General features: G+C 38.0%; 8 protein-coding genes across 20 annotated transcripts; 1 reads left to right on the top strand and 7 right to left on the bottom strand.

Annotated features, from left to right (window-relative positions):
* Nucleotides 1-144,896: 144,896 nt before the first annotated feature.
* Nucleotides 144,897-179,737, bottom strand: SLC39A12 (solute carrier family 39 member 12). Of its 3 annotated transcripts, none has more exons than XM_059476450.1 (13): nt 179,695-179,737; nt 178,245-178,597; nt 174,628-174,909; nt 170,909-171,116; nt 168,809-169,011; nt 164,063-164,234; nt 160,641-160,813; nt 158,756-158,908; nt 157,451-157,561; nt 155,156-155,219; nt 151,365-151,523; nt 149,844-150,031; nt 144,897-145,537 (listed from the first exon to the last, which is right to left on the bottom strand). In XM_059476450.1, exons 2-13 carry the CDS (start codon nt 178,512-178,514, stop codon nt 145,409-145,411), a joined length of 2,112 nt encoding a protein of 703 aa, XP_059332433.1. In that variant the 5' UTR covers nt 178,515-178,597; nt 179,695-179,737; the 3' UTR covers nt 144,897-145,408. The 3 variants fall into 3 exon arrangements, with proteins under 3 accessions (XP_059332433.1, XP_059332450.1, XP_059332442.1); XM_059476467.1 differs by having other exon boundaries at nt 178,479-178,597; nt 179,695-179,723; XM_059476459.1 differs by lacking the exon at nt 157,451-157,561.
* A 24,806-nt stretch (nt 179,738-204,543) lies between these two features.
* LOC132084716 (macrophage mannose receptor 1-like) lies at nt 204,544-236,275 on the bottom strand. 7 transcript variants are annotated; one of them, XM_059490012.1, is made up of 31 exons: nt 236,117-236,182; nt 233,743-233,857; nt 233,462-233,639; nt 232,116-232,289; nt 230,973-231,131; nt 230,042-230,155; nt 228,757-228,903; nt 227,625-227,807; nt 226,917-227,074; nt 226,393-226,503; nt 225,188-225,303; nt 224,584-224,732; nt 223,522-223,721; nt 223,089-223,216; nt 222,390-222,477; nt 221,649-221,790; nt 219,496-219,534; nt 219,236-219,399; nt 218,117-218,184; nt 217,606-217,706; nt 216,728-216,870; nt 215,508-215,613; nt 214,535-214,731; nt 212,837-212,939; nt 211,946-212,178; nt 210,638-210,803; nt 209,135-209,287; nt 207,576-207,692; nt 207,148-207,315; nt 206,028-206,063; nt 204,544-205,646 (listed from the first exon to the last, which is right to left on the bottom strand). In XM_059490012.1, exons 3-31 carry the CDS (start codon nt 233,490-233,492, stop codon nt 205,447-205,449), a joined length of 3,894 nt encoding a protein of 1,297 aa, XP_059345995.1. In that variant the 5' UTR covers nt 233,493-233,639; nt 233,743-233,857; nt 236,117-236,182; the 3' UTR covers nt 204,544-205,446. The 7 variants fall into 7 exon arrangements, with proteins under 7 accessions (XP_059345995.1, XP_059345981.1, XP_059345967.1 ...); XM_059489998.1 differs by lacking the exon at nt 236,117-236,182 and adding exons at nt 234,403-234,436; nt 235,482-235,615 and having other exon boundaries at nt 233,462-233,857; XM_059489984.1 differs by having other exon boundaries at nt 227,625-227,798; nt 233,462-233,857; nt 236,117-236,275.
* Nucleotides 236,276-238,055: 1,780 nt separating this feature from the next.
* LOC132084780 (macrophage mannose receptor 1-like) lies at nt 238,056-270,239 on the bottom strand. 2 transcript variants are annotated; one of them, XM_059490037.1, is made up of 29 exons: nt 270,082-270,239; nt 268,717-268,890; nt 267,405-267,566; nt 266,358-266,471; nt 265,108-265,254; nt 263,776-263,958; nt 262,750-262,904; nt 261,469-261,582; nt 260,477-260,592; nt 259,405-259,553; nt 258,326-258,525; nt 256,929-257,056; nt 256,381-256,468; nt 255,732-255,876; nt 253,402-253,437; nt 253,145-253,308; nt 252,632-252,699; nt 251,749-251,849; nt 251,294-251,433; nt 250,020-250,134; nt 249,186-249,367; nt 248,442-248,544; nt 246,980-247,209; nt 244,865-245,030; nt 243,358-243,504; nt 242,169-242,285; nt 241,180-241,347; nt 239,339-239,368; nt 238,056-238,901 (listed from the first exon to the last, which is right to left on the bottom strand). In XM_059490037.1, exons 1-29 carry the CDS (start codon nt 270,140-270,142, stop codon nt 238,657-238,659), a joined length of 3,948 nt encoding a protein of 1,315 aa, XP_059346020.1. In that variant the 5' UTR covers nt 270,143-270,239; the 3' UTR covers nt 238,056-238,656. The 2 variants fall into 2 exon arrangements, with proteins under 2 accessions (XP_059346020.1, XP_059346028.1); XM_059490045.1 differs by lacking the exon at nt 261,469-261,582.
* A 2,192-nt stretch (nt 270,240-272,431) lies between these two features.
* On the bottom strand, nt 272,432-305,167 carry LOC132084763 (macrophage mannose receptor 1-like). Of its 2 annotated transcripts, XM_059490019.1 has the most exons (30): nt 305,001-305,167; nt 302,819-303,220; nt 301,517-301,690; nt 299,887-300,045; nt 298,845-298,958; nt 298,241-298,375; nt 297,068-297,250; nt 296,352-296,509; nt 295,580-295,693; nt 295,131-295,246; nt 294,681-294,829; nt 291,632-291,831; nt 290,018-290,145; nt 289,312-289,399; nt 288,182-288,326; nt 287,061-287,096; nt 286,767-286,942; nt 286,182-286,249; nt 284,116-284,216; nt 283,015-283,151; nt 281,862-281,976; nt 281,162-281,358; nt 279,868-279,958; nt 278,301-278,533; nt 277,318-277,483; nt 276,088-276,240; nt 275,537-275,653; nt 275,159-275,320; nt 273,973-274,005; nt 272,432-273,338 (listed from the first exon to the last, which is right to left on the bottom strand). In XM_059490019.1, exons 1-30 carry the CDS (start codon nt 305,056-305,058, stop codon nt 273,169-273,171), a joined length of 4,278 nt encoding a protein of 1,425 aa, XP_059346002.1. In that variant the 5' UTR covers nt 305,059-305,167; the 3' UTR covers nt 272,432-273,168. The 2 variants fall into 2 exon arrangements, with proteins under 2 accessions (XP_059346002.1, XP_059346009.1); XM_059490026.1 differs by lacking the exon at nt 297,068-297,250.
* An 11,851-nt stretch (nt 305,168-317,018) lies between these two features.
* On the bottom strand, nt 317,019-348,222 carry LOC132084709 (macrophage mannose receptor 1-like). The gene is made up of 30 exons (XM_059489957.1): nt 348,047-348,222; nt 345,897-346,295; nt 344,494-344,667; nt 343,044-343,208; nt 342,594-342,710; nt 342,213-342,356; nt 340,659-340,841; nt 340,310-340,464; nt 339,402-339,515; nt 338,598-338,713; nt 337,623-337,771; nt 336,995-337,197; nt 336,502-336,623; nt 335,661-335,748; nt 334,810-334,954; nt 334,318-334,353; nt 334,060-334,229; nt 333,137-333,204; nt 331,423-331,523; nt 330,028-330,170; nt 328,981-329,095; nt 327,563-327,711; nt 325,960-326,062; nt 324,924-325,156; nt 323,325-323,490; nt 322,196-322,348; nt 321,835-321,951; nt 320,955-321,122; nt 318,993-319,034; nt 317,019-318,593 (listed from the first exon to the last, which is right to left on the bottom strand). The coding sequence occupies exons 1-30, from the start codon at nt 348,105-348,107 to the stop codon at nt 318,352-318,354; spliced, it is 4,341 nt and encodes a 1,446-aa protein (XP_059345940.1). The 5' UTR covers nt 348,108-348,222; the 3' UTR covers nt 317,019-318,351.
* Nucleotides 348,223-352,108: 3,886 nt separating this feature from the next.
* On the bottom strand, nt 352,109-404,355 carry LOC132076938 (macrophage mannose receptor 1-like). The gene is made up of 30 exons (XM_059478738.1): nt 404,346-404,355; nt 400,693-401,094; nt 399,026-399,199; nt 395,076-395,237; nt 391,922-392,035; nt 389,401-389,547; nt 384,813-384,995; nt 381,605-381,762; nt 378,573-378,686; nt 377,136-377,251; nt 375,659-375,807; nt 374,071-374,270; nt 373,363-373,487; nt 372,163-372,250; nt 371,089-371,233; nt 369,862-369,903; nt 369,581-369,744; nt 368,606-368,673; nt 367,542-367,642; nt 366,889-367,031; nt 366,071-366,185; nt 364,012-364,181; nt 361,890-361,992; nt 360,752-360,981; nt 359,797-359,962; nt 359,278-359,430; nt 358,317-358,433; nt 356,691-356,858; nt 354,068-354,127; nt 352,109-353,681 (listed from the first exon to the last, which is right to left on the bottom strand). Exons 1-30 carry the CDS (start codon nt 404,353-404,355, stop codon nt 353,431-353,433), a joined length of 4,338 nt encoding a protein of 1,445 aa, XP_059334721.1. The 3' UTR covers nt 352,109-353,430.
* Nucleotides 404,356-421,853: 17,498 nt separating this feature from the next.
* On the bottom strand, nt 421,854-454,678 carry STAM (signal transducing adaptor molecule). Of its 2 annotated transcripts, none has more exons than XM_059466235.1 (14): nt 454,518-454,678; nt 444,121-444,205; nt 437,553-437,628; nt 437,372-437,467; nt 436,696-436,842; nt 436,334-436,424; nt 435,124-435,316; nt 434,705-434,799; nt 433,405-433,493; nt 431,709-431,796; nt 429,130-429,184; nt 428,636-428,789; nt 427,948-428,123; nt 421,854-426,776 (listed from the first exon to the last, which is right to left on the bottom strand). In XM_059466235.1, the coding sequence occupies exons 1-14, from the start codon at nt 454,555-454,557 to the stop codon at nt 426,527-426,529; spliced, it is 1,635 nt and encodes a 544-aa protein (XP_059322218.1). In that variant the 5' UTR covers nt 454,558-454,678; the 3' UTR covers nt 421,854-426,526. The 2 variants fall into 2 exon arrangements, with proteins under 2 accessions (XP_059322218.1, XP_059322225.1); XM_059466242.1 differs by lacking the exon at nt 454,518-454,678 and adding an exon at nt 454,149-454,201.
* Nucleotides 454,679-464,532: 9,854 nt separating this feature from the next.
* On the top strand, nt 464,533-479,853 carry HACD1 (3-hydroxyacyl-CoA dehydratase 1). Of its 2 annotated transcripts, none has more exons than XM_059476010.1 (7): nt 464,533-464,729; nt 468,863-468,980; nt 470,195-470,213; nt 470,295-470,383; nt 473,123-473,244; nt 475,741-475,919; nt 477,404-479,853. In XM_059476010.1, exons 1-7 carry the CDS (start codon nt 464,599-464,601, stop codon nt 477,484-477,486), a joined length of 741 nt encoding a protein of 246 aa, XP_059331993.1. In that variant the 5' UTR covers nt 464,533-464,598; the 3' UTR covers nt 477,487-479,853. The 2 variants fall into 2 exon arrangements, with proteins under 2 accessions (XP_059331993.1, XP_059332002.1); XM_059476019.1 differs by having other exon boundaries at nt 470,301-470,383.
* Nucleotides 479,854-493,851: the final 13,998 nt, after the last annotated feature.

A 493,851-nucleotide genomic window follows, 5' to 3' on the forward strand; every position in this document is an offset into this window, starting at 1 on the left:
TGTGGGGGCTGAGCTTTAGGATCACTCACTGATCACTTTCCAGTACACTCTGCCCAGTGTGAGCAAGGGACACTAACAGGGCCTCCTGCCTCTAAGGAAAAGTTTGTTCAGTACTGGATTTAAAGTCAACCTCTTGTTTGTCTTTCTGTGAAAAATAGTCACAGAATAAAGAAGAAAATTCTGTTACTCCTAAATATTGTAAAATAGGTTTTAAGGTTTGAAATGGGTGAATACACAAGCTAGCAGAGTTGCTGATTATAACAGACAGGGAAGAGTTTGATGAGCATTTTTTTAATAAGGGTAATCTGACTTGGTTAGATACCTACTGGAACAAAAATGTTCACAGCTGTATTTTATGGCTGAAAAGCACAAGAGTGCCTGGCTTACAAAGAACTACCTTGATTTTCCTCACTTTTGACCAGCTAACTTGAAGAAACTTTTGCAAATTATTGCTCCCGAGACCATCAGCTCCACCTGAGAGTGGGTTATTGCATCTTCATGGCTGTTGATCTTCCTGAGTTCAAGAACACACTGCTTTGCAAAAATAAGTTTAGAAAATGAGAGATTCAAGCAGTCTAAATACACTCCTGTTTTTTCATGACACTTACTGCAAATTCACCAAATATGATCAGTGCACAGCAGCACTTCACAGGTAAGTGTTGGTTAGGCAAACCAGATTCACAGAGTATCTACAATTTGATTTTAGTTTCTGCAGAGAAGGAGCTTCAGCACTAGACGAAATTTTAAGATGGCACTGGGAGATGTGTTAGGAAATTTACAGGAATCCGAGTGCAGCACATAAAACACAAACATCACATAAACCAGCTAAACTAAAGGTTTAGACGAATTCACACTACTGCTACGAGCAGAGCTCTTGTTCCTGGCCTGCCCCCATCCCTGGCATCCCCAGCTGGCGCTTCCCCAGCTGCCTTCCCCTCTACCATCCCAGCACTTGTCAGACCCTTCCACGACAGTGACATACCTGGCTTAGTCAGAAACTATTTGTTTGTTTTGTGGAGGCTTTTTCTGGTCATTCAGATGAAATGGATGAAGGAAAAAAAAGTGGGGGAAAGGATGCTGGTAGTGGTGGGGCAATTCCATCACTGCAAAGCCTTAGAAAAAAACCACCAAGGGTGTAAATCCATTTGCGAGTTTAATTTCTATTTTGCAATGCCTGGCATAAGCTATGCAATGAAAGCTTTATCAGTTTTAAACTACTACTTGAAAAGCATCTCACATTAAAAATATTAATAATTAACCACTCCCACACAAATACTTAAGCAAACAGAAAAAATGACAGCTTTTAAGATAAATATAGTTGGGCTTAACATTTAAACAAAGGGGGAGGTTTTGTTACAGATAATTCATGTCACATTTTTCCCTTCGAAATACAAATTTATCTCCATCCACAGTAAATAAGGCACACCCCTTTCATTTGTATATTTTGATTTTAGACTTATAATAGCTACAGACAATGTTAGCTTACTGCAATCTCCTTCAATGTTAATTCTTCTGAAAATATTCTTATTGGCGTGATCTGAAGCCCACAAGGCTCTCTTTGGTTGGCTTTAGATTAGGCTCTTACGTAACTGCAACATCTGGGCCCCATTTCAACTATGCAAATTCCAGCAGACACAATGTCTGTGAGTATAAATTAGTTTTTGTTTAACAGACACCTGTAATTTGGAACAGCTAGTACAATATTCTCCAATAAAATAATGAAATAAATACTGCAATTTTGTATGACATTCACCTCCAATGTATTCTGGTGTGGTGTTTTTTTTTAACATCGGTGCTTTGGAAATTAATATCCATATCTGCACAGGGGATAAAAAGCACAGCAGGCCAGTATTGCCACAGCTGCAAGGTAGAAGAACCAGGGTCAGCACTCTTTTCCTATATTATTTTTATGCAAAGTATAAAAGTATTACATATACCATGTAAATTCCAGATTCATCTGCGATTTTACTCAGAAGCCAGGAAAGCAATTTAATATTAAAAGCACAAAAGACACACTGCACCATTGCAGAGCTTACATGAAGCAATTGTTAATATGTGAGTGAATGCATATTTGTCTATGTGCAACTCGTCAGTGAAGTTTGGAAGGGATTGCTATCAAACAGCAATCCCCACACAACAGCCCATTAAGCTATAGGTAATGCAGAAGTGTGATGAAATGGTGTAATCTACTTTCTCCCAAAGCATAATTCTCCTACAGATACAATTACCAAGACCAATTACAAATTCTTGTTAAGTTGCTTCTTTTTTACTGACAATAAAAAACATCACACAAGGATATCTATATCCCTCCTTGTAAATGCACAAACAATACAATGTTAACAGGATTATCACTAAATCCTTGCAAAGAATTCATTTTTATTACTATAGAAAAAACCTTGCTGAAATGAATGGATAAATTGTAACTACTACCAGAGTAAGGTGCACTGATTTACAGGGAATCAGAGAACAGTCTTCAGATTAAAGTCTCTAAGATTATACAAAAAATAGGTCAGAACAACAGTGCATTATAAGGACTAAAAATATGCATTTTAAAAATTATTTTGCCAACTCCTCTCAATGCAATAGGAGTAGATTATTCGCACTCTCTATTTATTTAATATCCTCCACTGGAGAATCATTTATCACAGAATACTGCAGCCTACAAATATCTGAGATTATCTATCTGTACCAATAGAAACAGTTTATTAGGTTGATAATGCAGCATTTTCAGTGATCTTTGCAAACAGCAGTCTCCACCCACGAATCTTAAATGCACTGGAATTTGCAATTCACAGTTCAACACTACTTATCTGGATTAGGAAAGCAATTATTTGCCAATTAAGACATGCAAATAAGCTCAAGAAAATAATGTAACAATCAAAAAGAATGCTAACTTACTCTTTTTAATAATAGGAAACACTGTACTTTGGATTTTTTGGTTTTAAGCCAGGAAAAAATGATAAAAACCACAGTCATACCAAGCTTAAACTACAATATATTACACACATAACCTACTTTGAGAGAAGACTAGACTGCAAAATAAAGCAATTAAGCATTTAGTCAACGTTAATTGAATTCCCTTGTCCTCACCTACATAATCATATTCTCATTTCCAGGGAGCTCCTACATTTTCCAGCACTCAGACACATGAATGTTTACTGATCTACTATGTTGTAGATATTTTTTCTTCTCTTTGTATCCCTGAGTATTTGGGCCCCAGGCCTCCTGGATGTTCTGAAACCCATGTTGTTACCTTTGGGGTTTTTTTGTTTCTTTTTTTTTAATTTTATGAGAAGCTCATCATGAGCTTCTATCTATAGCTTCAAAAAATTATCTTCACAATAAGAAGCACAGTAAAATGAAGGGAAACTTCCCACTTTTCAGATAAGACTTTAAGCAGGCAGAATACAGGCAAAATGGGACCTAATACCACCTCAGTATTTGAAATTGGAGAATGCAATCATCTTGTTGCCTGTAGCACCAAAGGTTGCTGTGAAAAACCAAGCCCCCTGCTCCCAGTACCAGTGTCTCACCTCCAAGCAGCTCACAAGAAGAAAACCTCTTGTAAGGAATCTTAGGAAGACGTGAAGAAAAATTATCATTCACTCACATGACAATAAAAAGGAAGAAAGCTTTTCTAAAGTAGAAGAAAAGTGCTAATTAATGGGTAGAACAAAACTGGAATGCAGACAAACCCCTTAAGGCAGGAGCATTCCCTCCTCTTGCATTTTGATCTAAAGATCAGTTGTCAAGAAAAAACTTAAGCCATCACAGCCATCTGCCATGTGAATTCAGAAACCATATTGCTGTTGAGTAAGTAACACCCAAGCAAATGACAGAACTGGACCCAAAAAGTGAGTGGACACATCACATTCTTGGAATACAAATCCACTGAAAGCCAGTAAACACACATTAAATAAAGCTCAGGAATAGGAATAGAAACCACAGCTGCAGTTTTGTGCCGGTACTCATGGACAATAAACTGTTATGTGGAAGGATATCACTGCACTGTTGCTTTGTGCTTATATTTTTCTCTATTTCTGCTACTGGCTAATATTGCAAGCAACTAAATCAATCTTTGATCTAATTTGGTACAGCATATTTTATGTCAAGTGCTAAATTAACAGATGAGGGGAAGGGAAGAAAAGGAGATACACATCAAGTTCTTCAACTTTCAAAGTTAGCTTAAAGGCTGATAAAAAACATAACTCCCAGGAAACATGGTGCTAAGCTGCCCCTAAGCCCCCCTCAGGGCTTGAGGTACCTCTGCAAAATCTTCCAGGGAAGGAGGTTGCTGTTAAATATACTTAAAGTTTCCTTTTTGTTCCTTTTATGTTTTTCTTTTTTAACAACTCTGGTTCTGTTCTTGTGATCACAGACTTAGCTTTCCCTCTGGTAAAATAAAACGCAAACTCTTGTTGGGTTAGAGCACAGATTTCCCAGACACATCAAACCCAAATATGGGGTACTAAGTGCAACCAGTCCCTTTATATTACTGTACACAGGAGAAAAAAATGCACAAGGAACTGCTGTGCAACTTCACTAAACTACTTAGGGTTGTACAGATATTTGTACTGTCAAGTACTGGGTTCTGGGAAGAAGTTTTCCCAACAGCATTAAATAGTACTTTTTACCATAAACTAAGCAGCTGAGGGACAGCGCAAGACAGCAGGAACTGCCCAGGAAGTTACATTATCTCTGCAAGCTGAGAGTGTTATTTTATTTTCCTAATATAATTCAGTCCATTTTTCCCATTATTATTTCATTAATATTCTCCATGATTCAAGGACATGATACGCTCCACATTTAAATCTCATTCTGCCCATAACAGGAAGCTGCAGCAGACACTGCACTTCATTTATATTTGCTATATAGCTAGTGCCAGTATTTTGTTTTTAAAAGTTTCATTTTCAACACAGAACTTTTGACAAAACTATTTTCAAAAGTGGAATATGGAGACCAAAGAGTCTTAATATTTTTACAGTGCAATACCACTGGCTGAATTTCAGATCAGCTGCTCAGCTAAAAAAGAAAATTATTTTTCAAAGCTTTTATCTCTATATGAGTTATCAAACACAAAATGGTTTACAAATGATTGCTAAAATGTAGTCTTGGCAATGCAAATGCCATCTCTGACAAAAGAGCAGAAATGGAAATGGTTCTAAATAAACACAGAGGTACCTTGAAGGGCTGGAGAAAGATCACAACTTTTCCTCCTGGCTCACTGGGCTCCTGGTCCACTCCTTGCAGTTAGCAGGGCAATCACTGCAGGGCCCAGAAGATAAACTGGTGGCTGCTCTCATGGGACAGTGCTCCTGGCTCCTCTCAGTGGCGTTTAATGCATTGACATGCCTGGACAATTGTCCTGAACCACAGCCAACTGCCTCAGAGCTGCCAAGCCCACGGGATTAAACAAACTCTCTTCCCCTTCAGAATCACCTGGCTGAATCCAGCCCCAAATGCACACCAGGGACTGCTCTGGCAGCTCTGCAGAGCTGTGCTCCTTTGCCAGGAAACCTCTGGTGCTCCTCAGCTCAGACTTACAGAAACAGCCCTAGGGCTAGACAGCTTCAGTAACCCCTCTAGGCAAAGCCACACCCCATTTATGGCCACAAATGGATTTTAAAATGCCTTCAGGTGATTGTTTCACCATAGTTTCTAAGCCAAATCAATTACTTCTATTTTATATCCTCACCTGCTCATCTAGAGTTTTCTTTTAGAAGCCAGACTCTCGTTCCCCCAGCAGGCAGGGCCAGGCCATCAGCTGCCCACAGAGAATTTTAAAGGATTTGAGAATTTTTGTCAAATTTGAGCACAGCGAATATCAGCTTATCTCTGTTCTGAATCCTCTTACTTTTTCATTTCTCAGTTAATTATTTCCATAAAGATTTGGTAAAGTATATGAAAGGAAATTGATAAAACAAAAAAAAATTGTGTTGGATGCAGCACTGTCATTTAAATGTCTGATTAGTATAATGCAGCTGATATTTAAGACCTGAGTTATAGACATATCTTGACATTTTATGTACAGATTTTACCACATTTCCAGGCATTTTACACACAGGTTTAGGTTTGCTGATAACATCCATTAAGAAAAACACATATTTATCTTTCTGCAACTGGGTTTATTTCTGTAGACTTTTTTAAGACAAATTTTCCCTGATACAGACCCACCCCTACCAACACTTCCCTTCCCATTGCCTTTCCACACAAAATTTAACTAATTTTTAGACACAGGAATATTCAGATCAGTATAACATAATACAGATTAAAGCACATGCCCATTTTGGATCATCTGCAGACAATTTAAAACTTTATGGCTCCCCAAGATTGTGCCCTCTCCTGTACAGCTGCAGAGAAGAGGTTTGGCTGTGGGGTTTTTTTTTTGTTTTTAATTCTTGGCCGATAAAAGATTTCAGTTGCACAGCAAATGAAATGTATAAAGTCTGTGTGCTTCAGCTCCAGACACTGGTCAGAATCAGAAAGTAATCAGAGACAGGAATTAAGGGAATGATTTTATGTCCCAGATCCAGGGAATACACAGGATTGCTGGGCAGCATTTAAACAAGAGGCTGCAGAAAGAAGCTTCTAGAAAAGAGAATAAAAAACCGTAACATCAAGCTAAAACAGAACACAAAACTCCTATTTGCTGTTTCTGGTACATAACAGATATTTTGGGATTAGCTCATGATGTAGAGAGGTGAATACGTTGTAGAAAAGAAATAATGTGAATTCTAAAAAAATTAGGCTTCTTATGTAACAAAAATAGAAGAGAAGGGGATTAAGGAAGAAAAAAGAATGAATCGAATGCTATAATTTTCTAAAAGAGCATATTTTACTACAGGAGGGATTTTAAATCTGATGCCTGACTGCAGCTTGCTCAGTGCTGCTCTGCCCACCCAACACCCTCTGCCCACACCACTGAGACACTGAGAGGGAGGAGGAACACCCCTTTTCCAGCTCCTGGATGATGAAGGAACATGGAATTAATCTTTTTCACCTCTTCCTCAAAATATGAGAAACTAGAATACATTTGTAGACTGAATTGCTAATTGTTACAAATTTGTTTCATTAAGAGCACACGGAAGTCAGAGAGGAAGCACTCTTCATCAGGCTGTGCTGGCTTCCATGTTCTGTGCAAATGTTGTTGGCAACAGAGAGAAACAGAAGAGTTTTGTGATGTCTGAACAATGAATCCTGAGTTAAAGATATTAAACCAATATTTTCAATAACCATTTCAGTACATCTCGAAATATTAAAGGCCAACTACAGTACCTTAATGGAATATCTATAAATCAGACAAATTTTTAAGAATTGTTCTGACTTCTTCTATTTCAAACAATACTTCTGCATCACTTTTTTTATCCACCTTTTTATGCAGCCAGCTTTTACTGAAGCTGACTTTAAAAGCTCACCTTCAATTCAGGATTAATTTTTTCTGTATTATCATTCCCTTCTACCTCTATTTTGTTTGTTGCTGTCACCGTATTTTGACTTTTTTTCTAAGCAGTATGATTTTTCCTTCCTTCTTTTAAGCCATTCTATCTCAACTTATTCTACTGTTTCCTTTATTGGTGCTCCTAGAAAAAGCAAACAAAACACATACAAGTAAACTCCTGCTCTAAATCTTATTTTCTTAAAACACCCACAAAATATTAATTTAATCAAACAGTAAAATAGCTTGCTTAAAGACCTGAAGCTTACCTGACAACTGTCAGGAAATACAGTTTCCTCAAAAAAAAGGTCTAATTTCTTTTTTTCCTTATGAAATCCAGCAGAGCTAAATAAAGATCCATTACTTGCAAAATTATTTCTGTTGTAAATCTATTAGCTCAGCCCTGACAAAAATGAATTTGTAATGAAGAATATAAAAAATTCAGATACATGAAAAAGTCAGGTCATTTGGAAGGTGCTACATCTCTGGTATTTTTGGTTTAAAGCTGCTTTACAGGACATTTTGTGACAGATACCTTTTGATGAGGTTCAGAGGCCTCTCTGTCCTTTGCCACATATTTCTCATCTCCTGATACTCTTTCTCATCAGTCTGTGTGAGAAACAGTGCACGAGAGAAAGGAAAGACTCTGCTAACAGTTTGCCACCACTGAGCCCAGCAGAGTCATGAAACAGGTCATGTAAAAGGCTGCAAAACTACCCGTTTTATTTTGGTTTAAACTGAGATGGAAAGGCATTCTTGCTACTGAGCAGAATCATTGCATTTTCCCCCCTTCTTTGCAGGGTGGGGTTATTTAAAGGAAGCAGAATGCTGCAACTGTGTTCATCAAAAGTCCCCAAACCAACAATACGGGCGATTGGGGGGGGGAAATTCCCACGTAGAGCAAAAAACTCAACTTTCCCTTACATTTGTCATTTTTAGAATTTGCTCCTTAACTTGCTGTGAGAGGAAACTCAAGCGCAGTCACATTTCAAGCAATCATTTTGAGACAGAGCTCAGTCCCTTGCCCAGCCCATCAGGGCAGGCTCAGGGGGCACCCAGGGAGGGAGAGTCTGGCTGCAGCTGCCCAGGGCAGGCCAGGGAACAGGCAGGGTCTGTCCTGACACCCAGGGCAGGGCAGGGACAGGCAGGGTCTGTCCTGACACTGCTGTGCCCAGGGAGGAGCAGGGACAGGCAGGGTCTGTCCTGACACTGCTGTGCCCAGGGAGGAGCAGGGACAGGCAGGGTCTGTCCTGACACCCAGGGAGGAGCAGGGACAGGCAGGGTCTGTCCTGACACTGCTGTGCCCAGGGAGGAGCAGGGACAGGCAGGGTCTGTCCTGACACCCAGGGAGGAGCAGGGACAGGCAGGGTCTGTCCTGACAATGCTGTGCCCAGGGAGGAGCGCTGCCCGCCCGCCCTGCCCGCCTCTCCCTGATTGCTTCTTCCTAAGGAGATTTAGGCAGTTTGCGTCAATCAAGGATTTAACACAAGGCATAAATGCCATCCCCTCTTAGCACAAACAAACAGCTGCCAGCACCTTTCCTGATGAGCCAAGGGTGCATGGATGGCTGGCAAAATGCTAGTGATTTCTTGTGAATTCTCCTCTTTTATTGTCTAACCTTATCACAGGACTAATTTTAAAGGTTCATTTCTCTACGGTAGCAAAAAAAGGAATTAAAAAGCTATAAAGGCACATATAAATACAAGGGGAATCCTTATGAAAAACAACATGAATTACATACAGAGCATGAAAATCATTAACAGGGCAAACATAGGCAGTCATTAAACATTTTTCCAGTGCCAATTGTCTAAATAAGGAAACAGACAGAACCCAAATAATGAGTTACTGTATAAGGCTTAAGCCTTGGTCCATGAAGGAAAGTACACCTATATCAAAACTGCAGAAAAAATAGCATTCAATAATTATAGGGCTTCAAGCCTTGTCAGATTTTTTTTCCCGTGGATTGAATATTAAATATTAGTCAATTAGAATCCAGTTAATATTCTTGCCATTCCATATATTATATTACTAAAATATCATTAATAATAATTATATAAAAGATTTAATTAAAAATCTTGAATGTCACTGTTTCAAATTGCAAAACCAACACAAAAACCTCCTTGATTTTAGAAGTAATTGCTTTGGTTTTTTAAATCTGGCCATGTTCAACCACATACTAACAAACCAAACAATTATATAATGAAATTATGAAGTCTTTAAAAACTAGCTTAATCATTGCACAATGATCCTCAGGAAATTGTCATGAAATTAGCAGTTTGCCAGATGCCCAGTAGAAGGCAGACATCCCTTCCCCCTAAATGAGCTGTCATCCAGCAGCCAGGTACATTTTTCCTCCTCACTCCTCACCACAGGCACATCGGCATTTTTCTCCCAAGTTAAAATGAAGGGGCCTAAATACAGTTCACATATTGTTTTATTTCCTCATAAAATAATTTAAATACAAGTACCTCTTCTTTTCCCTAGATTCTCCTTTCAGTAAGCTGTTTGGTAGCTCCCACTGAACACTGTTAATCAGTCACAGTCATCCCTGTAGCCACAGTTCCAAAAGTTCCCTTCACTATGTCAGAAGCTTATTACAATTATATCACCTCTTAACACTTGAACTTTTGATCTGATTTTCTTAAAAATAGCACAGAGTCCCAGTTAAAAGAACATTATTGAAAATAACAGTATTAATGCTATTTAATCAGCTCCATTTTCTTCTGGTCTCTTGAAGCAGAAGACAGTGGGCTGTGTATTCTATTCTGGACTCAGACTGACTCAAAGTTCAAAGCTGTGCTATTAAGTAATATCATTCTGACACTGTTAAATAGCAACTCAGGAAGCATGCAAAGCATCATGCTAAGATTTTCAGGTAAAGCTTGTCCATCTTTTCTTCCCATGTTCTTCTGCTGACACATTTTGGGAGACAAATGCAAAACTTTCCACCCTCAACTTCTTTCTCTCTTTCCAAGCCCCTGCAGAAGCAGGGAAGGTTGTAGTATTGAGTGAACTGCCTCGCAGTCTCAGCACCTCCTTCTCACTTTGTGGCTTCCTTAGGACCCTCCCTGCCTTTCTGGAAAACCCCATGTAAACAGCATTCAGTTATGTTCTAAGGATGTTTTCACAAACCTTCAAAACTCTAGGTCCTGCTCAAGGGGTAATATTGCCCAGTCTCTTAGACAAAATTAAAATCTATGTATTTCTGTTGAAAACAGGGTCCCAAACTTCCTATCCTAAATTCCTAAAAAAATTTTAGGGTCCTAAATTTCACAAAAACAACCGAGCAAATTCTGGGACTTTGTAGAATGGTTTTGTCAACTCACTATCTGATTATCTTTCATTTTCTTTTTATAAGTCCAAGGGGTATGAGCCTGCTTCTACCTGGAAATAAATAATGTAACATGGAAATGGAAAAAAATTTACCACAGAAGTTTAAAAAGTAAAATGGCAATCACTGGGACAGCTCTTACCCTCACTTATGCTCACTCAATCCTAATTAACACTGGCAGAATTTGGCCCCTGTACAAGACCCATCTAATCCCCCACTGTAGTCTGCCACGCCAGAAGGTTATTCCTTGAAACACTCCCCAGTAAGCCGGATAATTCTAGAAATGACATTTCAATGCCACAGAATCAGTTTGCCCAGTGCTACAATTTAATTTCTAAGCCTTTTCCACTTGACTGTACTTGTATTACAACATAGAAATGGTGACAATGAAATCTTTTTTAGAAAGAAATCAGAACCAACTATGACTATTTTTGCCTGTAGATTGGGACACTCATTTGGAAATTACTAAGTATGTATAAAAGGTCCCTCACAAAATATAAAATACAAGCAGAACAGTTAGAAAGAGAGTAAAAGAGAGCCATAGAATCATCTAACCAGTAAGATAAAAATAACAAACCCATTTGCTTCATGTCTTAGGACTGCGTTTAAACAGACACCAGAACAGCACGAGCAGAGCAGATGTTTTTACAATATTTAGCTCCTGGCTCTCAGAAAAAGGGCCTGTGAGGGCAGGGCAACATAGGGAGAAGTGAGGGCCTGACTATCCCAGAGGCTGCTGGAGCAGAGCTGGGGAGGGTTTAGGTTTGATGGCAACATTTGTCCCAAGGCTGACAGCTCCAGAGGCCATTTTGCACTTCCTTGTCTGAGCTGCACTTACCGCCCACTACCTATAACCCTGGAGTGAGGGTTTAGCATAGAAAACAATGATGTAAATAAAACCAGATCATGCAAACAAATTGCTCTTCTCTACTAAAGAGAAATAGTTTTTCTAAATATTTACAGGTTCAGGTCCTTGCTGTGCTGACTATAATCTATGTGGAATAAAGGGCAATAAAGGGCAATAAAGGTGCTATTTCTGGGGAGAAGTACTCTGTTTTCCCCTTTATGCTATGTAGGGATTAAACAGGCCCAGGAAAAAACCAAGTCCAGGGTTTTGTGCTCTTTGGCAGCCTGGCTTTATCAGTTTCATGTCCAGCTGCCTATGCAGGTGAGGAAGAGCTCACCCAGTGGCACTTGCTGTTTCTGCACAGCTCTGAGACACGGGCAGCTCAGCAAGGCTGGCAGAAGACACTGGTTTGCCTGATGCTGAAGCCAGGAACTCCCTATTATGCAGAAAAATACACCTACACTTTTCAGGATATTCATGTCTTCATCACATAAGGTACATGAATGACACAGCTTTTCATTTTCACCGGTGCCCCTCCTCAGAGCATTGGGGTAACATTTAAAGACTACAAATTTTTTTACAGCTTACATTTCACACAGTTTCTTCCCCTGTTTTCCACTGCCTTGTTTAAAAACCCTCAAATTTAATACGCTTGGTTGTGCTGGTTTCAGCTGGGGTAGAGTTAATTTTCCCCACAGTAAGTTGTACAGGGCTGTGGTTTGGATTTGTGCTGAACACAGGGTTGATAATATAGAGATGTTTTTGTTGTTGCTGAGCAGAGCTCACACAGAGCCAAAGCTTTTCTGCTTTTTGTACTGCCACAAAGGCAGTGGAGCTGGGAGTGCATGGGAGGAGACAGAGATGGGTGTTCCAGAGCATGTCACATCCTGCCCAGGATATAAAGTCTGAGGAAAAAGAAGGAAAGGGGGGATGTTTGGAGTGATGCTGTTTGTCTTCCCAAATCACCATTACACATGCGGGGGCCGTGCTTTGCTGGGGATGACTGAACACTTGCTGCCCATGGGAAGCCGTGAAAGAATTCCTTGTTTTGCTTTGATGTGTGTGTGGCTTTTGCTCTTCCTTTTCCTATTAAACCAGTTTTATCTCAACCTGTGAGTTCTCTGCATTTTTACCCTTCCAATTATTTCCCCTATCTCTCCACTGGGGGAGTAAGAGGGATGTGGCTCCTGGCTGGGGTTAAACCATGACATTGGTAAAACAAATTTTTACCTCTGCCAGTCATGAGACTGCTGGGGGTTTTCTCTTTCTTTTTTCTCTTTCTCTTTTTTTTTCCTTTTTTTTTTGCAGAGCAGAAACATAAAAACTTTTTAAAAAAACACAGTGTAGCAGAATAAGGAAATTCATATCTACTCCCCAGTGCTCCATACTTCACTACACTTCCTTAAGGATAATCTGTAGTAAGAAAACAAAAACAATCAAGTCAGCCAAATATTTAAATATGAAGTTTTCTTCAATTCTGACAGATATCTTAACAGATATTAAAAAGAAATACTTAGGCATATGTGCAACAAAACAGATTCTGATGGGTATTTGATTACTTACTCATCATACACAACTTTTTTAAAGTTTTCTCAGTAAACAGATTGCATTTAATAGCAAAAGAATTTTATAAGTTCTGCTAGAATACAATTTTATAAACCATGAACCACAAAAGAAGACTAAATCTCAAATCTAACATAGAAATGTTAAAAAACTCTTGGCATGCCCCTCACCAATCATATATCAGATCACCTCTCTGTAAAAGACTTGGGGACTTGGGCTTATTCCCATACCATCAAATGCAAACTGATAATGCTATACCATAAAACACTGCAGCCAGCTATAAATATTTCTGAAGCTCACCAAAATCCTTAGAAAGGGGGCAAGTAAGCAAAAGTTGTCTGCAAAAGAATACAAAAATTCTTCAGAGCAGAGAAGAAAATGGACTCCAAGAAGGTAATTTTGCTGGCACTGGCAAGGTTACTTTGCAGAGGAACTCAGGATGACATTTCATCCTTGAATTTTAATACTACTTCTTTAATATATTTTTCTTGTGTGTACAATTCAGACTAATCTATTCAGATGTACTAAGGAAAATTTAAAAGACTTACTCTCTCACTTACTCTCTACTAAAATCTCCTGAGATTCATCCTGAAACTGGGACAGTACAAAACTTGGAAGGATGAAAACATGACGTGCTGACAGCAGCGTAAACTCACTGTGTGGCAGGATTTTGTAGAAGGTACAAGAGAAGGGAAGAGCAGCTCAAGGAGCTGATTCTGCACCTCCCAGCACAGACCACTGAGAGGCCCTCTGGGCAGCCTCACTGCAGGCAGGAAGGATTGCTTAGGTTTTTCAAGCATATATAAAAATGCAATTGAAACATCTCCGTCTCTCTGGAAATTCAGGGCCTGAAAAATATGACCTTAGACTTTCCAAAACAGTTTCAGCTCAGTGCTCTGCAGCCCATTGCCACATCAATGTGGACACTCAATTTCAGCATGCTTTTTTTCTCTGAAATTCAGTGATTTAATCTTTTCTCATGTCAAAATATACAGAAGAGAAAATAGGATGCTCAATACAAAATAGGTATTAAATGGCATCCAAACTATAGTTTTTGAAAGGGCTGCAGTCTTCCTGGCACAATATGAAAAGACACTATGGAATGTTTTAAGGTTAATAAAATAATATAAAAATAATTAAAAAATATAAAAATAATAATAAAAATCCTCATACTTACTATACAGCATTTTTAGATCAAATTATCCCAATGCTGAAGAAAGGATAATTCCTGGCCAAGGCCAGAGAACAGACCTGCACAATATGCCACCAGGCAGGCAGCGTGGATTGCGTTTGGGCACACTCAGAGCTGGGCACTCAGAGTAATGTGCCCTGTGCATGGAAAGGGAACCCAGCACTGCCCTTGGCCACATTTCCAGCTCCCCTGACTGCACTGGGGAGGTACTGGCACCTCAGGCATTCTGATCAGATCCACATCCAGCCTGCCAAACAGGTAAGGCAGGCCATGCCAAAGTGCAAAGTGCCCCATGCTCGTGAAGGATGGAGCAGCAGATCCGGGAAAGGATCTGGCGAGGGTGGACGTCAAACCCAGCATTTGGACCCTGGAAGCTCCCTCCTGCTACACTGCAGAACTTCTTCTGGGAAAGCAGTGTCTACCCCTGAGACAAAAAGAGCTCAGCTCCTGCTGAGGTCACAGAATATCTCTGCACTCTTCCCTTACCAAACTTCACCTGCCAGCTTGGGAGAGTGCACAAACAGGAGCAGCCGACTGCAACAAAACATGAGACCCAAAAAAAATAATAGGACACAAATAACGAAATTGCAGCTATATGAAGAGTAGGGAAAATCAGCCAATTTCAAGCACCTTGTCTGGTGCTGAAGGAAAGAAGTGCTGAAGGTAACGTTCCATAATTTTTATTTAGAGCTTCCTGAAACATTCCTTTTTGGGCGCCGGAGCCAAATAATTGTTGTGGAACATTACTTAATGTCTTGTAGAACACTAGGAATACACCTTTTTTTTCTATTTACTTTTGCTGAAATACAGATACAAAATTAATAATTTTGAATTTCAAAAATTAGTGTTATAAGAATTGATGTCTAATTCAGGACTTGATTTTTAGAAACGTCCAAATTCAGAGTGTATGTTTGTAGAACAAGTACAACCCCCTCTTCAGCACCTTACAGATCTTTGGGTCTGGGTAATGAAAAGTGTCATGAATTCATTGATGATTCCCTTTGCATCTCACTAACAGTTAAACATATCTCACATCTGCCAGATTCCTGAGTTTTCAGTTCCAGTTTCCACACTAAATACTCATCACAGCTAATATTAATTGGTAATCAAACAGAAAAGCACCTGAAGCAAAGGAACAGGGCAGAAATAACCTTTGTATTCCCACCAGGCAAGAACTCAGACATAGCATTAGGGTAATGTGTTTACCATTTATGTTTATCCTGTACATAATAAAAGACTTGTCCAACCAGAGTGAACAGTCATTTTTTCATCAGCATTTTTGTTTTTCAAATGGAAGGCTTTTATCATATGCAAAATTGCATTAAGCATGTATAATGACTCATTCAATGATTTGCATAAACATCTTCCATGGCGTGCACAGAACTAGACAGCTGTGATTTGCTTTACCCATGCATAAATAACAACAAAATTGGCCCAAAGACTTTTACTTCACATTTTAAATGTGAAGCCTAACAGGGCTAAGAGAAAGGTTATCACTTTCAGAAACACTGGAAAATCACTTAGCCTAGACCTAGCAAGTACACACTAGAAAAGAAAACACATAAAAAAATTTGTAAGAAAAGAATTTAAAATTCTCAAATCACAGGAGATTTATACTCAATATATTAACCTCAGGGCTGAATGGGACATAAATACAGTCACAAGGGATAAATCAATAGATGTTTCTTTTACGCAGGAAAGGATATTTTAAGTGTTTTGAGAACTCAATATTTTAAATAGCCACCATTTTTACAATTGGAAAATATACAACTGTTTCAAAATTTTAAAATTAAATTAAAATACTTTCAAAATACTTTTAGGATTTTACAGTAATTTGAAGTACCTTAAAATACTTTGGTTAATATATTCTCTAGTTAAATTTAAGATATTTTTGAAGTCTACAAGGGGTATTCACTGGCTGGAATTTACTGAAAGTTTATTATTTACTTCTTTCTATGACAATATCTAGCTATTTAGAATATGTCCAAAAAGTAAATTTGGCTTTAATCTAGGTTACTAGACTGTGCCAATGGAAAGGCAGGTTTGCAGTCTGAGGAGATGACTTTCTTTGGCTTTAACCAGCATTAGAAGGTGGGAGGGTATGGAAGAACATGACTTGCATGACCTTTGCCTTCTTGCACTCTCAGGTCTGGACCATTTAAATACTTTAATCAAAGTATCCTCTTTAAACAATACAGGCTTTATTTAGACAATAAGCTGATCAAGCAGACAGGTCAATTATTTGCCTTCAGCAGGATACACACACTGGTCACTGCTGAAAATCAAAACTACTTTTGCCGTAAGTTCTAGAAAACAATACTTTAATGCGAATATAAAAGTCAAAATTGAACCATTTCAATGGTTCAGTGAAAATCACAGACTAATAACTCTTAAATATTTAGAACTAGAAGGAAATTAATTAATTTTAATTTTAAAAATTCAAATAATAATCTTAGCAGAAATATAATCAGTAAAATATATTTTTTTATTAACTTGTGAAATTAAAATCCAGGGCAGCTTTTGGACAGCAATATCTTGAGCTGCTAATTATTTACTTATTTAGCTTCTTAGCAGGAAGGTAGCAGAAATTATGTTCCCATCCTTATGCTAAAAAAGTTTCACAGCATCTGAGTTGGGAGCAGTGTGGCCCTGACAGTAGTTTGCAGCACCGGAAGGCAGATAGCATAGCACAGGAAAAGAGCCTAGAGGCATTAGTGTAATCCATCGAGGTTAAAGTAGGAAAGCTAAAATTATTTAATACTTTTTAAGCCCACAGTACAGTAAATGGTCTGTTGCTAGGAAGCAATCCTGGCTAAAAATACAGCTGTTTTTAATATGCTGACTTTATGTCTTAAGAATGCCAGAAATAGGTCTCACTGAAGGTATTTCTCATGCCCCTCTTCTCACTCCATAGAGCCCCCAGTTCACACTCACAAACGTATGAACCTCAAGCGCTCCTCAGCCTGGAGGTTATGCTTGACCAAGGAAAAGACAAGCTCAACAGATGGGTGATCTTCACTAACATCTGGTCAAGACAGCCCACATCAGGGGACCCATGGTAATAAGTAAAAACTCTTTAAAATTGTAAGGTTTAAAGTTCTGATCCTCCAGTCTGACCATAGATTTGCCATCATGAAGGAAGAATTTTCTCCCAGGTGCCTGAGAACCCTGGAAAAGGATGACTGCCTAGGGACATCCTCTGGAGGAAATTGAGGGATGCTGTAAATGGTCCCAAACCCCTCCTCGCATACCCTGATAAATTCCCATAAATGAAAACATTTGGCTGTCCTAATTTACAGCTGTAAACAGATGAAGCAATCCTTAGACATGCAAATTAAAAATTAAAAACCTCAGAAACAGCAAGCAGAATTTGGCAGGAACAGTGCTGAGGAGCTGCATCCGTCCAGCTCTCAGAGAACTGACCAGCCCTACAGTAACACTGGACCAGTAAGTTCAGCACTGTTAAGAAATACAACATACCAAAACATGATTTGCAAGGGATGAAAGTGCCACTAATAACTTAAAAAATGTGACTCCAGGCCTTTCAGGACATTTTGTGCAACAGATGGACAGTGACACTTCAGAGGATAAACAATGCATTAATGATAGAATAAGATATATAACCCTAAGCACAGACTTGCAAAGGTGTCATGAATTACTGTAAGCAAGTTGAAGACTTTGAGCACATAATATTACTGGTCTGTCTATTCTACAGTGTTTAGTGAATGCATTCTTTAAGGAAATTGTGACAAACCTTTGTTTCTCAGTAGCTTCACATTGTCTCTGAAAATGAATATGCAAGTAGAAATTGATGATAGCTTTAAAATGAACAGTAAATAATGTATAATGTTTTTCTTTAATTACTAGATAAATTTCCTGCCAACAATTTCTGTTATGTTTGAATTATTTTGAAGTTCAACTTTATTTTTTATGGTTTTACCCAGCAATTCTTTCTCCTTTCTAAGCAGTTTTCTGATGGAAAGGAATATAAGTTTTCACAGCTAGTTCCACCTTCAGATTTTCAAAAGTTCTTTTTTTTTTTTCTGAAATCTTTTCTGCTGTCTTAAGTAGAAAACAGTCTAGCCACCCTTTCAATTGATAACCTAGTTTGTCACCATCCACTAGGCAGGTAATTGTCTCTCTTATGTTCATCAACATTACATTTGGAATCCTGCACTTACCAGTCAGCAAACAGTCCTCAGCATCAGTGAGGTATAAAACTCTACCTCTTATCATTCTTTAACACATTGACTAGTTGGCATCTTTAGGGAGGAATTTTCCTCTCTTAGCATTTTATGTTCTCTGTCAATTTGCACATTACAGCCACACAAGAAGTGGACACCTAACTTGGCTACTTTTTGTAGCTTGAGGCAAGCTACCATGGCTGGTATCAGAAACAACAGGTAACATTCACTTTGGAAGCACAATGGTTTTGAATAGCTTTCTTCAACCTCCTCCTTTTTACTGAAGCACATTCATACAAGAAAAATCCTATCAGAATTTGCATTTAATATGCATTAAACAGTTAATTATGGACTTGAGGAATTATCTACATATTTTTACAAACTACAATCTGGTAATTCTTGAAAAATTTCAAACTAAACTACAGTTTTAACAGTTCCATTAAATCTTGTGTTAATGATAAATGCACCTGGGTCAGGGCAATTGCAAGCAAAGGTAGAGGCTGGGCAGAAAACGGACTGAGAGCTGCCCTGAAGAGAAGGACTTGGGGTTGGTGGATGAGAAGCTCAAGACAAGACGACACAGCACACAGCACAGAGAGCCAATTGGGGCTGCATGAAAAGTAGTGTGGCCAGCAGGGTGAGGGAGGATTTGCCCCCCTGCTCTGCTCTGCTCTGCTCTGGTGAGACCCCACCTGGATGCTGCACCCAGCACAAGGACATGGAGCTGTCAGACTAAGTGCAGAGGAGGCCACAAGGATGATCAGAGGGCTGGGGCACCAACCTTTTGAAAACAAAGAGACTTGGGGCTGCTCAGCCTGGAGAAGAGAAGGCTCCAAGGAGACCTCAGGTTAACCTTCCAGTATCCAAAGGGACCTGACAAGGAAGCTGGAGAGGAGTTTTGTACAAAAACATGCACTGATAGGACAAGCAGAATGGTTTTAAACCGAAGGAGGGGAGGTTTACATCAGCCATGATGTAGAAATTCTTCACTGTGAAATTGATGAGGCACTGGAACAAGTTTCCCAGAGAAGCCATGAATGCCCCAAACTTAAATTCAAAGACTATCACGCAACATTATAATTAACTAATCTGAAATGCCTGAGTTACTGCTAAAGAGCTTTTAAATTCCTGTTCCTTAAAAATGCTATTTACAACAGAGAATTTACACCATCACAAGGAGAACATAATTTCCCAGATCCAATGGATTCATTACTTCTGATGTAATGTGCAGCATGAGGAGCTCCTTTTCCTTGAAAACTGCACAGTACAAAAATACAGTAGGTTTCCATTAGAGTGGGAGCATGCCACATTTCTCATAGGATTCAGAGTATTTCCCCAGCAACAATAAACTCACAGAAGAGATACAAGGGAGTAGTTAAAAGCATTGGCTGTAAGTGAAAATAAGTCCTTAATTTATGATCATGAGCTAGTCCGGTGACATTCCAATCATAAATATGCAGATATTACTCCAATGATTTAGACCGACTGAGGTTTAGATTTCCACTTAAATGTTTTTTTTTCCTAAAGAAGGCAATGTGCACATTTTTAAGATTTTAGTTATAAACACATTTCAAAGGAGATACTTTGAAAAATAAACCAAAAACTTTTTCCCTTGGAAGAGGTCGCTTACAAAGCATCTCTTAAAATAATCTCTTTCCAATTTACCAAGAAAATAAGGGAAATCTACAGGAAAGGCTGCAATTCAAAAGCCATTTCTTCATGAGTGCTTAAATCACCAAAAAAAAAGAGTTTAAATTAAAACATGCATCCTCACTGGGATCTGATGCCTTAGCACGTTGTGGTCCCAGCAGCAGTTCAGGTTTAGAGAGGTGCCAGTGCCTCATTTACCCACCAGCACATGAATCCTTTTCCTCCATCTCCCACCAAACCTGCTCATGTGTGCACACAGTGTGCAGGTAACCCTGTAGGTAAGGTGATGTAAGGCCCTATCACCTGGGCAACACTCTCAGACATACCAAAATTGGCACAAACTGGGAAAAAGGTGATTAGGGGACAGCTGTTTTTATGGATGAGAATCAGGGAGGGAAAGGGGAAGAACTTAGGAGGAAAGATGGGATAATAAGAAATGGCTGATTGATGCAGTGATTAATGGTGTTTGGGGGTACTTACCAAGTGACCCCAAATCTGGGTCCTTCCACTAGCAGCTTAGAAATCAGGGTGCTGGTTTGAGCAGTGCTAGGCTACTAACAGAGACTGGCTTGGCTTTGGGTAGAGAAGTACAGTCCCTCCTCACAGCCACCCCAGTGCAGCCATGCACACTCTGAACACTCTTCAGGATCCCTCAAAACCCCACAGAGCAGCAGTGCCTGGTCACAGCACCCAGTCTGCAGGGCCAGGGACTGCAGCCTTGGGGGCTGCTGCTGGTCACTGACTTGCTGACATAAAATAAACCTCCCACCAGTTCTGGAAAGGTGAGACATCAGCTTTATTTAAAAGACTTCCAACCCAACAGTGTACAGAGGTGATTGACTGATGACTTGAGATTTTCTGATAGAGGAGAACAGGCCAATAACATATGCATTACGTGCAGCCCACATAACCTGCCGTGCAGCCCACACTCCCTGTCATCCCTAATGCAGGTGAAAAGACTGAAATGTCTGATCTGGTGACACTGGAGAAAGATGTTGTGTGATTGATGCTATTTTACTCATCACAAATATAGTATAACTATACTCCCCATTGTCTTCCAGTTACACAGCACACAGAGGTTACATCAGAACAGATTTACTGACTTCAAACAAGCATTCAGAGATAATTACTTAACCTCACAGGACAATAGTAAGCACTTGACAGAGCTGACGACATTTCAGATGATACTTGAGAGTACAGTTTGTTCAGAACAAAGTTGGAAAGTCATTTAATAGATTTTGCCCTACCACTGTGTCATTCTGCCAGGAACTGAAGAGCACATCCCCATTCTGCCCTGTCCTCTCTCCTGCTGCTTTGTTGGCCAAAGCACTGGGAACACTTCAAAATATCTGGCAATCCAATACTTTTTTACTTACTCTTCATATCCAAGCTCATAGGAGAACTCCATTAACTTTATGAGCTTTTGTAAGTGACCTTGCAAGGGCCCAATTGTCAATGCTGAAATAGCTGGCACACAGATTGTTTAATTTCTGTTTACAATGGGAAAAAATTCCTAACACAAGTTTCTATGATATTGAGAAGCATTTTACAATTATAATAAACCAATATAAATTTGTCAAAACTCTTAAAAAATTAGAGCCACTTAAGTGAAAATATTATAGACCCTATTATTACATTAATAATATATTAATACTACATTAAAAATTTTAACAGTTCAAAATAGCATTTTGTTTGTTTTCCATGAAAGAATACAATTTATCAGTTGCTGAATTAAAAATCTCCAGCTACAGCTGGCAATATGAGATGATGCTTCTTCTTCCTACAAAAAAATCTTCTCCTAAAAATATGTTAAGAGGAAATTAATATCTATTCTATAGTTATATTTTGCCTCATTAGCTTTATTCTCTATTGATTGTTAATGTCTGAAAGAATATCACAACATATTAATGTCCTCCAAGCACAGTATTCCATGCATGTATACACATCAAGTTCTTACAAATTCCTGTTTTGCCAGTGTTTGGAAAGAGATCAAGACATTAAATACAATCTCAATTTCTGTACAATAGAAACTATGATAAAAATTACAAGAAAGTGCTGCACTCTTTTCTAAGTGATAAATAAAACAGAATCAAGGAATTATTTGTGTGCTCTGTCAGAAACATGGTACAGAATATGAGAAACTTAAAAGTCTGAAAATCAAAGTTTTTGTAAGGAGAAGAAAAAAGAAGTTTTTGAATTTGAATGCTGTACTGTGATATTTCTGCTTCATTTGCATCTGTCTGAATCACAGCAGACCACATTAACTGCTGTTCTAATTTCTGACAACTAATAAATGCTGAGGCATTCCAGCAATATCCCATTTCACCAACAGGCAAGAACAGCTCTAGGACCAGATTGAGATTATGGTTTACAAAGAACAGCTTCTCAGAAGATGTCCTATGTGACATCTTCCAATATGAAATGCCTTCCAATATGAAATAAATAAATAAGTAACTATCAGCATCTGGGATAGCAGTACTTTATATTTTCTGTTCCCTTTGTGCTTTTGGAATTTCATTCTATTTTTTCTGATGTCATTAGACATTCTCACATCTTCAGGGAGGAACTCTGAACTTCAAGGACATCTGAATGGCCCTTTTCAGACAAAGAAAGAGTAAGAACTTTTGGTACTTGGGAGTTTAACAACATTCACATTCAGAAGCGCAGCTATGAACAAATCTCTAAAATAATCTCTTGCATATTAGTGCACTCAAATGACACAACACATTTATATGCCAGTTTGTTTTTATTTTATGAGAGCTGCCTCTGAGGCTTAAGGAGAGTATGTTCTTTGAATGTATCTATCTCAAACTGTTTACCAGTCTTTTTTAGTAAGTGGCATTTACTGCTACTTAACAAAAATATTATTCTTATTCACAGAAGGAGCGCCTCTTACACTGGGCAGTGTTTTATGTCTCCATAGAAGCACATGGGTCAGGTTGGAAGGGATCACAGTGGGTCATCTGCTCCCACCTCCCTGCTTGAGAAGGGCTATCCCAGAGCACATAGCACAGGATTGTGTCCAGATGGTTCTTGAATATCTCCAGGGAAGGAGACTCCACTCTATCTCTGGGCAACCTGTTCCAATGCTCAGTCACTCTCATGGTAAAGAAGTTCTTCCTCACATTCAGGCGGCACTTCCTGTGCATCAGTTTCTGCCCATTGCCTCCTGTCCTATTGCTGGCAACACCAAGAAGAGCCTGGTCCATCCTCAGTACCCTTTCAGATACTGAGAGAGATAAGGTCTCCTCTCAGTGGTCTCTTCTTGAGGCTGAGCACGCCCAGCTCCCTTCTTTATTCAACATGGGGTAGACACAGAGGAAAATCAGACAATGAAACCTCAAAATCACTGAAAGTCTCAATAGAGCCTATTACAGAAAATATCAAAATGCCTGCTGAAGTTTATCAAATTTAATATACTTAATAAATTGACTATAAACATTGTGCATTCAAGAAACAGGTTCTGTAACATGGGAGAAATATCAGAGTGAGATTTTTCTGGAAGAAAAGCCAACGACATGTTGAAATGAGGAAACAGCATTCAGCCTAGAAACAGGGTGAGAATTCAATATACTGTATCTATTATAGTACCTCAATAGTTATTTACCAAAGACAACATAAATTGAAGGAAATTAGGAAGCAGGGTGAGAAGTCAGATATAAAAGCCAGCTCTTAAGCCTCTGCAGAGCAGGCCAAACTGACAGGCTCTAGGTACAGGTCCAGATTTTTAAATTCTTGAATTCTAGAGCTTTTATAGATCTATTTACTTCTTTCCTGCTTTTCAAGCCGAATTATCTTCACTCCCTCATGTCCTTTGAATTTCTTCTCTTATTTCTGCAATTTTTCCACTCATGACCAAAAGCATTTCTTATGCTTTCTCTAATAGAGAAAAAATTTTCACTGACAATGTCTACCTTGACACTGTAGCATACATTTCCACATTAGTAACTTTTTATTTGTACTTTTTTCGCCCCATATGTGGCACACCTTTGCATATCTGTCCAGATTTATCTAGTCTAGTAATCAACTGTAATATTTTGCGTTAACAGGTGTGGATGCTATTTTTATTTTAAAGAAGACAGTTTAATGACACAGCTTACTGACAATTGATGATCATCCAGAGAAACTATGCTAAATCTGCTGCTGGGTTTTTTTTATTGTAGTAATTTTTATCACAGCTTTTTCTACCATGGTAGATAACAAAAATGCATGGCTTACTTGTTTAAGTTTTCTGCAGTGTTACATTCAAATTGTTTCTAATACTCAAAAACAATTTCCACGAGGGAAATCCTGGCCATAGTTTCCTTCAAGAACAGCTGCCTTGAAAAAACAGAACTTAAGAAGACTTCCAAAGTAATCCATATCCCATATGAATTCAGTATAAAATAATTAATGATTAGATAAAAATATTCTCCTAAGAATGAGTATACATAGCAAGAAATAAAAGATACAGAATACTTTGAGCATATATTGACTAAATTTCCATTAAATTCTGATCAATCTATCAATAAATTCATTACTAAAATATGGGCACATTTCTTGAACATTTCTCATGAGCCTTTTTCATTCTATGCATAATTCTCATTCAGCATCACACACTACTTGAAGAACAGCATAACTCCACGGGATAAAATAACATAGGACATTACAAGATCTATACAAAAGCAGAACCCCAGTTGAGATGTAGCAACTGCACTGAGGATAATTATTTTTGAAAGGGAGCAAGATGAATTCAAACAGAAAATTATACAGCCTTAATATACAGCACTGAAAAAAGTCAAGTAAATAAATAAATAAATAATCCCAATCAGCTGTAACATTGAGCAAATCCAAAAGATTAAAACTTCTCGCTCTTCCTCAGTTTTTGCAGAGTATTCCTAGGTTGCAGTAGTCCTGAATACCACTATTCACTCCTTTGATTACCCTTCTGTTTACCTTGGCTACCATAATTTTAAGAATAATGTTCCTATTAGTGCACTAATGTTTTGAGAGAAGAATTCATAAATGCTTATGCTGTTACATGTTTAAATCTGTCATGCATCGCTGCAAAAATAAACCATTTACACTTTATTCACTCTGGGCCCATGTATGCCTCTAGAAATGCGAGATGTATCTGAGAATTTGGCATAAATTGCAACCCCAGTCAGTTTTAGTCTTTGCAATTCAAATATAGGAAAATTACATTATAAATTTATATTGCAAGCACCTCCAATTTTAGTAGGGGCAAAATCCTTAGGAAACTAAACATTAAATGACAAGAAAAATAACTAAACCACTGGAGCACACAGCTGGCATCTCTGCATCCAAAGTTTTATGTCCAAGGCCATGTGCTGAGAGAAACAGGCACAATTTCCTTTTGTCCACAGATGCATCTGTAATTTCACTTTCTATTTTATCTCAGACAACATCACTTTCAAACTAAGGTTTGTATTTTTTCCCAACACTCTCCTCTGTCCCAGAAAAACTGAAAGTTTCTAAAAATTTCAAGACACTTCAAGGCAGCTCAAATCGGTTGCGACTGGGTCGACAGTTTACTACTTCTTTTATATTAACTCTTGATAGGTGGAAAAAACCCCACCCTAACTTTTACATCTTAAAAAGTGGAAAGTGTATTCCTCTTGCCCTCCTCATTATATCTGTGCAGTTACAAAAGCCCACAGCTATTAGAAATCTGTGGTAAATGCTTGTGCCTGCTGTTACACTTATAAAGAAGAAAGTACTCTGGGAAAATTAGTATTTCCTTACTATATGAAGTCAGTCAACAACAACTTTCTACCTTTAACACAAATCACCGTCAAGGCTCTTCAAAATTGCTGCCTGGTAGTCACGATCTTAGCACACTGTACAGAACTGCTAAAGTTAATGATAGATTCCAATTTGGAATGCACCAGTAATTCATTTTTCAGACTTGACTGCTTGATGTCAGAGACCATGCAGGCCGAGTCAGGCAGCGTTAAGGATGGGCTGCATGCCCCGTGCAGCCCAGGCTGGCAGTGCCAGCAGAGTGAGAGCAGTGCCAGCCCCGATGTCCCCCAGAACCCGGTCCCTGTGCGGCTCCGCTCGCTGGCACAGCTCAGCTCTCCGGGACGCGGCAGAACTCAAGGGAAAACACCCAGAAACGTCAAGGGAAGCAAGTCCTCCAGCTTACAGCAGACTGCTTCAAATTCTGCATGTCCTGATGACCTTTCTGCTAATCAGATTATGAATGTAGCTCCAACCAAAATCAGTGGGAATTACACTGATAAATATGTACAAGAAAAACAGAGGAAGGGATAATATGTAGCTAAGCTTTTTGCCTTTTCTTTCCCAGTGCTCTGAATCCCCTGAACTTCTGCAGGACACCACTAGAGCCCCGTGCAACCAAAGGAAGTCAAAAATCCAGCAGCCACAGGAGCTTTCACAAAAGGTTTGACTCTGAAGGATGGAGACAACCCAGACCTGCCTCTATTAATAGAAAAAAAACCTGCCAGAAGAGAGAGCCAAACGTGTCATAAGAAGTTTGCTGAGGAAGCTTGCTCTGTTACTCAGGAATGCTAAAAGCTGTCTCCAGTAGAAAATAAGGACTTGAAAACAACCAGAAATAAAACAAATTACAATGTCATTTCAGTCAATGATTATTTGACAGAGTGAGTATTGTATCACATTGGCATACCCTAGACCAGGACAAGACAGAACCAAAACAGCAACCCACCAATTACTGAAAAGAAACAGAACTTCATAAGCAATGTAACACACACGATTTTTTTTCTGTTTTTCACCAGCAGTAGTGCATTTCAGATAAAAAATATCTACAGCTGTTTCAGCTGTGTCAATTTAAATGCCAAGAGCCATGATTTATCAAAGGATAAAAGTCCTCCATGCAAACCAGAGCTGAGTAATCAATTAATTGTCTTACATGCCACATAATCGTACAATTATTGTGTAGATAAACCTTTTAAGTCAAGGGAGATACTGTTGCAGTCAGGAGCTCTCTCCATAGCCCTTCCATCAACCCTAGCTTACTCTCCGTCAGTAACATTTTAAAGAGGGCTATGAAATGAGCAATAGTTTTACTGCTGTTTCACAGACAGGTGAGGTGTGCACCTCCGGTATTTCCTGCACTTTCCTGCACAACTTTCAAGCACTTTTGCAGTCTCTTCACAAGATCAATACTAACCCACAGCAAAGCAGTAGCACTAGCATGCCTGTAAATACCTGGTGCTCCAAGTTTTCCTCTCACCCATGTGCCTCAAGGACCTCAACTGAAGAGAACTCATCCGTGGGAACCTTTTGCCCTCTGTTATCGGCACATCAAATTTCATTCATATTACCATTATCTTTCATGTTCTAGGGTAAACATTGCTAGGGTAAACTCATCCCCAGATAACTTTCCTATTATTTCCAAGCTTTTTCCACTGTCTTTTTCCTTCAAACTACTTGTTTCATTTCCTATTTTCAAGCTGACCTCAAGTACACAAAAATAGAGGTCTTAATGTAGCTGCATCCTCCTCTTTGTGTTTCTGTATTTGTTTAATCCTTCCTCTCTAATAATATCGGATATCTTAAGAGTCAAAGCTCTATTTTCTTTCGTAAGTCCTTTTCTTTTTCTCTCTTTCATCCCTTAGAATTTTATCCCCTGCTCTCCCGTTTTATTTGACTACATAACACAAATTTTTTTCACATTACATGATATTTCAAGCATATTTCACTATTTACATTCTAGTCTGCTTCTTTTCTCATTCACTTTCTGTACCTTTGCAACACTGCATGTATCACCATGTTACACTGTAAGTAATAACATGAGATAGAAATATCATATCCTCTTATTAGCTGAGGGAATTCAGCAGGAATTATTATTTCATTAATTACATAAAAGTCAGTCTTCCTCCTCTGTAAACTCCACTCCCTCAAACCTGAGCAATACAAGGCATGCAACAGAGCATTATTACGAAGACAGAGATAAAAGATACTGTGCCATTGAGATTTATCTCTTTAATACCAACACTGACAACTCAATTTAAATACTAATATAAACAGAAACATAATATGTGTGCACTCACAAGCATCCTACTTAAAGTAACACCAATGCAGCAAATTTCCTACCCACCCCACCCTGTGTTTCAGGGAAGAAGAGTTACCCTGCTCTTCAAAGCCACACAGACTTTGCTCTTTTTTTGCAGTGGGTACCACAATCTATAACTACTGTCAGCAGAGCACGGCAGGCAGCTCCACAGCTTTCAGCTAAAGAGCTGGAATTTATTTTGGGTATTTGTGGCTCAATGACCTTTCTGCTCAGTAGGTTGCCTTGGCACAGAGTCAAGGCTTGCAGCCCTCCAGCAGAGCTCGTGTGGTTCCTATCCAAGCATCCAGAGGATGCTTGGATAGGTAAAAATGGCTGTAGTTAGAACCCTGAAATGGTGCTACCTTTGAAAAGTACATCAGGTCACTATTAAATGTCTTTTACAGAATACTGGAAGCTGCTTACTCCTCTAAAATACTGATATAACAGACTAGCCAAGTAGTTTACAGAAACCATAGGGCAGGCATCTTCCATTAACATGCATAGAACCGTACTTTGAAGATGCTACAGTATTTCAAATTTCAAAGTTCCTTTGTTTTCAACTCTCACAACCATCTGCTGCTTACATAAAAAACGTAGTTTAAAGAAATACACCATGCCCCACAGCCACATTTATTGTATTCTATTGCCTTTTCCACAGGTACAGGTCCTACCTACAGTTGTCACAGAGCTCAAAGGTAGCTTTGGTACATAAAGTAACAAACAATCAAATTGCTTATATTAGACAATGAAAATTAAATTTGTGTCAATAGGAGTCAATTTAACAAAATTATTCCATTAGGGATAATTAAATGAATTCATTTTGCAAATCAAATAAAAAACCCTCAAGGCACTAGATGACAAACAGATTTTACAGTCATATTGTCTAGGTCAGCCTCAGTTCTTCCCAGTGATTTTCAAAAATATTCACATGTGGCAGCACCAACAGCCATTAGAGAGAGAGAAGTAAAAACTTTCTCTACATAATTTAAAACTAAAGTCTCCACAGCTCCTAGAAGAGCATTTAGTGCCTTTAAAAAGCCAGACCCCATATGTCTTGGTTTTAGCACAACCAAGGCTTATACTCACAGAACCTGTATCAAAGACATGGAGATCTATCAAATGGTATCTGAAGCACTTCTGGGAAAGAAACAACAACCCACTAAAAAGTTTAGGGCTCTTTAGCTTTTGAAAGACATTAGATATGAACTTCTAAGCCTTGCAATTTCCCATGTGAGGGTGCTTGAAGCAGTCAGGGACTGTCAGACACACTGGTGCCAAATTTTAGCAAGGGTTGCAGAAGCTGCCTAGTTTTTAAAGGCTGTAGAAAGTTAGGGTTTTGTTTTTCACAGGGGAAGGAACTCAGATAGCCAGCTGGAAGCCTTGAAGAATAAATTATGCAGGCCACAGGCTTTTTGTAAAAAGATACACCAGCATAACGCGATTTCTATCCTTAAATCATTATATGCTGAAGACACAAGGATCAAATGCCAACTTCAATTACAGAACAGCAAAGATTTAGCAAACACTGATTCAGAGAAGTAGTTGCCTAAAAGTGGCCAAAATCTCAAATTTTAAGCAGGTGAAAATTACACTGAAATTTCAGCAGATGTTGAAGCATCTTGCTAGATTACAGACAAAATATTTATCATGCACTTTTAACTTTGTGGTTCAGTCTGGGACCTTTGTATTTTCATTGCATTTGCACAAAGGTCAAGATCAAATCTCCAGACAGGTAAAACTTCCAGAGTCAAAATCCAGATTTTCGAGGAGTTGAAGTTAATCTCCACTTGTTGGGATTTAACCCAAGTGATATTCTGAGCAGGCATCTGATTCTCTAAGGTGCTCTTGTACTTCACTTTAGGGTATGTCAGATTTTCAAAATATTAAAGCATTAAAATAAAACCCCACTATTCTTCTTCTTACTTGTTTTAAGCATCCTAAAAGCAAGAGGTATTCTTTTTCTCAAGTAAAGTATTGGTTACAAAAGATACTTACTAAGGAAGTGACACCTTCCATCACTTAGTAGTAAATAACTTTTACATTATATTGCAAAAGACAGATTAAGTGATTAAACACACACCCCCCAAGAAAATCAAAGGGAAAGAGATGAATGCAAGACTTAGATAAAACTATCCCATCCTTTTATAACTACTAATTTCTTTGTTTTGCTCCAACAGCTATCCTGTTACAACCGTAAACTACTAACAGAATACGCTTAGTTAAAAATGAAGTCAGAAATCTTACAGATAATTTTTGCAGGTTTATTTAGGGTTCTCATTTAAAGGAAAAAATGGTACATGAAGTAGAAGTAATCCCACATGCTGCAGTGATTTGGATACTGCATCTATTTCTTTATATAGCACACAGTTGCAATCATGTAATTTGTCATTTTTGCACTGGAATTTTCAAATCAGTTTATGGTTTATACATTTCACATGCGCAATTCTGGGTTTAGTGAAACAATTAAACGTCATTAATGTCTGCAATGTAGGGCTATGCTATGATAGATAAAGTCTGCATCAATCACCCAGTTGAATGATTACCAAAATTTACCATTTTCATGACAACATAGATCTATTTCCCTTTTTTATGCAAACTGGTAATGAAAGGATGTAGAGCAAGAAAGGACTTCTTTATTTTATCCTTGGTGACAACTGCACAGAAGAAAACTATGGGTAAGAGAAAGTATTTCAGCCTTCTCCAACATAATCACCAGAAAAAGGGTATTTGAATACCTAAATATATCTTATATTTAAATAGCCAAACCTGGAGCCCATCACAGCTGCAGACTTATGAGTCTGCATCCAAGAAGAGACACTCTGTATGTGGGCAGTTTAAATAAATAAGTACATAAATTATGGACTCAGTACATAAATTGGGGGATACAAACATCTCTCAACCAGGCTCATATGCAACCATAGCCTGCTTCATGGACACATTTTAATTTCTAAGTAATCTGAACCTTAATGCATTTTCAGAGCAGGGAAGGGAAGGTACCTGAACCTCAGAGCTGGTACAGACACCCTTTACTCCTGAACAATCCCAGCACTTTAGACAAGGCAGTGCCGTTATGGGGAACACTTGGGGCAACATTTGGGACTCAGGTCACTGAAGAAGCCCTAGAGCTCTCTACTGAGCAGCTGCCAGCCTTTCCAGGACTCTGTGTGGAACTGGGACTTGATGATATTGTGTTTATTGGGTATTGCAGTGCTAGTGTTGTATAATCATACATGATGGGGGTGAGCAAAGGGCACTCTTAACTCAGGAATCGTATTTGATGGCTTACTTTATTCCCCAACAGGAATCCCAGTTTCTGAAACAGAAATAATTGATAAGGAAAAAATAATAATGTATTTTCTTAGTAAAAAGGAAGAAAGTCAACAGAAAAGACACAGAACGTGGACTCCCTCATCCCACTGTGTATTATAACTTATTACAACGTTCCATAACAACTCCTGGGACTTTTTAAATAGTGTTTAAAGATGTGAACCATACTATATAGGAAAACACCTACACCATCAAACCAACGAAATATAAAAAAATAGAGATTCAACTACAGTTATTCATTAATCCCCTCAAAATCTTATAAATCTTATTTTTAAAGTCTTAAGTCAGCATTCTGAAAGTCACAATTTTTTTTAATTTATTTAACAGTACATAGCACAAACCCTTTACTAGCATAGTTGGAAAGTACATATAATAAACAAGTAAGTTCAAAGTCTGTCATTATATTTCCTGGTACAGTTCTTTCAAAATACCAGTGTTCAAAATAATGTGCTTTTTCTTAATCTTAGAAATATTTCAAGTAATTCTGATCTTTAATGACTTACAATCTCTTCATCTACCTTACACTCAGTCTAAGTTTATACTTCCATATATAGAGAGCCATATATATACTTGAAAAATCCATATTTACAGAAACTTTGTTCATGCTTCTGTACTTACCCAGGACACATTTTTAGCCTTGGGTGTTTTTAGCATGGCAACATGCAAGGCTGAAACGACCAACAGCAGCCCCACCAGCATGGAAAGTCAGATGGAGGGATAGTCCAGGTGCCTTGGTTACCCCAGGATGTAGAGTTCCTTGGCCTGGCTGACACAGGCACACTGAGCATGTGGTCAGGTAACAATAAAAAAAGTCATTTTTCCTCCCGGTGTACAATCCAATCAGACTGAGACATATCTGTCTTCAGCAGCAGCTGGCTGTATGTCTGTATATCCATGAAATCCAGAGTTTGCTCTTCTCTTTGAAAAGTTAAAACCAAAAGTCAAAGGGACTTATTCTCACAGCCACTTCACCTGCCCAGTGAGGAAATGCAGAGTCCAGTTATCCTCCAAGCTTCCAGACAAGCCTTGATCTCGCAGGAGAAAGAACCCAGCACTGGAGCCACTTGCCTCCCGAGGATGTCACAGACACACACAGCTGCTGGCTGCACTGTTTAACTGCTGCTGTGCCTGAGTGTTTCACGACCCCGGGATCTTCAGAGCAGAGAAGGGAATGAGGATCTGGCTGTCAGTAAATACTGCATGCCAACAGCTCGAGCAGGTACCTGTTGCAGCGTGTGTGCCACTGCAGCCCCGCAGAGGGCACCTGTGCCCAGCACCTCGCGCAGCGCGGCACGGACACGCGTCCCAGAGCGGCTAGCAAAGGCTGAAAATCACTGTTTCTGCTCGTTTCTCTTTGTTCCTCTGCCCTTCTGTCCTTTTACTTTTACCTCCTGTCAATCTAGATTACCAGTGCAGATCCAGGCTAAATTTTGCAACTATCAGTAGTGATTAGAGTGAGTTGATTGAAATCGGATTATACAGGAAGACCTCTGCTTCCTCACTCAGCACACGGGCCAGTACCATTTGCAAAATACTTATGCTTCACTGCACAGTATGAGAGCATTTGGAGCAGTCCATTAGAAGAGAAACAGTGCAGTGGAAGCAAGCCAGACAGCACTGTCTTGATAAATGAGAGAAAAGGGATCTTGTTTTCAGTAGTTGCATGAATTTTACAGGGGAGTGTTTCAGTGTTTCAGAGGGAAGAGTTTGTTGGAGTCTCACAGATTCACCACAAAGCATCAAAGAGTGGCACTAGGTACCTAAAGTGCTCTGTGTACCTCCTTGCTACTTCCCAGATATGGATCCAGTCCAAGTGCACCTCTGTGGCATCTGAGCACTGATCTTCTGAGAAGCATCATCCTTCCCTGGGATAACATCTGCAAATCCTACTGACAGTATCTACACAACTCACCACTCAGCCTTTAATTCAAATGTGCTTTTCCCACAGCATATCATTAAATGTACAAGGAGGAGACCTACCTGAACCATATTCAAATATATATATATATTAATTTAAATATGAATATGAGCTATGAGGTAAAAAGGTACAGTACCATCCTAAAATAGTGATATGTTATCTTGAAAAGAAGAAAACAAAACACAAAATAGAAAATGAGGTGACAAGGGAGCAATCTGATAAAAAACACTAAAAAAGTGTACAAAATTAAGTCCAGCTGACAGACACTGTGAATGTGACAGACAGATGCAGTCTGCATGACAACATACCATTTTTCTAGGACTTCCTAAATAATAACTTAATATTATTATCTACTCATGATACAGACCTAGATTATGCTTCAAGCATCATCTGTCACTTTGCAGTGATTATTTAATGTATTTGCATAAATGCAATGGGTTTATGATTGCAAGAATTCAATTTGTGGATTGTTTGTGATTTGTTTGTGGGTATTTAAATAATATTAAGATCTTTACCAAGGTGGCAACATAAACTCCTTATTTTGTTAAAAGAAACTATAGAAACTGCTAATGTGATTGGGACAGAGATAAAATGTGTGTACTTCCCACTGGAAATAACTATATGCTTTTTAAATAATTACAGTCCTCTGCTTATTTCTAGTCCACACTGTAGGTAATCAGAAGCTAAGTCTGGTACACTCTGCACTGCATATACTAGAAAGAAGGTTTATATGCACACAGTTTTTAATTAGATCCCCCTCTTTTTCATAAGACTACTCAGTCTCATGGAGCTGAAGCACAATCTGTAGCTTTAAATGACTGGGACTCAAGTAAAAGAGTGGATAATTGCCTTCAATAAGTTCACTGAGATTCAAACTCTAATAGTTGGACAGGTGGAATACAAAGGTATATGACTGGATATAAATCCAGCAGAGTGGAAACTTTATGCAGCGAAAAATTCCCAATGAGATGTTAAGCAGTTATTAGAAACAGTTCTGTTTCAAATACACTCTGTCTAGACATAGTAAAGAAAATATTTCATGGAGAAATTACTTTATTCCATTCTGAAAGTTAAAAAATATAAGTCTAGAGTCTGTTAAATTAGCATCTAACACAAAGGTATCCTATGGTACTGTCACTGGTGCAGAATGGATTAGATCAGATCTGTCCCTATACACTGTGACAATAAATGTACACTTGGTCCTATACATACAAGCTGAAAAACAGCTGGCATTTGAGCTTTCTCCTTCTTAATATTAACTCAGTTCACAGAATTTTAGAGCAGCAGCTGCTAATGGCTTGCCAGATGTGCTCAAATAAAATGAACTAAATTTATTCCCTCACACAGAAGGATTTTGAAATACTGAATTTTACTTTAAGCAACTAAGTTAGTGCCAATGGCGTACGTTAAAAAAAACCTACTGCTAAAATATAATGAAATAAAAGATAATAAACATAGAAAACTTAGGTTCTAACAAGACTAGAAAGTCAAGAAATCAACCCTGTTATAAGTAGGACCTATGGCACAATCTTCAATTCCAGAGGACACAAATCTCATTGTAGAAAACAGAAGGTACTCATTAAGAGGAAAAATGCTAAACAATAAACCTGAAATGACAGAAATATTCTGCACCGTGCATCCTCTCCTTTCTGATGGGGCACTTTTTTTACAGTCACTGCAACATCCGATAGTTTTTCTGTCTTTAATGAGGATGTTTTCAGAACATGCTTGTGAGGGAAGCTGCTGCTGTTATTCTCATTTGGTAGCTGGAATATATATTCCAGATGAGTCCATTAGTTAATGAGGAATCTGGTCTGAGAGGATTCTGGTCTGATCCTTTCAAGAATTTAACATTCTATAATGCTTTCTGTATTTAGAGCACACTTGTGGACTTTCTCTGCATTGCAGACTCAGCAGTTCTGCAAATAAATCTTCATCACTTCCATTTTGAGATCACAGACCTGTTTTAAGCTGGGTATTCCCAAATGGTGGTACAAAAGACACTTAGACTATTAACAGAATTTCTGATTTAAGAAAAATGTTCAGAATTGCCAAAGGCCAAGTAAGCACCAAATCTATTTCCATTTTACTCAGAAAACTATCCTCTCTCTTCCTGCCCTACATTGGTTAGCTCTGCATTCAGAAAGAAAGTGATGTCTCACATCAAGAAAATTGATTTTTTTTTCCCCACGAGTATGAGCCATCCAGTGATGAAAACAGCCATAATCTAAGAAAAAGAGAATTTGGTTCTTGGTTTTTAAATACAAATTGCAGCACATACACAGAATTCCAGGATGTTTTACCTTTCAAATAACTGACTTCTAATCTCAATGTTTTCTTATGCCAGGTTTTCCTTTTTTTACAGATTTTAATAGAAGTTCCAGCACCATCACCATCAGAACAAAAACCATATGAATGTATGCATTGATTTTGACTGCAACAAGCTTCACAGGCACTGCCCTCAGTTCAGAGCTGTGGCTGAAACAGATGCACATTACCCAAATCATTCATTTTGTCTCTTCAGAATAAGCAGGTGCTGGAATTATTGTGTCTTCTCTCTAGATATAAAACAGCAATAAGACTGTGACCTTGCAAAAAAATGCTGCCAATTTTCTCATTAAAGTTTGTGAAGCAATTAGAATGTTACAGGACTGCACTGCCTAATGAAGATAATTAAATAAAAGTATTTGCATACACAACAAACCGTGACATGGGCTGCCAAACCACAATTGCTCTTCTTTACACAGACAAATAAATGGCCAGGCTGCAGAAAGGATGAGACACTTGGTCAATCTTCTGCTTAGCGATAGTGCAAAGATAACTGCAGCTTTGCCGCTGTGCCCTCCACTGCTGTGCCCAGCAGCTCTGCACCCCGCAGGTATGTCCTCCCCAGCACAAGGGACTCCTGATGCACAGCCCACTTGCTGAGGTTCCCCCCACGTCCTCTGAGTGCCAGCCTCCCACCCTGCCCTGAGCCCCAGCCAGCAGTGCCACCACCACCACCGAGCCTGGCCAGCCAAACCAAGGACACCAGAAAACCAACTGCTTGCTCCAGGCAGATCCCCACAGCCAAATCATATTTGTAACTGGTGGTTTTGAAGGATCAGCTTATTTCTTCTGATCTCATTCAAAATAAAAATCTTCTGGAATATAGGCCATGGCTGTAGAAAACCTCCAAGCTGCACAGTTCAGAGTTAATGTGCCTGGGGTGAATGGAGGAGTCAGGCAGCAAGGCAGGAAGGCTGCTGCCCAGCTGCTACAGCCCAGCAGAGAGGGAAGAAAGTGGGATGGATTTACAAAGAGCCCCCACCTGCAAAGCTGCAAAACCAACCAAAATTCAGATAACTCAAAGCTTGATTCAAAAATAATTCTTCGGCATTTGTCATAGTTTATAATCATCATTCATATTTTCAAAGTATATTATCTGAGATGCTGCAGCTGACTCAGAGATGATGTTTCTCAGGAAGAAATTCAATGGATATTAATAACACACAGTAGCTGTTCCTATAGTTAGTTTCTAAGGTTGGTAGGACAAAAACTTCTTTCCATATCTGTCCTATTCAGCAGTACAAAGAAACCCAAAAGTTTCCTAATAATGCAGGAAAGTGTAAAAAAGTGGTTCACCACAAGAATGGGAAAACAAAAAAATCTGATTTTTACTGGCTTCTGCATCATGGTTTAGAGGTAAATGAAAAATTCACATTAGACATTTATAAGCAGAAAATTAATTACATGCTCACAGCAAAGGAAAGCTGAAAGAGTATGTAAATGCAGTATTTCAGTGGTATTTCTGTTCTTTGTATATAAATAATAATGGCAGCACAAAAAATACTCAGAGAACTGAAATTTAAGAGTTGTTGAGTGTCACATATTAAATTATATTCAAAATCACTAAGAATAATAAACAAAGGAAGCTATCAGTGATCAGTGGCAAGGCAAATCAAACCTTTTTGTAAAAAGATGTACTACATGTTAAGAAAGGTATCAATTCCTGAAGTAGTATATAAATTCTAATAATGCTTCTATGAAACAAAATTCCTCAACCTTCCTTGGCAAGCAAAAGGAATTTTCACCTCTCTCATTTAAAAATGTATTAAATTTTTTCTATACCTTAAAAGTTTTGTACAATATAAGAAAATTAGACACTGTGGAACCTACTACCCCAACCCACTTCTGTTCATCTCTCCTCCAAAAATACAGATGTTAAACAAATGCTTTTTAATGCAATTATTTGAAAAACTGTGTAATATTCTTTACTATGAGTTACTGACATGACTTGAATATTTTCTTTTATTTCTCTGTTCTTTGTCTTATGACCACTCAAACAGTTCCTTCAGAATACACAAATACACACAGAGAAAAAAAAAAGAGCTGACTCATTTGTAGCATTTTATACAACAAAACAACAAAAACATTGCACACATACAAGCAAAGCCATGAAAAATATAGCAGTGCTTGGGGAAACAAAAATTTGTTTTAACTTTTTATTTACTTCTAACCCTAATTAAATACACTATCAGATGATCCTGTTTTCCTGTGGCTTTCAGTTGAAAAATATCATGGACTGAAAAGCCAAATACCCTAGACTGTAGCAATAACAGAGTTTATTAAAAGTTGCTTTTGGACATCATCAAGCATTTCAAGCTCAAATTGCTAAAAACAATGGAGGTTTGGAGGTTAGAAGAGGATACTCAAAATCACTACTAGAGCTGTGAAAACCTTTAAGAGAAACAGTTTCATTTTAACCTCACACAAGGTTGTCTTTTAATCAATGAAATCATCAGTGAAAAGCCACTTCAAATCAGAAGTGCCCTACTATGTCTCATCATTCCTCAGGGATAAGCAGCATGCTGCAAAGCACTGATTTCAAAACAAAAATGCTCTCAAAAATTCCATTAAAAGAAAAGATGGCAATGTTTGAAGACCATGTATCGAGAAATATTCTGGCTTACATAGCCTTTTTTTAATCTCTCTTTTCTCATGCCTATTTGCATTTGCTATAGGCAAAATGATATGATGGATCTGCACCTCTGCTTCTCATATTATAGCACCTACATACAGGGAAGACAGCAGGAGTGGTGAGAGCAGCCAGTCCAGGACAGATCAAGGGAAAACATTTGGCTCTGGCTTAGAACACCCTTGTAGTTAAAGTCAAAGAGACATTCTGGAGAGAAAAGGCAGAAGAGGGGACAAAGAAAAGGTAATTAAATAAAGTTCAGCTTGGCCAGGTAATATTTATGTATTATATACAGAGATTATCCTCCTGGGCTGCCCAACACAATCCAATATAATCGAGAGTAGTGTACTGGAAAAAGGCCACAAATTACATCATCCTTCACGCACCAAATTAAATGTTCCAGCAGCAGAGCAAGCTCAGGAGCACATCTCAGGCACTGAGGGATGAAAGAGATCAGCACATGACACAAAGATGGGCAGCAATTTCTGGTTAACAGGAGTGTCCTGTTGTCAGTAGTGCCAGAGCGTGGTCTCCTGAGCTCACAAGAGCCAGTGGGACAGACCTCTCTGCAAACTCAAAGGAGTTTATGTGTAGGAAAAATGGGAGAGATTTTTAAAAAGTTCATAACCTGCCAGAAACATCCTTATCTCAACATGATTCACAATATGTAACACCGAGGCTGCAATCTTCAATTTAAGCTGGTGAAGAGGCAGCATTGCTCCAGCCTCTTCCTTCTCCTCCTCAGGAGTAGGCAGGAGGAAGAAGAGGCAGGAAGGCTGGATGTAGGAAAAAGCAGGAAGATACAGGAGGAGGGAGCTGCAGCAGCACAGCAGCAATGGCTTCTCCTGGGTCTCTACTTTGTCCTCCTTCACAGCAAATTGCAGCTACCAGCAAAGCCTTGAAACTTCATTTTCCCAAAATGTGGGAAGACAGATATTCCCACTGATCTCTGAAACCTGAGAGCATTTGGAGAACAGGTTTACCTAGCACAGCAGCAGCCCACCTGTACCCATATATTCTTCTTGGCGCTGGGCTGGCACAGACATCCTGCCTCGACAAGCTGAAACCAAAACCAGAAAACCAGCCTTGGTGGCTGAAAATAGTCCTGATCAAACCTTCTCCAGCTTCCTGGAGTTTGCATCTGGTTTTGGAAAGACTCCATTACAATTCCATCAAATACACCTTAAATTCATCCAATTTACTTGCCCTGGGCAATAGACTTTACCCTACTGAGTTATGAGTAACTGACACATATTTTCTCACCCACTTCTTATTGGGAAATGTAAACAATTCCCCAGTCCAGAAAAAAGGAATTTCTTATGATCAATTTTTCCTTAGCCCTAATGGTCACTGTTGCTGGCCAGCCCTTCAGCTTGGACAAACTGGTCTGTAATGCCATTATAACAATATCACACTGCACCACTCAGTTTGGGAAATCCACTGAGCTCTGAAATTCAAACTGAAAAAGTTAACCTATGAAATCACAGCAAGACTTTTGCATTTATCTTAATAATTTAGTCACATTAATTGAATCATAGAATTTTTTGCTATGAAAGGACTTCAAAGATTTTTCAATTCCAATCCCCCTGCCATGGGCAGTATTGCACTTCAATAGACCAGGTTGCTCAGAGCTCTATCCAACCTGGCCTTGAACACTTCCAGGGATGGGGCATTCACAAATTCTCCAGGCAAAATAAATTTTTATAGTAAGAACTATTAATGTAATTTGCTGTATTAAATCAAGGAATGGGATTACAATCATTTATTAGGAATAAAATTTTAAAAAATAATTTTCCACCTTCTAGGGCAGAAATCCATGTTATATGACAGCTAAGTGACAGAGAAGTTACCTTCAGTTGTGATTCATACACCTTCACCCCAGAGACTTGTCCCACACCAAAAAAAAAAAAGAATACAAGCTCTAAAGAAACTGTTGACACTACAAGTTTTATTTTATGGTCTAATTTGTCCCTTTTTAGTACGCTTTAAATTTACAGCATGAAAGTACAGAAACTAAACAGAACCCACAGGCACATGCACATGTGATCATCATTCAATCAGCAAATTGCTTTGGGTCTCACTGACTTTGGCAGTTTTACAAATTTTTTATTTCCAGCTGGTTGAACTGTTCTTGAACAACTTTTTTATTTACTGCAGTAGTCATAAACCCTTTTCTGTCCCATCTTCCACCCATGTACTCTGAATACATTTACTTTTTCTAGAATATACATGACTTCCTTAATGCCAAACAGCTACACTCTTCCTTTTGTATTTTTACAGTATCTAAGAAAAAGAATTTTTCCTGCCTATAATCATGCCATTTCTCTAAGAGTACAGAAAGTCTTTCTGTTCAGTGCTCCTGAGACAGCCTCACAATAACAACTGGTACTGTGAGCAAGCTTTGCACAAGAAGACAGAGATTTTTTTCCTTTGAATCCAGCCAGAGCTCTGCCATAAGTGACTGCAGGGAGTTCACTGAAAAAAATCCCACCTCTGTGATCTCAGCCTGTACCACAGGTAAATTTCACTATTTCTGGAAAGAGTTTTTATCCTCTCTGCTCTGCCTCCTTTTTATTTCTCTCTTTGAAGTAAAAATTACTACAGTCTACAGTATTTTGGCATTTTTCTTCAAAATTTACAAGGATCACTTTATCCAGCTTAGAAACATAACTAAGACTGGGGTCAACTCTTGAACTGTAAGTAATAGTACTAGCATGAAAACGTGATAACAGCATGTCGTATCTCTTTGAATCCAAAGCAATCTCAAAAATAAGTATAAAATCAAAGGAAAATATTTGGCATAAATACCACATTTTCAAATGCACACCTGGAGGAAGGGTCCCCTGCAGCAAGTCTTGCATCTGCAGCTGGCTGGAGCTTGGCAAAGGCAAGGCTGAACCAGGTCACTGCATTTCAGAGCAGGAGAGATTTGCTGTGCAATTCTCCAGCTTTGTGTATGTGTGTGTGTGTGTGTGTGATGGGGTGGATTTGTTGGGGTTTTTTGGTTGTTGTTTATTAAACCTTTTTAATTTTTCAGAAATCCTACTCCATATGGATGAGAAGATGTATCATCATAGACCACAACAAAGGAAACAGTTTTTAAATGTTTTCTTGGCAAGCTCAGTGGTGACCCATTTAAAAACTGCTGTCTCAGTTCCCCCACCAGTGACTGGGACACAGAGACTCATGTGACCCTAGGACACCCTTTTCCAGGGCAAACCTTGTCACCATTGGTCACCCTGGACACAGGCTGGACAAACAGAATATTTCTTAAAAGATAGAGTGAATGAATTTTTTGATTCACAAGATGCTTGGATGAGGAGCTTTACCCAGGATCTTTCCAACCCCTGACACAAGCCCATTTAAGATTAAAAGAAAAAGATAAATATTTCCTTAAACCTTCCAAAACAGTCAGTAGTTAATTTTTTTATGAAGACAAAAGTAAGGAAGTCGAATCTTTCCTTTTCACAGACATTCCATTTTCCATCTTTCTGCATATCTTTACCCTCAGGGTGCAACTCCTCCTGTTTTTGGTGAAGCACTTAGCATTTTATAATTAACCTGATTATTGAATTCTCTCCCTCAACATTTGTCACTGAGACAAACTTATTAATTTATTTTCTTACGATGTACAGAACTCTGTGGTTAGTCTACCTCTCAAAACAAATTCTGCTTTGTTTCCTCAGAGATGCAAATATTTCCTTCTTAGACAAGGTACCATTTTAAGGGTTTGCCTTGTTGCTCTTTTGCCTCAGTCAGGGTAAGATTTCTTTCATTTCTCCTGCCCTTTGGGGACTTGTTGCACCTGATGTCCTCTCCTAAGGTATGTGTTGTAATTCATATGCAACCTACACAAATATCCTTGTAGAGAAAGGCTATTACTAAAATACAAATAGATTAATAAATAATGGCACAGTGACAATTCAAAAGACAAACACTGGCAATACTTTAACAATTACCAGCAATCATTAGACAATATAGTTTAACTAACATTTGCAAAAATTCTGCTGCTCATTTTACTTGAATTTTGGTACTGTGGTTTCAGACACATGCAAACATGTGTCTCTAATGAAATTAAACATATATCTTTAATGAAATGTGTGCAGTAGTTTATAACAACATTAACCATTTCCTCCACAAAAAAAGGTATCATAAGTGTGACTCCTCTCCACCTGCTTTTTCTATACCCACGGCAAACCTCCTCCAGGTCTGCTGACTTCTCTTTGACATCCCCTCTAAATTTCTCTTTATCATGACTCTAATTCTTTCAGTTCAAGTAGCTTATTATTATTCCATACAAACATGATCTGAATTAATCTGATTTCTAAGCTCTCAATTAGATTTTTGCTGGTAAGTTCTTAAAGACTTGCATGACTAAGACTTTCTTTCCATAGCTACTGGGGAGCAAGAACCAGCATCTTATATTTACTTACTGATGCTGGTGCTGTATAGGGTCAGGCTTTTTTAGCACACTTTCTGTACTCAGTGAGAAAATGAAGACTAAAAAAATCATTAAATTAATTGTATTAAAACATCTTTTTTCTTCTCCCTTGGACAACCTTTCACTGTGTTTGATTCTGATTAGGCAGATAATTAATCCAACTAGTCTATCTTCTGAATCTTTTGCATGGCCTGCAGTGAGACAAGCCTTAGAAAGAGTGCTGCTCTTAGAAATAGTAAACTATCCAGTGTAAGTAAAATCTGTGCCTCACAATTCTATGAAAACAATATAAAGAGGATATTATGTAATACATGCAGCTCACATTAACAACTGGAAAAACCAGAGGTAAACAGAATATTTTTAAGTCTGGTAAAAGCAGAGAAACCTAAGAAAACCTTAGCTGTTAGTATTCACAACTTATTAAAAAAACTCATGATCAGAAAATATGGGAAAAGTGTTAGTAAGAAAGACATTTTTACTAGGGCAGTTTCTGGAAGTAACAAATGGAAACAGAGAAGTAATAAATGAAGCAAGATGTTTCTACTGAAAATAGAGGTATAAATGTCTGCTATAGTCACCCAGGTTGTGTGCACAAACCCATGAGTAGAAAGGATTATAAAATGTGAAGATTGGAAGTGTTATTGCTAGCAGTCCGACTATAAGCTATGAAATAGACTTTACAGAGATGATGGACAAGATGAGGTATTTCACCAGCTGTAGAATAAATAGGTCATTATTCCCATAGAGTAATAATTTTCATTACTCTGTAACAGATCAGAGAGTGCAAACACTGCCTTCCAGTTATTTATTTGCTGAAGCAACACAAACCCCAGGAGCATTCCTTCTCGGGCATCATGCTCTAATGCCACATAGATTGCTCCAAGCCACACATGCACATGTGAACACAGATGCATGACTGCAAATACACACTGCAACAGAGTCTTCAGCTGTTAAACAAACAGTATTTCGTGAAAGTGAAGCAGCTGAGTGGTTCCATCTAGAGGAAGAGCGTGTAAAAACTACTCATCCCTGATGACTAGCTATTCTTAAATAAAGACTAAGCATAAACCATTACTACAGGACATTCAGGGTAAAGGCCCTGCTACCAGAGCTCCATGAGTACTGGGTTTCTTACACAAGCGAGTGCTGCTTGCTTGGTTAACTGGACAGGAATTATAATGTTGTAAGCATCAGAATTATTTACATCTATAATCTGGACAATCTGCTTCTATTGATGATGCAACTCAGGATTTCTGGTCTGTGAGTGCACATTGCAGGGTCATGTGGAGCTTCTCATCTACCAATACCTTCTCCTCAGGCCCAAGTCCCTCAGGACTTGGTCCCTCTCCTTCAGGGATGTTCTCCACGGGGATTTCTCCTCAGGACACCACGTCCCTCTCCTCAGGGATGCTCTCATTCTACTTAGAATAATCTCTGTCTAGCCTTTATCTGTTCTTGGGATTGTCCTGATCCAGGTGCAGGACCTGGTACTTGGTGTTATTGAAATTCATTAGGCTGGAACAGGCCTACCTGCCAGGTGGAACAAGATGCCTGTGGATGTCATCCCTTTCCTCCAGGGTGTGGAGTGCACCACACAGCTTGTTGATGTCAGCCAATTTGCTGAGGGAGACCTTCATCCCACTAGCCATGTTGCTGACAAAGATGTTCAACAGCACCAGTCCCAAACCCAACCCCTTGGGAATTTCACTTGTCATTGATCTCCACTTGGACACTGACCCACTGACCACAATTTTTGAGTGCAATCATCCAGCCAATTCCATATGTGCTGAGTTATCCATGTGTCAGAACCATGTCTACCCAGCTTGGAGATCAAGATGCTTGCTGGACATTGTCAAATGCTTTGCACAAGTCCAGGTGGATTCACAGAATATTCTGCATTGGAAGGGACCCACAAGAATCACTGAGTGCAGCTCTGGGTGAACCCACAACCTCAGTGTTATTAGCACCATGTTCTGACCAACTTGCCTCATCCACCAGTGCTGTAGTTGTAGAATACATCAAATCTGTAAGGCATGATTTGACCTTAGTAAAGCCATGTTAGCTGTCACCAACCACATCTTTATTTTCCTTATTCCGTAACACATAGAGTTATGTTTTCCCTTTCCCAGTCCAGTGGGAACTTCACTGGGCTGCCATGACTTCTCACATATGACTGACAGTGGCTTGGCTACTTCACCTGGAAGTTCCCTCAGGATCCACAGATGGATTTCCTCAGGTCCCATGGACTTGCCCACCATCAGGTACCTTAGATGGTCTCAAACCTCCATTTTCCCAGTCTCTGCCTTTGCCTTCTGTGACTTAGCTGGTGTGGATGGAGCATTTTTCAATGAAGACTGAGGCAAAAAAGCCAGTGAGTATCTCAGTGTTCATGTGCCAAGTACACAGGTCTCCTATTTCTGTCTGGAGAGGTCTCACGATTTCCTTTGTTTTTCTTTTATCATCAATACACCTATAGAAGTTTTTCTTGTTGCCTTTGACATCTTTGAGCTGATTTCATTCTACCAGAGCTTTGTTCAGATAATTTTTCTGCATTTCTTCAACATTCCTGATGGAAGGAAATGTTTAATCACAACAGAACAATTACAAGACTTTTTCCAGAAGTGTTTCTAGTCAGTGAAGCACTCTTGCTATGTTCAGCACTTAATGAATCTATCTTTTCTATTCAAACCTGAAAGTGTTCTTTTATTTTCCTCTCATTTCCCTAATACTAAGTTACTAATTTTGCCACTTTGGTTTAGTATAAATATAGTAGGAAAGACATTCGGCATGGCATTCTTCCATAGAGAATTCTGGGGACTCAATTAGTATTGTAAGACAGCCAGTTAATTTTTCATGACTTCACACTCATAAAACTGTTATGGAATGCCAACTCATCAGAAAATTTATTAGAATTGCCAAGACTACTTAAACTTTTCCTCCACACTGAAGTCAGTACGTATTGTACTCAAAGACACTGTACTCAAGAAGAGCAGAAAGAAAAAATAACTGCTGAAAGGAAAAAAAAATACACTCAGGAAAGAACAAAAGAACCAAACCAATACAACAATACAAACAAAGGAGAAAAACATTTTACCAAATGACGATGGCAAAGTTCACTCTGTATGAAGTGGGAGAAAAGGCAAAGTAAAAAAAGCTGAAAAGAAATGAAGCATGAAAACTACATGTAATATTTTACATGTAACAATCTCTTAAGCTAGAGTTAAGTGTTTATTTTTAGCAAATACTCTTTTTTTCAGGTTTGGTAAAAAATATTCTATGTTTGCACACATATTTCTGCAGCAGGATTCTCCTCAAGTTTTATGGAAAGGAAGTGCCCAGGCCTGTATCCATGTGACTTTTTCCCAGCCACAGGATGAATCACTGGTGGGTTTGGAGACAGAGGTTACAGATCCCAACTCCCACTCATTAACACCAACAGACCAATCATAGACCATCCAGCGACTGAAGTGTACAGCTTCATGAAAATATGCAAACTTATTTTCAGTAATACATCACAGGTTTCAGAAAACACAAAGCCTTTTTTAAAACACCTCATCAAAACACAGCTTCAGAAAACTAACATTAAAATACATAACATTCAAGTCAAGTGTGCTACTGATGGAGGAAGAGGAGTTTACAAGGGAAGCAGTTGGTTTCACACATCTGAGCTTTTCTTGCGAAAAACAATGCAAATAATGTCACTACTTTGATATACCCAAATTAGCAAGGAATAACAAAATAATGCTTCATTTAAGCAACAGCGAAATAGTGATAGAATTATCAAAGTAAATATGAACTCAGACTTAAGAGATGAGGCTAGTGAAAAATAATTAAAATGGGGTTCTCTAATTCTTTACTTCACTATAAAATTAAAATTTGGATGCTGCTGCCTTGAAATTTTACATATTTTAAATCTATTACTCAAGCAGTTACATTATACACAGACTGAAAAAGGAACGGCAGTGGGCACTTATTGCAGACATTGCCACAGTATTTTATCCACCAGCCATATTGTTATATAATTTTACTTCAGAATGCACAAGGAGCTGCAAATGTTCCATTTAATTCTCATAAGTGTAAGATTCTTTTTCAAAAGAAGCCCTTTTCACTAGTTAATAAAATTCTAAGGTTCCACCTAGGAAATCCATCAAGAAGAATTTTAAATAAGGCAGACAAGAAAACAGAGGATTTGTAGTCCAAAATCTATGCTATAAAATCTTCTAAATGGAGTAAAAAAAAAAAAAACAAAAAAACTATGGCCTCTTAATGATGTTAAAGGAAAAACAATTGGAACACAAGTGTGACATTTCACTTGAAAGGACTGGAACTGCAATCAAAAGAGTTTAGTATCAATACTTCTCCCTAGCATAATGAAGACAGGTTTTTAGACAGAAGTAGGAGAGTAAATGCGGATAAAGTGAATTTAGTACTTTTAATTTTGGCAGGGCAATGTTTGGCACTCCTGGTTTGGCTAATATACAATGACAAGGGAGTTTTGGTTCAAATCACTTTCCCCTTAAATATTGCCACATTGGTTTATTCCACTTTATTCACTGACTCTCTTCTCCCCATGTTAACAAAAACAATTAGAAAATTAGGATATAAAAAAAATTGCAAAAGGACTTCCTGGAGAAAACTTAAATATAGAAAATATCCCCCCCAAATCCATAGATTATGAGTTTCTTCCTAACAGTACTGAGGCACCCGCACTGAGGGCAGTGCAACTACTTAAGCAAGTTAAAGGACTTTTCCCTTTTCCAGCCAGTTCCCTTAAGCTGTAAATATAACTATTTTGTGCTAAAAAAATTCCTTTAAATGTCTTCATCAGTAAACCACAACTTGTTTATACTTTCTTTCCTCCTCCTCAGCATGTACTTTTCTGCCAACAATACACAAAGAAGAGAAGCATGGATGGAAATTCTGCTAAAAACAGTTCATCCACAGCTGCCTTAGCTTGCAACTTCTCCTTGTGTCCTTATGAACAGCTCAAACTTCCACTAAAGCTGACAAAAGCAGCAATGAAGAAAAGAGGGGCAGACACAAGACTAGAACTGATGGCACAGGAGTATTAGGGGGGTTCACAGCCATGGCAGGTGCCATCCTGGGCTGAGACCCATGTCAACGGAAGCAAAAGAAGTTCTCAAATATGAAGCAAGAATTTTGCAGGTAAAAACAAGAAGCATGGTGGAGAAGAGTAAAAAAGTAGCTCTATGTAGAAAAAAAAGTATAAACCAGCAATGAAGAACAGAAAGGGAGGTGGCAAGCAAAAGGAACAAAGAAAAGGACAGCATCTGCTGTGATAAAGAATGATCTGGTGAGAAACATTATTAAATGATAGATAGAAAAGATTATGGTCTCAAAAGGAACAGGAAAAAAAAAAAAAACCAGCACAAATGTAACAACACCAAAAAGAGAACGTTCAATGTTCCCTCAGGAGGTCTGAAATATCCTCCAGACACAGGCACAAAAAGCCTGACGTCTGGAGCCCACTCACTGCTGCAGGCAGAAAGCTCTCCAATTACAGTCCCCACCATTAGAAAAGAAGCATCTTGAAACAAAACCATACCAAGGTCCTTTAATTACATTAGACTAAAACACACAGTACAAGCCATACCATAAATTTCACTACTAATGTTCAAATAAAGTTTATATTGTTTTGGAATGCATTTTTAAAGTTTCTTTTTTCTTTTTTCTTTTTTATATCAAATTATAATAGTCCTTTGTTAAGATTAGAGCCAGAGTAATGAATATTTGCCTTCCAGACATCATCTCTATGGTTTATCAAATTAGTTATATATCTGAGAAAAATATTTAAAACATCAGCACAGACTTATTCTGAATAGTGCTTCCACATAAACAAAAGTCTAATTCAACAATTCTAAAAAAGCACCAAAAAAAAAAAAGCCCACAAAAATACAGAAAGTCAACCACATGAGTTTTCAAACAAACCAGTATTAAGTTCAGTGTTTGGAAATCCAGACAGCTAAAGATTTTAAGCTTTTATTTAAAGTAAAATGGATTCTAACCCACGGCTTGCCTATTCAGATTATCACGTGTTGATCCTCCCTGACCACACCCACCTACTCCTTGTTAAAACAGCTGTAAAAATAGCAACAAACACATACTCTGCAAACACACCTGCATCCTGAGAAACCAGGAGGCCCTGCAGTACACTGGGATGCTCAAGGGGTTTGAAATTACCTGTCTGCATGCTCCAGCAGATGCCTTCCAGATATGGATTTGGATCCTTCCAGGCACAGTGACCTGAACAGTCAGCCTTTCAAGAAACTATATAAACCCTTCTGCTTGATCTCACTTGCCATGGATTTAAAAGTTCAGTCAATCTTATTATGTTGCCATAAAACCAACTATTCTAATTCTGTTGGCAAGCTGAACCACAGCAAATGAAACAACTCTCAGCAGTAAGAGAAGGCAGCATACACACAGTTAGGCAAAGTGGCTGACAGAATTGCTCTGCACAAAAATATCCAGACTCTGGAATTATCTTGGACTCTGTGTTCAAACAGCCTTTATTTCCAGATTCTTCCTGGAAGAACAGGGAGCACTACAAGATTTCTGAGCGACTCCCATCAGATTGCAAGTTCTCCTAAAGGCTGGACCAACAATGGACAGACTGAACTAAAGTTTGAAGAAATAAACTGCTCCTTCTTCAGGCTCCAGTGCTTTTAGATGTTCCATACCATGTAGGCAGTTAAGAACTGTGAAAACATTTCTGGGCAATATATAATTAGTACTAATGTTTTAAACTTCACTTCCAGAAAGATATGAGATTATTCACTGGAAGGACTTCAGTCAGCTGCTCCTCCATGCTTCTCTAAATAGATCCTATTTGACAAATGGCATCTCACAGACATGACTGATGGAATAAGATGAAGATATTACTTGCAACTATCTTCAGCTTTTTCCATGAAAATGTTAAGTATGAGGGTCATCATTTCTGGAATTGAGTATTAGAATGCAGTCACAATGTCTACGTGACACTTCCTACCATTAGAAGCTGCAGATTATTCCAACCATGTTAAAAAAATTGCATTAAATGATACCTCATGTCCCCATCACCCTGCTTACCCATCCAAAGAAACCACAGAAGAGGAAGAGTGGAAATTTTGTGAATTCAAGCATTACTTGATTCCAGGATGAAGGAAGAGTCAATGATCAGGCAAGCCAAGCAAGAATGCCTGAGCCAGATTTAATTTTGTTAACATGGGGTGGTCTGCACACCACTCATTAGCTGCAAAACCAGGAGAGAAGGATACAAACCATCCAGGCCTTCAGTTTTATTCCAGCACACAGATGCAGGACTAATCTCTGTGCATGACAGTCCAACATGCAGGAGATCACAGAAAGGAGCAATAGACAAATACAAATATCTTCTCTACCAACAATGCTGCTCCTCCAAAGAAACAGTGGGAGCCTGTGTACTAAGGGTAGTGATTCCAGACCCAAAACATCATCAAAGGGATTGACTATGCCTAAGATTTGCACAAATTTTAGGATCCAGAACAGAATGACCTGTATTGCTGGCACACAACAGTCAGTTAGGTTTGTTCATATGTTTCAGTTACACACAGTACCTTAAACTCCCCCCCCCCAAAAAAAAAAAAAAAAAAAAAAAAAAAAAAAAAAAAAATTTACAACTACAATCCATAGGCAACTTCAGAACTGTAAACTAATAACCCAGAATAAAAGTCTTGTGTTTTTCCCCAGTGAGTCATACGTTAACAAAAAGGGTCATATCTTGGCTCACTTTAATTTCTGAATTAAAAAGAATCACACCATACAACCTCAATTAGTCCAATGCCATAGGAAGTGCCAAAAAAAATTAATAATAACAGGTTTGGATAATCAAGGATTCAAACAACAGAGAGAATTTTCATTGTAATTAAGTTATTAAGAACACAGTCATCTTTCATGCAATAGCATTCAGACCAAAAGGATCAAGGGCAAACTTCATTTCACTTGTCCTAACTAAGACTGGACTTACTCTCCTTTGTAAGCAGTTAGTGAGATATTCAGAATACCATGAGGTCCATCAGCTTGGCACAGTACCCTTTACACAAAAGAGGTACAAACTTTAGTACTTTATGAAACATTCACTAAGTACCTTTCTCTCTATTACCCACAAACATCAACATGGGATTCTGTTTAGATAATATCGTTCAGAGTGGCTGGTGCTACTTTTAAGTAACAGTAACAAGGAGAAATGGAAGGGTGAGTGATGCATCTCAAGAGGTCATTATTATCATATGCCCTAAACTCCACTGGCATGCAAGAGCTATCAAGAAGTGTTTTCAATGTATTTGCATTTCAACTCGTGTACAATTATGGGAATATTATCAAGTAACTATCTGCATAAGTGATATCCAAGTTTTGATTTTATACTGAATTGATGGTTAAAAGTAACTATACATTGGTTTTTTGCACAGTTTATACAAAATTCAGTACTGTTTATTTCCTTTATCTCATCTGATACTCCATACTTCTGCCTGCTTCTTGGAGTATCAACTGTGGCAACAGTGAGAAAAAAAACCCACCCAAAGCCATATTATCTTTGTGCAAAACAACTATGATAACACTCACATTTCCAGTTGTTTACATCTCTGTAATTTGTTCTGAAGGAGAGATTTAGAGTTTTTTAATAATTCAATTCTCTCCATCAATCCCCATCACAAACTTTGACTTAGATTGCATCTATTTATGACCTTGCTTGCTCTGTGATCAATTTTTATGCATTTCTAAAAGACCTTTCTATGACACAGAGAAAAGCACAGTAATTCTGACAACAGAACTGTATGTCCTGATACCTTTGCTCTTTTCTTGTGCAACAAGCTACAAGCTGCTTGTTGCTAATACTCAGCAATCTCAATTTGCAGCTTATCCTGATCATTGTGACCTCCTGTTTCTTATCCTGTCTGACAACTGAACAGAATAATAGAAGAGGAATGTTAAAACATAAATTAATTACTTGAGGGTTATCATGTCAGCTGAGCACAATTCAGACATATTTCAGCCAGTATTTCACCTTTTTCATTACTAATACTTAAGCTTTGGTGCTGGCCCTCCTTGTGGAATTTATTGGAGACAGCCATTTTGCAAGACAGAGCAGTCATATCATACCTGAGTATTGAAACACCCTGTTCTGGAAAGCAAATACACCATGCTAAACATCAGACTATACTTCTGCCACTGTACTACTGCTCTTTTTCAAAAGAAATACCTCACAGGATTATTTATATATTTCCTCAGGGGCTTTCAAAAAATTTTTGTTCCCAGTCCATAATTGCTTGTAACTTTAATTGATTTTCAGTTATCATATATGCATAAGTAGAGATGTCCTTTTCTAATAACTCCATTTACACAGAGCAAGAATAAATACACAATTTAAAAAAAAGAAGCCAGAATGGTCAGACTTCCAGTCTTTTAATATTGTAGGTCATTAAAAAATAAACCACACATCCTTGAGAATATGAACAAGTTACAAGAAAATAGATGACAAGACTCATACCTGTTAAAAAGATCCTTGTGTCTTTGGGCTGTAAAAACTTACTTTGCAGGTACTTAGCACTCTGGTCATTCAGCTATGCATTAAAATACCTGCCTCAGTCATACCCCATCATCTAACATACTAGGAGTGGAACACACAAGTCAGCATCATTCTAACACAAATGCAAACTTACATAGGAAACCCGTACTCGCCGTCGGTGCACCAGCCCACAGCACTGCATGAAGAGGACAGCAGACAACAATCAGTGGCTGCTTTCACCGAGCTTCGGTCATTCCTGTCTCCTCCGAGACACTGTCCATTTCTCTTCACTTTTCAGTCCCAGGTGCAAGGGAACGGGTAGCAAAATGGTCACACTTCAGCTCCGAAACCACCCCTTTAAATTATTGTGAGGACAGATGAAACTTAGTTTCTCTGAGCAAATCAATCTCTTCTGTTTCCGATGATTTAAAAAGAAAGGCAGGGAAAAAACCCAACAACAAAAACCCAGAGGCACGTCTTTATTTCCTCAGCATCCAGTTATTACAAAGCAAATTCCATATTCCTGTACATCCTTTACTACACGTGGTTTAAGGTTTGTAGGAACCATTCTGAACTTAGGAGAGACAGAGACGTAACAGGATCTTTGTATCTCCGGCTACTGCAACCCCGGCTCTCTGAAGGTCTCTTGCTGCTGCTGCTGCCGCTGCTGGTGTTGTTATTGCTGCTGCTGCTGCTGCTGCTGCTATTACAGCTTTCTTCCCAATGCACAAACCAGCAACAGCATCCTTGCTTCAGCATTACCTCTGCTCTATCTTAGGCATATCTGATTTGTTACTGAGCCTTTCCCAACAGCCTGGAAAAATGACAGAGTCTAGACTTGAATTCACTCTGGATCTGCAAGACTACAGAACCACTCTCCAAACAGGCAGATTCTTTGTCTGCCGAGACGTGTTTCACATGAATTGTAGGCAGGACCGCTGAGTGGCCTTGCTACCTGACTTGCATCAGAGGCACAGTCTCCTCTGCTGACACTGTTTACAAAAAGAACTCAAGAGAAGGTGAAAACTCTGAATACGCACTTAGAGAACTAATTAAATACCTGGATAATTGCGACTTACAGATAATGATTTTTAAAAGATAAATATAATGAAAAATTATTTTCCTTAAAGCAATAAGGGGACACTTCTGAAATCAGGTCAGATTAAATTAACCTGTTTATGATCACAGTTCATGACTTTTCTTATGGGAGAGACAGAGTATTCCAGCACAGAAAAGGCTTAATAGCTACATTATATCTTAAAACTCCATCCTTCACTACTTTATGACAGTGATCTAAGAGTCTCAAACGTCTCCAGTACTGTATATCTCCTGTCAGATGAATACATGAGGCACTTTTTTTAACACTGAGGTATACTTAACTCTTTCAGCACTGGCATTTTGCTAAAAACTAGGATAAGCAATGGGATTAAAATACTATTAATAAAATGATAATTATAATTACTAAAATAATAGTTAATAAAATAATACTTGCAATATTAACTACAATTATTATTATACAATAATATTATTTAAAGTTGCAATGAGAAAATTAGATCTTATACAAGCTATCTCTATCCTGTCTCTATGTAGGCTCTGATATGATGACTAATGAAAAGGGTTAAATCTTCCCAAAAAGGTAAAGAAAAGGAAGCTGGTACTCCTCAGAGATTGGTTTGGATTCCAGCTTGAAAGAAGGCACTCCAAAGAAGGCAAGGTATCGGTGTGTGGGCAAAATATTATCAGATACTCAAGCCAGCTGAACGGTGAGTGGTTTATTCCAGTGTAAGGTAAGGAGTCTGCCCATTGAATAGGAAGCCCTGCGACAGTGTGATGAAATCATGTAACAAAGTGAGTTAACATCTACACGCCCAAAGTCTGGCAAGTAAAATTCACCTCCTGCCAATTTCAAGTACACTTCATTTTCACGTGCAACATCCTTCTTATAACAATATAAATTGTGGTGCAAAGCATGTCTGGTCTTTGGGGACAGAAATGACTGTTTTAGCCATTCAAATACCACCAGCTTGACTGGTTTGGTTGGGAGTTTTTTGGTAGATTTTTTTCCAATCCAACTAACAACCATCCATTCCTATGGACATCAATGGTCTGACTGGTCTTTTTAAGTCAAATGTACTTTTGGTGCAAAGCCACAGCTGTTAGTGAAGATATATTGCTGATAACTCATCTCAGCTGGACCTGCAGATGCTCTCAGCATCTTAAAAAAAATATAATAAGACTAATACAATTAAAACCAGGAAATTCTGGATGTAAGGACCTTATACACCTAAATCTAAGTTATCTTTATTTTACCTCCTACCACACAGTCTGATATATATTGATTTACCTTTAGCAGAAGAACAGAAGTTGGTGCTTCCCAGTGACCCATAAGGAAGTGTCCTTGTAGCAATTTCACAGTTCAAAAGCAGAATACCAGATCAATAAGCAATGCAGATCATTAATCTCTTCTGATCAGGACTACTTAGAGTTATTCTAATAAAACCATTAATAATAGCAATAATGATAACTAGCAGGAAGAACAAAGCATTTTGAAGTAGGACATACTGAACATTACCATAAAAAAGTATGGTAATGTATTTCAAAATAGCTAATGAAATAAAGCTAGACAGAATAATGCAGCAGTTGTTTATAATACGGATGTAAAAATGAGTTCTCTAAATTTTCTCCTTGTAATGACTATGTTTTACTCTTGGGGAAGATCTGGATATAAAATAACACAAATATAAAAGCCATGCATCAGCTATATGTTACACATTCAACTTGTTTTAAAGATTTGCGAAACTTATTTGGAAACGATCAATAATATTGGCTTCACATAAGTGTTTCTTGCACTGGTAAGGAAACAATACAAAAAGTGGCAATCAATTTTAGAAGTTCAAATTGTTGCTGAGGAACACAAAGCCATCTATGTTTTTAACCCTTTCTGAAATTCACCAAGAAGATACAAACCACAAGTATCTCTTACAAAACCAGTATCAAAACTCCTACTTAAATTAGTCTGCAACTACTCTCACAACCAAAGACTTCGTGATTTAACCAGTAAATCTCCCCTTTCAACACAGGCAGGAAAATTGTTTGATTGTCTCTCTCACTTCCTACTTCAAATTACTAAAATACTTTGTCACGACTCTACGTCAAACAATTACCAAAGACAATTTTTTAAATGTGAGTCTGTGTTGCTTTTTATGGAGACGTAAGGGAAGGATGACTATATGGGGATAGAAGGGACAAAAGTCAAACTCTTCTAATTGAAATCTGGTAAATTTTAATGTTCAGCAAATATGACTTTGCCACAGTCCCCATAGGACAATGCAGTGAATACACAATCAGACCACTTAAATTTTCTGTTAAACAAAAAGACCTCCATGTTACCTTAAATTGAAAGTATAACAAGGCACCTAACAAAAAAATAATTTTAAAACCCTGAAAATCTCACTAAAAAGACAGAAAACTACCAATCCAGTAAAAGGTATTTTTTCCCTGTTCTAACATGGAAAAAAAAAATTATGAATCTTGTTTTCCTCGTGATGTGTTTTTGAAATGACCTTTTAGCTAGCCATTATCATTAAGACAACACCAAGGTTAATGTACTCAGGGATTGATTTTGTTTTTGCATACAGGGCACCGTCAAAAAGGGAGCTTATCAGACACATACAAAGCATTTAAAAGACTTACAAAGACACTTGGTGAGCAGGAAAAGACAGTGAAATGTATACTAACAGGTAGAATAAACAAGGAGAAAATTTAGAAGTGTTCTGAAGTAATCAGTGAGACTAATTTTTCAATTCTTAGATGCAGCTTCTCCAATGCTGAAAGAGCATGGAAGAAAGGACAAAACTTCTTATCTCAAATTAAATGAACAGGCTGGCATGTAAAGTGAAATAGGAATGAACCTTTAGAAGGTAAATGAGTGATACAGCTATTTGTATTCTCCTCAAGTGCTTCATTTCACAGGTTATATAAACTGAAGAGTGAGGAAAGAAAAAGAGGCTGCCACAGAAGTGTTATCATTTACTTGGATTGGTTTCTTCAGCTAACCAGCACTGTCTGGGTGAAGCCTCTGCCAGCTCACAGTCAACTGAAGCTCACAGCCAGATCTTCCATAATGTGATCAAGTGACTGTCCAGAGATAATGAGATGGATCTGAAGTGTTCAGTGCCAGCAAGCTCAAGGAACTGCTTCCCTAGCTACCTCAAATGGCATTGCATCCACTCCAAAGGACAGCAATGACAAAATAAAACTATGATCCTTCTTCTGGATGAAAAAAAACCCCAAAACACAAGACACAACCTCACCCTCCAAACCTTCTATAAAAGTCACAGAAAAAATTACTGTCCACCCTATGGTGGATTCTTCAGGACTCTTTGCAAGTAAATTATTATTTCAATTTATCCATTAAAGGATAAATTGAGGTAGGAAGGCACTGCTGGACATCATTGAGTCCAACCCTGTGGTCAGAGCAGACTCAGCTGCAGCAGGTGTCTCAGGGCCATATCCGAATTTCAAGTTATCTCCAAGGATGAAGGCTCTGTAAGTTCTCAGGGCACCCTGTTAAAGGCTTTATCCTACGTGTAACTACAATTGCCTGTATTGTCTGGCTCTTGGATTGACTCACTCTAGAATGTCCATGTCCCTCCTGTCCTGGGGAACCCAGAACTAGATGAAGCACTCCAGTGCTGAGCAGAGAGAGATCATCTCCCACCTACTGGCAGATCTTTTCCTAACACAGCCTAGAAGGCTGGTGGTCTTTGCTGCAAGGACACATTGGTGGCTCATACTCTCGTGTACTCCACCAGGATTCCAGGGCCTTTTCTACAAAGCTGCTTTGTAGGTGGTCAGCATCAGTCAATACTGGTGCAAGGGGATCATTTTTATGGGTGGACAACATTGCCTTTCCCTTTGTTGAAGTTCATGAAGTTCTTGTCAGACCATTTCTCCAGCCTGCTGAGGTCCCTGTGGATGGCAGGACAACCCTCTGATGTATCACACACTCCTCCCAGTTCTGTAGCATCAGCAAACTTGCTGAGGGTATGCTCTGCATAAATCACCCAGACTATCAAATAAAAAGGTTAAACCGTACTGGCTCTAGGACCAGCCTAGGGGCACAAAACTAGCAACTGGACTCCAGTCTGGGCTGGATTTCATGCTGCTGAACAGAGTTTAGTCTGGCAGTTCTGACAAGTTTCAGTCCACTTCACCATCCACTTACTCATTCCATCATTTTGTCTATGAGGGTGTTCTGGGAAACAGCTTGTAAAACCTCACCAGAGGCAGGATAACCAGCATCCACTCTTCTACCCTTATCTTCTAAGCCATTCATCTCATCATAAATGGCTGTCCAGGTGGTCAAGCCTGATTTGCCCTGTGTAAATGTATGCTGACTATTCCCAGTCACCTTATCCTTCATATGTTTAATCATGGTTTCCAAGAGGATTTGCTCCAGCACTTCCACAGGAACCAAAGGAAAGATGAGCAGCCTGTAGCTCCTCAGATCCTCCTTCGTCTTCTCACCCTTCTCATCTGGGTTATATTTGCTTTCTTCCAGTCTCTACAAACCTTTCCTAATCAGCATGACTCTTTAAAGATTATTGAGATCCAATTTGCTGGAATGGAAGCTTTGTGGAATGGACACTCAGTGTAAATCACTGTTCCACAGAAAGGCCTCTCCCCCTAAAACTTTACACACACATTAAGGTCTGATTTTACCAGTTGCATCATAACTTCATTCTAAGTATGTGAATAAATTCCTAAATTTACATCAAAATGTTTAATTTCCTTCTAATTTTAATCCTTTTAAAGCTTTTCAGACTCACTCCTTAGCAGTTTATCTGAGTCAGTGTTTGTGAAATATTGTATTATTTTTAGCTAAATGTTTTTGGCGTATTGGTCATTCTTTAAATAGATTAATTTACTTATTTCCATTTAACATGAAGAACTTCCGAGAAACTGATTTGAGATATTTTAAGCCACTCAGTTGCCTACAAAAAAAGCATTTTAAGTATTTAGCATCCATGCTAAACTGGAAGGGTCTATGGTGACAGACAAATCATAACAAAAACATCTCAGACTTTTTGGCAGAATAAGCTGTTTCTGAATCCTTGGATTTCTGAACTGTAGAAAAAGTGATGCAGTCCTTCCCCCTTAAAAATCAAAACCAAATCAAAAAACTTATTTTGCTAACAAAGTTACCAGCAAAAAACCTGTATGAGATTCTCAAAAACAGTCTAAATTCTACAAAGCATTTCCTATGTATTATGCAATAAATCACATACAGGAAGAAAGAAAAAAAAGAAAAACTGGTTCTCAGAAACTGCTGGAAATAACTTAAGAAAATAACTTCTCTCAAGCAGTGTCAGCTTTCTCACATGACATTTTACTGACCACGTGCTATACTCAATTCCTCCCAAGGCTTTAGAAGAACCTGCTTTTGTTGATGTCTAACTCTTCCGCTGCTCAAAAGACCAAAAACAATGTTCCTCAGTCAGCTGCTTTTTTAATGGTATTCGAAATTGATAACTATAATGTGTCATCCATATATGATCTCCATTGTACAGAAAAAAAATACTAAATTTAATATAAAAAAATACTCAACACTAGCTCAAGAACTCTGCATTCAGATAACATTTTTAAATAACAGTTTGCTGATTTAATCACTGACAATAAGCTTTTGCAAAGTATGGCTCCCACCTTCCTGTCTTCCATCAAAAAATAATGTTGTTGACTTTCTATTAATGTTATAAATCCCTTCTTCTCTTCCAGCCTTTCTCTGGAAAAGAATATCTGTGCTAAGGAGTCTCCATGTTCATTAGGAGAGCTTCATGCTGGCTGCCTCTACCTCAGAGCTGTATTGCTCAATTTTTAATTTTATTTTCTTATAAATTCTGAAGTTGCATGCAACTATTTCTAAAAAGACTGGAAAAGAGCAAAACCCTTTCAATATGAAGTATTTTGATTTAGTTATCTACCACTGTGCTATTTTTGCTGGTTTACATGTATTAATTAGCAATATTTAGATCTTGCTTACAACATTTATGCACATGTAATTACTGAGCAAAACTAACTTAAATAATTTTAAATAATTTTATCCTTTAATAAATCAGTCCCTCAGAGTTGATCCTGAAAAGAAGCAATGTATGCAAAACCTACTGTAACTGTAACTGTTAATCTAGAGAGGTAATGCAATATTTTCAAGCTCATTTTTCAATGTAAAAAGCTCTCCAAAGACAGATAATAAACAATTTCCTTTAGATGACTGCTAACCTAGGTTTATATGAATCTGTCAAGCTATCATCCAAGCTGTGGCTGTTCTCATACAGATTTACGTCAAAGAATTGCAATCAGCAAGTTAGTTTAAACTTTGTCTTGTTTGAAACTAATTTCCTATAAAGTCAAACAAATAAAATAAAATATTTCTTACAATATCAGGCATAAAATTCTGGAATTTTCTGCCACTGGCAGTACCACAGACATTACTGGAGAAGAGGGGAAAAATTCAAGGACAGCAGTCACATAAACTGATACAAATGCAAGCAGTCAAGGATATAGCCTCCAAAAAACCAAGGAAAACAAGGGCCCTCAAAAAGGTTCTCTCAGACACTCCCTATCCAGCACAAATTTAACTACAGTTAAACTACTGCGCTGAAGGACCATGGCTTTCATGCAGGAGGAGATTTTATGTGATCTGGTATCCACATCATCTAGCCTTTTTTAAAGGGATTTCTGCTTACAGACAAATGTTGTCTGCATGTCAGCTGAGTTTCTTTATGCCTCATTGTTCCCTTTGCCTGCAATTCATTCTGTCTCTTTTTATCCAGAAACATCAACTGCATTTCAGCTTCTTTTCTTGTGATTCTGTACTTGGATCCATCACTCTCTGTAGCGGCAGCCAGCTTTTCAGGTTTCCTTGTCAGAAAAGTATTTGAACACACCATGTTTCTCTGTGGCATCCTCTTTCTTTGCTCCAATTTGTCTCCAGTCCTACTGTTTCCACCTGAGAATTCTAATGTTCAGATATGTTCTGCCCCCAGTTCAGGTCATATCATGCACAGGCAGATGTTATCAGAAATCTCATTAGCAATGCACATTTGGCAGCTTCCACACCCAGTCATCCTTGTTTTCTCCTTCATGTGAAGGTCATCTCTCATGCCATCTCACACACTATCAGCACCTCTCCCTTGTCCCCAGCTCAAAAGTCAAGGACTTGTTTCTTTCTCATTAAAGACAATCTGCACCACTCCCTCCCTTTTTTTTTCTGGTCCTATGTTTACTTGTTCCTGTACTTTAGGAATTAGGGGATTTATTAAACAAGTTCCAAAAGCTAAATAATTTGCTGCACTGCATCTGATACTATGAATGCTATGAAATATTAAGAAGATGTCCATGCTACATCTTATTAGTTTCAGTTCCTTATTGTAGTTTCTCATTGCATGCAGAATGCTCTCTTGGCTCTATTTTGATCAAGATGCAAGATAGCCTTTCCCATAGCATTTTACATAAGGTTTCTTAGGGAACAAAGCTTTATGTAATTCTCTGATTCTTCCTTTCATGCAGCAGATCCTCCTCCCTTTCACCACCTCATCAGATTCTCCACCTGTCAGTCTATATAATTCAAATACTGTAAATTTCAAGGACCTTTGGTTTCTACAGCCTTGCCAACTACTAGATGCATAAAGTAAGAGACATACACACCCTCAATAATTATAAAGTCATATTAAATTATTTTTAAAAATCCCATGCTTTGCGACAATACTGTATCATGATTATATGATATATTTTCCAAAATTAAATATCACTGTTAATTTCAAATGTCCATGTTATGGATAAAAATGTGCTTTTTTTTTTTCTGTTGAAAGAATTAATTTTCCCTCAACACCTGTCTTTAAGCCAGTTTTTACTAAGTGTACACAAGGTCAGCTCAAAGTGTGTGAGGAAGAAAAAGACAAAAGGTAGCATTTCTGGTATAAAAAAAAGGGCCGGGGGGAGAAGGAGGAGGAGGATCACATACAAACTGGGGAATTGCCTTGTCTGTGGCTCTGTGTAGCCCAGAGAGATGTCAGATGCACCACTGCCCAGAGGTGTCAGGGCTCATCACTGCACCCACCACACATTTCTTGCCCACTGCAGCTGTTCACAGCACCCGTGCCCCCCCATGGCAGGAGGACTGAGGAAACAGCTGTTACAGAATCCCTATTTTAACAGAATTTCACAGAAATACAGGCGCTACAACATACAAAATTACAATTTCCTGCCAGATCAATTTCTACTTCTTTTGGACCTGGTTCTGTATCAGAACTAGGAGCAAGTGGAAGAGGAGCAAACAATACTTATGCAGTCTTTATTACTCCTACTGTGGACTCAGCCTGCCTATAAAGCATAACAGAAGCACAAGCAGTGTAGGTGCAGGTTTCTCTTTCTACATTGTAGGGATAACAGCTAAAGAAGGATAATTTATTTTATATAGGGATAATTTATTTTATACAGGGATATTAAAGGAAAAACAATTCACATTAGATATAAACAGAGACATAAAGTGACCTTTTTTTCGTAAGAGACTATAGCAAAGATGTTTTTTTCTTTTGATCCCATTATGAACAGACTACTTTAAAATAAAAAAAGGAAAAAGAGAGTATTGAACTCTCCTGCACTTCCATACTAAGCTTTTAAACATTAGAAAAGAGAACTTATTTTCTTAACATATTATGAGGCTTCAGTTACATCTGAATATTTTGCTAATTCAAAAATCCTCGAATAATTCAATGCAAAGAAAAAAAGCCAGCAGTACTGTGCTACATTACCTTTCTTGAAAATACAGAAAACGAGTTGTTCTATTTAATTACGGCCGCTAGATGGCAAAGTTGGCCAAAGAACCAAATATTTGAAACTGCTATATCTGTCTATTTGACTACAAGGGACTCATTTTAAAAAATGACACAGAAAATTAAAGAAGTGTAAATAAAAAATTAAATTCAGTAATCATAAACCTATTTTATGAAATTATCTGTAAGGAATTTAAACTGCTTCATCCATCTATTCAAATCCTTAGACGGTAAAATAATTTTAGTGAACGTTCTTGAAATCAAATGAAGTAATTACTGCACTGGGCAATAATAAAAATACTGAACAAAAATACAGATTTTAAGTTTAGAAGAGAATACCTACTAACACATACGGTATCTTCTGACTTGACAGCAGGTACAGTCATGCTAACTTACAGAAGACACAGTACTCCTTATGTTTCTTGATATAAATGCTGCTTTTCTGCCTTTCAAAGCAGCACAGTCACTCTCCATCTGGTTGAATTTCAGCAAATACTTTACAAAGAGAGACAGTCTTCTACTCTTTTCTTTTAGTACTTTCTTCTCCTTAACCTTTTCTGGCTCGCTCTTACTTTTTCTCTTTATTTCAGCACATCTCCTTGTTGATTCATGCTTCAAGTTAAACTCCATGCTATCTGCACTTACACATCCCACTGCACTGGAATCAGTGGTACCTCCAGTACAGCTAAAAGTGACATGAAATTAACATTAGTTGATACACAAACTCTGCAAATATACTGCAAAGCAAACCCCACCTGACTCATCTGGAACTCAAGAGTTTGGAAGAAGAGCTCTCATGTCTCATGGCTCCCAAAGAAATACTGAGTAACCACTTAGTGAAAATCTACTCACAATATTAGCATCTCCCTCTAAAAAAAAAAAAAAAACAAAACATGAACCAGGAGCATGAAGTGTTCAGAGTGAATAAAAGCAGAATGATCCTGGCTTTTTTTTTTTCCCTGTTTTATGGGACAGATCTGCTCAGCTCCAATACAGAAGTGTTGTGAGCTCCAAGTAAAGGATTTTTGACTAAGCTAAACTACTTCACCAGCCAGAAAATTATAAACATACTGTACTGATTGTGTGTTCTAATGGCAAGCTCTTGTCAAATCAAGCTCTTTACAAGCCACTGGGGCTCCAGCACTGCAAGGCAGGGAGACTGGAGAGAAGGAGGAGTCTGAGACAACCACTGCAGATAGTAAATGCTGAACAGTTCTGATGGCATTCTGTATAGTATAGGGGGAAGATCTCATGCTGAGTATCATCCCTATTTAGTGTACATTTTCTTTTAAATGACAGTCATTAAGAAGCATCCCTCTCAGAATAAGGAGGAAAGAAAACAACAAAGCAGACTGAGGACCAGTCATTCCAAAGCAGTGAGCACTGCCCCCTTGGAGTGTTACCAGCTACACGCAGTAGATGTGGAATGTATTTTTGCTCAGCAGCATCCACTCCCATTCCTAGATGTGTGTCATCTAACATGTCAGTGAACCACTGATCACAGTGACTCAGCTGTAAAATCTATGAGCTTCTGTGTCACAGGAGAGGCTCAAAGAAGCAGCCAGAAGCGCTCCGAGTTTTTAACCTAAACTGCGGCATGTCTCTCATCCAAATCACAATGTGAGGAAGGAGGAGGGGATGACAAAGGAGGAACAAAAGAACAAGGCCCCAGCTAAGCACATTTGAGCAGTCCAGTTTCTGGAGCACGAGAGACAGAGCAAGGTACTTCCACAGCTGGCTACCTTTGTTTTTCAGCCCCCAAAAAAGCAGGAGTTTGCTGACAGATCACTTGGAAGCAGCCTACAATAATGTCCACAGTAAGTTCCTCTGCCTCAGGAGGGCTGCAAATCACTCACTCGCAGCACTTTGATGAGGTGCCAAGTTCATCACATACTTCAAACAGGGCATGATCTTGCAAACCTTCCTTCCTTCAGAAAATCTTCTTGTCCAGAGAAACACAGCTCATCAAGACGTACAGGGACATACCAGAGTGAGTCCAGCCAAGGGCCATGAAGATGAGGAAAGGCTTGGATCACCTTACATGAAAGATACAGAAAGCTGGTAATGCTCAGCCTAGAGGAGAGACTTTATCCATATGTTTATGTACCCAAAGGGACATCATAAAAAGCACCAGCAACTCAGTGATGCCCCACGACAGGACAAAAGCCAAAGGGCACAAACTGAAACACAGACAATTCCAATTAGTTATTAGAAAGCTACTTTACAGCGAGGGTGGTCAAGCACTTTTAGTAGGTTTCCCAGTGAAACTGTGCAGTCTTCATCTTTGGCTATACTCAAAACCCTCCTGGACATGGCCCTGAGCAAACAGCTCTGCCTGAATCTGCTCTGAGCAAGGTGTTGGACTCCAGGATCTCCAGTTATGCTTTCCTACTTCCATCATTCTCTGACGCTGCATTAAGTACACAAAATGCCACTGAATTTAGCCTAAGCTTAACTTGCAGTAGTCTTTTTGCTTAAAGAAAGAGCTTATAATCTCCATTTCTTATACTATTTAATGTTCAGCTTCTAGAAAACAATAGGAAAGTAATGCTAAGCTACTTCTCTATTGTGAGCAAGGACACAGCCAGTGTAAATTTTATTGAAAAGAAGTCTGTTTTTCTAAATTTGTCCTTATTATTAACCAAAGAATACATGTATTCAAAATATGATGACTTGATGGTTTAAAATTGTTTTGTGAAGCTTTTACAGATATTAAGATGCTGCAAAGTTTTAAGAATGCACTGCTATGAAAAAGCAAACATAAAATAATTTTTAAAAAAGCACAACAAAACTTTCCTCTTACAACAGTCTCATTAACTTCCAAAGCCTTCTTCAAATATTCACTTCATAATTACCAAACTTGTTGGACTCTTAGAAAACAGCTGTCTAATATATTAATACTGAATTGTGTTACTGATTTACAAACCGTAATGTAATGTATGGAGAAGTCCAAATGCAACAAAAACTACATTTTTAAGAAGATCAGAGTACCCCGTGATAATTGTTTCTTACAAAACCAAGCAAACAAAAACACAAACCTCCTTTTAAAAATATAGATCACAGCTTATTTAAAACATTTTTTTTTCTAGGAAAATAAATCTAGTACAATAAAAGCAGCTGGTGCGATATGAGTGGATTTTCTGCAAATCGTGGACAATATTTCACTACTTCCAACCAAACAGGATGAAAAATAATCTTTCAGAGTAGTTTCCTAATAAAACTTTTGTCTCCTTCTTTGTAGGGGGCTCATTTGTCGGTTTTGATAGTGTTTGACCTCACTAAGCAGTAATTTTCTACAGCTTTGCTTAAATGAGTAGCCAAGTAAAAAGAAACTGTAGGTTCTATAGGAAACACTGAGGTATAAACATGGCAACCATTACACAAAGGGCCTCAATTTTGGACAAAATGCCTTAGTAACTAAGGCCAAATATATTTGAATAGATTTTGAAATAGCAAAATAAATTCTACTTCATTATTAAAATTTCAGCACACTTCATTAAAGTAATTCAAAACATTCTTCCTTCTCCAAGCTGACCCAAGACCCAAAAAGAATGTCTGCATTACGCAATGGCAAGTGGAAATAACACGCTTTATTACCAGTTTTGTGGCACTCTGAGCTTTGCCAGTCTCTGTGGGGATGTGGCTTCCCCAGCCCCTGTCTCTATGGGCAGCTTCCAGACCATGAAAGCCCAGAAATCCTTGAGCTCCAAGGCTGGGCTCATGGGGTAACAGGCAGAGAGAGACAGCAAACCACAAGGTACACCTCTGCCACCCTTTGGGCTCTGCCAAATCAGAGACTTACCCCAAATCAGCATTTTGCAAGCAAAACCCAACTGAACCAGGAGACCTCAAGCTTCATCCTAGCAAACATACCCCACGACAAACAGGACAACTACAAGGATGAGAACATCACAATGGTTGTGCTGAGTATTCTTGTCTGGAGGTGGCTATGTTCCCAAAGTTCCCTTGGACCACACTGAACACTGGGGGGGGGCGGGTAAAGGCTGAGGGGCAGAAAAAAAAGAGAGGGAGAGAGAAGGATATGCTTCTGAAGGTGACTTCTTGGGAATTTTAAAGGATAAATAGATGAAAAGTAGAAGAAAAAGAGTCAGTGCTTAGAGCATAGCAGTAAGCAGCAGGAAAGCTTGGGTAACCTGGGCAACTCTGATGGAAACAGATTTTATTATTATTTATTTATTTTTAATAGAGACTTTCAAATATTTCTCTCCATTTTATTTTAGGCACTTCCAAAGCAACTCACATAAAGCACCTTGGATCTCTTCAGTATCCAAAAAAGGATGCAACATGTGAATGAACAAGAATTTCCAGATGTCACATCTTGTGAACTCAAAAAAGACATCCCTGGGGTATTAACTAATGAAATCTCTACTTCCTCCAGCTACTTGTTGCTTGGAAGAATTCAGATGGCACCAAAGCATTTCATTGGAAATGTAAACACTTTAAACTTCGCAGTCCTACTTTGCCTGAAACCTGATGCGGTGTCAGGAAGCCCCTGTCTCCTGAGACAGACTCCATACATGATAACTTAAGCCTGACTAATCTTGGCTTCTCTGTTTGGATGGCATGCTGTTTTGATAACAGAGTGATCAGAAGTTCAAACAGACTGGAATGAGGAAAGAGTTGCAGAAGAGGGAGTACAGGCTTTATAGCCATGCAATGTGTAAATCATAAAGAACACAGCCCACCATTGTGAAAAGCAGCAGGTCACTCTAACTTTTTTTCTTCTAGAGGCATAATCAGTTCAAAATTGTTACCAGTTGCAAACAAAAGTATAATATGGAAATTGAACTGTAGTACCCTGTTTTGCTAATACTTTTACATCTCCTTGTAGGTGCCACTTTGAATCCTGAAATGAGTATATTAATTTACATGAAATGGTGACTAAACTAACGAAAAAATAGAAACTCCATTCTGAAAAGCAATGTGATCAAATAACTAAAAATGTGTCAGGACTCAAACCAGGTCCTTTATAAAATAATTTTGAACTGCTACAGATTAAGAAAGTAAATTTGTTTCCAATAAAAGGAAAAATCAAACTTTTTTACACAGACTAAACAGTTGACAAAATAATGCATCCGGAACCTCAAAATTTTTTGTTTGATCTGTAACAAAATGTTCAGTTTCTGTATTCTTAAATTACTAAATTAAAACAAAATGTAATAAAATAAAATGTAATAAAATGTAATGAAATGTAATGAAATGTAATTAAAATAAAATAAAATAAAATAAAATAAAATAAAATAAAATAAAATAAAATAAAATAAAATAAAATAAAATAAAATAATAAAAATATGGTGTTCCTTGAAAGCAAAACCTTTGTTTCAAAGCCAGAACTTAAACTTCCCTGTGCTAACTTTATTAATTTACTATGTAGCTGAATATCCAGTAGGGCTCTGCTGTCAGCCAGCCAAATGCATGGCAACTGCCCACCAGGCCCTCCCCAGGGAAGGACTGGGAATTGGCACTGGTATCCAGATGAACAAACAGAGGCCCCTTCCCACACCTGGCAGCAGGCTGGCCTGGATGGGAAGTGGCTGCTGGGGTGGCAGGAGAGCTGGGGACAGGACACGTCTGCCCTGAGCTCACCGTGCGCTGCCCAGCACAGGCCCTGGCACTGCTGCACCCCTGCTAAAATCCACAGGAGCCCCACAACTGGGACCTGCTTCTGGAGCAGCTGGTCCAGTTTACCCCACTTTAAATTATCCCTGCAAGAAGGCTTGGGGTAGCCCAAGAATATCCAATTTCAATCTGTTCAACACAACCACTGAGGCCGGTCATGAACGGTTTAAAAAGGCCAAGAGAGGCCAGCATACCTTTTCACACTTCTGTGCTATACAACAGCACTGGTATTTCAATCTCTGCCTCATGAAAGTCAAAACAGAACAAATCTTTATGCAAAAAGATGTTCTGCTATCCCCTTCAGTCTCTCACCTACTCTTCACAGTGCATAAAAACCTTAACTTCTGCTAATTCAGGAGTGTCTATCCTTACTTGAGGACAATCTCCTCCATAAACGTATGCTATAGCTCTTTTAAAAAGCAGTACAGTACTTCTGCTCTTCTCACCACAGCTTTACCAGGTCACTACAAGCAGTTACATAAATCTTGCTTTCTGCCATCACTTGACATCATTCACTCTTTTCAGAACTTTTCCTCATACAAAAAAGATGATTGTCATAGGCTTGACAGAATTTTTTTCACATATTGCAGAGGGCAAAAGTAAGGTGTCACCTAATTGCATGCAATAATTAATACGTTTTGGAAGCAGAACCAAAAGGCAAAAGTAACCTTCCACAACCAATCTCATACCCACACTGTTTTTCCAAGGAGGATTAGTAGTGCAGTTTACTTCATTTACAAAATGGCTGATTTAGTGACAGCATATTGCTTTGGTAACAATAGAGCACATAAATTATATTAGCAAAGAGTGCAGCTGGATTCAGATCAATTGTGGATGTGTTCCTGCATAGCATGAGGTGAGTTGTGACACTTGGTAACAGGCTAAACACCACTATCATGTGGCACACACCAAATGCCTGCTCCTGGACAATTACCAGCTTGGTTTCATTCACAGATGAAATGAGTCAGAAAGATGTGTCCCAAATTCTATTTGTCCAGAATCACGGACACAGGAAAGCTTGTACCCCTTATGCTTAGCCATGCTCTCCAGCTTGTCTGTAATGTGACACCAATAATCAAGGCAGTAAGTTTGTAAGCTGATTTTTGAAAAAGAACCCACAGTATTCAGAAGGGTAATGAAAATATTTTAGAGTTTTACTTTTTTTTTTTATACCAGGGATTGAAACCAGTTCTGAATTTACAGCTCTTTCTCCTTTGAAACACAAGTCAACTGTAGTTCCTAAAGGAAGCACTAATAATCAATTTGAAAAGTGATGTTTTGCATATCTACCAATTCTTACAACTATTTTATAGGTAGAAAATGCTAAAAAGCTTAAAGAAAAACAGAGGGTAAAATCTATACATTAGTCTATTCCCTGATTTTCATCTTCAGGAAAGTAAGGAGAGTAAACAGGAGCTAGGAAGAAAGAGTCCAACACGTCTTTCACACTATGAGCAGCTTGAGACTTTTGCAGGGTAGGTGAAAGAGGATGTGCCTCGAACAGGCTCAGCTGTCCCTCAGCAAATTAAATACTGAAGTGACAGTGCTGATACAGTGGCAAACGGGTCCACACTGTGGAGAAAGAGGCATCTCACGAAAAACGTTTCTCAACACACCCCTAAGTCTGAGAACAAGCAAGAGCACTGCTGGCCAGCAGTGACTCATGGAGATGAGTGTCTGCTCACAGATGTCACACTGCTGGCACTGCACCCACCACAAGGACAGCGACCTTCCCCTCACTGGCAGGCTTAGGTTCTCAGAGCCAAACTACCTGGACAAAGACTGGAGAAAACAAACCCACAACTACAATTCCAATCCTGAATTACTTCTTTTTCCTTTTCTCCTTTTCCCTTCAGACGGCTTGGGGGTTTTCACCCACCAAGCGAAACGATGGCTGCAGCAATTAACTGCATTCACAGTATAGGAAATGGTTTCATACAGCTGCTGCCACACACACAATAGGCAAGAATGGTCCTGGCATCAAACAAAGGACAAGGCGGTTTTCTCTTGAATGAAGTAATTAGTTGTCAAGCACGTTTATAGACTTCCTGTTTGAATTTGTATTATGCTCCAGCAAATTGCGTAGATTTAATTGCCACTAGGAATCTGCACGGTATATGAACCATTTTTGTTAAAATGTAGCAAAGCAAGTTTTGTTTCCAGCAAGTTTGATTTGGAATTTAGTTCTGTTTGCTGTATCTTACACAAGCATTGTAACAGCTGAGCAATGGTAGGAATGCTAAAATTAACCCAAAACAGCTCCAGAATTCTGGAAGAAAACAAATAAAGATATTTTTCCTTTCCTTTTTTTTTTTTTTGTTAAAAATATATAATCTGTTATTTTTCTTAAACAAAACAAACAACCAAAACAAACAAAAATCACACCCAAAAACTTTCCACCAAAACATACAAAAAAACCCAACACATCACCTTAGTTTAACCTTTTCATTTTCAATCTACTTTTGACCATCTAGAATATTACTTGAGAGATTATTTGTAATACTTGACAATTTTCATTGCTTCCAACTGTGCACAGTACTTCAAGGAACTCAAACAGAACAAAGCATGTGTTCCAAAGGGATTGCAAAGTAATTTTTAGAAGTAGTACAAAGAGGGAAAAAAAAGCACAAAGACAGAAGAAAGCCATTAGTAAAATCAACCAGAACTCTATTACTAAGAATAAATAAAACATTCTAATCAACAAACTGATAAAAAAGGCTTTTCAGTTAATATTCACAGCATGTTGAGCCACTAAAGTTAATTTCACACTCAGAAGCAAATGATTCAGACCTACAATCATTTTCAGCAATAATTTCGTGAGCAGCTTCATTCCACTTTGACTCAACTCTTCAACAGAGAAACCTTCACTTTCAGAAATACATGTACACCTAAGACCGTAGAATACATCGTGTATTCTACGGTGACAAATTTAAGATAAAGCTACCTTTAAAGTTAATTATAAAGCACTGCTACCTCAAGTATCTCTTAAAAATAAAATCCCTTCACTACTGGTAATATTTTGCCTGCAGTAAACACTAAACCTCACCTAAACCCCACAAATCACATGGACATAATTTTGTGGGTTTGCTCTTAGGGTGTTATTTTGTCTAACCTTTAAGACAAAAAAAATAAAATACAGAGGTTATTTCCATGCTAATTTGCAACCAGACACTAGATGTCTCTTCCTGAAGAGGCACCAAAAAGCTCTTGCTCCTCTTCTGACCCTACAAAGACACCCTGCAGTCCTACTCCAACTTTAGGGCAATATTCTCTGGGTTTTCAAAAGCCATAGAGCTCAGCACAATCAAAGAAGCAAGAGATGTCTCATTTTTGCTGAAGGGGGATAAAGACAACCAGAAAGACAGAAATGCAACAGTCTTCCTCAAGATATAAAGGAAATCTCTGTAGGAAGTAGTCTTGTACATAAACTACAAAGACTTTTAAAAGGGTCTCAGAGTCTTTTAAGGGTCCTTAAAAAACCCCTCAATGTTTTTGGTTTTGTTTTTGTTTTTTTAATGGCTTTCAGGTGTTTTAAAAAGTCACTTAAGAACTAAAATAGTACAAACGGCTCAAGGTATAAGAAATAAATGAAAAATACTTCATCTGTAAAGACTATGTCAATTACCACATCAGTAGCTACATAACTACAGAAAGCAAAACTATACTCAAAATTATCAAGACATGCCTGAAATAATATAGTTTAATTTAATCCAGTCAATAACTGAAAATTATTTCTGCCAGCATGGTGCAAGTAACACCTCCTGCTCAAGAACACATTATGTGTGACTCAGTAATGAACTGTGACTTCTACGGTTACTATGACTTTTCTGTTTTCCCTAGATAACAGTGATACAAAGAAGCAACTTAATCATGACTTGTAAAAAAATAAAACACCTCAGTTTTTTAGGAACAATCTCTAGGCTACATGTTACCAGATAACCAATGAGCATCTATCTGCATACCTCCATTCAATACTATCCACACGGACATATATTTTAAGACAAAGATTGATTCTGAAAACAGTCCAAACCATAAACACAGCACAGCAGTCTTAGTAGCGTCCTTAAAACCATAACCACTTAAAATAACATTAATATACCCTGATGTTTCCAGATGTCAGACTCTCAATACATCTTAGATGACTAAGCTCAATTATCTAGATTAGAGGTCTTTCATTTTCATTAGCTCACATACAACAATGACAAAAAACAATGAATGAGGTAGAACAAAACCATATGTTGCCCTCCATTTCAATTTTGACTCCTACAGAAACAGTTTCAGACAGCTTTTCTCAGTGCTGTAGTGCCTTGGGTGATTTAATTTTTAATTAGGCAGACTAGTTAAACAAGATTTTTTTTAGTATGAAAAATTATGCTGAAATGTTCATTTACTTTACTATTAGAGGGTCTGCAATATAGTATTGGCTCATAATGGAATATATCCTCTCTTTTGTAAATATTAACAAAGTATTACAATTGTGAAAATCCATATTATTAGAATTGAGCAGAGCACACCCATCCATGGTCCTTGAAGACTGTGACAGTTCCTGTTCATTCAGCAAAGCACCCATGAGAAGTACAAACCCTGCGAGTGCCATTTGCAATGTGTGTTGGAAAGGGTGCAATTTAGAAGCCAGCTTAACATGGTAGACAGATCCCTCTCTCACAGAATAAAGAACTGTGCTGTGCACTCATAGCTCTGTGATTTAATGTATCGCCAAGATGAAAAAATTAGTATTTTTTTCTAAACAAAGGCATGAGACCTAAACCAGAAGCTTCAATTATTAAAGTTGAGGCTCAATTAGAAGAATAAAGTAGGCTCATTTACAAAAACAGAAAAGTAAGTGATTACAAAAACACAAAAAACAGTAAAAAGTGCAAGTGCCATGACTACATGATTCAGCTGCTCCAATGGCAGGTAATGGGTATTATCTGGGCTATCCAACGCCAGCACTGTAAATCACATTAAGAAAAAATTAAATTCACCCCATTTACCTTCATATATTTATTGCCTTGAAATGAAACCAAGGTGAAGGTTTTTTGGGAGACTTAAACTAGCTGGAACTCTGCTGGAAACTCAGTACAGTGGAGAGGAGAAAGTATATGAAGTTCCTAGAGTGTGTGGAACATAAATTCCTGACACAGCTGGCGGGCAAGCCTTCCAGGGATGGTGCCCCGCTAGAACTGCTGTTTACAAACAGAGATGTGGGACATGTGGTGCTCAGAGCTCATCCCGGGCACAGCAGACACAAAATTATAAAGAGTTTTTGATCCTGGGTGAAATAAAAAAATGGGTCAAGAAAACCTCTGCCTTGGACTTCTGGAGGGTGGACTTTGGGATGATAATGCTTATCTTGTTGCTTCCAAAGAGCACACACCTCTTCTCCAGAATTCCTCTTAACAGAAAAAAAAGTTTTCTTTATTCTTCTTTCCTGGAGGTTAAAAATCTTAAAGAACATTTCACATCTGAAAAGGAGATCCTGATGTTTACAAAAGGATATTTCATTGCACTCCGAGAGAGCACATATCACTTCCCAAGAACTCATCTTAGAGGAACAAGTTTGTTTTTTTTTTTAAAATTCTGCTTTACTGGAGGCTAAATAATATTAAAGATTTCACATCTGAAAAGGGATTTTCATTAAGATCATTAAGATTTTCTGTTTCAAAATGGGTTTTGTTTCATGACCCAGAGTCTCTCCCTTGAAACAAGTTTACCAAAGCCACACACAGATGCACCCTAGTGGTACCACTTTCCCACCTGAGGAGCAGGGGGTTGATGAATCCTCAGGATGTAGCTAGCGTCACCTAAACACTCCTTGCTGTTGATTACTGAAAGTGTGCAGGGAAAGTGGAAGGAGGATTTTGGAGCCTCTTTGGGATGATAGTACTTGGGAACAAATAAAATCCCCATGGAACTCTCTTCATTTGCAGAGTGCTCCAGGGGAACACGGCGGTGCTGCAGGCTGAGGGGCTGTGCCCCCCAAAGGCTGCAAACTGACTGATGATCCCTCAGGACAGCCCCTGCAGGGCTGCTCGGCCCAGAGGGGAGGCAGAGAGCCACCATGGCCCTAACCTGGGGACTCCTCCATGTTGTGGTGTCATAGCCTGTCTCAGCTATCCTGGTTTCTTCCCCAGGTGTGCCAATCACCACGTCTTTCCCCTCCCTTGCCCCCTGCTGAGTGCTGTTTGTCAATCTTGGCATTCCAGAAGGGCATCCTGTGATTGGCAAAGTTCAAAAGATGCCTCTCAGTCCTGGGGGACACTGGGCCATCCAGGTGTCACTTGTCTCCTAAGACTTCCCCTCCTTACCTGGTTGGTGGGATCCCTACCCCTTCCCTTCCCCTCTCCCCAGGGTTAAAAGACACAGCAACCACACGGTTTGAGAGTTCTGTTAGAGCTGTTGCTGGATTCAGAGGCCTGTGGGCCAGGAATAAAGCTCTGGATCGAAACCCTCCATCAGAACAGACTCCTTTTCCTTCACCTCGCCTTAAAGCTACTCCGCCAAGGTCAACCTGAGCTCCTGCCAGCCTGGACTTGTCTCTAGCACCCAGCTGCAGCATCCAGCCAGCCAAAGGTGTCTCGGAGGTGAAACCACCACAGCTGCCGCCCTTGGTCAAGCAGCAAGGGCCAGACGAGCCCAGGCACCTTTCATCCAGCTATACTGGGATTTAATTCCAATACCTCCTGACACTTTGGACCCAGGGCAAACTCTGTTACTTTTATGCTGCATTGGCAATCGGGGTTTGAGCAAAATAAATTAAGTAGGAGCTACTGCTAACCAAGTCTGGCAACAGGCAACGGATCATTGAACATTTTTCCATATGTATTAGATATCCTCACTAACCTGCTTCACATAAGGCTTTTGCTCTGGATACAACTATCCTGCATGAAAAATAATTTCATCTTCACCTTGGGATAATGACAGGATCATCAACTTCACTGAGGACTCATTCATGCCACCCTTGTAGCATTTCCTGAAAATTTAGTTCTTGAAGTCTTACAGAAGTTGGGGGGGTTTAATTTTATTTTTAGTTGCCAAAGCCAATTATGAAGCCTGCAACACAGAAGTGTTACAAGTCTTCCAGCCCACCCCACACGGGTTTTATTTCAGGCTGGCAGAAGGATGAAGGTTGGAGGCCGGGACAGCTGCGCCCCAGCTCATTCACACTCAGCGGTACCGACTGCTGCCGCCTTGGGAACTGCCGGCAGGCTCCAGCTGTCACTGGCACCTGCAGGCTGCAGAACCAGCTCCTCTGGTTGCTGTGGCCTCCCTGCAGACCTCAGGCTTCTGCCTTCAGAGGCTCTGGGTGCCTTCTGTACACTCGTTCTCAGTTAGGGAGCGTGCTACAGCAGGAAAAACAATTCCGCCTAACAGTGAGTTATTTTCTTCTAATATTACAGTATTTAAAGAAAGCCTTATCTGCCATTAAATTAACTTTGCAACTAATTTCTGCTAAACTGTTGAATCCAACAGTTGGTGGTAGAAAGCATTAATTAGCATGTCACATTACTCTGTCTGCTGTTAAAGAATATTGACTGCAAGTTAACTATTACATGGGGTATCACAAAAAAATCTAAATGACACTTTACACATAGCAGCTCTCTGCACACCATAGCAACAGAGAGAGATTGAAGTAAAATGGTCTGGTTTCTATAGCAACTATCACACAGGCCATCTGTAATCAAAAGAAAACCTAGCAGAGGAAACAAAATGGGGGATTTTGCACTGTGGAAGACTATTCATGTACTTAAAATATATCACTCCTTAATGTTCATTCTGTTCTAATCCCAAAATATTATCTGAGTGCAAGAAATCTATGAAAGTTTCTGAAAAAAAACTTTTACTTAATGAAATACTAATTAAAGCTCACCAGCACTATCTCCATCACTACAAAAGACACCCTTCCTAAATAGTAAATGTTTTTCAGACACCAGACATATGACCCCCAAGATCCAGAATCCATGAGCTCATCAAGTATTTGGTTACTATTTTATTCTGAAACTCAAATACCCTAAGAGTGATACCAGTACTATACCTCTCCCTATCTACTATACAGAACTGCTTTGAGCAAGATAGCATTTCAGACAGAAACATTTAACCACACTTTTTCTAAAATATACATATAAAGACTTATCTAACTTTTGGGGGGAAAAAAACTCAAAGAAATACAGATGAAAGAAAACAACAACGAATAAAGAAATTAGACCCCCTGTAACCAGAGAGGCATTTTTGTCATGCAGTTCATGTCCTGAACACAACAATATTATATTAACACACCACACGTGAGTGGAAGGTAAATTCAGTATTAATGATGCAAGTCACTCTCTTCTTTCAGTATTTCAAATTCAGAGAATATAAAAGGTACTCTCACTTCTAGATAGGGAACTATTTTAATACTGAATGTAGTCTTTGGTAGAAATGAACTGATATACACAGGCTTTTGATAAATTATAGAACTAACAATCGGTGAATAAAACTTTTTCTTTACATTGGTCCATTTCTTTCACTTGGGAAAATGCTAATTTGCAGAACCCCTATCATCCACACTCTGAAGGTGGGTATTTCAGCCTCCTGGGCTCATGCAAAGTAGAGAGGGGCAATCTAGAGTAACAAAATTCAGTTCTTTCTTCAGTATGGAGAAGGGGCGCGAGGTGATCCGATCCTGTCAGGTTTATTCTTCACGAGAGTTTCCCTGACAACTGTTTTAACCCACTTCCCCAACACTAGGATGGACTAAACCAGAGATGCTCAGCCCATTACCTGCAAGGTCTGCATGTCCCCTGGCACCTCCCTGGGACAAGGCAGAAGGATGACTACATGGCAGCACTGGTGACTGCTCCACCACACACTGTCCTTCCCTGCTCTGCTCTGCCTGAGGCACCAAGACTGGGAGAAACAGAAATCTCTAGTCAAGGTGGTGACTGAAAGAAAACAATTATGGCTAAATATTCATCAAGGTTGCAAACTTACTCCCTGCCTGTATCCAAACAGTGCTGGAAAAAGCACACAGGCTAATGACTTGCTGTGGCAATGGCTGCACATTCCCTGTCATCCTCCTTTCCACCCTTCAGACGTGGAAGAAAACAGCCTATCCAGGGCTGCTCCTTCTGGTGACACAGAAGCTGCCACACTAAACACCAGTATCTGATCTTCTCACACCAAATGAAAAAGAATCACAGCCTAACCCAGACAGCAAAATATGACAGGAAAAAAACAACCCAACAATCAGATTTTCATCACTAGGTGGTTTTATTTCTATAAGAAACATATGCTTGCATTGGCACTCAAATCTTTAAGTTACTTGACTGAGTACAGAATGACAAGATAGCTCAGAATGAGCCTTGTAAGAAGAGTTCCATCCAATGCTAAAGACCATCCTTCATGTTACAGACCTTCTTCACCCCTTTTGCAAAGACATCTATATTTATTTAGATGTATAAGTAATTTTAACACCCAAGCAGTCTTAGCCTGGATCTATAATTGTCCTGAAAAATAACAACCAACTGTAGTCAGTGTAGGTTCTTTCACAGATACAGGGAAAATTGAATAGATCTAAAGCATTGTTTTCATAATTTTGTTCACAAACACATTTCATGATTTTCTCACGTTCTTAACATCAATGAACATAGAAGCAAATGTTAAGATGCTGCATATCACTCCTGGTAACACTTGTGGGGGCAGCTTCCAAAAGCATAAAAACATATCCTCTGACTGCATAAGCACCTTGTACTACTAACAATCCTTACTCTTTTTTTTTCCCAAAGGACAAGAAAAAATCATATCTTCTAATAGATTTGAACAATGTGCGAGAAATGGTAGACTAACTGAAGAAAAACTACACCTTTATCTCCGATAGTAACAAGTTTTATAAAATGTACTAGCACTTAGGGAAGGAAGAAGTGGGGAGACTGTGGAATGCTAAGGAGGAAGCCTTCAAATGGGTTATCTAAGGAAGTCACTAACACCCAAAGGAGATTACAGTCTTGGCTACTTCTCCATTAGCAATCATGCAGCACCACAGAAATTACTCAGCAGACCAAAAAATTCAGTGCCACTGCCCCTGTAGGCCTCCATTGTACACAAAAAGATTTTTATTTCAGACAAGATTTAATCTTGAACAAAATGTTTACAGTCACATATGACTCAACCACTGGTTTGGATCCCACTAGGACCATAAAGGATTGCAGAACATTTGGGGCACACCTTGAGCTTCTGCTTTTACACTGCTGCCACTTTAGTTTCCTATAATGCTTATCAAACTATTCTATAATGAGATTTACTTCCTTTTTAAATTTTAGAGTATTGTCAATATATAAAGAAAGAAGACCCTGAAATCTTGCAGTAAACCAGAGCTGACTTGTGTCTCTTCAGCAATATAATGTAAATTTTCAGTATAAAGGAAACCTATGAGTTTTGTTCAGTTTTGATCTTCCAAACCTCAAAAGTGGAAACACGAGAGCAAATAGACCATCTGTGGAGAAAATGAAAATTTAGAAAAAACACCACCAAACCTGCTTAAACAAAATAAAAGTGTTTAATAAATGTTTACTAAAAAACACTGTTTGATCCAATTTGCTTTGTATATTCAAAATACACGTATTACTAAGATAATGAACCTTAATAATTAATACACTTGCAGATGTTCATAGTAACACAGAACTTCTTCCCTGCAATTGTACAACTACTCTACAATGATATCTATATCTGGGAATTCTATGCTGATTCATTCATTATGTCCTAATATTTTTGATGCTATATATATTATGAATGTATGTGCACTACCAGACAAATTAAAATCCATGAAAATTTTTAAAATGTCATGCATGAATCTTAAACACAAAATAATCCCGTTGGAACAGAGATTTACTTCCAGTATATGATGGTGAAGTTTAAGATGTAACAAAAACTATTTTTATTAGAATGTTTGTCTACATGTCTGATATCTGTAACACTGCAGCATGAGATATATTCAATTTTAAATGACACTGCAAAAGGTCAGAACTATTCCCCTAAGCTTGTCAAGGCTGGCAAGATTGATAATTGTTTTAGGTAAACTTAGCATCCATGTCATGTGTATTGGACTAAATATAAAATTCAGAGAGCAGAGGGAACAAACATATATTTAGAAATTAAAAATGGAATTTCATTTTCCAGACCAACAGTTCTGTATCCAAAAATACAATTCTGTAAAAATTAACCATTTCACTGCCATCTGGTTTTTCTTACAATTTATGTGTAACTTGTACACAATTGCATGGAAAGTGAAAGCATCATTAAACTTCTTACTGGTCTACCCTTTATAGCAGAATTTCTTTAGAACTGTGAGGTTTTTTCCTGTAGCTCTTTGAAATCCAAAGTGATTTCAGCAAGTATGCAGAAAAATTACTAATTGTGCATCATCTTCTTCCTAAATATGCTAAATAACGTTTCAACACTGCCCTCAGCTTATTAAATCTTCCTTTTAATTCAATGAGATGATAACATAAATTCAATATTCATTAACAGAGTTTCTTTTTTCTTAACTTATTTAACTGCAGAATTTAGAAGATGCAAAACACATTTGCACTGTAGTCAAAGCCAGTTTTTTTCTCATCAGAGCCAAAGTCAACACAACTGACAAATGATTCTCTATAAGCATCCTTGAATAAGTGATTTAGTACTCCATATGTACTCGCTGCAGCTTAATTCAGATGGAACCAACTAATGGCCATGCTTTTGTTTATTCATTGTACTGAGAAACTGCATGAGACATTAAAGAGTGAAGGACAAAACCAGAATTATGGAAGCACACATTTTTCATGTATTTGTGTCCTTAAGCTTAGATACCTCTTGGCTGACACAAGAATACAAAAATAAAAACAAATCTGTGACATTTAGGGTCACTCAGAGAATATGTTCTGGATATTAAAATCATATGCAGCGAAAAAGACTTATCCTTGGAGAATTTTTGAAAAGACAAGAAGAGGAGTCCATTATGCACACACACACATGCTGGCCAGTCCATGCAGCAGAATACATATTAGGAAAAAATACGCACATCATGGCAGGGCATGGCAACTTCAGCACAACCACATCTATCTCTGTGCTAGTCTAATGCCAAAATGACAAGAGATAAACATTCATATTCAAAGGGATCTAACTCTGACTGCTGAGCAGAAAAAATAGACAAACTTATTTCACAAAGTATCTATGCAATTAAAAATTTTTAAATGCTTTGGCTTTACTTAAATGAATAAAAACATTCTCCTATAGTAATTATGGACACAGTACCTCAGCCATTAAAAGATTCTTATGTATTATGCTTCTCTAACAAAAACTGATATTTTAGAAACTACACCTAGACATATTTTCTGTTTCCCTGAATACATGTTGATAGATATCGCAAAAACAGATTTCCCAAATATGGCACACTTTTGTCATCAGAAAAACATTATCATTTATTCCTAAAGAAAGCTATTGTACTTCCACCATGAATATTATTACATTCTGAACTTTTTTTTTTTTTAACTTATAATGTATTGTAGGAAATTCTAATGTTACTTTACTCTGTAAACAGCTGGCAATTCCTGGGCAGTAATGATTGTGAGGAACTATCCCTTCTGCAGTAAACACCAGGACACAGAGCTGTGTTTCAGCAGTGATCATGAAGAGAGAAAGAATTACAGAAACCAGCTATAGCAGCTTCTCTAAAATATGTCCCAAATGCACAGGCATTTGTGTTTTGCATTTACAGTACGCTTTGCTCAATTATAACTGAAGCAGAGATGATTTCTTAGCCTCTCTCGTCTGATTCTTCAATCACCATCTCTGATTAATACAGTTAACCTAGCTGGAGACTTCTGTAGTTGCAAGAATAAAAATAATTCAAACAAACCAGAGAGAACAAAAGACACTTTAAAAACTCAAACAATAACATTGATGCTAATTGCCTTCCTCTTTTTTTTTTTTTTTTCCTATGATAATTTATCCTGTGTATTCTTTAATGGTCAAAAAGAAAAAAATAACTCAAAAATCCCCTAATTTTACATTCAACAGATGACTCCATCATGTTCACATATCTGGAATAATGCTTCCCTGTAATATCTTTCTGCTTTCTTGCCAACTTTCAATAACACCTTTGAGTACTTTTTATCACTTTCAGCAGGATTTCCAGAAGATGCCAACTGCAGCATGAAGCTCAGCTTCATGGAGATTACAACTGAAGGAACAGTATTTGTCAAAAAATTAAATGTGAGTTCAGGTGAATTCATTTTCATGCACAGAACAGTGTGCATTAAATTTCACTGTCCATTTTTAAATGTGTCTTTTTTAGTGTTGGCTTTATATATGACTAGATCATTTACTGAAGTAGGCCAAGAGTAGATCGCTGGACACTGATGTTTACAATCTGATTACCTGAACTGCTGGAAGCCACTTTGTAGGAAACTGAAGTGTCATGTTTAGATGACCAGTGAGGCAATTTAATAATAACACAATATTTATTAATTCTTGCAATCTAGCTCTAGTGCCATCAAATGCCAGCTATGAAAACTCTGTAAGGTCTGACAGCTTTTAATTCAATTTCCTTGCATGGTGAAGAGATACCTCTCTGAACCACAAGAACAAGAAATATTCCATTAAATTCTCCAGGGTTCTTGTGGCTATATTTTGAAGGATCAGTACCAAAAAAATTTTCTGTTTGAACAAAATATACAAATATAAGCTGAATCTTAAAAAAAATTATTGCTAATAGCATACATAATAAAAATGCATAAAATTTCATGCAATACTGTACCAAATATCAAAGTTTGACTTGCTAGACACTATAAAGACAGAAATTATACAATTCTGGCCCTAAAGTTAAAATTATTCCTGGTATTTCTTCAGAAAAATACATGAAATTAAAGGTTATGTAACAATTAAAACTATTTGGACATTAGTGGAGAACAGAATGTTGGGGGTTACATGTAACCCAGTTTCCATGCCATTAGGAAAAGCAGTCTCCACAAACAATAAAATATTCCAACTATCTGCTTTTATAGCAGTTTCCTTTATGTTCATGTTAAGTCAAACCTACAACACTGGTTTTGTATACTCTCTTACTGAACATTTGAGCTTCACAGTCAAAAGCTCCATGCCCCAGTGTCTAATCTTAAGTTCCACCTTCATATAACCATAACAAATTTCCTGTTATGTCAGACTTCAGAGACATTATTAGAAAGTTTACTTGAACACTGCTTGGACACCAGCAAAATATTTATAACAAATAACTTTGGGAGAGCAAATTCAATGAGCAAATCATTTAAAGGGAGCAAACATTAGTTAATGTCCGTAATTATATAATAATGCATTATTATTTAGATGATGTTCTTTAAAAAAAACAACAGAAAGTGTCACAGAAAAAGCCAAGCCTAGTAACTTTTTAAAAATTTCCTCTAAAATATGCAGCTGAAGGCTATCTAGAATTTTTATCTGTTTCTTCTTTATATACATGTTTAGAAACATTTCTGCAAGAGTGTTTTTAAGAAATAAAATAATCGTTTGATTAAAATATCAAATACAGGAACACACAGTCATTAAATGGCATTATTCAAAACTGAACCACTGTTATAAAAAAATTCCATAAAAATTATTATCTTCTCATTGCCTTTCCCATTTTGCATTTTACAGTCTGGTGGCTTTCTGCAGAGCTGAGGATGGGCTCTAAACTGGTGAGCAAGAGCACGATGCCAGCCTGATCATGTTTCCCCATGGCAAGCAACAGCAAGAACGACTCCACACTACTGCTCTGGCCAGCCATATGGAACTATCTGCAGAAATCTATAGCTCTCCCTAGTATCACATGAATAATGCATTAGCTGTTTAACTGTGTGGGATTTATCTTTGAAAATATAGGCTTAGCTCTTAAACAGCACTCTAACCAGTTTTGTCATATGCTACTCAAAGCAGCACAACACTAGGTTTCTTCTGCTGTTCTAAAATATTTGCTTGGTGCTTCTAGCTATGGCTATCTCCTGTTAGAACTTTTCATAGGGAAAAAATAGGATGTTACAATTATTTTTTTAACTTAAACAATTTTTTTTTCAGATTTGTGTGTTTAGTACACTGACAAAAAAGATTTTGACAAAAAAAGCAAAATGCAAATTATTACATTTTACTTTAAATATGTAGCCCAGAACCATGACACATTTAATATGTAAATGCAAGGATGGTAAATGGGCTCAGAGCAATTCAGTGGAGCTAATGGCAGCCTAAACCAGGAAATCCTACACTGGTCTGTCTTAAGGCCCTGGGTATTTCCATATCCCAATCATTGCATTAGCCAATGTCCCAGCTTCTTCCTGCACCAGATTCCTATTCTGGGCAGCACCACAGTGCTCCCTGCCTACACCAGTGTCCTCTCCTACCTCTACCTCAACTTCAGGTGACAGCAGGTGTCTTGAGCCTACATGGGCTCATTGCCCCATGACAAGCTTCACATCCACTGAATGGATGTCACCACAGCCACGAAAAGAGGGCAAAGGGCAGATTTCACCCATCTGCACTGTGGAACCATCCCCTTCTGTCTGCTTCCCAGAACCTCCTCAGTTTTTCACAAATTCAGCATAAAATTAATATTTTGAAGATCTCCACTGCACTGCCAAATAGACAATGGTTTAGCAGAAAAGTGGTCACTTCACTGGTAGGTTAATCTGAAAAACCTAGGACACAACAAAAATTGGAGATGACGCAATTACGTGGAAACTTGGCCTGACTAAATTAATTCAAGCCAAGCACACAGATCTATTTAAAGGGGGAACTAGGTAATACTTGAATACTTTGGAAAGGAGCAAACTAGAAAGGATCATGAACAAAATGGGTTTCACAGAAAGACTTTTTCTAAGCAGGTCTGTAGCTTAGAAGGTGAACATGATTTTGAACCCACACAGAAATGTAAAGAGAGAGCAAGTAGGCGGTGTTACGGTTATTAGCAAGATTAAGTGATAATGCATGCAGGACAAACATCCACGCATCTTTTAGGCTGCTGATGAAAACTGTAAAATTTTAGAGGAGTGCCAGAAAAATTACTTCAGGCATGTTAAGGCAGTTGAGTCTGTTTATTGCAGTAAGAAAGTTAAAGAGGTGACTTGAACAAGGATTACACGTAAACTGGAGCAGGAAGGGTTTATAACAGTAAACAGGTCTTTAATCTAGCAGAAAATGTCAAAACAAAAGCAAAGGATTAGAAACTGAATCTAGACAAATTAGGTGAGACTAACAGCCTTTTGGGCAATCATTAAGAACAAATTTAGATGGCATACCTTTAAAAAATGAGGGGAGGGCACCAAAGTGGGTTAAAGGGTTTTTTTACCATTAAAATTAGAAGAAATTTGTGATGATCATCATTAACCACATAAGTACCGGAGTGTAATAAAACACTTTCAATGGGCTTAAGTAATTCAGATAATGTAAGGTGTAAATAAAGTAACTGGAGACACAAACAATAAACCTGATTCACAATGCTCTGATTTCAGAAAAAGCCTTTTGTAAACTAATCTCAACCTCATGGTTTCTTCTCCTCTTAAAATCTTGGTGTTGATTTATGAAACCTTCTCATTTTCATCTAACATCTGAAATCCTGCATATAACTTGAGTTTGTGTTTTGGATCATTTGGCATTTAATGTGCCATTTTCCACTCCTTGGTTTGCTAAAGGGAGGTTGCTGGGCCCCTCTGAAACTAATCTGCTGCTCTCTGTTTCACAATTCAGTGTCCCCTGAGTCACCACTTATATTTGCCTGAATTATGGCTACTCATTATGAGCAATGATTCATAATTCTCCAGCTGCTCACACAGGCTTCACATTGGCCTAGGAAGACGGTGACTGTGGAGGGCTTCAGCACTGTAAGGTAAGTCCTGAAGCACATTTGCTTCACCTCTTTTCACACCACCTTTTACTGACCATGGCAGGGACAGCTTGTAAGAAGCAGCTGTTTCCTGATGGAACATCCACCTTCAAAACTAACGGCTTACCTCAAGTTCAGACACACAAAGGAATAAACTGCAGGGCAGCTTGAGGAGCCAAATCATTTCCTGTTACTGGTTTGAGATTCAGGATGATACAATTATAAAGCAGGACTCACCAAGGCACCAATCACAATGAAATCATAGAATGGCCTGGGCTGGAAGGGGCCTTAGAGATCATCCAGTTCTCACTCCCCTGCTATAACCAGGGACACCTTCCACTAGACCAAGCTGCTCAGAGCCCCATCCAACATGGCCTTGAACACTTACAGGGATGGGGCAACCACAGATTCTCTGGGCAACCTGTGCCAGGGCATCACCACCCTCACAGTAAAGAATTATAGAGAATTATACAGAATTACCTCCCTCGAATTACTGCTCACATCTCTTTTGGTGCAGCCCAGGACACATTTGGCTTTCTGGGTGTGAATGGACACAGCTGGGCCACATCCCACCTTTCACAACACCAACACTCCAAGTCCTTCTGAGCAGGGCTGCTCTTAATCTCTTCATCCTCAGCCTGTGTTGATACTGGAGGTTGCCCCAACTCAGGTAAAGCACATTGTACTTGATCTTGTTAAAACTCATAAGATTTCTATGGGCCACTTCTCAAGCTTGACCAGGTCCCTCTGGATGGCATCCCGTCCTTCAGATGTGTCAGCTGCACCACTCAGCTTGGTGTCACTGGCAAATTTTCTGAGGATTCACTCAATCCCTTCATCTGTCACTGATGAACACAGTAAATAACACTGGCCCCATGTCCAAGTGACCCCTGTTACAACCAGCTGGAGTAGCAATCCTTACTCCAGACTAGAAAAAACTGTCACGATTTTTGGCTCATTTCAACTACAATTAAAGCAATTCATAGAAAGCTCACAAACCATTAGGCAGTCTGACCTGTAAATAAATTCACACATGATTCAAAGTTTGTACACAAATCCCCCTAAGGGAATCACAAATTTTGACAAGATGCTACTGAGAAGAGCAAACACAAATCAGATGCATGATATCCACCACTACTAATTCCTCCAAGTTTATTATCAACCTAAATTGCTCCTGATCACAAACAGAAACAAGCGCTGCACATTCTTTGGGAAATAGCAACATCCATTCATAATGTATTCTGAATATATGTGAATATGACACACAGCTGCACTCCCTGAAGAAGGCATGATATAACAAATGTTGGGAATGAGCCAATGTTGCAGATTCCAGCTCCTTTTAGGGATTCTTTCTGATTGCATCCAAAGAAAGCACCAACAGCAGAAACTGTTAGATTATGCCAAGGAGCCCATCTGAATCAAACATAGTTTCTTTAGGTGAGATCTATTAGAGTAACCTGGAGCAATCAATGAAGTTATTTTCATGGAGAAAAGGAGCAGAGCAAACAGTGCAGAATGGGAAATCACAAGAGGCTATGCAGAAGAACACCTTGACAGCAATAAACCCCAAATACTTGGCTGAGCATTTGCCTTGTTCTTATTTAAGCACACTTTACAGGAAACCCGATTGGAAACAATCTTCTCCTGTGCCCATTCAGGCTGGGCTCCCCTAAATGAATATAATTCTGCTATTATTAGAGGCAGTCACTTGCCACTAAAGATTCCCCATTCATAGGCTAAAACTGGTAAGAAATGGTGGCTTTTTCATCTCTGTGATGATGTTGGCTGGCCACTGCCTAGCCTGGATTGTTTCTAGTGAAAAGGAACCAGAATTTCCTAGTCCATTACACTGGCATTTCTTGCAAGCACTACTGGCACTTTAAAGAGAGAATAGTGGAATATCTGAGTCATATGAAATGATGCCAGAAATGAAAAGGACAGAGAGAGACAAAGAAACAGAAAGAAAAAGACACTCAAGATCCATAAATCTACCAGAAGTCCCTCAATATAAAGGCTGGGGAATGATTAGCATTCATACTGCTTTGTTAGAAAACAAACTGTATTTAGTCTAGGCATCTAATGAAGCTGCAAGTTCTAACTTCTGTTTACTTTCTGTCACCAGGCAGAATCTGCTGTGCCTCAAGTTGAAAAGTTCATAAACTAAACATTATTTTAAAAGTTCAAGAACTACACACACATCATTATATAATGCAAGTGCTTAGTATCCAGAATACACTGAAAGTTAGCCTCTTGACAGTCCTAAAAAGGCAGAAATATTTTTAAAAGCATTGATTTATCATCTTGTATGCTTACTAACAATAGCTTTCTTTATTTCTTCATAAATGGTTTATTGCTTTCATTTACCTTACATCAAAACACTAATGGAAATCATTCTAAATTTATTTATATCTAGTTCAAAGCATTAAGATGAAGAAACTTCCAAACAGAGAACATATTTTCTAATGAATTCCATCTTTTTTTAGCTAAATTAAATGTTCAGAGACCTTAAAGAATATTGGGATGTACTTTAGCTGAGTTTCAAAAACAATAAAAAGACCTTCTGAATATAAGCAAAGAACTCCTGTACATGTGCCAAGAATTTTTCAGCTCTATCAACATGATTAATTGTTTCATTTTGAAAGGGGCCATGTACACATACAACCCTGAAACACATGAGGTTCTGCACATGAAGTCAGCAACAGCAAAAAGAACTCAGGAAACATTACAGAACTAAACAGCAAGAACTGTTCCCAGCTATTAAACAAAGAAAAGGGGAGGGCTGTGCCAAAGTGGAGCCTGCACAGAGCTGTATGTCTATACTCTGAAAATGTATGTTCAGAAGCATCAGAGAAAGGCAATAAACTATGCCAAGATTAAATCTCAAAGTTACGAAAATAACCCTTGGCCTTTTCGTGACTCCATATTTGAAGATGCCCTGTGGGACTGATTTCCTCTTAATGTGGCATTAAAAATCAGCCTCAAGAATACAGGACACATTATTACAACTGCCCATTAATCAACCATATCTTACATTCAGCGACACTGAATGTTACCTGGATAAAGAGATATAAAAGATGCACTGCTAAAGTGCAACTTCAGAATTCCCTCACACTTAACTTTTTTCATTTCATAAATAAAGAAGTTATTTGACCAATAGGAAAATCAGTTATTAAAGGCTAAGATTAAGAGTCTGTTCATACCAAGAAATCATTTTTAGACGTGGAAAGAAAGCCCTGTTTCAGAAGCATTTGTTCTCCAAATTCCGAGTATTTGCATATCTGCTGGTTTCAGCTGGGGTAGAGCTGATTTTCTTCACAGTGGCTGCTATGGGCTGTGTTTTGGATTTGTGCTGAACACAGGGTTGATAATATAGAGATGTTTTTGTTGATGAGCAGAGCTTACCCAGAGCCAAGGCCTTTTCTGCTTTTTATACTGTCACAGTGGCAAGGGAGATGAGAGCGCATGGGAGGTTCAAGGGAACACAGCTGGGACAGGTGACCCAAAGAGACCACAAGGATATTCCAGAGCCTATTAAATCATGCTCAGTGTATAAAGTTTGGGGGAGAAGGGGGAAGTGAGGGGGGGCATTTGGAGTGATGGTGTTTGCTTTCCCAAGTCCCCATCCCTGAGTAATGGGGACCTGCTCTCCTGGAGATGGCTGAACACCTGCCTGCTCATGGGAATCAGTGAATTCACTCCTTGTTTTGCTTCGCTTGTGCATGTGGCTTTGGCTTTTCCTTTTCCTATTACACTGTTTATACCTCACCTCACAAGTTTTCAACCTTTTCCCTTCTGATTCCTTCTCCAATCCCACTGCTGGGGGAGCCAGGAGCAGCTGCATGGAACTGCATTGCTGCCAACTGTGACAGCATGTCACACTGGTTAAGGTGACAACATCTCACCCTGACCCTTTGCCCTAAGACTCAAATCTTCAACAAGAAAGAAGAAAACCCTCAACATCAGAAGCTCATATTTTGCAGCAGAGTCAGGCACTCTGTAAAAAATGTTTTCAGATTCGTCAATTGTTGTGAGACACTTGATAATTTTCTTGTTGTATTATTAACTGTTCTTTCATCCAGAAACAAGAGTCATCTTTTCAATCTGACAAGGAATTCTTCCTAACATTTCTTGATTTAAGAGTTTTTCAGAAGAACAATACTGCAGATAAAAGCAGTCAATCTGTTAGCTAGACTTTTAGCAACAATATGATATTTTTAACAAAAGTTTCTTTGGGACAGACTTCTCAAATTCAATATAGGACTGCTAGTTAAAATTTCAGATTAAAGAAACTCAAAGCATTTATCACAAAACAAATATTTAGGAAACAGAAAGACACCCATTCAGGATGTAGACAGCAGGCTGAGATCCAGCTTCTGGTAGATCTGGACTAGTGATTTGGAGGAAAATACTTGCTGGGTGGGACACTCACCTGGCACTTAGGAGATGTTTCAATGCCTGCTGCACTGAGAGCTGCACAGTTCATATAAATGTAGAAATTTTATAGAGAAATATTAAGATGAAAAAATTTCTGGGCAAGAACCCAGTCCAAAATTTTGAACATCTGCTTCTTGCAGCACAGAAAAGCAAAGATTTGCGTTGCAGTGAAAGGTCAGATCACCAGGACCCGTCATCAAAGCCTGTCTCCTGTTCCTGAGATCTTTTCTTCACTTGTTTGGAGCAACACTGAAAAATAATTTAAGTTTGTTCCAATGAAGAAAACCCATTTTACACCTGCTCTACTTGAAGCCCTCAATATTCATGTTTCTCCATGAACTGTGATATCAAATAGAATACAATTTTCTGCAGAGGAACCAACACTAAAAATACCACAGATAGGAACAATCATATTTCTAGCCTCACTCTCAACTGAGGTCAGTAATTTCAACTGCACACAAAAGTTCTTCTCTTGTTAGGATAGCTTCAATTTATCCATTATAGATAGTGCTCAGCATTACACCTGTAAGTTGGCTATGTAGGTCAGCTTGCAACAGATACTCTCATTCCACTCAACCCCCCTGAAGATGACAGTGGCATACAGAAACTTTTGCCTGGTTAAAGAAAAAGGGTTCCCATGATCTGCACCACCTTTCTGGGGCTTGACAGTCACAACCTTTAGAAATAACAGGCTAAATCCATAAAACCCAAGCAATTCTTCTCAAGTATAACTGGAAAACAGTATGCTTATAATTGCTAACAAATACATTACTGCAACTGTAAAAATGCCCCAGACCTTAATGTACAGTTATTCCTTTGTTGTACCTGTCCACTCCCAGGTTTAGGGTCCTGAGTTGCTTCAGAAGGTGCAGATTCCTGCGAATCCTCAGGTTTAAGGTCTTGAATTTCTTCCACAGGAATTGTTTCCAGCTCATCCTTGGGTCTAAGATTTAGAGTGTCCTCTACATCTGAAGTATTTGATTCCTGCAGCTTGTCCAGCGTTGAGCCCTCTGTCTCACCTCCAAGGGCAGATTCCATTGCCCACCCTGGTGTGGAGCATGACAGAGCACTCCTTGCACAGGGAGCCTGGTGATGATAACATCAGCCCTGCCAGGGAATGGTTACAGACACCTGAACCTGCTCCCAGCCAGGGAATGAAACAGGAAACACATCTGCTTAAAAACAGTCCTTTTGTAAAATCACCACTCTGAGCAGTCTTTTACTCCGCTCATGAGCTGCATCTATTAAAGAATAGATTTCATTTTACTTGAAAGAATTATCTTAGCAGTGACTTATGGGCAAAAGATAGCACAGAGGGTCCTCTGAGAAGAGAGCTCTAGGAATTGCAGGGGTGAGACAGAGACAAAACTGATACAAATTACTCAGGATTACTGAGCTTTAGTTCACTGATAATAGTGTGGTCCAAGGAGTCTTTCTGAGGCTTCCAGTAATCATCCCTAAAGTTCAAAGTAACTTCAAAATGGGGACAGGAACAGGCCTGGAAAGAAATTTCTACCACTGTGCAAGCATTCTCAAGAGCACAGAGAGGAGATGGGAAGGGAACTACATCTCAGACTACATAAGATCTAGACTAGATGCAAGGAATACACTTTCATGATGAGGGCAGTGGGACACTGGAAGAAGTTGCCCAGAGAGGAGGCAGATGCCCCATACCAGGAAACATTCAAAGCCAGGCTGGACATGGCTCTCAGCAACCTGATCCGTTGGAAGATGTCCCTGCTTATTGGGATAGCACTAGATGACTTTGAAATGTCTCTTCCAACCCAAACAATCATATGATCTATGACCTTCAAACTCTGACCAGTGTGGTGGGACTCAGAATACTGCTGGAGCTCTCAGGCTCAAAGCTCAAGTAACATGAAGAAGGAGAGTTACACAGTGTGAATTCCATTTAGTGGCACACCAAACACAACACACTGTGGTAGGAATTCACTAACTAGATTATTCCAGTTTAAGTAGAAGATGATGCAAGCTTCTGATAAGAAGATTACCTATTGAATGCATGTAACCAAATATGTAGTATTAGAAAAGTTGAATGGAAAGCATAAATGGAAAAGCAAAGAGCAAACCTGTCTACAGCTTCAATCACTTTAATGCGTTTAATTATCATTTTTCTGAATTAACACAATTGCAATAAAAATGTATTTGTTTACCTCCTTTTTAGAAAAAAGAAAATTTCTTTCTTGCCACATCTCTTAAAGAAAAAGTGTATCTATAAAAACTTAAGTTACATAAATGAGGCCATTATGAAAGTATAATGGCAACTTGATAACTCGTGCAATCATTTGTAATCAATCAGTAATTAAAATCATATTAGTAATATTGCTAATACTGCTCAACTACTTTCCTGCAGAATTATTCAGAAGAGGCTGTACCTGGTAGATATTAAACAATGCATGCAGACTAACAGTAAAACATTTTTTTTAAATTGCTTAGCATGCAAATGAAACAACAAGCTAATGGGAGTTAATTTTAGTCAGTCCATGATTATTTTTTCAGGATAACATATACATGCCTCAGTGCCTTTCACAAATTGTCTGGATATATATATATATCTCAGCATCTGTATCTAAAATATTTAGGACAGTAAGATAATTCTTTTAGATTACTCAGAAAAAAATACATGGAAAATGAAAAGAAAAAATGCCACTTGGTCTCATAATAACAGTGGTATCAAAACAGACTTTTGGTGATGGCTTCCATATCTAAAAACAGACAACTAGCATGTTAACTTTTGACATTACTGAGAAAACTTAAAAATTCTCATCCTTTCATTATTTTATACCATTACAGTTCATGTTCCATTTTGCTTAGGTTCAGAAATAAACACATATGATTTAGAAAACAATGCACAGATTTCTGCATAATATATTATATGTAATGTATCTTGATCCCAGAGAAGAGAACATTTTATTTTCTTATAGAGTTTGGCTTCCTTTCTTGTCAAGCAAAAACAAAGCCATAAATTTAAAAGCATCATGACTAGAACCAGTCTGTGTATCTAAAACTCCCACAAAAGCAAGAATAAAAATGAAATATGTTTAACTTTCACAAGCCTTTAGTAGTTTAGCATGGCAGCCAGCATCTTTAGATCAGGTAGGAAAGTCCAGGTTATTCCACAGGTAAAATAATTAAAGAACTAGCATAAGCTCTGTGCAAGGAACAGAAAAAAGCATGCCCCCTGATTTAAAGATACACTAAGAACACTACTCAATGGCACCAATTTGATCAATGTTCTGTGAATAGCTGTATGTTATCAGCTAAAGAAACAGATGGATGACATAATGTGGTGTGAAGGCAGCAAGACAAAGACCTGGAGCACAGCAACTGTGGAGCAACACAGTTAGAGGTTAGAGCAACACAATAAAGGTTAGAGGTAGACCTGCTGGAGAGCACTAGTAGGGCTAACAGAATTTGTTTTCACCATGTTTTGAATAAATATATACGTAAAAATTACTATAAAAATCTTCAGTAAATGATGGACACTTCTTTTATTACTGTTCTTAACACAGTAGCTAGATTTTAACTCACAGGATAAAAAAATCAAAGACCAATGGCCTGAAGTACTATGAAACAAAGCAGGACTCAAAAAGATTAAGAGTAGGATGTACTAGTTTACAAACCAATGCCTCTACATCCCCTCAGTGTACCAGGACAGCTGCTCACAGCCCATGCAGACCTGGTCACTGCAGGCATCAGCTGCCTCTGCATCAAGGGGGCAAGAGCCTTTCCTCCAAGATACAGCCACTTTCACTTGTGACTATTAAGTCTGCATTTCTTCAGGATCAGGGAAATCACAGTTACAAATAACAAAGCTTGCAGTCTATGCAATACTCTCCCACAATTACAGCTAATTATGTTCATACAATTTACCTGTTCCTCACTCATTTATATTTCTCTGTCTTGAACCCAAACATGTTAAAACACCACCTACTAGACTGAATTGCATGTAGGTATACTCTCCAACCTAAACTGGAGGTCAAAATCTCAAATTATAGGAAGTTAAATATTTCTTAAATTGGAGTTTCTGTGCATGGTTTGTACTTGCAGTAAACAGAAAGTCCCTGGAACGCACACAATGTTGAACAGAGCAGATGTCATTTACATGAGCTGAAAAAAAAGTAATCACTGTAAGTCATGGACCACTGCCCTTCAGAAAATGTAGGTTAAATTCACACATCAGGTGCCCACCAGTCTGCCCACAACTTCAGGGCAAGAAAACTACTTTTATATCCTCCAGACAAAAAGGAAATAAAGCAAGCACACACATACACACCATATGGATAAAAAAAAAAAAAGCAAAGCTCAGCTTCACTTGCATGTGCAATTCATCATGCTGCCTTCTTACAGCATTAAAAAAATTACAGCCAGGGAGTGTGGCTTAAGTTAAGAACTGTCCATACATTTTACCACATTCAGAATTTTCATTCTTAGTATATTACCATAGCAACTTTACTACACCAAAAATATTACTCCCAGAAGATACAAAAAGGCTGAAAACTCTGGCACTTATCCTGAAGGATGTTACAGCAAACACCAAGCTTTTGCTCCAGACAGGATCCCTCCAAGCTCATGTGGAGCTGGGCAGCCCAGATCCCAAAAATCAGGCCCAAAACTGACCTAGTGTTACTGTCTTTGAAGTGAGAGGCTGAAGACTGACTCTGATCAAGTGTTTTCCAGTGCTCTCTCCACTGCTTTTGTTTCCTACTTTCTTGCTTGTCATTCCTACAATGCACACATTCTATCACAATTAATACTGGGAACGATTGTTTGCCACATCAAACATTATTTTCAGTTTCTCCTCACCTTTGAAACTTCTTATACGCAAAAATGGATTGTAGGGACCTTTCATTAGCTCTTTTGGGGCTGGGCTTTTTGGGAGGGGGAGGGAAGCAGGGAAGACATGAGACACTGTATTCCAAGGCAACATAAAATAAATAGTAAAACAAGAAGATAATGAATTTAGTTCTAAAAATTTTAGAACTAGCTCACTTAACTATGTTCTGCATTAAAAATTTTGTCTAAATGAGAATCATAAAACTAAAGGGGAGCAAAGATGTATAAGGTTTTCCTTTTTTTATTTTTTTATTCTGTCCCTTTATGGACTACCACTACATAAAACAAGAGCTTTAAAATAGTTTTAAAACCAATCTCTTGGTCAATCAGGTGGTTGTCATCAATCTACTAGATTTATATAGAAAAAGAAAGAAAAATGTCACTGTTCAGAAAAGCTTCAAGGTTGATATTAATAACAATGAATCATATGACTAACAGAATGAAATTGAAGCCTCTTAAAACTCTTGATCCAATTCTCCCTGAGGTCTGAGTTCCAAGGCATCATTTTTTTGGTTTCTGTAAAGTCCTTGTGTTCTATTTTTATTTGCAAGAAAATTACACCTAGCAGTATTATTCCATAGAGTAAAAGTTACCATGCACCATCTGAACAATGGGCTTTTCAGTGTAATATTTCTTAGGAATTACAGTATTAGATTAATGTGATGTGCAAAATTTTTATCAACTCAGTCTCCAAAGCAATGAGTCATGCCTAAACGCAGAACAGCAATACAATTAAAAACAGCTTATGTGCTGCTGTGTTCTACACCCCACAGGTATCAGAACATATGATTAGAACAGATACAAAAGGTTTCCATTGAAATAAGATGTACAGACACAGAAAAGACTATAGCAATGTGTGCTGAATCTGTGCTCAATAGCTAAATGGGTGCTATTAATGCTAAACAGCTCCAGAAACATCAGCCAAGAAAGCCTGAGTGTCAGACACAGGTATGAGCAAGAGAGACTATTCACAGCAACCAACCACAGGCAGATAAAGGAGAAAGCCAGTTCCTTGATGCTCCCCCTGCACTCAGTGGGACTACAGTTCCTTCTTCTGGAGAGTTCCAGAGCACAAGACCAATTTAGAAAATATAAATCAACTTCTGGAAGAGATGGTCTGTCTCCATAGCCATCAAGCACACACAAGAATGCTGCTAGCTCGGATGAGCTCAAAAAGTACTCTTCTCCCTGCTAAATGCCAACAGCATCCACTGGAGGCAAGCAAAATTAGCTAAGCAGCACAGACTATGTACCAGGTTCTCCATTTCTCCTAAGAAATCCAGGATAAAAGCAAGGAATAAAAAAGATTCTAAAATAGAATAGTTCAAATTGTACCCTATCTTCTCATGAAAAAAACAGACAAGTTTGCATAAGTGGATAGTAATTAATAGATACTCTCCTAAATGGCAGTGATATACCATATAAGGAGCAAACAACATTTAGCCAAATGCCTCAGTCACCCTCATTTATGGTGCCTAGAGACCTAACAAACAACAGACTGCTAGCAATCTGATAAATTGGTTCTATTCTGAAATCCCCAGAATATCCTATACAGCAAATGGGCCCTGTAAAATGTTTGTAGCCACAGTGGGAAAATTTCCCATTGTTTACCCTGTTATTATGGGTTTTCTGATTACAAAGGCTGGGAATTCTTTTCTGTGCTGACACATTACCTTCATTTCCATTTCTGTCTGCTTCCTGACCTATCTCATACTTAACACCTGCTGACATCACGATTTCCAATACATTTTTCATTAAAACATTCTTTTGAAATGGGATTTGAAGTCTCCTGTTAGCAGCTGGGGGCACCCATGCCAACAAGACACATGTCAGTGTGGGAGAAATGTCCTGCAGTCACAGGGAGAAAATGGTCCAGCCATTGCCCAAACTCAGAAACTTCTGGAACACACAGCAGGTTAAACCTCCTTGCGAACTGCTTCCCTTCCAGGGAAACTGCAGGGTGAGGGAAAAGGCAATGGTGTTTACATGCATCTCTATTTGCCATGTTGCACACAGGGTGTGCTCCCAACCCAGGGGCTTCCCACAGTGTGGGCAACACCAGAGGAACTATGGCATCCACATTTGATGGCTTTTGGCATGATTCAATCACACTCTTCAGCCAGGGGCTGTCCTGTGAACAGGAAAAACCCCCAGGACCATTCCTACAGTCCTCTGAAGCACCGGGCAGCACTTGACCCAAAGCAGCACTGAAGCAACACCACGTGGAGCTGGAGAGGACACTGCTGGGACACAGCATCCAGACCCCCTCTGCACCAGCTGAGCAGCCTGTGCAGCCCCACTGGCCAGCAAAGCAGCACAAGCACAGTCTGGAAGCTGCAGCACTGAAAAATGGCTCTCCAGCAGCTCACCCTCTTGTCTCAGGGTGCCTCCTTGGCCCCATGGCTGACAATATTCCGGCCAAACAAGTGCAAAACAATGAAAAGCACTTTCCCAAGTTGGCAGAGATGAGGTTTATACACATTTCAGATTTTCAGTGTTCTGTTTTGGGGATAACTTGTGTAATAAAACTGATGATGCATTTTCAGGCAGATCCTGTCTTCCTGGAAATACAAGGGAAACTGGATTTCCAAGTCTTGAATGACCACTAAAATACCACTTTCACAGAAAAATTTAGTTATGCATACACAGTTAAACAGACTTGAAAGGGAAGTCCATTGGTACAAATAAGAACAAGTTAAGGTCCAGTTCCACAGATGGCAGTACCACATTGGTAAGACCTTTCAAAAACCCTTATAAAGAGCTAGCAGAGAAAAATCCCTGAGTGGTACTCAGAGCAAGCAGAGGTAAATGTTTGCCAGATTGACTGTTAGGTGCATTTGCTTGACTTCAAGCATGTGTTCTGAAAAAACATGAATAATGTTTTTATAAATACAGTGAACTTTCCTAACATGAAAAATAAAATCTTATGTATGCTGCCAAGTCTGCCTAGAAACTTTCTGTTTAAATTTTTAAAACCTAGAGGTAGGATTTTCCCCAAGTCCATCTACCAAATATTCAAGCCGTAAGAGGAGGTCATTTGATGTCTAAATCAAGGACTCTTCTTTTTGGATGCACAAATTGATCCAGTATTTTAAGACGACTACAGATTTTCCAATGGGGGAAAATTAAAACTGTCATGGAAACAGCAGAGATAACAATTTAATCCAGCCAAGGTCTGTCTTTACTTGCAAACAGCCTGCAGAACCAACAGCACTGGCAAGTCTAAACAGGTTAGCACTTTACAGCACAAAAATTAGAAAAACAAAAGATCAATGTTACCCTCTGACCAACATGCTGCAGTCTTTAGTCAGAAGCACAGTACAAGGAGATTCATTTCAGAGCAACCCCAAGGGAACCATCAGCAAAGACTCCCTTCAGAACTGGGGCTGGGGCTTTTGTTTTACAGCGTTGATAAAAGGACAAATGATGCACACAACTCCCAAAATTGTAACATCCTATGCTTGTTCCCATGGATGAACTTTCTCTCTTTTATTTAATGAAGCAAACACTGGAACAGTGGTTTTCATTACTATTTCATCTCTTCATTTCCCCTGGCTATTAGTAACTCCATGCTAAATGCAAGCAACCCGCAAGTGCTTTGCCACATCAACAATCAAACAACCACAGCTACAGTTACAAGCAGGATATGTAGTATCAAAAATACACATTTTCCAGTGGTTTTGGGCTCCATTTACCCTTCCAAAAATTTAAGAACTAATAGGACATACTCCAAATGATATACACTTGATGCATGCTGGAAATAGCCTAGGTTTAGCTGCCCCTGCTTTAAGGGAAAATAGAGGGTGTAGGTTAACAAGGAGAGTGACATCACGTGTCACAGGAGACCAAAGGATTTTCTGAGTGTAAGGCCTGAGCTCTGGGCTGGAGTAATGAACTTTGCCACAGCAGAGAGCAGATTTCTCATAGAAGGAATACCAGATTAAATCCCAAATACTGTGCTAAACAGGATCATATCACATTGACTTTCAGGCATATTACAGGAGCGAATTAAGTTTGTTGTCAGTTGAACTCTGAGTAGGAAAAAGTTGCAAGAAAGAAAAACTTGATATTCCTATGTGCTTCAAACAGCAAGGAATCTTTCTAAAATAAATAAATATCAAATGGAGGCTGAAAACTTTGCAAAAATTGCAAGTATCATTCTAAGTAGCTCTTGTTTATCAGCAGTTAATCAGTAAGATTAGAAAAAATCTTCAACCTTCCAGAGTTAAGTTATTTCCATAAAAAAACCACACATGGCACGCTGCCAAATCTTCCAGACTATCTCCAATGAATCACTGCTTCTTGGGCCTCAAAATGATGCTGTCTCTCTTTCACTTGGCTCTGTCATCTAATTCCAAGGCTTTATCTCAACACCATAATTTATCATCACACTTATTTATTGTGCAAACTGTTGATTAATTTTCTAAATTCAGATTTCAAAGTATAGTAACAACACAATTGTTTAAATCTATTGATGTGCTTTCATTTCTTTGCAATGTCTGTAATAGCATTTTAATACTGTTCACTTTTCTCAGATGATAACAGGAACATGAAGATTTTACACATTTTAACCTTTAATATCTTCAAACTGTTTATGGAGTTTGAGCAAACATCACTTCTCCTAAGGATGGGAAATTTTACTTTAACATATTATTTCAGGATTTTATTTAACAATACAAGCAGCTTAGGAAAGCATCCTTTTCCCATTTCAGTTTAAATGGCAGATGATGGATAAATTGTAGCTAATCTTGGAAAGAGGTGTTTAAAACCAACCAAATCCTGATTAAACTCTATTACTAACTCTGGCAATTTTCTCAGCAATTATTTCAAGGACAAGGCTGAAATAGTCTTTAATCTTTCCTTATTATAAACAAACATTTCCTTGACACATTACTGTTTTCAAAAGGTTTCCTAAAAAATAAATAAGGTCAAAGAAGTTGGACAAAGTGATTGATTTTTCAGAGAACTGCACATGCAATAACACGTTTTTAGAAAAGTAGCAAGGGGAGATTACTGAACATATGCTGTGCTTTCCTCCATTTGTAGGGAAAATAAACCCAACTAGCTGAGCTTCACTGTTTCCACAGAAGCAATGATGCCTGCCTTCAGCTCAGTCCATTCAAAAGCAGGATCTAATGACTATTTTGAGAGCCATCTGATCAACCATGGCTTAAAGCGATATTTCTAACATAAAAGACATAGGAATTAAAGGTAATTTGGCATAAAAGAGAAGGTTATATTTCATCCTGCAATAGACTCCCCAGGTTCAATCTGCAAAGCAACTGAACACTTGGAAACACCAGTGGAGACAACAGGAGGAAGAATATCAAAAGCATGTATAATTATATTTCTCCTTTTTCACTTCATCTTTCTCATGCCTTTTTCACTTCATCCATCCTTCCCTCTTTCAGCTCCCAGCCTGCTTGCAGGAATTACTTCTCTTTCCTATCCAACACCTGATTAACCTATTAGTAAACCATCTGATTAAAACCATTTAACACACAGTGCAATACAGGTTTATATGGTGCTTAGAATTAATACTAACACTTGAATTTATAATCTCAAGAGTACTATTAATTACTCATTTCCTTTGGCAGAGGAAAAAGAATTCATATATTCTACAATATCATATTTTAAAGAAGTGTTTTTATATACTTAGATTTGCTTAAGGTCCTACTGTTTTTCAGGCCAGTCATATTTGGGCACTAAAATATTATGTGACCATCAGTGGAAACGACACTCACTAAACTGTGCTCACATGGATGTCGTGTTACAATTTGATTAACAAAAAAAAAAAAAAAAAAAAAAGAAAAATCCTGAGAAGATTTACAATTAATTTTAAAAATACTGGAGCATAAATCTTTTTAATGAACCTAGTATTCCAGCAAAGTCTGAGTGAGACCACACAAAAAAAGCAACATTCAAGTATACAGGAACATATAATCAGCACTGGAAATACTGTCTAAACACATAGCCCAAGAGGAGACAGCTCTCTGCTGCAACTGTCCATAAAACTGGCAATTTTGTGACTAACTAAACAGAAATGGCATGTACATTTTGCAGTGTATCTATTAGTGAGGGACAAAAGTAAGCACTCCTAAGTTGAAGCAGGAATGTACTGGTGGAATATTGTGAAAAACAAAATTTTCAGTAAATCTCCCTGTCTAATTGCAAGGGATCTTTCTTTACTCCCCGAGCCCTGTCAGCAACTAGGAGCAGCTCATCTTCACGACTGTGAGAAACTGAAGCAGCTTGCTGCACATTTGCCAAACAGCAGTTATTTTCCGAGGAATCTGCCTGCATTTTGGAGCAGAAGATGACATTTGCTTTACAGAGGATCAAACTGTTCCCTTGTGTTAGGTGTTTTGTTCCCAATCAAAACACACAGCGCAAATGCAAGCCCTGAAAATCAATGCAATATTGAAAATTACAGAAAAAACTTCAGGAACTAAACAATTGTTTATCGTGCACTTAAATGTAATTATAAAATGAATTTTGCAAGTGAATTAAAACATGTTATTTCTAAAAAGAACCCCCATATTTTAGGGCCTTGTTAAAAAATTTCCAAATAGATAGGCCCATAAGTAAAAGTTGTAAAAATACTGCATTTATCTTCATAGAACATTTTTACAGTCTCTGCATTCACTATAATTAAATATATACATCAGAAACCTTCTTCCATTGCAGATATTTTGTAAGTCTGTACTTACTTTAAGACTCTATGATAGCATACAATAAACCTTGCATCTCACCACAAATTTATAGACAATGCAGCACACAAGAACTAGAAACCACACTGAATTTTCTGGGAGAAGCAGGGGACAAAATAAAACAAAACACTTGATTCTCATTCAATCCTATTCCTAATTTTGATCTTAACTTGTTTACAACTGCGTAGTTTTTCCATGGAAAAAGGAAAAAACTGCTATATCCCACACAAGGAAGCAGCAAATACAGGCAAGGAGGTTCCCAGCACAGCTCTAAGGCTTTTCAGAGGTTCAGCTCTTGCAAAGCCCGCTCTGATTAGAACAAAGCTGAAATGTGGACACATAGAGAGAAATCAGCAGCTGTAAAGGTATTTGGTCAAAGATGAAGGTTAAGCCTAACCCAGTCCAGGCTTTCTGCTCATTCCACATGCCATCCACTATGATAGAAGAGTCTCTAAAAATCCTTCATCAGTTTCACTAAATGCTTAAAACCCCTCATACCTCTGCCTGCCCTAACAACTGAGCCCCTGCCTCCTCCTCCTCGCCCTCCGTGCATGGAGGCAGCTCTGCCACCTGCAGAACCCCCCTGCTCAGCCATGCCCAAGTCCTCTCACACCTTTTGAAGGCCCTGCTATAAAATGATGGATCTGATGCTGCCAAAGGTGACTGAGTGATGGTTGTGGCAGACACTGAGCAACTGGAGAGCCCCATTCCCCCTCTCCCTGACAGAACCAGAGAAGCACACAGCCAGCAGCAATGGGAATGCCAAAGGAGGTTCAACAGCTGCCCCCCACCCCGGGGATGTCACCCACCCCCCTTCAGAGCTTGCATCTCCCTTGTTCTCTCACAGCAAGCCACGTCTGACCTCTCAGACACCTCTCACCACGCACACATCATCTTAGCAAGCTCCAAAGCAATCCTGGCAATCATCTCAGCAGACATCAGGTACGAGCCCCACCTTCAAAACTTCCACTGATCCTTGGAAAAGGACGTGTTGACTTCAGCTGCATGCAGAGTAACATCAAACATGTACACCCATTCGAGGCTATAGAGAGCTCCTACCCTTCTGTTTTATAAAGAATTACAATTAGTTGCTCCCCACCCCCCAGTAATTTTCTCTTACCCGGCTACAAGAAGCATAAACGGACATGTCAGGAGAGCATTAAGATGTTTTGCCTGTTTGTTTTGGTTAGAGGGTGTGTGGGGCTTTTTTTAAACACATGGCAACATTTTGACTTCTATTCTTAGAAACCATTTGAGGCAAAAAAGGGCCCATGAAAGAGCTGAATCCACAAATGAACTTCCTTTCTGACAGCTTTTTCTCAGCCATCTCCCCTCCAGTCATGCCTGCCAAAATCCCATGCTTTATAGGGGCATCTGTTCTATTCTCTCCAGGCCAAAAAAGGAGACTTTTCAAACTCTTACTACAGCTCAGGAAATCTGTAGCTCAATGAGCCTAACATGATTTTTTCCCCCATGTCTGCAGCTCCACAAGTGTCATCAGAAGGGAAAGTCCTTTTCTCCCACCTCCCTTTCTCCAGCCCCATGCTCCTAACCCAGGCCTCTTTTAAAAGCTGTCCTTCCTCCCCCCACTCCCCTTTGAACTGATTTTTACCATGACTGAGGAACTGAGACCAATTTACTTATTCATTTATGAGCCATAAATGAAACTCTACATCAACAGCTGAACTGACATATTCTTATGAATACCTGCACTGCTGCAAGTTCCTCCCCCTGCTGTGAACTTGGTATACTTCACACAAGAAGTACATAAAAAACAGCTGCTTTCCCATGCCAGTACTACTCCTGGAGTAGCACCAAAAACAGGCAGTCTCAGTGGATTTGACTCAGAGCTGATTCACTTTGCTCAGCACAAACAGCAGGACACCCTCAAACTACAGTGCCTGCCCAGGATTTGAAGTCTCACAGTGGCCTGCAGAGGGAAGTTTGGTTGCTCCCACAATCACCAGAAGAACAGAGAAGTACAGACACCATGCTCCCTTTGCCAAACTCACTGTAAGTTGGCTTTATCCAATTGCTATGCATTTCTTCTAATAACTTACAATTTCTGGTGAAAAATATAAGGCACCACAATAATAACAGTTTTAAGGTGTTTGAAAGAAGCAGACTTTCTAGAGATTATCACTTGTCTAAGGCTTCAATGCAACCACAATAGCAAGCACAGGCCACAAGAATCACTGATGTGGCTTTCAGAGAAATCTGCAGAAAGAGACCAGAAAAAAATCTAACAGAACAACTCCAGACATTTGCAACAGAAATAGGAGATGAGAAAATTGAGCTGAGCAGCAGGTACATATTTTTATGCATTATAATCAGTATTTGCACAATACCTCTAAAAGTGCCTCACATACCTCATTTTTTATGGGTAAATGCTAATGGCAAGTGTGCAAAGCTCCTTTTCCTCTCTACAAACAAAACACGTCTCATAATTTGAAGCCCACAAAGGATGTAAGAATATATTAATAGGCAAATGAGCCCTATTTGTAATTATTTATTTAGATCTTCTGGCTAGCCACAATCTGGTTTACATATAGTCTTCTAGAAGCAGGAATAGTCCTAGCAGGTTATATACAGGCAGGTTTTCAGTCTAAGATTGTGAGTACTGGGCATGAAGACCAAAGCGAATTATCTGTGCCCACTCTACACCAGTTCTTTGTGGCTCAGCCTGCAAATGCATAGCCTCCCTGGCAGGCTGCATCTATGAGCTGAATACATAAGCTCTTCCCCTCATGAAGAGGGAAAAAAATTAAAAATGAAAGCTAAACTCTACATCTGGAAGACAAAAAGCAATTAAAACAAGAGGAAAACATTTCTGACAAGGCCCAGTTCTCTAGTGAAATCAAGATTAAGAGGCATGTTTATGAGCAAAACTAAGTCAATATTTTCAAATTGGTTTTTAGAGCAAATCTTAGTTTTACCATTCATAAAATTCAATAGGTAATTACACAGCTAAGCAAATGTCCTTAGAGGAAAGCAGAAGAATAATGAATTCCCTACATAATTATTTATAGCTGTGTTTTTGAGTGAACACAGTACAACAGGCATCAAGCCAATATTTAAAGGAAAAAAACCAGATTTGTAAAACCTTAAATATTTCTGTAAGCCAGTCCATAGACAACAGCCTATTTCACAATCTAATCTGCCTTTGCAATACATAAAAATCCCAACAACTTAGCCTGCCTCTCTGATTAATCATTACGATTTAAAATAAAACCTTGACAAAGACGGGTCCAGAAGCACAACCACAAAATATGTAATGCTATCAGAACATGCAATTTGCTTAAAATTATGGTCCTGGGAAGTGCCATAGTGTTGTGTGCAAAACATGTTGTCTGATCTGTATTTTGAAGAAATCCTTGGGAAAAAAATCATTACCAAGCATCAGTCAAAATGGCAACAACTAGAGCTCAAATCCAATTCAGTCTTTCATAACTAACCCTAAGAACAAGCTGCTTATCACTCCAAAGCTCAAAAAAGATGATGAAAACTATATAACACAATGTCCTTTGGCTCCCTAAAGACATTATTACATTCAGTCAGGAGCTGATTGCTGTGCAATGATGCTTCTGCTTTCCAAATACACAGCTTAATTGCCAATACAACTTCACAAGAAAACAGAGAGGAAAAAATTTCCCTCTCCTGCTATTGAAAAGACAAGCAGTAGTTGCTAGCAAATAAAAAGAAGGCCAAATTGTTGTTATTTTTTTAAGCTCAAATATCATCAATAACATGCTGGTGACAAAACTAAACAAACATTTTTTTTGTAACAAACAAATAGAACATGATCCAAACATTCCCCTAAAATCTCATACATATTATAGTGTAACAAGTGAAAATTATAATAAAAATCTCTATCAATACATAAAATTCACAGCACAAAGGAGCTCTAACTGGACTGAAAATAATGGGGGTTTAATTTGTATATTATATACAGATGTTTTTGCTCCAGTTTAAGTCTTCTTTTATACACATCAGAAACAATACTGGATAGATTGCTCTGCTCTATTTCAGCACTCCACAATACAGATTTAAATGGAAAAGATCATTGCACTCAGGGCTGTGCAGACCACATTTCATTCTTCTTATACAACAGCAGGAGTTTTCAAGCAATTTGAATGCTACTTAGTTTCATCTGAAGGAGAGAGTACAAAGTTGGCATTATTTTTATTACTGTAGCATGTGGTATGCATAGCAGGAAAGTTACTGGGTATATATATTGGAGCAAGAGGGGCATATGTCCTTAAGGAAATACCAAAACCCAGACAATAAAGTTTATCAATGTTAGCAATAAACATGAAGTCCCTCCCCCTGCAGTAGCTTTAACTTAAATGCCCAGCAGCTCTGTGGATTCAAAAGACTGAATCCTATATCCTTGCTCTTGCCAAATACCTCAACTGCCTTCCATGTGCATTTCCTTAGGCCTAGATGTGTTTGTCTTCTTTTATCCAGTCACAATTTATTTCTGTGTTAGGAACTGCCACTTTCCATTGACGCTGATGACAAGAACGTGCACACCTCTAACAGCTCCCCCAGCTCAGGGATAGGCTAGCTAAATATCACACAAAAGCACCTTGCAAACATTCTTTCTTCTTTAAGAAAGACAGATCCTGGTGAAAAATGTTCAGGACAACCCCAGGATTCCTTCCTCAGTGCAGAGGGAAGTACTTGTAGAGATGCACATAAAAGGGGCAGGAGAAGTTAAGAAATAAATGGGAGAGGAAACAGGAACTGAGGGAGGGAAAGGAGACTGGAGAAACAAAAGGCAGCTATAGGCATCATAAGCATTGCTGAAACAAACAGGTTGTGTGTATCCTATGTCTCGATCAAAACCCCCATTAAACAACTCCACAAATTCATTTTTAAGCAAAAACTTTTTTCTTGGTTTTAATACAGCAATAAAATAAAACAACAGGGTTGAAATTCGTCTGCCCTGCTTTTCTGCAATTTTCACCATCTTAGAAAAACAAAATTAATGGATTTATATTTTTTCTGCAAATAAATGGCTATTGCAAAACAACTATGTTCATTTATAGCATGTAAAATATATTGCAAGATAGCTGGTGATAATATGTATAGCAAGAGAGTTTCTGGGAAGAGCACAGCAGCTGAGCCAGCAGAAAACTCTGCCCCCATTCTGTTTAATATCTGGAATACTGGGCACCATGGTCATGTTGGTGGCAATTCTCCCTTAGTGCAAGAGGAACCAAGCTGTCCCAGGAGAAGGATGAGAGCAGGAAAGCCTGCTGAAGATGGAATGCAAGCTCTGACATAAATGTCTCAGCAGCCACTGTGAAGAGGCATTTATTTCTCTCATACATCTGCTACAACTTGAATGCCTCTGCCTGTACATTACTCGGTAGGAATGTTTTGTGGGAAATTTTTTAAACTTTAATCTGGACAATTTCACGTAACATTTATTCATTAATTATTTATTAATTTATTATTTATTAATTATTTATCCATTAACATCCCTTCATTATCTTCAGTGACAATACCATTTCAAAGCCGAGTTTGCTTCAGCAATCTATTAAATCTCTGATTTTTCACAGAAGCCTATTCACCTTTCAATCATTTGTATTACATCACTCAAGTAATTACTAAATTTTATTTCATAAAATAAAATCTCTTCTATAACAATCTGCACTTAATGTCACACTCCCTTTAAGGCCCTCAGAAAGATACAGACACATCCAGTGCACAGCTCACCAACCCTGCTTCCTACGGTAGCTCTGGAGATCTGATAAACCTCACACTCAGTAGAGACAACCAGGAGCCCACCTCACCATCACTGCTTGGTTTGCTGATCCCCCTCCTTGTGGATCCTCTCTCTTTGGATCCTTTTTGCCCTGCATCCTCTTTACCATGGCCAAAGGAGCAAGAGGAGATACTTGAGACCAACTTCAGATTTCATTTAGGTAAACAAGAAAGGCAAAGAAGCATGTGCAGCTGGTGTAAAATAAACACTCATACTCTGCTAAAAATGTTCCAGGCTGAATCGAACATCCACAAGGAGCTAAGGAAAACAGCAACACAGAATTCCTTACAAAGATTCCTTGGAACTGGGAGATCCTGTTGCTACTCTCCAACACTACTTAGACTCACAGTATTTTAAGACAGGACAAAATGTCCTAAACAAGTAATTTACTTAATTCAGGGTTTCCACCTTGATATATAGTATACTGCCACTGAAAAACCCCGTGATCAATTCATATTTCATGTCTAGGTCCAACAGATAGTGAAATGTAATAAGGGCTTGACTTTATCAAATCCTCAGCCTACCACAAACCCTACCAACACAATCACAGCAGGACAAAGTCAAAGAATTTTGTAAACAGGAGATGTGTACTGATACAATCAATGCAACATCAATGGAGTCATTAAATAATTTGGGATGAAGGGACATGCAGAACAAGCCAGTAGAGAAGGAGGTGTGATGCCTGCTTATGGTAAAAAAGCCCCCAAAACTTTGCTATGAAAGTTCCCAAATTTCAGAACCTCTCTGAAAGAGATGGCAAAGTGTGCAGTGAAGATGCCATGGTTCGAATCAGCTGGGCATGAAGAACTGTGTTTTCAGCCTGCACAGGCTCAGCCACTCTGGTGCTCTGGGTACCATTTCTGCTCTCCAAGCTGTCAACCACATGTCCATTGACACACACCCTCCCACCTCAGAAGCACAGTGTCAGTAGCACCAGAGCCACTCTGGGCTCTGGATACACTTCCAGCCACCCTCTGTTGGCCAGAAGGAGCTGGAGCTGTCCTACAAGCACCCACACTGGTCTGGGATCCCCATGGGTTCCACCAGGATCTCTCCCTCTGAAGCAGACACACAGACACCGGGGCAGGGAAGCCCACACCACTGCCCCTCTTCTACAGGCTCCTTCCAGCATCAGTGCAATGGGGACAAATGCTGCCAAGGATTTCCCCTCCAACCCATGCCTTAAAATAACACTGGGATGTGGGAGGAAAGCATCTAGGTTAACACTGCCTCATGCAGCACTATTTTGAGCAGGAAAACCCTGAAGATTGGTAGGGTTTTGATTCTTTATTCCAAATGTTGCCACTTTAGGCACTTCCATCAGACTCTGCCTCCTCCTCCAGCTTTAATCACCTGATAGCATTAGAGTAACAAAAATAAGGGTAACTACTATACATGGAAAGGAATGAGGAATGAAAAAGTATTTTTATGCCAAGATCAAAACAATAGCAACCAAATATTTTTCATTGTGCCAGAAGAGACTTCTGCTATTTCTCAGACTATAGCATCACTCTGAGTTGACAACTTGCAAAAAATAAATTAAAAATTATATTTTGAACATTTACACCAGTAAGCCATCCACTCTTGCAGAAGCTGAAAGCCCATACCTGGCGTACAAAGCTGTTGGAGGTAGTGTCAGAAGATGTACTCCCATCGGAGCCTTTAAATCGGTTCTTTCTTCTTGCCCCTTTACCATAGGACTGTTAAAAAAAGTAAACAAAAACCCACAGATTAGAGAAACAGCATTATAGCATTAGTTTGTGTTGCACAGAAAGCTTCCAGTGTCTCCCAAGCTAGCAGGGATTCAGATGATCAGCTTTGTGTCAGTCAATAAGCACATATTCAGTAAGTAACTGATGGGATTTATGTGCAACTGCTCACCGGGCTTGGTCAATTGAGCCCTAAACGTTTTGCTGTTGTTGGGCTTTTTTTCACATTTGGGTTCAGAAACATATTTATAGACTCACATAGATGTAGCACTATTTACCTAAGTCACAGTGATTAAAAAGTACAGTTTTTGTGCATCAAGTTTAAATAAACAAGGCAGGAAAGGAGGTACTGGAGCAGCACCCAGTACATCACAGCTATGAGCCAAGTCAGCTGAGGGAACATTAAACAGCAAGAAGTGACAAACAACTTGTTGATACAATCTTACAACTCAGAGAGATTTTACAATAATAATTTTTTTACAATAAATTCAAGAAAGTAAAAGCAGTATAACAATAAAAAAGGACTATATGTGTAACTGGGAAAGGGGTAATATGCTAGTAAAAAGCAAGGCATCTTTTATCTACTTTTATCTACCAGGAATTTAAAGAGACATGAGGAGAAAGCTATGGCTGGCTAAAACAAAACTTTAAAACTATGGTTTAGAAATACAGAAAAACATGGCATAGAAACAAAGCAAATGCATCCATGTGGCCACAAAAAGTCATTTGTTTTGTGCATTAAACATGGGTCATCAATAAATATTTTTTCATTAAATTACATGGGAAAAAAAAGAAATAGTTCAAAACTATGTTATTTGCAACCACTTATTTCTGTTTAAGTGAATGCAAACTGTGTAGACTGTAAACTCTGCCATGACACCACCTCTGGACTGTGCAACCTTCAGAGATGTGGGCCTGAGCTTACTGGTTCTCCTGGTGGGGAAGGGAGGGCTCCAGTGCAGGCTGAAACACTTAAAATCTCATACTGGCAGATTTTTAATATCGTATTTTCAAAATGTGAGTGCTGCTCTTAGCAGTAACACATGTGGTAAGTGTGATTAAATATTCTGCAGTTTAAGACTATCTGAGGAGGGCTACAGACAGCCACTACTAACTTCACATCATTTGACAAATCCAGGTAACTTGCCTCCACCAGATGCAAGAGAACAATCCCAAACTGTAACTGTGTTGATTCTGGGTGAGTTTGGAGCACTGGATGAAATCGAATGCACCAATCTTTTAGGAAGGATGACTCAAGGAACAGCAGTTCTGCCAGCCAGACACTCACTCTCAGCAAAAACAGTATCTGTTATCTCACTAACCTAATAGTGACCTACAACAAAAGCAACGTTGCATCCCCCAAAAAACAGATTCGTGGGAAAGACATTTTGCCAAGCTCATATGATTTTTTCAAAACTGAAAACAGCCATGTAAGAAATTCCTGAAAGGTACCCAAATTGATTCTACGCATGCTGGTTAGGGTAGAACTATAGAAAAAACAGCACGTTGAAGATTATGGGGGTGAAAATAGGACTTTCTGATGAGTCTATAACTGCAACCCAGCAGGTCTCAAAATATAAAATTAAATTCCAATCAGGAATAGTTTTACATGGTTGCACTTCTAAAAGGAATCTTTTATAACTGAAGAACTTACTAGTAATGAAAAGGTCTTTCTAGATCAAAAAGAGTAATTAGTAGATTGGAACCACTGTTACAAGCAAATTATTAAAAATGTTTTCCAGTTATAAAAGCTCTACCAGAACCATTTTTTTTCCACCTAGTATAACACAATTAATATAATATTCCACCTAATATAATATCAAAGTACCTAAAATACATAAAAAGTATCTCTGACAGCAGTATTCTTCAAATATAACAACATCTTTAAATAAAATGTACCTGTTCTGAATGGTTCCCATTGAGTTAATTACACACAAATATTCTGAATTCCTTTCCTACAATTTTTGTGGAAGAATACAGAATTACACTTACAAAAAAATAAACAATTTCTAACATTCACAAAGGAGCTCAAGAATATAAAGCACCTATGTGAAGACCACACTATCTAGGCAATTTCATTTATAGTGTACAGTACAATATTGTGTAATTCCCAAGGAGATAATTAAAAACATGTACAAATATTCTTTCTCATAGTCACACATTTTGAATTTGTTTCCAGTTTCTACAATATTCATTTTATTTAAAGTATCATAGTGCTCAGTTTGCTAACACAAAAAATTATGAGAGGCAAAAGAGGGACTGATTCTAGAGTGATAAAGATAAATCAAGTAAGAGCAGAAAAAGAATATGTTACAAGCACAGATAGAGAAGCCTGCCTTATATCTGTGTAGCAATGACTAAAAGCATTTATTTCTGGCAACATCACAGCAAATGTAGCTCAGGCTAAAACTCACCTTGATTTTTCAGTTTGAGGAGTTTTTTCTTGTGCACAGCAACATGCATATTTTTGTTCTGCTGTTCTATACGTGAAAACTCTTCAGAAGCACAAGCTACATACTAACTTTAAACACAAAAAACCTGTTGGCATGATGGCAGGCTGTGGCTGCAGATTGTAGTCAGTTTTACACCTTCTTCTCTGCACAGAGCAGGTTTCACTCTGAGGAATGGGGACAACTTTTGTAAGTGGGAAAACTGGGATTTGATGACTCTTTTCATTATTTTCAAGGACGCTAACTGGGGACTACATTTGTTTTCCACACCATTCAAGCTTATTTCCACAGTAAGAAATGCCTGAAACTTTCTTCTGAAGATGAGGTTAGCCTTCCACAATCAAAACAATATTATATATTATTAAAAATTATTAATTGTCTCTGCCATGGGGAGAAGCTTGAATACTCATCCTGTCATGATCATTATGTTCTGCTTCCTCATGTGTATTTTTTTTCCAAAAGATGTTAATGTGAGAATGAGGCCTTAGTAAATAAATAAATGAATAAATAAAATACGTAATGATCTCAGTTACTTTCAATTCTCAGGGAAAAAAAGAAAAAAAAGAGACTATTTTTGCCCAATACATTACTGTGATTTTCATGTTAAAATACATTCCCTTATCTGTGTTCTGTGCAGCATTTGGCTGCAATTAGGCAGCTAAAAATAAAGGGCTGAATCACGACACGAGGACATTGGCCAGCAAAAGCAGCAGCACAGGGCAGTCATTGCTAACCTGAGCGGCAGCTGTACCTACAGAACAACCGCTGAGCCCAAACACCTCAGCAGCCCAGCAAGCAGGGCCCGGGGGGGGCAGCCTCAAAGCCAGCAGGGCAGGGCTGGCACCGCATCCTCTGTCCCAGCTGAGCCGCTCGCAGCCGACTGCAGCCCTGGGAACAAGCCTGTCCATAAAATGTTTGCTGGCAGTAACATTCTGACTGGGTTTTAGCAGAGCATCTTACTCAAACATAAAGTTATGTATACATGTGTTTACAAGTTCAAAAGTGTAGCTTCATTTATTAGTCAGAGGTGTGAAATTCCTTTAAAATTGGCTGAGTTTTCAAAGAGGAGAAATAAAACACACACATTTATGTTCTAAAGCTTCATAAAATATCCGAAAAACAATGTGAAAGCTTACCAAAAACCTAAAATCAAACCAAAGTAGTTTTGTAAAAACCATTTCATCAATCAAGACTTAACAAAGCAAAGAAAGACTCTGCTTTCCAACTCTGATTGTGCAACCATTATTCAACCCGTGTCATCAAGTGAAATATGGGAATCATATGAGGTATTAAAGGCATACACTGCAGTTTCCTGTTATTAACAGTTTTATGTACAATTACTTGTTATTGTAAGCAGATGAGATCAGTGCTGCTCAGTGAAAACCTTTAATTTTAATGAGGTTCTGTCTCAACACATAAAATACATAACATTTAATCCTGTAGCACACATGACAAGCAGAAGGCATCGTTTATGCCTGTAGGCAAAATACTCTCATCTGCAAGAGGAAATGTAAAACATTTAAAATTACCAACTATCTACAACCAGGGAACTGGTCTCCAGTGGGAGCCTTAAAATGCCCTTCACCAGTAACCACTCTAATGGCATTTCATAGCAAAGCAGTGGTGAGGACTATACAAAGGATCAGTCTGAACCCGAACTATTTATCATAGGTGAAACAGCACCAGCCATTGAGACTGATGGCAGCTGGCAGAGGTAAACCCTTAAAAACTGGTCTCATGAAGGAAGAGTACAGATGATTTAGGCAGTAGAGTCACTGACACCAAGTCAGGTGCTTAAACAAAGATGGAAGAAATAAACTGGAGAAAACAAAACCAGAAAACAAAATTTCAGAGCTACACTGAATCTTACATCATCTCAGATAAACAAGGGACCAACTACAAAAATCAAAAGAACACCTAAAAAGGTTAAAAAGTGACCCCCTGAAAGATTAGGGAATTTCTGGAAGGTCAGAAATGAAAATATGCACCAAGTATTTTTCCTTCCCATGCAAAAGCTTAAAAAATATTTAAAGATGCACATGTCCCATACACAGCACATCAGGCCAGCAGAATACATGAATCCAGCTCCATCCTTTCCTTATAAGAACAGGCACTGCCTCTTTAAGCAATTCCTTACAACAAGGAAACAAATGCTCCTGTAGGTCAGACCCCCTGGGCCCTTCCTGGCCCCTAGCCAGGCTCACCACCACTCAGAAATTAAACCTTCCAGCATCAGCTGCATAGCTGCAACCCCCACACTCTCACTCAACAGAAAAAGACATAAATATTTCTGATTTTGTCACCACAAATCATACTAATCTCATAAAGGAGTGGAGGTCAGCTTCCTGACCACACAGCCAAGGGCTGGAAGATGTACACAGACCTTGGTGATGTGTTCCCACAGCTCCCTTCCATGACAGGAACGAGGGCAAGGTAGGGTACAGCAATATATCCCTGTGACATATCTTCAGCCTGAGCAGCACACACTCAGGTCCCCACAGCACAAAAGAATCCCCAGCTTAGGTCTCAAAAAACCTGGATTTCTCCAAACAAACAACTTTTGCAAAGGGACAAAACCCAGCAAAGACAGGACTTGCCCTCAGGAATCCTATCAAATTGAGGATCTCCAATACAGTCATCAAGTTCATGCACGCTGCAGGGATAGTCTGCAAAGTCCATTTCACAGGCATTTTATAAAATCCTACATCTACACCAAAAGAAAAATCCTTCCAAACAAACAAACAAAACCCCCAAACCTCCACAAATTATTCACTTCTCAAAATTTGCAAATATAATACATAAATAAATATTTGACAGATGCTTCTTTTTCAGCATTAAAAGAAAACTAATTTCTGCTGAGCAATCTGCAATGGTTAAATCTTAGATTCTCTTTTCTGCTGGCCTGTGACAAAGCCTTGCCAACACTGCATCTAGAAACAGCCCTATTCTTGCCAGTTCCTACACTTGAGAGCCATCTCCCAGGGCTCTCAGAGCCATCTCCCCTGGCCTCAGACCAGGTCATCTGGCAGTTTCCACCTGCCAGACAAGAAGCTGGGAACTTGGCTGGCTCTCCTGGCCCCCAGCAGCTTGGAAACCCACCTCAGTGCAAACCTGCTGCACATCCACTCGTAATGCCAGCAATGAAGATGTCAGCTCCCACCTCAGCAAAACAGGAGCTCACAGCAGCAGAAGGTGCTGATGCCCAAACCCCACTGGGCCTCCTGCAGCCTTTTAAAACTGGCAACTACCGCTGGAGGCCACGTGCCTGTGCCTCCCCACCTGCTCTCCACGGGTTTCTGCACTTCCCTTGCACAAGCAAACAGAAAGAGATCTGACTCTGTGACACAAGGACGCCTGCAGGGACCAACAGCCAACTATGACACGGGTTCCCTCTGCTAAGGGTTTGCTACCCTGAGTACAGAGACCAAGGCAACCCCTTGGAGGGTGGGGAAGGTAATTTTGGTTCCTTGATTTTTAAACTCTTCTATCGCAGCACAGTAAAGACCTGAGAAAAAATAGCAGAAGAAAAGTAACTGAGACTCCGGAGAAGCCAGGAGCCTTGTAATAGCACAGGAACTTTCCATCCGTAGAGGCAAAACAAGACAAAACCAGAGATTGCCTCTAGAAGAGAAGTAAGTTAGAACTGAAACTGCTGAACTGTTTCAGAGTGAATTTACACTCTAGGATAATGTAAAGAACAACTATTACATCCCATTTATGCTGATACTGTGCAATACCCAAATGGAAAATATCTCTGGAAGAGATGAGCAGGCAAAATCACCTTTTATTGCTTGAGTACAGGATAAAACAAAAAAATCCCAAAGAGCAGAGAATTATCAGAAAAGTAACAGCTGAAACCTGAAGGGCTTTCTGCAGTGAAGGACTATTAAAATTTATTTTTGTCAGTAAGGAATACAACACTGAAAGGAGATTGCCACTTTGGGACAGAAAACACTACCTCTTGCTGAGGGCCGTGAGGAAGTCCAGGGAATGGAATTGGATTTTATCTCTTCTTCCTTCATTTGTATATCCTCTACTGAATTGCTGCCACATTGGATCTGGCTTCCAGGGACACTGCCAGAAGAGAGTAAAACCTTCCATGCCTCTACAATGCATGGGTATTATTATTATTTAGGCAAGCAAAGGGATATCAATTTTGTTTGTTTATGGCTTACAGAGTATTCTTGCAAGTCAGTACTGGGAAATGCAGGGCTGCAAAATGTTTGTTTGAAGAACAGGTAAACACAGTATGAACTGGGATAAATCAACTCAGCTGAAAGCAGCAGAGGGCAGTGTGATTAATCTGCTGAGAAAAAATCTCTGGATATTGTTCCATTCCTCATTACCACAAGACAGGCAGTGAAGGGACGGTGCTACACAACTGAGAAGGTAGCTGGAGATTCAGGAAGGACAGCAGGCAGTGTAAGGGCCTGTAACTAAGCTGATTTTCTGGCGTCACCACATGCACATCACTATAAAATTCACCTTAACACCAATCACAGTTGATACAGAAGGAAAACTGAACAAGCCTGTCCCCTGGACTCATGCATTCAGTTTACCTTTTGCAATGCCACCTGAAAAACAAGCCAAGCACTCCAGGGATGATGAAACCTTTAGACTTGGAAGGCAGAACCATTTAGCAGTACCACGTACTGGAGGAAATCTAAATGCAGGTGAAAGAGCTGAAAAAACAATCGAGAAGAGAATTGTTTTCACATAAAATGTGTCAGGTTGTTAGGACGTGCACTGACAGATGATGCATAAGCAGGCAAAAAAAAGAACAGGAGGAAAATAACAATGAGGAATAGGGAAGAATTCATCCAGTGTAAGATTCATCCCTCCACAAGGTAGTCTGTAGTTGCTTGATAGAAGGTTTCATTATGTTTTCTTTGAAATGTCTTTGTGTAATTTACTCATCTGATTTGCTATGACTGTCCCTAATGCACAGCACAGGAAGCTTTGTGATGAGAAAACAGCAACAGAAATTGAATCTAATGATTTTTGAGGACTGAAAGACCTTGAAGAAGAATTATAAGAAAATTACATGGGAGCAAGTGGAAAATAGAAGGGAGACTAAGAGTTACCATGAAAGGCATTAATGTGCTATGTTAATTATAAAAAAAAAATCATAAGAACACCTGGGTTAATTAAAATTATTAAAAGGAATATTCTTCTAATTCAGATTCCTAAAAAAAGGGGAGGTTCTTTAAATAAAGAAGTAAAGAGAAGACTGGGTTTGATTTAAAAAAAATACACCAAAAAAATTGATCACCAAACATGGATACATTTGAACAGTTTGCTTCTTTTCTTTCAGAAAACCTCATGCTGATTTCATTACAAAAGGGCCACACCTAAAACCACTACTTTGCACTGACATATACCTGGACATTGTAAGTGCACAATGTATCTGTCAGCATGCAAACTTGTCTGGATAAAACTGGACATCTGAAACTCTACTGCAACTCCATTGAAGACCAAGATCCATCTGAGACTAAGATCACATTGAACTATATGTAGAACTGTATTTTTACAGTCATATGGACCTAAAAGCCATAGAATTTTAGGCAACACAGAAAAAAACACCAATATCTTGTCCCAGTTGCAAAGAATTTCCCTGGAAAAATACAGTATAACTGTCATGATCAAAACCCAGAGATTTTTTTTTTGTTTGCAGATCTTATTAGGAAAATGCATTATGAAAATAAGAAATAGATATTACACAGATGTTATCTAGGAATATCTCACATATTTAACTGCCTTTTAAGTGAACTATTTCTAGAGCATTAACTGCATTTCACTCCTCTGCCCCATGGTGATAAGTTTGGCCAAAATGCATGGACAGGCACTATCCAAAATATTGACCATGATGTTAAAATAGGTTAAAAGAAATCTCAGCTTTGCAAAAGTAAAATTCTTGGATAAGAGATTGTTTGTGACTTGGTACAACTCTAGGAAGGCTCTTCAGGATTATTTTCTTAAATCATAATTCCCAGAAGAAGCACTTCAGAGTGAACACTTTAAGGAGTGACATCACACCATAAGCTCACTTGTTGGTTTGGGGTTTTTTTTCCCTGACAGATTATTTGGCAGAAATGTTTCCAGTATTGATATTCAACTACTTTAGAGAAAAAGACAGTGGTACCAATAACTGAAATTATCTGTTATTGCCTATAACCTGCAGGCAATCTTCTTGATGATTCCCATGTCCTCATTAAGCCTGTCCTTCTCACTGTGAGTGTATTCTAAAGCAGCAAGATTTTACAATATTGGGGTTTTTTAAATGTTTATGGAACAAAATTCAAATCAAAATAATTGTCTCTAAATGCAGTACTTGCTACAGAATTAACCTGAAGTATTATTCAGACAAAGAGCTCTTTTGTTTCCATAACCTTATTTCCCTCTACCAAAGGTTTACATATGACTAAAACAAGTTTATAGAGAAGATTATTCTTGTTCTGCCTAATGACTTTGATTCCAAAAACTGAAAAACATCCCTGAACCAAAAAGGTGCATTATCACTGTCTTAAAAAGTGAATCTTTTTGGCTGTGAATGTTCAGAAACTTGTTTTATAAAACAGAACATAAATGCATTATCTGAAACATAAATAATGTGGGTGTTAGCAAACTATTCTTCCTCTCTAAACAGAGGCTCTTTAACGCTAGTAAAAAGGAAGGTTGAGAAATCAATTTTATGATCAGTATTTGACATTTGTCCCCAGAAGAGAGGTACCATATGATTTGACAGTTGCTGAATCTGTGCTTAGGGCTGAAAAGATGTAAAAAGGGAGGGATGTGTAGGTCAGAAATTAGCTCCATTGCCACTGTTTCTGGAGAAGCTGGCAAAGCATATGGCCCTACTGAAATGTCTGTTCTGTGCTTGGAGGCTACTGACATCCAAAGAGACACTTTCTCTTTTTTAGTTTAACCTAGTCTGTGCTTCAGTGCCTGGATTTTGCTCTGCTGTCACCGGGCCTGAGTTAGTGAAGATCAATCACCAAGACTGCTGACAGACTGACAGCATTTTTCTCTGTCACTCAAGAGAAATCACTTCTGGGATGGAGCTGGTCCACCTTCTCAAACAAAGCATCAGAGACAGCTTTGGCAGCAACAGTAAAAACTGCACCCCAAAAGGAAAGAACCTCTGTCCTAACAAGAACATGCATGTTTGTAATCTGAAATGCACACAATCAGATTTTACCACTCTTTTACTGGGTTCAAAACCAGCACTCTGAAGTCTTTGCAGCCAACTATTGCAAACTTCAAGATACTAAGCAACATTCATACATCAAACAGAAACAACCTTTCAAAATACGAAGTCTTTTCTAAGCATGCCTTACCCTGCCTCCTTCTCATCACCCATCCACCCGAACACTGCACATGAACTGAGTTCTTTAAATTTCTGAGACGACTGTACAACCACCTTCTGCATGAAAATCGAGCAGCTTAAATCTGCAGCATGTTCAACACCTTCAGCCTCCCTTCAGCCTCCCCCAAATGCCTGCTGAACAACTGGCGTGAATCGCCTTGCCTCACCTACAGACTGTCACCAGCCCCTGAACAGCCGAGGGAGGCTTCAGCCGTGCGTGGGAAGCATCAGGTACGATACAACAGGTTACTGGAGCAGGGAAAAATAGCCGTAACCTGCGAGTAATACATGTGCGGTACATCAGCTTAATAGCAACGCATTCGTACATATTCATCCTACAAATAATCGCAAGGTTCTTTTGACTTACGATGCTTCTGCGGCACAGAGCATCCCATGTATGTTAATTAAACGGCATTTGAGTGTGGGGGCGAAGACAAGGGGGGTTTCGGGCGTCTTCGGGGAGCTGTCAAACTTTCCTGCCGGCGGTGGCCAAAGTTGAAGGACGGGCAGCTCCGGGGCCCCGCCGCGCTGCCCCGCGCCCCCGCCCCGCCGCCGCCGCCCCGGCCGAGCCCGCGGTACCTGCGCTGCCGCCGCCGCCGCGGGCAGGGGATTGTCCAGCAGCTCCATCTGCACCTCCTGCGCCGGGCTGGGAGGCGATTTGGACATGTCGCTCTGGACCATTGGCGAGGAGAGCGGGTGGCTGGGCGCCGAGCCTCTCGGCGGGACAGAGCCGTGCTGAGCCGAGCCGAGCCGAGCCGAGCCGAGCCGGGGCGGCGGGCGCCGCTCAGCGCCCGGCCATGCCGAGGAGCGGGCGGGCGGCCCTGCCCTACCCAGCCCGGCTCCGCTCTGCTCTGTTCTGCTCCGCTGCGCTCCGCCCTGCCCTGCCTGCTGCCGGCGGGGAGCGCTCGGCGCCGGGGACGGGGCAGCGCCGGCGGCGGGCGCGGGGGAGGGCAGGGGGCGGTGCGTGGGGAAGAGGGAAAGTGACAGCGAGCATCTCCCTCCGGCAGCGCCGGGCGGGGGCGGCACCGGCAGCGGCACCGGGATCCGCGCCGGGATCCGCGCCCAGCGCCATCCGGCCCAGCCCGAACGCGGCCGAGCAGCAAAGTTGGGGCTGTGGGCCGGGGCGCAGGGTGCGGTCAGGCCCTGAGGGCCGGGGTGCGGTCAGGCCCCGCTTTTCCCTTCAGCCCTGCAGGGTGTCTCGGCCCGCACGGCACCACCTGCCTCAGCACGCACCGGCTGAGACCTGCGGTTTTAGCGAGGCACTTCGACTGAGAAAGTTCCATAGGTCTGTGGTGTTGATAGGGTTTTTGCCTGTGCTTGGAGGTTCCTGTGCACAGATCAACAAGGGATGAGTAAGGTGAAGCCCGCTGTCGAATTTCTATAACCTGTGTTTGCACAATCTCAATCGTGCTATCAGGCACCCCACAGGAGGCGCTTGAAACACCTGTTTGAAACCTGATCCGGCAAAATCACCTTCCAACCCTAAGATGATCTTTCACTTCTTGTGAATGACAGATCATTTTGGACCTGATAGAGACCAAACTCTCTGACCCTGAGAAGCCCAAGGTACCTTTCTTTCACTGGATGGGACCTAGCTGTGCCTCATGCAGCGAGGGGAAAACCTATGTTTTCAGAATCACTTTGTGATGGTTTGTGAAATCTCTTATCAGCTGATTATAAACAGTGAAAACTAAGTCTAGAAACTGACTGGACTAATGTCATACGCTTAAAATCCCAACCATTACTAAAAGTAATAAAAGTCACTTTCAGGAAGAGAAGCCAGCAAACCAAAGCCAGCACAAAAGCCAGGTCAATTTCAAGAAGTACTTTCAAGCTTGGTCCAGATTGCACGGTTGATTTATTTCATTTTTCATAATAACTAATAAGGTTCCTTTCAGAATTAGCTTACTCCTATGGATTTTCTTATATGAATAGTGAAAATCTTACAGGAACTGCCCATTATATTTTTGTGAAGGAATTAGCTTTCTCTGCAAGAGGAAGAGCTCTGAGGTTTGAAGAACTTTCACTTGTCCAAAAATTTCATATTTATTTTTGAAGGCAACATTTCAAAATTATTTTCTCGAATTTTAAGGTGTTGTCCATGACAAAACACAACCTTAATTTAAAGTGAAAAGTGTGGGGTTTATTGCTTGACTTTCTTTCAAGTAACTCAATAGGAATGTTCAACAATCTTGAAATTATAAAGATACTGGAGCCTGGATTGCTTCCAGATGTTCTTCAGGTGTTTATAACCAAAAATATATTTTCTTTTTAGACATTTGGTGTGAAAAATGCATACTTCACCATCTAGTAGAGGGTTTGAAGTAGTTATTTCTTTGACACATATTAGATTATTTAAATGGAATTACTTTTTGTGACCATCATCGTTATTAAGGAATTTACTGAAAAACCTAAATATAGCATTCATGTTAATGATTGCTGGATGGAATATTATTATTGAAAGATGTTGTCTTTGAATTTCTAACACCTTTATGGCTTTGGAGCAATTTATCCTTCTGTTTGGAGGCACGCTCTAGGACAGGCGCTTGGCGATCCCCCACGTTCAGTACATCTACTTGGGAGATTTTCAGGCATCTGTCAGGGATTGCCTGTTCTCTCTCGCACAGAGAAGGGAGTGGAAGTCACTTACTCATGTAACAGTGGCCCTTCATATTGCCTTCTGGATTTTCACTTTGTAAAGAGTGTATAAATAAGAGCATTTTTTCAAATATACCATCCTTCTGTAAGAGTAGTAGTGATCATTTTTGAAACATTACAGTTTCTAAAACCATAAATTGTGAATCTGGATTGAAAGAGTATTTCTACTCTCTTATAAATTAGAGCTTGAGTATGTCAATTGAAGTTCATTTTTTGTGTGCTCAGTCATGTCTTTTATGATTAGTTTGTCCTTTTTTTTCACTATAAAAATATAATGGTAATTATTTTTCTTGTTTATGTACGTCCATATAGGGTCTATAGAAAGCAAAAACTCAGGAAAGAAGTTTCCCCACATACGCACAAATAACATCTGAATTTTTAGTAAGTTTATTTGGGTTTTCTTTCTGAGGAAAAATATTCTACATAACTGTTCTTTAGCAGCAATTATCATTCATTGCCTTGATGTAATGAGTGGCTGAAAGATTAGCATAAAAAAAAAATGTATTTTATTCTGTTTCACCCCTTTTGTTCAGCAGTTAATCCAAGTTCTCTAACCTTGAAATGTGCAAATCCTTCAGCTGAGCACATATGCATGCAGTCATCCCTCTGCATGCTGTTTTTGGCCACCTCTGCTCCAGGAGAAGGGTCAATGTGTAAAAACAATGTGCAGTGATTCTAAATTGCTTGCCCTTTCTCAAGGGGAAAAGCAACCTGGTATGCCTAACCCCTTCTCAGCAGAAAACCACACTGCTGCATTTATTTACACTTTTATCTGCAAGGAAGAGGTGTTGTGCATGCTTATTTGGATTTTTATAAACATGTAAATGTTAGAAAACACAAGCTGTTTTGTTCATAGGTTGTTTTTTTTCTTTAAAAAAACAATCCCAAAAGCTTAGGCTGACAAACAAGATAACCTGATTTGGGTGCCAAAAATAGCTGGGGTTTTTGCATGAGAGTTTAGATGTTCTTTTAAAGCAAGGAGGGATGTATTACTTTGCATATTTAATTGATCTTTACCACCAGTATAACAATGTGGTGTCAGCACCTTTGTACCCACATATGGCAAGTATATATTTGGTTTAGCCTGTAACTATCACTAAATGGGCAAAAAATAGGCCAAGGATGGTGGGCTGATATTTGTGCAATTGCAACTAAAATCTAATATCTTAGACCCAAGGGACTTCATTAAAAACTTGCACAAATACAGACCAGTGAGCTTACAATTATTCTTATAAAACTATATAAAATGCTTCTAACTGAGAATATGTTTAAAGCCCTGATATAGAGAATTTCTTTAGGACTTTCAGTTAAAAAGAAATGCTGGCCATCTATTAGTTTGTGCCACCTCCTGTCTAAAATGAATTGCAGCCAGAAATTCAATATTGTGGGGAAAAAACCAACACTTGATTACCTGGTTTTAATATCTCAAAACAGACATAGTTCATATTTTTTCAGTGATAAAGTGGAAGCTGCCTGTCACAAGTGCAAATTAAAGGGATTCCTCTTATTTTAGTACTTTATCCTTCACACAAGTCTGAACAAAACCACTCCAGACAGGCTCACTTTTGAATCTGTTATCAGTCTGTATCAGAGCCCAACCCCACCAGGCTGGATTTAATGAACTGACCCATTCTCCCAGCTCCTGTTTATTATGCTAAATTCTTGGATATGGGTGCCACGCTCCTAAGAAAGCCTTGATTGATACCATTACAGTGTATTCAGGAGAAGACAGGAATGGAAGGAGGAAGGTTTCCACATGAATGGAAGATAGGAACAATATATAAATACTGGCAAAAATGCTTTTAATGCACAGAAAGGCTCACAATACTTGAAAAAGCCACAACACCTACTAAGCACATATTTTCAGCCCTTTGCAAAACGTGACCAAAAAAGGCACTCTCCCGCTCGCAAGCTGTTCACTTTGCGAGAGCAAATTTGCTGTCGATGGGTTGTATACAAAGTTCATATTTGATTAAGCACTTCTGCACAAGTTGCTGGTTTCAGTTGATATTTTCTTTGCTTTTTCTTTGCTCTCCTGTCATAACTGAGACTGCATATCTCCTTTTGTATCCCCAGTCCTTACCAACTATGGTGTTCCTATTTATAGTATCATTTTTCTCTTATTAAATACTTGAATCGCAAGAGCACAAAAAGGCTTTATAGCATTCTCACCCACAAATATGCTCAGCCCATGTGAGTTACTGACATGAGAGACAGATTTTAATAGATCGTGTGTGGCCTGTGTCCAAGGACAGCATCCAAACTCTCCACAGCTCCTTAAGGATGGCCTTTCCTCCACCCTTCATTGAGCCCTGAGCTCAGTTTGGGCTTCTCTGCTTTTGGGTAGTTTGTTCGTGGTTTTTTTTTTCAACCCAACAATCATTTATTTGTGGCACTGAGGCAAAACTTCATTCAGAATAAATTGTGTAAGAAAAGACAGTGACAACCTCTAGTCAGTGCAAGGATTGCAAAGCCACCAACGTGGTTGACAGTTAACTCATGGTTACCAAGGCTGCTGGCAGAGTTAATACGTCTGAGAGTATTGAAATTCTTTGCCAATTTATACATGTACAGATTTGAAGTGCAAATCGATGATGGCACCACTCCATGTTGTCATCTAGTCAGTTTTAAAAGTGAGCATTTGCCAGATGTCATTTCCCTCCCTCCTTGCCTTGGCTGCGCTAATCTGATCCTCCATGGCACACTGCTTGGCTCTTGGAGCACGAGGGACTCCACTCAAGAACTAAAGGTAAAATGTAGCAGAAAATTAATTACCTTTCCATGGGGTAAATCTGCTGCTTTATCTCCCTGAGCCATCCTACCATGAAGACTGAGTAGTGCAACTGCCAGGGTGAAAGGGGAAGGAGAGACAGCAGGGATACACGACTCGGAGCAGGGCTGAAAAATTCCTTCCTGGCAGCACACCAGCCCTTAAGGCAGCCTGGCTGTAAACATCAAACTGCAAAGGCTCAATTTTGAGAACATTACTGCAGAATAATGCTGATTTGATTTCAGAAAAATAATGTTTGGTAAGTACTTTGAGTTTATGCAACAAAAGGATGCAAGGGAAGACAAGCCTTCAAGCTTTTGTCTGTTCCTCCTTTTTCTCACATATTCCTAAGCCTCTTTTACTCAAATTTCACCCAATCTTTACCAAAACTGAAGTTCTCATTTTGTAAGAAAATTATTTTTAATGAAGCACCCTTCAAGTTTTATAAGAAAAATGATTCTAAGAAATAAAAATTTTAATGGAAACCTTTGTGCCCCTAAAACATGAAATGGTAATGGTGCATAAGGCTCCACCATCTTCTGTGACTTGATGCTGCCCTGAAATTTATTAAGATAACTATCCTTGAAGTGTCCTTCAAAAACCTAAAACCCAAGTTAGTACAGACATAATAATTTTCTATTGTAACATTGCCATCCCATCTGACTTCTCTAGGAAAAAAATGCCAAAAGCTTAAAGTAACATTCTGATCCCAGTCATGTGCAAAGAAGAAAACAGTGACAAGTATCAATCAAATGTATCATTTTGAAAGTAAACATATACTTTTATTTTATTTTAAAACCATGTATTTTAAAATACACCCTCAAATACTTCCTGTAACATGTTTCTCAAATCTTTATGGTTTCCTTATATCATCGCATGCTAAGAAAATAAATTTCCCTTCAAATTTGCTCTGGTCTATTTTGTAGGAGGAATAGCTTGAAATAGACATATATATAATTTTTTTTTTCATGATGGAATTACACTTATAAAAATAATAGGAAAGGATCAACTTCTAAAATCACATATCTATTAAAAGCAAAAGCTAATGTACTGGTGTCCAAGCCTGTGCCACCCAGGACTTTAATAATCAAACCACTCCGCACTACTCCAGTGGGGATTGCAGGAGCTGCTGCTGAAAGCCATGGTGAAAATCATGATGAAATATATCCCTTTTCACTCTTGGGTTAGTTGCTTGGATGCCTGTTTCTGAAAAAAGCAGCAAAGAATGAAAAGGAGGAAGCTTTGCTCTTTCAAGGAGGGCATTTCAGGCCATCAGTGACCTCTTAAGGCGTCCATAAAAACCAAAATCTTTAGTATTACTTAAAACAATCACTTAATAGGAAATCTGATCAGAACTCCTTTTCCTTATGGCACCTGTGAAACTCTGTGGTCACTGAAGACACGTGCTAGTGGCAGCCTGCATCAGCTCTGGTGTGCCGTCTGAAGTCTGTCCAGGTGAATTCAATAGGCAGAGGCAGCGCCATGGCAACAAATACTGAAGAAGCATCCTGTTAGCCAGAGACCTAATTCTGCAAAGATACATGGAGCGTATTCTAGCACAACAGGAAGAAAAATGCATTTCAAAGAGTGATAATGAGCAAAGCCTTAAAAAATTTCCTCCTCAAGAAACGAGGCAGATCATGGTCTTTGGTAATTAGCCATAAAGGATTGTTCCTGAGAACAAAATATATTCCAGATGAGATTTTACAGCCTTTGTTTGGACAATATTCAAATAAATTTCGTGCTGTTGCTTTGTTTCCTTTTTTTTTTTTCCTGGTATAATCAGTGTGCATCTGTTTATTCACTCAAAGCTCTGGAAGTCCTGCCAGTTTTCACATCCACCTGAAGACAGAAGCATCAAAAAAGAAAACCATTCCTCTTCAGCTATTACTTAAGCCCCAGTTTTCCAAGATTTGTGAATGAGCTGTACATCAAGGTACCAAAAGAAGTCCTGAAAATCATTCATGAACGTAGCTTCATTGGTTTCATAGAACCCTTCATGAGTTACAAAGTGCTCTACACTAGTTTTTGCCTGGATGCCAGAATCCCAAACATGATTTCTCCTGCACTGGACACATTTCAGTATGGCTTATAAACACTAACACAATTCTTACTTCATGCAAGTTTTTTTCTAGCACTTTATAAACAGTAATTCAATATTTACTGTAGCTAATGTGCTTTTATCTTCTGAATGCTCACCTACTCTTCAATACATAGCAAAACCCCATGATTTCATTTCTACAGGCTGACACAAAACATTTAGAATAGATCAAACACATGAAAAAAAGAAAACACTGTGTATTATAAGGTAAGTCTCACAACAACAGAATAACATATAGGTGAATGGCTCCTTGCATAAGTAGTAGGGCAAATGTCATTAATATTTCTTACCACTGTGAATCTCTGGGCTCTTCATGTTCGGTCGCTGTGAGGTTGTTTCTTGGAGAAAAATCTCTGTTGCATGCTTTTACAAAAAACAAACTAATTTATTTAGTTTTGCTCTATATGTCACCCAGCATAAAGAAAACAATGACAGTTGACATAGTGATATTGTCAGAACCAAAACTTTAGCTGTTTGTAGCCAAACTATTGTTTAGAATCAACTCATGAACTCCTGTTTCAAATCCAGTATACCAGTTTAAAACAAGACTAATTTTTGATTCTCACTTGTATGTTCAGAGTAATAGGTCTCTAAACAGTAGCCATTGCTGCAGCAGCAATGTTCTAAAGCAGCAAAGAGGCCAGCTAAATGTGGTCACCCACTCAGCAATTCCAACTTCATTTGCCATGTAGCCCCTTCTGGAAGAAACATCAGTTTGTTTTCAGTGTTTGTTCAGCCATTAGCATTAAACTAAAAGGGCTTTTACTAGGAACTTATGCCAGAGTAAGTATTTCTTTTTTTCTTTTGTGGTTTTTTTTCCCCTAAATAAACAAGCTTAAAGTTACAATGAAGGCTTTTACATGTCTTTTTTATCAATTAGCAATGAAAAAAGAGTAGCTACCAAAGTATCTACATGAAGATCATGCAGAAGAAAGAAAGCTGTTATATCCTCCTTGCTCTGAGAGCTCATAAACAGATTAGGTGCTGCTCATAAGTGCTCCTTCACACTGCACTTGAGATCTCTGTGTAGCTGGGTGTCTGCTCTGTTTTTCTTGGATTGCACATATGCTGTTGTGCAACAAGCCTGTAAACTCTTTTTAATTAGCATTCATGTTGCTGTTGCCACTGCAATGAAAGTTCATTTACCACAGTCTACTATAGTGTCTATATATAATCTCCATGTACATAGTTACATTCTACATGTTGTAAGAAAATTCATCACTGTTTTGCATTTGCTCCCATGCTTCAATTAGAAAGGGGAAAAAACAACTTCAACATAGGTGTGTTTCTTGCCCAAATATGTGTTCCAGTACATTTAATACTTTCATTATTCCGAATATCTTGCAGAATTAGTAATTTTGCCAAATGGCTTGCACTGTATAATTTGAATGCTATTTTTTTTAACATTTTAAAACATAATGTTGATTAGAAATAATAGTATAATTAGCCAGTGAAATTATAACTTGCAAGTCAGGAAAAAGAAGTACAGAACAGTTCAGTGTTTAATCTTGTGAAAGGTGAGACTGTACTGGCTTTTAACCAAAATAGGCATTGGATAAATTAAGATTTTATTCCTTTAAGAGCAGGAATAAAATCTCAGGATATTTAATACTTCTTGGAATATTCGACCATCTGACTAAAAATTAATATTAATTCCTTGTCCTATCAAAATGTGTGTTCAGAATAGAGACCATTTGTGATCATAGAATCATGGAATTACTGACCAGTTTGAGTTGGAAGGGTCATTTAAAGCTCATCTGGTCCACTCCCCTGCAATGAGCAGAGATGTCCTCAGCTACATCAGGCTGCTCAGGGCCCTGTCCAATCTGACCTTGAATATTTTCTGGGATGCTGCATCCTCTGCCTGGGATGGTTACAGGAACTTCCTGACAGATATATATTGTAGATATAAGCATCCTTATAGGAGTTTCTTAGGGGAAAATGTTACCTACTCTTTGGTCCCAGGTGCAACTTGAAAGAGAAACACAAATCCACCCAGTTAAGTGCCTTTAAGATCACTTGGCACCCCGGGAGGGTTTTTCAGGTTTGCTCTTTACTACCTCTGAACCTCAATTCAGATCCCATTTTATGAGAGTAATTCTATTTTTAGATCAGCCCTTACATTTTAGAGGTAGCTAAAATTTCAGAGATACTACATAACATCTTTTAGAGAATCAAACAAAACAAATAGAAAAACATGACAAAAAGTATTGAAAACACAACTGGTAAACCTGATCTGAGGCATCTTAAAGATGATCTTTTTTTGGCTTTTGGATAATTAAACAGATATCAGATTACAAACCAAAATATCCTTAAAACAGAAACAAACGTCTCAGTGTAGTTACTGTTTGCTCAGTAGGTCTGTGCATACACCTTTTTTAATGATAAGCAACATAAATATTAAAAAGGTAGAGTGGCTGTAAATGTAACACTCATAAATGTAAAGTGTTTTAAAAATAATTCCTTTAAAAGAAAAAAATCTGTAAAAAAATGTCCAAGAAGTAAAATATTATATTGCAACCCAGCAGTGAAATGGATCATTCGACATTCACTAACACTTCCACATCTTCCTTGCTAAACATTTACTTCAGTGGGGAAAGCACTGAAAAGTAAACTTAGGTATAATATCAAAATTTAGTTTGATTATATTTTCAGAGCTCAGAGAGTTAGAAGTAGCATTGTATTACACTCAAAGTTAATGATCAGATTGGGAGCCATTTGCAATAAGTGTATAGAATCAGTTTAGTACAAACCCAAACATCCTCCTACTCCAAACCAAAATGAACGCTTTCAAGGCTTAGTATCTTACAATTTTTTGTTGCTATCACTTTTATCTCCCAGATAAGTTGAATCAAACTTGTTTGGAATAATTAATTGCAGTTATTTATAAGTGTGTTTAGCATCTGTACAAAGAAGGAGGACTAGATTTGACTGGGCAACTTCATTGGCAAAGGTATGTAGTAAACCCTGCTTGTAACCCATAGCACAGGTTCCTCTCTCTGGAATCCAAGGCCAAGTTTGAAAAAAAAAAAAAAAGGAAAAGGAAGAAAGACAAAAGAAAGAAAGACACTAATTAAAATTCCTGGTAAAATAAAAATATTAGAAACCTGAAAATTTTGAAAAGTGAAAATACAGACAGAAAGGTATTCGAAAAACAATTGTTTTCCATAGAATATAAAATATTTTTCAAGCAGTTTTGATCTTTACTTAGCCATTCAGACTAGCAAAAGGAAAATCGTGTTTTTAACATAGACATGCTGTGGACTCTGCCATAAATTGTCTCATTTCACTGGTATCAGAGCAGTACTGTAAGGTCTCAGGTGTGAAGCGCTCAGGCTGTACAGTACAGGAAAAATCTACCTGCTGCAGAAGTAAAATCAGCACCCTTCACTGTTTGTTAGATGACAAAGGCCACGTGATCCTTGAATATTATCTTTGTCAGTAGGAAATTACAGTTCTCTGCAGGATCTTAGATTAACAAGAACCTGCCTCGTCAAGAGACATTTTTATAATCTCTATTTCAACTTCCCTGGCTCTCTGGAAAAATACCTCAAGATGTTAATACTGTGAACAAAGACATCTGCAGATAGATTACATCTTTGCATTTCTAGCACAAAACATATGTATTGTTAAATATTTGTCAGTCAGTGGCTTTGCTGAAAGCAAATCACTGCAGATTGGAAATCCAAATTATTTCATCACCTCTCCCCTGCTTCAAAGTTTTTTGGAAAAACTACTGCTGGTCCATAGAGATTTCTGAAGCCAAGGATAGATGAAAGCTTGGTGTGGAACAACAGTGGCTCTGTGACTCCATGGTTTAGCAAAGAGTGTAAAGCTGTGTCCCAGCACATCCCTGGCAGTCCGAAGTCTGTACTGAGAAAGGCTGGAGGCAGCTGGCAGGGAAAACAGGAGAGTGTTGGGATCCAGCCAGGGCTGCACATTCCACCTGCGCAAGCTGGTAGTGCTCAGGTGGCTGGCACTCACTGCACTCTGTGCTGCTGGAAGCGTGCTGCCTCTGTGCTGGCCAGCTGTTGTAAAACTGCCTTCGATTTATGGCTCCAGCCTGCGTGATCCTTGGCTACAGTGGGACATGTGCTGAACCTCACAGGCCAGCTAAATGTGGGGCTGTCAGAGTCTCTAACCCTTCTGCAGGTCATTTTCCTTATTGTCTTAGAGGGAAGGTAATTTAACTGAAGATTTCTCCATGTGGATATGACTTCACACATGGAAACTGTGAGATCAAAGTGCCCTAAGACAAACACAGCAGAATGTCATGAATGGGAAGTGATGCTTGGCTGTGCTCTGGATACTGTGACTAAGTCACACACAGAACTTCTGTTAACACTAATTCCCATGCATTTGGAGCACAGACAGGTTAGACTCCTGTGCTGGCACTTCTCAGATTGCACCATAATCAAGAGAAACCAGCCTGAAAGTGTGTGCAGTAAAGCCAGTTCACACAAAGAGCCATATAACTGCAGCATTTTAAGCCCTACAGGAAATAATATACAGTGTCAGAAAGGCAAAAACCACATATACCATGGAGCAAGGACATCAGGACTGATTGCACTAATGATAAAGTTTCTTGAACATCTGGTAATTAGTCTTAGTTTGGAAGGACTGTAAAATGTTGGCTTATATAACCTATTCCATTTCACTCTAGTATGTGTATGCCAAGAGATGTTTCTATGGCTCCTCAGTTGCTTTTAATGAAGTTCAAGAGAAAAACCTAGGTAGAGCTGTACATCTCACTTAGAAAAAAGTTAAAATGTCAAAAAGCTACATTATGCTGAGAGATACCACAGAAAAAGTTTTAGCTTTAAGCAGGGCAGAATCAAAAGATAAGTTCATTGATAGAGATGAAATATGATTCTGCATTTCAGAGTTTGGAATTTATCTGATGACTGCTTATGCATTCCTACCAGGCTGGTATACTAAGTGCCAATCAACCAAATATCTGTGGTGTTGAAACACTGTTTGATTCAATAGCAGTTGAAGCCACCATATAGAAATCATTGGTTGCCTAATAAATCTTGTCACTTTCTTGGGGCTGAAAGTGCAAAATCTGCTCTCTAGTGTCTCCTTCCCTTTTCATCAAAGTATTAGTACCGCTATTGCTTAAAGTTGTTCCATATTAGTCCATGTAATTCCATTCCAAATACTTTGGTATATATTCTGATTGTAATGTGAGTTATCAATGTATTTCTACCTGGTGACTTTATTATTAGAATTTTACAGCAGCTCTTGTATCAGGGTTATTTTAGGCATATATTGGTTGTAGCACTCATTGAAGCTTCTCAGATTATCAATAGAGATGTGAACACACACCTAAGAGCACCAGCCTCATGCACAAGAATGCTGCTAGTAAAAGCAGTAAAAATGGTAGCATTTCCAAAAATAGTGTTTCACCAGTGTTACCTCTGAGCAACAAAACCCCCCTGAGAGACTTGTAAAATCATACTCACATTAGTAGTTGTGTCATGTGCAATCAGATCACAATGTGCCAGGTCTAGGCAAAACTTTTGAAAAAGTCAGTATTTTATTTCAGCTTCATAATTATAAATCCAGTCCAGTAAAGGATATCTTAGCAAGCAGGCCAGTATAAAAGTAATGATAATTTTTTAAAATCCTTTTCTGTGACATCAGATGTTCTAAAATTACTAAGCTGAGTAACAGCCAATTGGGATAACTTAGCTGTTATTTTGATTGATAAACTTCTATAGCAGAGCTCTGAATTGAGGCAGAGACCAGCTCTAGTTATTTTAATAATAATTTAAAACAATTATTCTTAACAAAACTCTTCTTATGTATTTTATAAGGATGAATTCTTTTGGAATTATTATCATAAATTTTTCAGAGACAAGGAAAATATTAACACTATCAATATGCACTCTTACTTACAAACAGTCATCTCATTTTCTCATTTACTGATTTGTAAGGAGTATTTCAAGCTATTATAGAAGCATGCTTTAAATCACAATTGTTTTTAAATTGATGAGTCATTTGAGTTTCAGCTAAGGCAGCTCAGTTTGTACAGCTGCCAGCTGGGGTATATGTGGTGGAATACACACACAAGCCGCCCTTTCCCCAGAAGAATTTTTTCAGGAATAGTTTCTAAGTGATCTCATCACATCTCACATTAGCACAGGTGCAAGAAGAGTAGCTCAAATTAGGTCAGGTTCTCTGAGAATTGCCAGATAAGTCACTCCAGAGAGGAGATCAGATTTTTCTGGTTTGATTATTGCAGTACTCTGGGCTCCTATCAAGTATTAACACTGCCATAAGATGAAGTTGGTTTATTGCAGTTCACTAAATTTGCTAACATTATTGTTCTTCAGAGGATTTACAGCACTGAGAGCTATTGCATAGCCCTTTTTGCACAGCAGCCTGAAAACCAGGTTGGAATACTGAGTGTACATCTCTTCCCAGTATGGATGTAACTCCCCTGAGCTGCTGTAGCCGGTGGAAGTTTGAAATCTGTGGAAGTGAAGTGGCAGTGCCCCGAGCTGGGCACTCCAGGCAAGGCCACTGCCCTTGTCCTGAGACTCTTGCTCTTCAAGATGTTGCACCAGCCACTGTTTTAAAGAATCAAACCTTTAAAATGAGATCTGTTCAGGTAGCCAATATTATTTCCTTACAAAAGATAAGAGACCTGAAACACCTTAAGCATCTGAACCTCTGCAAGATCTTGGGTAGAAAACAAGTTCACAGGTTAGTAACCCTGGTAACCTGTTTTCCACAGCAACTTCCAAATTTTCTCTTCTCTTATGATAAAATCTGATCTTGCTAGGAATTCCCAAATGAGAAGTAAAAATGCATTTAAAAGACAGAAATGCTATAAAAGGAGAAGAGGTAGATATTACTTCAACAGTTTTGGAAGGTTTCAAGCCTTTTGGTCCTGGCACAGTGCAAAAAACCACAACCAAATGTAAATATTTACTGCAAAGCCTGTTTTTTTATATCCAAAAATTTGAAGGATGACAGCCAAATGTCTTGTCAATCCACCATGAGAGCCTAAAAGGGAACAGACCTTCTTTGTTGTAATATCCAGTGCATAATAATGGAGTAAATTTTCCTGCCAGAAAAATACCTGTTAATTTTCATTTCTGCTATCTTGGATCTGGCCCACACCATAAATAAGGAATTAGTATGAAGTATACAGTATTCATAAGAATGCATTTACTATCACTTTCATTACCTCTAGACTTTCTTCTGACCATAAATGTATCCTCAGGGCAAACATGAAATATACAGGTAGTAACACCACTAAAAGTGTTGGTATTTTCAAATTATTTATGATATGAAATGTTATTTTCTGTGACTTTATGAGCAACATATATCTGAAAAAATGATAACATTTAGAAAATAAATACTAGTTTCCCTAGAGCAGCCATATCATCAACTTCTGTTTTATTGTTTAAAACTAAAAGATGTCAAGAAACAATATCTCAAAAATACCATGGTTTGCAAACCAATGAGCTTATTTTATTTTAAACCCACTAACTTTTGTCATGAGAAAGATAGGAATTGCACTTCTTAAGGAAATGCGTTTTAAGGGCTTCACATTAAACATTTACATGGGATTAAATGCTATTGAAAAATAACGTTTCTTGGGTGAATAGAAGTAATTCACAATTCCATAGCTGTTTACAGCACAAAAGATTGCCTTTCATTGTACCACAGCAAAGTATGAGTCTGAAGGCAAATAAAAGCTTTCCCTGGAGGAACAAAATTTTGAACATTTTGGAAAAAAGTCAATAGGAACAAATGCTGCTGCAATAAGCCTGCTGAATTCCCTCTGTTCTATCTTGTAGCACCTTTGTGAATGCCAGCTAGTTGTAATTGCCTGAAAAAAACATTTGAGAAAGTGTGTGATCAAAGTAGCAAAAGTAAGTGAAACAGCATGGAAGAATATATTTGTGAACTTCCAAAAATTTAATTTTCATTTTCTACAGAGGAAGTATTGTGCAAGTTTCTACATTTGCAACTCTAAATACTGATAATTTTTTGATAGCATGAAATAAACAATTGAGATTCAGGGTGAAATGCTTCCTACAGTGATTCTTTAAGGGGCTATGAAAACTGTTTTAATTATTTGTGATTTATTTTATTTTTAATTTTTTTTTAATTTAAATAAATGCACTGAGATCACCTTTGAAATATGTTCAGGTTTTTTATTGTAGTTCACTCACATTTACCTTTCATTTCTTCCTCTGAAGAAACTAATCTCTGAAGTGTAAGGAGCTATTGCTTCAACTGAGGACACATTCACTCAGATAAAGAGACATCTTACAAACTTGGCATTTTAAAGCCTGTGTTCCAGACTTATGAACAGCTTTGTATAGACAAGAAGTTCTATCCAAACAGAAAACTTTATCTGATGGGCACATTTTGGCATTAAGAAAAGCATGGAAAGTACAGTCAGATCTGTGCAGTGCAGGAAGCTGAAGGAATTTATTGATAGCAAGTAAACTGTTAACATATGAATATAAAACATCATTATTTGAATTTCAGATTTTCAAACGAGCTTATTAATGAGACAATGTTTGGGTACTTCACATGTTGATATAGCTTTGGCAGAAGTGAAGATGGTAGTAAGTAGAGTTTCAACTTTTTATTTTTATTTTTCAAAAATGCTTAATTGTTTAAACTTTTAACATATAAATCTGTAGCTCTAGTGGGTCTTGTGCAGCATAAGTTGTACTAATTTGCAGGGATGTGGACTGGCTGGGAGTATTAGAATAAAATGAAATAACTGTGCAATATTTGTCTCATCTCATTCTTTTCTCATCTCTAGCAGTAGCAGTAGTTTGACAGAGAATACTGTGCACTCCTGGCACTCTATAAGGCTGGATGGAAAGGACAAAGTCAGGGTTAAGTTGCTATATATGAATAATTTTTAGAGTTACATAAACTTGTTAAATAACTCCATTTGGTTCATAACCTCCCCAAATTCAGCTTCTGTTACAGTATGAGCAATTTAGAATGTTATCTCTCAAGGATTCAAGACTTAGAAATTAAGAATTTTCTAGGGGCCAGCCAAGACATGCTTCAAAATTGCCTAATTTGTGAACTATCCTCTGACCAAAAGTAAGATCACTGCCTTTCCAGAGATGGTTGAGGGAAAAACACAGATCCCTATTCTTAGGCAATATATGTAATGTGTGAAGAACGCTGCTGGGGATATTGCCTTGTTGCTTTTATCAGGAGCTTGAGATCCCTGTTTCCTACTCCCCAAAGGACTGTGCTTACATCACACTTACTGGCAGCTCTGAGGCATGACACTCATCAGAACTCCATGGGAATTAATTTAAGGTGGTAGGTTGGAGAAGAAGGAAAGAAGGAGTGAGATCTGCAGGTGGTAAAGAACTGGGGATTGTGCTGTCCTTGAGAGGGATCTGGATGGGCTGGAGAAATTGGCAAACAGGAATCTCATCAAGTTCAAAACAGTCGAAGTGCCAAGTCCTGTCCCCGGGGAGGAATAACCCCATGCACCAGTACAGGCTGGGATCAAGCTGGAAATCATCTTTGCAAAGGAGAATTTTGCCCTTTTGTGCTGTAAGGACACATCGCTGGCTCATGTCCAGCTTGTCCATCAGCATTGCCTGCATTGCCTCTCTGCTCAGCCCTGATGAGACACCTCTGGAGTGCTGGGCCCAGTGCTGAACTTCCCAGGACTAGAAACATGGAAATACAAGGCCAGAAAAGTTTTACAAAGATGCTTAAGGGCCTGTAGCATTTGCTGCATGAGGAGAAGCTGAGAGGGCTGGAACTGCTCACTCTCAGGAAGAGAAGGCCTGAGGGCATCCTGTCCATGAGCATGGATACTTGCAGTTAAGCTGTTGTGCAGAAGATGGAGGCAGATTCTTCTCAGTGGCGTTGAGTGACAGGACAAGAGGTGAAGTGCACACATTGAAACAGGGTGGATGGGCTCTGGCACAGGTTCCCAGAGAGGCTGTGCAGTCTCCATCCTTGGAGATTCTCAACACTCAGCTGGACATGACTGTGGGGAACCTTGCCTAGCTGAGCCTGCTCTGAGCTTGGTTGGTTGGACTAGAGAATCTCCAGAGGTGTTTGCCCACCTCAGCTCTTCTTTGGCTTGTTCTCTTCAGCCTGGTTACCAATTTATCACTTGGGGATTCTAGTTTTTGCTCCAAGGAACAGTAGGCCTTGGAGAAAATGCACAAGAAATGGACAAACTAGTTTTGGATTAGTTTTTGAGTATTCTGATCTGCAATTACATTTTATAAAACCTGGCAGAATAGCCTCCTTCAACCAATCTCTAACAGAGGAGTGTTCAGATGCAGATCTTTGACAGAAAATGTGTGCACTGTCTGGAGAGGATTACATCCAATTCTTTGGAACCAGACTGGATTGTCCCTGCAATCTCAAAGGCCTCTAAACTCTAGAGAAAAAGGTAGGATTAATATATTTTGCTACCTTTTGCATTAGCCTTACCTAGAAACAGGTGGTTTCTGTGCAGATATCAGGGGCCTTTCACTGAGAATTCTTTTCTGTCGACTGTCCTTGTGCTCCCTTCCAAAGCCGTGTGCAAAGATAAGGCCACAGATCTAATGAAGTTTCTTTTGCTGTATCTAACTATAAATTGACAAACTTACCAAGCCTTAGGGGTTATTTGAAGCACCCAAAGATGCTGCTTAAAACTGGCTGGAAATCTCCATGTTTTGAGCTTTCTGTTGAACTCTAGTAGAAATTCTTACAATTTCCTGGCCATTCTGCAGAATTCAGCTGATGAGACAATGTGAGAGACAAGACACGGAAAAAACCTCATTTGTGAAGGAACTGTCTTCTTAGTTTGATTTTCTCTGAGAGAGCTCAATTGATTATTTTCTCATTTAAGTAGGCAATATGAATAAAATGAAAATAGGTGTAGCCAACAGGCAGAGTTAAAGACAGCAGACTAGTGCCAAAACTGTTACATTACTATTGATGATTATTATCTGGCATCACAGACATATCAAACACTGCTCCTTCCCTATAACTACATGGGAATTTGTTTTGTCTTATTTGTCTTACATTCATAGACCTCAAAACCCCAACGACCCACTCACACTGTAAGGTGCAGTACCAAGTAATTTAGAAGTTTACTTTCAACCCTTTTGTCTTTTTTTTTTTTACCCTTGGAGCAGATTAATTATGGTAGAAGTATTTGTAGCAGCCTATCTGTCACCAGAAAATAATAACACAAGGCAGTTAGAACTGTGCTGGAGACTTACTGGAAGGGTATTACATGATCTGGTTAAACTTAACAAATTGAATTCGTTTTTATTTTGTTAAAAATCAGTTTCACAATGGATTAGCTAATGAAGTGTCCTTGTGGTGACTGAAGGATGTAAACCAGATATAGGGGTTTTGAGTTGGTCTGTAGTAGAGATGTTTATATCTCACATTTTAAATAGACATAGGGGATAAATGAACATGCAATGTGTTTTTCATCAAATGTACTGCCTAGGAACTTTCAGTACTTGAGAAACAGTGCTGGTTGCCAGCTGCATTTCAGATGATCTCCTTATCATGTAGATCTCAGTAACAGAGGAACTGTGCAGACTTAGGAGTTTTGTTCTAAAGAATCCAAAAGCCTGTGTCATCTTTTGTTTAAAAGATAATGAAGCAGAAATTACTGCATTTAGTAAAATTTTGCCAATAGAAATAAAAAAACCTGAGAATTCAGAAGTGGTTTATTCTTTTCATGCTGCAAAGTCTCACTGATTTTAAGAGCATTAGAGAGCAAAGTCTTGAGTCTGACATCTGATGCTGTTTTGCAACCATGAATATATTGAATACAAATGTCTCTTCTGCCAAAACTTTGTGTCTTACCATGTGAAGGACCAATTTCCCTGAGGAACAAGCTTGGCAATTCTTTGTAAAAGGTGGCTATTTCTGAAATAAGTAGCAAAAGACAAAAGTGCAGAAGACAGGAAAGAGCCTTTTTGCTATTCAAATAGCCATTCTGAACGCACAAAAATATAATTCATGAGAAAGCCAGGGATCTGAAGGTTTTTTCTTAATGTCTGAGATACTCTTTGCGTTTGGAAGGGAAAAGTATGGAATATTTCTTACTTGAAATCAATACAAGATACTCAAAAGCAACTCTCGTTATTGCTGTAGTTTACACTCATACCTGAATTATAAACTGCAAGTGTATTGCAAGTACATATCTTTTTCAAGTCACCAGAAATTTTCAGTTTTTTATTGCCTAAATCCAACATTTATCCATTATTAGAAACTGTTTTTCTGTGTCTTCATCTGTAATACTAGTAGGCTGTAGAAATGAAAGTGGTTAGCAGTTGTTTTCCTTAGAATTTTCAAAACATTAGGCACATGCCCAGGGTCAGTTAATATGTCTCAGCTGGGAAGCAATAGCTTTAAAAGAGTGATTGCAGATGTGCAGAAGACCTGATCACTTGCAGTCTAATGTAAACTGGTGAATACCAACATTGGTATTTACACCTTGACATTTAACTTTTTAATTGGGGTTTTAGTTTTTTCTTTTTTCTTTTAAAGCTGAAGTACACTTTCTAATAACAAAATATAACAAACAAGTTAAAACACCTCAAACAACAAGCCAACCAACCAAAAAAAAAAAAAAAGTAGGAACCTCTTTCTCTATTTATGCTTCCTCAAAATTCAAACCATTCTGTCTGAAGTCTCTCTTGCCCATGATCCAATACACACTATAGTAAAGAAATGTCTCTGAAAAAAAATCAGATTTTCTCCACCAAAACTGAAACTTAATATATATCAGGAATTATATTAGTGGGAGAAAATAAGTGAAAGAAAGGGAAGGAAACAGAAAAAGCCAGTTCACTCAAGTGAAATACATTTTAATTACTTCTAGAAAACACAGTTCCATGAGCAGGAATCACAGTCAAGAATGAGGGTTAATTGTGTGCACTCCAACCTAAGAATTTTGATGGTGTATTAAAATATTACATGCTAGAAAGGAATTTGCAAATAGTCATGTGCTTTCTTAGTCTACTCTAATAATGCCAGAAACATCAGGTATTCAGCTACTCTGTTGTCTAGACAAATAGCATATTCTTGCTAATTGCAAGTACAAAAAGCCTATTTGAAACTAGGTTTTATGGTAGTAGGAAATGATAGAAAATGGACTATGCTCTTGTAAGCTTTTTTCCCTCTCATTACTTGAGATGGAATTTACATCCTGTGCACAAAATTACACTGATTTGATCAACTGTGAATATATGATTTCCAACCTACATGCCTATGAACATATAGATCATATTTTCAATGCCTGTCTCAAGTTCAAGGGTTATTGAAAGTCATCTGTTTTGTAATATGTGAACTATTTCCAGTGCTAAAACTTACCTTCTTAGCCACAATATTTTCCGGCAATATTTGAGAAAATCGTATGGGATTTGTGTTTGTCAATGAGAAGGTACTGCAATGAGGAGAGAGTAATTTTTTATGTATTTGTTGTCTGTTTTGCCATTTACACCTGTACACCCTACACATCTATAAGAACTTTCTTCTGGAGAGTTCCTTGTTCTGGTTTTCCTGTTCTGTATCAGTTTTGACCTGTTTGTCTCAAAGTGAAAAAGGAGATGCTTTGCATGTGTGTAACATGAGGAATCACTGTGCAATTTATAGTGCATTGCCACTTGTGTTGAGTTTTTTTTCCATATTACAGAAGAGACCTTTTTATCCATTTTTTCTTTTTCTGTGGAACTTTGTGCAAAAATATCAGCAGTGATGTTCTGGAGTGTAACAGAATGATTTTAGCATGTGTGGGACTTCTCATGTGGATAATATCTGGGAAAAGAACTGCATTCATGGCTATAGCACAGCGTGGATGTTTTCTGAATGCTGCTGTGCTGTCCTGGACATACTGAACCACCAGATGTATATTGCCCATTTACACCTTTCTAAACTTGCTGATAATCATAGCTACCTGCTCCTGAGTCACTGAACCATGTATATAGCTGGCATTAGGTTGCATGCTTAAATTCAATAGCCATCCTCTTCTGGATTGGGATCACAGTCAAAAAAGTAGGTGTACTCTTGCTCCAGAGCTCATACTATGCCTTTGCACGGGAATGTGTAGATGGCCTTTGAAGTCCTGAAACTGGGGCACTCTACCAGTTGTTGGTGATAAAATCACCCAAGAGTACCAAGATAACACCAACGCACTTCAGCGTGGAATCAAAAGATGACTTTCTTGTGTTTGTGCTCAGCACTCACAGCAGTGTCTCTCCAAAAATGAGATGCATTACTGGTACCACTGTGTACCAGCACCTCCTTCTGTGTGATTTTCAGGTAATTCTCCAACATTATGTTTCCCTTTCTGAAGAAATAAAAAACCTGTCCAAAACTATCCCCATGGGTGGGCGACAAGAACAGATAACAGCCTGTATCATATGGGCTATGGTATTTTCATAGCAGGTGGAAAGAACAAACAGTAGAAAGCCCTTGCCAGAAAAGCTAAAGAGTGTTCCTCAGGTGGTGTGCTGGTGGATGCACCAGCAATACAGGGACACCTGGGATGCTCTGAAACATTTGCCAGGCCTGAGCTATGCTGTTCACCTGCCCTGTGCCCTGAGGAGAACAGCCTGGGCAGCCACCCAACAGAGCAGTGCAGGCGTTGTCTGCAGCATGAGAGTGTATGGAAGACAATTTGGTGTGATCTAAAATCAAGACTGGAATATGCCATAATAATTGATCGGTCTATTTCCCTATGCATATCTCATTTCATCTCTCTTGGATGGGTCAAATTAGGTCCTCCTGGCCCCTGGGAAGAGGAGGAGGGTTCCCCAGCCAGCTGCAGTGGAACAAAACGATGTCACATACAGACACATCTATAGCACTGCGTTAGAGCCGGTCGGCACTATCTTGGGCCAATATGTAAATGGTTGCTGGGCGGATTTGGGTTGCCAGGTAATGCTTGATGCTCTCTGGCAATGGCAGAGCTGAGACCCTGGCAGAGGGAGGCTGCCACGCCGCGCTCCGTTTGGGTGCCCTGCAGCTGTAGGGTGGAGATGGATCTCCCTGGGGGTCCCTGGGATCACGCTGACTGCGGGATCCTGCGGATGGATCGGATGGATCACTGCCCTGCGGAGCCGCGCTCACGGCGGATCGGCCCGACAGCTTCCGCGAGAGTTTTCACTCCCAAAGCAGGCAGCGTGAACCACCGTGCCCCAGACTGAGACAGGTTAAACCCCTGGATCCTCCCGCTGCCAGGGCCCAGGTGCCACCCGCGGGTGCCCCTCGGGAGTGCCCGGCTGCTCCGGGCCCGTCCCGTGCCGGGAGCGGCTCCAGCCCTGCCCCGGGCCCTGCTCCGAGCCGGGAGCGGCTCCAGCCCTGCCCCGGGCCCTGCTCCGGGCCCGTCCCGTGCCGGGAGCGGCTCCAGCCCTGCCCCGGGCCCTGCTCCGAGCCGGGAGCGGCTCCAGCCCTGCCCCGGGCCCTGCTCCGAGCCGGGAGCGGCTCCAGCCCTGCCCCGGGCCCTGCTCTGAGCCGGGAGCGGCTCCAGCCCTGCCCCGGGCCCTGCTCCGAGCCGGGAGCGGCTCCAGCCCTGCCCCGGGCCCTGCTCCGAGCCGGGAGCGGCTCCAGCCCTGCCCCGGGCCCTGCTCCGCCGACCGCAGCCTGGCAGGGACTCCGATGCCTCCAGGCGTCGGTGCTGGTCCTGTTATCAGGGACATAAAAGGAAAGAGACACTTCTTACATTCCCCTACGTGACCCAGAGCAACAGCTCCATGTGTGGATTTTTTTGTTCTTTTGGGGAGAAGGGAATGTAGGTGGGTCTGGTGAAATAAATCGCAGGACTTTTTGTTTTGATTAAAGCCATTGTGCAACTACTGCTTGTATTTTCTGTAGTCGCATTCCTACAGCTACACTCACAATAGAAGGCAGCTTATTTTTAAAATGAGAGGAAAGCTTGACAAAAGGTTACTGTAAAGAAAGAAAAGCTAGGAACATTGATAGGGTATCAGCTCTAATCCATACATCAGGCAGATATAAACCTGTTCAAAACTGTTACAATGATAATTTGCTTTCTCAAGTGCAATGGCAGGGTGATAGAAAAACAATTCAAGGGTTAATGCCAAAACTAACAGTGTTTTCTTATAAGAAAAACTGTCTCTGCAGAAAAGGCCACATTCGTGTTTAAAGCATAAAATACAGTAAAGGAATAGATGGCAGTATTTAAAACATGCAGATGAGCTCCAGAAACTTGAGGGCATTACTATAACTGACTGCAAAGGAGGAACTATTTATCTTAGGAGTCACTGGATAATGTGTAACATATACAGAAAAGAGAGGTACAAGGTCAGCTCTCAGGAGCGCTGGTAGTTTGGAATTGGAAGTATTCTTTATGAGGCCCTCTGCCATCTAACTTCCAAGAAAAAATACCGTAGCAAACAAATTCTTTCAACCCTTCCTTTTCTTTCTAGTTTTCTGTGTAGGAAAGCAAGACCTTCATCTTAAGAGTGCCTGAAAACTAAGAATAGATGAAAGGGAGAAACACTAAACAGCTGCTTCCAGAAAAATTCCTTTATCTATAGATTCATGTATTTAAAGTTTCAAAGGAACATTATGATTATCTAGTTAGGACTGCCTGACTGGCTGTAAAACCTCACCAAGTAATCTCTCCATCAAGCACATAACATCTGTTTGAGTAATTGCACACCTCTTACAGAGAAATCTAGTCCTGGTTTATGGGCTGCAAGTGATGAAGTTCTGCAGGCCTTATTCAGGATTTGACTCAATGAAAACATTGGCATATTATGTTCTCTGTCTGCTAGGTTTGAAGCAATAGAAAGATGTACCTGGCTTTAAAAACAGATGTTTCAAATCTCTATGAACAAACTACAGATTTAAAACAAACTAAAAGAGAATGCATCATAAGAACACTTGTTCTGAGTCTTCTCTTCTGTAAGGACACAAAAACATATTCTATTATTTTTCTTGGAATTTTTAGAGAACATTGACCAAAACAGTTAAGTCGACAGGTGAATCTCTTTGGAGAAGAGGTAATAAGAAACTCTTTAGTTTTCTGTTTTAATGATCCATAGGAGCAGTTTCCAGCCCTCTGTAAGGCTAGAGGTCCTGATTTACATATGGTAATACTCCACCTTCAGTATCTTTTAAAAGACACTAATGTAAAGAGATTTACAGCAGAGGCACTAACCTTAAGTAGTGAGATAAATTCTCTCTAATTGCCACAGGAATTCAAACTTTCAAATGCTGATGACACTTCAGGTGTTCAGGTTTCGTACCAGGGTAAAATGATCATAGAACTACTCACTTATTGACAAACACCACAAAAGCCAAAGAGCTCTGTCACAGAAATAAAGATTAACTGGCTTTCCGGACAATGTATCTGTGCCTGTGGTGGAAGCTGTACAAATACATTTGGTTGAATGTGATCAAGATGCCTCATAAGCATATATAGCCAAAAGATGGCATTTTCTCAATAGATGTAGATACAATATGTTCACAGAACGTATCTGGATGGGAACCTCTGCTCATATGCAACTTTAAAATACACACTGTCAGAAATTACTCGTTCTCTTTCAGACACATTAACAAATAGTGGACAAGTGTTTCAGAATACAATAACATTACCAAAACAGGATCATATTGGTAATCTTGCTTTCCGTGGAAGCAAACATTAGGCATACATAAGCATTCAAACTTGGTAACTCTTCTTTTTGAAATAATGAATGTTTCCAATATTCATTTGCACCATCTGATACAAGAATAGATTTTGCTTACATCCAGTGATGCCCTGCTATTGCTTGAATTGACTGTCACAGCTGAAGGTCATGAAGTGGCTCAGTGCCAATACAAACAGATGAAGTACTGAGAAACCAATTTTTAAAAATATTAACTTAATAAAATCAAGTAAAATCTCCAGGAAAAAAACAAAAAACTTTTAAAACAGAAGCATTTGACATGGCTTCTCAACTCACCTTTCAAAGTTACATCAACATAAAAAGCAATTGTAATATTTGCACACCTAAATAAAAGAAGCTAGGATTGTACTTCAGAGCTTAAAAAGAGCTCAGTTGACTCCCTTGTCAGATAGAGACTTTCTGTGTTACCCTGGATAAATTGTTTGGAACGAGGTTTCTGAAAGAATGTACAGGACTAAATTTGTCTAGATTTGCATTGGGGCATTTGCTACAGCTTCTTGTAACTAACAGGTACTGAAAATGAATCCATATCTACTTTTAAAATTTTCTCTAAGTTTGGTTTTCTTTCCTTGAGGGTTAGTCAGTGGTTGACTAAGAGTTCACAAGCCCATGAGTGTGGGCTATCATAAACAGTGCCATTCAGTATTGTTTTTCACTTTGTATTTTGATAAGTTAGTATGGTGCCCATGAAGCTTTTGAGAACTAACAGGTGTGACAGTCTGCTGTAGGACAGTAGACTCTGATCCCCTCTGTAATATGAGAATTGTACCTTCACTAGGAGCTATCAAATAAACACAGGACACGTTGTGACACAGTCGTGTTGTGTCATAATGTAGAGATATTTCAGGACAGAGTTTAGACAAAGAAAAGAAAACTTCAGTTGCTTCATAAAGAATAAATGTCTGTTCTGTAACTTGCTCTCCCTATTTCCACAGCCCATCAGAGGAGAAAGAAAGAACATAATTTAGTTCTCATACAAAAGTATAAATAAGGTAGCGAAGAAGTCCTTGCACCAGAAATTAAGATCATGTAAAGAGCTGAAATCACACAGCTGAGTGTTATTCAATACCTCCTGGAATCTGCTCAGCTTTGTATATTTGTTTCAGACCTGGTTCTGCAAAACTAAATTAAATTAATCATCTCAACTTCTGCAGAATTAACTTGAAATCGAGAGGACAAATTACACAAAAATCACTCAGGATGGGAGGAGTTGCAGTGAGGCTACATGATCTCTAGACAATTGAAAAAGCTCTTTCCACAATGCACCTCACATAACTATGATTAAGCTAATTGCTGACAGGAAGGCAAGTGTTTATTGAATGTGATGTCTCAGAAGCAATAAGAAATCCCTTCATTTGAGGAGCTTGGAAGGCATATCAGGGTAATGCAATTTAAACATATTTTTTGTAATTCTTCATAAGGAGTTGATATAAGCAACCACCAGAGGTGAGACAATGCAAAAGGTGGTTAGTCCAGTGCTTGACTGTCACAGGTTCCATCACACATATGAGAAATTGCATTATAGTCCAAAAAAGAGTATTCCCAAATTTCTGCATCATAAACTTCAACATTTACACTTGTCATTTTTTCCTGCCACAGTGGTCCAGTAGGATGTAACTGATGAGAATCTTTACGTTGACAAAGTATAAAGTGCAAACTTTATGAGATTGCTTTATGCCATTTAGCAGTTCAGCTTTGCTATGCTTTTTAGATTTAAAGAAATAATTCTTAATACTAAAAGGCAAAAAACCATTCCATATTCAAATTATTCAACTATGGTTAGTCCATTTTAATTATTGCATATAAAAGTGTTTTATTCTTTTCCTCAATCAGACTGGCAGAGATCACTTAGAACATTCAACTAGAACAGTCTCAATAAAAACTAATCAAAAGCTCCTGTGAGTTTGAGCATGGGATCTGGTAAATTCAGTAACAAATATAACAGAATTCTAAACATTCATGTTTACAAAAAAATAATTACAAAAATCTGAACAATAAGTTAATAAAGTAAAATAGTTATCTACTGTTCAGATATAAAATCCCAGCAACTTAATTTACATATTACTATGGCAGACATAACAAAATTTTGAATAATGCTATCCACTGTCATAAGTGGTACTTTGAGATTTCCAACAGAAAACTTATATTTTAATTTTCTGTTCAAATACAGCCAAAAGTAAGAGGCAAAGCCAGCCTAATAGTAATCCAAGGTTCTGTAGGAGAAACATCAACCAGGGTCGCCGTGTCTGAATATGAGTCATTTCAGGAAGCTAAAAATAGAATAAGACAGCAGAATGAGAGCCAGATACATTCATCTGTGGGAAAAAAAGTTATGGGAAAACAAGACAAACTTCATTAAAAAAAAAGTAATTTTCAAAATGCTGAGCTTCTGACTATAGTTATAAATGTGTAGCATTTTCTGTACATTTTGACAAAGTTGATCCTGACAGCGAAATATTTAAATTAATCAAATTCTACCCACTTTGATTCTTTTACTAGCACTGACAAGAATGATAAACAAGATTCCAAAATTCGTTAACATCTCAATACTTTGTAGTAATTTTATACAGCTGTCTGCAAGGAAATGCTTATTTAGTAAAATTAGTGATTTCCTTTTGTGGGAATAAACTAGTTGGAGTATTTTTTGCCTCAGTACTATATATAGGGTCAATCATGCTTTTTCTGAAATAACTGACAACACTCCTATTTACTTGGACTTTAGGAAATGTGCAAGTAGAAAACAGGACTTTTATAATATGCTTGAAAAAAACATGTTTAGTATCTTTCTCTGTGAGTTTTAAATCATGTAATGGAGCAACACTTGTTTATAATAATAATAAAAGCTACTTGCATTGACCTTTCACTCTACAGTGTGTTTTATCAAAGGCTTAAACTAAATATGTGTCTAAACACAGCTTGCAGAAATGGTGCCTCCGGTTCAAATTCTCTTAATATTTCTGCTTTATTCAGGGGAAACACTGATGTCTGCTAATAGTGTCACATCAACTCTGGAAAAAAATACAGAGCAATAGTCTGGTGCTGACCTCTGGTTTTGGTTGTGTGTTTTTTTTCTGCTTGAATAAAACTACTGAGTTCCTGTGCACTTTGGAGGCTCTTCACAGGAGCTGTAACAGCAGCAGCCACTGGGAGACAGTGGAGTGGTGCTGACCAAGGAGGTAAACAGGAGTGTTTGCTATGCTTGTCTTCCCTCTGTCAGAGGGGGGTCTCTGGGGCTGCTGCTTCTGTGTTCTTCTTTCTCTCAAAGTTGGCCTGGGCTCAAAACAAAACTGGGCTGAAAAATCTGCCTCCACTTTAAAGCTTTGCCTGAAAAAAAACAGGGAAACCCAAATGCCCTGGATTTTTATTACAACAAAGCAGTGGTTTAAATTACAGTACAGAAGCTTATGTAGTCATATTTGATCAGTGTTTAAAGATAATCATAAACTTTTCATCTAAAGCAAGTGTAAACACCTCAAAGTTCTTATGTAAATCAAACTCTGAACTGATGGTTTTAAGTGCTCAGAGCACACAGAGTTTTTTGTGTATATAAGCAAAAACTGTTAATTAAGACCAAGCCTGAATCCAGGGTCCCAGTCTAGATGTTTAGTCTTTCTTATTTATCCTTATAATCAGTCTATTTTTTCCTCTTCCCCAGTGCTTGAGTGAAAAGTTCTCCAAACAGGAAAATTTTCTCCTCCCACTGCAAAATTTAATTTTCATTGTTGTCAGTGACTATTTATTACTGTCAATGACAATTTAGGAGCTGCACACATGCACAGTAGGCTCCTAAGAGAGTTTTCAAAAGGAATTCTTAGAAAGTAGTACCCTCTCCATGTCCCATGCTGATGTCTGCTCCCTCCATCTAACCTACGTGCATGTAACCAACACACCAACCATTTCTACAGCCATACCTAGTGTGACATCCCTGCTTACCTGTTAAAATAAAATGGCTGCTGTCACAATATCAGCCATGGTCACCCAGTTCTCTCTGGGCAAAAAACCTTGTGGTACAGCAGAGAGAATGTTGTTAAAAAGCATAAACCTATTTAACCGGCAGATGCAAACCGTGAGTTAAGGGAACGTAGCACTACATCCAAGCTGCTGGGAGCTATCACACTTGCTAATGCTTCAAGTCTGTCAGAGGCAAAAGAGGTACTGCTAATCAAGGGACTGCTCTGTTCTACTCCAGCTCATGTTATCATGAGTGCACAAAAGATAAGAAGAAATAGGAAGCAGCATGCTGCAAGAAGGCATGAGAGGCTCTCAGGCATGTACTGGCTAGGCACATGTGGCATGGCTGCTGCACTGCAACAGTCCAGCAAATCATTTTAAAAACTACCCTCTTATCTTCAAAATTGAAAACATTTTTAAAATTAATCAGAGTGAACTCCAGTTTTGTATGATGTCTTGGTGAAAAATGATGGATATAAGTGATTTTATCTTTTGTTCCTTATTCAGTTTCTGAAATTATTAGTCTACCCCGCTTGCTAATGGAGTTACAATGCCATTTGTAGGAATGAAAAACCTTTAATTAACCACAGAAGTAGATTTGAGCTACTTTGTCTGTGGTGGCAGTCTTGCAGTGCTGTTCTGTCAACAAACCTCCACTCACACGCCTCAGTGTTCCTCAGTGCAGAAAGCAGTGAGGCTGTTCAGTTTTATTTAAATGCTATTCTGACAAGCACATGAATATGTGAAAGTCCATAAATCAAGTACTGAAAATTACAGTCAAACTCTGTGTACTACTGAGTGCTTGTACACCACTGGCAGGAGCACTGATGACTGTTGTTTGTAGATGAGAGTACAGCACAGTATAGAACCTATTTCTGTGCAGAAAGTAGAAAAATACAAAAAGACGGGCTCATTTTCTCTTGAGATGTACTATATGAACACAAAACTTTTCAGACCTATAGATGCCTGCAGCGCTACATAAATATATTTAAATAAAATAATCCCTGTGATATTTGACACTGACAAACAGGTGAGCCACCCAATGACAGTTCTTTTCACAAAATGCAGAGAAAGGCTGGTAAGAGTCATCTTAATAAAAGAAATTGAGAGAAATATTATCCTCCCCTCTCTCTCCATTTTTTCTTCCCTTCTCATCAAGACTAAGATTATGATGACAAGCTAAGAACCAGGCAAAGCATGTCCCTGTCTCTGCCTGGAACTATATTTTCTCTTGGTATTTACAGCTGGCACATTGCTTTGAAGACTGAGGGAAAAACATGGTATTGTTCTAGGAGCTTGTGGATCCTTGATGAATGCTGATCCTACACTGAAGGAAAAATGCGTGTACACTGTTCCTAGCCCCATCAGTAAAACCATGCCTAGACAGTTGGTAGGCAGCCTCACTTCCAAATTTCTCTGTCAGAACAAGCTGCATCTTGGTACACAGTGTTCTTGTCTGTTATTTACTACCTCAGTCAGGACTGTTGACACATCCACAATCCTTTGGCCATTCTCTCTTAAGCTCTTAGGTGAACTTTATGTTCATTTTGCTCTAGTTACAATAGCAAAAATAGACTAAAATGCTACCAAGGTCTAAGATCAATTACTGTAAGTAGAATTTTAAATAGGTCATAATACTGGAATGGCATATCAGATTTAAAGTATGATGCCTGAACCTGGTAAAGAGCATCTTAGGCACAAAGTGGTAATGAACACAAGGGAGAGACAGACAGCCTTGGGAAAAAAACAAAGTAATAATTTATGAAGACACTTCTTTTTTTCTCCCTCTTGATCTCCTCACTCAAAACATTCCATCTTTGTGGAGGAGCTTGCAAGGGACTTCACATCAACACATGATGGTTAAAGATCCGTGTGACAAAGCTGGGCAGGCATTTAAGGCCTGCATAGCTACAAGTGTAACTGTTATCCATCTTTCAATAAATTATGTGGTCTGAGGTGTCTACTATGACCTATGATTGCTCCACATTTTTGCTCAGACCTTCCTCCTACCCTGTATCTTCACACTTTATTTTTTTTTTATACAATCATTGCTATTGAACAGGGTGTATGAAAAATATTGGGCAACTATAAAAAGTTACAGTAATCTGAAAGCTTTTTTGTTACTTAAGGTCTAATTGAAGCATCCCTAGGACAAAAAGGAAGGATTCAGGATAAGCATCTTACATTTAAATTCTGAAACTGCAAGTTTGTATTGAAACAAAGGGTGAAAAATATATAAGAAAAGGGCAGAAAAAGAAAAAAAATTTCAAGATCTTGAAACCCCTGAAAGTTCAAATATATATTTTACTAAATAACTAAAAATACATTGTTTGAAAGTCTTTAAAAGATTTTTTTTAAATACTCTAAAATTTCATTATATCATTTTCTTATTTAATCTCTTAATGATCTTTATTTCCCCTGTTCATTATAATGGCACCTAGCATGAGAGTGACACAGAAAAATAACAGATTACTTTTTTAAGCACTGTACACACACAGGGCAGACAACATGCTCTTCCTAACAAGCTCTTTTTGTCTCCAAGTTCATCCTCCTGCATTTGTCTGACACTCATCTATGATGTGGCTATGCTATAAAGAAAATATAGAAATAGACTGAAGTTCTCACCATTTCTGCTAAAGATAAATACAAGAACATTCCAGCTGTAATAGTAAAGATCCAGTTTTGAATGGATGGGTCAGTTGATAGAGAAAGGCCAATATAAAGTCCTAAGAATGCTGTTAGTGCACTTATAAAATTCATCAAAATTGCAATCTTCGTTGGGAGCCCTGTACTTAGCAGCACAGCAAAATCTCCTGCATAGAAAAGAAGAACATTTATTATTTAGCTGATAAATGTATTTTTAAGACTCTTGGTAATAAAACATGAAGGAAAACCATAAAGATATGCACAAAGATAGTGAATGATGGATACCTGCCTTTAGAATTCTGTAGAATTAGTTATAAACTTGTCCTGTATGAAATAAAAATCCCAAAACAACAAAGAATTGACTTGTACTTGTTTAGCTGTTCCTAAAGATAGCATACAGTATTGAGGAGTGGCTTTCTGTTAGTTCTCTGTGTTCCGTGACATTTCCAGCTTGGATACATGCAAAAGTGAAGTCACATGGTTTCCCAGAGTTTCTAAATCTTTCTCCACTGGGAACTTGCCAGTTCAAATCATGTGGGTATATTTGCAGCATAGTTTTTAAGTGTTTTACAGGTGCTGCAAGTCAGAGTAATCTATACCAGTCTGATCCCAGTTTGAGTTTAATCCCACTGATTCCACCCCTAATCACTGGCAGTAAGCTGTACATCAGAACCCCATCACACATTTTTCTTCTAAAATGAAAGATTTCATAGCAGGCCAAAACTAGAAGATTTGAAAAATTTTGCTCCATGACTGTAAAAATGTCACTTTGACACTGGGGCACTATTGCCCCAGAATTCAGAAGGTGTCTTTGGAGGTAACTGTCAAGTATTTCAATTTGCTTTGCTATGCAAACTAGAGTTACCAGATTTACAGCAATCCTCCATCCCCCCTTTTTGTCTGGAGGAGTTTTCTACATAGTACATGAAATCTTCAGTCATTTAATGATAGAAATGAGAACCTGCAGTTCTCAAATCAAACTTCCCAATCATAAACATTCATCAACACAATATCAGGAGCAGCTTCAGTCATGCTGAAAGTTTTACCAGAAAAAGTCAATCAAGGGCAGTAATACAACAGAACAATCCTCCTGTCCTGTCCAAAGTAAAATTAGCAGCAGGAATGAGGGTAGCAAGAGGAATACTTGCTAAGTAGCTCTGCTGCATATTGAAATTCTTGGATAACCTGTTGTGTCAGGCATGGCCTAGGTCTTGCTTACAGTTTATTATTTTTTGTGTCTGTACACATAAGAACAACAGGTCACTCTTGCCCTGAGGTCATTTGCATCTGGAGAAGGTCAAATGGGAGGAAATCCAGTAATGAGTGCAGCAGCCTCCTCTGGTTTTGGTGAAGGGCAAAGAAAGTATCAGTCTCACATTGTAACACTGTAATTCATGATGCTGTAAGCAAGAATTCCCAAAAATGTCATACAGGAAAGAAATTTTTGGAAACCTGGAAATACAAAGTCAATCAGGAAAAATACATACATATATTTCTTACCCATTTCGTGAGGAATTTCATGGCATAAAATAGCAACAGTCGTTGTCACACCTGTTTCTGTTGAGGATGAAAATGCTGCTCCTATTGCCAAGCCATCAGCAAAATTGTGAAGACTGTCTCCCACCAGAACCATTATTGCTAACAAGCTGATTTTTTTACCTCAAAAAAGAAAAACAAACAAATAGATGAAAAGCCCAATATTAACCCACACAGATATTGCAAGTTTTGTTATGTTACAAAAGATTTGGGGTTTCTGGTGACTTTTCATATAACATTACAAAAAGTCATAATAATCAGAGGGAAATATTGTTTAACTGACTTTTCCTTGTTATTGCACTTCCTTCAATACATTTGAAACAAAAAAAAGTAGGTTCCAGAACAAATCAAAATGAGATGCAAATACCAAGAAATAACTTTCTTATTCTTACTAGGTTAACTATTAAACAAAAAATTCAGTTTGTGTCCTGTCTAATGAAGCATCCTAAGGCTCTTTATAAATCTTTCTTTATTTGATGAAATTCTCACAAGTCTTCTAGTTGTTATTTGGGGTTCTTCCTCCATTGTTCACAGAATTGCAGAGCTATAGGGAAGATGAATATTTGGTCTCACACAGCTGATAGTTTTAATCCTGTAAAGCTTGCTGCTACTGAGTAGTATTTGCAGGATCTGTTTTTTTTATGCAATTGCATTACAGTGAAAAATAGAAATAAAATACAGCAAGCCTCGGAGTATTACTTATAGAACAGGGTTACAGCATGCTTATATCCAACATTTGTTCCAATCAATTAATGGCTGTTATGCTCACAGTACTCCTATCTGGAGCACTGCTCGTGGTCTGGATGGCTGTTTGTCTTTCCCATGCTGCCCTGTGACCTTCAGTGTGGAACAGTGTACTGGGTGTTCATGGCACCAGGTCACCTGACATGAGTGGAAAGGTGCTACTAGCGATGCAAGTACTGGAATCAGGCTAGGGAATTAGGGATGGTCTCTCTGCCCAGCCTGCAACAGAGACAGCTGGGTGGAATGCTGAACAGATTCCCAGGGAGGCAGTTTATCTCTTCAAGAAGCAGCAAGGCTCCATACAGGTTCAACGTCTAAACTTAGCAACACACAATTGGCTGCCCCATCCTGTATTTTTTCATTCATTTAATCCACAGTCTTACAGTCAGGGCTGCCTAACGTCTGCCAAGAAACTCATCCAGCTTCCCTCTGCACAGAATGGGCAGAACACTTTGAAAAGGGTTTGTTTCGTGCCTGAAGGAGCAGAGTCATGATTTGGGCCCTAAATATGTATTTTTCTGACTTCTGGTGACCCCCCCATAGACATAATATGACAGACTAAGGAGCAAACGTCAAGCTGCAGCGATCTGTCTGAATACAGTTATTACCAGGTCCCACTCCAGTAATGTTCCTCTGAGATGACCATTTTATAGTGATGGGGGAGATATTTTTCTCACAGAAACTGGCTAGAACTGAAGTCTTCAGACTATTATAAAAAAAAACACAGAGCACATAAAAGCCTAACAACCGTATTCAGAAAATCCTCCCTGGTTGTCTGGGAGCTCTGTGGGTTCAGAAAAATTGGCAGGCTTGTTAGATTTTGCTGCCAGCTTACAGAGCAGGACGTGGATGTCCCCAGTTTGCACAGTACTCTCTAAACACCATGGGCAGTTTATGATCAATAGTGCAGAGCATGAATTACACAGCAATAATAGATTGCTGCCTTGCAATAAGTTTGTGATTTGTAATAAGCACTGGCCAAGATGAATTCATGGCCTGCTCTGAGGTCTTATTAGTCTGTTTTGTTCAAGTATCTGATTGCTGGAGAAGATATACCATGATTACTGGAACTCATTCCAGGATGTTTTAATATAACACAGGGATCAGGTTAACATTGTGGAGCAATTACAGCTATAAGCTTTCTGAACTTACTTGACAGAAAGTTAAGAAGATGCATGTATAAACAAATCTGAATGTTTATCTTACTTTACTTTCAACCTATTTTAAAGCAACTTTGTTACTGGCAATTATCTCACTGCATTATATTCCAACACAAAGTATTAACTATTAACTTAGTACCTTAACTTTTTCTACAAAGCCTCTTCTTCTCCATCCAACAATCTTACTTTTTTTCTTTGCTTAAATAGGAGACCAGAACTCATAGCAAATTCTTTTCTATAATTTTCATAAAACTAATGGGTACAGGACCTCAACCATACACTTCTTAGGTTTAGAATAAGAGTTTAAAGCAAAAAGTTATCCATAAATAGATATTTTCCAATGTTTCCATGACTAACACAGAAAAAATATTTCTAGTCAAGTAAAGTGTCATAAAGTACAACAAGTATAAAATGCTACTGTTTGGTCTTCTCTGATATTGGTAGAACAAGTATGGATATATGCAGAGAGGGCCAGTCAGATGTCTTTTTATTTAGAAATTTTTTTGCTTTCTAAGTTACTCCCTGACTATCTATGTGATTGGCCCTTTTTGCAGTCCTATTTGACAGGCATTTACAGTGAAACTTTGCAGTTCTGGCTTCTCTCTTAGACCCACAGATTCCATTAAGTTTTGGGGAAGAAGGACCTCACTCAGTATCAAGGTACCCAGGTATGTTTATGCTCTTAGCTGTTTAAAAGAAACATAACAAAACACACTTTTGTAATTATGAATTCCCCCACCCCCTACAAAAAAACAAACCTCAACAAATTACTTCCCCCCCTTCCCTACTAAGGTTTAATTTATGGAAGTAAGACTGAGGTATGAGAAAAAAATTAAACTAAACAAAATTACTGAGACACTATCCCAAATTTAGTAACTTGGAACAAATAACATTGAGATCACTAGAAATTTGTTGTTGCTTAGCAGGTTATGATGACTGAACCAAACAGAAACATCTAGAGATGAACCATCTCTAGTCATGTTTAAACTGGCATTGGACTGTGTATACTGGAGAGGTGAAAGAGAAGAAATGAAAATCCAGATTTCTAATGCTTCAGAAATAGAAATGAAATCCGCAAGAACAGAAGAGAACATTAAGAACCTAGAAGAAGATAATGACACAATTAAATAAATCAAACTGATGACCTGAGATCACAAAATAAAGGGGAGTTAATTATAGTAAAGAAACTGATTTCAATTAAAATATTATTCTGTCAGTTGAATGACTGCAACTCTACTGAATTCACCAAGGTCACAAGGTACAGTTTAAGGCAAAGTTTGGTTTATACTCTATTTTCGTAATTTTACTAAGCAGCAAAAAACCACAGAAGACAGAAGTTATCAAAATTCTCAGAAGCAAACAGATTACTCTAAAACTGAGAGCCATCATGAGGCTGTAATTCCATGCCTGTGATAAATCATTACTGCTTTAAAGAGTCTATTGCTTTACTGTGTAAGAGAAAAAGGATGCAGAATTATATTAGCGCAGCAAGCCTACAAAAAATGTTTCACCATTTTCAGAAATAAAAGCCTGAGCTAAGTTTAAAATTAAAAAATATGTCTTGTATTAATTTTTGACTATTTCCCTTTAAGCAAAGACTTTAGGAAAATAGATTACAACAGTGAGACAGCAAATACTAAAGCAAGGACAGTGTGAGATTAATGAACTTCACAATTACAGGGTTGGCAGCTGAGAAGGTCTTTAAGCAGAGATTAAATTATGTAGCCAGGCGCCATCAGATGTGATGATGTGTCACACAGCAAACACAGAGCTAAGCCAGCTGCACACTTTCAATTCCATCTTAGGTCTGAAGGATTTTCCTGTCTTGTCTAGTTTTTTATTGATACTAACTTTTTTTGCTGATCACCTTGCTGTCTGGAGGAACTTCAGCAGGTTCCGAATCTTCCGGGCTTCTCTAGTTAAAAGCAAAGATAATGGGTCAGTGTTAAGAGTGTCTTCCAGCTGCTGCCATAAATACAGGAAAATATCAACAAAGTTCAAGCTATTTGAATTAAAGATAGTCAATGGTTATTTGCACAGATGTCATTAGAAAAATTTACTGGCCACTGGCAGTGTGATTGGTACTGCAGAAACACATAAAAAAGAAATCTACCTCTCCCGGAGAGGGTTAAGTCTAATTCAGGTAGGAAGAAATACATGCATAGGCATTGTTGTAACCCAAGGAAGCCACACTTCTGCTTGAATGCACAAAAATCTGAGCCAAAGACTAGAAGGGACATTATAATTAAAATTGCATGTTTTGATTTTGTCATGCCTGGATAACTGTATTTTCCTGGAGAATGTGTCCATAGGATTTCCAGGGAAAAAGAGGTAGAGACTTTTAGCTACTCATGTTCTTCACAGTTTTTATGTGAAAACACAAGACTTAAAAATATGATCATCAGTAGGTTTCATCCCCTTTCAAAATATAGGGGTTTTTCTTCAGGGGGTGGTGCAGCCTCCAGTGCCTTGTGTCTTGGCTTTCAGCAAGGGCCTAATCTCAGGACCAGGCAGCACTGGCTGGGCATAGCACTTGAGTGCACTCCATGGTGAAATTTACTCTTACTTCACGTGAGGAAAGAGAAAATGACTTCCTCCTTATCCTAGAGAGATAAATTGAGGCACCAGCCCTAACATTTAATTAATAGATATTGCAACTGTTGGGAGATAAGGGAGAACATGAATAATCTCTCACCGTCACTACCTCCTTGGGGCTTTGCTTTCTGATGGAAGAAATTAGAAATTCATGGGAGGGAGAGAGAAGCCAAAAAACTTGTTTGCTTGAAACTAGAAAGACTGAGTTTTAATTTCTGAGGGCTTTTTTCCCGAAAAGTATGTTAAAACTATTATAGTAGGCAGTGGAGTCAAGAATAGCACAAGAGCTCTGTTAGGGACAGCAGCCACCACTCCAAAAACTGTACCAGAGATGTGCAAACAAAATAGGATATGTTTATTGGTTGTGATGAAGGATATGTTCTGTAGAAGCATGAGGAGAAAAGGAAAAAGAATTGTTTCTCATATTCTACATTTTAAAGGGAACATAAATGTCTCTAGTTCCCATGATTGCAGCCAGTCATATGAATTCCAGTAATTGTTCCACTTCTCCTATATTTATTCACATGCCACTTCCTTGAACTGTGAGTCAAATCTGCAAGACTAATTACTGATCTGAAGGATTTATAAGTTCTTCTCAGTCAACCAGTGTTTGTCTTAGTATTACTCACATGATTCTGAAAAATTGGATGCTCTTGTGTAAACCAGCTCAGCCAGGCTAATTCCATATAGATATTGTGATCTGTATAGAACTATGGGGGGGGGATCTTGCATCTGAGGGGAACAACATGTTCATTCATTATCATCAACAGGAAGCTTTGACATGTCTCACAAAATAGTAACCATGCTTCACTCCTCTGTTTGATCTGGTTTTTATTGAGAGTTTTCCAACTGTGTTTTAGAGATTAGTGGTGACTCACGAGGCTGTTGCCCATCACAACTACATTAGTAAAATGGAGTTCACCTATGCATCAAGATACTGGATATAAACTGAAGACATTTGTTGAAAGAAAGAGAAAACAGGGTAAAACTTATGACTCAATTTAATTTGCAAAGATTTATCTGTCTGGATACTAAATCTAAAAGTATGTAACTTCTTATAGGTAAGCACCATTCCCAGCTATCTAAAGCATTTACATTGCTCTTCAAATCTGTGGAAAAATGCCCAAGAACAGTCCAGGATTTAATCTGTTCATTAATTATGCACTTAACTCTCATTGCAGGAAGTTCCAGAGTTTTTCCTAAGGGAGAGTCTGCCTTTACATATGATCAATGTATAAAAGGAAAGGAGAAGGAAAAGATTCAAGAATTTTATCAACAAAATGTATAACAATACAGGAAGCATATTGTTATATCAATCTGATACACACTTAAGAAAAGTTACTGTAAAATATCTGTTCTTGATATATCTGTGAAAGCTCATTATAAACTTCAAAATCGAGAGATTCTTGACAATCATGTCAAGTAATAAACAACAAATCAATAAAGACTGAAAAATAATACTGATTTATTACATTAATTTTGTTAATTTCTTTAGAGGAACAGAGAAAGAAGAATTTAAATTTAGGGAATTATGTCATATTGGTAACCTACCAACTGTATGGTTGAAGTAGATTTGCCTCTGCCTGAAAGCTCATTTAATTCAGACTCCACTGGAAGATCATGGGAATGTCCCCAGTGCCCATTAACTAAAGAAAGGCCCTGCTGAATGAAGATGCTTTGAAATTAGTTCTGAAATCCAACGAACACAGGTGCAGCATCTCTCAGTCTTTTGTGAAAATTTAGCATTTTTAATTATTAAAAAAAAAATCTGCTGAAAAAGATCAACATTTCCTTAAATGTTAAAAAACAACTGAAAAATCTCTGAAAAGTGAATCAGATATATCAGTGACAATCACAAAGGTTTGATAAAACTTAATGTATTTTAAAAATCAAATTCAAATTTTAAGCTGAGATAGATATAAAAATTAACTCTGAGGATTCATCTAGTTCTCAGTACAAAAGGTTTAAAAATTGGTGGGATGGTGATAAAACCCTTCTCTCAAACAAGGAACAAAAAGGACTCCTTTTTACCAGGAAAATAAAATATCACCATCATCAAAATACTCTCATCCCAATAATCTCACATTATATTCTTATGGATGACTCAAAGGTAGTGGGGATAGGGAGTCATTGAGGCCTAAACCAGGCCAGTCTTCACACTCTCTGTAAACAGAACAAGCAAAGGTTTCTCCTTCTTAAGTGACATCAGGATTGTCTCATGCTGAGAAACTTAATGAGCCATCACTTTTTGTGCTGCATTCTATCCTTGTGCATATTCATATTTTCAGGCTCCAGCCATACTGAAATAAAGTAATACAATTACTGTAAGCATGGCTGTAGCAAGGAGATCCTATTAATAAAAATTGGGTCCTACTGACTGTAACATACATATTAGATTTTCACATCACTGGGATAGGGATCAAAAACAATTTGGAAATTTTAAGATATCAGTCTTGAAAATATCTTGAAAATATTTATCTTTCCATTGCATCTTTCTCCTCTTCAAACAGAGCCTAGAGCAAACAACAGTCACTGCTATTTCATATGGATACACACTTTAACCTGCTCCAGTGTGACTCATGAATGCAGACTCATGGAACATGTTTGATTATCTGTTCCCTTTCTGGAATTATAAATACATGAAACACACTCATGAAGCAAGCACAATCCACAGAGCAAAGCAAAATAGAAGCTGAAGGTCAATCTGGTAGGACCACTTTGGCAAGCAATTATCTATGCTTCATTTAACCTACAGAAATGATAATTAATTTCCACAATCATTTTAACATTCTGTGCATTGCAGAATCTCAAAATACAAAATTTTTTTTTTAAAGGGTGAATTGTACAAAGCTTTACCTGGTCACGAGGTGTTACCAAAAGAAAGAAACACTTTTCTATCAGAAAAAATCCATGAATTCCTCCAATTATTCCCAAAAGTTTCCAAATATATTCTTTTCCCTCATAGAAATGTTCTACCTCTTGTGCTTCATGTTTATGCAAACCAAGAGTCTAAAATAAAAGAAATAAAGTTAAAAAAAAATTAAATGCCAATGTTTTAATTTTTCCTACAGCAAGCCATAATGCATTAATTCATTTTATTCTCAGAATTTTATTTTCCCAGTTCTCAGTTCTGCCAAAGTTAAATTGTGTTTTTAAATAATCAGCTGAATAATAGAGGATGAAATTAATCACGAGGAGCACAGCTACACTTCTTCATCTCTCAGTGGTGAAAGTAACATTATTTTTAGGGACAATTTTATGAAATCACCATTTATATATACGAGATATATTTTGTTTGCAATATATTGATGGTAAAACTCTATAAAAATTACTTGCATTATCTTAACATGCAAACTTCATATCAAAAATAGATAAGGAGATACCGGAGAGGGTCCAGCAGAGGACACAAAGATGTTTAGGGGACTGGAGCATCTCTCTTATGAGGAGAGGCTGCTGGAACTGGGCCTGTTCAGTCTAGAGAAGAGAAGTCTGAGAGGGGATCTCATTAATGCATACAAATATCTCGAAGGTGGGTGCCAAGAGGGTGGAGCCAGACTCTTTTCAATGGTTCCCAATGACAGAGTGAGGAGCAATGGCCATAAACTAAAACACAAAAAGTTCCAACTCAACATGAAGTAGAGCTTCTTTCCATTGAGGGCGGCAGAGCACTGGCATGGGCTGCACAGGGTGGTGGTGGATTCTCCCTCTCTGGAGACATGAAAAACACCTCAATATATTCCTTAGGAACCTGCTCTAACTTATCCTGGCTTGGCAGTGGGTTGGACTAGATGATCTGCAGGCATCCCTTCCAACTCTAACTGTTCTGTAGTTCTGTAATTCTGTGATTCTGTGAAAATGAACCATAAATTAATTAATGCACTATTAATGCAAACATGCATTTCTGTTGGTGGGTATGCTTCCTTCTTTTCCCCAGTGTCACAGCACAGCAGCCCTCCTTTGCTCTGAAAGGGAGGGCTCTAAAGGCTACTGGATACATCACTTAAAACTGGCAAAGGAGAATACTTTCACACTTAAAAGGTGTTGCTGAAAGAAATGCATTTGTCTCACATTCAGTGAGAATTGCCTTCCTTAAACCACTCTCCCAGTTTTGCCTTCAAAGATGATGTATTGAGCATAAAGAGAATTTTAACCAGAATCTGAAGCTGCAAAGATCTCATTCTGTGACCACTGGAAGTCTACTCATAACATCTGTATCATATCAGAGGAGACTGTTAAAAATAAATGAATACGCAATGGAAAATTTGGTTCTGTTTTGCATTTTATCCTGTTTTTAAAATTTAGATTATGAATTTTATTACAGTTCTAGGCATCAGGATTAATTAGGTTTATAGTGCCTGGTTCTCTGGAACAATCTGTGGAGGGGACTGTGAATGTCTCACACAACCTTAGAACAATTTTTGTTAAAATGTGTTACAGAATCTGCCTCATGAAATAAATTAATACGCATCTAGAACATGCCTTGCACAGGACTTGTGGAGTTACTGAATTTTTTTTTGAAAAATAGGAACCTTTCTTTCTTTGAATTCATCAATCATGGATTTTTACTTATTATTATTTTTAATCTCTCTCTGAGCTACAGAGTGCAAATGTAAATGAGGTGCTGGGGGAATTTCATGGAACACTTTATTTATGACCTGATGAGCATTTTCCAGGTATAAATGAAACCTTTCTGTTCATATATTTCAACATTTTAAAAAGCACAGAAGTGTCTATTACTTACCTGAGGAATAAGATGTAGCAATGCATCTCCAGAAAGGGTTCCAACAGCCAAACCGACAAACAGCTGTAAAATGAGTGTATAGATTTCTTGACAGGAGTTAAATAAAATGAGAGTTGTACCAAACATAGATCCAATAGTAATAAGTAAAACAGCAACAGTGCTGTAACCATATTCTGTAGGGGAAAACAAATGAAACAAAACAAGGGCACCTTTATTAATCCAATATTTGTATTTGTATTTGAGTATTTTTTAATATTTGTAATTGTTGTTTTGAGGATATGTTTTCATACCTCTGTACAAGCACTCAGGAGAAGTGATTCATTGTGACACTATGTGATTTCAGCTGGGATTGAGTTAATTTTCCTAGTACCTGGTACAGTGCAGTTTTTGGATGCAGGATGAGAATATTGTTGGTAACACAATGATGTTTTGGTTGTTGCTGAGTAGTGCTTGCACTGAGCCAAGGACTTTTCAGTGTCTCATGCTCTGAACGTGAGGAGATGCACAAGAATCTGGGGAAGGGGAGGGGAACACCTCTGGGACAGCTCACCAAACTGGCCACAGGGATATTCCACATCACAAAACATCCATACCCAGTGCAGAAACTGGGAGGAGTTGGCCAGGAGGGGCTGATTGCTGCCCAGGGGTGAGCTGGGCATCAGCCAGCAGGGGGTAAGCAATTGTGTTGCACATCACTTGTTTATCTTGGGGTTTATTTCCCTCTCTCTTTTATTGTTTCCTTTGTAATCCTCTTTTCCATTTCTAATTGCACTAGTAGGAGGAGTAGCATGAATTGTATATTTTACTTTTTCTCAATTATTATACTGATGATAGCTCAACTGATGGGTTTTACCTTTTTCCAGTTCTCCTCCCCAATCCCTGTGGAGGGAGGCAGTGAAGGGTGGGTGAGTGGCTGCTTCATATTTAGCTTCTGTCTGGGGTTAAGCCACAACAGCCATATAGATTTTTCTAGTCATGTGTGAACAGATGATAGAATTAGAAACCCAGAAAACATTCATTTTTTGAGGCTTTGCATGTAATAGTCTGGTATTTCCAAATTTCAGACCCTAAGAGAAAAACAGACTGTGTCTATGCAAATCAGAGTCACTCAGAGCAGCACAGTGCACCCTGCTCTGTATTTGCTTCCTCTATTAAAAGATTTATGCTTGAGATTCTATGTTCTCACACGCCACACCTGTGTATTTTTACAGTCAACACCAGTTTTTTAACCAAATCATTTTCTGCAAACAAACAAAGGCCTAAAATCTCAAATAAATGTAGTGATCTAATTTAGGTTCTAAGCACAAACATTTTGGTCCAAATTATATTTAAAAATCTGGTGTGGAACTACATCCCTTCAGTTAATACACCAGGACCACCAGCCTATTTTTCCCAGATTGCTGGGATGTTTTTGAATATTAGTTTTATAATCTCAGAGTTACATGTTGCTCACATTTCCAGCCTTTTGCAGAACATGAATCCCAATTAATTTCTATGGAAGTCTTATAATGGGAGGTAAAACACTGATGAGAAACACACATAAAGGAATTAATGCCAAAATATTTTAAACTGTCACTTAATGTTTCAAACTTCAATAGCATTGCGAGTGCTTAGCACCTCATAAAATCAGACAGCTAATTTCACAGACTGCACATCCAAATACAAGAGTATAGTAGAAATATATGGAATGTCAGGCCCTTGGTGACTTAGCCAAAACAGCGCAGCCCATCAGTAAAATAAGAGTACACAGTAAGACTAATGAGCCTATGCTCAGATCACTGGCTCACACATAGGTCAAACATGGAGTTCTTTATCTGGAATAAGACGGCAGAAGTGTCCCTGTGGTCATGGAAACCTTCCTTTGTCAAAAAGCACAGGGAAAGGGCTGTAGAAAGGGCTCTTATTAATTCCATTCTGCACTTGAATAGTTCAATTTTTCTCATCTCTCACCTTTATGAGATCAGTAAAATGTCATTGATTGGGCTGATGGCTTTAGACTTGGAAGAATACCACTTAACAGTGAATTTTTTATGAACCTTGTATGTGACCTGGGTAAGTTCCTTTCTTTTCTTTCTTTGTCCCTTGATTCCCGATCTAAAAAATGGTCATATCTGTGTAGCACAGAAAAGATCAAAGCAGTAAAGACTGCAATGTGTTCAAGTAATGAGCAGAGATATAAGAAAGGACTGCTGCCTATTGAAGACCCATAATGATTCTTCCTATTCTGTATGTCTCTACCATAACAATTCTTGGAATATCCATGAGGATTCTCCCATGCTTTTTACTTCTGGGATATTCACGTGTCCTTTCATGCTTTTTAATTCATGTGCTGATCCATAAGGATCATTGGGCAGCAGGATGTGGGGAAAACTTACTAGCTCCAAAAAGATCCAGTCATCTAAAGCTGACCATGTAGATATTAGGATAAAGGTATTGAAGACATTGATTTGTAGCCTAAAAAGTGCTCCTGTAGATGCAGGCAATTATGGTTAGATGTCTGTTCCTTTTTGGTCATTCCCGACTCCCAAATTCCCCAGCAAAATTAATGTCTCTGTTATTACACCAGTACACCTTGATTTGTAACCCAGATATTATTGGCTTAAAGTGAAAAAAAAAACCCAGAAAACACATTAGGAAGCCCTGTTTCTGATTCAGCTGACCCTGTATCTGAGTCACCTCACATTCAGATTTTTCTTTTATAAGGTGGATTAAGGACTGATTACAGGAGAAGTGAAATCCATGGAACAGATGGGGCAGAAAACCCTGGAAGCAGAGGCATGTGAGGGCTACAACTGCAACAAGAAACAACCTAATTAGACCCTCAGTCAGTTCTTGCTCCAGCTCTATCACACAGTCCTGCTGCCCTGTTACTGTTTTTCTGGATGTTTTTCTTACCCCAACAGTATCCTCAAAGCTCCTCTGCTATAAAATATCACAAGCTGAAACACCAGTAGCATTCCTGCTCAACTTATCTATATCAAGCATTTGCCACATCATGGTATAAAATGCCAGTTAATGTAGCTTTGAAGTTTTATGTAAGAGCAATGCAATGTTTACAACAGAAACCTGGCGCAAATTTCACAATATAAGCCCTTACTGCCCAGCAATCCATAGATGAGGACCTGTTATTGCCTACCTGCTGGCAATATCAAGCAGTCCTCTAACAAATGAAGAAAATAAAGCTTAAAACCTTACATGTGGAAATAGAATTCCAAATAGTATAAAATTTAGACCATTGACTCTCCTCACTTCTCAATATAATACTATTATCTGACATGTATGCTATGAAATGATAGAATGCATAAATTACAGATGGCATAGATCCTATGTTTTGGATTATTAATGAGTGAAAAGTCTCCAGAAGTCCTTGCACCCCTTTATCTGAATTTAAATAAAAAATTATTAATAAGAACATAACTTACTTTCCATAGTTGTTGGTGGAAGCTTTGTCTGTTTGAAATCAGGAAGCTGACATGAACAACTTAAAAGCTGTTGAATGATAGCTGGACTGATTTGCTTGAAGTGGTCCTTAGAAATGGAGGAAGAACTGTTTTTCAAAAATATCTTCACAAGTTCATTGGCAGAGAAACAAACCTTTGGAGGAAAGTATACACAGTTACTAAACATGTTGCATATACCTGCATTTAATTTTGAGGTTAAATACAGAATCTTAGAAGAACACAGAGCACTCCAGCCCTAGAAGAAACCTGCTATATATCTATACTCTTTCTTGCTTAAATTAGTTTAATTACTTCAATTACTTCACTTTTTTTCTGTGTAAAATCGATACTAGTATATTTCAGAAAGATCAGAATCTTTAGGATAAACCTGCTCAATTTTTATTGAAGCCACTTAATGTCATTAAGATCTTACAAAATAATATCTAATAATATCTCTCAATATTTTATTGTTATATGTGCTAAGAAAAAAGTTTCAATGCTAATACAAACCATATTCTTAGCTATTCTTGTGAAACTACATTATTTGCAGTAATAGTGCTACTAATATAAGATACTGCCCGCATTAAAGCAATACTGAAATTCGTCCTTGTACTGGATCTTCAGTAAGATATGGAAATAAATTAGCTTTTTAAATTCAATAAATGAGGGCATGTCAGCAAACTAGATGTTACATAGTCTAATATTGGTCTAAAGATTGCTTAATAATCGTATTATTACAGGTACTTCTGAATTCCAACTACTTTTTGTTCTTGCTTGGAGCATGTCTTTGTCAAAAGAAGCAATTTTTCATGGAAACATTTATATTTCAAAAATTGTCATGAAGACATTTTGTGTGTTCTGCTCCAGGATGAAACTTCCAGTAAAAACACGAGCAGTTAACACAAGAAAAGTTCTAGTGGAAATTTCTGTAAACACTTTTAAACAGAAGAACTCCAGATCAAATATGTTATCTTACTTAACAAATATATTGTTTTATTAATAATCTTAATTTCTTAATCTCATCTGATGAGCTGTGATTCAATATTTAAAACCAAAAAATTTTCTTTCATTTAAATTAGTCTGCATCTGAGACTCAAGGTTTTCCTAAATATTCTTTATCTCATTACTGAAGCCTAACCTTCTTTTGAAGTTAAGTATAATTACCTTTCAATAACCCAGATAAAATCCAACACATTCCTGCTATTGCTCATCCATTAGTAAAGTAAAATATGCTTTATGGTTCACTAAGAAACTGAATTAATTGAGCACTGATATAGTTTTTTCTGAAAACCACATCCAAGTCTTCAGGATAATGGGTGATCTTGTCACCTGGACTGAGCGTGTTCTGCCTTCAGACCAAAGGAGAGCATGAAGACAATTCAGGAGCTACCATATCAGAAGAGGCCTTAATTTTGCCTGTTCTAGGTAGAGATATTGACTCCAGAACTAGGGAGCACTTACATCTGGTATCAAGTTGGAACACTAGGATTTTGGCTGGTCATGAGCAGCACTGCTGACCAGTCAGAGCAGGGATTATATTATTTATCATTTAACACCTTCACCAACAACCTGAGTGATGGAACAGAGTGCACCAGATGGCATTCACAGGTGAAACTCAACTGGGACCACTAGTCAGAATGCTGATGGGTGTGGCTGCTATGTAGAGGGACCTGACAGGACAAAAAATGGGCTGACCAGCCCTTAGTGAAGATCAGCCAAGACAAACTTATTTGGCTTCACACAGAATAACTCCATGCATCAATGGAGGCTAGGGAAACTGGCCAGAAGGAAGGCAGGTTTCCAGAAAAAGCCCTTGGGGTGGCTCCTGACAGGAAACTTGAACATGAGCCACCAGTGTGCCCTTGTGGCAGCGACCACTAACTGCACACTGGCTGCACCAGCAAGAGCAGAGCCAGCAGGTACTGGAGAAAGAATATTGCCCACCACTCAGGACATGGGAGCCCACATCTGGACTATGTCCAGCCAATAACCAGCAGTGCAAGACACTGGCAAATTGAGGGAAATCCATGGAGGGCCCCCAAGACGCCTAGGAACTGCAGCACATGATGTGCCAGGAGAGGCTGAGGGACCTGGGTTTGCTCACTTTGGGAACAGGAGGGTTGGTGGGCATCTTAAGTCTTCAACAGTCTAAGGTGATTGGAGGGAAGACATAACCAGAATGTTTTCAGAGGCATACAGCAAAAGAATGAGAGGTGAAAGGTATTAGTTGCAGCAATTAAAAACTCCAATATGCTATAATAAATAAGGCCATCAAGATGAAGGCAATAAAGGACTGGTACAGATTTCTCAAAGACTATAAACTCTGTTTTTGGAGACATTCAGAATTCAACTCTACATGGCTCTGTGAAATCTGATCTGACTTTGAAATTGGCTCTTTTTTGACAAGTACAATAGACAAGATGAGGTCCAGGATTACTGCAAACCTAAATTTTAATGTGAATTTATTGTCTAGAATTTTCGATGAGAATTTATTACCATGAATTTTCAATGAGAATCAAAATATCAATCGTAAAAATAAATTGTCCACCCCTACATAAAAATAGTGTTAATGTCTATTTAGTAAAATGTTCTTGTAAGATGTGGGGCATGAGGACCTGCATCTTTTCTAGTTGCAAGTCCCAGCCTTTGAAGCTTTCTAAAACAAGGAGGCAGAGAACTGTCTCCAATAGAAAAGCAACGATGCGTGTATCATCCTGGAGGATGATAACAAAGAAATAAGCACATTGATTTTGCATATTTTCATGTGAAAAGCTGGATGGATGGATGGATGGATGGATGGATGGATGGATGGATGGATGGATGGATGGATGGATGGATGATTTGGGTTTCCAAAATCCATGTTTGTTTAATGAGGGAAAATAAATGAATACATAGATGTGACATAGTTTAACGGAATGTAAGATTATTTATCATATTAGATTACTTACCATTTACTATTTTTATAGACATTTGTAATTGTAGAGACAATAATGACTTCAAAAGAAAGCAGTGACCCTTTTTTGTGGTAATGTTTCAAATAATTATTCCTATATAAAAATTAAATTACAGATCTTAAAGCAGTTAGTGAACACAAGCCATAGACAAGTCAATGTCCTGTACGTAGCAGAATCAGCTACTAATGAAGCACAATGGCTATCATAGCTGCAGAAAAACTATCAGGAGAAAAAATTAGCAACACTGCAGTGAAACATGAAGTGTTTCCATATGTTAGCTATGCCCATTTTCCTTTACATATTCCACTTTACATGTGGAATATGTAAAGGAAAATAGGCATAGCTAAAAAGAACATAAATGGAAAAAAACCTCCTTAGAAACTAGGAATTAATACAGAAGAGAAATTATGTTCTGTCCAGATGTTTCTTTGTGATTTTTTTATGTATACAGAACAGTTGACTCCTAAGACTCAGATAATGCCCCTGCACATTTATCCTTTGAGTTACAGTCAGTCTTAGAAGTTCAAGAACTCAAAAAACTGAGCTTTAAAAATACTTCAGTTGCTGGAGAATTTTACTTCTCTTACAGATAGGATCACTACTGATTTCTGTCCTTCATAATTTAAAATTCATATGAAACACATTTAAAATGACCTTAGTTCAGGATTATTTTGAGACCCCATTAAAAGCCTCATCATGCTGATCAGCATGATCCTTTTTTGTGGTCAGCTGCAAAGAAATAAACGTATTGATAGAGTATGCATTTCAAATGCAATATAATTACAGAGATAAATATCTATCAGAATAGCATTTAACCAGATGAAATTTGTCTCAGCTCCCCATCATAAAATGACCACACAGAAAAAGTCAATTTCACTCATGAAATGACCTCACAGAAAAGTCAACATCACTCAGTTCTCCTAAATCGAAAAGAAACATTGCCACTGAGTTAATATAAATGATAAAGGGTTGAAAACAATAGAAAAGTGTTCTTTGAAGAATATATTTCAAATGTATACATGGAAATATATACCAATTATATGCTTTGGAGTCTCCTTTTTTGTCTGTGGAATGATACCCCGTCTAAAGGATGGAAGTCAGTTACCATCTTGATCATTGCCATAAACAAAATTTATTTATTTTCAAATTTTTAGGATAAGGATAAAATCACCTGCAATAAGCCAGTGTCCTTCAAAGTTCTCAGAGAACATACTTTGGAGTACCTAAGGCTCTGTTTTACAGTCTTTATACTTTCTAAAGAAGACTTCTGGATTCCATAAATGGCTATGAAAAGAGTTTGGAAATGTCCAGTCTTCAATTTACAGAAGCCGTTTAAAAGCAACTTACAGATAAACTTTAATTGAATTTGTTTTCCTTAGTGCAAAACAATCCCTCTTTCTACCAGGTCACTTAAGGCGTCCTAGAAACTCTGTGACATAAAACCACAAGAAATCTCTAATAACTGTAAGAAAACATCGAAGCCATGTTAACCCACTCCTCTGAGTCTTGAAGAAACACCTGATTCCAGGTAACACTAGCCATTGTTAGCCCCTCCCAGTGACTTTAATTGCACATTCAACATCCACAAAATTTTTTTCCCAATTAGTATTTAAACCAATATAGCTATATAAATATATATTTTCATCTGTATCTACATTCCTTTTTGAAATTAATACATTTTACCTCAGACATATTGCATGGTTTGCAAATCAATTTAAACTTCTGTCTGTGAAATTCTGTCACCAACATTATAATAACATAAAAATAAATGAACCTGGTCCCAATCTGTGTTCCTTTCACGATCTTCAAAATAGCCTTTCAGATAGTCTCCTTTTGTATGGTTTCCTTTGACTGGAGTATTTCTTCTTCCAGTATCTCTGATTGCCACACTGTAACGTCTTCTTTTGTGACTGTGAAATTGTCCATTTACAGTGCAGGTCTTTTTGACTCTAAGCACATTGAGTAGTTGTTCTAGTTCTAGTAATTGATTAGAGAACAGATATGTTACCATAGGAAAATACACACTTAAAAGACAAAATATTTAAAAGACAATTTTTTTTTCTTTTTGTTTGTTACAACATTGATTCAATTCCTCATTTTAATACTCTTTTATCTTTATAGTTTGGTACTAGAGGCAATTTCTGCTTAACAACTCTGGAAGTTCCAGACACCCAGATCCTCAGCCTTTCCCCCTTTACATGTCGCACTCAGATATGACTGGCAGGAAATTCATCTTTCATTTATTCAGCATCTCTGACAAAGTTATCTAGTAATTGTTAAATAACTTCACTGTTCTTGAAATTTTCCTGTGTAAATGGAACTCCACACTAAGTTGCCACAGCCAGGTATTTGGATCAGGAAACACATCCTCCATAGGGTGTCCTGAAATCAATTTTCAGCATGCTGTGCTGTCCTTGCACTTCAGGAGCACAGCACAGGACAGTGATTTTTTTTCTCTCCTTTGGTTAACTGGGAAGATGCCTGCTCACAGTACTGAAACAGGAAGGAGAGAGCCAGGATCCCTAATCCAAATCTGAGATCATGCACAGATGTACCTCATTAAATAGCTGGGGTGCAATGTGTGCTTCTGCTGATGGAATGCCCAGTTATTTGAGATGCAGGCTCTATCCTATCTTCCTTATCACCTTCCTTCACCCCTGTACTTTCAAATGAAGCCATAGTGATAATTCCTGTAAACCTTAATTTGTCTATTAAAAAGTGGTCCACAAATTAATTTTAAAGAAATTTAGATTAATGGGAATGTTTCCACATGATAATCCTTTAGTTTTTAAATCTTGTTACTCAGAAAATGCAAATAGTGTAGTCCTAATGGTAAATCTCACAAAAAAATTTCTGATAAGATGTTTCACTACTTTCTTTTGGTTAGGTAAACAAACAGATCTGAATGGAGCTGTATTTGCAGGTATATTTGTTTTCTAAATATAGTAACATCTAATTTTCTTTTTCTATGCTTCCAGATTCTTACTCTTTCCTGAAATTACTATTAAGAATTTAAATAAATTTAAAGGGACAGTATAATGAGCTTAGACATAAAATAGACTTACTCTGTAACAAACTTAAGAAAATTTTAAGAATATAACAATTTTATTATTAAGAATATTGATAAAAATATTAAGAACATTTTTTGTTTTTCTGAATGACATCCTAACTCCACCAAGCATACAGTCCTGCTGTTATCTTCACTGGGGCCATATTTCACCATACACAGCTATTTAGTAGCACTGGGCTGAGATGGCTCTATCCATTCTTGTGAGAATTATTTTACAAGATCTGGCTGGGCAATTTTAAAGGAAGGGCTTTGCTGCCAAACCAGTGTTTGTTAATGCAATCTATAAGCCCCAGTTTGGGCCTAAGGATTATTACATTTTTTTGTATTTATTTCTGTGATTCAATGTACCTCTGTGTAACTTATGAATGTTAAAAATGTCTTTACCTATGCTCAATTCAATTTTTTAATCTGTTTTAACCCATACTTAATGTGACTTTTAAAAAGTGCTCTGAAAAGCTTGTAAACTGTTGCTGTTAGCAGTTGCCACAAAAAAGGAAAAGTTGATGTCTTATAACAACCTTCTAAATACATACCAGGCCTCTGAATTGATGGTGTAGCTTAGCTTCTTAAACTGCCAAGTAGTCACAACCTTTTACAGAAATTAATAGCTGCTGCTGCTGCTGCTGCTGCTGCTGCTGCTGAGAGCTTGGCATTTGTTTAGTTTTGTTTCAGGTTTTTTGTTTTGTTATTTCTGGACCTGTTAGAGCACTCCTATACTTCTATTTATTTATGGTTAAGTAGCATTTCTGATAAGTCCAGCAATAAATTTTCCTGAAGAAATGAACTTTGCATACTCCAGCTTACCTGTCACTTGGAGCTCAGTGGTACTATTTAGAGAACTGAAAATATATTTTATAAAGAATTCTGGGGAAGGCAAACTTGCTTTCCCCATACAGACTCCTTGGAGAGCCAGAGTAAGGATTAAAGCAGCCAGGCGTGGAAGAGTGTTTTCATCAGCACCATCTCTGTCCATTATATCAGCATTTTTCTCCAGAGTGCTCACATCAACACACTGAAATCAGGAGAAAACAGCATGAAGACAGTCCTGCTAACCTCCATTTAAATAATCAAAGTGACAGGAGGAGAAACTGTAGAGAACAATTTCATAGACAGCCAGAGTAGAAAAAATGCTAAGATGTAAGCTGTAATTGCCAGCAGGACAGCTAATCAAAGGACATTTAAAGGAGAACAGGCATAGAATTAAAAATCTTGAACATTTACTCAGTGTCTAATGGGGAAAAAGTACAGTTCCTCATTCAGGTTATTTTTGCTCAGTGTTATTTTCCTGCCGTTTCTATTGTTCCTAGTGTCCTCCTCAATTACATCTACATCTACTTCTAGAAAGTAGAAGAAAGGGCATGAATTTTTGTTAAGGCACAAGAAATAGGCTCAGATAATACAGACTGTAACTCTTCATCTCAAAGTTCAGGAAGAATTCTGCAGGGGACGGGACAGGTATAAGTCCAATGGTGTCAGGAACCCACGCCTTAAAAAAGGAACCCACTAGACCGCGGCAAATTATCCAAATATGGATAACATTGTAACCAGACCAGTGAAGAGATTTTTGCTTTTATTTCCAGCACATCAGTCTCAAAACACAAAATGGAGACATGACAGCTCACTGATCCACACCAAAAAATGTCTCCTCCAACAGGGCTCATACAGCAATACATAAAATCATCTCAGACTAGAATTCAGCCAATCAGACACAGAAAACACATATTGACAAGCATTCTATCCAATCTTATAAAACATACGTAATAGTAGCTAAAACAAAGACTAGTTCATAAGAGACAAAGAACAGAGTTCTATTCATGCTAACCTTCTAAAGATATACATTAAATAACCTTGTTGCCATCCTAAAGCCAATTCCACAGAGACCTATAGTAGTTTGTCACGTCTACTGCTTGGGAAACTTTTCTGCTTGCATGGGAAACTTTTCTGCTGTATTTGCAATGCTAACAAAACTTCAGTCTGAGGCCTACATACTTCTTTTAACCATTTCTTAAAAATCCTCTAACCTTATGGATTACAACATTTCCCCCTCTCTGTTTGACCCAGAAGCTTTCATTTTCTTGTCGCTTGCTACTTGCGTTTCATAGCTCTATTGCAAAATTTCTGCTTATTATCTGCTGAAGACCTATTTTCACTAAACTGAAGCATTGCTATATTATGGCACAGCAACTCAATGCTGTGAAGACCCAATCCCTGAAAGAGATATGAATCACGTTTGGCAACAGTCACAAGTCATCGTTCAAAAAACTCTGGTCGATTCCAAGGCCTTAATTCAAAACCTTCGTTCATGTCAATACTTTTCTGCTTGCAGAATCATGTCAAAACTTTTCTGCTTGCATTTGCAATGCTAACAAAACTTCAATCTGAGGCCTACATACTTCTTTTAACCATTTCTTAAAAATCCTCTAACCTTATGGATTCCAACAAATTCTTTTAATGTTTTTAGTTCTGACCCATTCAATGGAATCAATAGTTTTTTATGGATTAGTTATCTGGGGACAATATGGAAAGATATAATTTTGCTGATATGACTTTCCTGCTGGGTGACCAAATAAAAACAGTAGTTAGTGGTATAGAACCATGTGTGTGGAAGTCTGCAAACTCTCTCAGTTTCCTGGAAATTTATCCCCCTTTTTATATTGTCTTCCTTTTTTTCCTTTCTTGTTTATTTTCACTGCAAATGGTTGGGTTTGAAAAAAACAACAACAAAGATAAAAAAATAATTAATTTATTTTTTTCAAACTAATATTAGCAAAATTAAAAGCCAGTTAGATGAGCCAGTACAGTAGTCATTTATTTCATACACACTCATCTCTCCTTATGTAGATCATAAACACTTCAGAGAGGAGGCTGCCATTTCTTTTCCTGCTCATTCACTATACATTAAAGTTTTCCCAATCCAAACCTTAATATCTCATTTCAAACAAGACATTAGGTGCTATGACTAAAGAAGAGAACATTTTCTGTGAAACCAAAACACAGAAAGAGACACTAGAAATGCTTTTCTTCTATGACTACTCTGCACCATTTGGCCCTTTTCCACAACTCAAGTGTTGTGATTCCAAGTATTATGCTATTATGTTTTGTGTACCTTTCATAAAAGAAACTTCTTTTCCCTCAAGTCAGTGAATGAAGTCTCAGTTACTGGACAGGCTTGACAAGTGATTATACTGCCAGCATAAACAAACAGAACCCTCAGTAAAGCATTTTATGGGCTGTTATTCTATCTTGACATTTCAAATACCCACCAATGCCTCTTTACAGTTGCTCAGATACAACTGGAGTCCTTGGAAATCGGCACGTTCACCAAGACTCAGAACCAAAAGTACTGGTCAATGAATAATTTATGGTGGGAAGTGACCACACAAAGACAGAGAGAGGAACTGGAGGCCCTCAACATTCTGGACACAGCCAGGTCTCCTACCCATCTTCTGTTTGTGCAGAAAACCCTACTACAGCATGCTGTAAATTAAAATCTAATGAAATGAAAAATTTGACCTTTGTATAAACCAATTTAACTCAATACATTGAACAGATCTAAGGAGCTGCAAACTGGAGGTCAACCTGTACTTTAGGAGTTATCTAACCTGGCTAAAACCTGTTTTATTGCCCATTACAAGGAAAAGTTTCTTCTTTGACTTTGAACTCCAGAATATTATTCTATTATTTTATAGATCCTATTTGAAATAAAGAATTCTAAACAGCAGTGAGAAAACTTAAGCACGTTCCCTGACTTAGAAGTTATGATCTCAGCTGAAAATCCTCATTATGCTTTTTTTTTTTAACTTTAAATTTAAGCTTATCTTTAACAATCTTTCTACAATGCATATCCATGCTTGTAGATAATTAGTCACAAATGTGTTTCTACTGAAGGAAGCCATCATATCTTTGGACAGATTCCTCATTCCATCCAGCTTTGGATAGACATGGAAATGTAGAACCTGGCAGGGATTTCATCACAGCGAAAGAATTCATTGTTTCTCCTATATCAGCCAGTAATGTATCTGTTCTACTTCATACCATTGAAATGCTTCAACTTTGAACTCCATAATATTATTCTTTTATAGATCCTATTTGAGATAAGGATCTCAAATAGATCCATATAGATAGATCTATGTCAAATAGATCTCATAGATCACTGGTAGTGTATCTATGCTAAGAAATATCAGAAATGAGTAAGTATTTTCTGTACTTGGAGCCAAGTGCAAGATATTGCATCTACACAGCTGTGCTCTTTTCCATCTGCCCTAAGCAGAGCAACTGCATCTAAATTACCCATTAGGAATGGTCCCTAAAGTACAGTATTTCACCACCATGTGGAAGTGGCACATGCCAGAAACAACTCAAAGAAAAGCATTAAGCAGCACAGCCAACACAATCCCAGTGTTCAGCCTGTACTTGGACACTTCCACCTACCAGTCTTCTGGTACTGGCATAGTCTCTGTACTAGCATAAAGGTATCACACCTGTAATAAAGATGAAGTTATTTTTACATATGTTTTCTTTACCTGGTTTTCAGAAGTTTTAAAATGTTGCCTTACTGCAGCTAAAATATCTTCAGTTTCATTCCGTGAAAAATAATAACAGTCTTCATCATGTCTTAAACTAAGCATACTCTGTAGGTAAAATTTGTAATCCTTATCATTCAAACTGAATTCTGAAGAACACATATCTCTACGATGAAGAATGTAGTAGAGAAGAATAAGAGAAATTCTCTCAAATACTTCTTCACTGAGATGATCTTCTAAATCTCCTCCAGCTATCAGTAACAAAGCATCTGGTTCAAGGCACTGTGAAGAAATAAAAATATATGGAAATTCAACTCAAGTGACAGCCTGCCAGGCATCTGCAAATACAGATAGGAAGGACAATGAGAGAATACAAGTTCTATATTTAAGGGATCGAACCCAAAACTTCACAAATGCAGGCTGATGGAATGGCAGGAGGAGGGTGTAGGTAATTCTTCAGAGTCCTATGGCTGCAAGATCACACCATGGGTTTTTTTCCAGAGCCCCTTTAATTTTTAAGGAAAGTGAAGTGTCCTAGAGATGGCACTTTGAGCAACCTGGTCTATTGGGAGGTGCCCCTACTCATGGTAGGGGGTACAGAACTACATGATCTTTAATGTCCCTTCAAATTCAAACCATTCTATGATTCTATTCTGTAATTCTATGATTTAGACTCCCTACAATTAGGAATAATTCTGATCAATCATTGTAGAGAGCAAAAAGCTTCCACTGGCTTCAGCAGATTATACTTCTGGTTAGAAATATATTAGATAAGGGCTAGGCCTATTCATATTGTCATCTGTGCATTCTATATGTGTTTACATGATAAGATAAAAACAGTTGCTGGACTGTAGTTAATTGAGGCTATGTAAACAGAAGTTATACCATATTCAATGCCCTGCTGAGAGACATAATTGAGCCTGTAATCACACAGATATTTTTATGTTTCTCAATGAATTCTGTTAACTGCAACAATGAGATCCAGTGCAGAGAGCCAGCACAAGGTCTCAACCCCATTTAATCCTTCAAATGCATTTCAAGAGGGACTGAAATTACATATTCACCCTGTGCAGGCTTTACATCTGAGCGCAGATTTTAATAAGTGTAAAATTGTAAGCATTAATAGCCAAATTAACTATTTATATGCATAAATAAGCTAGATTACAGTATGGTTCACTGTGTCCTCTCCTGCCTTCATTGCTTATTAAGGTCTTTAACTTTTCCTAATGCAGTCTCTGAGAATTACTCTTTTGACCAGGAGGAGTCTATTTTCTTTTCTGTCCCAACGACCTCAAGTCAGTCAACCAGCCTTTATGAACACTCAGTAGTAATACAATAAACATATGGCATGAAGTGGAAGATTTTCAAAGAATTCTGTAAGATTTTAAAACCCACTGAGGATAAATTACAATCAGTGAGTCCATTGTTTGCTCTTGCAGGGAAGATGACTGAAAAGAAAATTGCCAATCAGAAGGAAGCAGATGCATTGTAAAAGATGCAGCTACTCCATAGTATATGGGTAGCCCATGGTGAGTGACCCTTGAAGTGATATTAAGAGAATATAAAGTGGTTGGTCATTAGCATGGGTTTTTTGTTTTTTAGTTTGGGGGGGTTTTGCTGCTACTAATATTTTTACAGGAATAACCATCTGTCCCTGATTTAGAAAAGCTAAACAAAAAAAGAAGCCCAGAACCTTGGCACTGAAGTCTGAGTTTCTTTTCTTTAAGTGGCCAGAAGTTTAAAAAAAAAACCAACAACTTGTTTACCAATGCAAGAAATATATGACTTCTGTTTGCTTAGGAGATAAAGAAATGTCAGATGCCATCCAACAGCTGCCAGCCCCTGCCCAAAGAGTCTTAGGACCACTATATAACAAGAAACAAGAAGAGGGTCTAAAAAAAGGATTAAACTTCACTACTTTTAAATGCCCATTAGAGATACCATAAAAACAAAAATTAAAAAAATCTGAAAACAAAGTCATGTGGTATATAAACCAGTCCTGGATTTAGAAGGGAAATTGAATCTGAAAAGAATTAGCAATTCCCAACAAGTATGAGGAAGAAAATATAAGGTGGGACTGTTTCAAATTTTGATGTACTTGAAGGGTAGTGCTTCTTGCACAGCTTTTGCTATCTTGCTTTACCAAATCTTGTTAAATCATCATGGAAGATTTCAGCACAGTACCAAGTGCGCACCATGTGACTGAAAATGCCACGTCTCCCTCAAGGATTTCCTACAGAAAACCACGTGCCTCTGGTGCTGGCCCAGAAACACTGACAGTGCAGGATGCATGCAGTGTGTCAGACTCAGATGACACTGAGGAATACTGAAAATGGTGAAAGTTCTCAAAGTCTTCCTATAGAAAATTTCCAAGATGAAGCCTGAACAGAGTAGCAGTATTGAACAAAGTAAGCCCCAGCTAAGTTTCCCTTCGATTTTGTCCATCCAAGGACACCAACAAGCTCTCCAGAAATGCATCACAAATACCAGAAAAAACCATGCCACTAGAGAAGAAAAACAAAAGGGTGACCAAAAACTTAGTCCCCTGTTTTGTGTAGTTTGGGAGGACTATATAGCCATGTTTATTATGATAATTTTCAATCTGGGCATGTATCTGATGCATATTCATTGCCCATGTGTGAATAATCTCCCTCATAAAAAATTATCCATTTAGGTAATGACAGGCACCTACAATATTTATGTATGAAATTTCACATTTGGGTTCATATGAAAAATTGGAGCATTTTTAGAAAGGGTCAATAAAGTGAGCAGCTGTCTACTGCACAGGATAAAAAGATTCCCACTTCATTGGCTTGGCAGATTGTTGAAAACAGCACCTTGTAAAAACATTCACCTTTCAGACCATCTTCCTAAGTGTGGTATAAAGTGACACTGCTGTATGTAGGTCACTGAGCAGTGCCAGAGCCAGAGTAATGAAAGCCAAGGCTGACCAAGCCCTTTGTCGTCCCTTTTAGCCGAGTTGCTCAGTAACACTGTCCCTGTCCTTTATTCATTGAATCAGGACTGAGTTCTGAAAATATTCTCAAGTAGACAGCCAATCCCTCTGTGCAACTGTACCCTGGACTACTTCCAGTTTCAATTTGGATTTGTAGATTCATTGTTCTGCCTTTCATTTTCCTTGACCTGAACTGCTTACAAAACCCTCCCCTTAATGTTGAATATTTCAGTGAAGTAGCACATAAATCTGAGACAATCCTGTCTGGGTTTTATTTTTATGAAGTAAAATCCAGAACGACAACAAAAAAAGTGGCAGAACTGGTTCCCAGGGTTTACCTATGTCTTTCCATGGTGGAAATCCTGTGCCCCAAATTCAAGCTCATGCTTTTATTGTTATACAAGGTATCAGCAGAAAAACTTTTGCTGGAAAACAAACGCTTGGGAACTCAAAGGACTGCCTGTCGTGTTTGGAATATCTCTTCATGAGCTCAAAGCATAAATAATAATAATTCAAAATGAACCAAAGCAGGGACAAATTTTCTTTGCTGCAAAAAGTTTTTTACCTGTTTAGGTATCATATTCAGGACAGTATACTCAAACAAATGTTAGAACTCACTGATGATCCTGTAAAGATATCCCTCATTAATTGAAGCACTAACCAGATTACAATCCTCTTGCATGCCATAAATCCGCTGTGGGCATTCAGCTCTCTCCAGTAACATTTTGACCAGTTCTCGTGAGTGGTTCATGTGGAGCTCAGTGTTTTCAGCTGAGAGAACGCGTAAAACTTCCACCAGAGAGCCTCTGCTGGGAGGATTGCTGCCATCCTGCCCATGCTCTTCCCCAGGCTGTCCTTCAGCAATGAGCACGCTGAACATGAAAGCAGAACATACCACCCCAAGAGCTGGATGCTTGGTCAGAAAACACATCTCCTCTTCCTGCAGTGCGTGATCTGCACTGAGTGTTGGATTGTTGTTTGCGCTGCACAGCTTAAACTGGAAACCTGAAGAATCTGAATCGTAAAGGGGAAAAAAACCCCAACCCTTTAATTAGTGCGAATGCAATATGTTCGAAAGGATTTATTAATTGGTCGGCTAAGCTGATTTGCAGTGACAAGCTGTTTTTGAACAACAGGGAGCCTGTAAGGACTTTACAGCACAGAACAGCAGGAAACTAAGACAACTATGGCCTCAAAAGTTCTTTAGAATTACCAATAAGAGGTTGTCTCAAAGTGCCCTTCCCTCTTCTTAAAAATAAAGTCTATGGCATTCATTTCAGTGTTATGTTATTGCATTCTCTACTAATTCTTTTCAGTAAGAATAGAAAAATACCATGGCTTTTGCTTTCATTTCATCATGAAAACAGGTTTTTAGTAACAAAAATAGCTGTAAATAAATATTGCTAGTCTAATACTATTATGAATGTGCAGTAATTACGTTACATAGCAATAATATAAAGCAGGTTATATTGTCAAAACACTTTACCAACATCAGTAAACTCCAGCTATACTTCACAAAGAAAGAAGGAACAGGATGTACTTAAAAATTAGTGATCACTACTCAGACAGAAGTATTACAAAGCTGAGGTTATAATTTCACTCAAAGAACTCTGAATAAACAAGACAAACAAGCTTAACTTGTTAACTTTAGGTGCAAAAGACATTTTGTACTATAAATCTCTCTTCTTCACAATCCTTCCTAATAAACCACTCCTTCTGCTTTCACAGTAATCTATCTCGATATCAAAGCACAAGAAATATAAAATAGTTTCACTTCTGTTTACCTCAGAAGTTTTGATTTTATTGATGGGCAGATGCTGTCAGTGACATACATATTCAGATAGTAAAGTATGTGTTAAACAGCCACATATACGTTCATCTCCTTTGAACTGCAATATGATACACATCTTATTTTAAAGGAAACTTTGTAACAAAGTATTTAAAATTGAAAAAGAACTGCTGAATTCAAACGGACATTTAGTCCAAAAAAAGTTAATATGTTTTTAGATATTAGGAAATCTTTTGGTATTTAGATATATTTTAGTGTTAGGAATATGTATCATTGTTATGAGGATATTATGAGCATTTATTTCTAAATGTTATTTTCTTACCTTCTGAAAGGAAAAAGAATGCTCGAGTATCTAGCTTTGTGGCCTTCTGAATCCTCAGAAGTATTTAGCTGCTGGAAGTCCAATGTTTTTAAAATTCCTTGATGGTGCTCTGGAAGCTGGAGAGGATTAGTTTATTGCTGCCTTGAAAAGTTTTCAGTTGCTATGGAGAGAGCTGCCCTTAAGGTAACAATGGAGGTGGATAGGAATTAGTACACGTTCTTCTTGTACTTCCAAGTTCTAAGCATTGCATTACTGAATTTATTTCACATTTTCTAGTAGTTATCTTTTTATGTAAGCAGTCTATTTTAGAAGTACAAGATGTATAAAACCTACTAAAGTATGTATTTCTTTATGATGGATAATATATGCAAGCACTCATAACTGTTCCCTGTGTTACTAAATTATTTGATCAATGCTACAACAAACCTTAATTTTGTTTTTTCAATAAAATATTACTAATTTTAAAAAATATGAGAACACAATAGAAATAGAAATCTTTTCAAGCACATCCATAGAAAAATGATATTTTCTCTTTGCAAAACACTGCCCATACAGAACAGCCTCTTTCATCCCCACTTATCCTATGTCACATTTCCACCGACTGAAAAAGCTGGGATAGCTCAGCCTGTGGTGAAAAAAATGGTCATCCACCCACTCAGATTTTCCAGAGGGACACTGTTACAAAGTTGACATTTACATCACCACACTATTACAATATTACTGCACTGGAAGTTAGTGAAAACCGTCACAAGTGACAGATTTCTACAGAGACCAGCAGCACACCAGTCATATCATTCTCCCACCTCCCAAACTTTCCGTGCTGCTATGGAGGACTACCATCCCAGCTGGCCCAACAAATCCTGGGAAGCAGCAAGCCTGTAGTAATAGAAACATTATAATTCTCTTTAAAGCTACATTAATAAAATATCCAGGGTTCTAAAATGTCTGTAATGTCTCCTACAAGGTGGTAAGCTCAAAGGGAACAGCCTTGTTTTAGCAAGACTGAGAACTGACAACTGATGCTGACTATAGAAGAATTCAACTGACAATGCCAGCTTGAGGGAAATACAAAATGTAAACAAATGTTCTCATAAACACAAAGTACAATTACATGTACAGATTCTTGTGTGATGATGAGTATTTTAAAAATCAGTCCAACTTTTAAATATTCTTTTATTTTATTTCATAAATTACCAAAGATATTTATCTAACCAACATTTCTAAATATACCACTTTATAAAAACAAGGATTACAGAAATTTTTCATATAAATATTTTTATAAGAATGACTGAAAAGCAGAAACACATGATAATATGCATTTCCTCTGGCTTTCATATAATTTGTTCTGTCAAACAAAGCTAACCATGTCCAGATTTGTTCCACTAATAAAAATAATTCCTCAGATAATGGGGGAATAACTTCCAGCATTTAATTTTGGGGATTGCTTAATCTCCAAACAAACATAGAATAAGATTATCTGTATATAATTTGATATTTTGTGTATAATTACAAACTGAAACTAAGAATTCATTCCATCTAATTAAAGTGTACAAACAGAGGGTGAGTTGTTTCAGTTTACTGAGAAAAGCTAACATTTAAAAACACATTTGATGATTCATAACTATGGAAGGCTTCTAAGAGATTTGCATGATAATACTGGCTACAACTTACTTTAATATTTATATTATAGAGCAATGGTAAAAAAAAGAAAACATTCAGTACATTACAAAGCAACAGATAATAATTGGTACAGGCTGCAATGGCTGATCTCAAAGGGGAATTCACTTCTTTTTTTATGACTAAGTGTTGCAAACCTCTCCTGGCTTGGAAATGAGCTTCTCAGTGGTGGCAAAATCACTGACAGTGACTCAAGGCTCACCCTCTGCTTTTACCCTTGACACTGTGTTTTCACAGTCATGCCACTGTCCTTAAAGAACTATTATGTCTACACAGCACTTGGATTGCTGCTTCTGAAGTAATTGCTGGCATCAGTTGCTAAGTCTTTTGTCCAAACCCTTGTGCAGCAGCATTATTCCCCCACTACTCACCCATCCCAAAGCTGTGCCAATCAATCAAATGGAACCACAACAATTGCAGAGCTGTCTAGTTAGATGCCCATTAGAAATTTGCTGATATGCAGGAAAAAAATCATTTATACAGTTTAATACCTTAAAACCTCCCAAAGCACCTATCACTAATATTGTAATTCATGTGTTATGAAACGAATATTTTGACTCAGATTTTACTGTGTGCTTTTTGGACAATTTTGATAAAGTGGAAAAAACTCCCTGAACAATACTCATAAGCCAGAGACTCTCCATTTACTGTAGAATGATAATATGCATGGAAGAAAACCTTGAGAAGAACTGGAGAACTGGGGTAACTCAGAGTGAAGTACATTAGCATTCTAACATGACAACAGACATTCTAACTGACTCTCTACAGCAAAACCAAAGGTAGGAGGAATTTTCTGATTAAATAAACAATTAAAAAAAATATTATTCCATTTTACACTTACTTACATCTGAGATCAAAAATTTTCAGGAAAAAAATCCATATTTTTAAATTAGTTTGAACAATTACCATGCTGGGGTACTTGCAAGAAAGCAACTAATTGCTGACAGGCCTAGGTGTATGACCCAGGAAAAAAAAAGTAAAAAGAGAAATAAGATAAAAAGAAATGTGACAAAAATGTGAACTTCTCAAAACTTGATTTCATTACCAGATTCATGATGCCAGACAACTGCATATAAATTTTCTTCCACCCACATATACAATCTTTTATGATTTAGAAAGCTCATACAGCAGCAACTTATGGTCTTAGTGAAAAGGAATGAAGACAATTTAGAAATGGCATAACTAGACATAGGACATGCAGCAAGGCCTCTCTAATTCCAGGGGTTTAGTTAGTTAGTTTTAATTTTAAGTGAACCAGTGAGACTAACTGCAGCTTATCTGGTTTCTCCCACCTTCACACCTGCTGTGGAAACAAAAGGAAGTTGCCCATTCACAAATGCCATGGATAACTGCACTCTGTAATTTACTGGGTTTGAAATGATGGGTGAATAAATTGTGTAGGAATAGGAAAACTCTATTAAGGACTCACTCTGAGATGACAAGGGCATTTCCACGAGCCCTACCAACATGACAAGTGGCTTTATTTTATTTTTACAGTAGAATGGGAGAGGATGTAGGCATAATTTTAGCAAGACCCCTGCTGAACTTCACATCATACCGGGTAATGCAGCTATACAACTCTTATTCCTTCAATACTGTGTAACTTGTTTTGATGGAATAAGCAAATGCATTTTTTTCCTTTTTACTAATGGCAGCAATTATGGCAAACAGAAGAGAATCTTCTGGCACCGCCACTTTCCTCTACATTATTAATGTGATATGTGCACATTGTATAATTACAGCCATAGGCAGTATATTGACACATGAAAGAACTACATTTTGCATGTAATTTGTGTAGAATTTCAATACATAAAGTATCTTTGCCAATGCAATGCCAGGGTGCTGAAATAAAAAATGTCAGTACTTTAAAATTACCACAGTCGATTAAGCTTTTTTTGACATCACATGCCAATCTTAGCAATATCACATATATTTAGGTTGCTAATGAATTAAAATAAATTAATATTACTGAAGTTATCTGAGTTACATGTATTAGCATACATATATATATATATATCTCCATATATATATATCTCCATATATATATATATATATATATACATATCTGAAACAAATCTTGTTTTAGTTCAGGATTACAAAATTCCCTTGTTAGCAGAAAGTTTTCCAAGACAACTTGGAAATCTATTTACATTAACATAGAATAGCAAGAAAGAAGTTATAGATTACTATACACTCTAGGCCAGCAAATACTCTTACCTTTTAAGAAATATAACCCCAGAGATGCCTTCTCACACAGGTGCCTCTGATACCTTACAGACTTAAGGTGACATTTATTGTCCTAAAATATTACTGTCCTGAAAAATTGTTTTGAAATTAAACAAAAGTGTTTATTTATATGGAAATTGTGACCTAAAAATGATTAATCGCCTCCATCTGACTACAGACTTCTCCCTCACACAATCTCTCTATTGCTCTATCTGGCTGTGTTTAAAACAGAACAGAAAAAAGAAACCCAAAATACATTTGGATGTAGGTATAACCATCAAGACTGTTCAGTGATAGCAATTCTTATCAAGAACTTAGAAAAGGAGATATTAGTATCTTGGGTATGAAAAAAAGGAGGTTTCATAAATATGAATATAATGTTGCTAATTTTTTACTTAAGGAACACATAGGTAAAAAAATGTACTTGTATTTATTGTTCTTAGGAACATTAGAAACCTGACTTTCATGAAGGTATCTGAACATTAAAGTACAGCACCAAGTCAGTTTCAGTTATCTCACCTCCTGTTATACTAAAGTGATGCAGAAATCAGTTTCTAAGCTTTTCACTGCCTATTGTATGGTTTTGTTCTGCAGTATTATCAGACTGTTTATGTATATTGTTTATTTCTTTTGTTCCTTTACGTTTCCAAAGAAACTGGGCTCAAAAACTGAGTTGATCTTACTAAGAGTGTGTTACCTGATGCAAAGCATTTACAGTCCTATGAGGTATGTTGAACTATTAATTTCAATATCCCAAATGAAATATTGTGCAGTATTATAGTATAGAACACTAATATTTCAATGAAAAAAATAGAGTTCAAAATTGAAAACCAACCTTTTGAAAATGAAACTGTTCACCTTGTAGGAAACTGACATATATTGAATGTTGCATTTTTTTAGCCATTGACTTCTGACCCCAGCATACTGGTTTTTTTCCTTTTCTGCTGATACTCATCAACTTATGCTGGAAAACCACTCAAATATTCTTTATGTACCTGTGCATTTTTTTTGTTACATAAATATTCATAAAATGTTTCTAAATAATTTTCACTATTAGAGAAATTGAAATAACAAGCGATTACTCACTTGTTTTTTAAACTATGACTCAGTGTTCAGTTCTAAAGAAATTCTCACAATACAGAAGAGTAATTTCAGGGAAAAGCCTGTTGTCTGAGAGATGACTTTTTCTCAAGGTCTTCTAGTCTACCCCCAATAAAAGAAAAATGTGTAAGTTTCTTAAGTATGGATACAAGTCAGAATGAAAGAAGACAGTTTCTTTCCATCTCTTTGTCTTAAATTCAGGAAGAGTGTAAGTGGTACCAACAGTAAGAAGAGTTTACAGAATATGTGACTGATTAGATCGGCTTCAAGTAACAGATGGTGAAGCAAAAAAGGTGAAAAGGACAAAAAAAAGGAAAATCCTAGAATGGAAGAACAATGAAAGAACCTGTATTGATAGAAAAAAAATCAGCTAAATACAAATTTCACTGCATGACAGTGACCTTACTTCTACCTTTATTAAAACTACTGACAAACCACTATCTCTCCCCTATAACCTGGTATATTCATTGTTCAAAGGCTTGGTAACAAGAGTATGAAAAGGGAGTTCATGATAAGAAATGTTTGTACTTAATGAAAGAAACTTTTTCACTTTTAAAATAATTGTTTCTCTCTACATAACCATACCAGTATATGAATACCATTATTACATTATTACCATAAATGCACATATGCAACCATTGGATTTTAAAGTAAATGCTTAATTTTCTCTAACCTATAAGAAAATACAAAATCAACTATTATTTTAACTTTGCAAATACAGTTTGAGTTAAACACACCACATATCCTTGTAGAATTGTTCTATCCAATTTAGGAACTGTCACAGACATCTTTTATGAAAAATCCTTTCCTTAGGATTTTTCCTCCTGAGAAGCTGAGACGCCTCAGGAACAAAATGTAAACATTGATTATCTGGTGCTGTGGAATGCAACAGGTGGATCTGTGCATCTTAGATGTTTGTAATTAATAACCAATCACAGCCCAGCTGGCTCGGACAGAGAGCGGAGACAAAAGCCTTGGTTATCATTCTTTCCTATTCTATTCTTAGCTAGCCTTCTGATGAAACCTTTTCTTCTATTCTTTTAGTATAGTTTTAATGTAATATATATAATAAAATAATAAATCAAGCCTTCTGAAACATGGAGTCAGATCCTTGTCACTTCCCAAGTCTGAAAACCCCTGTGAACACCATCACAAGGAACAATTGCTTTTTTATTATAAGAGGACACGCTGTTCATTCTGCTCAGTGTTGGCCGTAGAATTCTTTGTATCCCTAGCTCCTAGAAAAGAATTGTTGTAGGCATCTGTAGGTATCAACTGTTAGTTCAGTGGCCAATCCACCTCCATCGATTACTGTAGCCTTTAATTTGAATTAGGCTGCATATATTTTGGTGGGTCTACGCAACTATAATTTTAGAAAGTCCTGCTATCTTCAAAGCATTATGCTAAAGATAAGCTCAACTTAAAGCTAACAAATTGATTAAAATGAGGTAAAAAGAGCAGGAGTTAGAAATCCACACAAGTAAGCGTAAGTTACGCCTTAAAAAGCAAAACAGCAATCTGCAGCACAGTGACTGTTTGGTACCAATACTCTGTGAAGATTTTTCAAGGCTTTCCTTCTGCTGAACAAATTCTTCCAAAAGTACAGAAATAAAATTTATCTTCTTTGCTCCTCATGTCTTTATAGATAAGGACAAGAAAAAAAAAATGAAAAAGACGAAGAATTCACGTAGTCTTGAAGTGCAGTCCGTGCTAACCCTTTTCTAAGCAAGTGCTTGTACTCTGATTTAGCCGCCAGCAAGCTCTCATGTGTGCTACGGATTTATACTGAAGGGCTCAATGTGAGCAGCTTGTGAATACTGAAAGCAGAAACTTTCCTGGAGCTGAGGGTCTGCTAGAAGCAACTTACCTGTTCAGAATTACACTAACCAAGCCTCCTGCAGCTCTGATTTTGCTGTGGTTCTTGTTCCCACACTACCTTCCACACACTTGGAAATAGATTTTGAAGTATGCAAGAATAAAGTTTATTCTTATCGCCCTTTCCTCACTGCCTTTCTTAAATATACACACACCCCCACCCCAGGAATTTGAAAAACCATAATTATAAAGTGTAATCTTAATTTTCACATTTTATTCAGATGAATTTAAAGTGAGTAATTATTAACAATTGGATAACCTTCCTTACATTTAACAATATACAATCTGCAGCCCAGCATGAGGTTTAAAGCACCCAAGTAGAACAAGTCAATGGCTGGCACTCATAAGCTAGAAAAAGAAAGCCTAAGTGGATTAGTATGCAGAGCATTAGGGCATTGAAGTAATTTTCAAAATTAACTCCCTACGAGGAGAGCTGGGGGATTTTTTGCCCAGAATTTTATTTCTTTTTAAAATGGGTTTTTTTCTGCAGAAACCTTCAAAAGAAGAATCAGAGGAAATTTTATGTAAGAGAAGATAACTAAGTCTCCTCATAAACCAGTGACAAAGTGAAGAAAAAGAGCAGTGTGAGTCTGTATGCACTTTCAGATAGATGGATAGATCCAGTGTACTGGGCTTCCTCCCCATCCTCTGAGTGATGACTCACTGCACTGTTTCTATGCCTGCTTTTGAGGGACATGGAACTCTTCTGCAAATAAATGTTGCCAATTAAAGTCAATAAATGACACTGGTATATTGGCTAACTTCACACTTTTCTTTGTGTGCATTAACTTCAGTTTGCTCTCTTACTGCAGCAAGGAATCTGAGATATACATCTGCCAAAGGCTCCCTTTACTGTCATTGAAAAAGGAAAATACATGTGCATGACAGAGGGAACAATAGATGCCACCCTGTTTCCCTCTGGCATGCTCCTTTATGTTATCTCTTCTTGAACATATTGATAAAGCTGAATTAAATCTTTCAGAATGCAAATTTCTAGCTTTTTGTCAATGAATCAATTCTTTAAAAATCTACAAACTTTACAGTAAAGCTGACACCCTTAACCTTCCTGCAAGTCTTTGGTGTCTAATCTGAATATTTTCTGTAAAAGCATAGCTCCAAAAAGCATTTTAACATATGCATGGAAACAACTAATTGTCTTTCATCCATGTTTTTTTAAAAAGAGAAAACATTTTGCAACGTTTATTATTCATAATTGAGTGTATTCTTAATTATTTATATTTTTCTTTTATTTTCATTTTCCCCCCTCATTTAAAAAAGGAGGGGTTTTTTTTCTTTTTCAGTGTCATCTCCTGAATAAGGGAGGCTACAGCCCACAAGATCTGTGTAGTTAAGGTTGGTCTAATCTAAATTTGCAATATATGGAAGTATCTGGACCACCCTAGGATCCCTGTACAGTCATTGGAGACTGAGGCATTTTAGGAGGCAGTTTGTCAGGCCTATTCCACACCAAGCTTTTGAAAGAGAGGAATTGCACTGTAGCCTCTGTAATTATAACATCCTTGACAGTTAAAAGAGCCTTGAGAGATTTTCTTTGCTGTAGACATCTGTACTATTAATTACATTTTGCCAGTTAAATCCCTCCCTGTCCCTGTATGAATTCCCTCACTCCTTTCACCCCAGTAAGTTATTTACAATTTAACCACTTCTAACTATATCTGACAGAAGAGCAAAAATATCCAAGATTCCTGCAAGTTTTATGCAAAACAAGGGCTAGAAAAAGCATTTTACTAGTACCTACATGCAGGAAAGCTGCAGACATAGGACTCAGCTATAGACATGAAATAAACAAAAAGAAATGCTATGAAAACCATAAACCATGCTTTTAAAAATGAATCCAAAGAAAAGATCCAAAGCCATTGTACAGAAACATCTTCGTTGCATCTGATACTTGTTTAATTTATAAAGGCTTTCCAATATTTTTATATTCATGAAAAAGAATTCACTGATTGTGAGGCAGTATAACAGGATGTTGGCCACTAGAATGTAATGAAGCAATCCCTAATAAAATGCATCTGTAGAAGAAGCAATTTATGATTTCAGGAAAAAAAACCCTCCATTTGCTAGTTGAGAAACAGATATCATATGATTTTTTCAAAGAAAAATACAAATTTTACAGGGTAGAAAGTTCAGGAATCTTTTTGTGACATGAAAACCACAGTAATTCAAGCCCAGAAGTTAGAAACTATGTATGAAAATAATTTTCTCCTATTAAAGACAATAAATGCTGACATCACCATCATCAAGAAGACAGAAATATAAGATTAATTCAGTTTTCTTTTAGCAGGTTTTTTTTACTACTTGTGCTACACTGTATAAAAGATTATAAAAGTAGGCATACTGCACCATTTTACTACTGCTGCCCTCTGCTGCATGGAACAGTTTCCACGTGTCTTCATTTCATACTAAGCCAGTGAATTATTAGTTTTAGAGGTACATGTTTAAGTGCATATGCCAGATTGCTTTTGTTTATTTCTCTAACTCGAAATGAAGTTTATTTGGCAGTAGAGTAATTAGAATTTTACAGTATCACTCAAAATTGTCACAGTAAATAAATTATTATCACAGATGATATATGATACAATGAAGAAATATATTCCCAATCTACTTTTGCAAAGTAGATTGACTTACTTCAAGATATATTTTGACTCAATTAAACATGCTTCAATATTCATGACATTAATGTTAATGTCTTTTTAAATGTCATCTCTCAATGAATGTTATAAATGAGGAGGCAGTAAGAACAGAAAATCCAACATGAACAGTCTATGAACAGTCTACAGTACAGTTTGTTCCAACATTTCTCTTTCTTAATTTTTTTTTTTAAATCAATCCATCCATCTGTACATTTCAGAAGAAAGTGCTACTTTCCATACCATACTCCCAACAATAATAAACCTATTATCTGCAAAGATGTGACTTGCACAGCAGGGTAGCCCAGTCACACTGTGACATAACATAGCTTTGAAAACACATCCCCAAATGGGTACACATCCAACTACTCATGCATTTAGCTAATAAAATGCATAGACAATTATGTGATGATTGCCACAAATTCTTAACAATATCCTAAAAATGAAACATTTTTATTTTTAGAGCATAAACCTTAGCTTAGGCACATCAGTAATTTAGCCATATTCACAAATTATGAGGCATGTTTTTTTCTTCCTGTGCATTTTCTGAAACATCCATGGTTTTGTTGAGAACCTTGCAAAAGTCCATGGCTTTTGTCCATTTTGTTCTGTTTAATAAGTATTTGCAGAATTTTAAATTACTTTTTGACTGGAATAAACACAAGCTCCAAGGCATGGAAGAGAAGCATGGAAAGTGAAATTCCTTATTAAAGGATTAAGCCAGAGCAGAGGACCATAAGGGCTAAGAAAAACTCTACTGGCCTTAAGCATTGCTTTACCCTGCTCAGCATTATATTACAGCAACAGCAAATGCTATTTAGACAGTGCATGCAAGCCAAACACTGTTTGGGGTCCATTCCCCTCTCACACAGCACATGCAGTCATTAGAATGAGCTGTTAGAGAGCACACCCATGATTGCTGCCTTTCATAAATGCTCATAAACATTTTCCACACATTTAGCTAATCCATCTTGCCACTGCCTTCATAAGATCCTGTACTAAAATATTTTTGAAATTCCCCACCTTGTGAGTAAAATAGGATTTTCTTTCATCCCTTTAAAGTCAATTTCCTCTTAAATTTTCCTTACTAAATTTTTAGCATACTATAAAATTCAATCAATAACAGTTCTGTATCCATTTTATTCACAACCTTCCTGATTTTGTAATCATTACCAATATCTCTCATCAGCTTTTTCCAGTCCAGATTTAGGTATTTTTCTTCTAGTTTCTCTCTCATAAGAGAGTTGTTCTATCACTAAATAATTTTGCTTTCCTTTGTATCCATTCAAACGCTATGTGCTTCCCATTTCAAAAAATACTCAAGATGCGAGTAGGATACTACACTCCTCATAGCTAAAATTGAATGTACTTATGTTGGGCTTTTTAGCAGAATCCTTTTTTTCCCTGTATTTCGAAGCCAGTACTAATAACAAGTATTTGATTTAGTTTATCACTTTATTATAACACAGCTCCTAGAATCATACTGTTTTGTAGGTCATCTTAACATTGGTATCAATGCATAAAGTCAGTAATCTGTAGCAGTTTTCACTGTTCTCCCACATGTTCTGCAAGGTGCCTGGCTCTAAAAATCAAAAGAAAAATTTGTGCACAGATGGGGAGGAGGTAGATAAGTATACCATGATGGCCACTAAAGTTTATGGCCAGTGAAGGTGAGGGCAGGAAAACACCTACCTTTCTTTCCAAGAGTCCTGTCTCACAGCATATGCATTGCAACCTGAAGTTACAAGGAGATACCTCTTGCTGCTGACATGGGAGTAAGCTCTATGGAGTCACCTGGTGACTAGTTAAGCATTTTACAGGAATTTACTCAAACTACAAATAAACGTTGCTTGAATTTACCAGATTTGCACATGAATGATGCATCTTGAATTCCACAAGAAATCTTGTTTCTAAGCATTTTCTTTGTGTCTTGGGGCTCATTCTCTGGGAGCCACTCCTGATGCTGTGCCTGATGCATCCCAGGACAGGGCTGGCCCTCCTGGCTGCCAGGGCACTGCTGACTCATGTTTAACTTGTCATTGTTAAATGGCAAGCTAAATGGAATCCTTGTTGCACTTAAGAAAATATCATGTCCCCATATTGAAACTATTAAGTTAAACTGCTTACTTTAAAGCTGTTTGCAAAGATATAATTTTCCTTTTATGTTATAGTCCTTCAGATTTCAGCTAGTTCTGTATAAAGACAGGATACAGTCTGCTTTTCTTCTGGCTTTTTTAGCAATACAGTCAATTTTCAACAGACAAGTCAATTGAAAACACCATTAGTCTAAAAAGAAATTAAACAGTCTAAGTAGTGATTCATGTGAAACATTGTCTTCATTTTTGCAGTGGCTGCTTTCAGGTGCTCTTACCACACCAGTAGCATGCTATACTGGAATAATTTATTGAGAGTGTTTATTTGTCAGATAGTGAAACAGCATGTCATGCTGATAAAGGCTTGAAGAATGCTCCACAAATAAGGGAGTCACCACCCAAGGGAGTTTAGAGCTGTTACCCATTGCACCAAGCACCCAACAAAACTTCTTTGATTAAGACTAGTCTAATACTCTCCAAAATCTCTAAGCCTGTACCTAAACAGAAACTGCCTAAACTAGGAAGTGCTGGACATATATACAGACACATCCTACCTAGTCAGTCCTGGCTGATTCTGTTGGCTGCTAGGGGAATAGATCCACTACACCACTTCCACTAATCACATAGTTCAGCAAAGAGCTGCTGTGGAGGGACCCAGAGTGAGGGAAGACTAGATAAATATACTAACTTCCTTTGGAGACTCAGGTACTATTGTCTTAATTTGTCAGCATGATTCAGGTGGTGTTTACAAGAGGTAGGATAGTTGAACTGACAGGCACTAACACTGGCAGCTGCAGAAGCAGTGCTGCATGTTGAGAAGGATGAAAGTTTGACAAGAACAAGAAAGTCTCAGAGATATGTATGCTTAGCAGAAAGATTTTTGAATGTAGAGTCCGATGAAGGAATAGAGATGAAAGCAAGTTTTGATATAGAAGAAAAGAATTGCTGACCCAGTCTTACTGGATAACCAAGGAGGCAAAGGGTAAGTTAGTTAGAAGGGGGTTTTATGACTTAGAACAAAGGATAAACCCACCTCAAACAAGAAGATGTTTTTACCAAGCAGAAAGATAGCACAGGCAAACAAGTCAGCAAATGTTGCAACCAGAAAAGAGGTCTCAGAATTTTCCACTGCAAGAAAACTGAAAAACTTCTAGCTTAAACTGTAATGTACTAACATTGATTGGAATATAGTAACATGAATATAGTAATTATAGTAGTTATGATAGGCTGTAGGTAAAAGTTAAGGTATAGATTGGTTCTTCTGTATTAAGATGCTCGGCAAAGAAAAGTATATAATACATTGTAACCAAAACCAAAGGGTCTCCAGGCCTGCCTGCAGCTGGAGCTGACAGAGCTGTAGGCACAGGCTCTGTTGCCTATGACCCTGCACAGCTGTAACATCTTGGATGTAATAAACTGCATTTTGAAGAGCTGCCTGGAGTCCCACATCTCTCATTCAGGCTCTTACAGCTGCACACGAGGGCAGATGTTCCTTGTCACGGGGATGTGCCCAGGTGTGGCAGTACTACACACTAGTACAGGGGGCACGCTACCACTACGAGGTAACACTGCTTGAAGGTGGTAACTCTGAGTGTATGCCCCAAGGCAGCCTGTGTCCTGTCAGCCTGCCTAAAGCACAGTCCTTGCCTGTATAAGCAGGCAAGATCTATATATATATATAATATGTATTAGCTGATAGCTTCCTTTACAGTCCATCTGTACAAGAAAATACTGTTGATTTGGCTGTTGACTGAGAAAATACTTTTCTGTTTGGGATGCAGTGGGGTGATCACTGATGAAATTTTTAAGGTTCCATTCATCAAGAAAATGGCCATTTCTGCTTTTAGGTCTGATGTCTTACAGTGGCTACAACATAAACCACACTGTAACAGCACACAACTCCAGTAGCTCGAAGAGGAATCCGGCCTTATTCAACTGCAGGAAACTGAACCGAAGATTTGTACACTTGGCCACATTCCATGATGTTTTATTTAAATATTCCTATCAAGTAAGAGTTTTAAATTTCAATTTCTAGCCTTAGCTATAACTCAGATTGGGAACTTACCCAGCATACTGCCCAAGGATGAGAATCTTAAAGTGATGTGTAAAACACCTCCATAAGTGGTTAGTTTAGTAAAGAATCCATTTAATTTGATAAGAATGGAGCTCTTAAATTGTGTATCACAGAGGATCATACATGAAACATTAAGGATCACAACAGCATAATAAAAAATATTATCAAGACAAAGAATTCATTAGTTTGATTACATATTATTGTACAAATATGGAAGACAGCTGCAACACTATCACTAAAACCTACCAAGCTCTCTTTCTTAATATGGCAATTCATCTGATGAATATTCATGAACTCTAACTGGTTGTGATTCCACAGTGCATTTGTCGGCTATGTGATTTGCAACATTGCCATAAAAATCCAGACTAGTAGAAAACATCAAAGAAAACTAACAGACTGTGCAAATTTCCCTTCTTTCCAGATTGTCTCTTACTCCCTATGCAGCAGTTAAGTACCATACTGGAGATCCTGCTCAGACTTAAATTCTTGTCCTTTTGAACAGGGAAACAGACCACAAGAGAAGTTTATCCTTTACAACTATGTCATTTGTATGTTTACTTTTTTTCTGATTCATCACAGTTTAGAGAACTGGATTTAAAATTTTTGCTTAAAAAGATGGCACTTTCAATTATCCATAACTTATCTACTACAAACATAAACTAGAGATGAAACAGTAAAATTACTGAACATTCCAAGTACTGCACCTGTAACTTTGCATAATGATTGTTTAATCTTGGCAATAATTTCTGATTACTTTCTTAGTAGTTTAATATAAAGTACTTTAATATAAAGGATTAATGTTTAATATAGGAAGAAAAGCCCTTCTAATAAAAATTAAAATGTACAACTAGATAATAAGTGATTTCTACTGTATAATTTGAAAATATTTCTACGTCCAGAAGTTATTAATTGGTGAAGTAAGTTATCATAGTTTGTTACCACAGTCTTTAACAATGTTTGTTTTAATGATAAATGGTGGGATATGCACACAAGATAAAATCACTGAAACATCTGCTGAATTTATAAAACTGTAATGGATTTCCCTAACAAAATTTGCATAAGTGCAATATATGCAATTCCAAAACCAATTTAAATACAGAAAATAACTCACTAGTTGAGACTGATATTTGGCATGAAAAATCCATCACAAAAGATGTATCAAATTCCCTTGAGACACTTTCTCAAGGAAAGAAAGATAAAAGTATGTCAGCTAGATGTTCACAAATTATTGGACTTGAATCTACCAGTTCACCTCCTCTATCATATTTCTGTAGGGCTCCAGTCCTGCCAGTTACTGCACGATGTGCAGCATAGAGCATTTTCCTAGAGTAAGCAGAGCCCACACAGGAGCACAAATAAATACAGTTTGTATTAGGCATAATAAACCCAGATTTCATTTTCAGCAGCAGTGAGTTTCAACAAATTTCTCAGGAAACAGCTGTACATGACTACAGGCTCATTTACATGTAGCACTCTTATGTCAGTTTTGAAAGTGATATTTAAACTGGTTTCACTAAAGCTGGAAAAAAAAAAAAAAGATGTTAAAGTATAATTTGTTGTAAACTTCAAAATTTTGATTTTAAAGTGACTAAAAGTCAAGTCACATTTTAATGAATATGAGTGTGTCCACAAGGCACACATCTCTGAACAACTGATGGTGGTTGGAAGGCTGCTACCTTGAAAAGCATTATTAGTTGCCCTATCCTAGGTCTTTGTAGGTTAAGCAACTGGCATTCCAAGCATTCTAAGATTTGAGGGACAAAGTATTTCCAGCATGCTGCACAGATAAACACAGTGCTGGAAGTTCATTACTTAGTCACAAAGCAAGATTAAAGGATATTTTTAATCTAAGTGAGAAGGAATAACAGGCCCATGAAGGAAATCTTGCAGGAAATAAGAGCATATTTCTGAAACAAAGCGGATGTTACAAGAACAAAGCAGGGAGACAGTTTAATGTGTTTCTGTTGTTGATAGTAGTGGAAAAATATGTAATCTCTGTAAAATGATCAAAAGATATGGTAGAAGAATAGCTTGACATGAATTGACTCAGATCTAAGTCATACAATCTGGTCTCTGATTAAAGAAGGCAATTATCACGCTGTTTTCTGACCTTGGAATCTATTAATCACTTGTTTTATATAAATATGTATTTGAATACAAGCAAGCTGGCATGGCCCTACATACTGGCTAAGCATCTAAACCAATGGAAAAGTATCAGTGGAATCACAGAACCATAGACTGGTTTGGGCTTGAAGGGACATAAAAGTATCATCAAGTTCCAACTGCCCCATCATGAGCACCAGATCAAGTGAAACACTCAACATCTTCAGAGTACCAAACATATGGATTTCTACTCATGTTCTGAGCTCCCACTAAAGCACTAGTATGGAAGTCCTCAATATAGTCTCTTAGTAAACAGAGCTGGAAGTCATCCCAGATGAAGTACATATGCAGCTTTCAGTGCTACAGAAAGTGTCTTTTTTGCTTGTCAGTACAATCTATCTCCATGAATGATTCCATACAAATAAACAGGTCACATTTCAGGCTTGTTTTTAAATGCTGGAAAACCATTATATAAGCAAGCATAGAACTTGAATGAGTATTTTCTGCAATAGAGTACATCTGGCAATGTCTTATAAAAACATACATTTTCTCTTCCAAAACAAAATAAAATATTGCTATTAACTGTCAGAATTCCTGACAAAGGAAAGTTAGCTGAGTATTTCAGACAGTAAAGAAGCACTTTAAAGGAATCACCCCAGTGGATACATGTGAGAGAGGGAAATACATTTCATAGCTAAAGTTGCTAATTTTAGCTGTCACTAAAATTGTAGTTTAGTTTGATTTTCACAGCACTAAATTTAGCTTCCAATTTATTATGTCATAGCTCAGCAGTGGAAAAATCTTCTGCAGGTATCCATACTCAAGCTCTAGTTTTGGCCACCACAAATACATGTGAATACATGTGAATCACCAGTAGACGCCATCACTACCTCCTTCTTCCAGGTGATTTAGGACACTTTGAATAGGGCATGATCTATACTCTCCATATTTATTGGATCCTTCCAGTAGAGTTGTTAGGCCTGATCTTCCAATATAAACCACATATTTACTCTTCTATAATTTAATATAGCTGTCTCCCAATTCTTTCCTAATTACTGTTTCTATCAGTCTACCTTACAGAAAATTAGATTAGCCATCTTAAAGTACTCAGGAAACACAGAGCTTGTTTTAGAGACTGATGTAATATTTGTGTCTTGCTATTCCTCTGGCATTGGTAATGTTTTCAATAAGAGATTATGCAATAGAGCAAACAGCAATTTCTAGTTCTTTCAGAACAACTTTTAGGATACTTCCTAAATTTTTTTTCTTAACATATGTCAAATCTGAGGAGGATGTAATTAATGTTAGAGTGACCTTCACCCAGTACAACACTTACAGGGCCTTGTGTTCTTAGGATGGATTAGCCTTCTGCTGTGAGCTTTTGCTACAAAAAGCAGAGATGGACATGCACATGTGCTGTCTACATGACTACCCACCCATACAAAAAACATTGTGCAGATAACTGAATATTCTTGCTTCATTTGAAGTCTCTCAATCTGTTGTAGTCAATACCATCTTAGCAAACAGTTTAAAGAGTCAACAAAACCAGAAGTACTGTTTGCAATTACACTGATGCTCTCTGATGTGTCAAAGCCATATTGCTTCTAATTGCAACTCCATTTCACTTCCTCAGAAATCTGTAAAGAAATAAATGTACCTCATTAAAGTCTGAAAAAAAGCCCATAAAAACAACACAATGGACATTTACTGAAAGACAATAAATGGACATTTACAGAAAGACAAGTGATGCAGTCAGCAAAATATCTTCATCCTGACATTATGACAAAAACATTGGAAATAAAAGTGACCATATTTATATCCCCAAGAGGGGCAAGTCTGGTGTGTAAACAAGTTTCTGAAATTGAGCCAGGAGAATTCCTGTCAGTTCTGTATCTCTAATGATAACAGGCTAATGTTCTTTGCATTTCTGTAGACTTTTCAATTTTAAGATTTAAAAGCAATTACCTGATCTTGATAATGCTTCTATGAGACAAACACACATTATGCCTTTATTAGCAAGGGAGATGGAGGCACACAGTTTTTCATTTGCCATGTAATAAGCTGCTAACCAGAACCACCAGTGAATCACTCACACATCCCCTCTGCTTGTTGCTAATATTGTTTAAACTGACCCTAATGTCATGTATGATGACAAATGCCTACCTGGAACGCTGCTGTGATGGTCCTACAAGACTTGTGAGAAGGGAGGGAAAAAAGGTAGAAACAAAAGAGAAGCTGAGGAAAATTACCATTATTTTACTAGCTCTGCTTCACTTACAGGTCAAACATAAGGGAAAAATTATACATACAACCCTGAGCTGTAAAAACAGACAATATTAGCTGGAGAGAGAAGACCAGGTCATTATCTCATTCGTCAGCTAAAAAATTAACGATGGCTCTGAAGCCGTTCCCTCTCATCCCCAGGGCAGCCCATTCCCCTGGGCCCAGGCCGAGCCTCCCAGGGCCTCACGCGTCCGCTGGGACCAGCCTGCGGGACGGGGCAGCGCGCCCGTGCTGGGCACATCGCGGGCACCGCGAGCTCGGGGATCCGGGCCTGCCGAGTAAAACTGCTCCGGCCGAGGCTCAGCCGCTGCCCTTGGCCCCGGGCACGGCAACAACCGCGGGGCAGCCCGGCGCCCCGGGCCCGGCCAGCGCTGCGGCTCCGGGCAGCGGCAACGAGCGCGGGGGAGCCCGGCGCCCCGGGCCCGGCCAGCGCGCGGGCTCGCTCGCTAGATGGCGCCCTTGCCCCGGCCCTCATCTGCCCTGCCCTACCAGGTCCTCCTCTGCCATGCTCTCCCCTCATCTGCCCTGCCCTACCGTGTCCTCCTCTGCCATGCTCTCCCCTCATCTGCCCTGCCCTACCGTGTCCTCCTCTGCCATGCTCTCCCCTCATCTGCCCTGCCCTACCCTGTACCCTTCTACCATGCTCTCCCCTCCTCTGCCCTGCTCTCCTCTACCCTCTCTTCCGCCCCCCTCCCCTCCCTTCTTCTACCCTGCCCTCCGCTCCGCTGCCCTCCACTCCTCTACCCTGACCTCCTCTGCCCTTCCTGCCGCTCCCCTGCCCTGCCCTCCCCTCCCGTACCCGCCTCAGCGCCATTCCCGGCTCCGTGTCGGACTCGGAGCCCCGCACAGCCCCGCTTGTTCCCGCAGCTCCCACAGGCGTCAGAGGAGGCTTGCAGTGCTTGAGGGCAGCGGGGCCGCTGCTGGCGGAGCGGGCAAGGCGGGTGTGAGGTGCGGGCCGTGCAGCCCTCGCCGGGATGATCCCCGCGTCGGGAAGGCTGCGGGACTTGGAGCCCGGGGCTTAATGAAAAGGAGAGAAGAGAGAGGGTTCAGTCTCCCCTCGCTTAGGGGCGCTGTTCCTTTGTGAGGCTTGGCCGAACCGGACGCCGGCGTGGCTACCTGGGCAGAGGGAGAGGATGGCCAAGCTACCGAATCACCGCAGGGTGGGGTTGGAAGAGAAATCGCACAGTCCAGCCCCTGGCACCGAGTGAGGCTGTGAATATCCTCCAGCCTGGAGACCCCACAAGGCCGCAGTGCCAGCCAGTGTCGGGCTGACTTGGAGGCACCCGCCAAACCTGAGTTCTTGCATTGTTCACAAGACACTCTCCAGTGGTCATTCCTCAGCCCAATAACCAGAGCAATGAGAGGCGTCTAGAAGTACTCCAGGATGGAGAAGATCCTTCTTCACTTGCTTTGCAGTTCCAGGAGGAAACAATAAAAGCTTATTTGTCAGCTGGTCTTCGATGGAGCCCCGTCCTCAGTGCGTAGGTCAGGGAATATTGGGATGCCAGTGCCAATTGTCATCTGAATGTCAGTGTAGGAAAAAATTTCTCCATTGTGCCTGGAATATACCTAGAAATACCTGGAACCTGACTCAGACAAAGTCCAGAATAATGTGAACCATTCAATTTCTCTTTTATTAGAAAGGGATCAAGTAATGAAGTTGAACAATTTTCTCTGAATATGTAGCAAAGTTATAAAAAAGAAATTACGAAGTTAGGAACAGCTGGGAATTGCAGAAACCCACTAGTGAGTGGACAAAAGTAATGTTAAGTTAGAAAAAAATGTCTTGTTTGGTTGTGCTTGAGTGCTAAATGAACATAAACTGTATCATATCGCAAATTTCAAATACTTTCTCAACCATAAAATTTGCAAAATATTCTTAAGTGATTAACGAACATACTGAGATTGTTACATGAAGACCTTACATTTAAATATCTTTCCAAATGTGTCTTCTAAACTTGTATATGGTAGATGGAAACTTTGGGAAATGGAGTGAATTTTCTCTTAGAGAATCTTACAACTATATGACAAATTAGGTAACAGCAGTCACCAGTCCACTTTCCTTGATGTAAAAAGAGGTACTGAAAAGCTGTGGTGTAACACTTTGATCTCCTTCTAACATTTCAGTTTTGAACTTAATACTAAAATCACAGCAGGGAAAGAAAATTAGGGGGAGAAGAGAGGTGCTTGTTAAGAGGATGGTTCAGAGCTATGCCAGGAAAACTTCAGACTGGACATGAAAGGAAATAACCCAGTTATTGGTGGTAATCATCACTGGCAGTAACTGGAAGCAGTTGGCTGCTAAAAGATACCTTGGATATATTTTGGAGGGTGAAAAGTCAGAAACCAGTGTTCCTTTGAAAATGTTTTTAAAAATATTTGTTGAGACAAAATTTATGAAAATAGCAAGGTTTGGTAAAGAGAATAAATTGGGGAAAAGGAGAAGAATGTAGCAATAAATTAATTTCATAGAATCCTAGAATGGGATGGGGTGGTCCATGACTTTCTGGGCACCCTGTTTCAGTGTCTCAGCACACTTAGTCAAGGATTTCTTCTTAACATCTAATTTAAACCTTTCCTTTTTATGTTTAAAGTCATTCTCCCTTGTCCTATCTCTACATGATCTTGTAAAAAGTCCTTCTCCAGCTCTCTTGTAGCCTCCTTTAACCAAGGTGCTCTAAGTCTCCCTGGAGCCTTCTCTTCTGCAGGCTGAACAGCCCCATCTCTCTCAGCCTATCATCATAGCAGAGGTGTTCCAGCCCCCTCATCATCCTGGGGGCTCCTCTGGACTTGGTTCAGCAGGTCCATGTCCTTCCTGTGCCAGTGACCCCAGAGCTGGATGCAGCACTCCAGGTGGGGTCCCACTGGAGAGGAATAGAGGGGGAGAATCACCTCCCTCGCTCTGCTGCTTACACTTCTGCCACAGCCCAGGACGTGTTTGGCCTTCTGGATTGCAAGGGCAAATGGCCAGCTCATGGCCAGCTTCTTATCCACCACCCTCAAGTCCTTCTCAGTAGGGCTGCTCTCAGTCCATTCTCTACCCACCTGTGTCTGTGCATTTGTGCAAACAATTTGAAAATTATTTGTCAATACAGTTCAAGTAATGAGCCATTTCTGATCACTTTTTGCCAGTGGAACATGGCATCATTTGAAACCATTAGCTGTATAATTCAGAAATGTTTCCTACATTGCATAAGAACAGGGTTGGGTAGAGTGGCTGAGATATACAAATATTAATAGGTAATGATATTTAAATGCTAGTTAAGATTTATCTATGATATTATGTACCTATGCCATATGACTTATCTATGGTATTGTGAACAGAACTGGGGCTTACAGAAATTAAAAATAAATTCTGTCCAGATTTAGCTGAAGGAAAAATTAAACAATTCTTGGTAAATAGCAATTATCAGCTTAGTGTCAAGATCATGGCTTCAGAAAGAAATAAACGGGAGAAATGTAAACAGAATATAGCCAAAGCAGGTGCAGTGATTCTATGGCAGTCTGTGCAGAGTAGGAGAGGGAGCTTTTAGCAGCAGCACTCTGTATGGGACTGAGCAGTACTTTTATGCTCAGTTTTTCTACTCTCTGTATCAGTGGTGGAGACAGAAGTGGCAGAGCCCTCATTTCTGATGCTCAGCACAACTTAACCTTCCCAAGGATTCACTGGTGTGAACACATCAGTACCTGCCTGGGGAAACAGTTTGGTGTGCATTAAACACAGAGATTGTATCAAGATTATAAGCAGACACACTTCACTGATTTTTCACCTATTCTGGCACTAGATTAGGAAATGTTTATGGAGGTACCAAGGCAGATTCTTGCCTTGGAAGTTTATTTATAATTTTGTAGGAGCTTCTGTCTGTGTTCTTAACATTTGCTTAAGAAATGCTACCAGCTCAGTCTCTATTCTGAATTAGTATGGAAAATAAAATCAACAGAATTTTTTTAGTTTGACAGATGCTTTGTTTCCAAGAGTAATGATTTTCAAGCCAGGGGGAAAAAAATCTACAAGGAATTGTTTTGATAGAAGTTTTCTGAATAGCCTGGAGCTATTGATAATGAATATAATCAACTAAAATCTATTCGTGTGTTTTGTACAAAATTGCATAAGATATCAGTTAATAAGTGGATTCTGCAGAACTCATTTACTGTGAGATAATTGTTTTAGGCTTTGTGTCAGAGAGAGTCTAGAGTTCTCTTCACTCTCTAGACCAGATCAAGTAATTGCACTGTAATGTATCCATCCTTCTGTGCCGACCACAGCGCTGACCTTGGGTGAGTGGTGCAGTTAGATATGGCTGCATTTTAGACATCTACATTTTGTGAGATGAATTCCATCACCTTCAAGCTCCTTAGATAGCTGAGCCTACGTATGAAAAAGATTATGTTGTCATTGCAAGTGGTAATGATTAAAACAGGGGGAAATTGGGCACCATTTATTTATGAAAATGAGAAGAAAAATCCCACATCACACACATTAGTATGAAACACATCAGTGCTGAGGTGTCTTCTCCACTCTGAATTTAGTTTAAACAGCAGCATTCACAGTAGGCAATTTTTTTTTTCGTATTCCCAGCACTGAACTGACAGGACAGTGATTTTAAATATACAGGACTTTTTAGAAAGAAAAGAAAAACATGTAAACAACTTACTTGACCAGAAACACTGGGATTTGGGATTAAGCATGGTAAGTAAGGCCTGAGAGCCTTATTTGTTTTGTGGAGTTTAACCAAGTGCACCAGCCTTCTTCTGTGTCTGAGCAGTGTGTGAGGTGTGTAGGCAATGTCTTAATCATATCCACTCTCAGGTTCAAATGACAGATGCAGAAGAATCTGTGCTCATATGCATTGGTCCCTTCCCCAGTGGCTGTTTAGTTCTTTGAGAGACCATAGGCTGAATGATGTATCCTTGCTCTGGCACTGCTGTCCCACGCTGCAAACAGCAGCTAATGCTGACAGTGGCTGCCAGGTGTGAGCAGATCTGGTCAGGGCTAAGGCTCTCAGCTCCTGGCCACAGGTGTGAGCACCACTGCACTGGCTCACTGTGTATTCATTTAGTTTCACTGCTGTTCTCACTACAATACTCTCTGTCTTTCTGTAGGAGGCATTTTGGATCAGGCTCTGGTCTCTCAGTACTTTGCAGGGGGATCAGCAACATGTGATCCTGTCCAGTTTTTGTTCAGTCATGATGATCAGTCCAACTATAGAGTAGCTGGACAGAAAAATATACACATATCAAAATATTTTCATGTGATAGAGCTGGTATGCAGAGCAGCCTGACTGTTGAGCTCTCCAAGCTTCCTGTGTGGTGGTGCCAGGCTTCTTCTCTGAAGGTCCCAGAATTAGCAGGTGCTCCCAGTTGCTGAATTTGGTCACCAGAAGACTTCTGTCACAAACTCCCAATTTTTATAGTTAACTTACAAATACCTTTAAAAAAATCAGTCTTTTTGATTATATGTTTCCTTCTTTTCTTTTCGGAAAGGTAACTTTAATTTATAAGATTCACTTAGCTGGGCATAACTACAGTAGGATCAGCAGCACGTTCTGTTTGCAGACATAGACCAGGAAAAGTGCTTGCCTTACTAACTCATCCAAAGGGCAAGCAGAACCCTGTATTCCCAGATATCTGTAGTACATACCAGGAAACACTTTTATCTCTAGTCACCTCCGTGGGAAGCAGGTGTTGTTTTTCTCATTTGCAGAGTTTTGTGCAAAGCTCTCACAGCTATTTCCTATTTCCTCCCAAAAATGGCAATGACTTTCTTTATTGTAAGGAGCATTATATTATTATAGTAACCTAAGGGACTGTTGTCTCTGAAGGCTGTTATCTCTGGGCTTTACAGTGTTCAAATGACATAAATTGTAAAATAGACTCTTGGTTTATTTAATTTTTTATTCTATTTTAAATAACCTATGGATGGGAGTTTTCTGTTTGGGTTTTTCTGGTGGTTTGGTTCGGTTTGTTTTTAACCAGATATTTTATGTACGACATTACTTGGTTAAGTAAAAAAAGGAAAGCCACATATTCTGTGAATATCTTTCTGTTTCTGTGATTGGTGAGAGTTCTTCACCAGCTTAACCAAAGATGTAGAATAATGTGTGGAATAATGTGTGTCCATCCAGCAAAGGAGTGCTCAGGAAAATTGAACTCTCAAGAGGAAATGTTACCAGAGGTGACCCATGTTTCAAGATAGCACTTGTTAAAATATCTGAAAGAAATATTCCTAAAGGAAGGGGGAACTTCCATTATAAGTAACTATCAATAATATTTTTAATTAGAGGCCTTTATTGCTTGACGGATATCTGAAGAAATGTAAATAGTAGAGGTAATTCAAATATGTTCTCAAGCTGCTCAGGCATGGACACAGAAGTCCTGCTGCAGAAATTCCTATTCCACTTATTCCAGGTATTTTCTTCCCTTGCAGAAATTTTTAGTGTGGCCACATCTTTTTGTCAGTCAGAGACCATAAGTATGTGGAGTGAGTGAGAAGTTCTGTCAGAGGGGCCAAAGAAGGAATCTGTTGCCCAATACATTCATTTGGTAGAAGCTCCTCTGCTCTAGTCCTGCTCCTCCATGTGGCCCTCAGTGTTAGTGCCACATGCCCTCTTGTGGCTTGGCGAAAGGTGTTTCCAATCTTTAGGAGGGGTGATGCGTGTCTTAAATGTGCAGAATGATAAACTGCCCCCTGAGGCAAACCCTGCCACTGTGTGAATGTATGGAAGAAAAGCTGAGAAGGGTCTAGGCAGCACCTTGTCAAACAAAATCACAACAAAGAAGAAGGAATGTATTTTCAAAAAGTATATCTCTGCACCGAAGAATTACAGAAAGCACTATAAGACAGCCGTTTATTATACATGCTTGGATTTTAAAAGGAGTAGCTCTGTATACTAAAAGAATCATTACTGAAATAAAACCCAATGGAAAGATCATCTCTTTTTCTATCTTTAATATTAATTTGAACTGCCAAAAAATAGAGGTATTTGCAGAATACTAGAGTAGTGCAAGGAAGTAGGAAATGGCATAATTCAAAACTCCAGACTGGAGGTTAGATTAAATGAGCCTCTTCAATTTTTTTACAATTTTCTGTCTTTTTTTTGTAAACAAATAGTACTTAATGCACAGATGCAGGTATCATAACAGATTTTACATGAATAAAAAGATAGTATCATAAACTATGAAGCTGAAAACATGAAGCTGAAAACATGTAATGAACAGTGTTTCATAGGTTGGACTTGATGATCTCAAAAGTCTTTTCCAGCCTAGTTAATTCTGTGATTCCCATCATAGTCTAGATACCACTGAAGTAACACACAGGGAAAAATAATTTAAAGTAATGAGAAATGTTTTGCCTGTGTGTAAAAATGGATAATTTCTACACTAAGCTAAATAAAGTAATTTTCATATCATAAATATCTGTCAGATTTTCCCCATAACACCTCTGGAGCCTTCTTTTCAGCCATGCCCATTTGTATGAAAAACACATATACATTCCCCAGTCTAAACAACTCTGTAACACTTTGGAAGGAATTTTGAAAGATGTATGTGTATTTGAGAAGAAAGGAAACTATTGTCTGGGTAGGAAAACACAAAGCTGGGGTAAGATTTCACTGATTATAAATATAAAGCCTGGTTTCTGGTAGTTGGATCACATGGGCATTTGGTCAGACTACATGTCTGAATGTGTGTTTTTTACTTGAATATCCACAGTTGCTTCTGATCCACTCATTCTGGTTGAAATATGTGGCAGGTTTTGTCTTTTCCTCCTCAAGCAGAAATAAATTACACTTCCAGCTCCAGCTATAGAAAGGGCTAAAAGAACGAACAGCCAAATGATGCCAGCAGAAAGTACTTTCTCCATTTTCTCTTCTGTAAGGGTATGCAATGGAAAAAAGGTTAAAATATTTCAGAATTTAGCAATAAATGAGAATTCTGTAACAAGAAAGCAAAAAAAAAAAATCAATGTGCATGTAGATTTCCAGTTCAACATGTGCTTTGGTTTTTTTTTATGAATACCAAACAAAATAGAATTGAATCTGATCAAAGCCCAATATTAAAAATATAAACATAAAAGTAAATCAATGTTTACTTCAGGATAACTTCTATATCCTATATTGAGATACAGAGTAAAACTTTATGGATTTTTTGTTTTTAAACACTCTCAAAACAAATACTGTGAAACTATGTAATTCTATTCTTGTTTTATTTTAGCATGCTCGTATTATTCTACTTAAAAGTCTGTATGCTTACCTGTATTTTCTGTTGAAATTTCTTTCTTTTCAGGAGCTTTTGAAAGGAAAAAAAATGTTTATTCTGAATGCTTACAAAAAAAAAAAAAAAAAGGCATTTCAAAGTTCCTAAGTACCTGTGTTTCTGACAATTCCCCCTGAATTCATGTGTTGGTGACAGTCACTCTTCCAGAGGGATGGAACTAAGCATGTGTAAAACTCTAGTAGGTTGATTTGGTCTTTCATCCTAAGAGCATCTGATTTCCTTAGTCATGATACCCAAAACAACATGTAGAGACAGACTTCTGTTATTTCAAAAAGTGTTTTCAAATATGTTTATTTCTTAGAATCTCCCCACAGTATCCTTAGTTATTTTAAGGTACTTCCTGAAAGGAGGTCTTGAGTGTTAGCAATGCATCATGAGCATTTTACCTGAGCTGAAAAGACTTTTCTATTGTTGTAGCCCCTTCTGTCAGAGACAACTATTCCATGTGGATGTAGTTCCTATGGTAGTTGCTCTTCCTGAACTTAGCAGGTAATACAAAGGTGAACAGAAATATGAAGTTTAACCAAACAAAATGTCCATGTTCTGTACTACTTTATTTAATCTCAGTTGGTAAACTAACTAATGCATTTTCTAAAGGATGATAATTTTTCTATCAGGATGCTATCAGTATTTTATTAAACATGATTCTGTGATACTGTAGATAAAGAGTGCCACAAGAATGTTTGCCATGCTATTCCTGTAATCCATCAGATCAGTGGTCAGTAAGGAAAGGAATCACCAATTCCAGCATTTCTACAAGACAGTTTGCATTGCACTCATCAGAACAAGATTTTGTTTGAGAATACAATCAGCTGAAATTAGACAAAGTGTTGCTTTTGAGCTTAGCTTTCACCTAAACTCAGGGGCCTGAAGTATTTGCGATGGCTGCACAGTGCTGACGGTGGTTTTAGAGGACACAGGGGAGGTGCAGCCTTCTGAGAAGGCAGTCAGAAACCATGCAGGGCTTGCCAGTATTCAGGCAGCCATTAGAGTCAATTGGTTTTGCACACAGACTTAGAGTATTTTACATTTCTGTGTTGTACAATGAAAATACATTGTTAGAAACTAATCTTAACATATTAGAAATGCTACTTACTTTTAACTTTTTTACAGATATATCCTTTTTTGAAAGAACAGAGGTTGGCGTTCCAGGAGCCGGACAATGCACATAGTTCTCCACAGTCCTTAAGCCTTTGGTTTGATGGTTGTCCCAGCTGCCAGTTGACAAAATCCATTGCAGATTTATCTGTCCATACCCACCGTCCTAATATTAAAAATTAACATGTATTTATATATATATACATGGATCTAGACAAATACAATGAGTTGTAAAGGAGAAAACAAACATTTATAACATGTATAGCTAGTTAAATGTTTCAAATATAAAGCATATTTATGCATAATTTGAAATAAACTTTGTGTTATTTTTATATATATAGATGTACTTTCAAGTGTACGAAGTTGATTTCTTTTTAACATGACATGAAATTTTATTTGATAGGGTAATGGCATGAAAGATATTACCTCTGTCATTTTTCTTTAGCCCTATCCAAAAGTTCAATGATTTTCCGTGGAGTATCTTAATGGTTTCTGACAGAAAGTTTGTTTCACTATGGTCTCCTACCGATACCAAATCAGCACCTGAAAAAATATAAAGGAACACATCACACTGGGTCATATTTTTAGGACTCAAGTCAATAAACACATAAAAGAAATGCAAAAGTATATAAAAGACACCAACTCTTCTATATTGTTCACTGGTCTTGTTGTGGGTATTATATCACTCTATGGTATCTTTTTTGAGCATGACTGTGTGTTGTATGGATGCAAATCTGCACAAAGATATGCATTTTCTGAAATTTTCTGGACTTTTTTAGTCTTTGCTATTTTAGAGAAGCACAATTGCTCTCCTGTAATACTTTTTGGACAGGTCTGACCACAGCCCTGATTGTGGAGCTAGAAAGCTGAAACTTGTAGTCACCACCATGCTTGCCACTACAGCTTTGTCCCTCATTGGTGGCTCGTGGGCAGCAGTTTTGGCAGTGCCTGATAATAACAGGTTAGGTAGGATGTGTCAGCAGATGGAGGTTGCAGTCCAAAAGATGACCAGAAGTTGATTTATAATTGTCATATGCCCTGGCATTGGAAATATACAACACTGTGTTGGGAGTACAAGGACCACCTTCCTGGCCTGGCCGGTGGGTAACAGGCACGCAAAAGTGTAGGAATTTAAAACATGAAGCAGTGTCCAATTGTAACCTTTCATCCTGGTTATTAGTGTAATGTTTACTTTTTGTAGTAATTATGTGATTTATCTTTCTACAAAACCACTCTGGGAATTCTGTTGCCGTACAGCTGTAGAGCAAAATGACTTTACAAAGCTATTTTTTCTGTTTACTCAGTTATAGGTCAATGTTTTCAGATATATGAGGAAGTGCCTTTGGAAATGTATAGGATGTTTCTTATTCTTACTCACACTGAAATATGTGTTGCATTGCACCAGTTCTCAGAAATGTGTGTTTTCCCTTCCCTGATGAAGATACTGCTCTTCTTTCCATGGGGGCAGCATGGGGCTGTCCCATAGCAGCAACTTCATGGCTGGGTGTGTTTTACTGGTTCATGAAATGCAAGCAGCTCCTCCATTTTATTTGTTGTCCAGCCACTGAGGTCCACTTAATGCCCTGTGCCCTGTAACTAACAAACACAACTATCCTATGACTTTGTGTCTCCCAGACTGCATGGCATGTGGAGTCCCTTTTGCTTGGGGAAGGGAAAGTGAGTGCTGCAGCCTGTGCCTTAGTGGGTCTGTAAAAGTGTTTATTTCCCTATCTAATTATTTTTTTTCCATAAAACTAGTAAGAATTCAATATTTTTGAGGTACTCATATTTCACCGGATTTTGAGATATGAGATGCTGCTGTCTCTGACAAAAGTTACATTTATTGTGCAAAAGCATGCTCAGAAAAGCAACCAAAAAAGCATTAAATGTGCAGTTTTACAGTAATTTGAGGGTTGCTTAGCAATATTATCCATTATTTTATTTATTTAATTACATCATCAATCTTTCTAAGACTAAACACTCACCTAGTTGGGCACATTCCTCGTGAGCTTGAGACCAACTTCTTTTCTTGGTGGCCTCAAAGTAATAGCAGTGTCCAGAGAAAGGTATCCAAGATTTGTGTCCTCTTGATTCAGGGCATTTTCCAGGAAGTTGTGGGGGTTCAGTAGGGGCCATTACTGGTAAGAGATCAGGTAGTTAAGTCCAGCTATTTTATATAACTTGGTTTTTCCTTTGTACTAGTATGACAAAACTAATGTTAGGTTTGTAATTTTAGAGGAAATTAAGCCTGTTCTAAGTTGAGCTTGAATATGGTTCTGGCTTTCTGTTTCAGACAATTTTTTCCTTCATATTTATTTGTCAATGTGATTTGACCATATCAAAACCTTATAAAACCTTACAGTAGAAACGGTGATTATGAATGAAAGTGTTGTTATATCTAAACATAGCTTGCAGGACTTTATTAAACTGCATCCTGAATACATTCCATGGTCACTTATATAATAGGAAGATTTTGGATGGGTAGATAAATACAGATGGAATGTAAATTATATATTCTGCCAAATTACCTTTTCTTCCTGTAAGTCTACTACAGTCTGTTGCTTTCCTCTAAGGAATATTTAGCTCCCAAATGAGATTTACAGAATCATAAAGTGAAAAGAGACATTATATATGAATTTTGAGGTTTTTTTGTCATATTAAAACATCTTAGAACATAATTTGTCATGTGAATTATGATTGAAGATCTTCCATGAAGTTGAAAAATCCAAGAATATAGCTAAAATTTGAGTGTAGCATGTCAATATTTATGCTTATTTCCATATAAATTATACAAGACTGTGCTTTCCGAGGGCTTATTTACTTCATCTTTGTGCTCACAGGTGACATGAAGCTGATATATTGTTTTTGACAGATATTAGTCCTGTCTGTTCTTAGCAAGCTGTAGTGATGTTGATTTGCTGATGTGTCCAGAGCATTTATTAAAGACTTTTATACTGATAAAATCAGGTTTTCTTTGCTGTATTTAAGCCTGTTACCCCTTCCAACTCATATCAGACACATAGAAAAATTAAATTCCATCCTGTAAGGCTCATTTTTAAATATTTAGTATTGATAATACGATTTCTCATAGTCTTTGATGTCTTAGTCTTTTGTCCAGCTCCAATCTTTTCTTTAAATTATTGTTACCCGGTGATCTGAAAACCCAAGTTGACTGAGAAGCTTTTCAAACTTTGGTGCCCCAAACTGGATACAGAATTTCCTATAATGCCTAATAAAAACAGAACCTATAGCAAGTGAATTACTTTTCCTAATAGGATGAATAGTTAAAAAAGTGAATATTCAATCCTTTGGTTAGGCTTTTGGTAATTACTATGAATCAACTAACTTTTGGAAAGAATTCATGTCAATATTTAGAATTAGTTAGGTAATTCTGTCTTCCTGTATACTGGTATATTAAACAAGTATTTTTCCAGTGGCTTATTGCACTATACAGCCTCTAGTCAAGATGCATGTATGGAGTTACTCACCATCTGATTTTTTACAGACAGAAAAGAATTTTTCCTCGCAAGAAGCTGTCTTCCAGGTGCCATCAGTGTCTAGGTAGACACATGCTAATGTCTGCTTTGGTTCTCCACTGGCCCACTTGCTGTAAACTAAACTCCACCTGTCAGTCCATTGATACTTGCCATTGGTCTGGAAGTAAAATCTATATGGTAATTTCACGTTTGCTTACAGTGACACAGCTACTAACAGGATCCTCAAGAGGACTCTCACATAACCTGTGTAGAATCATCTGCTTACTAGTGCTTCTTCTTAGCTTGTAAATGCTCACTGACTAAAATGTACAGTGTCTGTCATCCACAATTGTGAATGCCTCCAAAAATATCTAACATTAATTCAGAGCATTTTTTTAAAGCATTGGGAAATGGAAGGGAGAAAAGGGGGGCATGAGAGAAGGCATAAAATGAGGAGTCAGATAAGATATCCTGTTGGTATGACCACCCAAACATCTGCATGTAGAATGGGAGTGTGTGTGGGAGTGCTCTTAAGCAGCTCTGATCACCATTGCTTTTGTTGTAGTTGTCGTGACTGTGATTCATGATGAAGAGTGTAGCCTGTCAAAACACACCTACCATCCAAATGCTCACCCTCTCCTGTCATACAACTGATGTAGACATCTCACAAACAGAAGGGATTATTTTTCCATAATATTCTAACTTCTAATGGGAGCAGTTACGCCAATTGTATTTTCAAATTAAAAAAAATACAGCCGTGGTCAGTATATACCATAAGATATAGCCTCAATATTCCTTTTACTAGTATTTACCCCACTTTCTGTTCACAGCTGTAGCTTGCTATTGCTACCATAAATAAGACCACTCTAGTAAAATGTGCAAGCATAAACACACACACAAAAATTTTTCCTTGTCAGGTGACAGATACCTTGATACCTTGTCACTGATCACTGACGGAGGTACGTAAACACATGGCAGGAGGGCAGGATGTACATTGTGCCTGGAATCACTTTTAGATTAAAATCAACTCAAAATGTAGGAAATTTTACAATTTATATCTGAGATACTTTAAACAACTCCAAACAATGCACTGCATTGTTGTATACTGGTTTTACAGTAACATTTCCTTGTGCTAAAGGAGATCTCTACTGTAGGAGTCTTACTTGAAGATTTCCAGTGCAAATGGCTGTTACATTGATGTAACATTCTGTTTTCAGCACTACACTGGCAGAAATCCCAATGGGCAACAAGATGAGAGCATGAAGTAAAATCAGGTTGTGTGTCAGCCTGACTGTGTGTATGCAATGCCTTTGTTCTTACCCTGTTGCTGTTCAGACCAATCCACAGAGGCTCTCCATATTCCTTTGCAAGTAGGAAAAACAGTGCCTGGCTATGTGGCTCTAAAATGCTGGCAAGTTCTGAGGCATTGTTATTGCAGTTTTGGTGTGCTTCCTCCCACTTCATTTTGGAACGAGTAACAGAATAGCTAATCCCACTAGAAGGGGCAAAAGAAAAGTCCAGCACTGTTTCTGGTGATTTTAAAAGTTCAGGATCTGTAGGAAAAAGGAAAAAAAAAAGAGCCCCATGAGCAGTTAAATCTGGAGTCACATATTTGACTTGTGGAATTGAGTAGCATCTTCATTATTTACAAACCTAATATAAAATTACGAATGGAATGGAACATCTTCTTAGCTGTTTGTAATTAAATATAGCATCAAAACAACACTTCCGATAAAAGAAAAGTATTTTCAACCTCTGACAATTTTGAATCAGTAAATACACAGTATTTTACATTGCAGAGGTAAATTTACCCCATCATACAAAAATAACACACCTGTCCTGTCTGCTTTTAAAATACTCTTTGCAGCTTAATGACTATCAGGTGTTTATGAATAATGTTAAACTTACTAGTTTTGATGCCCTAAAGATCATCATGAACATATATAATTAAAATTGTTTGGGCTTCATCTATTAAATTACATTTTTAAAAATAAAATAATTTTCTTTTCCCATATTCCACTATGTTGTCTCAAAAACATTGCTAAGTAACACTGGAAGGCAAGATGGACCCTTAGGTTTTACAGATACTTTATCTAAAAACCAAAACAAACTGAAACAAACTAAAACTAAACTGAAATAAAGTGTGTTAAACAAGAAAATTTGATTTCATCTTTATGTTATTATTTTCAAGATTAACATAGCAGAACTCACCACTACTCTTCTGGCATATATACCCTCTGTACTTATAACACTCCTCATTATTCCATTTTCCTGTGTCATCAGCAGGACCTCTCTTCAGGGAAACACAGTCAAACTGTTGGAAGTAAGGAAAAGAATATACATGCCTATTAGAAGTTATAAAACAGAGTACTATAATTGAGTAGTTTCAGGTTTGGGTTTTTTGGTTTTTTTTTTTTTTTTGGTTTTTTTTTTTTTGGTTTTTTTTTTTTTTTTTTTTGTTTTTGGTTTTTTTTGGTTTTTTTTTTTTTTTGTTCTGGTGTTGTAGGTGTGTTACAACTCTAGAAAAGCCTTTCATTCATCATTCCCTGTCTTTTCTGACCTTCCTTGTCGTGGCTAGTTCCCCTGTTTTACACTATTCAGCTCAGCCTGCTTTTTCACTTAGTTATTCTCCAGGAGAAATACTTGAAAGACATTATTATTTTCAAAAACTTTCTTCCACATTATCTATCCCAACTAATGAGTGACTATCAGTAAGGTTTTGAATAAAGATGAAATAGAGGTTGTACTTTCTATTTCACTTGCAAAGACAGCTAGAAATAGTGCTGATTCTTGACAAAATCACGTGGATTATAGTCCTTGGCAGACCTCTCATCAGCTCTAATTCTTAGAATTTCTCTTTCAGCTACATGAGATCAACTTAAGAAGCTGAAATTTATTACAAGTTTATTACAAGCTGCAATCTGCTCTGATAATCTGCCATGGGGTAATTGTGGGCCTTTGAAAAGGATCCTCTGAAGGAGGGAGCTGTTAGTGTCTTGAAGGTGAAGGGGAAAAGCAGGATGTACCTTTGCACATTTTTTTTCCTGCTTGGTATTTCCTAGCGTTATTAGAGCTGCAGTGGAGCTCTGGTTTGTGCAGTGTCATTTATGTCTTCCTGCATGCCTTGACCAATGGCTAATGGGGAGGGGCAACATGAATTGGCTCAGGTGTAGTCTAAGTTGGTTGCCCAGATCCCTGACTTCTCTAAAGGCATGGATGCAAAAATGGTGGGAGAATGGACAGTAAGTGGAATGATACATTGTGAAGGGTGAGTTTGGAAAGCAAGATATAGAAATAAATAGAAGATAGACAATGCGGCTGTGCAAATCAGTCAGTATTGGTATGGTTATGTAGAATGCTATTTTAATTACAGCATTATGAGGTTTAGTTTAAGTGCTAGCAGTGGAGAGGGTTTGATGGGCTTCAAAAGTAGTTGACATCTATTGGCCCCTAGTAATTTAACTACAATTTTAAAATGAGAAAAAGTTAAAATGCTTAAACTCTTTTTCTCTTACATCCTCTTCTCCCTCCTTCATAGACATGAAAGTAATTGTGTGTTGACTTCTAGAATTCCAATGTGGCATTTATATTCTCTGAAAAATTAACAATTTACTATGAAAAAGAAAGTAACTTTGCTAACTTTATTCAATATATCCAGTCCATTATTCAATCTGTCCATTGCTGCGATTATGGCAAATTCTTTGACAAAATTACAGCAATGCCATTTTATGCTCTGAAATAGCTAGAATACTCAAACATTGAAAGGTTTTATGTCCAGTCCCGGAATAAAGATAGATGACCAACCAATGCAGAAGGCTGGGGCAAGGTCTGCAGTGGTGTGAGCTGCTTACTGGGAGTGGTATTGCTCCTCAGATTTAGACTTGGTGGCAAACACTAAGCAATATTTACCTGTTGCCGATTTCGGCCATCTTCTGGATGCAGACTGTCATACAAAATAGGTTCTACAAGTTTTGGGGAACCTTTAGCCCAGTTTGTATATGAGACAGCTCTTCCATCAGACCAAACAAAGTTGAGTTCACTGAGCAGATCATTCAAGCCAATCCAAAGATCATTTGAAGCATCCTTCAAATGGTACGTGAGAAAAGCTAAAATAAAAATAAAAATAGAGGAGAAAATGATTGTGTTACATGATCAGTCAAAGCATCAACTCATAAATACTTAACTGTTTTTTTATAAAATCTTATAAAAACATTTTAATTTTATTTGATCAGAAATTTACCTGATTTCATTATTTCAAGGTTATGCCAAGCCGTTACCCATGAAAAATCTCAAAGAGTCCAAGTATTTGGGAACAATGAAGCAAGATTGGAAAGAGGAATAGAAAAAAAAAGCCTGTCTGACCACCATGATATCTAAAGTGTTCACTTATTTCAGCAGTCAGGATGAGCCACTTGACTGATGGAAATATGTACAGCTGCAAATTGAAGCCAGGGAACACCGGCAAGGTCAAAGTATGTCTTCCTCTGGCATTATACAAAATCAAGTTGCAGAATTTAGGCAGAGGTATAGACACACATCCCGTTCTATTTCTGGCACAAACAGACTATGCATTCTGGTTTTTTCTCTATGCCTAAATTCATAAATGCCAGATCCAGATTTTTAATTTTATCTTAATTCATCCCTATAAATAATGTAATACACTTTGCATGTAACATGAAGAAGCAGTCCTTAGCATGACTAGCATGCCCCAAACAGATTGTTCAGTTCTAAAAACACTTAATGCCATGGGCATATAACCATAATTTGAATACAAATTATAAAAAGCAATAATTTACATACTGGCACTTGCCTTCTTTGCAGGAAATGTCTACTGTATACAGAGTAAAGGCTCTCTATTACCTAAGGGGCTGTTGCACTATACCTTGAACTTGTTCATTAGGAATGCTTGCCAAGTCTCCTCCAAGGCTCATGCAAACTCTTCTTCCAGTACTCCAGAAATCATAGCCAGAGCCAAAAAATCTGTAACACTAGGGAAAAATAAGTATAGACTGTTAGAGTGACAGGACAAAGAATTTACGTATGAATTACACAAGTTTAAGTAAAAACCACCCTAATTCAGACCCCCAAAATATTTTTTCAGTTAACTTGGATCTGGAGCCAAATCAAAACCATTTACAAATTTTAAGTTTGCTCTCTGTCTTTCTGCAAGGGATTGAAAAAGTCACAACAAAATTCAAATAGCTATTTACAAACACAGTAGGAGTCTGATGAGAATCTAATGTTTTAACTAACTCGGAGACTTCTAGAAGCCATACACCACCACAAGACCAAGTTCTAACTGTAGGAAAAGCCCAACCCAGGTGTGGAGTTGCTGGAACTTTCTGAAAACCCTTTTTGACCTGGTGTCTGTGGTCAAAGTACTCTTGTGTCTATTCAGCCTTCTTCATTATACAGATCTCTCATTAATGTCATTATACAGCTCTCTCATTACTGGAAGTGTGTGACTAATTTCTTAAAAACTGTATAGCCATCACATTACCAATACATATTCACCCTCGAAGTTCTGATAATTACCAGTGTTCCTCATGTGCCCTCCATGTTTGCAGCTCACCCTCTGTTCTGTGTCATGCCAGTAGCACAGTCAGAGAATTATCTTGCAAGGTTTTGGAAATGATAACTGATGACTGTAACCTGGCATAAACTCACCTGTGGGTGCCTAACACATAATGCTGTGTGTGTTAGGAAAGAGAGCCCTCACTTATTAAGCACATCAAGTTTGTCTCTTTTGGGAAGAGGCAAGCATTACATTGGAGCCTATTTAGAAAAAAAATTGTCTTATTTCTGATTTGTTCCATCTCAAATGACTGATTTTGTGCTATGCCCAGTGCTTTCAGATGAATTCAGTTCTTCAGTTTTTTGAAACATCTATACAATGTAACAGTTTTCCCAATGTGCCTCAGGCGGCCACTTCTCAAGAAAACAATTAAACATCTGTAAAGCCACCATTTTGCAGTAATTAGCCAATGGGTTCCTTTTTTAATGCAACTGACAAAACGTATCTGAGAGACAGAAGGCCTTAAGTGTATCTCTAAGTATCTTCCCAAGCAGTAATATCATTGTTCTTAGGTGAAAGTGTCATACCTGATTTTTAAATAAAATCCAACCTGCAGGACATCCTCCAGGAGCTGAAGGTACTGCTGAAGGAAGGGTTTCATTTATAAAACTTCTGTGCCTCTCACAGATGTAGCCATTGGAAAAACCACAGTTGACATCATTCCACAAGCCTGAAATCAATTAAAGTTTAGGTATTAAGACACGCAATAAGATTGAAATTTGTGGGAAGGTGAACTTCTTTCTGAAGTTCAGAAGCAATCTGCATGGGAATAGGGGATACCTGCATTAGCTCAGCTCTACCTCCCACTGTCCCTGTGTACAGGGGCACTTTGGTCCTGCTGTCACTGGGCGAGAAGTGGCCATGAGGTGGCCTCTCAGTGAAACCCTCCCTAACAGCTTTGTTGCACTGAAAGATGCAAGTGTCAAGTAATGCTGAATCAGTGAAAGCACTACAGAATGTGAAAATCTATGTATGTTCTATTCCTTTGCTAACAATTCTATTATCACTAAAAATATTATCTAATAATTAAAAATAAATTATAAAACTATTATTAGAAGTTGAAATACTTTCTATTATTAGGAAATATTTTTAATTCACTATTATCTAATTATAATAATTTAAAAAAATAATTGCTGTTGATTTGAATTGAACATTTTCTTTTTGCAGCTGAAACACCAGTGATGAAATTGCCACTGCATTTCCCATTAAAATCAATTTCTTAGACTCCACTTTTATGGATAATATTGCCCCTGAAGAAACCTCGGATATAACAACTATTCTTTATAATGCATATTTCTCAAAATTTCTCGTAAAGAATGGGTGAAAATTGACAAGAGATTTTAAACAAACATTGGAACAGCAGCAGCCATAAAATTACTTTACATACCATAGTTGTGTGACTCACCATCTTTTTTATTTAAAACCACACAATTTTCTTGACCTTCTGCAAAGTTGGGCTCACCCTGTGCCCAAGCTGCATAGTGCACTGGGCTTCCACTCATCCAACTGAAAAGCAGAAGTGGTTGCTGAGACAATGTCCATGAAACAGTTGAGAAAAATCTTCCTTAACATACTGAAAATATTTTTTTAAAATTACAGCTGAGTGTCTCCGTAAATTGAGTTTCCATTAGGATTGAAAGATCTTAAATAATGAAATCTCTGCATATCAAGTCAAAGACAAAAATACCTTTATTTTTAACAGATATTATCAACATATTCATAGCATACAAAACTTCCATTTAGAACTGTGTTTGTACAATGTAGTTTAACTGAAGGAGAGCACACATTCCAACAAGCATTATCACTCTCTGAATCTGCATTTAACTCCTTTGCAGTGGTTCCTCCAGAAGGAACTTTGGCATTACAATACTCCTACAACTGCTCTTTATGGATCTTGATGAAGCTTATTTACCTACCTGAACTGTTCATCAGCATTCTGGATTAATCCTATGAGATATGAGTTCAGTTTGCCATTTTTTAAGATCTAAGCATAATAAATAAATAAATTAGAATTTTATAATATTATTAAAAAGTGTAAATATTTTTCTACAGAAGAAAATAAATGAATACATATTCTTTAAATGATTTTTTGTGCACACTCACCTGAGTTACTGTAAAACTTACAGTTTTGCTTTATTATTATTTTTTTGATACATTCCCATTTTTGGCTGAATTACTGGTAGGATCAAAGCTTTCAAAGTTCTGTTCTCAATTTAAGAAGAAAAGGTCATAGAAGACTTGAGAAAAACATAAAGTATAGATTTTTTGATCCTTTCCTAGTTGTAAGCAGCTATGTAATTCTTGAGTCTCAAGCTGTCTGAGCTCTCCTCCTGTTATATCATTTCCCACACAATAAAAGCAAACATCTAATAGTGTGGCTCAGAAAGGTGATTGTGTGGCTGTGTTGGTATTAGCAAACCAAGCAGGATTATGGCAGAGGTTTGAGGTACCATCCATGCTATGAAGTTGTCAGCATTCCCCTGCTATGCTTCAGTCATGGAACAGGAAAACTGATCCATGAAGAGTTGTTGGAATGATCAGTCTGACTTGGACCAGCCTTTCTTTGAAAAGCTGTTTTGGAGAGCAGCATGACCATCAGCCAGGACCATCAAAGCTACACTGCTGCCTGCCTGATCTATGTGCAACACTGGGTTCTAGTATATGATATTCAGAGTAGAGGCAACCACCCTGCCAGAAGGACAGTTTGCTGAGAATACACCTACCCTGCCGGTTCATTGCTCCTTATCTATTTGCTCAGAACTCTATTCAGACTAAAATAGACAATACTATCTGAGTAAACATTAAATTCTTTTACATGTTTTTTTTTCCCTGAAGTGAAGATTCATTTAGTAGAATAAATTTTTTTTTTCATAGAATCTTTAAACCTAATCCTAATAAAATTTTAGTAGTAGTAATATTTGGTAAAAGTGGTAATATTATGCAACAAGTACATTCTTCCGTACTTCACAAGCAGAGGATATGTACAAAGGGTATATAAATCATGCAGTGTATAACTCAACAAAATCTCCGCTTACGTATTTCCACAAAAATTTTCTTTCACTATTATTTTCAACAGTAGCAAGATTTCCGTGGTTGTTTCTGCAGAATGTTCTGGCTTTCTCCATAGACGTCTTTTCTGGGCTGAAAAAATATTGTTTGTCTCCTTTTACAATCCAGCCATCTTCTGTGACTTCATATGCTGCAAGACAGAAGAGAAATCTCTGCATTGTTTACGCAAAGCTGGTGGTGTTACATTGCACCACCTTCAGGTAAGTGAAAACAAATAGAAGCTTACTGGTAGAAAGGCCCAAAGGTTCTGGTTTCAAGGGTGTCCCTGTAATGAAATGGGATAAAAATAAGATGATGTAAAATATTTCCCAAACTTTGAGCCAGTATGTGTTCAATTAATGGAAATTATTTTAATGTCTATGAACTTTTCACATTTATATATTCAATGCAAAATATAATTATATGGTATCTTTGGTGCAAAGTTAAAAATGGATGCTTGATGAATAAAAGATGCATTACAGGCCTACATCTCTGTCTTGGTAGATTTTTGATAAGTGCATCTTGTATATCTTGAATATTGCTTAAATTGGATGGCTGAAGTTAGTCTGAATGAATATGTGTTTCTGAAAGAACACTAAACAGAGAAAATACTCCAACACTGGTAGACTTGGAACAATTCTTTATAGACATTGTGTTGTATTTGAACAAGAAATTCAAATACTAAACAAATTTTTGCTTTTTTACATATACTTATATTTATTATTTGTATGTAACTTTTTATTAGTATTTATTTGTTAGTTAAACTTTTTTCTGTGTAGCTGCTTTGGCAAGAATTACATTACTATTTTTTGAAAAATAATTTAAACAAAAAATTTCCACATCACATGGAGCGTGATATTGGAGAAATGTTTCTCTAAACATTTAAGGCCAAGCGCTATAAAAGTGTAAAACAAATGTCACATTTATAATCTCCAGGCCATCTGAAGGGGGCTCTGAGCAACCTGGTCAAAGGTTGGGGGTTGGAACTGGATGATCTTTAAGGTCCTTTCCAACTCACCCCATTCTGTGATTCTATGTTTTTCCCCCACAGGAATTTATTGCAAAGTTTGTGTTTCTGTATGTGTAATTACATTTTATTAAGTGTATGAACATATGCTTGGGTTAAAAAAAAATATGTCAGCTTTTAAAAATAATCTATTGTATGATTGGTTGCAAACTTAAAAAGAAAATTGTTACAAGATTGAAAAGAAAAAAACCCTAATATATCTGTTCTGGAAGTATGAAGTAATCTGTCTATTTCAGCATGCCATTCTGCACTGCTGACTAATGATGGCAATTTCTTCAGGCTGTAATTTCTGCCATTCATATGCTACTACTAATTAACAGTAAACAGCTACTATTGACACTTTGCTAATGAATTTTACCCGTGGTGATTATGCAGGTGAGAACTCACAAAGGAACTTAACAGGAAAAATATCTTCACAACATCTCTCTGAGATAGAGGTCTATGATTATTGCTTTATAGGTATAAGAAGCTGAGACTATGTGCCTTGGTTAGAAAATTGCTTTGAATAATTCAGCAGCACAGAAATTATGTCTTTTAGAGAAGAAGCAATTGAAACTAGTGTGAAGGAGCCCAGGGAGCCACCAGAGGAACATTGCTGTTACTATGGGAAGTAAAATATGCAGACCAACACATAGTATTCCTCTCTAATTTCACTGAATATTTTCCCAACAGTAGCTAAGAAAAAAAAAACAAAAACAGAGAAGTAGAGATTTTTCTACTAGTATGGGATGAAGATGTGAAACTGTCTTAAATTTTGAAGCTTTCATTACTATCTTCTTGTTACAGCAGGCCTGTTGTTACAGGCTTGTCTTTACATGTCATCTTACCACAAGACTGATTCTGTAATGCTGGTAGTATTGTTTAATTTAGAGTAGGTGGCTACTGCGCCATTGTGTACCAACATTTGAGCAGAGGAGTGAAGTTTCACTTCACAAAGGATATGGAAATTCAAAATAATATTTTTCTTCTTCTTTTTATCTTTTTTTTTAGTTTGAATTGTAGTCCTTTCTTCCTCCCTCAGTCAGAAGTTCTGTTTTGACAAAAATCTGCTTTTGTGCAGAGCAGTGAATACTGCATGGTAAGCTCTTAAGATTGCTTTCACCATATTTTCTATTATTAGACAATTACATAGAGAAGTGTAATTTTAGTAAAGCTTATCATGGAATATACTTTTTATAATGAAACAAAAAATTTATTGTTAACAGCTGAAATCTTGTATACCAAAGGTCTTGACCTACTTTTCTGTGTGCAAAATTCCTGTGAAATAAACAAAACTTTCTACCAGTATGTTACTTGTAGAGTTTCCTGTTATGATAGAATGGATTTAACTTGAATTTCTTTATAAGGTGAGTTTAGAGTAAAAAGTAACCTACCTTTTTTTATTTCACAAATCCAGTTATGACTGTATTCACAGTGCTCCTTAATCCATGACAAGGAAGGATTTTCACTGATTGCTCCACAATCTTGAAATGCAGCACCATAAAAATAGTATCTTGTTTTATCTATATAATTCACCTACAGAGGAAACACACCTGTGGTTTTTTTTTGTTTTTTTTTTTTTTTTTAAATCTACAGGGGAAAATCTGTCCTCTGTCAGGAATGAGAAGTAGAGCAAAAGTTTCCAACCACTCCTTTTCCTCCTCCTTTGGCTGTGAAGCCAATGTGAGCTACTAAAGTAATTACAAACACTCTGCAAGAGGAAAGAAGGGCTCTGAGTTTATGCAGCTTCTAACAGACTGTAGCAGTCCCACAAAAACTGGACTCAAATGAGTCCAGTTATAAATAAAAAGCAGGAAAAAATCTCTGGCAATTTATCACCAGAGACTAAGAAAAATCAGGAGAGACCTTTCTCATAAATTTGTGACTTCAATAATCATTTCTGTAGCTGAAAGCTGTCCTTTGTCTTTTATCACTTTTGTAATAGTATAATCTCAATGTTTATTTGCCCCTTTTGTTTTTTTCCAATCTAGTATGAAGAATAATAGTTCAGAGTTACCCAGTTGCAAAATAGGCACTTTTGGAAATTCTTATACACCTTTTACACACGCAAGTCATGGAAACTTCAACAGGAAAAATGTCATCACAGAAGGAAACTGGCATGGTGAAACACTCACCGGAGAACCATCACTCCAGGAAACTCCACCATCAGGATCCAAACAATGCAAACCTATCCAGAAAGGCTGAAATGATGGGGATTTCTTTCTAGAGTATGAAAAAAATGTAAAGTTGAAGAGGATTTATGTTGTTAGCTCTGCTCAATTTTATAAGTTACATGAGACAATAACTCTGACACTTATTGAACATTTCAATGCAGAAATTTTTAAAACAAAAAGTATTGTTGGTCAGCAAACTCCGATTGGCAAGTACATGAAGTTCACACCTTAAAATTTCCTGCTCTGCAAATGGTTGTATTGAAAACACAGCATGTTATTTTTCTGCATTGATGTTGTGATTATAGTGGTTTTTTCTCAGAAATAAAATGTTCAGGGTACTAGAAGACAAAGTTTGGTTTCAAAATTATTCACTAAGCAAACTTAGAATAGCATCTGTGGCGAAACATTCAACAAATTCTGTTGTTGGACTGGTTTTTATCTGAATTTAAAATGTTTGCAGGTTGTGACATTTTAGGAGCTCCAAAAATTCTTTGAAAACATTACTCATATGAGACATTTTCTCACTTTTCTTATTGTTACGGTGAAAACCAGATAGATTTTTAAATAATTATCTCAGGAGCAAAACAATAGTACCATTATTTATTACTGTGTCGTGTTGTCATTCCAAAATATCAATTATTAGACAGTTTGCTTGCTTACTTTATTAAGTTTTCTATCACTGTTTGCTCTTCTTCATTTCTAATGGCAGCCAGGTCTCCTCCTATTTCTCTGCAGAAATCTTGGGCTTCAAACCATGTTTTCTTTTGGTCTTCTTCTCTCACAAAACCCTGTAGATGCAGGTAGAACACTGTGTTTTCAGTGTGCTAAACATAAATCTGCTGGCTGTCTTGCATAAGAAAAATAAGTAAACCTTCCATTGTAATTATCCATTACAATATGGATTCAAAAGTAATTGGATGCCCTTACTTATCATTGATAGAGTGAAAGCTGCAGTGATATTTGAATAGTGTGTAAAAGCTTGCTACATTGTGCCATTCTGTGATGTTTAGACTGCCTATTTGTTTGGCAATAATTTGGCAATTATTTTGCTGTCCTGTTTCCCAGGCAGGATTATGGCAAAAACAATACTTACCCTGAAGCAGGAATTAGTGCTATTGCTTGTATCCCAACCCAAGGGACATTTGGAGTCAGAAACTGTTTCAGAAACAGCAGGAACAGTGACTTTTTCAGCTATTTTTTTGCAGAGAAATTTTGCCTTTACTTCACAGTTCTGAACGTCCCATAGTCCAGCTGCATTTCCAGTCCTAAGGGCAACACAACCAGCTTCCTTCCCTTTAGAAGATAAAAAAGAAAGTTGAAATGTTTTTTTAAAGAAGCTCTTTCGACATTTTTATGGCTCATGTAATTAATTTACAAGAGACTATTTGAAATATTAAGTGTAGTGTCCAGTCAGAGGAGGAGCTTCGTGAAAAGAGGAAACCAGCAAATCCTTCATCATTGTCCCTTCCCTCTGAGTGCAGGAACAGCTCCTTGCCTCCCTCTTTCCTCTCCCGCTTGTGGCAAGGCTTTGGCAGCACATTGCTAAGGCTGGAAAGGGTTTCATCCTTTCTGCTCAATTGGATTTTGATCATGGAAACAATGAGAAATCAGAAAATAAATATTTTCATGGCATCATAGAAAATCACAGCATAATTTAGGTTGGAAAAGATCTGTAAGATTGTAGAGTCTGACCAATTAACACAGGTTCACCACTAAACCATCAGTGCCACATCTACATATCTTCATATCTTGTAAATACATCCAGGGATGGTAAATCAACCACTTCCCTGGGCAGCCCATTCCAAGGCCTGAGCATCCCTTCTGAGCTCTCATCACCCTGGGGTGGATCCCATCTGGGCCCATAGATTTATGAACATCCTCCCCCCTCAGATGGAAACTAAACTTTGTTTATGAAAATATGTGTTGAAGCGCTATTTTTCGGCCTTAGTTCCCAGAAAAAACAAGATAGGATGGGGGCCTTCTATCTCCTGGGGCTTGGAGCTCTGGAATATGTTTTGTCCTTCTGCATAGGGAAAAGATAGGGAAAGGCACTGGGACTAGCTTCTAATATCATAATAAGCATAATATATGTGTAAAGAATACAGAGAATCTATAAAAAGAAAAAGGCAAAAATCATTTGGCATCAGTAGAGTACCAGGCATTGCTGCATTCCAGTTTGTGTACAGAACACCTTCACCAGTCACCCAAGTGAAAATCCCTTGCTCTCGCATGTCTGAGAGACCAATCCAAAAATACTTCTCAGAGCTCAGACCAATGAGGCTGGTCAGGTAGGCTTGCTCATATCTGAAATGACAGGAGTCAGATGGGATTAAGCCCAGCTTTCCTTCCATCTCCCACTCCTCAGCATCCAAACCTCACACAGTGAATTTTGAATAGATTCAAACTTCTACAATTAATAGATTCTCCATTAAATTTCCTCTAATGAGGAATATGTTGTTTAACTGGGTCCCAGGTGCAGTAGGGGGTGGAGCTGTGCTATACTGAAAGACTATTCCTTACAGAGCCAAAGTTGCTGTTGTCTGTTCTTTTAAAGTTAAGTACTGAAAAACCATTGAGGTATAAATTGTTTTTAGTAAGAAAAGCCATACTAGGTTTATTAATTTTTTTTTCCTTCAGAAAAAAGATATTCTGGAGGGGGTTTTTTTGTTTGTTTGTTTTTTTCCCAAAAAGTTCTCAACTCTTTTTTAAAATTCCAATATTATTGCATAAGATATACAATTTTGAAACTCTTTCCATACCTGTCTGCTATACTTGTTAAATAACCACTGCTCCTTTCACAGGTTTTCTTTGCTTCTGAAAATGTTACAGAGGTGTGTCCAACCAGGTAGCAGTAAAAACCATATCTTTTCCAACCCTATCAAGAACACATGAAATAAACTTGCAATTAAAAACAACATATGTTCTAGCACTTGAATTTCAATGAATACACATAAGCCAACATATTTTTAATATAACATGATAATGTATAAATCTGAATTCCAGTGTACCATTAGAAATTCAGCTTAGCAAACATTCAGTGCAGAAAGAAAACATTTAATGCCTATGAGTCTCACTTTTTTTAAATTAATGGATAAATTTTTACTGGTAAAAAAGTCAGTGACACAGAGATGAATAAAGTTATTCTTTGCTCAGAACAAAAAAAGATCAGTCTGTATTATAGTAGAGATGCTGCCTCAAGTTTCCTATGTTTTCAAGGCTAAAGGAACAGTAAGTAGACTAATTAATTGATTTAATACATCAGGTCACCTAAAAAGTCTGACTGAAGAGGTAACATAGAAACCACTGAAGAGAAAAATACTCAAAATTACAGCTAAATTCCAAGTCACTCTTGCCTTTTATACCATCTCACGATTTGCTTGCTGCACCCAAGAAAGGTAAATAAACTCTGTGTTCAGTGTTTGGCTGCTGCTTAATTCCATTGAGCACAACGAGTCTCAGCTCTGTTCCCCATATGGACTTGTGGGAAAGGTTACTAAATATAGAGTAGGAGTAAATAGGAAAGTATAAAGAGGGAGAAAAAGGGAAAAAAAGGGGTAGGATACAATAACTTGCTCAAAACAAGTTCACTTATAAAAAGGACTTTATTGTCTTGATTTGGCTTCGGTAGTGAGATTTGTCATCATCGTGTATCATGCTGCACAGTCCAGAATTGTTACCAGTCCCTACTACATGTTCAATAACCACATATGGTTGTAGAACAATATAACAAATACGCAGACAAACACAGAATTGGCTTTAGCCCCTTTCACAAAAAGTTCTGAGAGGTAATAGGCCTGACTTATTATTATTCCTTATATGGGAATGTAGTGAAAATTATCACCCTGAATTTGCTCTGCAATAACATTTGTTAGGAATGAAAAGGAAAAAAAAAAAGATCATTTCAATGTCAGGATGAGCTTGTGAAATTTTGCTAACCAGATTCTCAGTCATGCTTTCTTCTTACCTTCAGGCAGGCAGGATCAGTCTTTGCTGTTTGAGAAACTCCTTGTAGTGGGTCTCTCCTGCAGATGTAGCCTAATTTCCTGTCACAGGCACTGTCTGCCCAGTATCCATCCTAGTTGCAGTTTGGGAAGAGGTGAGATCAGTGAGGCAGAACCTTTTTACTTTAGAAACATTATCATTCTTTTCAAAATACTGTTTCAATGTGAATACTGTACTTTTTAGTGGATTCCAGGTATTTGAGCTTGGCGGTGAGGGTATGTTAAGCTAAGTGGCACAGCCAGACTGTTAAGGTTTGCTTGGCATATAATGTACACTCACAATCAGATATGAACGTTTACTATTTATATGGAATTTCATTTTAAATTTAATTTAGAACAACCATATGTCTGAGTGAATGAAGATAACTTTCTTTGATTTTATGCAACTTAGCAATTATATTAAGTTGCATTAAAAATCTCCCTAGAAATATAGCCAAAAGTCAAATAGTGCAGTGCTACACTGCATGATTCACATGGAGTGATTCACCTTTCCTGCCATAATGACACAATCTTCTTGGCCAGTGACTTCATGGGTTGGTTCTCCCGGCAACCACTTGGTATATGTCACAGGGGTCCCATCACTCCACTCAAAGTACATTTGGATTTTGAGGTCATTCAGGCCAATCCACAGCTCATCCACAGCTCCTAAGGACAGAAATTCATTTGTGTTATTACCCAAGTTGAAACAGTCCATGGGAGCAAGATTTTATGGAGATGAGCTGAAATTGCAATGTTGCAATGCAAATTCATCTCTATAAAAGACAGAGGAGATATTTTAAAATGTAATTCTCATTCTTCTTTCAAGAAGTTAAAAAACCAGTAGGAAATGAGATTTGTCAGCTTTATCGGTACATTACTGTATCTACAGCTACAACATGTCTGATGCAGATAATACACTCAAATGCTGCAGTGACTAGAGCTGTTATTTCCCTCAAGTGATTTCATGCAGTGAAAAACAAATGAAAATCAAAATGAAAATAATTTAAATGAAAATGAAAAGACCATAATGACTCCTCTTGCGAGTTTTTGGCTTTCAGGTTTTTCTAACCTATATATCTGTGGCTTTCCCTATAAATATTCATAAAAAGCAAGAAATAATTATTTTACTTAAATTTAAGTAAAAGATTTAAGATGTAAGATTTCTAGTAGTGTAGTTCTCTGTTTGCACCCAACACTGCCCTGTAGAAATACTCACTGTAGCCAAGCTGAGACAGTATGAAGCCATGCTCCTCAGGGTTGTGGATACTGGCCAGATCACCACTGCTGTCATTGCAGGAAATTTGGGCTTCTCTCCATTCTTTGGGGTCTCTATGAACCATGAAACAGTGACTTCCATAGGGCAACCATTCTTCTGGGCATTTAACAGACTCTACAGCTCCTCAAAATCAATAGATATTTCAAGTTTTTAAATGGTGCAAACTGAAGTCTAGAATAACTGCAATTACATTTGAAATTTAGCTAATTAACAAATTAGAATGAAAAGGAGGATGTAACAAAGAAGCAGTACTTCATTCCTCACACATGTTTTAGTCTTTATGCTGTTGCTCATGGTACTTTTACAGAAAGCAAACTGCTTTTAAACAAAAGAGGAAAAGACTGGAGCCAGCTGTTACTGGGCTTCACTAGTGTGAAATATTCACTGGCCAGAGGAATATTTTGGAATTTCATAAGCAGCATTTCCACACAATATACCCCACCAAATTATGATTTATATATTTCATAAAGGAAAGGCATTATTACTGCAGCACAAGTCATTCTCTGCACAGATGGCTTTCCATGCCAACTCCCACTAAATAAACCAGAAAGAAGTATAGCCGAAAAGTGGTCCAAAGGAAGCTCCTTTCTGCCATCTTCTAGATCAAAATTTTAGAAATATTTATGCCAATCTAAAATGATTGCTATCTTTTTGCCATCAAGAATTTGCTCTGAGCCCACTGATGCCATTTTCCCAAGCTTTCTGTGACAAACCTCATTGTTTCCATTAGAATGCACTACAGGAAGGGTGAAGCGCCTCTAACTTTATTTTCATGTCCATGCAGACCATGATACTTTCATGAAACTCTATGGCTTAACCCAGTGCCTCTGGAATTGTGAATAATAACATAAAGTAAAAAATGCTTTTGTGGTTAGTGGGCTCCAGGAACATTTCCAGTATTTAAATATATTTTGCTAAAGAAATAAAAATATGCTATGTTCTGTACCTGTCATCATAGCAGAAAACCAAATTTCAATGCTTGTTTTTCTTTTTATTTTAAATGGCCATTAAACTTAACTGTAGTGACACAAATTATGCCTTTATCAAAAGGTTTTTTATTTGCTTGACATACCTGATGGTAGAATTAAAGGATCCTTTGTAGATTTTTCCTTTTTACATATATAGCCAAGTTTCAGCTCACAGGGCTGGTTTTCCCATTTAGCCTCTCTTCTGGGGTTTAGTACTGCACAGAGTTTTTCAGACTCAGGCTCAGGGCTTCCTTCGTGGGATAAAAACCAAATTATTTTTATGTAGCACAGGGTTTATGTCAGCAGCTAAAAGAGCAATTTACTGATCACCTTTTCATGTGTCAATTATGGGCTCATTATTTCACTCCTGCAATTATTTTCTACCAGAGATAATGAAATGTAATTTAGAAGTACACATCAAAATATTTCTTTTGATGCTTATTGCATAATTCACACATTTGATTACAGAACAGTGGTCCTTTTTGCATGTCCCTTTGCAATTTGAATGCAGATTTGCTCCTTGCTGCAAGCAGAACCTCCTGACATTCCCTCACAATTGCTGTCTCTCCTCCGCCTGCCTTTTCCACCAACACCCCCAGAGGGTGTTTTTCCAGAGGACACTATCCCTGGGGAATGGTCAGTGTTTTCTCCTCAGAGAGGCCCACAGTGTGATGACTTACTTTTTTCCCCTTTCCCCACAAAAGTTACAAATTAATTCTGCATTGAATGGGAAGTGTGAGGATCAGCTCATGAGCGCAGCCGCTGTGCGGGGCCACAGGAGCCCTGGGGCTGTGGGCTCAGTGACCTGAGAGCTGAACTCTCCTCTCAGCCCTGCAAAGCTTGAGGAGTTCACCAGCTCAACAGAAGGTACAAAATCTTCCACCAGACTCAGCAGCTCTGGGCTTTCCCTTCATCTTCTGTGCCAGGCAACAGCAGGCGACGCCTCTGAGTCTTGGGAAGGCTGAAAGTTGGGCTATACCTAAATTTATTCAGAATTTGCTGCAACCAGAAAATTTTCTGTTGCCTTGGAAATAATTGACTTTCAAAGATAACCTGTCAATGCCATGAACTCTTGAATGAGAGGAGAAGAGTAAAAAAGCATAGGAAGTGAAGAGGAAGGCTTTGCAAGAGCAATGCTCAGTGGCAGCTGAGTCCTTGCAGGATGCAGGGTCTGATAGCCCTGTGCAAGTTGTAGAGACTCAGAGGATTTCACTGGCTTGGAGGCATTCCCAGTACCATACAGCTCAACTAGGGTGTTTTATTTTATCTGCCTCTGATTAGAGATGAGGTTATTGAGGTCTTCTGCTTGAAATTCTGTGAGTTATATCTAGTGAAGAAAAGCATAATTCTCAGATTATAATCCCAAAAATTGTTTAAAAAGATTACTACCTGGTGCCCAGTTAAAGTATCTGAAGGGAAAGCCACCACTCCACTGCCAGCCACTGTTGAGATTCAGACTGTTAAGCCCAATCCAGAGAGAGGATCTCTTGCTGTCAATCAAATCTAGATAACCAAAAGAATTTAATTCTAACGAGATTTGCTAGGAAAACTTAGCATTTCTAAAGTTTAGAAGAAGATACTAAAAGTATGTCTAGTGGTTGGTAAGCTCAGTACAGAATTCATGTTTCCTGGTAATAAACTCAGAGGTTTTTTTCTGTAGATAGAGGCTAGAGAATTGAAAAATGTTAATTTACATATTTGTTTATCTGAATTTAATGCTATTCTACAGTTACATATAAACAATAAGCTTCGAAAATTGAAAGACTGAATTTCTATTATTAATACTGTTGTAAGTTTTCTTGCTTGAGGTGCAATTGATATAGGACCTTTGTTCTACAGTGTGCATAAATCTATAATCTGTATAAAATTTGTATTCTATTTCAAAGCAAGTATTTCATTAGGTATACATTAAAAATATTGATTTATTAACACAAAATATAGCACAAATCATAGAACATGTCACATAATGTAATTGCCATATAAGGGCTGTCTCCTAAAATGTTTCTTCTTTTAATTCCCTTTTCTGGGATTTTTCTGGTGTTTTCTGAGCTTGATCTAACTTTTGCTTATTTAGCTAGAAATCATTAGATATTTTTAATAAAAAAAATGTATAAATAATTTCAGATAGTAATTCCACAACTTACTGAAGTTCCACAGATAAAAAGCTTAATGTACTGTAGGTTTGTTATTTCTGATTAGTGTAGATACCATTTTCTTACATCAGCTATTTCCTGTAATGTGATTAAAGCACTGAAACATTTGTAATCAGTCAAAAAAGCCTTTCAAAAGAGTTTTTACTGAATCTTGCTTATTAGTTCACCTCTTAGATATATTTGTTCATGTATCTCCGTGACACTTAATAATTCTGCATTCTGCTGCTGACAGCTCTTCCTTGCTTGGTGCCATGAGAGAGCTGACTGGTGGTTAATCTGGTAGTAGGTTCCTGTCAAAGGATCTGTACTCCAAAATCTGTCAATGTCTGTGTGAGAGAAAGGTGATTTAGTACCTGGGTTTGTAATAAACATTTTAGACAATGTGTTATGGCAAAATTTAACTGCAAGCTTGTTTGTGAAATAACATTTTGGAGCAATTAAGGATCAGACCCACAAGTTATCATAATTTTTGTTAAGAAAAGAGGGTGTGTCATTGACATTATCAGTGATAAGCCTTTCATCCTTTATTTGCACTTTCCCCTTCAAATTTAATAATCTCCAGGAGAAAAAGAATATTGTAAAGAGGCCAACAAATCAAAACTGTGTCTTGGCCACTGTCTACCCTGAGAACCTGTGCAGAAGCTCATAGGCAAGCCCAAGTTTATTCTTGGCTGGAATAAAACTGAAATACAAACATTTGCAGTAATGAAACATTTCTTGTGAAACTATGCCATGACTAATCACATTTACAATGCTATAGGCTTGGGGAAGAGCAGCTGGAAAGGTGTCCAGTGGAAATGGGCGTGGGGGTGCTGGTTGATAACCAGCCAAAGGTGAGACAGAGAGTGCCCAGGTGGCCAAGGAGGGCAACAGCACCTTGGCCTGTATCAGCAACAGTGTGGCCAGCAGCAGCAGGGCAGTGATTGCCCCTCTGTATTCTGCACTGGTGGGGCCACACCTCAAATACTCAGCTCACTCTTGAGCCTGACTGCAATAAAGCATCACTGTGAATTGCATCTCAATTTTCAGGTGATTCTATGCTGAAGAGAGTCATATTTAAAGCACACTGGTTTTTCCTCAATCTTAACTACTGATGGACACACCCAGACAACTTTCAACCTTACTGTAGGCTGTTAGCAAGTAGATTTGTTACCTCTGTCAGGAACGTTATTGCATGGAAAAGACATTTTTGGGTAAAATTTAGGCCACTGCAAGGTTTTTTCCTTAAACATTATTAACAGGATGCCAATATTGATACATGTACATAGCAGTGCTGTGTTACAGGGTCTATGTCAGCATGTGGGACTTACTGGCAGCTGGACAGAACCCAAACAAATGATCCTCATCGAAGTTGGGCGTTGTTGCACACCAGAACAAACCGTCTGACCTGCCAGCAGCTGTGCACTCAGTGTACCATCTTCCACTCAACAGGAAGGGGAAGGCACACGGAGCTCCATTGGAATTTCCTAATAGTGTAAACATGTCTGAGGGGGTAAAAGAGAAGTTTTAATATAGCTTTGTGAATATGTGTGTCTGTACTCTCCATGAGACTACGTGGAGAAAGCATGACAAGTGTTACAGCAGCGTACTTGGGGAACTGCTGTCACCAGCAATGTCTTCCACAGAAGTTCTTGGTAGGTTTCACAATTTATCCTTTGCTTCTGGGGTACATCATCAGCTGTACCAGCTAGAGATTGAGCAGTTTCATGCTGTAGAAAACTATGAAAGAGCTGCTGTGATTTTTATATCATATATAATATAATACATATATTATTAGATATATAATTATATTATATATAATATATAACAACATAATATTATCTATATTTTTTATCTCACATATAATTTTCTAAATATAATGTTATCTTTTTATCATGTGCCTTAACTTCCACTTCATGTGGCTTAATGTTGTGGGAGTTTTTGGCATCTGAAATCTCGTAGGGCAACTGAAGGTACTATGCATGGAATTATTTCCTTACATTTAATATTGGTGTATTAAACTTAGAGATTTTTCCCTTTCATCCAATAGTACTAATACAATCTCAGTAGAAATAGAATGCAGCTAAATAAAGGGCTTTGATTGTAAAGTCACAGAATCACAAAATGGTTCAGGTTGGAAGGGATCACAGAGGGTCATGTGGTGCAAGCTCCCAGCTCAAGCAGGGCATGGCCCAGGATGCTGTGCAGATGGATGTTGAATATCTCTGGTGAGGGAAACTCCACAACATCTCTGGACAATCTATTCCAGTGCTTGGTAAAAGAAGTTCTTCCTCTTGTTCAAGCAGAACTTTGTGTGCTTCAGTTTCTGCCCATTGTGTTATTGCTAGGCACCACTGGGAAGAACTAAATTGTTAATTGTTAGTGATTAACACTAACAATTTAAAAAAGACCTACATCCACATTTGCTTTAAAAATAAAGAACAAAACATATGCACACTTTTTGCACATACTGCCTTCTGTCTGAACCTAAGCAGCTATTTTTCTCTAGGATGGAGTGATATGGGCCTGAATAAATTAACAAATCATTCTCTAGCCCACCATTGCCTCAGGGGGAAAAGCTGATATTAGGCTAAGGAGGGCAGAAAACAAAAGACCCTATCTTGATGGGCAAACAAGTAGATTCAATAAAGCACCAAAAATAACCTTTAAATTTTACCTTCGTATCTTTGAGAGCACAAATTGTCCATGGTACCAAAGATCTTCCATTTATCCTTTGCCTCTGATCTTGTTTTCAGCACAGTATTTTCATTTTTTTTGCCAGCACTGAGAAATAAATCTTCCCCTTGGATCGCCAAGGCTGCGTTTCTGCATTCCCATTTCTGGAATTCACTTTTCTTGTTGCATGGGTACAGAGAAATTTTAGCCTGGTTTCTCTTGCTGGGCACTCCCAAGCATTGTGCAAATGCCATGCTCATTAACTGATGATCAGAGACCCACCTGAATTTTTGTAAGTCACTGCTTTTCTTGCAAGCAGCTGTTGTGACTGCCTCAGAACTCTGAGCAATTAAACAGGACTTAGTATCCTCATTGAATATTAAGAATACTTCCTTGTCTGTAAAAGAAAACATTCAGAATAACTGGTTAGGGTGAGCACATGGTAAGGGGAGCTTGTGAGGAGAAATATGTGCTGTTTATTCTATGTTGATCTATGCTATGATTCTATTCTGACTCATGTCAGGAGGCTGCAAATTTTTACAAGGATCAAATGGCATTTTCAAGACACATTTCATTCTGGGAAGGAAAAGTAAGTACAGCTCAGTAAATACATGGAAATGCAATACAGGCGAATAAGAACACATAAACTACATTAAGACAGCTTCAAATATGTGAGTATAATAATGGAATTTTATCTTCTGAAATGCACATTTCATTCAAGACTTACAAAAGAGACCTTTACTGAAAATTTGGAAGTTGGCCATCACTTTCATGCATTATAGATTTAGCTCCTGTGATATACATCTCCATAGGGTCCCAATTGTGCATAATAGAGTTAGTGAGTTAGCCTTCTGTGACCCTTGCTCCTTCTGGAATTTACATGTTCTGTTATGGTTTGGGGATTTTTTTGGAATTAAAAACCATGTAATGGTGACTTCTTACCTTGCCTTGATCCACTATCCTCTTCTTAGCACATCTATCATAAGAAGTCAACATAATTTGCACAATAAATCACAAGCATTGTCACAAGAACAATGACATAGATATAGATATTATATAGGTACTGTAGATGTGGGCCTGTGCATTGTGAGTGCCACACAAGATAGTTTACACTCCCAAAGGGTTACAGGCAGCCTGCTGTAGTAATCCATAGAGATCAGTAAGCCCTGCTGTCCAGAACTGCAACGCTGCCGTGGCACACAAAGCAAATCTTCCTGGGCAAACAGCTGAATTGTCCTAAAAATGTCAGGTAGCATGCAGCTCTCACTGGCTTTGGGTCATGAGGGATTGAAATTTGCACTACAAGGAATATTCTAGGACCTATAGAACATGAGAGCAAGTTTTTGCCCTTCAGCCCTCTGTGCCTCAAATTCACACCTGGAAACAGAGATGCAGCATCACTGCCATGTCCAACTGAAATAATAGCTCACAAGAGGCAGTGAGATTCCCCTCCATGCACAAAAGTAAATTTTTAGGACAAGTGTAGGATGTTAGGGCAAGCCAGTGTTGGGTAGTGAACAGAGAAGAAAGACTGGGAAATTCTGAGAGGGTGTGACAGAAAGAATAGTTCTTGAGCTCTCCCAGAAGGTCCCTTTATTACTTTGATCAGCTCAGTAATACATAGAGTTTCACTTCTGCAAATCTAAATTTGAAGCTGAGACTTAGTTTCTCCTTTCCTTGTCCATTTAGGCAAAAAGTTTTAAATATTGTAAAGTCTTCAATCTCTTATTGCTCAGTAAATAAGTGCATGGTGTAGTCCCTTAAGTACCAGCTGTAATCCCTCATCAAATTTTTGGGTCTAATAATAGGAGTTCTTGCTGGAAACTGTGAGGTTTCTGCTTTTAGGTCGGGTTTCTGCTCACAGAGCAGGTGGGAGACCCCCTGTTTGCACTGGGTGGTGCTGTCACAGCTCACATGGAACAGTGTCTGCTTTTGGAAGCTGTGATATGTACCCCACTCCACAAATCTAATGAACTGAAGGACAAAATAAACACATCTTTGAAAATTATCATAATACTTACTTCAGAAGGGAGCTGGGATCTGTCTTTGGCCAACTTCAGAGCCTTGAGTATCCCTCTTATCTTTACTCTTACTGCTGTAATGGTATTTCCACAGCTGTTCTTGACTCTCAAATATTTCCAATTTTTTTAATGGCTTCTTCTCAGCCACATTGCTACACGTTACATCAATCCACAAGTTCCAACACATCCCACACAATCTCATACTAAGGCTAGGAGATACACATGCAACACCCTGTTTAATTCCTTTATCCTTTTCATTTTTTTGTCAGCCTGTCACACACATATAGACAAAGACTATAGAGCACACTGTGGAGTACATCTACTTTATAGTAGCAAACATAACCAGTAAATAAGTTGCACCCAAAAGGCAATCTTTATTCATAGATGTGACTCAGTCCTGGCTCCTGATTCCCAGCTTTACCCCATTTTGAATATTCTCCTCTCTTTAAAAGTAAATCAGCATCTCTGTTTCTGTTTTGTGGAAACTTCTGTGGACAGCTCCCATTAGCAGAAATATGAAATGTAGAGTAGTAAATCTATGTGAAAATCTTAAAGATTCTGAGAAACCAGCAAGACAACAAAGATGCCCACTTTCACATCCACTTTTGCAAGGGGATAGTAAAAAATAGACTCACCGAGTGTCTGAAAAGCAGTATGAACAAATGAGAGGAAAGCTAAAACTGTAGAAAAGGTCAAGATTTTCATTCTGTCTTCTTATTTACAAAGAGATGAGATGAAATTAATTGCTGCAGTAGAGGTCCTTAAAGAATCAGTTGGTGCTGGCTCCTTCTCAGTTTTGGAGATTTTTAGTTGAAAGAGAAATCTCTGGGCTCTAAATAAGGAAATATCCTGTCACATGTGGTATTTTGAAATCTATAAATTACAAAATTCAAACTTAGCATCTGAAAGTGAAGTTTTCATCCATTCAAATGCAAGTAGCAAAGTTGGAACCGTTCAAGATCATTCCACTGAATTGCTTTTAACTTTCTTGATTCTGTGCTGGAATTGTAACATTCTGACCCTCAAAGACAAAGAAGCAGGGAGTGCACTTTAAATGGATGTATCTTAAATGTCAGATATATGTACCTGAGAAACTCAGAGGAAAATATATGCAAATTTCTTAGCCAGAAAGATCTTCACTGCTGCAACAGATATGATGATTTAATTTACTGCAGTGAGCAATATTGACTATTTCAGTGTAAAAAATTAACCCCCACAGGACAATTTAATTTTGCTCGGTGACTTGACAAAATGCATACACCTGCCTTTATCTATCTAGTGTATCAGCTAGTAGACCTAGTGTGCTGTTATTTCTTGTGAATTTATCTTAGAAGAACCAATACAAATTAGCCAAATCTTTACAAATCTTTCTGTGATTTTGGAAAAAAACTGTTTTTCAAAATTATTTCATTCATAAAGTATAAATGAACTTTCGTACTTTATTCTTTCTTTGTACCAAGCATAAATGAGACAAGAATAGAGGAATAGTTTCAAATTTTACAAGTGAGCTTCAGTCATTTATTAAGTGGAAATGAATGACAGCTATGATGTACAGTCCCTTAGTAATTTCAAAAAAAGGGAGGAAACAAATTCAACTGAAATTGCCCTTCACATTTTCTCTCATTTTTCTAGGCTTTATTATGAAGAAAAATATCACAGTATTTTCTGCAAGAGCAAAGCATTACATAATAAGATAGAAGAAACTCATTCACACAATACAGTCTTTGGAGTTGTGTTATCAATATAAAAAATAAAACATTTAAATAATGATATTATGTTGGATTTTTTCATCTGTTTATTCTTTCAATTTACTTTGCCTTTATCAGTAACCATCAAACAGCACAGAATCCAGTTCCATATTTATTAAAAAAAGAAAAATTGTATTCTTTTTAACTTACACAAGGGCTAAAAATGAAGATCAAGACGACTGTCATTAAAAGTAGTTTGAGTAAAAAAATGCCTTTATTCCTCATTCTCTGCAATATGTTTTGTTTAATTGACATATCTATAAATTGTCAATCCAATGTAACATCTCCTCTGCAGTTCTTATGCACTTTCTAAAGGTTTTTAATTCCCAGAGATCCTTGAGATTTTTTTTCTTCAGAATGCCATAGACAACAGAGAATTCCTAGAAAACTTAAACATCTCAGTAAATCTCTAAAAGATTTCACTAGCAAGGCACTGTTTTGTGCCCCACTCTCTTACTGGCCTGAATCATGGACACAGTGCCCAGCTATCAGTCCATTTATCAGAGAAATGGAGGATAGTGAGCAAAGCTGTCCTAAAATGAGTGATCAAGTGGTATAAAACCAGGAATGCATTATTTCAAAATTTATTTGGCAACTACTTTATTTTATTGTTTACTTATGGATTTTTTTAGTCATATGCCTTGTTGACATTTCTGTGTCTCCTCCTGTCAGTGTCTTTTTTAAGGAAGAAGACTCATTAGACCGACAAACCATGTGTCATCTCCACATGCTAATTAAACACTGAAATGTTATTGTGTAATATATAGATTGTTTATTGATATAGTCTCACGTTCATAATTGATAAAAAACATTCATAGTCATAGAATAAGACTGTATGTAAAGATTTATTTGTTTTGCAAAATTCAAGTTGAATCCATGAATGAAGGACAAGTATTTGCATTTCACTTACAATACTATCACAAGGAAGATATTTGTGTATAGGGTATAAGAAAAGGGCAGCAATGTGGGCAAAAAATTCATGTAAATATCTGTTTGTTCCAAACATCACTTAAGTAACAGTGTGCATGCTTCAGAACAGTAAGGTGAGGTACTCTCAAAGTGCTGGAACTAGGGCTGCTGGCTCTGCAAAAAGTGCTCAGTGTTAGTCTTGACTCTGTATGTGATGCTGTCACAAATTCCTGAATAAGTAACCCATAACTTTAAAATCCAAATTCCCACTAGTTATTTTCCTTGCTTGCTTAATTAGCCATTTTGTACAATTCTAAGTCAATAAATACACGAGAGTATTTATTGAGGAGCATACAGCAATAGTTCCTAGTCTTCACAAAAGGAATAACTGCCAGTTTTACTTCATAGTAAAGTTACATGCTACAGCTATGAAAGTTACATCTAAGAGAGACTAAGGTTTCCTTTTGTTCAGCTATATTTTTTCAGCTTAACCATTTTAGTTTGGCTGTGTTATCCCATCAGACAACACTGTGTTCATTTTTTTCTTTGTTGCTGGTAGCATCACTTCCATTGTCCTCTGCACTTAGGGCACGGGTGTATTCCAGCTGCCTGCTGCTCCGCCTCACCTCTCTTCTAGTTCCACTTCCAGGTTTGATCTTGAACAAGAAATAAATAATGAAGCCCATCCCCAATAAAATTATGAGGACCAGAGTAAGTAGTATCCACATATTCAGGTGACCACTGGCTTTGTTCTTTTTGGCATCTGTAAATAAATAAAAAGTACATAGAAATGAATGAGCTGTAGCCACAAACAAGTGTAAGATTACTGAAAACTACAATTTCTTCCTTAATTAACAGGTGGAAAATATATTATAATTTCTCTGTGTCAGTCTTCCTCATAGATATTACCAAAAGGAGGATCAGAGAGGGGGTGATCAATTTGCCAAGTAATTTGATTATTTTGGGGTTTCCTAAGGGTCTTGCAGATACTGATAAATTAGGCTGGGAAAGAATTCAATGTCAACTAAGTAAATAAAGCTCGTATTAAAAAAAAAGATATATACATATATATATATATATATATATATATATATATATATATATATATATATATATATAAATTTTTTTTAATAACTAAATAAATGGTATTAAATTTAAGTGCATATCTTTGAAATTAATTGGAAGGGAAAAAAATCCTACCTTCCACGTCTCCAGCTGCTTTAAGAATAGCTGTCAAAGAAAGAGACAAATGTTTAGTCAAAATCTAGAAAGGTCACATTTTCTTCCTGACAGGTTGATATTAGCAAAAGCTCTGGTAACCTGCACATCATCATCACTTTGGAAACTTTGAATTAGGAGAGCTGAAAAGGCATGAAAGATTTTTAACCTCATATTCCCTTCAATAAAACTGCATTTTTTTGCATATTAAATCCCCCTTCTTGCTTGTTTTGTAATAACCAGAACATCTCCAAGCTGAGTAGTAGTGGTTCCTGACTGTTTCAAGAGGACTTTTCTCCCTCATTAATTAACCTTGCCCTTTCCACCGGCTCTGTTTCTTGTGGAGTCTGGGAAAACCTAATCGACTGCTGAGGACAGTTGAGCTTTCCTGTATCACACACAACTCTTTTGAGACCCAGCAGGTCTCGATTTACCATAATTTATTTGCATCTATAATTACACGTATAAACTCAAGCCTTCTTGTGCCGCTTTTCCCGGCTGTGCACAGAGGGCGCCGTCTGCAAGGCTTTTCCCGGCCGGCTGGGTGGGACCTGCTGGATGATGCTGGGTGATGCTGGGTGATGCTGGGTGATGCTGGGTGATGCTGGGTGATGCTGGATGATGCTGGGAGCTCCTGGGAGCTGCTGGATGATGCTGGATGATGCTGGGAGCTGCTGGATGATGCTGTGTGATGCTGGGAGCTGCTGAACGATGGCCACGGCTCTCCTCATGGGCAGTGGGAGCCCAGGGATGCTCCAGGAGCCACGCAGCTGCAGCAGAGCCAGGGCAATGCATTGGGCTCTGTGTGTTTGTGAGCACGAAGGAGAAGCAGCTGTTAAATTTGTCTAGAGCTGGCTGAAATTGAATAAACACCTGTTCTGCTGGGGAAGCCAGTGTCAGGGAATAAATACCCTCTGTACATCAGGGCCACTCACAGTGAAATCCATCAAACAAATTGTGTGGTGATAGTGAGTTTCTGCTTGCTGACGTCTGGCAGCAAAGAGCTGACATTCAGTAGTGTCTGTTGCCTGCAAAGAAAACTAGGCATTGTCCTCAAAGCAGATTTTTCCTTTAGAGAGCATGCCCTGAACAGCGCTGTGATTGTTTCTTCCCCCACCAGCTGCAGGTTTGCTTTGGTGGGGGAAAGGACTGAACCTCAGGAACATCCTGAACCTTGGGGTTGTGAAACAGGGCAGGAAATTGGACTTTTCTGCAGAATTAACAGTTAAACTCCAAAATACCACATGCTTGCTTGGCTCACAATATTCTGATATTTCTACTTCCTGACTAAAGCAGATGGTGCTCAGTTATACAGAAATACAATATTAAAAAAAAAAAAAAAAAAGCTAACCAAAAAAAAGCTAACCAAAACACTTCTACTCTTTTCAAAGGTCACTATATGCTCTCTGGATTGCACTTCCGTTCCTATTTAAATAGAATTGCTTCATCCATCTCTTGCTGGAACAGCATGTATCATAGTACAGCAAGAGGAAGGATAGCAAATTATTGATGCCACTCTTGTTCCATAGAAAGAAAATAGGAATTTCAGTAGAAAAAAATGTGTTTATGTTGGAGGAGAACAAAAAAACAAAAAAGTAATTTGGATTTTTTCCAGGAAATATTTATGTAAGAAAATACAGTGCAAGAAAATCTGAGGTTATGAAGCAAGAAATCATAAATAGGGGAAACAAAAAAATACACTTGTATTATTTTTGTCTGAACATTGAAACATTTGTGCCAGTCCTTTGCAACACTCATGTTGTGCTATTACTACTGAAATAAAGCCATAAATGGAAAGAGCGAATATTAAAGAGGTCACTTACTCTTTGGTTTCTTACAAATAAAGCCCTTTTGGGAAGAGCAGGGCAGGACACTCCAGTAGCCCGTGGCTGCAGACAGCTCCACGCAGAACGCCAGCTCGTCCCCCGAGGGCTGCCCCTCTGCCCAGTTGACAAAGTCTAAGGCACTGTTGTCCTGCCAGAGCAGCTGCCCTGATGTGGCAAATGTTAGTATCAGTGCTAATAGATCCACAGGAAAGGTCTTCACCTTAGTGAATATTGACATAATATTACTTTCTCCAGCCTATAAAGCAATAGTGCTTTCTTCAGAAATTCCATCTGTGGCTGCTTTTTTTTGATGCATTTTAGCTCATTTGATTCTTGTCTCAAAAACAATATAATAGCCTTCCCAAATTATGATTTGCAGATTTATCAGTTATGATAACACCACAGTTTTATTTTGTATTTTTCCAGGATATAAAAATTTCACACTGAAAAAAGTTAAATTCAGAATTTTTGTAAAAAAAGTCTCAATTATTAGTTCATCAGCACTCAATGAAAATCAAGTAGCTTTTACTGCAATGCTAATCATACATTTAGTTTAAATGAAAACTTTTTTTCTATAAACTCTAAAAAAATGTTGATGTTTCAATGGGCTGAAAGTAATCTAAAATAAAACCCTTTCTGACTGCTTGTAGTCTGATAACAGTGTTTTCTTCCAGATGCATATTTTCTACTGCATGCTTTAGCAAGCAGCCTAATTTTCTCCCTACAGAGTCACAGAGGATCTTGATGCTGTGGGCTCTGGCTGGACTCCCACAGGTCTTCCCCCGCCAAGAGAAGATGGGAGCCAGTCAGGACTTTTTCCCCAATAGGAAAAGCTTTCTCAGAGACCAGGAATAGGAGACAGCCTCTGAGAGGACTTAGGTCTGAACTCTACTTCATTTGGTTGCTTAAAACCTATCAATTTTATTAATATTTTTTCCATTAAATAAAGTCTGTTTATGATTATTTATAGAACTTAAAATAGTTACCATTTACATTTCTGTATATTCCTATCCAGAAGCCACTTGTCTTGCTTGCATATAAATCTGCATGTTCTATTAAAAAGTTTGATTCATACAGATCTTCTACAGAAGCCAACATACCACCTATAAAAGAAACAATGGAAGATGATTGGAGATATCCCTGACATAGTTACGGCTTTTGAGGCAGGTTAAGGTTAATAAAAAACCTCTCCCACTGGTAGGGAGTAAAGAAGGATTTAAATAGAGACCACAAGGTAGTGTCCAGCTGTGGGGAACAGCACAGGCAGTGAGAGATCTCCTCTAAGTGAAAGACACGCAGGCACAGAGAAGATGGAGAAGATGATGGCTTCTAAACACCAGGCAAGGTCCACTATGTTTTCAAGTGACTGGATATTACTGTTCATAGGAATGATGAGTGATTATTTATTTGTTCTTCATGGTTTTACAGAATAATAGGTAGCATGAAATGCTGTGCAACAAACAAATCTGCAGTTCAAACCGATGTATTAATTTTTGTGGCAGTGGCGGTAGCGTAAGAGGGCCAGGAGGATGTAAAAAGCGATGAAATAAAATCCATTTATTTTCTCTTTCCTGGCCTCCTGACACATGGATGAGACAGCTGATGAGTCAGCAGCAAAGGTGAAGGAGTGCCAAGGTTCTGCTCCTGGTCCTGGCCAGGAACAGATGCCTCCAAGGAGAAGGAGGGAAGCATTTTCCCTCCCTGGGCTCTGCACTCTGCCAGGGAGCCTTGCTGGTAGAGCAGTGGCTACCTGGCAGCACAAGAAACCTCCTTTGGATCAACCCCTTTTTACACACAGCCCATGTTAAAAATTAGTGATTGTTATTATGATATTTACTTTGCCTATTGTGTAGAGAAAGATATGGAAAAGAAGGGATAAAGCCAGAAAGAAGCAGGTTTTTTCCAAATCACATAAAATTTAAGATTTTACTAAAAAAGAGAGATTTTGTGAATGAAGAAATATAACAAGAAACAAGCACAGCCGGAAAAATAGAACAAAGAAATCACCTTAAATGCAGCATAATTGAAAAGCACATAACAGTAAAGAATAAGTGAGACATTTATTCCTTATTTTTAATATTTGTAGATTTTGCATTATTACTTTTCAAGATTTTCTCAAGACTTCTTTTTAATGTCAAGATTGAAGTTCTATATTTGGGTAAAAATAATAATTACCTGATTGAATGCACTGAGTCACAGACTGAGCCCAGCTCATTTCATTGGCATTGAAGTTATAGCAGTGGCTTCGGAAAGGAATCCAAGATATGTGATCAGATTCAGGACATTGTCCAATATCCTGGGGAGGGTCAGAAGGAACTACATCTAGAAGAAATGAGATATTATAAATGCTTTCATTCAGTCAGGATTGCAGTTCTTCATATATGAAATCAAACATTAGAAACACCTTTTCATAAAAGTGTTTAAAGTACTCTTTGGAACACAACACTTGAATTATCAGTGTCTAAGTCAGGAGGGATAATGAGGATCAGGACTGGTCAGCTGTGAGAGGATGGCTCAGCATGAATCTGTGCTCTTCTCTGTTACTAACTAAATCAAACTTGGACTGTTTCAAGGATACTTGAGTGTTCAAGAATTTTGGTTCTAGTTTGTTTTGTTATAATCAACAAATTTATATAAATAAAAGAAGCATTAAAAAGCATAAAAAGCACCCCTAGAAAACTCCCAAATTCTCAAAAAGTTCAAATAAATTCCATTTACAACGAAATATCATATAGTAGGAATTTCCCATTTAATATCTTCCTCAAGATAACAATTCAAATTTCTGAACATCTTTATATCTGACAAAGAATAATCTGAGGCTCATTGATAATTTATGTAGTAACCCCTCATTTTCCTACAAGCAATGACATTATGAAAAGGCAACATTGTCACTTAATACTTATGTTTTTAAACAAAAGTTGCAAATTAACAGCTATGAAGTTCAAAGAATGGCCCAGAAAAGAAAATAAAAACAACTAACCAATTAAAAAACCCACAAAATACCCAACCCAAAACAAAACAAAACCAAAACAAATCCAAAAATCCCCAAATAAACTCTTAGTTTCCATTAAGTGTGTGTCACTAGAGCTAACAGATGTTATTCTAATACAAATGAGAAAGCAAAAAACCCAGTGCCATCCTGAGGTTTGCCTGTAGTTTTACTGTGTAGTATTCTTCCCATACAAACCCTATGAAGTATGAACTTTTGGGGGGCCAATAATAGACCCTTTTTTATCAGATACAACTCTTTCTCCTATATCCAGTTTTTGGAATCCAATAGCAATGAAGTAACAACCAGTGTAGGAATGATGTGTTTATATTGAAGAAATTAAATTCATTTTATACTCAATGAAATTCACTGATTACCGACCATCCCATAAAACCTCTGTCAGCAAAACACTTTACATTCTAGACTCAGTGTGAGATGCCTGATGTCCCCACAATTTCTATGATCTGTCTGCCTTTTCCCATGGCAGCTATTACTCCAATCCAGTGAAATGGCAAGATCTTGGCTGGTGACTGCCAGCTCCATCAAAATTACACATTTTCATGCAAATTAAATGTATTGGCTGTACATACACAGCCTTATTATTCTTGATATATACTTAGAAATTTGTAATTCAGGCAAAGCAGATAAAGCAAGCTTTCTGCCATAAAACCAAAAGTCATTGCCATTGCTTACCTTCAGATTTTTTGCAGACAGGAAGATGTTTCTCATCACAATGTGCTGTTTTCCATCTCCCAGAGAGTGCGAGATAGACACAGGCTATTTTCTGTTTTGGTTCCCTATAGTCCCACTTAGAAAAACTTACTTTCCTTTTATTGGTCCATCGATAATATCCATAATTCTGAAATCGAAACAGACATTTGACACAACTTTTGTAAACTCTTATCTGCTGTTTCACCTAAATGCGCTCATACAGAAGCACATTTCAAAGTGGTACAGGCAGCTCAGCTTGTGTATCTGTGCTAGTACTGTTAAAATACAGGTTGAATCAGGACTCAGCAACATAAAAACCAGACCCAGCAGGATGGCTCCCATGCTGGAACAGCCCATGGAACTGCTTCAAAGGCTAAATAATACACCCCGGGTGCTCAGTTCCTTGTCAGACAATGTTGTAAGGGGGAATCACCATCCCAGAAGAGTCAGATCTCCAGGAAAAGCAGGAAGACCATGAAGAAGCAGGAAGACCAAGAACACAAAACCAGTGGAAAGCTTAGGTGGAAATGGGTCTCAGAGTTGGCTATCACACAAGGAGTCTAAGCTCCAGCAGTTCTGAGGAGAAATGTTCAGGAGTAAACCGCAGACATCTCTATGAGGAACCAGAGAAAATTATTAATTTGTGAGAAGCAAAAGAGAAATATGTTGAGGAGGAATTCTTGAGTCTTTGTTCAGTCTTTCTTCCTCCTCCCCTTTTTTCTTTTCCATGAAGAATCAGAAGAACTACAAGGAAAAGCGAAAGGACGCAGACAATATATTGCTGCCATTAAAAAGAGGGGGATAAGATGTGATCTCACTGCAGTGTCTAGCTGTGCCAAGAGGGATGCCAGGTGCACAAGGTCATACTGAGCTTGGCATCATCAGGGCAAGGTCACTCACTGCCTGGGGAAAAGGAGGAACCACAAAGCTTGACTCTGCAAGATCAAGGATGGCTTGTTTATAAGTACCAGGGGACTGTCTGGTGATTCAAGCTTGATCAAAATGTAATTTAGCTGCTTTCTAAATCATGTTGCTATGACTAAAAACAACCAACTTTCATATTAAGTGAACTTAAACACTATTATTTTGGTTTGAGTAGAGATGCCCTCTGGACATTTGCAAATTGAAGGATTTCTTTTAAGGTTGGTGACTACCCATCACTTATGTGAGCATTTTTTCTGGTGGAGGCAGAGATGACACTGTTAGAATAGTGGAAATACATACTTTTCAGCAACAAGTTCATTTTATCAGACAATTTTTTCAGCCCTCTGAGGGGCTTTATCAGAGTATCGCTGCATCATATAACTGGAAATGCTATTTTTACACAATATTTATTATACCTATCCCTAGGGATACTGATTTTCAGACATGTTTTGCAGTGTTATATACAACTGTGGAATCACAATTAGCAAAAACAAAGAATAGTTAAGAAGACTATTACTGATGAAAAGGCTCATTTTTATTATCAGGGAGGTTTGGCCAGATTAAAGAACAATGAAATAGAAACATGATAATTAAGTGCATTTAGCAACTGCATATTCAGTGGAGAAGATGAAGCTCAATTTGTCACTCAGTCACAGAGCCAATAAGAGTGATTGTCACTTGAGTGTTGCCTTACAAAGTGGTGGACCTGGATCTCAGTATTCACTACTTCTGGTGCAGTATAGCTTTTACTGATTTTAACCTTTGGGACCCAGCAGGTATAACAAAGAATGTGTGTTCAAAGGTGTGTGGTTTGGCTATGAACTCTTCTGAACCAAAACATAATGGAAAAGCTACAGCTGCCAATGATCATGAGGCACTGGCTCTACTGACCACCTTGCACTCTTTGGGCAGGGGTCACCTCTCGTAAAAATGGCCATCTGGAAGTTTACCAAACGTTTTTACCTAAGTTTCCAAGATTCACACAGTCCATCACCACCAAAGTTTCTCATCCCTCTCCATTGCCTAAAATGGAGTTTAATGATTTAAGATCAATGAAGTCAAAAAATGTGAGGCTGTCCACCATTCCTAGGTTTATAAATTTGTTCATGCTACAAATCTTCTGCTAATAGCAGCAGTATTTAACTTTATCAACTATTAAATTTGTAAACTTACCACATTGCTGTTGAGCCCAATCCATAAGGGCTCTCCATACTGCACTGCCTGCAGCAGCAAGAATATATTACTGTAATAATCAAAAATGCTGGCAAGCTCTGAAGATTTCTCCTTGCATGCTTTTCTTGCTTCTTCCCAATTCATTTTAGAAGGAATGATTAAATAGCTGCTGTTGCCATAATGGACAAAATTGAAATCTGGAGCACTTGTGGGGTGAAACAGTTCAGGCTCTGTAGGAAAGAGGTAAAAACTTGAAAGGAAGAGGAGAAAACAGTCAACATTTACAAGCTGCTGGATAGCAGTATTACTTTTGAGTAACAGCTGAATATAACATGGCAACAGAAGCATCAAGTAACAGCCTTTCCTACATAAAACCAAAGTGATTTATTTTAATGGCAATTTGGAATTATTTTAATCTATGATGTAAAAACACATTCAAGGATTAGAGAGAGGCAGAGCATGAGCTGTGTGTATCTATAGACACAGGCTGTCCAGATGAAATTATGTCAATACTGTTCCACCATGATCCTCCTCCCAAATCTCTCTGTGTTCCCCCACCGCAGTGCAGGTGAAGTTTTTCCCAGGCATGAGCACAGGACAAAGATCTTCACACCACTTCAGTCTCAAAATAATTTCTTTCTAAGCAAATTTTAAGACCATGCTGCTACATCTTCCCTCGCAGGATGAAGTGAAAAAGGAAACTGTATTTGTACCTATAATTATATATGCAGAAGTAGAAGGCAAGGGCCTAGACGTAGTGATGGGGGCAGAAGAAGACATAAACTTTGCTTTCGGTCATTGTTGAGGATGCCCTGGCAATTGTTTTTGCTGGTGCCATCCTCATACAGCTTTCTGCACTTGCATGGGACAGAGCTGTGAATCATCTGACCCAGCTGTGGCTTCTTCCTCTATTTTGCCTTGCTGCTCAGCAGTTCCCTGTTTTTGTTCCTGCAGACTCTGCAGTGTAGCTGTGCTCCGGATGTGTCTCCCACCCCAAGGCCCCATGAAGAAAACTGGAACTTTTGCCCTTCTGAGTATTGCTGGTTTTGTGATTTGAAGGCCTTGCTAGAGACTGATGAGCAAACCAATCAGTTTAATTGGCCTTGGTTGACCCCCAGCTGGGGGTCGCTGGGGGATTTGTCTTTTTGTATTGTATCTGCAAAATAACTGCGTTCAGCCACCTGTCTCTGTGATGGCTGGGTAAAGCACAGATGGCCACACATTTCTGCTAATAGAGAAAACAGGCATTTTGGAGGCAGAGACCGTCTAGGAACCTGGTTTGGGCATTTTTCTTATGATTAAGAAGGTGAATCCTGTCTTCAAAATGTCTGTGTGCCAGGCACCTGATTTAAGTGTGGATGTCTGCAGGGCAGGCGAGGTCAGCTTCTCTGAGTTGTAGTGGTTGCATTGTTCAGTAAATGTTTTGCAACAAAAGAAAAAAAAAGTGGAAAATAAAACTTACCGCTGTCCATCTGGCAAATGTAGCTTTTATTATGCTGGCAGTCAGTATTTTCCCATAATCCTGCACCATCTACAGACCTTCTTGTCATTGCAATGCAATCAGTCTGGGGGGAAAATGAAAAATAGAATTGTTGCTGATAAAATGCAAAATTTCCAGCAAAATAATAGAGATAGGTGTGAGGAGAAAAATTTAGTAGCTTTCTTTTCTAGTTTTCTGGTTCTTTTCATGCATTGCTTGTTGGAAATTAAATGTATTCTATTATGGATCTTAAGCAAATATACTTTCATTGGCAGATTACTCCAAGAACTTTTGTCCATTAATTAAAATTCCTTGGAAGGTATTGAAGTTATTTTTACTATGGAGTTAATGATAATCTGTACTGAATTTGTTAGAGTTTCATTTCGATTTGCATCATACAAGGAAAAACAATAAACCAGAATAAAAAGCACAACTAGTAACACTGCATATTTTCACTACAATATAATAATTATAGAAAGTGTAATTAATTCTAGCAGTAAAGATTCCTTTTCTGCACTTCTAGACTTTGACAAAGGAGAGTAAGCCTAGATACTAAACAGGCCTATTAATTTCTGATTAAAGCTTTAAAAATTTGGTCTTTGAAATTTCAGTTCACTTCTGCTTTAAGCTGTTAAAGATCAGATCTTTGCTGAGAGAGAGATCAGGCTGGTACACCCAAACATTGTGTCATTTATGTTATGCATTTTCTGATTTATTTCTGTTTACCTCTATTGTAATATACTTCCAGTCAACCACCATGAATTTATCTCTGAATGGGAATCCTGGGGCCCAATTTGAATAGTCAAAAACGCTTCCATCTGTCCAGAGATATGTATTCTCACTGTTAATGTCATTCAGCCCAATCCATGTTTCACTGGCAACATCCTTTAGGTGAAAGGTGAGGAAAGCTGATAGAAAAAAGATTTAAAAATAAAATAAAAAGTACCTGAGGAGTTTTCTTTTTTTCAAATTCTATGTAAATCAAATTACAAATAAAACAACAGCCATTCAACTTCTAAATACATTGAAAATACTAACCTCAGTATTATTAGGCTATGAGAGAATGGTAAAAGAAAAAATTACAATGGGTAATCAAGCTGAAGCAGTTTGATTTCAGGGGAAAAAAGAGAGGGGAAAAAAGAAAAACATTTTTTGATAAAAATTTTTTAGGCATGTTGGAAATATTATAGACATCATAGCCAGAAGTGACTTCAAAAGGATTGTCTTTCCCGAGGTAGCATTAACTGCATATATGTAATTTCAGATGGATGTCTGTTTAATGTCTAACTTGAATATCTGTGAGCATTTAATGACTATAAACTATTACTATTTATTCCACCTTCCAAGACCATGGGGAACAGATTATTCTGTTCCTTCCACAGATGACATTTTCCAAAGCTTGGGAAATGTCATAATATCTCGCTCCAGTCTTCCCTCTGGATCAAACACCTCCAGGTCTTTCTCCACAGGTTCTTTAGGTCTGGAGATAGGTTCAGCCTCATCATTAGATGGTGAAATCTGTGGCTTCATGCACAGTGCTGTAAGGCTCAGGTGTCATACCTTGCACTTGGTTATTGTGTATAGAGGCCAAATTTCCCCCTAATTCTCTACAAACACTTCTTGCTGAGTGCCAAGTTAGTTTCTCTTCTTCTCTGGATCCAAATATTTTATAACACTGTGGAGAGAATAAAGGATTAGAGAGACTTTCAGGTGTCAAAGAATATTAAGAACATTGATTTGGATTCTAATTCTGTGCTAGTCCCTGCATCCAAAGAGCTGCAGATGGGGGATCTGCTGGAACACAAATACTGTCAGCCAGCAGGAATGAGACCCAGCCAACCCCAGTGCACAGCACTTACAATCATGTGGGGTCACTGCTGGGAAAGAGCAGACAACCACCAAAAGCTTTTGAGGAATTAAATTACTGAAAAGTAACATTTTTGAAGGACTGAAACTATTTCCTGATTGTGAACTTAATTTGGAGCAGGTAGTAAATTCTCAGGTCAAGTTTTTTTCAATTATATACCACAGATGGAGTGCTAAAACCTCAGCTCATGTGAGAACTCACATGAGTGGAACAGTGTCAGGAAGAAGTGCCCTTCTGAATAGGTGTTTTCCCTGCATACCAGTGTAAAATATTTTTTGTGTATCTTCCAAGGGACAGAAGACACGGCTCCTCCCTCTTCATGCCCTTTGAATGCATAAAAACTTTTCCTATTGATTGCATTGTGGAATTGACTTTTGGGTTTCCTCTGTTTGTTTTTTGGGTTTCTTTTAAAGTTCATATGTTCAAGTTTTTTTGCTTAACTTAGCAGAAAGCAATGCTTGCTTCTCTTTTATATTTGATTTGACGTTTATTGCTTTTTGTGTTACTCAGCTTAGGATGAGTTGCTGTGATGGCCAATTACTTATGAAAAGTCTGACCTTTCCTTTTTTCATCTTTGTTACTCAGGAAAACAGGGTTACATTTACAGATAAGGATAATGGATCAGGATTTCCATGCAGTAAATATGCCAATAAAAAGCAGAACTATCTAGAAACTAGAAAAGTAGCTATAGCTAAAGACACAGGGTCATTTACAAAAATTATAATTTCAAACATTCAAATCACCTCTTTTTAATACTTAATTAAATTGTAAAATTTAATATTTGATTTTAAATATTTAATATTTATTACAAATTTGCCAAACTGAAAATGCAGTGCATTGCTAACAAGCATACTTCTTAGTAAATTGGTGCTTAAAGAGAGAGAATTTATTTAATGAGATAAAAGGGATAGTTGTTTTCTTCACCTAGAACAAATTTGCTAAATTTGGCTGATAGTTATTGCTGTACCTTATTTTTAAACAAAAGCCAAGTTTCAGGACATCCTCCCAGAGGTCGAATCACAGGAGGAGCAAATCCTGAGTAAGTTGAATTTTGCCTTTCACAGATAAAGGCATTTTGCACAGCACAACTTATGTCTTTCCATAAGCCTGAAAAAAATGGAATACAGATAATTGTTTAAAGATTGGGGAATAGAGAAACTCTTGTGTAACCACTACATCAGTCAGGCTCAGATGGCATTCATAAAGCACAGATGAAACATGTTTATCCAAATACACTCCTCCTTCCTCTACAATATGTTTCTTTTCTAAGTGATGACACAGTTTCAAACTTGAGTGTGTTATGAAAAAATGTCGGTATTGTTGAACTACTTCTCTGTGGGGTAGACTCAAATTTACGTACCAAACATTTTGGATTTTGATGCTAAATTTTACCCAAATATTTCTTGTTGCTATTTTACTCACCAAAATCTTCTGACATTACCACACAGTTTTCATCATTGTTTGCAAAATTGGGTTCATTTGGAGCCCAGGCAACATAATTCACTGGGCTGTCATCCAGCCATCTGGAAGAAACAAGGGGACAGTGGCTGCCAGCAGACATCTCAGCAGTTACTCCCAAGGTCTGTTTGGGCACAGGGCTAAGCAAGGTGTTAGCAGTGACCAGAGGGCAAAAACTCTACATATCCTGGGGGGGACGTAGCCACAGCCCTGCTGCTGCCTCTCATCTGTTTAGTTCTACCACTTTCAAGGCATGGATGGACATCTTCACATCCCATGAAGGTGTCCTCCTGAAAGCCTTCTACACATGCATTGTTAAAACAAGTTTCCTGCCAGAAATTTCAGCAAGCTGTTGGAGTAGATGCTACTCATGCTTCTAGCTTCCAGCTCACATAACTTGAACCGCATGGGAATCATTTGATTTAATCCTTACATAGATATTTTATCAAAACTTCCAGACTTTTTCTGTAGCCATTGGAGATCTGGTTAGGGTGAATCTCACCCTTAGGTTGATGTCAAGAGTGGGTCAGGTAAATAACATCTTCAAATTAGCTGCTTCTCCTCACTACTTGTGCAGGGTTGCAGTTCTCACTGTGTAGGGCATTAAGTGAGCTGAATCTTAGCCATGAATTTTTATTGGGTTTGCTCTCCCAAGTTTGGAAGGAAAATGCATTTCTCTGCTTAAACATAGAAGAATGCAATACTTTGGATCTGAGACATCTCCTTAAAACTATCCAGAAGTCAGTTGTACAACAGTTTTTAACTTCTAAGATGAAAGCACACAGAAATGCTCCCTGAATATGAAAGTACCAAATTTGTTGTCCATTACCAGTTTTTCTTTACTCACCTGAATCTCTGATCAAAGCTGACAACTAAGCCAATGAAAAATGATTTTCCTCTGTGTTTTGTGTAAATCTAAAATAGAAATAATTAATAGTTAAGCACTAAATTGCTCCTCAATGTCAAGTAAAAATCTGAAAGGCAATTAATCATACCTTTGATTTATTTTTCCTTTTTTTTAAAATTTGAGTCTCACATAAGCATATGGTAGGTTGAGACTTGGGTTTCAAGCAGGCAACAGAGAATTATCACTGTGCTGAACACTACATATATTAGAAAAGATAAGCAACCTGGGCCTGGACTATCCTTTGCTGCACCTTTAATATTTGCATTTTCCTCTACCTATTAAAAACAATAGTAATTTTACAGGTGCTGAACAAATCTATTGCTCTATAAAAATGTAATGTAGGACAATAGCTCAGGACTCCAGTCTTCCTAAATACTTAGTATGTTCCCTGTATTTTATCACCTGCTGTGCTTCAAACTTCAACTATATATAATTAATAGGCTTCCTGCTTACATAGTGCCACAGAAATCGTCTTTTGCTTTCTTTCTCAATGACAACAAGATCAGCAAAGTTCTTCTGACAAATTCTCCGTGCTTCTTCCATATGGACATGCTCTTTGCTGAAATAGTACTGCTTATTTTCATATATAATCCATCCGTCACTGGTGAGCTGATAGTCTGAAAGATAAAGCATATATAATGCTTTCCTATCTGGTCTGTACAGAGTCTGAAAACTATACAGTAATTTTTGTGGAAGAGGAAAAAACCTACCAAGCCTGTAGTTTGCTTCAGGCTTTATCAATGTACCTGTAAAATAGAAGATTTTCATAAGCAACATCCCAAATTAAAAAAAAAGAAAATCAGAGACATTTGCTTTAAGTAGTTTTATATGCTTTGTAAAATAGATGGGGAAAAAGTCAAACCCATCAGGCAAACTATGAATCAGATAATGCATTTTCAAGAATTTAGAGCACATTCTGCCATATTAAAGTTAGTGTATAGTTTGGAAATATTTATCTAGTGAAAAATGTGTACGTTACAGTAATATATCCAAAAGTACTGTGTCAAAAAATCTATGTTTCACAGAAAATTAGTTGTAGTTTAAACAAAAATTACTTTGAAAATTTGTTATAGCATTTTCACTTGATACTCTATGATTTCTTTTTTCTTTTAAATATTACTGGGATTGGAGCCAAACAAAATAATTCAATATAATAAATCCCAAAGCTTACTGAGATGGTAATAGACTACAAGTACTGAAAATGTAATGCTGGTTTATTGCTAATGTCAGATGTAACTTCCAGTGTGTTAATGAATTCTTCCTTTCCTGATGACTTGGCTTTTACTAAGACAGTCTGTTTTTAATGGTCCTGGAGAGCCAATAGATATCAAACTCAAGTATCTGATTACAAATTGAACCAGGAGGAAGCAAATCAGCTGTATTCCCAGAACCAGCTATAGCCTCTCAAAGGAAACTCTGCTTTCATATGAATGCCTGTTATTTTGTACCTCTGAACTAATGATTCTCACATTTCTTCTGTGGTTGGATGGACAGAAACACACTATTATAGAAATGACAGAAATAGTTTGATGAGAAATAAGCAACAAAAAGAAAAATCAAGAAAAATTATTCTGGGATCATTTAAACACTTTCTTCTTAAGTATTTAGTGAACAATAGAACTAAAATTATCTCAATGTCTTCATTATTAATTTATATACTTCTGGTAATTTTGGCTTTATTGTTTAATCCTAACATAACTGTAACATTCATTGTTTTTGGAAAGCTGGAATATCTTTTGTGAATAGGTGTCTTGAGTGCACATGAGGGAATTCACATCTGAGAATGTTTTCTCTCATGTTGGTCATCACATCATCTAGATTCACAATTACAAGATTAATTTCTTGATTTTTTTTTTCTTGCTTTTGAAAGGTCATCTAAGATCAAGATAAACTGGCCAGAGTCTTTGTGTCGTGGTTTCTGAGCTCCTTCTGAGCAATCTCACCAAGAGCAGAGGGACACATCCATACAAAGCAGCATGCTCAGAGTGCCAAGAAAGGGCTGCACAGGATGTGCTGCTGTGAGCTGGTTTGCACAAATCAGGGCTTGGATGGTGCACTTGTGTGACTGATTTACCAAAAGGGAACAGTGAGTCTTCCTTTTTGGTTAAGCAATTTTTCAATGTTACCATGGTGCCTTATTCACCCTTCAAGGGTTTTGTTGGCAGAGTCATCAAATATTAGATACACTCAGTGTTTCTATGAAACTGCTTATCCCTTCCCCTTCCTATTGTGCCTCCTAGTAGTTCTCTGTGTGCATCCAACTTTCTTTTTGTTTCAAGAAGGTTTTAAAAATCTCCTTCTCCATGGAGATGCATACAAATAGTTTACAACCAGGAAGCGGGGATGTAGAAGTAGAACTGAGCAAGCAAAACAAAATCTTTCACTGTCAGCTGTCACTTGATCTCTTCAGCCCATGCAGACCCCGTTTCTTTCTCCTGCTGGGGGGCACCCCAACATCTGTCAGGTCCATTTTGTGAGCCTGGCACCAGATGGGGGAGTTCTGGCACTGGGGCCCAGCTCTCCAGGCAAAGCTGGAGGATGCAGGAGTCCATCAAGGTTACACCAACCTCCCCTTTTGATCAGATTGGGTTTTCAGAGTTGCTGGTTCTTATAGCAACTGATCCCCCCTTGCTTCCCATTAGTTGTTTCACAGTGTGTTTTTTCACACTAGTTTTTTCACTTCCTTAGAGAGAACTCTATGTCCTGCATCTACAGCTATTCCGGATAAGCCTAAAGCAGATAGAAATAGAAGAAATAATAAAAGGAGAGGGGATAAGTACCTTTGCTTCACAAATTTATGGAACCCATGTTAGAAAGAGATAAAACTACAGATGAAGTAATAGGGTCACTAACTTCCTGCACCTGAGGACAAGAGAAATAGTTTAATTCATTCTGCCTGCTTTACCTGTTGCCTTCACTGCAACTGGTTTTAAAATGAACAATTCTCAGTGTCTTTCTTCCTTTCAATTTTTCTAAATCCATAAAATTTGCTTTTTAAGCTTATGTTTATTGCTCCAATTAAATGGGAAAGTAATAATACCCTTTTTTGTTTCACAAATCCAATTAAGTAAATGTTCACAGCGCAAGTCGTTCCAGCGCATTTGGGGTGATCCATTAAACATAACACAATGTTCAAGTTCTTTGTAGTTGTTGGGTTCATCTTCCTCCCAGTTCTCATAAATTACCTGTGTTGGAAATACATATCAATTACTGTGTGAATTGAGCTGAATAGAAGTAATTGAGATTGCCATCGTGAAACAATTTCAGTATCTCATCATCTCAAGTACCATTTTTATGGGATCACGAGGAGTTCAAACAGACCTGAGAGGGCTGTGAAGGTCATGCTGGTCAGGTTACTTTCCCCAGCACCCCCTGAAGAAGGTGAAGAGATTTCATGGTATAGAAAACCATGTGTTTGATAAGAGAAAAACTGACGGACAGAAGGAGTCACATTTATCTTGTTTTTTGAAAGTAGGCAGCTAGACTTCACTGTACTGCCGCACAGCAGTGCCCATTTTGGGAGGCTGTGAATGTCTAAGGGCACAGACTATCAAAGATGGGATATAACATGGTATCAGGGATGAAACACAGGCAATGTTGTGTTAAGACAGTGCACTGCAGCTACTAAGTATATATTCTATTTTCTAAAAGACAGAAAGTCAATTAATATCCAGCAAATAAGTACTCACAGGGGAGCCATCAATCCAGGAAAATCCTTCATCAGGATTTAAGAGAAACAAACCAATCCAGAAAGCCTGAGTGTTCAGTCCTTTGTCCCTAAAATAATTCATACAATATAGATATATAAGCATAGAAAGAGAGGCTGGGATATAAATCCTGAAAAGCACAGAAATATCCTGCTTTCTGTCACACCTGAACTGGGAGCTGTGGCCCAAAGCCAGGCTCACTCCCTGCACTCTATCAGAGTTTTGATAGTGCTCTGCATTGGGCTAAGACTCTCATATTTAAAAATAAGTTTAAGTGGTGTGGCCCAGAGCCAGCTCAGGTTCCCATCCCTATGGATGTAGCACAGATCTTGGTTGTAGTATGAGGTCAAAGACAGAGGCTTTAGCAAAAGTACAGCATGAATAGATGCTTATTTAACTTATAAGAATAGTGAGGAATGATTTTCAACTGTTTTCATTTGCTTCTTCACTTGTTCAGCTCCGAATATGTTTTAAGTAATTTTTATTTAACATAGCAGGAACATGAAAAAGAACCGTATGCAAGTACTCACAAAGCTAATTGCCATATTAAAATTTGATCTTCTTTTGTATTGATTGTGACCAGATTTCCACCTATTTCTCTACAGAATTCTTCAGCTTCAAACCAAGACTTCTTTTGGTTTCCCTCTCTCACAAAAAACTATTGAAAAAGTAAAAATAAATTAGTAAATTTGTGAAGCTTATAAAATATGTGATTAAAATCAGCATCATTTTAGCATGCCCTTATTCTTGAGTGAGACAACCTGACACCTGTCCAAGCCTCTAATATTAAACATTAAAAATGTGAAGTGTAAATATTTTTTCTTAGCATCAGCTATTTTAAAATAAGGCAAATGTAGTATAGGCATCTGAGGAGAACAAAAAGCATCAGAATGTACAGAAGAGAAAAAACTAATCTGTAACTTAATTCGAACTTTGTCCACGGAAAGGTTCAAAAAAAAGATGAAAAACCTCAACCATTTTTGCAGTAGAAAGCAGAAGATTTTTGAAAAAAGGAAGGGGAAGGGTAAGTCAGTGAGTTGGACTGGAAAAGATAAAATGGATACAGAAAGTTGTTGTGGACCCCAGCTGTGGAAGAGGTTTTTGTATTGAGGTGAAAGCATACAAATACAAAATACACTTTCTGCCATGAGGAACATACATTCTTGGACTAAGAATATGTTTAACAGGACTAAGTGCTTGACATTTTATAGAAATGCTAATTAGCAATTTGGTAAATGGCAGAAACAATTTAATCATAATTACATGTGACATGGAAGCTCAGACTCCTGTAAATACAGGAATAAAATCAGATCTGGTCTCCCAACAGGCAGAGACTCTCAGGAAAGAAAGTGAGAGCAGACTTATGTAAAGATATTGAAGAGCAATGTTGCATATTTATTTACTTGATCTGTGTTGCCTTTTCTTTCCTTTTTCCCTTTGCAAAAAGGGAGAGCTTTTTAAGGCATTTTTAGCTAAATCAGGAGAATGCTCAAAAGTTTTACTCGCTGTAAAGAGTCATCAACTAAACCCGGATCCAAAAGTATTGCCACGAGTACCACATGCTGTGTGAGAGAAGGGTGTCAGAGGGGAACATTTTCTCTCAGAAGCATTGTCTCATGCAAATGACACTGCCAGCTCTTGAGACGTAATAAATACTATGGGTTTTTTTGAAGTTCCAAACACCTGGAAGCAAATAAATTAGGTGAGGTTCTCACTTGGAATTTAGGTGAAAGAAGGCATAATTTTAGCACCCTGTGTTCATCATTTTCCGTTTTTGAGTTTCGTTATATTTGATGGATTTTTTTCCCCTGTGTTTTCTTGCTTTGAAAACCAAAGAGAAGATCATTCCCAAACAATGCCCCAGCATCCTGGTGACCAGGGCACTGTCCCCTGGTCCTGGCTCCCAGGGCAGTGGGCACACACTTACCTTGAGGCAGGAGTCGGCCCGCGGGGCTCTGTCCCAGCCTGCGGCACACGCGGCCGCAGGGACCTGCTCTGGAGGAGCGGGAGGTGCAGCTCCTGCTGTCCGCTGCTTGCAAAGATAATTCGATGTCTTCTCACAGCTAACAACATCCCATAATCCAGCTGCAATTCCAGTTCCCATGACAACACAGCCTTGCTCTTTCCCTATGTGATGTGGAAGAGAAATGAGTAAAACCAAAGCCTTAATTGTTGTGTAAGGAATGAGACCTTTGCTTTTATAAATTGAAAATTATGAAAGAGGCAGATTATGAATATTAAAAATATCCTGGATATAAAACTATTTTTAATATCAACTGTCAGAGGCCAGGTATGGGCCAATGAGTCCCACAGACACAGCTTTACCAAAACCAGAGATTTGAAGCTCCAGAAAACAAATCTTCCTTATCTTGCCAACCCAGGGGAAATCACAGGGAAAATGGCCCTTGATTAAATTTACATATGTAATAGATGACCTGACAAGTACTTTGGAGTTCTCAATATCCTGGTAACTCAATTTCAAAAGGGTGATGTCAAGTACAGCAGGTTTGTTTTAAGGCATAGCTAGCTGTGTGAAGGCCAGAGCTCACAGATAGCTGCTGAGCTGTATTGCTGAAATGCCAAACTGCTTTTGTTTCGTGTTCACTGCTCATTTCTTACATATGCACAGTGTAGGTCAAAAATCTGTCCAGAATAATTTTTCTCAGGCTGATGAGTTATTGTTAATTGGTGTTAAAAATGGCAAAAATAATTATACCATGGACCTTGTTAACTCCAACACAGCATTGCTTTCAGTCTAACCTACCAAAATCTGTCTCTGCACACCTTGGCAGGTTGACTTACACCACCACCAGCTGCAGCTCAGCTGTGACAGTGCTGGGTGCACTGGCATCAGGCACAGTGACACAGTGGTGGTGTTGGCCACCCACAGCCACAGGCACAAAACACAGTGCCCACTCTAATTTCTAACCAGGGGAATGGGAGCACAAACCTGTGTGAGCTGCAACTGCATGACTGTGGCAGGGGCTGAGCCCATGCAGAGCTTACCTGGCATGGCTGTGTTCCAGTGTGTGAAATGAGCAGTTTCTCCGTTGGTCCACCTGAAACTCCCTCGTTCTTCTGTGTCAGAGAGACCAATCCAGAAATATTCTTCAGACCTCAGCCCCGTCAGACTAATCAGAAAGGTTTGCTCGTTCCTGCAGTGGGAAACAGTGTCCATTCACAGCCTGGACAGTTAGTGTGCAATATTCATCTAAGTGATACAGGGGAGTGTTAACATGACCCAAAACCAGAAGCCCCTCAGTGAAGTCCAAGCAAAACCCTGGCAGCCTTTAAACTGCAGTCAAAAGAATTTCATGAGGGACAAATTTCTCCTTACAGCTGAATGCACCTGAAACATCACAAATTGCTGCTCCCATGGGCTTCTAGTTGTATTCTACTCTTTTCACTGTCTTTCCACATCTCTGAGGTGCCTCAAGCAGACCACCAAGACAGGACCAAGCTGTCAGCTTTGCTACCCATCTCCTCTGAAGGCAGACATGTTCCTCAGGGGCCATGTAGCCTCTGAGGCCTGACAGGGATGTAGGTAGATTACAGATGATCTGTTCTGGTTGTGGGAGAGGGCAGGTTCTAGGGAAGATTTCCTACGTTTGCTCAGAATTTGCCTTAGAAGGTAGTTTAGGATAACATTTTTATTAAAGCTTTCCTATCAAAATGAGAAACCACCTACCAATAAATAGATGAAAATTGTAATACCTACTTTCCAACAGAAAAAAATCCCAGCAAACCAAAAACCCCAAAGAACCCAACCAAACAACCAAAAAACCCAAAAATCCCATGAAAGCCAGAAGCTGCTTTAATTATGAATTGAAAGATAAAAGGAAAATTACTCAAGAAGCCCTGAAATTTGAAATTTGCTGTAATAGATTAAGTGATAGCCATACAACATTGAGCTGTTTGGTTTGGGTTTAATTTTCCTGCATGGACTATCTTTGAATGCCTTGCTACAATAATTTTTTTTGAAAATGCTGATAAAACACTTTGATGGGATCAAAAAATGGAAAGTTCTTGGGAGTTTCTCCATTAAAAGCATTGATTTTTAAAGAAGTTATTTTCCCACCTGCTTTCCACCGTAGCTAGATAGGCTTTGCTCTGTTCACATGTCTTACTTGCTTCTGAGAATGTCAAAAGTGCAGAACCCACCAAGTAACAGTGAAAACCATATCTTTTCCAACCCTGTGACAAACATAAAATTTTTAATGTGCAATGGAAAGATACTTCAATGTAGAAATTTCTCTGCTCTTTTGTGTGTAAATATTAAATGCTCAATTTGCTGCAGCTGAGTTTAAAACTAAGATGAGACTGGGCTGATCTGTTAGTAAAAGTTTTTTTTTTTAATGCTGTTCACTCCTACAGGAGGCCTTTTTATTTAAGTGATGACATTAAGATCTCAGTTTTCATCTCATTTTTGCATACATGAGTTTTCAAAGAAAATTGTGACTATGCTATTTGCTGTGGCTTTCCAGTGCTCTGCAAGGTTGAGATTGTGCAAACTGAGTCTATAAGGAGCCTGTGATTTATTCAGGGGGACCTGCAGCTCCAGCTTTCCAGAGCTGCACAATCAGACATAATGAAATACCACAATATTGCAATACAGAAATGAATTCACACACAAGCACAGCCCCCCAGAGCTTTCCCTGTCACTGCCAAGTACAAGGAGTGAGGAGATTTTCTGAGCCAAGAGGAATCCAGAAGTGCTTGTTTTCAAGGAGAGCAGAAAGGAGGAATATCAATAAAACAACCCCACTTTTTGCTCTTATAGAGATCTCTGCTGACCAATACAGACTCAAAGCTCTTCTGAACCACAGGGCAGCTCATCTGGGGATGGAGGGCAAGGCAGTATTCACTTACACATACATGAATCTCAATGGTCTTGGAAATTTTCAGAACAGAAATGAAAAATGGTATTAGTAAACTGCTATCAGGAAGAGACTAGGTTGCCTCAACAGTAGATTTTTTATAAGATACAAAGACATTATCCAAAAGAAGCAAGAACAAGTAAACTAATTCCTGTACATTTTTTCAGATTATTATTTATGAGAGGGCATTTACTTTCTGGCAGCCCAGGTCCTCGATTCTCTCTTTTTGAGAGGATTGTGATGAAGGCTTCTTTTTACAGATGTAACCAAGTTGCTTATTACAAGCATCATTTGCCCAGTATCCATCCTAGAATAGCAGGGAGAAGGAAAAAATGTCAAGAAAGGGCACACAAAAGCACAGCTAGTGGTTTTTCTCTTTCTTCATAGGGCCAGATGGAGATTTATTTTAAAAAGTATACACACCTGTAAGTACTAGTTTAAAATTCATTTAATGCTGTTTTCAGGTGAAAGAAGGAAATTAACATTTTGAAGTCTCAACATTACTTCTTAGCATAACTTTTAAATGAAAGTGTTTGTAAAGATCCATCTCATCTGTGCTGGTAGGATCTGCTTTTGGAGCAAGATTATTTCACTACAATGCTGGAAAAAGATTAATTAAACTAAACTAATGCACATCTGCTTGGGTTGCAGTAAATCTAACTATTTTATCCATCAAAGAATCTGAATATGACAGATTACTTTTAAAAATATAGTTTATTTAAGATGAACTTTCCCCTCATTCCCCTGTAAAATCTGATTTAGGATCAATTATTTTGATGCCTAATACTGACAAACATTAACATTGTTCTATGACATAAAAGTTCTCTCAATAATAATAAGCATTTAATACCAGCATTTTAAATTTTTTTCTTTCAAAATTCATGACACTTATTGTGTGCACATACATGTGCATGCACATGCAGATAAATGTATCAAACAACCATGTGTTGCAAGAAAATTAAGTTTGTGAGTCAAGCAGTCAGAAACATTATAGAATTTTACATTATTTTTTGGCAGGTAGATGACAACTTGAGAAACGTCCTAGTGTCAGGTCTTTGTGTCTCAATGCCATGCCTCAGTGACATGACACTGAGGGACAAAATTGTCTATCTGCTTGGAATATGAGGTATGCAAATAGCATCTATGGTATCCACATAGGGTATAAACTATTTCATCCCTATTCCTCTCCCAGAACTTAAACTTTTTCTTTGCTGAAACCAAGGGAAAGAATTTAATGTAAAATTTCTGGATCATAATTTTCACCAGACAAGGAATTCCAGAAGGTGGTACTGGGAAAACGCTTCCTCTCCTTCTGATGTCTCCTGACCTCTGAACTTGTCTTCTGGTTGATACCAAATTTTGGAGCAAAACTGTTTCAAGGTAGCATAAGGAATGATCCCCGCCTAAGCACATGAGTGATTTTGGGTGGGTGCAGTCAGTATTTGCAGAGCTGTGAGAGGAGTGCTCGCTGTACCTGCCCCTCCATGGCGGCGCAGCGCTCCGCTCCGCTGGTGTGCGCGGGGTGCCGGCGCTGCCATTTGGTGAACGTCACAGGGGTCCCGTCACTCCACTCAAAGTAGAAGGGAGTCTTCAGGTCATTCAGACCCAGCCACAGCTCTTCTGTTGGCTCTGAAGCATGACAAGAAATAGGTGTGGTTATTTTCCACTGTGCAGTGAATGCTTCCACATGCAGAACAAGCAGGGAGTAATAAATTTGGCATGTGGTACACAAGAGGTGGTCTTGTGCTTTTATAAAACTGCTGTTTCCTCCCAGGTCTCTATGAGAGATACATTGTGGAAAAAACATCACATTCCATTCAGAAATGTTGAATTTAATGAGCATAAGGCTCTTTACAGGTGGCAGAAGATTTTTGCAAGCTTTGTGTGACTCAGAGCATCAAACTTGTCCTGAGCATGAAGACACTGAATGTCTGTGGGTGTCCCATCTCTCAGGAGATCTACTGAGTCCATGCCATGAAGACACCTGCCAGGACATTAGAGCACTTGTTGGCCCATCAGGTGTTGGCCCATCAGGTGTGTTCACCAAGGCCAACATCTGCAGTGTCAGGACTGGTTACTACAGATCCAAGCAGTATCAGAGGTGAAAAGATATTTTTTTCTTAGAAGGATATATAGCAAGAGGTTAGCATCAGCAAGAGGTTTGAATCTCAGCAAGAAGTTTATCTTCTAGGTTTGTAGCTCAGTTCTAAAGCCTTGTACATAGAATATAGGTGCCAAAAGTGCAATCATTAGAGATCTTTATGTGTCTCTGGATAGAACACCCTTTTCTGGTTTTCTTCTCCTTTATGCTTTACAACATGGATTATCCCTTAATAAACATATAGTTCTGTATTTATGAACAGCAACAACATAAAAGAGTGGTAAGCTGGATTCAGTCTTTCACTTGTGATATTTCAGAGAAATATTAAACTTTAATGTGAAGTTCAGCTTTTATGTCACAGATGGAGCAAATGCAATACAGGCTTACACATATACTCACTGTAACCAAGCTGTGACACTAGAAAGCTGTATTCAGCAATGTTGTGGATGCTTGCCAAATCTCCATCTTGCTTTTTACATGAAGACAGAGCATCTTCCCATGTTTTGGGTTCCCGGTGAATGCTGTAGCAGTGGCCTGCATATGGCCACCAGCCATCTCTGCACTGAACAGGCTTCAATTCCCCTAAAATCAGACCACAAATTTTCAGAACAAGATGAAAATAGAGGACATTAAAATGAGGTCTCTTGAGTACTCTTTACGAAAATGGAGCCATATGAATAAACATAAAGCTGTAGTTGGCAATGCAAAGTACATTCAAATTAAAAGCAAATATTGTTAAGACACAGGATGCTAAATATGTAAATACAATGAATTCTCCTTAAAAATGGGAGGACATTGTTTCAGAAATACAATTTGAAATAAAGATCTGTGAGAAAAGAGAGAACAAAGCAGACACCAGCCTCTCCTCTCTTTGTCCTCCAGAGCCACTCAGTCTCGTGCTGACTGTGGTGACTCACTTTGGCTCTGCCTGCTGGTCTATGGTTTCTCACAAACAGACTTATTTTTAGGTAAGGAAAAGCATGAAGCAGTCCTTTGACAACTGCAGGTCAGCAAACCTTGTAAATTAGCGGCGACTTTGCATATCCTCTCAGTGGCCTTTTTATAATTTATATTCTTAAAAACATGCCTTGGTCTCACTTTAAAAATAGAATCCTGTGTTTCTTTTTAATGTTAATGCTGGAATAAAGATTCTCTGAATTTATTTCTCTACTTTGTTTAGTATAACTCATTCCTTCAAAGTAGATTTTACAGCATTCCCAGGTGACAGTCTCCAGTGCACCCCTCTCACGTGGGCCATGCTCACAGCCATGCTGGTGCATTGGGGGAGCCCACAGATGCAGCAAGGTCTGTGTCAGGGCTGCTGCTGCTGCTGCTCTGCTCATAGGAAACCAAAGCACTGCAAACTGCAGACATCAGACACAGGAGGACTTTTTTCATTGATATATGAGTAACTGCAGGTATTCATTTGGAGCGAAGCAGAATAATATTTCTACCATATTTATAAAAATTGGCCTTTTGGCTCTGGCTGCCATGATGGAGCATCTACAATCTGTCTTGCAAGAATGAAAAGCAGAGTGATGGAACAAAATACTAATATTGTCCTATGAATGTTTAATACACAAAGGGAGAAAAAAGGCAGCATATACATGTGTGTCATGTATAGCTGTGTTTTTTGAAAGTTTCTGACATCTTTGTTAAAAAAATAATGTTGCATACAAGTTTCTCTTTCTAGAAGTCATAAAAAACTTTCTTTTTCTTTGACTAACCTACCTTTGGGCATAATGTCAGGCTTTGAACTGAAGGATCCTTTTTTGCAAATGTAGCCTAGTCTCTGGTTGCATGCCTGGTTTTCCCATTTACCATTCTTTCTGGGATTCAACAGTCCACAGATTTTCCCAGGGAGCAGGAAGGGACTTCCTTTAAGTAAAAGAGAAAATAGAATATCACAGCAAGAAATTAATAAAAAATATTGACAGAAACATCATATTACCAGTGGACACATCTTTTTATGATTCCTTGAATCACTAATAGGAAGAAGAACTTCCCTACAGGATAACTGCCTTGAAGTTTGTACAATGCCACCTTTAGTCAGTAGTCTGAGAGAGAAATAATGACCCTCTACTGACTTGGTTATCAGGATAATACTGGGAAATGTCTTATGTCTTATTCCTTTCCTGACACTCTTGTTCTTACAGGAAGAACTGCTGAAACTGGACATATATGTTGTGTCAAAAACTGCCAAACTTTTGAATATGAAGTTTTAAGCTATATTGTCCTTCCAGTATATTTCAAGAGTTTCACAGTTCTGCTTTCCTCTGAAATAGTTTTTTTATTTTCTGTTGCAGTGTGTACAAACCTCTGTAAGCAGCAGAGAAAATTTCCTGATACAGCTCTTGAAAACTTAGAGGAGAGTTTAATTTTTCCTTTGACACCTTGAAACTTTTCCAAATCAGGAGACAGCTTGGAATACTCATGGAACAAAGCAAACACAGAACAAAAAAAAACCCAAAAAGGCAGAGAAAAGAGCTCATCCTGTATGAGGCACACCACAAACCCTCCCCATTTCCCTTCCTGAAGCAGCCCAGTGCAATTTGTCATGAGCTGTTGAGGAATTATAAGCTGCCTCCCTAAGTTTCTCAATAGTGTTTAGAATTTCTCCAAACAACACAGAGCCATTATTTGCTAAATATATTGCTACCTTTGGAAGATCTGACTTATTCACACTCATGGTCAATATGTTATGGAAAATTCTGATTTTTGATGTGTAGAGTTATGTACCACTCCAATGACACTCTGCTTTCATAAACAAGCTCTCTGTTTAGATAAGAGAATAGAATAATATGCTGTAACTTATATCCACAATGAATTTTGTAATTTGAAAGTGTTAATCTTAAAACAGGGATCTAGATCTTGAGCTATCAGAATGGGCTTTCCTGAAATAAAGTTAGGTAGGGCAGTTTATATTAGTTGTTGTCTTACCAGAATTAACTCAAAGGTTACAAATTAGATACATTTTTTACCTGGAGCCCAGTTTAAATATCTGAAAGGGCTGCCCCCAGCCCATTGCCATCCACTGTTGAAATCCAAAGCATTCAATCCAATCCAGAAGGCAAAACCAAATTCTTTAGTTAGCTCTAAATGAGAAAAAAAAAAAAAAATCCATCAGTGGTATCTCTCTATTCTTATTCACAGTAAGATCATCTAAAAGAAATTAAGTGTAAAGTAAGAAATTCATATTTCTTATTTTAAACCAGGCCCAGATCAGTATTTTCTGCATTACTGAGATGCATTGATTGCAAAAAGTAAAATTTGTAAATGAATCTATATTGATTTACCAGAGATCTTAGTAGGGCAAATCAACATCTTATTTCACTATTTAAATAAGACTTTATTTTTCTCAGTAGATTTTATTAGAACACAGGATATGTAAAAAAGCCCTGATATTCATAAGGGAATTGTGCTGAAATTCTTCTGTAACAGATTTTAATGAGTAAAAGAAAAAATCTATTTGTCAATAAGTTTTTTTTTTCCAGCTTTTTTCTCTATGGGAGTCCTTTCAAAGCCTCCTTTACACTATTAATAACCAAAGAGGTGTTATGATACCTGTACCTGAAATCCACTGGAGTTATTTTGATTTTATGTATGCAAATGCACCCATATTAGGTCCAATCTAACCATCATCATATGTTCTCCTGGAAATATTAATAATCCCTGAAGCACAGTGGGAAAAGGTGAGTTAGAGGACCAGCCCATAGCCCTGGTCAGGTCTGAGTGCCTTTGGCCAAAGGTGAGCAGAGGAAACCCTTTCCCTGGGACCGACTGCAGGAGCTGCAGGAGCTCCCATCTGGAGCTCAGTGCTGCCATGGGGACATTTCACTGCCAAAGAGGTTTGTGAGCAATGCTTCATTAAAAACCCCAGGCAGTGCAAGGGCAGTTCAGACCATCTCCCTTTGGTGGCTGCCCAACCACCCCTGACACCCTGCCCTCTTTGTTCCCTGAGGCACACAACAAGGCAGCCCAACACTTCATCACAGCGTTTTTTAAGGTCTTGCTCTCTGTCCTTTTACCTCCTACATATGCTTGCTCCTGAGCCTCTGTAATGCTTAGGAGTTCTGCATTTTGCTGCTGACAGCTTTTCCTTGCTTGGTGCCATGTTAGAGCTGATTCTGAGTTTATCTGATAGTGAATGCCCGTTGAAACATCTTCTGTCCAAAATCGTTCGGTGTCATCTGGAAGAAGTGACAGAGAGCACTGTTCTAGTGGACTCACATATACCAATTAAAAGAAAATAAAGTGTGTAATAATGCAAAATCTCTAAAGATGCATGCTAAGCATCAGAAAAAAAAAGATATAAGACTAGGCATCAAATTAGAATAATGCGTATTTTAAAATTTAAAAAAATATCTTAAATGTTTATATTTTTAGAAAGGAATTAATTTTTCCCCCAATATTTGCTTTCAAACTTTCTCATACTGCAAATGCAATTCTAGGTAAACCAGACATATCCATTGAATGAAATAAAGAGATTCCAGGGTAAAGTCAGAGGAGAAAAGAAAGTATGTAGGTGAACTATGACCCTGGAGGCTCTTCATGCCTCCAGGGTAGGAATGGGTAGGAACTCCCTCTTAGCTCACCATAAAGAGAAGCAATTTTCCCAAAAATGACAGAAAGTGGCCTTTGACAGCTTGAGAAACAACAGAAGAACTCCATGTAACACAAATTTACAGCTCAGCTGCTGTCTTTGCAGAGCAACTCACCAAACTTGGTGAAGCTGCTGTGTTATTGGGAAGGGCATTGGTGAGACCAATATTTGTGTCCTGAACTGGAAGGATCCAAACATAATTTCAGTGCAAGACATGACAAAGTTGGGAGAGGAAGATAATTCTCACAGCAGCATTTTTATGTAGGCTGGCAATAGGAAACTAGAATAAGGTAGAAAATCAAAGGGAAGTGAGTTTAAGTGAGAATTGACCTATAGGGAATGCCTGAGGGAGGAAGAGAAATAGGAATTTTTGAAAGGAAGATGAATGTCTAAATAATAATATAGATGACTAAATTCCTGCTGTTCATGCCATGCACTTAAGTCCCACAAAAGAACCTCTTCACCCCTCTGGTTCATTGAGGGAAACCGTCACTACAGGATTTGAGTCAGAGCCTTTCTGGGCTGAAGCACTCTTCAATGGCACCTCTTGCTCTCCATTCCCTTCAGAGAGAGCTCTTGGCCACTGGCAATAGTGTCCTGTCAGGGGACTTTCATTTGGGCTACTCTAACAAGGTCATTCAGGTGTGCAGCTGGTGGCTCATAAAAACCTGGTAGCTCAAAAGATGGTCTACTCAAAACATTTCATGACAAGTTAATGAATAAAATGCAAGACTTACTTTTCAGTGGGCAAAATCCATAGAGTTTATCAGCATCAAAATCTGCAGTTGTTGCACACCAGAGCAGCCCATCTGACCTGCCAGCATCTATGCACTCATTGTACTGCTTGTCTTTGTATTTGAAAGGGAATACACAAGGCTGTCCATTGGCATTTCCTCGCAATGTAAAAGTAACTAGGAAGGAATAAAAGTGTTAAAGGACATGAAAATAATAATAAAATCATATCTGTAAATTTCTAGTAATGGATCTATCTATTATATATTTGTCTATCTAAATTGAGAAGTTATGCAATCTTTTAAAATTTCTTTTTATTATAATTTCCTCCCTAGTGTTGCTACATATTTTAAATAAATGTTTTAGTAAAATGAGAAGTTTAAATACTGTGGTTAGCGTTTGATGTGTATACACTGTAAGGAAGTCAAATTCTATGATGAAAAGTTGGTGACACCTTGTAGTTCCTGAAGAGAGAAAAACTGCAAGAATAGAACCAACAATAAGTTCACTGCATTTTTGTTTTTTTCACAGCTCAGTAAGTTTGCTTTATTACTCTATCCATCTATTCCTTAACTGTTAAAAGGAGAAGGATGGTTAACCAGAGAAAATACAGACCAGACTGTCATGACCATATTTACCCAGTGAAAATTTTAGATTTCAGTTGCACATTTCTCTACTTGAAGGAGTCTTGCAGATTCAGCCTAAACTCAGATGCTGTAAGGTTAGCAATGTTTCATATTTTTAAACTATTACAGTATAATGGGAATATTCTTTTATGGTGACATTTCTGATATAGACTCTCAGTCTCACATTCATGAAAACTCGTTCCTTCACTCACTCCACATTACTGCTTTACCATTTCTCTCTATAACTACACCCAATGACTGATAAATATCTTGAGAATAGAGCTGTTCTAATTTGGTGAGGCTGGAGGGGAGGAGCCAGTTCTTCCTTCTCATGCCTCATGTTGTGGGGCAGAAAGAGAAACTCACACAGCTATCATGTCAATATGTAAATCCCTCAACTGATCACTGCACCGTGGGTGTCATGAGGAAGGTAAAGGCAAAGTGGTCCATGCTCCCTCATCTTTCATTTCCCTCCCACACAATGCCATCTGATTTAATATTTCCACTGAAAGAAATTCCAGTTTAAATATCCTTCTCTTATTACCTCAAATTTTCCATCATCCATACACCCCCCACTCTTTTATTATGTGAATTAAGAACTGTCAGAGTACCCAATATACTTTTTAGATCATGTATCGATCTGATAAAAGATACAAAATAATCAATCTATACATTAAAACTGTAAAGCTGCCTAAGGTAAACCATTTCATATCTAGTTTAATACAAAACTAACAGGAAACTTACCTGATGACTGTAGTGAACATTGCATGAGGGAAAGGAAAACTAGAAACCTGGAGAAACTCATTGTAAATGTAACTTGCTTCCCATTCTTCTGCCAAAAGTTGGATTAGAAGATTGGCAATATATAAAAACCCTGCTCTCTGCAGATGGGTCCTGCTCTGTGTCAACGGGTTGATGGATAAAGCTCTGTACTCTAAATAAGGAAATGTCCTGTCACATGGTATTTTGAAATAACTGGAGGACACACTGTAAACACTGCTCTCTTTCAAGAGCAAGTCCCTTCCAAAAGTGAAGTCTCCATCCTTGTAACTAGAGGTGGAGACATTTGTCATCTTCTGTGACATTGCTACCATTAATTCAAGTTAGTTTTTGGAGTGCTACACAGACAGACCTGGAAAAGCAACTTGAGAACTGGGGACAAGAAACCAGCAGTGAAATATCATCAATTAAAGCCCTCTGTTTTAACCCTTACATCTCAGAAACAAACAGACAAAATCCCAGTGGTTCAATACATTGCAATATGTCACAGGACTATGTATATGTAGAAGAAAGAGAACAAACTTTGCAAAAACTGCAGGTTTTGTGCATTATGAGCTCTTGCTCACTTTGAGGCAAAATTAGCATTATTATGTTGGTTTATTTGATCCCAGTTTGGGGCTGGTTTGTTCATAATTGCTTATCAAAGACCTGAAAAAAGTGATGTTCAACACTGTAGTGTAGTGGTAAGTTTCCATGCAACAGAAAGAAAATTTTTGCCTGGAATGCTTTAAAACTTTACCAAGTAAAAGGATATGTTTATCTATCTGAGAAATTCCTAATGAGGCTGTTTCAAAACAAAGCCAAATACAAGCTAAATGCCTTTAACCTGTGAGCAAAGTGCTCACCTAAAGACTTGTATTGGCATGGCAGTTTTTGTACAAATATGCTGCAAAGCCCTGCTGCAAATGTTCACAAGTCCTGCTAGTCCTTCTGCTTATTTACATGGGCAAAACTGAAAGTTGTGATAATGAAATTGAAGAAATGAAGATGTGAAATAGCCAGCAGTGAAATATATATATAGCAGCTGAACAGTAGATGTCATAGGAGAAGCAACTATCATTGCTTTTGTTTTTAAAAGAGCGTTGGGGAAAATTATTGCACGAACCAGACAAACGTTGACTTGGCTGTAGAAAGTAGTAAGAGAGAAAAACATTTTCTGAAAAAAAGTGTCTGGATTTCAGCAAAGTTAGGAATGGAATGAATTATTTAATAATAACTATTATATTTGCAGTTCACATGAAGGGAGGGTTTAGCATGAGCAAGTCTTGCAAGAGAGTAGCTCTAAGTTGTAGAGCGGAATGGTGCCACAGGCACCAATGTGGTGAGGTACAAATAAAAGCTGACTTTCCTGAGTGAAACCATATTTCAGATACATCTAAAATAACAAAATTAAATTGCTCTGACAAAGGAAATCCCACGGGAAAATACTTGGAGGAAATAATTCCTGCCCAGTTCTCTCATTTTGCTCACTAAGTGCCAGCCGGGGTCTAGTTCAAATTGGGCTTTCTTCTCCCTCTGGTATAAATGGATGTTTGTGAAGATTCCTTCAGGGTTACAGAGGTGGGGTAAGATTAATGCAGACACTGGGGTAGGCTAAAAGAGGAATTGAGTACTTCAGAGCTCCCTCTTTGGCATGGCCAACCAGCCTCATGCCAGCTGCAAATTTTTTGGGGTCAGTATCTTGCGTGATGCATAACACATTGTGCAATAATCTTTTCTCAGCAGTGTCCTACACTCTTGGTTATATTTACACCAAGAAAACTGGATTTCAGTGCTTGGGAAAGCAATTTCATTAGTTGGTTGGGGGTTTTTTTCTGGCTCTTTTTTTTCTTTTTCCCAGCTTTCCAGCTTGCTCAATAGACTCTGTGCAGCCTGGGGAAGCCAGGTTGTTTCCTCGGGATATCTGCTAAGCACACTTTCTCAAGAAGCATTTAGTTTGCATTTACAACTCACTTAAAAGCTATCTTGTAGTGCTTTCTACTGTTTTTCTGACATCTAAAATTTAGTCTCTTACAGATTTCTAGTAGAGAAGCATCTGCTGCATTCCTTAGTTTTCAGTTCCTTTTTCTTGCATTTAAAAATGGGAAGTTGGTGCTTATTCAAGCTGAATTCAAAGTGGTGAGGAGAGAAGCCCTTCTTGCTACTGACAAAAGAGTTATTGTGCTGACAGGAGCAACCCCCTTCCCCTGTCTCCTCACTTGATTCACAGGGAATGTTGAAGCTGAAAATTACACTAATAGAAAATTTATTTATTTATTTATTTATTTATTTATTTATTTATTTCAAAGCATTAACAAAAACGAAGCAAAAAATGTCAGGATAAGAATATTTTAATTCATGTAAAGGAACATAATACAGTTAAAAATCAGATCATTTAATTGAAAATGATTACAACTTATACCTGGTCCTAATATTCTTTGCTGACATTAACTGTGTTTTCCATAGCAGAAATTGAACATGACAAGGTTTTCTATCCCAAAGTTTTCTAAGAAAAGAATGTGAAGCAAATTTATAAGTGTAACAGGATTTACCCATAAAGAACAGTAAAAATACTGGTCTGATGCCGTGAAGTTTGTGGGGTTAAATGCGTTCAGGTTTGCAAAAGAGTCAGACAGGTTCTAATGCTTGAGATTTTTCAGAATGTCATTTAGAACAGCAAGGCAGTTCTAAATGGCATTCACACTTTATTGGGAATTCATTCTTACTAGTTGACTTTCATAGTCCTTTTTCAGTACATGTAATTGTTTTTTGACAAGATTTTTGCATGACCATCCTTGCTAAGGCACTCGAGAACATCTTGACCATTACAAAATTGTAACATCAAACTCTAATTCTGACTTTGTAAAATATGCATGATAAAAAAAAACCAGCTAATACTAAAAGAGGAAAGTGATTTAATTTGTGTAATGTTTAATGTAAGTTACACTAGATCTCACATTAGATCTCACTACAGACTTTTAACAGATACATCCTTTAATTTCAGCAGTAACTTGCTGCTCCAAGTAAAATGCCACAGTACCCATTCTCACCAACTCTTCTGTCACCAAGACATCATCTTAATAATGTTTCATTGCCAGAATCTGTTGAGAGCTGGTTTTGTCTCTTTCTTTTGTAGAAATAGGCTGCCATGCCAGCTCCAAAAACAATTAAAACAGCCAAGAAAATGAGTGGCCAAACAGAGACATGAACAGGTGGGCGAGTCTCTTCATTCTTTTCCTTGCCTGAAATGAATCCACATAACTGTGAGAAACCATAGTAGTTTTTATTTCCGCATACAACATGAAGAGCATGAAGGAGATGCCCTCTCCAGCCTGAACTTGAAGGCTGAAAATCTGAGCCCTGAATTGCTGCTGATCAGTAGTCAGGTCTCTGTTCCTAAAGCTAATGTGGTTTTAGTGGATCTGGGGTACAGTGATGTACAATGCATCCAATAGATGCTCATAAGAATGCATGAAAATGTATGCCTTAGATGGGTATGGGATGCTAATTATTGGAAATTAATTTTACAATATTTTCATTACATGATTTACGATAATATCTTTGTAAGAAACTTTCATATACATCTACATAGTTTCTAACAGCCTATTAAAGCACTCTGTAGCTGTTCTCAAAGTTCTTCTCAAGTGTGGTCACTGTTGAGCTTGCTAGCTCAGGGCTAGCCCTGAGCAGCCCCACTGGCCAAGAGCAGGTGAGTGCTCCTGAGCATCTGAAAGGCACTGTGGGGTCACCCTGAGTGACTGATAGCTGTGCAACCCTCAGCAGGGCTTGTTCTCTAAAAGAGAGCAGTTTCAGAAAACTCATTTTAAGTTCTTCCTCTATTTTGATTTTTCTTAGTTTTCTTATGAAAGCTCTTACCTTTTTGCTTTCTAGGACTCCCATTTGGCTCAACTTCATTGAATTTCAGAGAGAAATCACATGACACACTATTAGAATCTGTATGTTTGACTGTTTGCAAAAATAGTACAGGAACAAACCCCCCTGAATTACTACCATTGTGTTAGTAACATATATGTCTGCTATAAAAGGCAACAAATTGAGGCAAAAATACATTGCTAAGCTTTCACCTTCCTACTTAACATTACTTTATCCACTTTTGAAACTCTGTACTGTTTTTATATTACCAATTTTAAAATAGTGATTTTTTTTTAATGTTAATTCAAAACATCTTTTAACATTTTCCCTGAAATATTAATTGTAATGTACTAAGAACGTGATGTATCACTCTGGAGATTAGTTTTACATGGTATATTTTGGGAAGATCTGCATGTCTAGCTGCTACAAAATTTTTTATTTCTAAACATCTTTCCAAGAAAACGCCTACTGAATCACATGAGTAATCTTCCTATTCATCTCTGTGTAAGACAGAGAAAAATGAAAAACCTTTATAACATTGTTTTGTTGCTGTTGAAGAACTACAAAAAACCCCAGTTTGGCACTCAGAAATGAAGAATTATAGACATAGACTTAAGGAGTTCTAAATTATCATGAAAATATTTCTCCTCTTGGATCTTCTCCATTAGTTTGCAAACACCCTTGATACCCAGAGGAGAATTTATAAAGGCAAAATGTAAAGTGAAAGCAAAGTAGAATGCAAAATGAATAGATACAAAACAACAGCAATCCCTATTAAGGCAGGAAATAGTACATATGGGAGCTCTGTATGATTCAATGGATGAACTTTAGAGATTCCTTATTATTTTAGTACTATGTAGGATGAGATGTAATTTGGATGTTTTTAGTAAGTCTTTAATAAGGATTAATTGACTTACTGCCATGGGCATGTACTGATTTAAGCACAGAAATTAAGAGTGCATGGGAGATGACGGGAGATGACTATATCTTGGTTACAGTTCTGCATCTTTTTCTAATTAAAGACTACTTGGAAAATGAGTAAATGCTAGCCCTAAATTTTCAATTACTTTTTCACCACCTACCATGTCTTGAGATGTCTTTAGCATTGAAATAAATTTTTTTCAACTTTTCATCAGAACAACAGAATCTTAAAACTTTATCACTAAGGGCTGACACACTGAGGACTCACCTTTGGGTTTTTTGCAGATAAATCCTTTTTCAGCAGAGCAATCACTTTTGTCCCAGTAGCCAGATGGTGCAGTTATTTCCACACACTTATGCTCCACATCCAACTCTTTCTCCTCCCAGTTAACAAAGTCCAGGACAGTATTATCTAGCCACAACCACTGACCTACAGAGCAACTCACAGAGTAAAAATAAAATTAAAACTTATCTATTTCATTAATATCTAAATTCTTTAGCTCTGCAATTTACTTTTGATAACTATAGTAAAGCCACTTCTCAGGAGAAACCCATGTTGTTGGGGTTTTTTTGTAAAATACTGAAATCCTCAATTTTCTCATATTAGCGATGCACTTTTCCATTAAAAATTGAAATTTAGACATACCTTCTACATTCTGGTAAAGTCCTATCCAAAAGCCTCCTACTTTATTTCCAAGTGGTTGAATTTTACGAGTCAGAAAGTGAGATTCATCCGTGTTTTCTACTGAAACCAAAGTAGCTCCTGAAAGGCATTAATAAGCAAATAATGATAACCTACATGAGTAACCACTGTAGCGACCTCCTCTTTTTAGTCTGTACAAACAGTGGCTCCTGCACTAATGCTGCTCTGTTGGTGTCTCCACTGCTTCTTGCAGAAGACAATGACCTGGAGGTAGTTAGAGGCTGTGGCCCCCACTGCTGCCCCCAGGATGGTATCCCACAAGCCAGGACATAATGGGGAGCTCACACACAGGGAAGCTGTAGACCTGAGAGGACAGAAGGCTGCACAAAGTGACTCACGTCATATTATTTTCATTGTGCCAGACTCAGAATAGCTTAGTAGGTAGAAAAAAATCTTAACTTTTTTTTTTTTTTTAATCAATATCTTTACATTTTTATGATAGTTTTGTAAAAACATTGGTACAAATCTTTTTCGTTGATAATGAAGGCTCTCACCTAAGCGAGCACACTCAAGGGAGGCCAGCCCCCAGGTTCTCCCAGCTGATGCTTCAAGGTAGTAGCAGTGATCATGGAAAGGGATCCAAGCTTGGAGTTCATCTCCTTCAGGACAGTCCCCAGGCAGCTCAGCAGGGTCAGTAGGAATTATCTCTAAAGAAGACATATGGAATGAAATTGGTATTGCATTGTGAGTCATCTCTGATTCTATGACATGGGTGTAATTAGTGTAGGATTTCTCTCACCCAGCTTTATTTGTCTTGACATCAACTCATGACTATTCCCACATTCCCTCAACCCAGACAACAGGGAGAGCCAAGCAGTCAAAAGTGTTAAACATCTTATTTCTCAAATCACATTTCTCAGGACAAGGAATCAAATTGCATCCTGCAATATCTAACTAACTGCCTTGTCAGTACTGTGAGGAAAGCAAACCCTGGGGGATGATACAAATCTCAAATTTGCATTTTCACAGCACAGAAGCTGTTGTAGGCTAATGAATCATTAATGCCACAGTCCTATGTTGCGTGGCTGCTTGGTCTCTTAATGTTATCACTTTATAGATCAAAAAAAGCCATCAATGGAGCATGCCTGTGCCAAATCAGACTCTGTTTCTGATCATGGTGCAACTCCAATTCATTTTGATGAATCTTGCACTGCATAAGTAGGCCAAATGTATGCAGCCTTAAAATATAAAGGAGGGAAAACAGCACAATTATACAAAATCTGGATGCAAACATTCCTCTGCATATATCTGCAAAGAGTTAAAGTAGCATTCACATTGCCAAGGCTTTTACAGTTTCAGCTCTAGCAATAGTGAATGGAAGTGAAGCTCTTGGCTGTGTTTTGGCTCAGGCACACTCGTGTGTGACCTTCCCCAGCTGAAGTTCATACAGTCAGTGCACAAACCCAGCACATACTACACAGACTCGTGTAATTTATGGTCATGGCTTGTAAAGAGCAAGATATACCTTGAAGATAGAGCTTCATGTTATGGAAACAGCTTTACCATGATAACAGTGCAGCCATACGGATTTGCACAAGAACCTTTCCTGTGCCTAAATTCAGTCATCATCCAATAGCAAACATCCCCATTCTGCTGGGAGGTGGGTGCTACCCTGAAGCACAGTCCTCTGCAGGGGTAGCCCAAACCAGAGCAAAGTCTCTAGGATTAGGCAAGCTTACAGAATTAGGAATGTGTCATTGAAATTGTTACATGCCTTTGCTTACCATCTGATATCATGCAAACTGAAAAGTAGCTTTCATCGCAAGATGCTGTTTTCCAAGTACCATCAAGATCAAGGTAAACACAAGCATTGTTTTCCTTTGGTTCCCCAGCTGCCCATTTTGTGTACCTGGTTTTCCAGTTATTGGTCCATTTGTAATAGCCACCAGTCTGAAAACAAAGGAATTCTGGTAATAGTTGTTGTTGGTTTTATTTTTACATAAAAAGTTCTGCCACATAAATATAGTGTAAATATAATCATATGCCTATTTGATTTTTTTGGAAAAAAAGGACCATTTTTTAAAACCCCATTCACTGTTCTAAGCAAAGTCCTCAGGCAATTTGAGTTACACAAGAACTGCATATGAAAAGTGTTCAACACTGCATTGCTTTTGGGAGGGTTTTTCTGGAGTAACAAACTTCTACAATAGGGTAAGAAAGTCAGATAAGGCCATCTTAGGTCATTTAGTAAATACTACATCAAGAGAAGCAATTACAGAGAATTTGTCCTCTCTGCTCTGCTTTATTTAAATTAAAATTCAGAGCTATTTGTGCATAAAGATTACTTGACATTAAATACTAAACAGTCAGCTTAAATCTTAAAATATGTCCCTAATACTCACAGTAACTTCTATTAATATATTAATAGCTCTAAGTATCCTCCTGTATAGCAGGGTGTTTGACTTTCAGGGTGGCCCACAGTCACTTCATGACAGCTGCACTTTCTGACTCTCAGTCTGCAGCTTGACTTCTGTTACTGTTTCTAGAACTTTCTACCTTCATCTTTTGCTTCTTGCTAACATTTTCTGTGATTCTTTACTCTGGTGATGAAAGTCCTTGACTTATTCTAACAGTACCCCTATATTTCTGGGCATTTACACAGTGAAGCCATTCAGAATAGAATTGCTCCGCTGTTCAAAACTGGTCATCCAGAGGACTATTAGAAAATTCCCTGAGCCCCTGCACCTCCCATCTATCCAGTACTTACCATATTGCTGTTAAGACCAATCCATACAGGTTTTCCATATTTCAGCATCTGGATCCACAAGAATGAGTGGATGTAGGCATCTGAAATGCTGGCAAGATCCGCAGATTTGTTCTGGCAATTTCTTCTGGCCTCTTCCCATTGCATTTCAGATGAAATGATTGAATAGCTACTGTCACCATAACGAGTGAAGCCAGAGGCTGGATTTGTTGTTGGTAATTCAGGCTGTGAGGGAACTATGGAAGAAAAACTGAATGAATGAATTTACAACATATTGCTCTTCTGCAGCATGCAAGCTATGAAAAATTGGTCAAAAGGTCCTAGTCAATAAGTCAAAATCTTTTTTAAGCTCATGAACAAAACAATATCAAAAACCAAAATAAAAACAAACAAACCAAATAACCCCCCCAACCCCCCAAAAATGCCAAACATAACTTTTAAGACATGGAGCAAATTTGTTAATGTAATAAGATGAGTGAAATCCTGCATGCCCTGAAGTATACTTTCTATAGACTTGACTGGTCCAGTCTAAGACTCCTAGATTGCATATTTCAGATTTTGTGCTTTAAGTTATTTGACTAAATCTGAATATCTGAGTATACATTTATTTCTCGTCACTGGTGGATAGAACTTAGGACAAGGCATTTAAGGCATTAACTGTTGCAGTCTCTAGACCTAGCCTAAGACTTTGAGACCTGTTTTTAATTGATCACCACTTGCTGTTCACTCCAACTTCTTGGCCTGTCTGTAAGGGTTGCCAGAATGTTGCCTGCATGTTTGAGTCAGGCAGTGTACATTTCCACCCTTGTGATTGTAAATGTATTCAGAAGAGCTGGAACTGGGATCAAGAAAATTAAAAATACCTCCATAAAACTATATTTGTTGTGCGGGGAGAGGGTCTTCTCTTAGCTGTGCTGAGAGTGAACAGGCTGAAATGATGGATCAGGGAATAATTTTTACTTTAATAAAGCTGAGGCAAATTTTTTTTGTTATCAGTGCTTTGCCTTCTCTACTCTCGTTATATGCTTGGACAGCTGTGATTTGTACAATTAAAATTCTATATGAGTAAAGTCAACATTCATTACTCATTTTGGTGTTCAAAACATAACAATATTCTTCTACAATAACAGCACATTCAAGAAGATGTACATTTTGATTGACATCATATAGCATTCAGTAGAAATTGTAAGAGAGGATTAAATGCTCTGCTCAGATTCATCCAAGAGAATGGAAAGATTACTGCAAGAATATGATTTCTAGTGCATTTAGGATGCCTAAACCTCTTACACTTCACTGAAAAAAAAAAAAAAAAGCCATTTTCATTTATTATTCTCTAGTATTACTCATGATTAGGCACAAAACTCCCGATTAAGATAGTGGTTCCTCTCCAGCAATTTCTGTGAAACAATTTGTGCTTTAAACATAGCACTGCCTTAACACTGATGGGGGTCTGAAAGCCTGAGATTCAGAAGGAGACTCAAAGCTGGAAGGAATCTCATCAGGTTACAGATTCATCTTATTTAACCAAGGTATTCTTCCTCTTTAGGAGACTGGGTGGAACAGAACTCACGTGAATTCATCTGGCACACGTAGCCTCTTTCGTTGTCACAGCTATCATCTCTCCACCTCCCATCTGACTTCATGATGAAGACACAATCTGTCTGAAGGGGAGGGGAAGAGGCACAGCCATTACAAGAGGCAGTGGGGAGCGGGTGAGCTGAAGCTCCTGTGCTGCTGGTGCAGCCCTGATGGCAGAGGGGAGAGGAGCTCACTGAACACCTGCATAAATTAGTTCAAATTTCCTACGTTTCTGCCAAGCAGCTTGACCTGGTATTTAGTAGTGACCCCTTAAATTTGAACCAGGCTTCCACTGGTGCCAGTTAAGGTCTGAAAGAAGTCAATTAAAACCCATTGTACCAGTTTTATTAAGAACCTCATAATGACTGCATAAGAGACTAAGGTACCTATAATAAATCTTCTCTGTTCTGATTTACAGTTATGGAGATCTGTTTCAAAATGTTTTTATCAATGAGAAAAACAATATAAGAATTACTGTTAAAAGCTCTAGTCTACACTAGTCTAATTGAAGCAGACTCTCTTGCAGAAAGCAGATGCTCTTTGCTGGCTTTTTATAGTCATTATCAAGTCACCATTATCAGATGCAACAAAATATTTTCTCTTTGCTTTCTTATGTTTACTTGGTCCAGTATTTCCTTCATGACTCCTCTGATTTCAAGATTGGCCATGGCAGTCTTTCGGCATGTCATCCAAGTTTCTCCTTTTTGCTGATTTAAATAAGTTTTATTCATCAGCTAAAGTTGACTGATGGCAGATGTTAAAAATCTTGGGTGAATAACTGCCAATCATTTCCTCAGAAATTACCACCTTTGGAAAAGAGCTTGAGTTTCTGCAGTGAAAGAGTAATTTCACTGAAGATATCAATTTGTACCATCAGAAATGAGTAAAGCAGTGTGGGAGAACATTAGCCAGATGTTGGACATACACACAGCCAAATTATTGTAGCATCAAAAGTCTTGATTTTGGTTTATCATACGTTTTCTTTGTTTGGTGTTACAGCTTTAGTGTTTGCATTAATGCAGTTTGGGGAGGAACTGATACAAGTTTCTCCAAGCTTCTTTTACAGAGCTGTTTTTTTGGCAATAGTTCAAATGGAAGGCTAAAAATCCTCTTGTACAGAACATTTTCCAAACATTTGAGTGTATTAGGAATCATTATCAGATGATTTACTAAACCCCATGCTTAAAAAGGACTTGTTTCAGCACCCTATTATTACTGCTGTAAATTTTCTTTTAGAAAAATCAACTACCTGCCCAAGGTATAGAAGTTACTTAAATTTCCTGTACCTCCAGAGCATCATCTGTCACTCTTTCAAACTCATAATAGTCAAAGTAGCTTTGCTGCTTTTCTGGTGCACCATTAACCCAGTTGGTGTAGGAAACAGTGCTTCCATCTGCCCAAAGAAATGTGGACTCTCTGTTGATATCATTCATTCCAATCCAAACATTAGTTGTGGCATGCTTCAAATGATAGAAGAGGAAAGCTGGAGAGAAGCAAGGATTTCTCATTAAGGAAAGCTCATCATGACTTGCCTAAAAGAGGGGAAATGTGCAAAAGCCCAAAGGGGGGGATGTAATAAAAGGATAACCTTTTCCCCTACACAGCCCATCTGCCATTAATTAAATGTTTAGATAAGCATCCCTTCCCCACTGTGTATGCACACATAGGGTTTCAGAAAGTCCTGTTGCCAGTGAGAGAAACAGGAAATACAGATTTCTGTCAGTATGAGAGATCTGTGGAACCACCCTCAGAACACACTGGAAGTTTCATGAAAACAAAGCAGCTGAAAGACCTAGAAACAAACTTTATTTCTTATATGTAAAAATTTTAGCTATTGCCTTGGAGTTTGAAGTTAAAATAAACCATGGAGTGACCTGGCTAATAAGCAATTTTCATCAGGTAATCCCATATTTTATATTGGAGAGTGTAGCAGTTTCTTTAGTGAGAGATAGAGATTTTTTCTTTCAATAGAGCCCATATACATACCTTGCACTTGTTCATTTGGTATAGTAGCCAGGTTTCCTCCCAAATTGAAGCAAACACCTTGTGCAGCATGCCACGTGAGATTTCTTGTTATATTGGAAGCAAATACTTTGAAACACTGGGAAAAAAATCAAGCACTTTTCTCAAACTAGCAAAGACTGGAACTATTATATGTGAATGTTATCAATTAGCTCTAAGATGTACTTTTCTGCAGAAAAAGAAATCAGGGCTAGAATGAGTGACAGAGCTCAAGGGTAGAAAGTCTGGACAGGCAGACCCAGGCATACTCTTATCCCTCCTCACTGTACAAGGTGTAATCTGGGAGCCTGGTGTCAAATGAACTGATTGTAACGAGGTCAAGTACATAATCACTTTTCACATTTTCATCTGCCTTCTTCTGCAGTAATAGAGGCATCATTTGAAACCAAGAAAATGTGGCTTTGGGTGACACAGCTGCAGGGAATTATCTCTGCTGGGCTTTGTCCCCCTTCTGATAACTGTGGTTACAACTGTTCATCCTGCCAGAGGCTGTGAGATATCCTTTGGCACATTGACCTGGAATTCTGAGGATGCAATAACAGCACAGTGTACATAAAGTAGACAAAATAGCCTTTGGTAGATGGAGCTTCAACTCAGATTGGTACTAACTCTTGTCTTACAGCGATGAGTACTTCCAGACTGTGACTGAATGCAAAACTGTCCTCAAAACAATTGTAGTAGGCATCACCTTTCCGAATTCAAAGCTTTGTGAACACCTACAGGCAGAAGGGATTGCTCAAATATATTCTTTCTAAACCTTTCCACCTTTTTTACAAGATTGACCATTACAAACTTGCATTTCTAAACAAAATAATGTACATGAACAGAGGAGGAGAGGTTTTCTTAACAGTAATACACAGTAACAGTGTATTTTAAGCCTGCACAAACTATGCTCTCTGAAATGTACTCAGCATACACGTACTTTTACTTTGTATTTCTCTGCAAAGTTAGATGTCTAAGTCACCTCAAAAAAAGCCCAGCCATCCAGTCTGCACATTTTGACTAAGCAATTACTCTCCAGATTTACTTTATATTCATAAAAAAATGTGAGGTTTTCGGTATTTTCTCTTCAGTTCTACTGCTTTACACAATTTACTGAAGAAGTTTGTTGACATACCTTGTTGTTAAAAAATATCCAACTTTCTGGACATCCTCCGGGAGCCAATGGAGAAGGAAATGTTGAATTAATAGAACTGTTATGTTTTTCACATACAAATTTATTGACAGAACCACAGTTAATGTCATTCCATAAGCCTGAAAAAAAAAAAAGAAAAAATTCGAGATGTTATAGTATTTAATATTTGGTAATAATAATTTATCACTTTTTAAAAAATGAACACAATTTTCTCTATTTTGTTTTTCAGGCTGCAGCTTGATCTGAAGGCAAAGCAACCTGGCACCTTCAAGTAAGCTCTAATAGTAACAGTACTGTAGCCCCTTGTAGTTAATTTGAGCTCCTTGACCCATCTGCTCCTTGCTCAGGGCCCTCTCCACAGTGTCTATACCTGTTCATGGGGGGTTTTGTGAGCTCTGGCATCATCACATTGCAGGCAACGGGGGAAATACACCAGTAAGCATATTAAAAAAAAATAAGGTTCAGAAATTGATGAGAGAAGAAATACCAGATCAATCTAATGGCACAATAGATGTTCAAACATACTGCATTGATTATTTGTAAAACATAAGTTTAGAGATCAATACATACGTACTAAATTCCCACTAGCCTCATTAAAGTTACAGAAATAGACCCAAGAGGAATTGGAGCTCTAGGATTTGCAAGAAATTTCCATTCTGGTGTACTTGTAAACATATCTTAGGATATTAGATATATTTCTTTCCTCATTGACTTGTACATTCAATTTCAATTTCCTGTAGCTGCTGTAAATATTTTCTTAAGTTCATAGTAGAGAAGATAGACTATTCAAATTTTTACTGAAAGAAGTAGTGAAAAGCCCTGTAAAAAGGAAAAAACCCAGAAGGAAATCTCTGCTTTAAATGACTCGTGGTACTGAAATCTCCTCATTCTAGGGGCATAGACTCTTCCATGGCTGGTGGTCTCATGACTGGAAGTCACTGCATTGTGCTGGTTTATCACTGGGAAGAAATTGCAGAAAACAGCTACTAAAGATTGGTGACAGTTGACAGCAGATGTTTGACAGCACTAGTTATAATCCCAGCAGAGACAAATAAAATCTAATAGTTTTGTATTGTCACTTACCATGCTCTGACAGCATAACCACACAATTTTCCTCATTATTTGCAAAGTTGGGTTCATTAGGGGCCCAGGCCACATAGGTTACTGGAGTTCCATCCACCCAGCTTAAAGAAAAGATAGACAAGTAGTTATTAATTAATATATTCATTTGTGATATAGTAGTCTTAATGAACACCTCATGAGTAAGAATGTCTATGAGGATTTATGGAAACTGACTACAATGGGAGGGGCTATTAGAGATTGCCCTTTCTTTGCTTGATTATTCTAATTTGAAGACATTTCTGTAAAATATTTCTGGTTGCAAATTAAAAAACATATTTTCTGTTATGGCTACAATTGTTTTGACAACATTTAATAGGAGAAATCAAAATCAGTTATTCATAATACATACTACAGGGAAGGATATTAAAATTTTATCTTAATAGTTATTTTTATCTTAATAGTTATTGTACTAACTATTTTATTCCTAGGTAACACTATGCTTTTCAGTCTGAGCATTTTTTCTGTTTTCATAGGTGAAAACAAGAATGAAAATACTTTTCTCTGGATTTACTCTGCTCTGTGGGGGAGTAGGGGGGAGTGTTCTATTTTCTGTAAACTAAAGGACATTCTGTCAACTTTAAAACTGTCCTTTCTAAAGCACCCAAGTTGCAACTTTTTCCTCAATGTTTACCTGCTTTTTACTTTAATATATTTCTGTTGGAGGAAGAGGAGTTTTTCACCACATTTTAATCAGTATTTCATATTACCGCGACCTGTGTGGGTCGCAGTTGGTGAGAGAGAGACGGTGAATCTTGTTTCTTGATCAGAAGGCTGAATTTATTAAGATATGATATAATACATTATAATTATACTAAAAGAATATAGAGAGAGGTTTGCAGAGCAGCTAGCTAAGCTAGGAAGAGATAGAAAAGAACCCACAACAAAGTTGTGGCCAAGGACTCAGTCCCCTGGCTTGAACTGGTGATTGGCTCTTAATTATAAACATAGAAAATGAGCCAATCAAGGTGAATCCTATTGCATTCCACAGCAGCTGATAATAATTGTTTACCTTCTCTTCGGGGGCCTCTGGCTCCCGAAGACACAGAAATGTGAAAAAAAGGATTTCTGTGGAGAAATGTCTGTGACAATTTCAGAATTTAGATCAATAAGCCTGAAGTGGGAAAAATTTCAGCTGCATCATCTATGTCTTGCTGCTGCTGATACAATTGTTCTAAATAAAGGAGATTATCACTGGATCCATGGAATTGTCTATGTCCCTAATTTGACTCCTAAATCAGGAGTTTAAAGCCATTTACCAACTCAGTCACTATCAACTTCTCTCCCCACCCCTCTTCTGCCTTTCTCAAGGTAACTGACTTACATACATCCAACAGTGGCATTAAAATAGGAAGGTTAAAGTCAAATCTCCTCTAACCTTTTCCAGATCAACCTCAGAAGGACTTTTTTCACCTCCGAGGTACATCCTAACTAGCAGGTTGGAAGGTAAGCAGTGTATCATGCTCTTTGCTATCTCTTAGCTTAGTTTTGAGTTGATTTGTGCATTGGTATTTTCAGAATACTTGTTACTGTTTCTGTACTGTAAATTTCTGCTGACTTTTCTCCTGGAATAGGAGTTTGCAGAGATTGCCTTTTGTAGTCATGGCCTGTGTCTTCCTAACTCTGGAGAACCCCTCTGATATATAGATAAAAAGCACAAGAATGCCAAACCCTACGATATAGGGCATGTTTTAAGTGTATGTGTGCATGTTCATAGGTATGAAATTCAGTATAGCAAAATATCACTCCAATTTATGGGACAAATCTCTGAAAGAAACTTGAGAAAGTGTGTATGGAGAGCAGAGCTGCCAAGATTTTCTTTGGCTAAGTGCTTCCTCAAGGAAAAAAATATGTTCTTTTTGGGGAAACTATTGCACTTTAGAATATTCTAGGACTATTCCATTTTGCTTTGTACACGGTATCTGGAGCAGCCTTCAGACTTTCAAGAGAACATATTGAGTCCCTCCAGCTTCATAAAATATTCCATTTGTTTCTACATGTTAGAAGCTGCACCAATGATCTTAACTTACCTGAACTTTTTATCAAGGCTCACTCTCAGACCAATGAAGTATCCTATTCGCTCTCCCCCATACCTCTCCTAAATCAGAAAGACACTACTTCAATTTAAAAAAGAAATCTTTGAAGCAAAACAGGCAGAAATTGATACACCATTGATTAGGTCCACAAAGCAGCCACTGAAGTCCACAATAGTAAAGAACCTGCTTGCAATTAACTGCTGCAATGTGCTCATATGCTCAGGCACAGAAGTCACGTTTTCATTGGGGACATCAGAGCCAAGACCTGCAGCTCTGAAGACCTTAGGATGGAGTAGAAAAGCAGCAGATTTTGAGTCAGAAACTGGTACTCCTTTTTTATTCTCCCTCGAAGGCCAGCTGCTTTTCAAGACAGTTGGTACCTTCCCACATCACTCTTCCTGTCAACTGCATCAGCACAGCTGGGGTGGAGCAGGGGAGGCCAAATCCCACGGGATCAAAGGGTGTTTTTGGGAATATTTCATTAACAAAACTGCTGATGCCTCTGCTTCTGAGATAGTTCTACAAGCAGTTTATCAAAATTGTTTTTACTTTAGGCAGTCTGTTTATAATGATTCTTACATTTTCTTTTAGTGCTCTGTTCAGGAACCTTCTCTCACTGTTACTATTAACAACAGCTAGGTCTGCAGAATTCTTCCTGCAAAACTCTTGGGCTCTTTCCATGGAGACCTGTTCTTTGCTGATATAGTAGAGCTTATCTTCATATATGACCCATCCATCTGCAGTGGTTTTATATTCTGGAAGATAAATAAGGTACTCTTAAATTTTATATATGTTGAACGTAAAAGCTTTTTCTAGAATAACAATTTTAGGAAAAAAATATTTATAATTAAAAAAATAGATACAAATACCTACCATATGTGTCAATTGGTTCAGGTTTTAATAACACTCCTGCAAAAGAAGAAATAGAAGGCATGATACATCTCTTTAGAGTGTGTTGTGATGTAGCTTATGGCTGACTGCAAGAAGAGGGAGGAACAAAGCAGAATTCTTCACCCCATCGCCATTGACTAGTAAGCAGGCTTAGCCCCACAGTTCAGCTTCACCTTGCTCAAAATGCAAGGTCATCTACTTTAACTTTGTATCGTAAGCAGTGCTTCGCTTCAGCAAAGCCACGGCTTTGGCTGAATCACATTCCTGCACAAAGCAAGGCAAGGGAAAATTGTTCTTCCAAGACTGTAAGTCACAGCAGACTTATCTGAAACACTTTAAACTGTGGCATACAGCTCCTTTACTGATCCATAAGTAGATATTCTATAATTCACCTGGGGGTATTTTCATCAAGAGGGAGAAAATCTCCACTAGATTTATTTTAGCTCTATCAAGAAAACTCTCTGAGTAATATTTATAAGCAAAAGGAAATACGACTTTATGAACGTGCATATATATATCTAGGTATAGATATAGATGATATAAATATATAAAATAACTGTGAGTTATTTCTGGTTGGGATAAAAAAAGAAATAGCACTGCTATGAACCATTGCTTTTCCAAAACCAGTTGAATCCTGAATAATTCTACAGGAGAACCTGAAGTACCATGAAATCTGACAAAGATATCATACTTGATTTTAGCTTTAGTGTTAATATAAAAACCAGTATTGTAAGGAATACAATGCTAGCCCTTACAACTCCTTAACGCCAACATTACAAAAATAAAAGCAAAAGATACTTAATATCAAAAAAATCTGTAATCTTGCAAACATATGGATTATTTACACACCCTATTTTATGTAAAGAAACATTCAATTCATTCTTATCAGTCATAATTGAAAAATCTCATAATATGAGAAATTTTTTTCAATTATGAAAATTTTTCATAATTGAAAAAGCCCATAATATGTTAATTAATGCTCTTGACCTCTGTTTGGAAAAAGAAGTTCTTCAAAATTTTGCCTCTTTCTCCAGTAACTTAACTTAGAAAGAAACTAATAATTAAAGTGTTTTAATCTTCTTGCCAAAAAATAAGAAATCTACCTTGTTTTATTTGGCAAACCCAGTTATGTTGTACTTGACAGACTGAAAGAGACCATGGTAGAGAATTTCCCCCATCATTGTATAAGCCACAAAACTGGAGTCGTCCTCGGTTCCTTGGACTACCATCCCAATTTGTGTACCTAACCTGTAGAAGAAATCAACTTTGTTACTCTCTTCATCTCTTTTGGTAGCTGTACTTTCAACTGGAAAATGGAAATGAATTGCTTTTGTCTCAAAGATCCTGGTTTTAGCTAAAAAGAGCTGGAAATGTAGGGAGAGTGTTTCACTCCACTTCTGGCCTGGTTCAAAATTACATTGTCCAGCATTTCTCTGGTGGCGGTGACCATGTCATGCATCAATTCAGCATTACTTTTTCCCTTCCCTGTGGCTAATGAGGACGGGACTGTGCCGTTAGGGAGGGAAGTCATGTCCTACAAATCTCAGGGATATACCTCTGAAGAAACTGACATCCAAGTGGTAAGGGAGACATATGTGATACAACCCACCTATTATTGCCAAGAACTTTTGATAACATCCCTTTCTTAAACTTTTGTGGAAAGAAACAGGATAGGAAAAAAGGTCCTTGCTTGTGTTAAAGAAAACCAAAGAATAGGGACTAGTAGTAAATGGAGGGTAATAAAGAGTAGAATCCTGCAGGAATTTTTTTCACAGTTGTTGATATTTGCATAGGCTCAAGAGATGACTGGATAAATTCCCAGAAATACATAAATTAAAATTGCAGACATGAGCTCCAGTTCTAAAAGACCTTGTGCCATCACTTACTGGGGGATTCAGGAGTATACTGGGCAACATGCTCGCTGTTTCATTAACTTTTTAGATATTTATGTTTTTATGTTTTGACCTTAGGCGTAAATATTCTCTTCTTGGAAGAGAAAATAAATTGGAGTGTTACACAGAAAACCTACAGAATCTGCTGAGATGCAGATAATTTCCATATATTCAAATGTTTAGCTGCAATATTAGTCATAACAATACAGATTAGCAGCTATGTAAATGTTTTAAGATTGGTGGTTTCTTTAATGAGGATAACAGCAAAAAGCCAAAAAGTACATATACAAATCCCAAAGTATCTTAAGCAAACAAATATGATGAAAAATTAAGATACTCACTGGAGAGCCATCACTCCAGGCAAATCCTTCATCTGGATTCAAGGAAAATATACCAAGCCAAACTATTTCAAACAGACAGCGAGCAGCCCTAAAAGAAAGTACAGAACAGAGCAGTGAGTAAACATCAGCACAAAAAACCCCAGAAATACATAGTTGAAATTCCTAGAGCACATTGTAAAAGCAATGAAGCTGAAAATTTCCCTATTACCTTCGGTGAAGTGCATACACGTGTTCTTCATAGAAATGTGTAGCATTTCTCTGGTTCAGTGTCAATAGCTTAGTTGTCATACTTATTAGTAATATTGATCATGTATTGTCCCAATGTACTATTCACTCAGGGAAAACCTTCACAGATTCAAAAAGTCATTTCAGTACTGAGCACTGAAAGGTTGATAAATACCTACTTCAAGTAGATACATTGATCATATTTTCTATCCTTGTGGAAATACCACTAATTTCATGTTTCTAAATGAAATCTAGTAATCTTGATACTGGTGGAGATTTTTAAACATTTTTCTGGACACAAATCACTCCTTTTTTTTCCACAAAAAGGCTAAAATAGTACTGAATAGATAAATTTCAAAATATCACAGGTCTTTTGGCTTTTGAGGAATCCATACATTTTAGAACTCATCTAGGATCATTCATAATAGTTCATATGAAAAGTTTTTGAATCTGGTAAGATAAACACACATCAAATACCAACCTCATTGCTTGAATTAGGAATGGCATCTCCTCCTTAGTGTTAATGGTGACTAGATCCCCTCCTATTTGTCTGCAAAAGTCTCGCGCTTCAAACCATGATTTCTTTCTAGTATGTGATCGGCAAAAACACTATGGAGAAATTAATTTAAAACATATTATATACATGTTACAATAATAAAATAATTATAGTCTTGTTTAAACATAAATGAGATTTCATATGAGTTGAGTAAAAGTCCATAAGACAAATAACATTTCCCACTGGTTTCTAGAATTTTTACACTACAGCTGAAAAAATTCTACTACAGCTGTAAAGTACTACTACCTACTCAGCACAGTGGTAAAAAAAAAGGAATTGCTAGAGGAGAAAAGGCAATACTGCTCCCCAACTCCCTTTAATTTGTTTTAACTGAAGAAAAGCCTAAGCCAGCTTCCATATGAAGGGAAAGAAGTGTTGCTGTGTTTGAGGCAAAATGGTCTGAGAGGAGTCTGAAGATTCAAGTAAAATAATGACCTCATGGTAATTTATAACTCTCATTTTACATTTGCAGAATGATGTCTAACTTATTTAAGAGACAATAAGCACAGATTTTGACCAGAGTTAAAATTATGATTTGGGGATAAAGGAGCTTAAAAAAGTAGCATTCCAGATGAATTTCAAAGAAATAAAAAAAAAAAAAAAAAGGAGAAGGACTCATTAATTCAATAAAGCAATAAAAATATTAACACCTTATACTTAGCACATTTCAGCTTTGCATGATCCCAAATCACTGTTTGCACATTACACTCATTTCTTGTTCAAACTCCCTTTTTATACCTGCTCAGATACAGCTGACTGTATTTCACAAGTTTTCTGTAGATTTGCATGAGAAACTCTCCAGTAAATGTCCTTCATAAACACTGGTTTAATTAACCTTTCACGTGACTTTTTATCCATTTTTTGGTGGGTAATGTGCTGATTTTAGCAAGCTCCAGCTTAGGCATTGTGCTGCTGGATGCTACACTTCACTGTTTGTTCCCTGAACTGCCCCATGTCTCAGGCACACACATCTTTGCACAACAGACATAAAGAGCAGCCCTGACAAACCAGCTTTGCCGCCTCTGCTGTTTAATATGGAATTTTGACATTTTCCTTTTAATAATTTTAATACAGAGTTGTTTCCTATTTTTCTCTTTTTTTCTTTTTCTTTTTCTTTTTCTTTTTCTTTTTCTTTTTCTTTTTCTTTTTATTTTTCTTTTTCTTTTTCTTTTTCTTTTTCTTTTTCTTTTTCTTTTTCCTTTTTCTTTTCTTTTCTTTTTGTCTCTCTGGGGCCTTGATATTTATGTTCCTCTTCTTCCATTTCCTGCTCCAGTTCCTTCAACCTCTGAAGTACAAACTTCCTCATTTTCTTTCCTGTGCCCTCCTCCCCTCCCTTCCCTTCCGTTCCCTCCCTTCAACCTTATCTTTCTTCCTTAGTTTCTCCCCTGTCATGGATATTTTACTTAGAAGAATTTTGGGGGTTTTGTTTTTTGCTCTATTCCGATCTCAGATATTGCAAAATTAAGATGTCAGTTCCTTTTTTTTCCTTGTTTATTTTTTCCCCGCCCAAGCTGATTCTTTAACTCTCCAGGCACTTACTTTAAAACAGGAACTTCTATAGTTGTTTGATACCCAGCCTTCAGGGCACGTGGGGACCAGAGCAGTAGTTGGAACAGGTGGAACTGTTGCACCCTTTGCCCATTGTTTGCAAATATATTTTTGCTTTGTCTCACAGTCAAGAACATCCCATAATCCAGCTGCAGTCCCTGTTTTCATGGCTACACATCCTGGATTATTTCCTTTAGGGGAAGAAAAAGACCACAAAAAAAAAAAAAAAAAAAAAAAGCTGGATATTTTCTAAAGTGTGAATTATTTAATTCTGTCAAAATCTTTCAGCAGCAACCATTCGCTTTTTGTCATGCAATAACATTTGAAAAGAAAACTTGTATTTTAGGTTTTAGGTGGTTTTCATACAGGCAGAGAAGCATTTTCTGTTTGAGGAGGTAATGATCAATATACAATTCTACAATTCTTTTTTTCTTTGCATTTTGAATATCCTGCATAATTAATTCTTTGGGTAGAAAGTAGAGTGAGAGTTTTTACAGTGAAATCTTGTGTTTTCAAGTGAGAATCTCATTTCTCTATATGTTAAGCCTGTTTTACACGAGATAACATTACCTTGGTCATGAGTGGTTTTCACATAGATGGCAGCAGCCCCACTGGTGCATACAGAGGGCAGGGACGCAAACCCAGGCAGCTTCAGGGCGAAACTTGTCCCATGATGTTTGCTGTAATTTTAGATTGTTCTCTCAAAGGGAGACAGAGCTGCCTACATTACACAAGATGCAGTCAAACGCACAAAATGGGCTTATTCAATGGCATATTTGTGTTTTTTCTTAATTTCCTATTTTTAACATTTTATTTAGGGATTTTTGTTTGTTTGTTTGTTTTTTTAATTTCTGTTGGGCACAGACCTGATGTCTTAATGGACCTGTTTACCATGGTGCCATGAGCTGAAATGAAATTCAGCTATAGATCCATCATTTTATGGCAATTTAATACTTGTGTTTGTTCCTAAGAGCATCCTTTGCCTGCATCAAATTTACCTACTGTTTTACTGATCATGCTCAGTCACTTACTCTTCTGATACCATCCTGAGTTTTCTCATAGGCACATCTTTACTATCAGAAATAATTTACTCTCATCAGCAAATCTTGTCACTTCACTATTGCACATTTTCCATACAGTCTGCAAATATATTGAACAGCATGGGCTTTGGCACAGGTCATTATGGGGTTCTGTTGGTGAACACGCTTCCCTAGTTAAAAAATAGCCCTCATTAAAAAAATTCACCTTCCAGTCAGTGACTTTTTATCAATATTTTTATTCATTTAAGAGCTTTTCTGTGTTACATTAGATTAGCTGAAAGGCTTTTGGCAATTGAGATAGACCACACTAACTAGATTTCCCTCATTCATATGCTTTCACATACTGTGTGGAGCTCTGAGAGATCTATAAGCATGACCTCCCTTTCCAGAAGTGATTTTATGTATCTTTCCCACTGTTTGTTCTTCATTTCAGATCCAGCTAATTTACTAATGACTTATTCATCTGTATTTCTCCATATCTCTCTGTAACCATTTTAAATGTTGGCTCCAAATTTGTCTTCTAGCAAAGTTTAGATGTCAAGGCAGCTTTAGCAGGAAAGCTAAAGCTAAATTTCTCTTTACACATTAAAGAGAAGGGTTTATTTCATGTAATCTTAACAGTTCCTGAATACTTCTGCAGCCATGCTTAGTCCTGACTTCATGCCATCAATTTCCTCCATAATCTATTTTCTTGATATTTCAGCTTGAAATAGACTCTTCAAAGATACCCTCACAAAGAAACTTTCCAGCACAGAAAGTCCATTTTCTTCTCAGTGAACACAGATGAAAGGAAGCAGATTATTCTTTACTATTCCAGCCTGATTGTTGAGGAATGCATTTGCCATGGGTACTTTGGTTTGCAATCTGCAGTGCCAGCTCGAGATTGAGCTCTGGCTGGTGGGACCCAAGGCAAAGGGCTGTGAACTGGTGCTGACCCTTTGCATAGCAAAGGACACAGGTATCAGAGGTCCAGCCAGGTGACTGGACACCCAAGGTCTCAGCAGGGGCCAAGGACCCCAGACATTGCTGCATTTAGACTGTAAAACAGCCCAGGGTTTCCTCTGTTCATGGTCCTTCCTTGGAAGCACTCAGCTCAAGCTGTTATTTTATTATAGCACCGTGATTGAATTATTTTAGCAACCAAAAAATCTGGGGAAACCCGGGTTCAAGCTGTTGAGGAAACCTTGTCTGGCTGTGTGAGTGTGGGGGTGTATCTGGGGAGGACCTTGGTCCAGCTCAGGTGGTGTGAGTGTGACTCCAGAGTGGCCCTTGGATGGCCAGAGAGGGAGGATTCCTTAACATGACCTCTGAGTGCTCTCCTCATGCTCTGATCATTTTCTGACAGCATAGACTCCCTGGCAGGATTTCCTCTTATGGTATTTGCTAAGGTTTTGCTAGTCTTTGTCTTTCATATTTTTTACTGGTTTTATATTATATTTATAACCTCACTGAAAGTTTTCAAGAAAATCTTCAGACAATCACTGAGAGGAACATAGTATATCCCACAAAAAGCAGATTTCCTCATGGCTTAATAAAATCTTGTTTTCTGTGCTTCTGCACAGTATGAACACATTAATGCAGTTTTCTTAGTATCACACATAAAAATAATAATGGCACAGTGATTTTTGATACTTTGAGTTTGTAATTCTAACTTAAAATCCATATTCCAGTTGCTCTGTTTCAACCACTTCTCCCAGGCTAACTTTTTCACTAGAGGGACAAGTGTGGAATAGTCTTCGGACACATTTGTAACTCCTTCTATCTCCCTGTGAAGATGGGCCAAAAGTTAATCTTATGGGTAAACATATCAGATGTCCTAATATAAAAGTGCAGTTTGAAATTTTGCCTTTAAAATTAGAATATGGGATATGAAAAGTGCAAGTACTTATAAAATATACCAAAAGTTTAAAACATAAAATTCAGAGGACTATATGTCAACACAACCTAAATAGGGGCCACATTGTCAGAGAGCACCCACCATCCCTGGTCACAGCACCCACCAGGCATCCCTGCATCCCAGTGTGTGAAGGAGACAGCTTCACCATTGGCCCAGCTGAAAGTGCCTTGATCCTGCACATCAGAGAGGCCAAGCCAGAAATATTTCTCAGGCCTCAGCCCAACAAGGCTAGTCAGATAGGCTTGTTCATATCTGTAAAAAACATCATCAAGATGCAAGTGAAAACAAAGGCATTTACCCAAATCCTGTCAGTCTAATGTGATGATGGAATTTTTTCTTTTATTCCGTGCCTCAGGCTGGGGGAGAAGACCCCACATAGGATTCAGATCCCATATGAACAACAAAAAAAACAAGACTTTTTTTGTAATTCAACTGGAGACCTCATCTGTTAATTAAACATTTTGCTGCATGGTGTTGTGTTAGTTTTTCTAGGAATATTTCATAAGATACAATCTTTAGTTATTTAAAAGCAAAGAAAAAGTCATTGTCATACCTACTTTCAACTGTGGCTAAGTAACCTTCTTCTCCTTCACAAGTGGTGTTTGCTTCTGAAAATGTTGCTGGAACATGTCCAATAAAATAGCAGTAGGTCCCATATCTTCTCCAGCCCTGTAACATGATATTAGGATTTTCATACAAATTTTAAATAATTGGGGTATCATGTATTAAGTGAAATATGACATTTAAAAGTTAATGAAGCACAATGATCATGAATATTATGAATGAGAAACTTTTTGCAGTGAAATGACAGATTCCTCCTAAGTGATTTCTGTAAATGGTTTTTTAAAATTTAGAGTAACTGAGAGAGAGGGAGAAAATTAATAATAAAATAAAACAAAAAACCCTCCCATGTAAATAATACAAATAATTAAAATAATTCTACTGGATTCTCAATGTACCTATTTCATCTGAGAAATTGATGTTTCATTCTCACATACTTACTTTTTTGCAACCTGCAAGGCTACTTTCTTTTTCTCCAGCTGTTTGTGATGTAGCTTTTCTTTTACAAATGTAACCAGCCTTCTTCTCACATACATGGTCTGCCCAATAGCCATTCTGTGTCAGGAAAAAGTTTGAAATAAAAAGAAGATAAAGATGAATAATCTAAAGGAGAAAAATAATGTCTTTCTTAATAATGAAAATTATTTTTTGTCTTTCTCCTTTATTTTTAAATTGAATATTTTTCCTTATCTAATTTTCCTACATGATATCAAAACCAAATCTGCTCACCAAATCTGCGAAATAGTGGACTGGTCTATAGCAGTATAGCCTCAGCTGGCAGGGATAAGAAGGGAGGAGGGTGCATGGAGCTGCTCCCTGATCTGTTGTGCTGGGTCCTGCACAAGCAGTTATGCAGGCAAAGAAGCAAGCAAAGAGAAGCCAACAAGAATCAGAGATCCCCATATACCATCATTACCACCAGAGGAAAAGGAGGTAATGTTCTCAAAATACCTTCAGAGACCTGGTTTGTAGCCCTAATAATAATAATTTCATTTGTGACTGTCAGAAGTACTTAAAGAGAAAATTTCACTGGTGATGCAGTAATGCTTTTGGTGTTTTTAAAGGCCACATTCAATCTCATTCTCAATCTCATTCAATTCAATCCCTGCATCTCTTCTGGCCTTATCCCTTTGCTGAAATAGCAGAGCATGTTATTCTTTTATTAAGTATTTCTTTTCAGTATGGAAGCACATTATGTACTGAGAAATATCACCTGGCCCTTGATCAGGACACAGTCTTCTGGCCTGTTGTTTGTAGTGGATGGCTCTCCCAGGTGCCATTTTGTGTATGTCACTGGGGTACCATCACTCCACTCAAAATACATTTGAACCTTACGGTCATTCAGCCCAGTCCACAGCTTGTCTGTTGGCTCTGAAGATGGAAACAGAGATAAGAACTCTTTTGGCACTCCGTCTTTTTCCCAGTACCAACCATTAGGCTTTGGACATAGGTCCTTTCACAAATTTATGAATCATGTTCTATGATAATTTTATAAATTAATAATTTCATATTGATATAAAAAATTAGGACTGTATGCTTTGGAAAATTAGGCTGTAAGGAAATTCTTGCACTGAGTGAAAAAATTTTGCTCTTCCTCCCAATAACAGTGGGTGTGAATTATCAGCCTAATGCTGATATGCCACGATGGTAGGATAGAAGTCTGAATAGTTATTTTTCAGTTCCATTGCACTGGTCAAATTTTAGAATACTGATTTTATGTAGCTTGGAGCATGAATGTTTTAAGCTTCTTTCAGCAAAATGAAAAAAAAATAGAAAGCCCCTAAGCCCCGCCCCCCAGACCTACATCAATTAGTTTGGCAATAAATAAAACAATAGTTTTGACAACATGCAGAATTCAGCAGGAACTACCAATTCAGCTGAGTTGTTTTCTATGCAGGCAAAGGCAAGAGACCCCCTGGAAACACTCACTGTACCCAAGCTGAGACACCATAAAGCTGTGCTCCTCAGGGCTTTGGATGCTGGCCAAGTGACTCCCTTCCTTCTGACAAGAGGCCAAAGCTCCTTCCCATCCTTTGCTGTCCCTGAAGATCTTATAGCAGTGATCCACATAGGGCACCCATCCAGCTGGGCAGGTGACAGGCCCAGGGTCACCTAGGAACATGTACCAAGGCTTTACAGCTCCAGTTGCTGTGCAAGGGACATGACTCTGAAAATATTTCCACCTCATCTGTGCGAAAGTCTTAAACTAAGAATTTTCTTTTGAAATTCTCATCATTAGGAGATGATAAACACAAAATACAGTAGATACAAATGTGATTCGCTAAACCAGGCAATTTTTAGCTTGGAGAAAGAAAGCTTTTTAATACAAGTAATATCTAATACAAATTCTAAGTTTAGTCAAATGTCTGCAACAAATATATTAATTTTGTAATGTATTAATCAAATATTTTTGTAATTCTTTAATTTTATTAATTTCTGTATCACCTAGTGCTTATTTGTCAGATAGAAGAAATCAGACATTATCTGCAGCTAACATAGAAGGTTTATGAATTTTTAAAGGATTGAGTAAATTGATAGAGTAAAAGCCATCAAGATAAATTTATAGCTAGATAAATATATAGCGTCACACCAACAGGGAAATCTTCATACACTTAAAATATCTTTTCTCACTTCAATGTGTTGATCTTCCACTGTCTCGATCTTCCACCACTTCTGCAGTGAACTCGGAACTTGCTTATCTGGATGCTGGCTGACCACAGGTCATGGAGAATGACTTAGAACTGCACTAAGTTATGCATCTTTTTTTCTTGGGCTAATATTTACTAATGTCCCACTTCTGAAAAATAATTTTTGAGTTGTTCTCCCTTTTGATGGTCAGTAGTCTGTGGACATAAAGGGGAGACCTGGCCCCTGAAACACAGACAGGAATGGCTCGTTGGAAATTCTTTGCTTTTGTCTGTTTCAGTGTGTGTGTTGTGGAACTGGAGATCAGACTAGAAAGGTTGTAATCGTTGTAAAAAGCAAACCAGAAAAACAAGAAATAGTTCTATTTCTAATAAAATTCTTCTGTTCATCTTTGTCAATATGTTTAGTAATTCAGAAAACAGCTTCTACTTTAATTATCAATATGTATCAACATACCTGAAGGAACCAAAGTAAAATTCCTTTTCTTACAAATATAACCAAGTTTCTGATCACATTCCCAATTTTGCCATTTAGCTTTTGTTTCAGGATTCAAAACTGCACAGAGCTTTCCAGATTCTGGAGATGGACTTCCTTTGGGAAAAGTACAGAGAAAAAAATGAATTTTTCTGAATGAAAAACAGAGCTCTAAGGTCTAAAATGGACCTGAGAGACCACTCCTGCATGAAATGATGGAGGTCATGTCTTTCCCAGCTTTGGTAAGAGCTAAGGTGTGTTTCCAGTAGTGGAAATGTCTGTATGAAATGTGTGTAGGTTAGGTAGGAGGACACAAACCTGTAAACTCATACTTTAGTTGTTAGTCAAGAAATGGAAGACTGAATAATTTTGGGACAGGCAGTGTTGCTTTCACAGCTAAAATATTTTTGCAATACGTTGAAGGTTTCTGTCTTATATTGCTATAGAAAAAGAGATTTTTCTAAAGCTAAAGCAATAATAGCTAAAATACTTATAGCATAAATATCTGCTAATAAAGTTTACAGCAGTATTTGAAGTATGTATCTTTTCTCTTTGGAAATACAAAATCAAACAAAGTCACATCTACCTGGAGCCCAGTTTAAGTACTGGAAAGGGCTGCCTCCAATCCACTCCCATCCACTACTCAAGTCCAGTCTGTTGAGTCCAATCCACAGTGCAGAATCTGTACCTTCTGTTAATTCTAAGTTACAAAAATAAGAGGAATTATTTTTTAAATCCCTTTTGTACTAGCAATGGTCACTAACAACATCTCTAGGAAGAGTTGTATTCCTAAATAGTGAATTGTAAATATCTGTCCATACTATAGAACCTACTATATTGAAAGATGCCAAAGTTTGAATACTGTAAGAAAGCAAACAAACAGAAACTCTCAGCTTTGTTCTTTCAACTAATGCAAAATGAACAGATTATATCCACAGAGTATATCCAAAACAAAATTGTTTCTGCAGAATCGGCTAAATTCTGTACATTGAAGTAGAATTATTGGTAGAGTATAAATATAAACAATAACAAAAATTTGTTAGAAGGTAAATTAATCCTTAAAACCAACAATAAATATTTCTTCCATATAATTTCTTCATCTAGATGTGGATACATAAGACTGCAATTTGATATCTGTAAATAACTGATATTTTTCAGTTTGCCAAGCGAATGAAAAAAGAGCTGTCAAAACGGCATTTGAAACAAAGCAAGTCCTTCTTTTAGTATAAAGATTAACCTTTTTTTCTTTCTTTTTTTTTTTTTTTTTGAAGTTTCCTTTTGATCAAAACTAAGTCTTTAATTTACTTTTCAGGATTTTTTCCTCCATTAATATATATATATATATATATATATATATATATATATATATATATATATAAATAAAATTTGTAAGATTTGTAAATATGAAGTTAAACTGTTACACTTGCGGGATGCTGGAATACTTTGAATTCTATGTAAATTTGGCAGCAATTTTGATATGAACTTGCAAATTCTAAAATATTTTGTTTTCTTGGCCACACATATTTAGGTCCAAAGGCAATGGCCAAAATAATTTTAAATAATCCTTAGCTATTCTGATGGCCTGGACAGATCCTGAATGTAACCCAGGGTTTGCTTTACTGCCTTACCTTTAAGGTACGTTTGTTCATGAATGTCTGTGATACTCAGTAATTCTGCGTTTTGCTGCTGACAGCTCTTCCTGGCTTGGTGCCATGTGAGAGCTGAGTCAAAATTTATTTGGTAGTGAACATTTGTTGATAGATCTGTAGTCCACGTGCTGTCTTGATCTGTAGAAAGAATAATAACAGCAGAGGTATAGTAACTTGCCAAAAGAAAACTGAGTTGCAGGTTCTTGTTCTGTGTAGCAGGTTCTCATTCATCTCCTTAAATTTTACCTGGGCTGCCCTTTCAAGACCACTGAAAATGTTATGAGCAGATGGAGAAGGACAAAATTAAGGCCAGTAAGCTGACAGGTAAAGGTAGCTGCCTCCTGTTCCATGAAGAGAGACAAGTCAGGATTTACCACAAGGAAAGTGATTGCACAGGAAAATACATTGCATGGAGTGTCAATACATTGTGTGGGAGAAGTCCCAGGAGAACATTTTGAAATATTTGTGCAACTTTTCCTTCCCTCTCTGGACAGCAGCTCCCACTGAGAGCTGTAAGCACTAGCTATAGACCTGAATTTAGCATCAAAAAATTTCATAGATAACTCCCATTCCCATTCAAAGAGCCTCTGGATGTGGCTGTCACACAGCAAAGGTGCTGAGCAGCACCGTGCCCCTCCTCTGATTACCTTTGCATCTTTGATTTGTTGAAGATATTAACATTCTTAATCAAGCACAACACAAAATTTTATCAGGTAGTTGATGGTTCCCAAAACTCAGTATGAAGATGAATTTTAGAAAAAGAACTAGCTGGGAGTACCTTTCAAAAACTCTGAAATTATTCAATGACCCTATGTCACACTTTCAGGGCTCAGTGTGTGAGGTGTCTTTGCAGGAACCTGGAAAGCACAGCTGACTAGGGATGTGTGCCACACTGAAAGTCCACTTTAAATCAAATGGAGTAAAGGGGCATTCTGATAAAAAATGATGATACTGAACAGGAGCCATGGGGAGAAATATAGAGGAAAGATGAGATGCGTCAGGTGGAGATTTCAATGTCATGAATGCAAAGTTCTCCAGGCCATAAAGGGAGATAGAGGGGCAAGTGACCACAGAAATCAAAGAAAGTGATTGAAATTGCAGAGAAATGCCAGGCAGCTATCAAGGGGGTGGAAAGGGACAATATGAGCAGGGCTTAAAAGCATGGTTAAAAGGACACATTCTACTTTAGCAAAAAAATACGTTCACATGAGAGTCATGCAAATTGAAACATTAACTTCAACATCAATCTTTCTACAGTGCTCATTTTTGTGCCCACATCCATCACAAACAGGAATCCTCAGAGAAGGGCTGTACAACAGTGACAGCACACATCCTGGCTGGGAAGCAGTAAGGAGCTCAGAATTATTGTGCTGCTCAGCAACACCCCCACAGCAAGTGGGAACTGAATGCTGATTTACTCTTCAATCACTCTCTTCCCATCTTTGTGCAACACGTCATTTCTTCGCATGAGCTGCAGCCCGCGGCAACGCATCATATACTAAACCACATCCTTGTGAGTTTTGAGTTGTTATTATAAAGATAATCATATTCTGCCCGTGCAGGTTTGCCAAAGGCCCACTGAGGGCTCCAGGGAGGAGCAGTGCCTCACCTGTGGAGGGGCAGAGGCCGTATCGCTGGTCCGTGTCATAGTTGGTGGTGGTGGCGCACCAGAGCCGGCCGTCAGCGCGGCCCGCGGCCGTGCACGCCGCCCACCACTGCTGACGGTACACGAAAGGGAAAACACACGGCGCCCCAAAAGCGTTGCCCAGCAGCGTGAAGGTCTCTGGGGAGACAAAATATAACATGAGTATGAAAAGTAACCAATGTACATAAACTAGGGAAAAAGTAAGGTCTGGGGCAGAATTGCATCTCAATGTGCTTTCCATGGTTCCTGTCCCATAATCATAAAAAACCTAGCACTTTTTCAGACTTCAGCTGCTGACATATGTTTTAGAACAATGCTATTCTGATATAAAAGAATGTATCATAGATGAGGTCTATAATTAAATTTCTGACCAAGACTCTTTTACAATCTTAATAAGGATCCACAGCTCTACCCTAAGATAATTTCTATTTCAAACAATGTTAGGTTTTATATAACATGTGCAAGAGCAGGAGCTAATATTTATAAGTCTTGATTCCTGGGAAAAAAGTAAACATATATTAGACTATCTGTCTGTGTTTTTATTCCAGTGACTATTCTAAGTACCTCATACAGTGAAGCAGCTTGCCACATGCAAAGCTAAGAGTTCAGTACTCAAATAAGCTGTGAGGGCCTTTTAGAGAATTCATTCTAGATATGGGAAAGCCATTCAGTACAATCAGACTTCAGCAAATCAGAAAAGGTAATTGCACTAGTGACTGTAATTACTCCATGAGCATCCTCATCTGCTCATGCTTCCTCTGCTTAAATCAGAACTTTCAGACCTTACTCAGCACACACATATTGTCCTTCATTCATGGGGATGTAAATTTCATATCCCTGTGACTGTATAAGAAACTTATCAGTGTTTCTGTGCTCTGTTAATAATTTAGTGACACATTATGGTGAGCAATAGCGAATTTAGAGAATACTTATACATAGTATAGAATGTTATACATAGTATGAGAGTAAGTATGTATATACACATTCACTAATAATATGTGTTTATAGAATATATAGAAGGTACATGTAATACAGTACTCAAAATACCAATGTACTATAATGCATAGACTAAAAAAGTGTGTGTATATAATACATGCTTGGACATAAATATTACATTAAATTCAAAGTTAAGTACCTCAATGCATGGATTTTCTAAAATTCTGGTGGTCAGTGAAGGAGTCAGAATAGTCAGAGCCAAAGATCTTAACTATTCTAACACTCACAAAGTAATTAATGCAAAGGAGGAAAGAATCAAATTTTTTGTACCTTCATATCCTTGGGAACATAAAATATCCATGGCCCCATAGATATTCCATTTATTCTTTGCACTTAGTTCCTTCTTTAACAAAACATTATCATGCTCTTCATTGCCAGGACTGAAAAATAAATCCTCTCCTTGGATTGCAAGGATGCTTTCATTTCTGCATTCCCACCACTGGAGCTCACTTTTTGGATTACAGGGATACAGAGTGACCATGGTCTGATCCTTCTTCAATGGCACCCCCAGGCATAGTTTAAGTTTCACACTCATAAGCTGATGATCTGTGATCCACCTGAATTTTTGTGATTTGTTGTCTTGATTGCAAGTGGCAGTTCTAACTGACTGTGCGATAGATGCCTCAAGACAGAGCCTGTTGACTTTATTATACACTAAAAATGTTTTAATGTCTGTAAAACAAAAGAACATATAGCAAATAGTTATTATAGAATATATATGTATAGTGGATATGTGATATTATTCTGCTTCCCATTCACATGAACAAGAAGTCATTGCATTCATGTCAGATAAAAACATTCTATTTTTCGACAGGGTCCAGAGCAACATCAATTCTACTGATTAAAAATAAAATAGACAATAGAAAATGTATGTGATGGTTGTACAGCACCATGCTGTGGATCAGTGGGGGGCAGCAGCAGCAGCTGAGCACAGCTTGCTGGATGGTTTTACATCAGTGAATTCCCTCAGCCACACTGCCATTACCATTGCCTTGTTCCATCCAACCTGTCCTCAGATTCATGGCCTGGTGGACTTCTGACCTTTATGAGCTTTTCTCACCCTTCCAGATCTTACAGGTCTCCTGGTGGGCACACAGCAAATCTTTGCTGAGCCATTTGCCTCCCCTCCCCCAAATCCACCTTTCCTTTTCATCATATAAATGTGAGTGAACGCGTCTGGGCTTCTCAGGGGTCACTCTGGACTCCTCAGCCTTGCTGACTACAGGATCTGCCATCCCCTACTTGAGCCATGGACTATAAAACTAGGAATGACTTTGGGAGGCCAGTCAGTCTGAGAAAGTAGCAAAGACTGGGGAGTAGCAGCATCTGGCACTTGCCAGGGTCTAAAGGCTGGTGGAAGTTAGAAGGTGCACCTGCACCAGAAATTGGGTCCCCAGCTCTCCAGGCAGTTTATCTGAACAAGCCTGAAGTGCTGGGCTGCAAGGTAAGGTAGAAGCAGGGGAGCTAATTTCAGTCCTGCAATGAGTTTATCAGCAGCAGTTGTGAACCGTGCCTGTGAATTTGCTCTGCTGCCTTGTCTTGTACTTTGTGACCCATCTGGTTGTATTTCCTGCCAAAACCTGTGGGATTCATAACCAATGATACATGTCTTGAGCAGTGGGTGTCATATTTATTAAAAATCTATTTAAGAAGTAAAGACATTTCTTTAAAAAGCTTGCAAAAAAATTGAAATCAATGTAATTGATAATAGCCAGGACACTGAAAATAATTCTTCTGGCCTGCAGGGGGACTGTGGTGATTAAAAAAATACCATATACTCTGAGACAATCTATGCCAATCCTCAGGAGTTAGAAAGCTGAAAGGATTTAACCTTAAACATTCAGATTTGCAGAATACCTGCAAGAGAAGTGCAACTAAGGGGCTAGCAATTCCACAAGAGTTTTCCTAAACTTAATCTGATTTTATTTAAAAAAAAATTTTCCATCCACTTTATCAATGCCAGTAAATTCAATGAGTCTGTTCAAAATAGTGAATAAAACCCCCTTTACAGCCATCATCTGTGAATATCTTAATAGCCTACCAATATTTCTGCATTTCACCATTCCTGAAGATTTTCCCTGCCTGATTTTGCAAAACATTACCCAGACACCAACAGCTCAAAAAACAGTAGTAAAGAATTAAATCATTTTTTTTAAAACAGCATTTAAACATGTATTTTCTTTGGTCTGATCTTCTGGGGTTATTGAAATTATAGTGCCACTATATATTAATAAAACCATTAAGGATTGAGTGTCTGGTTCCTTCTCTAACCATTACTTTTTTTCCCGTGAGGTTGTTCCCCTGCCTGTTGCCTGCCATTAAGAGGCTCCCCATCCCCGCACTAACAATGTACATATTGGCAGTACCACAGAGCCACAACCACCCAGAAAAGCCAGAGGAGTGGAAGCACTTTCACGACAACCTCCACAGGAAGCAAGCAGGAGGCACTTACCCGGCAGCTGCAAAGAAATGTCAACAAGAGAGAGAACAAGCAAGAGCCCAGAGAACATAATTGGAAATGCTGTTTCCTTCCCTTCCCTTCAGCAAAACCTGGATGCGGAGAGTTGCAGGTGGTAAAGTCCTGCTGAGGAGAGGACAGTGGCTGGTCCTCCTCAGTTTTGCAGGCTGGACGGTTGGGTAAAAACTCCCAGAGCTAAATAAGGAAACATTCTGTCACATGCCACATTTCTAAAAGACAAGACTACGTGGCACAAATTTTACCCTCAAGAAAGAATGGCATCTCACTGGGGGCAAACCATTCTTCTTTGGGAAAGCAGGTGGTCCAAAGTTTTTATGTCACTGCATTCCCACTGTCTCTGCTGAGGAGACGTGTGGAACTCCTGGGGTCAAATCAACAACTAAATACTAAAGACAGAAATTCAGCCTTAGCTTTTAAACCTTACATCTGAATGCTGGTTTGCAGATACACCCATCAACCTTTTGTACCACCCTTTAACCACTTCTTGTTAACTGAGCTCAGCAATCATTGGAAATAATCAGCATGCATTTTTGGACCATTGTTTAAATAATAGATAGCGGAAGAACAAATAATTAGTCGAGTAACATTTCCTGGTTAGCAGTATGTAGTTATAAAAATAACAGGAAAATGCCTGTTCTTTATATTATCTCTATAATTAGTCTTTGTTTTCTTCCTTTGCTTTATCACTGTTTCCTTTCTTATTAAAAAAAAAAAAAAAGTCTATACCATTTTTCCATTGGCAAGCACTTCAAGGAGCATCTGGGCAGTACTTTTATTCATATAGTTTAGTGTTAGGGTGTCCTGTGATGAACATGGAATTGTCCTTGATGATCCATATGAATTCTTTCCAACTGAAGGTATTCTATGACTCTGTGACATTTTTTCCTAGATTTTTAAATCCTTTTATTTTTCTAGAATTCCCTACCAAATTTAAATACCAAATTTGACTTGAATGTCTTAGAAAAACATGCTGAAGGAGGAATGTTGGCAGGAAAGTGCATTTAAAACATTTTCTTACCCCACTGCTTGTAGATTGGTAAGGTTCAGAACATGATTTTAAAGATGGGTAACAAGGGTGTGTGAAAAATTCCATATCTGAAAAATGTCTAATGCCCAATACAGATTCATGGCCTGACCTCTCTGTCAGTCTCTGCTGGGGGGAGTGACTGAAGTTTCTTTGCAACCACTGGAAAAGAAGACACTGGACTTCTTCCCCTCCTCACAAACCTTCCAAATACAATTGTATCAAGCCTCTTTTCTGAAAGAGGAAGGAAATTTCATAATTAACAGCACAGAAGGAGATAGCAGAGAGGGAGCAGACATTCACATGGACTGTTACCAAAGGAATCTCTTAACTGCAGAACTATTAAAAGATATGTAGGGTTTAGGTTTTGTGGTTTTCTAGGGTTTGTTTTTTTTTTTACCCTGGTAGGTTGTACACACTAGTTCAAATAAAATATCTAAAGGACTTCTGTAAATAGCTGTAAAGGCTGGCTTTAATCTGAAGTAGTTTCCAGATTTCCTTGTTATAAAGGGCATCTAAATCTCTCACAGCTCTTCCAGGCATAGTCTGAGCACTGTCATATCACTGCAGTGCATTTTCTTCTTTTTTACTTCCTTTTGTCATTTGAATGTCACTTCCTTCCTGCTCTGTAGGAGCAAACAGTGATTTGTGTGGAGAGTTTGGTTCTAGCATGGCTTAAAGAAAGAGGCCATAAAGGCATACAGCAGAGGGAAAAGTAAAAGGTAGTTGTAAAGCATTTCCCAGGCTTGATTCTATAAACAATTAGGCCCTCTCAAGCATCACTTTATAACAATAAGGTTCTCAGACAGTCTGTCCCTGGGCTCTCTGGGAAAAGATAGCTCCCTGGGAACAGATGTGGAAGTTTTGGGAACCTTTCATATCACAGTGGGAATGCTAGTTCTGTTTTTAGTAAACAATCATAGGTACTGTAAAACAAAAGGAGTGGTTAGAGCTTTCGCTGTTAACCTATCGTGAGCTTGGATTTTGCAATATGCATGAAGTTAATTAACACTGTTATATAAAGTGGCTGATAGATCAATAAATTGGAGTTCAATGCATCAATCAGATGGTCATCTCCCTTCACTTCAATAGATTTGCCTATGGCTCAGTCATCAGTTCAGTTTACCTACTTCTCAGGACTGTCTAATGCTGAAACTATCACCTTCCTTACCCTGGGCCCACTATGTTGGCCACACCATTTGTGCAGAATTGCCTGTTTTGGAGAGAAAGGCACCTATCCTTCCCCTAAATTAGTCCACATTTAGGAAGACAATCAACTGAGTGGTAAAGAGCTGCAAGGTGATGGTCATGGATGGGATTTACAGTTCAGATCCCATTTTCAGGACAAGTTTTGTTTGCTTTGTTAGTGCTGACAATGCAAGCTACTCGTGCAGCAGGGCACTGAGGCCAGGCATGTGCTAGCCCAGCCACCAGCCATGGGCATCCAGTGAGAGCAGCCACTCCTTACTCTTCTCTCTCTCTTCTCTCACCTACTCCTTGCTGTATGGACACAAAAAAGGGGTGGGGAATTATCTTACCTGAGTTTAACCCAGCACCACATTCAGGAATCTTGGAGGAATAAGATTCAGCTTCCTTTACCCATTGCTGGTACTCCACAACACCTTGACTATTGTGAACAGGACAATCAGTAAACTGCAGCCCCTGCTAGCACCTTAAAGCCATCATGTGTAACCACCTTAAAATATACTTCATCAGACCAGAGCACTACCCAAAGTTCCCTGATTTTGAGCACGTGGGAAAAAAAAAATTCATCTGTTCCCAGCTCTGTCCTTGTGCCACCTATCAGGTGCTCTTCCCTTTCACATAAGTCCTCTAGTTTTTGCATCTGCACAAAATTATCGTGCTGTGAAGCCTATATGGCATCTAGAAAAATATTTTCAGTCCTTCAGATACAAGACTTGATGTCACGGTACACTGCATTAAAAACTGCTGGAATGATCTGAATCTAGAAAGCTGGTGAACCTTAGTCAAAGCTTCAAACTCAAGTCAGAGCCAGCTTCCAACTAAAGGACTATCCAAGGCCACATTATTTGCAGCCAATGCCAGGATTTTTTCAGTCACCAATTTTCTCTGAATATTTGTCAAAGTAGGCACATCATCCATCAAAGTAGGGTTTTTTTGGATGCTGTTCAGATCACTGCATGTACCCTTAATTTAGCTGATTTTCCATATTATGAAGCCAATGTGCATTTAAAATGAGTTGGAGCTCTTGCCCACATTTTCAATAATCTCACACTTTTACTTGGCAGCATCACAGTCTATCACACTTAAGCCTGCTCTGGAAAGCTTCAGTGCAGAATACATTTTTCTCCTCATTTCACATGAGGCAGTGTTGCTGCACTCATGAGCTTAATGCTTCCTACCAAAACATAGCATGCAATGTTTAAAACCTGCTCTTCATTTCCATAGCATTTTGTCAGACACTTCATTAGGAGGCCTGTAAACAAGGGAAGATAAGGAAATATTTGCAAGACCATTTCCTATACCAGAAGCATTGTTTAGTTTTCACAAATTGTGCCCAACTCTGTGTAAAACAACAGGATAGATTAAAGATGAAAACATGATGTGATGTTTGGACTGCAAGGCAACCCCATTTTTTGGTTTTTGAATTTGATTATTTTTAACTCTTAGAGACAAGCTGTAATACTTAGAGAAATTGGCAATTCTCAGTAGACACTGGGGGAATCTAGGCAAGGTTTAAATGAATTATAACACCAAAGAATTATAACATAGGCAGACTAACTTGAATTCCTGAAAAAGTAATAGAAAAAGAAGTACTATTTGCTAATCATGAGATGATGACTAGATAATAAGGAATCATAGTCCTAAAAAAGAACAGCAATTAGTAGCTTATGTTGAGTTGGCAGGTGTACTGACAAGGGTTTTATGGAAAGATTTGGTGCCATTCTACATGTTAACGGCTCAAATAATGGGAAAGTGTATTTAACAAATTATTTAAGCTTTGTTTCATGGTTTAAACCCACCTGGTAACTAGGCACCCTTAATTAATTTAAATTAAATAGGACTCAGGAAAAGGCAATTGCAGGGCTGTCTATTCTGTAAATGAGTGCAGGCATGTGTCCATCACCCATGACAGTGAACACTTCCCCAAAGGGGTTTCTAGGTGCACTTTGGCATGTCCAGCATCCCAGGGACCATTCCCATGAAGCAGGTTGAACACAGCTGATGCCAGCCTGCTCTGGAGCAGCCAAGAGATTATTTGGGCCACTCTAGCCCAGCTGTGCTGAGGAGCCAGCAACACAGCAAAACACTCCAACATTATCAGTACAGAAGTACTAATAATTCCTGGGACAAGGCTGCCCCAGAAAGAGGTGAAATCATGGTTGCTGTTGGAAATTTTAAAAGAGGTGCTGGATGTTTCAGCAGCTGGTCAGTTTTAGCTGACACTGCTTTTGGGCAGGACCTTTTCAATTCCCTATTTCTAGTATGTATATGATTATAGGTTTCTATTCACATGATATACAAAATTTGAAGACCTTTAAGCTTTAAATTACATCATGCCTTGTATTGTGTGCTTTAGCATTTGAAAAAAAAAAATGGCATTCACACTTTCAGTGGCATTCAGAACCATAGAGAGCACATTTATCCAAGCATCTTTAAAATCCCTCCTAAACTGAAAATAAGGTATTTTGAAGCTTAATGATATGACATGACACATTGTTTTACAATACAGTTAATGTGACATGGAAGTAACACATTCCAGTAGGTGTGTGTCCGTATACTGAAGATTTATATAATGTTTGTTTTTATAGAAATATAAAGTAAAGTACAAGGTAAGAACTTGATAGTTGCAGCACAACAACAGATTGGCCCAATGCTGTTTTTTAGGAATTATAATGGTCATTTTTTCAATTGCCTTGCTGAACTTCACATTTTGAGTATCTCTGAGAAAGGATGCTCCCATCATCACCAACTTTTCTGCCCACACCAGGTGAAGCATCTTCTGTGCTTTCCTCTGCTTCCTCTGTCTATTCATACAAACAGGAGTGATATGAAGGAAGAGACTGGATCCATGTGGCTCCTCCATGGCAATTTGCTTTTACAGAGACCAGTAGGTAGTGGGCACTCATTGAGGGACCCTGCACATCAATCTCTTCATGAAGAGATAGAGGAAAACAGGCAATTGCAGGGGTTAAGGTACTGACAGGAAGCAAAGTACTGAGAGGCAGATAGAAGTCTTGGAAGATAATCTGATACTAGGAGACAATATAAGTGACTGCAGAATGACAAACAGGTACCTACAACCACTCAGAAATATGAGGATGAGGAAAATAGCTGCTTTTAGATCCTATTTCCTTACTTTCTTTTCACAATTGTGTTCTTTGGATTGTTTTATTGTTGTGGTTTAATTTCACACTTGCAATAAAATTAATTTCTTAAAGAATTTGGACCCCAATTTCTTGAAAGCTTCCATCTGGTTTGGACCTTGATATGGGATGCAACTTTTACAACCTACTGGAAGCACTCATCTACTTGACAATGGGGTTTGAATATATGGGAGCATCAACACAGCTTTCCAAGTGGGTTAATGTAGTAAACACAGACAGAGACTCAGGGTGAGTATCTGACATAAGACATTGTCCAAAGAAAGGTCAGTGAACTATATTGAGTAAAGAAACACAAATTTTGATACTAATATTGTTTTATAAGCATTTCTCTCAGTTGTTAAACAAACAAAACAAAAATCTGGATTTAATACTTGAAAGAAACTATTTGACAGTGTTGGAAAAGATAACCCTCTATTTGTGTACCCTGATGACAAGCATAGCACGCACCCATGCCCTGAGCAATCTGGCTGTGATGCCAGGCACAGCTTCACTGCCAAGCTGCTCTGAGCAAAATGTCACACAGCAACAGGGGAATCCAGACTTGCACATCTGTAGTCTTGTTAAGGACTCCACTCAGTGGTAAATGAAAGATGCTGCATCTCTAAAGTGCAGCAGAATGTCAGGGAAGCTGCTTGGGGTCCACATGCCAGAGACATTGACCCAAACTAGCCTGGGATCACCTCACTCCTGTCTGCAGCCAAAGCCTTGTGCCCAGGCTGACCAGTATTATAATGTAGCCACTTCTTTGTGGCATAATCAAAGGGCAAGAAAGTGGCCAGAGATCCTCGTGTGCTGTCCTTGCACCTGCTGTGCCTCTGGAGACGCTGGAATGTCCATGGCTGATCCCATGGGCATTTCAGAGCTACAGCAAAATCACTCACTCACTAATGAAGAGCAGACAGACAGCTTCCCCTGAACACAGTAAAAATCATGATAATATGATAAAAAATAGAGTAAGGAATTCCTTTCTTTCACTGCCATCTCCATCCCTATTCCAGCAATTTCAGGACTTTTCCTAAAGCATTACCAATGATAGAGGACCTTTAGGTCATGTAGTCTACAGACTAATTCACAAAATAGGATGGCTTTTCCAAATTTCTTTCATTTTTATTCTTTATCAGTAATTGTACTTAATAGTCACACCAGCATGAATGTGGCTTTTCATTTCAGGCATTATTACATATGGAAACATATGAGGACTATTTTCACTGCTGTTTAGAAGACGTCCAGTCCTGCAGTTTCTGGGCATGCACACTTCCTGATAGAGTCCAAATAGTGGGGCACAGAGTGGCAGCAGGAAACATACAAAAACTAAAATACAGAGTGAACTTCATAAAGAATATACAGTAACTGACTTGAGAAACTAAATGCAAAATTGAAGATTCCAAAGTAAGGAAAGACTAATCAGAGAAAATTTCTTTTAATGAAAGTAGTAGTGAAAAATACACATACAGAGCTACCATTGCTCTTCATGGAAAGGAGTGAATCCACATTTTATTCCTCTGGACTAAATCATAATAGTCTACCTCTAGGCCATTTAGAGAAGTGTATTGTTCTTCAGATATGTTCCTTTTACAAGTCATCAGTTGAAAAATTATAAGTGAAGGTGTGTTGGCATGAGAACAAGAGTAGAATGTCATGTTATGTTGAACACACTAAATGTGAGAAGAGGCAGAAAACATTTATGAAATTCACTCTGAATGGCATTTTAGTTGTTTGAACTATCAAACACCATGTGAATAATTGAGGGAAAAGCAAGTTATGAAAAGTTGGAGTTATAAAAAAGTACTCAACTTCTGTAATTGAAATTGTTATAGTAGCCAATGCAGTTTTGATCAAATTATAAAAGCACACAAGAAGCAATGGAAAATTATTAAAGGAAGAAAATTCATAGGTTGTGGTTTTCTCTTGTGATTCTTTAAGTGAATGCAAATGGCTTTCAAACAAAATTTTAGGATTTCCTTCCTTTTTATCTTGCTTCCTCATTTGTTTAAAAGACCTTCCCAATTTGTGTCACTATGCTAGGTTCTATATCATTGAATTTCATATATTCAGTACAGTAATTATAATGTAGGCATTTCTTTGTGGCATAATCAATTCCTTTTCATTTTTAATCCAACTAAGAATAACAGTTTCACTGTTATATGAAGTAAATGAACCTGCTTTGGCAAATAAACAGTCAAGAAGATAAATGGTCTCTTCCAGGCTTTTGTTATCTTTGCAATATAAGGAGGTTGCACATTTCTAATTTCCCACTTCCTGTTAAAATTTTGTTGGAAATGGATTTAACTCTGAATAGACCCTAAATTTTGTACACTTTTAAATGTATGATTAAGTCCATGTACAAAGCAAGCGGTGCCTTGGACAGAAGCTTACTTTCAAAAGCAGCCTGACAAGCATGAACATCTCTGTGTGGTAGCTCTGAAATGAAAAGCACTATTATTAGGAGAAAAGTTCTGTTCTGTACTATTCCCACTGCCTAGGATTTAAAAAAATAAAACATTGTCTCTCTAAAACATGTGGAGTGGAGGAGAAATCCTTGGGCAGATGGGAGATGTGTAATCGAGCCTCATTTTTACTATCCCATTTGACAGATTATTCACCCCCCTCACTCCCATCACTAATTACAGGCTAATATACCTTTTCTTTTGACTTTTGTTCTCGTTTCTCAGCACCCACTGAGCGTGAACGCCAAGGGGGACAGATCCAGCAGGTTGAAATATTAGCACCTTTTCTCCAAACTGAACTTGTGGCAGAGGCAACGAGCAGCAGGGGGTGTTTGTTCTCTAACAAGATGTTTAAAAACAAACGTCTCCACTTTTCACAGTAACTTTGCAGAGAAAGTGCTTGCTGTAAGCTTTCTCTCAGTGGCTTCTTGGGTTGCAAAACAACCCACACAGTTCCTCTGTAGCACTCTAACAAAAACCTCTTCCTTTCCACTGCCCCGGAGGCTTCCCCACAGGTCCACTTTCTGTTCCTCTTAGGAAAACCCCAGGTTCCCTCCCGACCTCTGCACTCTAGCCTGATGCTCTGAAGCATCAGCCACATCCTTTGCACACTCACCACTCTCAAGAAAGAAACCATCACCTCATTTTTCTAGATGGGTCTGCCCTGTGAAAGACATCAGGAGCCAGAAATGCCCTGGCTCTGATACCCAGCTGTGGCCTTTCCAAAGAACACAAGAATAGCCAGGCAAATAGGAACAAAAATACAAAGATCTTACACTCTCCAGCCTTTCCCCATGCTCACACACACACTCTCTTTCCTGGTCTGAACAGTGTTCCTGAGGCAATAGTTCACTTTAGGTACATCAGCTTTTTTTCTTAATTCTCATATGCAAAGTATGTTCAACCCTCTATTCCTTCCCCACAACCAGAAGTCTCATCCTCCTGCACTTTTCCCTGCAGGATCTGCATTTCCTAGATCTCTGCTTTGCCATGCTCAGCCTCGCCTGTCTCTCCTAGGAATGGTCAGCACTTCTGGCTCAATTCAAACTCCTTCATTTCTAGTTCAACCTTTCCCTTCAATCTCCTTCGTTTGGACACTTTGCATTGTATTTTTGTTTGCCATCCTCTTACCAGCCTCAGTCAATGTTTCGCACTGCACAATTTTTTTTCCTCCAGTTCCTGATATTATTCCCTCATATGTCTAGAGCCTCTTTGTCATAATTTGCCTCTTCTGGTGGGCAACAAAACAACTGCAAGTCCTCCACATATAGTCCTGATTATCAACTATCAACATAAAATTATGTCAGTCATTTCTTAGAGTAGGTGAGATGGATTTCATCTAGATGTCTAGATCTATAGTCTGGGTTAAAAGCCAGCATAATGGTTGCACTGTGTGCTTTCTCCAGAAATGAGAGCAAATATTTCCTCAGAGGAATCAGAACCTCTAACCACATCCTTAAAACACTAACCAACTCCTTCAAAAGATTATACAACAGATAGTGAATAGTTGTGCACAGCAAAAACTTGTGCCCAGAAAGCTGGATATGTTAGATAAGGACGCAGCTGTGAAGGGACAAAATGAACACTAACTCTTCCTCTGTCCGGATGCAGTGACACCGGGACAACGTTCTGCTTATGGAGCACTTTGCACCTTTCCCATTGACCCCGGAAAATCTGCCTCTTGCCCACTGGAATCTGGCCTGAAGGCACTAGCTCATTTCACATCTATCTATCTATTCTCTTTGTATTTGTAGAACTTCCTTACCTTTTGCTCCAAATTACTCTTCACTTCCTTTTTCAGTCCCCTAGTTTCAGAAAATAAATTACAAAAGTAAAGACTTGTAGTTCAACAGTTTCTTTTTAGACTCATGTTTAGCCAGGGGCCTGAATCTAATAGGCACTGAAACTGATATTAGCAAATTTTCTCTGTAAACTGGTATTTTTTTGGAGGAGAAGGATGCTCCATTCTTCCTTGTATATGTGTCTACCATGGCTCTATCACTGTCTGACCTTAGAGAAAGTTACAATGGTGAATTTTTCCACAGCTTTTTCCTTCCTTAGAGGCAGTTACTACTTCTTACATTATAGTAAGTTCAAGTAGAGAAACAATTACTTTTTCATCCATGTTACAGGCTAGGGAAATAATGAAAATAGGTGAAAAAAGGCAGGACATTCTCTCTAAAGTACCATCCTCATGTAGAGAAAACAAGGGCAAGCAACTGAGAAAGTCGGTGCCAACATCTTTGGAGAGGCATTTTGCAAATGATATTTTGTTGCATGTAAGACCAAATCCAGAATCCATGTGGAAGGAGGACAAGTTGACAAATTGTGTTTCCCACATTTCTGTTTACAGCAGTGTAACAGCAAAGGTTCCTTGGCCTGGTGGAAAGATTGCTTTTACCACTAAATTCTGTGTCCAAGCATTTGATGAGTACCTCTTTCCCACCTCCATACAAGTAGTCTGTAAACTGTACTGGACCTGTCTTGCCTGATGAGCATTCTTGACAGCTTTCTTTCAGGAATCTAGCTGCAGGAGAATAATTTGTAATAAAAAAATCTACAAGTAACCATGAAATTTGAGAAGAAAATCCATCAAATTAGGATGTATGGAAAACTAAACTTGTAAATTCCTGCTTCACTGATAGGGAAGAAATGCAGATCATAAACTGGGTTTCTTAAAACAAGTTGTTCTGTTTGTTTGGGTTTTTCTCTAACAAGCTGTTATTATGAATAGAATAAGCTCCTCTAATAACAAGCAGGTAAATATTCACATAGCAAATTCACTTATTCACTCACAGAGTTCACAGGCAATGATCAATATTGGTTGGACCAATATTCTGAAACTAATCCCAGCTATACACTCAGTTTCAAAAAGCCATACTGGCACTCCAGATAATTCTCAGGAGATGTCTGCAAACTTCCTTAGAGAGTCTTACTTTTCAACACCAGGCACCAGCCACTTCTGTCTCCAGTATGGTCAGAATCCTCTATATAATTCTGTATATCCAGTATACAGAATCCTCTCTCTGCTGATGCTCATGGGCACTAGAAACTCTGTACAGACCTGGTGAACTCTGGGTTCAATTCTCACAAATGCAACAGGACTGCTAAGGCTTATGAGTCCTTGGAAACTTTCACTAATTAAATTCTCATTAGGCATATTTCCTGGGTTTGGCCTATTGTTTTCTGGTAGCCACTTTATCCAAAATTATGCATCCTGTGGAACCAATTCAGACAAGCCAGACAAAAGGCTCCTTAATCAAAGGTGTTACTAGGATAGATTAAATCTTTTTAATCTGCTCAGTGCTGCAAGGATCTCAGCTGAAATATCTTATCTACTGGTGCAGGGCACTATCAGAAGGACCTACATACCACAGCATGGAGTCCAGAAGGGAACAGCAGAAGGGATGAGAGACCTGGAAGATGCAGTCAGTGAAATGCAGAAGGAAGAGCCAGAGTTGCTATCAGCAAATATTGAGAGGAGATATGAAAGGGCTATCAACATATAAAATCCGTCTCAGAAACTACTAGTGCAGACCAGCTTAAATTACAACACTTTTATTAGACAAGTAAAACCTTCAAATGTTACAGATAAAGAAGCAATGAGACAGTTTCACAGATTGGTAAGGAACATTTAAGACCATGGTAGACTAGGAAAAGTGGATGCTCATTTGTGCATAAAAATTTAAGAGCTCCATCCCTCCTTTCTCTTTTTTTCTGTTATGATAAATTGTTGCAGACATATTTTTGTGAAAATCCTTGCTTAGGATTTTTCCTGCTGAAGCTGAGAATTTTCAGCAGCAAAATGTAAACAATGATTATCTGCTGCTGTGGAATGCAACAGGTCCACCTGTGATTGGCCCATCTTGGATGTTTATAATTAATGGCGAATCAAGGACTGAGCTGTCTTGGACAGAGACTGAGAGAGCTGCCTTTTGTTATCATTCTTTTCTTTTCTATTCTTAGCTAGCCATAAGAGGAAACCTTTCCTGCTACTTCTTTTTAGTATAGTTATAATGTAATATATATATCATAAAATAATAAATCAAGCCTTCTGAACATGGAGTCAACATTCTCGTCTCTCCCCTCATCCAAGAACCCCTGTGAACACTGTCACAATAAATTTTTCTGTTTAAGAAGAGACACACACTTTTACTTAGAATCAGCCTTTTAATTCCCATTTAGTGAACCAACGCAGAATAAAAACTTATTTACATATTTTTCATACACACACAAAATATTTTAACTTAAACACAATTAAAACCTGTAAAAAGATTAAAATATCAAAAACTATCAAATTAAATAAGGCCATCCACTGCACTAAGAGCTTTGAGCCATTTGGTTGTTTGCATTTGGCATGAAAGATGCTCGGAAGGGGAAAATTAAAAACACCTGTATGCAAGCCTATTTTAAGGTTTATGAAGCCTGAGAATTATACCAGTAGACCAGTATAAGATGCAATGCCATAAGCTCCATCATGATGGAAGTCTAGAATGAGACTCAAAGGTTTAAAACAGACTTGCACAGGGTGAATTTGGTTAGAAATTAGAAAATACTTTCTAAAGGTAAGTTTCATTAGGCGTTGACAAAATGGCCTGAAAATTTATGAAATCTACATTGGCATTGGAGATATCAAGAATACTTTTTATGCCAATGTTCAGGTGTGAATTAAGTATAATTTCTCTTTCCTTCCTGCCCTTTTGCAGCATCCTTTGGGATCCCTACTTGACTGTTTAAACTACTTGACTGTTTATGATAAACAACTATATTCACAATACATTCCCACCTCTCATCACAGTTGTTTTTCAATGCATATGTTACAGAACTACAGCAGAAGAAATACAATTTACACTGTGCTTTCATCAGTCATAAACAGAGGAGGAAATTGTGTTAATTCTGATATTATGGGCAACACAAAGAGTTTCTGTGGTGCCTCAGTAGCAAAGAGAAGACATGGACCCACAGCTCTGGAGCAGTTGCCTGGCTGAGGCTAGGACCTGGTCTTGCTTCAAACAGGGATCTGCTAGGGGTGAGCTTGGACATCCTGTCCTACCTGTGCAATTCTGCCAGTCTGTGCTGGACATCAACAGGACACTTTCAGGGTACCTACAGGTCTGGATAAACTTTTTGGAACATGCTAAGGACTATATTCGCACAACTGAATATATGAACACAGTTCTTGTGCCTACAGATGATGCTGGATGTGCGTGGTGGCTGGAGCTGCCTGGGTGTTGGCTGACACAACAGAGCTCCAGGTCTGTGTGAAAGCTCAGCAACCCTCCCAGGTACTAAAGTTTGTGAGCAGATCTCTGTGTCTGGCTGGCAAGTTTGCTTGTTCCTGCTAGTAGAGAAAGCAAGAAGCACCCCATGCAAAATTAAATAGAATTTACACAGGAGAAAATTGCTTTCCTTTTCCTTAAGGATTCTTATGTATGCCAACACTTTAATTCTTTTCAAAATCAAGCCCAAGATTACCCCACCTATTAAATTGTTGCCTGCTCATTTTCTTCAATATTGGTCACAAGACAATTTGATTCATGAGTTCCAATGTCACCACGGTATATGGCATTGTCAAACCCAGCTGCAAACATTTGTCGATCACGTCTTCTTTTATAGAAACAATACAATGTGAGGCCAGTGCCAGCCAGCAGAAGGAAGACCAGTACAAAAATCATCCCACCTAAACCACTGGATGATGAAGCAGCAGGAGCTTCGTTTCTGGATGCTGTAGAAGACAAAACACAACAATTGCTACAGATGCCCAGAGAGTGCTGTTGCATACAATAAATATCTCTCTAAGTAAGAAACTGAGTTAAAACAAAAGTCCTGAACAATCATAATAGCAGTTAAAATTGATGCATGTTCCATCTAAATAATGCAAAATTTGGCTCAATCTCTTCTAAGGAACGTTATGTTGTACTACATATACAACTTGTCAGGAAACAAAGAAGACATCCAGTTTGAGAGAAGTGCTCTGATTTTAAACAGATTTAAAATAAAATAATCATAACAGTTAAATGGGTATTTAAATGAAAATTTCTGGAGGAAATTCCACTTATAAATAATGAATGCCTATAAACCTATTGAAATTTCTGTTTATTTGGGTCAAAAGAAAGAAACTTACCATTATTGCCAGATGAATCATGGGTTGGCTCAACTTCAGCAACTTCAAAATTAAGAAATATGTATATTATACAGTTTGAAAGCAAGAGTTCAATGAAATAAATTCGGCATACATAATTTTTGCTTTTTGTTCATAACACAAAGTTAAAATTTTAAAATTTTTTCTTTTAAATAATCACAGAATCATAGAATGGTTTGGGTTGGAAAGAGCTTTAAAGATCATTGAGTTCCAAGCCCCTGCCCTGGACAGGGACACCTTCCAGACACCAAGTTTCTCACCAACCCCTACCCAACCTTTCCAGGGCTGGGTATCCAGAACTTCTCTGGACAACCTGTCCCAGTTGCTCATCACCTTCAGATTAAAGAATTTCCTCCTAATATGCAATGTGAACATACTCATTTTTATTTTAAAGTCCCTTGTCTTGTCACTACACGCTCTTGAAAAAGTCCCTCTCCAGCTCTCTTGTGGGCCCCCATTAGGAACTGGAAAGTGCTATAATTTATGTACCTATAAAGAGTTTTCCTGGACTCTTCTCCACTCCAGACTAAACAACCCCCGCTCCCCCAGCCTCTGATCATATGGGAGATGCTCCAACCCTCAGATCACCTTCAAAGTCCTTCACTGTACCAAGCTGAGTAGGCTATTTTAAAAGTAGGTTATTTCAAATGGTTTAAAAATAATCTAGTTGAGTTTTTCTTGTGCTGGGGGCCCCAGAGCTGAACAAAGTATGTGCACATGAAAAAATATATGAAAATGTGTTTTGACAAATGATGCTGAATCCATGAAATATACTCACTAAAAATATTTGTAAGAGAAGAAAACCTCAATACTAACTGTCGTCATTCATTGCTTTGACCACTTTTTATGTAAGGTAGATTGTGTTCAAAGTTTTTACTTTTCCACAGTGTAAGGCTTAACACTTCACACTAAAGAATTCCAGTTTTAACATTAGCAAAAATGAAAAGCACAGTTGTACTCAGCACTTTAGCTGTATTTTTAGGCAGATTCCTTTTCCTCCCTCCATTGCTTGGAGGGTATGATTCAGTTAATTGCCTGTTGATCTGACTGGCTGGGCCCTAAGAAGTTCATGGATGACTCCATTGCCAACCCACCAACATGTGAAGATCCATAGGCAGAATTACATTTGTGTGGTGGATCTGCTTGCCAGTAGCAAATGTGACCTATTCCACACTGTCTCCCAGCTGTTGTGTGCAAACATTGACCACGACAGCTGCACGTGTGCAGATTTACATCCTCCACATTTTATGCAGTACTGCTGGGGAAGTACTCGCCCCAGCCTGTGACACCCAGATGCCTTATCAGCTGTCATCTAAAACACCACAGGGCCACAAGTACCCATTACAATGAAGCATACCACGCTGTTTGATTGTCCTGACATGTCTCACTGTGCCCCTGTCAGCAGAGAAAGGAATTGGGCCCCACTGCCCACCCTCTGATGCTTTCTTCTTGCTCATCCAGCAGATCCCAGCACAATTCCCCATGGTAGCACTGTCCCCACCAGCAGCACCCACCTTCTCTCTGCAGGAGCTCAGTGACTTTGCACTGCTTCCCCTCAGCTTACCCATCAGGAGAGTATCTGCTTTTCTTCTCAGCACTCTCTAGTTTAATCATCTACTCATCATCTACTGCTCCTTGCACTCTAACCATAATATCCATGAATCTTCTCTGCATTCTCAGCAGATTACTTGTCCTTCCCTACCCCAGGGCCCAGTAAATGCCCAGAAGTCAATGCTTTTAAACTGAGGGGAGGGAACAGTGACTCAGATTATTCTCCAACATTATTTCTCACCATTTTAAACAGAAACTACTCTTGTCTTTCATTTAGATGCACATGCATCAGCATCAATGCATGAAGTGTACTCACTGCCTAAACACTGACGGCCTGATGTGCATCAACCACTTCTTTGTAAATAACTCAAAGCACAGAAATTCAAAACTTACTTTTGGGGATTTTGCAAATAAAATTCTGGTCAACAGAGCAGTAATAGGTCCTCCAGGTTCCACTTAAGACATCCATGTCAACACAGTGTTCATCAAAAAGTACTGTAGGCTCTCCTTTCTCCCAGTTGACATATTCTACTGCACTTCTGTCCATCCATATCCATTCTCCTAAAATCAAATGTAGTACCTAGTGAGTGAATGAAGTGGAGAATAACTCCTAGTCTACTGCTCACAATGACAGATCAGATCAGATTTGGGATTTTTTAATTTATTAAATTGGTATCACAGAGCACCTATTTCTCACTCTAAAGCACTTATTTCTCACTCTTTTAACACCCAGCACTTTTCAGGTGGGAGTGTACCAAATGCAAATGCTCACAAAATTTACTTCATTAGTGTCCACAGCTGTCACTGATGTATGGACGACCTGTCCAGCTTCCCAGGGACCTTTAGCTGGAGCCTGCACCCCAGACTGTGCCTGGGAACCTTAAGGAAAGCAGAGCACCTGTAAAGCCAGTATCAGCAGTGCCAGCATACAGAATGCTCAGGAGAGTTTCTTTATGTGCATATTCAAGATCTGCAAATAACTACTTTATTAGAGCAGGATTAATTAATTATCTTTGCAAATTGAATTAGCTCTCTCTTTAATCATCTCATCTGCTGACTGTCATGCGTCTCTCATCAATTAGGAATAATAGCTATCTTCCCTGCCTCTGCACAGGTTTTTGTGGCAGCACATCCTGGTATATCCAGCTGCCTCAGTGCCACTTCCTCTGTCCCTCTCCTGCAGCTGCACCTCCCTCCCAGTGTGTTAGTAGTGCTCAGTATTCCCTCTGTTTACTCAGTATTTTCATCTCAGTATGCATTGTGAAATAATTACCATCAATATTTTTGAACAATCCTATCCAAAACTTTCTGAAGTCACTTGCAATTGGAGACAAGTAAAGTAAGAGAAAATTCATTTCAGCCGAATCTTCTATGGAAACCAGAGAGGCACCTAAAAATTCAATTAAAGATTACATACAATTTCAGTGAGATTTTTCATTATAAATTAATTATCTCAGTAAAAAATCATTACATGCTTCATGATCAGCATTGCCATATAGTAAAAATGCTTGATAATAAATTTAAACTAGTTGCAGCTTATAATTGATGCACACATTAAGTATTATAATTTGGTTCTGGATTAAAAAAACAAACATACAAACTGTAAAATATCCTTATTAAAAAAGAGCACGTACCCATCTGAATACACATCATGGAAGCATCAGGCCAACTTTCCTCAGAAGTGGTGTGAACATAGTAACAGTGCCCACGGAAGGGAATCCAGGATCTACCACGCTTCGGTTCAGGGCACTTCCCAGGAAGCTGAGGTGGCTCGCTAGGGATTAACTCTGTTAGGAAGAAACACAGGTTCAGTGGAGTTTTAAAACCTAAGGGAAATATTTACTCCTGGACCACACATCAGCCCTACAAATATGACATTTATTCCAGGAAAAGGAATATCCCATAGATTCAACTCATTATAAAATACTGAATTAAGCTTGACAAACTAGTAATAAACTATCCTGGTTGGAGCTGGTTCTCCAGTCTGCTAAAGGAGGCTAACATAATTGCAATTGTCTTCAACACTCCAATTTTTACCTAAAATTTGTGAAACAGAATGAGGAATGAGTCAGCATACATAAGGGATCTCAACACAACTCTGTGGCTTGTGTCTAGCCAGTTTCTAGAAAAGTCAGAGAAGTTGTCTATTCATGCCCTTGTGCATCATACAGCCTAATCAACATAAAAGCAGAATTTATAGCCTATTGCATCACCTGATTAAAGCCAAAACAGAGCTTAAATTAGAATAAAATTTGTTGTGAATTATGATGCAGAAATTATTATTTTCATATATAATTTGTAACATGTTTGAAAATTACATGCAATATTTGAGCACTGATGTATTTGGGCAGAAACAACAAACTAATTCATTTGGATCCTACGCTGGCAGAAGTTTCTTAACTCACAATATTTCAAAAGATACTTTAAAATGTGAAAGTATATCGTTAATATATTTATAGTTAGGCTAAAGTTGATTGATTCTGTAGTTCTTGACAAACCATGGATGCACTATGGCATGTGGCATGAAATATTGCAGCTGTTTTTATGATGTGCATTTGTTGGCTGGTCTGTGAAATGATGTGTCTGGAAATCACACAAGACAGACTGGATCAGACTGGATCTACTCCTTAAAAAAGTAAGAGTTTATCACAAGGCATACACTGTTTATTACAACCTTTGCATATGTGGAGAATCTAAATCCAAATAAAGACATTAACTCAAATTCCAACCTCCCAAAACACATTTGTCCAATTCAGAACTTACCACTGGATTGCTTACAGAGGGATGGAAATGTTTCATTGCAAGATGCTGTCTTCCAAAAACCATCCACATCTAAATAGACACAGGCCTTGTTTTTATTTGGTTCTCCACTGCCCCAGTTAAGATACCTGCTCCTCCTTCTATCTGACCATACATATTGGCCACCAGTCTAAAAGCAAATCAAAATTATGATTATGTCACATACAAGAATTAGATTGGAAGAACATTAAGATTGCACTTGAATGCATGCAAAAGTTGGGGAAAAAATGAGAATCGTGGTTTCTTGCACAAGATTATGTAATGAATATATAAGAAACTGTTCCATACTCCCACTCTCCACAGCAGGTGGTAGGTGAGCCACATCTGTGGTCCTACAGATGTTTAGCATGCAGCCTACATTATTCAATTCTCACCATTTGTCTCATGCCCTAAGTGGGCAAAGGGTCTTGAGGTAATAAATGTGAATATATAGATGAAGATTTCTTCAAATGAGTCCACATATACATACAGATCAAATACAGATTGCAGAGAAACTATTCCTCTAACACAGGCTTCTCTAGGTATTTAGAAAGCAAAGAGGAAAATCTGAGGTTTCACTGAAGAGAGAAAACTAATGAGGCTTTCCTTGGGGCTGAACCACAGAACTCTGCCACCCATATTAACAGGGCTTGTGGTCAGTTTGTGGGTCTTGCATGGGCCAGCTACCAGAGATGAGCTAAGCATGTATTTTGTCAGTGGATTTCACCAGTGTTTGAGGAGGATAACTGACATTAGTCACACCCATGGCTTCTGCTACCCCATCCTGTGCATCCTAGATCCTTCCTACCATCGTGTTCTTTGTGCCATTTCCTTACCTGTCTGCTTTGAGACCCTTGGCCACGTTTCATTCCAGATTCCTGACTAATCCCAGTTCCCCAGTGCTCTCACTAAGGTGCAGCACCTGTGCCCTATCTCAGACCTGTGTCCCACCATGCTCTTGCTCTACCTCTCTCCACATGATTTCTGCTCAGCTTCAATTCCAAAAATATCTAGCTACACTTTATTTATCTGTGTTCTTTTTTTACATGCCTCTGTTGATGCTTTCCATTTCAGATCTTTCCACTCTTAGCTGAGTTTGTTGGCAGTTTTACACAAGGCACAAGCTGCAGCTCCAAAAGCCAGCCTAAGGAGTCCTCATTGCCAGAGCCCTGCTCTTTCCACTATTGCCCAGCATGAACTCTTGTACTGCTGGGCTGTGAATTGAAACAAAAACTTGAACTCACAAAGAAAGAACTATTTTTATCCCATTTTTTCCTTTGGTGTGCTCCACAGTGTACCTTCAGAAAGCACTGCTCCACCACAGGAACATGTGGTAGACCATGGAAGAGGAAGTGAGAGCTTCATTGCTGCTTTTATCACTGAAGCCACTCAGGTCTTTGAAGTGTGGGCTGTGGCAGTTCTTGTTTACACAATGGACAAACATCTAGATGTGTAACACCCCTCAAGTGGAGGGAAGTCAGGAACCTCTGCAAGATTTTGATTCCTGTCACACATCCATGGATCTGACCAATAGTTCATCTAAGGCAATGCTATGACTGTCACAAGCAATTGGGTTGGACTCACTATGTTGCTGTTAAGGCCAATCCATACAGGCTCCCCGTGCTTTAGTATTTGTAACCACAGGAAAGATTCAGCATAAGGATCCAGGATACTGGCCAGTTCTGCAGACTGGTCCCTGCAGTTCTTCTCTGCTTTTTCCCAGCTCATTTTGTAGTTGATGACTTCGTAGCGGTCATCACCATAATTGTTAAAGCCAAACGCTGGATCTGTGGGTTGCGAGTGCGGCAGTTTGGGGTCTGTAACAAGCAAAAGAACCCAAAAATCTGTATTGGCTCAGACTCATAACCCTGAGAGAAGATCTAGTATACTGGAATTAAGTGAAACTGCAATAACAAATTAAAATATATCCAAAAATCCCTGCAGTGATGAAAGCCACATGTTCATGAACTGTGACAAAGTTTTCTAATACTTGTCAGAATCACTTTTTACCACTATCATCATGCCCAGAAATACACCTTTTAAGCACAGACCTACCTAAATCATATTGTACCACATGCAGGGCATTAAAGGGAACAATTCCTTCAATTTTTCCATTATATATTGGCATTTGTTGTATTTCTTACAAGGAACAGGGTATGATAAACACAGCATGAGCAAGCAGAGGGATGTGACTGCTGCTGCTGAAATTGTCTGAGAAAGAATGTAAAGGAAATCAAGCAGGGCAGTTTTAAAAAAATAAAGAACTTGCAGTGTTTTTAGTATGCCATTAAAAATTCCAGTTTTGAAGATGTAAAGACAATTCACTCAGCCACCTTTGATTGCTAAAAGTAGTAAACTACATGATGATACATAGTTCTATTTTGTTGTTGTTGTTGATGTTGTTATTTGCTGGTCTAGTTTTTGAAATAGAAAAAAATTAAGAGATTTTCTCCAAAGAAATAAAATGTGTGATCATCTTGTTAAAACGGCCCATAATGCATGTGATACTGTCATTAATTTCAATTAGGTTAGGGCAGAATTACAGGAAAGTCACTTTTAGCATCAGTTTGAAATTACCACAATAAATCAGGTCTATTAGAAAGTGTGAAAGAAAACTTACCAGAACTTTTTTGGCAGATGTAACTTTTGCTTGCTTTACACCCTTCATCCTTCCATTTCCCTGCCTGTTCAATAGGGTTCTTCATCAAAAAGACACAATCATCCTCCAAGACAAGTGAGATTAACAAGAAAAAAATGTGGGTAGGTAGGAAGCATTCCTGTTTCTGGATACACAGACTCATGCATCACATACAAGCACATACAGAGGAATAATATGAAGTTCATAAAACTCATAAACCAATGGTCAGACACATTGTATGGCAATAAGCCTATGCAACTCAGCCCCAGGCAAGTCTGCCCTTGGATGATGGAGGGAGTTGCAAAGCAGAGCACAGAGGCAGGAGGATGTGTCTGGGCCTCCTGGGTGTACATGGCTCTGTGCGTGGCCCTGAATGTGTGTGCCTGCGTGGGTTCCATGTGTGTGCTGGGGCTGGCCCACAGGTCTGCTGCTGCTTTCCTGGAAGTTGTGGGGAATTACTCCTCATCACTGAAGCTTACCTGGAGGGCTGAATTCCTCCTTCTGCCCCAGTTCAGGACTAGGAAGCAAAGTGGTCATCACAGTGCAGTAATGTAGAGGCAGTTTCTCCTTTTGTTGAAGAAACTCCCACACCCTTTCTGCTGCACTTCAGACCCTTTACCCTCCTCCTCTCCTCCCACAGCATGAGAAGATTTGGCTTGGCCTCCTGCAGGAGGAGGCAGTAGCTGTCCCCCCCTTGCCTCAGTTTAACCTTGTGCTACCTCCAAACCCCCTTCTGGCACAAGCCCAGGTCTTGTCTGCAAGAGGCAGAAGTTGTCTGTCCAGTGATTTCTGGAGGGGAATGGTCACAGCCTTCTGCAGGAAGCACAGGCATGTGTGAGATGGGGAAGCCCTGGAGACTCCAAAACCCAGCTCTAGCCTGGTGATAGCTGGACCTCAAGAACCTTTTTCCATTTTAACTGAAAGTGAAGCAATATTCTTAATGAAAAGAAAGAAACTTGGTAGAGCTAGCACAGGGGTATAGAAACAATAGTATTGGGCAGTATTTTACCTTGGCTATTTCACAATTACTGAGTAACACTATGTTTTGTCTTATAATTACACACAAAAGGTATAGAGATGCCAGAAGTTTCAATGCATAGAGAAAGGATTTTTTCAAAATGAAGATTAGGGGAAGATAAAAATTAGAAAGGAAAACCCAGACTCCCTCTTTTGAGTATTTCATTCAATGCATTTATCTTGACAGACCCAGTGCCAAGAAATGTCAATGCATGTAATTATCTGAGTATTTTCATCAAATCTAAATAACACTAACTGCATCCCAAAATTATATAGTTAATTTGAATATCCCGATGAATCATGGTAAATGAGGGAAATTGCTCACATGTCTGAGTTTTGCACAATTCTTCCAAACCTCTGTCTGGGCTCATACAGAGCCAGGACAAATACAGAAGCTGAAAAAAAGTGTGTATATACATCTTCTACACTGATACTCTGCTTTTAAAAAGCAATGAGACAAGTAAAAATCTTCATAAAGGAAAAGACAGATATACAGTTGTAGCTGTATACATTTTGCTCATCTACCAAAGCTGTAATGTTTAAGTGACAAACAGAAATTGATGCTTACCATGCTATAATAACTTCGGGAACCTTTGGCCCAGTTTGTATAGTCTACTGGGCTTCCATCTGTCCACAAGTATGTGTGCTCCTGATTTATGTCGTTCAGCCCAATCCAAGCATCAGTTGCAGCATTTTTTAAGAGGGACATAAGGAAAGCTGAAGGGAAAAAAGAAAAATGGTATAAGGAAGGAAACTGGATGCACTCTTCCCCAGTGCTACACACTTTGGAGTGCCTGAAACCAGGATGATGAGTTTTTTCTTAATTATAAGGTGTCAATCTCATGACAAAAATAAAATTTATATATATTAATGGATATTTAACATCAATCATATGAAGTTAAAATTGGAAAAAAGTGTATACAAATTCAAGGATCGGCAAATTTTTAATGAAACAGGAATTTATTTGTACACTCTTCTATGTTGTTCCTCATCTGAGGAAGCATGGAAAATGTTCTAATATATTACAGAAATTAACATGAGTATACTAAGCCTTGGCACATAGAAATTGAGTCCACTGAGTGTGCACTCCCTCTCCTTCTTTGGTTAATTCTTTTTTATCCTGAATGTAATAACTTAATTTCTAAACAGGTATAACACAAAATAAACCTTACTTAGTAACCAAGTATGTATTTACCAAGTATGTATGAATTTGTGGAATACCAGATGCTGCTCTCCTTAATTCCTACCAAGACTGTCTTTCCACTGAAATAATCTCCTTCCTCTGCTACAAAAAAAGACATTTAAAACACTAGCACTGATGGAGTGAGGTAGGAGATCCACGTGCATCCCTCAGGACCTGAGGCAGCACATCTCCCAAGCAAACATGAGGCCTCTTAAAACATTTGCAACATGCTGAGCAGCAAGAGCAGCAGGTGCTGAGGTGCAGCAGAAAAGGGGAACAGTGGGAGGCTGGGACTCCAGCACTGGAGCCCTCTGCTGCCTGAGGATATGTCCTCCACTGGCACCCACAGCATCTGCTCAGCAGCTACGTGCCCAGTGATTTGGGTTTGGATATTACTCCTTTTCTGTGCCATTTGGGCATAGAATCATAGAACCATACATTCTACCAGAGGTGGAATCTATGAGGTGACGTTCCGCCAGAGATGGATGTCACCTCAAGGATCAGCTAGTTTCTTTAAAAAAAAGGGGGGGACATTTAATTATATGACAAGACTCTAATTAAAAAAAAAAATATATTTCAGGAGTATGTCCTATATTAACCTCCAAACTATGACTTTAGGATTTAATCAAGACACTAAAACCTGTGCAAGCATTTTTCCAAAGGTGCAATTTCTCATTCAGCATAAATTTGTGTTGATATGGAATAAATAACTGCATATATGGCAGAAGCTCTAACATATTTTTAAATCTTTTTATCAGAAATTAATGAAGTGTCATCATTGTCAAAACATTGGTACATTATACCTTGCTCTTCCTTTTTTGATATAGTAGCCAGATTTCCTCCAAGATCAATGCAGTTGTTTCGTGCAGCATGCCATGTCAATGTCTCATTTTCATTAAAGCCAAAGACTTTAAAACACTGAAAAAGAGAAGTGTGCCAAATCTGAATCTAGATGCTGTTTTAATTTCTGATGAAAACATCTCTGTTTGTAGCAAACAAAATAAACTGGATATTTTATGTAAAAGGGGAGGTTAGCTGATTTAGCAGTACTTTCTAGCGTGTCTTTAGGTTTAAATGACAGAGAAGACCTGTACTAGAAAATGAGTATAAAACCCAATATTTTGGCATATATCTAAAAGAAGGGATATGTCAGATCTCAGCAGAAATTGCATTAAACCTTCTGAGCATAATTCTGGCATGTGACCATGAGAAGAATGTTGAAGAAGACTTCAGAAAAGAAAAAGGATAAGATGTGTTATTGAAGCAAAGTATCTCATCTTCTGTTGTCCTATTTGTTAAACAGGATTTGGTTCTCACACGAAAATCACAGAAAGAAAATTATTCTGACATTGTAAAGAAAACCATGAATTTATCATTTCTTGTAATATGATCTTATGAGGTTTAAGTCATTAGACTGCTTTGTCAGAGTCGTGCAACCCAAATGTGCTACCTAAAGCATGCAACTGAAAAGTCAAGCAGTTAGTTTGTGGAAAATTGTGGAAAATGGAAGGTGGGCAGAAGTGGTGTATAAATACTTAGTGAAGAGTCCAGGGAAAAAGACCATGAAGCCCCTCTTCCAGGAGAAGAGGACCAGAGAGAGATTTTAGCTTGAGATAGCAGCATGAAATGGAAGACACTGCATTTGTGACCTTTCCTCAGGACTGGGAGAGAGAAGGGAAAGGAAGACAACAGCCAGTGATCTCAAACAAAGGATCTCTATCAAGCTGAAATATTTTTGCTCAACCAAATTTGTGATAACTAAAAACCCTGCTAAAATTGAAAAATTGATTCAAAGATTTTTTTCATTCTGCTCTGTTAAGAATACCATATATTGGCATTTCATACTGCACCTTGTTATCAAAGAGGAGCCAGTCTTCCGTACACCCACCCTTTGGTGGTGGTGAGGTGGGAGCAACAGTTGGACGAACAGTGTTGTTAAGCCTTTCACAGATGAATAACTCAACACTGCCACAGTTGATATCATTCCATGTACCTGAAAGCAAATTAGAATTAGAACAAAACAAAACAAAAAATGCAAACAAGACTGAAATTAAAAGTGTCCTTTCCTAAAGAAAATCTATTGTAGGAAGCAAAACTGGTTGCAGCATTTGTGTTTCTCTCCCCTAGGAACAATAACTTGTTGTATGTCTGTTTCTTCAAAATATTCACGTTTCCAGCAAAATTTAGAATATAAATAATTTGTCTAGAAACAGAGATATTTCAATATTTCAAAACCATTGCATTAACAGAGGGGAGTTTTAGGTCAAATGCTTAAATCCTTTGAGATCTGTAAAGTCTCTGGAATCGCTCTGTCTATATATAAGGCACTCAGTCCAGGGTACCTTCCTACCTGAGCTTCTCACACTCCTAGAGTTTTCTGGTATATTTTCTGCCTATTGGAGTGAGGTTTAAGATGATAACATTAACATCATCATCCCCATTTTACAGATCAGGAATGAATAAGAAAATTAGATATGTTTCATTGGCTGCAGACGTTTACAAGTAACTACCTACAGCAGAATTTTCCACCCCTAATGTTTAATGGAGATATTGCCATTTTAATTCAAAAAAGTTAAGGATATGACTCATCATATCTGAAAGAAGGTTTCCAAAACAGGACATAATATTTACTCCCCAAAAGTGTCCATATCCTTCCATTCACCTCTAAGAGAACCTTGGAAAATCACCTCAGCTATAGATTTTGAGACCAGAAATGTTTAAAAGTAGAAGAGATTTACTGATCCAAAAAAAAGGACTAAGTTCTTGGCTAGTATAAACACAATTGCTTCCAGTTCTCTGTATTAATAGATATTAAAGAATATTAAATTTTCTTTTAATTAAAATCTTGTATAACATTGCTTAAAAATAATAATCTAAGCCATGGCCAAACCCTCATTTTTTAGGAACTGCACAAATGAAAGCAGATAGTTAATATCCTGGGGAGGTGGGCATAAAATGGACAGAGGTAAGAGGAGAAAAAATACTGACTCTATCTGCCAATTGTCTTATACTTACCTGATTTATTCACTTAGAAATTTTCTTACAAAATTGCAGGTGTTAACTACATAGAGTTCCATTTTTTTTAAAGTATCTATATAATGAAGAGACTACAATTCATTTTCCTTTGCTTTTTGAACATTATGAAACATCAGCCTGCTCAGTATGATAACCCACCCAGCCCTGCCCACACAGCCCTCCCAGGCCTAAGGCACATTCTGCAGATTGAATGTTGTTACAGCACCCACCTGTATGGGTATACATGACCACACAGTTTTCATCATTATTTGCAAAGTTGGGTTCATTTGGAGCCCAGGCAACATAGTTCACTGATGTTCCATCCATCCACCTGAAAGAAGTAATTTGAGGGAATTATAATTCTAAGTTGAATTAGTCAATATTTCTTTGCAAAGGATACATTTGAGTTTTGTATTGTAAGTTTTGTGTATCATAGCTTAAAAACACATGTTTTTCTCTGTTAAAAGGAAACCAAGACCTTCCAATATTTTCATATCAACTGCCTACAGTGTTGACTCAGACCAGGTCTGAACAAATCATCTTCACTGGTGGTCCCAACTTGTCTTGGTCTCTAAACACTGATAGAGTGCTGGAAATGCACAAGTCAAGGACTTGACCTGGATTTCTCTGGAGCACAGAAACAGACACTTGAGCTATTTTCCTGGGTGAAAAGCAATAATATAAATTCTTGTAGGGTAAGAAAGGGTCTTGAACCATATACTGGGAGTCCCCTGGAAGCATTTTGTTAAGCATAGGAAATCTTTAATGTTATTTACCTATTTGCTCTTTTTTCCAATTATGCATCAATTGATTCTTAGTTTGATGATTCACAAGTTTATTTTCAAAAAGCGGCCAAGAAAAAAGTGAAAAGGCATCAGTGTGCTGGAAGTCAAATGATGAATCAGACAAGACTGACAATCTTCAGGCAGTAACACCTCCTGGACAATTCAATGTTTTTCCAATTTTGGAGACTGAGTAAGTACTTGCATGCTTTTGGAAGTAAATTACAGATTAGGAGTCCACCTGGATGCCTAGCTGCTTGCAAACCTCCTGAGTCAAATTAGAAAAACCAGGAGAAAGAATACACAGAAAACAGTGGCACCTTCATCCAACCGGGAAGAGAATGAAACTAGTGAGGGAACAAGGGAGGACTGGGAAAACAACCATCATCTGAGCAGTGAATGTGATGTAGAAAGCAGAATCTCCAGGAGCTGAGACTAAAGAGTCTCTGTGGTTTGCCAACAAAGACAACCTGTGACAACAGAAGAAAGACTAAAATGAAGAGGCTGAGACTCATCTGACCAAGCTTTGAATCCCAGAATAATGCACTAGAAAAAGTTGCAGTGGAAGAGAAGAATGCCACAGGAGACATGTCTGCAACACATCCAAGGCTCCAGGGGACGTTTAAGATAATTCCAGCGCACTTTGTTTCCAAAAGCGTTTGTAGAGGAGTAGCGACTCCATGTCACCTGAAGCTGTCCTGCCCTGAACTCTGAGAGTAAAACCATCTGAAAAACCAAACAAGAGCTCTCCAGGATTGATATTTCACCTCTAAAAACTACTTTGGTGCTTCTCACTGCAGGTTTCTAGGGTTTTTTTTCTTTGATCATTTCAATGTAAAGTAATGCCTACAAGTACTGTCTGAAATATGCTGAAGACCTCCAACCAAATAAAAGAGGATGACGCCTCACTTACCGTGATACAACAACTTGGCCTCAGAACATGAAAGCAGGGTAAAGAACCAAAAGAGGTAAAAATTGATAGTGGAAATATGCTGCATGAAGTGCTTTGCTGAGGAGCAGAATCCCATTTGAAAACCTTATGTGAGGACATAAACCTGTCTACAGGTTGTGTTAGTCATTGGATTTCAATTGTCTCCTAGAGCCAACCTTGTTAAATGTGAATATATTATGAGTCTGACAAAATTAATTTGTTTTTACTTACCGGAATGTTCTGTCAAGGCTCACACTTAAGCCAATGTAGAAGTTGTTCCCCCAGTCTTTATAGAAAATCTAAAACAAACAAACAAATTTATTTAGCTGTAATAAAACAAATTTCAAATGAAATTTTTAAAAAGTTCCAAAAATGCTGTAGTTTCTGTTGCTCAATTGCATAGTATGTAATGTGCAGGGATTTGCTGGAATTATGTGCCCAAACTGCAAAATGCAAAATTTTCCGCTAATTTTCAGTATATAACTAGGGGAAATTTAAAAAAAAACCTAACAGAAAAAAAAAAAAACAAAGCAACAACCAAAAAAAAAGGTGCAAATTCTCTTAAAAAGAAATGGAGAGAAAAGGCTACGTTAAGAAGGCAAGAATGACCTCTTAAGCAGGCTTATAGCAATATTTTTGAGAATTTTAGGAAACATTGTGAGAATTTGCTGAAAGGCTCCCAGTTAATCATGGGGGTTTGTACTTAGTTATGTGGAGGAAAGAATGTAATAAAATTTGATTTTATTTTATTCCAAAGCAGTATATCATCACCAGGCCATTCCTTTGCTATAAGACAATATCCTAACTCAAACCTTTTGCTGCCAATATGAGATCTACTTTGACAAAGAGCTGTTATTGAATTCTGTGAAAAGAATGAGTTAAAAAAAAAAACATAATTAGTAATTGCAGCTTTCAGTTAAACAGAGCAAAGTCTTTGAAAGTTGCACCCTGAGAATTTGTCTATGTATAGCAAGTTATTAAAATAACTATTATAATAAAGCTTTTAAGTAGACAAGCCAATGAAAGGATGAAAGGTGGACTGATTTTTTTTTTTTATGATGGGGACAACTTTCTAATATTTCCCAAACCAGATGAAAAAAATGTGCCTCAGTTCCCCGAAAATGGTGCATTTTTCAAACAAACATGTTTCTTACATATTTCCAAAGAAAATTTTTTTCAGTTTCACTCTCAATAACAACAAGGTCACCACCATTCTTCTTGCAAAAGTCTCTGGCTCTTTCCATAGACTTTGCTTCTCTGCTGAAGTAGTATTCCTTGTGTTTGTACATTATCCAGTCATCTTCACCGACAGCATATTCATAATCTGCAAATGAAAACATAAATTACCTGTAATAGAAATTAACTTCATTACATGTTAATTAAATTGTTTTCATTGGATGCAGAAGACTTACTGAATGTGGAATTAGGCTCTGGTTTCGGTGAGGTTCCTGCAATATAAATCAATATTTTAGTATATTATGTTTCTCAGCTCTCTCTCAATTATATTTATTCAGTAATCAGCATTTTAATTACAAATAATCCTAAGGATTACTCAGTATATGCTTATTTTTGTCACAGAATTTCTCAGAATATCTGAAAAAAAAGGGCTACATTCAGCAAACAACATGTTAGAGCTCATCATAAGTTAAGCTTACAGAAACTGCCCAACTTTAGGCTGTTGTGTTTCTCTTCCCCAACATACTCTATATACCTTCCAAACCTGCCAGTATATTTCATGGATTAATCAATACTTTTCAACTGCCTATACTGAAATTATATATATAAACTGTTTTATTGTGATTGATGGCACAGCTGTCTCTAACACATGTAGACAGTGTGATCTGACCTGGGAAGGATGTTCTCATCTACCTCTAAAAGTTGCTAAAGAGACTAAGTTATCTTACCTTTTTTAATTTGGCAAGCAAAGTCCAGCATGTGTTCACAAAATAAATCGTTCCAGTTCATATTGAGATAGCCAGTAAACACACCACATTTTTCATTCCCATCATAATTGTTTGGTTCTCCATGTGACCATTTTTCAAAATTTACCTGTAGGGAAAACAAAGCTTTGTTAGTATTTTCTTTTTAAGAGGATACAATCATTCTGTTAAAGAAGAATGTACTTCATTTGATTTCATGGTTCATCTTATTTTGTAATGCCAGACCTTTTAAGGAGAAGTGCATGACACTTGAATAGAACAATCATTAATCTATGTGGTTATAAGCCATGTTAGTAAATCATAAGTTCTTGTCCCATTTGTTACCAGGAGAGTTGATGTTCTCCTGTCAAGCTCTAAAAAGGAACCTGTGCTCTGATTTCTGGGTTGTTTGTCCTGCTCAGATGTTCCAACCCAAGACAATCCATTGGTTCCAACCCAAGACAATCCATTGGTGCTGCCATGGCCTTGAGCCTGGCAGATCTTGATTCACTTCAGCCAAAGAGGGCAGCAAAGCTGAGCTGGTGTAGATGTACAAAATTATTTATTACAGCAAATGATGAATGGGAATATAGAGATTAGACCAATCAGACTTGCTTGAAACAGGAGCTAGACTCCATCACCTTTCATTACCGTAAATGCTGTACTTTTATCTACAACTATGAACTATTAGAAGATTTTACACTAATTCCTACAAAGGAATCAGGTGCTAAAGACTTAAGGTTACCTGTATTTTATATAGGAATTATGAGAGCTTTCTACCAAGAGAGACAAAAAAGAAAGAGTCAAAAAGCTAGAATAACAAATTATTTACTCACTGGTGAGCCATCACTCCATGTAAATCCACTGTCAGAGTCCAAGGCACTTAAACCCATCCAGTAAGAATAGTGAATATAACCTCTGTCTCTGAATGATTACAAATAGAGAGAATCAGACACACCATGAAACAGAGAAGGGTAATGTACAGCTTTATATTATTGTCAGCAAACATGATACTCTAAGGATAATTTGAGACAATCATATAAAGTAATAATTCAATTGTCATGGGGGGAAAAACAGCCTGGCACTACATGTGCCAGGAAGCAGTGAAACACAGAACTTTATGGGAAAGATCACAAAAGCCATGAGTGCACAAAAACTGAGATAAAAGAAAATATATTTAAAGGTCTTGGTTCCACTAAGTAGCTTAGGCATTCAAATTCAGACCTGCCTGCACTCATGGATTTGATTTAAACATGTATACAAGCATATCAATAGGTCAGGCTTTTCTTAGTCTTCCAATTTCCCCCCTTACTTAAGGTAGGAAACCAGCACAAAACATTCTTTTAATCAAGAGTATTTTATCTACTGATCAGCTACAAATGAGATAAGATAATCTGTTTTATCTCTTTGAATTAACTTCAGTTAAAATCAATTTTGATGATTCTTCTTTCAATTTTGTCTATGTTTAGGCAACTTTAGTGCATAGCACCAGCTTCCCAGAGGTGTGTCAAGAAAACTTTTTCACTCACCTCTTTTTACCCATTTTTTTCCTGCCACCATTTACACCATCTTTGTAAAGCAGAAACTGATCATCAGAAATCCTTCATGTCTTTAAGAGCGGCATTTTTAAATTTTTTTTCTTCTTCTACTTAAATGATGGACTTTGCAGATACTTACAGTCTAGCTATCAGGTTTTGTTCTTCTTCACTGTGGATGCATGCAAGATCTCCTCCAATAGTTCTGCAAAAATCTCTTGCTTCAAACCACGTTTGCATTTTTTCCCTTCCTCCGTGAAAAATCTATAGAAAGCGGGCAATTAAATACTGTATTGGATATTACAGATATTTAAAAACACAAATATGGTCTTCTGTCTTGCTTCTGATTTTCTGGTCTCATTCTATTACTGACTATTTAATTGTTCAACCATTCGACCTATGGTTGTCTATCAAATTTGATTATTGCTTTTCCTGTCATCGCAGAGTTCCTGTGATTTCAAACTTCATACACATACAACGTTTTCCAACATTTCCCAGCCATACCTCTTGGGGATGGCTGGAGACATGTTACCACAGACTGTCAAATAGGCAGGGTAAAATCTACCTTCCATGCATGAACAAAATATATTCTTATTGAAATGGCAAACACTTGCATTCAGAAATGGAATACCTACTTTGAAGCAGAAGCTGCTCTTAGAAACAGACTGCCATCCCTCTGGGCAAAACAGGAGAGGGGATGTTGTTGGAGGAGGAGGAGGTGGAGTGATTCCCTCCACCAGCTGCTTGCAGAGAAATGTGTTTGTCTCTTCACAGTTCAAAATATCCCATAATCCAGCTGAACGTCCTGTTGCCATGGCCACGCAGCCTGTCTCCTCTCCTTCATGAGACATAAAGTTGTTAAATCTTATTGATTACTACATCTTCTCAAAATATCTGCTGCTTATTTAAGAGTAACCTGTTCCCGCTGTGTTTGGATACCAGTAGCTCACAAAAGCTCATATTCCTTCCTATTAATCATTAAAAGATTTTTGTAATGTAACTTTATTTTATGTTATGCTAGGAGTTACTTAAAAATACCCATCAAACAACAAAAAACCTAATGATACCAACAGACATGCAGTCCCAAGTGATCTTCTAGCAAGAGTTACCACAATCCCTGATCTGTCTCTTTAGCATAAATAGAAAGCAGCATTACCCTTTCTGCTGCTTTATGACAGAGAGTTTCTAAACCACTTTTTAGCTTTCAAACCCTCACCTTGTCATTCCCCAGAGCAGGACCTCAATGGCCCCTATGGCACTTACCAGGCATTCCCACATTCCAGTGAGTGAAGCTGACGGGATCTCCATTATCCCACTTGAATGTCCCCTGTTCTTCCACATCTGAAAGACCAATCCAGAAGTATTTTTCTGGTTTGAATCCAATTATGGAGGTCAGAAAAGCTTGTTCATATCTGCAAAGAGTAAGCACCAAACTGTTGTATCACATTTTATTAGAATTTATTCATTGAAAACAGCAGAGGGGATGTTGTTGGACGTTGGATGTTCAAACAGTACATGGTAGCAAATCTGGTAAATTTAAGGTGACTTATCAATATATACGAAATGAAGCAAGGGTAATTGTCTTCATTTTATAGTTCTAATTATCATACAAAATAATTTTTCCCTTATATTTTCCAATGTAAACTATATCTAGAATTTAAGATGATTCTATTTACCTTTTATACTGTGCAATGAACACAAGACAAATAATACTTAAGGTAATGCATATATTTCTCATTCTGTACAAATAAGAGCTACAGTATTTTACTGAGCTGTATGATAAGTTCTAGATCTTTAAATCTTATTACTGTGGGGAGAAAAAATCTATTTTTATTCTAAAATTCTTCCAGATCTGGCTGTTGCAAAGAAATAAATAAAAGGCTGAAAAGCTTGAACCCAAGAGAAATAAATAGTTCCATGTTTATCTGTCTATTTTAATTCAAAAAGTTTGAAAACAACCTGTCAATCTGGGGTTGTTGTGCAGGTGACCCAATTTTTTAATTCCCATAGGCAACAACAGTGTAAGTGTAGTAGCAATAGCCTGAATGTTTGTATTGATGACCCTAAAGACCCTGATGTATTATGTAATACTTGATCAGCTCTACCTTAAATTTTCCTGGAAAAGAGAGGTGTTACACTAAACAGACATTATGAATACCTTCTACGTAAGAAGAAATTTCTATTTAATTCTTCCATCCTGGTTACACATGTTACAGGACAAGAATTATGTTTCCATACCTGTCTCTTACAGTAGCTAGGTAACCTTTGTTTTCTTCACAAACTTTTTTTGCACCTGAAAATGTTGTTGGCAGCTGCACCAAGGAGTAGCAGTAAAAGCCATGCTTCATCCAGCCCTGTCATTGTAGAACAGAGATGTGCAGAGAGGCTGTCAGATTCCACGGCTTTGAGCACTTCCAAAAGCCACACTAGTACCACACCCGAGTCATAACTAATCCCAAAGGCCATGAAAGGAACCAAGAGGATAATCAAACATAGCCTTTGGGACAATAACTCCATGTCTTGTCCCTGGATACAGCACACACCAAGGGTCTTTGCAAACAGTGAGCCATGGTTATGCCTTGGGGCTGGCAGCCACAGCCACTTTGCAGCTCCCTGTGTAAAGCTTGCTCTGCCTCCCCATTGCATTAGTAGCTGTCACAAGAGCTTACAGCCTGCAAAACAGTCAGCTCAAATATTCCTGATTCCTGTGGCAGACTGATGGAACTGAGGAGGCATGCAGCCCTTGACATGTGTGTTACACCCTGAAAAGATTGCTCTGCAGAGAGTGGCTTTTATGGGGGCAGTGATCAGTTCTGCAGGAGGAGAGAGCTGAGTTTAAATACGCTCATAAGGAAATACAAAAAATAAGTCAATCTACATTTTATTTTAAAAAGCAAAAGTTTCCCTATTGGTCTAAGAAGTATCAATGCCTATGAAATTAACAGCTTTCTAGGCTCCACCAAGAACAGTCAAAATAATTTACTTCTGTCGTAGTTATTATCATGGGAGTGAAAATAATAAACAATCACCTTTTACACTTACTTTCGGGCAGCCTGGGTAAGTAACTTCAGCTTCCCCTGGTTCTTCAGCCAAGGGTTTCCTTTTACAGATGTAGCCAAATTTCACATCACAAGCACTGTCAGCCCAGGATCCATCCTAAGTATTGTAAGAAGAAACCACAAAGAGAAGTGAAAGCTTGAGACAATTCAGGTCCAACAAGAATATCCATCCTCAGAAAGAACTCTTCTGTCTTCCTATGATTGACACTGCTTCAGCTCTCTTCCTTGCCTTGTTTTTTTCTCCAAAACTCCCAAATACATATAGTAAGGGCCACATTTCCCTAGAGATGTGAGAATGTATCCATTAAAGATTCAGGGACTAATGAAAGCAGGAAAGAAACATTAGGTTCCTCTCTATTCTCACCAGCATAGCATCTATTATGGTCATATAACCATAATAGATGACTATGGCAAGTAAATGCTTGATAAACCAAACCGAAAATATGAAAAAATGCCTTATGAAGTCTTTCTCCACAACATTACCCTTTTCTTTTTATAATGAGTAGAAAACAAAATAAAATCTGGGTTTGTGCCTCCAAAGTAACTCTAAAATCATATATTTGAGTAGTTGTAGAGAAAAAATGAGAAAGTCCATGCTCCAAGGATCTATTTGTTTATGATCAGTCACGTTGCATGTGGAGGATGAGCGATTTCAACCAATTTCAGATGGGAATTGCATCAGAGAAGACAAAGTCTCCAGGCATTGCACTGCTTCTGGTGCATCACACAGCTTCCTAGACCTGGTCTTGCTTGAATATCCCTCCACAGTAAGATATCCTAAATTAAACCAGTTTAAGATTTTTTTTTTTTTTTTTTTTTAATCATGAATGTTTTCATTTTAGGCCAGAAGAAGGCCAGAAGAAAGTATGAGACTGGGGAAGGGATTTTTACCTGTCCCTTCATAAGGACGCAGTCTGCCTTATTCCAGGTGTGGGTTGGCTCTCCGTGGTGCCATTTGGTGTAAGTCACAGGTGTGCCATCACTCCATTCAAAGTACATTTGAATCCTGAAGTCATTTAGACCAATCCAGAGTTCATCATCTGGCTCTGGGAACACAAAATTAATTGTAGGTATGGATATATCTTATAATGGAATAATTACATCTCACACCCACTTTTGACTGAAGAACTTAAGAAAAAAAAAAATAAGACCACGATTATAATGATTAAATGAATAATAGCAACAGCATAATCCCAAATTTAAAAAAAAAAAAAAGAAAGTGATCTTCAGGAATACTCACTGTACCCGAGCTGTGACACTGTAAAACTGTACTCTTCAATATTATGAATGCTTGCCAGCTCTCCATCCTCTTTTCTACAGGAAGACTGGGCTTCTTTCCATATTTTTGGTGTTCTATAAATTCTGTAACAATGACCTGCATAGGCCACCCATTCCCTGGGGCATTTAAAATGCTTTGAATCACCTAAAAACAATTATGTTATTAATGAGACATTATATTCAGTGTTTTATTCACATCAAAAATAAAATTACCTGTGCCAATATGAATTTGAAATATTGGAGCACATACTGAAAGAGAAGCCAAGGTCTGAGGGTACAAAGATTAACAAACAAATTTTTCCCTCCTATTTGTGCTTGGAGCTCCCAAAAAACTGTTTTACAGGATTAAGTAAATACTGAGTAATTTGGCATGCAAATGTACAGGGCACAACTCCACATGAAATCCCTCTCAGTGAGGCTCTGAATAGAGCCAAGTTCTATATAAAAGAGCCTCTTTTTCTACTCAGGGACTATATCTTGGTGAATTTTGTAGCTTTTTATAATTTTTTTATAGACATAGCAGGTGCTCAGGAGCTGGTTGGAGCTCCTACACAGCCCAAACCATATATCAGAGAGTCCAGACACAGCCACATTATACCAGAAATGTTATAGCAGGCATTCCAGCTGCACAGAAATGCCACACACTTTGTTCAACACTGATTTCCTGGCATGAATTCAGTATGGCCAGCCCATCTTCCATTGCTTGGAAAGTTCCCATGCTCTGCACCTACAGAGCAAACTGAAGAGGGGAGGATGTGTGGGGGATGTGTGCCCAGAATTGGTGGGTGGTCCTGCTTTGTCTGATGCTCCCTGGACATGGTTTGGACCTGGGCAAATTGCATTCCCCTGAGCAACATCCAGACATGGTTTGATGGTTAGCAGGGTCAGAAACCTTTCCAAGTGATCTGCCTGGATACAGCCAGAAAGAATAGGATATGAGCTGCATAATCTCAGATACTCATATATATAAGGGGAGGGAGGTACTGTGAAGTCACTTACACGCTGGGAATTCCCAGTTAAGCAACTGCACACCCATTTCTTCACATAGCTAAGACCTAGTCTGCCTCAAGTAAAAAGAGAGCTCAGCAGGGGAAAGGTTCCTGATGCATAGTCTGATTTTTTCCTTTCAGAATAGAACAAAATGTGTCGCAGAGAGCAGGGGAGCATGAACTCTGGCTCACATCTTTTAGCAGGACATAGGTTTAGAGTATATATCAGAGCAGAGGATATTTATCAATATTTCATGGTCTGGAAAACATGGCTAAACTCCTAATTGCCCTTTTCAGTACCTGGGCTCTTTTCCAGATGATGAACAACATTTAGAACAACATGAGCCAGATTTTAATTTTCTGGCTCATCTTTAAAATGAGCCAGAAAATTAAAAAATCATCTCAATATTTGACCCAGATAACAAGTGTAAGCCTTTTGTTTTGATAATATGTTGCCTTTTCATGTGTGACATCCTCCCAATATTTCTCACTGACTGTAAAAGCAGCCTTAGCTTTTGACAGTGTACCTGAGGCAATGGTGAAAGAATCCAAGGAGGTGTTTCTCTTTTGGCAGATATATCCCAGTTTCCGATCACACAGCTGGTTTTCCCATTTGCCATTCCTGCCTTGGAAGGTCCCACATATTTTTCCAGATTCCACAGAGGGATTTCCTTTTCAAAAAAGCAACAGAATCCCTCTGTTAACAGTGAAACTTTTCACCTCTTCACAGGAGGGAATGTGCAAGACCTTTGCAGCTGCAAAGCCACAGGGGTATTATTCTTTAGAGTGAAAAATCCCAAGAGGTGTGACAAGGGAGCATCACTGTGATGAGGAGGGGAGAGGAGGAGAGAGAAGGGGAGGAAATTTTGGCCCAGATGTTGATCATCATTTAAGAAAAGTGCACTTACCTGGGGCCCAGTTGAGGTATCTGAAAGGACTTCCACCAGTCCACTTCCAGCCACTGTCAAGTGCACCATAGAGACCAATCCAGAGCTTTGCATTGATGCCCAGGTCACTAGTGAGTCCTAAATGGCCAAAACAAATAGTCAGGTTTTTAAATGACTCTGTTTTTTAAAGTTATTCAGTAAAACTGGAAATAATATTTTAAAGCATGAGTAATATTTTTTTTTAGTGCAAGTTAGATTATTTCCATTATTTTAATACAGGGTTTTGTGAGAAAGACAACTCTTATAAGAATGTCACTGGGACATATTTTATGGGATAAATATAAGTATCCATGTTAAAGCCTTGGATCTGACTTACATTTTAAGCAGTGCATTTACTATTATTATTATTATTATTATTATTATTATTATTATTATTATTATTATTATTATTATAGAGTATTTTTACCTTACCTAATAAATACATTTCTTCACGAAGGTCTGTGATGCTCAATAATTCTGCATCCTGCTGCTGGCAGCTTTTTCTTGCTTGATGCCATGTCAAAAGTGACTCTGAGTTTATCTGATAGCGTGTTTCTGTCACAGGATTTGTTTTCCAAAAGTTATTGTGGGTGGTGTCTATAAAAAAAGGTACCAACAACTTGACAAGATAATCATGTTTACTAACCCAGAAAATAAATCTTTGATGAAGACTAAAACTATATAACTGTGAGTTGATACTTTTTAAGTAGCTTTTGCCTCACATATATATATTTTGTCCATTCAGTGTTAAAAATATTTCAATCACATAAGGAATTATTTATCCTTACAAACCTAAGTTTTCTACATTGACCCTGTTCCTTGTTATTTATCTACTCATCTACTTCTTTCACATTTCAGTCCACATTAACCCACTCACTGATAAATTCTACCTGTGGAGAGTATTATTAATAGTTGGTTAGCTGAGAAAGGCCATGCTGACATAATGCCGCTGGTCAAGCTGAGAGCGGGAAGTCAGCAGTCAGTAAGCTGAAAGGAGAAGTCAGCAGTCGGTGACCAATGACAGGCAAGGACAGAATGCCCTTGCCGCAACATGAGGATAGAGAAGAGAGATTCTTCCTGGGAATATGTAGAAAGTATCAAAAGTATAACCATAAGAATGCAGAAGTAGGCGTAGTTGCTGATATGTAATTAACCAATCCTGAGCTCAACTTTTGCAATATGTATGAAGCTCATTATGAACTGTATTTAACCTGCTGTATTGATCAATAAAATTAGGCCTGTGATGATCTAATTGATGTCCTGGTCTCCTTCTGTCGACATCTACCTCTACAAGAATTTCTCTCTTCACCATACAGAAGTTTTGGTCTCCACACCCATTTCTTACCTTCAGATCCCTCTTATGCTCTTCCAGACCACTCAATATAACAAAAATTGCCATTTCCACTCAATTACATGTGAAGTGAGGAAGAAGGGGCAGGGAATTTGTGTATGGAAGCGCTGAAGGCAGGAGAAGATCACTGCCTTCAGCGTGTCCTGCACCCTTCCCTTCACTAAAGCCCTCCTGTCTCTCCTCCATCCTATAATACACCACAGACTCCTGATAAATCTCACCTTCCTCATTCCACCGCACTTCCTTTTGCCTTGAAACCCAGTCCTAGGGTTTTCCTCTTCCTTTATCCATCAGTCCCAGTCACCACCCTGAGAACACTCCCTGTAAGCACCAGTTTTGGGGGACACTGTAGGACAGTGGGAGTGCAGAGCAGATGCCTCATGTCCTTGTGGCACAGCTCACCAGGGAACTGGGCAAGCCAGAATTCAGCTCACTGTCCAACGCTTCTTCCACATCCAAGAGCATCTTGACCATGACAGTGCCTGACACTTTTGCTTAACAGCTTTCTGGAGATTTTCATAAATAAATTACCTTTAAGTGGGCAGTTTCCAAACAACTGGTCTTTATCAAAATCTGCAGAAGTTGCACACCAGAGAGAGTCTGCGTCGTCCCTCTGAGGGATGCATTCGGCATACCACTTCCCCTGGTGCTTAAAAGGGAACACACAGGGTGCACCAAAGGCATTTCCTCCCAGGGTATAGATGTCTATGGAGAAAAGCAGTACTCACAGTCAGCTGGCATCAGATGTTCACCACAGTGACACTCATAGCCAGTTTTCCATGGACAAACTGAGTCATGCAGGGCTCAACACACCAGTGCTTTGTTACCCTGAGCCTCTAAAGGTTGTGCCAGTCAAGTATGGCTATGGCAAAATATTCAGAACTTAGACTCTCAAACACTTAATTGGGCCTCAAACTAATTTCTGTATAACTTTGTCATGCCATTGCTTTCTGGACTATTGTGTCAGAGGTCCCTGTGACTCAGCTTTTCCCATGACATACATACTTCTGTCCTTAGATAATATATATATATTTATTCTTTTTTTTTCCTCTTCATTGTTGAAAAAACTTGGAAAGGAGGTATCACAACAATTTTGTTAGTCCTCATGAGAGGAAGCTGTATCTTAAATTTGCAAGGACTTTGCTAGGAAGTGACCCATCATTCTCCACTCTAATTTGCTGCTGTCCGTACAAAATTATGAAGAATGTCATTCCAGTGCAACAGCTGTAGTGTACAACAAGAATTTATTCTATTGTTATTTAAATTCCCAGCATACCAGTGTCACAACAAAAAGGACATTGATTACTTGATCCTGAATGCCCCCAATACATAGCCCAAGAGCCATAAAATTGTAGGAAAAGATCTTACTCTCTAGGGGTCTTTTTTCAGCGTAATAAAACATTGCATCCTAAACCATTATGCAGCATTTTTCCTTTTGTTTCTTCTAGTTTTGTTTTTTTTTACTAGGCCTGGGAAACACTAGGTAGATAATGTTAATAGTGAATTCCATCCATCTAAACTAGAAATTCACTTACAGATTATGGGTGGTCAAACCAAATAAAAGCAACAACAAAAACTACATATAACACAATCATATCTTCTACAAGTTGCTCAGATATATTTTAAAACAGTCATAGGTTTCCTTTTGCTATTGTTGTACAAACAGAATTGCTATTCTTCTTTATGTTTGCATCATGGGCCTTTGTAATTTTATTCTATCATTTGAAAGAATTGCATTTTTTAAGTTATGCAGAAATGTATACAGCTATATTTGTTGAAAATCATACAGATATATTCACCTTTCATTTCTACATCCTATTTATAAATAGCTCCTCTGCTGATGTCACCCTAAGAAAATGGTTGCTGCCTGTCCAGGCTTTGTAGGAAGGGGCAGTCAAGTTACCAAGAAATAGAGATGGAATTTCAGTACTCACCCTCATAGCGCTGAGAGCACACGCTGTCTGCACTTCCATGGATTTTCCACCTGCTCCCTTTGCTGGATACTTTGGACAGCCTCATTTTCTTCCCCTTCCCCTTGCCATAGTTGAGAAATAAATCCTTGCCATGGGTTGCAAGTGTCTCATTTCTGCACTCCCACCACTGGAGCTGGTTTGTCCTGTTGCAGGATTCCAAGGTGATGGCAGCCTCGTCGTCCTTGGCGAGCACTCCCAGGCACAGCTTGAGCGCCATGCTCAGCAGCTGCGTGGGGGAGACCCACCTGAACTTCTGAAACTCATCATGCTCATCACAAGTGGTGGTGATGACTGAGCTGGAGTTCTGAGCTTGGGCACACAGCTTGTTATCTTCATTATAGATTGAAAATATTTCCCTACCTATAAAATAAAATCGTAATGCAAACATTTGAGGAGACGTTTCTTAGGAGATAAAGGCTATTAGTTGCTATATGACAGTCTGCTACCCAAAAAAACCAAAACGATCCAAACACCAAAACCAAAAAAAAAACCAAAAAAAAAAAAAACAACCAAACCAACCAACCAAACAAAAAACCCGAAATAGCATATGTAGCTCATAGAGAGAAAAATCAAGGGAAGTTAATCATTGGTATGAAGGACAATTATGAAAATATTCTTAAAATGAAAAAACACAAGAACTGAAAATAGAGCTCTTTCAAGAGAAATTGCTCTTCTTCATAGCCCTCCTGAAACCACAGTGGTCTCAAAATGTATGTCAAAAATGACCTTCACTACATTTTATCATTTCTTCAAAGTTACACAAAATCATATTTAAATGGGCCTAAATTCTGCAAATAAGAGTACTTTTTTGCTTTAGAGCTATTAAAAATCATTTACATACTCAAAATTTAAAAAAAAATATATTTGGCCCAGAAAAACACTGTAGTTGTCAGCTCACCAAGAAAATGGTGTATTTTTCATTTTTGGTTAATTATCTTGGAAATTTTTAGCAGCTGTGCAAAAATTCATTTCTTCCCAAAGTTTTATTTATAAGTTTCTCAGGAGGGAAGCCACAACTTGCAGCATCATCAGTTCTAAGAACAGCTAAACTACGCCAGTATCCTAAGTGCTATTAATAACTACATTTGTAAATAGAAATGTGAGACACTGAACATCAGGGTTTTGTTTCTTAAGATCAGCTTCAACAAAAAGCCTCCTGAAAATCTTCACTCTTTTTGCATCTCAGCTTGCATCCCTTTTCTCCCTTCTAGGTGACAGGCAACATCACCCAACTCACTCAGCGGTGCCATCGACTTTTACCCAAGGGTTCTTGCCAAGGCCAGAGTATTTAACTGTGTCTTCATAACCCCCCCACCCCAAAGCTGACAGGGAATGGTTGAACAGCCTTGGTATTGTTGCTCTGAAAGGCTATGGACCAGAGCAAGCCAGGTAATATTTTCCCTGACAGAGCTCTCTGGCTGCAGTGGTGCTTGGGCAGGTTAGCAGAGGATGGGTTAGAGCTGGCTTGGTCTCACCCAAAAGCCCCAAAGAAATTGCCTGTGGTGGATTAGATCATTGGTGCATTGGGTGGTCCCTGCTGCCATTCAAGCAATAGCACTCGACTTCCAGAGTTCTCTAGCTGGGAACTTGCCATGGAAAAGACACAGTGTCATTTCTTTTTCATCTCAGCAGTAGGAGGGTGCAAGATCTAATGGATGGGAGATTTTGAGGTCCTTCCTAAAGCTCCCAGCTTGGAAACGAGTTTTCAATATGCACTGATCAGTATGCTATGGTCCATATGAGCTGCCAAAAAACTCAAAGCACACATCAGCCAGTAGTTCTGTGCATGCTGAGTTCACTGCTCTGTACTGAACCCTTCTAGCCTCCGATGGAGTAAAGTGAAATCAGATTTTGTCTGCTGTCTCAAGAATCAGCACTGCCGAAGTTATGGCCACATCTGTTGGCATATTCCTTTCACTCATACACCTCATTGAAACCTGGGTTAAGGAAAGAGAATGCCTATGCAGATATTACTAAACTTCAAGCTGAACATAACATTTTTAAATCATATGCTGTGACTAGATCTAAATTCACTGCCCACTAAGGGAGATAATTGAATGCATGCTAAAGAACTTGAAAACCTCCACACTAAGCAGAGGACAAAGACTTACCAGACATTTGAAGAGATGTACTAATGGAGAGAAGAAAAATCAGGGACAAGTAGAGAGACATGGCAAATATTTTCCTCCTTTCTTCCCTTCACCTCGTATTGATGCTAAAAGACCAAATCAGTGCCTTGCAAGAAAACCCCACTGCACTGAAGTGGATTAACAAACCCTTTTTAAGACCCAACAGATAGAGGGAAGTTCTGAGCTTCAAATAAGGAACTGTCTCATGTCACATGAGTAATTTTGAAATAATACATAATTGAGCAAACTTTGCTTCCTAAGCTAGTTTTTCTAATGTATATGTCTGCCATGGAAGTATAAGATCTAACAGGTAAGATTTTAGTGTGGATTTTTTAAGACGTACCTTATATCTCAGAATAATTATTTTTAACAAAAGGTGAGATTACTGTCTCATTTGCAGAAATAAATAAAAGAAGTAAAAAAGAACAGAAAGATTTGTCTGTATGAATATATGATGAAAAAAAAAACCAGAGTGCACTGCAGTATTGTGAAAAATCTGCTGGGACACCATGCAAATGAAGTAACTATGACCTTGGAGTCAGAGAGAAACAGAATTTTCCATGCCTGAAATTCCACAGAAAAAAAAAAAAAAAGCTATAGAAAGTGAGATCTGTGTTCTTCAGGACACCTATTCTTTCTTTTGCTCCATTCTTGACTATATGCAGGAATTACTACCCAACTGACAGCAACAGCTGAAAAAAATTGGGAAAGAAAATACACAGTTCTAGGAAGAAAAGAACCTGTAACTGGGAAATACTGGATTTTCAATTATTGCTAGTGAGGAAACCTAAACTGATGAGGAATCTGGCCTCATTTTTAGTGCCACTAGTTTGTGAAAGTTTGCACCCCATAAAGTATACCCCCTACAGGCATTCTGACCAAATTCTGATGTTTGATAAAGCTTTCTCCATGATAGTCTAAAGAGCTCAAAAATCTTAGAGCACAGGGACAAGAAAAGGGACTTTGGTGGAAGTTTTGCATCAGTTTTTGCACATGGACTTTGAAAAATTTCATTTCCCATACCTCCAGGAGAGGCTGGTATGGCATTCCTTCCCCAATATTGCATCTGCAGCAAAATTGCTTCTGTTGCAGGTAGTGAAAACCCTGGACACCCACATGGAGTTGTGGGACTTTGCTGCTGTTACTCTGACTCAGATGTAGATGAACAACTGGGTCTGATAATGTATGCAGGGAATTGGAGTACAACAAAGCCACAACAGTGAGGAGAATGGTGGGACCTCGAGGCCAGCAGACGCAGTTAGAACAAAGCCATGCGAAGAAGGGAGCCTGAAAAGGATACAGACACCTGAGCAAAGAGGAAGAAATGACGGCAGCTCCACAAAGCAGCAGAATCCAACTACTCCTTAAGTTATGATGCATACGTAAGGATGGCTGCAGTCAAGCAGAGTGTTTGAACATGCAACCTCAATTTTCCAATTTTCCTTCCTTCCTTGTTCAGGAGCAAGACAAATATGTCTTGTGGTTCTGCTGTATAAAACATCTCAGAATATCCAAATCTACCAGGGTGTAACAAGGATAATTACAACAGGAAAAAGGAAGCTGGTTCTGTTCTGAACAAGGATCAGAGGTTGGTGAGGGACTGGTACTGCTAATCTGTTGAGAGAGGCTGAACAAGTGTAAAACATACTGAAGTCAGCTTTACCTCAGTGTTTGTGTGTTTGAGCAGATTGCATCACAGCCCACAAAGTGGGAAAGCAAACCAGAGGGCTGGGAAGATGTGCTCCAGGATCTGCCATTTGGCAAGGCACAGCCTGACGCTTTAAAAGTGGCGAGGAACAAAAGCTGCTGGGGTTTGTGTCGAGTCAGCATTGTTCCTCTGGCAGCCTCTGCTCCCAGGCAGGAAGTTACACTCACACTGTGCGGATTCACCACCTTTCTTCTAAAGTCCAAACTTTTTCAGAGAAAAGGGGAAATGAGAATTAAACACAAGTGTACCAAGAAACACAGCAATATGAAGAGACAAAACCTTATACACTATTGAATATTGCCATCAAGTCATTCCTCAGGTGCTCACAGAAATGGATGAGTGAGGCCAACTGGATTCAACTGGATGCTTCACTACATTCATTTTTTAAAAATCCACTTATATTAAAATATGAAAGTAATTTTGTGATCATTTAGCCTGTGATAAGTTGATATAAGATTTCAGTCCAGAATCCCCACACATAGGACAATCACAGTTTCCCAGTTATACACATTTATTTTTTTCAAAAAAAATCACTCTAAACCTCAGTAGGAACATTCTAGCCTAAAAGAAAAAGGGAACAACCTTTCTATTTTTCTGTTCTCATGTTACATAATGAATAACTTTTTTTCCTTTCATTTTCCTAAACCACCTGATAAAATGTAAGAAATCTTGGCAGCATCAGAGGGTTATAGATATAAACTCTTAGGGATCTGTCAAAACATTTATTTGCTTTTCTGTTCATATTCCCTTGTTCATACTATTCATCATCTTGTTTTTCAAGGAATTATTTTCCTTGTTTTTACAGCAAGTATGTTTCAGAAAAACAAGAACCCAATTCCTCTGTGAATATATATATATATGTGTGTGTGTGTGTGTGTGTGTGTGTGTGTGTGTGTGTGTGCATGTCTGTGTGTGTATGCAAAATACAGCCTGAGACCTCCCCTACGTAGTGTCATCTACTTGGGAGACAAGGTAAGAGATCACAAGAGCAACAATTTGATTCTAAGGCACCTGACCAGCCCCAATATGAATAGCAGTCAGTAGTAGAAATTGCTTGAAAGATTTGGTGAAGGATCAGAATATGTAAAATATAAAATTAGGGTGTGTCCATATGAACATGATTCATTTCCAGTAAGACGCATTTCTTTTTTCCAGTCAAACAGAGAAGCATATTTTACTTATCAATGTTCCTAAGTAAAAGCTTTTCATTTGATCTTATATTAATTAGATACTGTTTAAAATGTTCAAGTTTGTTTGTTTCTCTATCTTCTATTCAAAACTTTCTGTTATAGTTTGTGTATAAAGCATCAGTGCTCACTTTCTGCTTATGACATGGAACTGTAAGGATTTCCTGTGCTGTAAATGCTACTGTTTCTGTATCAATCTCTTTAATGGGAAATTTGCTTCAATTCCATTGTCTTTAAATAGGAAATACTGTAAGCCATGCAGTTTAAATTTCCTCCTCTTCTGAAAATCTTACGTCTTTTTAACTTATACTCTTTATAAAATAAGCAGGCTAAGTAGCTCCACCTTCAAAGTAGGGCTTCTTATTTGGAACATTCTCTATTTTTCTATACCTGTTTGGACAGGAGAGCAGAACTGACACAGAAGCACCTACATCTACCGCCAGCTATTAACGTGCATGGCATTTTTAATTCTCCTCAACTCAGAGATGACGCTGGATTTCAGGAAAAATGAATGAATGAATGAATGAGCTCAGAATTATCCAGGCTCCAATGGCTAGATTCCCTCCTTGACACCTTTCAGTGATGTACTTTATAAGTATGGCAAAGAACCAGAAATGAGGTATCCCCTCTATTTTTGTCTTCTTTGCAACCATACCTTTGCACATGTGCATGGCAATAAAGGTTATCTGGAAGAATGACTCAGTGTACACACACCATTTTAAGACTGTGCAGGGCCCAGAAGAGGACTAAGCTTCTTTTAGGTTGGACTGCACCTGTTTGCTGTTTGCTCAACAGCCAGCACAGTGAGGCTGGGATTTGAGTCAGGCTCCCTTGGTCTTTCACTGTCTGTTTCACATAAATTTCTGCCTGGCACCACTCCTCCCTATAACTGAAACAACATGGCCCTTAGTATCATTAATCAGTCAGGAGCCACATCAGATGGCATAAAAAACCATTAGAGGTGCTGATCCTTGAAAAAACATGCTTAAACAATTGTATATTAAAAATGGAAACAGCAGTAGGAACAGTGCAAGGAAACAGCTGGGAGAAAGAGAGCAGAGCCAGAGAAAAGGAGTTCCTGGACAAATTTTCCCATCTTACCTACATATGTATGCAATTTAAGACTTTTACTAAATCCCTCAACTCACGTTTTTGTTTTGTCTTTAAGCATATTTAATCCTGGGACAGATTCAGGAAAATATGGTTAATATAATACTTGTTAACAACTTCTTCTGGAATTATGATGTTACCCCTGTGGTAACATCTACTTTTTCACTTTATCATGTTACAGTGTCTTATTTAGATGAGGCTATAAAATAAAAACCTATTTTAAAAATCAAACATAGTTATTTTTATTTCACAGAGCAAAATCTGAAACCATGAAATCAATTCTTGCAAATCTTTGTAAGCAAGTGAGGAATCATGCATGATTTACATTTTACAGGATCTACAAAAATTAGGAATATAAACTCCTTGGGGAATAGAAGATGTCCATAAATAGTCGCCGATTTAACCATTTTAGAAAGCAAATAAAATCAGTAGTAACTATTATATTGGTAAAGCTAAATTGTTCTTTACTTGCAGCACACTTCCCACAAAGCTACGCTGCTTATTGAGAAGCTGTAGAGAGCAGTACCAACATGTGATCACCATAACAGCTCTGCAGAAACCTTCTGCTCCTAGAAACCTCCAGAACATGCACAGGCAATCTTCCTCCCTCTCCCCAGGAACTGCTGCCTGGTAAGAAGGAAGTTTTGCCATGACCTTCATCACCCCTCACCCACAAACCCACTTGTGGCCAGCCAAAACTGGCAGCTACTATCAACCACAATTTTCCACTTCAGATGTCTGCCCCCAGAGTTCACCTGATAAAATCCTGGAATATATGAACTGCAAGTACTACAATCTTGGTTTTCTGTGTTATACAAACTTGTGGAACTGAAATATCACAAAGGTCTTTCTGCCCATGTGGTTCAAAGGGGAAATGTGCCCAAATACAGTCTTATTCTCTAGTGACTATGCCTGTACTTAAATCCATGGGAATACTTGAAAGATGGTAAAATTAGAAGATGCTTAATGAATAGCTTTGAGTTCAATAGCATGGTTTGAAACAAATCTGATGAAGAAACCTCAAATCTTGTGTGTGTTATTCAAGGTGCTCTTCGATTTTGCTTTCTTTATTTTATCCATTTCTACTGTTCCATTTAAGAACCACACTTTTCTTAAGAACCTCATTCACCAGTGTGATCACCAAATCCTGAGATCTGAAATCTTTCACTTTATATAATGGCTACAAAATAAAATTAATGCAGTATATGACATTACTCACACACAGAAACAGACTAGTACAGTAATTGCAAATGAGAAAATACCTTTGGCTTCATTCTAATTGCATAATTTTAATAAAACAAGGCACATTTTATTACATTACATTTTATATTACATATTACATTACATTTCCTTTTGTTACATTACAGTGTTGCATGTTCATTCTGCTCTATGTTGGTCACAAGATCCTTTGTGTCACTAGTTCCAGGAACTGCATCACCATTAAAATACAAATTATTCTCAAAGCTGTCATTTGCCGGCAAACAATTCTTTCTTCTTTTGTAGAAGAGATATCCTGCAAGGCCACTTCCAACTAGGATGATGATACCAACAATAACTATAACTCCTGTTTTGCTGTGGTTTAGGGTAGAAGCCTTCTCATCTTTTGTCATTGCTGAAAATAAATAGGAAGAAATCAAGAGAATGCTACAGAAGTCTTTATCTGATTACTGGAAGCAAGTTCTTTAGAATGCATGATCTTCTGAGAAAAAGGGGTTAATTTGTTTTGATGTAATGAGAAGAAGAGGCAGCAACATAAAATAACTTGATTTTAAATCACTAATATTGCATGCCATATCACAAACTATTATTTTGTTAAATCTGCATTTGGAGATGCACCCAAATAGACTATATTGTGTATTACTAGAAAACAGTGTCATCCTAGGAAACAGGTACAGTACTTCCATATAACAGAAAATTTAAGAGACATAATACAAAATATTTTTGGTTTATGATCTTATGTGGGACTAGTTTTTTCTACTTGAAAGACAATATTCTTACCCATTGTAGGTAGTTCAGCTGGTGGCATTTCAGATGCCGGTGGCATTTCAGTTGCTGGAACTTGAAAATATTAAAAAAATAATTATATTTTTGTATTAGTATTTATTTCTACATTATTTATTTTTATATCTTGGAGCATACTGAAAATCATGCTCAGATAAATATATGGTAATACAAACCACTAAATACTGAAAACATTTGGATTTATTTCATTCAAAATTATATACACCTAAGACATAACACAGTGCTGTAGTGTATTCTGGTCTCATAGATAGCTATTTAGAAAAACTAGCAAAAAAAGAATATCAAAAAGCCCCATGAAGACTGATCCAGACATCAGAATGAAACCAAAAGAAAATCTATACAGTATCTTGAGGATAGACATGGTCAAACATAATCCTCAATGTAAATAAAAATTCTTCCAGTACCTCTTATATAAACATAGAAAATGTAATAAATTAGGTTTTCCAATAGACATTGATGGCTTACCTCCATAGACATTTGAAGTCACTCATGAAATTCACAGTGCCCTAGCAGGTATCACATCTGAACTAAAAGGTTTATAGCTCATTTAAATTTTAACATCAGGTCATGAAATCTAGCTTGCTGGGTAAATAAGCCATCATTTAAGATGAAGATATTTATTTTGCCAGGTGGATATCAAATCAGTTAATTATTAAATCTTAAATCAATGCATCATGTTTCATTCTGAAAAAGGTGAGCTCAGGAATTTAAATTATTTTTCCTGTCCCCACTTATATCTTTTCCATAGTGCTGCCCAGTGACAGAAGAGAGGGTGTGGGCACCACCACTGTGCAACACAAAGATGCTCCCTCTAAATATCAGGAAACACTTTTTCACTGTGAGGGTGACTGAGCACTGGCACAGGCTGCCCAGGGAGGTTGTGAATTTCTATTCTTGGATGGTCACTAGCCCTTATAAGAAGTCGCCCTTATAAAAAGTCCCTCTCCAGCTGTCTCGTGAGCCCCCTTTAGGTGCTCTAAGGTCTCCCTAGAGTCTTGTCTTCTCCAGACTGAGCATCTCCTCACTTAAGAAATAGTTAGATGCTTTGTGGAATAGACCTGCTACAGAACTCTCAAATTACTGTGATAAAAATTAGCTCAACATATGAAACAGAAAGCAACATCTATTCTACATGAAATGAAACAGAAAACAACATCTATTTCATCATCTACATGATGGAAAACTTCCATCATGTTTTTCTTTCAGTCTCTTCAGAAAACAACAAACAACAAACACAGCTGGCAATACCCAGTGCAATTTGGTAAAATCATGCTTCTAATGCTCCATTTATTTTTCTGTAGCTATAACTGTTTAAATTCTGCACATGGAGCATTGTCACAGTTCTGAAAAACTATGCCAAGAAAAGCTGCATTTCTATAACAATGTAGGACTAGATTGGGTCCTACATTGACTAGATCCTGTTTTAGGGTGAGTGAATATATAATCCTTGCATTGACACTGGAATTAGGTTGAATCTGTGGCATTCCAGATTAGTAGACTAGACTGGACTAAAGCTAATTGTAGAAACAAGTAACATGCTTTCATTTGAGAGCTTTCAGCTCTTTGGTCAGCATCAAAACAGGTGAATGCCAGTAGTAGCACAAATAATTGAACTGAATGGTCAAAAAGGAGCAGTGGGGATTTATTTTAACACTTGGTACCCATGTCTATGAATTTTTGTCAATGACAATACAAAATGATTGAGAAATGGATTCTGAAAGGGTGGATTTACTGAGACGTTGCAGTGCTTCCTGTAAAAGACACAGTCATCGTTACAAGCATTTGAGTAAGTAAGAATAATTTTGCATGAGAACAAATTTACAGAAAGGACAGCAGAATTTCTCCCATTTCCAGTATTTTAGAGGAAGTCAGTGTATTGCAGCTACACATTTCAACCTTCTTAGGAAGCATAAGTAAGAGATTTTGGTATTGCAATGTATGCTGAAAGAAATTATGATGATGACTTTTAGGAATACACATATACTAGATGTCCCTACTATCAAATTTGCACATTCAGTTATTTCAGGATGCCTTCAGTTTAGCACATTCAAACTATGTTTTTGCTTTGCTTTTCATTCATTCATCTTTTCACAGCAGGAGGACACAGAGACAAAAGATCCCAAGCTGTTAAATAAGTCACACTTCACAAATACTCAATTAATAGAAACACTACATCATACTCAGAAAACACGTGCACATAAGACTTGCAGAGGGAAACAGACAATGGGCAGAGCAGAGGGGATACCCTGAGGAGTATGTTTGCATATTTTTGAGACAGATTTTTGTACACAAGGCATGATCCTCACATTGTGATTTCTCAACAACTGTTGATAGAAAACGCACAAACTCGTCAAGTGCATACACCAGGTACAGCTGAGATATGAACACTGTCTTCTAAAAACAATTCTTAAGGGACTTGACTACTGTGCAGAACTACTTTCTGAAGAGTCATTCTATATTTTTGTTGTCATGGAAATGTGCATCCTTTGTCATTTACAAAAACTCAGAACATCCAGATGAAATGCATTGTGTGTAACAGCCACAAGCTTACAGAGAGCATATTCCATATATAAAACAAATTCATAAATGCAGCACTTACTTTTTGGCTTTTTACAAATATATCCTTTGTAGGAAGAGCAATAGAAATTATTCCAATACCCAGAGTCCGCATACATTTCAACACAGTGCTCATTTTGCTGAGAAGAAGGTTCTCCTACATTCCAGTTGACAAAATTCACTGCACTGCCGTCTAGCCACAACCATAGCCCTAATTGAAAAAAACATTGAATAGGGGGAAAAAAAAGATCATCTTAATTTCCATACTTTCACATGCTCCATATTTATTGCCTTTCTGAGAAATTTACTTGTCACCACTTTTGGAGACGGACCACTAAGCTATTTACTTTTGACACATGTTGTCCCTGAGTTTTTATGTAAATGATGTAATATCAGTATTTGGAAAATGGCAGACAAATCTGGCTTATGGTGGTGCAAAGGCAAGATAGTTCCAAGAATAATCTCCCACAAGTGACAGCAATGGTCCAGTGTCAATTATTTATTCCATTTATAGGAATAAGTGAAGTTAAAATATAACTTCACCAGAATACTCTTTACTTCAGTAATTTGTAGGAAGGTTTTGTGTTACTTTTTTCAAATCCCACACTGAAGTCTCTCTAGGTCCAATTTTATTTCATTTGTTTTCCAGTTTCTACTCCTTTCCACAAGCTTTACACAGACAATCTTCCTTTTTATAGATCTCCTTCCAAAATCTTGTGATCACTCTTGCTCAGCTATGCTTGGGACTTTCTGCTTCTTCCTTCCGGTTCCGTTTTTCTTTCTTTCTTTTAATAGTGCTATTTATTTAGAATAAATGTACTCCTTGTGACTGTCAGTTGTACTCAAGCAAATTCTTAGACTCAGCATGAAAATTGTATTTTGATTTTTGTAAGATTCTATATGTTTTGCCTTTTTTTTTTTTGTTTTTTCTTAAAAATTCTTGACACCCTTTCTGTAAGGACATGGCAACTGAATACATCCTGGATACACAAATAAAGGTATGAAATTTAGTTATGCAGTTATGCTGAAATTGCTATAATCACTACCTAGAGCAATAATGAAGAGCTGAAGAATTGTTGTGTTTATGATCACTGTGTGAAGTGTGCTGCTCTACACTGCTCTAGAGGCACTTCAAGAAACCCTTTTTGTGTCAACTGACCGCATGAGTAAACCTCAGCTTTCCTCTATGTGTCATGCATATAAATGACTACCCTCGAATTCTTCCTTTATCAATAATTTTCACTATTCCTGGTTAAGATTCAAGCAATGTAATTGAAAAGTTGTCTTATCCCTAAGAAGTTTGTCATTCAAGTGCTTGGGTAGACAATTGCAAAAATAATCTTCCAAAACTCAAGAAAATCCCACCTGAAGTCACCTGAACTATTTTGCAACCCTGCCACTGAGAGTTATACTGGTATTTTTTACCCGAACAGTACTGTACATTAAAGTCTATCATAAGAATAGAAATATCTATCTAATTGAATTTTAATTGCATTAATGTGAAAGCAGTAATCATCAAATATAGGATTTAATTAAAGCAGCCTCCTTCCTATTCTGTCTGGCTTTATCTTCCTTATTACAGAATTATTATGTGAAATTTTCAACACTCATGTCAAAAAGCTTGCAGTAATTATTCACTAAAAAAAGACATTAAAAGTAGAGAAAGTACCATCCACATTTCTGTACATTCCTGTCCAAAACGTTGATGTTTTGCCTTCAAGTGGTTCAAGGTTATAGGTCAGAAAGTTGGCTTCAGCTGAGTCTTCAACTGAGACCAAAGAGGCACCTGGAAGACACAGGGAGAGAAAAGTCTCTTAGAGATGTTTCACAGGGGAAAACGTTCTCATTGCCCTGTCAACAAACTGCTTCAACAAAATGCTTCAACCTGAGTATCAGAAAAGAGAGAGGGAATCTTCTCACCCAGTACCAGGCATCTACATTTGCCATGGATTTCACTGGTAGATTCTTATTGAGCACATGACAATATATACTTCCAGTGAAGATACAGCTATAATAAATTCTGCTGGTGTTAGAGTGAGCGAGATCTCTGCATAATCTGATGGGAGACCAGGCACCTATGTCACATTGCCACCAATTCCATAAACAACAATGCTGCAGACATATGAAGTCCATCATAATCAATATTCATCTGTTTCCCAAAGAAGGAAGTTGAGAGAATGAAGCTGCACAACAGTGCTAGTTTACTCATATATTATCCAAACTAAACAGTTTTCACTCCAGTGGTATAAAACTGCAATAATCAAGGGAGAAATTAGATCAAGAATTCAAAAGATAAAAATTCCATTAAGCTTTAGCGACTGCTGTGAATGAAGCTGTTTATCTCCTATCAGGGTCAAAGCACAAGGTTTCTATTTTCATGATCCTCACTCCAGGCCACACAGCTCCTCTCAAGCCTGGTCCCACATGCACAAGGCAGTGCGGGCCATAGGTTTTCCATTATCTCTCCAATTAAGGTAATATTTGGATGCAACTGTCTTGTCCAACACTTGGATCATCCTTGAACTCACAAAAACACATCTCACATGTTCAGCTTTCTACAGCGAGGAAAACAAGTAGGTTTTGTTACTTGATACTTTTGATACTTGCTTTAGGAAAAGTAGGATACTCACCTAGTCGAAGGCATTCTAAAGATGCCTGGGCCCAGTTTCTAGAAGATGAAGATTCAATGTAGTAGCAATGGGCTCGGAAAGGGATCCAAGATCTGTGTCCTTCTGACTCAGGACACTTTCCTGGAAGCTGAGGGGGCTCAGTGGGAGCTTGAACTGATTAAAAATAGTTTAAAAAATACCATGTTACTACTTCCTTACTTCAATGCCTTCTGATTTTTGCAGGTTTTGACACTGCAAGTTTATTCAATAGGAGAATAAATAGCAGAGTAGTGTAAGTCTTAGCTTTACAAAATTTGTCTAACACTCTTGAAATAAAGCAATAACTAACACTTGATATAAAGTGATAGCTATTCACAGTCACACTAGCTCTTTCTTACTATGTGTTTGCCCTAACTTTAAAGTGGCCCAATTCAACCTAAGTAAATTCTAATGATTTAATCTATTTAGCTCTGGAAACAAACCCCAAGATCTCTAATGAGATGTTTGTTAAATTGTAATGGTCAGATTTCAAGCTCTTACCATCAGATTTTTTGCAAACCGAGAAGTAACTTTCATTGCAGAATCCTGTCTTCCAGACTCCAGTAATGTCAAGATAGACACAGCCTAGTTTTAGCTTTGGCTCCCCTTCAGCCCATTTCGTGTACTTCATTCTCCAGTTATCAATCCATTCATAATGTCCGTTGGTCTAAGGAAAAAAACCATCAGCTGAAATGATTAAACTCTATCAATCTACTCCGTCTACATAGTACTTTGTCCTAAAAGGATTGAGGCTTTTCTTAGAAACCACTAACAAATACAAATGGTTGACACTTTGAAATTTTTGTTGTGACAATGTTAGAGGTAATTAATGTTAGAGGCATCTTTTGATTTTTGGGAAGTGGTGTGCTAAGTTAATATATTTGGGGTTTTTTTTCATTTGCTCAGCCAAATGGAGTGTGTGGGACAAGTGTCTGTGCCAAGAAGAAAAAGATATCTTATTTAAATTGCAGAAAGTATTAAAATACCAAACAACTGAGAAAGGGGAGACAAATACAATTAAACTAAGTAAACTAATTAATTATTTTGCTAAATATCCTCAAAAATGTTAAAATATTTACAGTAATAGCACTTTCTTATACATCTCAAAATTAGGTATTGTTATTAAAATAGATGTTTTCTTCTGTTAATTCTAAAATATTAGGAGTTTCTATCACACTTATACCTGAAATATATAAAGAGATATTCCAAGATGCTAGACTAAAATGCCTTATTTGGAAGTGCACAGAGTGGAATATCATAGAAAAAGTGTGAAAAGCACATGCAATATATACAATTTAATCAGATTAACAGAGGATAGATTCCTCTGACAGCACAAAGTATTTAGGTCCAAGATGCAAGCAAATAAGCTAAAATAAAGAGAAATTATAAGACTTTTCAGTTCCTGACATGTCCACGAGAAAAGCAGCATCATATTCAATCAGTTTAATGTTCTTACCACATTACTGTTAAGGCCAATCCACACAGGCACCCCATACTTTAATATATTCAGCCACAGGAAGGAATGACTGTAGGGGTCTAAGACACTGGAAAGGTCAAACTGATTTTGTTTGCAGTTTTTCCGTGCATCCTCCCATGTCATTTTGGTGTGGATGAACCAGTAGCTACTATTCCCATAACGGATAATGTTGAATGGGGATGAAGTTGTAGAAGGCAGAAATTCAGCATCTGTAAAATAAAGGATGAGAAAAGACCCATATACTTGTTCAAAAGGGGGGTATGATTTCACTGTGGTTGCATACAGAACAAAACAAAAGTCTTCCTTATTTCATATTCCCTGGTTTATTATCAGCATGGGTAAGATGCACTATGTTTTAAGCCAGCAATAGTAGTAAAATTCAATTACAAAGCTGTAGAAAGGAAAAGAGCTGCTTAAAGCAACTTCTGATAAAGAGTAAAGGAACATTTTGTGTAATCATCAAGAATAGTATTACTGAAATTACTTAAGATTAGGTCGTGAATTTTTTCATAAAATCTTTTTTCATAAAATGAAATGGTTTGCAGAAGCTGTTTGGTTTCCAAAGATTTTTTTCCTAGAAATAAAATGGTCACAACAGACCAGTCCTTAAAATTATGCAGATATTTAAACAGAAGATGGATTTAAATATTTTTAATCTCTCTTTTGGAGGCAATTTTGCTCAAGTTCAGTGCAGACAGGTTACAGTCTCACTCCAGACAGTTTATGCTACATGTACAAACCAGCATTTTCCATAACATGTTTTGAAAGCCATTGTACTCAGAAAATTTAAATAGTATGGAACAAATGTCATATCAAGGGTCATACTAGACACAAAGATGCAGATACAAATTCCAGCTCAGGAAAATAGCAACACAGCATTTGCTGGGAAGGGTCAGATGAGACCAGTGACTAACTGGACTTTTGACACATGTGACTATTTGACCCTTTTCTTCCTGCCTGAAGAACAATTCATGCATTTATCTTTATTGGAAGCAAAATCATGTTTAAATCCACATATTTAAGCAATTTCCTGGTGGGAAAAAAAAAAAAAAAAAAAAAAAAAAAAAAAAAAAAAAAAAGAAGAAAATGGTTTGGTTTTAACTAAAAAGAGATTTACCTGCATTAATTTGGCATATATATCCTCTGCTGTTATCACAACTCTGATCAGCCCACTTCCCTGCTTCCTTAACAGATTTGTTTTTCATGGCAACACAATCAGCCTCGAGGCAAAGATATACAACACCAATTAAAAATAGCTAGAATAAGCAAATATGAAACTTTTGACTCCCATTTGCATCTTTGGACACAAGTAATGTTGTCATTTTAGTCTCATATCTTTGTAACATTTAAGAGCACAAGCTTTAAGTTACACAAGTGATGTGGAAGTTCTATTCCTCTTACACTTCACAAATTTCTTTGGTACTTTCTATTGCACAACACTGGGGTGAGTAAGAGGACCAGAGCAATTTTAGTATTCTCAATCCCTAGGCATACAGCATGGAGAGGAGTCACAGGCAATTTAAAGAGAAATCAGATCAATCATTGCAGAAAAGACTGGATAACTTTGCCCCAGAAATAAAACAGAACCCTTAAAGTGCAATGCAACAATTTATTGTTTCAGGCTGTAATAGTACACACAGCAAAGTTAGAACAGCTCCTGCCCAAAGGCAGACTGACACTGTTCTGTCAGTTCCAGCCTTGCTGTGACATTTCAACTTCTCTGACATGGACACAATAGCTAGAAATTAGATTAGCACATATTAAATAAACAGTGATTACTGCAAAAGCCTGCAGGGTTACAAGTGGCTCTGTGCAATGAAACACCTATATTTATTTTACTGTTTACTTGTTTAGGGTTTTTTCTGTTCCATCTGAGAAGATGTTCAGATAATTACTTCATTTTTTTGGGTGAAAACCATTTGGATTTAAATATTTCCAATTGAACAATTTCATACTAATTTTTACTAACTATGATAATAATTTTTGGTAGGATCAAGTAGAATTAAAAACAAATATAAAATTTATGAAAAAGGGACTTTAAAAGTTGTCACATAAGACTTAATAAAATCCGATTACTTCACATAAAAAAGAGACAAACGTATATTTTTTTTCAGAAGTAGCATTTTTGAAATATTTTCCTTTAGTACTCCAAATTCTACCTAATTTTTTTCCTCCTTTAGAGATAAGAAACTCACAGGTGCTCCTTTCAAAGACACAGAAAAGGATATTATACATAAAAATCAAATTTCTATACTAAAAACATAATTCAGGAGAAATAGAGTTAACACTATAAAGGGCTGTAGTTCTGGAGTACATACACATGATCAGAGAGAAAGGAACTCTGTGACCTATCAGATCAGTTTGTTTGACAGAGAAATAGAGAAAGTTATTTTCTGGTGGTTTGGGGGGTTTTCCCTTGTAAAAATTGAATGTCTGTCTTTTTATAGACTTGTGTTCTTTCTGTAACTGACCAGCAGAACTTGCCTCTTTGCTGTAAGACACCTGTGTCAGGGGAATGTTTGTGAATGCCCCTGGTGAACTACATGCCAGCTGGGAATCCTGCCAAGTTCAGGCACAGCTGTCACCAGAGGACTGGGAGGATGTTCCCACTGTTGTGCTTTTGGGAAAATGCCACAGGGCAGGAGAACCCCTGCTCTCTTTACACAGCCCATGAGAGAACACAGGCTGTACACAAAAGCTGTGAAGTCCCCACGAACTGGAAACTGAAACAAGTCTGTGTATGAGCACTCCATGGATCCTTTCACCAGCTGATACAGCAACTGCACAGGGGCTCAAAAGCTTCACTCTACCTGCATTTACATCCAATATGTATACAAATATGAAAGTAGTAAGTCAAGCAGTGACATACCTAAAATCCCTCAAATGCATGAATTCAGTCCTAGGCAAGGTGGGTACTGATCTCTTTTCCCTTGGATAACAAGTGACAGGACAAGAGGAAATGGCCCAAAGTTGACACAACAGGATTGGATATGAGGAGGAGTTTCATCACCAAAAGAGTTTTCAGGCATTGGAAAAGGCTGCCCAGGGAAAAGTGTTTAAGTCACCATCCCTCGAGGTATTTAAAAGATATGTAGATGCCGCACTTGGGGTCATGGTTTAGTATGGTGGCCTTGGCAGTGCTATATTAATGGTTGAACTGAATAATCTTAGAAGCCTTTTCCAGCCTAAATGATTCTATAAAATCAAATTTCAGTGAACAATTTGTGATTGCTGTTTACCTGGCCGCTGTACGCATATAAACTCATATGGCCCGACGGGAAGCCTTTGGCCCAGTTTGTAAAGTAAACCCCTGTTCCATCTGTCCAGAGGAACCTCATTTCATGATTTATATCATTTAATCCAATCCATGTCTCAGTGGCAAAATCTTTTAAATGGAAGGTAAGGAAAGCTAGAATAAAACAAAATGCAAAGAAAAAGAGGAATAATTTCAATATAGAACAGTTGTAATATTTGGCCTCACTGAGATTGGTGATATTAAATACTTTTTCTGAAATACAGAGCACTCCAGTGCTGATAACACAAGCAGGTGAGATGAAAAGGAGATGAATGCTGAGCTGATGAATGGGTAAGTAGATGTATAACTGTGGCTTTGGGCAAAATACTTCACCTAACCATATAAGCTGGTACTGGAATGAACCCCAAAAACATGACTGAAATTGTTTTTGAATCCTAGTTCAAGACATTAACAGCTGTGGGGATCACACACAATTTTTGATAATCCCACAAGAGATGTTGCCCCCCAGTGACACGACAGCACCACCGAGCTCCTGCCATTTGCGTATCTGCATAAGCCGTGCTGCTCCAGAGCCACCAAAGTGTTCCTTCCCTCCCTGGACAGGTGGGCAACAGCCTGCACTGCCTTGGCAGGGGGCAAAATGCACAAGAAACATGCTCCAAATGAGACTTAACAGAACTATTGAACACAAGCAAATCAATTATCACTGCTTTGCACAGTCCAGGTGGGTGCTGATGTGTCTTAGCTAAAGTGGCAAGCTCACAAACAGAGCAGGCTAGGTCAGCTGATATCCATCCATCATGAACATTATGAATTATATTCAATCTGCTAATCCATGATGCATTGAATGTGGTGATAAAATTAATATACCACAGCTTTTGCCAACCACTGCAGTCATGGTTATGAATGTTTTTTCCTCTGAAAAAGAAGAGAATAATTTCTGCCTGCTCTATTAATCATTCACCTTCCTTCAGCATTTTTAAATGTATGCAGTTTATTCCTCCAGGAATCAAACCTGCAGATTTTTTGCCAAATATTAGCATTACTGTTCTGCCAAAAACTGTAACAGGAACTCAGGCCTTTATGCCTGCACTTCCTGCAATGAGAATAGTTTTTTGCTAATGCATACCTCATTTATCTTTTACCTAGAATTCAAACCCTGTGCATGAATTAACCACTGCAGAAATTATGTAAAATAAGAATATAACTGTTTGAAAAAGGAAATTTTGATTCTTCAGCTCTTCACACGTAGAAAACATAATTAGTGCTAAGTTCTTATCAGCAGTTTAAATTAAAACTATTTAATTGCTCATATTTCAATGCATTCTTTTAAAATGGTTAAGCTTTCAATGTGCTCTCTTGAGTTCACAGACAGTATATTTTGCAGCATTTTTTTTCATCACATTCACATGTAGGATAGAACAGTATGCCTAAAAAAGGGTCTATCTATCAAAGTCAGTCTAACATCTATCAAGGTCTTCCCCTGTATTTAGCTAGGGCGTGCGCCTTGTTTATTCAAGCATGGGGTAGCTTTCCCCCTCTCATCTCCCTGAGGCACGGATGCAGCTCTTGGTTCATTGCAACAATTTCCTCCAGAGAAAAGAGAGGCACTTCTGTGGGGAGAGCTCTGGGTATGGGTGTGAGAACTCAGCCTGTTTCAAGATGCCCACAAACAGGTTCTCATCCCAAAGGTGTTCTACTTGATTTAAAAGGAAAGCCGTGCAGCAAGTTAATGCCACCTAGTGAAAACGCATTGTTTGGTTGGAAATTGCAGGGTCCAGCTGGCATCATACGCAAGCAGAAAAAAACACTACTTTGGCAGCCAGGACAGTACACACATATATATCTCTCTGAGCCAACACTAAAATTTGGTAGATTCAAGTGAAGATTTCATTATAGATTTCTAAAAATTATATGTTTTGGAACAAAAAAATCAAATATGCAATTATTATTCAAATCTGTTCATATTCAGACAAAACCCCAGCCAGCCTGTAAGGATTAAATGTCGTCTCATCTAGCTGCTACAAAACTGTGCACAGTACCTTGCACTTGTTCATTAGGGATCGAGGCCAGGTTTCCTCCTAAATTCATGCAAGCTGTTCGTGCAGCATGCCAAGTAACACGGTCCTCTTCTGTAGATCCAAATATTTTGTAACACTAAAATATGAACAAATTCTCTATATATTATCTTCACTCCAAAATCCCTCAATTGATAATCACTGTTTTAAACAGAGCAGGATGAAAAAAGGCAGTAAAATAATGCATTTATCTGAAAAAATACCTTCAACTTTCAATGAGCTTTTGTGTTGGTCCTAGTTCAATATAAAATTAGAAGTCTCACTAAAGCATTTTCCTCAGCAACTAGATCTGATCTGAAATCCCTAGAAATTAAGCAAATCCTGACTTTGCAATAGACAGCTAACACTGCTAAGTTATGCATGACTGATCTTAGTCTGCCTGATTATTAATTTTATTCTACAACACATATCATGTTAGTAAAGCTAAGGAAGACAAAATGTAGTCAGTAAAAAGGATTACAGTTTGGTTAAAAAACACCAAGATCAAGGCATCAGTCCTTCAGGAATTCTGACTAAATGTGCATCAAAACACTTGAAGAGCTGACTAGAGAATTATGTTTCATCAACTGCAGCTGAACTTGCTTCATTAGAAGCACCAGAAAAAAACTCTTCTTCCAAAAAAAATGGATAGGCAAACAAAGAAAAGCATGCATGTGTCATAGCTCTCCGCATAAAAATAACAACAGTCTGTTTTAATAAGAAACAGTATGATTTAAAAATTCCTTTGTTTTCTATTTAATGCTTTGCCAAACATCCAGCATAGACTGTGTTTGTTATGGTACCTTGTTACGAAAAGAAAGCCAGGTTGGACGACATCCTCTTGGACTTGGAATTGTTGTTGGAGGAACAGTTGAATTAATGGAACTGTTGTGCCTTTCACATATGTAGGGATTTGGATAGCCACAGTTTATATCATTCCAAAACCCTGGGTGTAAGATAAATGGAGAACTGTATGACACCACATCTCAAGTTGGTTAATGAAATCTGTTTCACTCATTCTCACATACAGTGCTTTTAGGTGAAAATAAGATCAAAGCTGTCTCTCAGTTTATTATCATTCAATATCAGTGTCTAGGAAAAATATGTCACTTTTTAGCTGCAATTACATAAAGTTAAAAGCTTTGTTGAACCAGGTACTAGAAATTTCGCAGTGACACATTAGGTCAATTTTAATAAAAAATATAAACCAGCAATCACAACCATAGACCTCTGGCCACAGACCTCTATCAGAGCTTCCCCTTGTTAGGCTTCAGGTAAGCACAAGAGTATGAAATTATTAAGTCCTGTAAGTAATACTATGGTCTACTTAAATAACTTTTTGTAAAAGAGGAACAAAAAAAAAAAAAAACAGGAAGAAAGGATGCTTCAAAGAAGAAAAAAGTTGTGACGCAAACACACAAATAATGAAATTCCTGAAAAAACATACAAAACTCACCTAAATTCTTATACATAACAACACAGTTTTCATCATTATTTGCAAAGTTAGGTTCATGTGGTGCCCATGCCAAATAATTCACTGGAGTGCCATCCATCCAGCTTAAGAAAAACAATCCAACAAAATGCTTCTTTAACATAAAATAGAACTTCTTCCGTGTTAAAAAAGTAACTTTTTAATATGCTTAATATAGGTGCTCATAGTAAAATGTACAGAGTTTTTTTGCCTCTTTACTAGTTGCATTAAACTTACTCTGCTCAAAGACATACAACATAAAATACAAACATTGGAAAAGATGAACATCCATGTAGATTAGGCAATGAAAAACAAAATTATAACCAGGAAAATTATTAGGATACATCTTTCTAGTGGTCTGCAAGTGACAGATGTGCCCACGTTCATCCTTCAGACCCATGCACAAGGTACTTAAAAGTATATTCATCTTAGGATCCCTATGAAACCACAAGGCAGAAACACCTCATTTTCAGAGGCTCACCTAACTTCCTAATTGTCCTCTGGAGGTCCCTCATTGTTATTGTGGACTATAAGGAGAACTGAGAACTACTAGCCATCTATCCAGGCACCTCAAACGCAGACTGAACTGAATCCAGGCCTAAATAAACATCACATGTCAAAATCAATATGGTGGTGCATGCTGGCATTCAGAGAGGCTTGAAGAAAACCTGCCTGACCTCACAGTGCAACAGCTATCATTGTTCTAGAAAAAGAAAATAGGTTACATTTGTTCCTTTATTAGGAACCATTCTCAACAGTTAAGGATGGGGTAAAAGAGCATTTTTACCCACAAAAAGTCTTATATATTTACAGCTAGAACATCTACGTATATTTTCAGTGTAAATCGCATAATAAAGGAAAGTAGATTTCCTGAATAAAAATTCAAAATACATTAGCTGCTGTGTAATTTTTTGTCCAGCTTTGAGCACATTCTATTTAGGAAACATGCAGCATTTCTTCTGGATATCTAGAGCTAAATTGAGAGGTAATTAAACCACTTGAGAATACAATAATTTTTAAATTATGACTCAAAACTGGGTATGTCCTACCTCGTACGCTGGTCAATACTCAGTTGTAAACCAATGAAATATGCATCCTCTTTGCCATTTTTCAACATCTAGAATGCAAAAATTAAAATTGTACAAATGCCCTCTATTGTCATATAAACCTATTATGCTACTGATGAGTAAAATACCTCTAACTGACAAAGGATATGAACTGGATATATTCTCTAGCCACAACATTTAAGTTAAAGCAGCTCCCAGCTGACAGCCCACAGTCAAACTTCACCATTGGCCAAAAGGTGTGGTCACTGTATCAACACTTCTCACATTTTACTTGGAAGCCACTGAAATCAGCACCTATCGCACAGTCTCTGCAGCAGACATTATCTGACTAATTTCTTGCAAAGACAAGCCCCTTCCTACATTTTGGATATAAATTGATACATGTCCTTGTGTCCTCTCACTGTCACTCTTCAGCCAGCTCAGGAAATGTTCTATGCAGTTCAAATATAACTTTTAAGCACATTGCTGATTAAAAATAAGTTGACCTCAGCCAGCATAAAAAACAAACAATTATATAGGAAATAGGATTTCAAAGCTCTTTCTCATGGCATAATCTATGTTCCAGTTTCTTCTCTCTCCATAACTATATTCTCAGAAGAAGGAGGCAAAGGAGCAAACTTGAGGACCAAAAAGACACTAGGTAGACTATAGCTTAGCTAAACAGGTAAGATCTAAATCCAATGTTCTGAGTGTTGCATGTAAGTCAGCTGATGCTTTGATCCACAGTACTTAAGATATCCTACACAATCATAACTCATCAGTGTAATACTTTTTGCTAAAATGAAGCCACAGATCCCTTAAAAGTTAGCATTAGTTTATTTTTCATACCAATCTGGCTTAGTGTAACCGCAACTTCGCTATCAAAACTTGTAGGGAGAACACCATGGTGAAAGGGATCTGTGCCCATGCTCACTTGTTTTGGATGCTTTATTCCATAGTATTAATGATTTTTCTTACATATCGCCAGAGGAACTTCCTTTCACTTTCACTCTCGATGACAGAAAGGTCTCCAAAGTTCTTCTTGCAGAACTCACGACCCTCCTCCATAGGGACAGTCTCTGTGCTGAAATAGTACTGTTTGTCTTCATGTATGATCCATCCATCCTCAGTGGTCTTGAATTCTGTAAGAGAATTGCCAAGCTAACTATTCTGCTCCTGAGATGCAAGAGTCCTCCTTAGTAAAATTTTAGTGCTTTAGAACGCAAACACACACAAAGAGCAATAGCAGTAACACTTACCCAGTGTAGGAGATTCTGTTGGTTCAGGCTTCACACTTGCCCCTGTGACAAAAAATATTTATTATGATTGTATACCTTCTGTCTGAAGAGAAGCAATTTACTGTGTCTGACAGGCATGTCTTAATACTGATATTGATATTCGCAGTTAGCAATGGATTTAACATAAATTTTGTTTATTTAACAATAAACAAAATGCAAAAGGAACTAAATAATCTAAACCTCTCATTTTTTATATAATATTCAATTTTAAATATGTAGTCTTGTTCCCTGAGGATATTCCTTACATGCAAAGTATTATAAGTACCTTGAACTTTACTTGAATCAAGTAATTTTTTACTCTTTGAAAGCAGTAAACCCTATGTCCCAAAGCATTAACTCTATTGAGACAATTGTTCCGGATGTCCATCTCTCTCTCTTCCCCTGGCCACAAATACTTGAATTCTGACTTAAACCAGAGGCAGCAGGAATGCAGGCTGAGTTATCATCTGATGGAGTGCCCTAACTACTACAGGGTGAGGTTCTTTCCACCTTTCTCTGGTTGAGAGTAACTTCTACCTTAATCTTACAAATCTCCCCAGATAAAATCTCACTGGAAAAATTCCCTTTTTTTTTTGCTATGGCATCATGGAGATGGGATCTTGGACGTCATCGTTAGTGTCCCAGGAAATGAATTTATTATACAGAAAACCTCTGTCTGTTTAGGCTTACCAATTAGTTTTTTACTAAAATCTCAGTAGTAATGACGTTTATTAAGAAAATCTATGCCTAAGAAATTATCTTACCAATAAAAGGCAGAGCTGATATTTATTGTCAATAATATAATGTAACATCTTTATTTTGCTGCTCTCTGTCCCATTATAAGAATGTAGTAAATCACTTAAATGTGCTGCAATTTCTAAAAAGCTCAAATGCAAATACATGCACTGCTAGTGAAACTCAAGTGCTCCCTAAATTATATATATTGTCTTGATATCTTCAGTAAATAAAAAGCATCCAAACACATATTTCATGAGAATTTAGCAAGTAATCAACATGTGAATATAGAAATAAAGGATCTTGAAACCAGGCTCCATCCTCAAACTACACACTCTTATCAAACAAAACAGCACCTAAAGCAAGTGGAGGAGGGAACTATTATTATAAAGAGGTTTTGAAAATTTTTGTTTTTTACAAGAAAAAGTCAACCAAGAACATCTTATTACACTAATACGCAGGAGTGAGCAATACCTTTTCTTATTTGACAAATCCATCCATACATATAATCACAGTGCCTGTCATTCCAAAGCATGCTGGATTCACCACTGATCTCTGTACAAAGTTCAACTCCTTGATAATTATTTGGTTCTCCAAAGCCCCAGTTTTCATACCTCACCTATGACAGAAGAAGTTTTGTGAAGATTCTGTTATATGGAAATAAAGTAAGGGAGAGAGGGAGGAGACAGCATCAAAGCACAGACCTACAAATTGTTCCTATTGTCAGGTTAAAAACTGAGGATGAAACAAGGATCCTCCTGTGCAAATGCTGACACTTCAAACTTTTCAGACGGCAAATGGATTGCAGTTTAGGTAACAGTTGTTTTCGTACATACTTGGAAGAATATAAACATTTTTAATGGGACCTAAATTCTTTAAAATACATACATTTAATACATTGTTTAATAACAATGTTGGGGCATGCTACGTCTTGATATTAAACTAGTTAAAAATACAATATGAGTAGAATAGGATGCTATTAGGATGCAATAAAAATGTTGGCATTTGCCTCAAAAGAAGTATTACTTCTATTCTAATTTTCCTATATAAAATCCAGTTCCAGGTTTCTGTACTGACAATCCCCATCAATATATCTTGACCAACCTTGTATCAAGTACACCTACATCTCCAAAATCACTTTCATTTCTACAGTTTTATACCTTAGTTTAAAGTGCAGTAAGTCAAACTGGCATTAAAAAAGTGTCTTCATCTCCATAGCATGTAAGCCATTGCAGATAATGAGCAAAGAAAATAACAACTAAAGAAAGACTATTTTACACAAAAAATCCATGCATTCATAAGAATATCCTTTTAGTCTGCATGTATTTAGTTTCCTTGTTGATTCAATATGTATCTTCTTATCAAAAATCAGTATGTTTTAGCCAAAAATATCAAGCCATCAAATTGCTATTCATTAGCTTTCTTAAAGAGTGCACAATACAGAGGGTTATGATAAAGCATAAAAAATACACAGAAACACATACACTACACATAAATAAGAAGCACAGGGAATGCAAAATAACAGCTGTGGAAATTTAAATTACTCACTGGAGATCCATCACTCCAAGCAAAGCCATCATCAGGATTCAAGTAATATAAACCTATCCAGAAATTCTGGTGGTAATAGCCATTGTTTCTAAAAAAAAAAAAGTACCAATACTAGTAAGGGCATCACAATATTTTTAACAATCTACCATTTACTACAGTTAAGAGTTCTCTAAGGATAACATAATGCTGTTAAAAAAAAAATAAAAACCAAGGTGGAAATAAATTAAAATGCAGCTGCTTCTAGCTGTTATCATTAAGCATTAAGTCAGACTAAAATACAGATCAAGAAAATTACCAGATACAACTCCTGTAAATAAAGTGGCTTAATGCCTTTGTGTAATGGTTCACTGGCTACTGTTGCTCCGTTTCTCAACTCCTCATTTTCTCTGTAAAGGCACTTACAGCTTTCAAACAGAGAGTTACTTTCTGCAGTTGAATCACATTTTAAAACTATCAACTTAAACTAATCCTTGCCTGCAAGCAGACACACTTTATTGATTAATCTGAACATATTCAGTTAATTTGTGGCAAAGATGCATCTACGACTTCTTCCTTACTGTAAATACACAACTGGTATTTTAGTATCGTCCTAGCATTATGCAGGGCCTTGATACTTCAGTCTTGCTTCTTGGTTAGCCAGAGATGTACAAGATCCTTGAGCCTGATTTGCTCTGGTCGTATTGCAAGTGTTAGCTTTTCATCTTATTTAGAAATCTCACACCTGTTTTTTTGCAGTTCAGGGACTTACTAACCTTATTTACCCTTCCTTATGTAAAAAAAAAAAAAAAAAAAATTAAACTGAAGTTGCCTCTGCTTTTTTATGAGTTCATAAAAGTGACCAAAAATCAAGATATTATCCAGAATTATTAAACTGGATATTCGTTTACTTACGTGAAAATAACTGGCATCTGTAGTGGTTTTATAATATCAACAACTCCACAGTAAATAGCTTTACTTCAGATGATAAGTGCTGCCTTAACTAGACATCTGGCCAATGCCATTTCAGCACTACCTTTTGAGGTTATTGCTGCTAGTCATACAACTGTTTATCAGCCCTACGCTTTTGCTGTGCGTTTGACACGGACAGGGACTGCAGACTGGCTCACACAGAAGCAAACCCCACAACAGCTAAGGAGAACTGTTTCAGGAAGCGCCAGGGGTGGCAGGGGCGAGTGAGGCGCTGTCCCCATGGACACTCACGCGATGGAGCGCCAGATCACAAACTGCTCCTCCTTGCCGTTAATGGAGGCCAGGTCCCCCCCGATGGAGCGGCAAAACGTCTGCGATTCCAGCCACGTCTTCTTGTGCTCTGCTCTGGAAAAAGGCTGCAGAGACCATTGTCACATCAGAAAAAAACAGACCACATAGAGCTCAAGATCAAGGAATCAAATCAAAAGCAGTTGATTTACAATTATCTTCTGTGGGGGTTACAGAAACTTTGAGTACGAGTGCTCTCTGTGAAACACAGGCTTGGAATGAGCTTTTTAAGTCAAGTTAGCACACTGCATTGCTGATAAGAGTGTCTACTGCAAGAAAACACCAGACCACAAACTTACCAGAACTGGAATTTAAGAACAGAAGGTCAAAACCTGTAGATTAGTCTTTAACAGAATAAAAAAAACCATGAACATTTCAGTAGAAAGGAAGAAGACTTCTACATATAATCTGGAAAAAAGAGTATGAAACAATAGGACACACATATGCCAATTTTTATTGGGATCGCAGAATATTCTGAGTTGTATGAGACCCACAGGGATTATCAAGTCCAGCTCCCAAGTGATTGGCCCATAATGGGATCAAACCTGGAACCTTGGCATTATTAGCACTATACTCTGGCAAACTGAGCTAATCACATGTAGGTGAAGCAAACAGAAACTACCTTAATGCAGAAATAGCCAACATACTTACTTTGAAACAGAAGCTAATACGATTGCTTGAGTCCCAGCCTTCTGGGCACCGGGGAATAGGAGTTGTTGTGGGAACAGGTGGAAGTGTCACTCCTTCTGCCCACACTTTGCATATGAACTTTGCCTTTTCTTCACATTTTATTACATCCCATAATCCACCTGCTATTCCAGTCCTCATGGCAACACAGCCTGGCTTTCTTCCTGATTGTAAACAGGAATGCACGAAAGTGCCATTTAGGGTGTTATAAGAAGTTAGAAAATTTCATATTCTATCCTGGTAAAAATAAAGTCATTTTACAGAGTCAAAAATATTTCTAATCTTAGAGCAGGTCCCCGGGAGGACCACAAAAGTGATCAGAAGGCTGGAACATCTCTCCTACAAAGAGAGGCTTAGGGGTGGGGCTGTTCAGCCTGGAGAACAGAAGACTCCAGGGAAACATTACCTTGACTATTCAATACCTAAAGAGTGCTTATAAGGTGAAGAAAGACTTTTTACCAGATTTTATAGTGACAGAAGAAGAGACAATAATTCTAAAATTAAAGACGGTAGATTCAGATTGGGCATAAGGAATGAATTATTTTTATTATGAAAGTAGTGAGCAAGTGCAACAGGTTCCCTGGAGAAGTTGTATGCCCCATTCATGAAAGATATCAAGTTCAGATTGGACTTGAATTTGAGCAACCTGGTCTAGTGAAAGGTGTCTATGGCAGTAGGTGGGGACTAGATACCATTCTGTGATTGTATGATTTTAATTCATGAAGACAAAAAAAAGGCAAAAAAATCTGTAGTTCATCCATGCTGAAATACTGAATTATGCTTAACACCAAATCACCTGCAGTGGCTGACTCTAGCTAGATCATAACCTTAGATCCAAGAAATTCTTCCCTAAAACTGAATGTGGTTAGAGCTAGTTTCTCAATTTTTTTCTATTTTGACTTAAAATTTTCAAGAACTAACTAGGTATATATAAGCCTACATAGCCTTGCCACTTCATCTGACACATTCAAATCAGCAATTAGATTAGGTACTGAAATTAAACAGAATCAGAGGACTTCCTGAAAGGCATATGCAACATTCCAGAACACTGAACCAATAACCATTCCCTTTCTGATGTGATCGTGTCAGATTAAATGACCTCCCATTGTTATATTTTGGCCCTCTTTGGCCTTACAATCCCATTTTCTCTAGGGCTCAGAGATGCTTGATGCATGCTGATATCCCACACACTCAGAACGTGCAGTGAACAAGTGTGAAATGAGATATGGCCGAACAGGCAGGACTTGCAAGGAGGGTCACTGGGCCTGCAGAGATTGCTCCTCCAGAGCCATACACGCACAGACTTCCCAGAACAGTTGTAAATCAGGAACTTGATCTCAATGAAAAGTTTCTTCCCAAACTTATACTAAAAACTCATTTCAGCGCAAGGCAGGAACTTTCCAGCCATGCTGGGTTCTTGGGGAGAGCAGCCTGATGCATTTGAAAGCCATTGGCCATTATGTCATCAAGAGACAGTTAAGGAAAAATCTTCAAGCAGTGATTGACTTATTTTGGGCCTTGGACCAATTAAAGAGCACAGAGTCATACCTACCAGGCATTTCAGAATTCCAGTGTGTAAATAAGACAGATTCGCCATTAGACCACTTGAACGTTCCCTTTTCTTCTACATCTGAAAGTCCAATCCAAAAGTATCTTTCTGTTTTCAGCCCAACCAGGCTGGTCAGATAGGCTTGTTCATATCTGTTAAAAAGAAATCCATCAATAAATTAATACTGTTAAATTTCTTTTTTAAAAGTTGCAAAAGGTTTGTTATTATCTCAGAATTGGAGCTGCACCTTCTGGAAAGCAAAGCTTGAAAGGATTTTCTTTAGCAAAGAATATAACAAAACCATTAAATAATAGATATTTTATGAGCTTTGATATCAGAGTATTTTGCTTTTTCACAGATCTCTCAGTGAATAAGACGGCCTAATCTTGGACTGACAGGAAATTGATGGTAAAGAAGAAACCTGACATGCCTTATGTTTTATACCATTTATTCAGTGAGTTTCTAGTACTCTTGTATTTTATTACTTCTTGTTTCAGACAAATCCAAAACTGAAAAAGGAATCTCAACATTACTGAAGTTACAAAAAGTAGAGGCTAAAGTAGTATGATACTAAATCATAAAACTAAGGAACACTGTAAATTAGATCCAATGATTGGGCAAGACAAGTTATATTTAGCAAAGAAACCTATGTAGAGGTAAAGCCTGTCATCGTTCACTATGGTGGTTAAACAAACAGCTCTTAAGCAATCAGAGCAAATAAAAAAAGTCTCCTCCTAACAAGGTGTAGTCAGAAGGCCACATTAATGTTAAAACATTTTTATGGCAGCTGCAGTGCTGTGTTTATAGAGCTACCATTTGTGACAGCTGGGGCTTTCACAGTAGAATATACCCATTTTGATTATATAGAAACAAATAAGAGATTGTGTAAAGCAACAAGTCATCTGCAATAAAAATATTTTGTTTCTTAAACTTGTTATTTTTCCTATATTTCACATAAACTAATGTGCACCACTTCTCCAGAAATTCTGCACTCACTGAACCTTGGCTGCATTGCGACAGATTTTCAGGTACCAAGCGCTTTACATCATTTGGTTTCTCACTTAATTTTTAGGAAGTACCTCAATTAAAAGTCCAGATAGCTGAAAATTATATCCTCTTGCTCATTTGTACTACCTTTTGTAACGAATTCAGAGCCATATCTCTTCATTTAATACTCAAAATTTGATTCTGTACTCCTTACTCAAGTAAGCCACCACGATTAAGAAGTAGAAGATAAAATTCTACTTTTTGTTTGACAAAACCATCTATATCATACTGATTTCACAGCCATGACCTGCTTTCATTGTAAACCAGATTCTTGGATTTGAATTTACAGGTAAAAACTGTGAGAAGTTCTGTATTGACAGATAGCTGTCCTCTGAAGTAGATGTTTGTCCAATCAATATTTATTCTGATATGCAGGTGATGCTAGAAGTTGAATCCTCATGTGACCCCCTCAGACAATTAGACACTTACATACCTGTCTTCAACTGTTGCTAAAAAAGCTTGATACCTTCCACAGGTTTGATTTGCTTGAGGAAATGTTAAAAATGTGTTTCCAATGAAGTAACAATAAAAACCATGTCTTTTCCAGCCCTGTCAAAATAAATATGAAGTGATCACAAAGGGAAAGGGAAAAGGAAAGGGAAAGGGAACCAACAAAACAGAGAACTGATTTATACCACCATTACCTAACCACTAGTCAAAGGAACAATGTAACTGAAAAAGTCAGAGTGGAAGCAGACAGGATCAGAGTTTCTTAGAATTTTGCTTTATAAAACAATTTTTCATATCTAATTAATTTTCAATCAATGAATTCCACTCACAAAGGGATGAGAGGCTTTGCTGTGCACCTTTTGTGCTCAGAACAGGATTATAACCAGCACATAGGCATTATGAAATCACAAGGACAGTCTTGAAAAGCGAACTTCAGCTTGAATTTTCAGAAAGGGAATGACACCTCAAACAAGTTTGTTAATTCTTAGCTAACATTAAAACTCACTCCCAAAGTTTTGTCATTCAAATATCATTTACTGAGGAACATGCTCTCAGAGAAGGATGATGTGATCAACCACAGTTCACAAAAAAATTCTTCTGATGGTTTTTAATTTCACAATTTTGAGAGATTTTTTTCAATTTTTCTCTCTACAAGCATCCACTTCGTTCTGTAGGCAATGGTAATATCCATAAGTATGAGGAACTCTTTATTTCCTCCAACACTTGTAAGGATTCCAGGTACTCTTTAAAAATACTGGGAATAATCATCAAAGACTTTTTCTGAAGTTGTGTAAAGCAGACTTGGAAGAAAAGGCAATTTCTTCAAGGAAAACAAATACTCAATAAGATTTCCTATGACATAATAAATTTCAGTAGTTTTTTTGTAATTACTGGGTGTTATGTCATTAGAAAGCAAGCAAGTAAAAAATAGATCTGCTGACAATTCAGAAGAACCACAATAGATTAATTTTATTTAGTGGTAATAAGTTATTCAAAGTAGAGAGAACTGCCAGAGTCCACAGCAAAGCCCTGAGAACAGTATTGGGACAGGGACACGCTTCCTGCTATGGACAATTATGTAGAAAAATGTAGCCAGAGCTGAAATGCAGCTGATGGCACAGGCAAACTCTTTAGAGAAGCTTGAATGCCAATCAAGGATAAATGGTCTACTGCAGGGATAACAGGTTTGAGATTTGGTTTAAGTTCTGCAAAAAGGAAGTGAGTATTAAGAGCAAAATGACAGTCATATATTAGATTTAGTCATATTTAGTCATTCTGCCATAGAAATGAGAAGGCAAGCTCTTCTGATTATGATGAAACAGAACATATTTTTCATGGGTTTTCTGCCACCTAGGTGACAGTTTCTCTTTTTTATCATTCTTAGCAGCCTATTCAGATCAGACAGCTTTTCTTCACTTACTCTCTGGCAGCCCATGTCAGTAGTTTCCTCTTCTGTAGGAGCATCTGACATAGGTTTCCTTTTACAGATGTAGCCAATTTTCTTTTCACAAGAATGGTCTGCCCAAAATCCGTCCTGAACATACAAACAGAACCTCAGTGAACTGGGCTTTAATCTTCAAAAAAAGCTGGTTTATGCTTCTAAGTATTTAATTATTTTTTGCTAGCTTTCAATGGAGAAAATCCTTCACCTAAGTTCAATACTTAATTGCAACATCTTATTCCTATCTCAGTTCTTTTGGAGATGATTTACCATTGACTTAGACTTTCTTTGATTATCTGCCCTTCTGAAAAGCAATCCCTTGAGAGTGACTGCAATATACCATCTTTATAAAGACTGCTGATTTAATAGTTATGTTGGAGGAAAGGGAGATATCAGCTATCCCTAGAGAAATTCAGCTCTAACAGCAAAAAAACAACACCAGAAGACTGCATTCCTTAGTTAATACTTACACAAAACTTTGAAGATGCGAAAAGTTCTTTGTCAAAGTTAGAATTAATATTTTTATTCCTCATACTGCGGGGTCTCAGAAGAAACAATGACATTCAATGGGAGTTGTACTGAAAGTAAGGAACATGACACCATGTTCCCAAAATATTTTATGTACATTTTGGCTGAACAGATGAACTAAGATATTAGGAGACAAAGGGAAACTTGTGCAACATTCACCTGTACCTTAAGACTACACCTTTACAACTGTAATTTCATAGCAGTTGGTGGCAATTTCTTTTTTTTGTTTTTTAATTTGTTTTATTCTTTCAAACCCCCCTCTCCACCAAAAATGTAAAATAATCATCATGTTAATACACAGACACTTGTGCCACAATATTCCAAGTTCTCAAGACACTCAAAAACCCTGCTTCCAGCAAAAACTTTCCCAAAGCTCAACACTTCTGCTTACAACAAGAAAGCCTTGGATGTCACCTGGTGCTTGTGTCTGTCCTGTGCTTACTGCAAGGAAAGTCCATTGGTGGCTGTCACATCATTCCCTACCATGTCTTTCTAATAAGGTAGGCAGACCCTTCAAAATAATCACCTAAATCCCTGACCTTCCCAGTCTGGCAGAAATTAGCTTTGCAAAACCTTCAGACTTCCTCAACACAGGAGAACCTGCCCTGAAGCTGTGGGTCTCTGTAGGCACAGAGTTTGTGGGAACTGGGAGTGGGGCTGCAGTGGAGCCCCATCCCCAGGGGCACAGCTGTGAGCAGCACTGACAGCAATTGCACAGGGAGTGCCCAGGGCACTGAGCCCCATCCCCAGTGGGCACAGCTGTGAGCAGCACTGACAGCAATGGCACAGGGAGTGCCCAGGGCACTGAGCCCCATCCCCAGGGGCACAGCTGTGAGCAGCACTGACAGCAATGGCACAGGGAGTGCCCAGGGCACTGAGCCCCATCCCCAGGGGCACAGCTGTGAGCAGCACTGACAGCAATGGCACAGGCAGTGCCCAGGGCACTGAGCCCCATCCCCAGGGGCACAGCTGTGAGCAGCACTGACAGCAATGGCACAGGCAGTGCCCAGGGGCACTGCCAACCACCAAAGGGAACAGAGGGCACCCAGGTGCACTGCATGAACATGAGGGTATAAAAGGGCTAAAGAACAAGAAGAGCAGATGCTTGAGGCCTTCTGATGTGGTCTGATGTTACTCTGTACGGGCAGATGCTTGAAGCCTTCTGATAAGGTGTGATGTTACCCTGTGGGTTGAAGCTTCTGATGTTGTATGTGATAGTCTGTGTGTCATGGCCATCTCAACTGTGACATATGCTGCAATCTATGCTGTGACAGGTGTCTAGTTGCAGCAAGATCGCTTGCTGCCTTTCCATAACTATGTTTTCAGTGGGAAATTCATGCAGTAATTTCTAGCTACTTCTTACCATGTCTTATGAGCTGCCTTTTGTGACTATATCTCCGTTCTCTTACTTTCTCATTAACTAAACCCAAACACCTCCTTGAAAAAGGTGATGTTACAGACAGGGCAAGGCTTTGCTCCATAAAAATAAGTCATAGATTCACATGGCTTCCACCAAGGACTGATCAACCCAAAAAACATCAGCAATGGAAACATAAATATACTTAGGTAGGTAAATATCAGCAAACAGAGAAGGTCAACTTATAGTTATGCATTGTTAATTTTGCAAAATAAGAAAATACCTTTGGTATGTGTACATGCTTTTTTCCCTCCTAATAAAATAGGCAAACTCTAAAGGAAGTGGTAAGTTTAATATTTTTAACTCATAAAAAGGAAAAATACAGCATCAACACAGACTGACTTTTATGCCCAGAATTATCTCTGTTCCTGTAATATTCCTAGGTCACTGATCATTGCTAGATTCCAGCAGACAGCCCTTTCAAAGCAGCCTTTAAATTGTAGGTATAGAGTCACTTCAGGAAAGGCTTTCACTAATGCCACTGCTAAGTACTTTACTACTTTTCTCACAGCTCTTCATGGGCAGTGTAGCTACAGCATAGCAATTAAACCACCTAGATCCAAGATTTATAACTTTGCCTAGAAAAATAAAATTAAGATTTTTATTTTCCTCTGAAGAGATTACTTCTCTCTAGCAACAATAAAAATTTGCTAGTGCAATTTTTTAAGGTGAATCCCATATTCAGTCAAAACATAAAAAAAGCCAAACATATCCAAAGTGTCTTTTTAGCTTCCTGAAGAAACACATTTACATGTTTGTCTGCTTCCTGGTGTACTTATAAGATTCTTTTAAAAAAAAGTCCACATTCACAAACTGAAATTCACAACTATGGATCTTGAGGGGCAGTTGCCACTACTTTTCTGCTTCTCAGGGACGACTGTGAAATTTTCTGGAAAACTCAAACAGAGACCCTTTCTCAAAAAATTAATTTCTGACTCCAAAATCGGCTTCTTCAAGCAATAATATCCCCATTTTTAAAATTGTTTTTTATTTACTCTTGCATAGAAAAAACTCAAAATATAAAGGAAATCTTAAGACAATTTATTCAATAGCTATGTGACTTTACCTTTCCCTTCATAACAACACAGTCCTCTTGCCTGTTGTTTGCGTGGGTGGGTTCTCCATGAAGCCACCTAGTGTAGGTGACAGGTGTTCCATCACTCCATTCAAAATACATCTGAACCTTGAGGTCATTCAACCCGATCCACAGCTCATCAGATGGCTCTGAAACATACAATTAACAATCCTGTCACATAATGTGAAATCTCTTCTTTGTGGAAAAGAAAAAAAATTATTCTCAGGAAGTTGAAAAGGCAGCCAGGAAATTAGGGTTCTCAGACTCATAGAGGTCAGACTGATTTTCATATACCCACTCCAGTCATCAGGACAGGCCAGTCACCAAAGTGGCAATAAAATAAGGGTGTTCAATTGCACAGAAAACAACCAAAATACTCCTTTTCTGAATTATTTTGCAACACAACAAGGTTCATGTTTTTTTCTGATTCAAAACTATTTTAACAAGATATGAATAAACACCTAAATAAGATATTAGCTCCCCTTTTCCTCCTACTTTTAGTATAGTGAAGAAAGAAATGTCCTATTTTCTAATGCTAAAACACCCAGTGATGACTTTTAGAGCTGAAAACCAGAGTACTTGCAAGTTTTTCCATTATATGTGTTCCTATATTTTATTTAATTTCAGAGTAAAGTGAAATTAATGTGGTTGTTGGATTTTTTTTCACTTTAAAGTTAAAGGAGTCAGCTGTTGGCTTTTGGCTTGAAGGAAACTGCAGGATTGGCCAAGGAATTTACTTCACACTATCTATTTCTGAGAGGTTTCCCATTCTGGCCCACTGAGATACTGCAAATATCACCCTCCCAGCCAGTCACTTGAATGACAGAGAGAGTCAGTTCTCTTCCCTTTCTCCTTCCCTCCTTTAACTCTCTTGCCTTTATTACACCTAAGTGTGATCAGACCTCATAGCTCATCCATAATTTCTTACCATCTCTCCACCCCTAAGACTTCAAATTCTCAGGCTCCATTTTCAGACACACTCCTTTACCCTTTCTTGCAGACCAAATTTTGTGTTCAGAAATCTCCCAAAATTATGGTTCAGTATCCTTGTGGAAATGCTTCTGCTAACACATTGAAAGCTGATCCAATTCTACTGCCCATCATGCTCTCATTCCCTCCTTGCTCACTGCCATCCATGATCTTTAATTTATTTTTGTTCAGTTACCTCTTAAAATCTTTCAGTCTGTGTTCACTGAGCATTTAGCACAGCAGAGGCATTGTCCATGCTCAGGGCTCCTACAGTGGTGGGCTCACACCATGTAATATGAGCAATACACAACATTCTTCAACAAAATAACTACATCAAAGCCATCTAAATAAGCCATGTAAATCTACGGAGTCTCTTCCTACATAACATCTTTTTCCTCACTTCTTTTTTGCAATCATCTCTACAGCTGTATGACTAAATACCAAGAGAGGTTTTTTTCCAGCAGTTTGTAAAGCTGCTTCCCATTCTCAGTCATGCTCTGGGCCACACTTGTGCCATGTCACATGCTGGACTTCCGTGTAAACATCCAGAATGCACTTCTTTATTCTTCATGTTCCTCTCTAAAGTTCTCCTTTGTGGGTGATGCCAACAAAAGCTCAGCTACCATGACAATATTCACCTCACTGTACCCCTTCTTCCTTTGTTTTATCATGGGACTGTGAATTGTTTGGCACAAAGATAGACTTTTGTTCTTTCTGTACAGCAGTGCTCTGATGCAGACAAGATTTTTCTAGGCATTGCAATACATGGTGTTCTCTCAGTGGTGAACAAGGGTAATCTGACACAGTCATAAATTGTCGTAAAAGGCTTCTCTAGTTGTTACAATTTTACTCCTCTGAAAAGAACACTTTCAAAATAGTCTGTTGCTGCTAGTGTGTCATTTGTGAGAAGCCTGGTTTCCTTCATGATTATTTGCCTTTCAAAAACACTCAGTTTTACAGAAACAGAATAGCAGTCAGTTCAGGAAAGGTCTTTGGAGGAGGTATCAAACTATGAAATAACCTACTTTGTATATGTAACGTGAAAATACAACTAGTTTTCTTTAGAATCTAACTTCTATCAAATGCCCTGATATCTCATCAAGAGGTCCCACCTTTCCTAAGAATATCTTTTAAAAGAGTAAAAGTTTCATGAGAGACCAAGTCACTCTTTCAGGAATGTGAAGATAAGCACAAGTTGTCGTGAGGGTAGCTAAGATACAAAAGTAAATCATATCAGCTGCTTTGGGATTTCCACTCCAGGACTGTTGCTATGCTGCAGCTCAAAGCAGATGGCTACACTTTGAATGAAGGATAAACTAACTCATCTTTACCTGGCACTGAAAGCACACGTAGGATCAGACACTGCCAAGAAGCACATGTAGGTGTGAACCTGCTTCTTGTATCCAAAAGCAGTAAAGTGTTCCTTTGTGCAAGAGCAGGTTCATGCAAAGCAATAGCAACCATGAAATTGCCTCAGAGTCAGCATGGCTGCATTCTCCTAATGAACACATCTTGCACCTGCAGACTGACTTGCCTTGCAACAGCTCAAATATGTGCTCACAAACCAAGCACATAAATACCGTATTTGATATGGGACACATTTGATTTGTATTCAGATATGGATCTGAATCCATGTACTGGGACAGATGGACTTGTGTTTCAGGAGAAACACAACCAGCATGACTTGAAAGATTAAGGAGTGGCAGTGTTAATAAGGACACAGATCTTCCCAAACTGTCTTGGACCAGCAGGCCTCACTTCCCCCCCATTTATTTTTGAACATTGATTGTAAAATCCTTTTATCTTATGAAAAAGTTTTAAATTGCTTTAACCTATATAGAAGGAGAAAGGAAGGAGAAGCAGACCCTAAGAAACAGCAGTTTGAAGATAATGCAATTTGCATCACTGACCACAGCTTTTTTGTAGTAGTAAATCTTGTTTGGTTTTGTGCTCCTATTCTGTGTTCTTGTTTTCTCTGATTTTTTAGATTAAAACTGAAGTCCTTTTGTACTCTGTAGTCAGGACAATTATAGGATATTATTATATCCTATTCTGTGTATATCCTATCCTCTGATTTTTTAAATATAAAATTTAACTCCTTCTGCACCCTGTGATCAGGACAATTAGTATTTTTAAACAGTCTCCTCATTTTATTAACAATTAACACATATTCAAAACACCTTCTTTACTCAGTATATATAGATACATGTTATTGTGAAAAAGTACTCACGGTACCCAAGCTGAGAAATAACAAAGCTGTATTCTTCAACATTATGGATGCTTGCCAGATCTCCATCCTCTTTCCTGCAAGATGTTAAGGCATCTTTCCATATTTTGGGGTCCCTATGAATTATGTAACAGTGACCAGCATATGACATCCATTGGTGAGGACACCTAATAGGCACATTAGTCTCTGAAAAGAAAAATTGCCGTGAAGAGTTTCAGAATTATGTTCTCAACTAAAGACTAAACATCAGATCAGAAAATATTTAACAAAAAAAATTCATTATATATTTTCTTCACAAAGAACTGCAGACTTGAAAAATATATACAGTGTTAAAAATCTGCATGAATATTTGAAAGTTGAAACTTACACACTTAAAGAATACTACAGTTGCAAACAAGTGCTTGCAATTTGAGAAAAGACAATTAAAGACAGTTTTGTCTTTTCTATGAATGCATATATGCATACTAAAATGTAAGGTCTGCAGAACGGTGCTTTATATTTTTTCTACACTGATGTCAGCACTTCTCTTTAACCCCCATGCTCATCTGTTAAGAACCTGACATTACAATACATATTGAGAGTAATTATTTTTCAAAAATCTTAGGCACTTTATGGATGAGCCCATCTGCTAGACTACTGAAAGAAATAACTGATTATACATAATCCTAAGAGAATCCAAATAAGACTACTGCATTTAAGAATCCTTTTCAGAAGCTTAACTGAGAAAATTACGCTGTCAAAGTAAACAATTTATGCTTAAAACTTGCTTTCAGAAGCTCAGTAGAAGAGCACCAGGGTATTGCCAACAAACACATTACTGCTCAGCAAACAATTCAAACTCAGAAGGAGTGCCACCTGAACATGTAACAAACAGAGTATTGCTGTTGTAGAAACAAATTATGATTCTTGCAGCTCTTTATTTATAATCAGCAGATGGGTTTAGCAAACACCAATATATAGAGTAGAACAAGGACAGCAGGTTTTCAGAAATTCTGCTGGCAAAAAAACTTGATATATATCAGAAGAAGGAGCAATGTGTTTGTTTAACAGTGTGATGTATCCTGTAGAAATGTTTAAATAGGCACCCAAATTCATGACCCATCAAGCCCTTGTTGCAGGCACATATCCTGTTTCAGCTGGATGATACTGATGATTAATAGATACTTAGTGTCATAACACACAAGCACACATTTCTGTTATAAACAGTACCTGCTCTTTCAGACCTGCAACTAAAATGTGCCAGCATGTTCTCACAAAGTTCGAGTAAAACTACTTTTTTCCCCAGGACAAGGGGAAATGCTTGGTCAGAAAGTTCTCAAGTCTGCCAAAGGAGAGGAAAGGGTGAAATAGAGGGTGGGGGAACCCCAGGAAAACAAATTGAATGTAGGTGGTGATGTTGGGAGAAATGAGCGAGCACAGAGGTGACAAATGCTGTTGTAGAAATTTGTCTGATGCTTCAGACAGCCGCCTAATCCATTTTATATCAGGTCTCAGCTCTGAGCATATGCATTGAACTTTGCTTTGCCATAAATCAGAGAACACTCAACATACCCTCCTGCAAACCACAAACACTGCATAGAACAGAAATCAGCAGGTCAGACATAGCCAGAGAGAGTCACAAAGGTATTTATGTCTCAGTGAGTCCATGAGCATCTCTTTTTCAGTTGGATGCAGACTGCGACAATATCACCCACTAAACACTAAAGCAGCTATGGCAGAACAGCAAAACTTTTGTTTGTAGATCCAGTAACAAGAGGGAACTTGTTGCAGGCCACAAAAAAGAAAAAAAATATTCATGGTCCAGTTTCTGTGGTGTAAGTCTTATTGAATTACATTGCTGGGGATTTCTTAGTACAAGAAACTCTTCAGTTCTTCATTTCAGCTACTCAGCAAAAATTAACTCTGTACTTCCCCATTCTACTTTTAAAGAGACTACTAGACAACTCAAAGCCATCCAGTTCACTTTTTCATCCTAATGGAAACAAGTACTGCTCCCTGGACATCATTTCACTTAAACAAAAGAAGCAATGCAAATGATCATGAATAAAAGGTAAAAGATAATATTACATTAACATTCAAACAATATTATTCCAAATATCAAGCTGATAAATGTATTGGCCTGCAACTGTACAATAGTTATTCCTCAAATATAGAGCAAATACTCTTGTGAAGCTGACTTTCTTGTAAGCTTGACTTTCTGAACTCTGAGAACTCTCACAGTGCTTGATTTGTGTGTCTAAAAGGCTGAAAGCACTAGCTAAAGTCAGTCTCATGATTCTGAAATTCAAATTTTTCTCTTAAACCCATCCTATGTGGTCTGATAAGACAGATGCACAGCATCTCAGCAATAACAGTAGGAGCATTTATTTCTTCTAACGAAATATTTAAAGAAACATTTGTGAACAGTGCTTTAGGATCACCACAATTTGTTGGCTTGGGATGAAATCTATGTTGGCAGTCACTTTGTGGAGTGATTGATAAATAGACAGCCTTTCCTTTCAGCATTTTGAATTTGAAATAAATACATTTCTATTAATATACTTTGCTGGGTTACAGAACAAACGCTCTGCGGCCCGAAGACACTTTGATGCACAACATGATGTGGCCCCCTGCTGGAAAAAATATTTTGTTACAAGAAGCAAAAAAACAAAACCAAAACAATCCTGCAGGTGTTTGCTTTATGAAAATCCATCTGTAATGAAAACAAATATTCTGTAAAGATTTTTCCCGACTTTGTTTTGAACACAAGCATGATTAAATTCTGTTGTAAACGTTCCTCTGTCCCCCATACTGCCTTGTTAGAGATGACAATTATAACTTCCAGGGTTAAAATTTCAAAGGCTTTTCTTTGTGTTTAATGTCAAGTGAACAACTAAGTGCATGTATAAATTTGCAATTAATTTATTTCTTAACTCAGGAAAACATAATCTGCCATGAGTTTTCCTTTACACCTTTAGAAGCTGAGGGCACCTTGCATGATTCCATATTTACTCCTTTTATTACTTCCCCCCATGGGACATTTTGGAAAATATTGTATTAATTGAACTATTGCTGATCTCTGGTTTATCTGTCATAATGTTTACTCAGCAATTTATGTTTAATTGAAAACATTTTTCTCCTCCTTCAAATTGCTGGTAAACTGAAGGGTGGAGGTGGGGGTTAGGAACAAAAGCTGAATGCAAAAGAGAGTAATGACCATTAGACACACATCTCCCTCCAAAACAAAACCCCTGAATATAAATATAAATAAAATAGCAGCCAGTCTTAAACTGGTATTATATTTACAGGCATCAGTGTTTCAGAACTGGTGTATGAAACCTGAAAAGGTGTGCAGTAGCCAGTTAAACAACCTAAAACAACCTCTATAAATGAAACTATTTGGGTATCACCTGTATACAAATACTAACGAAACTTTACATCTTAAATTAGGAAACAATTTTAACATGCATTGAAGTCTTTCTCTGCTAAAGTAATGAATGTACTTGATTTCAATACCAAATCATCAATTGAATTAATGAATTAATATGTATTTCAATATCTAATTAGTGAGACACCAACTAATTCTTGTGGTTTTTTCTCTTTGCAACAAAGCAAAAAATAATGAGGCAGAATTCTCTGTCCTAAGTGTTTTTAACAGGACTGATTCCATATTGGCAAAAGCAAAAAAAATATTAAAAAACATTAACTGTTCTTTAAGCCAAATATCAAACACTGATTTTCCAAACCATCTTTTTTGCAAGTAGTGATGCATATTAATAAATGAACTGGAAATGTAATTCCAGTTCAGCCTTCTGCTTCCAAAACCTATACAAAATAATATCAGTGGATTTAAGAGATAGAGATATGACCTGGAAAAAGAAAGGAACTTGGAAAGAACAGAAAGAAGGAGTGATGAAACAAAGGAGTAAGTTAAAGATATTTATAGTACACAGAGAGAAAATGAGGAAAGAGGTCAAAATAAGTCCTATCACTCTTCTGTCTTTCTTAAGTACGTGAGGTAAGTTTCAGCGTTACATTTCTTCTGAAAAAGTGTATATATATACATATTTTAAATAATTTCTTAAAGAATTGTATATGCTTTTATATGTATACAAATGAATATTTTTATATTTCTATATAAAGTTCTCTATATTTATAAGACATGTAGATACATTAAAAATATCTAATTCGAAAGAATTTAAAAACAGTCTTCTACTCCACTACTGACTTGCACCAACCCATAAGTAGTGAAAATTCCAGGAAGAAGTGGATTATTTTCATTGTGTACGTGAGTTTTCAGACAATTACATTATTTTAAAAACATTGAATTCATTTTTTATTATCATCAGAATCAGTTCTGCTTGGTTTTGGAAAAGAGTTCAAGATTGCAAAATTGTGGAGTTCTCAAGACGATTGAAGATTATTACACAGGAAACAGGGAGACCAGAACAAAAAGGAAGTACACACTGTTTACTTTTAGAGGTAATCTTGGTCAAACCACAGTCTACAGAGTCCTTTGCTCGATTTTACTACATGCAATAACATCTATTCCAGTTGCAGGTAGAAAACATTGGTCACAAAGAATTTGTTGAGGGTTTATTACCAAACCTACCTCTAGGAATAATGAAAGATTCTAGAGTGGCATTTCCTCGTTTACAAATATAGCCAAGTTTCTTATCACATTCCCAGTTCTCCCACTTAGCACCCTTGCCAGGATTCAATGCACCACAGATTTTCCCAGGTTCTGGAGAAGGATGACCTTAAAAACAAAACAAACAAACAAAACAAAAAACTACCCCCACAATTCCCATCAACAACAGAGTATAAGCACAACATGGTTATCCTCCCAACTCTCACATTCCCTTCTGGTCCATACTTCAACCATAAAACGCATTAACACACAGACCATTGTGGTACATGGCAGTCCTTTAGCCTGAAGGGGGAAGTTCATTCCCTTAAGAGAAAATTTGTCCACAGCAGCCACAAGTTGCAAATTCATAATTTAACAGCCCCTTAAATGTTCAAAGTCCTGGTAGAAGGTGTTACAGTGTATATGTTTATTTTCTTCGGGATTTTTTTCCTTTTCTAGATAGAGAATGTCTAAGCTCCAGAGGACTGTCTTCAGGTAAAAAAAACCTGTTCCATAAGTTAGCCGAATTCTGTACTCAGTATAAGAAAAATAATAAGCAATTATTTTGCTGATGTGAACTTCATTTGTCTAAACAACATGACAATATCAGGATATTGATATATTTTTGGTATAGTTGGTTAGCATTGATACTAACAAAAACACCTAGAAGAAAAGTAGAAGCTGTAGAACAAAATAAATTTCAGCAATGAACCAGGTGAACTTTTCAAGATCTGACATATTGTTATTAAACTTAGCTTGTTTTTTCTTTAATTTCTGACCATACGCCACTATTCTGCATAACAAGCATTGGTGCTACACAGAATAAACACAACCAAACAATACTTTTAAAGTCCAAGATCTTTCACTGAAATTTTCTTATTTCATTATGACTTCATTACTTTAGATTAAATATAGTCTTATATTCGCAGTCATGTTCTATCTTCTTCCCATAGGAGAAATAAATATGCTTACTTCAAAAATACAATTTTAAATTGTTTTATTGCATAAAGAAGTACAGCTATCAGCAGCTAGATCCTCAAAATGTCTAAGCAAAATTAGTTTTGTTTAAACACTGATAACAGTTCAATTTTTTGTCTATTACTTTAGGGCTAGTGCGATAGAAAAATCTGAAGTTTCCACAAATTCCCTTAAAATGTGTTAGTGAAAATACTTAAGAAAAAGTTCTTAAGTATTCAGTGTAATGGGGATGAGACAGGGAGGCAGAGCCAACATAAAGTCATGAAGGAGATAGCACAAATATAAGATATGTTATATGGACATAAGAGTAGAGTATTACCTTTGAATGAAATTAGGGACTGTAAGGAGTTAAGGATAAATGGAGTCCATTTCTGTTACATCAAACCCCATTTTAACTATTTCATTCTTTACAGTACAACTGAGAGTTGTCTGCAGTTTTAACAACCATGAACAGCCCCTCTTGCTGCTTTGGCTCCATCTCACAACTCTGTTTCCCCCGTCCTCCTTACATGCGGATTCTCATCAGTGCACTCAGATGACAGACCTGTAAATACCTCCACAGCCACTTGCAGTTCATCTCTTTGCCTGTGTGCTCACTCCACTGGAGAGCTATTTGTAAAGTAGTTCAATTCACTCTTCAGAGCTTGCCTGCTCAAGAAGTTTGTCCACCTAAAATGTGCTTTTGGCCTTATCTACCCAAGGAAGGCCCAGGGTGGTATACTGGAGCATGCACTTTTAGTTACTGATGATTAAATGCTCAGTGAAGATAAAGAGCATTTACACTGCAGAACTTCAGACACCTACTTTAAATTAGTCTCCAAAAGATCCCTGAATAGCCGGTGCAAAGGAACAAGGCAAGGGTCCTGCAAAAAAACGCTATTACATAGGCACTCTGAATAGTCAACCAGAGATGCAGCCCTTCACCACGTGCACAGATGGCACAGAAACTTTCTGATGATGGCACCAGAGCTCAACACTGCAGCTACAGCTGTGGAGTAGCTGGGCTTCTGTGAAAATAGTCTAGCCTCAAATGTTCAGCTTGATATGTGTTACTGTTGAGGGTAGGTTAATCCTAAATGAAAATGAAAAGCTATTCTTGAAGCAAATAAAAAAAAAATTGAACAAAAACAAACTGGAAAGGAATTTGAAGAAAAGGAATAAACAAACATAACCGCCTCACCATTGATCATCCTAATTTCACAAATTAAGGTTTCTACAGCACTTGGTTTCTTCTGCATTCAAAAATAAAATAAATCAGGAAAATAAGCAAATGAAGTGTCAACAAATGACTTAAAACTTTCCTATGGATTTTAGCCTACCATTTCCCTTATGAATAATAAATTAAGCCTGGGCCATATCCCTAGAATAAGGGCCATTACTCATAGTGTTTATAATCACAACCAGAATCTTTCAGCATCAAAACAAGTCCAATAATTGCAGGAGAATAGAGTGCTAGAAAAGATATTTGCTACACAATGACCAAGTTTTTGCCTTTTGAACTGGGTAGCAAAGCATTTAAACTTACCTGGAACCCAGTTTAAGTACCTGAAAGGAGCACCACCAACCCATTGCCATCCACTGTTGAAATTCAAACTGTTGAGGCCAAACCAGAGAGCTGAACTCAGTGTGCGAGTCAGACCTGGGTAACAGAGACACAGAGAGACACTGGAAGTCCACAGCAAGAGAAAACACTCATCAAAACTCGAGAGCTGAACTCTTGTTAAGCCTTCTCTTTTTTCCTAGTACAAGTTTTAACAATTTTTAACATTCAAGTTAAGGTGGTTATGCAAAACCTGATAAACAGGTCATCCTACATCGGTTTAGTTTTTGAGTTTTGACATATTTAGATTGGGAGAATTTTATTACAACAGAAAACAAAATTACTCTGCTACCATTGATAAAAAACATGAAACTCGTGTTTTTTGGAACTATAAAATATTAAATGAATAAAGTTGCAGGAAAGGTCACAAAACCAAAAATCAGTTTTCTAAAACGAAAATAAAGTTTCCCAGTGTGTATTTTCTCTTCCATAAAATCAACAGGTTTGAGTTTCACAGTCTAAAAACCTGTTGTCATTTATCAAAATACATTAAAATGCAATCATTGCCAGCACCATCTTTTTAACAGCGTATCTTGTGTGTTTTTCAGACTGATCAATTTCAGTTCTTTTGACAATGTTAAGTCAGTTAGCCAATGTTAAGGTTTTGAAAAGAATCAGTTCAAATTTATTCCTCTAGCTCTGAAAAGCACTTAGAAATATCATGCTTATGTATGGCCCTGCTGAACATTATTCATAATCAGTACTAATCAATTGTCTATCTCTGCCCTCAGTATAAGGCTGCGAAGAGCAGCTGGATGCCTGCTGATTTTTTAAATTTAAGTGTGTTTCTGCATAGTTCACAGAAAATCATTGTGCAATGTGTATCATTTGTTTCTGCTTCTACTGATGGCATCTTTCCAAGATGTTGCAATTTGTAGCTGCCTTTGACACCACAGCGATGGGCAGCACTTGAAGCATGGCAAACTTAAAAGGAGAGGTAGTTGACTGGAAAGAATTGGAATCTCAGACCTGGTTTTGCATCAACACATTAACATGCTCTATTACTTCTCCTGGACAAACAATTTGTGGTTGGGAGAACTGAGAACTGAGCATGACAGGAAATCCTAGTACTGCCAGGGTATCTGTATAATGAAAAACTGATCTTCACATAAATTTAGCAGCCATATCTATCAGTTTGCAATTAAAACACATCAACTAATAACTAACTATGCCAGCACCAGTTTGCTCCCTTGAACACTAATTTCAACAGTAATTTTCTCAGTCATTTAAAAAACAATCCATGTTTTGACCAAATCTTTAAATTGAAAATGGAAGTTTAGACAGAACAAATTGTTCATAGCATTAAAAATGCATTTCTCATCCTCTAAACTGGAGAAATATGGATTTGATTGAAGGACTATTAGATGGATAATGAATTGGCTGCATGTCTGCATCTAAAGAGCTACAGCCAATGGCTTAGAATCCAAATGGAAACCAGTAACAAGTGGAGTCCCTCTGAGGTCTGTATTGGGACCAATATTATCAATATCTACGTCACTCACATAGCAGTGGGACTAGGTGTACCCTCAGCAAGTTGGCAGATGACAGCCAGCTGAGAGGTGTCTTTGGCTCATGGAGGGAAGCAATGGCAGCCAGAGGCCTCTGACAGGCCGGAGGAGTGGGCCCATTGAAGTTCAACAAGACCAAGCACCAGGTCTTGTCCCTGGGTCATGGAAATTCACAATATCAGTATGGACTAGGGGATGAATGGACTGAGAGCAGCATGGCAGAGAAGGACTTCATGGATGAAAAGCTGGACATGACCAGGCCATGTGCACTCACAGCCCAGAAAGCCAAAGGTGTCCTGGGCTGCCTCCAAAGCAGCGTGGGCAGCAGGGCAGGGAAGGGATTCTGACCCTCACCCTTCTCTGGGGATCCACTCGGAGTGCTGTGCTCAGCTGTGGGGTCCCCAGCACAAGAAAGGCATGGAGCCAGTCCAGAGGAGGCAGGAAAATTCATCAGAGGGCTGAAACACCCCTCCTGTGAAGAAAGGCTGAGAGAGCTGGGGTTGTTCAGCCTGCAGAGGAGAAGGTTCTGCAGAGACCTTATCATGGCTTTTCAATAAATGCAAAGGACTTCTATAAATTTGGAGGAAGACTTTTTACCCGGGCTTGTAGTGGCAGGACAAGGGGTAATAGTTTAAAAGTTAAAGAGGGCAGATTTAGATTGGATATAATGAAGGCATTTTTATAAAGTTGATGGAACAGGTTGCCCTGAGAAATTGTAATCCTCATCATTGAAAGTGTTCAGGGTCAGGTTACATGGGACTTTGAGCAACCTAGTGGAATCCATGATGTCCCATACCACGGCAGAGAGGTTGGACTAGATGATCTTTAGATGTTCACCTTTCTACCCAAACCATTCTCTAATCCTCTTATTCTAGAAATTTAGAGAGCACAACATATAGGTTATGGTATAAAATATTTTATATTTCAACTGATGTACCATATTCAAAATATTTTCTAATCTATTTACTAGATGAATCAGTGAACTATTTCATGTTTGTACACAGGCTGAGAAGGTAATAAAGAGGATTTTCTCAATGTAGAATGTAAATATATTCAAGTATAATTTAAAATTTAAAATTTAAGATTTTTCTCATAGGAGAAGTGTGAAGATTAAAACTAAAAGAGAATATTTATGAGTCCTTTTGTTTATTATTTCTTTTTCTTTTCATATATTAGGATATACTGAAGATGCAATAGCTTTAGTGAAATAGGCAAAACTGCTGACTAATATACACTACAAGAAGAAAGAAAGAAGCATGCAATCTTGGTATCTACATCTTCAGTTTACGAACTGCTTTGCATTTTTCTACATTCCAACATTCGTTCTTTGTAGCCGACATTATTTAATTGTTGTAATTTTTTATGCCACTATTATTTTATGGCAATATTTAATAATGGTAAAGTAAATATTATCTCTCCTATATTTCCAGATGAATCACTCAATATAATTATTTCAATTTACTAATTACCAGAATTGAACAAATATAATCTTCAAGATGGAACATGCCATATTAGTGTCACTGTTGCAGTAATACACTTTTTTAAGGAAAAAATGGATAATATTAACCTACCTGTCAGGTATGTTTGTTCATGTAACTCTGTGATGCTCAATAACTCTGCCTTCTGCTGCTGACAGCTTTTTCTTGCCTGATGCCACTTCAGAGCTGTCTCAGAGTTTATCTGGTACTGGACATTTGTTAAAGGGTCTGTGTTCCACAAATCATTACTAGTAACTACAGGGAGAAACAAAAATGCTGTAACTCATCATAAAGGCAGAGCCAGATAAAATATACCCAAAAAAAATTGCATAGCAAAAGACAAAAAATGCCCGAACACTGCTATAGACAAATGGTTTGAAAGAAATCCTGAGGTTCTCTAATGTCATAGTGGATCCAGGACAGTAGATAGGGTATGAAACAAGGTCAATGTTTTCTCTGGTAGAAAAGAATCTGCTGTTTAGGTGGATAAAAACATGCTAAAAGAGTTGATTTGTGAATGTGGGGGAAAAGACTAAAAACTTTCAGGCTGGTGCTAGCTAAGGTGTATATCAAGCTGACCTTTTTTCTGAGATAAACCCCAAATTTTACCAATTTGGGTCACTATGTAAAGTGGCTATAGATTTTTCTTACTGTGATTGTGGTAATCAGACCCAAGTGCTGAATGCAAAGCTGACATCATCAGTATCCATCTCACATTCCCCTGCAATTCCTGATTCCATAAGCATGTGTCTGGCATGGCATGACTTTCTCCTCTGCCACACAGCCTGAATGAGCTCCTTGAATACCTGAATTGGCACTTTCAGGCAGTGCCAGTGAGAGCATCACCCAAAAGCACCCAACAGGAGAAGCTGCCCCAGAAGGTACCACACTCCTTACACTGCTGCGGTCTCTCCCACCTCATCTCAATTGTTTCTCCACAAACAAGCAACAGAAAACAGTGTGATCTCGATCTGCCAAAATTGGAACCTACGTGAGTCCCAGCACTGAGCTAAATATCACATAAAGGGAATAAAGTTGCATGACTCAAGCAGAACACAGCAGAGATCAGTGCATGTCTGCCAACAAGGAAAAAAACCTGAATTCCTGAAGCCTTTATCAGCTTCTCAAGTTGCAATCTGAAGAACTGAGAGAAAGAGGTCTTATCTAAATTCAGAGTGCTCAGAATACTTCAGTCTGCAAGTAGAGGGAAATGGGACAATAAACAAAACTCAAAACAAAGCATGATACATGTTAAATACCAGGAGGTCACTTAACCAGTTCCACTTTTTCCTGTATTAAATCTGATTGTCTATAGGTAATATAAAGTGATTCTTTTCACATTATCTTTATTTTTAAAAGAAAAAAAATATAACCTACTGTAATAATGGCATTTCATTAAAAATGGTAACTTTCATGTGATTATCATTATCCACAAATCAACTTCTGTCCAAAATATTTTATAACTGTCAGAATCAAAACTTCTTTGCTACACTGTGTTCTAAAAGACCATAAATCCCTGTGCACAAGCCTGGGATGAAATTAATATTGTAAAAATAGTAAAATCTATAATTCAGTAAAGAAAACTGGCTCTGACTTGAGAGTAAGGGGTTTATAAATCTTGTGTAATTATTACAGAGAAGAGGTAAACAAGTCTTGGGCATTTATCCAACCTTCCACCTCAGTTCCCCTGTCTCATAATTTATAGCTGACTTCCATATGTTGCTGTCTTATAGATTTTTGGCCTTTCATAAAAATCAAACTCATTTCTAAGTCTTGGAATATTTGCTTTTAAGATGCCTGAGTTTTGAGAGTTCAAATGCAGGATTGCAGAGCAGGATTTTGGAAATTTGTAGGCTATTGTTTAAAGCTTAGTTCCCCCAGAGAAACAAGATAAAACATTTTCCTGGAATAATATATTTTAGTGCCTAAAATGTAAAAAAAGCTAAATTAATGTTAAATCACATCTGTCCTCAGTACATAAGTAGAAAATTAATAAAAATCTGAACTCTATCCCTAAACAGATCAATTCAGCATGAATTTCTTTTCTGCAGGTTTTGTTCCTGTCCTAGTCTCTTGCATTTTTATGCATTGCTTAATGCATAAAAAACCCTTCAGAAGAGTTTCTGAATCCTTCATCCATCAAGAGAGGCCTCAATGGACCTTTTCCCACTGGAATAGAGCTATAGGTACACGTTGAGTCACTCTCCTGATGGGCTTACACTGTGCAACTTTTCTTCCCAACACCTTCTTTCAAGAACAGCATACAGTTCAAAAAGAGATGGTGTAACCTATAAAGAAGCAGAATTTCCTAGCCTACTAAAAATTGTTTGCTCTATTCCTGCTCCATTCCTTTAGCTGGGGTTAAACTTCTGCTGTTACTGTCCCAGCATCTCTTTCTAAATCACCAAATAAAGGGTCACGATCACAATTATGGCACCTCCACTGATAAAATTTCTCCACCTCTATTGATTATAATTGTCACAGACACAGCCTCATGCCCTCTTCATTTTGGGGAACACCTGAGGTGGTTTTGGTCACAGTGAGAAGTGACTGGGTCAGCCGCAGACATTTCCCTGAAGGTCCTGGTCCCAGTAAGAGCAGCTGCAAGAGTTTGCATCACATATTTTCATGTTGGCACCCTTGGTCCATTTAGGAAGACAGTTTAGGAAACAACACTTTATTCTTAGTAAATAAACTTTAACACACACAAACTTAAACATCCTATTTTTAAAGGTGTTGCTGAAGTTTATAACCTTATCACACTCTCATATCTCATTCATTTCTCTTTCATAGGGATGACTAAAACTTCTGCTACTATGGCCTGTCTCTCATGAAAATATATGACCCAAACCTGAATATTTCATAGCTAGTACTGAAGAATCAGGAAGGAAACATGCAGGCAGTCAGCATAAAGCAGCTTTTTCCAAAAACAATCACTGCCATCTGAATGGATTTCCTTGAATTATGCCAAAGAATTAAACAAAATTTTAATGATGCCTCCTATTTGTTGTACTCAAATAATACTAAGCAGGGAGTATTCTTAAGTCAGCTTTGCATGTGCTTTATTAATGGGATTGATATTCCCAGCATGTTTTTATTGTCCTGAAAATGATATTGACATTGAAGAAAAAAAAGGTGCAGTTTTTATTTTCTGAAATACTGAATGCAACATTCATGGAAATCAGGAAAGGACACCAGTATTTTGTCATCAAATCAGTTAAGATCAACCCAAACAGTTTTCTTCACATCAAAGGAAAGGCATATTTTTCTCCTTATCTCTGCTTGCAGTCAGCTGGAGCTTTACAGCAAAACACAATAATAAAGAAGAAAGGAGGGGAAAGTGCTACCCTTCTCAGCATGACAGAAGAAGCAGCTTGCAGACAAAATGTTTAGTACATATTTTACAGAGGTCCAGAGAAAATTCATTAAAATTTAAAAGAATTCAAATGCATGCAGGCATAAATTACTCCCATTTACTTAAAGTAAGATCAACATTTCTAAATAAAGTTCTGCACTTTGATAATACTGCATTTTAAACACCAAGTATATGCAAACCAGGGAAATTAGAATACAAATACTTCTAATTGAGTTAAAAGACAGAAATAAAATACAGTACACAGATTTGGGAAACACTGGGATGTACTAAAGAGTTCAAGGAAGTTCCTCCATGTCTAAAAGGCAACTCATTCTCGAAAATAATTTTAATTTTCAATTAAATTGTATTCTTGCTTTCAGTTCCACTTCATAGATTTCTACTTTTTGACCTTTTATATATACTACTTATGCTACTGTAAGCATCTAATTTACTTTCTATTTAAGTAAATTGTGTACATAGAGATTCCAGAATACGATTAAAATACTTTCACCCAAAAATAATTGGGCAATGTTTTTTATGCTGGGTTCTATATTTGGATATTTATGTTGATCTTAAAAGGAAAGCAGGCTAAACAGAGACATTTCAAACCGTAAGGCACATGTTATTATGGGCATATTTCCAGGCAGCTGAGTAAGAGCACAGCAGAACCGTGAATGTAAAATCTTACATTTCATTGGGCAAAATCCATACTTCCTGTCAACATCATAGTCCGAGGTGGTTCCACACCAGAACCAGCCATCTGATCTGCCAGCATTTGTGCAGTCAGCATACCATTTACCACCAAACTTAAAAGGAAACACACAAGGGGCTCCATTGTCATTTCCTTTCACAGTGTAGGTATCTAAGGAGACACAACAATTCAAAAATGCATAAAAATTAATAAGCATGAGATATATAGGAGTTAGTCTTTATGATCCTATTAAAATATTGTAGCAAGGAAAGCTTGCTAGCTCAGTATACAACTGTACTAGAACTGAAACATTGCTCATTTTACTCCAGGCCAAAGCTGATACCCATGTTCATAGTGAGATAAATTTTTGTTGCTAAGGGAGACAACAGACCACAACTGAGCTAAGACAAGTACATTCCTATGCTAAATTTCCCATGCATAACAATCAAAAGTACAAAACACACACACTTATGCCATTTTTTAAAGTGCAAAAGACTGTTGAATGTTCTGTCAATAACCCAGGCAACTACTGATCATTTTGGACATGAAAGAGCATGTCCATGTAAACTTGAAAGGTCCATGCCATGGAGTGACTCCAATATATTATGCCCAAATAAATTTTATATTTGCATGTAAAAATACTTTTTCTTTTATCAGAAACCTGACTCAATGCAATTTATGAGAGTAACTAAAGCAGCTTTCTGTGTGTGCACTTGTCATGTACATTCATTGATGGAAGGACATACAGGGGAACTGGACCTGACAAGGATTTTTGGACAGGTGACATACCAGGGTCACTGTCTCACAGAGCTGCTAGAAAACAGAGGAGGAAGGAATAGCAGGATATCATTACATCTCCTCCCTGCCTTCTTTCACATAATTTGCTTTGCTAGGGTTCTTCGGCTCTGGCTTCTGGCCAAGGACTAGTACTGTAATCAGTCAAAGTGTAAACCACAGAAACTGCACCCATACCTCCCTCTGTGACCATTTCTGCTTATCATAAAATACTAAATGGGAAGTCAAATATATTTCCAGATACTTATCATGAATATATATATGGAGATGAACATATATATAGAGAGGCATTATACGTAACTTTTTAAAATTTAACTATTTAAAATATCTTATTCAAATTTAACAATTTAAAATATCTCATTTCTTTGTCTAACATTTTAGCATCAACTCTGAGACTCCCTTCAAACACCTAGGAAAACATCTGCAATACTGGAAATTAACATATCAAGAGTGAAATAATATCTTACTGTCAGTTAATATTTACATCCTAAAGAAAAAATATAACCAACAGACTAAACACTCACACTATGTCTTTCTGTACACATATAGTAAATAGTAAAAGTTATCATCAACTGCTGTGTAATAGTTATACATGTTTTGAATAACCATAGAATTTTTTGTTCTCTCCAAATGAATCACTACCATGCATGGTTAATCATCTATCAGCACTTTGGCTAATTTGACAAAAACCAAACTGAAGTACTCAAAAAATGAAAGGCACACCCACTCAAGTATTGCTTATTTCACCTGAATTCACACTCACTGATCATTAATAAGATTAAGAAAATTCCTCTCCACATATAAAATGTTTTAATTATCTACACATAAAAACGAGTTTGAAATACAGAAATTAATTTACAGAACTTTACCTTCATAGCCTCGAGAACACAGATCGTCTGTGGTTCCGTAGACCTTCCACCTACTCCACAAACCAGATCCCTTGTACAGCATAATATTCCTTTCCTGTTTGTTTCCATAGTTGAAAAACAAATCTTCCCCTTGGATTGCAAAGAGAGTCTCATTTCTGCATTCCCATCGCTGAAGTTCACTAGCCTTGTCACAAGGGTACAGGGTGATGGGAACCCAGTCTTTCTTCGAAGGCACTCCCAAGCACAATTTGAATGCTATGCTCATGAGCTGGTGATCTGAGACCCACCTGAATTTTTGTGCCTCATTTTCTTGAACACAAGGAGCAGTAGTCACTGAATTAGAACTTTGAGCCAGTACACAGCGCTTGTGATCTTCATTATATATTAAGAAGATGCTAGTATCTGTGAAAAAAAAACAAACACTGCAATGATTTGGTTTGAGATATCCTTATCTGCTATCTAAATGAAATATGAATCTGGACACCTCTCTTGATGTGCAAATCTCATTATCTGTTCAGCAAAAGAAGGTGTGGACTACACTTACACCTGTTGAAGTGGCTGTATGGTGCAACTAGCTCAGATGTGAGGACATTTCAACTGGTTTGTGTCAGTGAAAGCACCTACACACAAAAGCACAAGGCAGCAGAGGTGTAGACCAAGTGTCTCCTGCAGGTTTAAAGCATGGGTTAAACTGAAGAGAGAAAACACACTCACGGTGTTAATCCAAGCTGCACCCAGGGAATTACTGAAATGAGGATACATGGACACTGTAGAGAGCAGATCCTGACACTGAGCTCTCCAGCAGCACTGGCTCCCAGGCTTAGGGAGACGACAACAGCCACCGAGTTCTTCAGGCTCTGTTTCCTCACAGTGGGGAGCTCTGCTCCCAAAAGCCCTGCTAAAATCTTTAAGGTATTAACTGAGGAGAAGGACATGTTTTTAAGCTTTATAGTCAAGCTTCTTGTAGAACATATTTATTTTTTAATTCAGTCATCAGTGACTTCTTTCTTGCATCTCTCCATTATGACTGAAATACCAACAGCAATAGATTTGCCATCACCAGTTATGCCTCTTGATGACTTATGAAAATATGCAAAGCTCTTCATAGCTTCCCAGGGTATTTCTCCCTCTCAGTAAACAGTGCTTCACAGCATGCATTTTCACGTATTCAAGGTTGGTTTCAAAATTGTAACCACTTGAAAGGTTTTAGCATCTTTTGCATGTGGATGTGCTATGAGTGTAACATTTCTGAGCCAGTCTTGCTGAAAGACTGAAAATTTCTCCTCTCTGATCCACCTGAGATACCTTTTGGCACAGTAACTTTATCATGCTCTTTCATATAAGGTAACAGGATGCACAACATTTTAAAGCTATATTTTAACTGGCTATGAGATAGGAAGGAGAAATATTAATTTATGTGACTCTGGGGATGGAAGCTGATTTAAATGCTATTTATTTTAGTGTATGATTGCCAAACTAAATAAATTCTATAATGGAGAAATAGTTAAGGAGAAAACAGGTTAACCACAGAGAGTCTTCCCTTTTCTGTTGAGGCTCTAATGTGGAAATGATCATTCTGCAGAAGAACAATCTGGGAACAAATAACCTCTCTCTCAGAGAAAGAGCTGACCTAGACGTATTTCATCTATAGTTCAGCTTCCTTCTCTTGTCCTTTGGCTTCCAACTCACTGGGAAATAATGTAAAACTGATGAGCACTGGAGGCAGAAATTGTTGTCTTTTGCCAAACTGTTTTACTCACAGACAATACAAGGAAATGTATAATTATCACTCCTGGTGACAACTTCTTTTTATTCTGCTTTTCTACTAGCATTTAGCACAATGTTATTGTAAACTGATATATGCAGTGCTTGCAACTCTCCTTTTCCTGAAATCTTGTTCAAAGTTTCTGGATAAAAGAGATGTCAAACAATTTCACATGTATAGAAAACACTACCTGATTTTTCAAACTGCTAAAATTGTATCTGTAGCCTAAAATAACAGCCCTTATTTTCTGGTTCTTGTGGTGTTAAAGAGAAGGTGCTGTTTCACATGAAAAAAGTATCCCTAAGTCAAAATCCTCGATTATTGCATCCAAGCATGAGAAGGTACAGAGTTTTGGCTTCAAAAATGAAGTTTAAAAGCTGAACAAAGCAGTCCGGCCAGTGGGGATGGAGAGGGGCACAAAACTGAGGCTCTCTACTATTCCAATGGTGCCTTTACAAAGCATTAGAAGTGTGTAAACCCAACTCACTGCTTACACAAGGGCATATTCCCAATGCAGGCAGCAGTGCATATGCAAGCAGCTAAAAGGCCAGCTCAGCCAAGGAGGCAATGAAAATGAGCTGACACCAAAACAGGAGAACAGAACAAGAGGGAGCAGGATGCTGGAGCAACTGTGGCTGAGGCTGTAATTGCGGGATTTCCTTTCCCCCAATGTTGCTCCTCTCTAATCCATGGCCATTGAGCAGACTCGTAACTTAGTGTTGTATTGCTCAAGTTTGCAACTTTATTTCTGTTTATTCTGCCATCCTGCTCACCAAAGGGGATTCCCATATAACAGTATCTGTGTGAGTAATTAGATTGTCTAGAAGAAACAGGCCAGGTATTTGTGCAGCACTTCCTCTGCCCTGCCAAGTCCTCTCTGTAAACACTTGACACAACTCTTGCCAACATGATGAGCTGTATCTGGGAAATGGGCTGAGCAGAATCACACATAGCACCATTAGCTGTGTTTCACTGCTCTGCAGCAACATTTGTTACAGAGCTCTGTAACAGGTGCTGTTCTTCACCACAGATGAACTGTGGGTGGAAGAGTTTAGGGTCCACCACAGTGTGCTCATGAGTATCACAATGTTAGTACTTTGAATTAAACCTATTTCTAACAGTAAGTCGTATTTTGAAACTTACCCCTGGAAGGAAGGTCTTTAAAATGCATAAGAACCTGCCAGGCTTAGGAAACAACTTCACCACTACCAGTGCACAAGCAGCCATTCAAGGAGATCTAGTATCTTTTAACTCAAATGTCCCAAGTAGGTCCCAAAGAATTTTTCTCACAGACTTTCATTTTTCTTTAATCACCCACTGTGACTATTTGCCCATCTATCTCTGGCCCCAAGTTGTATTTAAGAATTGTGCCAAGTACTGCAGAATCTCACTGGACAGTATCATTTTCATGGTAGAGATTCCAGAATGCCAAACTGACTTCACACTCTGCAGCATTTCCAAACCATCACAGATTATATGAGCATAAATAAGGAAGTAATTTGAGCAGCCAGTGAAGTGCTACCACTGTTAAACTCTAATGGAGAGCATCAGAAGAACAGACCCAGAAACAGAAGCAAAAGAGGAAAGAGCAAGGAGGCAGATGCAGGTAGGGTGACTGTTTCCCCTACACAGGCTCTTCTTGTCTGCCAGATGGCCAAAACTGATTGCTGCTAGTTACACAAAGAAAGGTTACAAGGCAGTGTTACAAAGATTTGCATTGCTAAATCTCAACCCAGAGAGCAAAGGATGCTAAAAGGTTTCCAGAAAGTGCAAGTGCAAAACTTTCACTGAAACGTAGCTGTGAGCTGGAAATCATGGCAAATCTCAGAGTAACTGGGCACAAACTTCAGGTATCACCAAGCAACACAACTTCCCCCTGTTGTCACACCTTTATCCATCCCAGTACCTCAGCTACCCTAACATTTCCCCCTTGAAAGCCACCTGTGAAAGGCAGGGCCCGTCCAAGAGGGCTGGAGGACAGGCAGAGCCCCAGTACCGGGCAGTTCCACAAACCTCTGTGGTGAGCAGGGCTGCGAGGGAAAGCTGGGGATGGTGTCAAATCAATCAGGGACTCATCGGAGCGGTGGGGAAACCGAGGCAGCGCCAGTGACAGCCCTGTTCGGCGTCCCCAGCGCCACGGGCACCCAAAAGGCCGCCCTGCCAGGCAGCTCTGCCCGCCGGGCACCTCTGGGTGCGGGCGAGGAAGGGGTCCCGAGGGGGGGCCGCCTCCATCCCTCCATCAGCCGCAGAGAGGCTTTAAATGTTCGTGGGCTTCACCTGCACCCGCGGCTCCTCCGCACGCCCCCCGCAGCCCCAGAGCGGGTTCGGCTCCGTGTGACCCCTCGTTTTTCGGCACAGCCCGGGGCACTTACCCAGCCGCGGAGCAGCCCGGGGCAGCAGGCCGAGCAGCAGCAGCAGCAGGAGCGGGGACGGAGCCATGGCCGAGCCCCGGGCTGGGAGCGCAGCGCGTCCCGGTGGATCGGGAAAACTCTGGGCTCCAAATGATAAGGAAATATCCTGTCACATGGGGCGGTTTGAAATAACAGGAATTCGCTGTTCAAACTTTGCTTTCCTAAGCTGATTTTTTTCCCTTAGCGGAGGAAAGAGCCTTCTTCCAGGCATGTGCAGGTGATAAAGCGGTGATAGCTGCGAGGGGCGCTGCTTTTATTGTTGTTGCCGTTGTGTGCGGCGTTTGTTTTTGTTCTTTTATCCCCTTTGCGACTCTGACAGCGTTGCATCTGGGTCAGTGGTTTGTCTTCCAAGAAAATTAGCCAGTCCCGCTCGTTGGGAGGAGGAAAGGAGAACGATAAGGGGAAGAAAGTCAAGTCTCAAGGAAAACCCCTGCTCGAAATCCCGGGCTGCTGCTCAGAGAGGGCTGCAGAAGGAGCAGAGACCTACTTTGGGACGCCGGGATCTGCGCTGCGCCCCCGTGCCCAGCACTCCTCCCCCGGGCGCCAGCGGGAGCGGGCGCGGCTGCCGAGGAGGGGACCGGGGGCTTTAAGGACCCTAAGAGACATTCTCTGAAGCCCAATAAATAAACTTCACCCGATTTGTTTGTTTGTTTGTTTGTTTGTTCTACCGACAGTGATGGCACTATCTGCTGTTAACAGAACTCAAATCCTGCTCGTGAATCAGTGCGGGAAAGGCAAAACCTTGCCTGCTAGCTGAGTTTCACAAGCCAAGCACCTGCCTGGAATTAAATTATCTTCCTGAAAAGGTGCCTTTAGGGCACAGTCAGCCTTGGTGATTTCTTGCTGTGCTGGATACAGAGCAGCATGCTATTTCTTTGAGATCACCATCAATGTACAGTCCCAAATGGACTGAAAACAGCATTCCTACGTTGTTTTGCATAGAGAGGCTTTTGTAACACATGGGATTTACTGGGTATTTTGATGGGGCATACATGAGGCTCAGGGAGCACCTTCCATCTACAGCTCCCTGAAAAAAAGGCTTAGTGAAGTGGGGATTGGTCTCTCTCCCAGGTGACAAGTGACAGGACAAGAGGAAATGGCCTGAAATTGCACCAGGGGAGGTTTAGACTGGGTATCAGGAAAAATTTATTTGCTGAAAGATTGGTCAAGCACTGCAACAGGCTGCCCAGGGAAATGGTGGAATAACCATCCCTGGAAGTGTTTAAAAATGTGGAGATGTGGTGCTTTAGAGACATGATTTATTGGTAGGCTTAGGAAGAGCTGGATTAATGGTTGGACTCAATGATCTTAGAGGTCTTTTCCAACCTTAAAAATTCTATGATTCTATGATCCTGTAAGGTATCAAACCTACAATGTGTATAAAGCCTGTTGTGCAGCAGGCTGTACCCCTGTATTGTCATGCACTTGGACACTCTGATAAGTATTTAAAAATCATCCAAATCCTCCTTGATGGAAGTTCTGGGTGGGAAAGTACAGCACATCCAGGGAAACACCAATATGAGATTAGTATGGAAAAAGGCAGAGCAAAGTAAAAACATACTTTGACACTGTTATAAGAGAAGAGGAAACAATGGAGATGAAAAACAAGCTCATTTGAAGTCAGTGAAACTCCTGCTAACATTGGAAAGGATTCCAGCCAGGCACTTCAGCTGTGCTGGGTCCTCTTGGGGGCTACATCAGGGGAGTAAAGAGGAAGTGCTTCATAATTCCTCTCAACATCTGTAGAACCACAAAAAGGTCAGGAACAGCCTGGCCCAGAGACAGGAGGTGGGAAATATTTCAGCCATAATCAGCAATGTTCTGTATTGTTGTGTTGATGAATTGTCATGTGGGAAACTTTATCTCTTGCTGTAGTGTATGGGAGATATTTATTTTCCCTAATTACTTGCAAAACCCAAAAGCCCAGGAAAACATCTAGTGTTAAAAGGAACAAGTCAGAAGATTCAGAAAAGTGCTGCTCCCCTAACAGAACACTGCTATTTCTAAGACAGTCACTGAAAGTTTGGGTATTTGTGGTATTCTTTTGGCTCAAGATAAACAGAGAAGAGAGATGCTGCGTGAAGTTCAGTCCCAATGTAAAAAAATAAAACTTCCACCAAAGTCTTTGCATGGTTATGTAAGACTGATTGTATGATGATTACGTGCAACAAAGGCTGCATGTAACTTAAATGAATAAATGTGTTGCACAAATAGGCAGAAAAGGGGAAGTAATTAAATGAGAAGTGATACCTCTTTGGATGTCAGTGGCTTTGTGAGGAATGAGCTATTCCTCTAAGTGACAGAAGAAACTGTTTTAGGTTATTCTTGGAGCTTCTCAAAACTGAGCTGGACAAGATACTGAGCAACCTGATCTGACTCAGCCCTTCTTTAGAGAGGAGGTCATTCTAGATGATCTCCCAAGGTGTCTCCCAACCAAAATGAGACTTCAGAAGAACTACTTCCAAGTGAAGCATTGCAGCCTCCCTTCCTGATCTTAAAACTGCCTTTTTCTCATTGTCCCTTACACTCACTGGATATCTATACTGGAGATATTACCAGTTCAAAACCATTTTGACACAGACATGTGTGATACACACCTACATGTCTATGTGTGTGCATACATGTGCTACACATAGCCCCTGTTTAGGGCAGCACAGGTCTTGATGAGCTTATCCACGTGGCCTCTGTGCCTCATCTGCAGCACACACATCAGTGACTATATCTGGATCTGGCTCCCTCTTTCATCCTGAATCATGTATTCTGATCATCATCCTGATCTAAGGTAGTCAAAGGGAAAGATTTTCTCTCTTCTGAGACAAAAGTACTCAGCAAAGTCTCAGGCTGTAGTGATTTGAAGGCAAAAAGTTACCAAAAGCTCAATCTGGTAAATAACTAATGGCAGGGTACATGTCCTAGATAGACATATGTTCTCATCTTTGCTGTGGGTAGGAAGCCAGCTGACATTCACACACAACAGAAAGGCTTGAATTCCTCAGAGGTAGGTCAGACCCTTCCTTCTTGTGGCACATCCACTTCCAGCTCCAGGTCATCCTTCCTGGCAAAATACATTGAAATCCTGAAGCCACAGTGGCCCTTGACTTTTATAGCAGACTGGAAAATGAAAAGTTCAGTGCTAAATGAAATCATATCCAGATTTGAAAGATAATATGTGTGGAATAATTGTATGTGTGGAAGGAAATCAAGTGGATTACTATGCATGCTTTTATATTTGCATCCAAGATGTTTTTTGATGTTTCCTGTGGGAACCTGTATTTCTTAGATAGTATTCAATAGTTACCTACACATTACTAATATTTGCATGGGTGCTGCAGTGGGTTACCTGCAATGGAAAGCTAAAACCATTTTTGTATTTCATTAGTCATCTTAGAGTATTTAAACAACATTCTCACCCTACTGAATGATTTGGGAGAGAGAGCTTTCTAGAAGATTTTACTATTGTAAGAAGATAATTAAAATTAGATACTATACTGGTTTTGGCTGGGATGGAGTTAATTTTCTTTGCAGCAGCTCAGATGGTGATATGTTTTGGGTTTATGACCAAAACAGGGCTGATAACACAGGGATGTTTTAGTTGTTACTGAACAGTTTTGCACAGCCTGAAGGCATTTTCTGCTTCTCATGCCACCCCATCAGTGAGCAGGCTTAGGTGGGCAGAAGGTGGGAGAGGATACAGCCAGGACAGTTGATCCCAGTGGACCAAAGAGATATTCCACACTCTAGGATGTCATGCTCAGCCATAAAAGCTGGGGAGGAAGAAGGGGTGTTATAGTTTGGAATGGGAGGAAATTTAGAGAAGTGATGCAAAATTTTTTATGTAATTGATAGTTTGTTGAATTATTGAGAAGTTGGATATGTTTTTGTGAAATATACATGTTAAAGATTAAAAACTTCGGGGATTTTCTTTTTTTTTTTTTTTGGTTGGTGAGGATGTCGTAGGTTTCGGTTTTGACTTTTTTGCTTTGGTTATGTTGGGTTGGATGGTTTTGTTGTGGGTTGGGTTCCTTTTTTTCATTTCAGGTTGTTCATCAGTTCCTTTTATTGGTTTTGTTTTGTTGTGGGTTGGGTCTTAGTAGTTGTTGGGTAAGAAGATGGGGAGGTTGTGGAGTCTTGGTCAGAGTAGGGTCAGGTTGTGGTTGTGAAGTGCCCTTTGTCATCAGGTCCTTTTTTTAGTGTGGTTGAGATTAGAGACTTTTGTAGTTTGTGTAGAAAACTAAAGATGAATTATGAGGTTGATTTTGATATAGTCTAGTTATAGCTTTTTGTTAAAATTATTGGTGGGTTAGGTAGGCTTTAGGTGTGATGTTAATATTTTTAGTGTTTTAATTTTTTTTTGAGTGAAAGGAATAAGATATAAGTATGTAAAGGAATAATATGAAGGTATTGAGGTTAGTGAGGAAGAAGTTAAGTCTTAGATGGGAGGGAATGAGGAGATATCTAGATTTTGGGGTTGAAATTTTTTTGTAAGTTCTGGAGAAAAGACTTTTTTCTTATAATGTATGATATGGGGAGATTAAAGTGTTCAAATTGTGATTTTATGAGAAGTTTGAATAGAGAAAGAGAGAAGAGTAGTTTTCTGTGTTTAGGAGAAGAAGACTTTTGGTTTTAGGGATGAATATTTCTTTCTAAAAAGAAATAGATAATGATAATTTTTACTTTTAAATGAGTTATCTTTAAAATAATATTTTATAAGTTGACATAGTTTATTGATAAGTTGTGGGAAAGCTTGTGGAAATGGGAAGGATTTTACAATAATAGGGTTCCTTGGGTGGCTGTTATTCGTGACAAAATAGAGAGTTACAAGAGAATTGTTTTCTTTCCTCTTGTGGAGAAGTGTCCATAACCTTAACAGGAGGAACTTCTCTCCCTAAGTGAGCTGAAAAAAGACTATTTTAGAAGTGGTAAACTGACTGGAAATTTTAGGTTTCGTTTCTTTACATTGTCAATAGGAAAGAAAAGGTTGTAGGGGGAAAAATATTCTGAGGGGTTTGTTTTTATTATTTTCCTTTCTTTTAGTTACTTTTAATAACATTTTCTTTATATCCTTTTAAAGTTTTGAGCCTGCTTTACCTTTCTCCTAATCCTGTCACAACAAGAAGTGCATTAGTGACTAACCAACATCAAACCTGCCACAAGGGGGGACATTTAGAGTTGTGTCTGCCATCCCAGACCCGGATTTCCTTGGGAAGCAGCCGGACACCTGTCTGCCCCTGGAATGTAGTGGAAAAAAATTCCTTATTTTGTTGTTTTGTTCATGTAGTCTTTTGCTTTCCCTATTAAAATATCTTTATCTCAGCCTACGAGTTTTCTCACTTTCACCCTTCTGTTCTCTCCCTCATCCTGCTGCAGGAGAGGGAGTGAGCAGCTGTGGGGGGTTGAGCTGCCAGCTGGGGTAAAACTACAACAGACACAGATTGAAACATTATTTATTAACATGGTTTCAAAAACTTTACTATTCTGCACATTCTAATTAGTATTTAGGAGAGAGAGATTTTGTTTTTCATTTAAAACAGAATCTTTAAGGATCAAAAGGAGTTAAAACCTAAGAGGAAAATCACAGAAAATGGACAGAAGTCTTAAATGTTCTCAAAGAATTTTTAATGACAGTCAAACTAAATGTATCTACCAAGCTGAGGCAAAATTGTTTAGCTCTTAGAGTGTTGTGTATAAGCTAACAGAGCCAGGACACAAACCTGTGAATGCTGGGTGTGGATCAACAGACACCACAGTTTATTTCAATTGTAGCTAAAGCTGAATCAGACACATTTCCTCCATACAGCAGCTAGTAGAAGGAAGAGTTATTAACACTTTGAGAACTTTTACATCTAATTTCTTGTTTTGCAAGGCTTAAGCTCATCTTGTTGACTTCTGCAAGCCCACAACACAGCTAATGGGAACAATGAACAAAACAAGTAGGATCCAGTCCAGCACTGGTTTTACAATACCATTATCTTAACAACAAATTGTGACCACTGGTGAGAAAAAAAAAAAAAAAAAAAAGGAAAAATAATGCAGTAATACACTGCCAAGAAATCAAATTCATCTATAATCACTTCAAATCCCACCAAAAGAAAAAACAAAAGAAAAAAAAAGAAAATACACATACATATTCAGCTTTTACATGTCCTAAAACTGAGTACAGTCACCCTAACCTTCCTTTGCTATCAGTGGATGGAGCAAAGAAGGAGCAATAAATAGAGGACCAATTTAGATGTCAAACTTTTGTGCATGGTCTTACCTAACTTGAGCCTGAGCCTGTATTCCTGAACAGGAATAATACATCATTGTGCTGAGTAGTACAAAAGAATAAATATTAAATCAGAATGACTTTTTAATTTTTTTTTCCTCAAGACAACACCTCAAGCCTTTATTGTGAAACCCTACATGTCTTCCTTTTTTTAATTACATGAAATCCATACTACAAATCCCCTACAGCCAGAAGGCAGAAAGGGAATTCTACTGTAGAAACATTTGTTCACTTTCACAGCCTATTCCACTTTCTTTCTAATTCTGTAGTAATAAGTCACTCTTAACTATCACTTTGGGAATTTTTCTTTAATTACAGTATTCTACATGTTAGAATAGTGGGACCCATGACTCTGTTACCTACACAAGAAACAAATACTGGACTGCCACGTCTTTTTTATCCAGGTACAATAAGCCTTCTGATAAGACTACTTCTCTAAACAAAATGAAAACATATCTTTAATCCTGGTCATAACTTTGTGAGTGCACCAGTGGTCTATAAGATTTCTCCAAGGCATAATAATCACAGAGAATCATTCCAAATCAAGTTTGGAAGAGATCTTAAAGATAATCAAGTCCAGCCATCAAAGTAACACCACTACAATCTCTCCTAAACCAAATCTCCAAATCCAGACATCTCTTGAATTCTTCCAGAAACAGTGGAAGGGTCCATCACATCCTTGGCCAATTATACCAATGTCTAACCACTCTTCCAGGGAAAAAATATTTCTAATATCTAAAATTTGGAACTCAGTGGGAGTAGAGCAGGACACACTTGAAATTAAAATAATGCCATAACCTACTTGTAACAGTTACTGCCTTGAGTTGTATGTTCATTTCCAGTTATTTACCATAGTTAAAAGATGACTTAAAAGGAGAAGTGTTGCAGTAAATGTATGAAACAGTGTTTTCTAAAGCATGAAGAGGAATAGATATTTTAGAAATGAATGGTAAAAGATGATACATGATAGGAAAAAGTATCAGATGATAGGAAAATATCCAGAGCTGATTTGTATTTTCTATTTGCCATATCACAAAGAAAATATGCCAAAGAAAATTCAGTTTAATTCAGAAACAACTGTCTTCATACCCACTGTCATTATCAACTTAAAATAGAGCCATGACATGAGCACAGAGGTCCTTCAAGAACCTTCATTAGAGAAATAAAGCAGTAGGAGAAAGCATTTAACAAGAAACATCTGAGAGGGAGGGGATTAAGGATCATCAGGTGGAGAGTCTGGGCTTTCTTTGCAGAGAGGAGAGTTTCTTAGGGCTTTGTTTGCTTGGGCTTTTCAACTTCAAATTATCAAATTTTGGATGAAACTATAAGCCACACTCCTTAACTACAGATTTGATCCTGTCTCACTAGAATAGGAATACTCAGGCATCCCTGTAAGTATTAAGAGGATACCAGGAGATATTTGAATCATTCTTTTGGCAAATCTTCTGTTGAGCTGTTGTTGAGCAATGGTTTAATATCCCATACTATAAATAATAGTCTACAACCATGATCAGTATGCCAGTAAGTCCATGCCAGCCTGAATACTCATAATACCACACACCTGACTTAAAAGAAAGGAAACAGGTTTCAGTGCAATTTCCAAAGAACTATGAAATTAAACAATAATATGAATTTTTAAAAGCATGTATTTTAAAAACAGATTATACCATCCCTAATGTCAGTCAGATCATTTTACACATTGCTGCTAGTCCTAAACTTATGAAATGTTACCCATGATACCCATAGTCAGAATATCACATTTTTTAATGGAAATTCACCTAATTTCAGTAAAGGCACTGAGAACTGCAGTTTTGTATATGATTTAATGTTCAAAGATGTCTGATTCAAGAATTCTTTACAATGTCTGCATTTTATAATTTTTTGCAGAATTAATTTTTTTCTCAGAAAGTTAGCAAAGATTGAAATATTATGAATTATTACATAAACTAAACAGTCACTGAGTACACATTATTGAAGATTCAGCATAGTAGGAGGGGAAATTAAATTTTATTTCAGAGATCATGTTTATATTTCATTGTAATTTCAACAACAGGGTTTAGGGTTTTTATTTTGGCAATATCTCCTGCAGAAGAGAATAGAATTTCCATGCCTCAGTGATTTCCCCTTAGGCCAGCCCCAATATCATGAGGTCGCCCCTGTCCCACTACAGCTCACCTTCTGCTTTGCTCATAAATGTGCTGGGTTTGTCTCTTCTATGGCCAAGATTGACAATCATGCTTTTTATTTGACATTGTTTAGTCACCAAATAATGTCACTTTGTTTAGTCCAATATTGTTTAGGCACTCAGATGCAGCTCATCAGATTTCTCTGGAGATTGATTGTCATGCTGGCTTCACAAGCAGGGTGATCTCTAGAGCTCAGCATCTGCATCAGGTGAGTGCAGAGCCAGGGCTGCCTCCCACAGACATTTCACACCTGAGCACGAGTCCTGTCACTGCAGCATCACCCAGGAACAGCACCAGCCCCATGAGCACCCACAGCTGAGCATAAAGCCCAGTCCAGGCACCCAGCCTCACAATCCCATGCTTAACTCATCCTTCAAGTGACACAGTTACTACCTCCTTCCCCTTACTAGAGAAGCTTCTGGGGTGAAATGTATATTGAGTACTCAATATAATGAAATTTATGAGCCAAAAAGTGGATGAGAATCTCAAAACTGTTTTCCCCCGCCCACTTTCAGTGAAATAAAGGCCATGTAAAAACCTGTGGATTGCAGCCTAAAGAGCTGTGTGTGAAGGAGGGTGACCTGTGAGACAGGGCTGGAGGGAGGGAGGCTGGCACCACCTGCTCTGGTGGAGGGAGGAGAGCTGCTGGAGCTGAGGAGGAGCTGTGCTGCTGCTGGGAGAAGGCACATGCTGAAACACCAAGCTGGGATGGTGTAAAGCATATTTGGGGGCTTAATCCTACCCTGGATCTCAGGAGCCTGCTGGAGTTGCAATAATGAACCTTGTCACTTTTTCCTCCATCTACTCCTCTGTAACTGAACTTCAGGGCAGTGTGGCTCCAAGAGATCAAGAGTTTAGCACTTCTTCTTGATGTAGTGTCTCCTGCACAAGGCTTAGTAGGACTAGATAAAGAGAAAACAGAATTTAAAGTTGCTCTCTTCCTCTTATGAAGTTTTGGTAACATAGAAGGGGTGAGACTAAGTCTGTAGATAACAATTTCTGTGAAATTCACCAGTCTTTCCTTGAATTTGTTTTAAGCTCCAAAGTTAAGAAAAAATGTTACAGTTAATAAAATATGTTACATACATGTAAGCACTACACCACCCTGAAAAACCTGCCACCTGAAAAGTGCTGGATGAGCCAGTACTGAAATGCCTCAGGCCAGAAGCACCTGAGTAAGGGACTCAGATTCCATTTTCCTGCATGTTCATGGTACATGGCAGTCACCACATACCTCATCTCTCCAGTTTAAGGCATGCTGGTGTAGTGTCCTGTGAAGGTCTGTAAATACTTGCAGGATGATGGTGACTCCTGGGTGAGATGGTTCCATCATATAAAACTTACTTGGAGATGGAGTGATTAAATCATGAATACAATCATGGATACAATCATGAAAGCTTCCTTCAGAAGAGCAGGGAGCCAGGTGGGTCTGAAAACCACATCAAAGACCAAAACAGAAGGCAGCAGCACCTGGATCCTACTTGGAAAATGTCCTGTCCAATAAAACTATTCAGGATACAATACTTTCACAGTATTTTCTGTGATTATTATATTCTCTTTTGCACCAGCAGTGGAGACCAGCCCTCACACATGGGGGATATTGACAGCACTAGAGGGGTGAGGAGCCTCATACAATCTCCCCATCTCTCCTACAAAATAGTCCTGTACCTCCTCCTTGACCAAATAGCAGCAGTTCTGTGACCAGGAGAGCATGATCTCTTGTTTTCATACAGATACAGGCTGTCCATGGGTGGGCTAGACTCCAATTTCTGTTGGTATTTCCATAGAAAGAATCCCAAACAGACAGTTTGGATTTGGTGTCTGCCTTTCCTGGTGCCTTGGCTAATAGCAAGAGATCAGCAACAGTTGTGGCAAATTTATTTTGATGCCTCATTTCACTGGGAGTTAGGTATAATAACCTTGAAAATATGAAACCTAGATGATAGTTTAATCCTGAATGTGAAATTGCAAGACTGATTAAATGGCAGTTAAATAAGAAAAAAATCAAATTAAAATCATTACTCTGGTAGGTTAAGAATAGTTTCTTGATAGGACATTTGCCACTTTTGAGACTTATTTTGTCAATATCTTTTCTACAGTTTTCCATCTCCACTATTTCATTTAAGAAACTTTTAAATATTTCAAATTAATTCTGTTATTTCAGGCACTGTGAGAGCTCCTAAATAAAACAAACCAAATTTTCACTGACTAGTAGCCAACTATGCCATCTGCATTTAAACCTCTGGTGGAGGTAAACTGCATAAGCTAGTTTACCTCCACCAGAAATTAAATATCTACAGCATTCAGTCCAGTACCAGAGAATCTCAGAATCTGTTTCTGAAGGCACTGCAGCAACTGTGCCATTTGTTGTTGCCCCAGTGCAGTGTGCAGCTGCTCAGGCAGCCCCACTGTGGCAGCCTGCCAAGCAGCCCAGACAGCCACGAGACAACAGCTTCATCCTCTCGGTGTTTCATTCTGACACTGCCACCTTATCTAAGCTTTCTGTAGAGTAATGGGTTTGAAATCATGAACAACACAAAATATCTGTATTTTCTGAGAACGGCTTCCTTCTGCAGTATCAAACATGACATTTGCTTTTTGTTGCTAAAGTAAAAATACTCACTTCAGCTCTGTTCTGCATGCAGGATTTTAATGGACTATTCTTCTTAGGAGTGCTGGCAGCTCTTCCTGCCTGTTATCTATGACCAGAAGTGAGCTGATCCATCAGTTTTCACAGGAAACCAAATCAGCAAATGTCACACAGGCAGCAAAGCAGGATATAGTAAACCATGCTCCACATATACATCCTGAGCTTCCTTTACACTTTTAAAGCTGAGACCCAAGTAGCAAACAGAAAACATAGGTATAGGGAGGGAAGAAAGCTGAAGAGCTTCATAAATCATAAAATCTGATTCTCTCTACAAACTACTCAGTGCAAATATAAACAACTGAAGGTGAACATTAAGTGCTCGAGATATTGCATGCCATTGGAGTCAAAACATGGTCCAAAACGGCTTGTCCTAAACATCCTTAAATTTTGTTTGTTTTAATAATTCTTCTGGGTGAGATGTTTAACTAATGCACTCAACATAGAAAACTTCTGTAAATCTCTTGAAATTATAAAACATACCAATCAGAACTTTGATTTCCCTCAGAGGCCTGATTTACTTTTGACACTTTAAATACTAAAGACTTTGAATACTGCTTGTTTTACAGAAATTGAGGGTTTCTGTGGATGAATCCTCTCTGTACAAAGCATGTGTCCTCCTACAAACCAAGCTTTATTGCTAAAGACTCATTTATTTACACAAAGTCATTATCGTTCTTTCTCTCTCCTAATTGCATTATTCACCTCAAGTTCTCTCTTGCTTCTTTTCAACTTTTCCACCTTTCTTAGTTCCTAGATACCCTGCCCCACTTGTCATGCTCAAAGTGAAGCCACATTTGCAGCAAATCTGTAAGAATAGGAACTAAAACCATTTCATGATGGTCTCTTGCTTGTCATTCCAAAGTAGAACATTACCCAAAAATATTGACTACTACATTCCATGTTTTGCTAGAGTTACCTTCAACAGCTGCCTCTTCTGTTCCTTTCTGCAAGACAAACAAATATTTACAAAGAAAAGAAAAGACTTAAAAAACCTGTAACAAGCTATGGATAGCCTGTCAAATCGAGTTCAGCTGAGAAATTCAGACAAAGTATTTCTGGGTAATTATGAGAGATTGAATCTGTAGTCAAGATCCACTTAACAGCACAACAGCCCTTACAGTTTTGCACTGTGAGTCGCAGTCACTGAAAGATTGAAAAATCAGTGAGGGGAACATTACTGTCCATGCAAAGCATATGCCAAAAGGTGACATCTGTATCAATACTGAATACAGCATTCTCCTACCAAAGAAGACAAAGATCCTTTCTTACCAACTTTCTCAAATGAAATACAATCTCTTCAGTCTTGTGCTGCAGATACTGATCTTATGCAAAACAGATTATTATTTTAATAGAAATTAACCCAAGATGATTGTACCTCAGGGGCTGAGTCCTTTGTTTTCCAAAGGACTTTGTAACACCAGTGGGAAAAAGAAAATAGAGACAATTTTTGATATTCTAGTAAACTCTGAGTACAAGGCAGGCTTAAATATTCTGTGAATATGTAAATGCTATAGCTGTCCTGAAGGACCCCAGAGTTTAAGAAGGAATCATGAAAGGGAGACTTTTTTCTGGCTTTGTTAATAGGAAAAATTTTTAAGCCTACAGGATTTACTGTTATGGAACATGCAGTAGTGTTGCTGATAAAAACTGGTCTGGCAGTGATGAGCCAGGAGATCATATTCCTTAATGCAGCATAGAACATTATAAAAATGAAATTGAACATGTAGGAGATCAACACTGGTTTTACGTGACTGCTGCCTACATGTGAAACTGAATTGCAATGCAATAACTGTTCTTAACAACAGTTAAGAACACGTCCATGGAAGTTGAGAATGCCCCATCCCTGAAAGTGTTCAAGGCCAGGCTGAACATGGTTCTGAGAAAGTGGAAGATGTCTCTGTCCATGACAGGATGTTTGGAACTAGATAATCCTTAAGGTCCCTTTCCACCCAGACCATTCTATGATTTTGTGAATCTTGAAAGGAACACACAGTGTATGGCAAAGTACTCATAAAATTTTATGATGAACTTGCCACACATACCACAGTATTTTTGTTTCTGAATCCTGCAATGAATAAAATTAGCAAGTAGGATGGAACTGTCAGCATGCACCATTAAACAACTTGGAACCAAACTTTGATTCCCAAGAACAGAGGTGCTTCTTTCCTGGGTTGAAATCTGGCCAATTCCCTTGATGAAACTGCATCACTGATGAAGAGAAAATAAAGTAAGAAAGCAATGATCCCAAGTTAATGGCAAGGTGCTGTGAAAAGAATACCCCATAGGCCAAAGGGATATTGCAGAAACATGAAAAATGCAAAGCCCAGTTCCAGCAGTTGTGTGACTGAACCAGTGATGAGGGACACTACTTCAGAGGTTAAAGATCAGGACTGTCTGCCTTTCGGAAAACAAGGTAAAGGGCTCCCTAAGACTTCTGCATTACTTGATCCTTACAGCAAGCATGCCCAGAAATACTAATGGTTAATCATAAATGTAATTAATTTCATATATACACATACATACAATCTGCAGACTAGAAATATCCAGAGAGATTGTATGTATGTGTATATATGAAATTAATTACATTTATGATTAACCATTAGTATTTCTGGGCATGCTTGCTGTAAGGATCAAGTATGGAAAGCATATGAAAGGTGATAACCATTAGGAAATACATAGACTACATGAAACTGATTGAATATATATATAGAGGAGAGCTGGGATTTGGACTTTCTGCATTGCTACTGCACTACAGGAGTCCACTGAATGCTGCTCAACTCTATTGTTCACAGATACACAAAATTGTTTCATGCTACCTACTGTCTGTCTTGAATAAAGAAAGCTTTGGAATAAATCTGGTGTCAAATAGAGCCCCATGGATGGACAAATCCAAGGAGTCTAGTTTTTGGAGGAGGCAATCAGGAACTGGTCTGAGCAATTAGGACACAGCTGCCCCCTGAAGTGATCAGTGGGACTCTGAAACCTTGGAAGGAACAGCTAACATTTGCAGAAGGCCTTGATTATCCTGAAGATAAGAAGTGCTCAAGAATAGAAAGCATGTCTGTTTTGAGAGAACAAGCTTACTAAAATAAACTACTAAATTAAAATCACATACTTTATACTTAAGTGAGCAGGAAGAGGTTTAAAAATTCCTAATGCAATATCCCAGTGGATATAGTGGAGTGTCGTTAGCCAGACCATCAGATAATATAAATCACGACTCCAGAGGAGCTGCAAGAAATTGGCTAAAATGTTAGATTGTGGACAAAACAAAAAATTCTTCACTAATTGTTTTGCCTCACCCCACCAGAAGGAAAGGGACTTCTCTGAACAAACACACCCCTAACAAGTTTTTTAGACACTACCCATGATTTCTCTGAAAAAGAACCCAACCAACTTACCTGTAAGTTTAAATAGCACATTTCAGTGAAATGCTTGCTCCTGATCCGGTGTTCAAATTCAGGTTCAGAGAACCATGACTTCTCTGCTGTTCTCTGGAGACTTCCCTTTTTTTATGAAAATCATTGCATTACCTATAAATCCTCAGGCCATATGATTTTTGCTGAAGGATTTGCCTAACCACTCTTCAGCATCAGCTATGACAGTGTTTCACAAGGCAAAGAAAAAACTAATTTAGGGAAATTTTCACAAGTCTAAAAGCCATTAAAACCAAGGGAACTAAATGTTCACACTCCTTTAAAAACCACAGTAATTTGGGACAGTCTGACACACAGACTGCAAAATAAAACACATCTGCATAATCCGCAAATACCTGAGTCAACAGAGGTGAGCCATGACAACGGCCCAGAAATAGATTCCAGTGTGATTTCAGTAGCAGTGTCCTTAGTAAATCAAGCTTCAAAACTGTGAGTGATCCAGGTATGTGTATATTGAAGGCTTCCATTCCTTGATATGAATGCTTCCTGTAGCCAGAAAGTGATAGACAGAGACACTGACCAGCCAGGTTGGGGTACTGAGCAGTGTCCCAATGACAACAGGCTCTGCCAAGCACCCTCCACCTTGCTGCTGGGTTCTCCTCCTCTACAGGGCTCCAAAGCACAGCTGCTGAGGCAGGGGATGTCACCAGCATGGGAACATGGGCGTAGGCACCAAGCTGCACTGTTTGTTAGCAATCAAAGCTGCATGCAGAAGGACTCAAACCTATGCTGAACAGAGTTAAGCAAAGTCAAAGCAAAATATTAGGTGACAAAATCACCACATTCCATATATATTCTATCAGAAGATTGTATGCTAAAAATGCATTTGTCTTTTTTAGCCCTATGTGATTATCTGCATTAGTGTGTTTTGCCCATGTACACTCCCAGGGTTGATGTGAATTTTAAAAAGCACAAATCAGCCTTAATCAGTGGAAGTTCTCCCAAAGGTTCCCTCATAATGGCTTAATTCTCATTTCTCACTTAAAACATAGATCACAATCAGTATCAACAAAAACAGACTTGACTCAAAATAATCTGGAAATTTAAATTTAAAAATATTGTGAGAGAGAAAAATCTTTATCCTGCAACACAGTAGAATAAGATTTCAAAAACTAGTTAGAGTAATAAGACAATTCATTAAAGTCTCCAGCTTCATAAATATGATATGAAGTGAGTGCTCTGAAGAGATTATAGATGAACCAGTTCTTCAAAAGTTTAAGAGTTGGTTCTAGCTTCTTAAATACAGAGTTCATGCTTATATTATCTCTTGCCCAGGTTCATGGCAACAGATTTTACAATAAACTTTAAATACTATGAAACAAACTCTCAAAATTTATTTTTATCATAGGCATCTCAACAGATATGCTTATCTAAAAGAGATAGGCAGTAAAGCAAACTCAACATTAATTGCCTCTCCCTGATCCAAAACAGAACAAATTTCATTTCTACACAATCTACAGAACTTTTAATTCTGTCAACTGAATAGACATTCTCTTGAAAGACACAAATTATCCTGCTGAACTAACCCACAATCCACATAACCTCTTCTTCTAAGGGGTTTGGCTCACATCTTTAGGAAGTGGCCCTAACAGGCAAACTAATACTGCTGCTCACTGCTCCCAAAGTCCCATGCATGGTGTCTACATCAATTTAAGCAAGAGATTTATGCTTATCACTGTTATAAGAACACAGCATACAGCTGTCAATTCTATTAAGCTTCAATTCTAACAGCACTTTAAGATTCATTAACCAGATTTTAGCCTGATCTTCAAGACATTGCACATTGATCAAAACACCAGGTTCTACACTACTTTGTGTTGCTGTCACAGAAATGGAATGAACTCTCAAGCTACCATAGAATCAACTTATTCATCTGTAACCAAATATATACATCATAGTACAGACACAATTGTTTCCATTTGTTCTTTAAAATCCTTTTAAAACACTGATGCTGTATTTACCAACAGACAGAGGACATGCAGCATACTTGAAATAAGATATACATTGCATTATCTGAGTTAGCTGAAGGAAATCAATGAGAGAACGTGTTTAAAAAGATAATGTAATTTATGTGTAAGCATTAAACAAGAACAAAAAACCTACAAATCCTCCCTGACCAGAACAAACAAAACCCCCACCTCCAACCCATCTAAAAACTGAAAATGTAAGTACTTCTACCAGACCTTGCTTATTGTATCTCTAAGTCTTTCCAGCAAAAGAAGTCCTTGCCAGAATATTCTTCTATAAAATTTATAAATTGACTTTGCAACATAATGAACTAAATACTCCAACTTTAATATTTTGCATTCATACCAAAAAACAATTAACAGTTTTTACAAATAGTGTTATTTACTAAAACAATTCTTGTACAACAGTGCAGTATATCTAAATATATACATATGCCAACATCAAAGGGAGCATCAAAACAAACAAAGCCAAACAAAATGCACTTTGCTACTGTGTACACTTTATTAAAACCAAAGCAGACTGCAGCAGGTTTTTATTTTTCATGACATAGACAAAAAATATTTGGATTCCAGAAGAACATGCAGGATAGAACAAAAACTGCTACCACCTTTCTGCCAAGGAAGCAGCATGAAAAGGGAATTTCAGATCTGCAATTTACATAGTAGCAAATGGAATGTTTTTAAACACAACCATCCTAATTTAAGAAACAAGGCTTCAAAAATGTACGTAGTGTTTTTTACATACTGAAGCAAAAGTTCAAATGTCAAGGCTTTCTCCATGTTTTCCTATGGTGTTGGACAGTGTATGTATGAAAGTCAATATTCTTCACTGCAGCTGAGAATGAGAAAGGAGCAGCTGTAGTGTGGAGTTGATCAGCTTTACTAAGGTTGAATAACAGAGTAAAAAATGATTCTGCCTGCTGTTGGCAATGCAGGTTTTTGTAACTTTTATTCTACCTTTATCTTTAAAAATAACTCTTCCAGTTCTTAACTAGAAAAATTATGCTTCCTTGTTCTTCAAAACAGATACATACATGTTCTCCAAAGGAAGGTGCAGTTGTGTAATTCAAAGTGCCAGTGTAGCTGCTCTAACTAGAGACGCCTTTTTCATTCTGTGAACCCCAGCAGAGAAGGAATAAGACAAGACCTTTGTATATAAAGACTGCACAGATATCTTTGAAATATGAGTGAAAAATAAAGTGATATTAGAGAAAATACTAAAAAAATTGGAGAATGAGGTATTAAGCAGTTCTCCAGTGTAAATCTGATGCTCCTGCCATCTAGAGGAAATCAGAGAACTATAGTAGCAGCCTAGAGTTGATCAGCAAAATATGTATATGCCACTAAAAGCAAATCCATCTCATTCATGTAACCATTTGCAATCTGACAGAATTTTCTGAAGCGCAGATTTATTTAGTTCTCCCTGCCTCAAAATTCATGAACAGTATTTTGACATAAATACTGTGACATGAGGGCAGTATGCTGCTCCACACCTGTTGAAACATGCAGGAATTCTTACATTTTGCTCCTTTTTTACTACTATGTGCTTTGGCAAATGGCATTACAGACACATCTACACAGCACCAGTTACTAAACAGAGCTGGGCAAATATATTGTGACTGCACACTCTGGAACACACTGCCATGATGTCAATACAGAAAATTTTAACATAGTACCCCAGTATTTTTCTTGGGAGGTTTTACAGTAAATCTTGACACCTTTGTTGTGCCCACATAAATTGAGATGATACACATGGCTAAAAAATTTTGCTCATAGAAGTGAAATGCACAGAAGGCAGTTTCCAGAGTTTGCTCCAATTCATGCCAACCAAGACACTGAAATGCCCCTTCTGAAGTTAATTAGCATTTTTGTATTCCTTAATGAAAGGGTTAAGTAAAAAGGGTTATACAAACTATCTGGAAGACATTTTAGCCTTAAACTGACAATTTACATGTAAAGAAACAAGACATTCAAAAATCAGGTCCTCTATTGGAACATGAATAACATTTCCAACGATTCCTTACTTTCAAACAGTTTACATTCTGACACTTTATTTAATTGTTAAAAAGCTTTTCCACACAGTAGCTGTACGTGTGCTTTCCCGGCTCACTAACATTTCAGTGTTCAACACCATAATAAGGTAGAACAGAAGTGAACTTGGTCAAAACAATGCATGAACAAGGAATCTGAGAATAAATCATGGCAGAGAAGCACCAGTAATGGCATCTCCAGGCTCATGATAACAAACCAGCAGAGAGGAGGTGAACTGAAGTTCATTTCTGAGCTGTAAGAGAGAATATGAGAGGATGACTGCAGGAATTCATGCAGTGACAGCATCTAGCAAAGTAGAAAGCATCACTTCAGAGTATCAAGCATACAGGGCACAACCAAGCAGAAAGACATTTTCTGATTTAAAAAATCAACATGAAGTAATACAGCTCCAAATTCAATTTAATCCAAAAATTGCATGTGAAATGGAAAATGTACGTAGCAACAGAAACACTAAGACTCAGAACCTAAAATTTTAGTGACCTCCTCCACCAGTTATAGACAATGAACTCTGATTCAAAGTCAACTAAAATTCCCAGCCTGCTACAGGAGATACCTTACAGCAGTGACTTTTATTAAAGTATGAAGGAAAATAGAAAATATCTATCTTTTTTTCACAACTTTCATTATATTGAATTTAAAGGGGCACTGAATTTTAGCAAGTGGATTTTTTTGTCATTATGAGCATGAAAGGTGATTTTAATTTTCATAAAAGTGGATGAATGACCAAAATAAGCAAATTGGAGAGCAGAAAAACTGTGATGCACATAATGGTTCAATGTTCAAATGAGAAACCAGGATCCAGCATTTTTGTAAATCAAGGAAAAACTTCAAAAGTTTTAAAAACAATGACAAATTATAAACAAAATGTATTTTTTCTGGGTCTTTTCTGTATGGAAGTTCCACATACCCTTACTAGGGAACATGTGACACAACATATGAAAACCTAAGAATACAACTGTTAATATCAAAAAGACTATCTTGATGCTTCAAGCTTCTCCTTGAATCAGGGACTAAGAACAATGGAATAAAAACATTATTTTCACTTTTGTGTATAAATTATACATTTCTATACATTGACTATCTGATTTTGGAACAAGATACCTAATGCACACAGAGAACACTATCTAAATTATACTACAAGTTCTTTCTAAATACATCACTTCTTCAATCCATAAAAAGTCATCCATGACACAGTACGTCAGATTATTACTTTTTTCTTTAGTATTTCCTTTCAAATTTCACAGCCTTTTGTGATGACACCAAGTACTGAAATAATTAATGACAGTTTGCAAGGATGGTTAAAAATTTTAGAGAAAACAAATATGTGAAAATTCTAGCATTAGATCAAGCAGCTGGCTAGAACATCTCCAACTGGAATAGATCAACCATGGGCATGTTTTGTAACCACCCCAATTAGAAGTTATGCAAAGCAGTCATCAGAAAGTATCTGGCAAAACACTGACGTCAATTAAAATAGTGAAACAAAGGCATGTTAGGTAACTGTGAATAGATGCAGGAGTAAATGGGATAACAGAGCTCATTTTATAGTACAATGTACAATTGCAACATTTAATTCCAGAAGCATCACACTAAAATATAGTACACATAACAAACAACTTCTGACATACACACAGGACTAAAACCAGATCTGGCATTGAAATTAGTGGAAATTAGAGCTGCTGGAAAAGATGAAAAAGGATGCATTACAAGATGGAATACAAACACAAAGTAACAACAGTCTTTGTACAAGAAACTCTGCTCAAGCACACCTGAAATGCTGCCTTCCATTACCACATTTCTTTTGCAGCACCTCATCTACAGAAAGAAAATACCATGCTTTGCAAAGCCATGTGGCTAAATTACTGAGGAACACAAGGATTTAAAACAGGCTAATGCATGTTGCTGCAGAAGAGAATTTAAAGTAACCTAAAAGTGGATTTAGATGAGATGCCTCATGAACTATTCAAATTATAGAAGGGTTAATAAACTCAAATGGTACAACTGGCAATTGAAACAGACATTTAAGGCAGAAGTGTTTGTGTTAGAACAGTAAACAGAACAAATTGTTAAGCAAGGCCACAAGAGATATAATGAAGCCCTGAAGGTTTGTTCAGCAAAGTGATTTACATGTCCATAATTCTCCGTGTTCTAATTAAGAAGACTTGAATAAAATAGTGTAATTCACGTTGTGTGTTCCAGTTTAAAACTCCATTGTTTCTCTTTCAAATCAATTCCTCTGTCTTTCTTTGGTGTAATCTCTACCAACACACATAGAATACAGTTCTGGTTCTCATTTTAAAAAACAACTCAAAAATAAATTACATGCTTCTCATGATAAAATGCTGTTCTGTTTCATGGTCCCATGACATGTTTAGCAGCCTCTGAATAGCAGTTTTAAGTTAGTAATTTTGTCCGAAGCAGAATCATAATTTGCTGTTATCCCCCCAAATTATTTACTAGTTAACAAGTTTACTTTGGTAGATAAGCTATCTAATAGTCATGATACACTTGTGTTCAATTTAAGAAATAGTGAAACTTAGATAAGTTTACAAATTCATATATAGACTTTAGCTTGTAATTGTAACCATGATATGCAGAATTACTGTTTTTCCTGCACTGGAAAAAGACATTGCATCTGTCTTAAAACTAGACAAAACTATGAAATATGGTTGTCAGTTCATGATTAAAATAAAATAGTAAAGCAAATTATTTTTAAACATTGTGTTAAATATATTCACATGACCACCATAGTTATATGAAATGGGCACTACTGCAATCACACACTATATGTACATAACATATATGCCACAACAGTTTGCAATGGTTGAGTTTTCACAAACTAGCCAATTTAACCATACATAAATAATCTTGTACCAATTTTAGGCATTTTAAAAGGAATTAAATTTCCTAAATATATCAGTTCTTCCGCAAAATTAAAAAAAAATCCTAAAAAGTCAGTGCAAATTGAACTTGTTCACCAAGAGAGATTCTTATTAAGCTGAGGATAAACAAAGTTTAAGAGATTAAATGAAGGAACTCATAGAATCGCCAACCGCCTTTAGCAGAGGTTAAAGAAGATTAGGAATCACAAGTCCTGGATTCTATAGCAGAGCCTTCTGTGAGTAACTGTGCTGTGCTTGTTGAGGTGGTGGAGGCTGTGGTTGTTGTGGAGGTGCTTGCTGACTGCCTGCTGTCTGTGGCAGAGCTGTAGATGCTAAGTTATAGTTTGGCACCTGGGACATATTAGTTCCAGCATTCTGATAAGCAGCAACATCAACAGTACCAGGTGGTGGACTATACACTGAAGGCTGGTTAGAAAAGGTACTCCCAGCAACAGAACCAACCATTGCACTGAAAAAAAAACAAACAACAACAAAAATGAGAGAAAACATATTTAAAGTAGAATTAACAAACCATTTACCAACAGAACAGCAAAACTTTATTGCTTCTTCAGTTGTTTTATTTATACACACAAAAATCTTCTAACTCTGGACACGTTGCATATTTAAAACTGTAGCCAATGAGTATTCCCATTAAAACTCAAACACACTCCTCAGATTTAAACATACAGTAGACACTCCCTATGGATTTAAAATTAGACCATGTCTGTACTTCTGATTTATTTCAAGGTGCAAATGGAATACCATCTATCTTCCATTCTGTTCATGAAAAAAACCAAAACCCAACAAATTGTTTTAAATAGCAAAACAAGTCAGATGAATATGCAGAAACTCACTTTATCATTGTATGCTTTGCTATCCCAAATAAGTACCTCTGGGGACAAAGACTAACAAATACTTTAATAACTCATATTGATGTGTCTCCCAACTTTTTAGAATAAAATTACTCTCCATAGAGAGTAAACAAAACCAGAAAACCCAAACTAACAAAAACCAATTAGCAAAAACCCACAAATCTTTCCACAATATAGGTAACTGAACCAAAACTTTGCATCTTTGGCCATCCAGCCAATGTAAAATGTCTCTTTTAGTTTCCTTATTTGGGCAAGCTGTATAAGCTTTAGTCAGTATTCATTGCCCATTCACTTCTTTCCCAATATGAGCAGAATTCTCCCCATTCTTCTGTAGTAAGATATTTGACAAATGAGCAGTAGAATTTTCACCCAGAAATTATGCAAAGCCAGCCAGAGCAGCATATAATCTTCATCATTAAAACTGTACTAAAAGTTACTACTAATTCGACTAATTAATGTCTGTATAATTTTCTCTGTTTTATATAAAAAAGCATAGAGCTATATAAATTACATATTTTGTATACAGAAAATTTAAAACTATATAAATTAAAAAAAAAAAACAATAAAAAACTTAAGGAATAAAGGTAAAAAAAAAACTTAAGGAATAAGGTAAAAAAGGAATTTTTACCAAATACATGACACCAATAAAAAGCACTCTGGATATGATTGCACTAAAGTATCATTCAGTTGTGTTTATATTCCTGTAATTTAAAAAACAGTCTCTGTTTAAATTTATTTAAACTTGAATAGAAAAATATTTTAAATTACTTTGTGTAAGACGTCTGTGCAGGCTGACCAGCAATTACTGAGCTGGCAGATGGAGTAACTGTGCCTTGGCTGAGAGAAGGGAGCTGCTCTGGAGGAAGATTGTAACCTTGAATGGGGCCCATCTGTGCACTCCCTGCCACCAAATACGCATTACCTTGAGTTTGCCCTGGATAAACCTAGGAAGTTAAATAAAGCAGTATTAGAAATAAAATAACGAAAATTTGCTATTCAATATCTGACTTTAGAACTTAGACTTCTCAAATCTTTTCGTTTCCTTTTTTTTTTTAAATATCACTGAAGAGCATTTAGCATTTAAATTACTGCAGTTAAAAATGGTGATTGTTTCATAGCATCATTTTCATGTTGAATTATCTATGAGTAGATAGGGAGAAATTGTACTCCTTTGGTTGCTTCTTTTCTTTGACCCACTATGCAAAGCCCTGGCAGTTTTATTTTTTAATTTTATGCAACTTAAAGCCCAGGATGGGCTTTTTCCTTCATCAAAGTGAGTTGAACAGAAAAAAGCACTGAATGCATTAGAACCCACAAAAGAAGAGCATCCAAAGCTTGTAGCTGAAAACAAACACTTTTTATTTTTTTACATACTGTGCAAAAACACTAAGAGAAAACACTGCTCAGTCGGTGTGAACTTGATAAGGTCAATGGCTATCAAAGGCTACATCCATACCTGAGAGCCAGAAACACCAGATGACTGCATGTAATACTGCTGGTTTTGTAGTTTTGCATACATGGAATACATTGGGTCCTCATTCATCAATTTGTTATACAAAGAAAGAGCCTCCATTGCTTTTACATTGAGTTCTGACAGTTCAGAATGTTTCCTAGAAAATATATATTACAGTTATAATACAGTTCATTTTACAATTTAGATAACTTTATTATAGGACAGACAACATAGAGTAATTTCATTAGGTGTGTTAAGTAACTTTTTTTATTGTGAACTGGTGCTTGACAAGTGACAGAAAGTCAAATGGTATAACACTATAAATTGTTATGTGACTATGGGAAAAAAATCTTCAGACCTCTTCTCAGAGAAACTACTAATAAATACACATATTTTCTTTGCCAGTATTCATAGAAATTACAATATTATCAAGTAATAATTCTGGTTTCTAAGAATAAATTTTAATTTCGATCAAAGCACATGACATTTCTTTTTACCTGTCTATATCCTCCAATTTTTCATCTATGAGAGGTCCCATCTGGTGGCACATTGCTAGAATAGAAACACATTAAAATATATCAGAGTAATAAATGTTTCCATACTGCAAAGTCAGAAAGCAATAAAAAATTAAATAGAAATAGATGCAAGTCCAATTTTGTTTTAGTTCATTACTACAATCTGTATGTCAAAAAAAAATTAATAACAGAGGTAGCATCATGAACAATTCAAGAATGATACCCAGCTAAAGTTTTCAGTACTGGTACAATTTTAAAATTATATTTTTAAAATAAAAATAAAACTAAACAAAACACATTTAACATCCAGGAAGTATAAAACTGAATCTATTTTGCATAAAAGGTCCACATGAATTGAAATGTCTTTTTAAAGGAAGAAGATTTGGCACTGGAACCTAGATCGTGTGCTCATCTAATTTTGCTACAAGAAGACTATGTAAACAATGAAGGAGAAAACTGGTTGCAATGATTCAATTATCTGCACATCTAAAGACACTAATAGCACATTAGACACACTAGAATTCTAACTGGGGGAAGGGGCTCTTTCAAACCAGTGATGTGCAAAAAACAACACAAAATCTTACCAGAATCAGAATTAAAAAGCATTAAAATAAACAAAAATGCACACCCCATGCCTCCTTTCAGCACAAGGACATGGGGCTCATCTACCTGCCAAGCAAACCATGGCTAATTAGCAGAAAGGCAGAGTTTGTCAAATGTCAAATAAACAGACACAGAAGCTGAAAGGATAATTTACGATATTAGACATGCAGAAGGTCCTGAAAACATCTGAGCCATGACAAGTGCAAGGACATCATTACTGAGTTCCTTGAAGGCAACTCCAGGTGAAAGAGGAGTTGTATGCAAGGTACCCATCGGCTTCTTTGAACCTGGGATCAGAAATACATTGGCAGAAATGTCGGGCAAAGATATAAAAGCTGTCAAAGTTCTGTCTGCTTTTATGTATAGCACAAAGTGTGACAAAAGGCATCACAAGGATTGCTTAGATGTCTGTTAACATGATGACTGCTCTGCTGCCAACTACAAACTCTGGGCTCCTGAACACATTAGAATGAGCTCTCCAGTTCAAAGACAATTGTGACTGGACATGTGGATGGCAGAAGAAAATCAAGTGATTTTTCTGTCAAATTTTTGCTATAGATATGTTTTGAGTCCTTGGTTCCTACCAGTGGTGGCAGATGCTGATCAACATTTGATAGAAAACCACTTCATTTTCCTCTGCCATCCACATGTCCAGTCACAAATGTCTTTAATCAGCATCTGCCACCACTGGTAGAAACCAAGAACTCAAAACACATCTACAGCAAAATTTTCAGAACCTATGCCAAAACCAGTAGTTCACCAAAGCCTACTTAAGTGTAGAGCAAGTAATCTTGAATTAGCATTGTAGAACTATATGCAGCCCTAAGTCTGACGTGCTGCTGCAGGTTGCTGGGGAGTAATCATCTGACCACACTACTGCCTTCAGATTCCAGGAGCAGTCCCATGGTTCAATATAAAATTCAGCATTGCTTTAATGATCTCACAATGCATTTTGAAGCAACTCCTAAGGTAAGCCATATCTGTAGGCAGGTTGACAAGCATACCTTTAATTTCTCTGCCTCTGTCCTGGATCAGATACAGGCAATCTGCTTCTTAGACAACAGCCTCTATAGCTATGTTTGGGACTTGAAAGAATAAAACCAGTCATGTTTCTTTTTACCTCTCTTTAGTTTCAGTGGAACTAGAATATGTGTAGACATGTTGCTGATGTGAGTTTCTGAAACAGCATTCATTTACAGACATGATGAACCAGATGAGTGTGGAAAGATGGGAGATACCTAAAAGCTTACAAACCTAATTAATCTATCTAACTTCTAGATAGATGTAGAAACTGCCATTTTCATGACAAAGTCTGGTGTCATCTGAATTGTCACTTTAAGCCTATGTTCTGTCTCGTAATTGGGAAGTTTCTTTTCTTCCTTTTCCAAATTCTATTTTAAAATTTTTGGTGCATGTATCAGCCTAGGTAAAATGATCTATAATGTCTCTGTGAAGAGTTAGTCTAAACAATGACTCAAAGAGTAGGAAAATTTGTAGCACTCTATGAGTTATTTGTTAATATGCAACTCCTCCAGAAATACACATGCAAGTGAAAAGCATGTGGGACACCCACGAGTCTATTCTAAATCTCTCTAGTATTTCTGCTTCCTCTCATGGAATCTTCCTGACACAACTTTTGCCACTCATGGTGTGCTACCCTGTGAAGGAAAAAAATTATGAATGAATATGACCAAGTATTTATGTGTCTCGAAAAGGGAAAATAATTTAGGAAACAGTAGAGAAAAGTAGATTTGTTTTAAGTTAATATTTTTGACTTTGGTCTCGTGGATGTGGGAAACAAGAAGTGAGAAGATAATTATGGCTCAGGCACTTTTCTTAGGCATGCTTCTCACATGCACACGAAACTGAAGTAGTTTCAGCTTAGTTTCAATCTGCATTGATACAGAAAATTACCAGTGATGAAAACAACAATGAAAAAATTCATTCTTTTTTGTTACCCTCAAGATGAAGCAGTTCTGGGAGGTCTGGCTGGTCATCAGATGGATCAGCACTTTGTAACATCTGCAAGAGTTGGTCCATTTTATCCTGCAACACAAATTGTATTATCAGGGCAAATGTGGCAGCAAGGGAATTAGCACTTTCCGGATAGTAAATTAAAGCAGCTGTTCACAACAGCCATTTTGATCTCTTGGCACGTCAGAATCAACTAGACTAACTTTAAGAAATTGCAAATTATACATGCTACTTTACAGGAATGAAGTTGCTTGAATAAGAAAATGCTAAATGAGAAAAAATGGTGGTAACAAGTGGAATGTGCAGAATACTCCTTTATTCCTAGAAGTCCTTTTAAACATATATTATCTTCTGAGCAGTTCCTATTTTTCCAGCCTAGATATTACATATGCAATACCACCACCTAGTGGGATTGGTGGGAATGTTTTGACAGAATACATTGAGAAAGTACTTTAAATTCACTGAAAAGAAATTTTAAGTGCATGAGGTCTATTCAGTATATGAGCCATGTCATTACCATGTCAATGTAATGAAGTGTTGTTTTAAGATGATCCTTGGAGGCATCTCAGGATTTACTTCAGAATAAGTTAAGCTTAAGTAAAGAGTTTAAGTGCAACCATTTTGTAATAAAAACATCAAAGGTTAGAAAACAAACAGGCATAAAGTCTTTGAAAAATATGTCTTGGACTGAACTATATTGGTTAAAGTACCAAAAACATAACATGTAAATTTTTTAAATCATTTATTAGCTGAGCACTATCAAATAAATAGCCTTTTTCACATTGTGTTATATAGGTTGTATAAAGGAAAACCATGCTTTGTCCTCCTTAAACCATAGAAAGTTTGGGAAAAGTCAAATTAACTACTTCCTTAAAAATTATACTGTGGCCAATTCAAAAACAAAAGAAGACACTGAAAAATCAACAATGGACTCATAGAAAAACAAAGCTGGAAGGCTGAAAGCTCAAGGCAGGCCTCAGATAATCTATTTCAGCAGGTTACAAACTAGTATCTCCTGGGAAGAAGAGTTTTTGAGGTGGGATTTCAACAGGACTTCAGGAAGGCAGTAACTGATTTCTCATTTCAAAAAAACAATGACAGAACCCAGGTTGAGGTAAAAAAAAAAAGGGGGGGGGGAAATTTCCTGGACTGAATGTTCCTAGAAACCCTACAGGATCACTGTGGTGAGATTGTAACTATCTTACTAAATCTGAACAGAATTTTAGACTTTTCAGGGACAGGAACAGAATTTTAGACTTTTCAGGGACAGAAAGAGATCTTTCAGTCTGAGGGTAGACAGTGGTGGTTACACTGGAAATAAATCTAAATGAGCAGTCAAGATGAGTATCTCTATGATATCCTGAAGTATTTTAAACAAAATTTGAAAGTAGATGTACTACTCAGCACTAAGATTCTAGCTTGGAGGTAAACAGATGTACAACCCTCAAGTAGGGCCTTAAATGGAATGCAGTTCCAAATTCATTTTCAGAAATTCCTAAAAATTTCAAGACTCTTAAACAAAAGGGAATACTGAAGATTTTATTTATTACTTTAATGAAAACTCTCTTTCCATGCTCTTTTTATCATATTTTTGAAGTATGAGATGAAAGGGTTAAACATCACATATTTAAATGTCCCAGCAGCGCATTTTATACCAATCAGGATTTTTGCCATGCTTACTTCATCAATATAAACTGGTTCTGGCTCAGGTTCTATTGTCTCTACTTGAACTTCATCACTGAACTGCACTGTTTTCTTCTCCGCTTTCACTGTAAGATAAACAGCCAGACTTAATTTTACAAAAGAAAAAATAAACAATGACATAAATATTATACAACTAGTATAGGTTATAGGTTCCTTGCATTTGAAATGTCTACTATTGACATTTGAAAGCCACAGACCTAAATAATTTTCTTATCTGTAAATCACATTATTTAAAAAAATAGATCAGTTCACACAAGCTCAGCAGAAATGTGTTTTAGCAAGTAAATGGCTTTATCATAGTCTCCCTATACATAACATATTAAAAGGTCATCAGGATAAAAGACTCAAAGATTGACTGGAAACAACAGGGCTACCAAGTCAAGTTTAAGATTAAACTGATAAAATCATCTATGACAAACTGAGCCTTCTTTTCTCCAAAGCCAAGTCCACAACTGAAAGGTCTCAAGATTCTCTACTCCTTCTTCACCAAATCCTATATGCAAAGCATCTCACTCCTCTGTAGTGGAGACTAGCACAAAAAAGCTCTATATTTAGCAAAAAAGCTAAATATTACTCTTATTAGATAGTCTTAGCATAGCACAAATGACTGGTACAGCATGTAATTCTGCTGACTTGCTCATCCTTCTAGCACCCTCAAATTGCGAGCACAGAAGATTAATCTTGTAAACCCATGAGATTTACAGAAACCAATTCTATAATCTTGAAGTCTTATCTCATATTTATTATTTTTATTAAATATTTAAAGTAGATTGGATGGATATAAATAAGCTGCATGGAGAAAATCCCTCTGTCCACTATGCACAGGTACATACCTACAGTAGGTAGGTTTCTTGAACTATTTGAACACTGGTAATCTGTCTCCAAGTCCTATCTGCCATGGGGCCTTCAGGTACATCTCAATTAGATATGCACCATTGCAACTGCACAAAAAGGCCATTTGGAAAAAAAGGTGCTGTTGCTCACATTTGTTTAGGTGTCAATGGAGTGATTTCATGAGTCTCAAAGAAGCTGCTGACAAAGCAGCAGCAGACAGCAGCATTTTTCAGCAGGAGACAGTTTGGGCAGCCTTGGTCTGACTGTTGTTTGTGATAGCATAGCAAGGGCTCCTCAGTTTTACTTCAATGACCACATTCACTTGCAACTGAACTCTGCCATAAGGGGAAGGAAATCACCCATAAGCCATGGCAGACTTAAACATATATATCATATATCATATATATATATATATATATATATAAAATGTAATGTTACTTACTCATTTCAGGCTCAGCAGAAAGATCAGCTGTTACAAAATTAGATGGAAACAATCCTATACCCTGATGAGTTTCTCCTTTCCACCAATTTGGATCACTAAAGATCAAAAAAAAAAAGTAAAGCCATCATACATCAGAAATCCCATATTCATATGGAACTTTCCTAGGAATTGCACAGTAAAGGTTTTTATATTACTAGCACATGAATATAACTTGCATATATGCAGAAATCTTTACACAGGAAATTTTATGCAAATACATTTATTTGTAAAAAATTGAGAAGATAACAAAATAAAGTATTAATACAAAAATAATTTCCATTCATTGTATTTCAAAGTATGCTTCTACATATAAGATATAATTACTTCTAATTAATTTTTACAGTTTAACATAATTCTAGTAGGCTTTCTATATTACTTACCTGTCATCAAGTATAGTTATAAGTTCTCCAGCTTTAAAAGTTAATTCATTATCTTCAGCAGCCTCAAAATCGTAGATTGCACGAACCTTTCGGCCCTCATGTTTGTGGTTTGTTAAAAGGCTTGAGGTGCTTGGATACAAACTGGAAAGTGCTGTCTGCTGTTGCCTTTGTTCTTTTAGTGACAGCTCAATAGCTACAAAAGAAGAGTTACTCAAATGAAAATTCCCTATAGAAATGGGTTGATGGATATGAAAATTTAATTCTGTGAAAACTTTTAGTCTAATTCTATTCCTGTTGCATTTTAATGACTTTGTGTCTTTCTCTTAGAATTAATGGTAAATAACAAAGAGAGCAGAATTCTGCCTGTGGATTTACTGAGGCTTCCAAAATGGACAGGATGAATAAATAGCATTTGAGAACAAATACAATAACTCCACAAAGTATGATATTATTGTTACAACCTTGAACCGATGTAAAATATTTACATTCTTATTTTACATCTTACACCATGTTGAACTTTTCCAGATTGCCTGAAACATTAAAAAGATACATCTGTTCCAGTGCACACTGGTTCTCTGTTAGACAGAAGCCCGTAGCCTGGATTCACAGAATCAGACTTACACGGATTGGCTGAGGTTGGAAGGCACCTATGGAAGTCATCTGGTCCAATCCCCTGTTCGTGCAGGGTCACTACAGCTGACTGCCAACGACAACTTTTTAATATCTCCAAGAATAAAGGCACCATCACATCCTTGGGAAATTGTGCTAGTGCTTGGTGACCTTCACTGTAAAGTCCCTCCTTAACTCATAATTAACAACATGACTTTTGCTTAAACAAGCAAAAATTTGCCCCTTCCTTTATATTCTTCCCTATCATTCCTTGAATTATTTCACATTTCTGGGTCATTTTCAATTGAACTTGACTGAGCAGAAAAGTTTCACTCACATTAAACTCAGTTCAAGTTTGCAGGAAAAAATTGATCATATTTAAGAAGGGGCAGTGTGGACACAAACATTATGAAACTCATGCAGATAGACTTTTGAGACACAGATCTCTTTAAAAGTAGACTTTTGGTGGGTTGACTACTGAGGAAACCATTAGTAACGCATACAGATTGACTACTGTTCATTTAAATAACAAATAAATAACAAATTCATTTAAATAACAAATAAATCAATATGCATCATGTCAGCAAATAAATGTACTCACCTTTAGCTAAATCCTCCTCTTCCTTTTTGGTGGCTACAGTACCAGGATCTTTGGCAACTAGAGCTGGACTTGCTTTTGCCTGTTCAGCAGCCTAGCCAAAAGTAAAAGATGTAAAAATTAATCCAAGAAAAAACTGACAGTGCATTAAGTTCACCATTTTGCTTTGTATTCATCTGCTACATAAAAATCTAAAATAATTTAGAGCATTTCACTCCTCAAAGAAAAGCTTTATTAAGACAAGGTAGCTTTCATTTTATTTGCCAAACATTCTAGAATTCAAGACTACAAACTGTAAAATACAGAGTTAAGGATAAAAAGAATTTGTGAAACACTTTGACAACAACCACAAAAATCTAATATACCTGTGAACCAATAGCTGGGAAAGTAACTCCTTGCTCCTTAAGATTTTTAATCATAGCAGATATTAAACTAAGCTGTGGGTCATTCTTGAATTCATCAGTCCATTCCACCATAAGGGCTTTCAGCTTTTCACAAACTTTTGGATGACCCTGCATGGACAGTAGAAACTAGTTAAATGATGTAAGAATCTGATCTAAATTTCAAGTAATTGCATGTTACTGTCAATATAAAACATATAGATACCTTACTTTGCAGTCAAGTTTAGCACTCAGTCTTTATTAGAAAGGGAGAATAATACATCAGCATTGTGTTTGTGCCAGTACAGTATGTGCCAGGCCCAAAATAAAGTAAAATAGGATTACATAGAACCTTCTGTTTTATCTCCATTTCATCATATTGGTGTTTAATGTTTTACTGATGTTATTTAAAGTGAAAATATAGTAGCTTATTTACAAATTCACACACCACAACTCCCCCAGACAGAATACCTATGTTAACTAGTATGAAGTGGCATTCAGGAAGTTCTGAGAGCCACAGTCTTTACAACAATCTTCTCTCCTTCCCCTCCCCCCTGTTTCCAGTCCTCTAAAAGTAGATTCCATTCCACTTTCAGATTGCCCCAATTCTCTATTTAATTTCCCTTACAGGTGAAACATAAAAGTCAATGCAATACATTACCTTATTCAACACATTGCTTACTTCACTGGCAAAATCTCTTGAACAGACTTCTAAATGAAAGATTTTGCCACAGTTTGATACACATGCTCCTAGAAGCTAATGAAAGAAAGATTAAAACTTAGATATTTTTTTGCAATATAACTTTTCAGGAAGAAAATTAACTACATTAAGAAGAACCTACTGTTAATGCTTGCATAGCGACGTGCGGATCTTTATGGTTCACTCTCTTCATTACAGAGCGGAGGCAGTCCTTAGGTCTGAAAAACACAATCCAGCTTTAAAAATATGGAATGGAATGAACATTTCCTTCTGCACACGTGACCATGCTGACAATGTTAACAGATAGCAAGAGCTCCTGAACACCGTGAGTAAATTATTTAGTAGCTTATAATTTAAAACAAGAACATTTAAAAATAAATTAAACAGCATAAACTGTTCTAGCCGTTTCTATCTGTAGGATTTGTATCTCTCTTAATTATCTAAACCTCTCAGTAATTTCTATTACTTCTTATACTTAGAGCGAATTACTGTAAATACTCCAGAAATGCATAAAATCCCTTACAATTAGAGAACTGGAATTCTCTGCAGTCCATGCACCTACTCCTCTATATTTCACATACGTATGTAAGAACATTTCCTTACATACCGGTTTACCAACACCCTTTTATTTTGAATTACCACCACATTCCTCAGAGTCTCTTTTAATCTACAGAAAAACATTTATAAAGAAGCTATGTAATGAACAAATAACTTCTCAAAAAAAACCTCTTAGACCATCTACATCAAAGTTTCAAAGAAATTAAATACAGAATTCAAATCTTATGTTGTGGTAGATAGAAATAACATGAAAAGCAACTTCAACAAAGAATTTGAAAGAAGACTTCAGAAAGTTTAGCATATTAAAATGTATTTGACTTTCTGATACTTTGTTCCATCTATAAAGTAGTGGAAAGCTGAGCCAGGCTGAGGTAGGAATTTTTCAAGGGCATACAATCATTATGTGTTAAATAGCCCTGGAAAGATAACCCTGGAAGAGGGTAAGTAGAGAAGGAGAAAAAGAGAAGGTAAATTTACACTAAGAGATTTTACACACTTATGGAGTTTACACATTTATAGCATGGTTGTCTTTGGAAGCAAAAGTATTTTTCTGTTGAACTGATATCCAAAAACTAACATGAAACTCAGGTATAAGTTACACCACTGCCTGTCTATACTATATTTGGCAGTGTCTACATTTTACAGAAATGTCCACCTCATATTTAGTGGCACTAATTATAGAAAGTGCTATCACACAGCACAAGTACATATCATTCAGTGTATACCTTCATATACCAATTATTACAGATGAAGGCTTTAAGGCAAGTACTACCTTTTATCTATTAATTTTCCAAGACTTCTCATACGTTCACTTTAGTTGAGAAAGAATACAAGCTAAAATTGTTAGAAATAACTGCTTTCTGTAACCATTAGTTTATGAGTAGGATTAACAATTTGATATGATTGCTAGCTCAAAAAAGGTGCTTGGCCATTGTGAAGCCAGTATTTTTAAAGGCAGGGTGCAAGATCAAGAGCTTAGCAGTTCAGGAACAGTATCATTAGCCTATGATGTTTTTTACAAAGGAATCCAAAGTCTTATTAAAAGTAATAAGAAAGCCTCAAAGACAATTGATAATCCACATGTCTCAAGTACAATCTATTTGTTTATATATTTAAAAGAAATTATCAATGCTTGAGTGTTAAATGTTTTTAAATACTCAAATGTTTAAAATAAGAAAAATTTTGATTACATGTAGATAGGAAAATAACCCAGGTGTACCAATCTTTAGTCACACAGAGTAAGAAGACCTATTCTAGACAGGCCTGCAATTCTTATTTTTACTTCTAATTAATTCATCATACAATTTAGTGCATAAATTATGAGAAGCACTATGCAGAAACCAGAGGGAAGCATGCATTCTATGAGTGTAGAATTCTGTCTACTTATTAGGCATCTCTCCAAATTGTACTATACAAATATTTGGCCAGAGCTCCACTCCAATGATGATAATTTCAGAGGCACCACCATAAGTAGTAATAACAAATAAGTAGGGTGAAAATATGGCAAGATATAATAGAAGTTATGTATCATATGTGGCATCATATGGTATCATAAACCAATTCATATAGAAAATAATGAATTTCAGGTTTAGTTTTAGAAAGTAGAAAAAAAATCTGATTATATTTTATTTAACAAGGACACAATTAGCAGCATTTGCAATATAAAATACTACTCTGCACAAAACATTTCAGACATGTTCAGGAATTTATTGTTCATTTACAGTCTAAGGTAACTCTGTGGGACTCAGCTTTCCTCCTAGCTCCTTTAGAAACAGGCTGGTCATTAAGCTTCCTGGTCAGCCTGTGAGACATACATTGCAATTACAATGCAAATGCTACTGAGATTGTGTAATGTGAGGGGGGAAAATGGAAGACACATTGGAAAACTACCAAGTAAGCAAGTTTGCTGCTCTCTCTTGCATGAACAAGCACAAAAACAACCAAAGAAGAAACAGCTAACCAGAACACTGAGTTGCTGAGGCAGTGATTAATCCTTAAGGAATCAAGATAAAGTTAGGCAAGCAGCAATATGGACAAACCATTCCTCAATGACAATTTGCCAATACCCACCCCCAACAGAGAGCACTGCAATGAACTTTTCTATTTTCTCAACACTTGCTGCAGCCTCACAGCCACTGACTACTTTTTTTCAGCCATCTTTTCTTTTTTTTTAAAAGTAACCTTTCTTGAAAAAAACTGAAGTTGTGAAAGTTTCACTGTAGACTGATATGTCTAATGAAATAAACAGTACAAGTGTCTCAAAGCCAAATGCAAACCTGATTGGAATAAGGAACTGGCTAGCACTGAAATTTACTGAATAAGGGGGGGCATCTTTGCTAAAATATACAATTCCTGTCCATTAATTTTTCCTTTTATTCTGTTTAAAGAACCATCCACATTTTTTTATGTTATTTTATTCTAAGATGAAAAAACTATAGATTCAGTTTTGTAAACATTTTCATTTTAGAAAAGCAACACTATGCAAAAATCTATACCTTTCCTGTAGTCAGATTTAAAATGCCAGTCAAATATATAATCATAAAACATCCTGAGTTGGAAGGGACCCCCAAAGGGCCCTGCAAAGTACAGCCTCAACAATCACTCCATGTGATTAAAATTTTAAAAAAATTTAAAATAAACAAGTTTTAAAGAATGCTGTAGAAAACCAGGAGGCAGAAAGGATTGTCTCTAACAGTAAAATCTTTGTTTTAATCATGTTTCTATGCTGAAAAGGCAACTTGCTCATTGAGCTAATATTGGCAAAAAACAGGATGCAAACAATGTGATGTGCAACTGCTGAGCTGTATGAGCTCCTAATGGAAATTCAGAGATTAAAAAAAAGTGTTGTCTCAATATTAGACAAATTTTAGATTATCTAAGAACCTGATATGTGAAGCATGCAGAAAATGTTAATTCTGTACTACCTGGAGTAGTATTTCATATAGGCTATTGTAAACAACTCATATTGTTTAAAATATTGACATATTTTCTGTCTTTCCTGTGTTTTCTATAAAAATTCTAATAGCATCTCTGATTTTAAAATTCACAAAGAGAGGGATTCAATGGAATTCTAACTTGCTAAAAATCTATTTTAGTTGTTTGGATTAAAGGAAGCAAGACAACATTTTCAGCAATTTGCAATTCTCGGTACCGAGAGTATTACAACATAAAAAATAACAGTAGCAATTATGCTATGGAACTGTAACTAATTTATCTTATGAGAAAATGCAATACCTTTGTAGCATAACAGGTTTCCAACAATTAATCTGGATACCAACAAGTTTGCAGACAATGTGCTATACCAGAAGTGCTACTTAATGAATAAGTGTTTTTCTAGGCTCCTGTGGCTTCAGGTGTAAGGCAATCCACATCTAGAATGCTGTAGGATGCAAGGGAGCTTGTAGACTAGTACAAAGAAAATCCACAAAGGAGAGATTTTTGTAATCTAAACTTCTTCCAAGAACAGTAACAAACAGCTTGTACTGGAGCAGAATTGGTTAAAAAATTGAAGTCAATCCCAGTTAAGAAGACTTGCATCCTTGTCAGAGGACCTTAAACTGCAGGAGAATTTCAAACAGCTAAGCATATCTCATTTAAGCTTCTTAATGGGAAACATTGTCTTGCTTTACCTTGCTACTGCACAACATAATCCATAAAAACAAAGAAAACCCACTCTCAGCAAGTTTTAACAGAATCTGAATTTAAGCAACAAGTCAGTTGGCAGCCTATTACAAGCAGGATAAATACTACAAAGGTTTAAGTCCCACTTTTCTTTTATAAAACAATTTTATTAGGAAAAAGATTAAAATACAAATACACAAAACAAAAAGACCAAAACACAAACAAACTTCAGAAATCCTAACAGAAATTTATCTGCAAATTACCAGAAGATCTCTAGCTTTATGTGTACTGCTGTCTGTTGCAGCTACATACATTTCAGCACTGTTCAGGCTATGTTGCTGTGAGACTAAATTTCATCTGTGGAAAGGCTTTCAGTGAGTAAATAGAATACTGAAACATTCAATAATATAGTTACTGTTACAAGCTTGGCATCAACCTGCTCAAGGAATAGAAAAGCAGTTTTACATATAAAGACTAATACGAAACATTATTAACAACTTGCCAGCTGCTATCTTCACTACAGTTATACACAACAGCACAGAAACCTCAATATGCTGTGCTATTTTTGTGTACTCCTCCAGAGACCATCTCTTATCCCAAGGAATAAGATTATTTGCAAACCTGTCCTTAGGAACAAAAGTCCCAGGTGGGACTTTGCTGTCTGGCATCTCATACTGTTTCTAGCAGTTCTACAAGGCAATCCAAGTCATTCTCAGAGAAGCCTTCCACAGCATCAGTGGCAAAACTTTCTTCTTGAGATTATTCCATTCCTAAATTTTTACAAGAAATGCTTCAAAAAGTGTATTTAAAACATTTCCAAGTCCTAATACTACACTGACTGAAAGCACTATAAATATTCTGAAATTATGTCTTTAAACTGTATTTTTAGTTGCTAGTTATTATACTTTTATACTTCATACTTTATCTTTTCTTGTCCAAAAAGTAAGTTCATGCATAAATTCTATGATAGAGCTCAGTAAATAATCAAACATGAAACTTTAGCAGCCCATATTAAGATGTGTTTAATTTAGTATCACATCTCTAAAATGTACGTTTTCCAAAGCCCCGCTGACAGAGAATAGCTTCTGAAAACAAGGAGAAGAAACACAAAGTCTTGTTGTTTTCTGTGACAAAGACACTGGTGGTCTGATGGTGAGAACAATGGAGGGCAGCAGATGCTTTATACTTTGATTGCAGCAAATATTTGACATGCAGCTGAAGTCTTTGTAGTGTCCTTATCACATAGCAAGTGAAATACGGGCTGGGTAAAGGTGAGTGGAAAACTGGTCTCCTAAGCTCAAAGAGCTGTCACCTGTAGTGCAAATTCCAGCTAGCAGGCAGTATCCTTCAGGGATTTCTGCTGAGATCAACAGTGCTCTCTGTAACTTACTGACCAGAGCAAGCTGAAGGGGAACATATCAGTACGCTGACGCCATGGCTAATGCTCAGAGGAACCTGGACAGGCTGGAGAAATGGGCACACTGGAAGTTCAGTAAGAACAAGGATAAGCTATTGCATTTTAATGAGCTGACCAGGAGCTGACCACATGAAAAGCAGGAAATTATCTGCAGGTCCTATTGGGTGAGAGGTGTCAGCAGTGCAGCCTGGCAGCTAAGACAACCAACCACATCCTGGCTTGAACTACAGGTCAGCACAACCAATAAGGTCAGGAAGGTGACCCTTTCCCTCCATTCTGCACTTGTAAGATTGCATCTGGAGCATTTTGTCCACTTTGGTGCTCCCCAGAGCAAGAAGGGTATTTACACACTGCCCTAAGTCCAATAGATAGCTGCCAGGACAGTCAGGGACAGTCACATACAAGGAAAAGATGAGAGAGGTGCTTTCAGCTTTGAGAAGAGAAGCCAAAAAGTGGGGCTTACTGCTTTCAACAAGCAATTAATCAGAGTATACACAGAAGATGCAGCCAGATTCTTAGAGCTGCACAGTCACAGGACAAGATGCAACAGACAAGTCAGAACAGAAAAAATTGCAAACAGATTGCAGAATTTTTTATTTCCTTACTTAGTAAGTAGAACTAGTTAAATACTGAAACATGTTGCCCAGAGAAGTTGCAGAACCTTTGACCTTGGAAGCATTCAAGACTCGACACAGTCCTGAGCAACCTGATCTAATTAGACCTGTTTGAAGCTGGGGGGGTTGGACTAGATGTCCTCTGGAGGTCACTTCCAACTTAGATTATGATTCTGTAAGAAAAATGCCTCATGAAGCTTCCTGGGTTTACAGTGACACTGCTAAAACATATCAATTTATTTTATCTGCTACACTGGTGAAAAGCTGCTGTACACAAGTCCTAATTTTAACGCATCAGCCAGTATCTCCAAGGTAAGGATTGCAAAATATTTCAGCAGAAACCCCATACATTTTCCTTTTACTTGTAATCAATTTAAGCTAAATTCAGCTTTTGTAGAAATTTGTAAAAGATAACAAAAAATTCACTTCTCTCACCTGGGTATGAGACTGAAGTAACAGAATTAAAAACATTTGGGGAGGAAATTCCTGAAGTTACTTACCCTGTGCGTGACTGTCCAACTTTGTCACAGATGTCTAAGATGAGGCCCCAGTCCTCTGCAGTGTTCATCTCACTGGTTGCTTTCTCTGATAAATAAAAATCAAAATACAAATTTAAAAAAATATTTAATTGTTAACAAAGATGTTGATATATTACCTCTTTGTATATTTCTAAATGCATGAAAAAATCCCTATACTTACTAAAACTCATATATTAGCAGTGTCATATTTAATACTTTTTGATTTTCTAATGTTCACTTGTGACCATTAATTTTAATTAATAAGCAAATATATTTTGGGGTTGTTTTACCACATCATAAAAATGCACACAAAACGTGACACAAGCAGTATAGCTATCAACAGATTTTTTTTCCATTTGAACTATAAAGTTTATTAGATATGAATATCCAAAGCATTGGTTCACTCTTTACAGAGTCAGATACAACTGAATTTATCACCTTCTCAGACACCAAAGTGCTGTGTCTTGCATTTCCTTGTATTACATCTCAACAAGAAGGATTTAAAAAGTCATCATAATCACTAAACTTCTATATTCCCATTCTTACTTCTGCTTTGGATGATATATTTCACTGTTTCTTTTCAGCTACAAAGACTACTAAACCAAAGTTAATTTCAAAGAAGCCACTGTGACTCTTCCTTCCAAATTTTTTTTATAGGACAAGGGTCTCTGGTAAACACTAAAGAAATAGAGAGAGGATGTAGAGAAGAAATAGATTCAATGTCAGAAAAAAATAGACTCCCTCCCTATTTGTCCCCCACAAAAGCTTAGTTACAGTAAGGATAACTGAGCCTTACACTGCAGCTCAATAGAAGATTATCTAAACACTGATACATCAGCTCAGGACTGGAGAGAATAAATGAATGCACCTGCATTTTTAATTACTAACCAAAAAGTAGGAGAATGGGCATAGAATAATACAGGAAACTTTGTTTCCCATCACTGCTCTTCATCTAATATTTACAGCTTCATCTTCAAAACACAAGCCTCAGCAGTAAATACCATCCTTCAGGGAATGTCTTGGGCAACATAGTTTTATGAAAAGAACCAAAGATTTCCTATAAAAAACTTCTCTGGCAGGAAAGATTCATTATCTACATTAGCACTGGCAAAATTGCAAGACAAAGAAAACACCTAATCTCCAAAAATTACAATGATTATTCATATTGAAGTTGATGACTTTTCTTATGAATGTTTCTATGTCCTGCTCTACAGTTATGTGCTCCCAAAGTATTTCTGAGGAAAAATTCAACACTGACATATATTCAACTGAAATGATAACACATCAGCTCTATGGCCTGATGCAAGTAAAGAGCAAAACAGTATAGGGAAATCCTAAATGGAAGTTAATTACTATTCTGAATGTTCTCTCAGATAAAGTAGAGGGACTTTACCTCTTCTCTGTAAACCCTATCAGAAAACTTGTTTGATTAGAAAAAGCATTCATAAGCAACAGAAATATCAAAAATGATGGGTAGACATCATGCTAACATCTAGCACTAAGATATACCAGCTGATCAACCAATCACTTCATTTTCCTTTCAGTCTGTTCTTGTTCCAATTCATGCTTATGACTAACAGTCATAGAGATTTGTGATTTTCAGGTAAGACACTTGAACTCAATGCCTGGCATGAAGCATCACAGACCAATGCAGCCTTCTGAAATTGCAGTCTATGCACACAGCAGCTGTTCTGCTCCAAAGACAGCCTCAACTCTGCAGCACCAGAACTGCTTTTTTGAAACACAGAGCCAGAGTTTCCTACACTGTGTTCCTCAGACTGTAAGCAGCTGATAAGCACAGTCCAGAGACACACAAAGCAGACCACATGGAGGCAGTTTACTTCCAGGACTCCACTGCTTCTGTTCATTGCCTGCTCTACTGGAGTTGGACCAGCTCCAGTCAAAGAGTGCCTGCACAGTTCTGTCCAAAGCCCTCAGCTCCCGCCAGGCTCCGAGCCCGCACGAGGAGCTCACAACCCACACTGGTCACTCTTGCCTAACGCTGCACTTCAGTTGGCACATCCTTTAGCAGAGACATGAGCAATCCAATGGAACTGGAACCTTGGTCTTTTACGTTGTTTTACATAACAGACGTATTTCTGTATTTTTGACAACAATCGATTCTTCTTTCCTCACCATGTCAGCAAAGAGAAATGACACAGCAATCAGTTATGTCTTCTACAAACCAAGGAGTAAACGAATACATGTTTAATGCTTTAATATAACAGCAAACTGTGTTTTATGCTAATTTAAATACTTTGGCTAAAACTCCAAATAAGATAGTGATTGATGAAATCCCTGATCCACATTAACCACACCGATTATAGCCTTTATTTTAATTCTCAGTGAGAATATTTTGCAAATCTATCCATGAGTACAATTACAAGGTTTTTGCTATGACCATGTTCTTTCTTGGCAGTCAAAGTTAGTCCTATATAAAAAGTGTCATTTGCTTGTAATGCCTTCCCCTAGGATATTTCCTCCACCAACAAACACTAGATAGTTTCTTAGTAAATTTCAGCCTGAAACCAAGTGTCACTGTATACTTTCAGTCCTCTGTAGTAACAAGCATCCAATAAATCAATCAGAAAATAAAATTAATGGTAAGACAAGAGAAAAAAATTGCCTCTAGAGTTCTATTTAAATTCTGTCTCAAACAAGGGAAGTTAAAAGTTAAGAACATACTGAGAATGTTAGCAGCACACTGTCTGAGCTGACTGTCCACAAAAAAGGCCTCTTACTAATGCTATGCCAAACACAAAGGGAAAAGGACTACATCACAGCTCTCTTCCATGAGGCTGCACCACTCAAATTCAAGGCATTGTTTTCAGAGCACAAGCAAGGCCTACAATAGTAACTTTAAGCAGTGCAAGACTGTATAATCATATAATGCATCAGGATAATTTGTAGTAACTAATAGTTATTATTAATCCTAATTACTATTAATAGTAGTTAGTAAAATAATAGTTTTAAATTTTTTAAACTGTTTTCTCCTTGTTGTTTTTTTTTTTTTTTTCATTACTTGTCTTTACTGCTCACTTTTATTTTTTCAGGAGTTATTTAATATTCTTCTCTTACCAGTAATTCCATAAGACACACACACATATTCATAAGAGCCAGAATTTCAGATGAAAACAATAATTGGATCTATTGGTTCTTTGGCAAAAACAACAATGATCAGGCACAATATAAGAATATCTTTCTAAATTATTTCAACAATTTGTTTAGTTCCTAAAACAAACACAAAAGAGACAAAAAACTCCTATAACTTTTTGGCCACTTTGCAAGGCGCAGACCTTGGAATCACTGGGACTCTCTCCTTACACTTCTGCATTCTGAACACGAGCCATACTGGGCCAAACCAGTTCCAACTTGCCCAACATTCAGTCTCTAAAATAGATATTATACCTACACCAGACACCTAGGAAAAAGAGAACAAGGTAAGCATTAATTGTACTTTCCTGCCAACACACCTTTCAGTGACCAACAATTTGCAGCTTCGTAACTCCTGAGTCAGAATTGGTGCTCCAACCACACAAACATTGTCATAAATCACACACAGAACAAATAAAACATTCTGAAGCAAAAACGCACCTGATTTGATGGAAATCTCAGCTGTGTTTGTATCTTTAGCTTCTCAATAATTTGTAGCATATAATGTCCTTTAAATAAAGCACCTACATGCTGAAATAATTCTTCCAAACATATATTGTATCTTTTTTTCATGGCACTGAATAGCACCTGGCTTCTAAGGAAAACATCATTCCTCATTACAAATGCCATAGACTCTCCCTGAAATACTGTACCTAAAATCCAGAAGACAAAGTTAGACCTATTGAATGAGAAGCCAGGCCAAAAAGATCTAAATATACGAGTTTAATTTCTTATGCATTGGTTGAAAGTACACAGGCTATTGCATGGCTCTTTTGGGATACCTAAATCACCCTGCCTCTCCTTGTGTCCTAAGGTTCATTAAGTGTGTTGAGGCCCCAATTCCCTCTCATTTACACAAACCTGAATGCTTGGAGCATTGATAAAATTCTGTTTGCTCCTCTAGTTTTATGCATTATTTATAAATTATAGGCAAAGCAAAAATTATTTGCATTCTGATTCTATTTGAAGTTCTCTATTACATTCAAAACACAATTGCAGTTGATTATTTTAGGACAGAAGAAAAAAAAAAACCTTTACTCAGAAATAAAAATAAATATTACATATTAAAATACATGCCTGTCCTAAAAGAAATTTATCATCAGATTTACAAATACTATTAGCCAGAAGAAAGGTAGTGCACGTTGAAAAAAATCTATTGCCAGATTTAGTGATTGATGCTTTAGGTGCTGGTTAAAGGAATATAAATATTGCTGCAGATTTGCCATGGAAATATGTGCTAGTCACTGCCTTAGTTCTGCATCTTAACAATAGCATTTTACTGCCTTAACAGAAATTTGCAAGAGTAAATACTCTCATGACTGTTTGGATACTGCAGTGAACCACATGATGCATTTCTAAGGGCAGAAAACTTAGTGACAGTCCATTGCTAACATCATTTTCAGAGGGAGTTCTTGGCAGGCTTGAGCTTCCCAAGCTTCAGTTTTTACTGAACTTTATTTTGAAAGAAAAACTCCAGTCTAAGAACTGAGCTATTTTTCTGCAATGACATTTCAAAGATGTTAAAACTACTAGAATTTCAAGAAATAACAAAGCTAGATCAAAATACCTTCAAACCCAACACTTAAAATGTACATTATTTGAAGAAGTTAAAACAAGTAGCAGTAAAAACTGCCAGAAAATTCTACCAATATAAGGTTTTCAACCATCCTACTTATTATTTGCTATTATTCTATTCATGAATCTAGCATCATTTTCACAGTTGGACATCATCAAAATGAAATACTGAAGTTGTAACTTCAATTACAAAGAGACAAATGGCTACAGAAAGTCTTCAAAAGAATAGCTAAAGAAAGTCTTCAACTCACAGACACATATTACAACCACTTTCTAGCATGATAAAAAAATCCTCAAAAATCTCTTATATCATAATAAATAACACAGATTTAATGAAAAATTCAACACTCCCCTAAGCCTTCTCTCCTCTTCTGCTCAAAGTTTTCTTTTCTTCACATGGCTAAATAAAGAATTTCCCCTCCCTTATGAAATTGCAAACACTAAAATTTCAAAGCAATATAGTTTAAATAGCCCTTAAAGACTAAAAGTAACTGCAAATTTCTCTTTTTGCAGGCACTTGCTGAGAACTTTGGCTCCACATCCCTGAAGTTAAATGCACTTAAGTTTTGTTCTTTTTGTCAGTCAAATAAAAAGAACAAATAGATTTGTTGGGCCATTCTACAAAAGCCACCACTTGAATATTAACCACTTTGCATTTCACTAACGTGCTCAGAATTGCACAAGAAGAATATGTCCAACCAGATTTCATTTGGCCAAGATTGAAAATACTCCTAACAGGCAATGACACCATAGAGAGAAACATGAATTCCATGTACCATTAACTTTGATAAAGCTATTAACCAACTTCTGCAGTTTCACTGTACATGTGCAGTGCTCCCAAGTCCTTCTGGGGTCAGTTGTAGGAGGTGAAAGCCCTGCAGCTGATCCAAGGCAAAGCCAGCAGCAGTGACTGACGCCACCTCAGCCCATTCCTTCAGAAAACTGTGCAGGATCTCACCGTGCTTACAGTGGCCCAGCAAAAACGAACATCCCTCAGCTCAATGAACTGAGCAGAATGTTGACAAAAGGACTCCCAACCTGGTTGAAAAAGGCTGAAATTTTAAGACTAGCTGAGCAAAAATAATTTAGATGTTTAGATCTCTCACACAAACCCTAACAAATCCACAGAACTCACACTGCCTTTCACCCACAAATATTACAACACAACAGGAAGGTGAGCACATTACAGATACATCAGAGGGATGAATAGTCTGTAAACAAGGTGTATCACAGGCATGTCATGTGAAGAAAAGGTGCCAGGATATACTTGCAGAAGCCCACAAGCCAAGGCACAGAACAAGAAGCATTTCAGAAGGAAGATCAGCAAGAAACTTAATTTTCCACATCAGGTATGCAGTGTTATTTTTATCAGTTAGAGGAACAGATTTTACATGTTGAAGACCTACTTTGATTCTTTTAAATTTTGGTATTATAATACACACTGTCATAGCTGAAAGGAGAACCACTTAAGTGACAGTTCTTTCCTGGGAGGAAAGAAAGAGAATTACCAGAAAAGTACAATCTTTCACTATGGAACATCCTATGCCCACCTGAACTGACAACCTGCTAATTGACACTGGAAAAGATTTTTTTTTGTTGGCTGATGCACTGAAGGGGTAATTACTTAAGTCTTACCCTGTCAGCATTGCCATTTTTCACTGAGGACCTATCACCAAAGGTATCTTTAAGTAAGAAATTCCTGGTTTTCATAAATATTTATAAATTACTAGAAAAGGGGGGGGGATATAGCTCATTTTCCACACATTTTCTACTCGGTCTCTCTGTTAGCCCACAGTTAATGTCCTTTGTAAAACAAAGCTGAGAAAAACAGTAGGGCAACTCAGGAAAAAAGTGTCAGTCTCATGACAAGCTGAACCAATCTCTGGAAGTCATCTTTCTTTGCAGCCAGATGTTAACTCACAGTCTGCAGTCTCCATAATGATCTGGGGTCAAGAAACTCATCTATGACAATTTCCCCTTTTTTGGCAAACCTGGCCCAACAAAAACATTCAGCTCAGAGAGACATGTAATTGGATGCTTTGAAAATGTTGACTAAGCAAGGGCATAAATCTAAAAAACAATGAGCTTAAATAGCAAGAGGATTTTATTTCAAGAAATTGCACCATGGGAATCATGGTCAAACCATTTCTTACATTCTAAAAGCATGAAACTATAGGTGATCATATGTAATTCAAGCATATTATTAAATATTTGAAGAGTCGATAGTATAAAATTATCAACAACTGCTAGAGTTAATAAAACATGGGGAAAATGATTACAAGTCACATCAAGTTCTACTATCTTACTAAACCACCTGCCTAATTTCCTATTACTGTAAATAACAAGCCTGAATTTCTTCTCAATCCTGTGCTGCTTCAAACCATCCAGAGTAACATCCAGAGCAAGCGCAAATACCTTCATCCTTTACTGTGTGTAAGGAAAAAAGAAAAACAACCTAATCCACCATGTTTTTTAACAGCTTCTCCTAAATATCATGTGTGATTTCTATGACACCTTATACCAGAACCTGAGTTACAGATTTTATTCTTGAGATAATATCTAAATGACACTTGAGACCTGTTTTAGCAGTAAGTTCTTCATCAAACCTAGCCTAAGCACCACTAGATTACTAATAAGCCTGTCATGACAGATTAGTAGACAGTCTTTTGGTTCTTAAAGCAAATGTCACCATTATTTTACCTGAGTCAAACTTACAGATGAATCTGCCTTTCTCAGGAACATCTCACTGGGAATAATTTTATTATTAAGATTGAAAAATACAGCAGAAACAGAAAACCCACAAACCTAATAAGAACACTTTCAATTCTAACTCCTTAAATGGAAGATTAGAGTTTCTTAATTATACTCTCAACAGGCCCAGTTCTTGGCGTTTCTTTTTCTTTTTTTTAAATTCCATTATTACATTTCTTACTTGGGCACATCATCAAAGGTTCCCCAACTTAAGTGTGAAAACTTGAGTGTCACCACTGATTAGCATCCTTTCCTGCTGAAATATTCTTAAATATGGTAAAAAAGAAACTTCAGAAAATGAAAAGTATTTGGGCTTCATCCAGAGATTTGAACTCTTGAAGATGACAATGGTTAACCTTCTCAAATTTCTGGGTATTCTTTAGTATTATTAATTTAATAGCAATCTTAAACAACATTCTTTAGCCAGCTACACCAAAAAAAAAACCAGTTGGCACAAATGGTAAACTATTATGGATGACCAGGTTCCACTGCAGCAGCATACTAACAGGATTAGCCAAATGTTGCTAGCTGGCCAGACAAACTGAAAAATTTGTCCTGAATGTATGACACACTTATGCTCATCAAAATGATGGAAAACAATTTAGTTCCAGATATGTTCCCTGCAATCCATTATCCTAAATCATTCCAAGATAATTTCCAACTACTCCACAGTGCTGATCAGCTGTTCAGTACACAAGAATGCACAGCTATTGCAATACTATCAACTACACCAATGTCCAAATTCATATGAAATTAAGACTAGCTGCTGACTGCCTTTCTGCTTCAGGAATCTGATTTAAAAAGACAACTTTCTTGCTGGTTAAGAACAAAAGCAGAGCACTCAACTTTCACTCACAGGAAACAAATTAAAAATAGCACTATGTCTTGACAACTTTTGGAAGTTTCCTGAGAACATGACAGCTTACTCTACAGCTGATGCTGTCTTATGAAGCCTGCCAAAAAATTCATCCAGATAATAGCAAATTCCCAAAGGACCCCAGAAAAGAAGAGCCCAGGGACACTTTCCGGGAGACTTCATCATTCCCATCTCCCTGGCACAAATCCAGTTAAGTGATGGATAAAGGCAGCAGGCTCCTGAAAGTAGGCTGTCACCAACTGGACAACCTGCTGCTCCTTCAGTCTCCCTCAGGACACCATGAAAGGGGCCAAAAGAAAGAGGCTGTCTACCCATGAAAATCAGCTCATTGCCCATTCTCTGCTTTTCCTAGAAGGATTTGGTACTGAGTGGTTATTTCTATCTCCTAATACAGTTTACAGAATAACAGTGAATTTTGAAAATTCTTCACTGTTGATCATATTAGGCAAGCACAGTAGGTAGGGGATTGGCATCCTCTGCACCTGGAAAAGAGCAAGTGAGCCACTGAAGCGACTGATGGGTGCTACTGCCCTGCCTTGAGACTGGCAGTGCTGAGGAGCACATCCAGTGAGCTGAGCTCCAGAGACCCCTTCAAGCAGTCTGAGCTCCCCTGCCAGCCAGAGGCAATAGGAGGAAAAAAAGTGAACACCCACCAGAACCTGAGCCTATCACTTTTTAATCTTATTAGTTCAAATAATTCTCTAATAGTCCATGGAAAACTGGCAAGCAGTACAATCTCTTCCTCACTTTCAGCTGCCAAATTACACTAGAAGATAGCAGAACAACTAAGAAGAATTATTTACTGCTTTCCAAAATAAGCCAGTCAAGTTTGCTACCAACAAAATCGTTAATTGGAGCACAGTCTTCAGCTTAAAAGTTCAAAATTAGAAGACCAAGCTATGCTTATTTTTGATGCAATAAACTAAGAATTGCTGATAACATACATGTAGACTTTATGTCTCAGTACTTTGTTTGGGCACTAATCTTTTCTCCTGAAAGGTTACACACTTTTCAAACGGTTTTGACTTGGTATTTCTTTGAAGAGCTGGAAGAATTGAATCGGAGCCTAAACGTCAGAAGTCTGATAAACATTTAGAAACAATGTATCTGTAGTTGAAAGTTAAAGCCAGTTTAACACTATCAAAGAAATGAGTTTCAAGAGACTTATACAATGTTGCACTTCTGTAGGACAATAACCAAGGGGTGTACTTATCCACGCAGGAGAAAAGGTCCCTTTATATTACGAGATTCCCTAGACAAAGCCTTTATGGCTCAAAGCAAAAGAGATGTCAGCAGCAGGTCAAAACCAAACCATATTACACAATCTCAAATAAAACACACAAAACTAATTATTAACTATCTATATGTTATTTTATCTTCAGTTTCGACACATGAGCATTAAGTACAATTTTTGTCAAGTAAAAGCAAGATATTTCCTCTCCATCTAGTCTGGCCTTGGAACAAGCAAGGTGGGGAAAACACCTGAGCTCAGCACGTCAAGCTTTACTTTAAAGGAAAAGAGAAAGCTCCCACAGGAATCCCCTTTAGAGAACTAAACACAAAACGCTTTAATGATTTTCTCATGCCTGTCTGTGGAGCAACTGTAGACGGTGCTTTTTACTGTTCACTCTTTCAAAAACACTCCAGCGCGGACCTTTCGCACTACTTGTTTTGCTGTGCTGCAGCGTTTCTCGTGCTGAGCAGGCTGGCCCGTCCCCCAGGAGCATCCCCGCGCTCAGCCCCGCGGCCCGCAAGGCCACAGGGCCCCGGCGCCGTCCCCGGCCGGCCCCCGCCGGGACGCGGCCCCAGCCCGGCCCGGCCCGGCCCGGCCCGGCCCGGCCGCTCCCGCCGCACCGCGCCCGCCGCCGCTGCTCCCGCTGCCCGGCCGGGCGCCAGCGAGCCCAGCGCAGGGCCGGGACAGCGGGCCGGCCGCCCGCGGGGGATGGAGCCAGAGCGGCTCGGAGGGCCGGCCGGCCGCCCGCGGGATTACCTCGGGGGAGGCCGGGCCGCGGGAGCCACTCACCCACATCCTGGTCGAAGGGGTTGGTGGCGAAAAGCGGCATGGCGGGGCGGGGGGCGGCCGCCCCTCCCGGCGGCGCGGCGGCGGCGAGAGAGAGAGAGCAGCCCTCGGTGGTGGTGGCGGCGGCTCCTCCTCCCGCCCCGGGCAGCACCGCCGCCACCTCCTCCCAGGGCCGGGCGCCGCCTCCCGCGCAGCACGCCGGGAACCGGGGCTGGGCCCGCCGCCTCCCGCGGGGCCCGGCAGCGACGCCCGGGCCCAGTAGTGACATCGGGCCTGGCAGCCACACACGGGCCCAGTAGTGACACCCGGGCCCGGCAGCGACACCCGGGCCCAGCAGTGACACCCGGGCCCGGCAGCGACACCCGGGCCCGGCCCGCTCACCACCCCAGTCCGGCACGGCTGCCCTAGGCGAAGGTTTATATTGTTTAGTTATATGTAGCTCTGTCCTCCCCCCTGCTCGGGAGGCTGGTTTTGTATCCAGCCACATCTGCTTTCTATGGAGGATTTTTGGAGCTTCTCTATACGTTGGTCTGACTGAATCTTTTCATTGGTAATGCCGTGTTGTTTGTGACATGGTTAGCCTGACGGCGAAGGGCAGGCTGGTGGTTATGCCAGCATCCCTCAGAGCATCGCTCGGGAGCCTGACCCGTTCTCTGCGGTCACATCCCATGGAGAGCAGCTGCTATCAGCTGGTCACAGGGCCTGGAATATCCCGTGGCCTCTGCTTGCCTATCTTGGTGCTCCATTTTTGTAAGCCTCTGTTGCTGGCTTCAGTGGGGTGTGTCGCACGTTAACAAAATGACTCATAGGATAAGACACGTTCTGCCTATTCTTGCTGTCACATAAAACTCCAAGTCATTAACCTTAAGGCCTTTTAGTACTGTTCGATTACTCTGAACTAGTTAGACTGCAAATTAAGTAAAACTAGGCTCATGTATACACTTGGGGAAAGAGTCAGACACAGAGTAATAGGGGCATATCACAGGCGTGCAAACAAGAAATGAAAAAGCTGTTTGGAGGGCAGAAACACTAGAATCAATCAATAGCACTAACCATGCTCAATAATGAATGTGATTGCGTGCATTAGGCAGACTTCTGACACATCAAATGAAAACTGCACACCAAGCCTCTTCCCGCAAGGATTTACAGTCACTGGGTACTTTGTTATTTTACTGGGTTTTTTTCTCAGACCTCTAGTTCTGTTTCTTTACCTATCCACAGAAACTGTTTTCAGCAGCTAATGCAGGTCAGCACTGATCTACTGTGTAGAACTGGCTGCTTGTAAGGAATTGCATGTTTTCTTTGGATTCTACCTCAATTCAATGACTAGATATCCTCAGAGGGTGCTTTACCTCCTCCCCATTCATCATCCTCCATTATGTTCACAAAAGACATATGGCAGATGCTCTTTGAGCCTGTTTTATCCCCTCCTTTCTCATCCCGTCTTTCTAATGGGTTCAAAACTAGTTGTAGGAAACCTTTCAAAACAAGCAGAGCTTTTATTCAGTAGTTCTGCAGGAAGAGCTAACAAAACATTCATGGAGAACTGGGGTTTTAGACTGCCTTCAGCCTAAAAGCATTCCAACCCAACTTTCCTTCCCAGTACCCTACTCAACATTTTGTAAAAAGGCAGTCTTTACCAGGAAGCATCTCAAGAGTCTGTAATCATGGCTCATATTTTGATTCCGTAATGATTTTTTTACTGTAGACATAGTGTGAAATCTTTCCAAAACTTGTATTGCATTGTATCTCTTTTCCCTGTCTCATAGCGCTATCATTTTTCCATGGTAAGCAATGGGTGGTAGGTAAAGCCCTCTCCCAGGAAGTATGGGGTTTGCCCTCTCAGACATAAATGGCTATAGACACCAGCTTTTCCACCTTATGTGTGAGTAGTATAATGAATATGCTATTAAAAACAGGTGTGTTAATCTATATGCTATTAATAAACAGGTGTGAACTACATCTTTACTGGATGTAATTCAAAATGCTTGTATTATTTCCTACTGCTGCCCAAGTTAGCTATCTAAAAGTAAGGCGTACAGATCAAAGGTTCAGTCTCAAATTGCATCTAATTTTGGGGGATCTACAGCTGAAAGAGGATGTCGCAACACTGCCCTGTGCCCACAACTATGTGCTGCCACCACATTTCTTGTATTAGATTTGGAATTTGATCCATTTCATTTGTGGTTGCACAATCAGCTGATCCAGCTGAAAACTACCTCACTGCAGAGAAGTTCCCTGTTGGATCATGTCACACCTCTGACTCACCTTGGAATTAGATCAGGCATGTGAAGAGGTGGGAAGGCATGGCTGGGGACAGTACCGCAGCGCTCTGGGTCAGGAAAAACAGGCATGTCCAGGGGATTATTCATCTGTTCTATTTTGGACCTCATTCTGAAGATGGCCTCTGCAACAGTGACTCTGTTGATTTCACAGATGAGTCTATCTCAACAACAGTTCTCTGACTTAGGGCTTGTCTCTAGACAGCCTTATAGCAAGTTTTAGTAGGGTGGAGTTTTTTTAAAATATGTGCTACTTTTGTCTGAAGTAATGATGACTGGTGCAGACATTTCGTTTTTCTTTGGACACTTCTCTTTTTATATTCAATAAGTCCAAGTGCCGAGTATTGCACTTCGGCCATAATAATCCCCTGTACCGATACAAGCTGGGGATGGAGTGGCTGGATAGTGCCCAGGTGGAAAGGGACCTGGGGGTGCTGGTTGACAGTCGATTGAATATGAGCCAGCAATGTGCCCAGGTAGCCAAGAGGGCCAATGCCATCCTGGCCAGTATCAGAAATGGTATGGCCAGCAGGAACAGAGAGGTCATTCTTCCCCTGTACTCGGCACTGGTGAGGCCTCACTTGGAGTACTGTATCCAGTTCTGGGCCCCTCACTTTAAGAGGGACGTTGAGTTACTTGAGCGTGTCCAGAGGAGAGCAACGAAACTAATAAGGGGCTTGGAACACAAGCCATATGAAGAGCGACTGAGGGAGCTGGGGTTGTTCAGCCTGGAGAAAAGGAGACTAAGGGGTGACCTCATCACTCTCTACAACTTCCTGAAGGGTGGCTGTAGTGAGCGGGGGGTCGGCCTCTTTCTCCGGGCGACAACGGATAGAACAAGAGGACACAGTCTCAAGTTGCGTCAAGCTAGATGTAAGTTAGAAGTAAGAAGGAAATACTTCACAGAAAGAGTGGTCAGAAACTGGAATCATTTACCCAGTGAGGTGGTAGAGGCATCATCCCTTGAAGAATTTAAAAAAAGACTGGATGTGGCACTTGCTGCCATGATCTAGCTGAACAGTTAGAACATCGGCTGGACTAGATGATCTTATAGGTCTCTTCCAGTCTTGAAAATTCTGTGATTCTGTGATTCTGTGTGATATAGTACTGTTGTTCAGATACAGCTGAGAGATCACAGAATGCCTTAGGTTAGAGGTAATCCAGTTCCAATCCCCCTACCACAGGCAGGGACACCTTCCACTACACCAGGCTAGTCATACCCCTGTTCAGTCTTTGAACCACTGGCAGGTTTGGGGCACCCACAACTTCTCTGGGCGACATGTTCCAGAGCCTCACCACCCTGACAGTAAATAATTTCTTCCCAATATCTCATCTAAATCCACCCTGTTTCACTTTAAAGCATTACTCCTTGTCTTATTGCTCTGTCTCTACAATGTCCATGTTAAAAAGTCCCTCTCCACCTTTCTTTCAGAAGGTTGCAATGAGGTCTCCCAGAGCCTTCTCCTTCCAGTCTGCACAGCCCCAACTCTCCCAGCCCATCTCCATAGCAGAGCTGCTCCAGCCCTCTGATAATATTCATGGCCTCCTCTGCACTCACTCCAGCAGGTCCACATCCTTCTTGTGTTGGGGTATCCAGAGCTGAGTCCAGTACTCCAGGTGGAGTGTCATAAAGGCAGGTATTCAGTTAATTTCCAGCATAACACACTTCCTGGATTTTAGATGTGACATACGTCTAAATTTGATTGTTTTATTTATGTTGTTTGTTTATATAATTTATTACTTATTTCTTAAATTATGACAAGAGTTTATCCATATGAAGGTAAGTTCTGGATTCTGATGATATACAATTATTCATTTCTCTATCGTCTTCAGTAGGAAAGGATACCTAAGAGGAGCAACTTGTAAATAACAATCTGCTGGCAAAGTTCTAATATTCTTTACCATCACTCAATTGACATTCATCTGCATTAGACAAGCATTTTCTTAAAAGAAGACAGTGCCATTGTAGCCATGGGGGCCCACTGCAGCTCCAGTTTGCTGGGGTAGTATTTTATTTGTCATGCCCATTTATTTTAGCATATCTTAGTTTTGTAGCTGCTGCATTGTGAAAATAAGGAAAAAGTCAGGCCAGTACACTTCTAGCAAGGAGACAGATATGAAGAACAATGATTGTCTCACAAATAAGTCCCATTGACCTTTATTTTAACTGCATTTTCATTATAGTCCACTGTGTACATTGCTTTTGGAACTGGAAGCTGTGAAGAAAGGATAATCAAAGGAAAACAGAAAGGCTCAGAATAGAGCAAGTGCCAGCCGTCCATTTAATCACAGCTTTTGTCTTTGACAGGGCAAGTACAAAATGTTTTGGATGGCATACAAGATGCTGTACTGCATAATGATATGGGGATATGACAAAGACAAAATGTCTCCTAGTTACAGGGCACATGTAAATGCTTTAGCTACCGGACCACAGTGATTTACTTCCCATCTATAATCTTATTGTGTATATTCTAATATTTTGCAAGTGTCCAAGCAGCATGGCTTACAGTATTCTTATCTATTTCATTATGTATAGAGAAAATATATGGAACACATCAATACAGTAAGTCTGGTGTCTGCTGTTAGGAAATCAGGCTAATATTATTTAATTGTCCCTTAATATTTATGAAGTATGCAAGTAGGATTATATGAAGCATATAACTGGAATTCCTTCAAACCCATGTAATCTTAGAACTAGGCAAAGATTCTACTAATAAATTTCATAAAATAGTTCATTTTGCCCTGGCCACATTAAAAATTGTGATGTGCAACCTTCTAGTTAACATTTGCACACAGATGCCAGAAACGAGGGTTTATATCTTCTTCAGTCTCTCTGAATTCAAAGCAGTAATTCCAAAGAAACTCACATGAAATAATACTTCACGTATTTACACTGAAGTTTTGTTAAATTAATTTGAATAACAAGTTCACTGAAGTCAAACACAAAAATGTGTCTATGCTATTCCTTGAGTACTCTTATGGTAATGTGTTGTGAGATACCTCTGAAAGGCAGATAACCTGTGAGGTGCTGGCTGCTGGGATCTCTGGGTGCCTGGGCTTCCCGGGGGATGCTGGCCAGAGCATCACTCTGTGCCAGCTTCCTGACACTGCTCTAGGGAACCACTTGTCCTAGTGCTTTTTTTGGCACAAACACCTGTTCTCAGTGTGGCCAAACTGACTACACCCAGTATGGTCACTTTTTCATGCTGATAACTCAGACCAGTTTTCAACCAATGATGAGGTTTAAATTAATCTTTTTGTTCTTTGCCACTCTTTGAAAAAAGAAATAGAAATACTTCTACTGACCACAACAGGCATCAGATTGGAACATGACTCACTTGATAAAGAGCCCTTTTTAACTCAAGCTTGAAATAAAACTGAATAACAAGCTAAGATTCTGCCTGCTCTGAAACTAATAATGGAAGTGGTCTCCTCTATAGAGATTGTAGTTCTCACACAAGCAAGCTACCATTGAAATATACAGAAAATCAGAAGGAATTTTTAGTATTATTTTGTGAAACCCTGTGAAAAAATTGCCTGATATCTGTTGGGCAAGGTAGAAAAGCTTCTTTAGAGGAAGAATATTACTTTTATTGCATAATATAGAAAAGGGATTTAAGAATATGTTTATGCTACCAGGTAATTTCCAAAGTGTATTTATATTTTACTCACAGGAACTGTACAATTGAAGTTAATAGTACTAATTTCAGTTTTAATCATTATATGTATATATATACACAAACAAAATTAGAATATTAATGTGTAGTTAGTTTCTTGATACAGCCAGTGTGCAAAGATTCCAACTGCGCAGATCACATCATATCTAAAATATCCTATAAAGAAAAGAATTGTTTTACATTGTTTAATTAGTCTGTTATAGCAAAAAGTACACTGAGTTTGCATAAATCAAAAACTCAGATTAACCAAACTCAAATGACTAGGATAGCCATCTCACTTTAACATCTGTTTGTTCTTCAGCACTGCAGTTTTTGTTCCTGGAGAGGATTAAATAGAGTACACAAGGGCATCCCAGATTTAATATGCTTTTCAGAACATTTAATAAGCCAGTAGGTTTCAGATATGTAAAATCAATAACTTCCATACAAAAAAATTTAAACGTTCACACCAAAATTTTTGTATTTTTATAACAGAAGTATACAAAATTCTGTTTACTTGCTTTTATCCTTGAATATCTCATTGAGTCCTACATACCAAAACCTAGAATAGTGTACAAGTAGAGTAGGATGTATAAACTCTGTTGTCTAAACACATTGTTCTTGCAGTGTGTTGGGAACCTTAACTGAAGACAGGGCAGAAGGACAAGCAGAATCGAAGCTGTTAAGATTTTTAACAAATTCCTCTTGCCAGGATTTTAAGTTACTGTCTAACATTTAACTAGTCTGAAGTATAAAGGTAAATCTGCAGGGTTCATATCAAGTAGTTCTTGAAGCATTCAGTAGTAGATGAGTTTTCCCTGTGATAGTGGAGCTGCTAAGTCATTATAATTTTTTCAGAGCACTACAATTTTTCATTCCATAGAAGTGTTTCCATATTGAATACGTACATTTTGTAACAAAACCCCCAGAACACTGTAGAACACTTCATTAGAAAATAATCTCATATAAGCTTCACTTTGTATTTCTGGAAATAGATTGGAAGTAAGAATTGTATAAGGTTTATTCAGCTCTATAAGGTTTTGAGTATCTGTGTGTGCAATAGGAATCTAGAAGTAAAATATATATTGGGAATATATATCATGAAGAAGACCAAGAAAACCACTTATTTTTGTAGTAACAGTATAGCAGTGTTGATGATTTGGAGCTATACTAAATAAAGGTAAACTTCCAGGGAAGGTTGAGAATAAATATGAAACACAATGATGCTCTCACCTACAACATGAAAGACCTTGAGCTGACTGTCTTGAAATTTATTGGAAAGGTTAGTGTTTGAATAACAACAAAGTTCACCTTAATTGATAAACTGGTCATAACTGATTTTAAAAGCTGATTTAGATAGTGCAATTAGTATATAAGCTTATTCACATCTATTGATTAAATTTCTGTCTGTAAAGAAAATCTATCTTATTAATAATTTTGAGATTTTTGGGGATCCAAAGGTGCTAGCTGAAGTTGAAATATTAGATGAAATAATTTTGCTATTATGAAAACATTATTTCTAATTAAGTAAAGATACTGTACCTAATGCTTTGAAAATAGCTGACACTTTATCAAATTTAAATAAAGGATTCAGAAAATACAGACTAGTAACCACAAATATATAGATTATAATTGGCAGATATCATGATTTAAAGAATAACAGTAGGAAACTTATGAAAAAGAAATTACATTTCAACTAATGTATTGAAATTCCTGGAACATGCAATTATAAAAAAAGATTTGTAAAAAAAAAAGGGATTAACACAACAAATATGCTTTGAAAATGCTGCTGAAAAAATGTCACACAGGAACTACCCAGGATATGAAGTAGTTACAGATTAAGGAATAAAATATCTCCATGGGTTAAAACATGGGAAGTAGAAATGAGCAACTTTATTACAGCAAAATTACAGCAGTGGGGTCTTTATGAAAGTTCTGTGATATGTTTTGTGCTTAATGCTTTAATAAATGTTTGGGAAACAGCCAAATGGGAATGACAAATCTTGCAAATGGAACAAAAAGTTTCATTTACTTCAGTCCAAGAAAAGATTATGGGGATATTCAGAAAGTTTTCATCAACTGGGTGAATGAGTGGTGTGATAGCAATAGAAACTGTAAGCTTAATAAATAGTAACCACAATATTAGAGCAAACACATTGAGACACTTATCCTCACCACTGAGTTCTGAATTGAGTAAATTAACTGAAGACAAACCCAGTCATCATAACAGATAATGTGTGCACCCAAAATCAATAAATCTGAGCAAATAAATAGGGGAAGGAAAGTAATACAGAATTCTGATGAGAATTAGACAAACTGCTTATCAAATTTCAAAAGATTCTGATCAAAAGCATGGAAAACATCCAAGAAGGAACTTAAAAATGGAAATTTTTTACTTCAGAAAGAAAATAGGATTTGTTCCCTCAAATCTGCTGTGGAAAAACCTCAAAAGAAACATAGCAAAGGACAGCTAAAAGTAGTAAAAAAACACTCTAACTGATATTAAAAATTGGAAATGAATCATGCTTTTCTCCATGTATCATAATTTAAGAAAGTCTTCATCAGTTAATGAATTAATAAATTGACAAAATCAAATGAGAAAAAAACCACCTTACTCATAACATGTGGTTAATTTTTGATGCCTCTTTCCACACTACATTGTTAATGCCAAAAAGTTAGAATGGTTTGAAGAAAGAGGAATTCAAGTGGAGAAAATGTGTAAGTAAGATAGCAGGAATATCCAGAATTAAAATAATAAATATTGAAAATATTTTTGAAAACTAAAGTTTAAACCAACTTATAGCTGTCACATTGAGATGACATGTAGGCTCAGATTAACCTGTATTGGCAAAAACTTCTGAGTTGGGTCATTCAATCCTGGGTGTAAATTTTTTGTCTTGGTTTTTTAACTACAGGGTTCCTTAAACTGGATTATATTTATCACTTGAACACAAAAAGCATCTGTGTATGTGTAATATTGGTACCTAGTGTAATCTAAGAGCATATATAATGTGCTCTTTTGCCAACTGCTCATTTTGCACATTATACATTTGCTGTTGCCAGTGGGTGTGTGTTTTGAGGCTGAAATCTGCTTGTGTGCTTTGGTGAGGAGGGGGAGACTTAAGGTTTTGTTTGGCACATCTGCTTATCTTTACATGCAGGCCCTCAACCTGAGACATCCAGGTGTCTTCAGCATTGAAATACTCACCCCATTCTAAAGTAGATAGACTTGGACTCTAAATTCTGCTGAACAAGTAGCATTTCAAAGCATCCTGACCCAGTTTTTGAATTTTTCGGTCTGTATAAGCCTGAGGTATTTGGGCTGAGAGGTCATGGTCACCATGCTGAGCTGTGGAAATGAGGAGCCTGCATCCCCAAGCTAGCAGAGACATGGCCAGCTGTCAGGATAGTGGATGCAGCCCACATTTTTGAAGCATCATGTCACAAGTCAGGCTAAGGCTGTCCCCCTTTCAGAGCCAGTCCCAGCAATGCTACCTGTGCTGGCTTAGCTTCCCTTTGCACTTGCACAGAGAGCAGACATTTACAAGGTAACCTGCATACTCAAATCTCATCCTTCAGTCTGCCACCTGCGTGCTCTTCAGAAGAGCCCTGGGTGCTCTTGGAATAAATTTCCCCTTCTCAGGTGGGAGCCTTAGTCTTCCTCATGTATTGAGGGTGGTATTTATGGAGACCCGGGGAGACTGTCACCCTGGTCACCCCGGCAGGTGGCTGTTTGGCCTCTGAGGTGGGGGCCAAACTGGTGGGCATATTCCCACCAGTCGGTCCCTGGCCAGACTCCCAGGTGTTCCCAGTCTCAGACACCTATTTCTGTGTTTCCAAGAACTGCGCTATTTTCTGTCACCTTTTCTGAGGTGGCTGTGCCCACTGCTGCTGCCTGACGCCAGGTACCGTCCCACCAGGATCTCCCCGCGATGGGGGCTCACCCGCCCCCGCAGGCTCCGGCTGAGCCGGGGAGACCCGCGGCGCGGAGGGAGGAGCGCGCAGGGCCATGTGAGCCGCTGGCGGCGGCGGCGGCCCTCGGGGAAGACAGATGGGGTGAGAGACAGCGCCCGGTCCGGCTGTCAGCGCGGCCCCAGCCCCGCCGCGGAGGGAGCCCCTCCTCCCCGCGCTCCCGGCCGGGGAACCATGGCGTCCAGCGAGGAGGACGGAGGCGGCAACGGCGCCGTGGAGGAGAAGGAGAACGGCAAGAAGAAGAAGAAGCTGGGCGTCCTGGCCACGACATGGCTCATCTTCTACAACGTCGCCATGACCGCGGGGTGAGCGGGCGCGGGCGGCGGAGCGGGGGCGGCGCGGCCGGGGCGAGGCGGGGGCCCGGCGGGGCCGGGCGGGAGAGCCGGGACGCGGGGGAGCCGCCGGCAGCGGGGCTCCCCTCGCCTGCCGAGCATTGCCTAATACGGTGCAGCGCTGCCGGCCGCCGGCGCGTCACCCCGCGCCCGCCGCGGAGGTTAAGTATAGCCGGGACCGGCATGCCGGGCGGGGGAGCCGCGTCCCGCGGCGCGACCTCCCGGATGCGGACGGGGCTGCTGGGCGCCCGCGGGGAGCCGGCAGCGCTCCGCAGTGCCCGGGGGCCCCGGGGCCGGGGTCCCGTATGGGGCGGTCGGTGCGCCCGGGCTGTGAGCGAGCAGAGCCCGCCCCGGCTCCCGGCGGGCAGAGCTGTCCAGAGCCAGCCCGGCCCGCGGGCAGGAGCGATGAGCGGGGACCGGGGCACGCAGAACAGTAGCCCTGGAGGTTCCTTTGAGCCTGTGCTCCGTGCTGCGAGGCGTTGCTGTGAGGAAAGAGGGTATTTATCTTGAATAACAGATCATAAGGGCAGTCAGGTTTATGTTGTTAATTCTCGAAGCACATATTCTCACTTCTTGAAGATTTTCACTGTTCACTAACTCCTGGGGGAAAAAACCTCAACCTATCCATTTCCACGTGTTTAAAAGAAAGCTAAGAATGAAAAAAATTACAACTTCTAGTGTGATATTCATCATGAGAACAGTTTTCCTTTGGTTACTAATGGGTGGTCTCACTGCCCTTTGAATCCCGTAGAGTAAAACTAACGCCGCAGTTGAGGCAGGAGCTCAAGCACTGCTGGAGAAAGTCAGGAATGTGATCGTAATGGCTTTCGTCTCACTAGCAACTGTGAATCTTGATTATTTATTAAAGTCTGTTCATATATTACTGCAGCACTTTTTGAAAAGTGCTTTTACGTGAGGTTAATGTTACCTCATTGAATTACCAGTCTTGTGCTCCATGTGTGAATTTGCTAATGAACACTGACTCTTGCCACTGACTTTTATATGTCTCTAAAAGATTATCAAACCATATTAGTTTTGACCTTAGGTGCTGCATCAATATCTCCCACTTCCTTCTCTCTCATTTTCCATTAATATCAAAAGAAATTATGGCACACAAAATTGGATTTTTTATGTGGAAACAGAAAAAAAGAGGTAGGAATAAATCTTATAATTATTTATGGGTACAATTTAAGAGAAAAATACATATTTGAAATACAGGTATACTTAACAGAGACACTACACAGGATAAATATTTAACCAGAACAGTATATTTCTCCAGTTGTCCAGGTGGTAGTGCAATATATCAAAATGTTTCTGAAGTTTTAGCAAACTAATGCTTAACTACATGTGAACAACCATTCTAATAAAAAAACCTGCAGCTTATCTTTGTTTCTAAACAGATTTAAGGGACTAAAATGACAGATCAATACTCAGTTTTGCTGAAAGTCCCAACTGGAGATGCTTCCTTTATTACAGAAGCTGTTTTCCATTTCCTGGTGATTTGTAATAATCAGTATGAGGACTTTCCTGAGATCCAAAGTCAAAGCCATCGACAGCTGAATAAATCTATCTACAGAAATTTATGTCCACATAAAAAAATCCTTTAAGAAAAATACACTTGCTATCTTTGATTCTGAGTGTAGTCCAAGATTACTTCTCTCTGCAATGCTTATGCTTTGGTTGTGGAATGATATGCAGAAAATGCCTTGTTAGGTTAAATATATTATGACTTCTCAGTCTAAGTCACATACAGAGCTGTTGCTGCCACATTTGTGCTGCCAGCTGGATGTAAACTCAGCATCACCTTCCTCTTGTCAAATACCTCACTGTAAAAAGGAGCAGCTCCACTGTGAAAGACTTCCAGTCATATTCCAGTAATTCTTTGTTTCCACAGTGGTTGGAGACAATCTGAAATAAATGCACTCATATTTAAAATCCGTTATAAAATCTAAGTAACACTTGCAGGGGAAAATTTTGGAGCGCTGACAGATCAGATTCATGGGCTTAAAGTAGAAGGGATCAAAGAGGGCAATCATTCCTGCTGTGTGGGGAAGCCTGACTAGCTCTATGTGAGTTTGAAATGCTGTCATGAAGTGCTGGAATGGGGCACACCAAGTGGCTGCATAGCAGAGGCTGCCGTGCTAGGGAGCTGCAGAGGGGCTGGCACTGACGTCCGTGCCATGCGAGGTGAGCCAGGAGCTGTCAGGATCCAGGCACAGGGGGTCTGACCAAACATTGCTGTGTCCAGGTACCCTGTTTTCAGTGCTAGCCTATACCTTATGCTCAGGGAGGACTGCAGGAGGATGAGTTAAATATTTGTCCAAATGTTTATGTAAATATTTCTCTGATGTTTGTAATCTCTCTGAACCTGTCTCTGAGTATTTCTGAAGGCCTTCTGCTTTGTCACTTGGGCCCTTCCTTAGCCAGAGCTCTTGTTGCTGCAGAATATACTTGCCATGGCTTTGTGGAGAGTGAAAGGACTGAGTAATTGTTCCCAGCAATTTCAGAGAAGACGTTAAACTAAAATTTTTGTCATTTTTGATTTTTATTTTTACCTCTCCAAATAGCCATCCATAGCTCTTGCTATGCCTATGTCTATGTTAAAGAATTTTTGTACTTTCTTAGTTTTTTTGATTGAAACCTGAAGTTTTCAGTCTTCTTGCTAATGTGATGTTTTAAGAACAAAGTGCAGGTCTGAAAGGCTGAGAGAGTTGGGTTTTTCAGTCTGGAGAATGGAAGACATAATTTCTCCAGGGTGACATAATTTCAGTTCCTGAAGGGAGCCCACAAGAGAGCTGGAGAGGGACTTTTCACAAGCGCCTGTAGTGATAGAGACTATCACTAGAATAAGGTATAATGGGTTTGAACTGAAAGAAGACAGGTTTAGATTAGATATTGGGAAGAAATTCTTTACTCAGAGGGTAGTGAGGCACTTGCAGAGGTTTCCCAAAGAACTCCTGTATGCCCCATTCCTGGAAGTGTTCAAAGCCAGGTTGGACGGGGCCCTGAGTGACCTTGTCTAGTGGAAGGTGTCCCTGCTTATGGCAGAGGGGGTTGGAACTAGATGATCTCTAAGGCCCATTCCTACCCAATCAATCCCATGATTAAGGAAAATATAGTACACTGTTTAGAAAATCCTTATTATATAAAAAGGGGTTTATTACATGGAAGGAATTCCTCATGCCTTGGATTATTTTACAGAGTCTGTGCATGTGATCAACCCACAATTTAGATGTTTATTTTTTTAATCTCAATTTCCATTCTAAATCTCAATTTAAATTTTATGTCAAATTCTACTATGATTAAAAGATACTGTTACTTTATCTTTCTTTACATTGGAAGGGTTATTAGTTGGCATCATTTTTCAGTTTCCTAAAAAAAACAAAATAAATTTATCCAACACCCTCAAATGTGCTAGTTAAATATGTTTCTTGAGGTCAGGAGCATAGAACATCCATCTTTCAGCACTTTGGAGTCTGATTTTTTAGTCAACTTTTAAAACACTTCTCAAAAGTGTTTTAAACATAATTTTAGTGGTAGTTTGGAAAACATAATTATAGTGGTAGTTTTGTTTGGACAATCACAAACAGGAGCATTAAAATCACTAGTCAGTCCTGAAATCAGTGAGTTGAGAGGACATGAAAAATGTAAAACTGACATGCATAAATTCCAGTCCTTTACTTTGACAAACTTGCGACTCAAACAGTGACTTCAGGGCCAAGCTCACCATGTGGTTTCAAATAACAGTATTTAATAGTCAAGATGGATGAGGATTTAATAGATACATAAACATTTACATAAAAATATGTAGTCAGTGCTGGAGAAAAGTCTGATGGATGGGTGGTTTTGGGGGGTTCCCTCAATTTAGTCAATCCTTGGAAGGCAGCAAATTATTCTCCATTATTTCCCAAGTAAAGAGATGAGTGTAATGTTTACATAATATTATATACTATTTGTGTCTAAATATATTTTTGATGAACTAAGAACACCGACAAGTGAAGAATCAAAGTTAACCTGGGAAGAAAAATACTCTACTAAATTATTTATGATGGATGGATATTTTTAGAATTCTAATTTGAAATGTATCCATTCTCTTTCTTTTATAGGTGGCTGGTATTAGGTATTGCCATGGTGCGGTTTTATATACAGAAAGGAACACATAGAGGCTTATTCAGAAGCGTTCAAAAGACGCTTAAATTTTTCCAGACATTTGCTTTGCTTGAGGTAAATTTTATACATTAGTTTGCTTTACTGGATGCTGCATATCATAGGCAAAACACATTATTATCCTGAATTTAAGATAAGAATATTATATCAGTTCTAGAAGTCCTTTTTACTTTATTATTTAATGAAGTTTTGGGGGTGGGACAAGGTGATTACTTGAAACAAATCAGCATGTGTTTTTCAGACTTAATTCTAATATTTCTTTAAGTCAGTGCCTGGGAACTGCTTTGATTTGAGAGTCTTTAATGCAAAAGGCAAAATCTTGAAGGCATTACAGCCAGCAGATAAGCCCTCTAATGTAGTAGATATCACCATCTCAGAGACTGAGTATATATAAAGAATATACTCTTTATACTGGACTTACTATCCTTCTGTGCCTTTCCTGCTTCTACTTATTTAAAGATGGGATTCACACACCCCGTATAACCCATTGCTACAGGGTCTGTGCAAGATTTGCAAAGTATTCTTTAAGTAATACTTTTACAAACTGTACACTACTGGTCTCAGTTCTGGTACATCTGTGGAATGAAGCTTTATTGCTGGGTTTATGGAGCACTTGCAGTTCTTTCCCAGGCACAGCAAAGAGTGTCTGTCTACATTTTAATTTTTTTTCCTCAGTCTGCCTACAACATTCTAATTCAAACAACTGTTAAAATCATGTCATCAGCTGCATATAAGCTTTTGTGCTGTTAAACTTTCACTGTAATTCTATTCAAACCTGCCAAAATTATGAAAAGCTCTTCATTTGCTAAACATTACTGACCAGAAAATACATTGTATCTCAAGCTTCATAGCTGTCATTGACAAAAGTATATTAATGTTAATAATCTGTAATAAATGTAGAACATTTTAAAATTGCTGTGTGGTTAGCATTCCTTATGTGACTTCCTCTACACTGTCCTGTAAAATTGTTCTTTGAGTAAGGTAAAGGAAGAGAAGCTTACTAGTTGAAAAAAATGCTTTGTAAGTATATAAATCTCTAATATTTACAATTAAATTGAAAAACAAATGTCGTTCATGTATTTGCACAGCTCAGATGAGACCATCCCAACACTGATTGCCAGGGCTCTGCCATGTATTTCTTTTTAAGACTGTTAGCGGGAGACAAAATCCAGAATTGAGCCTAGGTTTATATTAATGTCAAAAGGCCATGTTTATAGGGTAGCTAGTAACTGATGCCACACATCAGTAACCTCTGACATTTTTATTTACAGGTAATCCACTGTGCAGTTGGTGAGTTCTTTGTTTTAGTTTCTCCTGTAGCTAGTTAAAACATGAACTGTGGAGCAGAGATAACATGTTTCTCTTTTTAAGGAATAGTTCGCACATCTGTGCTTGTGACTGGGGTCCAAGTGAGTTCCAGAATCTTCATGGTGTGGTTCATTGCACACAGTATCAAACAGGTATGTGTCTGAGCAAATTATGTTTTGATTGCTTTTAAGGAGAAGCTATTACTACAGTTATCATTTCACAAGGAAGACCAAGCTAAAAATTAATTCTGTTCCTGTAGAGAATGCTTACATATTTGAGTGCAATTTTGGAAGTTAGGGTTGCAAAATAGAATTTGTGTGATTCTTGCCAGGAGACGGAGTCTGGGTCGTAGCTGTGAATCATCCGTGTTTTCAGCATCGTGCCCTCTGTGGTCTGCCTAAATGAAATCAATGACTACTCCTGTTATTTACAAGCAAAACTACCCTAGTGTTAACAGTTCCCTTTCAGAAATTTTAATTAGCACTTGCTGAATTAATCTAAATAAAAGGTAAATTCATGTTTTTAAATCTATGTCTTGAATTCACATGGATAAACATGGTAGCGATTTTGCTATTATTTTTAGAAGCCTTCTCAAAATTTTAATGTTACGGTAATCTGTTAAGATTGTTAATTTGATGGCATCTAGTGTGTCACAATGGCACCTAAGGACCTGTGTAAATGACAATAGTTATTTGCCTGGCTTTGGGTGGCTGTTGTAAGGTTAGTGATCCATTAGGAGAATGAAGCAAGCAGTTCACAACTAGTAGGTAAGGACATCAGGTTCAATTTCTGAGTTGTGCTTTCTATGAAAGGCATATAAAAAATTAAGTGATAGAGTTTGAGCTCCTGAATTTCTTCAGAACTTGAAAAGCTGAGCCATTAAACTGTCTCACCAGCAGATGGCATAGGCCTTTCTGCAGATGAATCATCCTAGCACCTGCCTCAGTTATCAAATCTTCATTTCATTTCACAAGAGGACTTGTTTTCTACACTGCATCTTTTCCTTTGACATGGAATAAAGTAAATAGGGTTTTCATAGGGTTAATTTTTTTGTTCTTCTTTTTTCTTGTTGTTGTTTGTTTTTAGGTTTTATTTGGAGTTTTTTGGTTTTGTTTTAGTTTGGTTTAGGTTTTTTTTTTTTTTGTAAGCTAACTTTTTATATTTTTCTGTAAGGCAAAATGTCTCAAAGATTAACAAGATTCTTATATTGAATATCTACACATGAGCTGGATTATAGCACTGCATTTTGCCTTTTTTATTATCTGCAGTAGACTAAATCTTAAGCCTATCCAGCAATTTCTTTTATTTCCTCTATCTACACTACTGTAGGCCAAGCTGTGTCCAAGAAGAAATGCATTTGAATGTATGTCTGATTGTATTTCATGCTGTTATTGCTTAGCAGGCATGAATGTTCAGGGTCACTCTAGGTGGTGAGAGGCACGTCAGTGATAATAGCCAGAGCCAGACCTCCCCACTTGACTGCAGATTTGCAAGGCAGCAGATAGGAATTCTCTGCATACTTATTTAAAGCTCTTCTGCTTGGATTTAGCCCTGTGACATGAATCCAAGTTTGAGTTATCAATGTTTGTCTCTAATTGCATGAGGCAAAGAACAGCCTAATTCTGTCTTTACCTTTGCATATTTGTTTAGGTGTCTTTGCACTTCAGTTGCTGCTATTTGTTTGTGATTTTGGTGCTATTTTTATGTCACCATTTTCTTTATGATGTTGGTGAGATCCTTCTGCTAAAATTGCACCTTCTGTGACTGACACATTGAGGGTGTGATTTTATTAGCACTTATAATTCTTTTTGACTTTTGTCAGAGTTGTGGATTTTCAGCATCTTGGAGATATATTAAGGTTTGTCACCAAGTTGCATTTTATTTTGAAAAATAATTTCCCTTTTTTATTTTTTTAACAAAACTTGAGTTGCTTTATTCTATTTCACAGACGTCCCTGGGGCTTTTCATCCTTCAGGCATAGAAGTGTGTTACAAAATTCCTCCCCTCTTAAAGGAAAGAAAATTACTTGTGTGTAATTTTTCCTCACAGAAGGTAGTGTTTGTAATAGATCCCCAGGTGCCTTCTTTGTATTTGGGGACTTTTGTTTATTTGTTCACTCAGAGTGAAAAAGACCTGGTGTTTTGAAACAGCAGAAATGTGCTACTTACTGATGAGGCAGTTTAATGACTCAGAACTTAAATCTTACATGGGATTGTTGAGTGAGTTTACCCAGAGCTCCTGGTCTACCAACTACTCTTCATTTAGTGAGCCATCTGTGCTCCAGCTCCTCAACTATCTTGGAGCTCCCTGAAGTCTGCCAAGCTTGATCTTCTGTGACCAAGTTCAAGTTAGTAGGTTATATAAAGCAATTCCTTTTGTCTAAAGCTTCATGGAGATGTGCATTATATATCGAAGAGGAAGCAAGATAGAAAGTAAGAGAAAATCTAGGAAATGGAGTAGTGAAATGCAGAATTAAAAAGTGATTATGAGAAGAACATACCTTCTGTAGCATTTTGTTGTTCTTGCTGTTTTGAGGAGGAAAAACATGAACAAGTAGATAAACCACAAATAGAAGGGGGATAGTTAGGTAGTCTAGTGGAATGTAGGTAGAAAACACCGAGGAAGAATAAGCATAATTATAGGGTTTTATATTTTGATATTTGCATAATGGAGGAAGATTGCTCAATTTGACAAATGTCTGTTTGTTAGTAATCACATATGATAATGAACTGTACATGGTCATGGTTTCAGCATATCACTTTTGTGCCAAAATTGTTCTTCTTTACAAGGTACTAGTTCTGTTCTATATATCTTAAAGAGAAGTCTGTTGCAGTTTGCACAGAAAAGAAGCCTAAGAATGAAGAAAATGTTGGTTCTTTATACTTCTGCAGATCCAGAATGAGGAGAGCGTTATTCTTTTTCTGGTGGTATGGACTGTGACAGAGATTACTCGATATTCCTTCTACACATTCAACCTGCTCAACCATTTGCCATACTTCATTAAATGGGCCAGGTGGAGATGTCTTGCACTCGAGTTTCTCATGGTTCTGTGCATGTTGGTTTCACGCATGCTGAACTAACACACAGGAGAGCAGATGTTTGAGCTTTGGTTATGTGTCAGCAAAGTGCAAGTCAGTTGCTTTCTGTACTTGGGATCATTGCTGCTTGGTTTAATATGTTAAAAACATTTTAGCTGAGGTTTTTGGAGTATGGTTTTTTCTTTGCTTTCTATGTCTCACAGTTTGAACTCTGCTTTCACTTACTCTAATTTCTTTTTCATTTACTCTAATATTTTTCTCTATCTTTTAATTTTATCTCCTCTTTTAATTTGCAGTATGACTGTTTACGATGCTTTGAATACAGTGCCCAAAACAACACACCTGTGCTAATCTTTGTGGATGTTAGTTTTCTGAAAATGTGGGAGTTGTTGTCACTCAGTCTGTATTATTACTTTATAAGAAGTTCTGCTTTATCAGAGTTTTTGTAAGATTATATCTATGTAGTGAAGTTAAATACTGACTTAGTTTAGGCCACAAAAAATTGAGTTCCAAATCAAAACTGTCTTGATTTTGAATCATTCTTCAGGTTGGCCACTAGATCACATACACTACACAGACTGTGTGTGTTTATCAGGAGACTTGACTGGAATAGTATTCTATGTAGTCATTATTTGAAAAATACATGTAAGGCAGGCTTGTTATGTTAGAAGAAGAATATCTAAGCTACATTCAGTACAGATGACTCCTATTTAAAAGAGTTTGTTTGTTATTTTCCTTTATTTTTGTTTTATAGATAATCCAGGTTTGATGCTTCTAGTGTGCTTCTTTGATATGTCTGATATTTATGTCCATTCTTATAAAACATTTCTTTTTTGCTAGTGCCTAAGTGAGAGACTTGTTTAAGCACTAAATTACAAACTTAGAGATAGTCAGATTGGCTATCATTAGAATTTTTTTTTAATACAGACTTCAGAAAGAGAAATGCATTCAGAACAAATTACATTGACAGATGATAATTTTTACCATCAGGTCAGTGTGCCTTGAATAACAGAATTTTGTTTCCATAATATAGACAGTAGGGGAAACCAACATTCTCACTGAAAAGACATATGGTGAAATATTAATATAAATAAAACATTTGAAAATATATTATTTTTTCATAAAGTCTAAAATATCCCTTCAAGATTTATGGATAAACAAGCAGCACAACTGGGCGTGAATTCAGTATGAATTCAGTATCAGAGAGATGGAATTTCTGATCTTTAGCTTATAACTGCATAGAGACAAACAATATGTAAGGTATTATTTCCTTCTTATCTAATCTGCATTCTTCTTGGTGCTGCCAAGCAATAGGACAGGAGGCAAAGGGCAGAAACTGATGCACAGGAAGTGCCACCTGAACATGAGGAAGAACTTCTTTACTGTGCAGGTGACTGAGCTCTGGAACAGATTGTCCAGAGAGAAAATCCAGTGTCTCCCTCACTGGAGATATTCAAAACCCATCTGGACATAGTCCTGTTCCATGTGCCTTAGGATAACCCTGCTTGAGTGGGGAGACTGAACCAGGTGACTCATTGTGGTCCCTTCCAACCTGAACTATTCTGTGATTCCCCTCATCTGTGAGTCTTCTAAGCCCTTCTGCTTCTAGGAGGATTTCATGCTTAGTTGCTGCTTGTTTGGATCTCATTTCTTTTGATCAGGGAGTTCACATTGTGAACTTTCTCTCCGTGTGACAGCTCTCATTGCTGTTCCCAATATGAACTGGAGAATTGTTCAATAGGAGAACCTGCATATCCATGGTGCACTGTGTGAAAGGACAGCACATAACCTATTGATTACAATTTTCATTCTGTCACTGCCTATGTGGCCTTTGGCATTCAAACCACATTTTCTTTCAGCTGGATGTTTTGCCTTTTATTTGAACATCATCTCACTTTAATTTAAAATGGATCTGATAAGTTTCTGGCACTTCAATTTTCTTTTCTCTTTTTATTCCAATTTCCATTAGTGGTAAATGTAGTATTCCCATGTTGTAGTGAGTAAAACGGGCTCTTGATGCTATTCAACATTGTCATTATCTTCAAACAATTTGCAGTACATACAACTGACCCAGTGTGTGTGCACTGTGATGAAAACATGTAGGATCATCTGAGATTCAGTCCTGGTCTGAATCCTGTTGGTGACAACAGGACTAAGAATAGTACATTTAAAAAAAATCATTACTGGAGACTAAAAATTTGAGGGTTGTTCTATTAGAAAGAGATAAAAAACATTCTGTCACTTCTCTGTTTTTAAACAAAGCACTAAGGAATTCTCTTGTCAATCTAAGCAACTCTACTGAAAGTAACTGAAACTAATATTTTGTGTCAAGTCAGGATGTGATCCCTGATTCTGGTGCAGGAACCACTTTAATACATTTCTGTGCCACTAATAATAAGAAGTGAAATTTTAAAGTTTACGGAGTGTTTCTCACAAGGTTTTTTTTTAATTCTTATTATTTTTCAATTCAGATACAACTTTTTTATCGTTTTGTATCCTGCTGGAGTTGCAGGTGAACTGCTAACCATATATGCTGCTTTACCCTATGTGAAGAAAACAGGAATGTTTTCACTGAGACTTCCCAACAAATACAACGTCTCCTTTGACTACTATTACTTCCTTATTATTGTCATGTTCTCCTATGTGCCATGTAAGTACTGGTTAACTGTAGAAACATTTTAACATCATAAAAATAAATCTTCAGCGATGCTATAAACACTGCCTGTATTAAAATTTGCTGAACACTTTCTACTGTAAGAGCCTGCTTTCTGTTGTGCCAAGCTTTATGTGCTTTAATTGGTTAGGCTGAAATTTACTGTCCTGTTATCTGCTTAGGAACATAATCTGTCTTAAAAATTTTAATGAACATGCTAAAATTATTTCTCAGACTTGGACGAACTTAGAAAAGTTGCTGCTTACACACAGATATGTCTGTAACTGTGTCATTGGGACTTTCTAGTGCCTCTCCCACTTTGAAATAATGACTTTAAAATGGTTCTGCAAGTTGTGCCAGAGATATGCTGTGGCTTTTTACTACTAATAACCATTTACCTTGGAAAAAGCATCATTCAGGCATGCTCAGGAAAAACTTGAAGCAGTATTCTCTAAGATTTCATTTTCACAGAAATAACACCCCCTCCCCCCAAACCTCTCTGAACACCTGCAGTGCCTGGTTTAATCAGTTTGCCCTTGTACTTATGCATGCCAGAAACCATGGAGGCCAAGCAGAGAGAGTACTTATCTGTCTTTCATTTCCAGTGTTATGTCCACTGCTACCTAAGCAGTGAAGACAAGGAAAAAACACCCTGATGTACCAGATATTCCACCACAAATAGGGCTAGACCAAACTAGGCAAATGTAATATTTTAGATAATATTAATAATAAAATATATAATATTTTAAAATAGATATTAAGTACATTGAGGCAGCAGATTAGAGAGAGAAATTGAAAAGCAGGAAAACTGAAGTTAAAGAGTCTGTGATCTGCATTCATGAAAGGCATTAATTTGAGAAGGCAGCATTCAATATGGACTTTTACAATATGAACACGCAGTTAAATTTTTGGTTCCAAAAAGTCATGAAGGCTAACAAGAGAGATTTATGTCAACAAAAATATTCTAAGGTGTGATAACTTTCTAACAGTTTTACATCTGTTTATGTAACAACACTTCAGGAATAAATCCAGTTTTCTAGCCAATAAATGTAAGGATCAACTCTGTCAGTAGAACAGTAATATAATAGATGGCAGAGGGACAGCAAAGAGGCATCTCCCTACTTCAGACTTGAACAAATAGGGTAAATTTGTATCCTCCTCCAAGTCTTCAAAAATGCTTAGGACAGATTTGAAGTCTTCAAGCACTACCAGAATGTGGTGAAATCCTGTTTCTACAAGGAAACTGTTGGAGTGAAGTTCCTTGAACACAGGGTATTTATTCAGGGATAAATGAGCTTTGAGTAATTATTGTTTTTTAAATCACTGCAATATTCATGACTTGTTATTATTCACCTTAATCAACTCAACCACTGTGTGCTATAATTTTTACTCAGTTCATCATTCTGTAAAATAGTGGTTTTTCATTATGTGATCTGTTGAATTTTTCCATCTAATTTGCTTTCTTTTATGCTTTGATCAAGTATTTCCACAACTGTACTTCCACATGCTGCGGCAGAGAAGAAGAGTGCTTCATGGAGAAGTGATTGTGGAAAAGGACGATTGAATCAAGCTGTGTAACCATGGTGCTTTCAGTGGAAAGGAAAAGAAGAGAGGGTAAAGACCCAAAACTTCCTCTGATTTTTCTGAGTCCAAGTTTTAAAACATGGAACAAGAATAAACAACTGTGCCTGTGCCTGTGGATTGTATTATTTTTGCAATTAATATATTTTGAGACCTACCTTTTCATCCTCAGATTCATTTTGGTTTTTAATTGTTCATTTCTTCAAAGAAATATTTTCTTTTTTTCAATAGGTTGACGAGTAGCTTTAAGAATTATAATAGCTACTATGCCTTCTGTTCTGAAAGTTCTGTTATGACCTGTAGTCATTATCAAGAACAGAAGAGGAGTTGATAAGTTGTACTGAAAGTGAGTCTTCTGGAAATCAGAGTGTAAATTAGGTAATGATGTTTTTCATAGACTAGGTGAATTGAATGGTATTTAAGCTTTATATTAAGTAATACCTTTCCAATTATAAGTACTGTAGCACGTTGTTTAACATTTTTTTAATTACAGTATCACATGCAGAATTCCAGAAAGACTTTTGAAAAGAGTTGAATTCTTGATTGTCAGTGCAAATTTAGACCTCTCTGTATTTTAATATGTAATTTTAAAGATACTTAGGGTAATAGATATAATATTAACTGGTTAAAAGTTTGTGCTGAGGAGAAGACAGGTTGTGCCTTCCTTTTTCTAATCAGTGGCTGGAATGGGACTCCTTTGCAGAGCAAAGCTGATTGTCAGCATGTTTCCTATTCTACATTTAAAGTATGTATGCAGAAAAATCAGTATTGCATTGAAAATCTGTAGCTATGGTGAGATATTTGACTTCTTTTCAATAGCTTGGTGGGATAAAATATATTTAAAATATCATCCTAAAATATAAATTGTGCTTTGATTCATCCCATTGGGAAATTTTAATTGCTCCCTCCCCATTAATTGTTTATACTGGGTTGACCTAATTCTATTTCATATCTTCAATAATCTGCAGGAAGGATCTACAGTATATTGATAGAAGTTAGAGGTGATTTTATACTATATGATACTTGAGTGGGAGAGGTCCAACAAATTGGGAGGTTTTGATCTAACAGCCTAGCAGATTCAGAGAAAAGGTGATGCATTTGAGGAAACTTGGATACTGAGTAAGAGAGAGAAGATTGAAATGTAGTAATGTGATATGAAGCCTTCAAAATGTAGGCAGCAAAGCCGTCTTGTTTCTGGCTTCACTGATGTCAAAAGAAGTGTATGCATATGTGGAAGAGCTGCATCAGGCAGTTGTAAATCAGAATACTTGTGGTTGCTGAGGTAATTTCTGGAGTAGAGTCTTATGTTTTGGCTACCTCAGGGATGAAGAATTGGATAATCTTCTGAAAGCTCAGAGAACAATAACAAAACTAGTGGAAGTGAGAGGAAATTCGGAAAGATTGAGTTGCTAATATGTGTAATTCTTTGTTCTATGATAAATATGGAAGAACTTTAAAAAGTATGGAGGTGTAGCTATGATGAATTTGGAACAAGGGAAAGAGGCAATGAATATCAGAAGAAAGGTCCTACTGATTAGTTCAATTATGGAATGACACAGCAATGCTTATCAATGCATGCAGTGTCTTGGAAGGGTTTCAGTTAAAGTTGGCAAGAGATTGAACTGCATATTTGAATAGGCAGTTTCCATTTTTAGCTTCAATGATACTATGATAATACAGCTTTTTGAAATTTGTAGATATGCCAGAATAAGGTGTACTAAGTAATTTATTTAAAAAGTAAGAATTTGCTATATCCCTGACTTTTAAAATCCATGTTGTGCCTTGGATTTGTGATATTTATGTATGTCTTCATTACACAGAAATGAGTTTCTTTTTATGTGACAGGTGCATAGTGTACTTGAGACAGAACAGTTGTATTTCTTTAAATTTTAAAAGGTGTAATCTTTATATTCCTTAAATTTCACACAAGGTGCTCTAATTTAACTTACTACTTCTGTTTTATATGCAGCTAAAATGATTAAAAGTTTTAAACATAAATTACATTTACAACACTGAATCACAAAATAGTTGTGTTACTATGTGTTCAGACTGGCAGTTGTATGTGTCCAACATTCTTTACTGTTATATAAACTACGAGGAACATATTGGCAGTTTTGGGAAGTATATCTCCATTAGCAAACAGAAGAGTGTGATGAAATATAAAAAGCTCAGATTAGATTAAGTTCTGTGTCTCTTTTTACTGTCAGAGCAGCTCACTGAAGACCATAGCTATAAATTCATTGAAATTGCATTGGATTTGAAATCCTTGATCAGATAAGTGTATAAGTGTAGATAGTATTCTTACTAAAGGAAATACTTGCACAATAAAAGTGTATTATATTTGTTTTCACTGTGGCCTGAGGATATTATTATATGTTAATCAAGGACCTATTTTTATATCCTTTTGTACATATGAAATGAAAAAAAAACCAGCACTGTTTGCTACAATCTTGGGTTGCACTTCCATAAAGCAACAATGTACAAGGTAATGATACAATTTAAAACTGGATTTACAGCCACGAAAGAGTCTTGCTAAATAATGAATTAACAAAAGTAAAGCTAAAATTTACTCACAGTATCATATTCAATGTTTCATTGACCAGAGAGATTGCCATGTAGATTAGTTTACATGACATTTACCTAAGAAAAGTAAGCAACATGTTCTTTTCTTCCTTCTGTTTTTTGACTGAAACATTTCCATGAAGCCTCTTTTTCACATAATCAGTAAGGTTGGAAAAGACCTCCAAGGTCACCAAGTCCAACCTTTGAACACTATCACATCAGCTAGACTATAGCACTAAGTGCCATGTCCAGCTGCTTCTTGAATGCTTCCAGGGGTGATGACTCTACCACCTCCCTGGGGAGCCAGTTCCAATGCCTGACCAGCCTTTCCATGGAGAAATTCTTCCTGATGTCCAACCTGAGCCTCCCCTGACACAGCCTGAGGCCTTTTCCTCTTGTCTGGTTGCTGGTTCTGTTAACACATCTTCTGAAACATAGTGAGAATTGCAGGTAAAATCTTCTTGCTATTGACTTCAGATGAGCTAGGATTTTATCCTAGGTAGTTATATTTAAATTTCAATATACCATCTTGAAACATTTAATTAACCTGTCAAATGGATATTAAAACTTAAGTATGATTTTCATATGGTGCTCTCTTTCCAACTTCTTTTTTACATCTGTCTTTTTGTCTTCCTCTCTGCAATATTTCTAGTTTTCTAAAGCGTTTAAATCCTCCTGCTTAGGTAAGATTAGGAATGTATTCAAACATCAGCATCTCTAATGTTTTCATGTAGTCTTTTAACAAATTGTCTTTATAAAGGTATTCTCTTACTTGTTCTATATAGGCCTTCTGAAATGAATTTATATAGAGCATGGCTTTATGAAACTTTTTGAATAGCAGTATATAGAAATAGGGAGATTCCTTTTAATCAGGTGACTTTTCCTACTATTGGTAGAAACAGAAACCATCTTTTGTATAAACTACCTGAAAGCAGCTGTATTTCTTGAGGTTCTTCCCAGCACTTACATACTATGAAAAGCTGTTTTGGGACAGACTGGGTTGTTTCACAGCTCAGCTCAGAATGTTTGGAGGTCAGATTCTGGCTTCAGGGCATGGGCAGCAGCAAGGAACATGGTGCTGAGGTATTGCAGCTTCTGTGTTACCTGGCAAGGGGTCACTGAGGCCATAGTGAGCAGTAGCTGATAGATGTAATTTCTCCCACCCTGCAGGATGTGAGATGAGAGGAAGCTGTGATTACTCAGTGTGCTGTCATTACTGTCTGCTGAGGGAGCTCAGGGGATCAGCTGGAGGATGTCTGTGCCCAGGGGGTGTGTTACAGAGAGGCTTTCCCACTCCACTCAGCTCTGCTTTGCTATCTGTTAGCCTACGTGTCTTGAGATGGACAGGTCTGCCAGGACGGGCATGGCACACCAACCTCAACAGCTCAGTTCAACATAAACTGACTTGGAGAAATGGTGCAGGGTGCTGTTTCCCATCCCCATTGAACATAACATTTGGCCAGGTTCATGTTCATGGATAGATTGCAAGTCTAGTTAACAGAGAGATGCATGGAGACCTGTTCTGTGACCAGATGCAAATATTTTAAATCTAGGTACATTTTAAATATAGGTCTAGCTACTGCTCTGATTGTTGTACTCTTGGTCTTCACAATAGCTTACTTCAGTGGATATTAGGATATGTGTATGGTTACTAAATAAACCAGAATGAAACCAATTCATAATCGTTACAATAATTTATAATTTCAAATTAGTTTAAATGACGTTAACAGTTTTTCAATCAAGCTCTTGCTTAATCTGCCTTAGAAAGAAAAAAAAGACAGGAAAGTTAATACAAATAAATGTTCTGCACTAGGTAGTAGGGCCTCATAAATCAAAATTTTCAGGCAGGCAAACTTGCTGCATTTCATGCAGGATTTTTTAAGTGGGTTTTTTTAATAAAAAAGGTGAAAGCTTTTCTGAAAATCAAAGTTTATTTCATAATGTATATTTTAAAATGTGCTGAGACTTACTGTATTATTTATTACCTGTTTACAATTTAAATTCATGCTGAACCTGCAGTTTTTATAGATGATAACCTGTAGCCCATTAAAATGTTTCATTCTGTGTTTGTTACAATGGCTGTTTAAAGAACAAACTCCCCATTTTTCCGCAGAGCTCTGTGTTCTCTTGCTCAAATGAGTTTCAGTATTGTTACTGCCTGGGATGCTTTTCCAGGCTGCTGAAGGGCAGGTTTCAGAGTGCCAAGGGCAGCTCCATGATCTCCTTCCAGGAGGGCACAGCTCCACAGTGGGTGGCACTCTCGGGTTGGTGTCGGGCACCGCGGTGCCACCGGTGCCATTCTGGGGTCTCGAGGAGTGCCAGCTCTGCAGATGTCCCCAGCTGATTCATCCCCATGACTTCCCAGATGGAGAGAGCTGTTAGGTCACAATAGCAAATCTGACAAGTGAACTGAGAGCTGTCCCAAGAGAACTGCAGAGAACTGAATGTTGGGTGACTGCAGCCCTCTCGAGGAAGTTGCTGACAGTTTCACACCTGCAGCTGGGAGTGGCTGGTGATGTACAATACTTTCTGTGTCATGTTGTACCACCTGAAACATGCTGTCCTTTTATTCATACTCTCCTGCCTCTGTTTGGTCTTGAATGTATTTGAATGTCCTTTCAGTTTATGGCTTTGTAAAAGTGTAAGCGCAGAAAAATTTATCTAAGTGTGTAGAATGTATATGTATAGAATTGTACTTCAAGTTTCTTAATGTAAATGCACTGCAACTGCTTAATATTGTTATTTCTTCTAAAATGGTTATCATTAGAAGTTTACACAGACAGGAAAGCAACACAATATGACACTTCTAATAACTTATTTATTTGCAAAAAATATAATATTTTTTTGATCTATAGATTCAGATATTTGTTTTAGTGACTGTTAATTCTGTAGCACTGTAGAAATTAATAATCTATTAAAAGACGTATTTTAAACTTTGTTCTAGTTGATTTTTTAATTTTTTTTTTAGCATGTAGAAGTCAGTTCTTATAAGCATTCAGCATATTTCACCAACTGGTACTGTTTACAAATACTATACTTTTTTATTTAGAATTATTTCACAAATTAATTGTGAGGTCCCCTGTAACAAATTAATCTTGATGTCCCCTATTTACCCTTACCCAGACAGTCTTTTCATATTTCTTAAAATATATTCCGTAAAAACCAGGTAGGTTTGAGTAGTAATAATACTGGTTTATCAAAGAAGAGCAGAGAATACAGGACATTCAAGAGAATACCAATATGTATGAAAAAACATGCATTACAGTGATCCTGAAATAGATGTTCCAGTAGTAGATGTTTCAGTGTTTTGGAACAGGACTTTTTTGTGGTATTAACCTTTGAGAGGGATGGAGGCAGAGAACATCCTCTGTCTGTCCTTTGCCATGTGACTAACAATGACATTGCAGCTATGAGGATTTCGTTGCCATGACAGTATGAGAAAGCAGTTTGTGAGCATTCGCACCTACTTCTTTTGAATTAGGAATCAAGTGGTTGGAACCCCAAGGAGCTTAACTGCATATAAAGCTTAAATCCTCTTAGTCAGATGTATTATAATGAAGATGTAGATCTCCTAATCTGGGAAGTCACAGAAATGGTCTTCTGATCTAAATTTACAGGACAGGATTTACGTGTCCTGGTCCTCTACCAAGGTTAAGCAATTCAGATTTCTATAGAAGTCAGTGGAAGAACATCCACTGATCTCCACAGGACTGTGATGGGATGAAGACATTGGTGTATTCTGTTCTGTGTAATTCTGGATTCCTGTTAGTACTGTCTGGGGGAGAGCCTGTGCTTGCTGTGCATGGTGACACACTTCCTCCCAGCTTTGCAGGGTGCCCAGCACTGCTCCCTGCAGAACGCTCCAGAACACCTGGAAGTCTCCAGTAGTACACCACTATTGCATTATACTGATTTGAATTCAGCAGAGTTGTAGAAACTCCCTTCACATATCTATGTAAGTGTCTTTAATTTCTGAAATTAATCTAGGCCCAGTGAGACATCCCATTAAAAATAGGCAGGGTAGATCATCCCTCACAGCCGCTTGGAAATTCCTAGCTTGAAATGCTGCCGTCACTGAACAACTTTGATTTTCATATATAATCTCTTGGTAGTTTGTGCTCATACCACTTTTATCACATGGCACTTTGCCTGCCCTTAAGTGGCAGTTCCAGATTTCATAGAACAAATTGCAAATGACAAGCAAGAAAAGACTCAGATGGGTGTCCTGCTCCACACACAAAGCATCCTCCTGTGCTCGGAAGAGAATCCCAAATCCTGGGTGTGTAGTAACATTTGCAAACCTTTTAATCAATCATGCATGAAGCTAAATATTATAATATAGATCTTCAACTCATAAAGAAAGGAAACAAATTTTGTTACCAAAGACACTACGTTACATCACAAGTGAATTACATTTTATTCTCTAAATTAAGTCTGGGAAGACCATTAAGATTGAGACTCACTCCGTGATAAACCGGGACAGTATTGGGGATCTCATAGCCAACACTTGCTGCCAACTGAAAACAAGTATTTAACACTACTTCTGTTTTTGTTCAAAGTGAGATCATATTACTGAGAATAAAAAAATCTCTTGCCAGAAGGAGTTTTTTTTTACAGTGATCATCAGTGCCAGGTCTCAATTAATTTAACTTCCCAATCTCTGCATTATATCCAGTCAATTCTTTACAAAAGAGTTCTGTCTCTAAAAACAAAACAAACCTGAGAACAATTCCGCTGAAGTTTATTAAATAGAAAATGTACTTTAGACTTCATGAGATATAAACATTTTTGAACATTTTCATATGCTTGAGAAATGTTTCTTTAAATAATTTGAAGTTTTATTAGTTAGTTAGTTAGTTAGTTAGTTAGTTAGTTAGTTAGTTAGTTAGTTAGTTAGTTCTCTGTTCTCACTAAAATAACAGAATGCTTGAAAAGGCGTTGGAAATTTAGAGAACAATGCCCATACACTGAATATGCTGGTATTTGATCTTTAAAAAGATGATCATAGCTCAGGGTTACCAGAAAGAAAGCAGAGGCACAAACTAAGTCTGCTTAAATGGCAAGAGTAGCTGAAATACCACACCTGGCTGTTCAGCTCCATTTGATCCATAGGCAGTATCCACTGCTGTCTATTATAAATGTCACTGTGTTCATACTTGCTACAGACATTTTTTGAAATGTCTTTTTTAAAATCAATGGACATAAGTAGGTACTGGTGGTAGAAATGTGTCACTATGATGTGCAACTTGAGTGGGAAAAATGAAAAAAGAGGGCATGGTATTTCCATTTCTCAGTACTTTTAAATTGAAAGATTGTCTTAAGAGCCGTATTAGACAGTGTTGCCATCATATTTTTATTTTGCCATAAACCCAAATATAAGCTACTTTTTAGAGTATTATTTTCTCACAATTTCTTTGCTGTGTAAAAATAAGTCTGTGATCTTGATGATTTTCTCAGTTGTCTCAGGGTCCTGCTATTCCACAGGTCAGCAGTAGTCTGCAACTGGAAGAACGCTTCATTGTGATATTCCTAAATTGGTGCAATGGCTTCAGTCTTTGGGGATAACTCTATCCTCCCAAAAATTGCAGATGAAGATAAAATATTCTATACTAATATCTTTTATGAATGTTCTTGCCTCCTAAAAATGTCTATTATGTGCGAATGGGTCTGTGTGGTTTGTTTGTTTAACTTTTGGTTTTTTGTTTCCGCCTGTATAGTTACTTAAAAACTAATTACACTCTTGCCTACTGAATATGAAGTCAGTGGACTGTGGTGGTTTCAGATAGGAGAGTTCTTTGAGTTCATGGCAATATGGCAGTAAACTTTCTTGATCATTAGCTTCAACTCTTAGCTGCAAATATTTGTGGGAAAGATACAATGACTTCAGCTTCTGAAGTGAGCATTATACTTCAGAATATCTTTCTGAAGGCATTCAATGTTTAAACATGGTTCTCTTTTGTTCTGCTTGCTTCTGATCTGTGCAGGATGCTGACAGAGAGGGAAAAATCATGACGTGTCCTGTAAATAATGTCAGGTTGTTGTTCTCTTTTCAGTCCCCTGGCTCATTTGAAGACTTGCTACCATCCTTGAGCTGCTAGACAGCTCTAAATTGGAGGTAACTCAATCACCTTCCTCTGGTCTGTAAAGCATTCAGGGTTAGACCATGCAGAGGGCAGAAAGCCAGCAGGGAGCAATGGAGCTAACACTGTGTGCTGGGTGAAGATTGAGTGGCTTTAGCCATGTGCCATGTGTAGTACGCAGGATGTATGTTTAGGGAACTGAAAAAGAGACTGTTCCTGAGTCACTAACTCCTGGGAGGCTGCTGTGCTTGTGACTGGAACAAACTTGCTGTTTAGCCTTTGGTATTGAGAAGACACATGAGACGTGCTTCACTGATGAGAGGTACCATTTATATATCTGCTCTTGGTTTTCAGTTCTGGGCACACTATGTGCCTGCAATTTGCATGGTTCTTCTACATGTTAAAAGAATTAACACCTTCTGCCAGTGTTTTAATGTATTTTAATTCTGAGATGTCAAGAACTTCTTGGAAGAAATAACACCTTGGACTGATCTGATTCCATCTTGAGAGTACAAATGTTTCAAGGAGCAGAAGTAAATCTATTTAAGGTTTTGGGTACCTTCCATAAATAGCTCTGGCAACTCATTCAGTCCAGTCTCACATCTTTCTGGTATCATCTTCTCCAGAATAATCTGTATCTTCTAATTCTTTCTGCACTATGAAATCTCATTACACAAAATAAAATATGTATGAAAGAGAAATATGAGGTATGTAGCCAGCATATTGAAAATCTGGGCCCTCTCCTTCGTTACTGCAGTCTTTTGTGACAATTGTGGAAGGAATATCAGACCAACAATTTTGAGGAACAACAAAACTGTTGGTCACCAGCAATGGACTAAGAGTTTCCTGACTGAAACTGTTTGAGGGGAGTCTGCTCAGGGATGTGTTTCTTGCAAGTGCTTGCTGAGAATTTCAGTCACAAGCCCTTTTTCCCAAGGCAGTCTTTTTCCTTTAAAATGATTGTGTGTACTCCACTTCAGAGGTGATGCTTAAACCTTCAAGTATCTAGTGCTAGTGCTAAAATTTCTACCTTTCAAAGACTTTAACCTTTCTGTGATTCAGTTATACTCCCATTACAGGCCCATAGCATCCCTCCAGTGATGATTTTTCTTCATTGTGTATTTCTTGTTTTCCTGAGACTGATGCATCTAAAAATATTCACAGCCCAAGCAGAATTACCTCGTATTTCCTCTGGTTAAGAAGGTTATTACCCTGTATTTGGTGATTTTAAGCATTGAGGTTTTTTGATCAAGGCATGCTTAGTTTCAAAGCTGTGAGATATACAACAAACCTGAAATTGGAGGAAGGGGTTAAATTACTTCATTATTTACTAGAGCCTCTGAGACTGTAACAGGTGCATATTGGAAGAGATAATGAGACGTGTAAAGTCAGCTGCAGACAAGCTATTATTTCACTGTGTCTCTCTGACAAACCATAGGTAGAGTATTACTTGTCTCATGATGATGGTAGCTGCCCCAAGCACTAACCAGTGTGTCACCCTGTACAGCTCCTCTTCTGTGAGAAGCCGAGAAATAATTACCATGGAATTAACCTGAGCTCTAAATAGCTGTTATTCTTTAGGTACACTACTTACCAAGAGGTTTCATCTGCAAATAATACCTCTTGAGAATGTGAGCAGGCAGGATGTGATAATTTACAAAAGCCCTTAAGAGACTGCAATTTGAAATGTCACAGCTGGGTAGGTTTGCAGTTCACAGTAGGTTTGGAGATAGAGATCCTGGGGCCAGATCCTTTGCTGCCATGCCTCAGGGGAATCGTGCTGGCTTACACAATTTTGAAGACTTGACTTTTAAAAGAGCTTTTCTAAGGATAGTTTAAAATTTGAATAGGTAGTATGTGTGAAATGGTGATTTTTTTTCTTTTTTTAATTTAGAAGAATTTTAATTTATTGAACAAGTTTCTTCAATAAAACTGGAAACAGTGAGGGATCTTCTTCTGAAGCAGTTTTAGAATAAACATTTCTCTGAATATTCTAATAATGTGAAAATGCATTTTTGACAGAAAATTGCATTATTTTCCTAGAAAATTCTTGCCTAGCGCAGCATCCAAGTCCTGAGACTGGGGATGGGGCTATAGGGAGGAGGGTGGAAGAAGGTGCATGTAATGCCACATTGCCTCCCCAGCTGTGAGCAGCCACTGGAGGCTCCAACACAGAGAGAGCCAGGGAAACAGAGAGTGGCCACAGAGGGCAAGGACACCTGTAACAGTGGTCATAAAATTGAGAAAAAAGACTTCCCGAGTCTTCTGCCCACCAAACAAAACAAGGTAATGCTGCTGGAGGACAAGGGGGTGAAGGATTAATTAATCCCCAACTTGAGAAGAATAGTCTCATTCAATGAGATTTCAATGTACTAATTTTACCTTATTCTGTCACTGACCAACTAATCTTTTGTTCTGAATTAATCTGTTTCCTTCCCATAAAAAGCAATATGATAGAAACTTCTTTTATCTTTTCATGGATCTGTTCTCTTTCCTGGTGCTTTTAACTTGGTATTTGGAAAACAGTGGCAGGAACTTGAACAGAGAAGCATTCAACTCCTTCCTGTGTTTTTACTGCAGATTTCTAAAGGAATGTTTGGCTTGTTATGTGCATCAGGAGATTAACCCTGATTCACCTTAGCTCTGAACTGAGAAAATTCTCTAGGGTCCATCTGAAACACCCACACAGTCACTCCCCTGAAGGCTTTTGGGATTCCTGAGGCAGAGTTTCATTAGAATCCAGCAATTTGAGTTTCACCTCTGCCAAGGATTTGCCTCCAGACTCTGGGAGCTTCCAGTACTTTCAGATGCAGGGGTGGATCTCGAAAGGAACCAACCCCAATGCCATGAATGTGACTCTTGCAGTGGTTCGTGCTTTCAGTCTGGAGTGTAGATAGAGTTAAAATAATCCCTGTTCTGAGAGTTCACCCATCTCATTTTTACCACTATGCCTTCTGGTAAGGATGATTGACTGAAAGAACCATGTTTTGTTCTCAGAAGCTTAGAAAGAGGCTTAATGCTGAGACAGACAAGAAACATCCTAAGAAAACGAAGGATGAAGTGACAACAAGAGTGGTTTAGAAAGTAGGAACATGGGACTTAACAACAGTGTACAATAAAAACAAGCTAGTTCCAAAGTATAAATGCTGATCTTGCATGTCTGAAGTAAACAGAGAAGGTTTCCATGTTTCCAGATTTTTTTTTCTGACACTTAAAGTGGACAAGATGGTCATTTGGTGGGAATTCATGTAGTGCCAAGAAAGTGAAGTTCCAGGTTTACAGCAAATGATATATGGCCCTTCGTGTCTATAACCCACATCACATGTATTTCTCTTTTCTCTCTCACTTTAAGTTTTCCACACTGTATCTCTCCAGATCATTCTTTAGAAAGCTGAAAGAAATCAGTGACTCCCTCATTTCATTGTACTTGGCCTTACGTGGTTTAAGGCTATAGAAAATACAATTTTTCCTCTCTGTTATATGTGGGTCCCTTCTGATACTGAGAACATTATATTGTCTTCACAAAGGATTGATGCTGTTTATTGGGCATACAACTAAAGAGGACACTAAAAACAATTATAATAATACAGTATCTGCAGACAAATGGCTTTTCTGACACAAAACAAAATGAGTTAGTGCTCTAAGTGTCAATTAATGCTTTTAAGATGCTTTAATTGTACAGTATCTATTTCAGACTCATGAAATGTAGAGGTAATTTGGGCTAAAAGAAGATATGATTCACAGTCGATATGTAACTGTGACTTGACAAGGGGCTTAATAGCTGCCTGAGGCAGATCAGAATGTGTGATAATGAGAATCCAGCAGAAAAACACATCATGGAACTGAACTGCAGAGTTTCCCTGGGTAAATGGTGTCAGAGCTGGTCACGCTCCTTCTGCAAGGCAAAAAGGCAGAAACGGGCAGTGACTGCTGCAACCTTGGAGTTAGTAACAAAGTACTCATTTTTGAAGTAAATATATGTATTCATTCATAGTCATATTAATATATAAATGTACATCCATTCATATATAAAACCTTTTGTTTTTTTAATGCGGTTTGGTGAAATGCATTTCAAGCATGACAGAGAAGTGGGATCATGATAAAGCCTTCAATTTACTGTCCTCTGTTGTCTATTCATGTCCCTTGCCAAGTCCTTTCCAGGAAGCTGTAAAAAGAAAATTATTTGCTGGCTTAGGTTTGGACTTAACTCTGTTCCCTTCATTGCTACTGTGCTCTTCTCTGCAGGGGATCGTTTTACATTTTCTTAATTGCAGAGAGAGATCATGATGTTGGCAGTGGTTGGACTGAGAAATGGATTTTTATGAAGTGCAGTCCCCTTACTGCACTGGAACTTCAGCACCTGCAAGCTGAATGATAGCATCCTGTCAAGCTGATGTTGATGACTTTGTCACCAAGAGGACAGATTTATTTGCACCCATGCATTTTATAGCAAGATTGGGCTTTAAAAATGTTTTGTCATGTTGCTTTATGATGCTACTTGCATTTTTCTGTTTGAGAATATTGCTACTTGGAAGTAAAACAAAGGGGAAGCTATTGGCTGGACATTAAGGTGAGATTCCTCTCAAGTAACTTTCTAAGCTGCAGATGTCTACAGGCAGGACAGGTACACAACCTTCCCTTTAGAATCAGGGGAGAGAAATGGGTAGTTCATTTAAGCTTTTGTAGACATCAAATTTTAATTGAGATGAACCCTACTCCAGCCTCCCTGGCTATAAATACCATCCTGTACCTGGCTCTGCAAACAGCATTCCTAGAGGCACACTGATAAAGGACTCCACACTGCTCATAGGCTGCCCCACCAGGAGGAGACTGGTTGTGTCTCTGCTGCATGCCAGCTTTCATGTGAGAAACTCTCCAAAACAGATCACTCTCCAAAACTGATCACTTTCCAGGGTTGGTAAGTCCCACTTGGAGCAAATGAAGGAGAACATTGCAGACTATCTCTACAGGAAAAAAAATCAATCCTATATTTTTCAGGATCTTATCTGTGAGAAAATTCTGTACCTCTTAGAGGCTTCCTAATGAGTGACATGTACTTTCAGTTCAGTTCATGCTTGCTCACGTCCTCTCACCAACAGCTTTGCAATCCATTTGTGAATTTCACCCACATGAAAAAGAGACAATAATGTTTCAAAGACACTGTATTCCTACATCCTTTTTAGAAAAGTTGTGCTTGAATACAGAAGAAAAAGCCTAGTGAATGTTACCATAAAAGAAAGGCAGCACCATCAGCTGGTCATGGACTTGCCCCTGGCTAGCCTGGGGGAGACGCTCTGCCTGCCCTGCCAGCAGCAGCAGGCTCTGCACAAACCACTGCATCCTGCTCTTTCTCTAGCTGGTACCTGGGGATACAATAGAAAGCAAGGACTTCAGAAATTTAAGAGCAGAATCTCGGGTTGCTGAGACAGAAAGGCATTGGGAAGCTGCTGGGTCTGTGATGAAATGTGGAGTAGATAAAAATCTATAGGAATCCAGGCTTAAACTGATTGTTCTGCGCATGTCATTTCTAATCACTTGTAACATTGTAAATACTGTTCACTTCTAGAGGTCAAAGAAGGATCAGGAGAATTTGAGGGAATAAAATGTACATACTCTCCAGAAACTGGAGCAAACAGCTGACTTGCCTTCACCTGCAGCATCACTTCCTGTAATCCCCCATTCCCTGCTATGAAATCCTCTTAGCATCCCTCTGAAACACAAGTGTAAAGAAAATTGCACTCTGTCTGCATTTCTATTTAGCTAACATAAAAGAGGTAATCACTGCTGCCTGGGTATTGTTGAAGTGTTATACTTAATGAGTCTACTTAAACACCTTAATGAGAGAAAAGGGTATGGAAAGGCAGTTCCTTTGAGCAATTTATCACAAAATAAGGGAAAGCTCGACAGTGGAAATTCTGCAAGCCAGAAAACACAAATGCAGCATGGAAGTGAATCCAGGCTGAAACATTCGTAAGAAAGGAAAAAAAGATGTGTCCCCTCACTTGTCAGGCTGCTTATAACCAACCCAAAAAACTGCTTAAAATCAGCATGTGCCACTGACACTCTATTGTGTCCTATGACTTAGACCTCCTCAGCCTTTGAGTTTGTCTTGGGTATTCAGAGCATCTCCTGGGCCTTGGGGTGTTCCCTGTGCTGCTCTGCTCCTTGGTTTTCTGGCCTGTCCTATTGACCAACTTGGCCCTTCAGCTTGAGACCCCACCACCCAGGAGTTAGCATAGTAAGTGAATTTCATGCTGTATTGAGCACTGTGCATAAAACACAAGACCTTCTTTTATGCTTTTAATGGTAATGGTATGCTTTGTTATTTTTCATCCTTTGTTTGCTTCCTCAGAACTAAACATTTTGTCTGCCCTTTCTAGACCTTCATTGTGTCCATCATTCCTTTTATCTGTGCATTAGCTTTCTGTCTTTATGGACTCTTTTACTTTTTAATGAGCCTGGATGTTTGACCTGTTTTCCACCTTAGAACAGATGCAGTAGTCTATTCCCTAGAAGTGAATGTTCAAGATGTTATTGCCCTTTTGTGTGGAGCTCTAGAACACCTACCATGGCAGCCACTCTGCCTGTGCTCAGCAGTATAAGGTTTCATTTTTGAGATCTCAAATGACTTCAAAAGACAGTATCAAGCTGACAAAAATTTAATAGTGATGTTCTGCTCACATCATTCCCTTTTGGGAAATTCTTTTTCACCGTGTAGACTGTGAATGAGTCCTTGTTTTTAAATAGGTACATTAAATACTACCCTGCAAGCTCTTACAAAATGTTTTCCCCTAGGAATATAACAGTTCTGGCCAAAGTCTGATTGCTGAAAATACACACGTCTTGCATGGTGGTTCAGAGGGCTGCAGGAGTGCACTGATTCCAACTATGATTTTCCTTAGAAATCCAAAAATTCCTTATTTTTTCTCTGCTCTTCATTGGCTAAAAGTTTAGCTACTCTCTATTCTGTAAAACTGTTTTCTGTTCCTTTTAACTCTTCCAATCAGATCAGGTTCTCTTTTGCTAGTACTAAATAATCTCTGCCTTTTCACAGGTTTAAATCCAGACTGTTGATTGGATTTTTCCCCTTGATTTTGACATCTGATCCCCACTACAATTTGCTCTGACAGTGATTATAATACCAGTATACGGTGTATTTTGAGTTAAGACAAATTATAGATCTGTCATACATGGCTCAGAATTTCATCCCTTCTGATCAGTTTCTGTTGTAAAGCTGATACCTCTCGAGTACTTTTTTTCTCCTAGAAGAGATACACCCCTTCAGTACCTTTTGTGCTGCCTGATCACTGGCTCAAACTTCAACATTTCCCTATGCAAACCTGATTATATGAAAATCTAAAGCCTGTCTTCTAGCAATATTTAAAAAAATACCCACTTCAGGGCCATCTTTTTTTCATACTGTCTTCCCAGAAAACATAATGGTCACTTGAACTTTTTCCCCTTGCCTGATACATTTTTAGAAAATGTAATATTTTTTGCAGTTTTAACCTCATGCCTCTCTATATTCACTACTTCTTTCTACTTCTAAAACCTTTTCTCTGTTTTTGAATCTACTTTTTCCTCTTGCATCAAGCAGTATTCTTTGGCTTGGGAACTTTTACAGAATTCAGAATTACAGCTTTTAAGCACAGTGAGTCATTACTACAACAAAAGGTAAAAAGAAAGACAATGTGAAGAAATAGTAC

The sequence above is a fragment of the Ammospiza nelsoni genome, chromosome 1 (assembly GCF_027579445.1).
Source record: "Ammospiza nelsoni isolate bAmmNel1 chromosome 1, bAmmNel1.pri, whole genome shotgun sequence".
Lineage (NCBI taxonomy): Eukaryota > Metazoa > Chordata > Aves > Passeriformes > Passerellidae > Ammospiza > Ammospiza nelsoni.

Coding starts and splice junctions, on each gene's coding strand:
- SLC39A12 (XM_059476450.1), bottom strand. CDS start 178,514: ATGTGTTTTCTGACCAAGCATCCAGCTCTTGGGGTGGTATGTTCTGCT. Junction 158,909..160,640: donor TGCTACATCTTATTCCTCAG/GTAAGTAATAGA, acceptor CTTTTATTTTAG/ACTCTTGGTTTGCATAAACA. Junction 155,220..157,450: donor CTACTTCAACCATACAGTTG/GTAGGTTACCAA, acceptor GCTTTTAACTAG/AGAAGCCCGGAAGATTCGGA.
- LOC132084716 (XM_059489968.1), bottom strand. CDS start 236,186: ATGAAAATCTTGACCTTTTCTACAGTTTTAGCTTTCCTCTCATTTGTT. Junction 232,290..233,461: donor GTGCTCTCAAAGATACGAAG/GTAAAATTTAAA, acceptor TTACCCCCTCAG/ACATGTTTACACTATTAGGA. Junction 215,614..216,727: donor GGATTTTATTTAAAAATCAG/GTATGACACTTT, acceptor ATTTTTCCCTAG/TGTTACAGATTTTTTGGCTC.
- LOC132084780 (XM_059490037.1), bottom strand. CDS start 270,142: ATGAGTTTCTCCAGGTTTCTAGTTTTCCTTTCCCTCATGCAATGTTCA. Junction 250,135..251,293: donor GGCTTTTGTTTAAAAATAAG/GTACAGCAATAA, acceptor TTCTCTCCACAG/TGTTATAAAATATTTGGATC. Junction 245,031..246,979: donor TTGGGCTCAACAGCAATGTG/GTAAGTTTACAA, acceptor TTTCGATTTCAG/AATTATGGATATTATCGATG.
- LOC132084763 (XM_059490019.1), bottom strand. CDS start 305,058: ATGTTCTCTGGGCTCTTGCTTGTTCTCTCTCTTGTTGACATTTCTTTG. Junction 297,251..298,240: donor TTTTACTTTGGTTCCTTCAG/GTATGTTGATAC, acceptor ACATGTTCCTAG/GTGACCCTGGGCCTGTCACC. Junction 286,943..287,060: donor TGAACCAATTGACACATATG/GTAGGTATTTGT, acceptor TTTATCTTCCAG/AATATAAAACCACTGCAGAT.
- LOC132084709 (XM_059489957.1), bottom strand. CDS start 348,107: ATGTCTCTCTACTTGTCCCTGATTTTTCTTCTCTCCATTAGTACATCT. Junction 334,354..334,809: donor TGCTTGCCAAATTAAAAAAG/GTAAGATAACTT, acceptor TTTATATTGCAG/GAACCTCACCGAAACCAGAG. Junction 329,096..330,027: donor GGCTCCTCTTTGATAACAAG/GTGCAGTATGAA, acceptor TCTCTTTTTCAG/TGTTTTAAAGTCTTTGGCTT.
- LOC132076938 (XM_059478738.1), bottom strand. Junction 381,763..384,812: donor TATTTCTCAGCTTGGGTACC/GTGAGTACTTTT, acceptor TGTATGTTTCAG/AGCCATCTGATGAGCTGTGG. Junction 371,234..372,162: donor CTTGGAGTGATGGATCTCCA/GTGAGTAATTTA, acceptor CTTCTGTCATAG/GTGAGGTATGAAAACTGGGG.
- STAM (XM_059466235.1), bottom strand. CDS start 454,557: ATGCCGCTTTTCGCCACCAACCCCTTCGACCAGGATGTGG. Junction 434,800..435,123: donor ATAACTATACTTGATGACAG/GTAAGTAATATA, acceptor TTTGATCTTTAG/TGATCCAAATTGGTGGAAAG. Junction 428,124..428,635: donor CTGGTGTTTCTGGCTCTCAG/GTATGGATGTAG, acceptor TTAACTTCCTAG/GTTTATCCAGGGCAAACTCA.
- HACD1 (XM_059476010.1), top strand. CDS start 464,599: ATGGCGTCCAGCGAGGAGGACGGAGGCGGCAACGGCGCCGTGGAGGAG. Junction 464,730..468,862: donor AACGTCGCCATGACCGCGGG/GTGAGCGGGCGC, acceptor TTTCTTTTATAG/GTGGCTGGTATTAGGTATTG. Junction 473,245..475,740: donor TACTTCATTAAATGGGCCAG/GTGGAGATGTCT, acceptor TTTTCAATTCAG/ATACAACTTTTTTATCGTTT.